This window comes from Fusarium phalaenopsidis (genome assembly GCF_050370095.1).
Source record: "Fusarium phalaenopsidis strain FUZ10S chromosome Unknown contig_32298, whole genome shotgun sequence".
Taxonomy (NCBI): domain Eukaryota; kingdom Fungi; phylum Ascomycota; class Sordariomycetes; order Hypocreales; family Nectriaceae; genus Fusarium; species Fusarium phalaenopsidis.
Genome location: NW_028145407.1, coordinates 1,294,967 through 1,737,414, shown reverse-complemented (window position 1 = coordinate 1,737,414; position 442,448 = coordinate 1,294,967). Strand labels below are relative to the sequence as shown.

Sequence of the window (442,448 nt, the reverse complement as noted above, 5' to 3'; positions counted from 1 at the left end):
GTGCGCATGATCCGAAACTCGATTTTTGGACGAGTCGATCAAGCCCGCATCGTACCCATACGTAAGGATACGACAGTTCGGGACCTGTGACGGAAGAAAAACTTTTGGCCAAGGCTGTACCTCCGTTTTGGCGGTCCATGTTTTTTCACAATCGCCGTTCAGACCGTGGATGAAGACGATGCTAATAATGCCATTGTTAGAACGTAATCTAAATCTTAGGATATTCTTAGCGAGTCTTTACTCAATTTTATCGTCCTGTGAGCTATGGAGGACCTTTATTCCAGAGTAGAAGTAGGTCTTGGCCCGTCGAACCGGCGGCGGTTCCGATGGAGATGGGGTTTCGGGAGCCTTCGTCCCGCCGATAGTCCGGTCATTGTCCGGCTTGCTGCGGAAGATCCGGCGGCGTATTGAAGACAGCATTCGTGATGAGATATGATCGATAGCTTCGGATTAAGCCTGAATTAATTCATTTAGATCGAAGAGATGGACTTTGCCTGCTCGAAACGCGGTGGCCAAGGGCCAGTATGTATTGTCTTCCGTTAAGCGCCCGATCGCCCAGCATGGATGGGATTCCCACCCCGTTAAGCGCCAGCATTAAGCGAGCTCGATATCGATCAGTCATGTTTGAGTATTCTTGGCATCCATCCCGATCCTCGAATTAAAAACTGATGATTGAACAGGGACTGAAATGTGAAACAGGCAGTGTTGAGGCTGCAGCAAGCACCACCATGAGCCAGGCGTTGAAAGAATGCTGCGCCCACAGTCTTCATACCATCTAGGAACCCTAGACGATGTCTTCATTAAGTGTCACCAACTCCTTAGGACCTGACTACTCGGCCAAGAATGTTTACTACTCCTAGAGGAAAGGTGAAGAGAAACGTTTATACTCTGTTAATTGTGTCTTTCGATCACTTTTATGTTTTCTCTTACTTTTCGAAGTAGAGAGCGCAGAGTCCTTGCGACCACGAAGAATGGATATGCTTCGGTTTGCACAGTCTCACCTATTTGACCTCCTGTGAGTTTGAAGCACTGCCTCGAGTAGAAGAATAGTTTGGATTTCTGGTCTTCGTAGCCCCTTGTCCTGGTAGTAGGTGCTCGTCCAGCCCAGTGGCTTATGCCATTCATTGAGTCTGACGCTACGGCATGTCGTTAATGTTTCTCAGGAAGGGCCAAATGATTTTCGTGAAATCTGGGAAGTTCAATCTGGCGAGGTCACGGCAGATGCGAAAAATAATAAGACGTCGAGAAAAGCTATCAGACGTTCCTTGGGTAGCCTCTCATGGCGTTGCGGGCTGCGCCAACCATCGTTCGACCATGAATGATGAATATGCTATAGTTGAGTGCTAGTAGGCATAGAGAAGAGTTTGGCAATGTTATTAATCATAACCTGTTCCAAATACATGGTGTCAGAGAGAGTCACCATGGGCACTGTATCTCTGGTTTCGTCCCGGCCCTGAACGGGCATGCCGATGCTACTGTGGAGGCTGAAGATAATGAGGCTTATCCATAGCAGCCAGGAACAATGTCACCAAGTTCACTGGCGTAAACCTTGTCATCAGTCTGGGGAAGCGTGTCTTGGTAGTCAGATGGTGAACAGCGAGTGAGAGGTCGTGGAATGGCCTTGGAACAACCCGTGTCTAATTTCGTACAGGGCAGTCCATCTCTAGAGTCCAAGCTGAAACAAGTACGAGGGAAGAAAAAAGAAGCTTACTAGATACGACGTTGCGTTGAAGTCTACTGTTGGGTTGCATGAGGCTTTGGTCTGAAGGGACAAACGATCGAGATGCATCCGATCGCAGATGTTGGAGGATAGGCAGTCCGTATCTGAACTGATCGACCGCTTAAGCTTGTTAATACAAGATAAAGACGCATGATACTTGGAAGAACGTGAAGATCTAATTAATAGCTTTCAATAGTTTCGTCTGGTGGTGAATCCTGTCTTGGAGAGCGTGTGTAAGTCGACATCATGACATCACGGAGCTGCACGGCATCACGCTTGGGTATCGTTTCCAGATGAGATACGAGCCCAACGATTGGGAAAAAAACAACGATCTTACTGAAAACCCTTTGGAAGACCCTCCGAGTGTACACGGATGTCCCACTTGATGTTCTCCTTGCAACGTCTTGCTTACCCGTGAGAACCGGTCCCTGACGGAAGTCCCTCCGCCAAGACACATCCTCAGCCCTATTTCCACATTCGGGAAACAGATCTGCCGGGAGGATAAACATCCCCTGGCGCTAGGAATCTTTGCCCCATGGACGCACGATAAGCGCGCCTTGGCAAGCCTGCTCTTGCACTGCCATGCAACTGGATTAAACCATGAAGTTTGTAGCAAAAAACCTCGCAGTGTTGCATTGAACAGCACGCCATTGGGATGCTTATTTCATGTGGGAGGCGTTGATCTTGCAATTGGCTTTTTTCGGCACATGCGGTAGAACCCCCCTCCCTCCTTTAATTTGTTTCTATATCGATGACGGCTCTTGAAATACCGAACAGGGATGGAGGCCACTCCCGTCAGCTTGGGGAAGCCGTGTTAACCGTCTTCCCGCCCGAACCGGGGAAAAAGCCAGGTCTAGACTGGGAGGATTAGTCTGAGGCTGATGTCTTTTCTCGGATCTTGCTGGCACCGAAGGATGAATTGGACCTTTGTGTTGTATGGCGTCATGATACTCCCAAAGTAAGCCCAGCAGTGCCTCACTCCCGCAGCGAACTCAAAATTGTCTTGATGCACCGGTCTCCTCCGTTTTGGCCAATGGAGGGGAACTCAATCTTGACTACATAACCAGGCTGAACCCTCTGCCCTCTCATCTCTGTTTCAAACCATCATCACTCGTTCTCTTTTCATCATCATCATATAAAACAAAAACACAATATGCGTTTCTCAACACTCTTTGCCGCCGCTGGCATCGTTGGATCTGCCGTCGCAGGTGCCCTCCCGAGAGGCTTCAGCATCCCCAGCGGTAATGGCTTTCCCAACCCGAACCCTCAGCAGGAGCAAAAGATCTCTCTGCAGGCTGGAGGAAAGCTTCCTGGTGGTCCTCTGCCTACCCAGTTAGGTCCTGGATCTACCGTTGCTTTCCAGCTCATCGCCTTTAACGAGCTCTTTGAGACGGCCTTCTTTAGCTCTTTGCTGTACAACATCACCAACAGCGTCAAGGGCTTTGAGGTTCCCAAGGATAAGCGTTATGAGGCCGAGAACGTCATCAAGACTGTTCTGGCTGTAAGTTGTTCCACCCACTTACATTGTCTTCACTCACCAACACTATGATAGCAAGAGGAGCAGCACGCCATCGGAGCCCTCGCGACTCTCAAGTCAGCCAACAAGTTTGCGCCCTCGCCCTGCAAGTACAAGTTCCCCACCTCCAACCTCAAGGACGCCATCTCCCTCGCCGAGACTTTCACCGCCGTCGTCCTCGGCGTCTTGCAGGACGCCAACGTCATCTTCAGCAAGGAGGGTCTTCCCGAGGTGGTCCGTCTCATCTCGGCCGTCATCGGTCAGGAGGGTGAGCAGAATGGCTTCTACCGCCTCTACCTCGACCAGATCCCCTCCGAGTCGCCTTTCTTGACCACAGTTCCTGCTGCCTTTGCTTGGTCTGCTCTTCAGGGCTTTGTTGTTCCCGGCTCGTGCCCCGAGGATATCAAGCAAATCAAGCTCCCCATCTTCCCTCCTCTGCTGGTCAACGGCGGTGCTATTGCCAAGATCCAGGCCAAGGACCAGACTCTCTCCTTCGAGGCCACTCTCAAGGTCTCCAAGGCTGCCGAAAAGGTCATCGCCTACAAGGCCAAGACGGGTGGTCTGTACATCACCTACCAGACGGGCCTGCAGGTGCCCAAGAGCGTCAAGGCCGAGAACGTGCGCTGGGTCGGCAACACCATCAAGCTCCAGGCCAAGTTCCCCTTCAACGAGCTCGTCGCTGGCGGCTTCACCCATGCCGCGCTGACCACCGCCAACAACTTCCAGAGTGTCGATGATATCCCTGCTCACACTCTGGCCGCCCCTGGTCTCATCCAGGTGCAGGAGCCCATCTCTGGCAAGGGTTACTACTAGACGGCCCGACCGGCCAATCTGACGATCTATTTGGAAAATTACATCTTGTTTGGTGCTATTCTAATAATATTGTAATTGATTGATTGTTACCCTCAAGTGCCGGAGAGTGACTGTTCCGATGTAGCGTGTAAGCTCCCGCCCCTCCATCTCGGGTAATCGGAGTTGAAGACGCCTCTAAACCAGTGATATGCCGGGGTTGAGATGCACTAGCCAGGGAAGGATTGCACTAGGCGCGGCTGGGTGAAATCATGTTTCTGTAATTCATCCAAGGCTTGACTTTTTTGGCTTCCGCAGGGCTGAGCCTGGAACACAGCCCCGGCGAGTTCCTGGACCGTTTCAACACCAAAACAAGGCTTCATGAAGATATCAATCTCGGGACTGATGGGTATCCTATCAAGCCGAGTCTCTTCAGCCTCATACAAACCGGGGGAACAGCCACCGGATCAAAGGCTCCGTATTCATCATCTCGCGTGAATGATCGATCTTGATGGTCAAGCACAGCTTCAAGGAGCAGGGTCGTATCCGCAAGGGCCCGTAACTTTGAGCAGGACAAAGACGGGCGGTTTCAAAAGTAACCTTGATCGATAAATTTCCACGTGCCTCAAAAACGCTTGTGCGCGACGATATTACCCAGAAAACCATCATCATGTAGCATCGTTGTTGATAATATCCGCATCGGGCTCGTCTGGGAGGTTCTCGTTCATGCGGATCAGCAGCTCCTTTAGCTTGCGCCGATTCTTCCTCCAGGTCATAATGTCCTCTTCTTGCTGATCTCGTATTGAGGGCGTCACCTGATTCCCATCGTCATCCTTTAGGTAGTCTGGTATCTCGTTCTCGGCGGCTTTCCGGCAGCCTTTGTTGTTTGGTCCGTCGCCAACGTGCCATGAAAGCGGTACCAGGTGCGCCTCTTCGACATGCTTGTTGAAGCTCTCGTCATCGTCAAACTCATAAAGTTCTTCTCGACGCCCACACGACCCCCACAGACACTGGATAGAGTCACCGTGAACGATGTAGACGTGCCGCCGCAGCGTTTCAAGGTTGTGCAGCTCCGCCTTGCAGTCATCCCACTCACACAGGAAGGCGACAAACGGCACGTCAACCCGACGGTAAATGTCCCTCGGTGGCGGCGACGGGTTCTTGGGTGGCCGTCCTCTTCGTTTCGGGAAACCGTTGAGATGGGGCCGGGTCTTGATTTGCCGCGCCTGACGGGAGGCTGCGGCTGTGAGCTGTCCATCGCGCTTCTTGACCGAACCCTTTGGCCTGCCCCGACCGCGAGCGGGAGTGGTTGAGGCTGTGTCGCTGGAAACTGCCGCTGATGGTCCACTCGGACTCGGCACGGCCAGGTTGCTGACTGGTTTGAACAATGTTCTGGGCTCTCCCCGTGGCGTCAAGTCCGAGATGACAGGACCGTCGAGATCCTCATCCGTAACGTTGACCTCATTAAATGAGTCCCAGTGTCCCAGAGATCTGGTTAATACGACGGCGATCTTGGTTTGACGGCCTGGTGTCAACGAGTTTTGTGGTGGGTTGGCGGCCTGCTTGACCGGGCTCTGGGTGTGGCTTCTCGTTGGTGCATCCCTAGCCAGGGGGTCTTCTGATTCGATACTGCCCATATCTGAATCTTGCCGTGAAAGGTGCTCTGGTATATTGAACGGTTTCCTTTGGCCCCCGGTACTCTGATCGAAGCTCTTAAGGTCCATGTTGAGAGCTTGACACGCGCTCAAGCAGCGCGTCGTGTTTCAATGAGACGCGTCGTATGCCGAGGAGATATATACTAATAGATGGATTCCTGGCGGAGAGAATGATCGAAAAGGTATTCCTGAGAAATAATTACTGATGTGAGTTGGTTATTAACGATGTTGAATGATCAATGTCCTTCTCTTGAAAGTTGATGGAGAGAAGGCGATGATTGGTGGTGCGACTTAGCTCACGTGCCCTGAAGTATCCCTCCTGATGGGAGGCATCAAGCGAAATCAACTTCAAACAACAAACGCCTCGAAAAGATTTATTCTCTCACATTACGATCGAAACACCAAACCAAAGTCATGTATGCAAATACATGAGCTGTTCTCAATTTGGCCTCCAACAGCCAGATCACGTGCACACTCGAAATACCTTCAAAGGTTGTGAATCATTCTGCAAGAAGCCTACCGAGCAGTATTGTTACAGGAATATCATAATCATCAATCTCATCCAATCCGTTTGCCTCCCCATGTACCCAAACCAATTGCACCCTTGTACAAAACAAAAGTCATTAGACCTCGGTCTCAACATCAGGCTTTCGCCCATCTAGCGCTCCCAGGTTCACCACCTTTCGCACGGCAAACTTGGCCTCGTCCTTGGCAAACTGCATGTTTCGCATCGGTCGCCATTGCATGAGACCCCTGTGTCGACGGTGCATGTCACGGCTCTCGGCGCGGTAGGACTTGATCTTCTTGATGGGATTCAGGCTGTTGCTGCTGGCCTGAGAACCGCTCGTCGCGCTCGTGTTAGCAGTCGCGTTGGTGTCCACTGAAGGGCGACCGTTCTCTGAAGGCTCTGAAGGCTCCGTCTCGGCGTCTTGGATGCCCAGATCAGGATCAGAGTCATCATCGATGTCGTCCTGGTCAAAGTCGTCGTACTCCTCGCTATCTCGAGAGGGACTATCGCGCTTGGCCATGAGAGCAGAAGGATCCTCGCCAAAGGCTCCGCTCCAGTCAGTACCATCCTTGGCAAGCCACTTTGCCTTTTGCTTCTCGTCAGCTTGGGCGAGAATGTCTCTGCCATGTGTTAAGGACTCGTCGTGAAGCTTCTGGATCACAGGAGGAACCTCAGCGTGCACCTCTTGCTGGCGCACACCCTCGGCGTAGCAGGCCTCCCAGGTCTCAATCGTCTCGCGGGTATCGTTGGAGCTGACAAACTTGATGTGGTCCGAGTCTGTTCCAGCTGAGAAACGGCCTCGGAAACGGACGCGACCAACCTGCTCCATCTCGATATCCGGGATGGTGCGGTAGTTCTCCTCAGTAATATAGTTCTGGGAGAGTCGCATGCTGTTGTTGCACTTCCAGACGGGGATATCAAAGTCCTTCTCTTCGCCATCAACGAGCTCCAAGAGCCACAGAACTGCATATGCATCGGGGCTTCGCTTCCCGCTAGGGTAGAATTCGATGAAGATGGGTGAGCTGTAGCGGTGACGAACAGGCAGGCGAACGTTCTGGGCACCGTCGGCACCGCTAATGTCGAACTTGAGACCGTCACCCTCGCGAGAAGAGACTTGCTTCTTGACATTGGCTGATGAGCCACCAGTCCTGAATCGGAGTCTGGCCTGGTTGGCAGGAGCATAGTTGGTGGTGGTGATTGTGTCAGAGAGGAACTCAAAGGTACCAATATCCCAGCCAAGCTGAGGAGGGGGAAGACGGAGCTCAACCGATCGGAAGAGTAGCGAGATACGGATTCGGCCAAAGCCAATGCCTCCGTCGAGAGGATACCATCGAGTGGATTCGCTGCTCGTTAGGAGAATATCGGTCAGCTTGAGAGGCACAACACCGATGATGGGATCATGCTGTCGGTTGCGCGAGTCGCGAACAGCCACAGTGACGATGCAGGAGCGCCAGTCACGAATGAACTTCTCAGTTCCGGCGTTGAAGATCGGCTGGGAAGAGACAACCTTGGTTCGGGTCTTGTAGACAAGATCATCGTTGACCAAGATGGTGCAGTACGAGCTGGGCAGAGACTTGGCTTGTTCCTCCTTGACCTCGCCAGCCTCGGGCCGTGCGGGCTCGTACTCTTTGCCCTTCCTCTTGCCCTCGGAGCCCTTGATGTTGGCGAGCTCCAGACCAACGATCTGGTGGACAACAACGCTGAGAACACCGGAAGGCCAGAGGGGGTCAGGAGGAGTGTGGATGACAGCATCTTCCTCCTGGTTATCGATCGAGCCCTTGTTCTCCTGAAGCTCAGGCTTGTCAGCGAGTTCCTTGGGAAGGTTGAGATCTCTGCCATCGGTTCGGAGCGCCTTGCGGAATTGTGTCTTTCCAAAGAAGCCGACTTCCCAGTGAAGCTCGCCGGGCATCTCACTCTCAGCCTTGACACCTCGGAGCTTGGAAACCTGGGGGAACATCTTGCCGGGGTGCTGGATCAGCTTCTGGATGCTGAGCTCGACCTTGCCGACAACATCGTCGGCAGATGATCGATCACTGTCCCAGAGTTCGACCGAAAGCTGCTCATCAGCGATGAGAAGGTCGCTGGTGACGAGAAGTCCACAGCTCTCCTCAAAGACGGGGTTGAGGTCATCCTGAATGACACGCGTGCAGAACTGAGGCTTAGAGAACTTGCTCCAGCTGATGGTGATGTAAGGATCGGAGCCACCGCCCTTGCTGCCACGCTGGTCCTGCTTGCTGAGACCAACAGCCTTGTGGATACGGATAAACATGACACCAAGCGCAAGAGTCTCCTTCTTGATATCATCACCCTGGAGCATCTTGCTGAGATCGAGGGTCAAGCTCTTGGGTGCCACATACATGGATGCCGCTGCGCCAATAGCCCAGTTGACAAAGTTGGAGATGAGAGGGAGGTTGAGAATGTTGACTCCCTTCTCAATCATGGGAGTACATCCAGCCTGAACCTTGGGGATGCCCATGAGAGTGAAAGTGAGCGCCTTAAGGAAAGGAGGGTCGGGGGTTAGTTGAACACGGATTCGAGCCGTCGCAACGAGGCCGATAAGTTCGACCCAGATGGGCAAGGGGACACCGAAAAGACCCTTGATACCAAGGTAGAAGACCAGCTGCATACCCATGTTGCGAGCCTTGGAAGCAATATCTTGGCCAGAAGGCTTGGCGTGATAGGCAATGGCAACTTCGAGATTGTAGAAGGAACCAGCCTGCTCGTTGGCGGCCAGCTCCTCGGGGTCAGTGTTCTTCTCGTTTTGTCGGTGCTGCTCGTCCTTGATGTCTTGGACGTGGGAGTCGGGCAGAGCTCGCATGTTGAGGATACGGATGGGGTTGTTGCCCTGCGAGATATCGGCGACGCGGACGTGTTCGATGACACCAGGAACAGAGGCGGCCATGACATCCTCAAGACTGCTTCTGATTAGCATTATACCTCTCTCGGGCGAAGGGGTTCACTCACGTATCGGCCACTGCGGCAAACATCTCGGGGTTAATAAGCCCCCACATGATGCCCAGCATGGTGTTCATCCATTCCACAGACTCAGGAATCAGGTTCGCAGTAGCAGTCTCACCGCGCTCTTGCTCGCTTGACCATTCGAGATCTCGACCCTGTCGAATCAAGTCCTTGGTCCAGAGAAAGACACCAGAAGAGACACAGAAGCCAAGAGGAATCAGGCCTAGAAGTCGACCACCGAACATCTTTCCAATAAAAATGATGGCGACAAAGATACCGATGCAGAGGATGTTGGAGCGCTGCTCGAGAATCTCGAACATGGGCTCGTAGCTGATAGAGGGAGTCTTGTAGAAGAGAATAGAAGTCTTTTCGCTACGAATCGGGACATCAGAGGTGGCGCCCTCCTGGACGGGGTCTGGGGGCGCCGTGACATCCTGGGCGTAGCGATATTCTTCTCCGGATTGCTTTGACGAGGTCGCGATGGTCGCAGGCTTTCCTAGATTTTCATTGGGAACGGACAGCTGACAATCAGGGTTAGATTGACCATTGCATGTCGCACAGTTACCGCACATACCTGAGGATTCTCGACTGCCTCAGTAAAGTCAAGATCGGTATCGCGGATATCGACATCCTTTCCCGTGACTGGATCTCGCACCTTGCGAGTGTCCTTCTTTCGGCGGATGGCTTCGGCTCTATCGTTCTTGTGGTCCTTGGTCTCACCGTGGGTCTTGTTCTGCTTGAGCTCCTCGTCGATAGCGGCATCGCGGGCCTTCTTGTCCTGGTCCAACTGCTCCATGAACTCGCGAACATTGGGCACGCGGTTCTGGGCGCTGTAATGCTGCCGACCCGAAGGCACGACATGCTCCTGGAAGTTCGACATGTTGGCGAACTTGCGAGGTAGAGGGAGAATTAGGTATAGGTGAGCTCCCCAGCTCGGGTATAATGATGATGAATGGAAAGGAAGGAAAGAGGAACGCGCGGGAGATTAGGAAGAGGAGAGCAGAAATATTGACACAGACACCAACTCAGCTAGCGTCACACAGCAGCCTCCTCCTTCGAGCTTGATTCATCATGAGAAACGCAAACAACCAAGGAAACTCGCATCCAGAGCAGGTCATGATGTAAATGTCGATGACGTCGATGCCGCGGGTACGTACCGGAGATAGCTCCTCGTAGTGGGGGAGCTTTGAGCAGCTTGCGGCCGTGATGGCGCTACACGTCGATCCGTTTTTGGTGCGCGAGGAGCCGCGTGGAGGGGGCCATAGCGGGAGAGCTCCCTGTAGGACCTCTAATGTCCGGCAGGGTTTCAGCGCCACGAGAACGCCTGTGACGTTGCTGGAATTATCTCCAACGGTTAATCTCCAGCATCAGTTCCTGATACAATGCCTCCCCTCACAAAATTAATAGCTTGAATAACCATCAGACAACTTGATTTCTGCAGGCCAAGGCTGAATCTGTCTATCAAGTGGGTTCAAGGTCCCGGATTCTGGCCCAGCCGGACAAGGAACATGTCAGTTCAAGCTAAAACCAATGATGGCGCGGATCGTCATCCCTCCACCTCCAAGAACTTGCGTAAATGGCTTGCACACCTGCGACGATCGGTGAAACGACGTGATCTCGATGCATTCCTCTATTCGTCTATTGGCGTACCCGTCCAACCACCCCCAGCCGCTTTGCACGACAACACCGGATATCTCCAACAGCACACCAAAATAACGCCAGGTGTTTCTCAAAAATCACTGACAGCTTCTATTTCTGGGATCCAGAAGATGTGGGCTCGCCCGTTTCTGCATTGATTTCAACGCCTGACAAATCACCTGCCGGCACCATTTTGTGAATGCCGTCAAACTTCTTGTACTTGAGTGAATCAAGGTCCACATCGTTGAACTGTCTCACCTGGAGGGTTGTCAGTTCTTGACACAATTTAAGCGGCTCAGAGGTGAAGATACGTACACTGATACCGTAATACGGCTTATCGGGCTTGAATCTCTTGAAATCAATGCCGATGCTTGCACCGCACTTGGGACAAAACATGTGGTCGCGCGTTTTGGTGTTGAACTCGTAGCGCGACACACGTGCTTCCGAGTCATGGTGCCATGTCACCTTTGGGTGAAACGGGTCTTGGCAAGTTAGCGGCTTGTCCTGAAGCAGAATCTGGAATGGAAGACTTGCAAACGAGGAGATAGCCTCCACGACGGCAGATGGAACAGTTGCAGTGAAGGACTTCGTGCTCGGGCAGTGGTGGTGAGAGCGTTACTGAGAGGCTGATGTAGCCGCAGTGGCAGCCTGCCTCGTACGTCGCTTCGGCCTTAGATTCTTCAGTTGTCATGATGATAATTGTTGCAAAAGGAAGTAAGAATGAGAATACTGGCGGTTGGAAGTTGCCAAAATCGGGGGGCGGATGGTTAATAACTTCCGCCTTTGGCTCTGTATAAATAGATCTCCAGCTTCCTATTTTGGACTCCGACACTCCGAAACTCATGGGGGGTTTCACCGACTGGGTCTCGCTACCTAGATAAGAGGGGGTCAAAAGGATGGAGATCCTGGGCCAAAATATAAATTCTGTTCTCCCACCCCGGTTGAGAAGGCGTTGGTCTTTTCCTTGAAAGTGCACCCATCGGATGCTATATCCGAGTCTGGAACGGATCACCAAACCGAGGCGGCGAGCCGTGTTCCGAGATGACCTCTGTATGCAGCACTCACAAGTAGCTTATTAATTCGGTCCTTTAGAAGAGCCCTTGGGTTTATTTTTAAGAAGACTCGTCATGTCTTGAACACGAAATAGGGAACCAGCGTTATTTGTAAGACTCATTGTAGGCGGCAATCTGCCCACCCTAGACAATGTCGCCATTTCAAAAGTTGAGGATAACGACAAGAGGAAGGCAATTGAGAGTAAGAACCGACTGTTTTTGCATAATTCTTCCAGTCATTCTCGGGCTGTTGAGATTTTTGCATCCATTCTTTGCCATCTTTCTTCACTCCGCCTGTGTTTCTCAGCATCATAGATTGTGATTGCCTCGTTAGCCGTTAGCAGTTCGAGTCTTGGCCAGGCTAACAACCCAGAGCTTAACATCGGCTGGTGTAAATATGTGCTAGTGGCTTGAGCTCTCTCATCCACTCGGATCCCAAATTCTCTTGTCACAATATTCTTGATTGACCCAGGAGCTAGACGGGCGCAATATGGGCCAGACAACAGTGGTGCGGACTGCTAGCCGCGACCTCATCACAAAAACATCCTTAAAGCAACTAGAGAAAATTAAGATAAGCTTCTGCGGCAGCGTCTAAGCCAATGTGAATTCTTCAGCCAGCCAGACTGCTTCATGCATGAAACGAGAGGATGGTGGCCCTGGCAGATCGATAACCAACGAGTACCATATCCATCGGCTCGTGAACAATGCTGTCAACTCAAATCCCCGACACGCCGCCAGCTTTCGCATCCCTTTATGTCGCGGTTTTCTCAAAAAAAAGCGACGCAGACTGGTCGAAGATCCTTCTGCGACTGCCACCGGGTTCCACGGCCTGCAATGCCCTACTCAGCGAGAAAGTTCAACCTGTGTCGGAGACTGCCCGAAGATTGTTGGCGGTCAATTACGCAAAGGACCATAATAGTGAGGTGATTGTGGGCGACAAGAAGAACGAGCACTGCCTCATCCGACCGTACCTTGGTCGCAGGAGACACGGCTGGGCCAGAAGACGAGGAAAACCTGCATTCTTCAGTTTGCGGAATTTTCCTCTTCATATCGACCAAATGGAAGAGCTCGGTATGTCGATTGAACCATACGCAAAGACGATGGCAGAGGGCCTCGCCTTTCTCCTTTGGGTCGCGAGGATCGATGCCAACGACGTCGAGTTTGTCCTCTCCCGCTCTCGCCCGTCAAACTCGGAATCCAGCAAGTTTGAAGCAAGTATTCTGGGACCTCATTCCATGTGGATCATAGACTTTGACTGCTGCAACTCGTTGTCCATGGATGAGGAAGGGGTAGAGATTGCTGCTCGGTGTTTCTGGAGGAACGACCCCTTCTACCCACGGCCTGGGAGTTCCAATGCCGCCGATGAGAGGCTTTGGAGGATCTTTCGGGAGCAGTTCCTAAGGGTTAGTGAGCGAATGCTTGAAGATGAGTCGCCATGTGTGAGGGAGCTCCCAGTGCGTTTGATGGACAAGATTATCGAAACTAGAAGCAAGCTCGACTAAAGGGGAAAGGCAAATGATCGTTGCCGCTGCCGACGTACGGAGTTTAACGTCAGTGTTGGATTGTGATAGAATCTGATCTGCCATCAATGAATGCATTGGTAGAATTATTACCAAAGTAACGAGATGCAATCCAGACTCAAATACCCCCTTTCATCCGTCCCAACAACAGTGCACCTTAAAACGGTAAGAAACACCCCGTATGCCCGCAATGAGCTTCGGTTGCATCGAAATGGCTCAAGGCCGACGATTTTGATCTTCTTCGTCGCTCTCACCATCGGAGCCAACCTCACCCTCCGAACTCTTGTATTCTTCCTCATCACTGTTGTCGTCAGAATGCACATCCTCCCCAGAACTTTCGTAGTCCGTCTCAAGATCTTGGTCCTCTCCAGTCTCTAGTGGAGGCGTGTATATGGAAGGCAGGTCCCAGGCCGAGCTTTGTATCAGTTCCCGCAACTCCGCAATATAATCCACGATGCTCTCGACGACAGCATCCAATTCCCCTTCCTGTACCTGTCTAGCAAGAATCCGATACCATTTGCCAAGACCACTTGTCCATTTTTGCTTCTCCTCGATTATAGTTTGTAGCAGGGAGAATGCAGTAGTGGTTTCTTGGTATGATAATGCGTGCAGGACTTTATCGAGGTGGTTGATGTCTTGCTCGGCCGTCCGGTTGCGAATGCCTTCGTATAGGCTCACAAATGCTCGCTGCTCGTCGAAAGAGGGTCGCCGCCAAAAGACGAGGTTCCGTAGAGGTACAAAAACGGCGAGCTGAAAGGCGTCCCATGGGGTACGCCCAGAATTGTCGAGATGATTGAGGTCGATCCCCGATAGGTTCAAACTATCAAGGTACTGTAAGATTTGTAGGTTGAACAATAACGCAGCATAGTGAAGAAGAGTGAAGCCTCCATTGTAAATGCCGTGCAACGAAGCCCCTTCATTTACAAGCAAGCGGACAGCAGAGGGTCTATTGTTGATCGCTGCCGCCACTACCGGGGGTTGCCCATTGTGATTTCGCGCTTCAATGTCGGAGCCCTGGTGCTTGAGAAGAAGTTGTAGAATCCTTTGTATGACTGATTCATCTCGAATGTGATTCGTATTGAGAAAATGTAGTGGTGTGTCCCCATAGAGGTTGCAAGTTGCCGCCTCGGAGCCTGAATCAAGCAGCAGCTGGACTGCCTCAAATTGATTACAGATGACAGCCAAATGCAGTGCCGTATACCCCTTCCTGTCTTTTGCTTCCAAGGCCCCTTTGGATCGAGATAGGATGCGGATGCACTCCAATTGGCCCCTTTGTGCAGCTGCCATGAGCGGCGTTTGACCCTGGCGATTCCGGCGGTTAACATCGGCGCCCATGGCAATTAGGAGCTCAGCAACCTCCGTCGCATCTTCTAGCTGAAATAGGGCAAGGTGGAGAGGTGTGTCTCCAAGGGCGTTGCATTCATTGACAGTCCAGGGCGCGTCTTGAAGCGCTTGGCGTATGAGGGATATGTCGAGCTGTTGCTGGATGGCTTGGCAAACACGTGTTTCGCACCAAATCTCATCTGCTGAAGACGAGATCAGATTCAGCAAAAATCTAAGCTCGTCTGCCAAATCTCGACGGGTTGACAGTGTCCTCTTGGCGAGCCACACTATACTCCTGTGAAGGAATTAGTCTGGGCTTGCCAATAGGAACAGGAGTTTTTACCGCGGAAAGTCATGTTCTGGTAAGACTTGCTTCCACAAATGTAGAAGAATCTCTAAAGGGCCCAGGAAATTCATTAAGATAAAAAACTGGTCAGACTCGGTGTTAATTGATGACTATTATGGATGCTTGTTGGTTTGTAGCCCACCTCAATAATACTGTCACCAAGCTCTAATTCGTCATCTGGATAGAGGCGTACGACCCCATTCTCAATTGCGTCGTTGAACTTCTCTGAGGGGTCTCGGATAATGGCCATAATTGGATGATGCCATGGCAGCACTCTCTTTGGGCGGAGAGCGACTCGTAGCCCTGCCGCTTTGTGATATGAGGCCCCGAACGACACCATACCTTCCCATAGCCATGTCGGTGAGTAGTACTTCAACTCGAAAACAGTGTCGGTGGTTGCACTGCAGTGTTTATCATTGCAAACTGCCTGCTGAGCTCCAGGGGCAGACCTGTAATCGACGAGCAATGATCCAAGGAAAGGGATTGCCCAGTTTGCTCTTCGGCTCTTGTTCTGGCTGGAGTGGCAGCGGCAGCGGCAGAGATGAGAACATCTGGCTCTTCTCATGGGTGTGATTTGCCGTAATTGCCTGGGTGCGACGTATGTTGATGATCTGCTCTCATCGCGAGGAGTAAGCTGAGCTTGAGTTGAATTGTCCAGGGATGAGGCTGACTCTGCAGCCTCAGACTCAGGCCCTTCCATCTGCTCATCCTCTGAAAGATCACTGGAACCGATGAGCAGGGAGGCTTCTGGCGGTCTGCGATTTGACATGTGTATCGTAAACATCTCGAATTGATGTTGAAGTGCGCTGACTCTGCTCCGGGTTAGCCAGCACCCACACCTTGGCCCAACACTTACTGTTCACAGACAAGGCCCCTACTTTGAGAAGTAAGAGCGAAATGAAGGTTCATCTTGGCGTCCATGGCCTTTTCGCGTAGCTTCTGCAACTTGTCGCTTTGCATTATCCACTTCCGCTTCTTTGCCTTGGTGGTGTTGTCTGTCGACCCTCTCCCACAATGTTCGACGAAGCCTTGAAGCTCATTGTTGATTTCTTCGAGTCGCCGAGCAGTGCGCTCCAGTAGCATATTTCCTGTTGCGCCCGATACTAAACTAGATCCCGATGCGCTCTGGACGTCATTGAGCATCGCTGTGATGAGACTGATCTATCCAGGTGTAAGCATTCTTGCGTGAGTTGACCAGAACGAGTGACTTGCGTCTTGCTTGAGCTCGTTGAATTCATGCTGGATTTCGGGAACCTCGTGAACAAGCCTGACGATATGCCGGCCTGCACCGATGGCTTGGCCAAGAGCCACTGAGCTCGCAACGGCCCCTAGGATTTCCATGGCAATGGGAGACGCCACGTAGTTTGTGTAGTTGCCAAAAAGACTCGTAGTGAGAGATGAGGGGATGAAAGCAGCCTCTGGAGGAAGATCTTAAGAGGTCGAGTGAATCAGGCTGGCGGCATAGTGAGGCGGGCAGCGCTGGTTCAACCTGCAACCGCCGCAACATGCATGCTGCATGCTGCATGCTGCGCCCCCTCACCTTTGTGGCTTGAAAGCATGGATTTTGTGTGGGTGGCTTTTCTGACGCTTTCGAGACTGACCTTAGTGTTGTACAGCATCCCTGACGTGGCGATACCTTCAGAGTAGCAAATGGGACTCCTCTATCAATGCCATGAGGGCTGCGATCATAAGCAAATTGTGATTTGGAATGCAGAGATTACAATAAATGTATTGCTTGGATTGTTGGAGAGTCTTGGGCAGCTATTCTGCTGATGGGATGAGTGCGGGCATGGAAGATATGAGGCAGCTCTGGGGCCCAGTCTCGCTCTTCTTCTTTTACTCTCTAGATGACCGCGACAAAGCTTGACAACCCTACTTCACTACAAGCACCATTGCCTCGTCGCCATGGTCAACGTCATAGGCATCCTCGGAGCCGTCGCAAGCGTCTTCACCATCCTTGACAGCGTCTTCAACAATGTGCCTAAAGGCCGCAGCTCCCTAGTCTCCGTCCGCGCAGCTCTTGACAAAAAGAATGGAAGCGGCACGATGGGAGGCAAGATCGGTTTGATCCGGACCTGGAATAACAACCGCGACAAGCTGGGGGAGGAGTCTAATCGGAAGATTGGAACTGGGGACTTGATAGAGGTGCAGGTCTCCCAGAAGAGCGGCCAGCAGGCTACGTACGTCTCACTTCATGCCAGTAACGACGCGGTATGTATTTCGTACGTTGCTATCACCTGGGTTGGGGGCGAAAGATACGCCTGGCTGGGTGATTTTGGCCGGATGTGTGGATTACCTTGGTATCCAAGCAACGTCTATGTAGGTAACGCTGAACTATCGAAGCAAGCCAAGATCTAACCCTTCCGCTTAAGGGTCGACAACGGAAAGCAGTAAGTCATCGTTTTGCCACTTCTCAACACAGAAGTCCATCACAAACTAACAATCGCTCATAGCCAACCTACCTCCACATGGATCGACGGCGACGGTACCAACGGACTCATTGCCAAGTCTTTCAGCATTCACTCCCCAACCTTTGCCCACTAGCCCAACAAACCATGCTCGGAAGACCCCAAGAGCTATTGTGGCATCCAAGGCTTCTTGGGATACCAAGACCTCCAAATGCGACGACCTGTGCCCGTGCCGAACAACCGCAAGAGAGGTATCCGTCCTCAACGTCGAAACACATCTGGCACGCGAGTGGTCATTACTAAGGAGGCTGGTTACAACACTACGGAGTTGTGCACGTCTGAGACTTCCTGGGGTCCTGACTTTGTCTCCCTTGATGAAGGCCTCTACTGTGACATGGGCAGCCGCGAGCTTTGGCCAGTGTGTCGCGAGGACAAGGATGTTATTCCATGCTTTGATGTAGAGACTATAAAGATTGAGTACGGGGACAAGGTTGAAAGGGATTCGATCCCTCAGCAAAAGGAGTTTACTGAGATCATCCAGTGGTAGTGGAATTTGTCCATCACGAGGTCATGTTGGCCATCACACTCACTTCTTGTAAATGAAGCGCTTCAAATTGACATTGGTATATCTGGGACACTTGCTGAGGAAACTCATGGGAGCTAGTCTTTGTGCTGAGTGTCTAGGTAGGAATTGAACAATGTACTCTGCCTTATTGACTTTCACGAACCCAGTCGGAGGTGAACCCAACGCCCAGCGACTCTGTAACCTTGTAGAGGGCCTCAATTTCGAATGAATACTCATCCACAGTCAGCTTGCGCTGAACGGTTCCCTTGCCTGCTCTTAGCATCGGCTTTTCAGCGGATGTAAAGATGATCATGTCGTGGTGAATCCTGCGACTCAGAGAAATTGGCTTGTTTGCAGCTTCAACTGACGGCCAGATTGTATCAACCAACTTCTTCTCCTCCTCTTCGTTTGTTGGGGGATTGGCAGCCTCGACTAACAGACCTGATCGAGGATACCCGGTGCCAATGACCAGTGCCGCGCTGACGGCAGGGTTGGAATCAATGATGCTCTCCATGTCGATCGGGTTCAAGTTGGCCCCACTAGAGAACACAATGACATCGTCAGTGCGCCCCCGATACAGCCAAAGGTTCTCCTTGGTCGGGTGCTTTGCGTAGAGGTCCTTCATAGGCCACTCGTCCAGATCCGGAAATGTCTGAAAGAAGGCCTGGTACAGGTCGAGATTTGGGTCCCTGACGATGAAGTGTTCGTACAGGTCTTCCGAGATTTGACGAAACTCTGAGCCGACGACATGGCTGTAGCTTATGTATTGCCAGTCTTCTTTGTCAAGGAGATGAGAGGGAAGAGCACCGCTTTCGGTCGTTCCGAGACAGTTGAGTAGCTTTGTTCTGCTGGCAATGGCATCTCCTACAGCCTTGGGAAGGGATCCTCCTCCAAAAGTAACTTGGTCTAAGCGACTGAGGTTATCTAGATAGGTGGGATTCTTGGCGAGATCGCTCAGTATAAAGGGGGCGTGGGCGCTTTGCTGTACGTTTCCATGGACATGGATGGCATTGGCAGTCTCCGCGGAAAGGGGGAATGGCCCGAGAACCACTGTGAAGCCAGCATAGATGCACCCGGGGAGAAGCATCCAGATACCGGCGCAGTGGCAAAGGGGAAAGGCCAGGTAGACGCGAGATCCAGCGCACATTGAGGGATAGGTGTCTGGAAAGCCCAGGGACGGCAGTTGCGTGCATGCATCCAGCGTAGCCAGTGTTCCATGTGTCTGAATTAGAGGCTTAGGCATGCCGGTTGAGCCAGAAGTATGCAAGACAACGAAAGGCTCTGATCTCGCCTCCTCAAAGGTCTTGGTGTAGGGGTATAGCTCCACAGCTCCGTCTTCTAGCCAATGTTGCAACGCAGGTATTTCCAGGACATCCATACGACGCGTCTGAATGAGTTGTCCCACGATAGGCAAAGGGAACTTCGGAGGGACCAGGAAAGTCTTGCAATCGGTCTCCTCTAGGAGGAACAGACTTGCTTCGAGAGGGTTTCGTGGCGATAGTAGATGAAGCTTGTACCCTGTCTTGACACAAGCGAGCGTGATGATGGCATAGACGACATCTTGGGGACCGATGAATGCCAGGGTTGGAAAGTTTTGGCCACGGCCGAGGTGTTGTTCGATATACCATGCACATCGGTTGACGGCTCGGGCAAAGGTTTTGGCATTAATGTCTTGGAAGCCGTCGGCAGGATTGTTGGTCTTTGTCACAGAGTAGAAGACTCGGTCTGGATCAGATATGGCGATTTCGTCGACTAGGGAAGGCAGAAGACGCCTTCCATGTTTTATTTGTGTCATTGTCAAAGGTTGGTGATGAAACTGGGAGAAAGTGTATACAATAGCTCTTGTTTCGCCACGCCTGTCGATGAGGACTTTCAGTAGAGAATACAAGCTCCAAGCAATTAGTTGAGACGAGCCGGGACTTCTAATTTATATCTCTATATCTAAGTCCAATGACGCGTTCAAGCCGTTCTCCCGAATCTCGATCTGACATGCAGCTCGATAGACCAAGGTGGCTATAAGTTGTGGCTACAATTATGGAGGCCCTGCCCTATAAGGCGGTGGTCTGATTGAGCGGCCCGAGAGGACAGAAGCGATTGACGCCCAAATAAGCGAGTTCGTCAGCTTACCTGGGAACTGGGCGGCGCGTGGGACTTGTTTTGGGGAAGTGCTGATGATCCTTTCTGAGATGGAGTAAGTAATTCACTGCCTCAATTAGAGAAGGATTCACGGCTCACTAAGAACAAAAGTGTCTTGTGGCAATACTAATATTGACTTGGCTGCCTTATGAATGGTAAGTAATTGCTAGATATAGCTTTTTGAGTTACACTCCGCCACAGATGCAGGGATGGCCTCTCTGAACAGTCTCAATGTTGCGTCGTCACCACACAGGGCATCTTGACCGTAACACCGGGAGCCACGTCGTTTAGTCGTAATGCCAGCTCGACTACTCCTCCGGGGCCAATCCAGGCAGTGTCGAAGGAATAGCCTTGACTGGCCACTGATAGTTCCTCTCGTAGCGAGTGCTAAACGACCACTTGCCAGATCCGACAACCTCGGTCTTTGGACCCTCGGGCGCCGGGAGGATAACCTCCATCGTGGTTGTTGGCGGAACAACTACGTCGACCTGAAGTGTGAATGCGCCCTCTTCGCCCTCAATCTCCTTCAGGTTCCATGAGCTTGAGACGATGCCGTATGGTGTTAGGTGCTGTGCAGACGCCCACTTGAACTCGCCTCCGATCTCAGGTTGCACTCTGGTCTTCTTCCAGCCTGACTCCAACTGTTGAAGACCGGCCAGGCGCTCGACCATAAACTTAGCCACGGCGCCATAGGCGTAGTGGTTGAAGCTCGTCATCTCGCCTGGGTTGATAGTGCCGTCGGGCAACATGCTGTCCCAACGTTCCCACATGGTCGTCGCGCCCATGGAGATGGTGTATAGCCAGGACGGACATGTCTCGTTTAGGAGCATTGAGTAGGCGACGTTACTGTGGCCGGTTCGTGTGAGAGCTTCACAGATAAATGGCGTACCGGCGAATCCAGTGCCAACGCAGAAACCATTGCGTCGGACAATGTCGACTAGACGCTCACCAGCACGGGCGAGTTGATGAGGCTCAAGCAGGTCGAAGCAGATAGCAAGACAGTAAGAAGTCTGGCACTCTGACAGGATACGGCCACTAGGCGTCACGTATTCGCCCCTGAACTCGGCACGGGCACTGGCAGCTTCAGACTTGTAGCGCGAAGCATCCTCAGTTCGGCCAAGGATCTCTGCCACGCGGGCTACCAAGTCGAGACTGCGGATGAGGAAGGCATCAGCGACTAGATGGGGGTTTGCCTGGGCCTTGTGTGGTGCGTCTGGGGGTGCAGTGGGATCAAGCCAATCCTATCAACAGTTAGTTCTGATATGTCAACTTGGGGAAGCGATTATTACAGCGAGCTGGGCCGAGTTGGAGTCCCAAAGATGAGTAGCACCCGTCTTGTTTCTGGGGATACACTTCAGCCACTCCTCCATGGACTCGTACTGATCCGCCAGGACGGTAGGATCCGCTGTCTCCTCCCACAAAGCCCAAGGAGCGAGGACGGTCACATCATGCCAGATGGCACATGGCCATGGGTTTCCCCAGAACTTGTTGTAGCTGAGGATATTGGGTGTGACCATGGGAGGAATGCCCTTCTGCTTTTTCTGGTCAGACCACACGTCTTGCAGCCAGTCTCGAAGGATAGAGACGCATCCATAGACAAATGTTGCTGTGGGGGCAAAGAGAGCGAGGTCGCCGGTCCAGCCAAGGCGTTCATCGCGCTGGGGGCAGTCTGTTGGGATGGAGACAAAGTTGCCTCTCATACCCCAGCGGACGTTGCTGAAGAGGCGGTTGAGCTTGTCGTCAGAGCAGGCAAAGGTTCCCTGTTCCTCCATGTCCGTGTTGCAAACGACGGCTTCTAGCACATCTAGCAAGTTATCTTCTGTGGATGGCCAGTTGTCGATCTGCGCATATCGGAAGCCGTGGAAGGTAAAACGCGGCTCATGTGACTCGCCCTTTTCGTCTCCCTTGAGCGTATAGACATCCTGAGCTGCGGCAAAACGAAGAGGCCTGATTCCTAGCTCCTCCTTTTCCATGACTTCAGCGTGTGTGATGGTGACAGAATGACCGCGGGGTCCCTTGATGGACTTGACGCGGATGTATCCAACCAGGTTCTGTCCAAAGTCGAGCACAGTCTTTCCAGAAGGGGTTGTGATGAGTTTAGTGGGCTTGACAGCCTCGATCCTGCGTACAGGCTCGGAGAATCCGGCATTGAGAGTGACAGACTCGGAAATCGGGGGGAGAATGTCGACGGCCTTCCAGTCTCCGGAAGCAACGCCAGGACTCGACCAGCCGGGGATCTCTGCTGTAGCATCGTATTTTTCTCCATCGTAGATCTCTGCCAACTTGATAGGCCCTTGTGAGGCTGTCCAGCTGTCGTCCGTCACAACTGTGTAAGTGCTGCCGTCCTTGAGTTGGACTTCAAGCTGCGCTTGAAGACCGGTGCGAGAGCCCCAGATGTTGCGCTGGCCGCCCTCAAACCCGAGCCGGCCTTTATACCAGCCTTCAGCGACATGCACGCCGAGACAGTTCTCTCCCGAAGAGAGAAGTCCAGTGACATCGTAGGTCTGATAGTTCAACTGCGAATCGTAGCAGTTCCAGCCAGGAGCCAAGAAGTAATCGCCGACTCGCTTTCCATTGAGCTCGGCTTCGTAGATTCCTTGGGCTGTGATGTAGAGTCTTGCTGATTGAACATCTGCTTCCACCTTGAACTCTTTTCGGAATAGGTCTGCAGGTTGGGGCTTGTCGTTGTTGTCGTCTGACCAGGGTGCTGAGATGAGCTTGCTGCTCCATTCTTTACTGTCAAAGAGGCCAGCCTCCAGAGTCGCCGGTTCGCTCCATGCCGTAGGCTCTGACTGGCCCTTTCCTCGGGCTCTGACTCGGACTGTATAGATCTCGCGGGATTGAATAGACTCCCCGTGTGGCCAAGCAACCAGCTGTGAGTCGGGAGACGCCCTCTTGACGGAGCAGACCTCTGCCGTCTTTCCTCGAGTGACCTTGCTCAGCTGAAGCTCATACTCTTCTTGGGTAAAGTTCTCGGGCGCATTTTCGAATCGCCACGAGATGCGAGGTTTCGTCTCGTGCACGCCCAGAGTGTTTTCCGGGCGATAATGCTCAAAGAGAACGTCGGCGACCTTGATAGCAGACATGATGAAGCGGGGTTACATTGACTGGCATTCGAAGTCCAGGAGGGGGATAGTTTGGACGACCTCGGGATATATTTGCGCAGTTCTGGATTGTCAACCGGGAGTTCTTTTCCAGAAGCTTGTGAGGGCTGCACCTTGTTGTATCGGCTGAATCAAGACCGAATTTTCGTGTTAAGAACGATTAATGGAGTGCCATCGTCTGAGCATCGAGGTGACCCCTCATGCGAGGTCGGCCTATGATGGCCCGAAACGGCGACCTTGGGAACCGACAACCAATCGCCCATTATTCGGGAGTTTATGTGGATCTCTTAGATGCATTGTTACCCCGAGTCATCGGGCTCCGCGGACGCTTCAATTCGACATGAATGGTCAGATGAGCTTGTGGATCGTGGTTCAACTATGGTGTGGGTTAGATCCTAACAACACCATGGATGTCTAGTATGAGGGCGCAGTCAGGCTAAATATCGGATGATGGGATGCTCTGGTCGGTCTAGATAAGTACGAACCATGCTCTCCTCGTGTTGCCCGTCCTATTGTCCACCGAAATATCCACTAAAGAGGCCATTCTCGGTGGATTAACATGCCGACCAGACTCTGACAAGGCGATCTTCATTTCTCATACCTCTCCGAGAATAACTGCCGATGCCTCACCCATGCAATAACGTCACCTGAGACCCCGCGATTCTCCCCGCGCTGTCTCTTGAGTCTGGGGAACCTGACTCATGAAAGCTTATCCAAAAGGCTGCACAAGGCCAGGGAGCGGGGGCCTTGGAGCAACTCAACAGAAGTAATACAGTCGTACTGACTCATGAAAGCATGCCCAACTCGCTGGAAACCCGGGGTCAGACCTGGGGTATCGGGTATCGTCCATAAACAGTATAGAGTCGAGCTCTTTTCTAAGAATCGCCAAGGTTTTGGGCCGTAGTTTAGGCGTAGAAAAGGCGTGAAGCCGGCTAGTTCTGCGAACGATGAGATTGTATAAATGGAGGATGCTATTCCCATCTGTTGAAATGTGGAGACATTATTGAGCCGGACTCGTTGAATCATCCGTGATAATATCCACAATGGCTCGTGAGAGTATCGAGGCCAAGCCCGACATCAGTCAGCACGACAACCCGGCGGACAACGAACATGGCATCACTCGCAAGGACCTCGCCTTAGACGCTGCCTCCAAGGGTCAGGGTATCTCTGGCTATGAGACATTGTCCTTGTGGGAGACTGTCAAGGCCTTCAAGGTCAACGCCGCCATCTGCTTTGCGGTCACCTTTAGTGCTGCTACCGATGGCTACCAGATTGGGTATTTACAAGCCTTCCACATCTGCTACCCAACCCTGTTAACATGTACAGCATCAATGGCAATATCATCGCCAACCCAGGCTTCGTCCGCCAATTCGCCACGAAGCTCAACGATGCTGGCGAGCCCTTCCTCGCCTCTGACATCCTCGCCGGCTGGAGTTCCATCATGTCGGTCGGCCAGATCATCGGCATGACCCATTTGACCTTTGTGTCCGACCGCTTTGGCCGCAAGGTTGCCATGTATTGGTACTGGCTCATCCTCGCCTGCAGTGTTCTGTGTGAGAGTCTTGCGCGGAGGTGGGAGGTTTGGCTTATTGCTAAGCTTCTAGCCGGTATCGGCGTGGGATGTTTGCAGTCTACTATCCCGACTTACATCTCCGAGGTCGCGCCTATTCGAATTCGTGGTGGTCTACTCATGAGCTACAGTCTTTGGTTCACCGTGGGCCAGTTTATGGCGCCTGTCGCCTTGCAGGTCCTCTCTCAGACCGACCGCCATGACTGGCTCACGCCCATCTATACCCAATGGGCGCAGATCGGTCTCATGATTCTGATCTACCTTCTCGTTCCTGAATCGCCTGCCTGGTGCGTCAGTCGAGGCAAGCATGAACAGGCCAAGAGGTCCCTGCGAATCCTTAACCACGGGGTCAAGGACTACGATGTTGATCAGCAGTTTCAACTCCTCTCCATGGCTATTGACCACGAGCGTACCGTCGCTGCCGATCAGCGTCGTGAAAAGTGGTATGCCATCTTCCAGGGCACAGATGGACTACGCACTCTCATTGCGCTGTGGACTCTTCTTACCCAGCAATTCATTGGCCTCACCCTCTTTGGAACATTTGGAAGCTACTTTTTCCAGCAAGCCGGCATCTCTGATCCCTTCAAGTACACCTGCATTACTTCCGGCATCAATGTAGCCGCCGGTATCGCCTTGGTCTTTGCCGCGGATTGGGTCGGTCGTCGCAGACTTTCTTGCAGTGGCACAACTCTCTCTTGGGTTTGCACTACTGCTATTGGCATCCTCGGGGTTGTGCCACAGGTTTCTGCCACTAACTATCTCATGGTGGTCTTTGCCGTTCTTTGGAGTAAGTGATGACCTAACCAAGATTGACTCGCGCTCACCAACTGTTAGATCTCGGAATGGTCTCCAACGGCGCTACCGGCTGGGGCTTTATCGGTGAAATCTCGTCCCAGCGATTGAGACCCTATACAGCTGGTTTCGGCGCCGCCTCGACATGTGTTGCCGGCGTGGTTATGAACGTCCTCACCCCTTACATGGTCAACACCAACCAGTGGAACTGGGGTCTCAAGACGGGCTGGTTCTACGCAGGACTGGGCCTGCCCTTCACCATCGCGATGTGGTTCTTGATTCCCGAAACTGCCAGGTTTGTTCGGTCCGTCTTCACATTGATCTCGCTCTGACGTTTTACAGTCGCTCACCTGCCGAGTTGGATGAGTTGTTTGAGAGAAAGGTTCGCCCTTGGCGATTCCACAAGACGGAGACGGCCACCCAGCGCATTGTCAAGGTTGATGAAGGTGATGAATAAGGAAATCATCACACAGCAACGAGATTTCTCATACCTGGTAATACCTGATATGCCAACTGGGAGGTGGGGTTAGGGCTGGGAAAAGAAAGAACCTGGGATCATATTACTCGTCTTCTAGGTCCATCTACCAAGACTCTGCTTTATATATCTCAATTATACCCCTGAATCAAACCTGTCCTTGATCTGTTTCGTTTCCGCTTCACGGCCAATTCCCACCGCCCGCTTCCCCTTTTTTGTCAGATGCGTCATTCCATACCGGAGTCGCTCGCCTCTCATCATCTTCATAATATCTATTGCCTCCATATCCCCAACTTCGGGCAACGACTCGAGGAACTTGGAGTCCCGCACGGCGGTCGAAGCATAACCGAGAATCTCGGGGCCGTCGGCAAGGTGGGCAAAGATCACGCTGAGCACACCACTACAGAGCAGCACGATGCATGACACGAAGCATAGAGCGATCCAGGGTTTGGATATTGTGTATATATGGACCAAGGTGCTCACTTGGGCCGGCTCCGTGACGTTTTCCGAGAATAATTGCATGCCGTCAATCATGCCTTGCGTCTCCATGTCGGTCTGTGAGAGGACGAAATATGTATTGAACAACTGGGATAATCGGCGGCTAAACAATGCGTCACTCACTCCCTCGAACGCGTCGATGTAGATGGTCGCAACGGTGTGTCCTGATTTGAGTCGGTCAGATACTTCATGGACAGGTCTGCCTTGCCGAAACTGCTTCTCCTGGCTGCTTTTGGTAGTTCCAGAGAGGCCCAGTACAGCGTAGAGGGGAAGGATAAATATGAGATGTCCTCAGGCGCGTGTCGCCGGCGGGAAGGGCGCTGCGCCACCACGGTGCAGTTCTGTCGGACTGTTCGGGAGCAGTTTACTCGCGACTCGATGTATCTTTGCTTGATCTCGCATTAAACTGCAACTTTAAAGGTCTGCTCTTGGAGAGTGCTGCCCGCTGGCCTTATGACAGCTTCAACAAAGAGGTTTGCAGGTTTTGACTCAATCCCTGTCTCATTCTCGAAAATAAGGGGTCTTGTGAACTTACTTAATCACACGCGATCCCAAGGGAGTCTGTTGAACAAGTGTAGGGGGTTAAGCCAGAAGGGGTAGACGAATCGATCAACGCCGAAGCTCCATGTCGTCATCAGCACGCTGAGATCGTCAGCACCCTGGCGGGGAGCGCCGTAGATGGTTCCGTCCTGGTAGGTGACGTTGTCCCAGGTGAAATGACCTTGCAAACGGGTGATGTTGTAGCCAGAGTATTTTAGGTCGGGTTTCCATACGCTACGTTGCCACTTGGAACAATTGAGTTGAAGGTAGCTGCATTGAAAAGGTCGAGTTGCCCATTGACACATTGGCAACCGGGTATCCTGCGAGCGAGGAGAAGTTTTCAGGATCTGGGCTCCGAGACACTTGGCCCCAGCCACCACCATCCATATCTCCAGACAGGAAGGGGATCTTGACGTTCCCCCAAAGATCCATGCTGCCTGTCTTGGTCGTCGCTGGAGCTAGTAGTAACGCACTGTACCAGTTTCCCGGATATTTGACCTCAGCGTCAATGATGCCGAATTCTGATCCACCTATCGGCCTTAGATAGGCCAGAATGGAGGCAGCGTCCGAGCCAAAGTGAACAATCGTTGAATTTTGCACGACTGGCTCCAGGTGTGAGCCTAGAATACGCAGCAGAGACTGACCACCCAGGGGTGAAAAGACCCATATGAAGAGCAGCCCGGCTGCCAGAGGGTTCATGATGCAGAGGTTGGCATGGGTCAGCACAGTTGAGCCGACTGTCTGGCTTCCCAGAAGCTGCTCCAGCGTGCCAAGGGTGACTCCTTGTTCAAGCTTCCACCGGGCAATCTCATATACGAAACGACCGACCGTAGAAGCAAAGATGATGGGGAACAGTGTGCCGAGCTAATGGGAACTGTTAGCCACAGACGAGTTTCACAAGCCTTACTCCATCAGCAGCATGACGCAGTGTAAGTGGTACAAACTATGAAAAAGAAACCACGGCGAGCTTATTATTTCTCACGCAGTGGCACTGCCTGATGCCTTGCCACTGTACACGATCTATGAGTTCAACCAGAATAGATATCCGTTGGAATTAACACCAATTGCCTCCTCAACTTGACCTTCTAACCTTTTCTCCATCAGCTCCACATGCCTCACACGCCCACTTTTCTACCAAAGCATTGTCTTTACTACATCCGTCGAGCTACCTCTCTCCCTATGGACAGCCGTGTACTCAGTCTGCCTCTACATGATCCAGAGGCAAAAAGCTGAGAAATCAAGCATGCCATTCCCTTGGGATGGATACCTTGAGGCGCGAAATGAAAGGTCTCGGAGGGAGTCGAACCCTCGCTGGCGGAATCAGAATCCGCAGTCATGACCGTTAGACCACGAAACCTGAAGGGTTGTAAATACGGGTTCTGAATTGCACTCATGCTATCACCATGTTGGGCCGGGACAGCTATGGCTGGATAGTCAAATATCAGACTTGGTATCAGGGCCTTCGAAGTCAAAGTGTCTGCAGGCGAATATAAGTAGTTAGCCCTTATGGGAGACATCAGAGTTGCGACAACTAACATTTCGAAAGCTCAAGAGAAGAGGTTGAAAGGAGTGAGAGCTGTTTTAGCTAACATACTTCTGACTGAACTTTTAGGTTTCATATTATCCTTTGCAAGATACCGCTCAACTCAGGGTTGTCTTGGCAGTAAGCCTGTCTCTGCCAGATCACCACTCGAGCACAAGGAACGCGCAGTCTTGATAGCACTCCTTATCTGTCTGCTATTTACGTTCTACCATGAGACTGTCTAGGCCCTAGTCTTTAAGGTCGACAGATCCTAATAGCATTCAGCTAATCAAGTTGGACAAAACTGCCTTGGGGCTGAGGACTAGCCCTGAAACTGGGAGAGCACAAGAGTGACAAACTCCGGGGGACTGAAAGCGCTACTGATATGCAATATATCGCGTCAGCGCATCTATTCGATCAAGATACGCAGAAGCATGGGCCATGACGTTATTTCTGCAAGTCTCGGCTCTCTTAGAGGACGCCTCGCGCCAAGTCTCTCGCCGCGAAGAGAGCTATCTTTGAGACTATTACAGAAACTAACGATTTCAAAGTGGGCCTCGTAAACACAAACCCCTTTCGGTCCTCATATAAGTCTCCCTTTCTAATGGGGGATTCATCATCTTGTTGTCCCTACAGAATTGCTGTAGAATCACGCAATCCAGAGACACCATGAGGTCGCGCGTGATCTACGGCTTCATCACAGCCGCGTCGCTGTTCACTGGCAGCATAGCCGGGCCTTGCCTGCCATCCGTCTCTTCCCTCTCCAGCACCGAGAATGTCCCATCCAGCACAACCGATAGCGCGTCGTCCTTGACGAGCACTGTCACTTCGCTGAGTTCCACCGATGATACTACATCAACCACCGATATCACATCAGCCACTGAGACCACGTCGAGCACCGAGATCACATCAACCACCTCTCAGGAACCATCCACCTCAACCGCCGAGACTACCACGCAGATCTCAAGCACCTCCCAAGCCTCTTCGACCACCAGCAGCGTCTCCAGCTCCACCAGCAGCCTGGAGCCCATCCCCACGTTCTACATTTACGTTGCCAACACCGACGCTGACAGCATCAGGGGCGCCAACCCCCTCTATCGGGACGACATTCCCGACTCCGAGATTCGCCTGAATCTTTATTCCATAACGCCAGGCGACGACCTCTACCGGTTCGGCGAGTTCCACCTCCAAGAGTCTACGAACCGCCTCATGATGGGCGATTTCTACGTCTCGGCCAATTCCCAGGCAGATGTCACCCTTAGGGCCAGACCTCTCTCTGATGTCACGGGAGACGAACAGTTCGTCCTGTGTGAGCCTCCTTTGGAATTTGGGCAGAAGCTTCTTTGCTCGGTCGACTCGACTCCAAGGACGGCGTGGCATGTTCTCACCGCGCAGACATATGATACTGCCGTCTATCTTTTAGATCCGGACAATGTTCCAGACGAGTACACTTCTTTTGAGCTTATTGTGGACCGGCTTTGAGACGGTCTCTAGTAGAATCTAATCACAGGGCCAGGTTGGGCTTTTCGCACACGAGCAGAAAAATCACTGGGTGAATATATACGGCCTTCTGACCCAGTTATCCCATCAAAGGCTGGGATTCAGCTACATCAAAAAACACAATGCTGGGTTAATATATACTATGCCGTAGAGGAGGCTGTGTTGTAGTTTATAAGCTGACTATGTAATATCTCACATAAGTAGATTAGTTTTCTTCACTAACGCCTATTATTGTTTTTTTCTTCACTTTCCTTGCGCTATAAATCCTGCCTAAATATGGCGTCGCATTAATATTTAAATTGGGTTTTAATACTAGGATTGTATTGAAAACCACGTTTACTACTTTCTGACTTTCTTTCTGTCTCTGCGGGAAGCAAAGGGGCTGTGTCTCCTTCTAGACTAGGGTTTATGTGTTACTAGGTGACCCAGTAGACTCCCTTGATGATCGCAAAATACTATAGTCTCAGAAGCCAAAGCTCACTATATGTTCTTTTTTACTCCTGAAGGTTTTATCTGTGTCCTTCTGACCTCACGCTCCGCCATACCCCGAATCCAGGTTAGCCCTGCGTACCTAGAACCTTGGAACCTCTTCTTCGAATATCGAGCACAATGTCTAGATGACGCACACCAAGGAGTGCACCTCCATTAGCTGCCATGATCCGTGCAGTCTTTATAGCGCTTTTTATTTGCCTCCCGTTGATATCCCACCGCGAGAGGCTGTCCAAGTCCGCGTCGTCAAGATCAACAGAGTCTGGAGGTAACCGGCTGATGAAGTTGGACCAGATCTGCCTTCGGGCATCTTGGCTCAGGTGATCGTAAGTCAGTATAATGTCGATACGAGACTCGAAAGCTGGATCGATTTCCTCGGTTCTGTTGGTGGTGAGAATGAGAACACCTTGATAATATTCCAAGGACGTCAAGAATACTAAACTTGGTGGTTAGCAAAGTCCTCTCTGAAAAAACTAGTTTTGGTATGTTGACCTGATACCAGCTCATTTTGAGCAAGCCTATCGCTAGATCGCTTCTCCAGGAACACGTCAGCCTCATCAATGAGTAGCACAGCATTCCAGTGCGAACATCGACAGAAAGCTTCTTTCAGAGAAGATTCGACATCGTCGGCTGAAAGACCCAGGTCGCCAGCCCCGACCCTGTATAGGGGCCTCTTGAGCTCTTCGGCTACTAAACTAGCAGTTAGTCTTGAACTGGCTAAACTGTTCTTGAATAGAAGTACTTGATTCGGCGGTCAAAGTCTTGCCCACTCCTGGCGGTCCAGCAAGAAGTAAGATCAATCCCTTTCCTAGATGCCGAAGATGTTAGCACCAAGTTGCACAAGCCCCAGCATACCTAGGTAAACGTAAAATAGAAATCTTGGTTGGTTTCAAATACCTTTTCCTTCTATGAAATCATCAAAACCTCCATCCTCCTCTTTCGCAGTATGTGCAACCAGGGCTAGAAGTAGTTGCTTCTCTTCATCCGGGATGACGAGATTGCCCAGCAGCTTCTCATTCCAGGTGATAGGAGCGATGTCACTGACGGCAAATTCGAACCACTTCTTCATACTGAGGGCGAACCCCTTGACGCGTGGTATCGCCAACATACACTGCTTTTCAGTTAGGCCGGTTTGCTGTTGACTCCTCGTGTAGCTGTCACTATGAGCTTCAGGGGAATCTGTCTCCTGTTCCCCGTCCTCACTTCCAAGCTCGGTTAGGTCCGGAACTGAATGGTGTTGGAACTTGTAAAAGGCATTGGCGTCGACGACTATGCGCTCCGATATCTAGAGCCGGTAAGTACTGAGCGTAATAGTAAGAACAAAAACCCACATACAAAGATTGTCTTTCGTTCCCATCCGGACTCTAAATGCACCAACCCATTGTAGTGTTGGACGTGCTGGCCGCACAAACCCTCAAAGGTCCTTCCTCTGTCAGTCAAACGCTTCTTGATTTTCTCTTGATCTGGATGAACCCCGAGAGGGAAAGCATCAAGATCCGTCGCCTTGCGGAATCCCTGGAAGTTCTCAATCTTCCAAGTCTTTTCTCTGTATCCAAAGCTCTTCCCATTCCAATCCAACACCTGAACTCGGAGTATGCATACAAGGCCTCCCATAAACTCTTTCTCGATGGACGCATGTTGGAGGACGCCGGCCGAAAGCATACCATCCTTAGATCTCAGTACGATCTCGCCAGGCACGAATGCCATCAGAATGTTGGGAAAGGTGGTGTAGCCAGTCTTGCGGAACTCCTGAAAGGCTTGAAAAGAACTATGCAGTTCTGTCTCTAGGGTTTCCCGTAAAAGCTGAAGGAGCCCCTTTGACTTTTCGTTGTCTGCGGTCTTTTCTGCCAGGAGCAAGCGATCCCAACGTTGCACCAGGCCCATGAAAGGAGGCCGAAGCTCAACTGTCGGGGCTGCAGCATCAATATCGACGCAGCCAGACAGTATATCTGCGAGACAGTTCTTCAGCTCAGGGTTCTGGACAACGATAAAGTCTGTCTGGAGAGTGGCATTGTGATAGTGGAGGATAGCAAAGCCCCTGGCCTCGTCTCTTCCACCAAGGGCCCTGTCGAATCTGTGCTGGACACCACTGGCAATTGGGACTTTGGTCGAGTAGATCGCTTCTCCGGCCATGTTTTTCTCCTTCGTGTCATAAAGGTGCCTTATTTCAGCTTTCACGCCGAGCTCGTATTTGTCCTCATTCTGCACCTCATCTCTGTCGGAGCTAGAATGGCTTGATGAATAGTCCCTTGTATAGGAACCACCGCTAAACTCTGTGCCATTTTCCCCAGCCCTAGTTCCGAAAGATGTAGATGTTTGCTTCGACCGAGTTGATTCTTTATCGACAAGGGCCTGGGAACGATGGGGATCCTCTTCTCGAACGCTGTCTTCAATCCTGGGCGCAAAGTTGTCATTGTCACCTATTTCTGATTGGAGCGCCTTGCCTGTGAATTTTTCGTCATCTAGCACGCCTTGAATGTTAGTGAGCCGGTCCTCAAGCCTGGCCTCTTTGTTGCCCTGCATTCCGTGTAATATGTTGTTTGCCAAGGGTCTTGGGACTAGGTTCCAGGGCTGAGAGGTTTTCTAGGCGAGCGAGCAGGGCAAAAAAGGACGGAGATGGGTGATAAAGATAGGCTCATGAGAAAATTCGTGATGTAGGTTTTCTTTTCCCTTAAAGGGGTATTTCTTCTTTTTTTGGGGCCTCAGGCCAGATATCTCAGTTCCGGATTGCGATACCGAGGCAGCTGAAGGCCTACCCATTGGGCCTCCTGCATGCAGCCTGAACACACCTGAGCAGCCTTCTTCCGGAAGATTTCCCAGACCCTTGTTCGATGTTTATTAAAAATCTTGCCCTATTGGCCACTTTCAGACCGGTCGACTCGAGTTGAGGCCTCCTGGGATAGACATGCCAGCTCACTTGGCGTATCTCAGCTCGAACCCGTCCCCAGATCTCACTGGCCTACAATTTCATGTAATGATATCATATGGCTTACCGTAATTGAGCTGTTTTGCTTTTTATGACCTGTCAAATTGGTGGGAAGCTCGGAGTTGCATGGATCGTGGATAGCTGAGAATAACCCTGACCAGCTGATGACGCCCTTTTTCAGCTCTGCTCTGTACGCCATCTTGGATCGCGCTGCCCTCTTTTCTTCATCGGCTTTCGATTATCCCCAGAAGCTTTCATGCGAAACATTATAGCAACAATTGTTCACATTTCATACCTCTTCGAAGTGAAAGTGGACATTATCAAAGCCTTGCCCCAGGCAGGTCCTTCGGCTTCTGTCGATGAGACATTTACCTATGGCAAAATCCAGCTTAGCCCCGATCAGGTCCGAATATTGCTTCTTCTGTCCGAATAGCATGGGGAAGACGGGAACCTTCATCTGGTAGAGCAGATGTGAAAAACTGGGGATTGTTCAAGACTATCTTGACAAACTATAGAAGAAAGTCGCCTCCACTTTCTTTTAGTGTATACTGATACTCGGGTTCAAACTGCAGATACATGACCTCTGGAGTCCCAGTTCCGTCCTTGGTGTACTGCGCCTCTTCATCACTCACCAAGGTCTTGGTGAGTTGCGATCCATCGGGTGCCACGGCCGCCTCGACGAGCAGCTGGGCCTGGCATGCCCTCTCCAAGGCGATGAAGAACGCTGCAGCCTCACCGATGGTTCCTCCTGAAGTCAGGAGGCCGTGGTTCTGCAAAATTATATTCTTCTTGGTAGCACCAAGCGCATCAGCAAGACGAGCGCCCTCCTCCTTAGCAAACACGACACCACCAAAGTTGGCATACACGGCAAGATCCTTGTAGAACATGCAGCTGTCTTGGTTGATCATCTCGATCGGCTTGCCAAAGGTTGACCACGCGCGGCCATAGGGGCTGTGCAGATGGCAGGCGGCGTTAATGTCCGGGCGACGCTTGTGGATGGCGGCGTGGATGATGAAGCCGGCTTTGTTGACGAGCTTGTCTGCGCCGCCAATCCGGTTGCCTTCTTCGTCGATGTGGACGAGGTCAGACACTGTGATGAGACCAAAGTGAACGCCGTAGGGGTTGATCCAGAAGGTGTTTGGCTGAACAGGGTCTTTGTATGGCCGTCAGTATCAAGGGTCTGGGTATCAGATGCCCAAGGGGTGGCATTCTACAGGATGCATTTACTCACCTCTCAAGCTAATGTGACCACTGCTTCCATCTGCATAGCCGAGTCTCGCAAAAACGCGGAAGGCCCCGGCCATTTGCTCTAGTTGCCATCGTCTCGTTGCCTCCTTTGTTGGAAACTGTGGGATCTTTTGCAGGCGCTTCACCTTGCCATCCTTGTCTGTCGAGACGTTCAAGCTGGACTGGCTTGGAGGGGCGGTCGTGGCTGTGATGGTGGCAGTTGAAGACATGGTTGACGTTCTTACGATCAAAAGGAGGCACGGTTGACCTGGTTCTATCGTCTGATAGATACTTGAATGATACAAGTGGAATTGTTTACGGACGAGGGGGTCATATATAACCGGCGGCTTCTGAGTGGTGAGTCGTGTTTAGTCACCCGGATGTGTGCCGTAGGTTTTCGGGTATCATCCGCATGTTACCATCTTGAGGCGCATGACGGCATTGACGCTGTGTCCTTATCCGCCATGGGTACAGAGTTAACTGTGGACATATCCGCCCCTTATCCGTGGTTGTATTTAGGGAGCTTGCGTGCCATCACCTAACTGCTCACGACATTTTTCTAGTTCTTAAAAAACCAATTACTAGTATAGCTTCTTCTCATAAGGATGGATACCTACATCAGTTAATGGCACGGTTTTGGTATCAGGTCCCATAAGAGATAGCACCACAAACGCAAGCCGTACTAATTCAGCATAGAATAAAGAGAAGCTAGGATAAACACAGAAGATCTTTTCCTGTTCGGGTATCGTTTTCTGTCCAGCTACTATTTGGTCACAAACTGGTTGAAGGTCCTCGTGAGGCACCATCACCGTCGTGAGGATTGATATTCGATAACAATTTAATATATGAACCCAGTATGCACGTCGAAGTAGGGTATAATGCCCAAGCAAGTCAAATAGACCGATAGGTTAAACCTATTAATAGGCACCTCAATGAGCTACGTCAACCTTAAAATTAAGCTAATCCGGATCTTGGCCATAACCAGCGCCGCATCCTGTGTGGTCATTGTGAAGAATGCACGTGAAATATCTTCTCCAATAAAAGGATCAAACAATGCTCATCAGGAAGATCAAAATTCTCCCAGCTTCTGTGGGTGACGCAAGACTGATTATTTGATTTATAATCCTTCTCGCTTGACCACCCATGAGTGGCCCCATCCTTACTGCTTACCACCCTTGAGGACCCGCCACTTGACGGTAAAGTTCAGCTCGAAGGATCGTTAATAACATAATGCTTGGCTTGTTTTCGGTCCTTCGGTCTTTCGGGCCCTATGTGTCTGTCCATATACGTAAAATGATTCATCTTGTAGGGGATTTTCGGACTTTCGGACTCATGTATCTCAGATTGACTTGGTTGACGCCATAAAGGTAGCCCATGTGAGGGGGTATATAAGGATGAACATCCTATCATTCGGAATTCCATTGAGCAACCTTCTGCGTGCTTCTGAAATACCTCTGCGATAAAATTAACACCCTCTGTTCTTTTCAACATGGCTCCTCACATCACTGTTGTCCCCGCCTCCACAAAGGCCGGCAGAGAAACAATCCGTGTCCTTCTCAACTCTGAGAGCAAGCCACACATCCGCGGAATCTATCGAGACGCATCCAAGGCTCCCTCCGAGTTTGTGCAAAACTCCAACTTTGAGGCCGTCCAAGGCGACGTTGGAGCCGGCACCGGCCTTGATTTTGGTCGCTCAGACGCCGTCTTTTACATCCCACCGCCAATCTATGACGGAACAGACTCGGGAGAGTTTGCAACTCGTGCTGGAAACAATGTCAAGAGTGCTTTGAAAGCATTCCCAAGCGTCAAGCGACTTCTCCTATTCTCCGCGATCGGTGCTCAAAATGACCACGGCATCGTACGTCGCTATTCTAAATTTGACTTCTATTTCTAACGAGACGGGAATTAGGGCATCCTGCGCCTCAACCACATCGCCGAGAACATTCTCAAGGATGCGGTGCCAGAGGTTATAATCGTCAGGCCCTCCTACTTCCAGGAAGACCTCGCTTCTGTGCTTGAGGAAGCACGGGCAGAGCCGCCGGTTATCACCTCGATTTTCACCCCCGCGGATCACAAGATTCCCATGGTACGATCTATAGCCCTACCAAGTGCTGAATTGCATACTAACATCCCAAACTAGGTGAGCCTCAAGGACATCAGCGAGATTTGTGCAAACTCTCTTCTCGCAGAGACAGCCAAGCCTAGCCCTCATTATTTCAAGCTTTTTGGGCCCAGATCCTACAGTGCGCTCGACCTCAAGAAAGCAGTCGAAGAGGTTACTGGCAAGTCAGTGGAGCTCAAACTCATTGAGAGAGATCAACTTTCCGAGTTCTTTGCGAAACAGCTTCCGGAACCCTATGTTCAGGAGCTCGTGGACATGACTACGGCAGGCTTGCCTGGCGGAGTTATTGATAAGGACTTTGCGTATGATGAAGACACTGTCCAAGGGCGGGTTGAGTTGGTTGACACTCTGCGCGAGCTGTACACCAAGTAATATTAAAAGAAATGAGGGTTGTATTAGTGCAGACTATATCTGCGAGATTGAGTCTCTTAGCGGTTGATCAGACCAAATTCAAAATACACAATTGCTCCTCCGTCGCTAAATCGCTTTGACAATCTGTGTCCATCTTCGCCTTCACTTCTGACACAATGCATTCCATCCCCAAGTATTACTTCACATGATTAACGCTTGAGTTGGCCCTCCAAGGAGCCGAGTCCATCTAGTGGTTCCTTGAACAGCCCAGAATCCCCGAATCTGCTCCATCGCCTTGAGAACGTTTCCACAGCCGGTCATAGAGTGGAGTGTCTGTAGTCGGTCCAGAAAGAACTCTCTGTGGCTGTCTGTAGAACTCTCAGCTGCGACGACAAAGTATGCCCATGCTAGGAGGTGCCGGCCAATTATATTGTCATATATGTTGACCTTTTCTGCGATCTGCTTGAATCTCTCAACTGATTGAACTGTCTGATGCATCGGGGGGTTATGTGTCGCTCTTTGGACGTAAATGTTGCAAGCTAGAGTCATAAGATCAAAGATGTAGGACATTAGTTCTTCGTGCTCGGGGTGAAGTCTCAGACAGAACCGCAGAAACGCAAGACATGCTTCGCCGTGAGTCAAGAGGAATTCGGATCCGTTTGCCTCGTCAAAGAGCGATTCTCCAAATAGAGACACCCTGTCAGATAATCAGACACCTCCGATTTCGCCTCGGCCAATGTTAACCTACCGTAGAATTTGTATCTTGACGAAGCGGCCCAGCACCAAGTTCTCGCTTTCCAAGTTCTGCTCGAGAACCATGTTCTTGATAAGAATGCGTAATGAACCATATATCAACTTGAAGTTGTCGCTCCCGCTGATCATTTCTCTGATTTGCAGTAAGAGCAGTGCCGTCTGAGCTAGCTCATCCTGAACTGGCGGACATTGATTCGACCGCTCGACCAGATCACGAAGAAGGCTGCCGTAAGTAGGTGAATAGGGGGCAAAGCTGTTGGTTTTCAAGGCAAGATGCTGCTCTGCGACGACTACAATGGCTTTTCTGATCATGGAGTCGAGCTCGGCATAGGGAAGTACCAAATCCCGGTAGCCATTGAAGCCAAGGTTGATGACGGCCGTGATCTGGGCGATATGATCCGAGACTGTGACATTTCAGTATCCGAATTCATCCGTAGAAGATGTTCAACCCACAATATTGAAGAAAGAAACGGGTCCTTCCGTCAATATGATCAAGTCCCCAGTCCAAGTCCCAAAGTTTGCTGTCAGTTGTTGCGATATCTTCATCTTCGGCTAGATTATCCGCATCAGGAGAATTTGGCTTCGGCGGTGGCGTTGTCTCGACAACCTTGTCATCGGGCGGAAAAGGTTCTTGGTCCTTTTTGGCCGCTGAATTTGGATTTTTCTTGTATGAAAGCGTGTCGGGAACAAGCTTGTAGGCAAGTTTCCCCCGAGAAGCCACACCCTCGTTGAAGCGATATCTGATTCCAAGACCGCTGCACTTGACGCCTTTTGCCCGGCACTTATAGCACTCGGGCTCATTCCGATCACAATCAATGCGGCGTCGAGCACATTCGTGGCATCCTATCAGCCATTGTTAGTCTCATCCACGAAAGCAGCAGCGGCGGTGTCTCTCGCACCCTTGACCTTGGGCCTCTTCTTCCCTTTCTTGGCAACACTCGAGTTTGGCATCTGCGTCAGAACTTTGTCTCTCGCTTATTCTTCAGCGCGAAACGGTTTGGCATGGTTTGTTAAAAGAAGCAAAGCTGGGAAGAGGGACGCCGATGAGGAGAAGGCCGACCAACCAATTGCAGCAATCGAACACGAAGAGGGGACGCGTTTCCTAAAGTGGAAGCTTGACGGAGAAGGTCGGCGACGTTCAACTTCTGAACAATCATCGTCGAGTTTCTTATCATACGAGCTGAGCATTTAAGGCGAGAATTGCCAAGCTGACGATTTTTGAAGATCGGCATTCAATTTTGAGCTTCACCATGTCCACTCAGGACTACATCTTTGATCTTGGGTTGTACCATCGTCGCACCACCACGCGCAATGACGAAGCCCAAACTTGGTTCGACCGCGGTTTGATCTGGGCCTACGCATTCAACCATGAAGAATCAGCATCTTGCTTTGAAAAGGCCATCAAGGCGGATTCCAGCTGTGCCATGGCTTACTGGGGTCTGGCGTATTGCGTCGGTCCCAACTACAACAAGCCATGGAGCTACTTTGACGAGAAAGATCTCACAGCGGTTGTCCAGCGCGGCCATGAAGCAGCCAAACTTGCCGAGGCAAACACCGATGGAATCACGCCGGTCGAAAAGGCTCTCATCAAGGCAGTTCAGTATCGATATCCTGCAGAGAAGCCTGAAGGAGCCGAGGCTTGCGTTCATTGGAATCAAGGCTTCGCCGACGCAATGGAGGAAGTATACAAGGAGTTCCCTGAAGATCTCGATGTCATTACCCTCTACGTCGACGCCGTCATGAATCTCCATCCTTGGAACATGTGGGATCTGAAAACATGCGAACCGACCGAAGGGGCACGAACAATCGAGATGAAGAACCTTCTCGACCACGCCTTGACTCTTGACGGGGCGTTGAAGCATCCGGGGCTATTGCACATGTACATCCACCTCATGGAAATGTCACCTTCTCCCGAATCTGCTCTACCCATCGCAGACCATCTCCGAGGCCTCGTTCCTGATGGTGGCCACTTGCACCACATGCCAACTCACCTCGACGTGCTCTGTGGCCAGTACGAACAGGCTATCACCTCCAACTCGGATGCAATCGTCGCCGATGAAAGGTTTCTCTCCCAGGCTGGACCGATCAATTTCTACACCCTGTACCGAGCGCATGACTACCATTTCCGCGTCTACGCTGCCATGTTTGCTGGGAAGTATCAAGTCGCCATTGAGACTGTTGAGCGATTGGAATCTTCCATGCCCAAGAGCCTTTTACAGGTGGAATCACCCCCGATGGCCGACTGGCTGGAGGCGTTCCTCACATTGCGTGCCCATGTCCTGATCAGATTTGGACGCTGGGAGGACCTGATCAAGCTCGAACTACCAGAAGATCAGCAGCTCTACTGCATGACCACGGCAATCACACACTACGCGAAGGGGGTTGCCTTTGCCGCCTCGGGGCGAGTCAGGGAAGCTGAGGATCAACGGCGTCTTTTCCAGGATGCTGTCAAGAAGGTAGCACCATCACGGACTCTCTTCAACAATACGTGTTCGGATATCCTTCAGGTTGCCGAAGCCATGCTGGACGGAGAGCTGGAATACAGGCTGGAGCATTTCGACGCTGCGTACGAGCATCTACGCAAAGCCATCGATCGAGAGGATAACCTCCCTTACGACGAGCCCTGGGGCTGGATGCAACCTACACGACACGCATATGGAGCCCTCTTGCTTGAGCAGGGCCACGTTGAGAAAGCTCTCGAGATATACATGGCCGATTTGGGCATGACAGACGTTCTCCCCCGTGCTCTGCGGCATGAGAATAATGTCTGGGCTCTCCACGGTGTTCATGAGTGTTTGTTGAAGTTGGGTCGAGAGTCTGAAGCCAAAGAACTGGAAGGCAAGCTTTCGGCTGCAGTTGCCGCAGCAGACGTGCCTGTTCATGCGTCTTGTTTCTGTAGATTAGAGACGGAGTCGAAGTGTAAGAGCTCCGGAGCGTGCAAGGCTTAAGAGATGTAGGATCAGTGGTGTTTTCATGTAGGTACTGGGAAAAGGATTGCTACGAAGAACAATGAATGCCGCACAGCAGAAACTCTCACCGACTGTCCCATTCAGAGTGCCAATGGAGTCTCTTCTACCAGGGTCCTCAGAGATAAATAGACATCAAGGTTAACCGCCGCTCGGAAAATTTGTCCTTCTCCAAAATACTTCTGCGCCCTTCAGCAAAACAACGATTAATCATTCATGAATAAATAGTCAAAAGAATACGAGCAAACCAATAGAATCAAAGAGAATAGTCAAGAGCCCTGAGCGTCGAACTCCGGTCTCTCAGTGAACATGTTCCTAGCCTGCAAGGACAGGTTACATAGCATATTCAGGGTTTGTAAAAGGCGAACCTGCCAAACATTGGTGGAAACCAGGACTAACGGCAGCTGTATAGACTTCGGGCCCTCGGGGTCATTTAGCCCGTATACGGTGACCCAGGGGCAGGGGATGCCATGATTGAGGACCAAAATCGTTCTACAAACGATCGTCTCAACTACATACGAGACGGCTCCTAGTTTCAAACATCCCTGCCAAAGGCTTGAAACACGTGGGATCAGCGGCAAATGTTCCCAGAGTCCTGGATAAGTCGGCCTCATCCTAGTTTCTAGCTTGCCAAGTCATTCGTGGCATTCAGTCCACCGAGCCTCGTATTATAAACGGCTGCAACGTCGTTTGAAACATGATACCTCCCGTAATAGGAACGACGATCAACGGAGGTGAACCCGCGACAGGACCAGTCTGAGACGCTGGTGGTTGGGCCCTCTCGGAGAATAACTCCACCACTCGCTTCGCGTGCCGGAATTAACGGGACTCGGACGTGGAGAGTTGAGATGGTCCGCCAATCACGGCTGGTGTTTGTTCATTGATGAAACTACCTTTGACTGATATATATAAGACGTTTGATTCTTGCCAGTTGGGGTCGATAATCATCACCAAGCTTTACGACCAAATCACTTCAAGATGCCTTCCTCCAGCCAGATCCTCTCCGCCCTCGCCGCCATGGCCGTCGCCTCTGTGCAGGCCGCCATGGGCCCTGCCTTCAGCACCGGCCCTGTGGGCTCCAACTCGTGGATCCGAGAGGCTACTTCGACTCTTGTCCTCCCCGACGTCCCCAGCGGATCATCTGGTGTTGCCTCCCTCTGGGTCGGTATGGGCACCGATAAGGGCGACCTGATCCAGTCTATTGCCGACAACTGGCAGTCTGACAAGTGGAGCATCTTTGCCTACACTCTGGTCAAGACTGGAGAGAACTCTCAGATGCCTGTTCAGGATGAGAACCCTACACCTGCTGGCAAGGGTGACCGCATCACCATGCACTGTAAGACACCACAACTTGTAAGAGTAGAAACATACTAACAGGAATCAACAGACAAGTACGACGACTCCACCCAGGAGTACGTCCAATACGTCTCCATCAACGGCCAGCAGGTCTCTACCCTGAGCACATCCAAGGGCCACCATGCCATGGGCTGGGGCAGTGCCGTCGAGTGCGGCGCCGAGGATTGCGGTTCCATCGGAGCTCACCGTAAGTCTTGACCATCTTTCAACCTATACAAAAGCTAACCTCTTCTTCAGAGTGGGTTGACACCAAGATCATCCTCGACACTCCCGACCCCAACTACGTCCAGACCCTCGGCAAGGGCCAAGGCGTCACCGGCGACCTTACCACCGAGGACGGCGGCAAGACCTGGGTTGCCAGCGAGATCAACATTCCCGCCCACACCTTCTAAGCGGGCATCTGGGTCTCTTCTAGTATATAGTTTGCGTGTTGATTCTGCATAAAAGCCAGTGTATATGATTCGCGTGGATCGCGAAAAGTCAATGACCAATATAGAACTTCAGTAAATAAACTGATTGAAATGAAAAGACGTCTCCTCCATGCACAATATCAAAGAACACATGAATAGACACATGACAGCATCAAAACCCAATGCTGGTTGCGTTTTGATGCTATCAGGCGTTTATCCGTGTTTTCTTTGATATTGTGCACGACGGAGACGTCATTGAAAATAAGAAAAAATATTTAATGGCACATCCTCCCCAGTGAAATATTATTATCGTTTGAGTACCAAACACGAGTTCCGTTTACCTGTGCATTTACTACCCTCCACCACTGCCCATGAATAGACGCTCCAGTCAATCTAATGTTTTATCCATCCCTCCAATACTTTAACCAAAATACCCATAGCCCCTGTTTTATCCTCCAAAAACAACCACTCTCCAATCTCAAAACAAGAGTGAGTCCTTCAACTCACCACGATCCTGACCAGAGGGAAGTACTAGCCTTCCATCAAACGATAGCCAACTCCCCACTCACTCATCTCAGCCATGTGCCATGTCTCTTGCGCTTACCTCTTCCAACCTCTTGGAAAGTTCCTTCACCATCTCCTCTTCAGCCATCTTCGGCTCACTCTCAGGGGTACTCGCCCTCTCAGCCTCCGTATCCCGATCCTCCTCCTCCTGTTCCTTCTCAGCATTCTTGACATCCTCTTGCACCACCGTCTCGGCTTCGTACCAGCTCATATCATCAAAGCAATACCAGCTCTCGTTCCCACTAGCTGGCGTGGTGGCCCAGCTTCCAGGATCAAAACCCTTGTTCACGATACTTTGTATGAGCCTGTCCCAAGCTCGATGGAAGCCTTGAGGGACTTCATCACGTAGTTCCACCTTTTCTGCCGGTGTGTGACCGTCACAGTTTCGAGCATCCAGATCGAGCCTGTACATACGTGCTTTGGCCAAGACGCTAAGCATTGGAATCTCTCCAACATTGGCAGACAGGTGCAGAATCATATTTCCGGCCTTTGTCTTGGCCTTGTAATCAGCTCCAGCTCGGAGAAGCAGTGCAGCAGTTTCGACATTGTTCTCTGCGACAGCCGAGAGCAGAGGTCCCTCTCCGAAATCCTCGCCTTCGTCCAAGTCTGCTCCAGCTTTTATGAGGAATGAGGTGGTTCCTGTGCTATTGTACTGGGCGGCTACATGGAGGGTTGTGCATCCGTAAGCGTCTTTTTGGTTGATATCCAAGATCTTGTTGCCCTGACGGAATCGCAACAGCTCGTCGACGCAAAGGTCCGACATGCTCTGAGCAGCCAGGTGCAGAGGGCCTCGCTTCTCGTTATCCGTGACAAGAAAAGGATCCGCTCCATGGTCAAGCAAAACTGCAACGGCGTAGCCATTACCTCTCCTTGCCTCCCAGTGAAGTGGTGTCCATCCATCAATGTCTTTCTTGTTGACAAGTGAATCGTCAACCGCAAGAGCGTCCTCGAGGTTTCCGTCCTCAAGACCAATGACGATATTGTGAATGTGAGTAAATCGTCTTTCTTGAAGGTACTCTGTCCCGGGGAAGAGGACAGCGTACGCTTCAGCCAGCTTAGGCGGCGCCTTCAGATGAAGAATATTGCGCCAGGAAACTTCAACAGGGGACCTTTTTGATATCAGCTCCGTAGCAAGTAATAGGGCTACAAGAAATTCTCCCACTCTGGGTCAGCACCGCAATCAAGAAGGAATTTGCAAACCTTGAGGCATCCGTGATCAACTGCAAACTAATACCAACTTAGCACAGCTCAGGGGCTTCCTTTGGAGAAACAAACATGCAACGGAGTCCACCCGCCTCTGTAATCGAGGTCATCTGGAGAAGCTGCTCTGGTCGAGAAAAGTTCATTGATGCCGCCAACGCCCTCACATCGACTCAAGGCGAACAGTCTATTCGTTTCAGAGCATGGTCTTCGAACTTTGATGTTCAGCGTGGGAGTCCCCAGGCACTGAGAGAGAACAACTGAGATGGAAGTATTGACAAACCATCGGGGAAAGAAGTAGGTCAGTCTTGTCGGGTTTCCTTGCTTCTGCTGGCACGTCTCCAAGTCACATCTTTGATTTCGAACAGACAGTCCGCTGTACCCTACGAAAAGCCTCCCAATGACTGTTTCCAACGCGGTGATCACTTGAAAGGTACTGCGCGAATGACAAGCGCACTTGCAATCGGGAGCGCAAGACAGCCCTTTTGATGAGACTCGGCTCACTGGTAGAGCAAGCAGTGTCGGTGAGACTGATTGTGGCTCATGCGTAATAACAGCCCCTGAAATGGGCTCTGGACCAAGAAACCGGACTCTTGCTGCACCACCCTCTGGAGAGGGTGGCAGAGGAACCATAGTGGTGTCCGAGTCCATTCCTGTAGTCAAAGTTGTCCTTTCAATGAGTTCGACAGCCCTCTGCAGAAGCTCCAGGCTGTTTTGTGAGTTCTCGTGGATGTCGGAAATTGGTGAGATCTGATCAGATATCGAATCGAGCGAGTCAGAATGACGACGATATATCCTGGCGGTCTCTGAATAGAGCTGTTCAATCTCGACTGAGAGACGCGTCGATGCCGAACTAGTTCCAAGTCACCAATTGAGTCCCGAACCTTGGGTAGCAATTTCTAGAATCAATGGCGTGCAGGGAGTTGGCTTCGAGCAAGACAGTCAAATTGGTTCGAATCTCTTGCTGAAGCTGCCACGCCTTGGACGATTCCTTTCGCCAACCAATGCGATCAGAAAGCTTGATCTCAACCTTGTCGCCCCAATAGTTTGTCTTGCACCACCTCGACACAGTATTCCCGAGCTGGTCAAGCTTCACTCGAGCGGGGTACAGGAGTATCTCCATGGAACCGAGCGAAAGATATACCTGATGAGGCTCTGGGCGGGAGAGCCTTGGGGGCATTGTGGGAGACAGTGTAACAGTGACCAGGCTCGGCTATCGCATTTTAATCTAATTGATTGGAAAAGTATTGCGCCTGAATCACAATTCAGATAAGACTGCCTGTTCTCCAGATCTGCACGAGTGTTGCGAGCCCTGCAGGCTGTGGCTGGCTCCGAGCCTTATTGGTTCTACTAGAGTACTTGGCCGGGTAAAGTGCAATTTCAGTCAGATTCGTGACTTGCTTTCTGATCAGCTGGCCACGGATATTTCTTGATCGAGAGGGCGAATTCGGTGAGAGAGTGTAATGTGTACAAAGGGTGCCACTCAGTGCTTAACAGATATATCACACACTATCTTTACAATTAAGGCAATGCTTCGTAGTCTATGCAGAAGAGCCTGGCTAAGCCTTAGCATATGACTCAAGTAAATTGAGAACGGCTCTAGAAGCGTAAAAGCTAATGCCCAGGACCTTGAATGTTGCCTATCGCCGAGTATGCTAGCCAGGACTACTCGCCCACTCAGCATCTAGGCATTTCCCCTTGTAGCAACCTTTGCCCATCGACAAAAGTCCACAACCTCCAACTCTTCCAAAACCTCGTCAGAGTCCTGATAGACAAACACCAACCTTCCAAAAATATCAACAAACCACCGATGAGCCCTCTCTCCCTTCCGCAAGATCTTTGTACCAAGCTCCTCACCATCTTTGGCGTAAATCTTCAGTTCCGCAGGCCAAAAGACGGTTTCCGGTTCCTCATAGTCAATCCTTTTGATAACAGTAAAGAAGAACCGATCGAGTAGGATACCGGCGTCGAGCTCATAGGGTTCTTCCAGATTGGAGCTATAATAAATGGCAAACAGTTCCGCGCCTTCTGGGTCGCAGAGGGTCATGTCCCAAGGATATGTTACCATAGTGCCATCTGAGAACTTGCACCATGACGAATTAGCACGGGTCACCAATTCCGCCCTGGCTCTCGTGATGGGGCTTCCATCTGTCGTCCAGAAGTCTGTGAACCACAAGCCTATGTGGTGGGTATAGAAGACAATGTTCTGGTGCAGGTCTAGCATGGCGCCCGGGCTGTCTTCAGGGGCGGAGTACTCGTAGACGCACTTCAAGGTGTCCAGATCCCAGACCCTGACATGTCTTTCGCTCCCTGTCGCCATGAGGTTCTCCCCCGGCTTTTTCGCATCGTGAAACGCGCATCCGTCTTCTGGATGTACCAGCTCTCCACGCTTCACACCGTGAGCGTCCCAAACCTCGAATACCGTCTTGGATGCTTCACCTTCTTTCTTTACATGAAAGGTCAAGACATGTCGATCTTGTGTCCACCACTGCTGCACCGGCCTATAGGGCCCAAATGAGCCAGACAATGACCAATCTTTGATGTTGCGGGCCACTATTTGGTCGTCCTCGATGCCCAGAAGGCGGGAAGAGTTGTCGAAGCAGCTCATAAGGCGCATAGCTTTTCCTTTGTGTAGCAGTTTCAAACCCCTATGGTCTAGGGTGTAAATGTCGAGTTCATCCTCCACAAGTTGACGGGACAGGTAATGAACATCCTGCTTGCCCATACACACCAAACTATCGTCTAGATGGCCGTCATGCAAATCTATCCGCTTGCATTTGGGGTTTGTCCCGCGGTTGATGGCATCAGCCGAGCGGCAGATGCGAAGATAGATATCCCGTAGGTGGTATCGGTCGGTGTACTGGTCGATCAAACTGTCCGCGTAACCGAACCGCCTGATGTACTCTCGCCATGCAGAGACAGGTTCCTTACTTTCCCACAAGTCTTTGGTGATGCCCAAAGCAGTGAAGAGGTCCTTTTCTTCCAGGTGGTGGACGATGTGCTGCGCCAGCTCCAAGGTGTGAAAGACTCTGTCGGCAGGGTGAGTCATTCTGTTGAAGCGGTGTAACAATTCGGACGACCAGAGGTGTAGTATAGGACCAAAGGGGATCTCAAGAGTGAAAGACTATTTTGAAATGGAGTCTTGGGGTTGAAGTGGATGAAAGTGCTGAGTTTAACAATGGGAAGCAGTTCGAATTAGGCAGCCAGAAGAGAGGTAAACTTGCATAATATCACATTTTGTGGAGGTCAGCTCTGTGGCAGTACATCTGCTTACCGACCAGGACACCCTCGAGCCGCGCCAAGATCACAGAAGTGAAGCCATATCTATGTCCTTGTGCTCAAGGAAAAATTATAATATGCTAATAGATGCGGTTTTTGGGTTTTAAAAAGTGGCTTTGCTAGGCCAGTCACACTCGTAACCTGAGTTACTTGCCCGAGAGTCAAAGCAGTCTCTTGCATGTGATGGCAATATAGAGACCAACACTAGGCATTCATAGGCAGAATTGTAATATAGAAAATCGTTCAGAGATTAAAATGGGCTCTACTTGAGAGAAGCACAGTGAATATGATGTAGAACGAGGGAGTCGGTGCGGTGTGCCAATGACGCTGGGTCTTGAACAAACAGCTTCGCCCGAGGCAACGGGGCGATAATTCAAACCATGCTCAAATGTACGAATATGAGAATTGAATAGATGAGCAAGTTCTCAACCGAGTAATCAAGAAACATGTGTTTTAGAAAGCGACATGCGTCTAAAGCGCAGATACCCTGAACTATCACAACAACCAGGTGAACCATCACACAAAGATTAACTTGTCAAACATAACCAGATACTTGATTTTTTTTTTGTGTAAAATTATGACATTTTTATATAGGGTATTACATTACGTGCCAGTCAGTATATCACCATCTCGCATCATGTTCCCAGACATGACCAAGCGAGATAACATTTTCAAGATCCGCTGCCTCCCCATGTTGCCGGTCCCCATGAACATGACATCATAAAACGCCATGCCTCCCGGCAGATGCCCGACAACTCCGAATGAAACAACATGCTATACAATATGAAGCAAAAAAACACAGAAACGACCGTTTAGACGGTCTCCTTGTTGGCATTGCTGGCCACGCTATCCCGTCGAGCCACACACGACGCGAGAGCTTCGTTGTTCTGGGTCTCCTTCTCCTCTTCCTCGGACGAAGAAGCAGCACCCATAGGGGGGCCGGTAGGGGCGTAGTTGCTCCTCTGTCGGATCTTGGCGCCGTACTTGTAGAAGATGAAGGGAATAGGGGCAAGAACAGCGGCGACACAGCCGAGAAGAGTAGCAGCGTACTGGATACCCATACCGTCAAACATCTGACGAGCAAACAGAGGGAATCCAGCACCGCAGAGAGATCGCAGGAAGGTGTTACCAGCGATGGCGGAGGCGGCGAACATGAGATAGGCGTCGACGAGATAGTTGAGAGACTGAAGGAAGATGGACATGAGACCGAAACCGGTGAAGAGACCGCTCAGAGCGGGGACGATCCAGTGGACGCTGCGAGTGTATCCAGTCCTGGAAATTGTTAGACATTGAGACTCAGTGAGGGAGACAAAGAGTAACTCACCATCCGAACCAGAAGATACCGATAGTAAAAGAGATACCACCAGCCATGACGTTGGGAAGACGCCACTCAGGGATGGGAATGCCATTGTTGGCGGCAAGCTTGCGGAGGTACCAGGGCTGCTGAGCAATGACGGAAGCACCAGCAATGAGCTGACCACAGATCATACCAAAGAAGGCCAGACCAGACTCGCCCATGTTGAAGCCATGAACACCGACAAAGACGAGAGGATAAGCAGTGAGGAAGAGGTAGAGTAGGCCGTAGATGAAGCTCATGTAGATGGAGAGAAGGAGGATAATGGGCTCGGTAAAGAGCAGACGCAGAGGCCGGGAAAAGTTCTTCTGGACGAGCTCCTTAAAGTCAACCTCGATTTCCTCCTGCTTGGCGTGGATACCCCAGTTCTTGGTGCGTCGTCGCAGATCGGCGGCCTTCTCAATGAGAATCACAGGAGGGTAGGTCTCCTCGAGGAAGATGCAGTCGAGAATCAGAGCAGTGAAACCCATGATGGTAGGAAGATACTCAGTCCAGCGCCAGCCGAGGTGAGACTCGACGATGAAGCCACCAATGAAGGGGGCGAGCAGGGGACCAGTGAAGACGGCCATTGAGAAGAGTGTAATGGCTGTTCCTCGAGTACGGTTGTCAAACATGTCGGAAAAGACAGCTGCGACGACAGCAAGAGGACAAGCACCAAAGAAGCCACTGAAGAATCGGCAGAGAAGGATAGTCTGGATATCCTTGCCAGTAGCACAGCCAATGGAGAAGACGGAGAAACCAAACATGGAGATGAGCAGAGGGAGACGACGACCTCGCAACTCGGAAAGAGGAGCCCAGAGTGAAGGTCCAAAAGCGAAACCAAGAACGTAAAAGGTTGTTCCCAGAAGACCAACCTCGGTACCCACGTGGTACTCCTTAGCGACAATCTGAGTAGCGGCGGAGAAGATGGAGGATGTGAAGGCGGAAGTCATGGTGGTGAAGCCAAGCACAGCAGCAGTGATGAGCTTCTTCTTCAACGGCCAATTCTGCGAATGCATTGGGTCATCGGGACCATCAAACTCGACGACGTACTCCTCCTGCTCAGGCAGTGGAGGGGGATACGGCTTTCCGGCGCCAAAGGCAGGAAGGGGATGTCGGGAGGCACGAGAGCTCGTGCGGGAGCGCATACCACCGCCGACGGTGGCATTGTGCTGGCTGCGGGCGGTCGCGATACGGCTCAGCGCGGTGGGATGACGCTCGAGGTCGCGTTGGGTAGAGATGCGGCTGATGGTGTTGTATGGCTGGGCGAGAGAGTTGCTCCTTCGGCGGTTCGAGGAAGAGGAGGAGGAGGATGAGACGGTGGAAGCAGAGAGGACGCGCTCAATCTCGCCGCTGGCGCGCTGCTGGTATTGCTGAGGAGATGCATCGCGCTCGGCGTCGATCATCCCCTGGTCTACGGGATCGATAGGCATGGTGAATGTAGTTCTGCGCGAGTCTGTGTGTATAGAGTGCTCGCTCAGGGTTGAAGCAAGTTGGAGAAGAATTGGTATGTAGAATCGATTATGTAGTGAACCGGTTCGAGTCGAAGGATGGTGTGAAGGCGACGGAAAGTATAACCAACGTCGAACGGGCGCAGAGCAGAATAGACGGGAGCTGTCCCCCTCTTGTTGCTATGACGCTATAGCTGAAGCCGGTTTGCGCTTTCCGGGTTTAAGGGTTCGCTCAAAGGCTGAGAAAGTCGGCCGACGCTACTGTAGAAGGGCGAGTCAAGGACGGATGAAGGATGCCGGTTGCGGTCGAGTAAGTAATCGGAGTGATGAGTGGGATGAACAAGTGTGATGGGTATAGGTAGTCAAAGACGGACTGGACACGCTCAAGCACTTTTAATTAAGCAAGAAAAAGATACTGTCATGAGATCTAAAAGTAATGGGGATAGCTTGTTTGAGTCAAAGGCAACATGATCATGGGGTGATGGCATCTATATAATAAACAAGGTCCAAGATTTCTCCAAGCTCCCTCCCCACGTGTCAGAGGCAATCTCGTTTTTTTTTCCATCCAAAGCGCGAGGACCCGAAGCTAAACAACAATTACTAAACCCATGACTGACAAGAGTACGAAACCCTGTCAGTCAATTGGCAAGAAATCTCTGTTGTGGCGGCCCTTTTGCAAGCAAGCAAGCATCAGAGAAGAGATGCATGGATGGTCCACACCGGAGCAAGGGACCCCACTCTTTTCTCGGCAGCCGCTCTCGGCACCGGCACCGTCTCCCTCGTGTTTTTGCCAGGGGGTGACTCCGTAAGTGACCCAGCAGATGCAGGACACGCAGGGCCAAGCACTCGATATCCGGAGCAGAGACTGGTATATCCGCTTCGATGATCCCATGACGACGCTTCGCAGGGAGAACAATTTGTCAATTACTCAGCCTCTCCATGGATGAGTTGCTCGCTCAGCAACAAATGCACCTCGCTCTCTCGCTCTCGGCCGCGGCGCTCACCACGGAGCCGAGATCCGTGATGGACTCACTCTCTGACCCAACAACTCGAGAAATCTTGATAAGCCGGTCCCATTATTGGGCTCCAAAGGGCCGCTTGATTTCAAGTCCCCGAAGCCCCACCGTTCCCCTGGGAATATCTTAAAGAAAGTGTAAGGCATGAGTTCCTCGACAGCAGCAGGGGCCATAGCTTTATCATCAAATCCAGTCAGTTCCTCCGAGCTTCATGACCCCCTGACGGAAAGTATCCTTGCCGTTCAACTGCCTAGATCCAAACTTTCATTCAGGCCTGCCCGGCTTTTCGTTGAGCAAGCATGGCTTAAACCCGATGTTGGCTCTCCCTTTAAACATACCACGAAGCCGTCACGCAAAGATCGAATGGCTTTAACGGAAGCCGCCGAGCGCGGTGCCGAACAAAAGTCCCCACTCTTGTAGGTGTCTCACCTTGCAGATTCTTTTTGCTCGGCCCTCGCGCGCTCTCGCACGACGGCGATGCACGGTGATGTAATTTCTTGAGCCGTGATCCGCTAACTGCATCCACCATCCGACGTCTTGGCTATCGTGGGACTGTCCCGTTTTCGTTCTTAGAGCCACGGGAGCTCCCTCTCCCTTCTTTCTTGAATCGCCGGGGATTGCCGCTTCTAAGCCGCAACACTTGATGAATTTCTTATCTTGTCTTGTTCATCGAGACGTCGAGACGCTTCTAGACGAGAAAAAGAAGCAAACTCTTCATGCCATCCGTTTCCACAGTTGAAGAAATTTATTGATGTGTCATTCCTCAAGTCTAATTGCAACACGAGTAATATCTAGACCCTAGACAGGTATCATCGCACTCCCCACCCATCATCCAATAACGCCGTCGCTTCTTCTAGAGTTAACCCTGCTGTCTCGGGATAGATTCTCCAAACCATAAAGTAACCAATGCAGCATATCACTGCGTACAAGACAAACGTCCACGACGGACTCATCAAGTCCATCAGTGGCAGAAATGTCAGACCGACTATAAAGTTGGCTCCCCAACATGTGGCCGTCGCTATTCCACTTCCCAGTGATCGAACAGCCAGGGGGAATAGCTCACTCTGCATCCACGGCACGTTGCCCATGCCCAGCGCGTACGCTCCGACATAGACCATGATGGCCACAAGAATCGTGATGGCTGCAACCTCGTGTCCAGCGGTAGCAGGAGGATCCTTCTTGGCCTCTGATGGCTGGGCAAGTGTCATGAACGAGAAACCATGTGCCGACAGCAACAGGCCGATGATCATGAAGGGGATCGAATAGAGGAGCACCCTTCGGCGTCCAATGCGATCAACAAGTCCCAGGGCAGCGACAGTGCCAAGGAAGTTGGTGACTGCTACCACCAGCGAGGTGAGAGTCGGGCTCTCAAAACCAACAGCGGTAAAGATGGTTGCAGAGAAGTACATGAGTGAGTTCTATCACATTCACGTTAGCAACCATTCGTAGCATAACTCGTAGTTCACCGGGGCTCACTCACAAAGCCACAGAGCTGCTGGAAGCCCTGGAGGAGACAAGCGATAGCCAGCGCTCGACGGTTCCTCCCCTCGCTGAACAGAGCTTCCCACGCACCCAACCGCTTCCATCGGCCAGACGTTTGGTGATCCCGTAGCCGTTGCGCCTCGTACTCTTCCCGCGCCTCCAGCTCAATCTCCCTGACCACCACATCAGCGTCATGCTGCGATGCACCGCCGTTCACCCGCTGGATCACGTTCTTGGCTTCCACGGATCTGCCGACCTTGACAAGCCAGCGTGGCGTCTCAGGCATGAAGGCAATCATGCCGCCCTGGACTAAAGCCGGCAGAGCACCCAGACCAACCATCCACCGCCATCCCATCTCTTCAGAGCCGTAGGTTGAGAACAGCCATCCAATAATGTATGCAATCACCTGGCCGCCCGTGACAAATATGATGTTGGTTGTTATCAGCCGTCCGCGATGTGCTGCGGGCGCCACCTCAGCAATGTACAGCGGTACAACAAAGCTCGCAGCTCCAACTGCTGCACCGATGATACATCGCCCAATAACCATGGTAAAGACCGTAGAGCACCATGCCTGGAGGATAGCTCCCACAACGAACAGAACATCGGCGTAGAGGATGACGCGTTTTCGGCCGAAACGGTCGGCGAGGACGGAGGAAAAGGGCGAGATGATGAGGGCGAAGAGGGATGTCGAGGATGTAATGATGGACTTGTCCATCGAGGTCAGTTCGCGGTTCGAGAGGGAGGTTCCGATTGAGACGAGGGTGGCCGACACGACGCCGGTATCATCTGGAATTGTCTGTCAGCGAAGCATTCCTCGACACAGAAAAGGAGAATCAAAAGCCTACATCCAAACAACAAACCGCTGATACAAGCAGCAAAAGTCAAAGCCAACACAAACACAGTAGGCCTCTCGCTCCCCGACTTGCCGGGCTCGGCGGGAGACCCCTCGGCGACATCATACTCAAGCTCCTCGTCGTCGCGGTTGCCCGCAATAAGCGGCGCCTGAGAGCTGTCCATTCTGTCACCGTCTAAAGATTCCGCGCAAGCCGATTCAACTTCCTCAGAGCGAGTCCATGAAACTGCGCTGCGGGATCATGGGGAGGAATCTGGGGTGTCGTGGATTCGGGGTCCTTATGATGGAGATCAGCACCCCCTGGTCACATGGGGCTGGGGATGTCTCGGTGTTGTCTCCGGCTAGTCATTTTGGTAGCGAGAAACGTGGAACTGAGTCAACCTGCCGCGAAAAGACATGTATCGCGCTATCGTCAACCCCAGCATTCCATGAGGTGCAACATCAACCATTCCAATCCATCATTCAGTTCGGGTTAGGCCTGGGACGCCAAATAATACGGGGTTGTGGATAAAGCATTTATAGCTTTCGATGCTTGACAAACAACGCCTTTATTGTTCATTAGACATGTATAACCCATTTCTCTTTATTCCATAAACTCCCCTCCCTTGCTTATCCATGCTTCACCTACAATCCCCTATCTCACCCATCCCCTATTCTTCAAAAAGTAATAGCTATACACAGCTGCAACACCCAGCGGTTGAAGCACCCACGGTAGGTGATGTCTGACATGACGACTCATCGACACGGCCATGACGCTTTGCGGCGCGCCGGGGGTCATCATCCAGTCTTGCATCAACTCGGCCGTTAGCTTCTGGACGGGGCCAACCCGAGCAAACATTGTCTCTTCAAACTCCTGGATTGCGGTGTCCAGCGCCTCATCGTCTTTATCGGCTGCTCCGATGATTGCCTTTGCAAGCAATGATGCATCGTCGAGGGCCTGGTTCACGCCTTCGCCAGCATAGGGTGTCATGAGATGCGCAGCATCACCAATGAGTGTGAGACCAGGCTTGTGTGTCCATTTCTTGCTGACGGGGAGCATGAACAGTGATCGGGGTGTGCATCTCCCGTCTGCCATCTCTATCGCTCGCTTGAGACGAGGATCCCAGTCTTTGTAGAGACCGTTGAGCAGGGCTGGGGCGACTTCCTTGATGTTTCCGGCATCGTATTCGCACTTCTCAGGCTTCATCCAGTCGGCTTCTTTGATGACATGAGAGCAGTAGACGCTGAGAGACCCGTCACCCATCTGCTGGATGGACATGCGCTTGCCCTCCCAGCCAGCAAAGACGCTACCACGGTTGACGAGCTTGTAGAGATCGGGGGCTCTGTTCTCAACGTCGGTAACTTCCAGCTCCTGCAAGCCTATGCCTGAATACTCGGGCACTAGATTGGGGTCGATCTCTTTTCGGACCTTGCTCCAAGCTCCATCTGCTCCAACGATGATATCAAAACCGTCGACTGTAGCGTGCTCAAAGACAAGTGTTCGTCCTTCAACCTTTTTCAAGCGATGGCCCCATTTGATGACACCCTCTGGAAGCGACTGTGATAAAAGCTCGCGGAGCTTGCTGCGATCAATCTCAGGCCGCTCCTGGATCTTGTTGTATGGCCCATCGGCATTTTTCACCAGGAGATACTCAAGGTTCTTGTCAACAATGGCAAGATATTGTCCATCGTATCGAGCGTGCTTAAGAAACTCATCAAAGAGTTTTGCTTCTTTGAGGGCTGCGAGGCCTGTTGCCGTGTGGAGGTCTAGGGTACCACCTTGAGATCGGAAATTCGGGTGCTCTTCTCCCTCAAAGACGGTGACATCTATGCCGCCGAGATGAAGAAGTCTTGCCAGCATGCAGCCTACTGATGTTAGAAACTGACTTGATGTTGAATTGAGGCAACTTACCAGCTGGGCCAGCACCGATAATAGCAACCTTGCGGTTACCCATTACTACCTGCTGCTGAGGGGGGTATGGAGGGTTGAGGGGAAGTTGAGACAGCAGTTGAATTGACTCAAAGTGTATTCAAGCTTAAGATGCAGGTTGATGAATTATGACTGAATGCTACGACAGGGGACGCCTTTGTCTTTAAGTAGTTTTGACATTTCCACCAGAACAGCCTCCTCGGAGTTGAAGCTTACGTTGTTGCAACACCCACGATTAGCTGACAACCAAACTCAAGAGTCGAGACAAATCCAGTCGGGTATGCCGGCACCTTGGTTCAGCCAGAGCGCCTCTTCATGACGACAAAGCATCCAGTGAATGAGACGAGTCCTCGTTGCGAATGCCTCGTCTAGTCGAGGAATGCCAATGGCACGTTTCAAGGCGCCGTTGCATCACCCACCCAGTGCTGACGACTAGACTCGGCTAAACGAGCTTAAACGACGCCTGCTGGAGATGCTCAGCGCCACGGCTTTATCTTTGGATGGCACACGATGACGGGCGCGTGAGGCTATGCATGAGGGCGTCTGCTGGACCATTCAGCTCGAATTAATTACCATTCGCGGACAGAGGAAGCGGAGGGCGGCGTAACCATTCATCCCTGTGGTCAGGTTCCATCCATGCATCGCCAGGAAGGCTGGGAGAGAGAATGATTATGCGCGTGTCTCGATATGCATTATTTACATCCCATCTGCCGGTTTCTAAACAATATGGGGTATAAGTGCGATGGGTTTTCTTTCTGCGACAAGCCCTGGCTGCGGTTGTCATGCCAGCTTCTAGTCTCTTCAAGCCGTTTCCTCGCCGACAGGGTATGCAGCGATATCCATGTATGTTGACTTGGAGGTGGGATCTGAGGCCATCAGTTCGAGCAGGCTGGCTGAGAGCGACTGAGTTTGGCTGCGGCGCAGGTTCATTCCAGAGCATGTGTAACGCTCAACAATCATTTAGCATCGAGAGAATGTATACAAAAGCCCAATAATCATGATCATGTCGTCAAAAAAGACTCTTTGCCCCCAGAAACTCGCATTCACAGACCCAAGATGCCAAGATACACGCCATGGTGGCACGTGCTGATGCAGGGGTTCGCGGGCTGGCGGGTGCCCGTCCACTACAGGTAACAGGCCCTGTATTCTCAGCTCTAGCGGGCCTCTGCCGCTGTCGCTGCCGCTGCCCACTCGCTGGCTGCCACTCAGGTCTGCAGCACAGCACAGCACAGCACACCCGACGGCATCCATCACCATCCATCATATCAACATCCTCCCACCATCATCCTCCCTCCTTCACCGTCAGCCTCGCCCGGCCTCTCGCTGCCTCCAGCTGCTCCCACAGTCTCTTGCGCCCACCGTATCGCTTCACCCCGACTCCGACCTTGCGCACCATCTCGACCTCTTTTTGTCGCTCGTTCTGATGATGCTACTTGCCCCTCGACAGTCGCACTCAAAATCCCATCGTTAAGCGTAATCCTCCGACCGAGCTCCGTCCACGTCCACCCTCTGGGAACAGAATAGAGCCTGCTATTTGACCATCGTATCTACCGCCGTCGCAAACATCTTCAACGCCCAGCAGGAACGCCCAAGCCCGGTATAACCCGCCATGCAGGCCCCGTCGTCCGGCTCCCAGCGAGCCTTTGCCCACCGTCGCTCGCCCGGCGCCGAGCCAGGGCCGCCACCAAATGTCCCAGTCCGCTCCATCTCCCCAGCCCTTCAAGCTCGAACCTCGACCGCCTCCACCAGATCTGCTCAGTCCACCAGCTCTCGAAGGATGAATCGTGAAGTGAGTAGTCGCCTCGTCTCGTCTCTGGCTCCCCTCGCAGTCGGCGCAGTGAGCGTCACCAAGAGCTTGCCTGTGCCCCTGCCGAGCCCTGCCCCACGTCCACGCCCAATGGCAGCATGCTAACCGCGCTCTGCTCTCTCCAGGGTTCCGGCAGCGGCGCCAATATGCCTCTGTCGCAAATCGAAAAGAGCGTCACCCATCTCCTCGTCGCCACCAAGCAGCTCCTCGAGACTCTGACGCAATGGTCGCGCGGCCAGGCTACCGACAGCCAGGTGTCGGACGTCTATGTGCGCCTGGGCTACGAGTTCAATATGGCCTGCCGCGCATTCACGGCCATCAACGTTGATACATCCGATCTAGGAAATGTCCCCGACTTACTCAGACATATACTCGAGGCTACGCTCAGCCAGGAGGCTAGCTCTGAGAGTCTAGAGAAATACCTACCCAGGATCCGTGATATCATCATCAACCTGCTCCATGGCCTTAAGCGAAAACAACAGAAACTCCGACAGAAACAGGCCCGGGAGCGCGAAGGCCATGCACCTCCCGATAGGACAACCAGCGTCAGCACTGTCGGCAGCGGCCACAGCGGGCTTACAAACATGTTGGAGGAGGGGTTGGAGAATGGGTTTCAAGCCGAACCTCAGCGGACCGAGTCCTTGCCCCCAGCCAGTTCGTCTCCGCGCCGGTTTGGCGCTCAGCGGGAGCAGTCTCGAGGGTCCGTTGCCTCAGAACAGTCATCTCTGTCGAGCAACACGATGCAGAACATGCCTGTTGTGCCACCCTACCCAGAGGCCGATAATACGATCCCAACAGGGCCAGGGCCCTCCACGAATGGAGAGCTGAATATCGATTCGTTCCCTCCACCACCGCCGCCTCCTCCCGATAACACTTCTAGCGCTCTTGCCGCTTTGCAGAAGGGTGGAGATCTCGAGCGACGAGCCTCTCGAAGATACTCGCAGTATCAAATATCCAAACATCTGGGAGGCGCCAATGGGGTTCCGATCCTCCCTCCACAGAACACGCCGGTACCGAACCGTGGTAGGAAAGAAGTGAGGGAATCTTTGCGCGCAGTGCAGGGTCGCCAGTCTATACGCCATAACCGCAATACCTCGAGCCAGTCGCTGCGCAGCGCTGCCGTGGAAGCATCCCCTGTCAGGATACCGAGCAGCGTCTCTGAGGAGCCCTCAGCAGTAGAGCCCCCTGCAAAGACAGAGAGCCCTGCTCCTCAGAGCCCAGAGGACAAGTTCAGGGCCAGCGCAACGCTTAGCGGGCCGCCTGTTGACCCCATGTTCTATCAGGAGGATGATACTAGTGAAGAAACCCCCAAGACTGAGCCCAAGGTTGAACCGGAACGCCCGCCCACGCCGCCTCCGAAGCCGGCAGCCGAGCCATCTTACTTCCAGGAGTCTCCTCCTCCGACACCTACAAAGGATCTCACTTTGTTCCTCCAGTACAAGTCCAAGGTGAAGAAGTTTGTTCTGCCAGAGGGTCGGGCCGAGCTTACGATTGGACGGCTTCAACTCGCATTTATCGAGAAGTTTTCGTGGAACACACAACAGAATGGCGCAGATCTCCCAGAGATTTACATTCAAGATCCCATATCTGGCGTGCGACATGAATTGGAGGACCTGGCTGATGTGAAGGACCGGACTGTTCTGGTTTTGAACGTGGAGGCTCTGGATGAGGTCAAGAAGCATATCGATGATGGCATTGCCTCTTTGACTGCTATCGTGCGTGATGTTAAGCAGACAGTCACGGATCAAGGGGCAGCTATCCAGCGAGTCTCGGATCGACAGCAGGAGGCGGCAAATGAAATGGCTCGAATGGCGCTGGCACCACCGCCAGCTGCCCCCGCGCCTGATGGGACCAAGCATTCAGTTGCCCCTGGAAAGAAGCTGGATAGTGGCCATCTCACGGAGTTGCAGAATCTCCGTCGCGATTTGGCCGTTATGCGTCAAACTTACTCCAAGTTCCAGGCCGAAATTCAAGATTCGATGTCGACTATTCGCAGCAAGGCCGCCAACGTCAAGGTTGCCGCGGCTAAAGCCTCGATTCCTGACGTTGAGGGTGATGCTGGTTATTCATATGTCACCAACGGACGCAAGCAGCTCAACAATGACTCTGATCGGCTGGTTGGAAAGGTGGACGACCTCCAGGACCTTATTGAGGACCTGCGCAAGGATGTGGTGCACCGAGGCGTCCGACCTCTACCGCGCCAGTTGGATGCTGTGGGCAAGGATATTGCTCTCTTGACCAAGGAGCTCAAGAGGATGGAAGATTACATGGATCAGGAGAAGCCCATCTGGACCAAGATCTGGGAGAAGGAGCTCGAAGACGTGTGCCAGGGTCGTGACGAGCTTCGCCTTATGGAGGACCTGTTGGTGGATCTGCGGGACGACCTGGAGAAGGCCTCTGAGACTTTTACGCTTGTGGAGCAGGCGACCAAGGAGCAAATGAAGGACAATGGCACTGGCGCAAGCGCAGGATCCGCGCGCCAGTTCTCCAGGGGCCTCAACAGCCTTGGCAACAGTCTCGATCAAAGTGCAGCAAAGGAGGGTGTCCTCGGAGAGGTCAGGGCTCTCCAGCCCAACCACGAAGATCGTCTTGAAGCCATCGAGCGAGCCGAGAAGCTTCGCCAGAAGGAACTCGAGAATCGCCGCGTCAACCCTCTGCACCGTGAGATGGTCAACTTTGTGGCAGAGGGTAAACTCAAGAAGTCTGGTGGCTTCGAGGAGGTGGAGCGAGCACGCAAGGCAAAGGACGACCGCATCCGGAGAGAAGTATGGGAGCGACAAAACGGAATCATCCCCGAGAATCCTATCGGCGAAGAGGAAGATAACCAATTCGAACCGGATGAAGTACCAGGAAGTCCTCCACCGACTTCAGCAGATCAGGAGGTGGATGGCAATGCGGACCTGCCCAACGGCGCCTAGTCAACTTCCATTTTTATACATGAAGACTTTTCCTTGTTGATTCGGGAATCAATCACTTTGTTCATGGAGATAATGCCTGGGAAAAGGATGAGAAGACGTCCTCTTTGTTTTACGCGAAAATTGTTTGATATGGATCATGGCAAACAAACTATGGATGTGTTTCACGGCTGTGGGACATGGGAAAGGAGATGGATGGGATGGGATATAAGCGGCCTTGGCCGGCAAATTTGGCCTCTTCTTTTTCTTTTCACTCCTTTTTTTTTTCCATAACTTTTTTTTTTTTACTTGGTAGTTTTTAGTTGGGTTTTTCTTTTTTTACTTGCTTCATAGCGGAGGCGAATGGGAATTGTGTTTTTTCATCGGTCCTTTTTTGCGTGTGAATAGCCTCACTTATACTGACTAGACTGAACTGGGAGTTGGAGCTCTTCTGATCTTGGTTGATAACTCGGCGCTGCGATCTAAGCTCGATTAAAATTTATATCGACCCCTCAAGTGAAGTTTCATGGATTGTAAGCATGGAGTGTGATACGTTGACTTGCGCATGAACGCCTCGTCCTAGCATCTTATGCGTCACTTGTATGGTTCATGCAGAGAGAATCCTACTGCTAATGCAGATGTAAAGTGACATTTCATTCAGTGTCACGACAAAGAGCTTTTCCGTTCCTTATATACCTTCCCTACCAACCAACCCATCTATCATCATCAGTCATTGAACCTTCATGACAACTCTTACGATCCCAGCAGTGTAAGCTTGTTCAAGCCTGTCACTACAGGCGGCTCCAGCTTCTTACCCCTTCCTAGCACGAAATCCTGTAGTACCGCTTCACCCCCTGTAGCCTGCCATGCTGGCTCCTCCTGCTCTGGCTTCTTGTCCTCGCCCTCAGGTGAATTAAACACCTCTGCAACGGCAGCAGTGCAAGCCTCTGAGACCTCAGCCATGAGAGCCTCGGCGGCGCGGGCTCGCTCAGGCATGTTTCTGCGTACGAGCGCAAAGACGAGGCGCTCGACATCAGGGGCTGTGGCGCTTACACGCTCGATGAGGCGGCGGATACTGTTGACGAGGTACTCTTCCTCGTAAACAGTACCCTTGCGGCCTCTGGCACGCTTCTTCTCCTCACGCCGGCGGTTCTTGCTCGTTGCACGACTCACACCAGTACCGGCGGTGCCCACACTGCCGGCCTTGCCCGTGTACCGTGTGAAGAGGGAGGCACTGGTGCTGACGCGAGACGAGGCGGCGATGGAGATGTCATCGGGGATGTCACCTCCACCAGCACGCTCACCCTCATAGAAGGCCAGGGGATCCTCAGCGGCCTTACGGCGGAGTTCAGCGACACGGGGTACCTGGGCCTTAAGCTGAGCCTTGCAGTCAGCGAGGAATTCGGTAGTTGTGCCCAGAGCATCAGCAAGACCGGTGTCGACGGCTGTGGTGAGAAGATCAGGACGGTTGCGCTGAATCACGATACGGATAGCGTCCGCAAAGTGGTACCCCTTGCAGAGACAGCGGACAGCCATGTCGATAGCTCCTAGGGATTCGAGGTGGATGGTGGCAGCGGCCGCATAGTCCTTGGCCTCCCAGAGCGCATCGGCGAGGGCGTTGGCGAGCTCAGCCATAGCATCAGCCGACATGGGGGGTTGCTGCTGTGCTGCAGTGTATAGACATTCCTGCCAGCATGTAGCGCCGGCAGTTCGGTAGCAGCTGGTGGCCTTGGCGTAGTTCTCGAGAGACTCATAGGCGAGACCAGCTTCGCGGTATTTCGAAGTAGACTCGAGGTACGCGGCGTATGCATCCGTGAGGGCACGCAGGCGAGGGGGGTCGTAGCGGTAGAGGCGGAGGGCGTCATGGTAGAGAGCATGCTTGGTCGTGTAGGCCAGGAGCTCGTCAAAGACATCCAGGGCCTGGAGGTGGTTGAGAGCCTTGATACGACGTTCAAGGTGATCGTCGATCTCGAACTTGCGGCGTAGCTCAGGGAGGGCGTGGAGATGCTGGACAAAGGGGAGGTATTCACGTGGATCGCGCTGGGACTGCTGAGCGACCAAGAGGGCGAGCTCAAGGTTGTACAGGCCAAGGGCGTTTTCGTATAGGCGGTTGACGTCGACCAAGAAGCAGATGTGCTCAACAGCCTTTTCAGCAACCTTCTCATCCTCCTTCATCAGCTCGGACACGAGGAGAAGGCCATCATCAAGAGCTGGTGGCGATTTGCACACGTGCGCGGTGATGATATTTTGGAGGTTGGTGTCCTTGCGGCTTTGAAGGGCCTTGATAAGTGCATCACACACAGTGTTGACCTTTTCCGGGGAACCTCTAGGCGCAGGAGCAGAATCAGATGTGGGAAGAGCATCTACATCGAGAGCCTTGGGTCGCTTTGTGTCTTGGTACATGGTCTGGGTGACATCCTCGGCCCTGCTTTGATTAGCCCCCTTTCAAGAGATAGGAAGCAAGGTAACTTACCGGAGAGAAGAGAGAAACAGATCAATGAAGGTAACATCTTGGATCTGATCAAGGAACAGCCCGACATGGGCCAAAAATTGCTCCGGCTGATGGTCATAGAGAATGTTCATATCAACTCGTTGCGTCCGGCAGTACGAAAAGGCCCGCGCATAGTTCTTCTCATCGATGAGGCTGCGGATGCCAGCCACGACCATGGCTCTGGGGAAGACGGTCTCGAGGTTTCCCCGGGGCATCTGGAGGATGATGCTCATGTTTGCAGGAACGGAAGTGACAAGACGAGATCCACGTTCTACGCTGCGGCATCGCTCATCCTTTTCAGGGTCATCTGCAGGAACTTCGAGCTCTTGACAATGTTAGTAACTATTCCAAAAACAATGGTTGACGACTTACCCTCGACGTTGGCAGATAGATGCACAAACTTGACAAAGTGGTTGTTGGTGGTAAAGATGAGATGGCTGGGTGTGAGGACGAAAGAGGTACAGTTCTTGGCAAGGAGCCGCGAGTTGGCATAGATGTGACCGTTCCTTGAAAGTCCAAATGCAACAATCTCGCCGTCAACCTTGCTAATCTCGAACCAGGGCATCTGCGTATGAAACCGTATAGGAAGAGGCTGAAGACCACCGCCGGTGGTGATCTGGAGCAGCTCCCCTGAGCTGTTCTGTCCATAGGCTTCGAGGGAAGTGCCATCTTGGTACGTGGTCGTGGCCAGCACAATGTCCTCCGGCTCCTGTAGGTGGGGAGGGCTATCATCTCCGGCTCGTCTGGCAATGTGGACGAAGCCCATCTCTTCCTGGGCAAAGATGTGAAACTCGTCACCAACAGCAGTGATGCGCAGTGGCACACCATACGTTGGCGTCTCGAGTTCGGGAAAAGTATGCTTGTGCACCAGCTGCGGCTTGATCGACCTCCCATTCTTCATGGGCCACTCATAAAAATCGATACCCTTGTGGTGCAGGACCGCAAAGGTGGTGTTGCTAGGTCCAAATGCGACATCAACAGCCGCTGAGGCAACTGAAATCTCAAACATAGACATGGGCGGAGGTATGTTGGCTGTTCGAAAGGGAGTCAACTTAATTGTCTCGCCGTCAATGACAGCCACGGCGCCGTTGTCGTTTGGCGGTTGACAAGATCCCCTCGCTGTGTAAAATATGTATTCGCCAACTAGCACGTTGGTCGTCGACGCAGCGGCGAAGCGGAGAGCCTTTTCAGGGTGCCAGGCCAAGCATGTAGAGTCCGGCTGGAGAGGGATCTCTTGCTTGAGATACCAGTGGTAGTTTCCCATGGTCCACAACTGGATCAGGTCCCTGTAGATAACCGCCAGGACAGTCGAGTCTGAGTTCCACTCCAGCCGTATCCTTTCGTGGGATGTCACTGGCCCTGATGGTGAGCGAAGCGTAAACTGTCCATGCCGCAAGCCGTTCCTCTCAAAGAAGGCAACATCAATCCGGTCTGGCAATCGCTGAATACCGGCCATGAGGTTGCCAGAGGGCCTCCAGCTTAGACTACCCTCAAGGCCATCAACAGGCTCACTTGCGCTGTCAAGCTCGCCCTCTCGAGAGTACACTCGGATAACACGACGCTCGCCCTCCTGAACCGAGTTGATGGCCACATATGCGCCGTCTCCTCTCCAGCTGATAGTAGTCGAGCCATCCTCATGGGCACTCGGCAAACCCTGGTCAACCTTCTCAGGGATGGTGGGATCACGCATAGCCTTGGCACCACGGCCCTGGAACTGCGTCTCCTTCTTTCCCCATCCCACAGAGACATGCTTTGACGCTTTGAGGTCCTCGGCCGTCATGGTAACCTCAGCCACAGGGTCAAAGGTTGCGCCCATCAAGATGACCGTGTTTGCCTTGGTGACAACGACAAGCAGCTCCTCATCTGGGGACCATCGTGCAGCAGAGATGCCGGCATCGATGGAGCCGACAATCTCAATGTGAGGATCTCCACCAGAGAACTTGTCCTCCTGAACGGTGTAGATGTCGCCGCCTTCAAGGACGATACATGTGGTTGCTGAACCACTCAGATACTGCAAGCTCACGACCTTGTCGACGAGCAAGTCCGGGGTCGGGCTGGGTGCCTCCCAACTCGCCACCAACTCGACGGAACTGTATGAGCATCAGCAACCATTAAGACTCAAAGCACATCAAGGGTCAACACGTGATAAAAGCCCTTGCCTGACTTTGACTTACATGTTCTGATCACCCTTGATCCTCAGCAACTCGATACTGCTGCTCTCCTCGGTAGGCCCCGCGGTGCAGAGCACCTCGTCGCTCTCAGGATCCCAGCAGGCAGCTGTGACATGTTGGCGATCGCATCGTCCAAATCGAATGTTGCGAAGGTTGCGCATCTTGGGCACAACTGGCCAACAGAGAGTATTTTCTGTGTCTCTGTTCCCTTTTGTGATGCCTCACAACGCTAGCGGACAAAATGGCGAGACGCTGGACGCATGCGTCGTTCGACTTTGTTTTCCTTCCTGATTCTCGGTGACGCCGCCGCCAGGGGACTTTTCTTGGGTAGCAGTTTTTCGCTCTGGGTCGGGTGAGGGTGTGTATCGGATCGGCAGCTGGCGGGCGAGTCGATGCCCGGATTTGAGATTTTCGCCGACGCCTGGTCCGGGGTGTACCTGGCGAGGCTGGTGGAGGAGGTATCTAGCGGGGTACTTGCACAGCAAGGGTGCAAGCGGGATCAGCCGAAGTACCTCTTGTGGCTGAAAACACAAGTACCGTTCTTGGTAAAAGATCTGATCAACGGCCTGGCCATTTCGTGAGTAATAGCAGCATTTTGCTTGGAAACCGGCGCCTGCACCAGTCTCGATTCTGAACTGTGCCGTTTTTTCTTCGTATGGGATCGGCTCTTTTCACAAGCAGTGGCACTCTATTGCATGCACTCTTTGACACTCACTAAACTAGAAATTGAAAAACCAACCTCGTCCCTCGGCTCGGTTCAGACGCCTTCATCACCTTATTCTCTTCCTTCTCTCAGCCACATTCTGCCCTTCATAAGCGACTCCTCGTCCGTGAGATTAGGTTGCTTTCCCTGCTCCATTCCCCTGTTCACATCCATCGCATCACATGCTCTGCATACATTAGTCGTCTTTGCCGCTATCGGTGCAATTGAACCCATTGACTCTCTGCCTTTGCTCTCAACGCCCTCCTCTAGACTTGCATCGTTATATATCAATCATCATTATTCACGATATAAAGAAACGTCTTCTCCATCGCCATGGATGTCGCCTATAATCAACACGCCGACCGCGCTCGCCGCAAGAACCGCTCCTCGTCCAGCCTCAACCATCTGTCTCTCGCTCCGTTGACGGCCAAGCTCCCCCTCAACGACGACGAGCTCATCGCCGACGCCATCGCGTCCCATCCCCAATCGCCTGTCCATCCAATTCCTTCGTATATCCAGGGCAAGTCCGCGCCTACGACCCCGCGTCTCCTCGCCCGCTCGCCCACCACCTCTCGCTCGCGATCCCATAACCGAACGCCCTCGGCACCCCTTGCCAAGAGCAAATCGACTACACATCTCGCTGCCCCTGCGGTTCGAAAGTCTCTCTCTGGACGCGTTACCCCTAGCAGGCGTAACAGAGATGACCCGACGATTCTAGGCCTTGGCATGCGACATCGCAATGACAGTGACTGGCTGCTCCGAACAGGTGCGCTCATGAGCTCCGAGGCTCGCGAGTCCAAGGGCCAGGCATGGCTCATTTCGCGTCAGAGCTCCACCAGCCTTGCGGGAATGGATCCTGACGAGGAAGCCTTCGAGTTTGAGCTAGCTCGCGAGCGTGACATGTCTGCTGCTGCGAGCCGCCGCGCCAGTCGCCGTGGCAGCACCGCTCACCTTGACGAAGACGCGTCTCCTTACGCCAGCCGCTTCTCCAGCCGTAACCATAGTCGCTCACACAGTTTGGCACGTCCCCGAAACCAACTATCCCCGCTCGATCGCCCTGGCACCGGTGACGAATCCTACTTCCCCAACCAGGACGATCAGAACGAGCTGCCTGGTCCTGACTTTATCAACCTTGACGAGCGGCTTGAGGAGCTTGAGCGTGATACAGAGCAGGACGATGAAGCTACTGTCCGGCGTTTGGTCCGGCGCGGCCAGGCTGGTACAGCAACTTGGTTTGGTAGCGTCTGGTCACTCTTCTCCGTGGAGGAGGACGAGGAAGATTCGGAAGACGATAGCGAGGATTCCCCTATAGATGGAAATTCTCAGCTGAACCGCTCTCGAAGCTCGTCATCGCGGTACCTGGCAGGCATTTCGACTGTCCCGGAAGAACGTATGCCTCCTCCTGGGGATAATGACGGTGGCTGGCGGGATGCGGCGTGGCTGTTAAGCGTGGCGTCCAAGGTGATGTTTTAGACCATGTTTTCTGCAATTGGGACCCGGCGTAATATCATAAGAACATACAGGCCGGAGGGGGACAAATGGGATTCAAGGGTGAAGTACAGGATATGCTCCAACACGGAGCGTTATTGGGTAATCATATCTTGTCATGGTGCAATATGGATAGGTAGGATGGACTCGGGGTAAAATGGACTTTCGGCGTGCTTGACCTACTCGTACTTGGGATATCCGCATCTTGCTAAATATGTGCCTCACCGGGACCAACGGGATCATTCCGTTGTTCCCCTACCCAAGCCAAGCCTCATCCTCGGCCGACCGCCAGGCCATCCGGCCGTGTTGTCTGGGTGGTTGTGGATATCCAAAGCTTGGGCACAGGCATCCGCTTCTATCCAGGGTCTGTTCCGCAGCAACTGCCCCCTAGCTGCATCGTAATAGCTCCCGTCGCCGTTGAATAGAGCTCGAGGTCGGCGCATGATCACCGGCCGGGTAGACCCCGGTGAGCTCCGGGCGCCCCCACACCCGCTCCGCGGCCGGGGGCATTCCATGTCAATCCCCGGCCCGCCGGGAAGGACGGGGGTACGGCTCAGGACCGTCTTGAATGCGACTGGCTGCCACGTAAGCTTTGTTTTCTCCTCTCTCAACTGGACTAGAAATGTAGCGCCGTCTAGCGCACTCTCGAACAGCTGCTAGTCGGAAGTAGGCAAATATCCACCGGAACGACCTGGCGCAACGTGGTGGTGATGGGAACAGGGGCCTCACGACCATGCTGTGGCGGGCTGAGCATAAAGTGAGCAAAAACCGGTTTGTCGGGCTGGGCTGTCACCTCGCAGAAGGATCATTGCGGGCCTCGAACAGGGCCCTTCTCTCCTTTGCAACCTCTTCCTTTCCGCATCTATCGGAGGGATAAAGAGTCCCGGTCGCCGAGAAATCTCCCATTCCATCCCATCCCACCTTTTCGAAATTCAGGGCATCAGGGTGACAAATTGCACGGGATGCTACGTTGTAGACGCAGTATCCGTCCGTACATACTCGCGGGATACTGGATCCTACCTGGTAAGCTATTAGATGTGGTCCGTGGTTCCTTTGCATTTCTCCGCTTCTCTTTGATCTCTTTGTGATCCATTACCCGAGGCGAGGGCGCTTAACCCGTGCAAGGCAAGTCTTGCATTGCATGCCCGTGCTACATGCTTCCCGGGAAATGGGTCATTGGTGGTTCGACAGTGATGTCGATGCTGGTGATGCTGACGACCCTGTCCTCCTGTTCGACCCTACTTTATCAAGATACAGCCGAACATTGCCGTTTTGTCGCTGATGCCCTGTGATGTGACACAGCAGTCATCTTACATCGACGCATGTCTGCTCGAGTCTGCGGCTGCGAAACTTGTGCGTCATAGGCTGCACCAGTTTGCGGTGAGGACTAGACAGACTGCGAGTGGAGTCGACGTGCGGCTTGCATTGTTAGGACAATGCCTAACTGATGGTCAATATCAAAAGTGCTGTTTGCAACAGCGTGTGTGCAGGCGACGCTCAAGAATAAGACCCTTTGCAGATCCCACGTTGTTGGGACGTCTCATAAAACAGAAGCCCGACTTCAAGGGTGATATGTAAACTCAGACGGACCCAATATCTGGGCCTAGGAGCACCAGTCAATGTGAGACCACAACAATCCCGGCACCGGTACGGCAAACGTGAAGTGGCTGTGTGCGAGTTCAAACCTCGATTCTGTCTCCAAGCTTACCGAGCGGGATGATGCCAAGAGCGTCGCCCCTCCACACTATTGTGTCGGTACAGCACGTGCCGCTTCAGCTGTCACCCGGCCAAGGAGATTACCAAGTTGGTATTTCGAGTCAGATCACCCAGAGACAATCTGAAGCAGTCATAGTGCCGAGGAAATGGTAGGTGGTATTCCAGCATCCCAAAGGTTCCTGAAGCGCCTGGGTGTAGCCCCTGCCAACAAGCCATCGAGGAAGTTAGGGACCCCGCCATCAGGCCGTGCACGAGGGGTGAGTGAGGGGTGCTGAACGGGGCCCGTCAAGCTGTGAGATTTGATCAACGGACCCTGCATCAGGACATGAGAAGGGAAACGGCCAGGACTTAACGGAAGCCAGCGCCAACAACAAGTAGAGTGTGACGGAGAAAATGCCGCACAATGCTTGCCCGTCCCGTCAGTTTTGGCAAGCCTCGTGATGGTTGGTGCAGAGGTGGTGCTTGGCTTCGACAGGTGCCAAAAAGGATGCGACAGCTTGGAGCTCGAGGGGTCTGGTCAAGTGGGAGATGCTGTGTGGGGTGCTCTGGTGGCGTCTTCGGGTTTACTTTTCTCGAATTCAACCGGGCGGTGGGCTGTGGACCAACGGGAACGAGACGCGGCGTTGAGCTGCGGTGTCCTGGGACTTGACCGCGAAGTCCAAGGCCTGCAGGCAGATAGAACCTTCCGCTCCGTTGGCACGGACAGCCGGAGCTATAACAGAGACCAGGGGGAGGCTCTGGAGTCTCGCGGTCGAAACAATCTCGAAATCTTGCGGCCGAGACCGTCGATCATATCCAGGCTGGGCCATGCCAACACTCCAGCATGTGGACCGGTGACTCGGTGAGCTCTGTCATGGATTGGGATTCGGCGGAGGGAAGAACATGGTGGGAATGATGACATGTTGGGCCTTCAGCATTCGGCAAGGGCCTGCTCGCTGTGCTCGAATAACCGCCAAGTATCATGTCTTGACCAGTGGTGGGAGCACTATCGAAGTTGCAGGGTCGGAAAGAAATGAGGAAGCAGGGCTGAGTGGAACCTCGAATAGAGACGACATGTGGGCACGGCGAGAGATTGCCGGCTCTCGGGCGACGGATGATTATGTGGATGACCCGGAACGACGTTGGAGTTATGAGGCTGGGGACAGGGCGAGTTGGTAAAGCTTGCACGTATGGATGGATGACTTTGGAGTTTGAGCTGCACGTGATAGAAAGCAAAGCTAGAGGTTGAAGTTGTATGTGGAAAGTACAAGCCGGTTAACTCCTTCCACGTTATTGGAGGTACCTTGGAGGAGATTAGGCTGTCGTGAAATGGAGTTTGGGGATCAGCCCAAATCCCGGGAATAGACCGCCTCGAAAAACGAGATAGTAGTGGAGGTAAGGCAAGATGCTAACTTCCGATAGCTCACTCCGTTTTCAAGGTCGTTCTGGGTATGGAGACGAGCCGAGAGGGTCAATCATGGAGTCTCGCTTGACAATAGCCAGGTCTCTTGGCTCTCTCTCAGCCGCCCAAACAGGAGATACCCAACATCAAATCGGAGTCAAACCGAGGGACAAGTCATAAAGTTGCCTGACTCTTGCTTCTGGCAGTACTGTACCTAGCATTGTTTTCGCGCAGTGGTCAGTGACCGTGTCTTGCTGGTGGTACATAGTTCGAGACTAGCGGGAGAATGCTTCTGCGCTAGGCGGACGCGGTATTGAGCCCCGGAGAACCAGAACAAAAAGTCGTTCGTTCAAGGGGCCCGTGGTCAGGGTAGTGCTGTTGGGATAATTAAGCGGTGACATTTTGGTTATGAGCCTTGCGGGAAGAGCTCAGGGGAGGAATGCTGGATTGCTTGTCTGCTTCCACGGGACAGACTCTCGTGGTCAACCAAGACTAAGCTGTCGCGTGGCACAGGCATGGCACTGACGGGATAGAAGACTGGCGCGAGGCTTGAAGCAGGGGGGCACCCTGGAACGCGTCACGCTCTGTATATGGAGATGGGGATGGGGATGGGGGATAGAGGACAACGGCCGACGAGGATGGCCTCAACCTCAGCCTGGGCTGGACTGGGCTGGCAGCGTCATCCGGCAAAGATTGTAGAACGGCAAATCACAATCTATCCTCTCGTTGTCTCTCCCTCCCGATGATAGCTCAAAGAAGCCCCAGTTGCATAACCGAAGATCCTTTTCTGTTTGGGAATGGCGTCCCCCGTTCGAAGCCGTGGAATCTAGGCGCGTCCTGTCCTGTCCTGTGCGTGCTGTCTGTCGGATCCAATGATGCAACCGCTGCCCCTCCCCATTTTTTTTCTCTCTTCTTCTCTTCTTTTGTCCATGTGGGTTCTCCCACAAAACAACGACGTAATCGGCAGGGCCCCCTCCACGACTGGGGACCTGCCTGGGGCTCACGTACAGGAGGCAGGTAGAGGTAGGTACTTCTCGCCAGAATAGGTCCACGTCGTTGTCGGCAATAGCCCCCGTACACCGAGTGCGAGCGAGCTTGATTCCAGTGATCTACCTACTTCCACTGTCTGCCTCCCCTTCCTCTCTCTCCTCCTCTTCTCCGTAGCCTTACACCCATCTTGAGCATCCCCTACGGCCTCGTCTCCTTCCACCGCTGTACCGGACGTTTTGTCGCGCACGCATTCCTGGTGTCCCTGTACCTCCGGCGCTATATTCAGCCACTGTCGTCAGTCGTACCAGAACAGCCCGCTTCGGGATCTCCCGCAGAGCACACAACCTGAACTCAAGACGACACAACTTTTTAGTGACCACGCGCTCGGTCGATAGCTGCACTGCGCTACACACGCAACCAAGGGCTCGCAGTCGCAGAGCACACAAAGGCAAAGGGACACGGACTGAGTCAAGGGACGGGTGAGAAAAGGAATCTCCAGCCTTCCCACTCAGCTGCTGCACTCACTGCACCTCTCACCCGCGCTCAACGTTCGTTGGGAATCCAATCCTACCACCCCAGGTCCATCCATAAACCCACTCGAGGTAAGGAACATGTCTCTCCTCCGCATTCAGGGCAGAAATTCCCGTCCTTTATGTCATTCTGCTTGTCATTGCTCGTCTTTGTTTTGTTCCGGCACGGCAGCTTCTTGACTTGAATTTTCACACCTCCATGGATCCCGCCAACACTAAAACACCATCCACCCATGGCATCCCCTCCCTCGCGTGGTCCCCAACCGACATTGGATCCTGCAGCCGCCGCTGCTGCTGCCGTTGCCACCAGTTGACAAGCACCGTCGATGGCTCAAGGTCCACGGACGCCCTGCGTCAGCTAAGGCACTTCAACCCCACTCGACATGGCTCGCTGGCCTGCTCCGAGCCTTGAGGGCTCTTGGATGGATTCGGATGGACCCCCCATGGCTAGCCCCTCATCCATGAGTTGACTGCCCACATACCAGCAGCCGACATCACAATATCACACACATCTCAACCGCCGCCTTCACCACTACCACCGAACCACACGGTCAGAAACACCCTCAAGCCATATCTCAGCCTCCCTAGGCCAAGGGCCCAGCTTGTCGTATTCACTCAACCGTTACCCAAGCCGAGGGTTGTCATCACTTCTCTCCGCAGACTCCATACACCTTGCTCATCACGCAGCTCTTCCACCCGAGCTCAAGGTCCACGATCTGCACCAGGTACACACAACTCTCTGAATAGTCTTAAACGACTCGTCCGTGATGGCTTGCTGCCGCCCTGACAGCAAGCGTCACTTCCGCGCCATTTGAAACCCCCCCGCCAGCCACTCAAATGTTGTTCAGTGCAGCCAAGCCGTCCCAACTCGGTCTTGAGCGCCGCCGACTCTCACCATCTTCTTCCTTTCAACTGGCTCCAACCCGGACCCCGGCTGTCTCATTTGCACCACTCTTTTGTTCTTGTCGTCGGCTCCTCTGACCTTCATCTCAGGTCTCTCCCTCTCCACCCGTGGATCGTTATCCTCCGCCGGCCCCACGCTGTTGTTCCGGAGCTTCTAGCACGGTTCCTCTCCATTCACGTCAATATACCCCTCCTTCATAGGAACACATAGAGATACCCGCCAACAAAATGTCACCAGCTGAGGATAATAAGGTATGTGGACTCTGTTCCAAGATTGAGTCCCAGCGCAGTCCCTGACAAGCCAATACAGCTCAACGAGGGCTCTGACCTCGGCGACGGTGTTGACATGGTTACCTTTAGCCAGATTCTTGAGATGGACGATCCCGATGACCATGATTTCAGTTCATCTATTGTCTTTGGCTTCTTTGAGCAGGCCGAAGAGACGTTCACTCAAATCGACGAAGCTTTGTGAGTTTTAAATCACCATTTGCTAGGCTTTTGGCTTGCACATGGTTGACATCCATGCTTGGACGCGCGAGGCCATGGCTAACCACTTGTCTTCCGGTGTTGCCAACAGGGAGAAGAGAGACCTTGACAACCTGTCTTCCCTGGGCCACTTCCTAAAGGGCTCATCGGCGACGCTAGGACTCGTCAAGGTCAGAGACGGCTGTGAAAAGATTCAACGATACGGAAAGCATGAGAATGTTGACGGAACCCCCGAACCCGACGAACAGATTTGCCTCGCGGGCATCCAGGCAGCCTTCGATGCTGTCAAGAAGGATTACGCCGAGGTCGAGAAAGCTTTAAGAAAATATTACGAGGGGCTCGAGAAGAATGACTAAAGCAGCAACATTTTCACATGGAGATGTTGGAAAGAGACGAGTGGCATTCGCGAGATTAGTATCGGGGCAGCAACTGGTTCAGGACGCAACGTTCCACCCAAGAACCTCTGCCCATGTCTTTGGAGTGGATGATTTCGATTCGACAAACGGCTCGTTGTGTTGAAGAGCAAGGGGAAGAAAAGGTTGAGGGTGATTTGAGGCAGATACCCCTGCCATTGAAGAGGCTTGAGACTCGGCGTGGCAGACCAAGTCAAGGAAGGATAAGGAGAGGCATTGCACAGACGGCGCAGAAAAGGGCCAGGGTGCCCCGCGATGAATTGAACAACTATTTCAGAAGATATACTTGTGACAGATGGCAATGGCCTTGTACGTAGCAGTCTTCACCCAGCCCCTTTCGGCCGTCATGACAAGATTGATGTTGGATAACTACTTGTCAGTATCACGAGGGTGGTATTTTTCCACGGTTCCTACTCGGGGTCATAAGAACGTGGCTGGCAGTCTTGTATAAGTTGGGTTCAGGATGATGATGTTGACTGTTCACAGTTATTAACAGACATCAAGATGGTAGGCCATGAATTCAGAAGTCTCTGGATGGGCGCCCTGTTGCTGAACGCTGTCAAAGCCCGCCCAAGCTCAAGCAATTGTGGGGTATGCTCCCTGACAGCTTACCAACGGTGGACAAATTGGGTCAGCCTTTCACAACACCAAGACCTGACATCATCCCAACGGTCAGCGTGACCCTAACCGACACCGGGTACGGCGTGTGCGACTATCGAGCTTCATTGTACAGCATCAAGTACATGGAAGGTACGTCAATATCTGTTTTCAGTGTCTCCTATGACGATTGTCCCGTGAAAGGTTTTGGCTTGCGGGACCACATGTCGGTTACATCAAACGATACTCCAGATCTACTATCGAGGGGGGAGATATTTTCAGTTTTCTGCCGTTGGATGCGGATTTTCTTTCGTTCTCTCTTCTTTGCTTAACGTGATCCTAAGCTAAACAGAAGCCTTGGATATTTGAGGCTAACATATGTAGGCAGACAAACTTGGACTAGACTCTCACAGCTGAAGGCTCGATCTGTCTTTTTCATCTTACCCTCACTTTCATCCAGAGTACCGGGTATACAAACTTGGTTCAAGGCCAACAAGTCTGTTCCCTGAGCCCTCGGGAAGCCTTTCGCTGAAGGAACAAAACGCGACTCCTTTGATCGAGCCGTTTAACAATGCCGCCTAAGCCAGTCAGGGCAGCTCCAACACACTTTGTGTGTATACCACTGGCAAGTCCGCAGCTGTCCAGGAGCTTGGCTGCATTCAAAGCAGATGTCACCAGCCCCATGAGTTTCGGGGTGCCGCCGGATGCAGTCCGCCCTCTAGGCACGATGCATTTGACCCTGGGTGTCATGAGCTTGAAGGATGATAGCATCGAACAAGCTACAGAGGTCTTGAAAAGCCTGCGGCTACGAGAAATGCTTTCCAGTGTCAGGAACGCCTTTCTTCAAAGTAAAGCTGTCCAGATGGGTCTTGCTTCTGCAGAGAACAGCTCTACTACTGGAGAGGGACCGCTTTCCATAACACTCCAAGGTTTACAAGCTATGCAAACACTAGCCAAGACTTCCGTCCTATACGCACCCCCTGTTGATACGGACGGAATACTCTACAGGTTCTGCGAGCAGATAAAGAACACGTTTCAAGAGGCCGGACTCATGGCTGAGGAGAACCGTCCGCTGCTGCTCCACGCAACTGTCATCAACACCATCTACGTCAAGAATGGGCGGGGACGGCGACGCGAGAAGCTGACCATTGACGCGCAGGATATGGTCAGTCGGTACGACGACTACGTCTGGATGGAGAATATGCCTCTCGAAAAGGTGACGCTGTGTCGGATGGGCGCAAAGAAGATTGAGGGGACGGATGACGAGGCGTACGAGGTTGAGGCCGAGGTCGAGTTTTAAGCTGTAGCCTGGCGGCTTTAGAGGCACATCCGAGATTGAATTTATCAGCATCTAGCCACGGTGGTGTTGAAGACACATGAGCCTTTTGATTTTTCATCTCATTACTATTTCCATATCACGGGAGCCTAGTTGCGGTTGCGCGTAAGATTGGCCGCAGCAAGGCAGCAAGAAATTGATCTGATATCGATTGGTCGATATTTTGATCGAAAGTGAGCTCAATTAAATGTTAATCCTTTGAAAGCAGCAGCCTCTTGATTTGAACAATGCGCATAATTCTTTTCAACGTTGCAATGTATCACAAATTCGTCCATGATAGCGGGAGATAGGCCGGCCGCCACGGCCGCTAAAATCCCCGGGGTTCCGGGGGCCTTCAGTGGGCAGCGGCCTTGAGCTTGTCGCCCGACGGAGGTTACGTGATGATTTGACTATGCTTCAGCTCCTCCAGGCACCGACTCAACAGCGGACGTCATCAACGGCGCACACCCCCGTCAACGTCTCATAACCCCTGGATTGTTTTATCCTTCATACAATCGTTTCCACTACGTGTACTTGACGACTGCAACCATGCGGAACCAGCTTCGCCTGGCCTCCGACTCAGCCACCAGAACGACTTGACGATCCTCCAGCCGCCCGTCATAAGCCTAGTCATCCCCTCCGCAGCTCCGCCTCCTCACGACCATGAACACCTCTGAGAAACGCCGCCCTGGGCCCGGCAACTCTTCCGCCCACACCCTGCGCACCGGCGTATCGAATCCCAACCGAAACAGCATGCCCGCCCTGCCCCCACGAGCCGCCATGGCAGCAAACACCGTCTCGAGCCCCGAAGAGACCATCGAGGGCGGCGCGCCGCTGACGGAACGCAAAGAGAAGGATGCTACTGCTACGAGGAGCGGTAGTATCAAGGATAAAGACCGCGAGAAAGAGCGCAAGGAGCGGAGGGAAAAGCGGGAGAAGAAGGAAAGAGATCGCGAGCTCGAGGCCACCCTCAAGGAAAAGGACGAAAAGATTGCATATCTAGAAAAAGAAATGGGCATAATGGAGCGCGAGTTCCACCGCGAGCTGGACAAGCTGAGCCAGAACGAGAGCGAGACGGCCACCTTCTGGCAGGCCAAGCATAGTGCGCTCAACCAGCAGTTCCTGCGGACCGACACGGAGCTGCGGCTGCTGCGCGCCGAGGTCGAGGTGAGGGAGGGCGAGCGGGAGGAGCTCCGCGAGGGATGGGAAGTTCTGCGGCGGGAGCTCAAGGAACGGGATAATGAGATTCGGGGGCTGAGGGGACAGGTGAGAGGGTTGAAGGAGTGGGTGAGCAACAGCACACGGACAGATGGACAGACTTGCGATGAGGTTTTTGGGGATGGGATGGCGAGGTTGGGCAATGGCCTGCAGAATTGGGTCATTGTCAACTTTCGCAAGGCCAAGATAAGTGAGTGGCGCTTGCTGTTACTGATATGGGTAGTTTACTAATTCCTGGCAGAGCTAGACGAGCTGGACGAGGCGACCCTGGCCGAGATTAACGACCTCGTGCCCATGTACGAAGACCTGGCATCAACAGCCAAGGTGCACCTCTTACAGTCCATTGTATCGAGGATCTTGGTCGAGATGGTGTTTGACGCCTACTTTGTTGGTCTCTCGAGTGAACAGACTCAGCAGTTTCGACAGATGGAGAAGATGCTATACTCATATGGTTCGTCTTCCCCAGCATCCCGGAGCTCAATGCTTACTTGTTCATGTAGCATCTTCTGATGAAGCTATTAACCAGTGGCGCTCATCAACCCTCGCCTTGCTTCGTCGAGATTCGACAGCTCTTGACGAGTCGATTTCATCACTTACTGAAGCTGTACTCGCCCGAATCACACGCCTTCTAGATGCCCTGTGTGGCACATCGCCATCTGAAGCGCGTGACAGCGGACTACGTGTTCTTGTAAACAACTCCATCGAGCTGGCACGCCTACTCGTGGTTCAAAAAGCAGTACTTCGCGTGCACATGCCAGCGGTGTTGCCTCATCAGCGGGTCATGTTTGAGCCCGAGACGATGGAGGACCTAGGCGGCGAGGATGAAGAGGCATTGGCAGAGAGAGAGATTTGCTGCGTTGCATTCCCCGGCGTGATCAAGCACGGCGACGAGAATGGCGGACACTTGCAGTTCCGGAATATCATTGTCAAGGCGAGGGTGCTGTGTAGCCCTGAGTAGGACATCATGTTGGATCACATGAGCTCCTCGTCGGCTGCTTTACTTTAAAGGCTGATACCTCCTGTTATGGAGAAACTGGATACAGCTTCTATCAGGACGGATGAGTTCCTGAGATGGATTTACTTATACCCCAGATGTTGTGATCTAGAGTCACAACTGATATACAGATTATCAAGAGTTGGTTAAAGAGATGATATCCACGAATTACAAAGCTTGGCCTGAGACATGGCTCGAATTGGCCATTTGCATCATCACATAGCTACAGAGCAAGATTACGACACCATATCATGACCGTATGAGATTCAATTGGTCTAACCCTGAATATCCCACATCAAAAGAGCTCTCCCATTGTACCACCGCACCGTTCGGCATGTCCGTCTACCGTTGCACAGGCACCTTCTCTGTCGGGCAATGGATTGGCATTGCATTTTGCATCCGTCAGAGCCCATGTCCCGTCGCCACCATAGGGCTGAGGACGGCGCCCTGTTCCCCACAATATCCCATGCAACAACGGCCAGCGCAGCATTCCCTCTTTTGCATTCACGGTCGGGGGAGATGGCTCTTGTTGGAAAGATGTAATCTGCTGTAGCCTGCTTGGCGGGTGGAGGAGATGGGGACTCGGAGCCGAGGGTGCAGTGGAAGTGGGATGGGTATCGCGGTGCGAGTACTCGCATGTACCTCGGAGGACAAAGACACTCTTGATTCAAGGCCGGCTTTGATATCGTCTCGATTCTCTGGACATGAACGAGTCTAGCTCTATTCGTCGATTAGCATCCTTCACATCCAACTCATCCAACTCCAATGTCCAAACCTCGTCAAAAAAGGGAGCCATCTGACAACCACCCCACGTCAACAGAGCAGGGTCATTCCACACCAAACCCCGATATTGGCAGAAGCATCTGATCCTTGACCACCACGTCTGTGACCCCATTTTGAGCCTCAACCCTCTCGCTTTTCGGGGTCTCTTCGACTCCCCCGCTCGATATCCTTGCCCCCCCTTTGACGCCAGAAGAAGCTTCGTGTAGTGTCTTGTGACGCATCCCTCCATACTGCCCGGGCGACAGAACGTTTCGTTAGCCACATTGACACCACCGAGTTGGGGATGGTGACACACGCCGCATATTCTTTCTCAGTAGAGGTATCATCCTCCGTAATCGTTCACCCGAACCATCTTCATGCACGTCGTTGACCCTTGTCTTTCACTGCATTCGCTGTCGTTTTTGGTGTGTCGCCGTTCACCATTTTTGGGGGCCGGCGGCCGATGGTTCGTCAAGAAGAGTCGTCAAATGTTTTCGTCGAAGGAGGTCCTTTTTCGTAATAGGCCTTGTTGGTGCTGACGCTCGGCGTTGTTAGCAGCAGAGGGGGATAAGTAGATTGACTTTCCCATTCTCATCCCGCTTGCTTCTTTTTCCCCCTTAGACTCAAACCCCTTCGTGGTCTGGAGAGCCAAAGCATCGTCGTTGTCTTGTTGGTATTGCAGCTGGTCTGCTCACTCGGGTACCGCTTCCGTGTGCCTGCACTTGCTGTCATTCATCATCGTGAGACGAACGACATACCTCAAATTCTTGTTGCCCCCTTTCTTCTCTCCAACATGGTTGCTTCTGACCTCTGCGCCGATGTGAATGACTTCCTCGGTGAATTCAACGCCCAGAAGGGTATGCAACTCACACGAGATGCTTTCCCTGCCGTCCCCGCAAGCCATTATCCTCCCAGTCTGATGCTCTCGGATCAAGCCACTGCCTTATCCTCTCCCCGCAGCTTCAACAGGTCCATCAGGAGCAATTCAACATACATGTCGTCTTGCTTCCAAACCAACACCTCCATCTCCACTGCCCCTCCCCCTCACGGTCCTCCTCCACTACATCGTCAACGTCCATCCCTACCCACGGCATCCCTCCTCGTCTGCGAGTTCGTTGGGTTCCAAGCATGTGACGCCCTCTTTGACCCTGACGATGAGGAGAGCTGGATCTCACACATTGTCGACCACCACCTGAACAACATCCTTCCCCGGGTCAGCATGTGCTGGTTCTGCAACGACGTACCGCGCTTCAAGGCCGTTTCGAAGAGTCGTGAGGATCGCGAGGTGTGCTTTCGGGAGCGCATGAGCCATATCGCTTGGCATTTTCGTAATGGTTGTTCAAGGGAGCAGATGCGGCCTGACTTTTTCTTTCTCGACCATGTTCATCAACACGGGTTGATCTCTGAGGAGGTGTTCCAGTGGGCAAAGAGGTTTCATGAGGTTCCGCAGATTCCAAATCTATATCCTGCCGGTTGGCGACCAGGTCAACAGGAAGAAGTTGTGGTTCAAGCCGAGGTTGGTCGTTCGCATCGTCGTCATCACCGGTCCGGTCGAGATCGCGGTCCGCAGGAATATTACCGGTAACCCCCCCCGGTGGCTCTTATACGTTTCACGTTAATGGTCCGTCGTCGATCCGGGGCCGATGCCCACTTATTCTCCATCCGGCGGAGTTCCGTCTCGGCCGGGTTTCGGTCTCGGAACCGGGGGTCGGTGCCCGGCAACTCATCACGTTATGGTTTTCAATCAAGCAGGCATGATTCTCGTTTACGTTTCATCATTTCATCGATTCGTCGCGTTCATCCTGGAGTTCCCGTGGTCTGGGTGGCATTTCATTCGGTCGAGGGGATCTACCAAGGTTAGTGCCCGGCATTCCGGGATACATGGAGAAGGCATGGGAAGGGCAGAATGATTTATGGTATCATCCAAAGATTATGTCAAACGGCGGAGGTTTCGGTTCAAGCATATCAGCGATATTTCATAACGAGTCTGGCTATTGGGTATGGACGGGGAGGCTGCCTGGAGGGACGGAGGTCGCAGGCCTTGTTACGTTCGGTGGGGAGAAGGGAGGGAAAAGAAAGGACAAGAGAAAAGGAGAAGGGCTAGGCAGCAGTAAGAGAGGGCTGATGATTTCTTCCTTGGCCGGTCTTTGCTTATTTATTCGGCCGAGACGGAGGAACTGACACGGGGCTTGGGAATCATGCTGACTTGGAAAGAGAAATGAAACACAGGATGAAGACAGAGCTTGATTTTCTGAAACAGAAGAACATCTATCTCATTTTATTATTTATATAAGAAATTTTCCCTCTCCCAACCGATCATGTGTCGTCACCGTGGTTCATAGGGCTACCCTCGCCTCATTCATGGGCTTACATGGACCGCTGCCCAAACAGAGCTTCGCCTCACTACCTAACCCAACCACACAGACATCTTTCTTACCTTGGACCAATGCCATTCAAGGATCAAGGGTATTGGTTTCAGACGTCAAGCAGAAGGTCGACTCTTGATGTTGTCACGAGATGACTCAAAGCGGAGCTTGGACGGCAAGCCGATTGGAGCCAGCGAATTAAACGAGTCATTGCAAGGGGTGAGTCACGCACTATGAGTATTGATGCTATTTTTTCATGGTATACTTGGTATTTTTGAATCGTATTTTTCGTGGTGTTTTGGAAGATGATGGGAACTTTGATCCAATCATTTGGTGAGGGTTGACAGCCCTGCGAAAGTGCAGTCGTGATGGGACTTGGATTCGCCTGGGTTGGTAGATTAGCGTTACAGTAGGGCTTGTCTATCACAGATGAGTTATCCTGGGGCGAAGAAACAAAACACCTTCTTCTTGTCTCAGTCATACGTCCCTCTGTCTGCCCTGTCAAGTGACGTCTTTGTCCACCCCCAACTGACTCTCTGACACATTCCGCATGCACCTCACCAGTCACTACTTGGTCTCAAATCCATGCATAATCTACAAACCGAGGGTATCCTAGTGTCCAAATGTTACATAGTCATCCATGTTGTACATACTCATCGCCGAGGCCCATGCTTGCCCATCAGCCTCAACCTCTGCCTCCGCGCCGGCCCAAACAGCGGCCGGTAATACACATGAGGCGTTCTCTCTCCCCTCGGGTGATGCCCCAGCAGGGTCTTGTCGACATTTCTGTACCGAACTTCATACTTGACCCACCGCTCCAGGCCGGGGATATGGATGCCCAGCGACGGTAGCGCCAGTAGCGTCAACGTAGTTGTCACATGCTGCGAGTAGTGATCCCTCTCGCGTTCCACGCCGTACAGAGCCGGCAAGGAATATCGGATCTTGCCCGGTGCGTAATGCTTAAGCAGCTTTTCAAGCCGAGCCCTTCGCATGGGGGGTAGCGCCTTACGGAAAGCCTTGGCATACTCTGCTCGGTAAGGCTGCACCAGGAATACAGGGCGATTATTGTATCCAATTCGAACCCAGTAGCGGCCATCAAACATCTTGGATCTCTTCCAGCCCATGATGCGGGACCCAGGGTTGGCCTCGGCAATCTCCTTGGCCTCCTCCTTGTCGAAGCGAACACGATGGTCCAGAACCCCGAACAGCTTCGCCATAGGTAGAGGTTGATTGGATGTGTAAGGAGCTCGAGAGAGGAACCACTTGACCGAGTTTCCTTGTACTATCGGATCAAACAAGACGCCGGACATGGCAAAGGCTTTTGGGGGTGATGGGCTCGGGTTGGGAGCCAGATCAGGGATGAGTCGATTCACGACGTTGTCGAGGTTGGCCAAAGGCGGCAAATGATACTCGGGAGTGACAAAGTCTATCAGCTTCCGAACTGCGATAGCCATGATGAGTCTCCGATGCTCCTTTCGAAGCTCATTGTCTGGGTTCAATGATCGCCTTTTGCGCCGTCCCTTGAAGGAGCGTGAGTTGGGAAACTGAATCAACAAAGTTCCTGCATTGGGGTCGAAATCCTTGATGATGGCTTCTCGCACGAGATAGCGATGCGCTTCAGCTTCTTCAAACTTTGTTCTTCGCTTTGCCCGTTCGGCCAAGGCCAAGATGGCGGGCTTCTGCAGGGCTTTCGGGAGCTCATGATTCCGAACTAGGTACCTGATGGCATTCCGTGTCGTCAGAGTAGGGTCCTTGTTGGTCCGGTCTTCGACCCAGGGGATCTTGTTTGCCTCGCAGGTGGCGATGAGCCTATCCTTGTCAAACTCAAGCAGCGGCCGGTAGATCGTGACACCGCCATCTTCGATCTCCAGCGGTTTGAGATAGGGCTCGTGAGGTTCCTTTTCCATGGGATTGTGCCCAGGATATCGGTCAACAAGTTCTGTTCCACCAAAGCGTTTGAGACCGTTCCGTGGCTCGGCCATCTTCTCATCTCGAAAGATGGATCGCAGGCGCTTCATTTCCCGTATAGGCGGCTTAAAACTGAGAAAAGGGTAGTCTTGGCGCTGGTCATCGATCAAACCGCTCTTGTATACGCCGTGCATGTCGTAACACTCGGGGATCGAGTTTGCCTCCCGTATCCCCTGCAGCCCTCGATATCCATGTCCTCCAAGCAATCGCATTAGAACCGTCTCGTATTGGTCGTCTCGATGATGCGCAAAGAAGAGACTCGTAGCGCCCAAATAGTTGCAGTGGTTCCCGAGAGCGCGATATCGATACGTTCGAGCTAGTCCCTCAAGGTTCGGGAGCTTGCGAGGATCGAGGCCATTGCGTTTCTCCTCCTTCCAGGCGAGTGCCGTGACGGTGGTCTTGAGGTCGAGCTTCCTCAGCTCCTTTGCAACCTGTATAGCCTCTTCGGTACTCTCATCGCGCAGTCTATGATCGATAACGACTGCAAGGGCGCCGTGGGCGGGATTGTCGGCGATCTTTGCGTGGCGGAAGGTCTGGAGCATGCGGGAAGTGAGAAAGGCCAGGGCCATGGAATCAACCCCTCCGCTGATAGCCAGGACTAGCCCGTGGATCAGTACAGTTACTCAATTAGACGCCGTGGAGCAACATACCTACGCGCTGAGGCCTGGCAGACCGAGCCGCGGGGAATCGCGGCCGGCACACAGCTTCGACGGCATCCCTAAATTCGGCGATGGAGATGGGCCGAGGGGCATGGTGAAAGACGCGAGCTGCCGTAGTCATTCCATCATATTCCTCGGGGGAGCTCTGGGCCGTGATTGGCCATTCGAGAAAACAATTGGTTCGGACTGAGAGTGTGAAGCTGAAGATGTTGGTTTAAAAAAAATGTGGTGATCTCGGAATTGGAGGTTGGCCCGGTTGGGTTTGCGAATCCCGGCGGGAGCTGCATGGTGGGGCCGCTGCAATGCTAGTGCTCATCCACTATCACCACAGGCTATCATGACTTCTTCCTCTTCCACGGGGCTTTCTCAGATCTATCTATTCATCAATGTCCTATATAACTACAGTTCTCATATGCCTTTCCACTCCAAAGAGGAAGCTACATGAAAAGGACTTGACAGCGGAGTAAATGCGCTGCTATTCCCAACCAACACCTCAAAGCTCCCGCTCTCCATCAGCCAAGCACCCGACGTCTCGTCCCAGATACTCGTGGCATACTTGAGAGGGATGGTGATGTACGCCAACTTTGTCTCTCCAGCCGGAACAAAGATCTTGGTGAATCCCTTCAGTTCTTTGATGGGTCGTGAAACCTTGGACTCGCTGATCCGCTTCACATAGGCTTGGCAGGTCTCGCCGCCGTCTATGGTGGAAGTGTTGGTTACCGCGACTGAGATGTGTAACTGACTATCAAGACCGGATCCGTCCTTGGTTAATGTCAAGTGATTCAACTCGAAAGAAGCATACGAGAGGCCGTGCCCGAACGGCCATTGAACTGGTCGCTTGGTCTTTTCGTAGAAACGGTAGCCAACGTGGATATCCTCGGTGTAATAGCACCGTCCAGCCTCGGATCTGTAGCTGAGAAAAGCAGGCGTATCCTCAATATGCATTGGCCACGAAAGGGGTAGCTTTCCAGATGGACTTGTCTTGCCCAGTAGAACATCGGCGATGCTGTGGCCGCTCTCGTTGCCGCCGTACCACGTCTGCATCACAGCAGGAACTTCGTCCCATGGTCCCGAGACAGGAGTACCGGATTGGATAACGACGACAACGTTTCTGTTGACGGCACATACTCTTGATATCAACTCGGCCTGTCGTCCAGGGAGTCCAAATTCAGTACGATCTGAACCCTCCGACTCCCACTCAGGGCCCAAGCCAACAGAGAGCACGACTTGATCCACCGTCTTTGCCAGCTCCACGGCCTTGTCAAGATCCGACCCTTGATCGACGCAAGGGGCACAGCCAATTCGTACACCGCCCGCTCCAAAGACTGGTGCTCCAGCTTTGTTGAGGTTGGAGGTTGCAGCGCTGCCGAAATCCACTCTGAGACGGTACACCTTGCCAGCCTCGAGTTTAGTGTAGCCAATCTCTTCCACACTACCTGACCCAAAGAAGCTCTCTCCTCTTGTTTGTTTCTCTGCGTTGTCGACGATGAGTTTATCATCAAGGTATAACTTGGCGATACCGGCAACCGTGAGGCCAAATGCACACGTCTCGGCTTGCTCAACCATAAAGTCAGCTTCAATGGTAGCAAAGAGAACGTTGTCAGGGGTAGCAGCGTTGCTATAGTCGTAGAGAACAATGTTTGTGTCATCGAGCTCAAACGTTTCCAGCAGAGTGTGCTTGTCCTCCCATGGTGGTGAGCTGTAGATGCTCATCAAGAAATGGCCGAGTTTCCCGCTCTTTGGACTCCGGACTAGATCCCCCAGAACTGGCAGCATGTTGTAGATTCGACAGGCCTCGACATATTGCACTGGCTTTTCCAATTGGGCGTTTAGCCCCTCAAGGATGGATACTGAACGATAAGGGCGGAGTGACGCTGACCCTCCTCCGCAGAAAAAGGGTTTCTTGAGGCTGGGCCCAATGACTGCCACCTACCTACCGATTAGCATCAAGCGAGGAGTTGTGGAAAGCTACCAGACTTACACTCTTGGAGCTATTCAGAGGTAGAATGTTGCTTTCGTTTTTGAGAAGAACTATGCTTTCAGACCCCAACCTCCTCAAGACATCGCGGTCACTCGCAGAGTCAAGACAAACCTCGAGGCCTAACTCTGGGATCCCCGACTTTGAGCACCTCTCGATGAGCTTCAATACAGAAGATGCCCTCTGGTTGATTGCCTCATTGCTTATCTTGCCCACACTCATGGCAGTCGACACCTTCTTGCCTCTCCACTCCGTTGGGCCTGGCATCTCGAGGTCTAAGCCAGCATTGATGGCCTCGGCGGTCGAGTACGTTCCGAACCAGTCACTTAGGATGCACCCATCATAGTTCCACTCTCTTCGGACGATGTCTTGGAGTATCTCGGAGTTCTCGCACATGTGGAGGCCGTTGACCCTGTTGTACGCCGTCATGAGGGCCCAGGGATTGGCATCCCGAATAGCCAACTGAAAAGGGAGGAGATAGATTTCACGCAGCGCACGCTGACTAATGCGGCAGTCGACGAGAGTGCGCTCGTGTTCCATGTCATTCGCCACAAAGTGTTTTAGAGATGATGCGATGCCACCCTTTTGGGCGCTTGAGATTATGGCACCGGCCATGATGCCGCTAAGAAGGGGATCTTCAGAGAAGGACTCGAATCCTCGTCCACCCAGGGGGCTTCTACAAATTCAATTGCTTAGTAGCTCTCAATATTGAGTTGATAACAGTCGCTGACATACCTCTGGGTGTTGACCGTTGGCCCCAGCCAGACATGAGCGCTCTTAGCGTGACACTCCCGAGCTATCAAGTCTCCCGCCTCCTTCATCAGCTCCTTATTCCACGTCGCTCCCAGAGCCGTCCCACAAGGTAAACAGGCTGCAGGAACACTGTCAAAGAACTTGGTACCCCGAACGCCATTTGGGCCATCCGACATGCGAAGCTTGGGGATGTTGAGGCGTGGGATGCCAGCCGTGTGCCAAAAGTCAACACCTGTTGGTCTGTTAGTGAGGATAAAAGGATAGTACAGAGTGTTATTACCTGATAGCAAGGCTATCTTCTCGCTAGTAGTCATGTCTTGGAGAAGTTCCTCTCGAGACGGCATTGTAAAATGCAGGCTACCCATTGTGCGATGTGGCTGAGGGTACGAATAGGGGAGTGTGTGTTGAGGTGTGAACGAGTCCTTGTCATAGGCTATCAAGTAATGATCTAATCCACTAAGAAGTGCTCTTATTTGTGTAGACTGTGCAGTTTGAAGGCTCGAAGAAGGTGTAGTTGGTTCGGGCTAGTTCTGTCCGAAGCGGTGGGAGATGGAAGGGGTCACATTTTATCGAAAGGATTTCCAGACCTTGTGACTTGAAAATCAGGGAATCGTCTCAAGGGGTCCCCCACAGAAATTTTAATCATTTGCCTCAAATCGCCAGCACTTTCACTCGTGACATTGGTAGTGTAACTCCTAGCATGGTGTTGCTTGCCGACGCTCCCCGAACAGAGATCCACCATGGTACTAGGATCACGAAAGGCGATCTAAGAGCTCCCATTGGGCTGTCAGGGGGGTCAGAGAACGCTTGCCGACTCTCCCCGAGAAGTATGCTAGCTCAATTCACTGCTTGCCGACTCTCCTCGAACCAACTGAGCCAGGTTCTAGACCAACACTCGAGCTCACAAGACAGCATGATGCGAAAATCCAACCCGGGGGAGCTGGGGTAGCGGCAGCGGGGCCCCATATGTATGTTGTAGATATAATAGACGTTCTCCTGCACCTCCAGACGAGCATTCAGCACTCCAATCTTCAGCCAACTTCTCTACGCAATGGGTCTAAAGAAGAACAACGAGCCTTCGGGCCATGCTCTGGCAGAGGTGCTTCCTCGGGACTCTAAGCCTTGGTACCGTGTGCCGCATCTTCTAAAGCTTAATCTGTTACTCCTGATCCCGCTCATGTCCTCCTCCGTGGCTGGCTTTGACGGTAACTCTCCTATACCAACACTCATTCTGTTCTAACACTAATACCTCCAGGTTCGTTGATGAACGGACTACAAGCACTTCCATCGTGGAAAAACGACTTCAACAATCCCAAGGGTCACACTCTCGGCTTCGTCAACGCCGCCCAGTCCTTTGGTTCCATCCTCGCGCTGCCCCTCTGCGGTCTCCTCTCCGACAAGATAGGCCGAAAGAAGACGCTCCTCCTCGGCGGTATCATCATCACGCTCGCTTCGGTTATCCAAGCTGCCGCGGTCAACTATGGCATGTTTGTAGCTTCACGAGTTCTGGTGGGCGTTGGTGCGATTACCATTATCCAGCCGAGTCCGATGCTTATATCCGAGCTGTGCTATCCTACTCATCGTGGGATTTACACGGCGCTCTTTTGGACTTTTTACTACTTTGGTTCTATTATTGCTGCTTGGAGCACCTATGGCTTGCAAAAGCACATGCCGGCCAGTGTTTGGGCGTGGAGGGGCCCTTCCATCTTGCAAGGTGGTCTTCCTATCCTCCAGCTCCTGTTTGTAAGTTCCACAACTTGACTCCGACTAAGACAAGAGACTGATCTCTCTCTAGTGGTGGAAGCTCCCTGAGTCTCCTCGATGGCTTATCGCCAACGACAGAAGCAACGAGGCCAGAGCTACTCTCGCGACATTCCACACTGGCGGTGACGAGGACCACCCCCTTGTCACATTTGAGATGAACGAGATCACCAGAGCTCTCGAGATTGACAAGGCGGCCGAGGGTGTCAAGTGGACCGCTCTTGTGGCGACCCCTGGCAATAGGAAGCGAACCTTGATCACTTGTCTGCTAGGGTTCTTCTCTCAGTGGGTTGTAAGTAGCCAGATGATCTCCTAAAGAAATGCAGGCTTACATGTGCAACAGGGTAACAGCGTCGTCTCGTTCTACCTCACTCTGGTTCTCGACACCGTCGGAGTCAAGGACCCCGATACCCAGACTCTGATCAACGGTCTACTCCAACTCTTCAACTTTGTCGCCGCCATCATCGCAGCATTCTTGGTTGACCGTCTCGGCAGACGAACCCTCTGGAACTGGTCTGGCATCGGAATGCTCATCTCCTTCGTCATCTGGACCATCTGCTCCGCCAGGTTCACTATTGAGAACTCGAGCGGGCTGGGAGTCGCAGTTATTGTCTTCATCTTTGTCTACTTCTTCCACTACGACTTGGCATACACGCCTCTTGTCTTTGCTTATCCGACCGAGATTCTACAATACTCTATTCGGTCCAAGGGATTGAGTCTCGAGCTTGGCATCGTGTACGGCTCGCTTGTGGTCCTGTCGTTTGTCAACCCCATTGCGCTTGATGCTATTGGGTGGCGGTACTACATTCTCTTCTGTTGCATCACAGCTGTTGCGGTTGTTGCGAACTGGTTCCTTCTCCCTGAGACAAAGGGCCGTTCTTTGGAGGAGATTAGTGAGTTGTTTGATGGACAGGATGTTGCTGGGGCTGCGAGGGAGGCTACGAAACTGGAGTGTGGAGATGTCAGTCACATTGATGAGAGGGATTTCTCCAAGGCGGATGAGTAGAATGTGGTTGAATGGGGCTACGATAGGACGACAACTTGACTTTGTTGGTATCAATGACGTCTCCACGAGGAGGCATCGGGCACAGTATCAAAGAGAACAGTAACGACATGGCTTCAGACTCAGCCTAGGGTATTAATATATATCTGCAGTTCCATATTCAAGAGATAGATCCACCTCCCCTAACTATTCGCTCACCGCATCCCATTCCGCCCGAAGAATCTCAAGGCTAACCTGCAAATTCCTCGACTCTGCGCTCCAACGGTTTAAAACATGCATCGCCTGCTGAACAGAAGCCTTCCACCCCGGCGGCATAGCTATCGAATTCACCCTCGCCGCGGCAAGGAGACACAAGGCAGCTTCAAAAGCGATGCGAGCCGTATACCAAGTTCCGTGGTGTCGATGGTGGTGGGTCGCGTCGTTGATCATCCCCATTGAGGCCTCCAGACAGGTAAACGCCAGGGGTTCAATATCCTTTCTGTGCTTGATAAGCTCGGTCTGGGGCGCGTGGATCATAAAGTAGAGGAATGGTTGAAAAATCCAGGCTTGACTTGTGAGGTATCGACTTCTAACGTGTAGGCCGAGCTCGTTTGTTGACTCGAATATTGGTTCTTCAACCTGAAGCGCTTTGGGTAGGTTGTTGACCCTATAATCTCGAAATCAGTGGCTGCTCTCAAAAATGTCATTGTGTTGCCTACCAAGCTGTCACTTTTTGGTCAAGTTGTTCTGCTTGTCTCTGCGTGGTGACAATGTCCCTCATCCAGGCAGTGGGCGATTGACCATATAAAGTCCAGATAATCTCATTACCAATTCGTCGTAATGATGTTTCTGAGAGATAATACATCCAGCTATTCAGCTGTGAGCGATTCCCAGGCGCCTTATCATCCAACTCAGCAGGGGAGGTGGAAGACTCTGGAGGATGCGGAAAGGCATAAGGGAATGGGAGGTCTTCAAGGCCAGAACTCGTCACGCGGAGTTCGTTTGCTAGTTCGCTTTGAAGGGTTAGATATTTTCTTGTTCATGTGTTAGAGGACATACCATTCTGACTGCATGCAGGACCAGTATAGCCTTTGAAGAAGCCGTCCCTCGTCCGTCTGAAACTCATTGGGAGAGAAAGACCTGGACTGAATATGTAGCTTCAGCTGAAGACTTGCCTGGCTAAATTGTAACCAAGCAGCGACCGGGCGGATCGAGTACATCTCGTACACACCACAGAAGAAGTGGCACTGTGTCGATAACAGAGATAACGGTTGATTACTGAGTATTGTTCGACACCTGGCAAAGCAACTTTCTCCCAACTGTCTCGAGGCGCCAGCTTTGTCAGGACTTGCCGGGGAATACTTATCAAAGGCGGAGGGCATGTAGGGTGCCGAGATGATTCCAAGTGCACACGCAATGAGCTTTGAGATATAAGTCACAGGCAAACAAGTTGAGGTTGTGAAGGGTACTTACGACGAGTGCGGCCTGGCCAGAATCTCCAACACCGTTTTTAATACAGTCCTCAGCAGCCTCAGCGAGAGTTGCTGGGTCCAGAATGGGATTCTTGGTGTGGACATTGGCAAGAAAATCCTTGATGGCTGATTCAATGACTAAAGAGCTTGGAAGGACATCTTTGAAATTATCCACGCCAGCTGAACTTTGCACTTGGCCATGACTTCTTGAATCGACGGGCGAAGCCCCTGAGTTGGAAGGAAACTGGTGGTTGTCTTGGTGTATCAAGGCCAGAGATCGGCCATGGAGTTGTAGTCCGAGTCCTTCAAAGACGGGCCATTCGAGGATTCCTTCTGCAGCTGGATACTGTGCTGTAGGAAAGACGGAAGGCTTTACAAAGGTTTCTTCAGGCATGTCGTTTCTGGTAGACCATTTAGCTACCCTAGCCAAGGATGGATGTGTGAGTAACCCACCTTTGGCTTGCAAGTCCATCGAAGCGCTCCTCCATGCGCCTCTCTAGATAATCAAGTCGATTAATAATGTGCAAACTTGCCGAATCATAACTATTTACGACATTCAGTTCAAGTCCACGGCTCTTATCCAGATTTCGTTTCGTACTTGGAAAAATCCGAGCGCAGCTCCTCGTAGACGCAGGTGGCGCCCACGCTGAGGCAGAAACTACATGATGGCCTCTTGTTATCGCATTTGCTCTTCCGGCCGCGACAGACAGTGCAGGCCGTGACTGAGCGTCTTCTTGGGTATGAACTCTCTGTTCTCTGGCGTTTTCTGATTTGCTGGACGGGGTTGGGCGTTGATGATTGGGACGGGGTGGAGTCAGTCATTGCGATGGGGCTGAAGAGTTGGGCTGGAAATTTAAAGAGCTGGATTTACGATCATCTTTGACTAGAATGAGAATGGAATATGCAAAGCAGATGTATAGATTTAGACGAGAGAATGGGGCAGCAGACGATCAGTGGAGATGGTTCGTGCAGTGCAATTCAATTGACATGAGGTTGTATTAGAGCCGTTCATTTGGCTAAGGCGGTGAAGCTGAGCAGAATTAGTAGAGTCAAAGAGTAAGTGACCCATGCTCCCGGCTCCTGAGGGTTTTTGAGTTTCCTGGTGGTTTGGGATGGAGTAATCTTGGCGTGGGTGAGTGAGTGACCGAGGTGCAGCGTGAGAGGTACGGTACGTCAGTGGCGGGTCTAGAGGGAAAGCATGCAGGGGAATTGCAGGGCGTATTATTTATGGAAGGTTGAGAGTAAAAGAAAGGGAAAAGAACGCGGTGTGTGTGGTTTATCCATTCCAACCGTGGCCAAGTTGTCGGTAACACATGGGGGCACTTAACATCCCGGTCTGCCAGGGGGCGTGATTTGTCTCCGAGGCACAAGGCACAAGGCACAATCAGAGGCAGCCAGTGGTGAAGCGGTGGATAACCAAGTCTTCGAACACTAGGGCGTGACAGAATAAACGGCACGTAAATGCACTCTCCGCTCTGCACTGCATCCATGGCTTTAGTTAGGCACGCATGGATGGGAATGGCTATGACTATGACTATGCATGGGATGGGTAATGGATGTTGATATGGATTGGCCATCAAAGACTCTCTTATCCCCTTTGTCCCTCTTTTGCCGTGTCCTCGTGCCACATGAGTCTCTCTACCTCCACCCATCCATTAGGTATTCACGCCCCCATCCATGCCACTCCTCCTCTCTGCAACCCTCCCTCTGCATCTCCGTGCAGCACCTCTTTCCAGTCCATCCGTGTCGTCTCGTCTCGTCGTGTCTGTCTTTCTAGTGCCAGACATTCTGTTTATTTGTTTTGCCCATCCTCCTCTTCCTCTTTTTTCTAAACTCTCGTCATTGTCTTGTCTCGTCTCGGTCACTCCCGCAAAACATTGTCTCTCTCTTCACAGTCAAGCTGCCTGAATGAAGTCTGCGCATCAATCAATCACTCTCGACAATAACAAACCTCCAGCGGATGGATCCCATGTGATACATCCAGCCTGACTAACTTGAACCCACCACCGACTTCGCCTCCCGCCATAATCACTCTATCTATTCTTTCACCTCTCTCCCGTTCTCCGCAATCCATTTATCCCTCGAGCCTAGTTCGGCAGCCAAACAAACAAACATTACATCACAATCAACCAGCTACACTTTGCGCATCCGACAAGTCCCGTCCGTACTCATGGTCTCCACACTCGAGCCGCCGGCTTCGTCGTCGCTCTCCCGCCGCGGTCCGTCGTCGGTCGTCTCTCGTCAATCCATCTCGCGAACGAAGCGCTACAATCGCTCCCACGCTGGCGGAACCTCGTACGCGCCCCAGAATGACTTTCCCGTCTTTGCGAGCAGCGGCGACGTCGAGATCATAATCACCGCCCGAGAAGCAGCCCCCGGCGCCGCGCCCGTCCAGAATCGCTACCTTCTTCATCGCCATACCTTGACGCGCTCCAGCGGTTTCTTTGAGGCCAGCACCTCGAACGAGTGGTCCCGCGCCCGAGCTCTACCCGCCGGCAACGAGCTGTCCCGCATCGGTGAGGACGGCAGTAGCCTCAATGGTAGCGACGACGGCACATCGTCGTCCTTGATGGGAGGTGCGACGCCGCCCAGGAAGAGATGGAGATATGAGCTGGACCGAGGCTCAGGCCCCAATGACATACCCATGCTGGTTCAGAGAGACGAACGAGAAGATTCCAATCAGTCCATCTTTGGCCCTGCCTCGGCACCACCCACAGTCAACTCTCGAGAATCTCGATCTTCGCTCGCCCGCACAAAGCTCTCGCACTCGCACTCTCGATCGCTTTCCAACTCGTCAACCGCAAATGGCTTCTTCCGCTCCGTCGCCAACCTCAGCCTATCTTCGAACCAGCCTCCAGCCCCCACGCTCTCCCAGGCCGATGAAGACCTCCTCCGCGACTACGACAACCTCTTCCGGATCTTCTACAACTACCCGCCCAACCTAGACGGGGTCAACGTCGCGGATGCATATGTGCAATGCAAGAGCCTCCTCAACCTTGCGGACCAGTACGACGCCCTGGCAGTGGTGGGACCGCGGGTCGACCACCACATGCTCCAGTTCCAGTCCCGTCTATGGAAGCAAATCGCCAAATACCCCATCTCCTACCTGCGGCTGGGGTTCCTAGCGCGAAGCAGGGTCATCTTCCAGGAGGCGCTGATCCACGTTGTCGGGCAGTGGCCCATGGGAGAGCGCAGCCTGCGGGCAGCCCTGCCCGACATGGTGCTGGACATAATCGAGGACAAGGTGGAGGAGCTCGAGGAGACGGTAGGCCGGGTCGAGGGGCGTCTCTTCCGGATCGGGCTCACCAACAGCCGCGGCGAACGTGTTGGCCCAAGCAACAATTATCTAGACTGGCTCGCCGTGAGCCTGTTCCGCCAATGGGTGGCTGACAACACCTCTCCGCAGCCGCAGCAGCAGCAGCAGCCGCAGCCCGATCAGCGCCGGCGGACAGCAGCAGCACCTCCAACGTCTCGCGATGGAGGCCGCAGCGTCGCCACTCTTCCCCCTGCCGCCCCGCCTCTGACTTCTGTCGGTCGCGCATACCGCACCCTGGGCTCGAATAATCCCGCGGCCTTTCTCGGGCATGATGAGTGCAAGAGGTTTCTCAAGTTGACACCGGAGCTTTACAGCCGGGAGAACCTCCGCCGCTTCGAGAAGAGGCTCGACGAGCTTAAGGCCATGGCTCGAGAAGTCGTCCGACCTCTGATGGGGAGCAACCTCGAGCTGGACATGGGCGGAACATCCAGGACCCCCGACAGCATCACCTATCTGACCTGCACTAACGTCGGGACGAGAGACTTGCCCTGGCTGATGATGGATGATCCGACCGTTGGCCTGCAGATCTCCAATTAATGTCACCGTCCGGAGTGATTCCGGGGTCCTCTGGCGATGTCACCTCGGACTGCATGTCATGAAAAGGAAGGCGAGAGAAAACAACGCTTCATTTTGTTTTATCTCGCCTCGAAAGACGGACGGACGACATGCTTCGACAATATGCAACGACTTTCTTCTCTCTATTGCAACGCGCCACGACGTTATGTTCTGATTTTTTTGTTCTTCACCTCTTTTTCTCTTTTTTCTGCGGATACCCCCCATGCTTGGACATATTTGATGATGCCCTCTGTGTCGGTTTATTTGTTACCCCCAAGGTTGGCTCTTGTGCTTTTATGTTGGCTGTTGCGTATTTATTTATCTTGAGTTTATGGTTCAAGGAAATCAGGTGGTTTTATATATACATAGGGATAGAGATGTGTTTGTCTGGATCACCGCATCAACTGGTTGGACTCTCAATGACTTGACTTTACTCAATCTTGATCTTGAATCTATCTGTGCAATGCATTCACATCTTGTTGAACCAGTTGTGCTTGTGTCTTTGTGCATGCCGTGACAAGTAGGGCCATTGGCAGTGTCATATCACCAGGCCGTGCTTGGGCTGCGAGGTAATTAGACTCTTCCACGTAGTCGCTGCATGCTGTAGGCATGCTGTAGGTGTATGTATGTACTTGGGTATGGATGTAAGGTATATGTACGGTAGGTCGACCCAATACTATAAGACGATGCTTGCAGAACTCGTGACTCGTGTCATCCATGGGTGCCATGATGCATCCATCCTTACCCTACCTCCACTGGGCTGGCCTAGACAGCAGCAGCCATGCAGGAGGCAGAGGAGCTAGTACCAACAATCCCTGGGCAGACAAGCATTTTCTCTCCTCTCATTCATTAATCCATTAATCATCAACGAGCGATATTGCTATCTCGATCCTTCTAACGAGCGGGTTCATCTGGCCCCTCTTGAGGGACGTTGCACACAAATCATTACCTTTTCCGCCCCAACGCCTAATGCTCAATCCATCACATTATCACTCTTCACCCACCAAGACATACTCGTCCCCAGACACGCTAATCACATCCATCTGCGAGTTCCCATCTCCCTTGCGTCCCCGGGTGCGTCGAGCAAACGGCCCGCCCTCGTGCGTCACCTCCAACCCTCGCCCGCGGATGTCTTGCGACCCCGAGACCGTCTGCGCAGAGACGTGGCCCTCCCACGACGATGGGTACTGGAGCTTGATGGTTCCGCTGATGGAGTTGTGCTTGGACTTTAGGTTTGACAAGGCCGGTGTGTCGTCGCCAACGGCGGTTATCCAGAGGGGCTCTAGTATTGTTACTTGAGAGGTTCCGCTCTTTGTGTCTGTTTCTAACGCTGGGCTTGTTGACCATTCTAGGACGGGTAGGATGCGGAGTTTGAAGTCTCCCGATTGGGACTCGAATCTTGCGTGGGAACTCGCTGCTACCTCGGCTGTGATGTCTCCAGATGCCGTGCCGACGTTGACGATGTAGTCCCGAGGCGGGAGTGAATCCTTGGGCTGACTCAAAGGCTCGTGAACCTCAATTTGTCCAGAGGCAGAGTGCACGCGGAGTGAAGCTGGCTTTTCACCCTCTGCTGGCTTGGGTCCGACATTTACAGTGATGTCGCCCGAGACCGTGTCAATGTCGAGGAGGTCGTATAGCGGATACCATCCCTTGACTTTTCCGCTGGCTGTGTGGATATTGATCTCGCGGGATGACAGCGTATAAGGCACAGCTGCTTTCTTGGGAGCCACGGCTGGCGTGTTGATGTGTCCAATGGCGCTGCGGATAACAGTGCTCTTCAGAACTTGCAAGTCAAAGCCCGTCTCGACGTCGACGTTGAGATGAACAGTGTTGATCTTGAGGGCATTGATGATAGACTTCTGCGGCACCCAGATAGTTGCGCGGATCTGGATGCAGGGCGCTTCACTCGAGTCCCAGTCTATCGTATCCGGCGTGATCATCTTGAACAGCTGCGTCTTCTCATCAAAGTGGACATGAACTCCAAGATTCTTGTCGTTGGAGATGACTTGCAGCTCAATTGCCGTAGACGAGCTATCCTTTGCAGGTTGCAGGATGACTTCTCCAGAGACGTGAGGTCTTGCGCCTCTATGACCACGATCCCTTTGAACCGTCTGTACAATCTCGAGGTTACTCGTACGGTCAAATTTCAAGGCCGTCGTGGTCTTGGGAAAGTTGTGTGGAGTGTCGAGGCATATCCGTGAGGGATTCCATGTGAACTCGCCGTGACTCCCAATAGGGCCATCGTTGATGTAGTCCGGAGGTTCCCACTGCGAGAGTCAGCAACACTACATATGCACGAGGAGTAGAAGACCAACGTCAGAAGAGTCATCAAAGAAAATACCAAGCAGTATGATGACGACGGATATAATGACAAAAGTACCAAGAATGGTTCTAAACTTTCCCCGCAGGTTGGTCTTTGCGACAGACGTCTTCAACCGTCTCCATCGTGATGGTTCCTCATGGGGAGGACTACTCATGGACTCGGGTCCATGAGACAAAAGAGGTTGTTGCTCCTCTACCCGAGGATACTGCTCCTGCGCTTGACCCATTGGTGAAAACGTCGAGTAATTTGTCGAAGAAGGCGAGTAAGCAGGAGGAGCCTCGTGCTGAATCAAAGGCGAAGCCATAGGTCTGCTGTCACTAGAAGATGCGCCGGCGTCATCGCTGTTTAATAACCGTCTCTCCCTCTCGGCCTCCCACGCCTTGGACTCGCGGCTCGCAAGGGTAGGATCCTCTACGAGGATATTCGGCACCAGGGGCCGCGGACGTGATGACGCCGACGACGCGTGGAAGTAACCATCAGTAGGCGACAGGGCCTCGGACTCGTCGTCGGCCGAGTAGAGGTTGTCAGAGTACGGGGCGGGCATTGTAGGGCTGAAGAAGAAGGGTGGGTAGGGCTGATTTGGAACACGGGCCTGGCGTGACGCTATTCGCGAGGGCTGCAGCCGTGGGACGAGAGCATACGTGGCCCAAGAGAAAAAAAGGGAAATCCTGGGGTTGAAATAGAGAGGGGAAAGGCAGAAAAATGGTGTTACTGGGATATGGATGTTATCTGATCATGTAAGGATTGTAGCCGATCACGCTATGGCTGTTTGCGGGAGGTGGTAAGCATGAGGCTTCAGAGGGATTGACCAACAACTGTTCAATGAACCACGGACGACAGCATTTTTAATATACTTGTATCTCATTTACATAGTATCAAGACTACCATGATACAAATTACAACTCTTCAATTCCTCAAAATAATCAGTCCCGTCTTGACTCTTCAAATCCCTCAAAAAAGTTGTTATCTCCAAGGATATCTCCCCTACAAAAGTTCCCCCGCCGCCTGAATGCATCAACTCACACACACGCACACCACACACCCCCGCAGCTGCATCCCTCCCAAGCGACGGACAGATGCGTAAGCCGTGCATCAAAGGCCGCGAATGGCTGACGAGGACACGCCTTGCTTGATTTCGATGGCCTGTTTTTGCAGATTCCAAGTTTTGAGTTGATCACATCTCTACACCAACCTTTATTGTCCTGACAACAACTGCATCTTCAACACAGTTTCTAAACTTCTGGCTTCCTCGCATAGATCGAGTACCTATCACGATTAGCGGAGAACACCACGATCAACAAACAAACTTACACTGGCCAATACGCGTGAATCCCCGTATCATTCAGCTCCCTCCTAACATCAACCAAAAACAGCGTCACCCTCTCTCTATCCCATCCATGCGCCCTCGTGAGCGGTGCCATAGTAAACGCCTCAAGTCCACCCTCTAGATTCGCCCTACTCCAAACCCCGAGCTCTTTGAGTCTCTTGTCCTTTGGCCATGTGTTGATTGGCCATCTACGTCGTGTCTCGACGACGTCTACGAAGCCTGTCGCTGCGAGGACGTCTTTGAGAGGTGGGATCTCTTGGTAGGGTCGGCCGAGTTTGACCGAGGCTTCGTACATGAGCTGGAGACATCTGGGGAGTGCTTGCGTGGGCTGGAGGGTGCCATCGTCTGAGGAGAGGAAGAGATCGGCTTCTTGGAGTTCGACGTAGCCGCCGGGGTTGAGGTTACTGGAGAGTATCAGAAACGGCAAAATAGGATGGCTCAGATGCTTACTCATAAATCTTTTTGAGATATTCGGGCCAGTTTCCGATACTCGATGTCATCATTCGACTATGGATGTAGTCAAATGGCGCAGAATGATTCCATTCCTCGTCGATATCATCAATGAAGAACTCCACATTGGGAGGTACACTGGAATATCAGTCTGGCTTCTTGATGATTGCAATTGGCACATACAAGGTAGGCTGTATAGGCGACAAGTCGACGCCAACGACCTAACAACACCTCAATATTTAACCCATAACATTTGGCAAGCATTACTTACATGAGCTTCCGGGTGCTCGTCTCCAAAGTCCATGGCCCATATTCCCGTCCCTGTGCCAAGGTCGAGAACCCTCTTGACCTCGGACTTGGCTTTATTCGGCGGCGCGAGACCGAGACTGTCGTCAAAAGTAAGGAGGAAAAGGTGATGCTGGAGATCTAGAGCCGGGTTTCCTAGTTCAGTCAGTGTTCGTGGTTGCTACATGTTCCGCGTACCCAATCGTTCGGCTTCGAGTTCGTCATTAGGAAGGTTATACTCTAGACTCATAAGTATTGCATTGAATCTTCAGGGATACTGGGGAAGCTTTAATGGACTCACTCCCGTCCTTGTATCGATGATATGTCCTTCCGTTCTCGCGTCTGTAGTCCACGATGGAGCTACTGAGACTTTGAGTCGAAGAGACTGCCTCCTGCACTCTATTAGCACGATCTGAGACTGTATGAGTAAGTATTTACCTCTCCAAGAGAAGATTCTCCATCTTCAGTCAACTGTCAGTTCCCAGAGTTAGCAGTGATTTGTGATGTAGTGTCCAGACAAGCCACCCACCGCCTGGTCGGGCACAATCTGCGTCTCAGGTCTCTCAGTCGTCATATCGAATACAAATACGAAAGCAAACGTTTATAATTCTATGAACTTGTTGAAGAGAAAACTCGGGAAGAAATGCAAATTTTAAAATACCAGTCCCCATAAGAACCATGCTCGCCCAGACATCTCCCCTCTTTCCTCTCCCCACAAGTCGTCTCACATTCGGACAACCTCGCATATGTACACAGCATGTCCAACAGAAATACCCGCTCTGCACAAAATGCACACATGTCGTGTTGTCTTTGCAGGTTTGGGTCCTCATTCGCCGGCCCCGGCGCCCCGGGCATCCGCTCGGTACCGAAGTGCCGGGACGGAGGGGAGTGGGACCCACACTTTGCACGGCGCGGCGCGGGCCAGTGAGAGAATTGAGAGCAGAAGGTATCGCATCGCATCATGCCGTGAGAGACCGTCTGCAGGGTGAATTGGCCAAGGGATTGGCAAATTGCAACGGACTTGAGCCTCCGAGGTAGATACTTGCATTTAGTGGCTACGACATTCATCACAGTCGTGACACCATACCAAACGTCAAAACGCATCACCACCAATGAGTATGGAATCAAGAAAAGCTCAGCTTCGATTGCGAGATCTCCCTAGCCTCGCCTTGGACCTGCCTCTATCTCAAGCAACAAAAAAAAAAGAGGTATGTCATCCAATTCTAAAAACCGCCGACTCCAGCTCCGCCAAAGAAAAATCCGAGAAACGTTTGGCGGTGTTCCCATCACCTCGTGGCGTGGTTGCTTAGTTTTTCATCCACTGATATATCAATCCCTTTCCCAACGCCTTGATATTTCCCCCCGTCGTAACGCAATGCCCGTCTTCCCGCTAAGATTCCCCGCTTGCCTAAATGTCAATGTGAAAGTTGCGTGCGCGTGTGAGTGTTGGATTGTCGGTTCGTGAGTGTTGGGGAGAGACCCCCTGAGTTTTGTGTGTAGTTGTCGTCTTCCAATCGGGTTCATCCTCAACTCAAGCCGAGCATTCTCTTCGAATTCTCGTACACCACCCAGGTGATGCTCAGAGCGGGTGCAACCTTGAGTAGGTTGGGTGTTAGACCTTTGTAGAGACCTCGGTAACCCTCCCGCTGGATCGTCTTCTTGGTTACGTCCCAGATTCCCGTGTATGTCGCAGGATGCATGGCTGTTCCTTGGGTCTGAAGTCGTGTTCGCACCACGTTCAACGGATAAACAACGCTGGCTCCAAAGGCTCCGGATGTTGCACCGATGATTCCGGTAGCGATGTTCCCGGGTTTCACATCGTCTTCGTGCATACCGTCCCGCTTCGCATAATAGCTCTTGTAAGACTTCTTGAGCAGCTCAAATGTGCCCATGTCGATGGCACTGTAAGGGAACATTCCCACCAGTCCCATGGTCAAGCCTCGGTAGCATGCGCGGACGCCGCCATCTGCGTACATCTTGATGGCCGTCTGTCGGACCAGGGCCACACCCTGAAGACCGTCTTTGACAGTCTCGCACTGTAGTCTAAACTTAAGGGTATCAAGTGGATATACAGAGGCCCTGCATAACTGTCAGTTCGCTATCAATCCAAGACCCAAATCGCAACGTACTGCGCAATCATGCCAGCAAGACCACCCGAGGTGAATTTGGACCACGAGCTAAGCTTCTTGGGATCTCCATGGCCCTCAAAGTTGGCGAGGGCCCGCTTGGCCGCTTCGTATGAGCCAAACTTGATGGCCGTCTCTGGCATAATCTTGACCACATTCAGGCCATTTCCTTGGCTTGTCAGCGTCTGAGATTCAATCGCCGACGCTGTTACCGCGACCTACCTGCAAAGAGACTCCGGACACCCCCTGACCTGACAAGATCCCGAATAGCATCGCTGAATGGTTTCGCGGCATTCTTCAAGGCGGCAATGGGACGCCCCTGCTTCAGCGCTGCGCCCGCCGTCTCGGCGCGACTAGTCGTATTAACTAGCAGATAAACCTTTAATCGATCGAGAGGTGCAGTAGCCGTCCGCGACACCCCGCCGGCGATGGCACCCGCAACAAAGTAGCCTGGATCAGGTACAAAGTCTGTTAGTCTATACTTCTTGTGCACTGTTGAGACTCCAGTGGTGTGTCCATGGGTGCCATCGCCGACGTGCTGTGATAGGGATTCGGCCACCTCCGGCGGCGTCTCAGTAGCCGGGTCGTCATAGTCGGGGTACGGGACCGCGGCAACGGTGGCCATGTTCTCGGTCGCGTCTTGGGGTTCGTCATCCAGTATCGAGGGGACCGCTGCTTGGGCAGATATCGTCCGGTCGGCAGGGGGCCTTGAGCCGTCGAAGGGGAATGCGACTCGGAGAAGAGAACCGAAAAGGGTTGAGAAAAGGGAGCGGAAGCCGTCCGTACCTAGACCCTCTAATGTTTCCTCGCTCACAAGTGTGTCTCCTTCTGGGGTCACGCTGACCACTGAGTAGTAAAAGTCGAGGACGGCATGGAGCTGGGAATCGTGGTCGTGGGGGGGCATAAAGAGGAGGAAGTTTCTGAGGCAGCATGATTAGTGAGTGGCTGCTATGACTGATCTGGGCTTTGCAAATAAATAAAAAGGCGAGATCCGGAAGAAATAAAATCTTGAATAGCGCCGATGGGCTGCAGTCGAGAACAGAGCATTTCGCGATCCGGTGGGAGCTCGGGCTTGGCACATGACGTTATGAGGTTTATCCCCGCCAAAATGACTGAGGGTCAGTAGCCATGAGCATCATCTGACGGGAATGGGTGAATGAGACGCGCAGATGATGCAGTGGGGACGACCAGGGCAGAGTTTTTGTCAAAGAGAAAGAAGAAAAAAAAAAAAGAAACAGAAAATATGGAAAATGGTGTGACTAACCGCCATTCATCGAAACTGACGTAGCCGTCGTTGTTGAGATCCATGTCGTTGAAAAACTCGGCGAGGCGGCGGTTCGACAATGTGAGACCGGCGTTCTTAAAGGCCGTCTGGAGCTCCAGCTTGTCGAGCTTTCCGTTTCCATCCTTGTCAATTGACCTGAAGAGGGCAAACAGCTGCCTCTCTGCCTTTTCGACGAACTTTCGAAACTCTGGAGTAAAGAGAAAAAGTGTGAGCTTGCTTGTTTGTCTTGCGGGTTGAGCTGCCGAGCGAGCTCCGGAGGATCGGGAACTTCGGGCGTAGAGATGGAGATAGAGGCATGCGTACCTTCGTATTGGATCTTTCCATCGCGGTTCTTGTCTACCTCGTCCATGATGCGCTTGAGCATGTCGTCGGCGTTCTTCATGGCTGCGATGGCCCATCAGCATGTCGTGGTCCGTCTCTTTCAAGCTCCCGCTCGCTTACGATGATCAATCCTCCGGAGCCCCTTCTGCAGACCTTTGAGGTCCAGCTCGCCCGTCTTGTCGGGCTCGAGGCTCGTCCACAGCTCCTCGACGCGGGCATCGCGCGAGTTCTGCGACTCCCTCAAGCCATCTCCGACTTCGCTAACCAGCTTGGACACGCTCATGACGAAGGAGGCGCCGGCGGCATATCTCGCCGGGAGGTAGATGTCCGGCGATTCGATGTCCGGGGTGGTGATCGAGGGGCGGTCGCAAGAAGAGGAGGAGTAGTCGTCGTCGTCGACAGAGCGGAAGAGGTCAAGGTGCGGCGACGGCGATTGTTATCGGGGTTACGGAGAGGACATGGCTGAGCTGGAGGGCGGGAGATAGCTGGAGATCCAATGGGGATGCCAATCGACGAGGGTTCGGGAGAGGGTGACCAGGTTGTGACGTTTTGAGGTCCACGGGGTAAAAGAGCCTGAAATCCAATCCAATGCAGTGGAGAGCCTGCCCAGGCAGCACATGCCGCAGAGGCCCCATAGGTGAGGTGCCGTAACAGGGCGTCAGGGCCCCTAAAGGCCCTCCCGCTGCCAACGCCGGGGGATTCAGGGAAGCTCGGCGATCAATCAGAGCCCTTGCATTATGTCTAGCGCCCCGGAAGGACCCGCCGACCTGGCAGAGAAGTCGCTCTGTCGAGGCTCAAGGGCTTTGAACGAATTTCTCTTCCAGGCAAAATATTCGCTTAGCATGCACTTGGACATGCTGTTAGCCCGTCTTGTTCTTCAATTGATGCCCTGCGGTCGGATCCGGAGGCGTTTTCCCATCCCTGCCTGACCTGTAGTTATTCCCTGTCTCCTTGATTGGTTGCGTAGATCCGAGGTACCAAGACCTTGAAGTTGGAGTCCGGTGACATTTCGTGGCTGGTGGTGGCGTCGATTGATTCGATTCAACCATGGATTCGGATTCGGATCTTATCAAACACCATCCAAGCCATCAGCCTTATAGCGCAAAGTATGCCAATGTTGCATTCTTGATCTATATGCCACAGTGCAAACTGGCCCGAGACACCCAAACGCCGCATTGATGCTATGTATGTATAATTTCCAAACCGTCCAAACGCTTCATGTCTCATTCCTCATGTCATCCATGCAAAATCCTGCTTACTTATCCAACCCCCGAGCCTTCACAAACCGGTTGATTTGCTCCCGCGTGAGCTTGTCGTTATATTGCTCGTAGCATTCGTAAAAGGAAATGATTTCCTGCGTGGCGTCCACCATGGACGCGATCTCGACATTGCTCTCGACCAGCCAGGCCGCGAACCTCTGCACACGCGAGACTCTAGCCTGCTGCTGCTTCTCTTTGGGCTCTGCAGGGCTAGCATCCGAGAATCCAGTCTGTGAAGACTGTCCCTGGGCTCGCAACAGCGCTTGCTGAGCGGCCGCAAGACCTGCCGCAGCCGCAGAACCAGAGTTTTGTCCAGGTGCCGAATTATTAGGTCGAAGTACCAGAGCCAGCAGGATAGCCACCAGTGCAATAATATGGGGAGCGTATAAAAGGGGTAGGTCGGTCATGTAGTGGTCGTTGATGACCGACCGGGCCAGCTGAACCTCATCCTCCACCAGCGACAGCTCAGATCGCAGAGCGCTGATGCTCCGGTACGGCTGGTGCACAATGAGCTGCGACCGCATCTCGCTGATCATAAAGAACTCGCACTCGCCCAGCTTGGACGTGTCGATGGCGACGAGGTCTCCCCACATCTGCCGGGCCTCGGTCACGATCAGCCTGATGTGTTGAGGCGACTCCTCCATCTTGCATGCCAGATAAATAGCGGTCGCGATGACAAGGTATGGGTTCGTTCGGCGGATCTCGACTTTCGAATAGAACCGCTTCATGTAGACTTGGGCCGTGGCCATAGACTGTTGTCGGATCGTGAGGCGCTTTGCTAACCGTATCAACTCTGCAGAGAAGTCAGCGACGATGTCCACGCAGCCCGGGGTGAAGAACGCACGTTGATTAAAGTAGATATTTAGATGGCGCTGCTGCGGGAGCGGGAACATGCGGACGAGTTCGGCGTTGTCGTCTTCGAGTTTCTGTCGCATCGTTACCAGCTGATCCTTGGTGAACTGCCAGAAGCGACGTTGCGTCGACTCCCAGTAGTTGGCCGACATGGCTTCTCGAGACGCGCCCGTCAAGGCGTCTTTCCGGCGAAGCTGCAGCTCTCGTGGATGGGAGAATGAGACCAGCTGGGAGGCTGATCCGAGGTGAACAAGGCACGTTGAGGAGGGGAGAGTCCGGCCTCGTTGAGGCGAGGCTGGCGACCGCCACCGCCGATCGGAACGTCCGGTGGCTGGTGCGGCGCGCCAACAAGGCTGAATCCTGTTGTGGCTGGTGCATGCACTGCACAGGGGCATCCACTTTGACGCAAATGCAAGCCAAACTTGAATGCTTGAAGATTTTCAAAGTAGAATGGAGCTCAAGGAGCGGCAGACTGCCTTGAAGGAAGATTTGCTGAGGCAGCGATGGTGCACATCGTGATGCGAATGATAACCACTAACACGGATGACCCTTGCACACTTGAATGAATCGATAGCATGTTATCTTGATTTTAGCTCCCCGATGACTATCTTGGCCTTTCTAAGCATTTTAATTCTTTCGTTATGTCCTTCGCGGTCACTAAGTCGGCGGGTACTAGGTTTCGCCAATGAACAAGACCGCGATGCCAGGCGACGAGGCGAATAACCTACCTATTCAGCCGAGGAGGCTCGGGAAACCATTCATAAGTCAACCGGATATGTGAAGTATAGTTGATAAGTTAGTTTTCAATATCCGGGGCATATATGCTAATGCTATTCATGCACATCGATCCATTCCTCACCCCAGTACCCAGATTTAAGCATGTCGAAATTGGAGGATTCAATACCTGCTTTCCTAGCACCTGAATACTTGTATTCAGAGATGCATGGCTAATCCCAGGCTTATTCCTTTCCATACTTGAGTTCTTGTCGTTCTTCCACAAGATCTGCCACCTGTCCTGCCCTTTCCGTCCCAAGACCCCGGAAGCCCTTGATAACACCGGCGCGGTCTCCGGCTGGCTCCTCCTGGCTCATCTTGAACTTTCCTTCCATGCGCTCAACCTTGATCTCGATTCCAATGATGGCCTTCTTCAAGAGCCTGGTGTACTTCTCGGGGGCATCTGTCACTTTCCAGGCCTCGGGTCTGCCATCCTCGCCGGTGTGTTTCATGATGTTGACCTCCATGTGCCTGGTAAGGGCGTCAATCTGCGAGTTGAGATAGGCAGAGGTCTCCTCCGACTTGGAGTCGACGTAGACGGTCGCCTTTCCATATACCTGCACAGCGGCGTAGTTCCAGGTAGGAACCACCTTTTGGGTTTTGGGCTTTGTTTCGGAGAGAAACTCGGGAGGGATGTAAGCGTGAACCGGAGACTGAAAGAGGACTAAAACGTCATGTTCTAGCACGCGAGTGGACTTTGTAGTGGCTTCCTCGATTATGGCTTTGCTCTGGGGATTTGCCCTGGCCAAATGACCTCTCAGAGTTCCAAGCTCGGTCTCGCTTGATTCATCTTCAATGTCCAGAACAAATGGTATGTGACTGATTTGGAGGTATGGGAAAGTCCCTGAAGGCGATGAGATGACTGTGGTGAAGAGACCGAGGGGGTTTTCTCTGATAAGACGTCGGAGAACACGGAGATCCCTCTCTGCGTGAATGTCGCGAATGTACATGATGTGGTGATGGCGAGGGTTGGTTGTGGAAAGTAGATATTGGCAGAACGTGGAGCGTGAACCTAGGGCGAGAAAGAGATTGGTTTGAGAGCCACGGAGTATGGGACGGTTTATATGTCTTTATCAACGACCCTCTGGAGTGTCCTCCAAGCTAACATCCCCAGGTACACCTGACCTTTGGAAGCCCCTTGATTGGTCACCTCTACCTGTCAGTGAGTCCTTGAAGGACAATCACCCCTGAATTCCCACAGAGGGTGAAAGAAAAAGCGGAACGTGCCAATATGCAATGTGAGTGAGGCGGCCCGCTGCCTTTTCTGTCGGGCTGTTGGCTATTGACGCCTGAGTGGAACATGTCCCTGGTGACATAACGATATGCTTATATGAAGGGCCCGCGTACGCCAACAATGGACGAGTGTCGTGGGAGGACAAGAATCTGACTACAGAGCAGAGGCGGATCGAGGAGCCGCTAGGGTTAATAGCGGGCCGCAAGTTCCGCCAAACTTGAATCATTGAGGAGGTATCATAAACTGACTTCATGGTATATATACAACACGTATTACAAAAGCTCTGAATCAGAAATCATAACCCGTCCCACGGAAGAGATATTCCAAACCAGTTCACCTGAACTAAGAGATTACACGGGGCAAGATGGTCCTGCCGCTTGGCATCTCCGTTCATGATAAGATGCTCGACACTAACTCATCGACCAACGCTGCATGAGAAGGGTCTGCTGATGGAGCCTGAATCAAACTTTTTGATCTACCAGACCAGTTAGCTTACAGTACCTAGTTAAGTGATGAGAAGTGAACTCACGATTTCCACCACACTGGCATAAGTACCAATGCAAAAGACGGTGACGCCTAGGACGAATACGGTAAGGTTTGCCATCGCCGTCCACAAGTTGTGCTTTTCGTGCCACTTTCCTTCCCTCAGAAGGCAATACCACATAATTGGAGGGATATAGAACGAGGTTCCCGCGACGAAAAGACAGCCAGTCAGCGATAGGAGTTCCGAGAAGAAAGGGATCGCCTCAGAAATAATCCAAGCGACAAGGCTGATAGTAGTGACAACCACTATCCAGCTAATCCATCCCTTGGCTGTATTGATGTAGCGTGTGATGGAGTTTTTATAGATTCTCCCATGAATGAACCTAGCGGCGACGGTTGTGTTGATAGAACCCGAGATGTAGATGACTGGGATCGCGAGGCCAAAAGCTATCTTTGAAATTAGGGGGCCAGCCGAGAGCAACGCGGGTGATTTGACGTCCTGTCCAACAAAGACGTAGATGAGGGACCCGGTAAGCGTGTAAATGGTGGTCTGGATCACGCCAAAGGTCGAGATGGACTTGGTGAAATCCTCTGGCGTATGCATCTCATCCATATAGGATATTTGTCCAACTGGGCATTCCAAGTCAGTATAGTAAGTGACCAAGGCTTCAAAAACTTACTAGCAAACGCATAGGCAAAAACAATGTTTGAAATTGCAACAAAGGCTTCAGCAAGGCTGATGTTTTCCTTGGGCCAGGCAGACCAGGGATTCTCTGGCTCAGACGACTGCACCCCTGTAGCGATGACTGTAATTCCGATAGCAATCAGAATAGAGGCAAAGTCGATGTAGCCCAAGATTGCAACTTCTGAGAACGAGGGAGGGATGGCCAGGATCAACAAGATGATAGCCGACATGACCCCAAAGACCAGAGAACACACATGGCTTTCTGTCATAGTGACAAAGGCAATGGTGCCCGTTAGGCAATGTGATCCAACAACTAGAGTAAGTAAAGACACAAAGATGATACTGAACAATACATCACCCCACTTCCCCATCAAAAGGGTTCCCACATCGACATAACTCTTGGCCTCGGGGTATTTGAGTTTGACGAGGCCGATGATATAGCTAGCGTAGATAGCGACGAACCCGAAGAAGATTGTGACAATGACTCCTGGTATCATCCCCAGCGTTGCGTATGCTCCGGGGAGACTCAGGCTACCAAGGGCGATGGCAGTGACGATGAGGATGACGGTAAGGCGCTTCCAGCCCAGACGATGAAAGTAGGCATCGCCCTGGGCTGTCTTTTCTTTCTCAAGGTCTAGGCCCATGACTTGGCCGAGAGCTTCGTCAGAGGTTCGACGAATAGCTTCGATCTTGTCCATGTCTGAGATGTTCTTGTCGTCTGAGGAGCTCTCAGGGGCAGGAGGGGTGATGTAGTGATCCATGACGACGATATTAGGTGACTGATAAGAACTACAGTCCTTATCGACATGCAGCGCAAGAGATGGCTTTTTATAAGCTTTTTAAGAAAGGCCGTAAAACTGCAAGACAAGCAATAAGGCGTGCAGGTCATGACAAGGCGTCCAATGCGAGTCTCGTTATTCTGTGATCCTTGATGAAACCCCAGACGGCGGGTCTCCTTCTTCCCCATGGGGGATTAGAATCTCCCCACAGTCCCCGCAAAAGTCTCGTGTTGTAATGAGGAGAGCTTTTTTCGAGGTGTGAGTTTGGGGCAGATTTTTGTCGTTTTTGTACCTCGTTGGTTGGGAGGAGCTGGACGTGGTCGAGCTTTAGCACCACGAACTTCCTGGCGATATACAACTTTGTAGAGTGTCTTATTATCTATCGTAGTATGTGAACAAAGTGCTTGATATTACTATCAGGGGAGAATCTAGCCAAGTCGGATGACCGGGCCCCAGAAGAAACAACCGCTATGACCCCGTATCCGCCGGCAGGGACGAGGAAACTTCCCATATAGGAAACAGACTAGTAATGATCAACAGACTATAACGTAAAAACTCTGTCAAGAAAACCCGCTCTCGTCTGTTTAGGCAGGTGAATGTGTCCTGAGGCTGTGGATGTTTCTGAAATGACTTGTTTCTGCCTGGTTATTGTGTGGGTTGAGGTGTTTGTTTACTGGTGCAAGTGGAGAGATCAGATTTCAATGGGTCTCGAGTTCTTAAGAAAAAACTCATCAAGGTGATCAAAGCTCTTATTAATGAATGAAAACGGACAGATGCAAACAGGGTGGGATCATGAGGTTCTCTTTCTCCATAAAGTTGAATTGAATGCCTCAAGCCATGGGAGTTGACCCTTGTGGGATACTTATCCCATTGGGTACGAGATTGTCCCTCTTTGTTGAGTGATTCACTTTCCTTCCCGCAAAGACAAAGAGTTTATCTGGCATAGTAGCAAACAACACGGTCTTGATATCCTCCTCCAGACAGCTAGCCATAGGGGGGAACACAGTTTCTAACACATGGCCAACTCAATGCTGCATTAACGCCGGGATATGGCATATCTGCCTGCCAGTACCTGGTGAACTTTATCCCCGAAGAGTCTATCTCAGATCACTTGACTCAAAACAAGCGCCATTAAGTTCAAATCCTGCCCATCTATAAAGTGAATTTATCCATTAAACTCCTTCACGGCACTTTGTCGTTTGCACAGGGCCCTGTAAACGCCGACGAGGCTGTGCGCTGCGGAACAGAACTCTATACAACAAACTCTACAAACAATAATAAGCAGAGCGTCTCCTATTAATATTCCATTTCCTCCCTTTTTCCTTCAACAAACAGAGAAAGCCCGATTTTTCCTAATCATTACTTCATTTTACAGGACATGTTCAACAGCCAGCCCAATCGCTTCTCACATCCATTATTCAACATTACAAACAGGCATCAGACTCTGTTCGCCCACTTGCTCATATTATTTCATCGACCATACACAAGCTCTAGGCTCTGATGCAAAGCATATCATCTCAGTCCCAAATGTCTTCCGAGTAACCATCACTCAACATCACCATGGAGGGACCCAGGGGTGAAGTCAGAGACCACACCCTTCACGCCACAAACTTCAACGAGGTGTATCCCCTATACCCCTGGGCTCGCAGAGAGAAACGTCTGGCAATCTTTTCAGCTTATCCACCGAGACATGCCCATCGCTGCCCCGCTGGGGGTCATCCGGTTCTGCTTTACCAGTCCGACAGATCCTTTAGCTGGGACAGTATACAGGTCGTCGGTTTCCACGTGGACACCGCCTTTGGATATCACCAAGGAATCCGAGAGCTGTACAAGTGCGTCCGAGAAGTTTTTCGGAGCCAACCAACTCGTTTATTTGTGCATGGATACTTTGTCTATGGTTCTTTTCTCGAGCGGTGGGTGTTTGACCGATCTGGCATGTACTGCTCCGGGTCAACACCTTTTGACCCAAACTCGATATGGCCCGGTACCATTATGAACCAGTTGATTGTCGACGTCGTCAAGAACTACCAATGGATGAGCGACATCGAGTTGGGCGTGAATCCAAGCGTTCGCTATGATGGTATAGGGAGTTATATCCCGGCTCATGGTTACTATCCTCAGCCCAGGCTTTACCTGGAACGAACGCCCCTCGTGCATCCCCGCAAGATCGTGAGCCGATGCACCATTTGCTACCGAGCAAGGACGTTTGGTTCTGAGTACAAATACGTCGTCAAGTTCTCACGACGGTCGCGATCCCGAAGCTCGGAGGAAGAGGTGCTACGGCTTGCCAAGCAGCGAAACGTCCAGGGAGTGGTGCGACTGGTCAGCTATCATGTAGTTGATGAATCATCCAACCTTTGTCAACGCTTGCAGCTTATAAGGCACAGGGACTTCCCACGTGCTGATCCAGCGGCTACGCCGCCGAGGGACTTGGACATGTCCTGCCTGGTTGTCACCCCGTCCGGACGCCCCATATCAAAGTTCGACGACATCCCAGAGCTACTCGAGGCCTTCCGCGATGCCCTCAAGGCACATCGTTCTCTATACTTCGACGGTGGGATCCTCCATCGGGATATCTCCACTGGAAACATTATCATCCCTGATGTTGAGAAAGAAGGGGAGCCGCGGGGAATGTTAATCGACCTTGACCTGAGCAAAGAAGTAGCAGATCTCTCCGCTACATCCGAACAGGTCGTTGGGACCAGACCCTTCATGTCAATCGACTTGATGAAACACGGACAGCACTCGTGTCTTCATGATCTGGACTCTTTCTTCTTCGTCTTTCTCTGGGTTGTCATCTGCCGAGACGACGAACCCTCACCTGAGAGCGTGCTCGACGGTTGGAGCGACGGAAGCTTTGATCACCTAGCGAGAAGAAAAGCCAAGGACATCTCGTTAGACAACTTTCACGTCCTTGTATCAGAGTTCCCGCCCTTGTTCAAGTGTCTCAGCAGGCTAGCGTACGAGCTGCGTGACATGGTTGATACCCCGTGGAAGTATATTTCCCACCTTGGGCAGAAACGTCAGATTGAGCGTCGGTATGTTGAGATGATCGGCACGTTCGAGGCTACCTTGGACGACTATATGTCTGGAAAGCTCGAAGGGGGGCTTGAAGAGGACTGAGCTGGCTCTTGCGATGAGCCACTACTAATAAGCAGGAAATTACAAGGCAAACGGCACGATAGGCATAACAACAAGATCAGCGGGTAGTATAGGGTTATCGGGTGCCACGGGGTCAAGCTACCAACATTTGGTGGCAGAAGAGTGGCATTGTATATGTTGTCTCGGCGGGCAGATGTTCGTCATACTATTATATTAGACTGTCGAACGCAATCCGTTCAAGTCTAGAACATTGATCCAGAGTGCCGTGCATGTGCTTACCCCCTCCTGCAGATGGTGACAGCCCTTGACAATAGGGCGCAACGCCATGGCATGCCACGCGGTGGGTCACTCCCCACGAACCATCCATCACGATCCGGGGTATCATGTACAAGAATGCGAGCAAGAGCTGCTATTATTACAGTCTTATCCGGTAAATACTATAGCTAATCCTTATGGCAGCCAAGTATTCGCTAGTCTCTTGCTGGGGGGCCATAGTTACCAGCAAACTCGTGAGTGTTTCCAACTAACAGCCAGGATGATGGCAGTGGCCGAGTCATTTCATCTGAGGCTGCCCATCTTGTACAACTCCGGCCGGCGGCCTACCTGGTCCCGGCCCGGTATGGCATAACACCAATGAAAACCGGGCCAGCTATCAAGTATAAAAGCCAGGATGCGACCAGACATGTACAGTCATGGATTTATCTCGTCATCGTACCGTCTTGCAGGTTACACTCTTTGTCTTACTTACACCATGGCTTCCATGAGGGCATCTACTGATGAACAGCATGAGCACACATCATCCGACCTGGACAAGAACCAAAAGAGGTTTGTTTCTATCACATCCGACTTTGTAGTTACTCGCTTATTCTTTCGTGTCAAGGAAACTTCGTAACCGTCTCTCCCAGCGCGCCTTTCGTCGAAGACAAGCCGAGTATCTCAGAGATCTAAGAAATCGAGCCGAAGCCTCGCAGAAGCCAGACAATGAGAGGGTCGCCGAGCTCGAAGAGGAGAATAGCCGTCTACGCGCTCACATCACCGAACTACAGTCGCGGCTGGAAGGTGTACAAGTCACGCTTCAGATGATAGCTTCATCATCTTCCAAGATCCTTGGTCGATCAGAAAGTTCTCTGCCTCGTCAACCACGGATTGAAGAGAGAGATTCGGAGCAGGAAGAGAACGAGCCATTAAGGGACGACTCTATTACTGCTGATAAAGCACAGTCTGACTCAACCCCCTGGCCACCCTTTTCTTCTGCTGCCCTCGAAGCTATCCAGATCCCTGACCTGTCCTTCCCAACCGACGTCGATTCTACCATTGAAATCCCAACCAGTGACGTCGTTCAAGCGAGATTCAGTCCAATACGCGACGTCATGGACAGCGTAGGCCCAGTCGACCCGAACCTATCCAAGTCCCCCCTACAGCTACAGAGGATACCAAATATTTGGAACTTCAACTATCAGATGGGAAGCCAGTCATACATCGATGCCATCGAGTCTTGTGCGTCCTCCAGACCCACGAGCGGCTTGAGATGGGTCGATTCCAACTCGCCAATCTCGGACCACATCCAGATCTTGAAGAGATTGTTGTTGACCAAGCTGAAGCCGACGATTCTCGATAACCGGTCTTGCCAAACGTGAGTCTATGAACCTCAAAAGCTAACGGATTACACTTACACGCCACATAGGCTCTACCAGTCTGTCTCTACCGTGCTGGCCATGTTCAACAGTGTCACTCGCCCCGACGTCATGAACTGGTACGCAAAGACGAGGTTCTTCCACATCGTCGAGCTCACTGCTTGGCAAATCTTGCCCTGCTCTCTCACCTATTCAAGATTGCACGAACGATATCGACCGACAGAGCTCCAACTTGGTCTGCAAGGGCAGTACCCTTGCGTTGTCGACTGGATCCCTTTTGCGTCGATACGAGACCGGATTATACAACTTCATGCCGCCAACCCCTGTGTTGACCAGATATTCTGCGATACAGTTAGCGCATACGTTGTCGAGTCTACCCTCTCTGGGTTGGTAGTAGGGGGTTCGTTGATGAAGGTTTACATCCGCGTCACGGATCTCATCGCAAGTATGGCTCTCCAACAAGGCGAAGGCGAAGGCATAGACAACATGGCATCCCTCCCAGCACCCGACATCAAGACTCTCTTCTCATCCCCCGGGTACGCGTACCTCGCCTTCAAGCACCTCAAAATGGACTGCGGAGCCTCGTACTACAAGATTGACCCCGTCTTCTTCAGCAAGTACCCCGAGCTATGTGATCCATCCGACGGCATTGTAGCCTCGGGGGTGCCCCTGAAGCCGGGGACGCAGACGACATTGACGAGCCCTAACTATGTCGATGCCATGACAGTTGCGACTTATTGTAGTTTTATCAACTTTTCCTTTGACGCGGCTACGGCACTATCTCGGTTAGAGTATGTTTGACCATTGTCTAGAGTTTCGAGTGTCGTTTTAGCGATTTAGGTATGCCGTGTTGGCGTTCATAAATACCAGTCTTTCTCGCATTGAAAGATATCGGAATTAAAATTCATATAGTAACATGCATTTCGAGAAATTTAGAGTCCACGGCGAGACCTTTGTCAAATTGAGGAATGTTTTCAATGTTCAGTTGACCTCAATGTGCCACTGCCATATCAGATTCTCAGGTTCTACAATCCAGTCCTAGTCTTGGCCCTCATGATGAACTCCCCAAGTCATGATTGACGTAAATGCGCCGCCGGCGAGAGCTTCGATACCGGACCGGCCGCATGTAGCACGAAACCGGTACTTCTCCACGAATCATTCTCCCTGCCGGGGCCTTACTCACCAAATCATGACTAGGAAACAAACTTCCGGGCAAGAACTACCAATAACGAACGCCAGAGTCGAACAATCTACTGATAGCGGAGGGCGCTCGACATTGACAGTGAGGCGCCTGCATCGACACTAGGGCGCGCTTCATGTCGATCCAAGGGCGTTTCTTCTCCACAACTTGACAAGTCACGCGTTCGATGTCTCCCACATTTCCGGTGTGAACGGAAGCAATACCATGTGATTTAGTTTCCGTCATGCAGGCTTGTGATAAAAGTGAGCCGAGCTTTGACCCTTGTGTCCTGGGTCATCAATATCTGCTCGACTGGATGTTTAAAAGCTTGTAGTTTCTGCTGAGTATATCCTCAAACGATTAAGAAACTCTACTAGGGTATCAAGGCTTGGTATAAGTTTTTTCAAAACCTACCGCTGTTTGCATTAGTTTAGTTTAGAGAACGAGCCTTGACAGCTCACTGGAGACCAAGTCATACACTCAACCTAGATCCTCACTCTTTCGCAGTCCCTCATAAATTGCCCTGTCCCTGACATCCGAAATTGAATCATTCGATCCCAGCATGCTCGCCTCCGTTACCCTTCCTTGAGCACATGATGGCATGATACAACCAGATGTCTCCAAGTTTCTCAACGAGCACCCGTATGTTTGACCCCTATTCACACATTCTATCCTTTCTATTGCCTCTTCTTTCCAAAGCGGTTATCAAACATGGAGTTCAGAGCTAATGAACTGCTTCTATATAACACAGGGGCGGTGACGATGTGATCATGGACGTGGCAGGTGAAGATACCACTGAGGCTTTTGACGATATCGACCACAGTGAAGAAGCAAACGAGATGCTCGCCGAAATGTTTGTTGGGGGAATCTCAACCAAGGTGAGTCTCCCGTGTACCCCTGTAACCTCCTGGGTCAGCTAACCCATCCAGGCTCAGGATGCCTCCCAACAATCCCGTTCGAGTTCAACTATATCGCTGTGCTGCTCTGACAGGGGTATTATCGCCTCCGTGGCTGTCGTTGTTATGAGTGCCATTGGCCTCTACATCTATCGAAATACTGGAAGCCGGTACCAGACTTGACGAGCATATATCTCAGCCTATCTAGTGCAGTGTGCGTATCGTACGCCTTAGAAGTGAGACTTGAAATGTTGGAAGTTTTCTTCTGCTTGATAACGTACAATAGTTGGGAGAGTAGATGCAGCAGAGAAGCATATTCCGACAGTTCAAGGTTTATTTCCCCAAACTGGTTGCTAATAAGAACACATCTTCAGCATTTTTACAATCCAATCTTCTGTTGTCGATATCAATGCAACAGTCCGGCTTCTCATCTCCAACATATTCATTTCATAGGACTGAGAAAGAAATGGTCGTTGGTCATGGCCGTAGCCTGAAACTTCATCCCAACCTCAATCATCCCCTCAGTCCTCGGTGCGCAGAGCATTCCAAAGCTCGGCTTGAACTTGAGTCCCGGGTCGATTCTTCGGTACTTCATCAGCTGATTCCAGGGCTGTCGTGGGTGTTTCTCGGCCGTGTCTGGGTCGACATTAGGTACGTGGCATCGCAGACAGCGGCATACGACGTCCATATCGATAGGTTTCTTATCCTCGTTGAGTCGCAGTGATTTCCAACCGTCCTCGTTCCATGGGGTGCTTCCACGAATGATGATGTTGGGGCGGAACCGTTCAATGTCAATCTTGTCCTCTCCCGCTTGTGTCAGTCGCTCGTTGAGCTCAGTGATACTCGCCATGGATCCAACCTGTGTATGTTTATAAGTAATATTACTTGACCACAACGCCAAGCCAACTCACCAGCACGGGCATCATGTCAGCAAATTTGGTGGCCTCAGTGCGTCCCAAACGATGAGGCGCTCCACAACCGCGTAGCACACGAGGTGTCGGTCCCTTGTACACGAGGCGAACGTCCATCTTGAGGAATTCCGATATCGGCTGAGTGAGACTCGCGGGATATTCCCAAGCGTCTGTCTTCTCGCCCCAAATCTCGGCCTTACTCAGCTCAGCGTTGCTTTCCAGCCATTCAGTAGTCGGATGAGCCGGTATCTCAATCTTGTAATCACGAAGAGTAATAGTAAGCACGTCTGTATCAGAGTTCCATGCCGTGCGGATGAGTGTCATGTCTGAGTTCTGCCGAATGGTGATGAATTCACGGTTCACAGCTGACATGAACATCCAGTTGCGATCCAGGTCCAGACCGGTGCGCAAGAGCTTGGCAGACTTTACTTCGAAGCCGCGGCATGATTTAACCGGATACACACGAAGGCCGATAATCTCATCAGGGTCGGGGAGCGGCAATGAGTTTGATGTAGATTGGCGGCGGAAGACAATGAGGATGAGGAGAGACAGAGTGACTGAAGTCACAGTGAAGAGAATGGACGCCAACGAAGGGCTCTCTGCAAGATCTAGGAGTACCATGGTAATCTCACCAAATTCGTGATGACAAATGGTCCCGGTTGTTGTGAGAAGAGAGAGTTGATGTTGAACGGGATGGCGAAGCGGCGAGTTTAAAGCTCCGCAAGCGCCGAGCTACGGTGGAGACTTACCCGTCATTCCCAGGGCGCAGAGTGACATTGGCCATTCACTTTGAACACAAGGCATATCATGCATGAAGTATACAAGCCAGCTCTACAAATCTGTCAAGGGGCCAAGTAAGCACAATTGCAGATATCAGACTGACTTGACAGCCAGCAACTTCACCACCCGCATCATCACTTCGTTCAGCGCCCTCCTGATCAACTCGAGCACAACAACTTGCATGTCGCCATGTTCTTCGTCTCGAGACCATCTTGGGAAAATTAGGTACCCCTACGATAAGTACCAGTCCAGAATTACCTGTAGACTCTTGCTTGAGCCTCCATAACTAACAGGGACACCCGAATAGGGCCAACCAATCGACCGATCGTCAGGGCCTAACGTTCTAACCGAGGGATCCGGCGCCAGTGCTCTAGCTCTGAGGAGTTATATAAGTAAAACCTCACGTAAGAGTGCAATGATGGTCGCGTCCAGTGGGGCCATCCAAGATGTTGAGCCAGTGTCGTTTACATATCGAACCGCCTTAGATGCTAAAGGGGAGTGAGTTTAAGTCCCGTATGAGCTTAGACAAGCTTTTCTAAACTACTCATGTGTAATTAGTCCTTGTCAGTCAATTTTTAGATACCTGTGAAATATTCTTCGAGCAGGCCTCTCTGTGGTTGATAGACTCCGAGACGAGATAGGAATAGTCAACAAGGAAGTCGATTTACATCCTATTGAGTGAGAGTCAGTCTCAATACAATTTCATGGAGCTTTAAAAGACTAGAGACCTCGGTTCATCAAGCCTAATAGCTTGTATGGTGACTTCTGGTTCACAGAGGTAGAGCGCAGGTAGCAATGCCTGAGAACATCGCTTTCAATGAAATACTAACATCCATACAAACCGATTCGGAATAGCACAGCATTAAAATACCATGGGGGAAATTAAATTGATAGGTCGGAATCAATACCGTCTAGTAGAGAATGCGAATGGCATCACGCAAAGAGTGAATGGTTGAATGTCACTGGAGGCCTCAGATCCATACCAACCAGGTGCCTAGATACGAGGTACTCAAACTCAAACAATAAATCCAAAGTGGTCGCAATGTATTAGGATTCAATAAATACTCCAGTCAGTCGGGTGTCGTACCAGGCAACACGGTCCGAGACATATTGGTGCAGGCTGAAACATCTTCAGCATTCTTAGCGACGTCGTCAGCCAAGGGAGAACCGACTTACCAACAAAAGCCATGATGTGACACGCCAATTCCCCTTGCGTCAAGATCATCGATCGTCTATCTCGATCGTAATGCAGTATTGCTCCCTCGGGTCATCCCAAGAACTTGGAATCGCTGACGCCATGGGCTTGTCTCGCCTCACTTTCGTTCCCTCCGTTCTTACACATGATGAGATATGCGGGAAGCTCTGGCCTAGTTAATAAATTACATTAGGTCTATTATTAGTCCCGTGGTCCATGTAAATGCGCCGAGATAGTACATTTCAAGGATTTTTCAGGCATAGTGCAGGTGATCTAATAGTTACTTGATAGATCAACTTGAACATTGATATTAGCGTTTGGAAAACTTGGTAGCTAAAACCAGTATAAAGAGTAGGAATGAAACTGTTGATAGGATAATAATGACTAATTCCTGGGTCTTTTCTCAAGACGCTTTGCTATCATTGATCTCATATTTCCTCTTCGTCGAGGACAGAGTGATCTCAACTCGCCAATGACAAGCAAGCACTCTCTCACTCGCCAACAGGTTTTTTTTGAGACTCTCAAGGCCTGTATAGAAGCAATACTCTCAGCTAGTTGAAGTAATAAAGCAGATATCTTCACTCATTCCGAAGGCGTTTCATGTTGCAAACCATTGACACACTTATGACCTCAAAATTGATCAGTCATCATGACCACCAGGACTTCGATTCCATTGTCAATGTGCTAAGCGTTGGGGCCGTTGCCATCTGCTACGGGCCTGTGTAACAGGCCGAGGAGACTAAGGCCGCATTTGGGGTCGCCGCTCACCGGCCTCATGGTTGGACAAAGGGCCAACTGTCTCCAAGGCAACAAGATCGTTGGCAACGTCGCACAGGTTGCCCGGGCACGCGGGGCAGAGACACCAGAATAGCAACATGATGTAAGTGAATTATATAGAATTTACAGAAATACGACAAGAGGTATTCTACAATTACACAGTTTTAAATCTATTTTATATGCTATCATATCCATTATTAGACTTCATTAACTAACTTCATGGGAGGATATGCCAATGCCTTGATGCTGGTGTCTCGTTTTCCTTGACCCGGGCACCGGGCTGTTGGCGGTTTCGCTCGCTGGTGAATTTCAACGGGATTGAGTTGGTTGTCTTTAACCTCGGATTTGAGTGCGGATTGGCTGGAGGTGAAAGCCCGAGAGATAAGATAGAGATAAGCAACGGCGGGGCACAACTCAACAAGCCATGGAGCCTTGTGTGCTGCCTCGTCATGCAAAAGAACAGGTTGCGAAAGTTGTCATGCTAAAGGGACACGGCCGTTGTCGGAAGGTCGAGTCATATCGGCATGACGCATTTTTGTCTCCCAAACGTCGAAAGCTGAACCTGGATCCATCTAAAGGGAGGCTCATCATGAGACTAATCTTCCAAGGGCAAAGCAAACAAGCAACTGACATCATCTCTCCCTCCCGCTCCCGGATTGTGGCGCGCGGGGTGGCTCGCCTTCTGTGACGGAGTTCCGAGACCACCCCAAGGGTGGCTCCGCGTGGGCTGAGCTCGGACTTGCGAACGAGAAGCGCGTTTTTCTTTTTTTCTCCGCCGGGTGAGACAGGCCAGTCGAATCGGCGTGAGGAGCGCCGTAGCCGACGAGACACGCCATAGGCCGTCCGTCGGAAATGGCGGTGTGGCGATGAAGAAAGATGGCACGCGGTGTGTATCAAATCATGGCTCGTCTCATGTCTGGGGAGGGAAGGCACAACTCAACTCGACTCGTGAGTGATGAGATTTTTCTCTTTCAACACTGTGACTGGACTGGTTGATGTGTGTGTGCGCTCTTGTGCATGGTCTGTTCAATGCAGAGATCACGGATGAAGGATGAGGTCTTGATGTTGTGACTGGTTGCGCCATGATGCAGCTGGTCATGGTGGTGAGGAGGCTTGGAGGCTTTTCCCCCTCATCGAGTGTTCTCTCATGGAGTGATCTCTCTCGCACAGTCTCTCCATCGTGCTCAACATCTTTCGTGGGGTCGAGCCGGCCGTTCACTCAATCCAGTGGGAGCATCTGTCAGTCACCTTGAGTTGTTCAATGCCGAGACCATGTTCGACAACGTCCGAGCAATGCCTGAGACTATGCAGGGATCGTTCTGCAGGGCGCCCAAACGGGACATGATCTCTGTCTCTCCGTGTCTTCAGGGTAGACAGGATTGCTTCGTCGGTCAGCGCCCGTGTCTGGGCAGTCGCAGACTTTGAGCCTGGCAGGTTTGACTTTTGTGGACAATCCAGTACAGAGTTGCACCATCCGAGCTCTAGATTCTCGCAGGCTTTGCGCTAGGTGAACTGAAGCACAAAGCATGGCCATTTCGGGTGGTAATCCCGAGATCTGGAGAGTTCAGGGACGAACAATTCTCGTAGGGACCACACGTTTGACGGATCGGCGGCGTGGGCGAAGCCCTCCCCTTCCAGCCCTCCAACCCTCCCTTCCCTTCGCTCCCCAACCCCTTGGCCCGGACGACGAGGAACAAAGAAGCACTAGGTTTAAACCTCCGCTAGCAGGCTCACAGCCTACCCAAAATAGATAGTGCCATCGGCCAACCCCTCCCGCATGATGCTCTGGCAAATGACACACAGCGTCCGGGCATGCTCGTGGCGTGGTGGACGGGACAAGGAGGGAAGCCTGACGAGGCGCTTGGACGGGGAGGCCACGGTCAAATCATCAAAGACCAGTCCAGTGGCAGGGCATGATGGATCAGTGGTGATCTAACCGAGATCGATTGGATGTGTGCGCCAGAGGAGGCGGTGGTTGGTGGCCAGCGAGCACCAGAACTGCCAGAGAACAACCCGACGGCATTCGAGAGGGTGTGGTGCGTGCAGCTGCGGCGGCGGGCATGAGAACCCGTTTGGCAAAGCGGCAAGGCGACCTCTCTGGCGTTCTCTGGCCCTTTGTTTACTTTGCCGCCGTCGTCACTCCTTATCGCAAACACCTGGCTTTGATCTGATCGTCGACAGTGAGCGATAATCGTTGGCGACGGGACATGTCCCAGCGCACGCACAATCTCACCCGTCCTGCATTGGCGATGCACCCACTGCACCCTCCAGGGTTGATCTTGACACAGTGAGTGCCCATACACGGCATACAACACTGTACCTAGACGCCCGCGCTGCAGCCGCTGTGGCCGAAGGAGTTCCTGCGTGAAGGTTGCGTGGAGCGTGGGCCCTCCAGGGCGCCAATCCAGGGCACACAAGAGAGAGCGTCCCATTAGAATCCCTTGCTCGGGCAGGGCGAGTTTACAGGGTGCGGGTGCGGGTTGCACGCAGAACCTGCAGGCGTGGGTTGGGTATGGGATGAGACGATCCGTTTCTGGCGGACAGCAGGCCAGCTCAGGTACCGTAGGCGATGGCTAGATCCCATCCCTGGCCTTGCCTGGGTTACCCGTGATGGTTGTCAACTCTGAGAGGCTGGTGGTTGCTGCTGTTAAAGAAAGAAAGGTCTGGGCTTTGCTTTGTCCTGCCACACAATCTGGCATCATAGCGCTACCCTACACTACAGTACACGGACAGTTCGGCAAACAACATCACACGGCACTTCCAGAAGCCCCAGAGATCAGAAAGCGACAGTTCATCTCGCTCTCTCTCGATTTGCCTCTCGTGGCGATGGCTTGCGACGTCCCAGAATGGTCCGACTTTTTGGGGGGGCACAATTAACGGCGTCCCATTCGGTGGCTGTCCAGGGCACAGGGTCGCGATCTGCAGAGCGTCTCCCGACATGTCCACAATGACAGAATGGCACAGTGCGAGAGTGTCCAGGACCTTCATCTCTTCCCTGTCAGCCCGCCACGTTTCCAATGGACCCATGCCCAGACGCCGATTGACACAACTTTGGGCCTCGTTCGCCCGCCGCTCATTCACTGGCACAAGAACCTGGAAGGGTCTCGAGGCCGCCAGTCACGGCCGGTGCCAGCCCTCCATCAGGTGGCCCAGAAGCCGGGAATTGCTCCACGGGCTGCCCACAGTGTAGGTCATGCACCGTGCTGTCCATGGCTAGTGCTCACTGCCTCAGTTGGAGCGAGCACACACAGACACACCAAGCATCCCACCGCAGCCCACTCGCCATCCATCACACATGGGCTGCATCACCCCAAACCTGGCAGCCCAGCAGGGTTCACCAGCGTCCGTCGCTGGAGCTCAGACCGCGATCGAACGCGAATGGATGTTTCCTTGCTTGCTCGGGGCTGGGCTGTGGGCGTCGGCACTGCAGCTCACCTTGCCTCGCTCACGGCCTCACCTCGCGCTCTGCACGATGCCGCTGGATTGGCAGCGGCAACGATAGCGGGATGATACACTCGACCTCCATCTAGATCGCATTGGATATGTGTGCCGTGGTAATCAAAGATTGCGGGGCACCAGAGGTCAGAAGTCGCAGACGAGAAACGCAGTCCCGTTCCTCTGCCTCACGCGCACTCGCAGTGGATAATAACAATTTCAGAAAATCAACAAACAAACCGTCGAGCAATCCAATCAAGGCCCGCGACGGGAGCGCTGAACCAGGGGAAAGCGCCTAATTACACGGCTTCGAGGGCCCTGAAAGCGCTCTCAGAAAGGGGCTTGCTGCACTAGCACAGGGGAATTAGAGGGGAGCCGGGAGAGCACGCGGCCAAGATGGTGCCTGAGGATGGAATTCTCTAGACGGCTTGCCATCTCTCACCTGACGAACGATGCGAACCCCTGGAAGCCTGCCTGGCAGCCCTGTTGTTGGATGGGATGTTCCAACCATGGCAATTTTGGGGACGGGAGGATTGCGGATGGGCTCCAGGTCGTCAACAGAGGCGCACGCTTGCACGGTCTAACAACTTGGGGGAACAAAGCTGAGAACCAGCGCCCATTCAGAGCCCATTCAAAGAGGCACCCAGCCCAGGACAGAACCCGCTGGAGTGTGCTGGGGGCACGCTTCGGCCAAGCTGGGTGCGGTCAAGTGACAAAAGACTGGAATGGGGAACCCCGAGACGGCCGCGTCGACCTGGCACTGGGCGTGCCGGAGTTGGAGGGCATGGCCTGGCACGAGGTCGGGTAGCCGCTGGGTTTCGGATACCGCACGTCGTGCATGCCAGCCCCGCGAAGACCAGGTATTGTCAACAATGGCTGCTAGCAGAGGATGGAGCTGACCAGCCCTTGGACGCACCAGCGACACCGTTCAGAGGTTTCAACTCGTCACTGTGCCGCCTTCAGCAACCCTCCCAGCAGGGACAAGGGTGGCCTGTTAGCATGCCACCAAGATTACACTGTGGCACATGCTAGTCCCAGAGAGAGTTAGCTCTCTGTACGTCAACCCAATCATAACAAGGTGGCAAAGCAGGCGGGGCGGGCGTTTGCGGGCAGTGATTCGCTAAATTTGGGACCCACCCTCATCTCCCTGTCCGGCAAGCGGTTCGGGTGGGTCCTAAATGTGGGTTTAGTGGGATACTCTGTGGATCCCCTTGTCTAAACGTCCCCAACCAACAAAACCCGCCGCCCGCCGTCCCCGGTGCGTCCTGCGTCCTCCCACACTCAGCACCTTCTTATCAAAGCCAGCCGTCACCTCGCACCCTCGTACCTTCCTCGCCTCGCTTCGCTTCGCTCTACTTCCCACAATTCTCCCCCATCCTCCAAAAACATACTTCACCCAACAACTTGCTTCTCTTTGCATCTTGATCCAAAAAGACGATATTCCCCTTTGTGACGCCTCGCACTTTATCTGTCAATCACCAACGACGATAACGACGACTTGCTCAAGCACATACTTGCTGTCTGTGTTTATACCTCGACTCAATTAATCCCGCACCAACTCCGAATTCCCCTCCGGCTCTCCAACTTGGCGCAGTCACATCTCACTCGGACGTCTTGGACTTCGACAACACATCTTGAAAGCAATCACGCGACAACAGAATCATAATGTCTGCATACTACCACTACAACGCTCACCCCGCGCACCCTGCTCCCGTGTCGCACAACCACCATGGCGGCCGAAATCGCAGAGCTCCCCGCCTGTCCGTCTCCCAGAATGCGCAGCGCCAGTTCCGTGGTGTCCGCAGCATGAAGGAGCTCAACGAGTCTGCATCACTGTCTGCCTTCCGCAACAAGTTTGAGACAAGTCGATCCTTTGACCTCGAAGACGACATGGAGTTCTGCCCCGGTCTGTTGACCGAGAGCGACGTGAGTTACCCTGGCGCCGCGCAATCCGCTCCGTCGCACGCGCATTCGCATTCGCATTCTAACTCACCCTTGGCAGTTGGTCTCCATCTCCAGCTCATCTGAGCGATCCTCACTAGCCAGCAACTCTCCCGACTCTTCTCCTACACAACATGTCAACACTGTTGCTCCTGGCTTCTCACTCAACTCGACCTCCCCCGCCTTCATCCCTCCTAGCTTCCACACCCAACAGTCCAGCCTCAAGCTCCACCAACCCTCGGCCACCCGCGGCCGCAATGCCATCCCCATCATCAACCCAGCTACCGGCATCACCATGTCGAGCCCTCCCCAATCCGTGTCACCCGGCCGGATGCAACAGCCGCTCCGCGGATGGTAAACGGTTCCGGACCACCCTGCGTCACTGCAGGGTTGGCCCGCGTGTCGCCTCTCCGGAGGTGCATCTTGAACTGTAAACTATGTCCATTCGTTCTTGGCAACTGTTCATCTTGGCGGGCACACCGAACGGCCGGGGCTTGATTTTTGGCATCATCTTCTCTTACGGGCTGGGTTCCTCGAGGCTGTGGATCTCCGCTTGACGCGGTGGTCCTCGCTGTTGGCTCCAACACTACGACAACCACGACTACCACATCCATCACTCACATTTCTACCTCACCTGTACAAACATCCTTAATCAACATACCCCCCTTGTTTCAACCGACAAGTTTCAATGAGGATACAACTGGCGCGGCATGAGAAAGATCGATACCATTTTCGGCTTGGGTCACTTCTGTTTTTTGCAACAAATCAAATACCTAGGGTTTGGGTGTCCGCCTCGCAAGCTGAGGCTGTCTGACACGAACGGGGCGTTTTTTTAATCCGCGGAGTTTGCATTTCAAGACGACATTGCATCGGTGTTTGACGGCACGCGGACGGGATTCTGATTTCGGCATGGGCGACTGTTTTGCTTTTACACAAAAGGGACGCAGGGTTGGCGTCCCTATACTAACCAAAATGTCTTCTCCTCATCGCGGTCATGGGTTCATGAAGTCATCAAGAAGAAAAAGAACAACATAGAAGGAGTGCTTTTCACGAGCGGGGTCTTTACGGGTGTTTTGATCGGTCGCATCTGGGAAATATCTTTTGGGCGGGGTGGTCAGGATCGGATTGAGACGAACGGTGTCGGTGCTTTGCAACAACAACTACTACAACAATGCCATCCCTTTGAAGGGGGATGGAAAATCTGGGAAACCATCGGGGAGTTGGTCGAATTTTCGGTTTGATCCCGCTGCTGCAAATGAACGGGAAAAAGGTCCATTTCTGCCCATTTTCATCCTTCTTTGTACCATTCTGGGACAGCCTATATATTTGTCCTCTTTTTCTGTTTCTGTTTTCTTACTTGATATTGGTCGGGCTTCTTGAGCGGAATGGACGTGGGCTCATCTTGCTTTGGGGGGACGGAGTGCTTGGGAGCGTTGCTTGGCTTGCTTGCTTGGCCTGTCTCGTCTCATCCAGGGAAGACGGCTTTTTCTTTACTTGTTACATGTTTGTCTCGCCTTCGCAAGCATCTGGAGTGTTGGGTGGTGGGAAATGACATGATCAGAATCAGTTAAGTTTAGTTGCTGGGATGGTTTTTGGGATTACGGAGGCCCTCGTGCCTGGTTTTGCACTGCAGCGGTAGACTGCAATGTGTGGCTATTGTTAACTGGGTATTGGCGCTGTCTGGTTGCGACGACGCGGCTTCAGAGCTGCGAGACGAGAATACACGATTGTTCAAACATTCGATGCCTTCTATTTGCTGTGAATTTGAACTGTGACTTGATCCTCACTGTAACTGTTTACTGACTTGCGTATGCGTAATGGTTTTGCATGTGTTGGTGTTGTGAAAATAAAAGACATTTGAAGATGAAGAGTATTATCATATCCCCTCTAAAGGAATCCACAAAGGGAAAATGAATAAAATAACACATGAAAATAGGTAAAGTTTATTTTTATTAGAATGAATATCTCTCCATCATGTTATTATTATCTTCATGAGCTCTGAGAGGAGCTCTGAGAGGAGCCTGAGCTTAACCTTGCCCCCTTTGGTGTCTCGTGGAGCACGAGGTTTGACATCAGCAGCCAAGCAATTCATCAGGCCATTACGGAGTGATGGATTAACAATTGATCTGGCCAATGGCTTTCGTAATTAAACAAGGGATCAACCTCTGGAAAGATACTCCTTGCCTGGCTTTGGAGCAATTGCTTGCTCGAACATGTTCATCCCCCACATGTCAAAACCAAGCTTTCCATCATCGCGATCATTGTAGAAAAACGCCCTCAATTAGCGTCGGCGCTCAACAAAAAAAAAAGAACTCAAATACATCACTGAATCGAAGCTTCCATTATCCTCGGTAACAATTACGATCGATCTGTCCTCGATTGGCCCGAGCTAACTCCATGGGAATGAGGGAAACATGAAGAGTGACGATGATGGTGACGTCACGGACGTGTAAAGTCCCCTCTCTCCACCGAAGACGTAAAGAATGCGCCCGGAGAAAGAGGTATTAAGCTTGGATGGCTGCCGCCTCATTGCTGCAGATGATTATTCCTTCTCTTCTTCATATTCATTGTTAATTGCACCTTAATTCGCCCTTTCGGAGATAATCCCGACGTACAACACACGCGACGTACATACAAGCAACTTCAAGATGATGTCAGCGAGGTCCATCATGACAATGCGCTCGGCGCACGCCAGCAGGGTCGTCCTAGGACGAGGCTTCTTCATCTCAACCTCTTCACGATTCGGACTCAAGGAGTCATCGACGCGTACGTTTTCCCCATGCCACTCTTCACAAACGCGCCGCTGACAATGTCGACACCCTAAGCAGAAACAGACTTTGACAAGCACAAGCAAGACTCCCTCGCAAAGCAAAAGAAGGGAACAGGCCACTGGAAGCCCGAGCTCGCGTCCGACAGCGAAGAGGCCATCAAGGCGGACCGGTCGGCTAACGAGCCTGCCAAGGATTTGCAGGAGAGGACCAAGAGGGCTGCTGAGGAGACGGCCAAGGCTGGGACGAGCATGAGGGATAACATGTGAAGTGGAGTTATTGGGGACCACCAAGGTTGTTCACAGGGTCTGCCGGAGTTGGAGGTTGCAATGCATGCAGGTCTGAATTGAATCACCTTTGATCATGTACCTGAGCACACATCACACATGTCTTGTCGTTTTGGTCATTGAGGGACAGTTGATCCACACGATTATTGAGCATTGGAGGGCATTGTCATGTTGGTTTGCCTTTAATGGAACCAGACCTCTATTCTTCATGGCGTGACATGGTATTTCATTGGTGTATGGCAAGCTCAATTGCGCAAGGCTTCTCAGATCGCCAATAGCTTTGGGTGCTTGTAAATAAGATGCCAACCACCACCGTCATTCGCCGGAACAAGGAATAGCAAACTGGAATATCGCTCTCGATTTAATATAATATGGATGAAGAAAGTAGACATTAAGGGAGAGAAACCGGGTATTTAACGCACCATTGAGGTTGTCTTTGGCTTTCTCGTGCGCATCTGGTAATGCTTTCACACAGGGGCATTCTTGTCACAGAGTGGACGAAGTGGATTGCAAAGTCGAATCCCTCGCAATCTTCTTGTCCTGATATCGAGATATAGTCTCTCAACTTGGTAAATTAGCTAAACAGGCATCAAAAATATCTTGTCACTATATGTAATTGGTTAATCACCTCTCAAACAAGACATTTCGCCCAAAAAGCTCGTCATGGCTCTCTCCTCCAGGGTAAGGCAATGCCAACGCAACACTCCCACTTTTATCGATAAGCAACCCCTCACTAGCTCGAACCTCGATCTCAATTTATCTCCTCGCCGGTCTCGGTGATAACCTCCGAGGAATCCGTCCCAACCTCCGCCTCTGCGCTTCTTCTCCTCCTCTCGGGGCTTCTCCAGCCCTCCCCTCCTCCTTAGGACAACAACTCCTCGGTCGTAGTCGCCATGTCGACTCCTCACCCGTCCTTCCAGTCCGCCCTCCTCGCCGGTGCGCTCGCCGGCACCACTGTCGACCTCTCCCTCTTCCCTCTCGATACCCTCAAGACTCGTCTACAGTCTTCGGCCGGCTTCTTCCCCTCGGGCGGTTTCCATGGTATCTACCGCGGTATCGGATCTGCCATTGTCGGATCTGCCCCTGGGGCTGCTTTCTTCTTCTGCACCTACGAGGGTGTCAAGGGTCTGCTCGCGAGGAAGGGTGATGATACTCCCGTGTCGAGGTGGAGGGATCCCCTCATCCATATGGCCGCTGCTAGCGCTGGAGAGATAGCTGCTTGTGCCGTGCGAGTTCCGACAGAGGTCGTCAAGCAACGTGCCCAGGCCGGTCATCACGGCGGTTCCTCAGGCGCAGCTATCCGTGCTATTCTCTCCAAATACTCGACCCACGGCTTCGTCTCCATGTGGCGCGAGCTATACCGTGGCTGGGGCATCACTGTCTTCCGCGAGGTGCCATTCACCGTGATTCAGTTTCCCTTGTGGGAGGCCATGAAAGCCTGGGGTCGCCGCCGTCGTGGTGGCCGTGAGGTTACTGGAGCTGAGAGTGCCCTCTACGGCAGCATGGCGGGCGGATTTTCAGCAGCACTTACGACACCACTGGATGTGCTCAAGACAAGAGTTATGTTGTCCAAGGAGAGAGTTTCAGTTGCAGAGATCTTTGGCCGCATGGCGCGTGAGGAGGGTATCCGGCCATTCTTTGCTGGTATTGCTCCTCGCGTGACATGGATCTCGATCGGAGGCGCCATCTTCCTGGGAAGCTACCAATGGGCCATCAACACCATGTCTGGTCTGACATGAGACTAGATCATGCTCAAAATTCCGTTTAGACCTATACCTGTATGATATGACGCATCAAGCAAGGAGTCAAGAGAAGGGTTCGATGGTATAAAATGGGGAATAGATGCTTGTTTTTCGCGCTAATGCTATCTACTACGCCTCAAGGGCATCTGACCTCTGTATATAAATGTATATACGATAAATCAACTCGCTGGGGATATATCAAAACGGGCTCCTGAGGGCCGACTACTCCTCTGTTCAACACCCGACAACCAATGGGTTGTGCTGATCAGGTAGCTGGAGTCTGCGGCTGAGCCGGCGCCTGTGCCTGGGCATTGTTGTCTGTCTCTTCCGTAGCCGAGCTTTCCTGAGTTTCCTCAGGCTCAGCCGGTTTCGGTTCTGGTGGGGGAGGGAAAGGTCGAATCTCCTTCTTGCCATTGGTCTTGTAGTAGAGGACGATGTCGTTACCTCCTTTCCAGAGATGGGTTCTGAGGGTGGCCAGAGTCGTAACGGGAGATAGAAGCTGAACAATGTTAGCATCAACTCCGCCACAAGAGTCAAAATAAACTTGACTTACTTGATCGTTGCAGTACAGCTCCAAGTACTCCTCTGGCTTGAGCGTCTCCTCCTCACCCTCCTCCAGTGGAGGCTCAACCCTCTCGGCAATGTATGCGAGAATCTTCCTGACCCGTAGCATGCGATTTGCATTTAGTCTGTTGTTACCGTCCGTGGCAGTGATGGCAATCAGACTGTCGTCCATCGGATGCAGAACGAACGATACCTTGACCGGTTCCTTGATGGGCACCTGGTTGTGTAGGAGCACCTCACCAAGCCACATGGGTGCCTTCTGCTCAATAAGGTCTGCGTCCTTGCCAATATCTTCCACTGTGCCCTGGTAGAGGTTTGCGCTACCGCCCGACGTCTCCTCCTGAATCACCACCTTGGTTCCCGGAGGAAGCTTCAACACGGGTGTATCGTTAGGCAGGCTAGGTGTCACGCTCGTCTCGACTACCTTTTCAGGAGTTTCGACCAGTTGCCGGTCGTACCCTTGCCGGATTTTCTGAATTACGCCGAGGAAGCTGTCGTCAACCTCCTTTTCCTTCTCATGAACCGAAGAGGACTCGGATTCCTCTGCTTTCTCCTCCACAATCGCCGGCTTCTCCTGTGTCGCCTGCGACGCCGAACGCGCGAGCTTCTTGGTGCCAAACGACATCCTAAACTTTTTCTTACCGAAAGGCGTGCTTGGGGATTTTGTACTGTCGGCCCTCTCTTTGTCACCGTCCATAGACTTCTTCGAATCCGCATTGTCCTTATCCTTGTCCTGCCCCGGGACCGACACCAGACTTGCCGCCTTAACAGCCGATTCGAGCATTTGCAAAGGGCTTGTGAAATAGTCTTCCTTCTCTGTTGATGGTCGACTGACGTGTGATGCTCTCTTCTCTATAGGACTCATGGGGCTTGAAGCAGCGTCCTCAGGGACACCGGGCAAGCTGTTAGGGCCCGACATGATGCTGGGGCCCGGTGTTGCCAGGCCAATACCGAAGCCGGGAGTGTTTGGGTACAGGTTCGGCTTGGGCGTCACTTGATCGGCATTGTCCCAGTCTGGTACTGCTGGCTTCGGCAAGGATATTGATAGCGGTGCAGCATCAGGGGCAGAGGCAGCCGCTGCCTGTCTCGCCTCGACACCTTCGTTGATGGTTTGACGGTATGCCTCGTCTCGCCTGATTTCTTCGTCGATGAGGTCGGCAAAGAGATATCGAAGGATCCATTTTCCGAGGCTTACTGCGTGAGGGTCAGTCTTGTTCAGTTGCCAAATTTGTGCAATAATACTTACTTCTCTGGTCCTCTCGAAACTCACTCGTGTCTGGTAGCTCGAGCTCGTCGGCATATACTTCAGCATCGAAGCAGTTGAATGGCTCTAGCACTACAGTGAGATTGCCTGAACTGAGATCGATTGAGCACCACGGTGCTACAGCCTCCACAGTGTTGACGATGTGTTCTACATCTTCCAAATGCTGTTTTCCAAAACTTTGAATGGGTTTGCACTACAGCAGTTAGCAAAAATCACTGGCAAAGAGTTGTATAGCAAACCTTGATAAGATCCCACAGAAGAACGTCTCCGGCAGTATCCAATGTCAGAACTCGTCTCCTATCGTTGAGCAATCTATGCTTAAGCAGACCAAACTGACCCTCGATGGTCTCTTCGGGCTGATCATGTATAGGCTTAACTTCAGGCTCTGATTGGTCTAGAACAACCTCTGACCCCTTGCGTGCAGTGTTTTCCGTGATAGTGTTGGAATCGGGGTCTGGAGCGCTACGTGAAGGCATTGTGGCTGCTGCTGAGATGCGCAGGATGGAATCGGCAGGGATCTCCTTCTTCGACGTCCCATTAACAGTCGGAGGAGAGGCCTCACGTGGCCTGCTTGAGGCATTGGACGTGGCCCTATGATGTCGGAATGACTCTGGAAGCTGGATGTTGACACTGGTATCAATATCCTCCCATCTGTTGATCGAGGACCTGTTTGTCGCAGTCCAGATATGACCACCGGCGGCAACAACTTTGCCCACGCCAATATGATCCTGTGCCACAGCAAGACTGAGACCGTCGTCCATATCCTCGAGACTACCCCGTACATCGGTCTTGGCCACAAGGCCTGAACGATCGGAACTGTAGAAAACGCCTAGTCTAGGATCGTCTGAGAAGAGCGACCAAACACTTTCGTCGTGCATGGTAAAGGTGTACATGCATCGACCATTCTTGACACTCCACAACTTGATCGTCTTGTCGGCACTAGCACTCAGGATCGTATCGCCAGCGTCGTCAATAAGAATGGCGCGGATGTTGTCGACATGGCCAACGAGTTTGGAGACCTTTGAACCTGTTCGGGGATCGTACAGGCGTATAGTCTTCTCGGGGCCACCACTAGCCATAATGTTCCGGCCAACTCGAAGAGCATATACCGAGCCTTTTTCGGCAATTTCCTCACCTTTGACATCGATCTCGAGCGTCTTGCCTGCACCATTGAGATCCCATAGACAAATCTTGCGATCAAGACCACCGGAAGCGATCCAGTTCAAGCCCATGTCCTGGGGCGGGGTTGTCACACATTTGACGTAGTCGGCATGCTCGCCTATCGTGACAGCGCGCGTATTATCCTCCCCCGAGTAGGGTCGCCAGACCTTGACAGTAAGGTCGGAAGAGCCAGAGACGAGGGCGGTATTATTATGGGCGAGGGCAATATCGTTGATCCAGTGCATATGGGCGTGTGTTTGGGCGCGGAACTTGGTCGTGTGCTTGGGCTTTTTGTCGTCCTTCTTTTCGTCCGAGGCGGGGGTCGAGTCGACGGCATCACTGCGGCCTTTGAGGTCGAGGTTCAGATCCCAAGCGCATACAATGCCGTCTCGGCCACCCGAGTAACTGAGCGGAACATGATATTAGTTCCAGGCCTAGAGGTGGCTGGGGGGATTGCGAGGAGAGAGCTCACAGAATGGCGTTGTCAGTGTCGACCGCGAGGCCATTGACACCAAGTCGATGACCGCCAGCGGAGGCTTTGGCGTTCTCGAGGACTGCAGCGCATGTTAGGACTCGGAACCAGCTCGTCTAGCGCATCCATCGGTTTGAAGCCGATTCCAGGGCCTTGTCTCGGCGAGCGGGGTCGCTGCAAGCTGGGAGACGCTGGGAGGAGCTCTCACCATAGCTGATTCTCTGGCGAGCCTTCTTAGCCATGGCGTCACTGGAGAGACCAGACGGTCAAGCATGCGCCGGGGGGCGGAAGAAGGTAACACAAGCGGCGGGAGGGTGCAGTAAGAGGCGAACACGGGACGGGGTGGTAATCGTATTATGAATTTTCGAGCGCGCGGTGGGAAGATGGTGATGATTGCGGGATGTGGAAGCTCGAAAGTGGAGGAACCGAAGACATGGCTGGGCTGGGCGCAATCCAATGTGGATGGTGGATGGCTAGCTCCAAGTGCCTGCCCAGGTGGCACCTGCCTCCGCGGGCCTGCAGGCGGTGGGCAGGAACATCCCAGGATGTTTTAGTACCTCTACCTGGGCTACTGGCCTGGAGGCAGGTAGAAAGTGGGCAAAATCTGCCTATATTCAGGCCCTTGACAGGGCTGTTGGGCCGTCGAACCGCCTGCCCTCACCTCCAGTTGGCAGCCGACCCTCCATGGTTGCTAATTAGGGCAGGTAAGACCTCGTGAGTCTGGGGGAAGGAATCCATTAATCCAGGATGGGAACCTGGAACCTGGACAGCTCTGGATGCAACGCAACATTGGATGGATGGCCAGCCTTGGACCCCTTGAACCCCTGTTGCTCACTCGCTAGAATCAAACTCCGAGGTCCAGGTCTGGGTCCAGTCCAGTCAGCTCCAGGGCGGGGATGGATCATGCCGGAGTTTGCTTCTGCCCCCCCGCCAGCTCGCCAACGGCCGGCGGGGCCTAGCGCGGCCTTAAGGTGCGTCCTTCGTCCATCACCTGTCTTTCATTTGGCGGGCTGGATTTTTCATCCCAAGTCCACTCCTGTTCTAGAAGAAGTGGACGAACGACATGGGGCACGAGGGCTTGATTGCTTGCAGCGTCATCTCACGGGATGTTTCACAGCCAAGTTCCCTGTTGCTGCAGATTGCCGGCACTAGCAGGAGGAGAGTCTGTAGAACTTGTACTTGCTGCGGGTTGTCGGCGGAGGCTGATGTTGAGGTGGGCATCAAGTATATCAATTCGGCTGAGTGAGAGTGGCCAACTAATTCTATACGCAAAGTGTCAAATATGTGCCTCTAGGAACTGCCATTGTCCTGTCCTTATCGTCCTGTCTCGAGACTCTAGAGGCTTCCTGTTCTACTCATTACCTAATCGACCGGATCCCTCTCAACTATCCGAAAGTCCGTCTGCCTTTTGTTCTCCGTCTTGATCTCCGTTTACCGGCGGACACTCATCTCCCGTATCGCGTGCTCACTGGCAGACGCAGCATCCAACGCCGCACCACCTGGTCGACTTCCAGCGCCCGGTCTTACCCTCGCACTGAGCGCAATCGTCCTCGACCTTGGTGATGTCTTCACGTCTGCCGGGGCAGTCGTCTTTGTAGCATCGCGTGTTGCCACGCAGAACGCGGTGGCCACAGCGGTGCTCGATTATAACCTTGGTGCACATTGAGGTGGTAGCTCTTTGCACCTGAAGATTGTCTATGGTTGTGTGAGTCAGATCGACAGCCAAGAAGAGGAGAGACATACGAATTATTTCAGCTCAATGCTGAAGATGAATAGATCACGTATGTGCCAAGCGGTGATGTGAATCGCTTCAAAGTCTTGATGCAGATGATGAGCAGGTTGTATGCCAAGTCCAACAATTCATGATCGGCTGCTGCGCTTTTGTGTAGGGTCCAGGCGCGAGAGAAAGGCAACTGGTACAAGTCCAATATGATGACTTGAATGTGAGGTGATGGATGGAAAGATGGTGGTTCAGATGGCTTCTGTCAGCTCAGCCTGATTCTTTCCAAGGCACGCATAATCAATATGTAAAATCGAACGGGGAAAACGGGGGGGAACGGCCGGCAGTTATGTGTGCTGCAAGCCATGCGACACCTCGTAACAGCCTCCCCTCACCAGAGCTATTGAGCCTCAGCTATTAACCCCCCCGGGAAGGGACAAAAAAAAGTGACGTGGACTCGGACTCAAGGAGCGAGCTTGAAGCCCGTGACGCGGCCCGGACCAATAAGTGAATCTCGCTGTGGTGGTGGCCTCGTGCCCGATGACTTTGGCGTTTGCCGAGCCCTCCGGTTGGATACGAGCAGCCCGTTGCTCGCCTTCTTTGACTTTTCTGTCTTGGCCAAGGGAAGTTTACGAGATTGTTGACCTTGTTGGTGGGTTGATCTGGTGCTACGATTGAAATGTCACGCCAATGGCAAATGAAAGCCCGTTGTTTTCCATTAAACATATGCTATTTAAGTTGTTCTAAGATTGAGTTCTCCATGAGGTGTCCTAAAGCTCCAAAACTGCTGCCCATCGCTGGTACCATGTCTTGGCACTACTCACCATCTACAAAACTCCATTATCCTGAATTTGGCCATCAAGTATATCCTCTTTGCTGAACGGAACCAAGAGCGGGGTTGCGTCTGTACTGCATCACACCACCGGCAATTTATATCGAGTCGCGTCTTAATGTCTTGACTGCCATTGCACTTCAATTGCTGGCCGCACCGTATGACACGCCTGACCTTGGAATGGCCACAGATGTAGACATCGACGAGTCGGATGCACATGGTGATGCTATTAGTTTCGGCGTAATCTAGAAAGTGAAGAAAGCTTTGGATAAAGGACATAATATATAATTCTTTCACTAGAGAGGTACAAGGTCTGAACTGGGTCAATGTTCTTAGAACGTGATGTCGAATCAGGTTAAAACAAACTGCTTGTCAATCTCATGAAAGAACAGGACAAAGAGATCTTGAGTTATGGAACACGGGCATTATGTCGCGTGGCCATCTGATTAAAGCGCCATCTTGCCAACCTTCTCAGATGGTTTCTCTGGTTTGGCTGCCTTGCATCAGTTGAGCTGGCTTCAAGGAAAAGAATGAAATTGGAACTAAGTTTCTATGTCACTAGAAAATGACTGCTTGAAAGAATGCGATTCTTAGACGTGGTCTACTTGCTGACCCCATGATGATCTGCAGAAGCTGCCTACACAACCACGACTCTACCCTCTCTTGTATCTCGATCCTCAAGGCATTGAGTGTAATTGGATGTGAACATGTCCCACCAATCATGCAACTAGTTGCTGTAGTCAATTGCCCAAAGCACGCCCCGAACATCCCTGAACAAATGCGGACAAGACATGGGGTCTGAAAGTGAATACAGCACAACATGGACACAGGACACTAAAGGGCAACGAAACATCATGGCTATGATGCGACCGAATCTAGGTAGGTACAATCATTACATTTTGCATACCCTAACGCCGTGCTAAGAGTCTTCCAACCGGCCTACTCTAACATCTTCTGACTTTTATAGTTGTACCCGCATTCTACCTGGTAAACTTGCCGCCTCGGCCCTGTCGAGGCTGGCTGCCGTACGCCCTGCGACCCTGGTTCTTCTTGTCCCTGCTCATGCTGGCGCCGAGTGTGATCTCCACTCGGGGAGGCACCGAGAAGCCAAAGCTCTTGGCCACCTTAGTCAAGTCCAGTTTGTTGATGTCAAAGACGCTGCGCAGTGAGTGCGAGGCGTATGCGTGCAGGTAGCTGCGGTAACCGTCCTTGGCGCTCTTGTTCAGGTAGTAGTTCTGGCTGATGAGCTTCTCGAGCTGAGACTGCACGTTTTGGATCTTCTTGGGGAAGTCAAACTCGACGACGGGGACACGGGCCGCCTTGAGGTGGGAGAGGAAGCCGACTTCGCTAGGCTGGAGGAACATGAGGGATCGGCCCTTGGAGTTGCTGCCTCGAGCGGTACGACCGACACGGTGGATGTAGTCGCGAGGGTCATCCGGAGGGTCGAACTGGACGATCCAGTCAACGGCAGGAATCTGTCGCGGATTAGTAAACTGTCAAGAATATTTCTCTAGTAATACTTACATCGAGGCCACGGGCGGCAACATCAGTGCAGATCAAAGTGCCCTGCTTGGCGTTGCAGAACTCGAAGAAGGTGTTAGTTCGCTTCTGCTGCTTCTGCTTGCCGTGGAGGTCGAGGACGGGAAGATCGATGTAGTTGAGCAACTCGGCATGGTACTTGACACACGCGCAACTGCTGAAGAAGACAATGACCTTCTTCTTAATGTTGCGCTTCAAGAACGAAAACAGAAGAAGGAATCGTCTGTCGGCTTCGCAGATAACGTAGCCCTGCTCAAGACCCTCGACTGTGCTGAACTGCTTCTCCTCGTCCACGTTGATGTACAGAGGGCCGGGACGCAGCGAGATGCGCGCCAAGTCCTCGACCTTGGTCGTCTGAGTGGCAGAGAAGAGCATGGTCTGTCGGTCCTCCTTGGGAAGGATCTTGATGATCTGTCGCATTTCGTCCTCGAAACCAATCTCGAGAATCCGGTCCGCCTCGTCAATGACAAGAGACTTGAGGTTCTTGAAAACGAAGGGGGTATTTTGCAAGTGATCGAGCAGTCGTCCAGGAGTAGCGATGATAAGGTTGACACCCTTGGAAAGCTTCTCAGCCTCGGCGCGACGGTTTGCGCCTCCAATAACGATGCCGTATGTTTGCGAGTGGTGAGCCATGAGCTCGCGGGCAACACCAAAGATCTGAAGCGCCAGCTCACGAGTGGGAGAGACGACAATGACACCGGTTCCGTTGCGGGGCTTGAATCGGAGAGCGCTCAGCATCTCAACGACAGGGATCAAGAAAGCCAGAGTCTTTCCAGAACCAGTCTTGGCAGCTCCGAGGACGTCGCGACCAGCCAGCGAAGGAGGAATACCTCTCCTTTGAATCTCCGTCATCTTGGTGAAGCCCATCTCCTTGATCGCCTTCATAGTCTTGTCGGAAAGTTTCAACTCGTCGAACGATTGAGCTTCGGCACCGGCGACGGGAGGTAATGTGAGCTGTCCACCGTCGGGGAGATCTGTGTTGTCCTCCTTGGCATCATCATCCTCCTCCTCCTCCTCCTCCTCCTCATCTCCCGACTTGGCATCATCCTCTTCCTCGTCGGCTTCGTCACTCTCTTCGTTGTCCTCTACCTCGTCCTCATCTTCCTCGTCGCTGGAAGACTCGATCTCGGGTTCTTCGCGGGGCTCAGGTTCGGCGCGCTTGACTTTCTTTGACTTTTGAGGAACACTGGGGGCAGACTTCTTTCCGTTGGTCGCCTTGACACCATTGGCGTCCTTGAACTTGCGCTTCTTGCTTCCAGTGAAATCCATCTTGGTTGCGCGTGCGGTGGTGATTTGCAACTACTCTCCTCGCCCAGCTCTGTTGGAAATATTTTCTTATCGCAAAAAAAAGTCCTGGATAACGCATACAAGTTTTTCCGTTCCTCTTCCATTAGGGCGGAAGGAGCGAATAAGGTTACAACAATTCCCCTTCTGCTGAGTGACCCTCCCCGCAGTGGACCAGCGGCAAATGTTGCGTTGCGCTTGCCTATTCTGTGCTAGCGCTGTGTCCCTTAAGACGCAGAAACCAAAACCAATACCTGCGGGCTGGGTCAGGTGATTTGCCAAAATGTGCAAGTGAGAACCGTAGAGAAGCCAGACATTGAAGATACAAAAGTACTATGCGAAAATCAATAGTGAGAGTAACCATGCAGTCTCTTTGACGTAATCATGAGTCAAGTGATTAAGTGCCCAGGTCAAAGCTCAAAGGAGGTCGGAGCAGTTGACAATATCAACCGGTGAGGCCCTCCAAAGGGAGCAGGGCGACCAGGGCTATCGCCAGGCGCTATTTCCAATTATAGTTTAGTGCGCAGTCACGCCGCCTCAGCAAAATGGAAGGCTGCACTGCAAGGTACCTACCTCGAGCGCTGGCTGGGTCGTCTCGACTATTCCTTCCCACTCAGATTTCCTTCCTCCGTCACCTGCCCGCGCTCAACCTCCCCAAGACATCAACCGCGAGCGCAAACCGCACACTCCTTTAGCATCGCGGCAGTGTGAACCTTCAATAGGCGACCGTACCATCTTGTCCGCGACACGTTGCCGTCTGTGCACGCCTTCTTCTCGGTCCGCGCAAAGTCTTTGACCTCATTGCCATCTACGAAAATTGTGACCCCGGCAGATCCGTCGACTGTTTGCGATCATCTATACTGAGCGTCTTTGTTTCGCTGTCGCCTTTGTCTGCCCTTCCAGCTCGAGGCCTTGCTATTAATTCTTCTCACCTCGCCGAGTCGCCTGCCGTTTACTCGCGTGCTCCATCAGCCACACAATACTCTCAGCTTCACTCTTCTGCTTTACCGATCGCACAAATGGCGGAACCACGCCCTGACATCCAGAGTATTCTGGCCGCGCTTGGTACGTTCCTCAGACTCGCCTGTATGAAGTTTTCTGACTGACTTGTTCGCAGCGTCGCAGCGCCCACCAGCAACGACCCCTACCCAGACTCCTCCTGGCGCACCCAGCCAGGCCTACCCCCCACCCGCGTCCACTCAACCCGCGTCCGCATACCAACCGCCCCCTCCTGGCGCCAGCAACTATGGCGCTCCTGGATACAGTGGCCTACCCGCCCCAGCATCGAGCGGAAACGTCGACCTGAGCTCGATCCGACCGGTCAACTCTGGCACCATGAGCATTGCCGATGCTATTGCCCAAGCCAAGGCGTTCGCGGCCGAGAAGGGTGTGGCGTCCTACGATCGCCCGCTCGTTTACGCCTCTGACTCGCGAGGCCCCGATCGAGGCTACAAACGGTCGAGATCGCGATCTCCCGCTCGGGATGAGTTTCGCGATGGCGTGAACCCATACCGCGATGAACGACGTGGCGACCGTGGGGGTCATGGTCGGAACTACGATCGGGATCGCTCTTATTCCCCCGGCCCCCGTGGTCGAAATTTCTCTCCTCGAGGAGGAAACGGACGGGAGAGGTCTCCCCTCCGAGGGGGTGATGACAATTCCGAAACTATTCAAATCGAATCAAGCCTTGTCGGTCTTATCATCGGTCGACAGGGAGAAAACCTCCGACGTATCGAAGCCGAGTCGAACTGCCGAGTTCAATTCTTGACCTCTACCGACGGCGGTCCATTCCGACAATGCAAGATTTCTGGCCCACGACATCGTCGGGCCGAGGTGAAGGAAGCTATCAACCGGATTATCGACGATAGTGGAATGGGTGCCCTTAACCGCCCTGACAAGCCTCGTGATCCCAACAAGGGCGGCGCAGCGGCTCTTCGAGAGGGAGAAGATCATATGCAGATCATGGTCCCTGATCGCACTGTTGGATTGATTATCGGACGTGGCGGCGAAACCATTCGGGACCTCCAGGAACGATCAGGCTGCCACATCAACATTGTAGGCGAGTCAAAGAGCGTGAACGGACTACGACCTGTCAACCTCATCGGCACCCGCGAGGCGGCTGCTCGAGCGAAGGACTTTATCATGGAGATTGTCGACAGCGACAGCCGGGGAGATGCGCCCGCTGCTAAGAGGATGGGAGGAGGAGGAGGTGGTGGTGGTGGCCGACATGATGGTCCTCCACGAGACATTGGCGGCGCCGGTGGCCCCGACAAGATCAACGACTCGATCTACGTGCCTTCTGATGCAGTAGGTATGATTATAGGCAAGGGTGGTGAAACTATCCGTGAGATGCAAAACAGCACCGGGTGCAAGATCAATGTTGCACAGTCAACAAATCCTGGCGAAACTCAGAGGGAGATTGCCTTGATTGGCACGCGCGATAGCATTGCTCGAGCCAAGCAAGCCATTGATGAAAAGGTGGACGCTGTGGTAAGTGATGGATACATGCCTGATGTTTGTAACGTAACTGACAGTTTGACAGCGCCAGAAGGGAAGTGGAGGCCGTGGCGGCGGCCGTGGACACCAGGACCTCGACCGGCCGAACTACTCTCAACAGGGATCCGGTGCTCCTACTAACCAGCCTGCTCCAGCAGCTTCAGGTGACGAGCAAGATCCTTATGCCCAATGTAAGCTACTCCTCGCTCCATTTACTTGTAGGATCAGCAACTAACAAGACGACAGACGGTGGCTACCAGAACTACGTGGCGCTCTGGTATCAGTCCCTGATGTACCAGCAGCAACAGGGCGGACAAGGCGCCCCCCCTGCCGGGGCTCCTGCACCTGGGGCATAGTGATGTCCTGTTGGCAACTGCACGCTCTCATGCTTGGGTGACCTTGATCGAGCTCTCTTCCGCAATGCCGCGGACTGAGTGCACCATCTGAGATGCCTGGTTTGATTGACGTCGATGCATCCTTCTGACGCCCTTTGACTCTTCTCTGGACTGCTCCTCAGAGTCTGTTGACGAGACCCACGACTGTACAGCACCCCTATTCGTTTCTTGAGGATCCCTTCGACTCAAGGTCCAGACTCTTTGATGACGTATACCATTTGACCCGACCATTGACGACATTAATACTGAGGTTCATGAGCGGGGACGACGTCCATGGTTGTCCTGCTTTGGCCTCGCTCGTTCTTACATTGCCGAAAACTCAAGCAGATGCTGAATGCCTCCACGGATGAGGACCCCGGCCTCTCTACAGTTGACGGCTCTCCTTCCAAACCACAGACAAACAAGCATGATGGACGCGGGAATGCCGACCTTGGCAACTCACAACTAACGCGTTGGTGATGACTCGCGACCTCTGATGCACCTCGGACATGAGCATGACGTACATCCTGAAAGCTGCGACTCTAGTCGTGGTGTTTCTTGCCTTGAGGCAGTGAGCCAAGTTTTTGATTGGATTCATTTCATGACATGACGTTTGAGCTTGTGCCTCGTGAGCTTGCAAGCCATCGCCACAAAGCTCAGAACCTGGAACGGTTCAGTTGTGTCTATCTGCTGGCCCCTTTTCGAAGCGACCGACTCGACTCGTCTCGTGCGTCTTGGATGATACAAACGTGTCTTCTCTTGCAAGTGGATTCATCGTTTCTATACCTATGTACCTATGCGTCTTGCCTCGTCGTCGTCATCTGCATCTGCATCTGCCCTCTCGCTATCGTCTGCGTTTTCTTCGGGTTTTGACCTTAGCTCCACGACCCGTATCTGACATTGCATGCATGCCATGAGGAAGGGAATGTATACATGTACTTTTGGTGGCGGTGGGGGAACGGAGTTGGGGATTTGATTGCCTTGTACATCAGTTGACTTGCTTGCTTAGCATAGGCTTTATATACAACCGGATTTATCCAGCTCACATTGTCGTTGCCGTGAAGTTTGTGTTTTCAGGGTGATGTCTAACTATACGACTTGATTGATACGGATCTCAGATAAACTCCATATCTATCGACTTGTGTCTCTGCCACTCGGAGTAGGTACCTGGAGAAGCGCCTTCCCAGCTGGGCAACACTCACTTGCCTGCCTCTCTGGTCAAGTAGGCACGTTGGGACAAACTGTTAATGATTACTCTTCCTTTCTACTTGCAAGACATTGACCCGCATGAGCAACCTCAGATAAGCAAACCTCCAGTCTTTATTTACGGTGTCAACTTGAACATCTTTGTTATCACAGCACTTGTCGCCGCTCGTTACGCCTATCCTTATACTACGGCATTCTTTTACTCGCACTCGTTATTCGCTATCCGCCATGTCTGAGCCCAACCCCGAGAATGGACCAAACAACGAGGATGCCCATGACTGGTCGCAAATGGATTAGGAAACCGCTGATGAAGCACAAATGGAAGAATACGCGCAAGACCTCATGCGCGACCTGGACGAGGATGCTTCTGAGATTGAGCACACGCCTGACGAAGATGACTCGGAGAACGCTTACACGCCCAACGACGATGCCACAGTTGATGAGCACACACCTGACGGAGACGTCCCAGAGAATGTTAACGCACCCGACGAGGTTGCCCCGCCTGCACCAACGACGCCTGATGGACCTATCCAGCAACACCCTTTGCCTCCACCGGTGGATGCCATGGACTTGAACAATGAACATATTGCAAACCGCTGGGGTCCTGTGGCAGCAAGGCGGATGGCTGAAGTAGAACGATTGATGGACGATGAGTTCAGGGATTTCCTTCGCCGGCGATCAGGGCCATACATACACCGGCCTCGAGATGTTGCGGCCAGGCGCAACAGGGCCAGCTTTACGGCTGAGCTTATCAACTTCGCTGTCAACCATGACAACGCCCCTAACCCGAATTTTGAGCCCATATCAAACCGAGTTCGGCTCAGGGCGGTCAGTAGATACCGGTGCCAGACCTGCCATCGCTGGACGGGTAGAACGAGGGCCACCAGAACTGAACGCATCATATGGGTATCCAGCGCATCTTGCTACTACTGTGCCTAGACGGTATCGTGGTCACTTGCCACCGACGAAACATCCGATTTGAGGCAGACTCTGGCCAACGTTGAAGATCATGTGCGATCGGGGCGAGACGAGTTTCAAAGAGAACGGGATGAAGCCCAGGAGAGAGCAGAAATCTTGCGCCACAGAAGGGTGGCAAACGAAGCCAACACTGAGAGACGTGTGAGGGAGCTCCAATACTACAGGCGGGGTGGACCCGAAATTTATCTTGCCTTTTTCGAAGGCGTTGAGGGATAGCTTTGGGGATGAGGAAGTGTTAGAGAGCGACGTGTATGGGAGTCGAGGTATCCATGTTGAAGCGTGGGGTTTGGGAATGTGATAGGATGGTTTGAGTAGAATGGAATAGAACAGCGCAATGTGATATCATTTTGATAATATGCGGTTCAACGGAACTTGAGATGGGAAGTATAGGAGTTGAGGCATCCCTCCTTAACCCTCAGCACTAAGTCGAGTAGCCCTGACTTCTAGCCTTGCTGGGGAGAAGCTTAAGCCATACACTTATATTGGCGGTTATGATAGGGACGATGCTACTGGAGGCAGAGCCATAGCCCTTAGTCTTCATCTCATCTAGTCTCTTCTCATCTCGGTGTGTCTGGTGCACGGCCAGCACAGTAATCAGCACTGATGTTTTGGAGTCTGCAGTGGCGCCTCACCTGGTGTTGAACCACGACCTGTACAGTACCATTGAGTACCGTGCACCTCATCTACTGCAAAGACGATCGCCAAAGATAGCACTGGCGTGATCAAGTGGTCCAAGAGCTAGCGGCGCCTGGGACATCCGTATTGGAGCTGGTCTGGTGTAACCAAACACCAGGCACACACCGCAGGGCGGAAGCTGGCTGCCGGGGGAGGAGGCTAGGGGGGTCCGGGTACCAGTAAAAAGGATGGGCGGGCAAAACGGGATCCCGCTCTAGGGAGGCGGGCGTTGCCTTGTTGGCTTGGGAGGGACGGTTGGCGCTGATCGTTGAGATGCCGATGCCTCGGCCGGGTAGTCTCTTGGGGTAGCAGGGGGTGACGAGTGTTGTGTAACACGAGGGCGGATATTTTGAGCATGGATATATGAGATGTCATGTTGGATAGGTACAGCATTGGAGTTGCTAGACGAGTACAGTACTGTAACGGTGATGAGCAATCATGTCAGGGCCATCATGATGAAGCCCGGTAGAGAGACGGCATGTTCCGGAAACACCGGTACGACCAGAGGCTTCTCGACCAGGAGACTCCTCAAGAGGCTAGCGCTCCGGTCTAGAACCCGAGACGAAGGCGTTCGGTTCGAGTAAGAGTGAGGGGTGAGAGAGGGGACGAACGGCCGTCAGTTCAATCAGCGATGGGCAAAAAGCTTGACATGACTTGGCGGGAAAGCTTGTCGCCAGGAGCCGACGAGACGAGACGAAGAAGCGAGAGGACGAGCGTGTGCAAGTGGTGTTGACGTGATGCTACTGGCTGCGGTACGTACAGTAGCCTAGCTCTCTAATGCCGCCTGAGAAGAGGCGCTAGATCAATTCCTCCTTCTTACGCATTCATTGGGGAAACTAACGTCGACGAGGCATCCCTACAAGTGATGAGCACGAACGATGCATGCTTTTTAATTTCAATTTCTACTTCTTTTCTCTCTTTACTCTTTCATCTCCGTCTTCAATCAATCAATCGAATAATCAACTGTCACTACCGGGCTCTCTCTCTCCACTGTTCGTCTCCCTGTGGGCCATCACCACCACCACCACCACCAGACCACAAGACCCAGACCCAGACCAGACCCACGAATCGATACCGCGCGCGTTCTTGGCCCCAAAAAATATGACAAGTGCCTTTTCGCGTCTGGCCTTGATCACCGTTGATCCTTGAGCTGCCTGCCTTGCCTGTCCGTCTTGTTTCGCCGTCCCGTCCGGACAACTCGTGGCCTCTTTTTTTTCATTCGCATCATCACTCCCTGAGACAAATCTCTCTCTCAGGCCTTCTCTCTCCTGCGCAATCAAAAAAAGCTGATTGCCTCAACGAGGGGCTAAAACGTCTGATCATCAGGTTAGCTGTCTTGGGTCTAATTCAACCATTTCCCTGCCCACTGACCCTCGAAACACAGGCTAGACCAAGGTAGGCCATCCTGCTGGCCACCAGAAAACCATGTGTCGCATGGTCGTCTTTGAAGGCCTCTGCACGCGCTGCGGCACGCACCAGACCTGGACAGACTTGACCCAGGAGCTCTCATGCCTAGAGGCCAAGAACAAGGGCTGCTTTGGCGAGTGCTCGCGCGGCATCCACGTCGAGGAGCACGACTTTGACCAGGAATGCAACACGTGCGCCGACGAGGACGAGGGCATCGGCGACCTCGACGAGGCGCTGGCTCCGGCGGGGAACTCTTTTCAGCACTCGATGAGTTCTCACCAAAGCAACCCCGGCAAAAGCAACCCCAGTAAGAGGGGCGCTGCCGAGGAAGCCGGCGAGGCGAGCAAGAAGCAGCGCACCTAATCAACTGATGATGAACGATCACGAAACTGGCGGTTTTTCTCTTTGGGATTGGATCTTTGACTTGCTGGGCAAGTTTTCTAATGGCGTTCATCATTGGTCTGGGAATGCGTTCTAGCGCAAGATGGTTGGCTTTTTTTTTTTTTTTTTTTTTTACTCCAGCGTTTCTGGAATGTAATATTAAACCTTGTCACGACTACGGCATAAGGAGGACTCGAAAGGAGTATGGGAAAGAAAGGAAAGAAGAAAGAAAGGAGAATGGGCCCTTTGAGGCAAAGATACCCAAATATATCAGCATATACAACTCCACAAGAAGATGGAGAAAGAAACTTAAACGTAAGGCTCATCACCCTGTCTTCTCTTTCCACGTTTCCTTAACTACTCTCCAGTATCGCTCTCCGTCAACCCTCGCGTGGGTAACATGCGTTCCCCCTGGGAACATCTCCATCTTTACACTCGCTCCCATCGTCTCAGCCTGTTGGCCATGCTTCTCGACATCCTGCCACATCACTGACAGATCCCCATCTCCAAATAGATACACCCTCCTCACCTCGCGGGAAATCCTCTCCGCCGTGTTGAGAGCCAAGGCGTTGGCTTCCTGCGGTTCCACACGTCCCCAGGGTATATAACACGCCCACGCAGCAGCTAGGAATGCCCAGACAAGAGGTGACGCCCAGAAGGGGAGACCCAGTGAGAGGACGTGGTGATTGGTCTTCCAGTGGAAGACGCCCGGACACGAGTCCATCACCACGACGTGCCGAGGAACATCTTTTCCGCCGAGGGCTTCCTCCCAGAGCTCCCAGAGTGTCACGGCAGAGCTGACGCCACCGTTTGAAAAGATGTGTAGCAAGAAGCTTGGCTCGTCTCCCGAGGTCTTGGCGAGGTCTTGGAGGATGGGTACCGCGGGGGCGAAGAGACGACGGCGCAGCGAGGGCTGCATGTACAACTTGAGGTTGGAGCGGAAGACGAGGATCGCGGAGCTTGGGTAGAGGACTCGGTGCTGGGTGACGTACTTTTCGATGTGCGAGTCTCGGGCGTCCATCCACGCCAGCAGGATGATGAGTCGTGGATCCGCCTCGTTAGGGGTCGACAAGGGGGACGACGAGTAGGCCACGGCCGAGCTGAGAACATCCATGGATGGTATCGCCATGATGTCGGTTTTACTATTTGAGTTTGCTTTCTCTCAGCTTTTTGCTAGAAAGGGGAATTTGCTAGAAGAAATAGAGTCTCGAGTGCCAAGACGGGCCCCTTCCGGAGGCGTTCCGTTGCCGTCGGCGTCCAAGAGGGGCCGTGCTCCGCTGGGACCGGAGCCGGCGCGGAGGAAATGTTGGTGGGAGACGGAGGAGCGGACAGATTTTAATGCATGCATATGCACAATAATTGATATAACAGTGTTGTATAAATCCGAAAATGAGTTGCTCGTATAATTTGCTAGTATAATGCTCAGTATCTAATCATGAAAAATACGCCTCGTAAACTTCCCCTTTAAGCATCCACCTCTCCAACCGTCAAGATCTGTCTCTCTACAACGTCAAACATATTCATAGCCTCATTCTCAATCTTGATCTCCTCGACCCTCTTCTTGAAGCTATCGTCTCCGAGAATTGTCTCCACGCCGGCCCTCACTTGCTCGGGGCTTGGCCGTCCGGTGCGCAGGTTGACGGCCACACCGCTCCACTGGCCGCGCATGGCGATCTCGGGCTTGTCCTCTGTCTCGCCCGCGAGCACTAGGGGTACGCCGTTTGTCACGCCGTGGAGGAAGCCTCCGTAGCCTGCGTTCATGACGAACACGGACGCGTGAGGGAGGAGCACGTCGTAGGGGAGGTAGTCGATGACTCTTGTGTTGGCGGGGACGACCACGTCGGCGGGCAGGCTGGCCTCCTTCATGCCAAGGATGGCCACCACGAGGAGATCATCACGGTCGGCGAGGGCTTGGATCGTGGGGATGAGAAGGTCGGTGTAGTCTCGGGCGATGGTGCCCTGCGTCACGGCGACGATGCGGCGGTCCCCTCGCTTGACGTCGTCCCACCAGGTGGGATAGACAAAGTTGGCGGGAATGGGCTTGGGGGTCAGGCAACCGGCGAACTTGACGTTCGAGGGCATGTCAGATCTGGGGTACTCGAGGCTCGGGGGACACATCTGGAGCGTCACGTCGTGGATGAGCATCCAATGGTGGAAGGGCAGCTGGGGTTCGAGGAGTTCTGTGGTGCCAAGTCCTTTGAGGATCTCGTCCTGGTAGGCGATGGACTCGGCAAAAGGACCTGCTACCATCATGTGGTTAAGCAACTGGTTTCGTGCTCGGCCAGACTCGGACGAGTCAGGAGGGAGACCAGGACCACCAGGGCCTGTGTCGATGCTGGTGGCCACGTAGGGCACGACGTGGAGGTTCACCACCTTGGGCCTGGTGGTGTAGCCCTTGGGGAGAGGAGCACCAAGAGAGAGGGGGTTGACGCCCATGTAGAAGGTCTCGGGAACGATGACGACCTCTCTCTCAGGGTCCTTGGCCCTCAACCCCTCAAGAACCTCCTTGAGGATCCTCCAACGCTCAGGAGTCTGACCGATAAAGATGTATTTCATGTCGTAGAGCAACCTCGGGATACCGGCAGGTATAGCGTTACGCTCCGCCTCCATCTTGGGGTTGAACATGGGAGCAAGAGGCACAAACTCTGCGCCAGTGCCCTTGATGAGGCCCTCATACTGGGCTCCGCCGATAAAGGTTACCTCGAACCCACGACGGACGAGCTCGGCTGCGATCCTGGCCAGGGGGTTTGTGTGGCCATCGGCAGGAGCGGCAGCGAAGACGAGGTGAGGCTTTCTAGAGGTAGAAATGGCTGTCTTCTCAATACCGGAGGCCAGTTCGGCCACGGTAGAGGTGTTGGAGGGCATGGTTTTGACTGAAACGGACAAGTAAGAGTGAATGTCGGAACAACTCGCTGTAACTCGCTCCGAATGAGAGGAAGAGATGGAAGAAGCTGGAGAGAAGAGATCTGCGGTCTAAACAAACCGATAGCTTAAAGATGCCCAATATATATGATGCCCATCTCAATCTCCAGCCTCGGATACGAAAACCCTCCAAGCCACTATCAACCTCCAAGGCTGACTTGATAAAAAAAAAAGTCCACATAAATCAAAAATCTGACATGAGATTTTGGCATAGACCAGGAGTCCAACAGCAATGTAACATCCATTTCACAAGCAGACCCAATAAAAGGAGGACTCTTGCCCACAGCGCGGCGCTATCATGGTCCGGGCATCGTGATCTCCGCCCGTACCATCAGCCCTGTTAAAGGACGACGGACGAGGATAGCCAACCGCATTGCCGCTAAGCTCGGCAGTGTTTGGCTCCGTGCTTATGACGACTTGGTTCTAGATGCCGAATGAGGGTTTTGGAGGTTGTTCCTTCGCCGCGTGGCTGTGTTTCCTTTGCTGACCTTGATGAAGCACTAGCTAAGGGGGCAAGATTTGTGCAACTTGGCGATGCGTTGGCATTATGTGTTTGCCTCTTGTTTAGCGACCGACCCGTGGGTAAAAGTTTCTGTGCCATCTCGGGCATTTGCTTCCTTGTGTATTAGTTGATAGTGATACCATGGCCTGGCTAGCCAAGCAAGTAAGGAGGCGGGTTTGATGACGCGCTCGCCCACCCTCTCAAGCAACCAAAGGGGCCAGCCTCTAGTCTCATCCAGTCATGCATACTTGCGGTTATCTACCTGCCTGTAGATGAAACGCGTGGGTGGAAGGGCTGCTTAGTTCGCTGAGGTTGCCAAGTTGATCGTCAGCAAAGAAATGCGAAAAACTAGTCTTGGCTTACGCGAGCCAAAACAACGCTCCCAGCGATTAGTGCTTTGCTGACACTTTGAGGCTGAGGTGAACAACCTGCCGAAACAAATAGACAAGGGCTTACCAGTGACATTCCATCCCATCTCGCCTATTGTCAGATGTCAAGCGCTTATCGAAGGGTGGCACACGATCCGGGGTTTGCTCTTGGTGGCATCTATCAGTTTGGTGACAGTTCCGGAAGCGTTGCCGAGAAGTCTCAAGGACGGGAAGGTTGGTGCAACGACGTGTTGCATCGAGAGACAGGTCTTGATCATCCTTTTGGGAGAAATAACTCTATAGAGTCTGTTTAATATCAGTTCATATCTACAGTCCAAGTATTGATATATCCGCATATCGTTTCCATGTCAAACCACCACGTCATTCTTGTACGAGATGAAGAGAGATTCCATCGCACTCGGACTAAAACCCACGAGTTCAACGTTTCCGCCTCTCACAGAGCCATCAACGGCACACGATCAAGTAACGATTGGCTCGGCTTCGTACATGTTTGGACAAGATGCCGTGCCTTCCTCCTCGGCATATCCATGCTGTGACACTTGCCATTTGGGGTGTTCCATGACGGCAGGAGCATCATCGAGGTGTCAAAAGGAGATCGTGCCTTCCTCAAATTTCGATATCGTCCTGGGCCTATTCTGACAGTCGCTGCACGTTTTCCTTCTACCAACCCAATCTCTTCCATCGCTCGTTGTGCTCAGGATGGCGTGGATTTACCACTTCCTTCTCGTCGTCTCGACTCTCGCTTGCCATGTACTAGCAGCTGCCGTAGAGGTCGAAACAGGCAGGGTAGACTTGGATCTCATAACACCATGGAACGGATTTCACCTGAAGCGAGCCGTGCCCATCGTTTCTCGATTCCCCGATCGTGTTAGCCCTCGCGTGTCGAAACTCAAGAAGCTCAACAGAAAACATCAACTCCATCCAAGATCTGCCGCATCCCTACTGGCGAAACGTAAACAGGGACCCTTTTCTCTCAAGAATGGCATCCAGAACATCTCGGCTGTGGGCGACTTCTCAACTTCCTATGCGATCCAATGCTTGTGGGATTCAACCCCCGTCTGGCTCACCTTCGACACTGCGAGCTCTGACACATGGGCTGTCAAATCCGGCTTCCGATGTGAGAATAACCTGGGAGATAAGCAAGACCAGGACTGGTGCGGCTTTGGCCAGCCGCACATCCAAGACTTTGGCTTAGGGAGGCTGACAGAGATACACCTCCATCGGAGTTATGCATCTGGGGAGGACGTCTCGGGCCCCATGGGTGCTTCCGATATCTCCTGCGGCGATGTCACCGTCCATAATCAGCAGGTCGGGCTAGCTAACAGGACATACTGGCACGGTGACAACGTGACGGTTGGTGTTCTGGGTTTGGCGTATCCATCCCTCACCAGCGGCTTCTTGGGCGGCCCCAAGGATGAGACGGAGTGGAACAATTACCCCTACACGCCCTGGCTGACCAAAGCTATCGCACAAGGCGCAACGAGCCCCATGTTTAGCGTCTGGCTTGACCGAAACTCGAGCGATGGGATGCTCACTTGGGGCGGACTTCCGCGGCCCGCTGCCATCAAGCTTGGGCAGCTTGCAACCACCGGTCTCATCATTGTGAGTTTGGAGTATCGCCGACGATTCTGCCGAATCGAGTCACTAACTGATATATCCTCTTAGGCAAAACTCGACGACAGGGAACAGACAGCCTGGAAGCCGTCGTTCTATACTATTATCCCGGACGGGCTAACATGGGGAACAAGAACCGACACGGGAAAGTACCCGTACATTGTCGACACGGCCACAACCATGATTCACGTGCCTCCGCGTAGGTCAAAAATCCTTTATGAGCTATCATGTCCGCTAACCCCCTCCCGTAGCCCTTGCCGAAGCCATCGCGGCGGCGTTTGAGCCGCAGGCCGTGTACCTGTATCAGTGGGGGTCATACTTTGTTCCATGCGACTCAATCGCGCCAAGCTTTGCCGTCATCGTCTCGGGGGTCAACCTTTGGGTGAACCCGGCTGATATGATATTCAAGGACCTCGTGGATCCTGGGACGGGGTACTGCGCCACGGCCATCACCACCGGCGGATCGGGGCCGTACATCCTCGGTGACGTCTTCCTCCAGAATGTCCTGGCCGTTTTTGACGTAGGAAACGCCGAGATGCGCTTCTATGCGAGGAGGTGAGCGGGCGTACGCTGCGGGCGATCCTGCAATTGCGTGGCGTGATGATGGCTCGGTAAATCAAGGCATGTGGTCGGTTTATGGGTTGATTGGGAGTTGGAGTTGATGGGCAATGTCATGATGATGGAGAGACGATGGAGTAATTGGTCAGGTAGGAATCATCTCGGTAGTTGAAGAGTTCTTTGATGTGTGATAATTCATCATCTCAGCTATCGTCGCCGGCAGATCAATCCATGCACCTGTGACCGGGATCTTTCACAATGACTTTGGACAAGGCGCTTCTCCGGGGCAAACAATGATTTAGAGTTTCCTTCTTGAATGGAAGAGGAAGCTGTTTCTATCACAATCCATAGTACACGGACTTCTCTTTAGTGTACAAGTTTAGGTGAGTTGGTTGTGCCACCACACAAGAGCCAATTCGTAAGTAAACAAGGGACTTGGGGGGGAGACAGGGCTCACTTCGAGCACGTACATGTTGTATTAGTTATTTATCACTTTCCGTGGCCAAATGGTCTCACTATAACAACTTCTCGAGTTATGGGTCTTTTAGATCCATGGATGCTTAAAGCAATCAGTTATTCCACCCATTCCTATCAACTTGGGCAAGCATACAGAGTGGGCAATCCAATATATCATTATAGATGCTTATTTTAACGTTCGTATTATAAACAATGACACAGACTGGGGGATGTCCAATCCAAGTGCTCTTGTTAGTGATGCCCGCCATCCACCCTAAGTTGAGCCCAGCCTTCTGAGGTCAGGCAGATAGACATTGGATATTGGCCCTTTGAGAAAGTCGAGACATAGAGCTCCACAACATTCTAATGAGCCTTAACCTCTTGCCTATGTTCGAACCAAAATGAGGTCCCAGACAAAGAAGTAGGTAGACGCCCACCAGTCGCTAACGACCAGCACTCTTCAGCTACCGTTGTTCAACAAAGACCACTCACAAATAGCGACTCACGGACTATTTACTGAGCAATAGACGAAACTTCTTTCAAACCAGGCACTCGATTTGAGCCGTTCTTTCAACTGGTTCTACCGAAATAGAAGAACACTCGGCAGCGACCAGCGTCTTTGTCCCAGGACACGTTGAGAGGGAAGTGAACAAGTCTCGAATGTATACAAGTCTCACCTTGTCACTGTGTTCAAATACACCAGTTCTCTTCCGGAGCATTTGAAACCTTCATAACCAGGTAAGAAAGCATATTTTCAACACTTGATCACAACTCGACAGATCACCCCTAGGTTACCCGCCATACTTTTGAAATGAATCACCAACAGGAGCAACTGGGGCGAGCGGTAGAGGCTTTCGCCCCGCAACTGAGGCAAGTGGTAGAGGTTTTCCTCCCATCGCCTAGTATGCTAGTCAAGGCGATCCTGGCCTTCTTGATAGGTAAGCAACCCTTCTCTCCTCATCAGAGAGTAACTCTTTGCTAACTTTTTGTTCGTCTCACAGTCATCTTGATGAGATTCCTCCTGGGATACACGCTATTCGCCTGGGTCCTCATTATCATTGTCGCCGGCGACCCGAAAGCAGAGCAGCTCCCGTTTCCGTATCTGGTCGTGAGCTTTCTCGTGCTTCTCGGCCTGCTTGAGGTGGTGTCCCTCATTCTCAAAGTCTCTAGTAGATGCGCCCATCACCTGTTTGTCGGGTTCGCCACTGCAATGTTTCTTGCATACTTCTACCGGTGTATTCTCCAATAGTTGGGTGTTTTGACGATGAATCTGAGAACAACATCCTTGCCGGCATAGCTTGCTTAGCAACAACAATACAACTTGCATACTCACTAAGAAATTCATAAATTTAAACAAATAAATCATGTTCTGATACAAACCTGTTCTGTGCCTCTTACTGCAAGAGACGACACAGCTTCAATGCCCTTATCGGCAACGAGTCATGGTGGGATGCTGATCGCGATAGACTCAAGGAAAAGCTCGTGATGTCAGTTAATTACTCCCCATTTCGCTGACCTTGTCGGCTCGGTCACGGGCTCCACAGCTCCATCCTCACCGAAACAACAGCAGCCGAAAAAGGAAAGCAGCTAGCATCACCGAAGGCGCCAAGACGGTCCGTCTCGCGATCCAAGGCACCGCTCACCGACGGATTGAGCATCACGAGAGTCGAAAAGAAGCAAGGATTCAGCGGGTAACAGGTTCAAAGTTTCGAAAGCGGGATTCTTATCCGGCTTCATCTCGCTCAGGGCGGGCGAAGCCGGTTATGACGAGAGACCCAGGCCTGTCATGGATGCATCGTGTTGTCGTTATCGTGAAGCGCCCCGGCATAGGGCAAGGCGGTGTGAGAAGGGAGGAAACCCCACAATCACGATGCAAGCAAGAGAGATAGATCCATGGGTACTGTATTTGCCGTACCCAGGAGCCCTGTCCAGGTGAGGTAGATTTCCCCTGGACAGTCAGAAACCCCCCTGGACCTAGGGAAAATCTGGACAGGTCAGAAGATAGATGACCCAGTCGCGATGCAGGCATCGGTCGAGAGCGGCGCCCGGGGAGCCGTGGTTGACCTTGAAGGACGGGCTCGCTGACTGGACTGGACCGGATGGACAGGCGGAAACGAGACATGACACGACAGCGGCGCGAGTGGTGCCAACTCGGACAGACCCGGGAGAGGGGAAGGGGGGTCTCGTGGACGGCGTTTTTGCTCTTGGGTGGCGGTTCCTGCAGCTTCACCCCAGACTTCTGACCTTTTGCTTTTTGTCCGGGACGAGATTTCGGATCTGTCAACGGGTGACAAGTAACCCAGGCTTCGGCCGGTCGTCGGTGTCCGGCGGTACAAGTCCGAAGGTCCATCCATCCCCAAGGTGTGTGAATGCCTGACCAATGTCGCCTTCCCCGGCCCAGACCGGGAGGATCCGGAGGCACGTCACGGCTGAGCTAAGGTCAAGGGAGCTTCTCTTTTGGCAGCTCCTGTGGCTTGCTTGCTTGCTTGCTTGCTTCCGCTTGCTTGCTGCTGCTGCTGCTGCTGCTGCTGCTACTGCTTGATGTTCCCCCACCCTCGGCAAAAGACACAAATAAAACAAAATAGTGGAGGTTTCTGGGGGTCAACCATTCATGCCCCGGGGGGATTTTTATTTGAGGGCATCCCCCGTGAGAAGCACCGACCGGATCATGAACCGTAACTCGGCTCCAGGGGCTAGAAAACAACCACGAGGTTCGCCAGGTGGAAACGAAATGAATAAAAAAGCCAAAGACGACGACGTGATGAGGCACGAGGACCCTTATTGACAAATGCCCACGCCAAAAAAACAGCCCTGTAACGGGGACACCTTGCAGGGCATCCGCCGGGGGGCATTTCTAGAGGCGTCCCGAGCGGGGGTTTGGCCCGCGCTGGTGGATCGCAAACGCGGGCGTTGGCGGGGCAGGGACGTTCTAGGATTGGTTCCCTGATGGTCATCCATCCATTTTCATCGTCATTGGATTCATGATGGAGCCGCGACCACGAGAAAGACGATGCAAGCCGCCGCTAAACAATTTTTCCTCTTTTTTTCCTCTGCCCGTGCCTTCGAAGGGAAGAAGAAAGAACCGTAATTAACTGCTGCTTACAGCTCTAGTGGCCTACTGCTTTTTGCTCAGCTGGCCTCGCTGCTCGCCGCTTCTTTACACCGAGAATAGTTCCCTCCCTCAGCCCGGAATCACGTACCTCGCCCTTTTTCTTTTCCCCGTCCCTTTTCTTTTTCCTTTCTTGCATTGACCTGATATCTATTCATACTGTACAGGGGGGGACCATAGCTGTTCACCATCGTATCATCCATCCATCCCATCCCATCCCGAATTTCTTATACATACGGTACACGCGCTCCATCACTCGCTCACATACAACAACCCCTCATCCCCCCCCCCGCCTCCGCCTCCGCCCTCCTCCAAACAGCTTCTTTCCGAGTCCGGTTCCCTTCCCCCGGAGTCTCTGAGTGTGTGTGCAGATCACATATCGTTTGATCGTTCTCGTCTTCGACTCAGACTACTATTACAGTTTTATAGCTGCAGTGCTGGGGCGTTGCATCGACCGTCAATCCCCACATCAAGAAAGAAAGGCGCTGCTGCTCTTATTCTCTGCAGTCGCACCTGCAGATAACAGACTGTACCTTCCTAGGTTCAACTACCAAACGTAGTTGGATCCATTGAGCCTGTCATCGATTTGGGAAAGAGCCATCTTTGCCGCTTCCGCCTCATCTGATCTCAGCTGAGCTTCCGCGCCTTCCAATTATCTATCGTTGCTTGCTGCACCTCGCCCAGCTTGCTCTTTCCTCCTCATACACACCGGCAGAGCTACCTCGCCTCTACATACCCGAGGCTCACGCGATCCCATCTCGTCGCCCATAGAATCCAACCCTCACATTCTATTCTATTCATTCTCGCCCTTGTCGACTTTTGCTCCTTTCGCTTCATGTCTCTGCAGTATTGGAGCTTTCGTACACTCGATCAATCTCCGGCTCGTCTTGCTCTCGGTCCTTGAGCGCTCCCGCTCAGTCGCATTCCTCGCCGTCGCCCAACTCCGATAATACCCATTCCACTTACATCACCACTCCCACAAACCAACGCCCACCATGCCTTCTCGAACCAACGGCGTCGGAGTCCAGGTCGAGGACACCAAGATCTGTGTGGTCATGGTTGGCCTGCCTGCCCGAGGCAAGAGCTACATCGCCCAGCGAGGTCAGTATTCCCACCACCCCCATCATACAGCGTCAACTAACCACCAGCAGCCCAGCGATATCTGCAATGGCTCTCCATCCCAGCCCAGACCTTCAACGTTGGCAACTACCGCCGCAATGACGCCCCTCAGCCCAAGGCCGACTTCTTCGACACCAACAATCCCGAAGGAGAGCGCAAGCGCCGTGCCGCCGCCGAGGCTGCCGTTGCCGACATGCTCGCCTGGTTCCGCTCTGGAGGTATCGTCGGCATTCTCGACGCCACCAACTCGACCCTAGAGCGCCGCAAGTGGGTACTAGAGGTCTGCAATGCTAACGGCATCGAGGTCCTCTTTGTCGAGAGCAAGTGTGACGATGAGGAGCTCATCATGGCCAACATCCGCGACGTCAAGACTGGTAGCCCCGACTATCGCGGCCAGGATCCCGAGACTGCTGCCCTCGACTTCCGCAACCGCATCCGCAACTACGAAAAGGTTTACTGCACCATTGACGCCAACGGCGAGGAGGCCCACCTGACCTACCTCAAGATCATGAACGTCGGCAAGCAGGTCATCATCAGCCGCATCCGGGACTACCTCCAGAGTCGAATTGTCTACTATCTCATGAACCTTCACATCCGCCCCCGCTCTGTCTGGCTATCAAGAGTAAGACATCTCTCGCCTCATGACTCAAGGACGAATGCTAATCCCCTGTAGCACGGTGAATCTCTGTACAACCTTGATGGAAGAATCGGCGGTGACACACTCCTTTCTCCCCGTGGCGAGCAATATGCTAGGAAACTCCCTGAGCTCGTCCGAAAGTCGGTCGGAGTACGTCCACCCTAACCTCCTAATAGGTGTAAAAGCTAACATGATTCTCAGGATGATCGTCCTCTTACCGTGTGGACCTCGACTCTTCGACGAACCATCGCCACGTCTCGCTTCCTTCCTCAGCACTACAACCAGCTCCAGTGGAAGGCCCTTGATGAGCTTGACTCTGGCGTGTGCGACGGTCTGACTTACCAAGAGATCAAGGACCGATACCCCGAGGATTTTGCCGCTCGTGATGAAGACAAGTACAACTACCGCTACCGTGGCGGAGAGTCGTATCGCGATGTCGTCATCCGTCTTGAGCCTATTATTATGGAACTGGAGCGAAGTGAAGACATTCTTATTGTCACCCACCAAGCTGTTCTGCGCTGCATCTACGCCTACTTCATGAAGAAGGACCAGGCTAAGAGCCCCTGGATGAACGTTCCTCTCCACACCCTCATCAAGCTAACCCCGGGTGCCTATGGCACCGAAGAAGTTCGCTATGAGGCCAACATCCCCGCTGTCAGCACCTGGCGAGGCAAGGGAAGCACCGCTAAGCACGAGAACCCAGCCCCCGAGGTCTTGTAAGCCAAGAAATGGGCAAAACCGAGGTAACCGGATAAGGGCTCCCGACTCGAGCCATCAGTACATATAGCGCCCAGGGGGATGGCCGCAACGAGATGATCACCCCTGGTGCCAGTGGATGACACTTTTTTTACGAACTGAAATGAGCAAGCATGTGGAATCGGTTGAGCTGAACGAAGAAACGACAACAAAAAATTCGAGGGGCAAAGCATTCTATGACTACCAGTGAAGGGGAAGGGAACTTCAGAGGTGAATGCTATCCTCTAGGGCTATGCCATGGGCTTCAGGACATCAAAGCATTGATCCAATTTGGCCGTCACCAAACGATACCTGGACGGTCCTGTACTGTACAAGAACGGAGGCGTTTTTGCCATTTTGTCAATTTGGGGCGAGGCTGGATAATGACTCTTGGGTCTTGAAAATGATATCAATTGACGAATAAATTTAAACATCTTGACAATGTTCCAACTCAAGTTGGTGGGAGTGAAATGTTGCTGTTAAGTAGCCTGGTGATCTTGAAGGTGGCTGATGTGGTCTGGCCTCGTTGGGAAAGGCTACAACGATGGACTCCGCATCATGGTCCTCGGCGAGGATCCTCGAGGGAGAACGTGGTTTTCGTGCCGTATAACAGCCTCTTCAGGCGGTCTGATCTTTCGGCTCGGTCATCCTAACAGTACCATCAAAGCCGTGATGATGGCTGAGAGTCGGGGCGAATCGTTGTCTTCGATCCGATTTGGACATTACACTCGCCCTCTTAGCCGATATAAAGCACCTAGGTCGTTCATCAACAAATAGTCCTTGGCACGCTCAACAGAACACATACCAACAGCATGGATCAACAGGGCCCCCGTGAGGCAACATGGCCTCGGATCCCTAAGCGCCCTCAGCGCTGGTCTTCAGCCGGGATCGACTGTGCCTCATCAAGTCCGCTCAAGGTCACGCCGGCTGTGGGGATTGCGGGGGAGACAATGCCGGGGTGAGCCGAGCCGGTAGATGGCCTGGCCGGTGGGGCCGCCGGTCTGCCGAGCTGAGGGCTGAGTGCGAAATCTGGACCCTCGTTGAGGCCAAGACCTGGTCTTGACTCTCATGCTCCGAATGTTGGATCCCAGCTAGCAGTTGAAACCCTTGGTTCTTCTCTGGAATAAATGCCTCCAGAGGCAAAGGGTACCAGCACATTGACAACCAATTCGTCTGGACTCGAAACGTGGGTCGCTAGGATGCATGCCCTTCATGACGTAGGTATCTTGGGCTTCTCCCGCCAAGGCATGTGGAAGTTTCCATAGATCAAACATCTCAATCGTTGTGGTCGTGTGTACTCCTGCTCGACTGCCCCATGGAACTCTGTAAGCTGGACAATCCCCAATCTGAAGCTTTATGAACTTCAGGAGTCCAGGTCACGTTTCGCGGCTCGTTGTCTGCGGTTCTAGGTCGTTTCCGGGGATGTGCCTCTTGTTCTGACGGAGTCTGTACTCGCCCTGTGCGAATTCGGCCATCTCTCGGCCAGACCGGCCAGGAGCGGCGGAATCTTCCGGTAGTTGGTGCAATCGTGTTCGGCCGAGAGGGAGCGGTATGTCTGGGATGAAGTTCGTTGAGGAAGATGCGATTCGCATTGCTATGACAGGTGCAGTGGCAGGATAGGTCAGGGCCTGAGGCCTTGACAATCTTGGCGATGAGTTCGGCCATGGAGAGTTCGATGTGAAGTTTGACCAGGTATGCAAGAGGATGGAATTCAACGTATCTATAGGCACCAGTTAGTGAGAGAGCAGACCAAGAGCTATTGGGTTCGGGACGCACAGGAAGGTATTGTCAAATGACATGCTCGCAATGATGAGAATCTACAGCTGTTAGTCAAGCATCGCGAAGTCTGATGAATAGCAAGACCCACATCCATCGAGATGGAAATAACAACCATAACCAGGTTGAAGCGATACAGCGCCACGTACTTGGTGAGCCCGTAAGAGATAAGTGAGGAGCGCACAAGATGGACAAAGTAAAGGTTCAATGCCAGATCGATAACTGCGAATATACCCTTCTCAACTCGGTCCCAGATGTCGTTGATGTGGATATAAGTCTTGTTGATCTGCAGGCGAGCGGGGATCCAGATACAGAAGACCGAGATGTTTATGACGACCAGTATAGCAAATGTTCCCCATTTCATTCGACGGACAGTAGTCTGCGAGACGGCAAGGAGGGCGATCCGGTTGATAATGATTTGCATGATGCAGTGAATCTGAAAGACCCAGAGAAAGACTGGATGAATGTCAGCCGGGGTACAAAGTCGGTCAACAAGAGGATCTCCGTCATACGAAATGCAAAGTAGATTTCAAAACTGTTGAGTGAATGTTAGCCAGTTCAGAGGACAAGGAGTAGGATCCATCATACCCAGGAGGAATATTCCCATGAACATAACCCCAGGCAAGTCCTCCGATGATGGCACTCGCAATCAGCTCCAGCCAGATGAGGACCATGTACGTAGTAACTCTTCGAGCGCGCTTCCATTGGCGATATGTTTGAGTAACGACTCGAATAAGACCAAAGGCAGTCAGGGCGAGAGTCATGCCCCATACGATGCTGACAATGGCCAGGTCATCGCAGCTTGGCTGATCGTATTGGTACCATGGTGGGATTAGGGAGCCCTTTTCCGGCATTGTATCATGATCGTTAATCAGGTTGAAGGCAAGGAGTTGGCGAGAGAAAGTGCAGCAGCAAGAGTATCGAGGTGGAGGGCGAGTATATCGAGAAGCAAACTGCACCAGACAGGACGGATTTCAACATGGGCAAAGTTGCAAGAGGTAAAAATATGATCTCAACAGGCACGGGATCTCTCATCTCAATTAAAGCAGCTGCAGCAGCCCTTGGGGTATTTCCCGAGCCCCGGCCCTTGTCGAGGAGGCGGGTTAAGCGGTTCAAGAGTGCAGGCGAGTGCAGCGGTGGCGTCGAGCGAAGCTTGTTGTGAAACTAGCGCTGAATGGCGACTCTGGGTTGAGGGCGTGGCGTCTGCTTGGGACTGCCCGATGAGCCGGTCGTGGAGGGTGAGCAGCGAAGCTCAGTAATCTGTGCGATCATAGCTTGTGTGTGTGGACGGCGAGGGCTTGAAGAAGGCTTAAGAGGCTTCGGGTTGGCGTCTTCCCGTCACCGCTTAATCGTTGACAACTCGCCCGGCGGTAACGCGTGGCTCGCCTCGAACGAGATGGATCAAGCCCTGGGTCATCAGATCAATTGCCAGCAGAGAGAAGTGCTGCAGATTTGTTCGTGGCACGCAGGCAGGCTTGAGTAACCCTGGTCGATTGAGCCTATCGTCAAGTGTCTCACTCGCAGAGGTCGTAACCATCAGCAGCAGGTAACGCCATATCGAGATGCGCCTTGATGCAAGTCGATATCCGAGAGGGTTTTTTTTTTTCTATTCCGCTGCAGCGCCGTTTCCCACCACACCGTCATTGTGCTCGTCAACGAGGACCAAGAGCGCCAATGAGCTCATGCGGTCTGTCAGCTGGGTCAAACCCCGGCTTGATCCCGCAGCAAATCCTGAGCAGCGGCAGCAGCCCTAGTCGACGATCGTGGGGGATCCTGCAAGACCAATGATGGAAAAGGCGGCCAGCCGCTGGGTCCGGCACTTGGAGGGTAAGCAAGGGAAGCTTAGCGGGAAACGATACGTCAGATAAGTTCCGTTGAGTGCGCGCTTGTTCAGGGCGATGTGTAGGTGACGTCTAGATTGACTTTGATAGAGTGCGGGAAGGATTCTGGATTTCCGGCTGATGGATGGTGAATTAGAGAAACGGATCAAAGGTTAGGTAGGTAGATTGAAGCTCTTTGCAATTGTGGCATAACACGTGAAAGAGAGAAAACGTGACTTGGTGTTTGATGCTCAAGTGGATGTGAATAACAACGGAAGGACCTGCCTTGGTTTGCGGACCATGAACACGATACCTTTCAGAGGGCCCAAAAATTTTCCTCGATAGTCAAAACTAAACCGGCAAGGATTCATACCATTAACAGTTTCGAGACGGGCCATTGATACCCTCTTGACGTCTTAAGGGCCCTGAAAAAAACCCTCTCCCGTTGCCACGGCTTCGCTAGCACTCTCCTCATCAGCGTCATGCGCCATGTCAGCTATGCACGCCTACACTTCCGTGTAGTTCTCAGTGAAGAAATTGGAATAATCCGAGAAGACGAGATCGCTGCTGCTGTTGGGTAGGGGGTCTGTGGCCGCCTATGTTGGTGATGAGGACTGCCTCAGGGTAGGTGCCAATGTGAGCAGAACGCCAACCTACACCAAGTAACAGTGTGATCACAAGTAGTGGGTTCAGCGCAAAAAAATAGGTGCAAACATCCATTGTTGGTTAAGTGATTGACTCCAGTCAAGTTACACTGTAACGTTTTCTTATAGTCACTGAATTGCATTGCTTCGACCTTGTTACACGGGCTTCACGAACCCAAACTTCAAGAAACATACTCTTCTCAACACCAACCCACAACGCCGACAACATTCATTCAGAACGTTGTTACTCCGCCATGCTGACGCTTGACAAGTATCTAGCTCTATAAACATCCCGTTACTCACCCCATAGACACCATAGAACATATTCTATTCACCCATGCCTTATGAATTGCATCACAACCTACTCTACTATGGTGATTCTATGAGTAGACTCTGTATTACCTTGACTGGACTTAATATATAAACCCATATGCTCAACTCTATTTAGACCTTACTCTTTATTTTCCAAACATCGAGACTTCTGCAAACGCCATGTCCTATTATTTCCAGCCTCTTGTTGGCCTCCCTGTATACTTCTACCCGGCCACTTCCCTTTACTATCAACTCGCGCCTGTTCTTTTACCCCTGCCCCGGACAGCCATTATTCCTTGCATTAGAATCAAGGTAATCTTTCACAGAGACGGAGTTGTCCTTGGGTCGAACGATGCTGTCTATCATACTCCTCCATCTCGAGAGACACTGCTAGGAAACCTTGCCTGGTGGTCCAAGAACCATGGTCTAGGAGATAGAGTATACTCAGGACAGGCAACGCTATACCTAACAAGTAGTTTACTGCCTACTCTATCGATCCTGCCCGAAACTGGAGTTGTGAGGCCTTCAAATACTGTGAGGACAGTTTCGCTTGCAGAACAGCACTCGGTCTGGCAATTTGAGAACATGATGTCCGGGATAGCGACAAGGAACCTTGGGGCATTTATTGTTGTGGATGTAGGAGCTTTTGATCAGATTCATGGGGCTACAGGACAGGGAGACAACAACCAACAACAGAGATCTCCAACGACGAGCCAGCAAATTGATCAAGGTCCGCCCACAGATGATCAACCTCCAGATGATGCATCACCCGATGGTGCAGGCACAGGAGGCGGTCAGCCACCGCAAGATCAAAACGACGGGCAGACACAACAGGGCAATGGTGAGCCGGAGCCAAGTCAAGGGGGAACTGCAAACGGTTGAATGGAAATCAATTCGGTTGACACATGTCAAGAACTTTTCCAGAAATAGCGAGCAAATTGGTTTGATCTTGATGAAGAATACCAAGTAAACGTTTGCAAATGTTAATACGTTGAACCTTGCCTCCTCGAAGTAATATCCTCTGCCATTACTACTTTGACTGCAGCCCAATCGAAGCTACACCTTGTTGAATCGCAAACCAAGTTTCGAACAATAGTTAGACCCAAACGAGACGAGTTTCCAGACAAGATTGATCCTGAGCTGCCAGAGGTTCTCTGCCCCCTCCTTTCATAGCTGCAACCCATCCCCATCAACACAACTTCACAACTCACAAACTCCCACCAAAGCAGAACAACAAAAAGACAATGGACGTCTGCATCACCGCCCAGGAGCCCTTCTCCTGTGAGCCCATCCGCTCAAAGCCCTTTGAACCAGTGCAGACCTCCCAAAAGGCTGCCAACGACGCCTCCGCCTCCGCCTCGGCCCCTCTCCTCCTGGGAGCAAAGTCCTCCTCCTCCGCCTCCAAGCCCAAGGAGCTCGAGTTCGAGCTCATCACCTACGATCCCTCGAACGACAGCTCCCTAACTCACCCCTGGGATGTCGCCCAGGAGCCCGTCCGCCTCCCCGTCGGCTCGACAAAGAGCCAGCTCCTCAACCTGCTTCGCACTCAACTCCCAGTTCCCTCCGCCTCAGCCAAGAAGACGGGCACCTTTCGCCTCAGCCGCACCATCCGCCGCCAGAAGCTCGCTGCCGCCACTTTGTTCCTGACGTTTGGCGGCGTGGTCGTTCCCCTGGGCCCTAAGGAGGAGGACTGGCACTACCGCAACGCCATCACCAAGACGGACCTCCTCGAGCGCACCGAGGGGGAGTGGTACCTGATCAAGGAGATGATTGCTTCGTCGAGTGGCTCGCTTAAGTGCTACATCGTCATCCGCGGCGAGGTGCCCTCGAACAGGAAGTCGTCTGGCTGGTGGTTCAGCAGCCGCTCTTGAGCGCCCCCAACACACACCTTCAAGCCCATCAATGCAGAGATCCTCACCTCAAGACAAAAGGTCAAGACTTCGGAAAAGGGGATAATGGCACCTGTTCGGACATGACTGACTATTTGACAACGGGGTTACTCGCATGTGAAGAATGGCATCTTGTGGTGGAACTCGTGGCTTGGTCGAGAATTAGGGAATACGTGGAAGGGAACTCAACTAGTACTAAATGACATATGTTGTCTGATGTCTTAAATGTGAATACTAGTCTGTTGTCCTTTGCGTCGCTGGTGAATGCATGGCTATACTCGCCTACCACGCATCCATGGCGTCTTGCTGCTCCAAGTTGACAACCCTCATTATCATACACATACATCACAACCTGCAAGAGAACAAATAGCTTTGGGCGAGCAAAAAGATATTAAACTTCTGCTATGCAAATGCCTCTCTGTTAAATAGCATCAGCAACATATAAGTGCTTCAACTACCCTCCAGATCGGATGCAACGACACAATAAGACCAAACGCCATAGTTAGCCTAGGTATAATCTGAACAAACCCTTGATATCCACGCGCCCCTAGACTGCTCATGAGCCAACCTCTTCCTCTCCATGGATCTCTCTCTTGTCTTTGATACTTGGTATAGCACACCCTTTCATAACAGCAGCATGCCCGATCCAATCCTCTGTCTCTGTAAACTCCCCCCCATCCCAATACACCGGATTGCTTGCTGGGTGTCTTTTTCAAAACAAGGAAAAGAAAAATACTGGTCAAACACAAAAGTAGTCAGGGCTTCCGACGCCAACCCGTGCCGTGAGCCTCTGTAGTCGTACACGAGTAACTGCAACTCCGTTACCCAAATTAAAGCCCGGGATCCCCCTTTCGCCTCTATCCATCCACCCTGCCCGCTTGAGAATCCGAATATGGTGGCATCGTCAACCGTCGTGATGCCCATCTCCAGCAAACATCTGCCCCCATAGTGTGCCTCGTGCAGGCTTCTCAAGAGCATCCACCATGTAATAACCACAAACACGGCCAGGGGGAGGGGACCGTGACAGCGGCGAGCAATTGCGCCGAACCATATGCTTTCCAATCTCCCACATCCACAGGATTTTCCAAGAGCCAAGTCCAGAGCAAAACCAACCTCACAAAGACGCCGCCATGCAACATGATGCATAATGAAAAAAACAAGGAGCCGCAACACGCCTGCTCTGACGCCTGCAGCTTATAAACAAGTTCATCTCGTCCGGCATGTCTACGCCGGCGGGTTGCCCTTGAGGCGCTTCGTCATACGCGGTGTGGGAGGCTTCGCGTTGCGTGGCATTCCGTTCGTGGCCGGTGTGGGAGCCCCAGATCCGTCCTCTTCCTTGACTGCCGAGGGTCTTCTTCGCTTATTCGATGCTGGCGATGTGTTTGCGCTGGGCCCGCTTGAACCAGTGCCCTGTTGGCTTTGCTGCATTTGCATTCCAGGAGCCTGCATGTGACCAGGTGCCGGGCTTCCAATGTGAGGCGATCCAGGGAGGTTCATGTGTGCCGTGGCTGGGCTGGCACCCATGGGAAATTGTCCGAAGCTAGGTGTACGGGCCCCCGGGGGCATCGGCTGTCCGTTCATGGTGGGAGGGACTCCGTTGATTTGTGTCGCGACGTACTGTTCGAGAGCCTGATAAGGTCCGAGGCCGGGATTCGAGTGGAAGAATCCGAATAATGGGTTCATCTGTCCCATCACTTCAACAATCTGGACGTAGTTTATTAGCCTCACTCTTTACTTACGCTGAGTGAGTCACCCCTACCTCAAGAAACTGGAAAACCGCTTGTGTTACACCCTTGCTGTTGACCGCAGCCTCGGGGAGATCCACGAGAACCTCGGGCGGCTGGGTCTGAGGGGACTTGAGTTGTCGGCCCTTGCCCTTCTTGGATAGTTCTGGCGACTTGCCGTCCTGTGAGTTAGCCTTGTGCCATTCCTTCATCCACATGTGGGCGGGCTTCGCGGCATCGATGACCTGCTTTCGCGAAATGTATTCCTCGTGGCTGGTGGTTAGGAACTCGAAGAGTTCGATCTTCTGCTCAGCGTCAAACTGCGCCCGGAGTGTTCCGCTCGCAACCAGCTATCGACCCAGTCAGTCTTGGTTCGCACCCAACACATTGATGCAACTTACGTGGGATCCTGTCTCGAACCAATACACCAGACTAGCCTTAGAGTTTTCTATGCAGTGGCAGTCTCCAGGCAGAGGTCGATCTGTTACGCCCTTGTCCATAATCAATTGCATGTTCTTGACGCCGCTGCCAAAGTGAGTATGGAAGTATCGTGCGATGGCGGGATAGGCAATCTCGTATTGCTTGTCAGTTGTATCTTCGGCGTCCGTGATGTGCAGCGAGTGTCGGAAGACTCCGTTCTGAGAGAAGAATCGAGCGACGAATGCGTTCCAGTAAGAGAGATCATCTCGACCCTTGGAGCCCTGTTGATGACTTATTAGCCTGACAGAATCCGCGATCGCGCGAAATGAGGACTTACAGGATATCCGCTCAGATGCTCGCTGAACTGCATCAGCTTCAACAAGCACTGACCCTTCATGTTATCTCTTCGCTGCTGCTGCTGCAGCATCGAATTCTGGATCGCCAGCTGCTGCGCCGCCGCATTCATTTGGTGCTGCTGCTGCTGTGTCGGAGCCTGCGGCTGAGGTTGCGGCTGAGCCTGTGGTTGAGGCTGGGGCTGCGCCTGGGATTGGGCGGGTGTCTGGGGAACTTGCGGCTGGCTATGACCGGGCGGCATCTGGTTTGGCTGGGCCGGAGTCGAGTTGGGTGTTTGGGCTGGAGTTTGGGGACCAGTGGGAGCTGGGGTGCCGGCCTGAGATGATTGCTGAGGGGTTTGCTGGGGCTGCTGACCAGGTTGTGGTGGTTGCGATTGAGGTTGTGGCTGAGGCTGCCCTTGAGGCTGCTGGCCCTGTTGGTTCGCCATCTGGTTCTGGAGGGAAGCGGCAGCGAGCTGATTCTGCTGCATATTCTGCATGCTCTGAGCATTCATCTGCATCTGCTGGCCTGGGTTAGGGCCACCCTGCATCTGTTGCTGAGCATGAGCCGCTTGCTGCTGCTGCTGCTGATGTTGCTGTTGCTGCAGAGCAAGCTGTTGAGCCATGATAGCCTGAGCTTGAGGGTGTTGCTGTCCCTAGAAGTGTTAGTCTACAATGAGCTGCGCGTTCGCGAATCACTCCCACTCACCGGACCCATTCTGGCAGCCCTCAGTTGGTGAAGTTGCTGGGGGTTGAGATTCATCTGTGCCATGTTCATGGGCATGCCTCCCTGCATGTTGGCCTGGAAAGCTTGCTGAGCCATGAGGTGTCGGGCCTGTTGCTGATGTTGGAGGAGTTGCTGCTGGCGCATCGCAGCGATCGCTTGCGGGTTACCGACTGTGGAAGAGAACGGTTAGCGGGTGCAAAAGCATAATGACAGAGGTGCCGAGAGAACACGTACAGTGCTGTAATTGCTGCTGCTGGAACATTTGCTGTTGCGCGGGATTGAGGTGCTGCAAAGCATGAGCATTTGGGTTCGCACCCGGCGGCATACCGCCCATCAAGGCAGGGTTTACTTGTGCTCCGGGAGCAGAGACCATGGGTCCGCCAAACTGATGAGGTATCCCGGCGTTGGGAGCGCCTTGCTGGCCTGGGTTGTGAGGCATGCCGGGGCCCATAGGGTGGCCGGCGACACCTGGATGCCCCATACCGGCGGGATGCCCAGAGAAATTTGGGCCCATACTGGTTGCCATCATGACTGACTGGTCGGGTCGATTATCCACGGCGTGGATATCGACAGGCGCGTTGTAATACTATCGCATGCGCTGGCGTTGAGCAATGGCGATGACCGGGCTGTGGCCTCGGACGCGGATGCGAAAGCCGATGGTTGGGTATTGGGTGGCGGAGGTGATCTATCCTGTTTCGCGTGTCGCGACGGGACAGGGTCGGGGGGCCCAATGCGATAGCGGTCGAATCCGAATGGGTGAGGTCGGCGACGGCAAAACAAAGAAAGAAGAAGCAGGAACTCTCTATCAAGACGTGAATCGGCAAGGCGAAGAGGATCGACGAGGCATCGGCGATGGTGGAAAAAATGAGGTTTGGGTTGAATTGGTGGTGTGGTTTCGCGATGCGGATAGACAAGAGAAGTGGCCGACGGGGGGAAGACCGGACGGCAGGCGAATGAGGTGACGATGGGGCGAGTGGCACGTCACGGGATTCCAGAGGTCGAGACCGGCGGGCGGATTAGAGGAGCAAGACGGACGTGGCCGCCGTGGTGGTGAAGAGCGATGCCGAAGAGCAACACGGATTGATGAGAAAGAGGTTGACGATTGTCGGGAAGGGGTCCAGGGGAATGGATGCGAAAGACGCGGGAGTGCGATATGCCACAATCAGACAGCCAGACGAGACGGGAGGGCGATCCGCTTTCAGTGCTTGCTTGATGGGCTGGGCTGGGCTGGGGGGACGGGGCACGGGGGGAAGAGGGAGAGACGGGAGTCGCAGGGACTTGGGCTGGAGAGTGGGCGAGTGGGTGGGCTCTGGGTTGAATTTCCCGCGCGGGCGCGCTTGTCCTTGCTCTTCTGGACTGGACTGGACTGGCACTGAGACGAAGTGCGACGTGCGACGGCGGGCCCGGCACTGAGGTACGCTGGGCTGGGCTGGCTTGCCTCGACCCAACAGCGAGGGAACCAAGAGTGAGAGACGTCCGGGGGGGAGTCTGACGTGACGGGGGGTCGGGGCTGACCTCTTGTCGAGTTGGCTGTCTTGGTTGGGGAGGAGGAGGAGAAGGAAGAAGAAAAGAAGGAGGAGGAAGAGTGAGGAGCTGCGAGAGCGAGACAGGCAGGATGTGGAAGAGAAGGGCGCCGGTATCGTTGCGCGGTTGGTGCCTTTTTGGTCAAGAGTGGACGGACCAAGGATAGAGGTCGGAAGAGGGACGAGTCAAGGAGGACGTCGCCAGGCAAGGCAAGGCAAGGCACGGCCAAGATACTGTCTAGCTCCCGAAGGCTATCTCACCCGTTCCGCAGTAATAGTTGCTTGCTGCGATCGGATCGGCCTGTCACAGCAAAGAGACGCAGTTGACAACAACAACGGGCTGCTGCGCAGTGCAGTTCGACAGAGATCGACCGGTTCTTACAGACCGGGGGGTGGCAAAGTGATGGCCCTCTTTGTCTGTCACAATCGTCCTGGATCGATGCGCGCGGGCTTTCGGGGGGAGCCCTCACAGACCTTGAGGCGTGGGTGGGATGGAGTGGGTGAATGAATGAGTAGTTGAGCGAGTGAGTGGGCTCAAGTGGCAGCACGGCGAGTCCTGATACGTGAAGGCAGACAAAGAGGTGGGAATTTTTCGGCCAACACGGACCAGGGACCCGAGACCGAAGGTGGGCACATGCAGTTAAGCCGTAAGAAGCCCCCATGTCGCATCCGGCCATGGACACAAACAGTGCTTCAGTGTTCGTGAGAAGCTGTGTGAGATGGTGATCCTGTAATTTCATTCCTCTCAAGTCGGTGGCTGGGAAGTGCCCCTTTACCCATCAATGCGAGGCCATAACCCGCTACAGTCATATACGCTCCCAAGGTGAGATCCCTGACGACACGCGACGATTCCCAGACCCGGGGTCCGCGTTTCCCAATCCTTGGAATCGCATTCCACAAGCGCGTCTTTGAACCTGAGGTTATCCGGGCCAAATTTCCTTCGCTGCAAGTTGCCGACGGGAGCAGTCGGTAGACAAAGGGGAGAGAGTCAATTAGCCGCGGAAAGTCAAAATCTAGGCCAAACTCTCCTGTCGGAGTCCTACCCGTGAAGGAATAATTGCCAAAAACTTTCCGGTCGTCACGTGGCCGCAATTAACTGCCTCTCCTTTGTTTGCCAGAAGACCTTAGGTAAGTGCTCCATAGATAAGGTCCGGCGACAAATTTGTTCCATGCATCTATCGCGGCTCCGGCATTAAAGACCAGCTTGGCTTCCGCCGCTAGAGCGTTTAGGGCTAGATCACCGGTCACGTGCGGGCACACAGTGTCGAGAAACGAAAATTTTCGCCGCACTGTTAGGCAATATCTTCACTCGTCGCGAACCTCGAATTCATTCTTTCCAACAACAATCCTTTCACACTCGACAAAGCCGCCTTCTCTCTGATCATCCGTGAGCACCACGCGCGAAACCGCACAGCAACGATTTCCCCGGAGCAAGCTGTTTTGATTTGGACAGCTTCGTTGACGAGCGGTCTTTCTGCGTGTTCCGGTTGCAATATCGGTGGTCAATCTGAGGGATGGCTTGATTTTTTCATGCAGCCTTGATGGTAAGACCACACTTCCCCCTTTCTCCTGCGCCGCCGCCCTCCCTTTACCCCCTCCATCTGAATGATGACACTTGTAAACAAGTCTTCTTTTCCCAACCGAATCGACCATGAAGAAATTCAGTTCTGTTCGGGCCCTAGGCCTGTTACTTGCCAGTATCTTTGTCTGACTACACACCACACTTTTCTCATGATGGCAGAAACGTGCTTTTGCAGCTTTGCTAACAAGACTGCGCAGATTTTTCACTTGCCACCAACATCAACTTTTTGCGACTAACCACGACAGCTCAACGAGCTTCTTCTCAACGGACAATGTAAGTTCTTTACTTTTTTCAACAGCATAAAACAACACGACAATTTGCATGATGAAATTTCCATACACATTCGCAGTTTCCACTTGAGTCCCGATCGAGCCTTTTTTGGGACAAATGAAGGTTTATTCTTCCTTGGATGTCTGATCAAAGTCGATGTTTTTTTGCTGTTGCTCTTTACGATCTTTCCAGAGTCGAAGCTAACAAAACAAAAGAATAGGTCCACTTCGAGTTGCACTGTCTGTAGTATACAATGAAATTTTATATCAATCTTAAACTTGCCTCCACTCGTGAAAACTCTGATGTGACTGGTTCCCTGGACGTTAAATCCTTGTTTCTCACTGGATGCTTGACGGTCCGCTTCATGTCCCGTTGATGATCTCGTTGTAGGTAGCCCAATGATTTCTAGATATGGATTGGTGTATGTGTATCATCTCAGTTTTGCTTGTTCATTTCAACATGTCGTATCCCAACGCCGTGGCAACTATATCCATATCCACCTTTGACGGGCACGCTTCAACTGCTCTTCAGAGGCCGTCATCACTTTCTAAGCAACGCGCACCTCATCTCTCAAGTCCTCCCTTCTAACCCTGCCACCAACAATTCCTCTCCTGTTCCTTCCCGTCCGTCCCCTTCCAAGCCAGTTCAGCTTGAGCATCTTACATAGCTCCACTACCTTCTCGTTACCGTCGTCGTCCGCGTCTCCGGCCGACACCCCGGACAGTACGCTCATGCACTGCAGCATCCGGCCGACCATGTCGGTCACGTGCTTGGAGTCCTCAACATTCTGCTCCCGCTCGCGCAGGCTGCCCAGCGACGGAGGGGGAGGCATCCCGCCCGAGGGTGTAAATGGCCGGAGGACGCCATCGCTGGCGTGGCTACCGAAGCTGACGTTGCTGATGGCGCGGCTGCGCCCCCCTGCCGAGCCCTCACCAAGGAGCGTCGTGCTGGTGGAATTGTACGAGGCGACTGAGGGGTCGAGGGACATGGCGGTGCCGGGGCGGGCCATGGAGTTGAGGGACTCGGAGGGAGACGTGGAGAGAGCGGCCTCGGGAGGGGGTGACGACAGGGCCATGTTGGCCAGTGACGAGGGGAGAAACTCTAGAGAGAGCCGCGAGAAGATGGTCTTGAGCGTCTCATAGCGTGGTAGAATGACGATATCTCTGTAAGCGATGAGGACCAGCCTCCTCACGTCGAGAACCGCCGAGGCCGGAGCCACGCGGGCAGGCTTGTCCGACGAGGCCGATGACGCCAGGGCACCGCCCCAGAAGTCTCGGGCCTGCTCTCCGGTCATGAGCGTACCGCACCCTGAGACTTCAAGGTCCAGCGGGAGGAATACGGCCTGCATGTACGGCAGGATGGACGTAAAGGTAAACATCCAGAGCTCCACCAGTGTCGGGATGAAACGGTCTTCGGGCGTATTTCGTAGTGTCCGGTCAAGGGACGAAAACCCCGTAGCTAGCAGATCACGCAGGTCCTCTAGCATGGTATTGGGTGAGCGTCTATGCATACACCACTGGATATGCACCTGCACCACCCTGTTGAAGTCCTCCACGGGGAGACGCAGGTCCTCGCCCTCAAAGATGACCAGCAGCTTGGCCTTGAGATACGGCCACGCGTCGTCGGCGGACATGTGGTGGTGAAGCCCGAGCTTGCCGGGGTCCACGGGGTCGTAGATGCTCGACTGCGACGGCAGACTGCTCGGCCCGGGCCATTCGCTCTGCAGGTTGAAGCTCGACTCGCTCTCCAGGCGGCTCTCGGATCGCTCGGCGAGCTTCTTGTCCTTTTTGGTCTTGACGAACCCGGACGAGTTGGGTCCGGGGCTCGGGGGGATGTTGAAGTTGTACAGGGGGTTGGGCGCATTTGGATCCGTGGGTAGAGAGTTGCTGGCTGCCGAGGAGAGCGGTAGATGATACTCATCCTTGAGCTTGTGTTTCTGCCGAGAGAGGAAGTGGTGCTTCTTCTCCTTTTCCTTTCCCTTCTCTTCAGTAGGAGTCTCAATTGGCCGAATAGTAGCTGAAGACGAATTGTTGAGGTTGTAGATAGACTGATTGCTTGGGTCAACCAGACTGCTCGTGCTAAAGTTCCCACGCTGTAGAGCAGACAGAGCAGAGCCAATCTTTCCGGGACTCGGCAGCGGCTTGTCCTTCGTCTCGCCCTTGGTGCTAATCTTTCCTGGGCGCGAAAACAGCTTGACCTTTGACTTCTCCGTCTTGAGCGGCTTCTCGGACGCAGGCGGCGGAGGTGGAGGCTGCGAGTACGGCTGAGGCGACACCGAGTGCGGCCCTCGCGGGGAGCTATGTCCCGACCGCGGGAACACGACGTTGGCCGCGGCCGTGGCAGCGGCAGACGAGTGAGCGCCTCCGACGTGTCCCCCGTGGTTCCCAAAGCCGCTGTCTCGTGGGGCGCTGGCCTCGGTCAGGCTCAGCATCGGCGGGCTCGTCGGGCCTTTGCCCCCGCTGCCCCTTCGGACACCGTCATTCGGGTCGCCGGGGAATGGGACCGTCTGCGAGCGCTGCCGCGAGTGGTTCTGATGCGACATGACTGCGGCCTGCGCCGCTATCTGGCTCGCCGACATGCCAGCGTTGGACGCAGAGGCAGCTGCAGCTGCAGCGGCAGCCGCAGAGGCCGAGATAGAAGACGGGCCACCGTGGTGTGTCATGCCGATATGCGACGACAGATTCGACGTGCTCATGGACGGTAGCGTTGGCTCAAAGGAGCCCTGGGTAGCCGAGTGCTTTCGCGAGTGTCCCTTGACCAGCGTCGCCGGAGACCCCTGGGTAACGGCCCGCGTCCCCGCCGGTCGGGAAAAGTTGTGATGTCCGAGGCTCGCGCTGCTCGAGCTCGCAGCGAACTGCTGGTATATAGGGGTCGCCGGGGAGCCGGGCTGTCCTTGAGGCTGCCTGGACTTTGGTATCGTGATGGAAGGGCGAGGGGTGGTGGCCTCCTCGTCGTCCGAGGCGTCGACTCGGCGCAGGCCAGCAGCGGGTCGTGAGGATGTCGAGGGCTGGGCGGAAGAGTTTGATAGGGGGGAGAAGCTTCCTGGCCCGCGGGGCTGAGAGCGTGAGGGTTGCATTGTTGTTTATGCGACGACGGGGTCCGTTGTTACATCTTCATCATGGACAGACAGGGCTGTAGGTGGATTCGGCCGTTTCGAAGGGGGGCCTGCGAGAGATATGGACTTTGTAGACGGTCTGTGAGGTTGTAGATGTTTGTGCGACGCTGATGGCCGATGTTTATCGATTGCAAGGGAGAAAAGGGAGAGAGCTGAGGTTGAAGTGTCGTTAACGGTGAGAGCTGAGCCCCATGTTTGGTCCGTATCTTACCTTATCCTGGGGTGCATGGATGTTAAAATGTGGCGTCCCTCGATAAACCCCGCGCCAACAGCTCTAAAATCTCCAACACCACTCTAACATCCATCACCAGAAATTGACCATTCAAGTTTGGATTACGCCTTATCAATTAAACAACCAACATGTCGCAGCCAGCTCTCACCGCAGACTACTCCTCCCCTCTCAGCGAGCCCTTCGCCGTCTCCCACACCCTCCCCGCCATCTCCTCCTCCCCCTCCACCGCCGACAAGACGTCCTACCTCGAAGCCCTCCGCGCCTCGATCGCAGACACTCAGGCTACGATAAATAAGGAGCTTACAGCTCGAATGGAGCAAGACAAGGCACGAGACGCCGCCGCCGAGGCGAAAGAGGAGGAGAATTACGGCGAGGAGGTGCAAGAAGAGGAGGACTGAGACTTCAAGACCAAAGACACATACGCCAATGTCAACGACAACATGTGTTTATTTACGAGGGGTATTGCAAAGAAATATCATACTGGCTGCCACCGATCCAACCCATGCAAATGCTCATCAACACCACTCGACCGTGGAGTCGAGCTGCACATCCCCTAAACGACCCAAGTCGAAAGCAAAGAAAACTCCCAGACACAAAAAAACGACCTTCTAGAATCCCCTTCCCCAGCTTGGCGCCCGCGATCTATCAACCTTGTTCCCCGTTGCCTGGTTCAGGCATCCATAGTGTACCACGGTGTTGTCCGGCAATACCGCCACCACGCTTCCGCCGATGCGCATGCCGCCTCCGAGCTTCTTGTGGCAGACGAAGCAGTGCCGCTCATCTGTTATTGATACGTGCCTGTTGCGTCCGCCCTGGCCGCCCTGAACGTCGTCACCTAGGTGCAGTCGCGCTGCGATGGAGATGCCCTCAGCTTGGCGCAGTCCCGCCACGATCCTTGCTTCGTTCACGAGGCTGTTGGCTGAACGGATGCGGCCTCGGAAGTATGATTCGAGTGACCGCACTGGGAGGTCGTTAGGGATGAGTCCCAGTGTTGACTTTGCTGGGAGACGAGATCCATGTTTGGAAAGGAGGTCCAGTGCTGGCTCAAGGTTGGGCTTGTTTGGTGGCGATGGCTGCAGGTAGAGCGACAACAACGTGTGGTAAATGGACGGTGTTGTGTTTTCCGGATCCTCTCCTGCATCATCCCTTGCATTCGGCTGGGATGATGGAGTAGTATCCTGAGTCAAGTTGACTCGATTACAATAGCTATAAAGGTTAGCTGGTGACAGAATACAAGGCGCCTTGACAAGACATACTCTTCGGCTTTCTGGTAATCCTTCATCTTGAACACATATATCTCAAGCGCCTGCTTGTGCTGGCCCATGTTGCTCAGCACTACAGCCTGCGCCTCGTAGAATGCCGGGTCTGTCATTGTCAGTACAGCCACCACTCAAGCAGTAATAGGGGCATATCTTACCATCTCTTGGAATCAGCCCAAAAGCTTTGCTTAGGCTGTAAACCTGCTTCGATTCCCTCAAAAAGGTAATAAACCGGTCGAGCAAAGCATCCCACTCGTCACCCCTCTGCATTTGCTTCAAGTTCTTGACATAAAGCTCTACCAGGCGGTTGTGAAGATCCGGTGTCATATCCTCCAACTCATTGATGATGTGCTCCAGATACCGACCCTCCAGCTGCATGTCCACGTCATGTAGGAACGCCACGACCTTCTCCCGTGGTAGTGTCTCTGCGTTCTCCGTGTCGCCAATAAAGATCTCCAGAGCTTCATCGGGACTGGCCTTGAGCGTCCACTCGGCATGTCCCAGGATCAGGTCGATTTCGGACGGGGGTAGGTTCTTGAGATACTGAATGGTACGCTCTGGTCCATGGAGAGTTGGTGCAGCCTCATCTGGCTCTTCAGCAGAGCCAAATCTGCGTAGCAACTCTAATGCCTCCTTGTGTAGCTTTTTGCCGTAGAAGAAATCTACCAACTCTGTGTAGCGGTTGTGTTCCAAAAGTTTCTCGTTGACCACGTTAGGATCGCAGAAGTTGGGAATTCGGAACAGTGAACCCGCCAGAGTTGGCCGAGAGAACATGTAGGCACGGAATAGAGTCGTATCGACTAGTCGAAAGGTATTCCGTAACTCCTCTTCCATCTTCTTTTCGGACTCATCGAGCCCCATCCTCAGGAACTTCTCTGCCACATCTTCTGACGAGCCATTGCGTTCGCTTCGGGGCTTCAGGTTTCCGGTAACGGGGTCAATGACTCTCTGAAGTCGAGCACGAGTGCCGGCAAGGTAGCTGTTCAGTTCCAGGACAGCATTCATAAGATCCTTGTCCTTCAGAGGCTTATCCTCGTTTGACTCCGTCTCCTTGACGCTCGCGGTGTCATCGGCATCAGGCGTTTCCCTCTTTGAGATAATAGACGCCGTGTCGGATTGAGGTTTTCTGTAACTGCCGGTAAGATAACGAGCGAAGCCACCTTTGGCTACAGGCGACGGTGATTCGTGAGGTGGCTCGGCAGAGTCTGGAGTACTTGGCCGTGTCCCATTGGTCTTCTTCGGAGATCCAGGGGCTTCTTCCTCCCTCTCTTCCTCCTCACAGCCTGCCCATGCCGATAGTTCTCCTGCAATCTGAGGAGGGTACATCTTGAGCACTCGCTCAGGGGGCGCGTGCACAGTGTCCTCATTGAAGAGATCCATAGACTGTCGATATCTCTTCTTCTTGAACAGCATCTCGGCCTTAAGCATCTTGACTTCCCGAAGCGTCTGGGTCTTGTCCTTCAATAGAGCATCCTCCAGCATCTCGAGAATGCTTATGGCTTCGTCAAACTTGGCACCGTCCACCAGCTCCTGGATTTGAGAATCATAGTCTGTTGCGTCCATCTTCCACACACACCGCTCGCTCGAGATGTGGAAGCCCTTGCCGGCATGGGCCAAGCTCACTGTAGGCGGTGGGAAGTGAAGCTGTGCCGCTCCCGGAAGAGCCAGATTTTGCAGAAGTGAAAGGGTAGACGGATTCCGGACTTCAAGGGAGCCCTTTGACGGAGCTTGTAATGCGAGGATATAGGGGTACGAGTACCCTATCGACTCAGGAGCTGACTGCCAAGGAATCTGCCGCCTCTCCAAAGGCTTCCCGTCATCGTCGATGAACAATGTGTTGATATCCTTGGCGAGGAGCATCTCCCCTTCTGCCAGCTTGGCCGCCAACGGCTTGGGCATGTATCCTCCCAAACCCATATATCCCATTCCAGCACTGCTCATAGCACCGAAGCGGCTCGTCTGTCCAGCTGCAGGGCCTGCCCCGGGGCTCACAATCTCCTCTATTTCACGGGTCACGACGTTGACCATGACATATCCACCGTTCATGCCGCACACCAGTTTCGTTGCGCTCGCCCATGTCACGGACCGGATCGATTCAGCCAAGATGACCTCCCCAATATCGTCCGACAGCTCGCTCTCGTGCCAACTCCATAGCAATAGCTTTCTCTTGACCGCAACCGCCAATCTGCTGATAATCTCGGGAATGCCCGTGTCCGGATCCTTAACGATATTCGACGTCACAGCAAAGCACGACGCGTTCTTGGTTCGGCTCAGCGTCTCGACAAGCTCGTAAGTCTGTAGATCGTATAACGAAACGTGATAGTTCGAGAGCGACACGATCGTGTTTGCCTCCTTGATTATGGCTAGCTGCTCAATGGAGCGCGTCGAGAAGCGTTCTACCTCACGCAGCAGATCGGTGGGTTTCACGGGCACCGTGGGCACCGCGGGCACCTTCAGAGGGGCAACGTCCCCGTTCGTTGGAGAAGCCGGGGCGGCATTTTTATCGGCGGAACCGTTGGTAGGTTGGTCGGGGAGCTCGTTGAGGCGGTAGACACGGAGGGCGCCGCTGTTAAGGCCGACGAGAACACGGTCACCTAGGATCAGGTCAATCACAGCTCATGCAGCAACAGCCATTGTCTGCCAAGAGACAAGACTGGGAGCCCGGAACAGTCTCATACCGTACGCGAGGATCGTCTCGATCTTGGACCTGTCTCGCTGGCGCAGCTCGATGATGGGACGGGCTGTGAAGGCGGAGAGCATGGCGCCGGCCAGCTCGAAGCTGTGATGGCTATCCGGAGAGGAGGCGCATCAGATGAAGGAGAAGTAGCAAAGGCGTAGAGTTCCCTCGGGCCGAACAAGGACACAGAGATGCTTGGTATCAGTTGTGTTGTCGCCTGGACAATCGCGAATTTGTTGGGTGCCGGAATCTGGGGCAGGGTCATGCCGCCCTCGGCGGGAACATCGACGTCAACGGATGGCCAGAGCTTCTTGCATTACACAGTAGCACAGTGCAAGTTCGCACTCATACCAGGCAGCTTTATCCGTAAAATGACTTGAATTCCAACAAATAATTTCCTCCTCGTTTACATTTCAAAATGCAACTCGTCTATCGCGCACCTTGTCTATACTTGCTTGATAATATTGTAATTCTTCCAAATGCCAATAGAAACGACCATGGCCAGAGCCATAAGAAACACCATCAACTCGAACCAGAACTTCATGTTCATTCTCTCATCCACAAGCAAAACTCCAAATGTCTCTCTCCCTTTAATCAAGTCCCGCAACTTGCATGATTCCGTATCCCAGGGTCACGACTACAATAAGAGTCATGATACTGCTTGGCACACCACGGCTGATGAAATGCTTGACCTGCAGATACCGCTGGCCAAAGGGATCTTCCTTCATGATGGCAGCTACAACATGTTAGATCAAGTTCAACTTTCAAAACACACAAAGAAAACTTACTCATGTTGGGGAAACCACTCGTGGGCAAGCCCATGGCAGCACTGCACATGAGAACACCTCCCATGACAAGCAGGTTGGGGTGTGGCTGGTCCATGGCGACACCAACGTCAAACACAAGCGGCAGGAAAATCAAGGCAGCCACCGTGTGACTGATGAAAGTGGCGATGACCAGGATCAATCCCGAGAAGACAACCAACACACCATACAAGCTCATACCCTCCACCTTCTGGGAAACCAGCTCGGCAAGCGTATGCAGGAGACCAGACGACCGGACAGCCTTGCCTAGAGACAGACCTCCAGCAGCAAGGATGATAATGGTCCAAGGGAAGTTGTTAAAGTCCTCCTTTGTCAGGATACCAATTCCGAAGAAGAGCACAATGGGGATGATGGCAATGACTCCCATATCTCCAAACTCGGCCTCAAGCTGATGGCTGGCACACCACAAAGCAATAGTAGCAACGGTGACAATGGTCACAAACCACTGGAGACCCGTAAACTTCTCCTTGACCGGTCGAATCGGGGCGATTGTCGTGCCCTTGCCGGGCTGGAACGACACAAGTAGGAGAAGCCAAATCAGGACAATTGAAACAGCGCCAACGGGAATGACGATGAAGAACCATTGGAGCCAGGTCGGAGCAGGCTGCATGATACCCATAGCAACCACATTTTGAGGTGACGCAATGGGAGAAAGCATGCCACCAATGTTGGAGGCGAGCGCAATACCAATGATAACCGCCTTGGACATGTTGGAATCGGACGGCAGAGTTCGAAGCATAGGCTGGTCCACTGTCAGTCTTGTTATTCATAATATGCTCTAAGTTACCTCACCTCAATGATTGAATAGCACAGGACTGGCGCAGCCACATTGCTGATCAACATAGACGCAAAAGCAGCCACAAACATGTTGGCGATCAGGACCGTCCTGGGCTGAGTGCCAGCCTTGCTAAGAACTAACGTAGCCAATCGCTTGTCGATGGTGCACTTTGACAGAGCCGCAGCCAGAGTGAAGCCACCAAGAAGAAGCATAATAACGGGCGTCCACATGGCAGCAAAGATGGCTGATGTGGCTTGCTTGGAATCAAGACGCCTCTGAGGCTTGCCGGGCGTCTCGTCGCGGACAACGCGTAGGACGACAGAAAGGAAGGGAATCAGTAATGAAGTAACAAAGAGAGGAATGGTCTAGAAAGCTGTTAGCATACTGCCAGTTGAGACGAGAACTGTCATGCAAGCTTACCTCGGTAGCCCATAGCAAACTGACAAACACCAACATGGCCAGGCAGTTTTGCTGCTCAGCCTTCTCCATGATGGGGAGCAAAAGAAGAAGGAAGAAGATGGTCACACAAATGACGAGAGTCCACAAAGACGAGCTGGCCAGCCACGGCGGCACCGTGATCCTGCCAAAAGGCGTGGAGATCTGAGACTTGATGGGGGCCTTCGCTTCATCACCTTGCAGCCTCCTAGTGATGTTGCCTCTTTCCTGGCCGAGAAGCGCCTGGCCCAGTCCTGCAGCTTCAGCTCTACGCTCAATGCCGATAAGATCTCTCCACACAGTGTTGCGCTCCCAGACAACATGCTCTCTGAGATGAGAGCGCAGGTCCTTACGAGCCAGCTGCTCATCTCCACCAGTGACGATCTCAGCGTACGCCTTTTCCATCTTGGCAATGTTGTCCTCAATAACACGCTTAGTCTCATCCTTGAAGGGATAGGCAGAATCGACATAGGCCTGGAGGTACGACGTCTTGAGCTCCTTGTCGAGGATCTTGTCAAACTTCTTGAGGACCTTGCTGAAACCGGTGCGGTTGAGCTGGATATACGACTTGAGTTCACACAGCGACACGTAGAGGCTGACGATGCGCTTCTTGAGCATGATACCAGACGAGAACAGCCCAGAAGCGAACATGAGCGACTGATCACCGTAGTCGTCGGCTGTGGTGCTGTGCCTCCGCGCTCCAGCGCGACCAAAATCACTTGAAGCATTGAGGTCGTTGGAAGGTGGCTTTATGTTAGGAAGCGTCCTCCTGCGGGCTCCACTGCTTCTTCGCCTCGTCAAACCAGTCGTCTCGTCTTCATCGCTACCGCTGTCCTCGTTGTCGGAGCTGCGGCTCTGGGGACTCCTGGATCGGAAGCCATTTCGACTATCGCGGCGGCTTGCCGAGGAGAGGCGTCGCATGTAGCGATTGTCGGCGATGGCGGATTCGGCTTCGTCACCTACATCGCGTAGGAGCTGGGCGGCCTCCTCAAGTAGCTCGCCTTCCTTGGAGACGTAGAAGGAGCAGATCTTTTCGAGCTCGACGTCGAGGGCCCTGGAGAAGACCTCCTCTGGACCCTCGTGGTTTATGAGGGGTCTCGACTCGGCATCGCCAGCACGGGCTTGGTGGACAGTCTTTTCGAGCTGGTAGATTCTGCGGGTGGCAATCGTGTTAGTCTGGAGATGACATGACGGCAAGCAACAAAGGGAGTATTGACGTACAGCTTCTTGAGATTGCTGTAAGCAATGTAGTGGCTGCTCCAGTCGGGAACAGCATTGAATTGGATGCTGTGAGAGAACTTCATCTCGTCCTGCTCTTCAAGCCAGCGGCGCTTGTCGTCTCGTTTGGCCCGTCTCCGGGATTCGCGATCAGCGGCGTCGTGTCGAGCCTGGATGGGCGGGTAGTCGACGAGCTCAAACTGCTCTCCGTCGTGGTCGCGTGGCAGCACGGGGGCTGTCTCGTCGTCGTGGTCTAGCAGGGAGATGGCTCTCCCTCCTCGTGTCGGTCGGTTGTCGTTGTCGTTGAAGCCGGGTCGCGGGCTCTGAAGGGCGGAAGGGACAGCGCCGGGTACGGAGGAGGGATTGTCGGGGGAGGATGGGGTCGGAATGGTTGCGACTCCAGAGGCAGAACAAGGGAGAAGAGAAGAGGAAGAAGAGATCAAGGTTAGGGCTTTTTCAACGGATCAAGAACAAGAGGCGGAGGTTGTGTGCCTGTGACGAGCGGCATGTGGTCCAGTTCGGTGCAATTGTGCGTCCAGTCCAGCCCAGTGTCCTGTCTGTCCAACAAGCAGGCGCGGCGCCAAAACCCAAGCCCGCCAAACCTAGGATGATATCCACCTTCTACCGTTGGAGATGGAGATGGGGGCAACCTTGACTTGAGGTGGGCGATGGTAGCCTGTACTGTACCCAGAAAAAAATGGTGTATAGCACTAACACCCACCCTTGGGTCCGTAGCGTCGCAATCCGTTGGCGGATGTTAGATCGTGACCTTGATCCTTCTGCTGCACCGTGATGATCTTGCGACAACGGTATCAAGTCAAGTTTTGCGGGCAAAAAGAAGTGAGGCTTGGCTGCAGCGCAGGCAAAGCAGTGACGACACGTCTCGTGAAGGATTGAAAGAGCCAGAGCAGAACAAACTGGAAGAGTGACAGATAGACAGCGAGGGGTACGCAGTACTTGCTTGAAAGGTACTTGCGCTTGGCTCGTAATAGGCTGGGCCTGATTCGCACCCATGTACACTGACGTCGATGCTTGTTCTGGACACCGAGTCTTGCATTGCGTACCCACAGCGAGACCCTGGAATGCAATTGACCCTGTGCGAATGCTTGAAGTGCCCGTGTCTATTCAAAGTGCATGACTTGTTCCTGAGGTTGTTTATTGCTTCTTCGTATTGATATCGGTTCAGGGGGCGGCCAGAAGCAAGAGCTAAGAAAGGCGGTAACAACGTGTAGGGTGTCCGAGATTCATCATATGATAGCCCCCGTGGGCAAATCCCCTGAATTGACAGGACAGCTTTGCCATGTCGTGCAGCCTCTACGGCTCACGGCTGAGACACTGAGGCATGCTTCCCAAAGGGGATCAAGGTCAGGTGCAGAGTTGGAGGCGTGGGGGCGGCCAGGATCGATCCATGGGAATAGCACGGTACCTTGTGCACAGTACCGTCGAGTCCAAAGCTTACTCCAACATGAACATGCCACAAACACCAGACATGAATGAAACTATCAACACATCAGGCTTGTCTCGTATAGTTGTTATTTCTCTTGTACAATGTCCAATCTCGACTAGGTAGGTAAATTACATATGCTGGTATCTCAAATTGTCTCCTCGACACATCAACTCTATGAAACTGAAGTGCAAATCCTCTAACTGCCCAACATCTGCTGCAGAGCATTCGTGCGATACGTCTCGCTCCTCTCCACAAGCTCCTCGTGTCGTCCCTTCTCAACGACCTTGCCAGCCTCCACCATGAAGATGACATCTGCCTTGCGTACCGTATGCAGTCTGTGAGTGATGGCGATGACCGTGATACCACGTGCTACACGCTCCAACCCTTCCTGCAGAGCACGCTCGCTCTCGGCGTCTAGCGCACTTGTGCTCTCATCGAGGAGGAGCAGCTTTGGCTTACGCACGAGAGCACGCGCGATTGCTAGGCGCTGACGTTGTCCTCCCGAGAGCCGTGAGCCGTTTGGTCCACACTCGGTTTCGTAGCCGTCAGGCAGCTCCATGATCATGTCGTGAATGTTGGCCAGCTTACATGCTTCATGGATCTCCTCGTCTGTCGGGCGGTGGTCTGGTGTAGCACCCAGTGCCACGTTGAATCGAATCGTTCCATCAAAGAGAGCGCAGTCCTGGGGCACCACAGCAATGTCGTGGCGAAACTCGGTGCCTTCGCGGGCGCAGATATCGTCCCCGTTAATCTCAACAGTTCCGCTCGAGGGTCGATACATGCGCTGCACCAAGGACATGATGGTTGACTTGCCAGCACCCGAAGGGCCAACAAGACCAACAAACTGTCCTGCTTGAATAGTGAACGACATGCCTGTAAGAATCTGGATATGTGGCCGAGCAGGGTACGCAAACTTGACGTCCTTGAAGACAATAGTAGCGCCAGTGGTGCTTCCGCTCTTGACAGGAGCTTCTGCCCGTGCTTCGATATCTTTTTCCGTCTCTTCAACAGCCAGGGTCAGCTTGCGCTTCTTGGCCTGATCCTTTGAAGACCCAATATCGATCAAACTCAGGATTCGCGATGCCGCAGCTCTGGCTCGAGACACTTCAGGTGCAAGACTGAACATTTGACCCCAGAGCTGTGCACTAACAAGCATACAGATGAGAATGATGAAGAACTCTCTCTGCGTGGCCTCGCCCTTTGTAATTCGGTTCGATCCCCACCAGTACGCGAAGGCGTAGATCAGATTTCCAGTGCTGTTTGCGATAGCAAGCCACAAGTTGGCATACATGGAAGCAAATGTCATCTCCTTTCGAGGTCCCTTGAGTGCGCGTCGGTATGATTCCATGATCTCATGCTCGATAGAGAGTGAAGAGATGGTCTTGAACGAGTTGACAGCCTCCACGGAGATGCCCACAGCACTAGAGAAGGCGCCGGCATGGCGACGCTCGAACTGGGAGAGGGATCGAAGTTGCATGATGCCAGAGCCGAGAAGGAGAGGAACCACAACCAAGCACACAATGGCAATCTTCCAAGCAACAATGTGCGAGAGAATGATGGCGACGAGGAAGTTGACCACGATCGAAAAGATAGTCCCGATGATAGAGCCACTGAAGCCACCCACGGCAGCAGCATCGGTCGTGATGACAGACATGAGGGCAGTGGGGGTACGTCCCTCGGACTGGTGCCAGTCAAGATCTTGCTCATACAGAGATCGGAAGCAGAGGACTCGGATCTTGTACAGCAACTTCTCGGCAACCATGCCGAAGCCAGTCCAGCTCGTAGTGTTGGCCAACAGCTCCACGCAGGCGACCAGGAACCACATGCCTCCAAAGAACTTGCCGGCCCACAAGATGTCATCGGCAGTGTTGCAGGGGCTGACGTTGTCGATGGTGTAGCCAAAGATGAGACCGGCAGACGAAAAGGTCAGTCCAACGATACTGGCAGCCAGGAGGCAGATCAAGATATGGAGGATGTATGGTCGTGCCATACCACTGATGCTCTTAATGACGACCCAGGCTGACTTGTTAGAATCCAGGGCGGGATCTCCATCAGGGCTAGCCTCTTTGTCTTTGTCCTTGACCGTTTCTTGTTCTTTGACTTCCTCTTTCTTTGTTTCGATAACCTCCTCCTTCTCCACATCCTTGACCTTGGTGTCGCCAATGGTCTCCTTTTCCGAGTAGATTCCATCGCTAGACTCTCGAACAGTGCTAGTGATGGAACCTGCGTCCTCTGAGTCGACCGTCTGTAGGCGAACCATGCTAGCATATGAGCCGTTCAGCGCCATAAGCTCCAGGTGATTTCCTTGCTCGATGATATCGCCATTGTTCATGACAATGATGTTGTCGGCGTTCTTGATGGTTGACAGGCGGTGGGCGATGGCAATGACGGTTCTGTTCTTGGCGATAGATTCGATGGCTGTCTGGATTCGACGTTCACTAGCAGAGTCCAAAGAAGCAGTGGCCTCATCGAGAATGAGAATCTTGGGGTCACGAATCAAAGCGCGGGCAAGGGCAAGTCGCTGTCGCTGACCACCGCTCACGAGTTTTCCGCCAGTGCCGACTTGTGTTCCGTATCCATTCTCAAGCCTCTCAACAAAGCCGGCTGCATCTGCCAGCTTAGTCGCCTCTTGTACACGGTCAACAAGATCAATCATATCCTGACCGAAGCCCTGGGCAGCAGTCTTGAGGTCCTCGCCGTTCCGCAGCTTGGCAGCCAACTCAGCAAGACCAGTACCCAGGATAGTAGCCCTAAACCGCTCATGGTCAGGCTGAGGAGAGTTCATGATACCAAGGGCGATGTTCTCGATGATCGAACGGTCCAGAAGAGAGGGTTCTTGCTGCACCAGGCTCATGTGGCTTCTCAAGCTCTTGACATTGATATCCTTGATGTCGCGCCCATCTAGGTAGACTGTTCCTTCTGTGGGATCGTAGATGCGAGAGGTGAGACCAGCGACAGTCGATTTGCCGCTCCCAGACAATCCAACAAGTGCTGTATGCTTCCCGGCAGGGCACTCAAACGAAACAGTCTTCAGAACCTTGTGGTGAGGTCGAGAAACGTAGGCGAACGAGACATCCTTGAATGTCACGGTTCCTTCGATCAAAGCAAGTTTCTCGCCATTCTCGGAACCAGCATCAATTGCTGCCGGAGTGTCCATATCCTGTCGAAGCTTTTCGAAAGCTCCAACTGCGCCAGCGATAATTGGTAGCAGTGGTGCGATACCTCCAAGAATGACACAAGCTAAGAGACATGTTAGTAAACGGGGCTCACAATGGGTAGAGATAATACGTACCATCGACCAACAGCAGAATAACGGTATAGATATCACCAACCGAGATGTCGCTCTTCCCCTCGACTGTTCTGGCAACCTGCTTACTACCCTGCCAGAAAGAGAGAGCATTGGCAGAGTAGGCAATGAAGTAGAGCATTCCAGCCTGAACAGCAGCAACAAAGGCCTTGTTGATGCCTTGCTTACGAGCACCCTTCATCCTCTCAGCAAAGATGGCTTCAAGACGAGGACCGGCGCCAAACGCCTGGACAACAGGGATATTGGACAGAACCTCGGAGGCGATTGAGGAAGCCGATGCAATCCTCTCAGACATGGCGCTCGTGAACTTGGCTGTAAAGAAGCTACCGACGCCTCCAAGGAGCAAAAAGGCCGGTACCAGTGAAACAAGAATGCCAGCCAAGGTAGAATTCTTGATGAAGGCAACAACGTAGGAGGAAATGAAGAAGGATATGCAAGCCATGCAGATGCCGACCTTTTCAGAGGTACCCGACTGAATGGCTTGAATGTCGGAGTTGAGGCGGGATGAGATCTCGCCGGCTTGTCTCTCGTCGAAGAAGGTAGCATCCTGCAAGAGAATGCTCATGAAATAACGATCCCGAAGACGGGCCTCGAGGCGGCGACTGAAGAGGGACCAGCTGACGATGTAGATGTAGATGAGGGCGAAGCTCACGATGCCGATGTATGTGATCTGCAGGACCTTCTTGTTTATGCTATCCTGAAGCTCGTCTGGCGTCTGCTGGCCCACAATGTCACTGCTGCTGCAAGAAGCTTTGTTGAGGTCGTTGACGACCTGACCGAAGATAATACCCATTAGAGGGAACGGCGCACCGGCGGCGATGGCGGCAATGGTGCCAACAATGAGGAGAATTATATCGATCCATGCTGGCTTGGCGTAGAAGAGAAGCTGAAAGTAGGTAAAGAATGACTGGAAGGCCTACGAGAAGAGGTCTTAGCAGATGACCAGGTGCTTTCCCCATATTCAAACTGACCTTGCGCTTTTCCACTGGAGGGGTCTGAGAGGTCGCCGACACGGATGATGATCTTGTAGACGGCCGTGGCGAGTGAGTAGGCTGGCGCTCGATGGCGGCAGTGTTAACTATCTCGGTTGCGTTCTCGGTAGGGGCCGGCGCGTCCTTCGTAGTCACGTCTTTGGCTGGCGCATCATCCACGGTAACATTCTCGACAGTGTCCTTGGGACCATCTACAGGCGCGACGGCGGGAGTCTCGTTGGAGGGTTCGTTCTTGTCGGTAGCATTGCTCTGCTGCTCGGGTGAAGCTGAAGCCATCTTGGCCAGGCGTTGCTTGTGATCGTAAGATGAAGCTCCGAGACTCAGATAGACAACTCCCAAACCATGATCCCTTTTGTACAGTAAAAGAGGCACAAAGAAGTGAAAACTCAAGAGACTAGAAGGTAGAAATTATTCTGCGCCGCTGGCAGTAGTGGTGGTGATGAGCCAAGGAGATCCTACTCGGTTACGACGCGCAGATCGGTTCTTTACTGTATCTTGGCGCAACCTGATGAACCATGCTTTAACAACAGGCCCTGCATGATCCTAGGGAGGAAGAGGTAAAGTAGACGGAGACGGAGACGGAGGCGGAGACTGCAGAGCCTCTGATGCGCCGAGTCAAACAAGCATAACGAACTGACGGGTCCTTGGTTGTCCCATTGGCTCACAGCTTGGCATCTCTAACGGGTATCAAGCCGACGGAACTAGACGAGGAGGGGAGGAGGCCCCCCACCAGATTGACAGCATCAACACGACATGTGCTGGTGTGTGGTCCGTTGAGGCTTTACTCGGTTCGGGTTTCTGTGAATCAAGACCTTGGCCGGCTCAGCCCTTGGTGGACGAGTAGCCAAATTGGGGTTGACAGGGGATGAACATTGAATGCGAGTGAGTGCTCCTGGCGAGAAGAAGGGCAGGTGAGCATGGGGGGACCACGGATATGAACATGGATGGTCTGCTTTAGATGGTCCGTGGAGAGGGTGAAGGTGGTGGTGGAGTTGTGCTTGAGGGTAGAGGATGGATGTTCAGATGTCGAGGAAAGTACCTCGCATGTTCCTTCCGCACCGACCGAGCCCGGCTGCGCTACGGACACGCCCCCTTCTCCGGGCACCCACTTTCCAATCCCTAACAACTCATCGGGAGCCGTGTTACGGGTACGCTATACCGGTTTCCCCTCTGGACCTGGACGGACGGACAGACGGCATGGACCCTTTGTCGCCTCCTTCTTGGCTGCCAATGATGACGGAAAACACTGAGCGGCGCAAATTTCCCAGCATGGAGCCATTCCAAGGGCTTCAAGCCCGGCCTCATCCTCGTCCTGGCCAGGATTGGCTTTCTCCAGGGGCACAGGTGGGCTAGCCAAGGATTTTCGGATCAGATAAAAAATTTCGTCTCCTCGTGGGATGGGCAATCAATCAGCGAGTTTGCCAAGTTTGTGCCACCCCCTTGAGTTATCTGATCTTCGCCCGACCATCGGTCACCGAATCAATCTCGGCATCCCAACGCCTCTTTTCATGGTTCGCCGGCATTACACTGTGGGAGAAGGACCCGGGACAGCGACTTCGGGACTCAATGCCGGCATCGCAATGAAGAGAAGAGCATGGGAAGTTGGCAATGACCACTAATGATGGAGGAAGGATCCCTTTTTCTACCAAAGAGGGCCAAGGGGGCTTCCTGCTAAGTGCAATGTAATGTGACGCTGCAAAAATGGCTCAGGACCACCTACGGCACTGGGGCTTTCCGGTCGACCCATTTGGCGTCAACGCTTGGCAAGTGGTTGAAAGAATGGCTACAGAACCTTTTGATGCCTTCCTTTCCATACACGTGAACAAAGCAGGATGATGGCATCCACGCTAGAAGGTAGTATTGCACATACGTGGTCTAGTCTGTAGATCGGTCCTCTTGGTCGGTCCGGCCTTCGATCAGATAACGGTATGGCACACTGTCCTCCCGTCGCAGCCAAGCATTCCTTCGCAAGGATGGAAAAATCAGATCAGGTGGAACAAAACAATCCCGGGTGGAATTGTTTGCTTTTTTGGTCATTCATCCTAGTCCTTTCAGTCAGCGTCTCGTCATTCTGCCTCAATTCTGCTGCGTATTCGTTCTGTCTTCCAGTCATGGCGAGCTGGCACGGGCGCACGTGCTCGGGTACGTACCGGCCCTCCGAGGTCGTCCCCAGGGGCTTGGGGCGCCTGGGACGGATCTGATAACTTTAACTCCACAATTGGGAGCATCACCAAATCCCAACGCCCGCGCCGTCCAAGGAGCCATGGAGCCCGCCCCACGGCGATGCCTCTGTCCGACTGGCTCCGGCCTGCATCGGCTCCTCAATTCTCGCTGTCCCGGGCACTCTGAGTAGGCCGCTTGTTATGGAATCCTGATGGGACCAGGGCTGTGCAGACGGGAAGCTGTGAAGCTCGTCGTTTGTTAGCCAATTCCGAGGCCAGGTCACCCTTGATCCGACATTGGCGCCCCTTCCTCTCGGTCCAAGGTCGCTCGCTGTCCGCTGTCTCGGAGAGCCTGCTGGCCTGCCTGTCAATATTGTACTGTGCGAGCGAGCCAGCGGTAGCAGAGACCGCCCTGCCGCACTGCGTCACCAATCCCGCCGCTGTCGCCTTTTTACTCTTGGGGAAACTTGTTGAGGGGGGGCCTTGCTTTTATTTCCGCTCGTCTATATTCCCGTCTTTCCTCTCCCTCTCGACTATTTCTTCTTCCTTCCTCAACCTCCTCCATCTTCCCCATCTTTCAGCTCATGTTCATCTCCCGAGTCTCTACCAGATTCTCGGAACAACTGCTGACGGCCCCCCACGTTTCTGCTTGCACTCACACCACGCGAGCCTTTTCGTCCCGTGCCTGGACCTCGTCCCGTCCAACTGCCATCGTACAATCGACGCTTCAGCTCCGTGCAAGAGCCATTCCCGTAGCGTCCAGTCCCCCGCTTGCATACCAGAATCGTCCCATATTCCACCATCCCAAGTCCTTTGCCAGCGCCACCACAATGGGCTCACTCCCCGAAGCATCCCACGCTGTGCGTGTCCTCGTTCTCGGCGGCTGCTATGCAGGCCTGTCTGCTGCTGTCAATCTGCTCGATCTGAGCCAGGGATACTCGCCCCGCATGAGCTCCGAGCCTTACATCCACCACCCCAACCTGCCTCACTTTGACATTGAGATTACCATTGTCGATGAGCGGGATGGCTACTGTGAGTGAACATTCGTCCGTGTCTCTGCTTTTCAGCTGGGCCTCGGCATCGTATAAGAGACTGGACCGCTGACCGTGATGCTGCAGACCACTTGATCGGCTCGCCTCTGGCCCTGGCCGATTCGGAGTACGCCAAGAAGAACTGGGTCAAGTTCTCGGACATTCCTGGCCTCGACTCCCCGAGCATCAAGATAATCCAGGGCTCCGTCACCGACGTTGACCTTGCCGCCAAGACTGCCACCGTCGCGGCCTACCTCACCCAGGAGAAGAGCACTCATCAGTATGACTACCTTGTCTCTGCCACCGGCCTTCGACGTGTCTGGCCCGTCGTTCCTCAGTCCTTGACTCGCAAGCAGTACCTGCTCGAGGCTGAGAACCACATCCAGGCTGTCAACCACGCCAAGGATGGCGTTGTTGTCGTTGGTGGAGGTGCTGTCGGTATTGAGATGGCTGCTGAGCTCAAGATGGTCAAGCCTCATGTCAAGGTGACCCTTGTCCACTCTCGAGACAAGCTCCTCTCCTCTGAGGGTCTTCCCGATGAGACTAAGGACGTTGCTCTTGAGCTCCTTCTAGAGTCTGGCGTCGAGGTTCTCATGAACCACCGCCTGGCTTCCACCAAGAAGGTCGAGACCCTCGACGGCAGCGACAAGCACGAGATTGAGTTCACCAATGGCCACAAGATGTTTGCCAGTGAGGTCATCATGGCCATCTCCAAGAGTGTCCCCACCTCCAAGTACCTGCCCGCCGCGGCTCTTGATGAGGAGGGATACGTCAAGATCAAGCCCAAGTAAGTGAAGGCTGTCGAAACACGTTCCAAACAGCTAATAACCTCTCCCTACAGCCTGCAGTTTGAGGATGGAACTCCCAACAACGAGTACCACTTTGCGGCTGGTGACATCGCCAAGTGGTCCGGCATCAAGCGCTGCGGTGGTGCCATGCACCACGGCCACTACACCGCGCAGAACATCCACCAGCACATCGTCAGCCACCGAACTGGCGAGGCTCCCAAGTACCATGAGCTCAACCACTTCCCTCCTGTGATCGGCCTTGCTGTCGGCAAGAAGGCCGTCGCCTCCAGCCCTGACTCTGGCACCATCTCGGGCGAAGATGTTGCTCAGGCCTACTTCAGGGATGATCTTGGCTGGACAAGTAAGTTGAATACCTGATTTTATCTTTCAGTGGCTGGCAACTAACAAATCCGCAGTTTGCTGGAATTACATGCAGCTCGGCGGACGCAAGACTGATGAGGCCAAGGTCTAGGGTTGGAAATACAGGGTTTTTAGGGGTTCGGCGTTATGGAATACAATAGGGTAGAACTTTGTTATGCCACGATGAGCGTATGTCGTGTATGACAATGAATAAGTTATGACATTTCATCAATTGATAATTCCCCAGAGTATGGTGGTGACTTGTTCGAATGGCTGCGAATGTACTCGTATAGGGATGAGCTTGATCCTAAACCTCCCACGTGACCATAATCGGTAAGCTATGAATGCAAGTATCGCCATGACTATGATGTCATGTGTTAGAAGGCAACATCAGTGCTATAGATATCCTCTAATACAAACACTTGTACTGCTTCTTTATGCCAAAAGTGTCTTCCTAGCCGAGCTACCCTATGTCAGAGCCTGATAGGGGTTATTCATTGAACCATGAGTTTGATCTCATATCTAACAAAGTTTCGATCTAGGGTAGTGATGCTCTCTAGAATCTTGAGAAGTATTTGGATGTAGATACGTAGATAAGGCTAGGCAATTCATTTGGTGTATCTATTGTAGTACTTATCCAATTGCCTAACCTGGAGTTAAACGTGTTGATGGGGGGATGAAAGACCGCTCGTAATAGAAGGTGTGAGCGATAATAACTGTCATTATGACTATGTAATTACAATTGACGATTTTGAACCTTACTATTTACTTTGCCTCTTCCAACACCAAGCTCGCGATACCAGCATATCCAAGTACCATACTGACCTGTCCTCCTTTAGATAACACGACCCCTTACCTGTTTGCGTTCCCCAACATCGTAGTCACGCCAAACAAGCACCAAGACAACCACAACGGCCAATGTCGCAGTACCGGTGATCAACACCATCTTCTGGGCCACATCGTACGACTCCTGGATGGCGATACGCTCCGGCGGACCCCAGGGGTAGGACAGCTGCTGCGGGAGCGACTAGTAGATGATTGTCAAGTCTGTTCCACGGCCGTCAAGCCATTAACGACCTGGACAAAACTGAAGAAGCAGGCGTCCCGGCAGTAAAAGCTGACAAAGACAGCCCCGACAAGGACGGAAGAGCCGACGGCAGTGCGGTCAGTGAGTAGATGGTAAGGAAGAAACTTGGCCGGGGCGAAGAACTTTTCCCACAGGGCAATGGCGATGATGAGAAGGCCGCCAAATACGAAGAAGCAGATGATGATGGGGGGTCTTCCACTGCTCCTTCTGGTACGAATAGATGTTGAACGGGAGAAGCAAGAGAGCTATGCCAGCTGTGATGAGCAAGAGACCGACAGCGTCGAACTCGCGAGCGTAGTGGTAGAGGGACTCCCACCACTTTCGATTGCTCTCACGCTTGGGCACCAATCCAATGTGCTTGGCCTTGTAGTAGTAGTGCATGAAGAGACCGAAGCGAGGCAGCGTGACAGCAGGCGTAACGATGCAAAAGACGCCATAGCCCCATCGGAAGCCAGGCCCTTTGAGGAAGGCCGTGGTCATGTAACCCGTGATCCAAGTGGTGATGATATAAGGAGAAGACGCATAGGCGATCATTAAGCCTCGATTCTTGAGAGCAGATGTATCCGCGGTGAAGATATGGAGACTAAAGTCGACGCCATTGTATCTAACCAATTGTCAGCCAAAGTACAGAGTCAAAGTGATAGATTGATAAAGACATCGGCCCAAGTCCCGATCGGGTTACTCCCTGGAGGCTTAGAAAAGGGGCGCAGCCACATCCGACCGAAAATCTGGGGATGCCAAGCACAGCTCGTGTAGGGCTGAACTATCGACGACCGAGTGTGAATGTAAAGAGGCAAAACTGATCCGACCCAGTAAAAGACCTGCGCTGCAGCATGCTTCTTGACACCGTTGCATCCGGCCATCATGACTAGGCCCATTGTGGGAAAGATGATGGACAAGAGATAACCGCGAGGGCAGCCAAAGACATCGAGGACCTTTGCCAGCGTGAGCTTAAAGAGACCACCAATGATGGAGCTGAAAATGCCAACAGTCGGCGTGAGAGAGTGAGACTGGAATGCCGAGGTAACATAGGGCTTGAGAGCACCCGAGTTGGACTGCTGCATGGAATCGATAAAGTAGATGACCCAGATGGAGATGTACGCCGTGATGATAGCTAGTCGAGTCCACACGCTGGCCATGACTGAGAATCTGTCTCTCCGTCTTTTGAGATAATAATGAAGAGGGCAAGAGACTGGATGGAAGCAAGTGAGAATATAACCAGTCAAGAGCCAGCGTCGCAATCGACTAGAGGCACATGGAATGTGAGACACAGGAAGAAAGGATGAGATTGGGTAGGATTATCAATCAATATATATGCCAACAAATCAAACCAGACAAAAAAAATATGATCACTGCTTAATAGAGAGCTTGCCAGGCAGCCGGGACCTGAAGTTCCTGGAACCCATACTCGCGTCGAGATGGCATGCCGTCTCCCTTATAGCCGTGGTGCAACTATCGCAATGAGTGGGCAGAAAAAGCGGGATCACCAAATGGATCAGAAACCCTGGACCAACAGACATGATGAGTTTGATCAGCTGCATGAAACCCTTTTTCGTCCATCGCGTGAAGGTCGGGAATAAGACGGCGGGAATATCAGCCCTCCATGAACTCAATTGATCAGCTATGACGGCTCATAGGTTGTCATGATGAAGGATTGATGGATGGTAGGGAAAAGCATCACATCGAGTGTCCCCTTCAAGGATTGACATATAGCCGCAAGCGAACTCTGGGCTCCACCAGCCCCGGGTCCTCGGGCAAGTTAAGATCCCACAGTCCTACAAGAGTGTCAGCGATGATATTATCAGATAATCAGTAACGTGCTGTTGGCCACTGGTGGTGAGGCTCTTCGGGATCAGCGAAGAACGATGGGGGCCATGATGAAAACCCACTGTTGATCGGCAAGGAGAATTCTGCGAGAGCCAACTTGGCGCATGGGGGTACTGTACTAGGAAAGGACGGCAAGCACATGTCGCTGACAGTTGGAACGCCGTGAAGGCGCCGAAGCTTGGTCTCTTTTCAACAGCATGTCCCACGAACTACCGGCATCGAGCATCGGCTTAGGTGAACGCGTGGATAATATGTACTGCGTAGGAGGACCCTCCTATTTTCTCCCACGTCCCCCACGAAGCCGTCGTGCCGTCCAAGTGTCTAGTGGCGCTCAACGAACCATGGGCCCCTAGAGAGTGGACTAGTGCGATGTGAGGTCTCTGGTAGCAGTTGTGAACCTTGGTCATTGTCAACGTTGCAAGCGATGAGGTGATTAAATCAGATCAATTGCCCGAAGCGGAATAAGTCGCTGGGCCCTGGAAAAGCGGGTAGCTGATCCAAGATGGATTAGCGTGACGCCGGTCGATTCTTCGGCCAGGGTCTGGTGGGCAGCTGCCACGAATAGCATCCCTCGGCGGCGTGGATGAGCGTTTTATCAGATCCCTCTAGTTTAGGTAGGCGGTGAGAACACCTCCAGAGAGATTAGATAATCAGTCCCATCTCCGACAACCGGCTGGCCGACTGGCATGCATCGGGGGTGTGTCGATATTGGCTCGGCTTGGCCAGGGGATGCCGGCCCCTTTAAGTTATCAGATCCGCTTTTGCCCACGCTGGCGACCCAAGCAGTCGCCCTGGTGCAGAGCATGCAAGCCACCATGCACCGGCCAGTACCGAAGGGTACAATCTCGTGTCTTTGCGCCCTTGGTGGTCCTTTTCCCCGTACGAATCGCCAGAGTCGGCTTCGCCTGGAGCTTTTGCAGCGCTGAAAGTGCTTGGCTGCTTGGTGTGCCCCATGTGGCCCGGCAATGTTTCCGTCCCGAGGTTGTCCGTCCGTTTGGTGTGGCCGTACTTGAGGTCTGGCCGATGTTGATATATCCTCAACTCTAGGACGAATGCCTTCATGAGGTACTTGGCCCTTGGCACGGTAGGGGTCCCGAATGATGGAGAACTGATCGGAGCTGTTGGTTTGCACATCTTGCGGGAGGGGATCTTTCGGCACTCGATAGCCAGAGACACGGCTCGACTAGCCGGTGCTTGGAGCGGCGACCGTGGACCGTTGTTGCATCGTTGACGCCCTTTACCGTTTTGCAACTGCACCTAGGCGTATTGTTGCAGCATGTGCCCTGCCTAGGCCATGCCTAGTCCAACCGGCCGGCTAGCCTAGCAACGGCCTGAGAGCTGGGGATCGGATTGATAATGGTTACTGCACCCACACGCCGTGCAGGAAACAAGCGGAGTTGACAGCCCCAAGAACTGAGCTCATCCCGAAGTGGCGTCTGGCGACAGACGAGGTGCGGAAATTCTCCCACGGCCGGTTTTTCTTTTGCGAATAGCTTCTCGGCGCTCGGAATCCTTTTATTTCACTTCTCCCGACCTTGCTTCTTTGTCTCGATAATCCATATGTTCTAATTCCTGCCAAAAATGTCAGCGCCAGCGGGTACTTTTTCTGCCGTCAAGGCCGGCGAGGCCATCATCAAGCTGCCTCATCCATACCAGACCGAGTATGCCATCGAAAAGGCCTCAGCTCCCTCCGGTGTCGAAACGCCTGTTTACAAGCTCGTTCACAAAGCTTCTGCGACCGCCAAACCTCTCCCCTTTGAGCTCCACAACTCTTCGCTCGTCTTCTCAGATCCGGTTGACCTCAAGTCGAGCGAACTTCCTTCTCAATCCAACAACAGCCCTTGGGCTCGTGCTCGTCGCTCGCCCGGCGTCACCTTTTATTGGGATGGCGCCGAGGCCCCGACTTTGGGTCAGGCTTGGCTGCTCGTTTACACAATCCTTACGCTGAGGCCATCCGTGGAGTCTTTCCGCCTGGAGCTCCGAGGAGCCAACGCCGCCGTCCTGGGACAGCAGCTTGTCGCGGTCCTGCTTGCCATTGACCACCCTCTCAAGGCTCGGGAGAAGCGCCAGCCTTCCAACAAGACCGACGAGAGCCTTGTGCTTGTCCTGCGAAGCACATTCTGGCAGGGCGCTGGTTCGCCATTTGGCCCCCGACCGGTTTGGTGCCCTGCTGAGTCGCCGTCGTCTCTGCCCGCATCGAACCCTCTGGGATCATATCCTCTGACACCTTTCTACAACACCACAACCATTGCCTCGGCCGGCGACCCTGAGGATCCTGAACGATATCAGCAGTCATGGCACCCAATTCGGCCAGCCAAGCCCGCGCCGGGCGCGGTCATCTACAGCCGATGGATCCCCCATCTTAACGAGACCTTTTCCATGGTTTCGCTCGACTACGAGGATGCCGAGCATCTGCGCCTTTTCCATGAATGGCAGAACGACCCCCGTGTCTCGCAGGGCTGGAACGAGACGGGTACTCTCGAGCAGCACCGCGAGTACCTGCGTAATATCCATGAGGACCCCCACCAAGTCGCCATCCTGGCTAAGTGGGAAGACATCTACTTTGCTTACTTCGAGGTCTACTGGGCCAAGGTATGTCCCACCCTTCTTTTCCAAACCTTCCACGTTTCTGACCAAATGTTCTGCAGGAGGATCGCCTGGGTGGCTACTTCAACGCTGGCGACTTTGACCGCGGCCGCCACTCTCTCGTTGGCGATGTGCGCTTCCGTGGCCCGCATCGCGTGTCAGCGTGGTGGAGCAGCTTGATGCATTACCTGTACCTTGATGATCCGCGCACCATGTACGTCGTGGGTGAACCCAAGGAGACAAACACGACTGTTGTCATGTACGACTTTATTCACGGGTTCGGGTTGGACAAGTTTGTCGACCTTCCACACAAGCGCAGCGCTTTTGTTCGATGCTCTCGCGAGCGCTTCTTCCAGCTGTGCCCGCTGGGAGAGAACGAGAAGGTCGTTGGCGGCATGAGGTTGGGTCTGGTGCCCAAGCTGTAATTATTCAGGATACCCATGATAGCTGAGGATAGTGTTTCTGTGTGGATGGATGGATGATTTAGAAGAGGACAGTTGGTTGTTGGCTGAAATGGATGGATGTTTTGCCAAGATAAAAAGTTAAATTCTTAGCGGTCACTGCACTCTGTCACTGTGACTTCCGACGGGAAGGTGCATGTTGTGGATGGTGGTTGGTTGTGCATTTGGCAAGTGCGAAATGGAATTTTCATGTTTCCTTCCTTCTGACCCAACCAACAACCGCTACCTGTTTTTATTTGACCTTTTCATTCTCTGCAGACTCCATTTTAGACCTTGCAAACCCATTCATTCTGTATACCTATAATTTTCCATAATTCCATCTACTCCTTTTGAACAGAAATCTACCAAACATCTACAACTTGGAGGTATTCGCCTGCTTTCGCAGAAGCTCGTCACCGAGCTTCGCCATCTCGAACTTGCGCACCTTGCCGCTGCCAGTCAAAGGCACCGTCGCTGGAACGTCGTCGTGGCCCAGCCAAAAGACGTGGGCCGGCGACTTGTGGCCACCAAGTCTCTTGCGGCACCAGTCACGGAGCTCCTCAAACGTGGGCTTTTGGTGACCCTCAGCCAGTTCGACGAAAGCGCCCACAACCTCGCCATAGTGCTTGTTCTTGAGGCCAACCACGATAGCCCGCGAGATGTTGGGATGGGCCATGAGGCGCTCCTCGATCTCAAGAGGGTAGATGTTCTCTCCACCTGGACGTTGGGGTTAGATGGACATCTTTCATCAGGTACGTGAGAGAGAATTGGAGCTTACCTCGAATGATAATATCCTTGAAGCGGCCGGTGATGGAACAATATCCAGCCTCATCAAATACTGCCTCGTCACCAGTGTGCAGCCACAACACGCCTGAAGCATCCCGCATCATAGTCTCGTTGGTCTTCTCCGAGTTGTTCCAGTATCCAGCCTGAAGCTGGTAACCACCAATGCACAATTCGCCTCGGCTGCCGAGGGGCACAATGTTGCCGTCACGGTCAACAATCTTGGCCTTAGCATGAGGCATCAATGTTCCGACAGTGGTCAGCCGCTTGTCGATGGAATCATCAGTGAATGCATTGAAGCAAGTTGGAGAAGCCTCGGTCAGGCCATAGCTGCTGGTGAACTCGGTCATGCCAAAACGGTTGACAAGAAGTTCCATGAGGTAACGCGGCACAGGAGCACCAGCGATGATGCCAGTGCGCAGGTTATCGCAATTGAAGTCCTCTGGCCACTTGGCCTGGAACAGCGAGTCGAACATGGCAGGGACACCATGAACAGCGGTGCATTTTTCGTCAGAGATCGCCTGAAGAGTCGCTTGAATATCAAAGACCTCAGCAGGATAGACAATCTTGCCACCATGTGTGACAATGGCCAGGAGACCGAGCACCAGGCCAAAGCAATGGAAGAGGGGAGGTGGGCAGCACAGGACATCGACCGAGCTCAGTCGCATACGGTCGCCGATGAAGCGCGAATTGTTCACCAAGTTACTATCAACGTATTAGCCGGAATCCCGCATATGCCTGTCTATGTGCGAGTGACAAGGTTATTCAGGTGGGGGTTGTTTTCCACTTACTGGTGAGTGAGCATGGCAGCTTTGGGTAGTCCCGTTGTTCCGCTTGTGAACTGAAGGTTGACCACTTGATGGGGCAGCACCTTGCTCATGGCGCGATAGAGCCTTTGGTGGTTTTGTCGGCGACCAGTACTTACGAGCTCGTCGTAGGTCTGGTACTTGCCCGACTCATCCCCTCTCAGCATTACGACCTTGGGGGACGTTTTCTTATTTTCGAGCTGCTGGAGCAGCTGTGTCTGATCGAGGCGACCGATGCGTGGTGTTGTGAAAAGGATCTTGCTGTCGGAGAACTTAAGGCCATACATCGCTTCGGTCGGGGTATAGGTGTTGTTGAGAATGACGAGGATTGCGCCGATCTTGGCCACGGCAAAGAAGACAGCTGCGTATTGCTCGCAGTTGCCAGCCATGATGGCGACTCGGTCGCCAACTCCAATGCCCATGTCTAGCAAGGCCTGTGACAAAGATGAGCTTTGCTGGTTGAGCTCATTGTATGTCCAACGGGCGCCCGTCCACGGGATGACCAGACATTCCTGGTTGCCATGTTGATAGGTTTGCAGTTCGAGAAGCTCGCCAAGTGTCAGGTCGACAAGAGGAGGGTCGACAGGGCCTTCAAGCACAGAAAGTTTCTGCGTTGGCTGTGTGGGCTCGGGATGAATATCTGCGGTAGCAGTTGTCATGATGGCAGCGGTACAAGAAAAATCGACAATGGTTTCAAAACACAGATTCAAGACTTGGGATGTTTTGCGCAAGTCAGATCATTCATGGGACTTGTTCGCAAAATAACATTCGCTAGCAGGCTACAGAAGAACCGAAACTCCAGAAAAACGCCAGCGAACGCCGACAAAGGGCTCTCCCACGCAATTATGCATGCCCCAAATTGAACAGCCGCTATCCAACGCTTGCGCATCCGTCTTATCCCGTCCTACCAGCCATCGCCAGCCGGCCCCACTGCGAATGCCGCTCTCCGTCCAGCTCCATGCTTCTGGGACGAGGTGGACGCCAATTACGGAGTCGAAAGCGCACATCTTCAAGAGCGAGCCGAACGATGTGGGATTCCTGCACCGCGCCGGTGCGGCAATTACCTCAAGGATCTGCTGGTGCAGCAGGTCAGACGCCATCACCAGTAGCATCATCCCGCACCATGGCCCGTTGCAACTCGACCCTGGCTCTCTTGGGGCTGAGAATGCTTGCCCGCCTGCTCAACCTGGTCTTGAGTTCATCTGAGTTCTCATCTCCATCTACCTACTCCGAGGATACGGTGCAGCGTGGCTTGTGGTAACTACCGGTAGCTCCATCTCCGACGGAGTAGATATCCACACATCCATCCCACGCTTGTTTTGTCCCTGGTTCTCATCTTGCATTGCCCTGGCCCATCCCGTCATCCATACCATACCCCATCCGTACTCGTTATGACCATTCCTCCTTGCCCCCATCGGCCCCGGCTTCCTCTCGAGGTTTGAGCCGTCTCAAGGTCAACTTTTTTAGCGGCTTTTTCTGGCGGCAAGTATCTAATCTGATGATCAGATAAGATGAGTCTCTGCACGTTTAACCGAGGCGTTGTTTACTACGCCCACGCCCCGGGCCGACGTCGGCAGGAAAATTTTATCTGATTAACACTAGGCCGTGAATTGGAGGTACATCCGCCAGACATCCCACTCTCCTTTCCATCTTGACCTCCACGGACTCCCACTCTCTCGTTAGGTACACGTCGGAGTCTGCTCAGACCATCCCTCCTGATGGAAGAGGAAGGCGATTCTTCAAACTCAGCAAGGCAGAGACGCTTTGGTCTCTTTCGGTGGCAAGCCGCCGGCGTGCTGCAGGTGAGTGAAGCAGGGATGATGGTTTCCTCGGCCAGCCCTTGAGGTCGCATCATGACCTCCATCCAAGACTTCGACAAATTTCCGCTTCGGACTTGGGTTCCAGCGATGCCGCTCGTGTCCAAACCTCGGCCGGAAATACCGTATCCCACACGTGTGAGCAGACCCGTTCGTCTCGCTTTCACTTGGCCGAATTGGAGTAGAGGACAAGACCTATCAGGTTACATCGCCTTGGGCCGGTTCAATGGAGAACAGCTTGACCGTGGGCGAGTGTGGGTTCAGCGTGGGTAGGGTACAAACCGACTACTTCACAAGTGGATGGGATCGCTCAGCGTTGATTGCTGAAAGCTTAGCAAAGACCGGTCAGTGGACAGTGTCAGATATACGATGATCCGATTTCAGCCTTGGGTATGCTGTCTATTCCCGAGAATTTGGGCCCTCATCAGCTGTTATGCTTCAATATCCCGAGTATTGGGCAAACAGCAACCACCACAACGACAAGGTCTCGGGCTACAACACTGCATAGATCGGGCGGTACTGGCGGCCTCAGGAACTAAAGTGCTGAAGGACTGTCAACGGTCAGGCGTCACAAGAGGGAGCGCCCACCATGGAAGTACATGATGGCTTGTCAGCCCCAAAGCTTGTTCATCCATGGAAGGTGGATGAATATGGCCACAACTATACAGGCCGGCCTCGCCTCTCACCCTTCGAATGCAGAAAAAGGTGCATTGCCAGGGGTTATCCCCGGGTTAGCGCTGGACTCATGGCGAGACCCCGGTGAAGAGAGGGTGGGGGGTGGTGCACCAAAAGAGCAGTTCACGGTCCGTCATGACGAGACTGGCGACAGGACAGGACAGGTCCAGACAGTGACAAGCACATCGAGCTTTGATGGAAGATTCGGGGCCCCGCAAGCAGAGTTGCTTCTGATGTCTATCACTACCTACCACATGGCATGGCCTCTATTTGACACGTTGAGAGGCTTCTCCATCCATGCGCATCGCGTGTTCCTGAGCTATCCGGCTCCATGTGGGCTCACGCGCTTAAAGTTAAGTGCGACCAACCCAACACCTGAGCCTGAGCCTTATGAGCCTCAGCTCGAGAAGCGGTTGGTCCCTCCGCTTGTCATGACCCTGGCAAAGCTTCAGATCTGTTCCGTGCCTCTTCCCCATTCAGCTGTTCGTGTAGACAGCCAAGCATGACCCCACCCCAGCTGGACAAAGTGGCCTTGGGTCCGCTAGCGAATCTGATGATCCTATAGACAACCTCCATCTGATGCGAGCCCAGTCCGCATCAATTCAGTCACTGCTCCGTGGCTCCTCGGATTCCGCAGCAGGGGCAATGGAAGTGTTGGTGTTGCCGAGGAGTGGATGGAACCATTGTCTGGGCCAAAGTCGCCAAGATGCGGTCTATGCGGTGGTAGTATGGCTCCCATCGAGCCCGAAAGAGGCAAACTCGTCCAAGGGTGTTCATGAAGGCCGTTTTCACAAGCCAAGCTGGCCGGGGTTTCTTTCCGCGGCGGTCACGCCCTCGGGCAGCCGACCCGGTGAGGAAGTGTTGAACGGCGCATTCTTAATCATAGACAGGTCTTGATGGAGGTTGTTGATTTTGCCGAGACTCTTGAGTTGGCAGTCTTCTGTTGTTCTTGTTCTATAACCGCTCACCCTCTTCTTTATATCACTCTCTTACTGTCCTTCAAATACCCCTATAATTGATATTACCCCTTACGAGACAATCATAATGCATATTATCGACGGCGGCGGCGGTGGCGGATCAGCCATTTCGATCGACTCCCGCGAGAAATCTCGCATCTTTCCAGGCGTCCCTGTTATCAAGACCCTTCCCCTTGGGTCAACACGGGATCCTGCGACATTTCAAGACGAACTCCTGCTTGCATGGACACTGGCATGTTCCCCCAAGCTGGAAGAGCTCCCTGGGAGTTATGACTGGGGATACATCCTCCCTGATGGCAGTGTCCAACGGCAGTCGTTCCGCATCGACAACTCGACCTTTGAGGCCGAGAGGACAACTTCACAAGCGCTCGAGGGCATCAAGAAGCACGAAGCTTTGTCAGAAGCGTCATATTCACCCTCATCAGGTGCAAAGCTATTCTTTGGACAACTTCCCTACTCTCTCAAGACGGACAGGGATTCGAAGGGAGACGAGGATGTAAGTGCCGATATTAAACTGACACATGATGGCTTGTGTGTCACCCCGCTAACATGATGTTTAGTCTCTATATCTTGAGGTCTCCGTTACCGAACAGTCGTTGGAGATCTCCGGACGACACTCTACCTGGAGCGGATCGAGCGACATCGACCAAGAGGTCAGCAACTTCATCTACGTTCTCAAGAACGTCCTCGAACATCCGGACCGGCGGCTGGGAGACCTACTCGGAGCTACAGCCAAGGACCTTGACCAACTGTGGCAATGGAACCAAGAGGTGCCGCCCCTGATTGAGCGATGCGTCCATGACATGATTTCCGATGTCGCCCGCGACCAGCCAGACGCCATTGCTGTACAGTCTTGGGACGGAAGCCTTACATACAGGGAGCTTGATGACTTGGCAACGCGCCTTGCACGCCACCTCCGATCCCGGGGAGTCGAGATCGGGACTCGGATACCACTTTGCTTCGAGAAGTCCAGGTGGGCCATCGTCGGACTGCTAGGGGTGATGAAGGCTGGCGGCACCTTTTCCCTCACCGACCCCAGCCAGCCTGAGGCTCGGTTAAGGACCATCGTCGAGCAAACTGGCGCCGAGCTGGTCATCACCTCGGTGGCCCAGAGCCAACTTGGCCAGAGGATCGTCAATGGCGGCCAAGTCATTGCTGTCTCCGCCGACTTCTTTGATGCCATCCCCGAGGCTTCTGACGAGCCCCTGCCCCAAGTGCCTGCCTCGTCGCCCATGTATGTCATCTTCACTTCGGGCAGCACAGGAAAGCCAAAGGGAGTTGTCATCTCCCATGAGAACTACACCAGCGGTGCCATCGAACGAGCCCGGCAGGTGGGCTACAACTCTACTTCTCGATGTTTCGACTTCCCGTCGTACGCTTTCGACGTTAGCATCGACTGTATGCTCTGCACCCTGTTCAGTGGTGGACGTGTCTGCGTTCCGTCTGATGAGGCCAGGATGAATGATCTCAGCGGTGCTATCCGAGAGAGCAAGGCCAACATGGTCCATATGACACCGTCAGTGGCTCGTGTGCTAGACCCCGACATTATCCCTACGCTTGATGTCCTGGGACTTGGCGGAGAAGCTGTCGGAGCCAGCGATGCGGCTGAATGGAGCAAGCACGTCCAGCTCGTCATCGCCTATGGTCCATCTGAATGTACTGTCGGCTGCACGATCAACAATACCCTTCATATCTCGACCGGCATCGGAAAGGCTGTTGGTGGAGTGTCGTGGATCGTTGATCCCGATGACCACAACCGCCTTACCCCAGTTGGGAGTGTGGGCGAGTTGATTATGGAGGGCCCTGTCGTTGGCATTGGATATCTCGGCGAGCCCGAGAAGACGGCAGAGGTATTCATCGAGGATCCTACATGGCTTTTGGCTGGTCACGGCGATGTACCCGGCCGCCACGGACGACTGTACAAGACTGGTGACTTGGTGCGATATGATCCCAAGAACCCTGGAGCCATCGAGTTCGTCGGCCGGAAGGACCAACAAGTTAAACTCCGTGGTCAACGTGTCGAGCTCGCCGAAGTTGAGCATCACATCCGGGAGTGTCTGCCTCCCCGAGTCAAGATCGCTGCTGAGGTTATCAAGCCCGAGAACGGCACACCAACATTGGTGGCCTTCCTTGTTGAACCCAACCAGGCCCAGTCTGATGCTTCAGGCACCCTTTTCACAGAACCTTCAGAGGAGCTCAGCGCCGCCCTCTCCCACATCGACTCAGCTTTGGGCGCCAAGGTTCCTCGATACATGGTCCCTGCTGCCTTTATCACTCTGCAGTATATGCCATCACTAGTGTCTGGTAAGACAGACCGCAAGAAGCTCAGGGAGATTGGAAACTCGATTCCACGAGAAAAGTTTGGCAGCCTACAGTCTGGTGATGGACAGGAGGACGAGCCTGAGACAGAGGCAGAGAAGAAGCTGCAGAGGGCTTGGAACAAGGTGCTCGGCGCCGAAGTCAAGGTCTACAAGCAGAGCAACTTCTTTGGCGTGGGCGGAGACTCGCTCCGTGCCATGAGGCTTGTTGCTGCGGCTCGTGAAGAGGGACTTGGTCTGACGGTTGCTGAGATCTTCTCCAACACGACCTTTAGTGATATGGCTGAGAAGGCTGTTGATATTGCCGAGACCTCTGAGGAGGAGAGGGAAATTGCTCCATTTTCGCTCCTTGACCAAGATTGGGATCTCAACGAGGCCCGAGCCGAGGCAGCTGCTCTCTGCGGTATCGAGAAGGACCTTGTAGAAGACGTTTACCCCTGCACGCCCCTTCAAGAGGCGCTTATGGCTCTCTCGGCCAAGGTCAAGGAGGCCTACGTCGCCCAAAGAGTGGTTGAGCTCCCTAACATGGAGACTGCCGAGCGACTTGTCAACGCATTTGACGTTGCTCAACAGGACTGCTCTATTCTTCGGACCAGAATTGTCCAGGCTTCTGGTCGTGGCCTCGTTCAGGTTGTGGTCAAGGGCCATCTTGAGTGGTATTCCGGAACCGATCTGAAGGAGTATCTCATCCGTGATCGAGACGAAGCAATGGATCTGGGTAAGCCTCTTGTTCGATACGCCGTCATTACCAACGCCGAGACTGGTACTGTCAACTTTGTCTTGAGCATGCACCACGCTCTCTACGATGGTTGGGCCATGCCCCTGATCGTTGAACGTATCAACAAGGCCTACACTGGTGGCTCGATCAGCCGACCTGCCGAGTTCAAACACTTTATCAAGTATCTCAACGGCATGGATAGATCAAGCTCCGAGGTTTTCTGGAGGGAGCGACTGGATGGCGCCAATGGCCCTCAGTTCCCTGCCCTACCTTGGCCTGGCTACCAGACCGCTGCCGACTCTCTCCTTGAGGTCTATGTGCCTCTTGAGCACCCACCAACCAACTCTACCACAGCCACCGTCATCAGGGCTGCCTGGGCTCTCGTCGTTTCTCAATACATCAACAGCGGCGACGTGGTATTTGGCGAGACACTCACTGGCCGAAATGCCCCTATTGTGGGAGCCGAGGAGATTGAGGGACCCATGATTACTACTGTTCCTGTCCGCGTACAAGTCGACTACGAGGCTCCTGTATCAGAATACCTGCAGGATGTCCAGGAGGGAACAGTCTCCCAGATCCCCCACGAGCACTATGGTCTTCAGCATATCCGCCGTCTTAGCCCTGACGCTCTCGAGGCTTGTGAACTCCGTACTGGCCTTGTCCTTCACCCGAGCACAGCAGGCGATGAGGTTTCTGGCGAGGATCTGCCTGCGGATCGTCTGGTTCCTGCCGGTGACGAGGAGGCTGCTCAAGAAGCGCTCAAGTTCAACACGTATGCTCTCATGTTGGTGTGCTCCATTGACCCCAAGGGCTTCCTCATCATGGCGAGCTTTGACTCCAAGTGTGTGGCGAAGCCTCTGATGGAGCGGATCTTAGATCAGGTCAAGCAAACTGCCCAGATGCTTGCCGAGAAGAGTCAGACTCGTCTAGGGGAGCTGGCATACCTTACTGAGGACAATTGGAATGACATCCGTGAGACGGCGAGCGCCTCTGTTGATGATGATTCCCTGAAGGAGTACCCTGAGGTTGTGTCTGCCTACATCGTCGACACACATGATGCTAGGCGTATCCTTCCTAAGGGTGCTATGGGCGAGCTTATCATCCGAAGCACTGCTGAACTCGAGTATCCTGCGATCGAGTGGCCTGCTTGGCTAAACACCTTGTATGGCGATGAGACTGCGAACCTCGAAGGCACTCTATACAAGTCTGGGAAGCTTGCCAAGTTCAACGCCGCTGGCCATATCGAGTTTATTGATCAAACGGCCAAGACAAATGCTGCCTCCCTCACTCAACGACGACCAGCGAAGCGAGTGTCGGCCACGTCACGCAAGCAGCGCAAGCTCCGGGGCCTCTGGAGCCGTGTCCTTGGAATCCCCGAGGAGGACGTTGGCCTGAACGACAACTTCTTCCTTCGTGGAGGCGATTCAATCGCTGCCATGAAGCTCGTATCAGAGGCTCGCCTTGCGGGTGTCAAGTTGACAGTGGTCCAGATCTTCCAGAAGAGGACCTTGTACGATATGGCCAATGCGATGGAAGAGGCCGAGGTTGTCGATCATGAAGTCGTCGAGATTCCTGCCTTTTCACTTCTCGAGACTGAGGACAGGGATGAGTTTGTTGACAAGATTGTTCATCCTCAACTGGCAAACCCTGACTGGAAGATCGCAAACGTCCTCCCCGCGAGACCCCTTCAGGAAGTTGCTGTCAAGGGCACTATTCAGATCCCTCGATTCTCAACACGCTACGAGCTCATGTACTTTGACTCGGCGGTTGATCGGTCCAAGCTCATGAACAGCTGCCGAGAGCTCGTCTCGCGCAACGAGATGCTGCGGACGGTGTTTGTCGAGCACGAGGAACAAGGCTACGGCGTTGTCATTGAAGATCTCGAGGCAGAGTTTGTTCACTATGAGATTGACAGCGAAGTCGAGGCCTTTGCCAAGCAGCTCTGTCAGCTTGATGTGTTGACTAAAATGCCTCTCGGCTCTGTCTTTGTCAAGTGGTTCCTCGTCGAGGGCGAAGATGACAAGGCCTGTCTCATCTTCCGTATCTCACACGCTCAGTACGACGAGATCTGTCTGCCTTTGATCCTCAAGCAGCTTTCGGCACTCTACGAGGACAAGCCTATCCAGGAGACTGTTCCCTTCTCGTCCTACGTCGGCCACGTGGTGCGTGAGAACATCCCCAAGGCGGTTGACTACTGGAAAGAGCTGCTCGAGGGTTCTTCCATGTCGATACTCCGACCAGATGTGCCCGTCGAGAAAAAGAACCACTTTGCCATTCAGAAGACGGTGGATATCTCGTCAAGGTCCAAGGACGTGACCGTGGCCACACTACCTACGGCTGCTTGGGCACTATGCCTTGCTCGCCGTCTCTCAACACGAGACGTCACGTTTGGCGAGGTCGTTAGTGGTAGAAATATCGACTTCCCTAATGCTGATCTCGTCATGGGGCCCTGCTGGCAGTATGCCCCCGTGCGCGTCAAGTTCGCCTCCAGCTGGACAGTCTCGGACCTCCTTATCCACGTCCAAGATCAGCACATAGCCTCCTCAGCGCATGAGGGCATCGGCCTCAAGGAGCTTGTCCGTCTCTGCACCGACTGGCCCCAGACGACGGACTGGTTCGATACAGTGGTGCATCAGGATGTCGAGCACGTCGAGACCCTCGACTTCCAAGCCGCCAGCAGCAGAATGGAGACGGTCTACGTCCACGAAGAACCCCTGCGCGAGTGGAAGATTCAGGCCTTCCCCTCTGGCGACACCCTCACACTCGAGATCGTCACGGTGCAGTCATGGAGCGGCTACGCAGAGGAGCTGCTCGAAGACCTGGCAGGCGTCCTATCGTTCCTAGCCAAGGACCCCGAGGCGAGGTTGTTTGAGGACGAGACAGTCCAAGAGATCGCCGAGTAACGTGGAAGTTTCTGGCTCTGTTTGTGTTTCAGAAATGTTTTATGCTTTTATGCCTTGATGCTTTACGTTGCTTGGTTTCTCGACTCTATGCTTTCTGGTTCTCGCTTTGGTTTCCCTTTCTCTTTTTTTATAATTCTCAAGATTCGTCAAGGCCCAGGCCTATTTATTATTACAGTTCCTTCACCTCAAAACGACATCGTGAGGAACTCTTATTTTTCAATTACGTCTTGATAGATCTTGGAGTGGCTCCTGTTAGTCTAGTTATTCAGCTCAACATGAAAACTGTATTTTTTATGCAAAAGCCTCATTGTGATCGAGGCTGGATAAGCTTTTGACGGACCCGTTACATCTCACATCATGGTGGATGGTCCTTGACACGTCGACCTGCGTCTGTCTTGTCTCGTCTGGTCTCGTCTGTTGGTCAGCTCTTGCGATCATGCAAGCCACTCAACAGCTTCACATCTTCCATGCATGAATCAATGCATATCTTGACATCTGCTGGCGCTGGTACATATCTGTCATGGAAGCTGAATGGAACAATATCGTTGAGGCATGTGATACCCACGGCATGTTCCGAGTTGAGTATCGATCGGCCCATGACAGACGCCATCGCGAGTCAATTGCATCATCTTCAGGAACGTAAAAAGTCACTGCACCCTCCTCACGTCATCTACTCTCCGGAGGCACGTGAAAGATAAGACAGAATAGAAAATCGGTGGCATTTGTGTAGACGTAGACATATACTAACAAGACCAAAAAAAACAATTCGTCAGCGCTATCGTAATGCTGGCACCACATATCCGTCCGTACTCAAATGCTAGGTAAGTTATGTACCGCCTCCGCCTTCTAGGCCCGCCACGTAAGAAGCCAGGTATCGATATCGTGGGTGATTGGGTAGAGACCTCGCGCAGAAACTCCAGGCTCGAAACAATGACCCTGCCGTGGAGAGAAAGTCCCATATGACGACGTAGATAAGGGAAAACACCAGAGAAGCCATCTTCTCTCCAGTATGCCAGAGCCAGAGGCCAAAACAAGAAAAAGTGAAAGAAGGTCCAGATCCAAGCGCCATGCATCAGTCATCAACGATAGTCCTCTTCATGTGATCGTAATCATCAAAAAATCGTGGTGTAGAGTCCAAGCCATCATGTCTCCCTAGGCCTCTCTGCTGGAGCATTATCCGGAGCGCCGATGCCGAGGGCCCGAACCAAACTACGGCGGATGCCCTTTCCAGCCCCGCTCCCCGAGATATCGTCCTTGTCGCGCCCAAGCAGGCCAAAGCTCATGCGACGAGCCATGTTGCTGGAACCATCCTTCTCCTGAGGTGGAGTCGAGGGCTTCTTGGGCTTCTTCTTAACAATTGGGGCCGGGGGAGCCATGGCCGGTCTCGGAGGCCATTCACCGTCGCGCTTCCAGCCTGAGACGCAGGCGCGGAGCATGTCGGAGAGGTTGATAGGGCATGATGGTTGAAGGCTGTGGATGATGACCTTGTCGTAGAGGCTGAGATAAACAGAGGGAGTAATCGAGGCTCGGAGCGGGTTGTTAGGGGGGAGAAGAGGCGGCGCAAGTGGCAGCAACACCTCTACTGGATAATTTCGGCTTGACGGAGTTGTCGAAGGGGTGGTATCCTTGGACTGCTGCTTGCGGAGGTCGTCGCTCCTAGCGAGAGAAGAACCATCGGAACCGTCGCTGGTCTGAGGTGGCTGAGTGGACGCTGTAGAAGAGCTGGGAGGAGATCCCGACATGGAGCGACGGAAAAAGAAGCGGCGGGGAGATCGCGGTGACACAGCGGGAGGTGAGACAGGCTTGGTGCGGATACGGACAGTTCGTGCGCCGGTCCATGCGGTTCGCCGCGCCTCGAAGCACGCCAGTCCTTCGTTCCATTCCATCTCCTTGCGAACCGCCCTCCGTCGCTTGGCGCGCTTGGCGAGGACTGCAGCCTGAACAGCTGAGCCTACCGTGTTGGGGCTGTCGAAGCGGAACGGGGAGCGCGAAGGCATGGGCTCATCGTCATCGGAAAGATCTGATGTCCACTCCATGCGCGGACGGTAGTGGACGGGGTCTTCCGAAACAGTGCTGTAAGTCGACTCGGCGTCGCTGTTGTCGTCATCATCTGACGACTCAACATCGTCTACTTGGTACCCATCGTCGTCGCGCGTCTCATCCTGGATTGGCTTTGTAGGCTCGACTGCATCCAGACTTGTCGGCGGCTGGTGAACTTCTCCAGATGGTTCGGGTGTCGTATCTGCGACAGAGATGGAGCCGTTTGCGGGAGGTGGGTCAACCGCACGAGAGGGCCACGAGAATTCCCAGTCATTCTTGACCTTGACCTCGAGATATCGCCTGACCGCCTCCTTTTGCTTCACCTTGTCCTTGCTGAGAAGGTCGGCGTGGTCATCGTCACACCAATCTGGGGTAGAGGTGGACAGTGGAGCCGGCATCTGAATCGAGTGATGCCTGAGCTTAGCGATGGGGGATCGCGGGCTCTTGTAAATGTCGGAGAATATCATGGTGGAAGATGAGTGTGAGTGTGAGTGTGCCTGGGCGTTATAGGCCCTCGAGGCAACCGTAGCCGAGCTTGCTGATGCTTGTTGTGAGGAACGCGACACACAAGGTGACTCAGAAACCGCTGTTAGACGTGGGATGGTGGTCGGAGTAGCGGCTGCGATAGCGGTAGCGGTAGCGGCAGTTGTCGACGGGGAATGCGGGGGAAGGGAGGCGACCTGGAGGAGAGGATGCACGGTTGTTGGCGTGGGTGGTATGATGCCGGTCTTTGATAATGGTTGTTGCTGATCTTGTTCTTGTTCTTTGTTAGCGACTTAAGCGCCGTGTATTAGAGGACGTCTTGTTCCCGAGAGTTGTATGTAGAGTTTGAAAGAGACAAGGTCCGTGTATAAAAGGCAGACACAACGGACAGGACAAGAGGGCAGGCAAGGGAATGATCAATGAGTCAACAGGACCAACAGCAGAGGGAAATGGGGTGGTGACTTGTCGTACTGGGGGTGCCCAAAGCTATATATGGGAGGCGGTGGTGGTATCCTTGAGCGGAGGTGGCGTTGCGAGGTCAGGTTAAGGAAAAGCGCGAGAAGGATGCGACAGGGAGTGTGTTAGACTGTTGGCAGCTAGAGCAGAAACTGAGTGGCTTTTGACTTGGCCATAAACAAGTGGTTCTTCGCCTAGTCTGTTGACCTTGTCTCCTCATATGACAAGTGACGTCGACTTGTAACGCGGGGAAGAGGAAGGGGAGGCAGGGAGACAGAGCAGGGTCAGGGAATAAGAGGACGGGCCAGGGCAGAAGCTGTCATGAGCCAAAGCCAAGACTACTGGCAATTGGGAACTAAGGGTAGGTACGAGACGGCAGCCGGGTGCAGCAGAGAGCGTTGAAAAAGAGGCAAAAGGCTGGGCTCACTTAAGAAAGGATCAACAGCGGATCCTCATGGACAGCAGCCGATGTGATATGATGTGAGTGTGAGTCTGCTGAGCTGAGACACGCTGGGGAAGCCGAGGAATTCGAGAAGATGGGGGATCAAGACAAGACACAAAAAGACGAGCTAGAACACGGCGAAAGGCGAGACAAGACTTTCAGGAAGGGGAGGAGAGGCTCGTGTGTGTGCCGTCTTCAATGTAAGGTTTGTACAGAATGCACCTCGGCCGTGATTCAAGGGGGGCCAACAGAAGCTTGGATGCTCATGAGGTCCCTGTCCCTGCGCGCTTCTCCAGTCTCCGGTTTTTGAATCTAGCGGTGATCGACCTTGGGCCGCCTTGACCCTGTCTCTCTGTGCAGGACACGACGAGGAGAAGATGGAGAGATGGGAAAGGTGAGCTTGTCGACGACGGTGGTGGCCGGGTGGACAGATTATGGAGACGCGTGAGGGCAAAAAAAACGGGTGACACCATGGGAGATCTGGGATATGGCCATAATCCAAAGGGGGGGACACGCAGAAAAGAAAAGAGAGATCAACAACTCACGGACGGCGACAGTCGCAGTCGCAGCATCGATGGGCGCCTGGTCACGGACGGAGCCGACGACGGCTGAGGCGACAGACGGATTTGGCGTCCGAGGCGACATGATTGATCGGGAGAGGGCGCCCGAGCTCAAGGTCGAGGATCGCGGGCAGGGGTCCAGAACTTGAACAGAGTCAGAGTGTCGCACGCTGCTGCTGCCGCTGCTGCTGCCGCTGCTGCTGGGTCTGGAACCTGCTGAGCGACTCATTGGAGGTCTGGATGGTGGACGGACCCGTTCGTTCGTTGGCGCCTTGTTGCGTCGGGCGACAGCCGCTGCTTCTGCTTTCTCTTGGCGGCTTGTGACCCAGGTTCACGCCGCAAACCAAGCATTCAACGTCTGTTCCATGAACCGGTTGGGTTTGGCGAAGGGCGGAATTGACTCTTGACGGACAAGACCTAGCAAAACGTCCATCGACGACGGGCGACGCATGTGCGACTGCGGGCCACAAAATTTTAGCAGCCACTAACGGACCCCAGACAAGCAAGATGGAACCCACCCTGGAACCTACTTGTGCGACGCCGCCCCAGCCTTGCCTTTGCCTCTGGCGTGTCAACCAGCGAGCGTCTGTGTGGTGCGTGGTATTTTTCGGAGCGAGGGCGCGCGGCCGACGAAGCGATGGAGGGAGATGGCGATGATGGATGGATGGTGGTGGTGAGTGAGGAAAGCGGAGGGGCTAGGTTCAAGGTCCAGGTTTACAGCCCCCAGCTACAGTAGACAAAGCCCTGTGATCGCCCTGCCCCCCCTGGAGCCGGACCGGAAGTCGATAAACAGCAGCTACTTCGTGAGGATGACTGTTTCGCTCTCCCCCGACACAATCACCATCTTTGGTAATTCTGTAGATACCTAAATCCATTCTATTACACCAGGTTTTCCTTTAGGTCAGAAGCTACGAGTGGATCTCTTGTCGTGTGACTCTCTTTTTTTACTCAACTCTCCTCTCGACGTGCCTCAGCGCGAGTGCGGGCGTGAATGCAAAAGCAGGGGTGGACGAGACTTTTACAGTGGGAACCGCCCAGCCCAGCCCCCCCAGGGATGGAACACACACACGCAAGACACTTCAAAGCCGGGGCGTTCAATTGAGGGCTCTGATTGGCGGGCCACGAGTCAGCCGCTGGTTTACGCCCTGTGGACGCACGGTCAGAGGCGCTGGCTGCATCAGTTTAGCAGCCAATGTCCCAAGTCACATGATGTGTGAATTCCCGTCAAGACTTTTCGTGAATGCCCTCACTGCGGACGTTCCAGTTACACAGAGTGAAACAGAACAGATGGCACGCAACGAATGCGCAGCCAAAACACTCATTTCCCCAGTCTCCACATCTTGTCCAAGATACTGTTGACAATGACATGGTTGTGCCAAGACACTCATGGGTTCAGGTTCAGAGTGCAAGGTCCCCCTCACCCTCCTCCACCTCCCTTCAAGTCCACCTTATCCCCGGCAGAGCAAGGCTGCTTGTCGCAACTGATGGGCCCTGGTTCATTCATGCGCTGTCTTCTCCTTTTTTTTTTTTTCCCTTTCCCTCTTGCCCGTGCTCTTCCTCGCCTCCGCAAGCACAGCCTTGTCTGCCAAGCAAGTAACAAATCTTGATCAGATGGACTTATCATTGACAAAGCCCGCGGAAATCTGCCTCCGTCTGATAAATGTGACTCTTGTTGTTCGGTAATCAGCTCCATGTGACGACTGACGTAAGGTATACGACGGATACATAGTGTATCATGTGTGCGAGGGTCGCCTATCGCGGCTGTTGTCCAGCCTAATTTGATCGTCTCTTGACCGATACATTACTCCATGCCTTGACAAAGCAGGTCAATTCACCGCCGTCTGTGAGCAATCTATGCTGGTGGAGACTATCAGCTGTCAACTATTATCCCGGCCAAGGTCCAGGGTCTTTTCTCTGGCCGTCATCGCTCTATGCCATCATCCTCATTCGAGTTGGTGTCGAGACTTGGTGATTGGCAGTTGTTTGGCTGTCCAAGGTCTGCCAACACCATACACTTGATACGATACTCTATAACCTCACATTACGAGTCAATACACTCTCACATGTAGTCAAGGTCAAGTCACAAGAAGGTAAAGCAGAGTGTCTAGTCATTGCCATTTTGATTCATGTTCATTATCCTCTGTCCTCATAACCATCACCGTTTTTTACCATCCTATCCTTGCAACCATCATCACCATTTTTGATCCATACTATCCTCATCACTGTCATCACCATTTTGTTCCCATCATGTTCTAGTAACCATCACCACTCTGTTTCCATCAATCATCATCCTATGTCCTCCTTCACCACTGGGGCCAGTTGGCAGCGTTCCAAGGGTCGGCGGGCACGGGCCGGTCGAACATGTCGAGCTGCTCCTCCTGGTTGGTGCGCTCACTGAGGAGATTGAAACGCTCCTCTTCCTCCTGCATGCGCTCGCCGTAGACGTCGAACTGCTCCTCATCCTGTTGAGGGACAATAGGCTCGTCCCAGAGGTTGAGAAATTCCTCGTCCTATTGAGGGTTGGTCTGCTCCTCTTCTTGGTTCATCGTCTGCTGGAGGAACAAGAGTCCTTCCTCGACTGTCTGGTGCGACTGACGATTCTCGTCGAGGGCGGCTTGAATGTGGGCGTGGGGTGGTCCGTCAGCGCCGCGCATGAACATGTCGGGGGGGAGAGCGAGGTTGTCTCTGGGATCGGACTCAGGCCAGAGAACGGTCTCGGGCTGGGCAATGATCTCAGGCTGAACAATCTCCTGAACAGCCTCAGGCTCAGTAGTAGTCTCGAGCTCAGCAAGAGTCTCGGGCTCAGCAACAGTCGTGGGCTCAGTAGTAGTCTTGGGCTCATCGATGCCAGTCTCAAAGTCGAAAGAGATACCAAGACCGAAGCAGTAGTCAACGTTGCGCGAAGACTCAGCAGGAGCATCAACCATCTCAGTGTCAGAAACCTCAGAAACAGGCTTGGTGGTAGCATCGATAGCAGGCTGAGTGACTTGAGTAGACTCAGTGACCTCGGTAGACTGAGGCTTGGTGGTGATGAGAGGGGCGTTGGGCAGGATCAACTGAGTGCTGTGCTGAACAGTGGGAACATCAGACTTGTCGGTACGAGCCTTCTTTACCTTGGTGCTGTCTTCGGCATCGGACTTGCGCTTGTTGTTGGCAGTGGTCTTGATGGGTGTGACCTTGGTGGAAGAGGTCTTGTCAGTGATCTGTGTCTGTTCGATGATCTGAGGCTGTTCAATAGTCTGAGGCTGAGTCTCCTCGGAGACGGTGACGGTGTCGTTCTCATTGTCGGCAATCATATCGCTCGCGGGAGAAGAAGCAGGGGGAGTGATGGCATCAGTGCCAGATGGGATAATGTGCTGTTGGAAATGCTTGTTCCCAATGAGAACACCAGCAACGGCAACACCGCTCTGCTTTTCCATCTCTGGGATCACATCCATGGTAGACCGGCATGTATCAACAGCATTTTCGAGGCTGACATCCTCAGGAAGCTGGAACTGGAAGCCGCAGAACGTACCAAACTCGCGGAGGTTCTTGGTCGTCTTGTGGAAGATGCTGCTTTGGGCATGGTTGGCACCGAGCAGGTATGCCTGATGAGCGATGGTGTGGATGAGTTCCTGAGTGATCTTGGAACCTTCATCGTTGGAAGAAGCAGCCTTGAGTTGAGGATCGATGTTGTCTCCAGAGACAGGTTGCTAGCCAGTCTCGGAGGTACCCTCAGGCTTGTTGGAAGTGTTAGGCTTGCCTTCAGCGGAAGAGACCCGAACCTCGTGATCGCTCGACTTGCGGTTGAGGTCGCCGTTCTGAGAAGACTGGCGCTGGGGCTGAGAAGAGGGACCCTCACTCTCGACGGTGACGGCAGACTGCTTACCACGCTTCTTCTTGGACACGACAACCTCGGAGGGGATCTTGGTGATGACCCGAGCGGCAGTGGGAACAACCTCAGAGACAATGGGAACAACCTCAGAGGCAGAAGTCTCCTCGAGATCAGAAGGGTCGGTAAGGGCAGAAGCATCGTCAGTTGTAGAAGCATCGTCGGTGGCAGAAGCATAATGAACAGCAGCAGCATCCTCGAGGGGAGGGAGGGGAGGGAGACCAGCAGCCTTTCTTATGGCCTCTTCCTTTTTTCTGGCCTCATCCATCCGCTTGACAAGGTCAATTCCCTTCTGGGTCAGGAATTCTCCACCAAGTTTTTGAAGCTCAGCGAGATTGTAACCACAGCTAGGCTCGCGAACCTCTGTGTCGCGGGCGGGAGGACCCTGGGGCTTGTTGAAGTCAGCCGGATGAGGGACCTTGGGGGCGACAGCCTGCTTAGCAGGAGCAGGAGCCTTGCGAGCGGTGGGCTTCTTGGCAGAAGCACGAGACTTGGGAACAGTAGGCTGCTTGGGGGCAGTGGGTGCCTTGGCACGAGCTTGTCCAGCCTCGTACATGATGATGTCAATGGAAGGAGTCTTCTGGGCAGAGAGTTGCGCAGTAGAGAGAACACTGCTCTGCGCCGCCTTGGTGTTCGCGTTCTTCTTGTTCTTGTTCTTGTTCTTCCCATGTCGGGCCCGGCGACCCCGTGGGGCAGGCTTGGCCCCCGAGGCCTCATCGTTGTCGATCGGAACCCAATCCAGCTCGTCAGACTCATTGCCAGACTCATCATCAGTCTCCTCAAAGGTTTGCTCGGGAGTCTGCTGAATGGTCTTCTTCACAGTCTGCTTGGAAGTCTTCTTGGTAGGAGAAGCAGACACCTGGGGGAAGCGAAGAGCTTGATGCTGAGACTGGGAAGGAGCAGATTGCTGAGGGGCGATGTACTGCTGGACAGTGACAGGCTGCTCAACAGAGATAGATTGCTGAATGGGGACAGAATACTGGACAGAGACAGGCTGCTGAACCTGCACAGGCGCACGCTGAGTGACAGGCTGAGCCTGCTGGCGGTTGACCTGGGCGACAGGCTGGAGAGCCTGCTGATTCTGCTGAAGAACCTGCTGCTGCTTGTTCATGTGAACAGCTTGCTCAGTGTTGACAACGTTCTGCCGGGGGACAGAGTAGTGCTGGCCGACGCGACGAACAGGCTGAACAGGAACCTGGCGAGGATGAATCGCTGCCTGAGGAGCAAAGCTCTTCTGGGGCTGGTTGGCCTGCTTCTGCTTGCGCTGTTCGAGCTGAGCGGCAGTGAAGGCAACAATGGGACGGCCATTCTCGTCGTACATCTGCTCAGGCAGAGCGCGCTGAGCGGACTGAGCAACAAGGAAAGGGTCGATGTTGGAAACAGGAGTCTTGGCAACGTTGTGGGTAGCGGGAAGAGGCTGCTGGAACTGGGTTCCATTGCCGTGGCCCTTGGGGGTAGAAGCGACAACGTTGACGAAGCCGTTCTTCGCGGGAGTGGGGGTGGGAGTGGGAAGACCACTGGCAAGGTTGCCAAGGTTGAAAGAAGAAGTGTTACCTGCGACAGTGCTACCAAGAGCAAGAGCCGGGTCGACGACGCCAGAAGTGACAGAAGTCTTCTCGGCGTTGTTCTCGGAGCCATCGGACTCGAAGATGTCAAGGTTGAGCATCTTGTTGACCTCGTCATCGTCGAGGTTGTCAAACTGAGACAAAGTTAGTGAGATGCAAATGTCATCGGGCATGCGACTTACCTTCTGAGCCGACATGACACCCTTGTGAGAAGCATCGTCGTTGCCGACGGCGGCGAAGTTGGTACCAGCAAACTCCTTGTTGAGGACGAAACCGTTGGTAACGTCGAAGTTGTTGGTGGCAGCGAAACCGTTCATAGGCATGGTATAACCGTTCTGGGCCACGACGTTGTTCATAGGCATGACACGGTTGTTGGTAGGGAATTGGTTGGCGGTAGGGAAACCGTTCGCGAACTCGTTGTTCAGCTTATCCTGTTCCTGAGGCTTGTCGGTAGGCTTATCATGGTTGATAGGCTGCTGGATCCAGCGACCCAAGGTATCATTGTAAGCCTGATCGACCTGCGAAAAGCGTTTGTCAGTCGTTGCTTTCATCTCATGTTGTGCTGCAAGGGGGATGAAGGTGATACTCACGCTCTGGCCAGGAAGCTGGGGAATTCCCATGCCAGCAAGGCCGAGATCGTTGTTGGGATCGAACAGGTAGTCCTGGAGAGACATCCCGTTCGCGTTGAAGGGAGCCTGCTCGAGACCGCCGAGGAGAGTGTTGGGGTTGAAATCAACGCCGTTGACCAGCTGGTCGACGTCCTCACGAGAAACGCGCTCGGACATGGCGAGAAAGATCTGATTCGCGTCTGTGACTGGAAGGGGATCTTGAGAGGAAACAAGCGATGTCGCGAGTCTCGAAAGAAGGGGTGGATATCGGGTCTGAAGACTGAAGTCGTAGAGAAGGGGGTTCGGTATGCGAAGAGAATGAATCGAGACTGCGCAGCAGCAAGATTCAGGAGCGAAGAGGAGATGAAAAGAAGCTCGACTATCGATGATAGAAAGCAAAGAAGGTAAAGCGAAGCAAAGAGCTCGTGTGTGGGTGAAGATCGTGATGTGTGCAGAAATGCGGTTGATGCAAAGAGCTTGACTCCTGTGTTCTTGCGCTTTTCGCTTCAAAGTAGAATCAGAGTAAACCTCGAAAAGAAGACAAGGATCCAGCCGTAAAGACGAAGAAGATTTGATAGACAGAAGAGAAGTGAATGATCGCAAGGTGTCAGATTGGTTGAATGTGTGCTGCGAAGCTTGGTGTTCAGGAATCTGACGATGGTGGTGGGAGCAGAGAGGAGAGCAGAGGGAAAAAAGTCCTAAGGCAGAACACCCGGCTGGCCTCGGGGGGTCCGTGTGGCTTTCATGCACCTCACTGTGTGTGTCGTTCTCAGATTTTCCTCAGATTTGGTGGAGCGTCCTGGCAGTGTCAAGGAGCCGTCAACACCTGGTGAGGTCGCGAGAACCCGTGCGGCCACGGCGTTTACAGCCAATGGCTCTACAATCGGTCTCTTGGTGTTTCTCCATATTTGAAAACGAGTTTTCGGTATATTTGGACGTCTTTCTTGGTGGTTTGGCATCGTGGTGTTGATCAGGGGGCAAGTTCATGATGTTGAAGTTTTGGTGTTGAGATTTTTAGATAGGGGCTATACTACAGATTTCTACGCATTGAGACTTTCAACAGCACAATGATCAAAAAGATCTCCATTGATTCAACTCAATGACTCTAATTCACTGCCTTCTCGCGTCAATGCGATTTCAATTCATGGTGTTGAAAAAAAATCTGCAACCCATTGTGTGCCTGCTGCACTGTCAACCAGCCGTCAGAAAGTTTTGATATTGACACCCGCCCACGACAAAAGCGGTAGATTAAAATGCACGCACTCAAGTCCATGATGTCATTCCTAATCCATCTGAGGTGCATCTGAGTTTCCTCTGGCCATGACTGCGCCGATTGAGCCAACGCCTAGGAGGCGGACAATGGCATGCAAAGGGGTCATCTCAGATTGCGCATGGGTCGACGAGCTTGAATTATACGACTTCAGGAACTGCCAGAATAGGAGATTAGATGCTTCTGAATATAATGGTATTCTTTTTATCCCGTTTGAGCCTCTAGTTGTTGTTCACAATGTCTCTTTCAATGGGGTCGTTGCCCTCCTTTGAGCCCAAACGGGCAGGTGAGGTTGTTCGCACATCTGAGCATTAGGTACGTATCCTCAACAGCATTTCAAAGAGCTTGCGCGCGCGACCGTTGATGCATCCACTTTAGGTCTTTAAATAGCCATGACGTATGTAATAACCATTCGGGTGATTTACGCCTGAGGTGGTCACTTGTCGTCTGAGGAACTGCCATGTTCTGACCTTGAGCACGTGATGGTCAATTTTGTCTACGAACCCACGATGCATCCATTGTAAACGAGTAAATACAAAGAAACCATGTGAACACCTATTGATCCCTTCTGTCCGACTGTTTCCCATTGTGAAATCCCTGTAACGAGAGAATAAGCAAACGCTCGTCACGTGTCCGCTTGTGTATGCGATCAAGCATGTCTGATTTTGAGCCTCAGACTTCCTCCACCAGCTTTCTAGATACTGGCTTCGAAGCCGGCCCAAAGATTGTCCCAGCCGGGCTCTCGAGCATCTCCTCTGTCACAGCAACCCGCACACCACTCTTGTTGCTGACCCATCGGATGAAGGCTGGGTTGGGCTTCTGGCTGTCATCGCCCGCGTCTCCGTTCCCGGCTGCCTTGCGGTTAATCTTAGGCGCCTGCTTCTTGAGGAGCTTGTTGATGGTTTCCATCTGAAATTAATGTCAGTTCGTGCTACTTCATGACTCGAATTCGAGTCGCGCTGTCGTACCTTGACTTCCTCGTTTCGTTTCTCGCTGAGGTTGCGGCGTCGTCGGGCCATTTCTTGGCGTCGCATAGACAGCTCTTCTGCCGTAAACACTTTCTTGGCTTGGACCTCTGCCCAAATTGTTAGCCCTGCTAGATTCATCATGTCGCCGTAAACCTACCATCGGAGAGTTTCATGTACTGTTGCGGCTCATCCTCAAAGCGGGCTCGCTGACGCTTGGTCATCTTGGTGAGGTCTGGAGACTCGTCTTGGCTGCCCTCGTCGTCGCTGTCTGCCTCTTCTTCTTCCTCCTCCTCCTCGTCGCCCTCTTGGCCAGCAACTTCTATCTCCTCTCCCTCAGCGTCCTCGTCGGCCATGGTTTCATCTCCGAAGCCCATAGTCTCGTCGCCAGCATCGCTATCGGCTGGGTCGCTGAGATCATCATCGTCGTCGTCGTCATCTGGTACCACCTTAGAAGCCGATGCTCTGGGAGCCGGCTTGGACCTAGATGGCTTGGAAACGGTGATGGTGGGAGGAGGAGGGGCAAGGTCCATGTCGATGTCGCCTTCGGCATCCTCTCCCTCGGCGTCGACGTCCATATCATCCTCGCCTTCAGCATCCTCCTCCATTTCGTCGTCATCCTCCTCCTCTACCTCAATCTCTGCCTCTTCCTCCTCCTCCTCATCTTCATCGGGACTGGAGTCGACTACGTAGCTCTTCTTTGCGCCCCGGTTTCGCTTGCCTGAAACAATTTCACCACCCTCGAAGCCGCGCCCGCCACGTGTCGCCTGTCGTAGCTTGTTGGATGGCATCTTGACAGTCAAGCTGAGATGCGGGTCACCGCCTGGCGAGGAGGGGGCATCTCGGGAGACAGATACGCCCGAGGCGCGACCAGACCGTCTCGACGACATGCTTCGTTCGCTTCGCTCGTTTCTTTCGGGGGAGTCAGCCATCCTGGCGTGAACGGAAATAACCTCATTCGCCCTGGTGGCCGCCGAGCGGCGCGGACGAGAACTCATGTTGGCAATATCCGCACTGGCGGGGTATTGAGTTTTGGACACCTATCTAAAGCTGGAGGGGAGAATGCAGGTGCGACAATAATGTAGATACCAGGAATGAGTAGGATATGATGGGGCTTATATCTAGTCTCGTAAGGCTGCAAGTGTCTCCAGATCAAAGATCAGATGCGCGCATGTGCCCGATGAGTCGAGGTTTAGATAAAAGTCGGACGACGCAAGAAAAGGGCGATCGGGAGGCAAGTTTGGAGTTTTGGTTGCGACGAGGCTGAAATAAGCTCAATTGTTGGGGCGTCAGACCAAAGGGCAAGAGCCAACCAAGGAAGGATCCAGGGGACAAGCCAAGACCAAAGGTTGAGGCAAGGCAAGGAAGGAAGGAGCCCAAGGGCAGGCAAGGGTGTGATAGACTGGGAAGGTGCAGCTCCGTGGGATGTCGGTGGCGACTGCCGAAGGGGAAAGTGCAACAAGTAGGCACTGTGATGATATCTGGTGTCTGGTGATAAAGGGGACGGGACAAATGCCGCTTCACTGGTGATTGGTGAAGATCCGCTTGAACCCAAGATGGAGGAGGATGCAAGGCTGATGTCTGGACAATCGAACTAACCAGTGCCAGTTCCCGCTCCCGCGCCCGCCGAAAGCCAAGAAGAGGAGCAGGACGTTAACGCGAGACGTCCAGGCTGGTCGCTTGACTGACTGGCTCTGAATCAGGGATTCGTACAGGCGGGCTGCTACACGTGGCTAATGATCATCCAGCATAGAGGGCCCCAGAAACAAGCATCCAGCGTCGAAGCATCCAATGGTTGGATACGCGGGTGAGTCTACCGGTGAGAATGGATGTTCCTTTTCCCACTTGTCGCCCAAGTAGGTGCTTCCTCCGTGCGGCTGCTATCAGACAAGCCCGGCATTTGTCCCTATCATTTGGCAATGGAAGGAATGGGCAATGTTGCAATGACGGCAGCCACCAAAAAATGACGAACGATGGTATTGGTGTTGATGCGCCCCAGGAAAGGAGACGAGACAAAAAACGAATGACCATAACTCACCTGTCACAAAATTCGGTTCTCCTGTCGCACAAGAGAGCTCGGTTTCTCCTGCAATTTGCTGATTCTACCGCTGGACTTTCTCTGTAAGCAGGTCTGCAGCTTGGCTTTAGGTGATTCAATGGCCTTGAACAGGGTCAGAGGCCAAGCCTACGGAGCGAGCGGCAATCCAATGGCCCCCGCGCGCAAGAGAGTTTCCCTACTGCTCCTCAACTGCTAAGCTGCCGTAGGTCCTCTGAGGCGTGAGACGGATCGCCGTTACACGCTGGCGATGTGTCGGCTGGTTGGTGGTTGACTGGTGCAGTGAGATTGGCTGATGCGGGTGGACGATGGCTGCTGATTCCTGCTGTCGCGTAGCTTTGCAGGCGGTTTCGGTGTTTGAGGTGAGTGCGGATGGCAATACGCATACGAACCGCTCACTCGGCAAGGTTTCAAGCCCTCAGCAAAGCCCTTGAAAGCGTGGCAAGTCGTTCACTTTGATGTTGATCTAGATTTGATGAGCTCTGAAGCGAATGCGCGTTTGAACCAGGACACCGTTTCCGAGCGACCGTTCCGTTTTGATTCCGCTTTGAACACCGTAACAGACGGCGCGTGCTGTACCGTCTTCGGGATAGCTTCCCACGAGCCTGTCCGCGTCGCAAGCATTCATGACCTCAAGACATCGCGAATAGCCAAAGTGTAACATAACATCCATGGAAAGCATCACAGGCATGTGTATAAATAAATATTGAGTTCCCTAAACCTTTACCAGGTAAATCAGCCGTGGTAGAGAACGGCAGTTGCGACCTTCACTCCCCCCCACAAGAACCCCAGATTGTACCAACATGCGCTAGCTCCACCGTTTCCCGGCAAGAGACGCCGAGGCATGTGCGTGTCTACCTCGCCGAACCTTACCCGCGTCGGCATCAGAGAGCTTCAACTCGCCTCCTCCTTGTGTGATTCTTGTTTATCGATCATCTCAGTATTCTTGTGTCAATCGCGAAAGGCATAGCAAGATGAGCGACTCCGACTCGAACCCCGGCCAGCCCACTATCCCAGACTGGCAAAAGACACAGACCGAGGACAACGAGAGCCAGAGCACCGAGCCGGCACCTACACCGAGCAGTTCGGCATCAGAAGTTGATGCGCCCGCGGCAGAGACACCAGCTGAGGAGACACAAGAAGCTGCGCCTGAACCCTCCTCTGAAGACAGCCTCACGGTTGCGCGGCGCTTCCTCGACAACGATGCTGTGCGCCATGCGCCACATGATAAGAAGGTCGCGTTCTTGAAGTCCAAGGGCATCAACGACGCCGACATCGAGACTCTCCTTGCTGATGATGAGTCCTCCTCTGCGCCAGAGGTCCGTCCCCTTGATCAAACTCACAGAACAGGTCGCTGACTTCTCCTAGGCCGAGACCAGGTCAGATACCTCCGACTCGCGATCCTCCTTCGTCCCGACGCCGACCGAAACCCTCTCCCCATCACCATCCTCTCAACCACCCGTCGACCGCCCTCCCATCGTAACATACCCCGAATTCCTAGCAAAGTCACCCCGTCCTCCTCCCCTCGTGACAACGGACCGCCTCTTCAACGCCCTCTATGCCATCACTGGCCTCTCTACCCTCGTCTACGGCGCAAGCCGCTACATCGTCCGCCCGATGGTAGACCACCAGGCCGAGGCTCGCACAGAGTTTCATGATCTGACGTCCCGCAAAATGGATGCCCTCGTCGCAAAGCTCGAAAAGACAGTGTCAGAGGTGCCCCCCAAGAAGCCCGTTGCCGACGCCGCAAACGCCGAGGACAGCGATGCGGAGGACCCGACCGAGATGTTCCATCGGGACATGGGCACTCAGACAACCTTCCCCATCAGCTCCGTGACGGCCTTGTCGGAGAATGGCGGTGCAAAGGGGTCCTCTGCCAAACACAACGCCACCCAACTTGCCAGTTTGAACAAGACGCTCTCTGGCTTGAAGGATGAGTATCGCTCACAGAGCGAGGGGATTGACAAGATCAAGACGGCCATCGATGTGCTTCGGGATGACCTCGATAACCTTACCTTTACGGGCCAGTCGACTATGGGCAGCTACGACTTGTATGGTCGGACGCGCAAGAGTGAGCCTGATGACGAGATTCGCAAGGTGAGGGACAACATCCGCCGTGTCAAGGGTGTCCTGCTCAGCACCAGGAACTTTGCCACGGCAAGATGATGGAGTGAAGCCTTTCGAGAACATAGATATTAATTTGCGTCTTCTCCCGCCTCACGGGAACGCTGATGCTGTATTCATAGCCAGTTACAATGCCTCCGTACATACATGAGTTCGTCCAATATACCCTCCATCCATTCGTTCATCCACCCATCGTGATACAAGAACCATCATCTTGGTGCGACTTGACCGAGTGTGTCATCTCGTATCTCATCTCAGACCTTCTTAGGGTCATCGATCTTGTACTTGTTAAAAACTGCCTCCCACGGTGTAACCTGAAGTTGTTCAAAGCCGCGCCCCTCCTCCGCCTGCTGGTGGTACCACTCCATTGTTGGACGAAACTTGAACTCTATCCTCTCTTGCTTGGTGCTGCGCTCACCCTCTCTGATGGTGTGCTGGTAGAGACGATTCTTGCAATTCGTAGGCCTATTCATTGGCTTCCCACGAGGAGGGTGGAAGACTGTAAGTAGCCCATCCTCAGGGTCCTCCTCGACTGATTCTTCTCGCTCATCAATATCCATTGGTTCTGGGGAAAGGGTTCGAGTACCGACAGGCGCGTCGCCGGCCTTAATAAGCCTCCACCCCCTATGTGGCATTGTATGGTGTGGAGCCGGGATGTACACCTTGAGGTTGTCCACGAATGTCTTGAATTGGTCAAGCGCAATGTCAAGTAGTTCAGTCAAGCCTGGAGGCTTGCTGTTGAGACCCGCGACCCAAACCTTTTCCAGCGGTAGTACCGGAGTGAGATCCGTTTGCACGGCGTTTATCAGCTCACGCTGTGCTTGAATAAGATCTCCCTCATAGATATCCCCGTGGCCAGAATCAGCAAGGTTTCCCTTCCTCGCGGGATCCCAGATGAGTAACTCGGCAGTTTTCCATGGCTTTCTGTGCGGTTCGACAGGCCGGTACACCATGATCCAGGGCCGACGAGTCTTCCCAATGGCCCTAGGGTCTCTCTTGGGATCCCAGGTTCCATCCATAGTGTAGAAAAAAGCCATAGCAGTGTTATGGTACCTGTGTGCAGACTCCAAAATATGGTCGCGGATGAACCTCATGCACTTCCCATAGGGGTCAAAGGCGTTGTGATAATCAGCAAAATCAAAGGCCATGGCCGAGTCCCAGTATGAGACTGGAAACTTGTAGATGATGTGTGGGCTCCAACCAGACTCCTTAGTCTTGTCATCAAGTTTCGACAGAAACGTCTTGAAAGAGTGGGCATCGTCGCCGGGAATGAGCTGCAATTGCGTGCGAGACTGGTCGGTAGTGGGCTGAGTAGATGCTGTGGTTATCACTGAATCCTTCCGGTCGAGAAGGGAATAGACGTCATCTGGGTTGGCAAATGTCGATGCCAGGTACTTTCGCCTTGTGATATAACGAGACATCCTTTGACCGTCCGGCTCGCTGGAACCCAAGACGCTGAACTTTCGGAACTGATCCATGTTCATGATGGACCACCACCCAAACCAATTGACCAAGCTCTGTTCATCGTTGCCGTCGATGCATTCAGGGGCAAAGATAAACGGGGGGTGCTCATCGCTCGCCCCGTCGATGAGGGCCAAAACCATGGACCAGGTCTTGTTCAGTGCATCAACCCCTTCTTTACTGTTGACGGGAATTTGTTTCAAGTTGCGTGACAGCTTGGTCAGCTTAGCGGCCTTTTCCGAGGCCAAATCGCGGATCCAAGAGTCAAACCCAGCGCAGACAACAAGTCGGACTGCGTCGTTGTCACGATTCCAGGCCTTCCAGAACCATTTGAAGAAGTTCCACACTTGCTGGGGCTGAGACACCATGAAGCTTGGCGTAACCATGATGGCTTTCCGGTTAGGGCATATGGGTTGAAGGCTGATGTCTCCGATCTCGGTCGCATTGTCACCAGAAGGGAACATGGCCGAGGGGTGTGTAGACTTGGAGAAGAGCCAGAACTGGAAGTTTGTGGGCGAGGAATGAAGAAGGAAGTGTAGGTTGGGGAAGAGCCGGACAGACCATATCGCTTCCTCGGGAATGATGACCACTCCATGCTCCATCTTCAAAAAGGTGAGCCAGTGCCCAGGAAAGACACTTGTAAAGATTCTGCAGTCAGGGTTACAGCTCCGGAGCCAACGACCCAAGAACATCGCTTCCAAGTCGGCTTGTGGCGGAAAGGCGAGGAAGAAGTGATGCTTGGTTGGTTTGTTGAGGGCATTCTCTGGCAGCAACCGCTCGTAATGGAAGTTGAAGAGTCGGTGCATCACCGTCGCCCCAATGCGCGGCAGGACATCACTGGAGGTGATTTCGCCCGGGATCGAGATTGGGGCAAGCGATGTTAACCATTGGGGAGCTGACCGGAATAAGATGTATTTTAACTCGGGCGCCGTACGGTCAGAGGGAATTGTCTGGCCATCCTCTGGCGCGTGTAGCAAGATACACAAGTCTGGATGTTGGAAGAGAATAGCCATAGATCTGACCCGTAGCCAACTACATATTGATGCAAGGCTGGACGGGTCATCATTTGCACTCACGACACCACTGACTGGCTCCACGGTAGAAATGGAGGTTATACAGTCCTGGAAATCTTTCAACATGCAGGAATGTGTGAAGGCCAGCTTTGACTGGTTCTCCAGGACAGAGGACCAAGTCTGTCCCGGCTTGGGCTGAGGCCCCTTGAACGTGACAGATATTGACGCTGAGGCTCTAGGACCGAATTGGACGTCTTTGGTAATGGTGTAAAGGGCCTGGTGTGCGTTGTTGCTGGTGACAGGCGACTCCTCGGCCCAGCGAACACGTCTCGGTGGAGGGCTTGGCGGTAACGACATCTCAGGCTCCTCGATCTTTGTCACTCTTGAAGCTGAGGGGGGGGTTGGGAAGAAAAGACTCTCGTCCTCTTCGGCAATGTCCATCAAGTCCTCCACCGGGGTAATGGTTGTTTCTTCCACTTGACCCCAGCTGATTGACTTCTTCTTTTTCTTGGGTTTCGTAGGCTCCTGCTCGCTCGCAGGCGAGTCTCCCTCTCGTCGAACACTGCCGTCATTGTGAGCCACTGAGTTTGCCTCCTCTGCCTCAACAGCATCCGGGTTTGAATCGTTAACGGGAGGTTTCTGAGCGGACCGCCTTTTCTCTCTCGGATTGAGGGAAAAAAGAACAGCTGGCTTTGGCGGTGCCACTACGCCGTCTTTGTCGCGACTTCTTTTTTCGAGTATTCGTGTAAAGCGATGCTTAAGCATCTTTGGTTGTTTTGTTGGGTCTTCAACAGCATCGGCCAGAGTGGTCCGCTGCTTTGTCACTTTCCCGCCTGAAAACACATTGCCAGTGAAGGCATCGGGTGCCTGGGCCTTGCGGACGACTACTTCCTTGCCGTTTGTCTCAGAACTGGTGCGCCGAGGCGGGTTTGGACGACCAAATTTGCTGGTCAGACCGCTTGATGGACGGGCGACTTGTCGACGTGGTCCATCAGGTCTCCTCAAACCATCTCCTGAAGCTCGTCGAGGCGTATCCTTTTTTGTTGCCGGGGGTGAAACAGGCTCAACTTGTTCAGGCGACTTCTCTCGAGCAGGAGCTGTGCGTTTTCGGCGGCCTCTTCTTGGAGAATCATCTGCGTCATCTTTGTCCGGTTGTGCTGACGTGACCGTTTGGCCCAGCTCGGGAGGTGAAGGAGGGGGTTGATCGTCAGTCTTGATATCGACCTTTTGCTCAGATGAACTCGGTGTCGATGTTTCATCAGGATCCTCGCCTATTGGCCAAAGATTGAGCGCTTCGATGTGCTCCTCAAAGGTGGTCGGATACACCGTAGGCTCGAGACCTCTCTCGAGACGCTTACGATTTCGTTCTTCGTGCCGAGCCAGCTTGGACCTGAACCTCTCTATTGAAGCCTTTCTCCACGCGCCAATGTTGCGGTTTGACTTTCGTTCATGGTCATCTTGCTGCTTGGTCTCTTGCCAGTGAGTGAGAAGGCTCGCGCTGAGGTTTTCCTCTGGTTCCCAGGATGCGTCAAATAGCTCATATCCTTCCCATCTGATCAAGTAATATAACTTGCCACCATCTTCATGTTCCGCGAGAACAGATGAAACAGTCCATTCTTCCTCCGAGTCAATCTCAGTCTCGATGGTGGAGGTGATCGAGGCTGTCTCGATCTCATCAACGCCAGCGTTGCCGGGGGATAGCTCTTCCATGGCTTTCTGGGTGGATGATAGCCATCAAACCATTGGATGTGTGTGGTGAGTGTCTGTAAGGATGGAGAAGGCGTTTGTGGTGGACGTGGTCACAGAGAGTGCAGCTCAGTTGCCAGCTCGCTCGTGGCAGAGTAACGAAGAACTTGCAGAACGAGTGAAGTAGGCAATTCCTTGGTAAAAAGGAAAGGAGGGTGAAGCGATACTAGGTCTATTGAGGTATGTGACTCTCGCCCCGTGCAAACAGCCAACTCCCTGCAATCACTGTAATCTGCTCGCGGCTCGGGTACTGCGGCGATGGCGCTGAACTTGCCCTGTGAGCTGTTAGATGTGTTAAATCTGAGAGTGTTTGGTTTCGCACGTTGGATATTCTCAGGTGCCGGGAAATTCAGATTGTTTGGCCGATTTATTTGAGCAATTCAACAACCCTGAGTCCTGGGGGCGGATGTTCTCAGATCGCGTGTGTTGGCGCGGCAGCAACTAGCCGCGATAGCACGTGACTCCTCCGTCCATTAATGAAAGTGGCTGCAGTGGAGAGTGGCAGCCACCAAATGAAGGCAGTTGCCCTGATGGACGATTTGCATAGCTTGGAATTGATCATCTCGCGCTCAAGGTTACGTAGTGGATAGTAGAGAGGCGGGAGACAAGCCATAGACTGGAGATAGGCTCCTTGTTAACCTTAGTAGAGGCTCTCGGCTCTTGGTTTAGGTTTGGCTCTCGCGAATTTCGTGTCCTACCTGACGCAACCGGCGAGTTTGCGACTGGGTCTAAGCTATTTGGTACATCCAGAAACGGGCGATCAAGGAGTGTTGATGGGTCCTCCAAGTCGTCGCATCATATGCGCCGTCGTTTGCCAGTCCAAATCTTCATCGTTGTGGTGTTACTTGGCTGCTATCGCTTCGCTTAGCGAGACCACAATGCAACCATGGAGCTTTAAAAGGCAGCCTGAGTATGGGGGATGTTGACCAGCAAGTCTTGATGAGGTTGTAGCGTTCTCGTAATAAGCCTCTGTCAAGCCCGTGTGGCTGGAAATGACAAACAAGATTCCCCTGGCGTCCCGGACAACACCACAGCTTGATTGATATCCACGTGCCTACAAGGCATCATTGATTGTCAGTTGTTAGTGAGGGTCTCCTCCTGCAGCCTCCGGATTAGGTAGCCAATTAATGCGCCCATGACTTCAGCACTCGGTCCCCTCTATCGTTGCCTGCTCCCTACAGAGAGCTAGCTACGGGCGAGAAACCACTCGGGCGCTGCCTTCTAGGGGCCAGGTTGCATTTTCACTGCATTCCCTGGATAATGGATCCATCCATCCATTGTTGCTAAACTGGAAGCGAACTGGACTGGACTGCTGCCATGGAGCACTGGCTGCCCGTACTGCAACCTGGTGGTACTTGTGCTACCTGGCCTTACTGGGTGCCACCGCCTGGCATTTACTGGTACCTGGTACTGGTATGGAGCACTCCCCTACAGCCTTTACGCTTTTTACCCCTCGGCACGGGTTAAGGTACAACAACCGCCTATCGCCAGAGCCGCGCATTCTCTCCCTCTCCACATCCCACACCTCAACGACGTCGACTCTCTCCTCTCGCAGCGCCAGCGCACTCACCTTCATCCTCATCCTCCATCCTTGAATCCTTCCTCGACGCCTTCGCCCGAGCTACAACATCGCAACCATGGCCAACGACGAGTATGATGTGCGTCCTCTTCCCCTCCCTAGCCTTTTCTGTCCCGCCAGTTGCTGACCAGTGGGCCCCCTTTGCAGTTCCTCTTCAAAGGTGCCGTCATCTACCATCTCCAAGGCCACGCCTGGCCCGACGACCTGCCGCCGCCCGTTGCTGACATTGTGAACCTGCAGTCGTGTTGATCGGAGACTCTGGAGTCGGAAAGTCCAACCTTCTCAGTCGATTCACCCGAAACGAGTTCAACCTAGACTCCAAGTCGACTATCGGTGTCGAGTTCGCCACTAGGTCCATCCAGGTCGACTCCAAGACGATCAAGGCCCAGATCTGGGATACCGCTGGCCAGGAGCGATACCGCGCCATTACCTCCGCCTACTACCGAGGCGCTGTGGGCGCCCTACTCGTCTACGATATCAGCAAGCACCAGACCTACGAGAACGTCACGCGATGGCTCAAGGAGCTGCGAGATCACGCCGACGCCAATATCGTCATTATGTTGGTTGGAAACAAGAGTGATTTGCGACACCTCAGGGCTGTTCCCACCGAGGAGGCCAAGTCCTTTGCCAGTACGCTTCCCCCGCGAGCGCCGATTTGTCTCGGGGAAGGAATCTTTGCTGATAGTTGCATTCGCAGGCGAAAACCACCTGTCCTTTATCGAGACTTCTGCTCTCGACGCCAGCAATGTCGAGCTTGCCTTCCAGAACATTTTGACCGGTACGTGACCCCTGCCCTCTGCTACCCCTCTACGATCTGGCCAGGGCCGCGACTAACTGACCACACAGAGATCTACCGCATCGTCTCTAGCAAGGCCCTCGACAGCGGCGACAGCGCTCAGGCCACCATAGGTGCGGGCACCAACATCTCGCTCAGCAAGCCGGCCGACGACGATGCTGCAAAGGGCGGAAAGTGCTGTTAAGTTCTCTGAGGGGACCGTTTCCCAATGGTCATAGGGCTTTGGGGGTTTGGGATACCTGGCGTCTCGTTTGTCCCCGGAAACGCTCGTCGCCGAAGGAGAGACTGGAGGAGACGAGGAATCGTGATACGTCTTTTTTTGATATCAGAAGGCGCGGTTACTTCGGCTTTCCTTTGTTCTTATTTTTGTCATGATGGTTGTCTGGGGTTGATGCGTCCAACGATCGCTGCGACATGGTCATCTTAACGTAGCTGAATGAATTCTTTATAATGTTTCCCCTAATCATGTCTGAGCTGGACACACGTCATCACTCCTCAGTTGTTCCAGAGGCGCAAGAGGCTCAGATGTGCTTTAAATGGGTGCCTGCTCGGCAGATGGCGGGGTTGAAGGCATCAGATCATGCAATCTCGTAGACGACGTCAGCATTGACCTCTCTGTTAGCAGTTCTCACGATATTCAGGCCTTCAATATCTGCCTGTACCACAAAAAGAATTCCTCGGCCAAGGCCTGCAACTCCTGAGTGGCCCTGGCCAAGGGCATACCTACTGCATGCCTACCTTACCTCCTGTACCCGCTCGGCTGTCTGAGTTCTGAAGCGGTGTCGCGGCTCCACCAAGCCCCCACTTGCGATAAGACCAGCTCCAAGCTTATCGCAGCGGAGAAAATCTGCTACCGACCAAAATTTTTGGAAAACCGCCAGCCCGCCGCGTCGCAAAGATTGGTCCTGCTATTGTTTGCGACAACTGCCTTGACAGGAGATTGAAAATCCCCCACAACTCTTGTTTATTCACCATGGCAGCCGTCTACAAGTCCATCTCCAAGACCAGTGGCTCAAAGGCCGAGGCGCCTAGCAATGGCGTCAAGAAGAACAAGCAGAGAGTCTTGATCCTCTCCTCGAGAGGCGTCACCTTCCGGTGAGTTGCACGACTTGGCCAGGGGGGCGCATTTAACTGACTTGGCAATTCTCACATAGACACCGCCATCTCTTGAATGATATTGCGTCGATGCTCCCTCACAGCCGAAAAGATGCCAAGTTCGACTCCAAGACGAAGCTCTACGAACTGAACGAGCTGGCCGAGATGTACAACTGCAACAACGTCATGTTCTTCGAAGCGAGAAAGGGAAAGGATCTCTATGTGTGGCTCAGCAAGGTCCCTAACGGACCTACAATCAAGTTCCACCTCCAGAACTGTAAGGGACAAACATGGCGGGACCTGATCGGAGTGCTAACGTGAAATAGTGCACACAATGGAGGAACTTCACTTCACCGGTAACTGCCTGAAGGGCTCGAGACCCGTCCTCTCCTTCGATGGCGCCTTCGACAAGCAACCCCACCTGCGAGTTATCAAGGAGCTCTTCCTCCACACCTTTGGCGTTCCCCAGGGCGCTCGGAAATCCAAGCCTTTCATCGACCACGTCATGGGCTTCAGCTTCGTCGACGGCAAGATCTGGGTCCGAAACTACCAGATCAACGAGGTTGAGGCTTCGCAAACCAAGGAGGGAGAGGAGGAGGATGAGGAGGCTGCCAAGTCAAAGTCCCGATCCGGAAACAAGGACACCGACATCAACCTGGTCGAGATTGGCCCCCGATTCGTCCTGACACCCATCGTGATCCAGGAGGGATCCTTTGGCGGACCCATCATCTACGAGAACAAGGAGTTTGTGTCGCCGAACCAGGTGCGAGCCGACCTTCGGCGGACAAAGGCCTCCCGACACAACTCTCGTGTGGAGAAGCACGTCGAGAGGTTAAACAAGAAGGGCGATCTCGGACTTCGGTCGGTCGGCGGACAGCGACCGGTCAAAGACGACCTGGACACCAAGATGCTGTTTGCCTAGACTTTTTGATACCTACCTGTCGATCGATACACTACCTACTGGCTTTCTGGGTCTGTAAACACCGGGACGGGGTGTGGGAGTTTGGGTCATTCTGCGCTGATATTAACCAAAAAGAAGAAGCAAATCAATTCAATATTGCCCGTCATTTATCGTCTCACTCGCCATGGATGTTGTACTAACCCGCCTGTCTGTTTATCTTGTTCTGACGCCATAGGTCGCATCATCATTTAACCCGCTCGGAAAATGTTCGGTGATTTGATATCAGAGCGCGACCTGGGTGTGTGTCATGGCCTCCCGTCTATATCAGTCATCCCCCTTTCCCTTCTTCCACCTTCAAGCTCTATTGCGCCTTCTACTCGAGCATCTGCGGAAGAAGCGCTGCTCGTGAAAACAGCCATGGGAATCTTGTCTGTTTCGAAATTGATGCCTGAGTGCATCCCCGCTACCGTGTCAAGCCCCAACGCTGGGGTGGCCGGACAGTAAACCACGATCACAAACGCTTCACGGTGTAGGTATTTACGCCTTGAAGCGACGCGGAGCGCATTGCTCTTTCCCATCATATTAGTTCCTTGCGGCCTCTACTTTGTCCCAAAGAAACGACCCAGACCTTGGTTGTCACGCTTATCATCCGTGTTGACAAACCACACTCAGTTTGAGATCCAACAACATCAACAAAGACGTAGGCTTGACGCGACGCCAACCCATTAATTGATTGCTTCACTAATCATATCAACTAAAAATGCAAATTCCATCAGGTTAGTCGCGCATAGCTCTTTGTTATCGGCATACTCACTCAGCTAACAGATTCCGTCTTAGTGGTCATCTTGCAGCTCTAGCAGGATTGGAAGCAGATTGTTGTACAAAAGAGAGCCTTCTGGCAATAATCTTTTGTCCCTGGATACTCAGCTACATTTAAATACTCTTCGATATCACATACGACTATCGAGCCCCCCTCTCTCACCCATCATCCAACTCACCCCATTCTCAATCCACCAACTCTCAACGAAATCCTCATCATGGCTACCAACATGGCCAGCACACCTAATACGCCTTACCTGACTGGGCTTCCCAACGAGATCGTCCTCGAAATCTATCATCAACTGAACCTGGATGGAGTTTTCAATCTCGCCGCTACTCACAGGACTTTCTATGAGCTCTTCAATAAGAGAAAGGCCTCCATTCTACTTCCTGTCTTGGTCCGGGACTTTAGTCCGTTTGATGAACTCTTGCAAGTTTATACCGCTTCAGCCGATGATCTTGATTCTCTTGGAGGCTTGTATGCTTCTCGAAGGGTCGTGTTCAAGCGCTTCATTGGAGACACGGGAACCGTCCTTGCTCCGCGGACAGAGTATCGACCTACTCCATCAGTCGCTTCCAGCAATGGGTTCACCGCGGTCAGCAAGACTGGAAAGCCCACTCTTCCCCACACTCACGCCATGAAGACGGTTGTCTTGACCGAGCAAGACTTGAAACCTCTTCTTAGCTATTGCCAGCTGGTGTCCAAGTGGCAGACCCGGTTTCCTCAGATGAGGTGGTATCACGAGCCCGAGAACTGCCGATACCTCCGCCAACACGAGGCTGAGCGGTTCCGTAGAGCCATGTATCGGTGGTGGCTTTACGGATTCTATTTTCACGGCGACTTCCCGCGTCCGCGGGTTGGGCTCCCCGAGCCTGGTGTGGACGACCCACGGCTGAGCCAGCTCCGGCGATACTCAATAAGTGAGTTGGTGGAGTTGATGGACCTGGTTGAGACCATGAAGGATGTGGTTCTTCATTATCTCTGCCCCCGCCTGGACCCTAATCAGGAATATGTGAGTATTGGTCCAAGACTGCTACCGTATTGACTTCTAATACCCGCTCAGGAAACCTGCGATTCTTATCTGCATGACGTTGCTGATCGACCCGAGTCCCTTTCGAGAGGGTGGCGGGACCAGAGTCGATGGGGTCGTATCGTCAAGACATACTGCAAGCTCGGTCCCAAAGAGCTGATGCATTTGTTTGACAACATCTACAGCTTTCCTCGCAAGCGTCTGATCGTCGAGGCTCGCCTTCTTCAGCCCAACCTTACTTTCGACCAGGAATCCATCTCAGTCGCCATCCAATGCGTCCTGGACGAGCGTCAGTGGTCGCTGAACATGCCAAGTCTACCTCAGGATGGCTCAGGGGGTGTCATTGACTGGGATGATGAGCGTGATGCTGAGCGGGTCAAGTTTGGAGGTGATGCCAGTCCTGATGGATCGCTACAAGGGGGCGCTCGGCTACTTCGGTCTTCCTCGCATTACTCGCCTCGAGGAGATGACGGATCTTGTTTGGAGGATATGCCGCGACAGTCTTGGATCGAAGGGCGATACATGATGTCGTTTGCATGAGTTTTGGCTTGTGTAGCGGATAGATTGTAGTTAGTGTTAAGCTTAGATGTGTGGTGTAAGGACGGATGGACGGTTAGACTAGATGGTGGCATATCCCGTATGGCGCGTCAATATTATCAGGGAAACATGTTCTGGTCGATCATTTCTATTACTACTCATACGTATTTCCAGCTTGTGATAGTACTCAATTGGGAATTCTACCCGGATGGGGGTTGCTCAGGAGAAGCGCTTCTAACGCTTGGGAACTGGCCCTGCCAGCTTCCATTCAACCAAGGCCTAACGCATGAAAGGATAATCGCGATATTCTCAACAAGCCAGTACTAAACTTGATTAAACCATCGGGATATTCTACATATACACAATACAATCTTTGCTGTTCTGCTTGGACGCAACCAGCCAAGGTATCAGAGATAGCACAACCCCCGCCCACTGGCAGGTCTGGCCATTCAGTGGCCCGTAGCGCCTGAGCCCAGCGCGCGCGCCAAAATTCACCTCCACCGCCCGAGCCTCACCTTCCGTCCCTTCATTTCAGAGCTAATGATCCATACCTATCAACCAAACCATCACCACGACGCGCGCTCAAAGACATTCACCACACGACCCTCGCTGTGCCCATCCAGCATTGGCTTCTTCTTATTTTTGTTAATCTGATATATATTCTGCTGCCTTTCTGAGCGCTCCCAGATAGCCGCGACACCCTCGAGATCGCGCCATCTCGTCGCATCGTGGAATCTCTTGCAGGGGTAAGTGATATGCCTCTCTTTCTATGCCTATTACATACCTCGCATTCTTGACCTTGTTGGGGGCCTTGCTCATAGGGCGCCTATTTATTGTTCTTGCATGCGCTGCTGCAAGTGGCTTGCGCGCCCTGGCACAAAGGAAAGCTGGTGTGTGAGAGTCGACTGCTCATGGAAAGGGAGACGTCTTGTTGGCATTCTCATTATCATCCCTTATCACCACGATTATTGAATTCAATGGGTGGTGTGAAAATGCTCTTGTTGTTCATGTCTCTAACCGCAACATAGTCGAGTTTGCCAACTGGTGTTTGCTGCTGAGACCAGTCCCGGATTTGCTCAAGCACTGTCTCAACCTCCTTTACAGCTCCTGGGGTCGCCAGGCCCTCAGTGAGGGAATCATTTGCTGTTAGAAATGGATTCAAGGGCCATGGATGCTGTCGACCTACCCATGAAGGACGCCGATGCGCCCAACGGGCTCAAGACGGACAACAGCATCGACGACGACGACACTGCGTCCGAGGATGCCAACTCCAGTGAGGAGGACCCTGAGCCTCAGGATCTTGCACTGGATCAGGTGCGGCGGCGAGGTCTATTGCCTACAGGCTGCTGTTATGACGACAGGATGAAACTTCACATGAACGCAGACTTCAGTCCAAATACCCATCATCCAGAAGACCCCCGCAGAATCCACGAGATCTTCAAGGCGTTCAAGAAAGCGGGCCTCGTCTATACCGGCTCCGAGGCAGACCTTCCAAGGATCATAAGAGAATGTCCTACACGATACATGTGGCGGATAGCTGCCCGTTCGGCGACAAAAGATGAGATCTGTCTCGCCCACTCAGCCGACCATTTCAGCTGGGTTGAGAATCTAGACAAGATCAGCACCGCGGAACTTCGAGAGTTGACTAGGAGATACGATCAAGGACGCGAATCCCTCTATGTCGGCAGCATGTCGTATCCCGCGGCCCTGCTCTCCGCTGGAGGCGCTATCGAGACCTGCAAGAATGTTGTCACAGGACAGGTGAAGAACGCGTTCGCCGTGATTCGACCGCCGGGGCACCACGCCGAGTTTGATGCGCCCATGGGCTTCTGTTTCTTCAACAATGTTCCAGTGGCCGTCAGAGTATGTCAGCAAGATTATCCCGATCTATGTCGCAAGGTCCTGATCCTGGACTGGGATGTCCACCACGGGAACGGAGTGCAAAACATCTTTTATCAGGATGCCAACGTTCTCTACATTTCGCTTCACGTGTACGCCAATGGAACATTTTACCCTGGAAAGCCACCGAATCCCATAACCCCCGACGGAGGCATCGAGAACTGTGGTAGTGGTCCTGGGCTCGGCAAGAACATCAACATTGGTTGGCATGACCAGGGCATGGGAGATGGTGAATACATGGCGGCCTTCCAGAAGATCATTATGCCCATTGCCAAGGAGTTCAATCCCGACCTGGTGGTTATCTCTGCCGGCTTTGATGCTGCGGATGGCGATGAGCTAGGAGGTTGCTTCGTTTCACCAGGCTGCTATGCTCACATGACACATATGCTCATGTCTCTGGCCGGCGGAAAGGTCTCTGTGTGTCTTGAAGGCGGCTACAACCTGAAAGCTATTTCCAAGTCAGCTGTCGCCGTCGCTCAGACACTCATGGGCGAGCCGCCACCCAAGATGGAGCTCCCCAAGATCAACAAGGAGGCTGCACGTATCTTGGCCAAGGTCCAGGCGCACCAGGCCCCGTACTGGGAGTGCATGCGGCCTGGCATTGTCGATGTGCCAGAGGTTCAGTCGCTCAATGCTAACCGCCTCCACGACGTTATTAGGAACGCCCAAAGACAAGTCCTGCAGACCAAGCACAACATGGTACCTCTCTACATCCAGCGCGAACAGCTGTACAAGTCGTATGAGAACCAAGTGCTGGTGACGCCGAGTCTGCATGAAGCGAACAAGATCCTGATTATTATTCACGATCCGTGAGTCGCAACCTGTCGCTTGTGGTCACAGTTCAAAGATTATTGACACTATTCAGTCCTCAACTCCTAGCTCAGCCGGACGTCATTGATACATCTCTCGACCCGCATAATGCTTGGGTTGTGAGTAGATTGAGAGCCATAACTTCAGAGATCAAGCTGACTGCTACAGGTTGATGGTGTGACTGAATACATTGACTGGGCTATTGGTCAGAAGTTTGGTGTCATGGATATCAACGTTCCTGCGTATATCACCCATGAAGAGGTACGTGCTTCATTCTTTTCAACACCACGCTTCTCTAACTCTGGGATCAGGATTCGGATGCATATATCCCAGGCTTCAAAGAAAAAGCCCTCCAGGAACAGATTCAGTCTCTAGTCTGCTACCTATGGGACAATTATCTACAACTATACGACGCAGAAAACATCTTCATCATGGGCGTCGGGAACGCCTATCTAGGAGTCAAGGTTCTTCTCGTAAACAGAGGTGAGCTGTTCGATGTGCTCGCTATTCTGAATGGCGCTAATGTATTAGTGATAGACTGCAAGGCAAGGATTTCCGGAGTGGTGAACTTTGTCAATGGAACACTCCGGCCAGTCAAGTCAGATATCGATACGGATCTCTCGTCCTGGTACAAGGATAACTCACGCGTCTACATCGCGGGCGACCATGCGTGCTGGTCCGATCCTGACCTGACTAGGAAGGTTCACAAGCGCCGCTTCGGAACGGTTGTGCGAAGCCCTAAGTTTGGTCTCAACAAGATGATGCAGGCCCACGCGGACGAGGCACGCGCGTGGATCCTGGAGAGAGTTGTTGAGGCATCAGACGCGGATATGACAGATGATGAGAAGCAATGATGACGGCTGAGGACGTATGTGGAGGAGCCTTGTCTCGTCTTGGGAGGATTACTTATTACTCAGAAGGACAACATATTTACTTGCTGTCTGCGTTTGAGTTAGGAGGATCTTTTGCATGGTATACAAACCCTGGCTGCGCAATTGTACCAACAGATTCCATGGTCCTTTTAATTACAAAACCCGTTCGAAGTCTTCTTGCAAAGCATAACTCTCGTTGGTGAACAGTTGGGGGGGAGGTACAGTAGCTCGGTGTAAGTTGGGCGTATAGTGCGATTTGGTGTTGTCCCACTATCCGCACTGTCCTTATCGCTTATCCGGGAAATCTCCGAACCATCATTTGGATAGCACCTACCATCTTGCGAAAGACAAGCACGCGTGCTTGCGCTCTCCTGAACGCATCACACAACCTCTACTTCGCTTGTTCACGAGAAAAGCGCCTGCCGCGAGTTTCGCGGCGCCGAGATAGAAGCTATGGACCGTGATCGAGGTCGAAGGTAAGCGAGTCAACTCCGTTTCTCTTCTTTTCATCCCCAAGCATCATTCGCGCCACCATCAATCAGCATCCATCATCTACAACATAACATCCCCGCTCGGACTCGACACTCGCTGTTCTCTCTTCCGGATCGATCGCGCTAGCCTCAGGGCCCTCGACAATTCATAGTAGCCGTTGGATATCCGGACTGGGCTTGGAACCGACTCGACCTTGTCTGCGACCGAACCTTTCACGATGCCTACAACCGACCAGTCACCTGGCTTGACCAGGTCTCTATTCAACGATATATTCGGCAGATTTTCGCTTGAGGATATCATTCGAATCGATGGCCCACGTCCGCCTCGTCAAGCTTGCCGTCAAGTCGTCAGACTAGAGGGAATGAGGATATACTACGTTGGTCGAATGGGTCGGTTCCTGCGCATCCCCAATCAACCTGAGGGGTCAAACATGCGCCCGTGTCTCTGTGTCACCATTTACTTCGTAATGCGCTCGAGGTAGCTCTTTGAGGTGCTTTTGTTCAGCGAAGTGATTGTCGACAGGAGATACCATCCCCAGACAAGGGCCACAGGACTCCTCCCTCCATGGGAACAACCACGTGTTGAAGACCTGGTTAGGCAGCTCCTTGTGCCCATGGACGGTGCAAATGTAGCAACAGGGCAAAACAGGCGCCGTATGCCGTTGAGGCCCTAGCTATGTCCTCGGGATCGGCTACTGTTGCAGTCTCACTACTAAATCGATTTCCTCAACATCTCAACTACACCACAGCGAACAGTTCTGCTTCTTTATCGACATTCCTTTTCTGGCTCGCCTTCACTTTACATCAGCGCGTTTTCTCATTCATAACATCTTCAGCGTCATGGCACAGTTGCTAACTATATCAAGGTACGATGATGGGGAAGTCGTTAGGTATGGCGCTGGAGAGTCGTGGAGGCCTACTCCTCGGGACCGGTCACCTCGGCGGGCCAGGAGCCCAATTAGGGAACGGGCAAGGAGTCCACGACCTAGAAGTCCGCGTCCCCGAAGTCCAATTCCTTCAGGATCCGATAGCTACGTTCCAGGGAGATATCCACCACGCCGTAGGTCGAGAAGTGGAGGGGATCGGTACCGGCGAGAGCGATCAAGAGAACGCGAGAGTCCGCGCAGAAGAGAGCGCAGCAGATCTCCAATGAGACGACCATCATCTCGACGTAGTATGTCGCGAAGAGGGTCGCCTTTGCGGGGTGACAGGTATGAGCGCCCAAGATCGCCAGTCAGAGACTGGGAGCGAGATCGTGAACGAGACCGGGACCGTGATAGGATCCGAGATAGGGACTGGGATCGTGATCGGATGCGCGATAGGGAACGCGATTTCGAGCGTCGTGACGAGAGGTGAGCATTGTCGAGTCTTCATGATAAAGTAGAACTAACTGACAACAGACGGCGGTCTAGGTCCCCCTTTGGTGTTCGTCGAGACAGAACTCCTCCTGCAAGGTCGCCTCCACCAGGTCCTCGCGGCGGCTCTTACAGACCCCGTTCTCGGTCTCTCAGCCGACGTGGAGGTGACCGATATCAATCATATAGGCGTGTCAGTCCGCCTAGAGAATCTGGAATCTCGTCAGCAATCACTTCTCAGTCAGCATCTGGACGATCATCCCCTCGCCCAAGCCCAGTGAGAGCGAGGTCGCCACTTCAATCTCGAGAAGAGTCTCCTCATCATGCTATTGCACCTGGGGCTCCTCCCTTGAGAGACCCTCCCAGACCTGCGCCGTATGAGCCAGTTGCATCTGCCCCCTCCAGATCACCACCACGAGGTCCCGCTGCGTTGAGAGCACCTCCAACTGGTCCTGCGGCGAACAGGAATTTCACAGCACCACTGTCCTCGCCAGCACAGCCTCCTCCTGTACGGACACAGACACCAACAGCTCCTCCCCTTCGCTCCGGCACAACAAGCCCTACTATCCCGCCAGCAGGTCCACGGGGTTATGTACCTCCGGCCAGAGGCGGCTTTCCTCCGCGCGGTGGACGAGGTGGGTGGAATCAGACGCCAGCGCGACACATGCCTGGACCCTCTCCCACACCTTCAACACCAAACGGCCCATCCACGATTCCTACTGGCCCACGGGCTACCCCTTCGAATGCACCATCAACCTCTACTCCAGTTCAACCGCGGCCATTCAATCCCCCGACTGGACCATCAGCCCAACATGCCGGTGGTGCTCGGCAAACCCTGGCGCAATCTATGCTGGCAACGTTGCCCCCAATCATCCCAGGCGGCAAGCTTGATCCTTCCATGACTCCCCTCGTGTTGGGCGTCACTCGGGAACTCGAGCCACACTACCGCAAACTCAAGGACGAGGAGGAGAAGCTGCGAGACGAGCTACAGGCCAAACAGGAGCGACTGCGTAAGAGCTTGTACACCTGGAACCGGCTTGAGCGTGACTCGAGAGCGTGGGAGATGCGCAGTGACTTGAGTGAGAAGAGCATGAAGAACATGGCTGGCGAGGGCATGGGCGGCGCGGCATTCTAGAACAGGGAGCCGGCAGTATTTCTGTTTCGCAAGCTTTGGCGCAGGAGGTTTGGCAGTATTCAGTTTCGCACCTTGTACGAGTTCAATTCTTGAAAAGGGGGTCAGGCAGCATCTGGTTCAGGGCTGGAGAGCGGCGTTTTATCTGTACTTTTAATCCCAGCCAGCCCCTGGAGTGTGAGCAGCAGAAGGCGGGTGGGTGTTGGTGGCTCGGCAAGGCTTGTATGAGGGAACTGTAGATAGATGTAATGACGACGTGTCTTGTCAAGAGAGTCGCACTACTTGGTTTCGTACATGCGAGAAATGCCGTGCTCTGAGTGTCCATGCACAGTATGCAGGTATCCATTCCTTGGAAGTGACCCAGATGTGCCAGGTCTTGTACAACAGGTGCGCATGTCAGCATCCATGATACCTCCCTCTCCTAGGGCTTTTTTATACATCAGGCAGCAGGATTTTTAATCAGCAATCGATATTTATAAGCTCATTGCACCCATTCATATTCACTTCTGGCATCCATTGTGGAAAGGTAGGCAAAGCAGCTGCTTAATCGCGGGGCGTTGTCCAAAGTCGACGTCATCCCCACACAGTTCAGATATCGAAGCGCTACGAGCAAACACACACAAGCAAGACCAACAAGTTTGAATTTTCCCGGCTTCCCACGGGAGATTTAATTCTCGCGCTTTCGGCTAGCGGTCGAGTAGCTTGTGAGAATATACACTATTAGACATGAGGGCAGTAAGCTCGTCAAGTAGGGCAGGCATATGTCCCCTGCTTCAGTTCATCCGCTCCCTCAAAGGCGACTTTCTTGGTTGAAGTGTGAGCAGCAAGTTGATACTGCTAAAGTCATGTTTTAGACGGAGGCTGGACCAAAAAAAAAACCACATTGTTTCTTTCTCGAGCAAATGCCCGTTCTCGGAACGCCAGATTGTGTATTAGTGACATGTTGGGTTACGTCGAGGTAAGACTCGAAGTGTCGGGCGGCTAACGCCAGACAAAGACAGGGTCGTCGTCATCTTCTTGATCACCATCCCACTCATCGTCCGACTCTGCACGGTCTTCGTCCATGAAATCTTCCATGCCGTACTGCATTTCAGTGGGCTTCTGATTGTCAAAGACAATGGAGACGCTGGTACAGAGTCCCTGAATAACTAGGGTCTTGGCAGGTCGAGGCTCTTTAGAGTCTGCGCGTTCGGCTTCATTCTCAGACTGACTTGACGCCGGGCTGCCGTCGACGCCTCGTTCTTCTTCCGAGTCTGAATCGAATTCATTCTCATCAGTTTCGGGCTCGGCGTACGTTGGTCTGCCGTGAAGACTGCGTAGACCCTTCGAGTTGTTACTATGCCTCGAGTCGGAATCCGAGGCTTGAGCGGCAAGTCGGGTACTCCGACGAGACGGTCCGTCAGACAGACGTTTCGGTTTTGTCTTCTTCTCAACTACTTCTTCCTTCTCCTCTTCCGTCTGGCGTAGCGAGTAGTGCTTCTTTGGTGGCTCGAAGGGGCGGAGGAAGACCCTATCCAGTTTCCGCCGCCACTCGTGGCGCATGGTAGCACGGGCCTTCCAGGGTATGTTGAGCATTGTCTTGACGGCAAGATGTCTGAGATTCGGCAACGAACCCGCGCTGTCGATGAGAGACTGGAGAAACATTTCTGCAGTTTCAACACTCCAGTGTCGAATGTGCTCAAAGTCAATCACGCGGAGACTCGATGGCCATTGTGGTATTTGGTGTGGCAGTAGGGCCTGATCATACAGGGGATCGGCGTCATTGTTGACGAGGGACAGGGAGTCATGGTGGCGGAAGTACGACAGGTTCATATAGAGCTCTTCCAGGTGAGGACACGCATCGGCCAAGGTGGTCAAAAATACCAAGTCCAGGGACTGGTTGTGCGACAGGTTCAGACTGCGAAGATGTCTGCCGTGGCTGTGAAGAAATGACGCAAACTCCTCAGACTTGATCTCCCAGCAATTGATCAGTCCGAGATGAACCAGATCTTTCGGCAAGAGTGAGAGCAGTCGGTCATTCATGACAGTCGACGATTCAAACACCAAGTGGCTGAGTGATTTCAATTGCGAAATGGCCTCTGCAATCGAGTCAATCATAGCTCCATCTTCGTTGTACAGTTCGAGCTCTCGTTCCTCGTCCCCTGGCTTAGGCCGTGGTTTATAAAGCGACGGAACTTGAAAGTTAGTGAAGCTTAGCTTGGTGAGATGGGCGAATGACGGTTCCTGGTGGATAAGACTGATGTCTTTGGCTGTCGTGACAGGTCCTCCCAGGAGGCTTCCGCTCCACTCCCAGCTCTTCAAAACGGTATAGAATGACTTTTCCTCAGCATGGACTGGACCGACTTGGCTGGAACTTGGTCTGAAAGAGTGCAAGATCTCAGGTGAGTATTGCCATCTCACAGTCCGATCGAGCTCTCTGTATGGCGGCTGATCAGACTGAGTGAAAAGGATGACTTCTGCTAGGCGCGGCAACACATGAATCATCTGAGGAAGTAGTGCTTGAGGCACAACCTGAACATCTACATAAAGGGACTCGACTTTGGCGCGATAGTTGAACCGAGTTGCAGAAGGCGGAAGCTCAAGCAAGGCAGCAAAACGGCGGGCTTTTCCGCTGGTGAGAAGCGGCGGACAACGGTAGATAGCTGTTAAGGCAGCTTCCGAGAAGGCCTTGCAAGTCGTGGCAGTACTTATCAGCCAGTTGACATCAAGGGTGTCATGGCCGCCTGACACAGCGGCGTAGTAGAAGATGTCGGCCCAGGCGCCGTAGGGTATTTGGGGATCCCTCCAGTTGGGTATGACGCCCTGAGGAATTTGTTCTGGCTCAAATGATGTGCGCCGCTTCTTTAAGGACCTTCCCTTCCTATGGAATGGCTTCGGTCGCTTCTTTGTTTGTCGACGTGCATTCGACCTTGTGTCAGAGCGTGCGGGGACAGGCTCAACCTGAGCCTTGCCCATTGCTGCCTGCCGGGCGCTGCGACGACTGCTAGTCCTCGCAGATGTCCCTGTAGGACGACTCTTGTTTCGACGTGATCGTGTCTGAAAGTGTGGTTCGTCACCCGAGTCCTCCTCGCTTTCCACGTCTGGCTCGGAGGGCTGATCGAGACTGTTGTTTGAAGAGTCCGAGTCGCCATCATCCGAGGAAGTATCTCTGGGGTATACTACTACCTTTCGCGATCGTGTTGAACGAGTGGATGGCGCAGAAACATGAGCGCGGGATGTTCGGGAAGGGTTGCGACGGGTGGAGGGCTCGGTGACATCCTGACGATCGGCGGCTCGGGTGCGGACCATGTTGGCGGTGTCTGTAAAAGAAAAGGTATTAGTTAAATGGAAGAGACGCCGGTTATCTGTATTGGTAGGACTGCATAGATAAAGCTGCCGTGGATGACATGGCATGGGTTGGCGCAAGATGGGATTGTTCACACCTGCGACGTCTTGCGATCTTTGGCGCCCCTCAGGTGATTACCGACGACCAAGCGGTGAGCAATGGCGGGCCGAAAGCTGGCAAGAAAGATCAAGAACGAGTGTCTGCCATCTGTCTATGAATGGCAAAATGGCTTCTGTTGTGGACTGGAAGAGTAGTTGGCAATAAACAAGTCCGAGTGAGGTCAACGATGTAGTTGTAAGAGAGATGGAGGGGCAAGATGGGACTCGGTGCCTGGAAAGAAAGTCAGCCTTGCCTTAGTGCGTTGAAGCGTGGGGCTCTGGTAAAAGGTGGGGCAGAAATTGGCCAATCATAGATCGTGTATATCTGAGGGCAGGCTCGGCCGACGAGGCTGTGAGTAAGAGGCATGGCCAACATGTGGTTACAAAGGAGATTTGTGTAAATGGACGAGATTGGGTTAATTAAAGTAGATAATTCTTTGTGTGGTTTTCTAATTTCCAAAATTGAATGTTTGCATCTTTCACGTCACTGCTTTGAGCAAACACTCGGTCATGCATGCTGGAGATTGCCGTGATATGATTGCCAGCCCTGAAATTAGAATTTCTTCGCCTGGATACCAAAGACACCACGTAGCAAACCGCCTTTGATTTTCTCTCGCCACGTAGAAATCAGTCCAGCAAATCTCCAGCTCATCATTGATAGCATCTGCCTGCAGGAGCCGGACAAAGAGAAGACTCCCAAGTTTGATCCATGATGACACCAACCATCCCATGATGGATCGAGACCGCGCAAAGTGCATAGAATTGCCAGCTAAGCCGATGAATCTGTCTAAGGGGGTACCCCGTTGGCATGCATTGGAGGATTCTTGACCACTTTTTCCCTTGGAGACGGCGTATTGATTCGCTGAGAGCGGCGTGTGGAGCAGCTCGGGTTCTGCTCCCGCTGGAACAGGTAAGGAAAGTGGCCCCGGCGGTCGCCTGCGTGAGCCGTGAATGGTTCATTTGCCCGCGGCTTCCCAGGATTAAGTGGCTCAGGCACTAGGCCTCATTGGGAGTCGCGATAGAATCTCCCTGTCCCTTCACCTGCCACTGGCACGCGTCTTTCGCCTGTTGCCGCCGCCGCGCTCCCCCAGCCAAGCATCAACGCCGACTTATATGACGGCATCTTGGAGTCCTCGTTGTCGCCTCTGCCTTCTTGCATTCGATGCGACACGTCTGCCCGCCTGTAGATGAGCCTTGTTTCCTCTCATACTCGGGCGCAGTGAGGACAGCGACGCAGCGACTGTGGCGGCAGCGGCAGTGACGGGGGGTCCTTCTCTTCTCACCACACGCGACCGGGCTCGCATCTCCTCCTTATTATTTACATCCACAGAGTCACGACCACGCTCAACAACATCGCCATATCTCATCGGCAAACGTTGCACCTCATTCAGACAGCTCGCATCCTTTATTTCTCTTTTAGGCTTCCACACGCGCTTCGTTCTCGTGGTTTGTGGCGTCGCCTGTTTGCCCGCGCCTGCTTCTATCCGCTGTCTCTTTTCCTTCCATTGACCTTCCTTTCTCGCACTCTTTCTCTACCGTCATTTTTCTGGCCCAGCCAACACAACTTATCCGGCTTGCATGACGACAACAGGCGATAAAAACAATGAGAGCCAACGCATTGTGCCTTTGAGAAATCCTCTGCAACCGCGACAACAGCAATCACATCGGCTGCAATCATCACGGCCGCATCGCTCGCACTCAGGCGCCCAGCAGCAGCAGCACAGGCCCGCGCTCCTCACATTCATCTCGTCATTTTTCTCCTCCTCCCATGATCTCTCTCCCTCCGCCATGAACCTGAAAAGGCGCAATCAGAGGACGGGGCCCTTTCTTCAACAGAACTGGATCAACGGAGTCGCACCCTTGCGGAATTCAGTCATGGGTGTGAATCTTTCCACCCCAAAGCACTTGTCGGGTCAAGATGATGGCGCCCCTCCGCAGAAGCGCCTTCGCCTGTCTTCTCCGGACCCTCTCGAAAATGACCGGTACCCTGCTTCGCATGACACGCCAGAGTCCCTCTCCGCTTTACGCGTCGAGGTTCTTAAGGTTCTTCACAAGGACTCTAAAAAAGTCCGACCCCTCCAGACCACTGTTGTTGAGCCCCGCGATATTGTCACCATCAAGGGCAGATGTCGCATCACCGTCTCCGACGTGAGCGAGGGCTTCCCCAATATCTTGTACCGCTGCTGCAAGAACTGCGACATCATCACCTACAAAAATCCCGTCGGTCCTCACCGCGTCGCCCGGGTTAGCCTGCCCCAGCCGTTCCTCGTACCTGAAGAGAGCATCAAAGTCAACAGAAATGATGATGTGTCCAATGACTTTGCTCAATCGTACAGGTTGGACGTTGAACTGGAATCCATCAATGATGGCACATGGCCTCCCCTCGACTCTCATGACTTCGGCATCCCTCTGGGCGAGCAGGGTTCCTTCTCCGACTCTGCCAAGAACCGCTGGATTTTCCACAGCGAGGTTGGGGGAGTTTTTGGCAGAAGCAAGACCCCCGTGCGCCTCACAACTGGCCATCATCCCGATCGCGTTTTGCGTCCGACAGACTATGTCATGGACGTGGATCTGCGATGGACGGCAGGTTTCCGGCCGATAGCCAAGGGTTCCAAGCCCTGCATCACCGCAATTGACCCAGATACTGAGCCCTACACCACTGGTCAACTTGAGCCTATCCCCGATGACCAACTCAACGGCGCCGGCGTGTTGAATGGCGCCAATGGTGTCAATGGAGGCACCAATGGCACCGCTACTACCAACGGCGTGAATGGCCTCAATGGTTTAAATGGCGTGAATGGCGTCAACGGCGAAAATGTTGTGAACGGCGTTCACGCTCACGAAGATGTCAACGGCACCAATGGCATCAACGGCCATGCTCATGAGGACTCATCGCATGAGCCGGACGATGACCTAGATGGTGAACACACCCCCAACCGCGCCCTGAGAACACGAGGAGTCAAGCAGCAGTACAATCTCAAAATTCTCAGCGACAAAGCGCAAGGGAAAGAGCGAAAGCCGCGGGCAAGAGCTGCCCAAGCGACGCCTGCGGAAGGTCGCGTCACCTACTTCTTGCCGATTGATCAGCCTGTGTGCTTGGATTACTGGCGATGCGTTACCTGTGGCACATTCCACGACTCGCTGCCTCTGCTGCAACTTCACCTGCAGACTTATCATTTGGAATACGACTATGTACTCGACATGACGAGCCAAGGACCGCATTTCCGAGTCACGCACCGTAACGAGTCTGTCGCTTCGCCTACGAGGACATACCAGCTGGGAAAGCCGGTAAAGCCCTGGCATCTGGAGACGTATGTGTCGGGCGACCAATCTTGGGTGACTTCGCGTCTTGGCCCAGACAACAACGAAGAGCCAGCGCGGTCTCCGTCGAAGCAGGCGACTGCAAGGCAGCTCTTTGACTCGAAACCTTCACTACCGCCGCAGCCAACGCTGCCACCAGTGCCTCGACCCAAGAAGAGAAAGATCACCATACCCGAGACTAGTTATCCCCTCTTTGATCCCGTAAGCAAGGCGCGCCTTGTAGCGGGCGAGGACCTGCCGAGGCCTGCGATTGACAACTCATGGCTGATTCAGAAGCATCGAGAAGACATTGGGGAATTTTCGGATGTTACATCCGAAGAGAAAGAATACATTCGAAACTGGGACTCATTCATTCTCCAGGAAAATGTCACTTCTGGAACGTACTTCCCACGCGCCTGGCTTAAATTTGTCAAGGAGCACGCCTCATGGCTCGTGGCAGCCAACCCTCGGATGGTGGAATTTGGCAAGCACATGGGTGTTTTGGTGGCGCGTGATGTCCTCGATGACAAGACAATCGACCAAGCCATGGAGCTCTTTGATGAGGCGAGGGCCCAGTTGAAGGCCAAGGCGAAGGAGCAAGCGAATGGCACTGAGGACGCGCAGCCTGCAGATGCAACGCTGAAACAGTCACCTCGGGCTTCTCAGATCATGAAAGGTGCAAATGGCTGTGCAGTGTGTCAGCTGCCAGTTCTCGGGCCCAGCCTGCTTGTTTGCTCAAACAAGGTAATGCGAATGAGTGTTGATCTGAAGCCGGATTGTGCTAACATACTCGTGCAGAACTGCTCAAGCCGCCTCTACCACGCTGGGTGCATTCAACAGACTGCCACCATCAGCCCAGCCGCTCGTGCCAAATGGCTTTGTAATGAATGTAGCAAGTCGGGAGGATCCTCGTAGGGTGAGGCGTCCTCGGTATTGCTGAGTGCACCGGAATCTTCTACCACCACTGAAAACACTACTCAGGATACCATGATTGTATCACAAGGTGCGGAAGCCGCGGAATCCTCCATGGTGTGTCGTGCGTCGAGGAAGAGGTCCAAGAAAGCGGCTGCTGCCAGCCCAACTGATGAAAGGCCTGGCCCAGATCAACAGCCAGCAAAAATTCGTAGAGGGAGGCCACAGAAGATCAAGCGTGAGTTGAGGGGTTGAGCCAGGCAGGGCAGGGACTCTTGCGAGCGAATAGAGGAGCGCCAAAGTCTGGCGCAGGGGCGAGATATATGGAAACATGGGGGAAAATACAAGCGGAGAGGAACGACATGCAAGTTTTATACGTGTTTGGGGCGCTTATTGGGAATGTAATGGACATTACATTGGCCAAGGGCTGCTAGGAGTTGGCTGATGGAGAGAGCTGGATCGTCTGATGTGGGGTTCCTCATGAATGCCACCTAACTCGTGAGGAGGCCTTGAGAGCGGATCGTGCGTTCTACACTAAATAGTTTATAGTTATTTCTGTTGTTTGCCTGTGTCCTTATGCGTGACTGTAACTGTAGAAGCCAATTCTTTCGGCTACAAAGATGTGGAGAAAGGGAACTTTATGCCTGCCTGACCAAGCCAGGGAGAGCCTGCATGAGCGGAACTCGGGACAGGTGTTGTGTTGTAGACTTGTAAGAGCAGGAAGACGAGCAGGAAGACGAGCCGGAAGACGAGTCTGAACAAGGAATATACCTTTCGAAGAACCGATTGGCCGATATATGGCACATTCTAGACCCCCCATCAAACTGCTCTCTCACACCAAGCCCGAGGCACCCCAACCCAGGTTTTGACCTTAGCTTCTCCCAACCAAGAGACGGAGAGACAACCTCTTGCACATGTCTTTGCTTCTACTGAGTAGGAACAGTGCATGGTGAAGCAATCTAGCTCTTGGAGCTAGGATGACGACAGCATATTTTCAAACTAGCTCCTGAAGAAGGGGTATAGACTGCTGATTGTCGACTCGCAAGACGGGATGGCGAATAAGGTCTGAGAACCTAAGTCAGTCTCAGTGGGATGAATATGTTAAGCCAGTCTCTTATCAACACCTGTTGACCATTCTCTTGAGGAATCATCAAGCCAGTGTAGCTGCTCTTTGTAGGTGACACCTTTGGATGCTCCAGTCATCCTTTTCAATAACTCATCCAAGGGTTTTGCTTTTGGCCAATTTGGGAAAAGAAGAGAATAATTTGCGAGGAGCCACTGCCCCTAGAACAGCACTCCAATCTACGTATCTTAAAGGAAGTTCGGCATGGGATGTTACAATAACAGTTCCGTGGGCTTTAGTTTCGTCAGTGATTCATCACCCCCCTCGTCTTCCGCTTCTGCACCGATGCCTTTTAGACCCGGTCGGATCCCAAAATCATTTCACAAGCCTCAGAATACTGGCCCTCTGCCGGAATAGGAGCATGTATCCCCAGAAAAGCGCCTCGATCAAGGGTTTTAGGTGCCTCGTAATCCAATGGTGGCTGGTCTAGGTGGGAGAATCAGTAGTGAAATCGGTAGTGAACGAGCAACTTGCGATAGAGAAGGGCTAAGCAAAATGAAATGACCAGATAATGAAATGAAAAATTTTTATTGAGGGAGCGACAGGTTTGTGATCTCATCTCTCTCGCCCACAGTCGGCAATTGCGATATTTGCTTAGGGTTAAGGACATGCCCAGGGTGGCTTGATAGAGGCCGTATCGATCTTGAAGGCACCATGCTTCCATAGTCCCGTAGGGCACTTTAAGAAAACTATACTCTTGTGGGCAGAGCGAATATCCCTTTAAGAGGCTTGAGGGACGCCGTGATGATCTTATCACAATTCTGGGCTTAAGAACGGTTCCTCCATTGCTGCGGTATAGCCTACGCCTCATCTAGATAGCCAGACAGACTGGTCTGTTCGAGTTCTACACCTCTTTTCTAGGCTCTGAGTTATCTGGAGCTTCCTAAACCCCGCCAGTAACGGCATTTGACCCTGATTGACGTTGGTGACGGGTGGCATGCCGAGAAGGCTGGGGCATAAAACATGGGGTCAACAATCTGGGGCTTCTATGACCCTGTCCGCTGGGAAAACCCGTGTCTTTACTCTCATATCGAACTCATCTTAGCCCAGCTACTCATAAACAGAAATGGTCGTTGGAGTCGTCGAGTTAAGGATGGCGATACTGGCAACCTAGAACGGCTTGCCTGGCGAAACTCTCTCCTGTAAGAAGGAAGACGAAGTGACTACTTTCTCCCCTTGAAGGACACTATGAAAGCACAACGGGTGTTTCAAGGGTCCCCAGTTTCACCAGGATCCAAGCCTGGGTTGCAACGTGGTCGACCTCAGGCCAAATCGCCATTGTATGTCGAGGTAGAGCGAGCTTGCGAGAGCCATATCTGAGTTTTCAGGCCATTCTGCATGTTTTCAGTCGATATCTATCGTTCCACTTCACGGAGCCGGTTCTGTGATTAATAGGCATGCCGGACTTTGCTTCTTCGGTTATGAGCGGATCTGGTAGCTATTGTCCCGATACGCCATGGATGGTGTCTCGATATGGGAAGCCAGCGATGAATATTGGGGACTCCGAACCAGAGTGTAGCATGGGATGGAGTAGAGTAGTATGAGATTGGCGAGGTTCGGTGTGCCTGGTGGCTTCTTTTGAAGGCGTCACCAAGTGCACAATTGATACCAACAATTTCGACGAGCTTTACCTAGCCTTCCCGGTTCCTAGCTCCTCGATGTCGGTGATGCAGCTGTTGAAGAGAGAGGGGATGGCCAAGTAATTTGACATTTAGCCAGTGGTGTCAGGGAGCATAATTTAAATACTAGAGAGGAGATGATCCATCGGGCATCTGTGCAATAAAAGGCTTTGTTCAAGGTACCCCAATATCGAGTCGAGCACGGCGTTCAAGCAACAAGACCCAGATTATCGAGAACTGCCCCGAGACCTCTTCGGAGTATTGTACGGTTATTGCTGCTGCTTTCAGAAGAAAGGCCGCTATCATGATCTCGGCGAGGCCCAGTCGATACTTTCAAAGTCGCAGGAAGGAAACTCAAAAGCCCAATAAATACCCATGGCAAAATGAAGATAAATTGGAATCATGCCGTGCGTGCGAGAATACGGGATCCCAATCACCAATCGGGCCTTTATGCCAGAGGATTAGCAATAGTGTAGCGATCCATTGTGATCAAGAGCGGCTTGGGTGACACTATGACCGTCGGGCTTGAAGATTGTCCTACTTCAATAGGTGTCATGTCCTTCCGGATGCTCTCGTGCTGTAAGGTGCGCGATGCCAGACTAGCTCGCATGATGATTGCAAGCATACCATTCATGAGAATGCTGGAGGGCGCAATGGCTATATCTAGGTATGGAGTTCTGTTAATAAAATGTGGTCTTGTGGCTGCCTCGGTCGTAGATACATAGGTAGGCAAAATGCATGGGCTACCAGGCAGTCGCGCTGGAATGTCATCCTCTTTTGTTTCCATGATCGCTTCAGACTCAAGACCTCGTGTTCCTCATAGTCATTCTGGGCATCGTGGGAGGGCCGCGTCTCTCGTAATAATCGCATTTAAAATTACTCAACGTCTGTGTTTAAGGCTAAAATCTTTGAAACACTATTCAGAATAGATGAAATTGATGGAGTACGGTTTCTGTTGGGAGCAAAAAAGGCCGTTGAGGGGATACAAGACTACCGACGTTGCATCTCATGGTCGACAAACAGCAGCCAGAGCGATCGCGCGAGCTGACGATGCGCAGACCGCCAGGACTGGCCAAGATCAATTGATGAGAGTTGCGAAAAGCACCCGATACCAGCTAAAAATTAATTAGCCTAGTGAAATCCAATAGTGTTAAATTGCCAACTAGTGTGCTGAGATGGGTATCACCAGCGAAGAGAGATAGATAAGTGTGCAAGTTCTATAGAGTGTTGTGATGAAGATTGCTCTTGCCTCGCTCGTTACCAAACTCCATCACGATCAAGTTCTCTCATCGGCGACTACCTATCGATTGGCATTCGCACCTTCCGTTGTTCCCCCAAGCTCACGTGCTCCACATGAGGAACAACCTCCAGCGACACTGTCCCTCGATTGAGGGCGATCAATGCCATCTTCTGCAAAGCCAACACTGACGACGGTGTACTGGACGCGTCCGATCAATCATCCAAGACTCTTGCTGAGCAATCCCAACAACCTTCAACCGCAGAGAAATGGTCTCCAAGAGACATGCGGGGCGAGTGGATGCCGTCTGTAACCTACAGTGCGCCTCCAAGAGCCTCCATCATGACCTCTATCAAGTTTGGCCCTGCAACGGTGAAAATCATGTTAGGCGAGGTTTCCAGCTAATTTTGAGCATCTAGAAACACATCGGGAAAGAAAATTCACTTGAGGACATGGTTCGGCAGCAGATCGCTATCGAGAGTGACTATGCTGGGCGAGAAGCTTGCCATGACAACTATCACCCACATTGGCGTCTCCTCTCCATGAATAGATCGACCAGCATCAATGGCCTCGCCGCCTGGGTCATCTAAAATTCACCTAGATAAATTGGAAACCGCTAAAATCGAATTAGTTTCCGGGGCATTATGCTTCGAGTTCTGCCACGTCCCTATCCATCGCATCTCAGGTAAGTCGACTAGCATCCCAGCATTATGAGCCAAGTATTATCCAACTTGAGTGATTGCACGGATTCCGTCTCCAGGGACTTTCAACATATCAAGTAAGCACCTTGTTCCTATCATTTCAGGTTTCTTGATGCCAACATGGACGAGCATTTCCGTTCCCACTTTCGCATGTTCTCGGTTGTCATGACGAGAACCAGAGGCACTTCCACCATCAATATCATCGTGAATAACACGGTCGCAAGCACTTTCATTACCACATATCTCAAAATAAACCGACCCAAAGACGTTCTGGTCTTGAAGCATCTCTCAACGTCCTGGTCCCACGAGTGTTGGGGCCCTATGCATGCTGCCTTCCCTCCATGTCAAGGATCATGGCATTGCTTCTACCCTTCGACGCTGGCAGGGTTGAGTTAGGCTACCAGTCCATCTTCATTAAATACCCTTGAATGCATCTATGCTCCATACTTCGGCACATAGACTGTGTATGACGCGAGCTTGTGGTTCCCGAAATGCTTCCCCTGCAATATGGAGGAGACGCTGCTAGGGATTGGCAAGCCAAGGGGTTTCACTAACGATAAGCTGTAGGCATATAAGAGTGCTCTGGACTTATTTCTGTCCGGTAACTGGTATCACGGCATTGCAAGTTGATGCCTTAGCTGCGCTTTGGCCCAGAAACGTCTCAACACAACCGAGGTCGCACGAGGCCGGTTGAGGGTAAGGAACACACACTGGCTCCATTGAAGCAGGCTTTGGACCCGGCAACAACAATACAGCATGATATTTCTCAAAAGAGGCTACTGAATATACACATCAATCTCTCACCCCAAGCATCAAACCCACCGAATCCGAGAGAGGGTCGATCTCGGACTTCCATAGGAGGCAACCAGCGTCTCGTGACCTCACTCGATATAACAGCTGAGTGGTGCCTATACAAGTACGTAATCTACTTTACCTTGATGACTATACCAAACGCAAATGACTGACTCGGAAGGTGAAAGATGGGATTTCAATGGGATCTTCTAGACCACTAATGGTTCACCTAGTCTTGAACTCCACGAAGAATGAAGTCGGCAGCTTGACCAACTGGAGCCAAGGCGCTCCCTTGATGCCCATATTCAACTCGATACAGGGAGCTGGTCCTCAAGATGGCTCGATATCTTGAGTATTTTGCCTCCTCGGCCGAGGTTGCTCAAACTCTAAGTGTGGCTGACGATTAGGTACCGCTGATTTGACAGCCTCTACAAAGGGTGTCTTACATGGCAGCCTCGTTTATCTCCAGGCTTCTCGATCCTGGATGCAACGCTGGATACCCAGTTCAGGTCGCCGCCGAATGAGTCGATCATAGTCCTCGATGCTTCTAGCTGAAGACGGAACGTAAATCAGGGTGATACGAGGACCTGGCCCAAACCCTACCACCCGACGCTCCATGGAAAGGCATCTTCAACATGTTTGATATTTACACTACTTCCATACCTCGAGTGCACTTTTCAAACCTCAACAAGCATGGTATTTGTCCTATTCTTGCCATTAAACGGCATCGCAAAAGAAATAAACGCCAGCCAAGACCCGGCTCCGGCCCAGCACCCATGATACAGATTCACCACCAGCCAACCCGCTCCAAGCTCGACTATCAGTACATTAATATCTCCTGCCTTCCCTTCTCTTCTCGTTCCGCTCCGCCTCCGTCTTCTGCCTCTTTCGACTCTCCTGGGCGATCATCTCGCTCAGGTCATCGTCGTACGCCCACTTGGCACCGAGGCCCTCCTCCTTCTTGCCCTCATCGAACTTGCGCCGCAGGTCATCCTTGCTGATGCCGTCATTCTGGTGTAGTGAGTCCACGTCGAGGGCCACGTCAATGTCGCCAGGCTTCTTGCGTTTGCGGGAGTCGTCATCGGCGCCCAGAACCGGCATGCCTGATCGTTGCGCTTGCTTGAGGTCATAGACACGGTCGCTACCAAAGAAGCCTTCAGCGCGGACTTGGCGCTCGGGCAAGATGGTGTAGGCGGACCGGGGAGCGCTCGACTCCTCTGTGTCGTAGCCGCGGCGCTCCTTGCGGAGATCCATTTCTCCGGCAATAGATGTCTCGACTCCTTGGCCGTAGTCAGGCTGTACTGTGCTGGCATAACCGCCAGGAGTCTCAAGGCCACTCGGTGTCTCCAAGCCACCGGCTGTGTCCTCCTCTTCCTCTTCCTCCTCTTCTTCGTCTGACTCCTCCTCCTCCTCGGACTCTTCTTCACGGGGTTGTAGCTCACCCCAGAGGGTGCGCTCAACAGGCTCACCGGCAGCTGCTGCTGCTTGAGCCCCTGACTGGCCCTGTCCGCCGCTCTGACCAGTGAGGCCAAACACGTCACCACCGAACAGGGGGCGGTTGAACTCGTCAACTGGTGGTTTGCCCCAGCCGCCGGGGTGGAAGCCCCATGAACCTCCTGAGGGTGGTGGCGCATTCAGACCGGGGATTTTTAGCGTAGGATAGGAAGGAGGAGGGCCAAATCTTTGTTGGTTGATAAGCCAGGGTGGCGGTGCGCCAGGAGGCATTCCCAGGGCTTCCTTTGTGTTTTCACTCAGGTCACCAGGGCGGAAATGTTGATAATCGACCTCAGTCTCCTTGCCCTCGTAGTACACCTCACCAAATCGCGTCAACTCAGGCTTGGTCTGGAAGCGGAAGAAGGCGTCGTAGAGCTTCTGGTAGTCAATGTCGAGCTTTCCCATCTTGGGGGCGACACGTTCGCGCTGCTTCTGCTTCAATGACTGCTCGGCTTGCTTCTCGAGGACGGCGTCGCGCATCTCGGTGATGCCGGTCTCGGCGATGAAGGTGGGGAGACGGAAGGGCGGCTTCTCAATACCCCTCTTGGAGGAGAGGTATTCTCGCTTCAGGGACCAGTGGGTTGGGACCGGTACCACGTTTCGCTGAGCCTTGATCTGGACGAGCAGGCGGGGATCCGATGATGAAACATCTTGCCACTCGACCACCTCGGGGATCTTGACCAAAGCCTTGAGCTCGGCGATGGAGAGCTTGTTGAGCTGCTTCCTCTTCTTCTTGGACATCTTGGGCTGGGCGGACTCCTCATCTTCGTCGGGGATATCGTCGTCGTCGTCGAAAAACACGGTCCCTTGGTTTCCGGCATTGGCCTCCTTGGCAACCTCATCTTCGTCCATAGACGCGCCGAACTTGCTGAAGATGTCCTTGTACATCGCAAAGACCGGGTCCTCCTCCAGACTATCGTCAAGAATCAGAGCATCGACAGGGGCGACTTCCGACTCGGGCTTATCCTTGACTTGGAGATCCGACGCGGATTCGGTGGCGGATTCATCTTCTTTCGGCTTGGAGTCATCGGTGGCCTCTTCGGTCTTGGTAGCGGCAGCCTGCGTCGCGTCAGTATACGATCGAGGGAGAGACAGATTGGATGATCGCACCTCTGCTTGCGCCTTCTTCTGCTCCTTCTTCTTTGCCCTCCGCATCTGGTTCTTGGTCATCTTTGGGGCCGCCATGGCGAATGTGGATTGGCGACAAAGTCGTCGCGACGAGGAACTGGTTTCGGCCCGCGGCGGGATTGGAGACCTGGGTGGTGAGCTGGAACAGGGCGTAGAAGGCAGCGAGGGTGATGATGAACTGCTTCGGGTCCCTTCCCATTCCCGAATATGTGACGAGGCGCCCGATCGTGTGTCAAGGAGGCGATGGAATGATTTCGAGGTCGATGCGCCAGAGGCTGATGCTCCAGGTCTGGTGCTGGTGCTGGTGCTTTGAGGTGGAGTCTCGTTTTGCGCGACTCGTCGATGGGCAACTTCCCCAAGAAAAAAATGTCGACGCGCTGCCCGCGCGGCTGTAGCTCGCTATCAGCTTATCGTGATTAGCGCAATACCGCGGCTATCGGGACAACCGCGGCTAGAGCTGACGCGCCACGTAACCCAACCCCTCCCCCCCTTGTCTAACTTGTCCCCCTGTAGATAACCCCCGTGGCCCCCGAAGTTGCAGTTTATCTGTCTTCGATTCGTATGGAGCTTGGCGCCCCTTTGGTTTAATTATAGCCTTGGTATGCCCGCCCGCTTTGACGTGTGAAAGGTCATCCATTCCATAATTAATCGCAGTTGGTTGTGGTTGCATCGTCGCAGCAAAAGCAGCTTCCTTCTCTCTCTTCGTATCCGATCTTGGATCCGATCACCAGTCAGGGTCACGAGCAATTGCGACGTTCCCAGACGTTTTCGGAAGCCATCCCGCTTTTCTTACTTCTATTTGTCTTGGATCTCGTCTCCAAGGTCTCGGACGGACCCGGCCTCGTCATCTAACAACCAACATCTCACCTGCTTCGTTTTGTTCGATAAGCAATGAGTAAACGGATTCCTTGACGACATTACGTTTCTCCTGCTATCTTCCCTCGTCGCTCGTTATCGAATCACGCTCTCGCCGTTGGCTGTGTGGCCTCTCTGGTTCACAGCTCTAACCTCCAACTCCTCGACCATCTCTCTCGTTGCGCCTCGTTAGACGACGTCTCCTGGTCATCATCTCGCGAACCGTCCAATCTCGTCCCTCTCCCCGAGACCCCCCGCGGTCCGTCCTGTGATGGAAAAGTTCCCCGACTTCATCGACACGCCCGTGGGCAACTCGCGATCGCCGAGCCCTCGAAACCCTCCCGGCTGGTCCAACGGCGCGCCGCCTCGCCCCTCGGATCGATGGCTCCCCGTCTCGACGGGCTCCCACAGGCACAACCGCCAGAAGAGCCTCACTGACGCTATCCGCACAATACGCGCCCGCAATGGCAGCGTCAGCCAGAACGCCCAGGAGATCGCCGATGCCCTGCGCGCTCCCGTCTCTCCAAAGCTCGTCGTACGCCCATCTCCCCCCGTCCTACCTTGATCCCGTCTCGAGTCTCCAAGATCTCGAGGCCAAGACCTCTCCTCAAGTGCTAACCTGCATGTTGCACTACGCAGATCCTGTGCCTGCTGTGGTACACCTCGTCTGCCCTCACAAACACCTCGTCAAAGTCGATCCTCATCGCCTTTAACAAGCCTGCGACACTGACCCTCGTCCAATTCGCCTTTGTCTCGTCGCTATGTGTCTTCATGGCATGGCTTGCCGTTCTCTTCCCCGTTTTGCGAACCAAGATCACAGCTCTCAAACACCCGATTCGAAAACCGACGCGCGAGGTCATCACGACTACTCTCCCCCTGTCTGCCTTCATGATCGGTGGTCACCTTCTCAGTTCCACGGCCACCTCCAAGATTCCCGTATCGCTCGTCCACACCATCAAGGGTCTCTCGCCCCTCTTTACCGTTCTCGCTTATAGAATCGTGTACGACATCCGCTACCCCAAGGCGACCTATCTGTCTCTCATCCCTCTGACGGTTGGTGTAATGTTGGCATGCTCTGGCAAGGCGAAGTATGGCGGAGAGCTCAGCGGTGTTATTCACGCTCTCCTAGCCACAATGATCTTCGTCACTCAAAATATCTTCTCCAAGTACCTGTTCAACGAGGCTGCCAAGGCCGAGGCTGAGGCTCCAAACAGCCGGTCAAAGAAGCTGGACAAGCTCAACCTGCTCTGCTATTCCTCTGGTCTGGCTTTCATCATCACCTTGCCCATTTGGTTTTGGTCCGAGGGATTCGCTCTGCTGAAGAACTTTTACCACGAAGGCTCGATCGACTTGTCCGAGCAACCCAATTCCATGGATCACGGTCGACTGACGCTCGAGTTTGTCTTCAACGGCGTGTTTCACTTTGGCCAGAACATCCTCGCCTTCATCCTTCTCTCGATGGTCTCTCCCGTCACGTATTCAGTCGCCAGTCTGATTAAGCGTGTCTTTGTCATTGTCATGGCCATCCTCTGGTTCCGAAGCCCCACGACGCCCATCCAGGCCGTTGGTATCGCCCTCACATTCTTGGGACTGTATCTGTACGACCGAACGAAGGGGGGCAACAAGGCGGACCACAAGGCCCAAACGATGACAGATTCCAACAAGACTTCAATATTGCCCATCTCTAACAAGGGGATACGCCCGATTGTGGCCTCCCCCCTGAGCACTGAGGTCAACCCCCACCCTTACCACGAGGGCTACTATGGCCGCGACGCCTCCTCAGACGACTCGAAGAAGACGGACGACAGCGGTAGCCGTAACCGCGGTCGTGTCAACAGCAACGGAGGCTGGCTTCCTCCAGGCACCAAGCAGGAAGACACATGGCGGACTGGAGACAAGATCGCCGGTGTCTCATGATGGAGACAGAGAAACCTCCCCCTAGGTTTTGAAGTTTTGGGTTCCTCTTCTCCGTCGGTTTTTCGGCGTTTCTAATTGATTAACCTCTTTTATTTTCAACAACAAAAAGAATGGAGCTGGGATCTTTGTTTGAAAGAAGGGATGTTGTGCTTTTTTTTTCTCGTCCGGATATCTAGACTACCTATGGACGTGGACCGCTTTTTGTATGACATATCATGGATTGGCGTTTTTCTTGAGACGCAGGAATGGATTGATGGACGGACGGATGGATGGGATATGCTCTTTCAGCTCCTCTCAGGAGGCGCTTGATGATGCACTGTATCATTACGTGGATATGGAATGTGGACGTTTTTTGATAGACGGGATACGGTTCGCAGCTCATGCAATACATGAATGATATGGAATAATCTCAGGGGTAGATGTGACAAGATGATGATGAGGTATTAGAGATGCTGATGTCGTCTTCACATCAGGCATTAGTAATTAATCTATCAGCCACTCCTCCACCTCGACCCCTATGCTCCTCCCTATGCCTCGTATCACCTCCCATGCAACATTGATCCTCCACTTGCCACCACGATCCATGACATCTCCGGCGCCACCCACACGGGTCAGTAATCGCAGACTTGCAAGTGTTGAGATGGCCATGCCCACGTCACAGTCTAGACCAGCTGCTCCCACCGCTGTGCCGTCTGCCCACTCAGTTCTCACAGCTGTAAAGATGGCCATCATGCGTTCCAAGACAAAAGCGTGGGCACCGAGTAGTTTCCGTGCGATTTTGCGGTGCTTGGTACGAGAGGGCCCCCTTGCAACTATGCCGCCACGCCGTCGCTTTCGCCCATGATTATATGTAGAAAAGAGTGTGAGATCGTGACGAGTAGCGTTGTGGGAGGCGAGATAGGCGGCGAGGAGGAGGAGACGAGCCGTGGTAGGGAGGAGATTTGTGATTTCTGTGGCTGAAGCTGAGGGTCTCGTAGTCGCAATAGCATCGGCAGGCTTATCCTTTAGCCTAACCGAGACGATACTCGGGTTCAGAAGAGACTCGTCCTGAAAGTGCACCCTCCCTGCGATGAGCAGCTTGGAAAACTCCTTGGGTGTGTGCGTGCCCGCCAGAATCGGCGCTGTGAACCGCGGCCAGAGAGCATGGCAGCTGTGGCGGAAGGAAGGGAGCGTTCGGGAGGCCGATTTCGTTAGAGAGTCGTGAACGGCAGCGCAGAAGCGTGTCCAGAGATCTGACGTCTCTTGTTGCGAGTGCCCCAGAATGGGACTTGGTGGTGTGAGGGAGAGGATGCGGACGAATTCGGCTTTGGCGTAGGGAGGGAAGTTGAGGTGTGCTGATGTAGGTGATCGTAGGAAGCCGGCGGGAGGAGACGTGACGATGAAGACGCAGGTAAGGCGAGGGATCTAGATGGGTTAGCTTCCACTCCATATGTCCAATGTATAACATGTAGCAACTCACAATCTCGGACAGCCGTGCCAGAGCCGGTAGCAAGGTAGGAGGCGCATCCCTCTGCCCATCAATAGCATCCAACACCAACATAAACCTCCACCTAGGATCCCTCTCAGGATACCCAACCATCTTGACCATCTCAACCGTCAGCTGCGCCAGCGTCTCGCACCGCCGCGGCACATCCTCCCACTCGAGCGCCTTGGCCACCTCCCCGACGATGCGTTCAAACAGGTGCCGCCCCGTGATGCACTGCACAGAGTTGACTACGGCGGCTTGGAGACCGCCCGACTCGGCGTCGGCGTTGACGCTGGTGACGAGTTGGGAGACGAGCTGGGTCACGATGGCGGATTTACCTGTTGCTGTTGCGCCGTGGACGACGAGGTTTCGACAGGGAGCTGCATCGGGCTGTAGAGACGGTCAGCTTTGGTGATATCGTGAAGAGGTAGCTTGGTCAACATACATGGAGAAGCGTTGCTAGGGATCGGATCTGGTGTTCGCGACAGGGAAAGGATTGGAATAACGGGGTCAAGATGACCTCGTCAGGAAGACGAAAGAGGGACGACATGGTTGTCTCCCTATTCTGACGAGGAATGACTGTTTTGGATGGAATTGGTTGGTGTTGAAGTTGTCAAGGTCGCCCCCAAGCGCCTCGAGGATCAAGGGGAGACGCGTTTGGCGCGTCTGTAGGCAGGTACGTCACTCGGGAAATTCTCGGCCGAGTCATGGACTTGGAGACTAACCATCACATCAACTCTGACAACTTCTCTCTTCTCACAGATAATATTTGGAAATGAATTTAATTAAATTCATTGTACAAGTTTTTGGTCAACTCTTAGATTCTTTTAGGCAAAACTATATGCCGTCAAACGCCCCAATCCAGTGGTATACTTTATACAAACCACATGCATACCTATCGTCTAAAAGCATCATTCCCCAACGCCTAACTATGCCATGCTCTTCAAAACAATAAAACACATGTATACGGCCTCGTACTCGTCGACTCTTCCCCAAACACTTCATCCCACCAGTGGTTCCATGTTCTCACCCGCTCGTACAAGTCCTTCACCAACACCCAGTCCTGCCAAACCGGTGCAGCTGTCCCCTGTCCGGACTGTGTTGAAGGGAACCCTCGTCCTTTTCCGGGGGCTTGAATAGTGATCTTGGTTCCCGTTGTGACCCAGTTCCTTCGCACGTCGTTAACAATGTTGTCGGCGAAACTCTTGGCATGTTCATCAACTTGGGGCGTCCTGGTTGTCGGTCTTCGGAAACCCGAAAGAAGGAGCCCTGCGTCGAGCGAGTAGTCCTCAAGTTCCATCGTCTCCAATATGTATGACTCGGCTCTAGCGAATCCAGACCTTGCCTCCTTGAGCAACAGAGTGATATCCTCCCAAGACTCGCAAGTTGCCTGCGATAAAGCCAGGCCTCGAACGGACAGCCAGATGTAGTTCGACATTGATAGCAACTGTGTAATCAAGTGTACCCTCTCAGCTTCCAGTGGCCCGCTGTTTTGGCCAAGTTGATTCAGACAACCGACAAGAGCCTGCAGCGTGACGAGTAGATGAGGTGTGTCAGCTTCAGACAGTACGTGGGGAAGAGCATTCTGAGTCAACAGTACTCGGAGCGCCTCCACATAAACGTCAATCATCGGATAAGCAGAACTCTCAGCAACCGCTGCATGTATCATGGCTGGCACCATCTTGCCCAGGATGAACCACATGATACCCGGATTCTCCATCCCTTTGCGCAGCAGTACAACCTCATCTCGCAGCTTGTCATTGATCAAGGACATCTTGAAGTTGTTGAAGAGGAAGAAGAAGAGTTGGTGAGCGACCCTTGTGTCGCCCTCGCCCAGTCGAAGCCCATAAGACATCATACCAGCCACCTGGAGCTGGGGATCTTGAACCGAGGGTGAATACTCTTTGCTGATCTGGTAGAAGAAGTCGTCAACTGTGCAAATCTCGGATCCGTGAGCCCTGATGAGGGAGATGATGTCTCGGATGAAAACCACATAATCATGATGTTCCGATGCATCCTGGGCCACCGTTCGCAAGTCCCCCTTGATTCGCTGCATCACTGACTTTAGCGTTTTAGAGTGCTCCGAAAGGATGATCTTCCTGAGCGCCGGCCCAGCATCCCGCAGAGACCTGCGCATCCAGGATATCATGAATTCGAACAGGTCCCGGTTGGTGTTGTAGTCAGGGTTAATGGCTAGTCCGGTAACTGCTTCTGGGACAAAGTCTTTCTGCTGCCGCCGGAGCTCTTCTGCAAACTGGTTCTCATATGTCAGGTACCGCCGTGGTTTGACAATCGACAGTGCCCAGACATCTGACGGGGTGAAGCCAGCTTCGCTGAAATCATCAAACCCATGCTTGAGGAGCGTTGTCATGAACAAGACCAGTGATCGTCGTTGCTCGAGACTGATACTAACCGGCGCATCTTCAAATAGACCATACTTTCCATACTTGAACATGTCCGAAAGCCGTAGGAGGCCGCCGTTGATGAACCGTACTGCAAGCCTTGCTGATAGAGTAATGACCTGTTCGGTACACTGCGATTTTTCAATGGCCGAATTGTAGGACAATTGGCCCTCTTCGCGGGAAGATAGAATGCATCTTGCCATTGAAAAGTAGCTGCTCGACAGGTCATGGTCGAGTACCAGGATGGCATCGTCCGCCTGTGCCGAGTTCAGGATCTGACTCTCGCTCTGTTGGCTTTCCTCATCATCCTTGAACTCGTCGATACGAGACAGGAAAATCTCCAGAGTGGCCAGCGAGGCTTGAAGAATGGACCAGTCCAGTTGAGGAGGGCAGGTGCCAAAGTGCTTGAATACTTGCTGCAGTTGGAGGGTGTTCAGGGCAAAGGTGCCAGCCTCCAGATTTGGGGCATGTCTCATGACATCCAAAGAGGCCGTCACAGAGAGATGGAGCACATCCATCACGGCTGCCCTATTCATCGCTACCATGGCATCAAGCATATCACGGCTGACTGCTTTGCTCGAATCCTTAGACAAGGCCAAGAATTGCTGCTGCATATCCGACTGCACTGAATCAAACTGCGCCATCATGGCCTGGAAGAAGGTATTTCGCCACTGAATAAACGGTTTGAATGAGGTGGTTGCTTCACCGGATGAGATGATGAACCTCGCCAGCTGATTCCAGGCCCGTAGGTTGATCAAGCACGCCTCTTTGTGAGAGGTTGCGGGGGCCACAAGCCGCTCAATCAAGTGAGCGCCTGGGCGAAGGTCAGGTGGGGAGGCCCAAAACAGGGTGCAGAGGAGGTCGTGATGATTTCGCAGAGCAGCCAGGTCGCGTTCGTGGATTGTCTGTTCCTTGAGGAGTTGGCGGTTGTGGTTCGGCATCGTGCGAGCGACCAAGTTGCGGATGTCGTTGAGTGACCGGATTTCACTCAACTTCTTGATACTCAGAGCAACGAGCTTCAAGAAGATATGGAAGCACTTGTCGGCCTTTTCAACCGCCAACGAAGGTCTGCCGCCCAACTCTTCCAAGAATTTGGAAGACTGATATACCTCTTCATTGCGAAGATGGGCGAGATTCTGCGACCCAAAGAAGTCGAAGATAACGCCTATCACCGCCACGCACTTGCGCCAACCCCATTGCTGAACAAGATAGTGGCAGCGTCCAACCAAAGCACGGCAGTAGTTATTGAAGCTGGGGGATTGGCGAGGATTGTCCTTGTAGACCTGGAAAACCTTCTTCAGCAGCTTCTGGGGGAGTGCCCAGCCGTCAACAGCGGTATCATGCCTACTGCCAGCAATGAGGAGGCCCTTGTCATTGAACTCTGTGAGTGGGAGGAGAGCAAACATGTTCTTCCAGAGACGCTCATGATCGCTTGCGTCGATACTTGTGACAGCCTCAGGGGTGGCCATGACAGAATACATGACGTCCCAGAAGGACGACCGAGGAATCCGAGCTTGCTCGAGCGCCTTCATGACGGTGACCCAGGAATGAACAACTGGCATGTCGTCCCTCAAGCCTCGATCTCGTACCCGGGAATTTCCAAGATCATTGTATGCTTGCCTGAGTTGGTCCGTACCATTTATGATGAGCGACGAGATGGCGGTTTTGGACAAGTCCTTGAGCAGATCCTCCATTTGAAATTGCTCGCCCACCAAAGATGCGTCGTTCTGACACAGTTTCAGAGCCAGGAGGACATACAAGATCAATTGATCGTAGACGCTTGTAATTAGAGAATACCGAGGTTGTGTGGTGCCATCATGACGCCCCAGGAGGGCTTTAATGCGGCTGTTGAATCCACCAAACACCTCGAGCGTTCGACAGCCAAATGATTTGGCACTTGACTGTTCAGTGAGGCTAAGCGACTCCATCATGAATTTCAAGATGAATCTGGCCGCTCCTAGAACGAACATAGAGTCTGGGGGGTCTCCTTCTATCGTGATACGCTCCAGCTGATCAGCGATCGAGTCGAGAAGAACACCGAGCTCCGAAGACACTTGGGCATCCCAAGGCCCCCATCGGAGGACCTGGTCGCCAAAAGTGAATGATATCCGTGATCGGAGCTCACCCAGATGTTCGTGATGGGTCAACACTGACTCAAAAACACCGCGTCCAATCAACGTTGACTCGTGGAAGTAGACGCGAGAATCCAAGGGAAAGGTCTCAAAGTGATGAGTGTACTGGGTGCCATATGGCCCCAGACCCCGAAACTTCTCTCCATCTACCTCGACTGACTGGATAGGCTCGGGGATTGGGATGGTCTCAACCGGAATAGGATCATTCGCACGGCTGAATTTGGGTGCTTCAACATCAATGCGTTGGGGTTTCGTCCTCTTCCGGAAGCGTGACTTGCTCTGATCTGGAGGCGGTTCCTCAACAACACGAAGTGGCAGTGGGTTGTCTTCAGGTGGTGGGCTCGCAGGATAGTAGGTATCAGGGGCATTGTCGAATGTCAAGATGCTGGAAGCCGAAAGGTCGCCACGCTGTTTTCGATATAGTTGGTCAAGACGTCTCTTGGTTGTTCTAAAGGCGAAGCTGCTTGACTGGTCTGTTTCGTCCATTTCCAGTTGAGCCGGCCGTGCGACACCAGAACCGCTTCGAGCAAGGTTGGTATTGGTACGTGGCTGCTGCTTCGTTCGAGGTTGCGGTGCAGTGTTATCAGACTGGTATCTCACCGAGCCGGCCTGGCTGACCTGTTTTACAAGGCGGCGGGCTGGTCCTGCCGAGAGCATAGGCAATCGCCTTGAAGTTGACGAGCCATTTCCAGAAGTTTCACGTAAGGGTTGTTTCGATGCCCTCGGTTTTGTCTTCTTGGCTTTTCGGGCCGCAGTGACTGATGGGCGCTGAGCGATAGAGCCTGCCCTCCAATTGTTCAAGACAGACACAGCGTCGACATGGTCCTCTCTAGTGGCGAGTTGGATAACTTTCCTGCCTGGACTAGACCTGCCCATGTCCTGACGTCGAGTTGCAGACCGAGCGGCAATCTTGAGGAAACGAGGAGCGTCGGGCTCAACCACATCAAGGATGCTGAGTCGGGGGGCAGGCGGTCTGCCTCCATGTTTCCCTGTCCGTTTCTTTCCATGCTTCGACGTTTTGCGTGAGGTGGGCTGGCGATACTTCTTCTTCACAAGCTCAGTTGCAGACAGAGAACTGTCCTGTGATCCAGGAAACATGCTAGTAATTCGGGGTTGATGGGGGCCTCTTGGTGGAACACGCTTTCGTTGTGTTGGTGTTGTCTTGGGTCGTTTTTGCGATCCACGAAAGGATTCCGAGAGCTTCAACTGTCGTTTTCTTCCGGTAAACATGGGGTCAATGTGGTCATCCTCTACCACCGACGCCCCATCGTCAGAGAGTTCCTCTGGGACAAGAACCATCGGCTCCTCTTCAAGGACAAGCCGTGTCTGGTTGTGAAATACATCATCGGTGGTTTCCGGTGGTGGAGCAGGGGCTTCATCGTCAGAGTCTTCGAAGAAGATTTGGGGGGCTGTAGAAGTATGCGGTGATGCGATTCGTCTCTGAGCCACACCGCGCCGAATCTCTCGCTCCGGAGAATGGTGGACTGGGCGATTTTGGGTTGGCTTCTGAATTCTGTCACGGCCAGCTTGCTGATCCAGTCGAAGCCATGATGCGGGAAGGACGCCCCTGATTCGGCGTCCCACGGTGTTCACGAGTTCTGAGCCGCTCTCGGAGCCGCTCTTAGATTCCGTCTCGGATACAGAATCTTCGTCGTCTGGTTGAACACTGGTGTCTGGCTGGGCAAGTTCATCTTCAGAGTCGCTTGGAATGAGCAAGGCAGGCCGTCTGAAGAGGCGTGTGGAAGGTTGTTGGGAGGGCCGGTCTGCAGGCAACGATGTGGGAGGTTGAACATCGTGTTGAGGCTCCTCGCCACTTCGTCTCGAGCTGCGCTGTGCAGCAGGAGAGTCTGTAGTCCCCGGTACCAACCTGAGAGCTGATGCAGGCTCAAGGGGGTCGCTGTCAACAACATCGTATCTCTTACGCTTTCGCGTTGATGATCGGAGAGGAGAGGACTTTCTCTTCGCCCGCTGCTTTGTGGTTGAGATCGGGGGGCGCCTCAGTAGGTCTTTCAGGCTGGGAAGGTCGTCACCAGCCAAGCTTGTGTTCTCGGTGTCTCCTGCTGAGCTCGCCTGGCTACTAGGCCCAGCGCGATCGTTCAGGGGTGATGTCTTGGGAGGTGAGGGTGAGGGTATGTTGAGACTACCCAATCCATCCAGAAAGTCTTCCAGCCCTTTCAGCTGACTCTCGTCAGATACATCTGGGAGTTGTGACTCCTGACTGTCATCCTCGAAATCCTTGTCTTGCGAGGCCTCCTCAGCTTGCTGTCGGCGTCGCTTCTCTCCTTCGATAGCAAGTCTAAGGGGACGGACACCATGTTTCTTGAGAATGTTGGAGTAGTATGACATCTCAATGGCGTAGGGTCGCTCTTGAATCGGTTTCCGGGGCCGAAGAGAACGCTCGTAGCGAACAGCTGTTTGGCGGGCCGTCTCACGTTCATCGTCAAGGCCCAGTTCCTGGCTTTGCATAGGGGGAGGGTTGTCATCCACTTGGGGCAACGAGGACAAGGGTTGGGCAGACTCCTGACTGACGACAAGTCGAGGGGGTGGTGATGAACGCTCGACATAGCTTCTCGATATTTGGACGTCATTCGCGGGGTGGGAATCGGCATCTATCGCTGGGTGCTCAAGGCTGAGAGGGTCGATATCAAGCAGGTCGACATCGGAGTGTATGGACGATAGAGGCGAAGACAGTGGGGATACTGGATCAGAGATCAAGTCGACTGCATCGTCTGGTCTTGGCGTCGTATCGGGGATCCGTGAAGGCGTCTTTGTTGCAGGAGCAAGGTGATTCTGCCCTTGGGAGGAGTCGGGAACATCCCAGATGTCCTGTTCCTGCTCTTTCTGCGTGTTGCCTTCTATAGGTTCTTCCCTTTCGTCCTCATTTTCTATTTCGCTGGTCGTATTCGCAGGGGTAGGCTCAGGCAGGGACGGCAACTCCTGGCTCTCGAATCCATCCTCTTCCTCAGAATCTGGGACTTCTCCCAGTTCCTTCCAGTTGGTCATGGTCTGCGTATGGCATTATCCTGTTGAAGGCATATTCGGGGTCCGAATTCGGCTTCGGTCGTTGAAATTTATGCGTATATGGGAAATGTTCATGTAGGAAGAATCATGATTTCACCGTGATCGAGGTGGTTCAAGCTGGCGTAAAGTGGTTTCCCTGTTTGGCGTGGCGGGAACGCGGTTGGGAAACCGGGGAGACGCGTTCGGAGAGGAAGGCGCGCCAAGCCATGGAAGTCGATGTGGGGCCCAGTTCCGGGGAGCTTCAGCGCCGCATCCATCCCGTCCCATTGAGCCGGGCCATTCCGCTCTGAGGAGACTCGCCCCAATTATTCCGAGTTAAAGTCCAACGTCAACTCGTTTTTCATACTCAATTGTTCACTCAACGCTCGTCGAATAAATCTCTTTGCAATGGCACTGCATGTCTTTGAGAGGGCCTTGCCATTGGCGTTGACCGTCTTTTGCGGCGTCATTGGAGGTTAGTTTTGGCCATGAGCCCCTCAAGCAGATGCTCACAATGACCAGGATACTACACCTTCCAGCCAGTCTTTGCACCCGATGCTCTTAAGCAGGTCGACCCCCCGCAGATGTAAGCATTCGGTCTACATGAGTATGGGCATACGAGAAACCAAGTGCTAACCATTTGCCAAGTACCGAGGCCAAGTCAGAAGCCTCGAAAACTCTGCCACCACCTTCAAAATAACTATACCACCTTAGAGCTCGGAAGACGTCCAAACAAATCCCATGTAAAAATAGAGCTATTTCATGATAATGATGACCGTAACTTGTCTTGGAACTATATTAGAGTCATTTCGTTCGTGTGTGTGTTGACGTTTTATATGAATGCTCAGTTGTTTGAGACGATGTCAACCAACCACAATGACACCAAGACCAAAGAAATAGGATAGTAAAGATAGTTCATTATCTTCATCTAAAACTACACTGAATGCTTAATGACTGTCCCGAGCCACCTTTATTGTACAATGTCTTAAGTTTGTCTTGTGATAAGGATCAGGCCCTCCTATCCTAGGTACCCTACACCAGATCTCTAAATCAGAGGGGCATCCAGGCCCCAAAGCAGATTTTCCCAGTCCATTCCATCAAGATCAATCATTGATCCCAGCTCATCCCAGGCTTGGGAGGAAGGGTCAGCATCATTGGGCGTCGCCCCGGTCGAGATCGGCGCTGCTGAGCTGGGGGTGAGAGGAAGACTCGTCTCCTGCACAGCCGATCTCACTGGAAGCTGGTTTCGTTCTTCATCCGCACATATCGACACTTTGTGCTTCTTCATAACCTGCTTCAACAGGTCCTGTATCCGGGCTGTCGGCTTGGAGTGCTCCTTTGCAGTGTCTAGGATCTTCCATGCCTCCACCAGCTGTTGTCGCCTCGCCTCCTTTTCTTGTGCGGTTGTTCCAAGACAGAAATCCAGGATAAGTATAATGGTAGCTAGAAAGACGCTGTGTAATACTAGTGTCGTCCTGAGTCGCGTGGAAGTGAATGCAACATTCTCTTTGTCAAGGAGATGCTCTGCGTGAAGAATTGTTTGAGCTGCGTCCAAGCAAACGTTTCGTGAGTGCGCATAACGGGGCTCGATCGAACCACGGGCCAGATATGGAAGATGGAGTCTACACCGCTGCCCCTGAACGAACAACTTCATGATGTGCCGTTGTATAATAATCGCCGGTGACCGTCGAATATCGTTAGGGGGTAGCTTTGCTAGTTCTTCGCCTTCCATGGCTAAGAAAGGGGGGATTTCCCCGATGAATTGATCGATTGCAGCATCCAGCTCAAGAACAAGGTCGTATGTCATGGTTTCTGGAGCGGCTGAAGATAGTGGCATTCGGTCTGTGAACTTGCGAGTTAATTCGGCCAGCCGAATCCGCTGCAGGAAATAGGACATGCTAGTCGACTCGGTCAAGGGCTTCCCCGGCTCGTCGCCGTCGACAAGGTCCTCATCATTAAGATTGCGAGGTTTCCTCACAGCCATGTGTTTTGGATTTATTAGATAGGTGCCCTCGTGGGGGCCCGGGAATCGAGCCAACATGCTAGTTATACGTTAGACTTGCGATTAACAAAGGAAATAGACGAAGAATTAAACTTACCAGTCCAACCCGACGAGGTACCACCAGACTCGCCGAGCAGCTTCAGCTCTTATCCCAGTAAAGGCCTTTGGGTGACCCGTCGATGTTGTAAGGGGGTGATCCAGGCGATGAAGGCCCAGTTCCCGAGAGATTGCGATGGCTTGAAACAGATAGGTTCGAGCCCGAGTGGAGATGCCCTCGATGTTTAGCAAGACAAAGCTCATAATGATAAGACCCTGAGCGCTCTCCAGTTCGACCTGCACATTTCTCTGAGCCACATCAAAGACGTCCATGGTTCCTTTGAGCCAGATGATTGCCTGTGCATTTGCCTCTGCAGCGTCAGTGAATAGCTTTGCCGTCTCATTGTCCGCTTGCGTCCACGAGTACGTGACGTTGGCGCAAACCGCGAGGAGTAGAACCACTGAGCACAAAGGTACCTGTGTTCCCTGGTCCAGAGCGTCGTACACCTCATCCACAAGGTTGCATAGAGAAGGGTTATGCACAATGTGGTGCATGTAAGTGATACCTGTCGTGTACTTTTCCACCAGCGTTCTGGTTTCTTCTCTAGTGGGTAGCCATACGCACTTGGTTGGTTCCACAGAAAGAAAACCAGATGGGATGCTGGAATTTTGAAAGATGTAGCATGATGATTGAGTGATCATGCGTATAGGACAAGTGCGAAAGACGATTTTGTCACCCAACACGGTTTCCTGTTATGGTGTTAGCATTTAGGAGACATGACAAAGGCTTGCTGTAGACCAACAGATGTCTTTTGACCAAGACATGTCCTATCCAGCCAGAGAGCATCGTCCGTTAAATTCTGGACGTTGAGAGGCAATGCCAGTTGCGAGTCCTGTTGTGGCCGGGGTGGCGCATCTGCTTCTGGAATAGATGGTAACGCTGAAGACGATTGGCTCTCAGGTGCAGGCTGTTTATTCTGCTGTGCAAGCAGCGCCTCCAACCTCTCTAGGCGGCTCAGAATATCTGTCTCCTTCTCCTTCTCACCGGCTCCAACCGCCGTCCTCTTGGCGATCGGTCTCTGGGCCGGGGCCGAAGCGCGGGGTGGATCCTGGGGTTCCCGGCAGGGAACTCCGCGGCTGGTGCAATTTGAGCAGGGAAAGTCGCGGCTGCACCGCAGCTTGCGCACGCGGCAAAAGTGGCACGAAACAGGCCGCTGGCGAGGCTGCCTGCCCATGTCTGCGGTGGTCTCTCGGAGGGTACCTTACTGATAGCTGTAACTGGTTGGGTGAGAGAGGAAGGAATTGTGTTAATGAACGGAACGGAAGTTGAACCTCCGCGGACTTTCCGCCCGGAGTTTCCGCGGGGCCGGCTCCGGATCGGGGATATCAAGATGCAAAGGACCAACACGTCCGCGCTTTTCTCGCTGATTTGAGCCCTGTCTGATCAGAAGGATTGGCTTCAGATGGGTCTTGTGGAGCAATGCTTATAGATTTACTCATCGGGCGACAGGAATCCTCGCTCTTTTGCAGTCAGCATGGCCACGAACTGCTCATCTGTCCCCTTTGATGACTCTAAATCCTGGCAACCAGCATCACATCGGGCTCAGTTTGGCGTTAGCGGACTTAAGAGAGTTTCCCGTTGGGTAGGCGAGTGACAAGGGTGTCGGGAGCTGCATTGATGTGCTTTTGAGACTCACTAGTTTCTGAGCGGATACATTTAATAAAGCTTACCCCGTCTCTCCAACTCCTGTCTTGGTATGCAATTTCTTGCTCAGCTACGACAACTCCTCCGGTAATCGGCCGTGGGCATACACGGCTTTTCTTTACCCTCGTTGGTACGACTCGGAGAAACCACCGATTTGGTCAACCTCCAACTCTTCAGCAACATGGGTCACATCGATATTGAAGAGCAACTGGCCGGTGCAGCCACCCCAGCACCAGTACTCAATGATGATGAGAAATATGAGAAGGATCTTGAAGATGGATCAACCTCAGTCGACCTTGAGGAACTTGCTCCTCGTGACCCCAACATTGTTGACTGGGACGGCCCCGATGACCCAGCCAATCCCCAAAACTGGTCGGCAAAGAAGAAGACAATAACCGTTGTGCTTGTCTCATCCATCACATTTGTCACGTAGGTATCCTGCCGTGACAAACAACCAAGGGCCACCCCCTCTAACTATCCGTAGACCGTTGGCTTCGTCTATTTTCGCGCCAAGTATTGATCAAGTGATGGGAGAGTTCCACTCAACAAATCAGCAACTGGCGTCGTTTATCGTCTCCGTTTACCTGCTCGGGTACTGCTTTGGTCCTTTGGTTGTTGCGCCCCTGTCTGAGATGTACGGTCGTCTTCCGCTTTACAACATTTGCAACGTTCTCTTTGTCGTCTTCAACATTGCTTGCGCCAAGGCTCCCAACTTGGCGGGCCTGATTATTTTCCGACTCCTCGCAGGTCTCGCAGGTTGCTGCCCGCTCACACTTGGAGCTGGAACACTGGCCGATATGATCTCCAAGGAGAAGCGTGGAGCCGCTATGTCTTCATGGGTTTTGGGACCTCTCTTAGGACCTGTCGTTGGACCGATTGGTGAGTATATATTGAACGCATACCGTGATGACTGTGAACGCTAATAAGAATAGCTGGCGGATATTTGTCCCAGGCTAAAGGCTGGCGTTGGTCGTTCTGGGTGGTGGCTATGGTGGTGAGTTGACTGCGGGCTCGACCAAACCAAAGCTAACATGTCCAATAGGGCGGCGCGATTGCTCTGGCAGGCTTTATCTTCATGCGAGAGACATACGCCTATGCCCTGCTGGAGAAAAAGACCAAGAAGCTCCGCAAGGAGACTGGCAACCCTAAGCTCAAGTCTGCCCTGGACAAGGGAACCACAACCAAGGAGTTGTTCAGCTTGGCAATGGTTCGCCCAACCAAGATGCTGCTCTTCTCGCCCATCGTCTTTCTCCTCTCGCTGTACATGGCCATCATTTACGGTTACCTGTATCTCATCTTCACTGCCATGCCCATGATCTTTGAGGGACAATACGGCTTCTCGAGCGGATCCGTTGGCCTCACCTACTGCGGTATTGGCGTTGGTTCGTTGATAGGTCTTGCTATTGCAGGAGCCACATCTGATCCTCTCGTGAGATATCTCACCAAGAAGAATGGTGGAGAGTCCAAGCCAGAGTACCGACTCCCGGTCATGACTGGAGCATGTGTCCTAATCCCGGCTGGCCTGTTCCTTTTCGGATGGTCTGCTGAGAACAACAACCACTGGATTCTTCCCATCATCGGAACTGGTTTATTGGGCACTGGCATGGTTGCCGTATTTGTAGGTCTCCCCCGACTAGTTGCGCTTGCAACTGTAACTGACCTCTTCGACAGATGTGCATTTCAGTCTACCTGGTCGATGCGTACCTGGAGTATGCCGCATCCGCCATAGCTGCTAGCACCGTGTTCCGCTCGCTGGTGGGAGCACTGCTGCCCTTGGCTGGTCGGAAGATGTACGACACGCTGGGTCTCGGTTGGGGTACATCGCTGTTGGCCTTCATCGCAGTGGCGGCGATCCCGGTGCCGCTGGTGTTTATTAAGTACGGCGAGAAGATTCGAAGTAGGAATCTGTTTGATGTCCAGTTTTGAGTGAGGATAAAAGTCAACTGATTTTAAGGATGGAACCGGATCTTATCGCATGGATGTTGCAAGGTACGGGATGTATGTAGGACCCGGGTACAAGGATCAAATAGAGGGTTGCGGCAGGAGGATAGAATAATCTCCAATCTGGCATATATATAAAGACATAATAAATGGGTATAGGAACCAAATAGAGGACCCTCTTCAACTCCCATCACCCACAGACCGTTATCGATGATGGACTTGTCAATGTCGATGCTGATTGTCTTGTCTGCTCAGATCAGAAGCTCCAGCCAATAACCAAGGCCGAGATTCTTCTTAGCGAGGTTTTCCGGAATGTCGGATCCACATAACGTAAGGCGAGCCAATCAGGCTACCACCCGTCCAGCCGAACCTCTCCCGGACAGCGGGCACGGTCGTACGATTGCAGTATGCTCGAATTCTTTCCTCAATAAACCCATCCTTCTTCGCGAACCTCTCGAATTACCTCTCCTCCCCGACCCGCTCACGACGTCAATTGAGCTTCCTCCGCCTCGTCTCTCCGTCTGTCCTCCGTCCCTCGATCGAATTCGCCCACCATGCTGCGCACCCCGGCCTCCAACCTGCTGCGCAAGAGCCTGGTGCGCAGCTCGCCCGCCCTGGCCTCCCGAGCTGCGTCGACTCACGCCATCTCCAACCCGACCCTCGCCAACATCGAGAAGCGATGGGAGGGCATGCCTCTCCAAGAGCAGGCCGACCTCTGGATGGCTCTGCGTGACCGTATGCAGGTCAACTGGAAGGAGCTGACTCTCCAGGAGAAGAAGGCTGGTGCGTACAATTGTCTTGTCTCCTCCACCACGAAAATACCTCCCGCGTAGCCGAGTCTCTGTGGTCATCATCATCACAACCACCAGCCAAACCACCACAGCCCATCAATCAGCCTCGTCATCCATCAATTCACTCCACAACTCCGTTCATTTCACACTTCAGCCTTGCATCTGAGTCTCCGAGAGCCTCAATTGCATCATGTAGACCCAATTTCCTCAATTCGTGGCCCTGATTGGTGGGCCTCGGCTCTGAGCCATGGCTGACAAGCTATCAAACGGCCCATCCCCTGCCTTGATGCTGCGTCACGTTCAGAAAACTAACTCAAACTGTCTCAATAGCCTACTGGATCGCCTTCGGCCCTCACGGTCCCCGCGCCGTTGACCCCCCCGGTACCAACGCCCGTGTCGCTTGGGGTGTCGTCGCCGGTCTCGCCGTCAGCTTCGGTCTCTTTGGCCTCATCCGCCTTGCTGCCAAGCCCGTCCCCTACACCATGTCCCAGGAGTACCAGGAGGAGAGCAACGAGTTCCTCAAGGTATGCTTTGTTCCCATCGCTCCCTCGCAGAGCACCACTGACAGCTGTCCCCTCGCAGAACCAAAAATCCGACCCCTTCACTGGTATCACCTCTCCTGGCTATGCCGGCAAGGGCATGGTCCAGTCTCCTCCCAAGGGCAGCTCCTAAATTCAATACACACCGTCTTTTCTTTTGTGCTAGAAGTTGGGGTGACTCCATGGAGACGTCATAGTGTGTAAAGCGGCCTCGGGGCAGGGCGTGACTGGGGGTTTCGAGGTCGCTCCAGAGCTGATATCAAATCATCTTGGTGTAAATACTGTGCTACAACAACGGAACCCGAGTCGAGTCATTTGTTTGAACATGTTTGCTTGTCTCTCGATCCGCCTGAAGAGCATACACCAGCGTTTCCAAGCCAGTTACCCAAATAATTCCCACCCAAACAATCATGCAGTTGCTCCAATACTCCCTGTGCATTATACATTTGATCAACAGGGATCTTATCCCCCACTCTGCCCAGCTTCCCGGTATCTCTCAAAGGTATCACTTGGCTGCGTCCTGTTGGGGTTCAACTCCTCCTCTTCCATCTTCCTGTCCACTTCGAATCTGCCATCCTTGCCCCAGTATGCTGGTTTCTCTGCTCCCTTGACGCTCGCCTCGGTGATAAGTACGTAGGGCATGGGGGCATCAAACATGGGCTCCGCCAAAACCCGTTCCATCTCCATCTTGAGTCCTCGAGCACCCGTTTCTGAAGCAGCAGCCCTCTCAGCAATTGCATACAGGGCCTTCTCTGTAAAGAATAGTCGAGAAGGGTATGTCTCAAAGAGAGCTGTGTACTGGGCAACAAGGCTGTTCTTGGGTTCAGTCAAGATGCGGAAGAGGTCATCCTTGGAGAGGGGACTGAGAGCACAGATGTTGTGTAGTCGTCCAATCAGCTCTGGGATGAAGCCAAAGCTTTGGAGGTCGGCTGGAGTGGTGAGATCGAGCGGGGTAAAGGAAGAAGCCGACTGCGGGTTGTGATGAGGGAGGTGTGTGTATGTCTCAGCCGGAAGAACCTGCTTGCTCCCAGACATGGTTGAGCGGCCACGGAGCTCTCCTCCAAAACCCATGGACGGCCTCGCGACTCTCCTCAGAACAGCCTTATCTAATCCAACGAAGGCGCCGCAGAAGACAAAGAGGATGTTTGTTGTATCAATGGTATACTGGTCGACTTTGCCACCAGGCGGGGCTGCCTGAGGGGAAGAGGAAGAGGGCCCGGATGCATTATAGTTGGTCGTGATGGGTGGTGTTGACCGAGAAGAGCGGTTGTCCTTAACATTGATGGTGACCTTTGTTCCTTCAACAAGCTTCAACAGCGCCTGCTGGACTCCTTCACCCCCAACATCTCGACCGGTTGTAGTCTCGCGTCTCGCTATCTTATCGAATTCGTCCAGAACAACAATGCCGTGCTCTGTCGCCTTGATGTCATAATTGGCTTCGATGAGGAGTCGCTCGATACAGGTCTCGACGTCTTGCCCGATATATCCAGCTTGTGTAAAGGAGTTACAGTCGCAGATGGAGAAGGGAACATTGATCTTTTTGCTAAGTGTTCTGAGAATGGTGAGTATGGGCAACGGGACAAAGGAAGTATAACAGCGTACTCTAAAATATAGGTCTTACCAACACCAGTTGGACCTATCAAGAGAAGATTGCTCTTGTCGATCTTGACATGCTCGGGGATGCTGAGGTCCTCGGCAACATAGAGATGATCCATGGGATCTTCGTCATACTCGTGATTGTCATGAAGACCACGAACCGACTCATTGTGGCCCGGGAACTCATCTTGTAGAGCATCAGTGTCTTTGCGCTGAGGCATAGGACCATGCACACGCTGACCTTCGACGGGGTGCATCTCGCGGCGTTTCTGATGCAGCTCCCTGTCTCTAGCAAACCTCTGGCGCATCATCTTGTCACGCCGATTCCGATCCTCGTGTTCATGTTGATGTCGCCTCCGTAAGTTCTGGTAATGATTGAATATGGTCGCGCAGATTGTCTTCTTCGCTCGGTCCTGGCCAACGACATAGTCGTCCACACGCTTCTTCAGGTCCCGTGGGTAGAACTGTGGGACGCCGAAGCTGGCCTTGTTGAACATGGGGCCACGCCCCGGATCGACTGACGGGTCATAGCTGCTGTTGAAACCCGAGTTGAAGTCGGCAGTCCGCCTCGATACGGCGAGGGGAATCGATACAGATAGATGTCGACAGCGCGGGGAGGGATTGTAGGATGGCGGTCGGGACACGGCGATGGGCAGCGGTCGCAGGAGAGGAATGGAGACGGAGCGGAGACCACGACGGGTCGCAGGAAGTGCCCTTACGAAGGGCGCCATTGTTGTATATGCCCGAATCACATAATAAGGGCGATTCCAAGCGGAGAGTCAGGAGACAGTCGACCGAGATGACCGTGTGTCTGGGTCGACGATGACGGGATGCGGGGGGTCGGGGACGGCTTGACACGGTCAGGCGGTAGAGCCGAAAGCTGGAAGCTTATCGCATCATCAATTGGCAACAGAGATGAGGCTTTGTACGAGGGCAATCCCGGCAGTATACAATACAGAGTTGACTTGGAGATGCCAGTGATTGATGAATTACGCGATGTCTTCTTTGGATGATCCGGAACTGTCCAGCAGGACATCTCCCTCGTCAGCCGCAAGCAGCATCTTCCGCTATCGGTGCGACAGTTTAGAGGCCGAAAACGCAGGCATCTGCAGCGACTCACAGCCACTAAAAGCTCCGAGTTGCAGCTCGTCCCATTAGAGAAGCTGACTGGGGGATCAGATAAGGACGCCTGCCTAAGCACCCCTGACTGGACCATCAATCCTTCCCGTGTTGTACTGCTGCACAATGATTCCGAGAAAACCTCATCATGGCACGGCAAACCCGAGTGGCGGGATGGCGAGAACCTCACCGGGCCCGCTCTCCCACTCCCTCAACCACAACGCAAGCGTCTCAAGGTGCACAGCGGCCACACGCCTTCCACTTATGGCACAGCGTACAGGATACGTACCCTGGCCGTTGGGAAACCCACCCCATCCGCGACGTCATCTCAACTTATCGATAAAGCTGCCTGAGGGTCAAGTCAAGCGAAGTGTGCAGCGCCAGGTTAGGGGAGCTAGTAGACGAGGTTGACAAGGTCTGAGATATCGCCATTGTTTTTTTTCTCGCCACAACCTCGACCTGTTCAGTTCATCTGGGCTCGGCGGAATTAAAATCCTCATTCCTGAAGTGCAATTGCTCTGGCTCCCTCTGTCGCAGCTGCCCTCTCGAGTCTGGATTGCGACACGTCGACTTTGTCTCACCTGAAGCTCAACAATTGCCTGAAGCTCAGCTCGCAACACCACATCTACCTACCTACCCCGCCCACGACTCCCTCCAACACTTTCATCCTCCCACACGCGTCGTATCCTTCACTGAGCGTTACAATGGCTGCAATCGTCGAGAAGTCGTCCAATTCCCTAGACCCCAACAATACCAATGGCGCTGCGGATGGCATTCCCAATGATGGTACAGGTTAGTAGTTGGTTCTCACATGTGATGATCTGATGGTCAAAGGGGGCCCATGTTGACGATAGCTTTAGGTGTCGTCAAGCTCGACCCCTGGCTGTCCCCTTTCAGCGACGCCCTGAAGAGGCGATTTTCAAAGGCCCAAGAATGGATCAAGTCCATTAACGACAATGAGGGTGGTCTCGAGAAATTCAGCAGGGTAAGCTTTGCCTTTCAGCACCTTGGCCCTGGTACTGATGCAAAAGAATCTAGGGCACCGAAAAGTTTGGATTGAACGTCGATGCCAACAACAACATCGTCTACCGCGAATGGGCACCCAATGCCACCGAGGCATACCTGATTGGAGACTTCAGTAAGTCTATCACTTGCCCGCCTGCCCCTTCAAGCTCTTACACTGGTGTTAGACAACTGGGATCGCACCACCCATCCCATGAAGAAGGGACCCTTTGGTGTCTTCGAGATTACTGTTCCAGCCAAAAATGGTCAGCCTGCTATTCCTCACAACTCCAAGATCAAGGTATGCCGCAGTTTCAATTTATTGCCAATTGGCCTGTCCCATATACTGACACTGCCCTCAAGATCTCCCTCACTCTGCCCAATGGCGAGCGTGCCGATCGACTCCCCGCATGGATCAAGTACGTGACACAGGACCTGTCCGTGTCGCCCGCCTATGACGCCCGCTTCTGGAACCCTCCCGCCTCCGAGACGTACAAGTTCAAGCATGCGCGACCCAAGAAGCCCGAAAGCGCTCGTGTGTACGAAGCCCATGTTGGTATCTCCAGCCCCGAGCAGCGGGTTGCAACCTACAAGGAGTTCACCAAGAACATGCTTCCCAGGATCAAGGATCTTGGCTACAATGTGATCCAATTGATGGCTGTCATGGAACATGCCTACTACGCCAGTTTTGGTTATCAGGTCAACAACTTCTTCGCGGCGAGCAGTCGATATGGTCCTCCCGAGGACCTCAAGGAGCTCATTGACACTGCGCACAGCATGGGCATTGTCGTACTCCTGGACGTCGTCCACAGCCATGCGTCCAAGAACGTGCTCGATGGTCTCAACGAGTTTGATGGCACTGACCACCAGTACTTCCACGGCGGCGGCAAGGGTCGCCATGATCAGTGGGACAGCCGACTCTTCAACTATGGCCACCATGAAGTGATGAGGTTCCTTCTGAGCAACTTGCGCTTCTGGATGGATGAGTACCAGTTTGATGGATTCCGATTTGACGGAGTTACTAGCATGCTTTACATCCACCATGGCATGGGAACGTACGTTGCTTATACTAATGAACCCATTCTATGATCGAATGCTGATCAAAATAGGGGCTTCTCCGGAGGCTACCATGAGTACTTTGGCGCAGATGTCGATGAGGAGGCTGTCGTCTATCTCATGCTAGCGAATGAGATGCTTCACCTCCTTTACCCGGATGTCATCACCATTGCTGAGGATGTGTCGGGCATGCCTGCCCTGTGTCTGCCACTGTCACTCGGAGGCGTTGGTTTTGACTACCGTCTCGCCATGGCAATTCCTGACATGTGGATCAAGATCCTGAAGGAGCTCAAGGATGATGACTGGGACATTGGCAACATCTGCCACACCTTGACAAACCGACGCCACGGCGAGAAGACGATCGCATATGCCGAGAGTCACGATCAAGCGTAAGCTCGTAACCCAACCCTACTCAGTGCTGGTTGCTAACTGCTGCAGGCTTGTTGGTGACAAGACGCTCATGATGCATCTGTGTGATGCCGAGATGTACACCAACATGTCTACATTGTCGCCTCTGACCCCAGTCATTGATCGGGGTATGGCACTCCACAAGATGATCCGCCTTCTCACACATGGCTTGGGAGGTGAGGGTTACCTCAATTTCGAAGGTAACGAGTTTGGCCACCCTGAGTGGCTTGACTTCCCCCGAGAGGGCAACAACAACTCCTTCTGGTATGCTCGACGACAGCTCAACCTCACGGAAGATCATTTGTTGCGATACCAGTTCCTCAACAACTTTGACCGGCAGATGAACAACTGCGAGGCCAAGTACGGATGGCTCCACGCACCGCAGGCGTACATCTCACTGAAGAACGAGAACGACAAGGTGATCGTGTTTGAGCGTGCCGGCCTGGTATTCGTCTTCAACTTCCACCCAACCAACAGCTTCAGTGATTACCGGATCGGCATCGATGTTGCTGGAACATACCGAGTAGTCCTCAACACGGACAGCAAGGATGTTGGCGGATTCAACCGCATCGACGAGGGCACACGGTTCTTTACAACCGCTATGGAATGGAACAACAGGAAGAACTGGACACACGTGTACATTCCTTGCCGAACTGCTCTGGTAAGAAGCCCCGTCCCACACGAGATATTGTAATCACTAACACGGGCATAGGTTCTGGCGCTTGAGTCGACGGTTTCTCAGAACCCCTAAGGCTCGCATTGAAAGACAAGAGACAGGAGTGAAGTTGAGGATACCTAGAAACAGTACTGAAGCTACTAGAAACTCTATGGTTTGGTGATTCTCTTCTTTGGCGGAGACATGATGGGCCTTGACAAGGTGAACAATTAATTGCGGTGGGGCACTCACTAATATGATGTCTATTTTCGTTCCTTTCTGCCTTGCAGAGATACAACATTTGAATAATAAAAGATGGCAATTGATAAATATGAGCCAGTGCCGTATTAGAGTGAGTATTGAAGTGATTGGAATGAGAACCTCACACCTGGCTATCGCAACGTCGTTAAATATTGCGGCGGGAGACACTTGTTCGAGGTTGATGGCGGTGGCGCATCGGGATCTGGCCCATGGCTTCTGCGGGCCTGGCTCTGGGCATTGCTCGGACTTTTCGGCTCGGGCGTTCGGGATAGCAAGGGGACAAAGACTGGCAATTGAGAGCGACCACAGGAGGAAACAGTTGGATGTGATTTAATCAAAACAAGCATGGGTATCGCGGCATTGATGTACTGCGATTTCAAGATAAATGGACCACAATTGAAGATTCGCTGTTATAAAAAGGTTTAACTGAAGCTCGACGATAACGACATATCGGTCTGCGTCCTCATGAGCCGGGGCAGATTTTTGGCACGGGCATGGGGAAGGGAGAGGGGCGGACGAGGGAAAAAAAGTTGGAACAGAGCCTGGCCGAACAATTGGCAAATCTCATCAGCGTCAGAAAATAACTGGATCCCAACATCTCCTGGGTGCCCCAGCTTTACTCAATTGCCCCCTGTGATTGGGCATGATGGGGGGTCTTTCGGTGTGGGTAGCGAGCTGAGACCAATAGGGGCAAGGGAACGGGATGCATGGGAGATGGAGATCCCTGATCTGTCTCTGTTGCCCGGGGGCAAGCTGGAGAAACTGGGCACCAGCAGAAACAGCTTTGCTTGTTGAAAGAGCGCACGCATGCATCTTGGCAAGGGGGTCAAGAAATAAACGAGACAACAAAAGAGAAAGAGAGTGACCTAACTCCTCATAATTATTATGAATATATTTATATAAAATATAATAAAAGAATCAAAAGATATATCATAATAAAGGTAACATTTTAGAGCCTATTGTTATTATTCTTATTACCATCTTTAGGGGAGAATCAGCTAATGTGTTTATTCTGGTGTCTCGTTGTTTCCTTGACCCGGGTGCTTGGGCAATTGGATGTCAGGGTACTTACTCCGTGTACTCGGAAACTGTGATGCATTGTGCATGGATAGCCACAACTCGCTATAACGAGGTTCCGGCTGTAGCCAGGACTGGATGCTGCTTGTGCTTGGGCTTGGCTCAGACACTCTCACACCCATCTTCTTCCTTCCCTCCATCTCGGCAGCACCCAGTCCAGGTCAATGCTACTTTCCCCGCTCTATTGCTGTACTCTCCCGTCCTGGAGAGATGCATAGCATCACCTGGGGGCATTGCTGGCTTCGCTGCGAGATCAATGATGCGGTTGATCTCATCTTTATTAGCCGTTGGAAGGAGGGGTACTTTTGCTCGCCTCAATTCATCCCCAGCTTTTTGTCGTCTGTCCCCTGTAATTAGGTCCCGTCGACCAAAATCTGACCCTCTGTAATATACATACCGCCTGCTGGCTTGGGCCTCAGCAATTGATCCCCCAAGCATTGATTGCTCCGCTGTCGCTCCCGCAGTCTCTCATAGCCGGTTGTTGGCTTGCTCTGGGCTGGTCCGGAGCTGGGTGGCTCTGAGTGGCTCCCTGACGAGGCAACCACTGGGTCGCGAATAATCCCGCCGCGTCGTCCCGGTAAATTGCCGGCATCGCAGCTTCTCAGGTGGGGCAGAGAGTAATTTCGGGCCTAGTGCCACACGTGACCTGCCGCAAAGCTCTAACCGACGAGAAGTCGTCCCCGAGCAAAACTGCTCACCTCCGTAAAAGTTCTCCCTCAGCTTCAACCAACCTCTCTCCACTCCCATCTCTGATCGCTCTTTGTCATCTGGCAAGATGTTCAAGAGGTGAGTATCGAATCCGAGAACGACTGTCGACATGTTTTCGACGACGTTCCCGCTCCAATTGAGGCCCAATTGAGCTGACCAACGTGTTTTTCCCTCGGCAGCGGCATTTCCTCCTTCGCCCGCGCGGCTCGCCCGGCCGTCCTCCCTCGACGTGCCCTCCGACCTGCCTCTTTCCGACTCCCCATCAACAGCCGATGGGCGAGCACTGCCAGCGTCGGCACCGGCAAGATTCACCAGGTGAGTTCGAGCTCGTCCCCGATTCCGGTCGCCCGGCTACACTCAATTCCATCAAACTCCCGTGCTAACCCGACTGCCCGCAGGTCATCGGTGCCGTCGTCGACGGTCAGTCAATCATCCGCGACAGGCTCTCTGCCAGCCTGCCTCGACCCGACAAACACCTTGCTGACTAGTTTGCAGTCAAGTTCGATGGCGCTAAGCTCCCCGCCATTCTCAACTCTCTCGAGACTCAGAACAATGGCCAGAAGCTCGTGCTCGAGGTTTCCGTATGTATCAACTCAATTGCCTCGTCTAGCCCATCAATTCTAACAGCCGGCAGCAACATCTGGGTGAGAACGTCGTCCGATGCATTGCCATGGACGGTACCGAGGGTCTCGTCCGAGGTGCTCCCGCTGTCGACACCGGTGCTCCTATCACCATCCCCGTCGGTCCCCAGACCCTCGGCCGTATCATGAACGTCACTGGTGACCCCATTGACGAGCGTGGTCCCATCAAGTCTGACAAGCGCCTGCCTATTCACCAAGAAGCCCCCGAGTTCGTCGAGCAGTCCACCTCCGCTGAGATTCTCGTCACTGGTATCAAGGTCGTCGATCTTCTTGCCCCCTACGCCCGTGGTGGAAAGATTGGTCTCTTCGGTGGTGCCGGTGTCGGCAAGACTGTGTTCATTCAGGAGCTCATCAACAACATCGCCAAGGCTCACGGTGGTTACTCCGTCTTCACTGGTGTCGGTGAGCGAACCCGTGAGGGTAACGATCTGTACCACGAAATGCAGGAGACCTCTGTCATTCAGCTCGACGGTGACTCCAAGGTCGCCCTGGTCTTCGGACAGATGAACGAGCCCCCAGGTGCCCGTGCCCGTGTCGCTCTTACTGGGTGAGTATAGTGCCTTCCATTTGTTCAACACCTTCCCCAATACCCTCCAACATAGAGTGTGCCTGCCTTGATAGTATCATGGCGTGTCCTGTTCTTGTCTTCCTCATCTATTCACTGTTCCCATCACAATCACCATGTCGTCCAATCACTCTATCACCAAGTTCCCCGACGATCAGGCCCATCAATTGGCCTGTCTGGACGCTCCTTGCTGGTTCATCAACCCAGACTACAAGGCCGTCTTTGCCGACAGATCTGTCCACGATGAGCTGTCCGCCCAATGTCCGCTGTCCGTCCCCCTGGGTTAGAGCCTGTCCTGTCTGCGTCTACGCCTCCGTCTTCATCTGTCTTCACCTCCCTGCCTGGTGTGCCCGCTGAGAAGTCCTGGGGTGTCTATGGGCTCTGGTTTGTCAAGCCTGGCTCCGCTCATCTTCCCCGCTTCGTCAGGAAGGCCTTCGAAGATGGCTTCACATTGGCCCATTCTGGGCTCTTCTGCTGGACACCACTCCCCCCAGATGGTCTCGTGGCTCGTCTACGTGCTCGGTTCCTGCTGCTGGAGGCCCTCTTTACCCTCTTCTTCCACGCCTGCATCCCGATGTCGACAGATGTCTACGTCGAGGCATTTGTCCGTTGGCCTCGACAAGATGTCCCTTGGGCGCCGCTCTGCTCTCATCTCTCCCTCCGGGAGGCCCTGCGGGGAGGCATTCAGCTCTCCACTGAGCAGCTCGAGATCGTCACAGCTGTCCGGCGGGCCAGAGCACACGACGTTGCCATGGCAGCGTCCCAAGCGCATCGTGCGAGGCAGCGTGCTGAAGATGAGGTGGCCTACAAGGCCAAGGCCACCACTACTCGCAAAGCCTGGGCCAACAAGAACCTCGACAAGGTCAACAAGAACGCCGCCAAGGTCCGACAGAAGAACCTCGACGCCAGACGCTTCAATTGCGACGACTGTGACGAGCCATTCCAGTCCCAGCACGCGCTCGACAACCACTTGGCCTCCCAGAGACATGCAGACGTCCTCGCCGGCATCAAAGCTTCCCCTCTCTCTACATATGCCCAGAACCTGAAAGACAAGAGACAAGAGAACAGGGACAAAGGCCTATATTCCTGTCTTCCATGCAACAAATCGTTTGACTCCAAGTGGGCGTTAAATCGACATAACAAGACGCCTCTGCACCAGCGGCGATCAGCCGCTCATACACCATGATTTTCTACGCACTACGCTTTTTGGACGCTTTAATAACGCCTCATTTACTCAGACTTACCATTGCCGAATATTTTCGGGATGAGGAGGGTCAGGATGGTGAGTTATTTCGAGAGCCAAGCAGCCAGACTTGATACTGACCATTTCCAGTGCTGCTCTTCATTGACAACATTTTCCGATTCACCCAGGCCGGTTCCGAGGTGTCTGCCCTTCTGGGTCGTATCCCCTCTGCCGTCGGTTACCAGCCCACTCTTGCCGTCGACATGGGTGGTATGCAGGAGCGTATCACCACCACCAAGAAGGGTTCCATTACTTCCGTCCAGGCCGTCTACGTCCCTGCTGACGATTTGACTGATCCTGCCCCCGCCACCACCTTCGCTCACTTGGACGCCACCACTGTCTTGTCCCGTGGTATCTCCGAGTTGGGTATCTACCCCGCTGTCGACCCTCTCGACTCCAAGTCCCGTATGCTCGACCCCCGAGTTGTCGGTCAGGAGCACTACGACACCGCTACCCGCGTCCAGCAGATCCTCCAGGAGTACAAGTCTCTTCAGGATATCATTGCCATTCTTGGTATGGACGAGTTGTCGGAGGCTGACAAGCTTACCGTCGAGCGTGCCCGTAAGATCCAGCGTTTCCTGAGCCAGCCCTTCACTGTCGCCCAGGTTTTCACTGGTATTGAGGGTGCTCTGGTCGACCTCAAGGAGACCATCAACTCCTTCAAGGCCATCCTTAACGGTGAGGGCGACAGCCTTCCCGAGGGTGCCTTCTACATGGTCGGTGACTTCGCCTCGGCCAAGGCCAAGGGTGAGAAGATTCTGGCTGAGCTGGAGAACAACTAAGGGGCTTGAGTATTGAGAGTTAATGCCGCGGGAGACGGGAGGAGAGAGAAATCGGGCCTATGTATAGAGAAGAGGAACAAGGCCCGGGGAGGTTTCTCATAAGCTCCATCAAGTCTCTTTTGTGAGCTGTGTACCAAGAAATCAACAAAATTCCTCTTGTAGCCATATCAAGCTTTCTTTTTTGACGTGATAGTCTCAATGTCTCGTAAAGTGTTGTGCCGTTGTCCCATCTATCTATGTGCCTCAACACTGTTCTATCGTCTCAACTCCTAGTACTATTGTCTTGCTCGGGTTGTTCTAACATGTCAAGTCTGACAGTTGGTTGACGTGAGAAATGAATTGTTGCTCTTACCCTTGAGTGCAGCGCAGTCAAGTCTCGAGAGTTTTTGATGGACGGAGCCATTTGTCCGCCTCTGTATTCAACGGGTATCCCTTTGATATATATCTTCTCTTTTAGGCGTTTCTCCGTGTAAGGCCTGCGGTTGTATATCGAATAATCCCAGCATATTTGTAAGCCAAGGTGTAAGTAAGTTATAGTTAGTCTTGCGACATAGGGATCGTTGCTAAGCAGAGTTTGACAACTCCAGAACTCGTCATTTCATCCGAGGAGTTGCATCACTATATTGACTGCGTAGGGCAGTACATTTCCCACCGTCTTGTAGTGAATGTTGATAGAAGTGATTCAAGCAGGTTGATGAGTAGGGACGGCACGTGGCCTTCTCTTCCATTTGTAACAAAATCAACTATCTTGAGGGGTAGAGAGACCTCGTGAGTCTCTTGGGTATTTAAAAACCATTTGTAAAGTATTCCACATATCCGCACCACCGATTCACCACCCATGTGACTTGCGGTGTATCACAGATGCCCTTTTTACCATACCTCGCCAACCCAAAACGCCTAATAGCCTGAACACGACGTAACGCCATCCCATCATCCCTTTGCTCCAATACGGGCACCCTCAGAGGTCAACAACTCTGGGCAGACCCTTTCAATCTGCAGGTTTCCACAGCTCGGGATCATTCTTCCACTCATCCATTGTGTTGTCTTTCCTAGGATCTAGGAGAACAAGTTTCTTCTCGGAAGGCGTCCATTCAACTCGCCGCCCCTCGTCGTCCAGGAACGTAATGGCTGCCGTAGGGTCTATGCGGAGGTTGCTGGGCGTGCTGGGCACCCAGTTAGGGTTCTCAAACAATACTCTTGCAATCCCTATGTCTGTGTCGACTAGGCGGGCCGTCTGCGGCACTATCAGGAGATGCTGCCACTCTGGGCCGAGGTACTGGCAAAGGTCGTTTAAGGAGCGATCGCCAACGTTCTTGAGCCACCAGACGACTTTGGTGAGCTTGAGAAAGGCGGAGTAGTAGGCGAGGATGACGAGGGCTCGGGGACGGCGCTCACGGGCGAGTTGGATGAAATGACGAGGGATGAAGGTGAACCAGGTGATGATGCGTAGTATCATGACGGGACTGATACCGTCGTTCATATTGTGATAGAGAGAACCCAGGTACTTGAGCGTCTCGTAGTAAGTGTCGATGTCAGTAAAATCTGGGTCGTCGGCCTTGATTGAGGTAACCATGAAGAGAAGGTTGTTGGGGATTGCACCGGTGGCCTTTTCGAGGTCTATCGGCGGGCGAGAGAAGAGGGCGTAGAGGCCAGAGTCAAAGAGCCTCTCAACCCCCATGAGGTCAATGACAAGACCGATGCCGCGCCAGACAATCATCCAGTCGATAATGTATAGCTCTTTGGAGTCATCATCTCGGAAGTTTGGAGAGGAGAGGGCAGTCAGGAGGAGGGAGTTGGCGATGAGGGCGGGATATGTCTCTGGACGAGCCTGCTCGACAGCACGGCGATAGCCTTCGAAAGAACGAGCGCGATACGCCAGGGCACGGGAAGGATCGCACTCCTGGTTGAGGCTCTGCATGTGAAGACTGGCGAGGGCAAAGAGGGAGTCCATGAGGAAGGGATTCTCAAAGGCGACTTGGACCATGCGAGTCTTGAGAATCTCACTGACGGGGTTGAAGCGGCCATCATCGATAGAGAATGAGGCACTAGTTGCGCTGGTATAGAACCATAGGAGCTTCATATCGGCATTGTCCATTTGACCAGAACGGAAGAGTGGTTGTGATACCAGGGGTCCAGTCTCTTCGACCATGTCATCACCGGATGATATAGAGACGACATCCGGCGACACAGCACGTTGAGTGACAGAGGAGACACTTGAAGCCGAAGGAGAGCTTGGAGGTTCATTGTTGGATGTTGAAGATGAGGCTGGAGGGTTGGGATAAACGCAGTCAGCCTTGCGTAGCCGGCACGAGCGACAGACCGGCCTGGCTTCGTCGCATTTCACTTTTCGCTTTTTACAGTTTTTGCACCCTGTCCGTGACTTTTTGTGAGGGCGTTTGGAGTGATAGGGTTTGTCCCCGGGCCCCGGTTGTGTTGCTGACTCCTGCGGAGCTTGTGACTGAAGTTGTTCGGATGTCTGAGCTTCTTGAGAAGCCGGGACTGAAGTAGAAATATCCATGGTTGATGGGGCTATATCATGACCGAGGAAGAGCCTGAGGAGAGAAGAGCGAAGCGATACGGTAACGACACTCGGTTTGTCCCAATCACATGAAATATGAGGCAGATGCGAGAGAGAGAGAGAAAGGGAAAGAGTTCCGGTTGATACAGGGGGTGCCCCGGCTGATGACAAGGCGCAGAGGAAACGACAACGGCCCCCGCGTGCCTTAGTCGAGCAACGCTTAGACGATGAACTAGGGCTGTGAGTGGGCGGTAGCGAGTGGCTGATGGCAGTCTATGATGACGATAACGAAGTCCAAAGAAAGGCCCGCATCCGACGGTGGTCGGGGATCGGCAGGCTTAAGCGGGCGGCTCGGACCCCGGAGGAACGTTGAAGGCCGGGGGGCGAAGCGGCCAATGGGCGTGGGGCAGAGAGACGTTCAGGGACGGAAAAACCTTGAAGAATATAGAGTAATGAAGCAAAGGAAGTTTGAGTAAGAAGCCAAGATTCGAGAACATGAGGAAAACCATAACGCAGGGTCTAGCCAATCACACAGAGACCAGGATCCCCCTCTCTCTCCCTCAAAACGTCAGCCTGAGGAGATGGTGGTGGTGGCCGCGCCGGTGCATTACGCAACAGACGGATCAAACGACAAATACAAAAATCACAAAAAGAGCGAAAAGGGCTTCGGTTAGAATAAGCCAAGCGTTAGAGTAAGGGTCAAGCTCCTGAGCCTTACGACTGCCCTGCTTGAACGTTACGCAACCCTCAGCCCAGTTTGTGGGGAATCCCTCGTGTTCCTGATGACAGGGGACGGGGGCGGAATGGCTTCAAGGGGAGGCGCAGCAGCGGGTTTTAAACAACCTTGTGTGAGATGCATAACCAAAAGATCCTATTGTGAGGCTGGCGCCTGTTTGGTGTCATGGATGAGATGAGGGCCACGTACCCTGGGTTTGGAGAGCCACTGTTGTGCTCTACTCTGCCTTTGAGACAGAGATAGGGCAACCAAGTCTCCCAAGTCTGTGAAGCAGCCAACTATTTCCGCCTGATATCTTCTTTAGGGCTCCGTAATTTTTTCCGATTGGCCGCTACATGTAATTGCGTATATTGGAGTTTCTTTCTCTTTCAGTGAGTATAGCACAACTGCCCAAGAGAGTATACACCGTCTCGAGGTTAACCAATGACAACTGACAGGGTATCCAATGACATTTGAAAAGCGCCTTGTGCAACATGCGAGTGCTGCCCTCTAAACAATAAACTGAGCACGAATTGCTAAAAGACCAAGTGAAGATCATGCAAAAGTCTCAGCCATGACGTTGCCTTCTAACCGTTACAACGGTCATTCAACGTTGCCTGTAACTGGCCTCCGAACTCGCACCATGATGAAACCAAGTTTGGTAGCGGTGTAAAGGACAAGACTTCCCAACTTGGTTCACCGCAACTATGGGCATTACGAATCAATGAGTGTAACAAGGATATTGAAATTAGGTTCTTGCATGGTTCTTCATCATGTTACAAGACACTTTCAGAGACAATTAACTGCAGTTGTTGTAGTTCCGCGATTACATAATCTCCGAAACCCGCTGAACGCCAAGTCTCCGACCATCAACCGCGAGCGAGAATCATATGCTCGAGAATTTGTTAGAAGGTCTTTTGTTGCGACTTGAGCTTCCTACTCGCTGGGACTTTGTCATCCTCTTCTCCCTGGTCGCCTACGACTATAATCCGCTCGGATGCACTCGCCAGGGCTTCGCGCCCTTGTCCATCCCGCTGCTGCCCTCGCCGCCAGAGCCCCGCGGTCCCGAATCCTCGGCGTCGCCTATCGATCCTTTCAGACGTCGTCTACTTGGCTGAACGGTGGTGGGAGTGGCACCGGCGCAAACAATGGAGACAAGCCTGCTGGTGAATCATCGACGGTAGAAGGAGAGGATGTACAACCGCAGAATGGCACCGAATCATCGTCAGGTCGTTCACGACTTCGAACCTCAAGCTCTCTAAAGAATCGTATCGCTCGCAAGAACGCCGCTCCAGCTCTACCCCCCGTCAAGCTTCCTCAGACATTTCTCGACGAAAATGTGACTCTTCACAATGCCTGGCGCAGGCCTCGCCTCCCAATTGCTCTCGCCGAAGATGCAAAGCACCCCAAGACGTCGTCCATCTTTGTCGATCCTCGGCCGAGCGAGAACACTCCCAGAGTACAAGAGTCTAACAAGGCGCTCGAGGAGTACTTTGACAAGACTCTCGATGCCTTGATAGAAAAGGCTGGAGACCGGGCCGGCGAGCTTGTCAACCCCGAAATTGACTCGAGCAACACTGAAGAGCTTGTCCACAAAATTACAAGCATCACCCGCGTCTACGACATGCTCCTCGACTCGGCGTGGCACCTTACCGATTCACTATATCCCGCTCGACATGCGCACTATACATATACCTCTCGGCCGTTTTGGTGGTGGAATTACTACAAGGACTTTGACCGCCACAGTCAAGAGTTCCGCGACCAGTTCCTCTCTGTTCAGACTGCCATTGACAGCATCCTCGACTACGACTGGAGACTAGACCATTCCTTGTCTCAGGCTATCGCTGACTTACCCGTCCTCACCTTCTCTTCCATCCGATCTGCCCTCCGTCGCGAATTGACGACACCAGCACCTGCTGACTCCGAGTCGAGAAATCTGAAGCGCCAAATCACCATTCTTTCCATGTCTGGTTATGGCGGCCAAGCCATATCAGAAGCAGTTGCGGAACATGCGGCATACTTTAATGATGCCGACTTGATCCGCTTAGACGCCCAAGACCTGTCAGTACTGGTGGGAGAATATCTGGGGCAAGACTGGGCATATTCAAGAGGGTCTCTGTCAACTATGGGGTTCCGCGCTGCTGAGATGAACGGAAAGCTATACAAAGACCCAGAACCCCCATCACGCGCAGCTGAAGAAGATGAAAATGACCAGGACACTGTGAGCATCCGTACAGGTGCAGGCCAGCACGAGGATGAACATCACAAGATAAAACCGGGCATCTATGACCCCTTTGACAAGTGGGAGAACCTAAAGATCGACAAGGTTTTGGATCAACTCACACAAGCTGCCGAGTTGAAACATGGCTCGGCTCGTGATAAGCCTCTTCTCATTCATATCCACGACTTTGCGGAGCTTAATATGACACTCGAGGGATCGATGCTGATTTCACGGCTGAGGAGCTTGGTAGATGCAGCCTGGCAACAGGGCGCCAAGGTTGCCATCTTTGGAACTTCTTCGAGTGAGCAGCCCTCGGATGAATATCAAAGCGTTCTTCGAGAACTCTCCTTTGGAGACTTTGTCATCTCCCGACACGTTGAGCCGCACCGCACGCTAAGGCAACCCAAGCCGTCTGGCGGTCCCCAAGTCTCGGACAACCCCTTTCCTCTCCAAGACACGGATCTGTTTGTGGAGAATGTGCGGAACGTGAATCGGATGCTCAAGTCACTTGGTGGTCATCGACTTCTCGACTTTTCAAACGACCACATGAAGATTTTTATGCGTGCCACCGACACACGCGCTCAGATGCTCAAGAAGTCGATACTCCCTCTGCCTGAAGTGTACAACATTGCCTGTGCTGCGAAGCGGCATGAGGAGGAAGCAGAGGGCGCCGCAGCAGGAGGGGTGTATGAAAGACTTCTCATGGGACCCCTAAGGCAACGGCCTGGACAGCAGTTCCTGGATGATCCAGAGCCGGAAGGCAAGGCCACCGCCGAAGAGACGCAGAAGAAGGCTGAGGACTCGCAAACCGCCGGTCGGGCATCCATGAAGCTCAATGAGTATGAGAAGCGTATATCCTCTGGGCACATCAACCGCCAGAACCTACGAACTACATTTGACGATGTTCATGTTCCTAAGGACACCATCTCTGCCCTCAAGCTTCTTACATCTTTGGCCCTGGTGCGCCCAGATGCCTTCTCATACGGTGTCCTGGCCCAAGACAAGATCCCTGGATGTCTTCTGTATGGCCCTCCGGGTACAGGCAAGACTCTTCTGGCAAAGGCTGTTGCTAAGGAGAGCGGTGCAAACATGCTGGAGATTAGTGGTGCTACTATCAACGACAAATGGGTGGGCGAGAGCGAGAAGCTCATCCACGCCGTCTTCACACTTGCAAAGAAGATTTCACCGTGCGTCGTCTTCATTGATGAAGCCGACTCGCTCTTGGCCAACCGAAGCATGCTTGGTGCTCGCGCATCTCACCGCTCACACATCAACCAGTTCCTCAAGGAGTGGGACGGCCTAGAGGAGACGGAAGCCTTCATCATGGTTGCTACAAACCGCCCCTTTGATCTTGATGATGCTGTCCTTCGACGTCTACCACGCCGTCTCCTTGTTGACCTCCCCCTCCAGTCTGACCGTACCGCCATCCTCAAGATCCTTCTCAAGGGCGAGGAGATCGATTCATCTGTCTCGCTTGAGGAACTCGCAAAGCGCACGCCCTACTACTCGGGCTCGGACCTCAAGAACGCCTGCGTAGCAGCCGCCATGGCCGCCGTAGAAGAGGAGAACGAGGCTGCCGCCCGGCACACAGGGCCGGAGCCCTATGAGTACCCCAAGAAGCGCACCCTGCGCCCGGAGCACTTTGACAAGGCCCTGCGGCAGATCCCCGCCAGCATCAGCGAGGACATGGAGTCTCTCAAGCAGATCCGCAAGTTTGACGAGGAGTACGGCGCCAAGAAGAAGGGCGCCAAGAAGACCATGGGCTTTGGCGTTGGTGCTGAAAAGAAGTTTGCTGATGCTGAGGAGGTGCGCATCCGTCGAGGAAGTCCTTGACCAAGTTTAACATAAGCTTGGTTTTCTTTTTCTTTTTCGTTTTTGTTTCAATGGGTTTCATATGCAGGGGACGGCGTGGGAGCTTTCGTTTATTATCATAGACTCGGGTAGCTTTGGGAGACATGGAGGATGAACTGATCATAGGGAAATAAGCATTTCAGGTGTCTTTGTTTCTCGTCATCTTTTTGGGCATGAGTTGAATATAGCATGGGCTCAAAAAAGGAACTTGTACTGTAAGAAAAGTGTACTATATCATATCAGAGACAACAACGTTTAAAGATGCAAAAGACTTGGGGCGGAGGTTGGCCTGAGCTGGTCTCTTTATTGAACTGCCTATTATTATACAACTACCTGCTCTCTCCAAGTTTGGTGCCATATTTGTTCTCCTATTACCAAAATAACTGTAGATGACATGCTGCTATACGCTAGCCTCATGCTTCTGTCGACACCTTGATGCCCTCTGCAGCGAGAGCTCTCTGGTAATCCGCCTGAGCCTTCTCCAGCGCATCGATAGTCGGCTGCATCAGCGACATGACGGCTGGACGGCCACCGCCCACCCTGTCCGCCTTCCAGCGGATCTTCTTTCCCGTACGCTCAAAGTGATCACGGATCTCCTTCTTGCGGGTACGGATGATTTCCTCTCGCTCCTTGTCGGCCTCATCTGCGACAGCGTTGATGCGTGCGATGGAGCGGCTCAGTGACTCGGCGAGGTACTGCAGTTCAGCAGCACGATCCGGGTCTCCCGAGAGGAAAGCGTTCCAGAACTGGTGTAGGAACTCGATGGTTGTGGCATGAGTAAGGCTGCACTTCCGAGCTAGTTCAGCAGGAAGGCCCATGGGTGTAAGGGCATCAGAGTCATGTCCATACTTTTGGGCACGTTGCTGACGAACGCCCTTCATGACGTCCTTGTCCGCAGCTTTCAGAGCAGACCGTGAACCAACGTGAGCACGCTTGGGAGCATCATCGTCGCTATCGCTCTGTTCATCAAAGCCAATGGCTGCTTGGAGATTGATGCCTCCTGCACCATCGCCCTCGAGGGTTTCGAGATCGCCCTGAATCTCGAAGAGCACATCGCTGGGGGCCTGCTTTTCAAACAGGCGGGCATTGGACGAGGGCGCTGTTTCATGTTTGGAGAAGAACTTGTTCTGCTCCTTGACATTGAGCATGATGCGATGCTCCTTAGCATCCCCCTTGAGATCGCGGAGTGCAAGCTGGTTATAAGTGTCGTAAGCTCCACTGACATCCTCGGCATTGGCGTCAGATGGGGCAACGTTGGCCATGATCTTCTCGCTGAGGCTGTTGAGGGTCTTTACAATGGGAACGTTAGTTCTAGGACGCATCTCAATATCCTTGGCATTCCCGCTCTTGAATCCGCCCTGGTTCTCCTCGTTGGCCTCGATGTCAATGATGTGAGGAACCTGTTGTGCCATGATCTTGCTTTGCACAGCTACCGTATTCTCGCTAGGGTCGTACTTGTCGAAGAGGGGGTCATTGGGATCATTCTCAGTGACTCGCTCACCCCGTAGCTTCTTGGAGAGTCTGCTGAGGAAGAAGCGAGACCAGAACTCGGCCTCGGAAAGCCGAGGCACATTCTCGTTGTAAACGCGCTTGATTAGAGGATGTTGGGCGAAGATCATTTGAACCTGCTCAACACTAATATTGAGCTTGAGCTCTCCATCGACAGTCTTGGGCTTCACTGTCGAGAGAACGTTGTAGGCTCCCTTCTTCTGGTTCGTCTCGATAGCATGAGCTCGGAGAAGGTTTGTCCGCGTTGACCAGAACTGTGCGTTGAAGGCAGCTCCCGAGATAGAATCAGGTTTGGTTTGCATGGCTTCCATATAGGTCTGGTTAAGGCTTGTGTCCTTTGACATGAGGGACCGTTGTAGTTCGATGTCGTTCTTCAAGTGAGCATCATCAAACCAGCGAAGAGAAGTAGGCTGCGAGTTCACGGCACTGGCGAAGGCCATGGATGCTGAGCCGCTACCCGCGTTTCCATTTGCTGTTGGAGTTGAAGAGCCACCTGTGCCAGGGGCAGATGGCTTTGGTACGCCGGCATCATTGGTGCGAGAAGCAGCCAACAGGCTTGACAAGAGGTCCTTTACAGCTTTGGCCTCTGCTTTGGCCTCCGGGGTGTTGAAGTGGAAGAGATATGTAGCAGGGTCGGCACTCTCAGAAGTCTTTTCAAAGACCTTGAGCATCACCTTTGCCGAGGTGTCTGGTGTCTGTTGAAGGTCTGGGACCGACGTTAGTGAGAGAAAGCGCGTTCGCGCAGGCTATCCCGACTCACTGGTGATGTTGGAAACGGAGAGAGAGACGGTGGGAGGGCCGCCGGAGTTTGGAGTCCAGGTGACAAACTGATGGTCACTGGTGAGCGTCAGGATGCCATCCTTCTTCTTGAAGAGGGTGCGACCAGCGGGGATGGCCATGATGGAGGCGATGATGACGCGACGAGCTCGACGCGGCTACGAGTAAATGCACGGGAACTCGACCCCCTGAGGGGACTCGTGTCGTAGAGTTCTACGCTGAGATTCCGTCTCAGAAGCTCTTGGAGATGGATGGATTCGCAGATGTCGTTGAAAGGGTCTCCAGGCAGAAGGCTGGGACAGCAGCTGATGAGGAGCAGGCGGCCTTTGTTGGCGAGAATAGCGACTTGGTTCACGTGAGTGTAGTGTCTGATACGGCTTGTCTCTGATGAGGCTGTCTGAGACCAGAATTCTCTGGCCTGTCTGCTTGCTTGCTTGCTTGCTCTTGGCAGCTTGAGATGGATTGGAGGTCGTCGTCAAGGCTTCAGCTTCCGCTTCCCCCAAAGCTTCGAGAATATTATCCCTAAAGTACGTAGCCTTGCGCTGCTGCACTGGAGTGGGGCCTGAAAAAGTTGGCGCCCGTGGAAGTGGTAAGTGGAGCCGCCGCCTGACGTTGGCACCTGCTGCAAAGCCGACTCCAACCTGCAGGGCCTGCCTGACCTGAAGAGATGAAAGAATACACCGCAGGCCAGCAAGGTGGGAAATGAGGGATAATGGTGAGGGTTATTGGGAAATGCGTGGTTGGGTAGTTATCAGGAACTTGAGCCATTTATTCTGTGGCGTCTCATATTTTCACAGATGAATGCCTCGACGGCTATTCACAGCCTCTTCACCTCACCCTCACCGAGGAACCATCAGGCACAGCTACTCCAACTGTGGCTGGTGGATTTTCAATTGCTCGCTCACCCGTGGCTGACCCTTCCCCTGACCTGCAAACCCTCCCACTAAAAAACCTGGAATGCACGTCCCACCCGACACCGAGTCGCTGGCCTTGTGGCGTCGGCTATTGACCCTGTTTAATCCACGTAAAACTTCACGATGATTACTCCGCAATCTTGGTCGTTTCCCGTGCGCCCCGATGCGCCGCCTGACACCTCCCATATCTGTACCCTACCTAAGGAGACCGTGCGAGCATGGTGCTCTCCTTTCCAGATTACCGCAATGACAGGCCACTCCTCGGCTACTCGCAGCCTACGAGGACACGATCCTTCAGCCATGATCCGTTTGATCCTGCAAAGAAACCCCCAGCTGCACCCTCAAATCGCGGGGAAATACACACACAGCCTTGGCGACGAGCCGGGTAGACGGACGTCATGACGGGACAGTGTGTCCGGAGATCGGTACGGTCACGGCCAAGCAACGTCCAGGGCGAGGTGATCCTCGGTAAACACACCTCAACCCCCGAGCCAGACCCCCAAATGCCCCGAAAATGCGAGTGGGCTCCCCCAATGATAGCGGTCACCGCTGCCCACGGTCACCTCCAAAACACTGTGCGACATCTCACCCCGGAGGTCAAAGACCGAGTGACTTGCCGCGCTGTAAACCCCTGCAAACCCTGCTGCAAGAGGCTGGACCGCACCGTGCGCCTCCCTCCAGATCCGCACTGCTTTTCTCGGTCACGGCTGCCTCTGGCCAATCAGCGCCTGGCTCCCTCACGGCCAGAACCGGGTTTGCCGGGGGCGTCATCGTATTTTTCCAAGCAGCAGGACATCAAAGGCCAGCAGTGAGCTCCAGTCGGTCTCGTCTCGGTGGTCACAATTTCTTCTCCCGCTGGGTCCCTCCAGTTTCATTCCTGTTCCTGTTTCTCTGTTCGTTCCTGATATACTCCTCCTCCCGCACTATCCTACCTACTCCCCCTCCAATTCCTCTCTCCCGTCCTCGCTGGGAACTAACCGTCCGCAACGACTTACTCCGCCGTTCCTTTGTGTCGCCATCTAGAGCTGCCGGGGGATGCTTCCCATCGATACCCTCTAGTTCTTCAGCCCGCCCCCCTTGACCTGTCCTCGTTCCTCCACCACACTACTCGCCCATCATGTTGAGGAATTCGCTCTGCAGAGCTAGCTCCCAGCTCCTCCGCGGTGCTAGATGCTCCGCTGCCTCGTCTTCGGCCTCCATCTCGACCGTCTCGGCTCGCACTTCATCATGGAAGCTTGCTGCCTCCCGCCGGCCTCTGGCCCTCGCTGCTCGTCGCGGCTATGCGACCAGCGCCACTTCGTCGCCTCCCGACCCCAACGATAACTTCCTCTCCGGGAGCACCGCCAGCTACATCGACGAGATGTACATGCAGTGGAGACAGGACCCTGAGAGCGTCCACGTCTCGTGGCAGATCTACTTCAAGAACATGGAGAGCGGCGAGATGCCCATCTCCCAGGCCTTCCAGCCTCCTCCTAACCTGGTCCCTAACATGACCGGTGGTGTTCCTCGTCTCTCTGGCGGCCTCGAGGCTGGTTCCGATGTCACCAACCATCTCAAGGTCCAGCTTCTCGTCCGCGCCTACCAGGCCCGTGGTCACCACACCGCAAAGATCGATCCCCTCGGTATTCGAGGTACCAATGACGCCAAGGGCTTTGCCAACATCAAGCCCAAGGAGCTGACCCTCGAGCACTACCAATTCACCGAGAAGGATCTTGACACCGAGTACACACTTGGCCCCGGTATCTTGCCTCGCTTCAAGCGCGACGGTCGCGAGAAGATGACCCTCCGCGAGATCGTTGATGCTTGCGAGAGAATCTACTGCGGCTCCTTCGGTGTCGAGTTCATCCACATTCCTGACCGTGAGAAGTGCGACTGGCTTCGCGAGCGTCTCGAGGTCCCTACCCCCTTCAAGTACTCGGTTGACGAGAAGCGACGTGTCCTGGATCGTCTCATCTGGAGTTCCAGCTTCGAGTCTTTCCTGGCCACCAAGTACCCTAACGACAAGCGATTCGGTCTTGAGGGTTGCGAAACCCTTGTTCCCGGTATGAAGGCTCTCATTGACCGCAGCGTCGACTATGGTGTGAAGGATATTGTCATTGGTATGCCCCACCGTGGTCGTCTCAACGTTCTCTCCAACGTCGTCCGGAAACCCAACGAGTCCATCTTCAGCGAGTTCGCTGGTACGACAGGTGCCGAGGATGAGGGCTCCGGTGATGTCAAGTACCATCTCGGTATGAACTTCGAGCGACCTACTCCCTCTGGCAAGCGTGTCCAGCTCTCCCTGGTCGCCAACCCTTCGCATCTGGAGGCTGAGGACCCCGTCGTCCTGGGCAAGACCCGCGCCATCCAGCACTACAACAACGACGAGTCGACTCACCGCACCGCCATGAGCGTTCTGCTCCATGGTGATGCTGCCTTTGCTGCTCAGGGTATCGTCTACGAGTGTCTCGGCTTCCACTCTCTCCCCGCCTTCTCCACCGGCGGTACCATCCACCTCGTCGTCAACAACCAGATTGGTTTCACCACCGACCCTCGATTCGCCCGCTCTACCGCCTACTGCACGGATATCGCCAAGGCCATCGATGCCCCCGTCTTCCACGTCAACGCCGATGATGTCGAGGCTGTCAACTTCGTCTGCCAACTTGCCGCCGATTGGCGCGCCGAGTTCCAGCACGATGTCGTCATCGACCTCAACTGCTACCGAAAGCACGGCCACAACGAGACTGATCAGCCTTCCTTCACCCAGCCTCTCATGTACAAGCGCATCACCGGCAAGGAGCCCCAAATCGACATCTATGTCAACAAGCTGATCGAGGAGGGTTCCTTCACCAAGGAGGACATTGATGAGCACAAGCAGTGGGTTTGGGGCATGCTCGAGGAGAGCTTCACCAAGTCCAAGGACTACACTCCCACCTCCAAGGAGTGGACCACCTCTGCCTGGAACGGCTTCAAGTCTCCCAAGGAGCTTGCCACCGAGGTCCTCGCCACCAACGAGACCGCCGTCAAGCCCCAGACTCTGGAGCACATTGGTGAGGCTATTGGAAGCGTTCCTGAGGGCTTCCAGGTTCACCGTAACCTGAAGCGAATTCTCACCAACCGAACCAAGTCTGTTGTTGAGGGTAAGAATATCGACATGTCCACTGCTGAGGCTCTGGCCTTTGGTTCTCTCGTCACTGAGGGTTACCATGTCCGTGTCTCCGGTCAGGATGTCGAGCGTGGTACCTTTTCTCAGCGCCACGCTGTCTTCCACGACCAGGAGACCGAGGATACCTACACTCCCCTCCAGCACCTGAGCCAGGACCAGGGCAAGTTTGTCATCTCCAACTCGTCCCTGAGTGAGTTCGGTGCTCTTGGCTTCGAGTACGGTTACTCTCTGTCATCTCCCCATGCGCTCGTCATGTGGGAGGCCCAGTTCGGTGACTTTGCCAACAACGCTCAGTGCATCATTGACCAGTTCATCGCCTCTGGTGAGGTCAAGTGGATGCAGCGAACTGGTCTCGTCATGTCTCTTCCCCACGGTTATGATGGTCAGGGCCCTGAGCACTCTTCCGGTCGTCTCGAGCGATACCTCCAGCTCAGCAACGAGGATCCCCGAGAGTTCCCTACCGGCGAGAAGCTTGTGCGCCAGCACCAGGACTGCAACATGCAGATTGCCTACATGACCTCTCCCGCCAACCTGTTCCACATTCTTCGCCGACAGATGCACCGACAGTACCGAAAGCGTGAGTTGGCCCATTCCTTGTATGTCTACGACTTATACTAACCTTGATTAGCTCTCGTCATCTTCTTCTCCAAGTCTCTGCTGCGACACCCTCTGGCCCGCAGCGACATCGAGGAGTTCACTGGGGAGAACGCTGGCTTCCAGTGGATCATCCCCGACCCTGAGCACGAGACTGGCGTTCTCAAGCCTCGTGAGGAGATTGACCGAGTTATTCTCTGCAGTGGCCAGGTCTGGGCTGCTCTCCACAAGTACCGTGCCGAGAACAACATCGACAACGTCGCCTTCACCCGCATTGAGCAGCTGAACCCCTTCCCCTGGCAACAGCTCAAGGAGAACCTTGACCAGTACCCCAACGCCAAGACCATCGTCTGGGCTCAGGAGGAGCCTCTCAACGCTGGTGCCTGGAGCTTCACTCAGCCTCGCATTGAGACCCTGCTCAACAACACTGAGCACCACAACCGCAAGCACGTCATGTACGCCGGCCGCAACCCCAGCGCGTCGGTGGCTACCGGTCTCAAGCAGGTGCACAACAAGGAGGAGCAGGAGTTCCTCAAGATGGCTTTCACTGTGAAGCAGGACAAGCTCAAGGGCGAATAAAGAAAGAAATGGATCTTAGCAGGACAGGTTATGGGGAGGTAAACTGAATGGCATTGGTACTGGATGGATGAATGGGCTATTATACATGGACACTAATCGTTTGGGAGGGAAGAAGCAACTACAACAACTACAACAAAAGCCGTTGGATCTGGGGAGCAGGCAAGCAAGCAAGCTAAGCTAAGCTCTTCATGTAAACCACTTGTATCATACCCTCCTAGATGAAGGACACAGACATTTGCGCCCTGGGTTTCCATTAGCATTATGGGCATTTGGAACGAACGACAAGGCATGACATCTTTTTTTGTGCGATTGAGCTACATTACATTACTGTTTTGGGATATACTGGCGATTCATGATATAAACAAGGATATGCCTCTTGACGACGGAACCTCGGGAGTTGATTGATATGCATATTTATTTATTGTGCGTGTGGATTTTCTTTTAACTGTCTTGGATTGATAGATGCACTGCTACCTTGGCGCATCGACCTCAACCTGCCACGGCCGCACTATCCCGTCATCGCCCGTAGTAACCAACATCTCTTCCTCGCCGCGACGCTCGGATCCGGCATCGTATCTCCGACACCAGGTAATGTGGTTGATCTCGTAGGGGCCGTGAGCGCCGGGGTGGGTCGCGAGCAATCTCCATGGTGTAGTAGATGCAGGCGCAGATGTAGATGCCGAAGATTGTTGGGCTTCCTCGGCGTTGGTTGAGTTGCCCGTCACCGGGATATCTCCGCCCGAGTTATCCTCCGTGTACAGCGCCACGACGCCGTCGCTTCCGGTGCTCGCCACGAGTCCCGTCTGCGCGCTCCAGGTTACCGAGTAGATGTCGCGGGTATGCGCCTTTGGAAGGACGGCTGTGCATGCCCACTCCTCCCGCAGGGACCGACGCATCGTGTTGGGGATGCCTCCTAGGGCGCTCCTCGAACCTGTGCCTGTGCCGTCTTCAGTGTCCTCCTCTTGCTGCAGCGTCCACACGCGAATCGTCCCGTCGGCAGAGAAGGTGAGTAGTCGTGGGAAGAGATCTCCTGGTCGTGGGCGAGACTCCCATTGGATTCCCCAGACTGTGCCCTCGTGGCCCTCGAGGACGGCGACGCACACCCACTCCGCATCTCCGTCCTCGCGCCAGATGCGCACCGTGTTGTCGTAGCTGGCGCTGGCGAGCACGTCGGATGAGTAGCTGCGCCTGGCGTTGCGGCCGGGCAGGTCCGGGCACCATGCCACAGCCTTGACGTCTCCCTCGTGCTCGTTGAGGACGGCGATCGTCTCCCACTCGTCATCAGCCTCAGAGGCGCCAATGTCTTCCCAGATCCAGACCGACTTGTCGCGCGAGCACGTCGCCAGGTACGTGCCCGAAGGGCTGAAAGCGCACGACTTGATCTCTGAGTCGTGGCCCTCCAGCACCAGCGTAAACTCCCAGTCCTTGTCACCGGGTGAGTCGTCGTCGCTGTCGTCGTCATTTTTCCGGCGCACGTCGCGCTGTGTCACCTCAACCTCCAGATCACCACCCTGCTGTGCCGCCTCATCACCGTCCCATCGCCAGATACCGGCCGTCGAGTCGAAGCTGCCCGTGACGAGGCACAGACGGTGCGGGGGGAGGTGAGGCTTCCATGCCGCCGAGCGGACGGAGCGGGTGTGGCCGCCGGTGAGGGTGCTGTGAGCCGAGGCTGTAGACAGGGAGAAAACGGTGACGGCTTTGGAGTGGGCGGTCGCGAGGAGGGGCAGCGTCGGGTGAGGAATCGAGGCCCAGGCACGTTCGTGGAGGTCGGGCTTGAAGGGTGGGAGGGCGATGATGCGGGCCGAGGTCGGCGACGTCATGATGGGCAGCCGGGGGCCTCGAGGCTTGGACGATGGAAGCAGTAACAGCAGGTGAGCGAATACTCTAAAGTAGTTTTCGAATTGGCGTCTCGTATATGCAAGAAAGAGAGCGTTGTGATGCGCTGGTGGTCGAGTTCTAGTGGTGGTTTAGGTCCTGCTTTTTCCCCTCCCTCTACCAAAAGTTAGCGATGGGGTTGATTGATAAGATAGCGATCGCGCTACTGACGACCCCTCGTCCGGTTCCGGGGGGAAACATTACAACACACGATATCTCACTGGATGGACAAACGATTAGACTCGGTTTTTCAATGTCCGAATTATTAGCTTAGCCTGTTGCTTGGTATCCATTGCTGCTGCTACCTTTTTATGAGTCTATCCGTTAATCCGTGTCCAGTATCCATTGTTGCCCAGTTCCCGTTGATCCCTATCCGTGTTGATCCCGCCGTCTATAACCCTTGTCTAATAAGTCATTCATTCGTATCTTGGAAACTGATCATGGCATCATGGCAAAGCTCGTGGTCGTCCAGCTCTCGCGGCTTTCATTCTGATCCATGACCAGATCTCCCTCACATCTCCTCCGGGCTTGAGCTTTTGCTCCCGAGCCATCTCAAGCCCGCCCTTTCTGAATCCTCCCGGAAGAAGCGTCCATACTGCGATGATGAAGGCCAGTATTCCGAGGACAATTGGTTGCAGGACTTGGACACCCGTCTGCTGAGCGATGGCTCCGACTGCAAAGGGACCGATGGCAGCGCCGCCTCCTCCGACAGCAGATGCGAACCCAAGCGCACTGATGTGGTAGTCGGTCGGAAGCAACTTTGTCGCTGCAACGATGGCAGCTGGGAACAGAGGTCCTAGGAAGAAACCAAGGAGCATCACGAAGATTACCGAAGCCACAAAGTCTGGTACCAGCCAGTACAGTAGCTCGAGGAGAATGGAGAGGGCCAGGTACATGGTGATGGCCAGCTTCTCACCGATGCGCTCCGTCACGAACCCGAGCACGACACGGCCCAGCGTGAGGCCCAGCCAGAAAAGAGTCACCGTGAGGCCCGCGAGGAAGGGCTTGGCGTGTCGGACCCGCAACATGAAGGTGACGATCCAACCGCCGAGACTGACCTCTGCCGCCACGTAACCCAGCAGGAAGATGGCGACTATCCATGTTACGGGCTCCTTGACGGCCATGAGCGTCGTCACGCGGCTCTTGCCCTGCTGAGAGTGCATGCGTCGCTTGTACTCGTCGCCCGTCGCGCCCCAGAATGCGGTTGTGCCGATGATGAACTCGACGAACGTCAAACCGATCATGATGTAGAAGAAGGTGTACCATTCCAGGTTAGCTTCCGTTATCATGGCAGATGCGATCAGGGGGCTGATGGTGGCCCCGACGCCGTAGGACCCGTGGAGGAAGCCAAGCAGCTCGTTGGCGTGGTGCATGTTTCCGATCCAGGCATTATAGGCGCTGTCCTGCACGCCGTTTCCGAATCCAGTAAACATCATGACGCAGGGAAGCACGGGGAACGACGGGTGGAGGGCCATCGGGAGGTAGGCGATGAGGCGTGTGATGGGTCCGATGAAGGCGGCGCCGCGCTGGCCAACGGTGTAGTGAATCCAATTGTTGACGAGGGCGGCGACGATGTAGCCCGCAAAGGGCACGACGAAGAGGGTCGACACAGTGGTGTAGTCGATGGAGTAATAGGTCTCAATCTAAAGGGGTGGCTTGTTGGTAAGAGTGTTGGTGGTGGTCAGGGGTTATATCAACTCACGTATGGCAGAAGAGCCTATAACACAGTCAGTTAAAGAGACGGCGATACAGGTTCATCCAGGGACTTACACCAAGACATCCATCATTCATGCCCATTATTAGAAAGGATATGTTGGTCACGTAATAGCGGTAGGCATTAATCCGTGTGCTGTTCCAGCGCTCTGGTTCCGCGACCGAGTCTGCGCTGTCATCGCCTGAAAGGCACCCGGTTGGAGAGACGGGGGGTTTCTCTGGGTCATAGTCAAGGTGTTGGTTCGCCATCCGTCCCGCTGGGAACGTTTCGTACGCTGGACTCGACATGGCCATTTTTGTCTGATGAAGAGCAGAGACGATGATGAGAAGCTCCAGCGGCAATTCCCCTTCACGAGCGAGCAAAAGATATATACTTGCTCGCACTCCAGTCCCGTGGGCAGCCAAGGGCCTAGCCGGGGAAGGGTCATGGGCCATCCATAGCTCTGTGAGGCCCGGTCAAGCTCGTCTCGCTAAACAGTCACCCTCTCCGTACGTATTACAGATTTTTTTTCCTCGTCTCAACCTCCCCACATCACATATTGCAAGACGTCGTCAGGTAGAGATTGTGCCACGTCTTGGATAGCGGTGAATGTGAGGATCAACTGATGCAGTATATTAAAGCCTTACGGGACACGTCGAAGCGCCGGGGCTGGCGGACGCATGACCCGACGTGGGATATCGCAGTCCTGTGGCCCTGTGCTCCGGCATTAGCATCGGAGAGTAGGGCGGGTAAAAAGCAAACAAGGGGTGACGGAGACGCGAAAGCAACTGATCTAGCCGCCCGGGACAGGGGACGGGACAAAAGCAATGAGAATACCGCGATCCTACCACTGGGACAGGGGACGATGAAGAGTTTTTGCGACGTGAGCGGTGAGATCGGTGAAAGGATATGAGCGAAGGGCTGGGCAGAGAATTGAGTCGAGCAGATAAATACCCATGGGGGAGAATATCGAATTGTTTGGGGCGTGAAACCTCGTAGCAAGCAAGCCTCCATATGTGAGGCAATCGTGAAATGAAACATGTTTGCCATATAACCCGGTTCCTACAGTATGATTAGAGTAGAATGTTGAAACCAACAGCGTCTCATCCGAACTGAATGGTTCGGACGAGACACGTCCCAGGCCCACCGTGAATGCTCCTTGGATATGCCTGGGAGTATTACCTGTCCAGCGGGACGGGAACAACGACGGAGCAGTAAAACCAGCAACATGCCAGTCCCCGTCTCAGTATCCGCATCCGCGCCCGTGGATCGATGGCCTCTCCATTGCGGGTCTGTGACTCCCCCCCAATTAGCTCCCGACACGGATGAGCCTCATTCTCTTGCCCCGGATTGTTTTGTACGTGTAAGACAAGGTTGGGCATTCAGACGTCGGCAGAGGCTGCAAAAGCAGGTACCGCTAAACGAGAGACTAAGGCAGCAAGGATGCCGTGTCGGTGTCGGGAGGCGTCGCTCTCGTAACCGGGAAAAGCAATCAAAAAGTGACGAGATGTCGGAGAATTGCTTCTTCCAGAGCCGTCATCTTTTCTCTTTGAAGAGACAAGATGAGGCTGATGATATGGGGCTGTGCACCCGTTAGCTTCGCCACACGCGGGGCAGAGTAGAAAAAACGAAGCGTGACGTGCCTACGTCATCGGCCTCTCCGATACAGTATCTCTCCATCTTCTGAGCTTTTCCACCAGAGCGCCCAACGATGCGCCTCGTGCCCAACGAGAGCCTTTCTCTTGGATAGCTTGCCAAGCTACGAAAAGAACCATCACCACGTGCTTAGTCGTTCCGTGGCTGTGCGAAACCTTGTCGTGACCGTTGTAGAAATCTATAACTCCAGACATTGTCTCTCGGCATTGTCTCAACTTTGTTAAAACGACCATCCATAAACAGCCTCACTCGCAAGAATTACTTGGAAAAATATTTGTCTCCATCGTCAGATTCAAACTTCCAAGCTCAACCTTGCAGGTGGCCCTTGATTTCTTTGTCTGGGCTCCAGCTGACGTCGGCCCTCCATATTAAGCGCTGACTGAACTTGACTCCTCCTCCTTTGTCCAGCCACCCACGACATCTCCCTTCATTTTCAAACACTACAAACGAAACATTCTGACCTATTTTTTCCCCCATCTCATCCAACCATCGACTTTTATCCACAGCAACAAAGCAAAAAGGGTTAAAAGTCTGAAATGTCAAATTATTACGAGAACGAAGAGTACTCTTCTCGTCGTCGCCGCGATTTTTCTCCCGACAACTACTCGGGTGGCGCTCCGGCACCCAACCCCAATAACCCCGGCGCTCAAGGTCAGGGACCTCCTCCTCCAGGAGCTCCCCCTTACGCCTCGACTTCGCGCCTCGATGAGCAGTACGGCGCTGGTCCTCCCCGCGATCGCATGACCCTTGAACCTCCCCCGTCTCAGGCCCGTACCCGCTCAGTCCCTCCTCCCAATACCGCAATGGTCCGGCGATCCCGTTCCCGCTCCCGCCCTGCCTCCGTGACATCCTCCCAAGAAGACTATGACGACGACCGCCGTCGCGACAGCCGTTCTCGCGGGCGCGACCGCTCGCAGAGTCCCCTCTCCCGCGCTCGTGGCGCTGTCGAGGATAACTTCTCCAACTCAGCCACTGGCATCGGCGCTGGTCTCCTCGGCGCCGTTGTAGGTGGCCTCGTCGCCCGCGAGGCTTCTGATGCAGCGACCCGGCACAAGCACAAGACACGAGGATACGATGATGAGAATGAGAATCGCACTCGCCTCGTCTCCACCATCCTCGGCGCCGTAGCCGGTGGTCTCGGCGCCAATGCCATCGCCAACCGTGTTGAGGACTCGAGGGACCGGGACCGTCGCCGCCAGCTCGATTGGGAGCGTGAGCGCAGCTACGTGCGCGAGGAGGAGATGCCGCGGTACGATCGCCGAAGGTCTGGTGACAGGGATCGTGATTCCCGCAGCCGAGACCGATATGATCGCGGCAGAGCGCTGCCTGCAAATGACGACGAAGAGTATGACTTTGTCTATGACGATCCCCGTTACGACGACCGGCAGCCCCAGCGGCGCAGGAGTGAGGATGCTCCGCGGTACCGCCAATAGTTGTCCCCTATTGTATCCTCTCCCTTTGCCACGTTGACGGGCTCTTTCTTTTAACGACGACTGCTTACGACTCTACGGCTGATTGTTAACCATCCAATGTCTAAAACTATTTCAAGTCTCTTGGTTGGGCAACTAGAACAGTTCCCTATAAGGACACACAAATACGTTTACTTGAAGAACATCTAACGAGGAATGATTTGATGCTATCTACATACCTGTACTTTATCTTTTAAATCGATACGTTATTAAGCGATCCGTCTTAGTGCCATCTGTGGCTCACATGTATCAGAGTGCGAATTCTTTCTGATTGTACACTTGATATTAAAGAACTCCTACAGCAATCATACAAATCCCCCAACTCTATCTCTACCGTCCCAGCATCCATCCATGTGCTGACTTTCCCAGTTTCCCCTAATCCTCGCCCAATTTGTGTCCATGAGCAAATATTAGGATCCCCATTCTAAGACCTCTTGAAGCTGAGTTGACATCTCCAATTGATACCATGAGAATAACTCAGCCATTGACTCGTCTCTCCGCGTTCATGGTCCACTGGGAATCACCACGAACATGTGACGCCCTACCTCGTCCCCCCTGAAGCTCACGATGGTCACGACAGTCCATCTCCCGTTCAACAATCACTTTGAAGAACTGCGCAATCTCGGCCAGTGCCATCTGCTGCGCATCCGAAATGCCAAGCATCTTAAACAGTGATTGCGCATCCACCAGCTGCTTCGCAATCACTGAGTCGGGCTGGCAAAACGTGCGGATGCTCATGGCTCGCGCGTTGACCTTCATAGTATGCAAAAGCCCGCTGATCTCGACCGGGTCGGCCTGTCGGCGGCCATAGAAGCGAAAGTCGTCGACGTGCAAATTGATCAGCTCGAGCTGCGTCTCCAGGTCGTACCGAAACCCAACAATCTTGGGACGACCCTTGCTCTGCCAAGCATCAGCTACCTTTTTGAGCTTATCTGGAATCAAACGACCCTTGTCCAGCTGCACCGTGATGTAGTCGTTCAACGCAGTGCTCAAGTGAAACTCGAGCTCGCAGTAAAGAAGGCTTTGCTCCCTCGAGTCCAGGGAGACAGCCATCCGCGACGTTGGACGGGCTCGAACAACAGGCTGTGTGCGACGATTGTTATGATGCAACTCTGTCTGTATACAAGTCAGCGGCAGAATCTTTCCATGAAGTCTCAGACTCACCATGTCCTTTGCAATCTTCTTGATACTGTCAAGTATTCCCACCTTCTTCTGCGGTGCCTTTTTGGCCGCGTCAACGCCCTTGTCGGTACGTTCAAGCCATCCATTGTCTCCAATCATTGTCTTTTCACCCTTCTTCACACTGGGAAAGTCGGGTCCCCTGAAGTACAACTGCAGTGGGGAGAAGAGGGGAGTGCTTGGAGCATTCTCGGCTCGGAGGTTGGCCACCTGTGGCATCGGTGGGTGCTGGACCTCGATAGGTCGAGACAGTCGCATGCCGTCCCCTGAGCTTTTGGATCGTCGGGGTCTGTTGACGAGGGGCTCTGGATGGCTTGCCGACTCTTTGATCATTGAGTGTTGATGCATGTGAGCCCAATCTTGGTATGCGTTGACGACGGCGTCGTTGACATTAGATCGTGACCGAGCATGATGACTGCCCCCAAGATCCAGAGGGGACGGATGAGCAGTATCTGGGATGTTCGGCGAGTAGAAAGAAGAGGAGTCATCTTCGGTAACATGAAATTGCTCATACCTCCCTTGGCCCAGAGGAGAAACGGGGTCGGGAATGTCCTCCATCTCGGCTGGACGGGGAGCGCTTGCATTCTGCCGCCCAACTCCAAGGTGCAGTGGAGGAGGAGGAACCTTATGCCTACGCTCAGCGATACTACCAGCGAATACATCCCGAGGGGAACCTTGGTGACGACCTGGCATTAGGTCGGAAAAGGTTGTAGAATCTACCCCGGAGCCGTCATCCTCGCTCAGCGCCCAGCTTGGAGGGGCTTCGGAGCGGGAGGTTGACGACTTGTGCTTTCGCGGGGTTGACCTCGGTGTCATTGTAGACTTCTTCTTGGATCTATCAGACTTGGATGGGCTGCTGCTGGCTTTACTACTGAATCTGCAGCGTGTCAGTCTCTTCCAAGCTGTGGTATGGAGCGGTGGCATACGCGTCGGTGATCTTGTCCATTTGGCTCTCCGTCAGGTTCATGCGAATATGAAGTGGTTGCTGAACGAGGCGCTTGCGTGGGGATAAGGAGCGAGCCCTTTCTCCTGGTGACAAAGACTGAAAGCCGCCCCGGAGAGGAGTCGCGCAAAAGGTCGATGGATCAGAACACCGGCCCCTGTCTTGGGTCGGGCTGTTGTGTTGCATTGAGTCCGGCGCGCAGCCTCCAGCGGGGGCCTGAAGAGACCAGTTTGATTCAAATCAAGTACTCGGAGTGAATCATGCAAGCCACTTGAAGCAATCATGCAAAGAGCTTGGAGTCCGGAGCAGGTGATGCGGTTGGAAAGCCCAAGGTGCAGATCACTGGCACCGGTAATAGGGCGAGATGAAGGTAAACAAATCACGCTTTGCGACAGTGATTCAGAATTTGTCCTCGTGAGAAAAACAAACATTGATTTGGTCTAAAATCCCCTGCTGCTCCCGCCAGCTGGCAGCAACTGGCAAAAACAGCAAATAGGTGGGTAGCGAATTCTGCCACTGGCAAGATCTGGGCACATAAAATCGGCAGTGATCATGGCCTTCCTACTCTTCATCAGTGATCATTTCTTTCTCTTATTTAGGGAGATGGTTGCAGAGGTCTCACCGTGGGGATGGGTCGCATGCCTTATATAGATCTCAACCTGAGCATCACGGACGCTTAGCAGGATGCACGTTTCCATCGATAATCCAGGCCGCTATCAAACCATAGCTGGGGCGTAAAGGGCCCTTGAAACCGCCGTGAGCACACCAGTTCTCTCATCGCTGGGCCAGTTGCCAGGTCCATTGCTTTATCTTCAGCAACTGGTAGCTCCCTGATGAAAGGGGGCAGCGGCCCGCTGTCTGTGTACAGGCCGAACTTTCTCGCAAAATTGGCGTTCGGTATATCCCATTCACTGACTCTGTGATTTGATCGCTGCTCGAGCATATCGTAGAAAGAGCCTGTGGCATCACAATCTGGGCGATTCGGGGGCCACTCCGGCTTCGATAGGCGTATGGGAGATTTTGTGGCAACACGAAGCTTGTTCGTGATCTGCCCCATCTTACTCCGTCCCCTGAATAGTCTCGAACTGAGGGACAACCGGGAGGTAGTTGCACATTTCTCGTCTGCCGGCTCATCAATGTCTCCTTTCCGTAAGAACTCTCCCAGATCAATCGACTTCTCTCCAACGAGTCGTCCTGGGCTATTGGTATTCGGATTCCACTGCATTTCATGAAATTCTCTGGCAGTTATCTGACGAAACGGCCGTGTGCCCCCGTTACGGGACGAGACGTACATGGTATACTCGATCACCCAGCTCTTCCGTGTCCGTATGCCGCTTGAGAAGAGCGATGACCTTTCAAGGTTAGGCGAGTAGTCAGAGAGCCGCGTTTGGTACCGCTGGTGGTGTTCTTTCCTCCACCTGATTAGCTTAGCAGTTGGGATGATGGTGGAGGTGACAGTCGTGAGGTGCGGTACGTGAGGAAGCTCGAGATCTGCCTGCATCTCTTGTCAGGGCGAGTTTTGGCCAGGGTGTTACACATGTCCGCACATGTCTGTTCATGTGGTCGTGTCTCCAGCGTTGGAACGCGGCACCTGGATCATCCGAATGTTGGCAATCAACCTCGATCATCTCATAAAGCACGCCTGCCGCGAGCCCAAGATGCTCATCGCCCATGTGATCTCTCAACACCAGAAATACCTGGACCATGTTAGATACTGCTGATCGGTCAGGCATCTGGCTTCCTCACGAGTCGGACACCGTCGCTATATCGGTAGTTGCGAGGGATATGGGCACAGTATCTAACAAGAACGTTGCGGCATTCTGGGAGCTGGTTAGCCGGAATACTCTAACGGCCTTCTCGTTCGAGATGCTAACTGTTTTCATCAAACACTTGGGTAGGATCGACCGGCTGGTTCCCAGGGCTCGACGAAGACGGCTGTGAGGTATTGGCCATTCCCTGGCGACAGGGTCAGAAGTTTCCTTCGGGCAAAATGCCACTTTCTCGGAACGGAAACTGGAGGATAAAAGGGCAGGGCGAATTACAACCCAGAAGTAAGGATTGGGAGGGCGCCATATGAATTTTGGTGTGTGCAAGTGTTGTTTGGTTGGAGGTTTTCCTGCGTCGGAATCACCTAAGGAGCGGGATACACTTAGTGTGATGTGTGTACGTATGGTTGAGGAAGTAGCGTATCATGAGGTGGAAGGTGTGCCCTCCTATCTCAAAACGTTGAGGCTGTACTTGCGATCTGGGTGACACCTGCCAAACACAACTCTGGGATCACCTCCGCCTACCGACTTGAAGCGGGTGCCTTGAACCTGGACATATGGACCACTTTCCAGAAAACAAATATTTGATATCTTCATGACGATAACATTGAGCGCACGTCGGTTATATGAGCAGGGGTGTGAATCTCAATCTCCAGTGAAGCTCCAGGGTAGGCTAACAAGCGATGAAGAATTGAAGATTGAAACACAACTCCACACGAAATCAATACAATTGAACTCTACCAGAGTTACTATTTTGCTTACGATGTGCAATTCCTCTGGAGCCGTCTTATGGGTTGGGAAAAGAGACAGTCGAACTTGATAGGCCATGTCTCGCTGATGCTTAAGCGATGAGATGAGATCTCACCCCATCTTCGAAGTCTTAGTTAATGTGGCACAGCAGATCGTGCAGATAATCCGCTTATCCGACCGCAGTAACCGTCCTTTTACGAGATCAGAGCCACGAAATTGACAGGGCCAGGTTGTCAGCGTAAAGCACGGCGTATCATTGGAAGAGGTCTTCTTGTTGCATGCATGGGGTTCTGTGGCGTCCATCCGGCCCCTCATCTCCGCCACTTGTGCAGTAGCGCATGTTTCTCCAAGATAGAATTCACTAGTTAAGAGAGTGCATGCACTAACAAAAACCATCCATGCCCCAATTATCCGCTCCCGAGACAACAGCCGTCCCTGTGGTTCAGTCCCGAAGTCAACTCCCGGATCCCAAAACGGCATCTGCGGCGGTCTCTCCCCCAGATACCCCACTGGAAACCGCGGAGGAGAGTGGAAGCCCATGACGCCTGTCTGGCTGGCAACGGCTACGGCAAGTGCGCTGGGATTTTGCCCATGGTCATTGGCCTTGATGCTCAGGTGATGACAAGACAAGCAATGGCGGCGGTAGCGATTGCCTTCCCGAGGCCTAGGCCGAGACCTTCTTCCATCTGGCCCAGCCGTGAGAGTGGTCCCTGGAGCCAGCAACCTCGTACCTAAACACTCTCCACATCCCGAGCTCGATGCCGTGATCAATCTCGTTGTCTCTGCGACCCGGTAAACCCAGCCTGTTCGGTTGCCTGCTCGGGAGCAATTCTCGGTTCGCTTCGAGCTGCTTCACACCGTTGCTGACTGCCAGCCCACTACTACTATCTTGAGGCGATCTGTTGCATTTGCATATATTACCCCATCCTGTCCCTCCGACTCCCCCAGATCCAACACACCTGGCTACTTACGTCTAACTACTCAAGCCTGATATCTCTATACCTCTCTCACCATGGCACCAGAAGCAGACCGATCGCCCTACTATGATATTGGTAAATGAACTCACCCCCACCGATCACAGTGCTCATATCTGACATCAATCCGTCCAGTCATCGTCGGAGCTGGGCCAGTTGGCCTCATGCTCTCAACATGTCTTGCCCGCTGGGGTTACAAGATAAAGCACATCGACAACAGAGCCGAGCCAACACCGACAGGTCGAGCTGACGGTATCCAACCACGTTCGCTGGATCTTCTTCGGAACATGGGCCTCAAGTCTGACATCATGGCTCACCACCCTGCCCGCGTGTACGAGGTTGCTTTCTGGGACCCTCCTTCGTCAGGACGCGGCATTGTCCGGACAGGGACATGGGCGAGTTGCCCCGACTTCATTGACGCTCGCTACCCCTTCACAACCTTGCTTCACCAAGGTCTGATTGAACGGGTCTTTATCGCAGACTTGGAGAAGAACGGGGTGCAGATTCAGCGTCCATGGACCATCAAGGGTTTCGCATCGGATGAGAAGAAAAACCCTGAGTACCCTGTTACCGTCGAGCTGGAACATGTGGACGGAACAGCCCAGGAGACTCTGCATGCCAAGTACCTCTTTGGTGGCGAGGGTGCGAGGTCGTTCATCAGAAACCAGCTTGGCATTGCAGTTCAGCACAAGGACCCCATTGCGCATGTCTGGGGAGTCATGGACGGTGTTGTGATAACCGATTTTCCTGACATCAAGGTGAATTTACTCCCCTGGATGTCCCATACTTCTTGCATTACTGACCAACTACCAAGATGAAATGCACAATCCACAGTGAGCATGGTTCTATCATGGTAATCCCCCGGGAGAACAACATGGTCCGCCTCTACATTCAGATCGCGTCCTCGACAGACCCAGACTGGAACCCCAGGCGAACTGCTACCGAGGAACAAGTGCAAGAATCAGCCAAGAAGATCATGCACCCATACTCCATCGAGTGGGAACGCGTCGAATGGTACTCGGTCTATCCTATCGGCCAAGGCATCTCGGATCGATACACACTAGACCAGCGCGTTTTTCTTGGAGGCGATGCTTGCCATACCCATAGCGTGAGTTTCGTTCTCAGTCTATAATGATGATGCTAACATTAGAGTAGCCCAAGGCTGGCCAAGGCATGAACACTGCCTTCCTCGACGCCCAGAACCTGGCCTGGAAGATCCATGCTGTCGAATCTGGCTTCGCAGATAGGGAGATCTTGAAGACCTATGAAACGGAGCGCAAGCATGTCGCCGAGTCCTTGCTCGATTTCGATAACCGATATGCCAAGCTGTTCTCGCAACGGCCCCCGGCGGCCGATGAAGTGCACGCAGCCTCAGCCAACCATGGCAGTAACCAAGAGGGCCAAGATAACGACTTTATCAAGACGTTCAAAGAGTCGTGCGAGTTTACGAGCGGTTACGGAGTGTACTACAAGCCCAATGCCCTGAACTGGTCGCCCGAGCACGCAGTGCAATCGCCATTGGTTCACCCGAAGGGCACCAAGCTACGGACGGGACGTCTCTTCATCAACTCGAACGTGACAAGAGTGGTCGATGCCAATGTTGTGCATCTGGAACAGGAAGTCCCGCTGAACGGCGCATTTCGAATCTTTGTCTTTGCAGGTGTTCCCGAGAAGACGCGCCAGGCACTCCAGGACTTTGCCAACAACCTCGGAAGTCAGCGATCCTTCTACGCAACGTACCAGCGACCGGACCTGGACAAGGTCTCCTATCACGAGAAGCATCTCCCTCATAGCCGATTTTTTACGCTGTGCACGATTTTCGCTTCCAAGCGGTCCGGCATCGAGATCTCACGCGACGTGCCTGGAGTTCTTGCTCGATACCGAGACCACATTTACGCCGACGACCGATCGGACTCCCGGCTACCAAATGCGAAGGCTGAGGCACATGCCAAGATGGGTTTGGATGAGGAGCGCGGCGGAGTGGTAGTGGTCAGGCCGGATGGCTATGTGGGCATCGTGGTTAGCCTCGTCGAGGGTAGCGGGACCGTGGACGCACTGAACGAGTATTTCTCGTCTTTCTGCACGAAGAAGCTGGGACAGACGATGGCGCAACTGTAAGCTGAGTCGGTTATGATAGTAGAGTAGGATGGGTATGGTAGATTTTGGATATTGGCTGGTGAATGTTTACACGCATCTATGGAGATAAAGAAATAAGAACAGCATAACTATCAAATTCATGCATTGGAATCTATTCGTTGTTAAGAACGGAGCATTTAACCCGAAGGATGACGGTTGGACATGCGTGATGCATCGTCATACCTAGCAAGGCTTGCATCTAACCTACAGACGAATATGTACAATGGATGCATGGTAAAGTTCAATTGGAAGCCAGCCTCCTGTCGTTTCAGCCTTACGAAGTGTCGATCCCCAGTTTGATGGACTTGGGACACAGTACGTAGTTTCATCTCTGCTCCTCGTGCGCGGAACGGATGTTTGGACGAGATGGATACGACCGCCTCCCTTGGAGACCCCGACAGCGCGAGGGTTCGAAGATCAGTAGATCAGGTACGTACTGTCCGTTCTGGGGTCGAATAATTGACCAATGAAAAAAATAAGAACCTCAGGATGGCGCGACTCTGCAGACCCGGCCAATGATAATCGCCCATGAGCGCCACAGTGGCCCCGCCCGAGCTGCCAGCGAGTGATGCGCAACTACCAAACGCAAACTTCACTGAAGCTTCGCTATTCTTTCACCTTACAAGCGACCTCCAGCGACTGCAGCGCCCCGACGACACACGCCATGGCCACTTCCATGAGCTCAACGTACCCGAACCGAGTAATACCAGAGCATTAAATGCTCAGCGAATCATAGACATCATTATTATTGACTGATCCCGTCGGCGCGTCCTCGCGCGGGCGAGGTTAACTTGGTCGACGCGCCTCGACCTCCCCTCCTGCTTCTCCTCTCTCCTTCATCATCAGCAACCGCAGCTTCGATTCACCATCATTGCGCTTTCGCATCCAAATCAACTTCGATTCTCGTAAGATAACCCGCTCTGGCTTATTCGCTGCTTCTCGTTCGAGTCACTACACTTTTTGCTCTCGCCACTGCATTGCACTGTCAACCACTGTCAAGCACCTGCAGCTTTGTTTGCTCTTGCGTTTGTTGCCGTCTGCGACTGCATCCCAACAATCTTCTCTTCTCTTCAGACTCGCTTTGTCTACGATTCGGAAGCTGTCCTCTGCCATCTTCACTGATTTGGGATTCGCTCCTGCTTTCGTCAATCCAGCTTCCACTTCTCTTCACTTCACACTTTCCATTTTTGCGCCTGTCTTTGTCGCACCTTCACGATGTCTTTTTCACCATACGCTCGCGTTGTCGTCCACAACTCCGCTGACATTAACGGCTGCCCAAGACCTGCGTGGCTTCGGAATCATCCCATCCTTCCAAAGCAACGTCGCTCTCGGGCTGCTTCTAAGCAGGCGCCCTCAGCTCCTCAGGAACCAACACCGCCACCCATCACACCTCCCAGACGCATCAGACGGCCCAATAGTCGTCTTCAGATCAACAGCCCGATACCTCGCGCCGATACACTCGCCGATCCTACAGTTCGCGCCCGATTTGGTGTCACCGACTCTCCGATCCCATTCAATCTTCCGCCTCACCCATCGCGAAAAGCGCCCAACACACCCGCGCTTCCCGCGAATCCTGCTGTTTCTGATCCAAACTTGGTTGTTGTCAATGGCATCCAAACCCGCAAGCGCCACGCCGAAGACACCGAAATCGAACTTGTTGCCGCAGTCAACGGCATCACAGACACTTCCCACCTGATTGTTACTATTCGAGAAGGCGAGACCGTTCCCAACGTGGAACCTGGCCAACAGGCCCATGTAATTCCTTCCTTTCTATTATGCTCGACTCGCTACTGACAAGCTCGGCAGAACTCATACCGTATGCTCGGGTTTCTACCAGGCCCCCGATCCCTTACCAGGATGATATCCAGCATTTATTCGGCCGTGTCCGGCCTGGGAGACAAGATTGGCAGGATAAGTACGCCATCACCTCTGGCTCGACTCTCAGGCATGTGCTGACCCGTGTTGTAGTCAATCCTCAGTCGTATCGAGTCGCCGAGTTCCGCTCCTATTTGAACGACAAACAAGCTACCAACAAGCGTATCAAGACCAGCAGCGACCAAGATGACGGCAAACCTGAGAGCGCCGCTCGCGGCGATGTTGCCCCTGACGTTGATGGATTGCGATGGGTTGATCGCGATGGTCTGGGCGCCTTGATGGACGAGTACAAACTCTTTGTCAGAGCTATCGCCAGAGTCTGGGACTATCTTTCTAAGGGAAGTCGGGCGGACGCGAACAAAGAGCTGGAACCCCTGCGCATCTTTCTGGCTGACAATGCGAGCGACCGTGCCATGTTGAGTAATGGCGACGGCCACGACCTTTGCGAACTCTTCGCCCTGCAATTCAAGCGGGCTTTCGAATTCTTGGACAGCATCTACGAAATTGGTATCATCGTCAAAATCCGAGACGGCAACGAGACTGTTCCTACCGTTCTCGACTACAAACTCTCCCCAACCGCTATCGAGAATATGACCTCGATCAAGAACTTCTTGTCTGCCCCAGCACTTCCCGTCATTTGCAAGGATATCCTGCAGAAGCACAACGAACTCGAAGCCATGGTATCTCAGGCTTTTCTGAACACCATCATACTTGATCTCGAAGCCATCATTCGCAACATTCCGGCCCCAAGCTACGTTCTCTCCAAGGATTATCGTGACAGGCTTCAGGCTACGTTCCCCCCGCCCCCACGAACTGATTTGGACACACATCTTCTACTCCCGGGGTCTTTCCCCGATTTTGATGAGCTTAAGGAGCCTGTCGAAGCGCCAACTACGCCCTCTGTTGAAGAAACCCCCAGAGAGCCGATTAAGGTTGAGCCACCTCAGCCCGAGTTTATAGCACCCGTTATCCCTCGTCCCAACTTCCCGAAGACCGACTTCATTCGCACAGACATTGTCAAGAAGACTATTGACCGGATAACATCCGAGGACTACAGATCGACCTTCTACGAAGACAGTGAGGAGCATCGTGCAATCAAGGACTCCTACATCACCGACTTTGAACCCAAGTTTCCCCTCACTGCAAAGGAGGTGGGATCTCTTAAGTCGATTTTGCGAAACCGAAGGAAGCACCCTTCCAAAGTCACACCCAAGCGGCTGGGAATAACGCGCCCACCCAAGTCTGTGCGCTTCACCGATTCTACTCTCAGTCCCCGACAACGGACACACATGGGACTTGATGTTCCTAAGCGTATTAGACACGACCAAAAAGGAGAGCCAGTTGCGCCCTCTGAAGAATTCCAAGAAAACCGGCCCGCCTGGGCGCGGAGATGGCTCAACCTCCCATCTGTCCCAAGCAAGGAGCCATCCCAAGACCGCATCCTCCCTACATTTCGTCGTCTTGAAGAGAAAGACGGACTTGACCCTACTGCTCGTATCAATGAGCTATTTGCCCTCCCCTCGCTCAAGCTGCTTGAAATTAGTGATGATTCAAGGGCGGGAATAGAATTCCAGAAAGAGCAGGCTGCGTTGAAGGCCGCCGAAGAGGCACGCCAGGCAGCCGAGGCGGCGAGGCGAGAGGCCGAGGAAAAGGCTCGAAAGGAGCTTGAGGAACGTCTTGCTCGATCTGGTGGACTACGGATGCCCACCCAACCATTTGTTACACCTGTATCTGCATCCTGGCAGACAAGGGCACAGGACACGCTCCGTGCCGCCGCTACAACTACCCTCGCAAAGACGATTGAGGGAGTTGATTTACGTCGTCATGACTTTGCCAAGGTGGTTTCTTCCACAGAGTGGCTCAACGATGAGATCGTCAACGGATCTCTCATGTGGCTCGACCAAGCCATCAACTCGGCTGCTGGCATTAAGGATGTCAAGAGAGTCACCCGCAAGTGTTTGACCATGTCGTCATTCTTCTTCAAGAGACTACAGGACCAGGGAGTAGCACGAACTCAGCGAACCCTTCGGAGATACGGAGTTGAGAAGAGGAACTTCCTTGATGTCGACACTATCCTATTGCCCATATGCGAGCGCGCTCACTGGACGCTTCTTGTTGTCCGCCCATCAAAGCGGACTGTGGCTCATATGGACTCGTTGAATTCGCGAGGCAACCCAGACTACACCAACCTGGCTGTGGCATGGCTCAAGGACGTTTTGGAGGAGAAGTTCATTAAGGATGAATGGAAGGTGATCTTCCACGAGGCTCCACTGCAGAATAACGGCCATGACTGCGGAGTTCACACCATCACAAACGCCATGTGCGTCGCTCTGGGCCTTAGCCCCGTCGACTCCTACACGGCAAGCGACATGCCTGCGCAGCGGATCCGCATCGCATGTATGCTACTCAACGGCGGCTTCAAAGGAGAATTCGATTTACGAGTATATTAGTATCGATCATTGGTTTACAGTCCATCATGGCTTATCACTGTATGACTTATGCAGGCGTTTCGAGGCACAGAGTGCGGCGGTCTCTGTTGGATGGTACTTGGTGTTTTGGGACGATACCACGAGCAGACAGTTGCATAACTTTGGCGTTTATCTTTTTTTTTTCTTTTCTTTTTCGGATGAGATGGATTGCATGAGAGGAAAAGCTCGCCAGGATGGCTTGAGCATGTTGTTTGAATGAGTTGACAGAGGGTCGGCATGGGGGGACAACAGTACAGTTTTGAGATTCTGTCTGTATCAGACGAGAGAGAGGCAGAGGCTAAGAGAGTGGATGAGTGGTCGGATCTGGTCCCCCAGTAGCAGAGAGAGAGAGAGACAGAGAGAGAGCTTGAATACAGAATTCAGCTGTTGACGAATTTCTTGGCTGCATATCTCGTGTGATGTCTTCCCGTGCCCTTTCTTTGTTGTCATTGGCGCTATCAATTACGATTCGTCATAGCTGAAGCGTGCTGAAGCCGTCACCAGCAGCCTGTCGTGATATGGCGTCTTTGGGCACATGGACAACAAGGTACGCGATAGCCTACCTTGGGGCAAGGCATACCACGCGCCAAAGCACCGACTCTGGATACCTAGACGGTGGTAAGCTGTCCGCGCCCTCCAACAACATCCGTCCATCCTTGACACAGGCATAGCAACGCCTTGAAACAAAGGAGCCGCATGCCCACGAGCCAACACCCATGACCAAGGTTGGCGGCGAATTACTCATTCTGTTACGTACACAGAGAGACAGCCCCAGGGACCTGTCATGCTCCGCGTAAGCGAGGTATGAGGCAGTGAAGAGCCTCAAAGGGCCAGCAGGCATTGTTCCTGGGAGGAGCGTCTTCCCATAGGTGGATAGCAGCGGTGGCACGTGGGTCCCTGACCGTGAACAGGATGTGCCAAGGATGGGATTGTTGAGGTCGGAGGTTTCTTCTTGTCTCTTCTCCCATTTCGATGCATGTGCTGGGGTTAGTCTGCTGGAATTAACTCGTGTGGATGTAATAAGACGTGCTCGTCTGATGTTGGTGGATGGCTGGCCCGCGCCCCTCTTCTGAAAGGAACAAAGAAGATAGTTTCTTGGCTTCGCCTTGGGACGGAGCTGATAACCGGCGCCGCTGCCGAGACACAAAGGTAAAGACGAGAGACACGGCCACCATCAAGGTGGGCCATTGACTACGAAGCCACGGTTCAAGAGTTTGCAAGGCATTCGGACATTAGAAGGCCAGGAATGCCTTTGGCGAACGGGGCTTGATACGGGGGAGGTCCAGTGACGTTGGTGGAGAGGTGGAGAATAAAAGCCATTTTCGAGAAAGTTCGACAGTTGCTTCCAGAAGGAAAGACAATGAGGGGAGGAGACTGGGCCAAGGGCCAGACTGTTGAAGGCTTCACGGCGTCAATGAGCCAAAGTTTGTATGTATGGTGCCAGTGCCAGGGGAATGGGTTCTTGTGAAGCCAAGACCCCTGAAGAGCTGAGAGGCTGTACTGGAGCAATTGGCTGGGTCTTCCCTCTCAAGCCGTCAAATGTTGGATGAAAAGTTTGTGTCTAGTGTTCCGATAACCCATCTCGTGGATTGCGCCAATGCTTGTTTGCTTGCCAAGTTACATGTTAGTTCACCCGTGTTAGTTGTTGAATATGGCTCCGCAAACAAGGCGTTGTGGCACCAAATGTCCATCCGAAAACGTTCATAGTCGCGAACTGCTCTTCGGCACGAACTGTAAGTTTGCCACCAGGGACAGGGACACAAGGAGCGAGGCGACAAAGTCATCTGTATCTCGGTACCGCCCTCCAATCACACACCATCTTGAAGAGGGCAGAGCGCTTCTAGACGACTACTATGTGAGCGGGATCGTTCCGTGGTGGGTGCTCAATGGGGGCACGGGCGAAAGATGGCTCATCATGTCGGAGATTGGAAGTTTGCCCAAGTCTGTTGCGATGGGGTGGGTGTGGACGACTCAAGCAGGCCCTTGCCGCCGGCCTGGCCGACTCGTGGGTATACCCTCAAGAGCTGAATCTCAAGATGCTGAGCCATTGTCAGGACCCAAGCTCCTGGGCAACCGTCGACCGCCATCGCCGATCCCTGAATCCATCTGCCGATGCGCCGAGATCATAACGGTGACCCAAGGGAAATGTTGCGCGGACCTGGCGTAAACCGCGCCATGGGGTCGCCTAGCTTCCATGCCAGCAGTGCTAGATGCCTTCTCGACAGGCACCTGTCAGAAACCCCCCTCCGTTGGCGTCTGTATCCGGTTCTGACTGCATCCCTGGCTTGCCGCCTGCTTGTCCCAGTCCCGTCCGTCGGGTCGCGGACCGTCACGGCAGTGGGTTAATAGCTGGACACGAAGTCAGTTGTGTCGCAGAATGGAGACAAGCGGCGCTTGTATGGATATGCCGAGGAAGAGAGAGAAAAAACCCAATAGTTCCAAAAAAGCCCCGGGCGTTAAAAAAAAAAAGTCTTCTAGAACGCGCGGAGAAGATCACATCGGAATTGGCTGAATCTGGGTCCGTAGAGGGTCTCTGACAGAACTACCGCGAGAACAACCGGGTCTTGTCGGCGTCACGTAGGATGATTGTGGCAGGATTTTTTTTTTCTCAGTCGTCTCCGTGGTTTGGTGGTGAGGCGATGGAGACACGGCGAGGCCGGTTGGATGAGCGAACGGAACGGTTGTCGAGTGGTGTCACCAGCACCACCCGACAAGGGGTTAAAACACAAGGGCATGAAGTAGGGTAGGGGTGGTGTGGTCCGTGTCAACGGCCAACTGGCTCCTTTTGCCAGATCGGGAAAGCTTCTAGAACAGAACGCCACTCGGGTGATTGCTTCTAGAAGGATTCCGACAAGGCTTCCATTAGGCTTCCATCAGGCTTCCAGAACAAGCAAATCTAGCCAAGAACGGTGAGATGGGTCCAGGGGTAGCCATCAACTTGTCGTGGCACTCCCAACAAGGCGCCGTGGTCCTATTGTTGTGGCCTGTGCTTTGTTGTGTGATGCTGATGCTGCTGGGGTTTGATACGTCGTACAAGACCCGAGGTTGCGAGAAAGCCAACCAACAACCCACGGCCCGTTGCAAGAGCTGGCAAGCAAGCACGACTTGCATGCCTAGACCCCTGGCACCTTCAACCCGTTGTTGCACACAGGGCCTCGATCTTTCTAGACCTGCCAGCTATACGGGATTGCTGCTCCCGTCCGGTACACCACTGCCAAGGCATCCCGAGGGATCGAGCGCGGTTGAGGAATGAAGTCCTGTACTGTGGCTGGGATGCTCGGATGTTGACTGGTACAACATGGCTGCTGTATGCATCACCTCACCAGACAACACTTCACCTCTCCTGCCGTCCTTGGCAGCCCGGGCGGATTGGTCAGGCCGGCGCATGCTGCGTCAAGGCAGCTTTCGATATCCAATCCGACTTGTCATCCTCCAGACGAGTGGCTGGCTGTCCGCTCAAGCATGCAACTAGAGCTTAATCCAAAGAGGAGCCGGTTTCCGGTATGTAAGGCAGCCTTTCATATGGCAAACGAGACCCTGATCCACCAAAGTTAGAACGAAATCCTGGACCAGTCAAATCATAGGACCGAGAACTGTCATCCGGAAATGAAACTTGGGCACATGACAGGTGTGTTGGTGTGTGTGGATTTCTTTTCAGAGTCACCATCTTGCCCGTTTGCGAATCGACGATCGGCAAGACTATCCTGGATGAGAAGGCCTGGTCTCAGCCCTGTGTCACTTTGTGATGGCCTTGTCACACCGGAAACCGTTTGCCTTGATCCAAGTTGAAGGATGGGATGACGGCATGGTCCATTCCAACACGCTGTTCACATTCTTTGCCCTGTGCCTCCAAGATGTGGAACAAGGAATTGCAGGAGCAATTGGCAGTCTATGGAGTTGCAATTGTCGATTCTATTGTCTTGCCAGTGGATCGACACTGATCAAACCGTCAAGGTTGAGGCTATCTTACGTCAGTCGTGTAACTGGGTTCTCGTCCTGGGCCAGCTACTCACCTTGCCGGTAATAGTGTATCATCGCCTTATCCATATTGTAGCCCCCTGCGGCCAAGAGCATCCTCTGGACTATATTGCGCCACAATTGGATCAGGTGTGGTGGTGAGCTCGGGAAGAGCCTCACCGACAAGTGCCGATCGTGGTGGAAACCATCGACAGGAGAAAGCTTGGGTGGTGTCAAGAAAAGCTTCATCGCGTGCTTCGACGCTGCGGCATACTGCGGCTTCTTGAAACATGGATTCCAGTAACCGGCCCAGTCAGTGTTGTGGGCTGATGGGGCAGCCATGGATGCACGGCTTCACGCTCATCATGAGATCAGACATGGAACGGCAACGGACTTGGGCCACCGGTCTGCGACCATTGGGTGGACAGTCGCCGCGATTCCGACAGCACCCAGCAACCCCGTCTTCTCCAGTCCAAGCCTTTCAAGGTGTTTGCTGGAGTTGAGGTGGTGAAGGGGAAGGTGGGGAGAGACGGCCCAGTCGCTTGCCGCTATGACACATATCTGGGCCATGGAAAGATTGCCATGGCAGGGGGAGATTCTGTTGCTAAGAATTGTTCGATTCGAGACCCATCTGATGCCGCAATCGCTCGCCTAAGCGCGGTTATTCATGGTGTTTGCTGTGTCGTCCCTGGGCGCATCTCCAACCTGTTCGCACACCTGGCTGTCGCTGTCGCGATTGGTTGTCTCAATGGAGAGATTTGAGACTAGTAGGAGGTCTGCAGTTGCACGGGTTTTGAACGGCTCGGCAACTCACAGAGACATGCAGTGATGGTCGTGATACGCGATTCGGTGTATGAGCCTGTTGCGGTTCGGAGCGAAGTCGGCCACAGGGTGACGGGACGCGCCGAACTGTTCACCGTCCTTCACCGTCATTTCCAGGGGCTGACGAATTACGGAGTATAGGATATTGTGGGTTGTCATCCTGGTGCGCTATGTATCATCACCAAAGCGACAGATGATGTAGCTGACGGTTTTCCCCTCCCATGTGAGTGGTGCACTCGCTGACTTGCGACGCCGCAAACCCAAACGGCTGGAAAGGATGGGATGGATGACGAGCTGTAAGCAGTCGCATCCACTCCCCCAATGTCCCGGGACCAGATTGATGGTTAACGAGGCGCTGAGTGCCGAGAGGAGGCGCCCACATTGGAGAAGTGCCCTTTAGCCCGCTTGGAGAAGCGGGCGTTGCCCATCTTCTCCTCACGAGAGATCAGAAACGATGTAGCCAGTCAGGTTCAGCGAGAGGTGGGAATGGTACGACAGGGGAGGGCCAGGAAACATCCCTAGTGCTCATCGCGATCGGCCGAGCTACCGTCCTCTAGCGGCAAAGCCAAGATGGGTTGGGGGCCGGGGGCCTAGTCACGGCGCGTCGCTATTCGTGCTGTCTCGGCCTCGCGCTGCACGGCAAGGGGCCCATGACTGCGAGGCCCACCCCTGAGAGGTTCCTGGAGGGCGCCATGATGGCCCTGAGCAGCGCAGGTCCACGGGATGCTTGGTTAGGACGCAGAAAAACAGGCGTGGTGCTGTGATCGGGCGGAGATGGCAGGAAAACAGCGCCAAGCCGAGACATGGGAAGGAGGGCGGCGGCGGCTGCTAACAATGACAAGCTGAGATTGTGCCGAGCAAAACGTGCAACCTTTCCCCAGGGTTCAACGGCCTCATCGTCCTGTGGTTTTGGCCGGTGCGAGCGTCTATGGCTGGCGGCTGTAGAGGTTATTGGGCCGGAGGCTCCCATGTCTTTGACGGAATGAAAGGAGTGGTGACGGCAATGATGAAAGGGCGCTGGCTGTGCTATGGCCGCGGCAGCATGTAGGCCTGGTAGATGGTGTTTGGTTTGTCGCAGCGTACCATTAGGTTGAGACACAGGAGATGATGTTATTGAAAGGGGAGCATGATCGTCCCTTTGCACGTGAGGATAGCGCTGCGGTGCAGGCGTGACGCAGTGATCCTGCTCGAAAAGACACCTAGCGGTCGATGACGATCTTGGGACTTGAAGATCACAGGCTAACTAAGTGAAAATCTCCTATTTCCGAGTTGGGACCACTTGGGGATGGAGAGTCTTTTGGACGTGCAGCTCTCTGACGTGTGTATATGTGCGTCTTGTGAACGCCATCAACTCTTTTCAGATGGAAGTTGAGTTAAGAATGACCCGACTCCCTGATTACATACGTCGACATTGCTAAGCAGAGGGCGACTGCGCGGTTGACTGTGCCAATTGCTACACGGCCCACGTACGAACGCTACCTTTGGGGCGTCAACTAAGGCGGCGTTTATCTGCAAATGTTGCTGAATCCCTGGTTCACCCAGATTACAAAAGGGCAATTGGGGTGAGAGCGTGCGGGGAACGCGCCCTTCCTTGGACTTCTTCGAATTGGATTGGTTCTGGTTACCACTAGCCCCCACACCATCTCCCGTGCAGCTCGATCTCCCGTCCATGTTACTCGGGCCTCTTGGGTGGCTTTCGGGCTTCCATGGCGACGAAAAGGGAGGATTGGGAGAATGCGCTGGACGATAGCGAGACAAACAGTCTAGGACAAGGACTGCAACAAGAGCGGGATGAGTAAACTTCATTCAGCCCAGGAACTGGGACTCGCAGCCTGCTCCAGTCGGCCTCCACCATTGGCCACCTTCGCGCCCTTCTAGTGTCCTTCTAGTTGACCATCTCCACTGCCAGTCCCTGTCGTTTTCCTTGTCATGGCCTTGTTCTGAATCTTACCCTTTCTGTGTCATGCTCTCTTCAGGCCCACCAAGTAAGTGGCTTCGCCGGGCTGGCTTGACGAACGAACCCTTGTGGGATCAACGTGGTGCCCGATCGTATTCCCGTAGGACGAGACAGACGAGCTCGCTCCAAAGAAGGCATGCATGTTTGCATATCGTGTGGAGCATCAATGATCGCCTCTGTCTCCATGGCATCGTCGTGGTTTTATGTTGTTCCTCTTGCCCGTTGACTGCTTACACGTCTGTTTTTTCTCGTGCTGCTTGTTTCGTCCTTGGCTGCGTCAGGGTCCGGCCACACTGATTCGCCACTCGCCTCGGACCTGCCAGCGCTCGAGCCTTACCTGTTGTTGGATAGGCGCCTTACATAATCGCACGAGCGCCAACATAGCTCTCGGCGTTGTCCGTGACTTGCCTGACTGAAGATATTCGTCCGGGATTGACAGAACTTTTTTCCCCTTCACGAGCCATCATGGCCCAAGTCAATTCAGCCACGTGCCTGAATCAGAAGCGATGCCCTCCGTTCTCCTCCGCGTCGTCAGGTTGTTAGGCTTTCCCGTCAACGTTGGATGATGTGATGAATTGGGGAATTCTGCGAGCCTGCTATCCATCACCCACTTAGATCTCACCCCAGTGGCCGAATTCCCCGCTGAGACGGGAGCAAGAGAGAACGGGACACGTACCCGTGCACTGCCGTTGGCTCTCTGGAGAGGCATTGAATAGACTACCCCTTTACCAATCGAGGAAGCCTTACACCGTAGTAGTGGCACACTCTTTGGTGTCTTCCTGGTCAAAGAAAAGGGCACAAAAAGGACCACTGGATGCCTTCCTCACCCTCCCCCCTCAAGCACCAGGCTGCGAACCGAACCCCTGTTCAAGTACCCATAATGGAGCAAGCTGTTGTGTGACCCCTGCTGGTCCTGACAGTCACCAGCCCTCGCGAGCCAAGCAATCAGCCTGGACAGCCAACCTGTGCCGACGGGATGCTCGATAGGGGTACGTACCTTACGTATGGAGATCCATCCCGTGCAATGCAATGAATTTGATCTGTGTGGAGTCATGCCCGACCATCGTGGCTTGGATGGTTCGTGGGTTCTATTGGCTGTGTCGGGGTTGGCTTGGCTGGCCCTTCCCTTCCTTGCACCTTCCATCGTCGTCGTTGTCGCCGCCACCGTTCGCCGCCGCCGCCTCCGCCTCCACCTCCACCTGGCAGGCTGTCTCTGCCTGGTCCCTCTGTTTCCGGTCGCGTCTGGGTTTAATCGACTTTTTTTTCTCCCCTTCTTTGCGGGTTGTTCTTACGTAGGCTTGGCACATGCCCGCACCCCGTGCACGCCGTGGTCGTACCTTCCGTCCCTTACGGTAACCCGGTCGTCTCCCGATCGTCTGGTTTCCTCGCTCCCTCCGCTGCAATCGTACCCTCCACTCGCACCTGCCGTCCCTCCCTTTGGTCTGTTGTTGACGTCGTTTTGGTTAAACACACACCTACCTATCCTAGGCCTGTCCTGTGTATCCCGTCCTCTTCATCTCCACATCCACCTCCACCCTTGGCTTCTTTCTGTCCCATCTGGCTTCTCCTCATTCACCAATGGTGAGGAAAAAAAGGCGAAGAAAAAAAAACCCCCATCGGGTGTCTTCTGTTTAAAACAAGCTCGACCCCAACCCCCGTCACCCATTCTGGTCGCCTTCCTTTTTCTGGGTCTGTTCCCGCAAATCACGAGTGACGACACACACAGCCTCTACAGCTTCGCTCTCGACCATCAGGCACATTCATCAACATTGCCTGTCTCATTCTCATCGCAATTGTCCCCCAGGCGATAAACGCATCATCAACATACCTGATCGCATCGCTCTACGCTTCAACTGTAAACTGCTTTCCCCTCCCTCTCCTCCGAAGATCCCAAAACCTAAATCAGGACAAAGCAGCCAACCAGCCAGCAGATCTGCCGCCCTCGACTGAACCTTAGCGCTCCTCCGACGCCGTGCATACGCCCGCCGCGCCCACGCTCTTTTGTCCTTCACGTCCGCCTTCACCTTGGGTCTGGACCGTTATTACACTTTGGATTCCCCAGGTCCGCATTCCTGACATCAACTGTGTCTCTTTTTCCCAGCCAGGACTCTCGCTCCAGACATTCGCCTGTCCGCTCGATAGACGCACGACCGACTCCACGCCACTAAACTCTCGTCGTCTTCGTCCAGCCTTGACATTCTCACTCCTCTCGATCCTCTCTGGTTCATGCCAAGCCCTCTGGCATAACCCACCATCCGCGATCCGTCTGCGACCTGTCCCGACGCCCACCGACTCCATTCACTGGCTCGCGGCTTCCACGACCATCGCATTCCAGTCCCTTGGGGCCTCCTAGCAACCTCGGCACCTCAAGTTCGACGGCCTCGACCCGACCTTGCGCCATCACCGCTTCGGGACTGATAGCCCTCCAAACGTCACGCCGGCCAACCCCTAGACAGCTGCTTTGCCATCTCGTCCCATCACCAATTCCGCTCCCCGTCCTGTCCGTAAGGGCATTTCGCTCCTTTGTTCCGCGATTTGTCTTTGGACCTTCGTTGTTGGAACCCTCTAAACCTAATTTTGGTTCTTTGTGGTACGGATTGACGCTTTAACAAAGCTACCTTCCTCCACATATCTGTCGTCACCATTGCGGCCGCCTCTGAGCATACTCTTCCTGGATCTACATTGACAGGCGCTCCCCTGGCCTTATCGTCCCTGCGGCAGCCCTACTTCTAGACTGGGCGCCTCTTTCTGCCTCCAGCATATCAACATCTACGCCAGTCTAACTGCGTCAGACATCGATTACCCGCTTCGGCCGACACCTCCTTCTCCACTCCGTCCACATCCATATTACTTAGACCGGCCCCCTCCCTCATAAACGCTTCAGAATTTCGATTCGTTCTTCTACCTGTTCTTTTCACTATTCTGCTACACGGCTTGGGACGCACCAGAGCGCCCCAACCCTAGAAAGATGGGCTTGTCGCGTTCGCGGAGGCAATCTCCCGAGTGCCTGAGTCCCACTCTACCGCCGCCATCCCCCCAGCCCGCCTCCGCTTTTGAGGACTTCTTCGATGTCGATCCCGCTCCCTCAAGGCCTATGAGCGAGGCCTTCATGTCCGGTACTTCAACACCCAACGGTGCTTTGGGCTCCCGACCGCCATCCTTGGCCGAAATCCTCCTCGATGTCGCCTCGCCACCATGGACCCTTACTGCCTTTATGGCTTACCTCTCCAACAACCACTGCATGGAGAGCCTTGAATTCACCCTCGACTCTCAACGCTATACCGCCATCTACAACGAGATGATTACCGATAACCCGAACCCAACTCAAGAGAACCACGATCGTGTTTGTGCTTTGTGGGAGAAGCTTATGCAAGTCTACATCATCCCGTGTGCCCCGAGGGAGGTCAACATCCCCGCTCGCATCCGTGACGAGCTGCTCAACCTTCCTTGCGGCCCTGCTCCCCCGCATCCATCACAGTTGGCTGAAACAGGTCGGATTCTCTATGAACTTATGAACGACTCATTACTGGTCCCCTTCCTCCAGTCTGTAGCTCCCATGCAGCTTGATGGACCTTCAGATGAACATGCCCGTGGCTCCCGACGATCTTCCAACAGCAACAGCCGCATGGGCGCGCCAGTCCGATCGATGAATTCGATGCACCACATTGAGTCCGACTCCATGACCGACGATAGCGACTGCAACTCCCCTCCTGGCATGGAGCCAATGACTCCCCCGACAACCCCGCCCATCTCAGAATGGGGCTTCACCACCTCTCCTGGAGGTCTTCAGCGTGCTGTGGCTGCACACAACAAAGGCTGGAAGAAGATGGGTGCCAAGTTGGGCTTCAACAGAAAAAGCTCAAGGACTCGCTCCACCCCAACATCATCTCACCCTGCTCCGGAAGGCCTTCACCTGCATCACGACTCCTTATGAGGGTCACAGGTCGTGTCGTTACCTGAATCGCCCAACCAAGCTGACTGGACCGATGAGGACTCGCAAGAGGACCAGAGGCCAGAAAGCTCGCACCCTGGTCACCTACTGCCTGGCTCCATCCAGACAGACCTCGGTTGGAACCGCAACCCTGACCTCAGACAATATGGTGGTTCTAGGGACGGCACGGCCGCAAGACCGGAATCTGCTCGAAGCTGTGGGAAAACAACTCTTGTCCAGAAGAATATCAGGATGAGAAGACGAACTCCCAAGACTTCGGAGCCGATGGCTTCCTTGCAGCCAACAAGCACACCTGCATGTAAGGGACAGGAACACAAGGCACCAGCCTCTTACTACCATTCTGGTCCCCTTGTGGCATCGCTCTCAGCCTCTTCGCTCGCAGCGGACAGCGATCAAGAAAGCATGATGTTTTGTTCGACACCCTTGAGCGACGTGTCTAACTACCTACCAAGTCCCGTTCATATCAGTGAGGACATGTCGTGTCCTCCAACGACTTTGGACAGCGAATCATTCCGCTATGCCTCCCCTATCCAGGACATGTACGGATGGGACGCTGAACTCGACCGACGGAACTTTTGCCCCAGTCGTTCCTCTGTGGGTTCCAGCGAAGGATGTGACGCTATCGCTCTCAGCTACCGACGAGCCAACGGCAGCAAAGCCAGCTTGCTTCAGCGAGTTTTCCGCGTTGGCTCGTCCTCTTCGATGAGCAAGTACGAGACGGCGATCTGAGGCGCTCTCTGACCTGACCTCACCGTCCTCGTCTTGCTCTTTTCTTGTCTTTGCTTTGTTTTCCCCAACTTTTTCTTACTTTATCCAGTGTTGGGTATTTGTTGCATGCACGAACATTATACAGGATACTCATAGAAGGTCATGGCGACGTATAGCAGGCGAGGCGTTGTGGATACATTTGTTTTCTTGTTTTCACGGAGCAGCATTATCGGTTTGGGTTGGCCAGGTTCTTCTCTTCTTTGGCGAGATTATTTGGCACTGGGTGTACGCACCAGGCCTCTTTGGGGGTTTTCAGGGAATGATGAGACTGCATTTACACGGGGCGATAAACGACCAGGCGGGCGCAAAGGGATGCCCTGGATTGCCGGTCTGACGATGATACGGCCTTTTTTTACGCATGTTGGATGAGGTTAAGGAAAAGAAAGAGATGGACAGACAGGCAGTCTTGTCCGCCTAGGTAGCCATGGCACATCTTGATACCTCCCCTTCTGGTTAGGAGGGAATTGACTAGACGTAATGTCTAAAATATACAAAAGAAGCTGCCTCGCCACTTTTCCTATCCCGGCTATCACATTCGTGAAGATAATGGACTACGCTCAAGATGTTTATCAAGTGTAGCGTGACCTATAATTGAACCTTGGCAAGGGAGGTATGAGTGGCGCCAGCAACATGTCAGTTGAGCATCCTGTGGAATGTCTCGAGTTGATGGTGAGCGATATGGGCACCTCAGATCCAGTTTGGATTTCCTTTTCTTATTCTTTCCAGTGGGGGGAGATACTGCCTATCCAAGTTGAATAACAATTAGATACTTTTACGTCCTCAATGGTGTCTTTCACCCTTTCGCCTCCGGGACTGATGCTCCGGTGTGATGCCCTCCAACCCCTTCTCACTGAGGTCTGCTGATGCTAAACTTGGCCTGACTCAAGAGAGCTAGCCTCGTGGCTATTGGAGATGAGCATGGCATCTTCCGTATGATGCATCAAGTCGATCGACCTCCCAGTCGCCTGTTGGTTGTTCATATGACTGTCCTCGCAACTGTAGGCAACCCCTCAATCGTCCTCTGATGGCTTATCGTGACGCGAATACATCTTCCACTCAAGAGAATTGGCAAAGTCAAGCTTTCCTTGCTCGACCTGCTTACGCGTCGTTGTGAGCATGGGCTTTGGTAGACCCATCGACTCCAGGTAGGCAACAGCTAGAGGAGTGAGATTAGCAGACGTCCCACAATAGGCAGAAACAGATGGGAACAACGAAACGGCACGTACCTTCTTTCCACTCCTGATCTTGTCTCTGGCGATCCCACTTGAGCTCCTCAGTCATAACGTCCACGACCTTGGGCAGGGCTTCGAGAGCAGCCTGAGCGTTGAGGAACGCCAACCGTGTGCGCCGGGCAAGGACGTCAACAGCAGTTTGGGCATACTCGTGTCGAACAGCGTAGCGAATTTCGCCATCAACAAAGGGGTACAGCTGGGAGATACGCTCGCCGCGAGCAGGGAATCGCTTGTCTGTGAGCTTGCAGAGAGAGGCAACAGTCCAGGCACGATCGCCATAGGACTCAGTCAGATGCTTTGCCACCTCAGTCTCAACGCCGAAGTGTTGAATGAGAGGGATGAAAAGAGTGTTGCTGAAGCCGTGAGCACCAACAAGGCGGACCTTGTGCGTTTGGCATGTACCGTCGAGGATCGCGCCGTCGTCAATCATCTCAGTTCCGCTGACTCGAGGAGCATCCCGGACCGGCTTCGGCTTGAGTCCGAACTCATCGATAGCAGCATCTACACACTCCTCGGCCATCTGACGGTAGGTTGTCCACTTACCACCAGCGCAGGTGAGCAAGCCTGACGGGGCCACATCAATCAGGTGGTTGCGAACCAGAGATTCCGTGTTTTTAGCCTTGGGATCCTTGACCAGGGGGCGAATACCAGACCAGGCAGCGAGGACATCGCCTCGGCGCACATTGATTTCAGGAGACAGATAGTGGCTAACCTCGCTCAAGATCCACTCGATCGACTTCTCATCAGGGAGGGGGTTGGGTGAAATGGTGGATGGGGAGTCGGTGGTACCAGCGATGGTGTTGCCTTGCCAGGGGAGGAAGAAGATAACTCGGCCATCTGACGTTGAGGGATCGATCAAACCCATCTTTCCAGGGCTGAAGTAACCAGGTAGAATGACGTGAACTCCAGAAGCCGGGGAGACAATTTCCTTGCACTTTTGGTCGTCCATCTTGCGAATCGAGTCGGTAAAGGGTCCAGTGCAGTTGATGACACTCTTGGCGCGGACAGTGATATCCTCCGTAGGCCGACCATCTTTAGCTGCGACGAGATCCTTGACCTTGGCGCCGCAGAGCTTGCCCTGATCGTCCTTCAAGAGGCCCGTGACCTCGGCGTGGTTGACAACAGTTGCACCATAGAGAGCGGCAGTCATGGCGATGGAAACATTCATGCGCGAGTCGTTGTGGGCACCGTCATAGTAGACAAGAGCGCCAACCAGGTCTGTTTGCTTTAGCATAGGAAAAGCTTCAAGAGCTTTGCTGCGGGTGAGGAAGTAGGAGCTTTCGATGCCTTCGCTACCAGCCAGAAAATCGTAGAACTTGGTACCGGCCCAGTAGTAGGGTGCTTTCCACCACTTGTCGAGGGGTAGCATGATGGGCAGCCAGGAGCTCAGATGAGGGGCCGTCTGGAGGAAATACTTGCGCTCCTTGAGAGCCTCCTTGACCAGCATGTATTGACTGTAATCGAGGTTCCAAACCGCCTTTTCGAGGTAGCGCACTCCGCCGTGCACAAGCTTGGTGCTCTTACTGCTGGTGCCGCTACTGAAGTCATCGCGCTCGACCACAGCAACTTTGAGGCCACGAGTAGCAGCGTCGAGGGCGACGCCAGCGCCAGTGGCGCCGCCTCCAATAATGAGCATATCATACTCCTGAACGTCTGGGCGCGAGCTTTCGCGAAGGTGGTTTAATTGTTCGTTGCGCGACTTGACGCGGGGGAACCGAGGAAGCTTGAAGGTGCCATCTGCGCCGAAAGTAGGGGGCGGAACAGCGGGAGACGAATGTCCAGTGAAATCGCGCGGCCGGTAGCTGTAGAGTAGGACAGCACCGGACGTAGCAACTGCACCGGGGAGTAGGAAGCGGCGAAAGATGCCGGATCTTGCCCCGCCGGCGGGCGACATGGCGAGCTTAAAGCCGCGCTGAAGCTGAAGCCGAAGCTCAAGACGATGCTGGAGAGTGTAGGATTCGAGAAGAGCAGGTGCTCCTAGGGCGCAGATAAAGCAATTGGTAACTGTAGGTATTCAAAATATCGCGAGAGTGATTAGGGAGAGCTTGCGGGTTTCTCGGGGAGGGAGGATGATAGGGTGGGTGAATCCCCAAGGTTTGGAAGAGGGAGAATGATGAAGATCGTCACCAACGAAGCATTACGAAGCAAGAGAAGGAGATGAAAGAAGAAGAGTAATCGAGGTGGAAACTAAAGAGCTAATGAGAGAAAATGAAAAGGAGAGTGGGGGAAACTGAAAAGTGAGAAACTGATGGATGCGCGCGAGTCGCGACTCGGGTCGAGTCAAATGCTTCGCTTTGACACATGCAAGACCGGGAGCGCAACTTCTCAGTCTGCCCTGCGGTAGGTGGTGGACTCGGGGGTACGTCACTGGATCAATTGTTGTGGGGGAAGGTGGGAACTTCGTGGGAACGGCGCTTCCCTCTGTTCTTCCCCTCAAGGTTTTATCCCGCGTTCGGCCCGGGCAGCAAGGCATGTGGCCAATTGAATTGCGCATACGAGAGGTGATCCCTAGCAAGATGTACTTTTTCTCGCTCTACAATGGAGTCGTTGACGCTCTTTGTTCATCACGAGGTCCAACGCCGGCTCATGGATGGATACAAGTGCCGTTTGAGGGGAATTGGAGATTCGATCCGCTAGGACAGGGGTAGTTTGGCTGCTTCTTTTCCGTCCCATCACTTGGCTTGCTTGCTTGTGTGGACCCTTGTTAGCTGGCGGCTGAGTGCTCTCAACTTTGGGGGCATTGTTGTCTGTCAATGGGGGAAACTGTGCCGTTGTTCCTTGCATCTTCATTCCCTCAAGCTCCGGATTATCCCTCTCATGCATCCGATGCTCATCCGCCTCTTCCCGCATCCCCTTTCATTACCTACCTTTCAACGCCTCGTGGCTGGTGGGTGAGGCAGTGGTTACATACATACATCCAACAGGTACCCTAGGTAGGCTGCACTTACCTGCTGATGCAACGCAGATTGGGGGCATCTGCTCTCGCGGTTGAGGCAGCGTTTTTCCCACCAATCAGCTGTCCCACTCAGCCCTTCCTTCGTCCATCCAAACCCCCATTCTCCTCCCCCATCTCCTCCTCGCTTCTCCCCCAAAATCGCAAAAGCAACTCCCCGCAACATCAACCCTCCGAGCCTTACGGATACTCGCATCGACATTGTCCCGTCAGCTGATGTTCTCCGGAGTTCCGGTCTTCAACAAAATCATCAATTGCCTGATCCATTATTCCGGTTCGAACCGTGACCAATGTTATGTACAAGGTATCTTCTATCCTGGTCCCGTCTATTGCCGTTCATTTCATCCGCCCCAACCAACCAACGCCATCCAATCAACGACCCAACACATCTCTAGATCCTCCATTGAGAAATCCAGGAAGATCCGAAAGGGGCAACTAATATACAGATATTCACGTCAACGCGTGCGAGTGCACAAATTACTCCTGGTTGGAACCCCGCGTTCCACATCTCAGCGGCTCTCCACCGTCTCTGCAAACAGGACATCCACAAACGAAGCGAAATGGGCCGGTCCATTGCGTGCCCCTACATTGGCTTGCACATTGGTTCCGATGTGGCCCATTGACTGCAGCTCGATGCCTGCTGCCGGAGATGTCGTGGAGTTCGTCTTCTCAATGGTGATGGTATCCGAGCTTTCGGAGCCTTTGCTCTGGATCCTTCCTGCTTCTTTTCCTTCTTCAACATCAATGGTGATCTCCTGGAACACCATGATGCCACCATAGGACGGTGTCGTCTGAGACGACTCATCCCGAGCTTGATACGTTCCAGAGCCATCTGTTGAATCGATCGAACGAGTTCTGTTGACGTCGGTAGGTGGGCAGAGGTTGATAGTCGAGCTTGATCTTGTAGAATCAGGTGATGAAATTCGCCTTCCGGCAATATTTGGCACCGATTTCCCTTTCCGTCGATTTCCCTTTGGAGGGTCTGATCGACCAAAAGGCCACAGGTTAGACGACAATCCTGCGCCGCTGTCTGGGGATCCTTCACGGCGATCTGCTGCTTTGGCAACATGGCCGAATTCCCGATGAACGCCCCGTGCAAACTCCTGATAGAACTGCTCCGACACCTGGCGCATCTTGAAGAAACTGAGGGGTACAAACTCGCAGTTGGGACTGGTTAGAACCGAATGAATGGGGATCACAAGTCGCATCGCTATCATGGTCGCTTCCGTCCTTCCTTCTTCTCCGCGACAAGGGATGCGAACTGTCGTCGATGTCAGGACTGCATCATAGAAAAGGGGCTCCTGGATCCATTCTTGCAGAGACTCGATGGTCTCTGTGAGCTGTCCCGCGAATTCTGCCTCCCGAGTGCTTCGTTGGGAATCTTCTTTGCATCTCTGAGCAATTTTCGATAACGGCATGTTATCAAACTTTGCGAGGTAATGCATGTGCCAGTCTTCAAGAGACTTGAGCGGGAGGGGCATAGTCGGGAGAAGGTTTCGTGCACCCTTCCTAACGAGAACCTCGAATCCAGAGCTCACCCGAGCTCGGATTGCGAAGAAGCCGAGATGAACTCCTGGGAGGTTCTGGTTCTGCTCGCCCGTGTAAGTCGACATGTCTCGGAGTTTCGTTTCGAATTCGTGACTTTGAATCTGCATGCTTGATCTGATAATGTCGCTGACCTGATGCAACTCAGCAAAGCGATAGCCAGCTGATGCGAATCGCTCAGAATCACGGTCCGACTCGGTACGGTGGACCAGAAACATCAAAGAGCCACGTCCATAAGCTTGTTTCCAGGCACCCACGCCCTTCTCAGCCAGGTCGAGGCTGCCATGGCTGTCCTCGTTGGCATCGCTACCATCCGAAGTGATGACACCTGCACTAGATGGCTTCCGCAGTTGAGGTCGTGCCCGTCTGCCATTCGCACCTGTGGGCAGAATCTCGTCCCACAAGACTCCGATCGAAGCGAGGTCTTCTCGAAGTCGGTCAGCCAGAGCGGCGGCGGCGAGGCAGAAGAGCTCTCGAAAGATCATATCATAACCCTCGATCATCTCACCATGCTCGCTCACAAGTTGGATGCCGTGGCGCCCGTCCTTGTGGGTACGAGTATGCGGGAGCTGTGAAATATGCTGCTTCATGCCGCCAACAAGGCTTGAGATCATGCCCCAGTTTCTCGACGCTTGGAACATCCAATGGAACAAGGGGTGGCCGATGCTGAATCCCTCCTTGGTATTCTGTGCTGGTCAGCGGTCGAACTACGTGTATAATGAAGCTTCGCTCTTACCCTTTCCAAAAAGGAGTCGGTAACGACCGTGCTGGGAATGTATCCATCCGGGTCGACGAGGATCCTCCCTGCTTTGTCGAAAACGGCGGCAGCAAGTGTGATCTGCTGGGCGCGGAGGGCTGACCTCCTCATGTTTCTCGCTCTGAGGACGGCCAACACTGCGATGATGAAACAGGCTCCTAGCGACTTTTCGAGGTCAGCGACATCCGCCCGAGGTCGAGCCAAGCCATAGACTTACCAAGCAGATGACCACAACCACTGTGGCGGTCCTCGACGGCTCATTGCCCTCGGGCTTGATCTTGACCAGACGGTAACGGGTTCCTACGGCGGCACACCAATGCATTCCCGATACCGCACCGGCGAGCACCACAGCCGAGATGACTCTCTTCCACCATGAGTTGGCCCACATGGCTCTGAAGACGAAGAACATGGCCAAGGCAACGTTGCTCGCCACGACGGCGATGATGGCAGATCCTACGACATAGGCAGGTCGATAAACGCATGTATAGTTATCGATGGAAGCGTTGCCGAGGTAGTGCATTCCACAGACGGCAGTGCCACAGAGGACACCACCACTGATAAGCCTCCACCATGAAACGGTATTGTTGGTGCCGACGGCGATGAAGGCAGTCAGGAGAACTAGGATGGGAACGAAGAATGAGACGGCGGTGAACCCACTCGAGTACGCAACTTGCATCTCCGGCTCCCCGTTGGCGAGATCGATAGCTCGGTTGCCGATGAAATGCTGCGAGACGGAAGGTTTGGTAAGTCATGGTAGGTGATTAAATATAGGCAGCACGGTTACCCACCATACACCAGATGGACACTCCCCCCATAGTAACGGCCGAGCTCATAAGTAGGAGACTGTTATAGTCAATGTCTTGTCTAATGGGGTTCTAGACTCGACAATGTCGAGGGAGAGGCGTACTGATTGAAAAGACCCCGAAGGCCCGTTCGTCGGTTGATGAGCTCAAGTGTTGAGCCAGCACCGACAAGACTGACGACGTAGCTAAGGGCTACAAAACCGGCATTGTAGCTCTGGGGTACGATGTGGCCCTGATACTCACGAAGCAGGTCCTGGGCAGACATGGTGGAAAGGAGTGGCCCGAGGGGGAGCAACTGCGAGTTGCTGCCGCCGTGCTGAGAGAAGAAGACGATCCTTACTTGACCCGAGGAGACGTGATGGGACATGGGAGGTTCTTAACCGACACATACATGCCAGAGACCAGGCATTTGCGCATTGCTTCTGGTGGAGTGTTGCCATATCGGTCTAGCCACTGCTCATTCGCATTCACCTAAGGTGGGCTGCCCATCCAGCAGTCAGTTGGGGCCTCTGGGTTTGCCCCAAGGGAGCCAGATGCACATCGAGTGCTCACTCTGTGACTGGCACTAACAGAACAAGACGTGGACATGGGGGATGCTAGTGTGGTGGGCTTGGCGCTCAATCGGGGACCGTCGGAGCTGGACTGCAGATGCGATCTCTCCTTGGACTTGGCCAATAGAGGCAAGGTTGCAGCACAGGTGTGGCTTGAGGGCTGCGGTGCTGGATCAAGGCGAGGGCACTAAATCAAGCCATGAATTCGTACAACGGGCGCGGGATACCTGGACTAGTGTCGGCAAAGCTGTCAACATGCCTCATCAAGTCACTAAGGTGACGGGGTGGCTCCGCTGGGGAGTGACAAAAGCTCCGATGGGAGCTGGGAGATGCTGCATCTGGCCAGCGCAATTGGATGGGTGCTTTCTTGTGAGATGAAAGGAGCACCCCCCAGGTCCATGCTGTGAACTAACAATGATGCAAGCGCTCTCTAGGCCAGGTCCACGTACCTGGGCTGGGGTTGGGACTCGAGGCCTTGGACCGGAGGTTTTGTCAAGTCTTTTCTTTTTCCCTCTGCCTTCCTGTCAAGGCTAAGTGAACTAGGGAGTTGAGAGCTGAGAGCGGGGAGGCCAACATGGACTGGGACAATGCTGCAGGGAGAGCGGGGAAGACGGGAGAGGCCAATGTCTGAGAAACAAGCTGGCCCTTGGATTCCTGTCGCTGCTATTCGTCGACTTCGGGCACCTCGGGAGTTGAAAAGGCAAGCTTGGCATTGCACAAGAGGTCCAAACAGCACTAGCCATGACGAAGGTCAAGCAGCTGCTCTCCTCTGAGAGTGGTCATGAGCTATCAGGCTAGCACCACCTTGTCAAGGGAGTCCTTGAATGGTAGGATGGCAAACACAAGAGAGGAAAAAGAAAATCACAATGACATAGACGGCACATTGAAGGGGGGGCTGAAAGCGAGAAGAGAAAAAAAAAAAAACAAGGACAATATGCCCCGGCATTATGGGTGTTTACGTGGCTCCCGTGCCTTTCACGACACTTCCGCTTGTGTCCCCGAATAGAAGCCAGGATATCTCTGCACGGGCTCTCCGATCCAGGTACACAGAAAAGGAAACGATGTCACGATGAAGTGATGTGTGGAACCTGCTGGAGACAGCTGAGGGTCCGCCCAACCATGCCGTCGGGAGATTGCAAAGACGATATCCGTAGAGCTTGGCCTGTGGAATCCGGAGGACAGGGATCGTTTTGGGTTGAGATTTTGGCAGCTCGACGTCGATCAGTGAGTGACCCTGACTGCTGGGAACTCTGGGTGGATGATCTGACCTGTATCAACATCAGCATCTGACACTCGGTACCGGCCAGAACTGCAGAAAACGATGGGGCCCGCCGCAGCAGGCAGGGTTGGTTCTGTGCTTGTTCATGATCTGCACGCCGTGGCTTGCTGAACGACGCCAAGGCCTGTGATGGTGAGGGTTGCTGGTGATGCTACTGAGATTGGGCATTGTTTACACGAGAAGAGCTGACAATAGGACAGAGGCCCTCGAATTGGGGGCGGGGGTTCACAAAGCCCGCATATTGTGGTAATTGAATGGCGCCTGGCGTCAAGCCTCTTGTGCGGGAGCGGCGGAACCTAGTCGAGGCCGGCCGCTTTGAAATCGAGATGCAAAAAGTATTATACCGCGCGTCCGGGCGGATAGATAACAAGGCTATTCTAGAGTCTTGCTCTACCCACTCTCTCGTGCCGTCTGCACCGCATGTTTCGGAAGCTCGTGGTTGATGCATCTTGGGAGCGCGAGCGGGACACGCCAAGAGTTAGAACAGCGTGTCGATCCGAACGATTGCTCGGGACTCGGAATCTTGTCTAAGAGCTCAGACCTCTCCTGGAATGGGGCATCAGAAACGGCCAGCCCAAAGTTTAGTTGAGGGGAGGGTCAGCAACTGTCTGTCCTCTTTCGCAGTTCCTCGATCTATTCGCTCCCGGCCTTTTTTCCTCTTTCGCATCTCCCTCCATGCACTTGTTGAAAAGACGCTAGCATCAGAGTTTTGGTTCCTGGCGCTGGTCACGTATGTATTGCTACTGTTGTTGGTCCAAGCCTCAGCCCCGTCCACAAGGCTCATTCAGGTCCATCCTGAAGCGCCACCAGCCAGGCCTCGGCCATGAAGTTTTTATTGAGCGGGCAATCTCAGCTTGTCGGTGAAAAGACGTGCTGGGGATCTAGCCAGCGAACCTTGGACATGGATGAGGCGGACATTGTCGGCGGCTGACTTGCAAGTTCTCTTTGTTCCACACACAACTTTCTTCTTTGTTTCATTTCTTTCCACGGTTGCACCCAGCGCATGTTGTGGCAACAACATCCCGCATGAACTCGTTTCCCGTGTCTTGAGACCCTCTGTCACTTGGTCATGGTACGATATGGCCCGCCCAAGACAGCGTGTTTGCTTCTTCTGCTGGGCCCGAGTGCTGGGTGGATGGACCTATCTCAGCGTTGGCCCCGTGCTGCACGCTTGACCGTCTCTGCCCCAAAAGAACTCGGTCTCGACCTCGCTCCGCCCTATGGATTGGCAGGTTGAGTTTTGCTTTGCTTTCGTGATCTGGGCGTGACGGGGGAGGCGATACTAGCCCGTGTGTCCAAGGAGAGGATGGATCTGATCTCGATGGTTGATTCGTTACAGGCGGGTCTGCCCGGGTTTTTTACCCGTCACTTTTTGGCGTATCACATCTTGAGAAAAAATGAGATCGAGGGGAGCATTCGGGGTGGATCTTCGGACGCGCAGGCAACTCTCGATTGATGTCGTGCAAGAGAAGAGCACGGCCACGCTCTGGCTCACTAACAGCCGAGGCATCCAACTTCTGCAAGGGGCGCCAAGCTCGTCTTGGTCGCCAAACCGCTGAAGGGGGGCTCTTCGACCTCCATCGCAAAGCCAAATCGCGCTCTGACCTCACCGCAGGCGAAAACCTTTCCGCATTCACAAAGTCTGACCGTTCCAAACGGGCACTCATCAGGAACCCGTGCGCGGCGTAATTCATCCACAAGGTTTCGGCAAGCTTATGCAACCCGGCTATTCCCACTCGAGATTGGCGTCGATTCTGATCAAATTTCGGCGCCCCTTGCCTGCGTAGATACGTACTTGGGCAGCTCTATCTCCGATACCTGGTCACACATGCTCACACATCCTTGGGACCTGTCATCTCTCCGTCAGCATCAGGCCTGCTCGTGCAACAGCTCGTCTGCAAGTCGAGCAAGGTAGAAGTGACGAAGTTCAGGGGGCAGCCGCTCAAAGCTCTTGGCTATGCGTGCGACGTCCTGTCTTCCCTTCTCGTACGCCGCCAGATCCCTGTTCCCATACACATCTCGGCCTGTTGAATACCCGCTCTCCAAATCGCGGAAGAAGACGTTGACTGCCACGCTCAAATCCGCCGTTGGGGTCGCCGTGTGAAACCACATGGCAGGGAGGAACAGAACGTCGCCCGGATTCAGCATCGCCTCGTACGGGTGAGTCAACGCTAGCTGGTGCTGGTCAAGGGCAGAAAAGACATCCAGGCTCGAACTTGAGGCACCAGGCGCGAATGCCAGATGCCTGACATCAGTAGGTGGGAAGAGTATCATGCGTTTCGAACCACAAATCTGCGAGTAGACGTTGGCCATGACCTGGGGGAAACTGTTAGCCGGTTCATCTCAACATCTCCAGGGGTAACTTGCATCGTAGTGCAACCACATGTTGGCACGTCCAGATATTCTCAATACGGAGCTAAACAGTCGCTCAGTGATGTAGTCGAGCTCCGTCGGAAGCCGAAAATCTTCTGCGAGGGAGGGAAAGTCCTCTGCAAGATTCGCTGGCGCCTCGGAAGGCTTTTCTTCTGAGAGAGCACGGAGGTATAGCCCCTCTCCCCTTGCTGCCTTGTCCATGAACTCCTTGAACGTTTCAGTGACGTAGCGAAAGTTCTTGGAGTTGAAGTCCAGCTTGCCCGTGGTGGTTTGGCACTCGTGGACGATGACCTGATAATAGATGCCCTTAGTACGGCCACCTTACACATGATTCTCCGAGCCCACACATAGATTTAACATACCTCTTTTGTCTCGCCCAAACGCTGAACCATATACTCTGGTGTCCACTTCTCCACGCATCCGCCTAGGTCCAGCCCCTCAATGATGACCGGCTTTCTTTCTTGGATCAGCTTCTCCATGCTAGTTCCCGACTTCAACTGAACGCGCGGTATGGTCGTGATCGTAGCTTTGCCTTGCGGCACGAGTCGTTCTGCTCCATCAGTACTGGGATGCGTGAGCTTGGGCGAATCCGCGTAACCAATACTCAGTGGCTTGCAGATGATTGACTGTGGACCAGAAGCGTCGGGCACGACATTCGTAAAGTCAGCCGTGTAAACACCTGTGTCCCAGAATGTTCCCATCGAGAAGCATGTAGCCCCTCCGCCAACAATTACGAGGCTAGAATTCAAGGAAATAACCGAAGATCCAACCATAAAGGGAAGTTCCTCGACTTTGTCGCTCAACATCACCGCAAATGTAGTAAGTCGTCCTCCAGAAAGGGAGACACAGGCGACCGACTGTCCTTGTGAGGATGGGTCTTGTCCGACACCACCGCACAAGACAGTCAGGGGACCTATATCAACCGACTGGGCACCGAACACTGATAGTGCCGACACATTTTTGTCGAAGTCTGCCACACTCTCGAAGTGAATAGATGGCTGGGAAAGGGTGTCAGTAAAGTTAGACCAACACTTCGTAAACAAACCCACCTCGGTACCAGTAACATCAACAGTCCAGATATAAGCGTTGTTACTGATTTTCCCATCTTCCTTGATGCCTCCACATAGCAAACCTTGGAACGTTCCCGGCTTGCTCGCCACGTCGATTGAAGTGGTAGCAGAGGAGCCAAAGACAGGGTCGGGAATCACGCCTGAGACCGTACACTTAAGCCACCCTTTGACGGGATGGAAGACAAAGTAGTCGGGTGATATCTTGGATGGCCCTGTCTTGCCACCGAAAACCAAAGCAAGAGACGAGTTCGGTAGACGGACAGTCGAGTGTCTGAAAAGTGAGACGGGAAGGTCAAATGTTTTCTCCCAACTGTTGGAGACTTGGCTGAAGAGCCAACAGTCTGTGAAAGCTCGAGACGGCGAGGCACGGCCTCCAACCAGCAGGACCCCAGAAGATCCAAGATGTGTGAGGGTGTGACACAATCTCGCGGACGGCCCGACGGGTGCCATCTGGAAAGGTAGACTGTCCGCTTGAACTGAATACACATCGCATGAATCAAGCCTTGCACTTATTCCCATTCCCAAGGTGTTGAGCAAGTGTTGGCCTCCTTCCGCACTGGTAGCCATCATTGGAGCGCCAAATCGACGTTTTGGTGCTCCTAAGGAACCAAGCGCGTTCATGTCTACCTTGACAACCCGTTCAGGGGTAGGCAATGGGCTGTACTGCCCAGCAGCTTGGTCGCTTCTGGGGTAGGCCGTGGCGTGCATGACAAAATAGTGTCGCGAAAACAGGACAAACTCTTCCCATTCATCAAACGGCTCAATATCGTCAAGCGCAGCCCTTTCGGCCGAACTGAGGAATACCTCGCTGTTCCAAGCTTCCCAGAGGTCCCAAATATCAACATGGCCCCAGCCTCGGGTTTCGAACCGCTGCCGCTGGCTTTCAAGAGTCTGGTACTGGTGGACTGACTTGAGCGAAGTGTTGAGCTTGTTGAAATGACTCAACATGGTTCTTGCAAATGGATGCTCAGGGCCATGAGGGAGAATTTGTTCAAGGAGGCAAAACTCGGCTATAAACCACCAATGTTAATACAATGAATTCTTGAACAAAAAGGGGATAATAGACATACCTTGGCCAATGGAACTGGCCCACTGGATGAGAGCGTCGGCCGACGCCGTATCCATGTAAGTGATCGAGACCTCAGCAACAAAGAGTACTGAACAGTCAGATAGGGGCAGAAATGTTTCCAGGCACTGGCGCAAAGCGTCGAGCTCTCGCAGGTCGCATCCAATCTGGCAGTACTTGTTACTGCGAAGAAGCACATGGTCTGTATCTTTCTCACTGATATAGGGTTCAGGCCCAAGCAGCTCCCTGAGCTCTGGTGTTCCAAGGACGATTGCTCGCTTCTTTCGCATCAAATCAGGATAGTCAACGTCAAGGAATACAGTGTCTTCGCAGCTGTCCCCATAACGATGGTAACACTGCCAGGGGAGAACGTCGCTTTCATGCAACAGTAAGTGTCTGTCTAGGCTGCGCTGGACTTGGTTACTCACCTTCCGCAGCCTAGGTTGATAACAATCTTCTTGCGGCCATGTTTCGAAGATGTGATGAAGTCACGCACAATCACATCAATAGCCCGTAACCTCAACCAGTATCCCCGGTTAATGAGGGGAGCTCTCCGTTGGAACTTGGGAACGAAGTAGCGGAAAAAATGCAACTCGTGAGGGTAGTAGAGTCGTTCGACGCTCCGCTTAGAGACGATGCTACTACTGTTTGTCTAGGGGCACCATCAGAAACCTCGGTCAAAGGACTGCTCAGATATATATGTGTGTATCTTACTCCCATAATCAGGTCATCGAGCGCCTGAGTCTTGGTCGCCCGTAAGGCGATGGGCTTTTCTTTCACCATATCCGTTAACCTGAGATTTTTCTCCGGGGATGCGTCTGACAGGTGACCTCCTTTTGAAAAATTGGTTGACGGCCTGTTGACTCACATCAGACAGCAAACATTTACTGGAGGTTGTGAAGACTCAGAAAATGCTAGGCAATTGTGTATCGGCGTGCGCGATGGGTCCACCGACAGGGTGCTAACTTGCATCCGGGGCTCTCGTTAGCGCATGTACATGATATGGACCGCCTGCCTCCGGAATCGCCTTGGAAACGATGATCTTGGGATAGTATCATTCGAAATCGTACGGAAATTTTGTGGTGTTGAAAGAATCACTAATCGTCTAAGCTGATCGCAGTTGCCGGTTGTGTAAGGCATTCAGTCACCCAAACAGAGCAGGTGGTAACTGAGGAAGGGTGGTAGCGTGCCTTCCCCCTCCTCAGTCCTCAGCCTCCACCCCACTAGCTGTCCAGGTTCCCTGAGCTCCGACTCTCCGTCCTCCGCCATCACTTTCATCATCATCACCAGTTCATACTTGGACGTCTATTGTCGCAGTCTCCTCTCTGTCTCGGTATTTTCTTGACACTTCTCTTACGCACACCGCCGATTTTCGTAAAGCTCCGCGATCGTCACGGCCTTGGGTCCGCCAACAGCCGCCGAGAGTTGCCCCGGCGCAGTCCTCATCGCCTGCTCTTCCTCCCAGCCTCTCGATAGCAGCCTAAGCTAGTTCAACCAACACTTGGCTTCACCAACCTCGAGACCGCTTCCTTGGGGCCATGATCAGCGCGCTGGCCTAAGGTTTCTTGCGCGATTGTTCTGCTCACGGGCTCTCTCGTCGCATCGACCCAAGGCGGTTCTCATCTCGCGACCTCGATTCCACCCAGAGTCTCCTCCGGATCGCGACTTCGTGTCCGGCCAACCGAACGAATACATCCGACCGAACCTGCCTCGTGCCGACTCCTGCTAGCTTTTCATCCCATCATGGCGAACCCAGTACTCAATTTCATCACCTTCAACCAAGACCACAGCTGTCTTGCTGTCGGTAGGTCTTGCGCCTGGCTGGTCTCCGCTTCCTTGTCCAACTAACCTGGGATTTCCTCTTGCCGACAGGCACCTCCAAAGGGTTTCGCATATATCATACAGATCCTTTCTCGCGCATTTTTAGCAGCGATGAGAACAACATCTCCATTATCGAGATGCTCTTCTCGACCTCTCTTGTTGCGCTCGTCCTCTCTCCCCGGCATCTAATTATACAGAACACCAAGGTATGTGCCTTGGATGACCATCTTTGACAACATAACTGATATGTCCTTCAGAGGGCCTCTGTTATTTGCGAGCTCACCTTCCCTTCTGCTGTTCTGGCTGTCCGATTAAACCGAAAACGCCTTGCCGTCGTCCTCGAGGAAGAAATCTATCTGTACGATATTAGCAACATGAGCCTTCTGCATACCATCGCCACGTCGCCCAACCCAACTGCCATATGCGCCTTGTCGCCTTCTTCCGAGAACTGTTTCATCGCTTATCCGCTACCGAAACCTCGGGAGGATCCCGATGCGCGCCGGCCTGCTCACGCTCCTCCACAGTCGACCTACGTCTCCCCTACGTCGGGCGAAGTCCTCGTCTTTGATACCGTTGCGCTGAAGGCTGTTAATGTCATCGAGGCTCACCGTTCGCCGCTGTGCTCTATCTGTCTCAATAATGAGGGAACTCTGCTTGCCACGGCTAGTGAGACGGGGACTATTATTCGTGTGTTCTCAGTGCCCAAGGGCCAGAAGCTCTACCAGTTCCGGCGCGGCACCTATCCTTCCACCATATACAGCATGTCCTTCAACCTCAGCTCCACTCTCCTCTGTGTATCCTCAACCTCGGATACAATCCATATTTTCCGCCTCGGGGCACCCCCTGGAAACACGACACCAGCAGGTGCGCCCATCGAACCTCTTGGATCTCAACGACAGGACCGCTGGTCACGGGCACGGAGTTATGACGACCCCGAGTCTCCGGGTAATAGTACGGCAGACTCGTCTAAGAACGAGTCGGTCGACCTGATAGGGCCTGGAAATAACGGATCAAGCAGCAGCAATTCTGGACATCGAAGGCAGAGTGGCTCGTTTAGCAGCATGCTTCGCCGTTCTTCACAGATTATGGGCCGCGGTGTTGCCGGCGTCATGGGATCCTACTTGCCACAATCCGTCACAGAAATGTGGGAGCCCCTGAGAGACTTTGCTTATATCAAGATCCCCAAGTCTACAGTTGCGCAGGGTCCTACGCGGGTGATGCCTGCCGGGCCCTTACGCAGTGTTGTGGCGATGAGCAGCAGCAGCCCCCAAGTCATGGTTGTCACTAGTGATGGCGGTTTCTACGTCTACAATATTGATATGGAGCATGGTGGGGAGGGTTATTTGGTTAAGCAATTCTCGTAAGTGCCCTTGTGGCTTTGACTCCAGTTGTTGGCATGACCTGACTGACATTTCTCCAGTGTTCTGGACGATGATAACCGCGATGAACGATAGGAGATGGTTTCGCTGAACACCCCTCATTACTGAATGGCAGAATTACCTTTTTGGCGTTTTCCCTCTGTGGGGGTGGACTTGGTTGTTTTCAGTCCCCAAGCTCTTCTTTTGGGACAAGGTATCGTCTTCTTAAATACCCTTTACCTGCTATTCCTATTCTTTCTCCTGTTGACCAGTTGGCGAGGAGAGGTGTTTGTGTCTTTTAAGTAGGCGTCACTTCGCGTATCAGGCTGGGGAGTTTATATATGTCACAGATAATCAACCAGTAATAGCTCGTCTCGTCGTTCGAAATCAATAATTCAGCCATGACAACGGTGTAGTTGTAAAAGCAGGTACATAAACATCGGTCCGTGGCTCTCATAGCCGTCGTGATTCATCAACATTCAAACCCAAATCCCTGAAGACGGCAAAAAAGCACATGAGAAAACAGTCTTCTGTCCTGAACGCCACATACACAAACCTACAGGGGCTTTTTCAGACTCGTCAAACAAAGCGCCCGCGTGTTTCCCAATTTCTGGTTCCTGTTGATCTTTTCCCGTCATTCGTATGCTGATAACGGTGCGTTCATGACACCACAGTGTGTGTAGCCAAGTTCCCCTAGGCGGTAAGCAGCACTCTAAGCAAGCACGCCAGGTGCTTAAACGAGTCCGCGCCCGCTATGATGAGGATAGATATGAAATCGAATATACTGGATGGGTGGCTCAGTCTTCTTGATGCTGGGTCATCCACCGGATCTCCCACTGGATCTAGAGACTCTTTCATAGAAAGCGAAAACAACAAGGCGCCAATGATGCTCCTTTTCACCTGGAGTAGGGGCGATTCATGAGGGCGATTTCTCGCGCAATCTCCCCCCACTCCAATGTTCTCTTGACCTCAGCGTCAGGGTCACCGTCCTGCTGAAGTGCCTCTTCCCACTTCAAGAGCTCGTAGGCGAATCGCAGGTGTGGTTGAATAATTACATTCAGTCGGCGGGCTCGGACAAAGCAATATGCGTGAGGGAACGACATGTTTTTCGCACGCATCACCTCGGCGATGCAGATGGTGGCACTACGGGATACTCCCACCCGACAGTGCACCAAAGTCGCAGTACCATTTCGTCTTCCTCGGTCTATCGAAATATGGTCAGTATGCCTTTACCCCTGTAGCCGCCCTCAGAACCTACCAATAAACTCGAGGCATCGAGCAAATTCATCCGTCAAGGGATCAATGCCGTTGTCCTGAACTCCCTGAACCACGCAGACATTTTCTTCTCCCCATTCTTCCAGGTCACCTTCTCGCCACATAGCCGTTTCACCGACACTCAGAATCTGAGTGATCCCGAGGGCTTTAAGAAGGTCTGGATTGTTTGCGTGGCCCAGATTGCCCAGGTACATGTAGTCGAGAACGCGGCTTGGGAATGACCCATCGAGAGCACCAAACCAGCTCGGCTCATCCCTCGTCAGGTGAGTGATTTCAGTCAAGCTCAACCCGCTACATACTGGGGATTCTCGGAGCAATCTTGGTGTGATGGATGTCAATAGGGCCACATCAGTTGGGTAGGCAAAGAAATTGCGTTTCTTGGTCGTGTGAAGTTGTAGCCACGCCTCCGGGACGGGTAGGCCAGTGCTATAACTAAAGTATGCAATGCCTAGCATGGTCGACTCGGTATAGCCATCGGCGCAGTGGAGGAGAATCTTTCGAGGTCGAACTTCAAAGGCTGGATGATCATCGGATGGCATAGGGGAGTCTCCTTCCGCGTCGGTCTCGTTAGTATCCCGTTCTGGTTCAGGATAAGTACCATGAGAAAGATGGTATATCCATTTACAGGTCTCAAGAATTCCATCTGTCTCGGAATGAGACCATGTCGGTGGCAATATGCTGCCTGACGAAGGGAAGTCGAGAAAACGATGTTTGCCATCGTCGTCGGGGCTCTCTGCAATGAGCTGGAGTGCCAGGGGGTTCAGACGTCCCAGGTCGCTACACTCGATCAGGATATCAAATGCCTGCTCCTCGGGGCTCCCTTGTTCGGGGGTAGGGCCCATAAATACGTTCTTCGAGATTTCCGAAGCCTCAGTCATGGCCCACATCTCCCGCCTCTCCTGGTTGAAAAAGTCGATGACATTGCCAGTCAAGTGCCCCGATGCGTCGATGGCTACGATCTCAGGGTGGTTTTCCTGGAATTTCGAAAATGGGCTTGTACAGACGAAGGTGTTGTACTCGGGCAAGCAGGCCCCCAGAGCTTCATGCTTCTCCCGCCATCGCTTCTGCGCAGCCGCAATATCCCACGCTATCTTGCGTGTCTTTGCCAAATCTCGACCATAGACAATTATGTCTGACATGACAGCGCTTTTCACCGTCTGAATCTGAAAGTTTCGGACAGAAAAGCCCTCTCGTGGATCCGCCTCGATGAAGTCGGGATTGCTACCCGTCTGAAGAATCTCATTAGGGGCAATCGCCCCCTTGAGTCGTGCACAGCTGAGATCGCCATCAGCCTTGACCAGAGTGACGGTTCTGAGGCAGGAAGGCGTCCTTCTCAGAGCACGTCGTCGAGCAGCGAAGAATGACTGCTGAACATGGTTCTGGGGGTGGAGACCATGAAACCACGGAAAGACGAGTGAAGGATCGGGCAATGGCTGGCGGGAGGCGATGTCGAGCGCCTCGGCTACCTTGGGTGCATCAAGTTCGAAGATGGAGAGTTCGCCAGACTCAAGTCGGCTCAAGTCATCGAGTGGATATAGGGCCGAGATCTGTCGAAGTCGATCATGAGACGGCGGAGACGGTGGCGGAGTATCTGGCTCATCGGGGCGAGCGGGGCCAGTGGGACAGATGGGGATATGTTTATTCGGAACAGGAACAGAACATGGCGATGAAGAACTGGTGCTGGTTTCGAGGGAGAGGGGCGGGGTGATGGTTGACGAGGGACGATGAGGCGGGATAGGCCGGGCGAGGGCGACGGTAGTCATGTCAGCGACAAAGGAAGAATTATGTTGAATAGGACCCTGATGTGAAGCTGTGTCGGACGGCGTATTTGGTAAAATGTATGGATAAGATGCAGTGTGATATACAAGAACAGGGCAGTCGGCCAGACACCTTGTCGAGCAGTTGGGTCAGACGATCAAACAGCAGTTGAGGTCGTATTCAAGTCAAGGGTGCAGGAGATTCTCGGCCTCAGCCACAGGATGCTGGATGAGCGAGAGTCAGGGACTTGGATGCAGATCGAGAGATTGCAAGATGGGACGCACACAGCTTATTTCTTGCTGGAGGCGGGCTCTTGTCGCACATGCCTGAACCCAGGAGAACAGAGAAGGCACGAGAAACCAGCCACAGAGTCCCCGAATGGAATGGGAGCGACAACAAGGGAGGCAAACGGGAGAGTGTTCCAGAGAGCAGAGCAGGGGAACGGTGCGAGACTGGGCAAATGTGCGCTTGTGATGGGTGGTACAAGGAGGTCTTTCCAGGTGCACAATGTCGTGGGCGCCGCAGGAGCAAGGCGAAGAAAGCGAAACTATATCGACCGATGGATGAATCGAGGTTATCGTGATGCAACAAAGACGACAGGAGCAATGGAGGCTTTGATGGCAGCAACGGACGAGATCACGAAGCTCTGACGATCGCCGAGGCTTGGCAAAGCGAATCGATCGATTGCCCGACTTGGGAGGAAAGAAATGGGAATTGAGATGGCAACCGACAACGACGAGACGGGAAGCACAAGGATATTGATAGTGGTGACCCAAAAGACGCAGATGATGGCATGGATGAGAAGAGAGAAGATAAGGACGACGGAGGAGGAGGGAGAGGGGAACGGGTCACGGCCGGGAGTCGGGGAGACGAGGTAGCGGCGGAGGGTGTCTGTCGTTCGTGGTGGTGGTGATTTGGTTTTGGCTCTGGTTTCGGCCTCGTTTGGCCTGCCCAGTTTGCGCGTTGGTTGGGCGATTTGGAGATGGCGGACGCAGATGACGGGTGGTGGATGGTAGATGGCGAATGCTGATAAGGGAGGTGGTCCCTTGGTTAGCCAGCGATATACAGTGTCAGCGCCCTCTAGTCGACGGCAGACGCACGTACACGCAAGTACATGCCTCCCAAGGGACGCCCAGCCATTAACGAGCGACGCTCAACCAGAGGACACCAGATACGGCGGCGTTTGGATGGATCATCGGCCATGGATCACTCAAGAGAACATGCAATGCGGTGATAGTGGCCGACCAGTGACCTGTGAGCCAATCCCAGTGGTGGCTGATGACCCCGTGCACGGGCCAGTTGGGCGAGACCGGCGCCGGAGGGAAAGCGGGGAAGAGGCGCCGAGTCGATATGCCCATTGGCGGGAGCTTGCATTCAAGAGCGGGGGACCTGCTACAGCGCGCGCCATGCTTAGACGATACTGTGCGCCATCGGACCATTGAGCACTGTACACCGCGCGATGAGATGCTGCCCAGGCACCTGAGTTTTAGTGTAGCTCATCTCCCTCGGACGGGACCTTGAGCACGTGAGCAATTGCAGTTTCACAACACGGCAGAGCCGTCGGAGAGGCCTACCAGGGTCCTGATCAGTGCACCCGTGGACCAGAAGAAGTGAGGTGATGTTGTATTAATGTGAGGCCAGCTGTGAGGCGAGGTAATGTGAGGTGACGCCTCAGGGAGATGGAGACAGCTCCTACGGGACAAAGTCAAGACAAAGCCGGTGCATTAGCTCGATGCGCTACGGGGGCTCCCATGCCTGCCTTCCCCACTCGACGAATAAACACCAACCGTCTCTTACCAACTGGGAGTTTGATACATGACTCCCAGCGCTTGAGTTGCTCCGTCGTCGCCGAATGCTGATCTTTGTGCGGTTCTGTGCGATGTCTGAGTCTTGTGTCAAATCCCTGTCAACTCAAACTTGCTCATTAGGTAGGAATCACTGTGCTCTAGTGTTGAACTCTGACGGGGATATTCATCCATGGTCGAGTATGTAAGACAGAAGGAGGCTATGTCGAAGCAGACCCCGCAGCAACAGCTGCACTATTGTCCCCCGAGCACGCACAGATCATGACAAAGAGTCGGCAAATACTCTTGGGTTAGGTGTGCTAACGTCAGGAGCCGCATCACAAGATCAAAAACGTCCTGACAATCAGCTGGCTGGACAAGCGCCCTTCTCCAGACTCCCCACCTGAACCCACGGCCCCGGCACAAGCGTCCCCTTAGTTTAGTAGCGTAACATCACGAACTACCGGCATGTCGTTGCCAGATCGACCTGCCTTGCCAGAGCCAAGTGCGAGTTGCTTGAGACCGGCGTCGACCAATCTGGTCAGGCCTACCGTATTTTCTAGTTAAAGGGAGACAATGAGCACCATACCACAGACATGTTCAGAAGGCATGGCCATCTAAAACCAGTACCCCAACGTCAAGTGTCTCCTTGGTGATGTTGCATCAGCCCCTCACTCCCTTGCAACCAGGTTCAGAAGATCTTGATATCGCTATCTCGTCCAGATCTCACTTGTCGACCAGTACATGTCTTATCAGGGGCTAGCAACCATAAACAACGACAGTCTTCCAGGACCAGTTCAACCTCCACTAGAATAACCGCGCTAATGGCCGAACCAATGGGCACAAGACTAAAACGCTTGCCCATTCATCCGATACGGAGTAGTTTCTAAAAACCTGGCACACCTACGGAGGACGTTGTTTAGCCAATCTTGCAGTCTCAAGATAGGCGAAACAAGAAACAACGAAGAATATGTCTGCCAGTGAATCATTTCTACCAAGTTCTTTATCTTCCCAGTTTTTGTGTGCTGCGCCTGAGATAACCCTAATCCTAGCGTGTTTCGTGCCGGGTTTTCTATCAGTTGCTCAAACCATTCATCCTTGCACGCTTTGTCCCACACCGAGGGTTTCCACACCGAGAAACGCTCGGTGACATCAGCTCTCCGCCACGTGACTTCGCGACAGCTCGCTTCCATCACAAAGCCTTCCGTCACGCCTCACGTCTTCTGCCTAGCCCCGAAATCGTCCATCACCATCACCCACGATACGATCGCTCACCGAGGGCATGCCCCGGTGATCATATCTTGAGCCATCATGAAGTTCAACATCGAGTACGGTCGCTCCGATTTTCCCGTGCTTCCTCTCTTTGCTCACACTTTTTAGCGACTTGCCCGTGCTATTCCCCTACCCCAGGATATATCCAGGTATGACCCAGCTTGTTCGCCCAACTGCATTAGATACTAACTGCTGCGAATCTAGAGCAATATGCGTGAGTTCTTCATGCTGTATCGTTCAACTAATCAATGAAACTAATGATGCCATGTCCCCAGCTACATGTGCGATCTCAAAAGTACTTCATCCTTTCTTTTCATCTCCAAGCCATCAGTTACTAACCTCATCACTTTCTAATCAGAAACTCTGGATGCCGGGGGTCACTGTGTCCTAGAGATGCCTTCGGGTACTGGCAAAACCGTATCTCTGTTGTCGCTCATCGTGGCGTATCAGCAGTACATGCCAGAAAAGCGAAAGCTCATCTACTGCTCTCGTATGTCACCTTTCCTCCTCCGCCCTCCTTCTACTGACATGCGGCTCGATAAGGTACCATGTCTGAGATCGAAAAGGCATTGGTCGAACTCAAATCTCTCATGAAGTACAGGGCTGAGGAGCTCGGTTACGAGGAAGAGTTTCGTGGCCTTGGTTTGACGAGTCGAAAGAACTTGTGTCTTCACCCATCAGTCAAACGAGAGAAGAGTGGCTCTGTTGTTGATGCTCGCTGCAGAAGCCTTACAGCCGGCTTCGTCAAAGAGAAGAAAGACCGGGGTGAAAATGTAGATGTCTGCGTCTACCACGATGTGCGTTTGCGTCACCTTTTGCCTTCTCTTCCGTTGTACTAATAGGGCACAGAACCTCGACCTTCTTGAGCCTCACAACCTCATCCCCAACGGTGTCTGGTCATTTGACGATATCATTCGGTATGGTGAGGAACATAAACAGTGCCCTTACTTCACTGCGCGGCGCATGGTCAGTACCAGTTGAGACTCGCAAACTTGTGGGCTTGTGCTAAAGATGTCCCAGATGCAATATTGCAACGTTGTCATCTTCTCTTATCACTACCTCCTTGATCCGAAGATCGCCGAAAGAGTGTCGAAGGACTTCTCCAAGGACTGCATCGTGGTTTTCGATGAGGCTCACAACATCGACAACGTCTGCATCGAGTCCCTGAGCACAGACATTACGGAAGATTCGTTGCGCAAAGCGACTCGTGGTGCCCAAAATCTGGAGAATCGGATAGCGCAGATGCGCGACACAGATCAGGAGCAGCTACAGAACGAATATCAGAAGCTCGTGCAGGGGCTTCGTGATGCGGACGAAGCCCGTCAAGAAGACGCCTTCATGGCAAACCCCGGTAAGCTTCACCTTGTCTGCAAATTCTCCAGCCAACACATGTTAATCATATCATAGCCCTTCCTGCAGATCTACTCCAAGAAGCCGTGCCAGGAAATATTAGGAGAGCTGAGCACTTCGTCGCCTTCCTCAAGAGATTCATCGAATACTTGAAGGTAGTTTCCCACCTCATTCCACTGCAAAATAGGAGTTAACCCTGTAATAGACACGGATGAAGGTCCGCCAGGTTATTTCGGAAACACCACCGTCATTCCTAGCTCATCTAAAAGAGCACACCTTCATCGAGAAGAAGCCTCTCCGATTCTGTGCGGAGCGACTTACATCGCTGGTAAGAACCCTCGAGCTTACCAATATCGAGGATTACCAGCCACTTCAAGAGGTCGCAACGTTTGCGACTTTGGTGTCTACCTATGAGAAAGGTTTCCTTCTCATTCTCGAGCCCTACGAATCGGACACAGCCGAAGTCCCGAACCCCATTCTTCATTTCACCTGCCTTGATGCTGCTATCGCTATTCGGCCTGTGTTTGAGAGATTCTACTCGGTCATTATAACATCTGGTACCATCTCGCCGCTTGAGATCTACCCCAAGATGCTTGACTTTTCCACAGTCATCCAAGAGTCATACAGCATGACCCTTGCACGGAGGTCATTCTTACCTATGATTGTCACCAGAGGTAGTGATCAGGCATCCGTATCGACAAGTTTCCAAGTCCGAAACGAACCCAGTGTGGTGAGAAACTATGGTAACTTGTTGACCGAGTTCGCCAAGATCACGCCTGATGGCATGGTTGTCTTCTTCCCCTCGTATCTCTACATGGAATCCATCATCAGCATGTGGCAAGGAATGGGTATCCTTGACGAGGTGTGGAAGTACAAACTCATTCTAGTTGAGACACCCGACGCCCAGGAGACTTCGCTCGCTTTGGAGACGTATCGGACCGCGTGTTGCAACGGCAGAGGAGCCGTTCTACTTTGCGTCGCACGTGGCAAGGTCTCGGAAGGTATCGATTTCGACCATCAATATGGTCGTACCGTGTTGTGTATTGGAGTTCCCTTCCAGTACACCGAGTCACGAATCCTCAAGGCCAGACTGCAATTCTTACGAGAAACATACCGTATCAAGGAGAATGACTTCCTGTCCTTCGACGCCATGCGACACGCAGCGCAGTGCCTAGGCAGAGTCTTGCGTGGCAAGGATGACTACGGTATCATGGTTCTCGCCGATCGCCGATTCCAGAAGAAACGAACTCAACTTCCCAAGTGGATCAACCAAGGCCTTCAAGAGGCGGACGTCAACCTGAGTACCGACATGGCCGTCAGCAGTGCGAGACGATTCTTGAGAACCATGGCACAGCCTTTCCGGGCTAAGGACCAGGAAGGCATCAGCACCTGGGGATACAAGGACCTGATGGAGCACAAGGAAAAGATGGATCTGGAGAGGATCAAGGAGCTTGAGGAAGCTGCGCAAAAGCCTCAGCCGGCTGCACATATCAACCAATACGAGTATGACGACGAGGAGCTCGATCAGGACATGATGGAGATGGATGGTTTCTAGATTTCTCTTTCACTTGGGTCGAAAATATCAGGATGGAATCAGGGGGGCCAAAATTGTGCAAAATTGTAACATAGTATTAGAATAATCGAGCGCTCCATTGCTGCCATCTATGGGTGTCCTCTATGATGTATCTCTGCCCAAACTCAGAAGTCTAACTAAATCCATTAAGTTGATTTGTTTTAAAAGAGAGCCAGAACGCCAATTGCCCGATCCTCCCACGCCTTGCTAGATAAAAAGAAAGTCGACAGTCTCACCCAGCCTCACGGATACGCCATCTTATTTCACCAATAGTCTCTTCGCAGCCTTGACGGCCCTCAGAGCAGGGAGAGTGTGAGCCCGACCCGGCTCCCTCCCAATTTCGATACAAAGCATGCGGATAAAGTCATGGTTCGTCCAGTAACTTGTGTGCGCACTGAGCATGTTTAGGTACTGGATCTCGAGGGGGCCTCCCCCAGAGCGGAGGTACCAGTCTATTTGCCCATTATCGTTGAGCAGAAAGGCTTTCTTCTCGGCAATCTCTTCTCGCGTAAAGTCGTGAACCTCGAGCTCAAGCTGGGAGGGGAGACGGATGGTTGATGGCCGCTCTGGCTCTGGGGCGAGCGGGTTTGGGGCTGGGGCCATGCCTGGCACGACGTTTCGCATGGCTGCGCCGACTGACTTCCACAGGGAGCCCGCTATGCTCGGAACGTAGGCTGTCTTGAGACTCGCCGCGTAGATGGGATCAACGGCGCCATTGAGGAAGTACGCGATGGGATCCTCCTTGGCGAGGATATTGTAGATATTGTCGACAGCCAGGCAGCCAAAGGTGCCAGCTTCGCCGACAACATCTTTGGCCACGACGTCGCTCGAGTCAGCCCCGGGCTTCATTCGTCCATGCCGAGGCATGAGCGTGCCACGCTCAAGAAGCAGGAAGAACCCAGCCGGGCTGCCTGCCAGGAAGAGGTTCCTGGTGTCAAATTCGAAGAAACGTGTCTCGGGTTCCTTGCAGGATAATTCAAGTCTGGGTACAGAGGTCGGCTGATTTGACAGAATCTCAAGAGCCATGGCGCTGCCCAGCGAGTGTCCGATGAGATGGACGCGCCCGTTCTCGGCAAAGCCTGGGTTGTTGCGACACCAGAGTCGATAGACACGGTTTGCCTCAGACACGAGAGCCTTAATCATCTTCCCCTTGTGATGGGACATATAGAAGGGGATATCGAACATGACATCCGATATCATGCTGCGAACAGCAGGAATGGTATCAGGCTCGATGTCCTTGAGCCCAAAGCCCTCGGGTGTATAGTCTGCCTTGTCTTCCTCCCTCATTGGCCCTCCATCCTCGAACGAGAGACCCATCCTCCAGTTCAGGGGAAGAATCATGAGGCCATTTTGGTCCGCACGGAGTACCTGCTTGACGACAGGGCTCTGTAGTTCAATGTTAACAGCACGACGGAAGCCATTGATAGCATGAGTGAAGTGGAAGCTCTCCACCCTCTCCGCAAATTTCTGGCCGATGCCATGGGCGACGAGAATCAAGTCAGTAACTTGCCCTTTTTCTTTGTCTGCCTTGCAAGCGGAGCACACGTCCTGGCCACTGTTCTCGTGTGATTCATCGGCTGCCGATACGCCTGGTTTGTTGGGGGTCTGCTTCTTGTGATGAAGTCGCTCCCAGGCCGCTCTGTTGAAGCCTCGGACAACAGGGACGCCAACAGTCACGCCCTTCATAATCTTCAACACGGGTCGTCTTCCATAATACGCCGATGGCTTCAGGCTTGGCTTCATGAGGAATGCTTCGGTGGCATTCTTGTATATGACGTGATAGTTGGAGAAAGGCCGCGCTGGGGGCTGAAATTCTCCTGAGGCTCTTCTATCGACAGCAGCTGGGCCAATGGATCCTTCAGCTGCCGCTTCGCCACGAAAACAGCGAGCAGCGCAGAACGGATCAGTTGGGATAGCTGGCTCAGGGAAACCAACTTCATCAGCAGAGCCTATTTCGGACTCTTTGGGCCAGAGCCTGTGGGACACCTTTTCCTCGCCCAACGGGCCAACATCGATGGCACATCGTAGTTCATCGCTCCAAGTTTCCGTCCATGGTCGAAGTTCATGATAGCCGGCCTCCAATTGGTTTGCCACAATCGGTGGGATCGGAAGCATGGTGTCCCTATGTCAGGTCAGCGAAAATCTTCTCGAATGCTATAAATCTCATACCTATAAAACCATGTCGCCCGAGCTACAACAGCGACGTCATTGACGGGAGACCAGTAAATCGGCTTCATCTGGAGAGATGGTAACGAAACCATGTGTAGTCTAGATACCCCGACCGCAACTTCAGCAACGCTGAGTCGATACTCTTCCGCCGCTGGCTTGTCGACAGCTTTTGCTGCTTGAGAAGCATCATCCACTTCATTTGCCGTCTCAGTCTGATCTCGGGGCTGGCCAACGTCCCGCAATACACCAGCGGCTTGAGCAAATGGGACAGAACCAGGCTCGGATTGTGTTTCTGGGCTGCCTACTCGTACAAAGGGCTTCCCTGATATTCCATCGTCCAAGCCTGGCGGTCGAGCAACAGTTGGACTGCCGACGGGCGTCTGGGAACGAGGGGTCCGGTTCTTGGCTTGTGACAATGAGAGGGATCTGGCTCTGAGATTGGTTTCGCCAACGGTAGATCGACGTTTCGTGCTACGAGACTCTGTCGGAGTCTTCGAGATCCTAGCAATAGGATGGCTCGCATTGGTTGTAGAAGAAGATCCTGGACGACTGGAGGGTATATCCGCTGAGGATGGCCGAGGCTCGATCGCACTGCTTGCCTGTTCTTTCAGGCGACCAAGTCCAAGAACAATCTGCTGGGTCACTTCATCAACACTCAAGGCAGGGTTATTCCTTCTAGCCAAAGAGCAAAAGGTTGCTTCAAGCTCTTCCGACACATCAAGCACCAGCTCGGAACAACAGGCAGGCACCGGGGTGTTGGGTATGACATTGCCAGCTGGCACAGTGATATCCTGGGGTTGGTATCCTCCACGATGTCTTTCCCAGTGTTTTGTAGTCAAGGCTTGAACAAGCGAGGCCAGTTTATTCGCATCGAATTGAGACGGCCGACCCTGGTCCTTCCACGCATCCTGGTGAGCTCGCCGGTCGTTCTCAGACATGAGACTCAACCAAGCTTTCTCGAGGGCATTGTTGTCACCCCTCGAAAAGGGTCGCACCTGACCCTTGCTCGTCTTCGCATCGGTACTAATGGTCGAGGATGTCGAGAGGGGGTCGTCGATAGGAATAAGGGACGAGTAAAAGAATTGTGCCTCGACGAGTGGCACATCGTCTTCTCGTCGGACGCGGGCAACGGGAGCCAGTCGACACTTGGCGCCGTATGTATGGTTGTCGCATGCCATAATGGCGGTCGCTGGGAGTAAAGCTCAGACGGGTAAGCCAGGAGCTGCACGACGTCTCGATCGCAGCGTCAGGGTCAGGTTGGGCCTCTCGGGGCTGGCGTATGCGGCATAGAATTCGACTGGGCCATAGAGGGAAGGCAACACAAAGACTCGTGGCTTGCCGTCCACGCAGTCAGATGGTGAGCAAGGGGAGGGAAGGGAAAAGAATGCACGGAAGAAGGGCACGGAAAGTGGATGGCGGTAGACGGAAGCCTGAGGTTTGGTGGTTCACCGACCTCCGGTCAAGCCTGGGCTCGATGACGTGGGGATGTGCTGGACAGTCCATCTGCCTTAATATTGTGGGTCCCTGCCAGGTACTTTAGCTAAGACGGCATGTATCTTCTCGCCTATCTTGACAGCGGCCTCTACCTGAAACGAGCCTCCAAGAACATCCCCGATACCTTCATCAATGGATCCTATCAAAGCTCCTCCTAACTAACGCGCTGCCTAGTAACATCACATGCATGATGCCCTGCTGCCACGTAGGTCAGGCATGGATGTCACTAGCTTAGCTTCAGAGACTGCCCGCAAATAGGGACTCAAGATACTTGGTTGAGACGGGACACTTCACGCTCCAAGACAATGATGCCCAACAACAACTCGAGGTCGCCGTAATTCTGAAGTCTTATTTCATTCAAGAACAGCCGGAAAAACTCTACCAAGAAATGGCCCGGCCGTGCAGCTGAGAGGTGACATGACCATGGTTGTAGCTTCACAACAATGGGCACATTTTCATTACCATCTAATTTCCCGGGCCTGTGATTCCAGGTGGACAATTCTCGCTTCCCTTGTGATTCGCAGATCTTTTCCCGAGGCATGAATCTTGTAGTCCGTTGTTGGACACTCACATATCTGCATTGACGTTTCATTCCCTCCCCAGCCCTCCCCTCAATGTCCCTTTGTAAGACATATGGTAAGGAAGCATCCCAGATGCCGATTCAACCCGTGTCTGAAATAATAGCCCCACGATTCGCGCGTGGTTACTTCGAGGGAGGGCGCATATCTTGACGGCTGAGCTGAAACCGGGAAACCAGGATGTCGCGATTCGCCAAACAGCGGGAAGCTGCACAGATCCGCATCTTGAATGCTCGTCCCCATATTTAAGCGTAGAACCTTGTCATTATCTTGCTTCTAGATGTATCGTATCTCGTCGCACGATCCAACCGGTGAGGCCCTCTCAGCAGGTAGGCAATCGGTATGTTGTAGTATCGTCGGCGTCAGCAAGGGCTGCACTTTGTGAATTACAAAGTATGCTATCCATTGCTCAGACGCAGAGCAGTGTGGGCATCTGAATGGTGTGTCACGGTTGCCGCCCCTAAAGCCAACCCCGATGTCCTTGAAGGAGCTTTCGTATCCTACCAACAGGAGGCTACTGGAACTGGTATCACTTCACTCAGTACCCCAGACGTACTCCAGCTGGAATCGGCATATAAACTCCCGACTATTCCAACCTTCCAATCGTCTGGATGCATTCCTATATCATCCTCAGTCAGCGAACCTAGACGCCCAACAAAACAAGCCAGAACTCGACGGGTTAGTCTGGGTACCTTGAAGTCTCTCTGGAAAATGCTGGCGGTTTCTCTCCATATAACGTTAAGCATTCAACAGATGCCGAGAGAAAGTATCACGTCCGTCGCGGTGATTGGATATCCTGCCGCCCAAGGCAATGGAACACACAATGCGGTCGCAAATATTCCAGATACAGATGGCCACGGCTCGAAAAGATCGCCACAATAATCAAGATGAGAAACCCTATAGGGGCTGAAAAGGTTGGTCGAAGTGTCCAGCCAAACTCGATAACGGCCACGACCAAAAGACCGTCAAGAACTCCTGATGGTGACTCTCCGAGTGTGAGGCGGGACACTGGCTAGTCTCTCTGCCTACACGACACGCCGATTACTCGAATCAGATGGTCCTGGTTGGTTTACTAGACCCAGTCCTGTGAAACCTGGGTTTTGGAGGTTTAGGGTACCGATGTCGAATCGTTTTGAGCAACCGTCTTCCATATGCCTGGCCAGTCCGTCAGTACCCATACAAGAGATTGTCGCAAAACGAGGCTAAACTTACCGCCTAAGTGTATCCTTGCGAGCAAAAAGACGCCCGCAGTAGTCGCACTTGTGGTTACGCTCCTTCATGTGAACACTCTGGTGGTGTCGTTGTAGATCGGTTTTCCGCACAAACTTCTTCGTACATCCATCAACGGTGCATGGAAACGGATACTCCCGTTTCTCGTCGTGGGTTTCCAGATGCGACTTGTAGTTGTAGCTGCGACTGAAGAACTTTCCACAACCCTTGACCTCACACTGAAAGTTTGCTTCCTCCTTTGAGGTATGTTTCCGTGTAGGTCTCTTCACCTTGTTGGTTTTCAGCATGCGCCTGTCCTGGCCAAGATCGGGTATTTGGGCTTGTGCGCTCTGGTAAAACTGAGACACGTCGTAGTCCTGCTTTGGCCAGCTTGTTGCAGCCCCCGCACTCAAGTCCGACTGGAGGTTCGGGGCGAAAGGTGTTCCGTCTGTATGATAGGCCGCACTAGCTGGTCCGGGGGCTGAGTAGGACGGCGATTCAAAGCCTTGGCAATAGCTGCTAACGGAGCCTTCCATCCTGAATCTGGGGTTAGATGGATCCTGCAAGTATCCGAATGGAGGTCTAGAAGCTATCGCTGGTCCTCGGTCAGAGTGGCTACTCGAGGGTGGGAGAGGGTGGTGAACTGAGGGATTTCGTGTTGTCGGCATGTAGGCTTCGTGGGTTTGATACGGAGTGGGAAGGCAGGTTTCGTAGGCCGCAAAGGTGTTAAACTCGGAACCCAGGGCATCAGATTCCACCGAACTAGAAGGCGTCGACGAGGTTGCCGCCACAAGGCCGTCCGGGGTGACCCAAGCGGTACTACTGTGATCCATGGGAGGCGGTGATAGAAGCTGAGTGTTTGGGCCTGAGAGCCAACGAGGGTTGAAGCAAGGTGAAGCTGAATCGGGAGATGATTCCAACTCGTTTGTTGAAACGACTGGTTGGAGTGGGGAGTGATAGCCAGGCGCCGGTCCCTCTGAGAGTCGTGAAGTGTCAGAACTCGAGGAACCAAGCTCAAGGAACTGGCGATGATGCGATGCTGGGGAGTTTGATGTCGAGGGAGGTGTAAGGTACATGTTGATGTTGTTGGATGACGCGGGGCTGTGTTAGAAGCCGTGGGCTGGCCAGGGTCTTGAGAGCCATACACCTTTTGCAAGCAAGCAACGGAACGGAGCCCTGGAAAGCAACAAGGCCGCGGATGGCAGTGGACTATTGCGAAGAGGGGAGTTTCATCGACCAAGCTGGGAACCCCATGATGGGGTAGCAGTTGGATAAATATTTCGATTCACGGTCAAGACGGGGGAGTCAAGAACAAGAGACGGCCAACACAACAGAGGGTGGCAACAGAAGAAGAGATCAGCCAGAGAGAGACCGAGCGAGCGAGCGAGTAAGGTAGGTAGATAGGTAGTCTGTGTACTGTCTGTCCAGTACTGTACAGGGAATGTCGATTACGGAGCCTCCCGTTTAACGACGCAAGCCGCCTTCGATGAATTAAACACAGCACAGGCACAGGCGAGCATGGTCGAAGGAAGGATCAGGCTCCGCCTGCATGGGGGTTGAGGAAACAGGCAAGTCGGTGGTGGGGAGAGGAGGGTTTGGCGTTCGCGGGCACTAGAGCCACTCACTGGGAAGGTGTCGAGAAGCGGGTGACGGGGCCGGAAAAGAGAGCGAAATGAGACCTAGGCAAGGGTTCCGTTCGCCAACCATGGGGCTGGGCCATCTTGGACTTGATAGATCTCTCGGATGGGTTAAGGGAGATAACGGTGTTGCCAGGGCCGTTTGCTGTCACTCGTCCATCAATTCTGGACGGACTGGGGTGTGCCTGGCCTTGGCTTGACACGATTACGGCCGTTGGATGCCCAGAATAGACTCTGTGTACACCAACCGCCCTGGGTGTGAATGAGCCAAGGTATAAAGGGCCGCATTCCGTCGAGGCAAGGGTTTTCCCTAGAAGGGAAGCACGCACTGCACTGCGCTGCACTGGGGAAAGGGGACGGGGGGCAGGGATGGGGTCGTATATCGGCAGTATCAAAACATGAGGAATCCAAGGGAAGACGGGGCGGAGCTTGGGCTTGGGCTTGGATGGTGACGGCGGTTGTGCGTCGAAAGAATCTTCATGGTTCCTGTCGGTCCTGTGAGACTGATGCCATCGTCCCATAGTGAAGCCGGACCGTTCTCCACCCCCAAGAACCAACACCCTCAAAACCATCCGAGAGCACGCACTCCCATTGCTTGCGCGCACGCACAGCCCCCCCTTAGGTTTGCATTTGCATGGCCCATGCTCTCTCAGAGTTACCACCACCGTAAGTGTGTGCTGAGAAAGGATGCGTGCCTGACTGTCGGGACCTGTGAGAGGTGGTGACTGCGTCTAAAGCGCGCGTATCGCAAGGATTTCCCTGCCGACAAATCGGCCGACGCTGTGATGGGACGAGAACCAGTTCAAGTCAAGGCCTGCCTCCAAAGGCCCTGGCGTCATGGATTACATCCAGATCCGTCTTGGACCCCCCAGCAAAACGGCTACCATGGCCCGGCCAACCTTGTCCTCCTCAAGAGCGTCCTTCCTTGCGCAGCACCACGCAGTGAACAAGACTCTCGCGCCATGCCATGTCTGCCAGGAACCACTTGGACCTTGCGCTGGCGGGGTTTTTGGTCCAACAGGCATGCATCGATCAACACACGGATCGCGGGCGAGCTGTCATCGCGGGCAAAATGGCCAGGGGCTTTAAGAGCAGGGAGAACAACGGATCATGTGGTGCAGCTCGTGCGACTCGTGCGAGTCCGGGCCAGTGCAAGCCAGGGCGTGGAAAAAGCCAAGACCACGGCCGGGCTAGATCCGAAGAGCCGATACGATATTGTACGACGGACATGTTCGAGGCCAAGAAGAAGGCAGAGGAAAAGGGGAGAAGGGGGCCCTGGTCCTACCGGTGAGACCAGCTTGCGGTTTAGTTCGACAGGGCCGCTACTCCGGTCTGGAGATGTGTGGAGGTCCAGCAAGCAATCCCATCCCTACCAACGGAGTAATTAAGAGTGGAAGCGGGCGAAGCGGGCCAGGAACTTTAGGAGGGGGAGATGTAACACAGAGACAGTGTCGACAAGGTCGCGCAAGTACGGACTTGGGATGCCCTCCAACAAACCGGGACCGAGGGTTGACGAGCTGGGCACGCTGGGTGAGCGGGGAGACGCGTCTGCCCACAGTGCGCGTGCTTCTGCCAGACGTCAAATCAAATACTTCACCCGTGCCCAGCCTCAATGTCGTCCTGGACAATTGCAAAGATCCATCATAGGCGCTCCTGGATGCAACCCGGAGGGCTTAACTTAGGCAACGGGACAGCTTCAAGCCTCCCGATGCTTACACGTGAATAGCCTTATAGCATCGGCCCGGTCCTTTCAATCCTTCCTTCGTTTCGCATTGCATTGGATGCCTTGCATGTGTCGGTTGCCGTCTTAGCATCGACGTCTGCAATCTGTCATCGGCGGCGTCCAACACGCAGGGGCTGAGTAACAAACTTGTCATTGACGACACATTGTCTTGATCATGCCACGAGAGATGAGAAACGCGCTTAAACAGACTCAGAGGCGCATCTGGGGCACGGCCGCGCGTTCTAGTCAACTACCTGGCCATCCAGGCGGCTTGCGTCCAGGATATCCACGGGAAAATCGCCCTTTACTAACACACAACTTGGCTCGTCCTTCTTCTTTCTCACTCTCCCGCTTCCATGGCCTCCACTGGTCTACGACCTACGAGGTAAAGTCGCGACCAGTTTGCCCGAGTAGGCAAAGGCCAAGCAAGAAAGGCCCGTCCGAGCGTTCAAGGGTCCCCTTGATGACAGCTTATTAGGCGCACCAGTTTTTGCCGCCGGGGCGCCAGAGTTCCGACAAGAGGCTCACGAAACAGGGTAAATACATTTCTTTCATTCATGGATTGACCCGATGCCCGTCTTCCAGGTTGCTTCGCTAGCTACGCGCCCGCCCCCATTGGCCACGAACCAGGGCAGGGTGGTTGAGCTTAATGCCCCTGGACGGCTCGCGGCTTGTACTCTTCTTCGAGATACTTGACTTCTTCATCTGTGAACCGGACACGGAGCGCCTCAACCGCCTCTTCGATCCGCGCGGGCTTGTTCATGCCCAGGATCGGCCAGCATCCCTTGTGCAGCACCCACGCTGTCGAGAGCACGGCCATGCTGATGCCCTTTTTCTTCGCCAACTGCTCAACACGTCCCACGACCTCCCCACTGGCCGTTGCGTTCCACGTCGCGGCATGCTTGTCGTTCAAGGCACGGCTGCTCTCGCCTGTACCCCAGGGCCGAGTGAGGAGGCCACGAGCCATGGGAGACCAGGGGATGACGCCCACACCTGTGGCCTTGCAGAAGGGGATCATCTCCCTCTCTTCCTCTCGGTAGACCAGATTGTAAAAGTTCTGCATCGAAATGAACTTGGTCCATCCCTTGAGCTCGGCGATATGCTGCAGTCGGGCGAATTCCCATGCATACATGGAACTGGCTCCAATGTACCGCACCTTGCCCGACATGACCACGTCGTGCAGAGCTCGCATAATCTCCTCTGGGGGCGTTTCTCGGTCCAGACGATGGATCTGGAGGACGTCTAATGGGTAACATTAGCTAATGTCGTCAGGATAGGGTCTCGTTTGGGCTGTGAATAGGGTAATCGTCATGTGCGCAATGATTCCTCGCAGAAGCCGAGGTGCAACCAGACCCAAAATCGCAATTCCCGAGCCCAGAGGACACGAGGTTCCAACACAGAGGCGGCTTTTGACAGTTCAGGTGGGAAAGTCGAGACTCTGACAAGTGGAGCGGGATGAGGGGGGAAAGGTGCACTGGCACAATCACCTCTGGGATTCTTCTATCCCCCCTGTTGCTATCACCTGCAGAGAATTCTGCTTTAGGAATGCCATGGGCCGTGGTGAGAGTGGCAGCCTTTTACGGTTCCACTCGGACCGTCAATGTTGGATCCTGGCCGCTTGCCAGGATTCAATTGCCCACCACATCGGTAGGGTGCTAACAACTCTTGGCGGGATGGTTGACAGCCGTCAAATGGATGGTTCTTCGACGGCCGGAGAGGGGCACATCCGGCTTCACTCACCAATATAGTCTAATCCAAGACGTCTCAAGCTTCCGTCAACAGCATCAAAGATGTGCTTCCTGGAAAGGCCCATCTGGTTCACTGTCGGTCCATCGTTTACAACTGGAACTCTTGTTCCCTCGCCTTCCGCGATGGGGAAGTAGACCTTGCTGAGGATAACCACCTTGCTCCGAGGGATATTGAACTTTTTGAGGGCCTTGCCAATAATCTCCTCGGACGCGCCGTTGGAGTAGAAATCAGCTGTATCCCAAGTGTTGATCCCCAGGTCATATGCCTTTTTAAGCAGCTCGAGACCTTTTTCCTCGTCAAGGGTCCACGGTGATCCCTCCCACTTGGAACTACCAAAGACCATGCAACCCATGATGATCTTGGAGATCTTGAGACCACTCTCGCCGAGTCTGGCAACAGTCCGTCAGCATTCAGATCCAGTCACCGAAATAGGAAGGTTACCCGCTTTGTGTATTCCATCTTGGTCTGTTGTGATTGCGCCCCTGTCAGTTTGCCGGTTGTCTCGTGGCTTATCCGTAGACGGGCGACATGTGAATGGGAAAGAAAAGTCGCCTCAACTGCGATGCTCTTGGTTTCTATACTTGACTTGCTTCGAAGATCATTGACTAAACAGTTGACTCACAAGGCGCAAGCGCCCCTCATTCCGGTTCCGAGGCCGAAACAAACCCCACAGCGGAATCTCTCTCAACCGACTCCGTGATCCGAGATCGTAGGCGGCAATTGATATCGGCTCCCAAGCCTAAATTGTCAAGGGTGAAGCAAAGTATGAGGTCTAGCCATTGAGATTCAATCAGTAGTCAGCCAACTGAGTGGTTCTAACGCTCCTCCACGAGCTCCCTATTGACCAGTGGCTGCCCGGGTCGCGCATCTATATTAATTCTGAGGTATCCGTCCGTGTTTTCATCGCCCATTCAAGTCTTGCATCGGAAAACATGTTGGCCAGTAAATGAGGAAGTACGGAGCATCGAGGCACAGCACCTCGAACGCTGTTTCGAGCCTCCAAATCCGAGAAGCAGGCAACTAATAGCAGCAGGCTCTAAGTGAGCCTGCCCCATTCCCCAATGTCGTGATTCTTGTGGCTTCATCAAGTCTCAACTGCCTAAACAAATCCCTTGGCGAGAGACCAGAAGTTGTCCATCTTGGTACGAGAGAGAGCCTCCCTCGCCTCTGCGTCTGTCTCGCACACTTTACTCCCCCACTTTCTAAAAGCCCGTGCCTTTTGCTCACCCTCAAAAACTAGTTTGCATTCGTTCATTGACATATCTTTGAGCTCCCCGTTATCCTTTTCAGCAAGGAGCCAGTCGCGTACAGTCCCCTGCTTTCCATCTTTGTCTCTTGATGGCGCGTTCTCAGTCCAGTCGATACGGTTGAGCATGAGCTTCTTGTACTTTTTGATGCTCCATTCGCCTCCCTCAACAACGACCAGATTGAATTTTGGATGCATGATACATGTTCCGGTGAGCGCCAGTTGCTCGGCGTTGACGCCAATCTTGTATCGGTGCTGTCCATTGGCAAGACTTCCAATCTTGAAGACCAAAATATGGATTCCTTTATCAGCATCCTTCTGCTGGTTTGTAGCCAACTTTTCGTGCTTTTGTTCTTTGGTGAGTTTCCTCTCTTCGTTGGTTTCGACATGCTTTTGGTGGCGCTCCGCAATCTCGCGGTTCACTCGTGCTTCGACGGCCGTTGGATCTTTGACAGCAACTATAAACATGTGAGTATGAGAACAGTGGCCAGAGGGTGGCGATATAGGGATTCAACTTACCATCACCGAGAACTCGCATCAAGTTGCCCTTCTTCACCTTGGGCGGAGGTGCGGGCACTAATCCCAGGCGGATCTTGGCTTGCATTTCCTTCAACTCTGCCATTCGGCGCTGCCGGCGGAGCTTGGCCTGTTCTCTAGATGTCAAGAACATGGGCTTCGCGGCAGGGACATGGCGATCTTGTGGCGGCTCCAGGGCGACTGGATGCTGGATATATTCGGTAATGATGCTATCAGGCGTGTTGAGTTTGAGCTGAGAGGGATCGTCCACTAGGTCGTAATTCGTGCCGGCAACAAGGCCTTCATCCCACCATTCAGCCCCCGAAGGAGCCTCCGTCACAAAATTGCGCTCCACGTCAAGGTCTTCGTCGATACCGGCCTTTCGGGTTTGCTCTGCGATTCTCTTCTTCATCGCCTCGAGGGCAGCCTGCCGACGCAGAGCATTGGCTTGCGCAATATATTTGCCTTTCTGGTTAAAGACTAACGATCGAGACTGGCGTGCCTTTCCACCACCTGATTGCGACGCAAGGCCAGGGTCGTAATACGGATTCTCGCCGCCTTCTTTGCTCAGAGAGCCGGCCTTGAAGCCATCTTGGCCTCGCGCTTTATCTGATCGTGCACTCGAGGATGAAGGTGTTGAGTCTTTCGATTTATTGGCAGGCTTCCATGATCCGAGATCCTCCAAGGCTGGGTGGAGGCCAACATTCAGTCCACCTTTCGCTTTGCTTGTTCCGATCGCTGCAGCGACACGAGCCTTGAGTGCGGCCATTCTATCGGCAGCTGACTCCGTCTTTTGCACCCTTGACGAGGCATCGTGGCGCGGCCCAAGGCCGGGGGACTGGCTCTGACGGTCCATGGCTAGGATGTGGTGGTGGTTGACAGACGCTTCGACGCCTCCCCAGCCGTGCGAGGCTTGATCCAGGAAATTCCGTTTGTTCGATCAGTGATTTCTTCAGCAGAAGTAAGATGCAAGCCCAGAAAGCGGCTGATTTGAAGAAAGATGGCGTTGCGTGGAATGTGAGGTTTAGTAGATGATGTAAATGATAGATGGAGTAAGGCGAGACTGAGTCGCGGCGCGATTCACTGCGCATGGATCAGCCTAAAATTCTGCCACTCCGCACCGCCAAAAATTTGTCTTCACGTTCCAAGCTTCAATCCCCCACCACCTTTCCCTTCACTTCGCACGTTGCACCGGGCAATGGACTTTCACAGTTAACTCGGAGACGTCGCCTAACTGCCAATTCTTTGCGCTCGACAGAGCGGCAGCAGTGTCATAATGAATATCGCACAACCTGTCGCCTCCGGGGTGGAGAGTGTGGAGTTTACGTTCCTGTCGCCAAAGGAGATCCGATCCATTTCGGTGAAGCGAATCGAGAACGACAGTACCTTCGACAACCTCCTCAATCCAGTACCAGGCGGTCTGTACGATCCTGCGCTCGGTTCTTGGGGTGATGCGCCGTAAGTTCCAGCCCAATGCATCAAGTTTCGAGGGGGCTGACAGGCGGATCGCAGATGCACAACTTGTAACTTGAACCAGTCTACGTGCCCCGGCCATGCCGGACACATCCAACTCCCCGTCCCTGTCTATCACCCAGTGTTTATGGACCAGGCCTATCGACTCCTCAAAGCCGCCTGCGTCTACTGCAAGGGCTTTCGACTCCCCCAAAAAGAATTGCACAAGTATGTGTGCAAGCTGAAGCTCCTCCAGCATGGCTTGATTCAGGAAGCGCACATTGTTGGCGCCATCGGCGAGAATGACCTAGCCATCGAGCTGGGTGACTTTTCAGGACTGGAAAGTGAGGCTGAGGAGGAGGGTGACAGCAATTCCATCGACAACGTCACTCGCGCAAGAGACAGATATGTCGACAAGTGTCTTCGCGGCATCAAGGTCAAGCGAGGCGAAACGAAGCGAGGAAAACACGAGGGCGCAAGCGAAATGCGACGAGAGATCATCAAGGAATTTCTTGCCGAGATCACCAAGAGGAGAATATGCGCCAGCTGTGGCGGTATCTCCCCATCCTATCGCAAGGATCGCTTTGTCAAGGTTTTTGAGAGATCCTTGTCAGACAAGGAGAAGGCCAAGATGGCTCAGAAGAACTTCAAGCAAGCCGACGCCATGGCGAGAGTTCACCAAGCTACGACAAAGCAGAGGCCGGACGGATATTCATCCGATGAGGGTGTTGCGGATGTGGGCTCACCAACTCGCAAAAAGGCACAGGCTGATGAGGATGGTGCTGATCAAGATATCGACATGCCCGACGCCGACACCGCTGCTGCTGCCGTCCCGCAGAGGTACATCAGTGCGATGGAAGTCCAAGCACGCCTGAACGAGCTTTTCACCAAGGAACAGGAACTGATGGCTCTTCTGTACAACGCCAAGCCCGCAACACGAAGCTCCTCCAAGGTTACTCCGGACATGTTCTTCCTGACGATCCTCATGGTACCGCCCAACCGATACCGTCCAGAGGCTCGTACGGGCGACTCCCAAATCTCGGAGGCTCAACAGAACTCGCTGTACAAGAACATTCTTAGAGGTTGCGGAAGAATTGCCCAGCTTCATGCGCATCTCCAGGAAGAGCGAGCAGATGTCAACCAGCTTCACCAGGCCTGGACCGAGTTGCAAGAGTCGGTGAACGCCCTCATTGACAAGGATAAGAACCCAGTCCAGGGCGCCGCGGCAAAGCGAAATGAAGACGGTATCAAGCAGAAGCTTGAGAAGAAGGAGGGTCTGTTCAGAAAGAACATGATGGGCAAGCGAGTCAACTACGCCGCTCGAAGTGTTATCTCGCCCGATCCCAACATCGAAACTAACGAAATCGGTGTTCCGCCTGTATTCGCCAAGAAGCTCACATATCCCGAACCGGTGACCAGCCATAACTTCCGCGACATGCAGCAGGCCGTCATCAACGGTGTGGACAAGTGGCCCGGCGCTTTCGCGATAGAGAATGAGAACGGTCAAATCGTCAACCTTCGGAACAAGTCCGTTGACGACCGCGTGTCACTGGCAAACCAGCTTCTCGCTCCTACAAGCAACGCCGCTCGAACCAGGAACAAGAAGGTCTATCGCCACCTCACCAACGGTGATGTTGTCTTGATGAACCGTCAGCCGACCCTGCACAAGCCGTCCATCATGGGACATCGAGTACGAGTTCTGCCGAATGAGAAGACGATTCGAATGCACTACGCCAACTGTAACACCTACAACGCCGATTTCGATGGTGACGAAATGAACATGCATTTCCCCCAGAACGAAGTTGCCCGAGCGGAAGCCCTTCAGATTGCCGACACCGACCATCAGTACCTGTCCTACACCGCAGGTAAGCCCCTCCGAGGTCTCATTCAGGATCACATTTCCGTGTCCGTTGCCCTCTGCAACCGAGACACGTTTTTCAGCCGCGGCGACTATCAACAGCTGGTGTACAACGCCTTGCGCCCTGAAAGCGGACACATCGTCGGCGAGAGAATTGAGCTTGTCGCCCCAGCCGTGATCCGACCAGTTCCCAGGTGGACTGGCAAGCAAGTCATCACCACTATCCTCAAGAACATGCAGCCGCCCAACTGTGGCGGTCTTTGCATGAGGGCAGAGACTCAGATCAAGGCCAGTCAGTGGGGCAAAGACTCGGAAGAGGGTGTCGTTCTATTCCAGGATGGCGAATTCATTACTGGAATCTTGGACAAGTCGCAGATTGGTCCCAGTTCGGGTGGTGTTGTCCACGCTGTTCATGAGATTTACGGCCCTGCTATTGCAGGTAAGCTGCTCAGCAGTCTCGGCAGATTGCTGACCAGGTACCTCAACGTGCGAGCCTTTTCCTGTGGTATGGACGATCTGCGACTCACCCCCGAAGGAGAAAAGGCCCGACGAGAAGCGCTTGTACCTGCCAACACAGTCGGTCTCAACGTCGCTTCGTCGTATGTCTCTCTGGAGCAGAACCCTGGTCCCCGTGATCCCCTGCTTCTTGAGCGTCTAGAGGAGGTTATGCGCGACGACAGCAAGCAGGAGGGTCTTGATCTTCTGATGAAGGAGGGTCTCAGTGGCATCACGGACAAGGTTCAGACTGCATGCGTTCCCAACGGTCTGGAAAAGCCATTCCCCAAGAACCAGATGCAGGCCATGACAACATCTGGTGCAAAGGGATCCCGAGTCAACGCATCCCTGATTTCTTGTAACCTTGGTCAGCAGGTTTTGGAAGGCAGACGTGTGCCTATCATGGTCAGCGGCAAGTCGCTGCCATGCTTCAACCCATTCGAGACTCATGCTCGAGCTGGCGGTTACATCGTGCAGCGCTTCTTGACTGGCATTCGCCCTCAGGAATATTACTTCCATCACATGGCTGGCCGAGAAGGTCTGATCGATACAGCTGTCAAGACATCCAGATCCGGATATCTGCAGAGATGTGTCATCAAGGGCATGGAGGGCCTGACCGTCGCCTACGATACTACCGTGCGAGATGCCGATGGCTCCATGATCCAGTTCCTGTATGGAGAGGATGGTCTTGATGTGACCAAGCAAAAGTATCTGAACGACTTCAGCTTCATTCTGGAGAACGTCACCTCCCAGGCTGCTCAGCTTAAGTACGACCCTAGCATCGGAGATCGACTCGGACAGCACCGAGAAGTCATCGCCAAGTACATGAAGAAGGCCCTCAAGCATGTCAAGGCCCATGACCCCAAGGCTCAGGACCCACTCTCCAGCATGTTCAACCCGGCGACCACTGCTTTTGCTACCTCGGAGAACTTCTATCAAGCCATGACCTCCTATCTCAAGGAAAACAAGGACGGCCTGGTGCGGGACAAGTCGGACAAGAAGAAGCTCGCTCTTTCTCGTGTCAGTCTCAACAAGAAGAATGCCGAGATGTTGTTTGCGATGAAGTACCTACGATCTCTTGTCGAGCCTGGCGAGGCTGTCGGTATCGTGGCAGGCCAGTCTGTTGGTGAGCCTTCAACACAGATGACACTGAACACGTTCCATTTGGCTGGTCACTCGGCCAAGAACGTCACTCTGGGTATTCCGCGATTGCGAGAAATTCTCATGACTGCTAGTGACAAGATTTCTACGCCAGCCATGTCCCTTTACCCGATTGATGAGATGTCTACAGCGGACGCCGAGACTTTTGCCAAGTCTATCTCGGTCTTGCCTTTGGGCTACATTCTGGATAGCATCTCGGTTGAGGAGAAGGTTGGACGTGGCAAGATGTACGGTTCGGCAAAGGTCTACCGGGTTGACCTCAAGTTTTTCCCCTCGGAAGAGTACACGAAGACGTACGCCATCAGTGTCTCGGATGTCATGGACGCCGTTGAGCGGAAGCTGCTCCACCGTCTTCTTTCTCTTGTGAAGAAGGACATTAAGAAGCGACAGAGTCAGTCTACCATGGCCACGCCTGAGATCGGTGTCAAGGCCGGCGTGGTAGAAACGGTGGCACCTAATGCCGAAGCCATCCGGGATGAGGACGACGACGATGACGAAGGCGATGACGATGCCACAAATGCCAAGCAGCGGGCAAACCGGACCGAGGCGGTATCCTACGGCCCCAACGACGATGACGACGATGCTGTTCAGCAGGAGATGGCACGTGACGCTGCTGATGATATAGATGAGGACGAAGGCATCGGAGGTAGCCCGCGCATGGCCCCTGTCGATGATGATGAGGATGAAGATGGCATCGACTGGTCAGCAAAGGCACGAACCGAGCGCGTGCTGGATTCGTACGCCGAAGTGACGGACTTTACATTCGACGCAAAGAGTGGAACCGCCTGCAGCTTCACCCTCGAGTTTGACTCGACTATCCCCAAGGTCCTCATGCTCAATCTTGTGCAGGAGGCTGTCAAGAAGACGGTGGTTCAGGAGATCTCCGGCGTGGGAGCCTGCACCTTTGTGGAAGAGAAGGGCGTCCGCGTCATTCACACGGCGGGAGTGAACCTACAAGCGATGCAAAGGTACAGCGATTTCATCGACCCCCATCGAATCCAGACCAACGACATTGCGGCCGTGCTGGCCGTGTACGGTGTTGAGGCGGCTCGCAGCAATATCGTCCAGGAGCTGGCCGGTGTCTTCGGATCCCACGGCATCAAGGTCGACAACCGCCACCTGAACTTGATTGGCGACCACATGACCAGGAACGGTGGATTCACGCCGTTCAACCGAATGGGTCTGAAGGGCAACGTCAGCCCCTTCACTAAGATGAGTTTCGAGACGACACTGTCGTTTCTCAAGGATGCCGTGCTCGACGGCGATTGGGATGACCTCGCCACGCCCAGCGGTCGGTCGGTGATGGGCAAGCTTGGAAAGGTTGGCACAGGAGGGTTCGATGTTTTGGCGCAGCTTCCTACATACCATGTTGATTCTCTGGCGTAATTAGGGTTGTAAAAGTGTAGATACAGTCTGTCGATTTATTTAGTAGTCGAAGAAGTAAATAGTATTCATTGCATTGTTCTGATCGTCTAATTTGACTTGATAACCTGCCTTTCAAGACCAAGGTGCACCATACCCGTATCATGTCTGCACCATCACCCAGTGACCCGCATTCTACATTCTAGGCATCGTCCCTTTGTTTGACTCATCCATGACCTTCAAGGCAACTCTCAAACAAGCGGCGCAGCACTCCATCGAGGTGGTGTTGATAATAGTCTTGACCAAGCCTGTCAGCTGACATGTGCGGGCACATGACCTGAAGAAATCAGCCAGCACTAAGGTGACAGTCTGCACGCGGGTTTCAGGGCCCGTTCATCTCGGGATGACGCGTGAAGTAATACACGCTGTGTACAGTCGCGTAAAGTGATGATGCTCATGATGAGGACGCTTTGTGGTTTGCAACTATCTAGGTGTTGGGACTGCGACCCGTCATGTAATTACAGGCATATCACGATGGAGACTGATGTTGATCATAGACCTGTGGTCAATTGCATGCAGTCGCTACCAATGGTGCTGACTGTGTAGTGTACATCCCAACTGTAGAAAAAGCATTTGTTCCTCGCGAACGCCTTTGATTATCCCCTAAACCATGATATTCCCTCGTGTCAAAGCAAAGTCGTGATCCTCCCAGTTACCCTAGCATCTCCAGCTTAGTTGCGCTCACCACGGAGGCGGCGGGCGAGCTGGATGTCCTTGGACTGGATGGTGACACGCTTGGCGTGGATGGCGCACAGGTTGGTGTCCTCGAAGAGGGAGACGAGGTAGGACTCGACAGACTCCTGGAGAGCACCGATGGCGGAGGACTGGAATCGGAGATCGGACTTGAAGTCCTGGGCAATCTCACGGACCTGTTCGTCGCGTGTCAGTCGCGGTCGCTTGAGTGAAGAAGCAAAGTGAACTTACCAGACGCTGGAAGGGGAGCTTTCGGATGAGAAGCTCAGTCGACTTCTGGTAGCGTCGGATCTCACGGAGAGCGACGGTACCGGGCTTGTAGCGGTGAGGCTTCTTGACACCACCGGTAGAGGGGGCGGACTTGCGGGCTGGAGATGGTTAGTACGTGTTCGTGATGGTCAAGACGCGTGTCGCGTCGAGATGGTGATGAAGGAGAAATGACTCACCAGCCTTGGAAGCAAGCTGCTTGCGGGGGGCCTTGCCACCAGTGGACTTTCGGGCGGTCTGCTTAGTGCGAGCCATTGTTGAAGGCTGAGGTGATGAAGTTGATGATGGAAGAAGAAGTGATGATGTTGTTGATGGTTGTTGTGGTGGGGGTGAAGGCTGAAGTGGGTGTGTGATGCAGGAGGAAAAGTCGGAAGAGAAGGCAGGCGGGGGGATTGCTTTAATACCTGTAGCGTGCACCTTTCGTGCGCGGCTGATCTGAGGCAGTGTTGGACCGTGCGCTACTGATTGGGTTGTTTTTTTGCAATCACCCACCGAAAATGGGAAAATGGGTCCCCAGCCATTCGTGCCTGCCACTCTGGAAAATGCGCGCGACTGATTAAAAAAAAAAAAGCTGCACGCGTGCCGATTTTCGATTGGTCAGAAAATCACTCCCCGCGAAGATGGTTGGGAGGCTCCACATCACGTCGTCGCCTTTTGTTCTGGGCTCACGAACAGCCAATGAGAAAAATGGCTGGGTAAGGTCAGGTAGGCAGCCAGGCACGGCATTTCTGGCGCGAGAGGCAAAGGGGATCGGAGGATCTGGTGGTTTGACTTTGAGTCTGGGGAACGGGTAGCTTGCAGGCCGTACCTCTCTGTGCGTGCAAGTACACCCGTTGAGTGAGTGTGGCATTCACCTGCCTTTGCAAGGCTTGACTCATTGTTTTATTGCCACTTGCCCGTGTGACTCTGAGCTTCTTGTCGCGTCTTGTCAATGTGTTTAGGTTGATTGCTGTAGTAGTAACAATGTTGAACGTAGTAAACCGCAGCCAAGGTTGTCTTCTGGTCATCCGTCTTAATGAACACGAATATAATGATTCCAGATTCCTATGGCATGTTCAATAAATGATGCATAATGACTTTTGTTTGTCTAGTTGCCATTTTGGTTGACACAGGTGTTCGTTGTCGAACAAACTCTCTTGTCTCTTGCAATAATGTGCACACTTCATCAAGTGGATTGTTCATGACAGAGACCAAGAAGATGACTGAAATAGCAGCACAACAACACAGCGTGAACAATAACAAGGAACACATCCCCGAAATACTACTAGACGTCGTAACTACGAAAACATCCATGAGGAGCCATAAACCATAGCACATCTCTCATCACAGGCAGCTTCTCGATAAACATGGTGTTTTCAACACATCTACCCTAAATGTCAGGAATCTCGATGTTGGACTTGGCAGGTGGGTAGCATAATTCCTGACCATCCGAAAACAGACACTCCAGACAGCCCCGCGTTCAAAAAATCGACACACGCTGATTTTTTTAATTCGTTGCACGGCGCGTCCTTTTTTTTTTTCGCGCTTGGTTGCCAGATCGCGTCGGACAGGGATCCGGGTCAGAAAGTGGGTCCAGCAACTGATCTGGAATCTGGCCCACTCGTACTTAAGCTCGCCAACTCCCACCTTCACTTACCGCATCTCATACTTCGACACTTCATCCATCACCACTCTTCCACTATCAACGCATACACCTTGCGTGTTCCTCCACTCTCCCAACACATCTTCATCACACATCCATCACAATGACTGGACGTAAGTCACACCGCACCCCAACCATCCACCTGCATCGACTCTTCGGTCAACCTCCCAAGACGCGCTGCGTCTTGAGGTCAGCACACACCTCCAAGAATACACGATGCTAACAGCACACAACAGGCGGCAAGGGCGGCAAGGGTCTCGGCAAGGGCGGTGCCAAGCGCCACCGCAAGATTCTTCGTGACAACATCCAGGGTATCACCAAGCCCGCTATCCGACGTCTCGCTCGTCGAGGTGGTGTCAAGCGTATCTCTGCCAGTATGTACCAACCGTAATTCACTTCACATGCACGCCACTGACAATCCGAACAGTGATTTACGAGGAGACCCGTGGCGTCCTGAAGACATTCCTCGAGGGTGTCATCCGTGACGCCGTCACCTACACCGAGCACGCCAAGCGAAAGACCGTCACCTCGCTCGACGTTGTCTATGCCCTCAAGCGACAAGGCCGCACCCTCTACGGCTTCGGTGGCTAAGCGCGTTCTGTTTTTACATGTCTGTTACGAATCTTTGCGATCCGCTGTGCTCGGCGCGCAGCGCCATGTGGGTGTTCATGATGACAACTGGGTCCGGTTCTGTTTTTGGGTGTTCTGTATCATAAGGGAAACGGGGATTACATTGGGGATAATCAATCATGCCCGTGTGGCGATCTTGACCATCCTGTTGATATGGCATGTACTGAAGTGACGCGTGACTTGAGCCCCAACACGCCTCGCGCGCGCGCACCCCACCCAATGCCGCGCCATGCTACGCGTATACCTGTTTGACATCTGTGAGTGTTATGTTGTTGTGTTGTGACTCCCGGTCAGACGCGGCCGTGGGGACCCTGTCGCCCGGTGCGTCGATGCAGCGTGCTCGCGGAGGACTGATCGGCGGGATATATTGGTATCCAACAACCGACTACACCTACCCAGGTGGCTGTCCTTCCATGTATTGTAAGCATCACTATGCGAAGGGCATGATTGATCATGCCAGCAAGTAGACCTGTCGATGCGTACCAGCACTTCCCCAGTCTCGTCCATGTTTGATGATCCTGTTTCATTTGGTGGTTGCGCACGGCATAGCAATCGTGAATAGCCATGTCATAGATGCCTTCACTGGAGACCAGAGAAGGTTCCCACCAACGCCATCTTATCTCGAAAAAGGATACTGCACCGAGCACCTGGTGAGGCTGAATAGCTGACGAGTACGAATGCGTTTACCATGATCCATCAGCTACCTTTCCCTAGACTGTTACGCGTCCTCGCCTAAATCACCTACCCTATGTTGAGCCACTGTCGCTTGCTCGGTTGATGTTTTAGTGATATTTTAGTGATCATAGGATATCCAGATAGTTGCAAATACTCGAGTGCTTTAGACCCGTAGTTGGTATGAAGTAATATGTGACAGATGTGTCAACTTGGCCTCCTCGTCCGCGGAGACTTGATGGTTGGTGTAAGAGAGGTTGACACAGCCGACATTGCCACAGCAATTGAGTCATCGCACGCTACAGACCTAAAGTGAATTCCAAATACCAACTTGAGGCCAAGTCAAGCATACAATTCGAAATCGCATAGGTGTCATGATTACTGATTACGGGCCGTTTGTCAGGTATGATGGATGGTGAGCAATACGAAAGCGACGCATTACGGTACGGTGCGGTGCATCGCAGTGCATGAACGGCAGCGGTTCTAGAACGATCCTGTAAGGTCCTGTGACCATCATCCTGGCAGTGAGAGAGTACAGCCACGGAGGAGGGATCTGGGAGCTGAATCTACACTGCATTGGCGGGAACATAGAGGGCTAGTAAAATGAAGATCTGCATGTCTGGACCTGGGAGAGATCCAATGTTGGGGTTCCTGTTCTGGTGACGGGACTAGATAATCGGCCGAATTCTTCGGGCCACGGAGCGAACGGGTGGCGAGACCGAGGGATCGCTGGGCCTGGACCACGTGGAGAGGGGACTAAAATTAGAGGCCGCCGCGCCAGCAATCCGGGGGGTGGGCCTGGACCACCGAAGGAACACGAAATGGATTTGTGAGCAGGAACAACTGTGCCGAGGCACCTAAAATCCGTAGACTCCGCATCGGATTTTGGATCCCTCTTTCTTCTCGGCCGGCTTGCACGGCAGATGAAGGACGGAGGAAACGGACATGGATGGAGTAAAAGATGATACTAGCTGACGTTGATTTTCTCGCAAATGAAAACAAAGACATTGGTTGCCTTGAAAGACCCCTGCGTTGCTGGGGTTCATGCTATTAAGATACACTCGCACGTTTTTTCTCGATCCTGGGTGGCACCCAGCTGAAGGAAAAACGGCACACCACTACAAACGCATTCGCTTACCCCCCCTTAAAGGTAATCACGAAAGCACAATGAATAGATACGAGAGCTCTATATTATTTTCTAATACTATGATATGTATTTTACATTTTTTTTCTTTTATTCTTTTTCTTTTTTTTTTATTTTTTTTTTTTCATTTTTTATTTTTCATATTTTATGTTAATTTATTTATCATCTTTGATAGGATTCAGTCAACCTTCTCTGGTTTCCTGGTGTATCATTTATTCCTTTACCCACCTGGGTGAACGAAACAAGAGCCTCCACTTGAAAAGGCTGCCCCACGCGGAGACACCGAACCGTGCTAGCTGGAAGGAAATGGTCACCCAGCACCAAGGAATCGCACAAGATGCGGAATTGAAATGCACGACCCGGCTTTCGATGATGCATGGAAGCGTTATGGAACATGGCATTTCTGGAGATACGCCTCCCCCGCTGGAGCCGGTGCGCTGGCCTTACCGCGAATGTTGAAGTCTCTGCGGCCCGACCGCCCGTAACGTAGCATGGACCCCACGCTTTGGGAGCCGTTTGCTCCAGCATTTGCCATCAAGTCAGCAGCACAGCTTGCTACTACAGATCGGTGGCTCGGGGAGCTCAAGGAGATGGATCGCTCGAGGCTCGGAGATCCACAAACTTGCATCGTTGTTTAGAGCTCAGGAGTTGGGCTTGCCTCATCTGCTTCCCTGGCTGAGATGCTGTAACGTGCTCAATACCACATGCCGGCAGAACTCAGCTGCCTACGCAACTGCCAGGCAGATAGATTATTCAGTGGAACGCAGCAGATTTGTTCAGATTGTGCTGCCCCGAGGCCAGCCGGCGGATCGCCCGGCTCCAGCCGCCGCCGTTGCGGGTCTCTCGGCCGCCAGCCCTACGCGCGCCCCGCGGGCGGTTAATGGATACATTCTAGGCTGCCCCGGGTGTTATGGCTCACATGTTCAGTTTTGGCTGACGGATAATGTCTTGGTAATTGCCCTTCAGAGTTTTCCAACTGCGGACTCGGACGGAGCAGGATCGAGATGGACGTCGAGCCTAGTCCGCTTTGGTGTCATGCAACTACGTCCATCTGGATAGTCATGAGCTTCTGCTAAGGTGACTCTTGGAATGAACTCTCGCGACCCGAGCTTGGCACTGACCAGTAAGAAATACCAGTTCAGACGGGTCATGTCTCGTGTGAACGGGCCGGAGAAGGGTCACTCGCAACACCCCGGCTCCAGACTATTGGGTTTTCACCTCTCGCGTGCCTGGCTGGTGATTCACCGCTTGCCTACGAATACGACGGTAGCGATAAAGATTTCAGGCCCACATCCGTATTGACCTTCCTGGATATCGTTTCTCAGACTTCAGCAGCCTCACACCCTTCGTCGTTTATTGTCCTAGTCTGGAAGTCTTGTCCGAAACCCAGGAAGCTAGAATTTGCATGGAAAGCTGGAACGATGTTTAGCCGCATGCCGGAAGTCCCGTTGTCTTGGGTAAGGTAGCTGGAACTGCGCTTCTAGGTCCCGCGGAGGAACGAAAAAGGCTGCAGGTGGATGGTCCGGATTTTCGGAGATGGGTGGGACGGATGTTGGACGAGATCGATCTGGGCGGCCTGGGCATGGACTCTGAGCTTGTCTAGTCCTTCAAATTGGCAGGGTTGTGGCTTAGCCAAGGTCAAGCCACACCCCTGATTGGCTGGGAACACAAACCCGACCAAGTCCGAGGGCCGGAGCGGGTCGGTCAGGCCGAAGACCTCGCATCGGCGGACCTCCTCTACGATCTGTCTACCTATCACCATGGCACCTCTGGGTATTTTCTTGCACATTCGAGCTAGGGGGGGAAGGGAGTGTGACTGGGTTTTTGTTCCTGCGTTGCGCTCGCACCAGTCTGTCTATCCTCCCCCCTAGAAGGGATGGATGAAAATTTTTTCTTCCCATCAACCTTCACCCTGTCTAGTATTTGCTCCGTTCCGTTGGGAATCGACATGCCGGGTGTTGAGCAAGGTAGAAGGGACGCATGGCCAGTCACACCATCGAATGTGTCATGCGACGGGTACCATAGCGGAAGAAGATTTTTTAGCTGACAACACCCTCCTATTCCCGACCTTAGCTCAGCAGACTTGTCGAGTGTGGTTGGCTTATCTAAGGTGACTCCAAACAGCCGACATGGATAGGACCACTCTGAACCAACATACGACAGCAGAGCTCATGTGACCTCTACGCAACACCGTCATGTGACTCCAACCTGGTGGAACGACGTGGAAATGGAGTGTGGCGGATGCCGACGGATTGGCGCTGGAGAGAGAACGACAACGTATTACCAACGACGGAAATGTGGCTGTGCGTGGCATGCCGCGCTGGACAGGGATCGTCTTAGAAAGCGAATAAAGATGGAAGATCGGCGGGGCCAGACTACGTCAGTGGACACGGCCAACACGCACGAGGAGAAAAACTTGAGTCGCAGAGCAGGGCTGTCCAAGGAGAGCGGCAGAGGGATTGGGGGTGGTCATTGGGTGCTTGGCTTGGATGGGCCGTGTTGGCGTCGGAACCCTGGAGCGTTGGGTGCGAGCTGGCCTTGGCCCTTGGAGCCAAAACCTAAAGATACGTACCCTTGTTCTCTGCATCCCCGGAGTGGGCTTCGCGCGCTGCGGGCGTGAGGCTTGGTTTCTTGGGAGGGCTCCGTCTAGGTGTCGGACTTCGTCCTTCGGGGGCTCGTCTCGCGAATGGAGGGCGGCTGATACAGCCAAGTATATCTGGCGCGACATCCTCGGCTTGGCTTTAAGCGATGGAAATATTTGAAATCAGAAAACAATCATCCATCCTCTGGAGCAACCGCCGGAAGCGACTCGAACCATCGAGACAATCAGCAGTTACATCAGCGCCCATCGCAGCATCACCGGCATCATAAATCACCAAAGCATCAATCAGCAACCGCACTAGCTGCCCGCCGCTGACCTAGCGAAACGAAAATAACGGCTTTTACCTGACGATTGTACGAACCACCACCACCACACAACGTACACTCCATCACTTTTCACACCACACACACCACTGCCACACGCCCCTCCATTCGAGTCCACACCACCCTTGCATCCCGGGTTACATACCGCACCGACTCTCACGTCTTTTGCTTTTTTCTCAGTCGGTACCCGGGCACAATCCAGCCAGTCATCCTGTCCAGATCCCGGATTTGGGGCCTGTCCTGTGCATCATCAAGTGGGACCTTCAGGGTCTTCTCTCGGTCTGTGGGGCTCGCTCTGCAGATACATCGGCGCCAGTCCATCATCTGTCTATTCGTTTCCATCTTGGTATTCCAGTTCACTCCCGGCTCACACGGGGCCTTCTTTCTTAAAAGGAGAGCCATCCCGTCTTTTTTGCCACTTCCTTCCCTAACTTTAAACACAATTATTCTTTCCTCAACCAACATGTTATCGATCCCTCGCCTTCCTCAGCAACAACTTCAGCTTCAACAACACCAGAACACCTCTTCCAACACTCAGCAGTATCCATATATCCAAGACTGCCAGTCCGAATACAACCCTACCGCCTACTCAGACTTTTCACGATCGAATTACGACGACGAGCTCGCCGCTTTGAGCCAGCAGCTTCCCTCAGACCTCATGCAGCCCGACGCTTGGGGAGCCATCGCCCATCAGACTCCCAGATTCTCCCGCGCTGCCCATCAACGCGAGTCATCATTGTCGTCTCTGGGCTCTTCAACTGCCGGTCCTTCTTCTCCATTTACTCACACCACCTCGAATCCTCAGATCGCCATCACCGACGTCCACGACCAGAACGGTGTCAACCCTTCCTACTATCAGCTGGCGACCAAGTCAATGGGTCCCTACTCCGGCTACCAGTCCTGCGGTGGTATGGAGCATGCCATGCCTGAGCTGGCATATCCCATCACACTCGCAGGTCCCAGCAGCAAGCCGCGGATGGATCGGGGATTGATGCACGCCCCCGACTTCTCCGGCTCAACGCGATCACATCCTGCCTCGGTGGCGAGTTCCATCGCAGGTGACTCACCTGCAACTCCCACAGTTGGCGAAACCGAGCACTCGGAGAGGAGGCGAAAAGGTACAGATTTCCTTCTGGACGGAGGCCTCAGTGACCAGCGCTCACAATTCCTCTCAATAGGTTATCCCAACGCCCCCAAGCTTGACAGGACCATGACGGATGTCTATGGCGATGAGCTTTACAGCCCCAACTTTGCCATCACATCCACTCCTCCCTCGCAAGCGCAGATGGCTGTCTCTCCCACAAACGATGTCTTCAGCCAGCGACTCCACGCAGCCAACAGCCAGCACCTGAGCGCTGCTCACTCACCAGCCTCTAGCACTTCCCGAGACAGATCGCCTTTCCGCGCTGGCTCTCCCCTGGCACCTTCACCGGCTCATGACTTTAGCAATGCCGCCTTCGCGCAAAATATGCCATTCAACTCAGCCCAGCGCATGCGCGAGCAGAACAAGGCGCAGCACGACGCGCAGTTCATGCAACAGCAAATGAGTCAGCGACATGAGCCTGAGACCCCAAAGACAATTTCGCCCAAGGACGCTATTCTGGAGTTCAACGAGCCTGAGGGCGAGTCCAATTTCCCCTTGTTCCCCCAGGGTGCTTCTGGTTTCGAGATGGACCACTTCGCGAAGGGCATGGTCAACCATGGATCTCAGGATCCTTCGATGCACGATGCTAGCGCCAATGGCCACTTCAACTTCCTCCCCACACAGGCGCCATCTGGCATTGTTGTACCTCAGCAGTATCCCTTCATCGCGCATCCCCGCTCCAGCAACGAGACCCCTCCCCGCCTGAGCTCCGCTGGATCCAGCTCTAACGAGTCACGAAATACCACCCCTGCAACCCGCCCCAGCAGTACTACTGCAGACGGAGGCACCTACACATGCACATATCACGGATGCACTCTGCGATTCGAGACTCCTGCGCTTCTCCAGAAGCACAAGAGAGAGGGTCACCGCCAAACACAGGCCCTGGGAGGTGCTCGTCCTCGCGACATGGGCATGACCTCGAGTCTGCTGAACAGTCAGGCTGGGCCCCATCGCTGTGATCGGATCAACCCGAGCACGGGCAAGCCCTGCAACACAATCTTCTCCCGGCCCTATGATCTCACTCGTCACGAAGACACGATCCACAATGCCCGCAAGCAAAAGGTACGCTGCGATCTCTGCACCGAGGAAAAGACCTTCAGCCGGGCGGATGCTTTGACGAGACATTACCGGGTGTGTCACCCGGACGTGGAGCTCCCGGGCAAGCACCGGCGACGCGGCGGCGCCTGAAGTGGGCGTTGAGCGGCTCGCAAGGCTGGCATATCCCCGTCCCCGGACAATTGACTCCTACCACCGGCCATCCCTGCCTCGCTTGACAACATCCAGATGCCAGCAGAGCTGGGACCGACGGGTCTTCTCACGCAACAGATGATGCTGCATGACGTGGACCACGGTCGAATTAGGCTTGGCATTGGTGGACCGGTCGATGCGAGGCTTCAACCTGCTTGAATTGGGTTGGCTGAGGGTGGAAAAAGCGACAGGGCGGCCGGGCTCCAACGCGGGCAAGTGGGTCTCAGGGTCCTCATGCAGGAAGGGTCCTCCCGACTGACGTCATGGGCTGCCCATCGACTCAGACTGTGACATCACTCGCCCCCGCCCGACCTGTCGCTCAACCATCAGCATCACTCCCCAGCACTCCTGATGATGACATGGCGTCCGTCATGGATACGGCATGTTCATTCTGGAGCACCCTGATCCCGAATTTTCTTTGTCTGGCATCTAATCGAAGGGCATGGAAGCAACGCTGGGTGTACTTCCATCGGCCCTGATGTAACTTGTACATTACTTGCAAATCCAACAAAACAATTACACGGAATGGCCACGGCACAGCCCTAGGCTCGACTTGGCCGGCCGGGAACGCCTGGGCTGTGCTTTGCGATATTGGAAATCATTTGGGAATCGGAAATCGGAAATCGGAAACCGGTCTAGACAAAAAAAAAACAAACGAGCGAGAGGGTCTTTTTACAGCGTCTTTTGTCATTCAATTTTGCAATTGGGTATCCTCTATGGATTGGTCTGCATTTGGTGCTTTGGTCTGTTTGTCACACGGGTCGTTTTGGCCTGGCTATTTTTGTTGGCAGCGGATGCTTGATCCGCATGCAAGAGCGTGTAACGGTGTGATTTTGGGTCATGACATGCAGGTTGGAAACATTATGGGGTCATACGATGTCATGGCACTGGAGAAACGACCAAGAGCGGGTCGATCAGTTTGAACTTGGTTTTCGATTTCCTTGGCCTGTTGGAATTTCGCATGGGTTCTAACCCAAAAACTATATCCATAGATGATGATGATGTATGATATAATTAAAAGAAGGATTGACAACATACAATCGAAGCCTGTCTCAAATGTGCGTTGTGTGCTTGGCTGTCCAGTAGAAGCCCTACGTGTTTATCGAAGCGAAGGGGCATGAATGTTAGAACCGTCCATCCCTCAGATCTCCAGAGGCTGATAAACGGTTGAAGCTAGCCCTGTAGATGCAAGCCCCATCGCAATCGATGATTGATATGCGTTTGATGATGGAATAGAGCTGGGGCTAGAGCTCCAAGCTTCCCCGGTTAGCGATCTGCACCGAGCTCATGTTCCTCGATGTTGTCACCGTTCCTTGGGGACCGAGACACATTACACAATGAACGAGCCACACCCCTTGTGACGTCGCCAAGATTTGCGCTTGGATGAGCGCATCGAGTTTGAGGTTACTTGATCGCTGTTTTGGGGCAGAATGACGATGTCTTGCATTTGCGCACGCTCTAGGGGAGCAGATCCAGAGACAGCTGCAGCACGTAGGTTACTTTAGAAGGGAAAGGCTTCCATCGAGGCTGGCATGGCAGGGGAACAAAGTCTCCGCCTTGACGCAATCCCGGTGTTGGAGGTGGGATGCTTTGGCGGGGGGTTATCTGTAGTACTGTATTACGAACAACGTCACATCTTGAGATTTGCTTATCTGGTTTCACTTACAGTAGAATGGCATGTTGGACCATGCGACACATTACGGAGCGAAGAAAAACCTGCCTCATACTACCGGACAAATTGTCTATTCTGAATATTTCTCTATATCCACCTTATTTTGTGTTTTTGCAATCTACATAGCAACCATCTGTTGCCATTCTCACACCTGGTCCATTCACTATGAGAAGTGCGCCCCATTGTCGTCACCATAGTTACCTACACGCACCTGGTATCGTTGGCATCGAACGTTGTAGACCCTCTATAAACCGAGGACGGCTGAACGAGCGTTACGGTACAAGGGCGTGATGCCAGTCCACAGTTCAAACTAAGAGAGCATGTTAGCTACCTGATTATACACTTGTGATCGCAAAGGTGAACTCACTTGATACCAACCCTGAGACGCCAGAACCTCCAGACCGGGGATAGTGGTCCAGTTGCCTGCCTCGTCCGCCAGCTGCATAATCGGGGTGTGGCTAGGCTTGTAGGCCATCTCGAGAAGAACACGACGCTCTGTGCCTACAGCCGGTCGGCTGAGCAAAGCACCGACGAGCTCTTGGAGACTTGGGTCAATGGGTCGATCAGCTGGGATAGTGCTGATGACGACATTGAGGTTTGAAGACACCTTGTCAGCGTCTGAAGGCTGGCTCAGACCTTGCAACTGGTACTCAGCTGGGAAGTCAGCTGCGAGCGCATCCGCCTTAGCCTGGTTTCGTGCCGCAATGTAGATTGGACCAAAGCCGAGGGAATGGAGGGCAAAGATGGCGGCTCGAGTAGTGCCACCTGACCCAACCACCATAGCCGCTCCCTTGGTCTCGGAATCGGCCTGCTCCTCCACTCCTTCGTCACGAAGAGCGTGAACCATGCCCCTCCAGTCCGTGTTGTCTCCCAGGAGACGTCGACGGCCACTGGAATCAGCCTTCCCTACTGGCACAACAGTGTTGACGGCACCAATCGTACGTGCTGCTTCCGAGAGCTCGTCGACTTGACTCATGATGTCCAGCTTTAGAGGGATGGTCACAGAAGCACCTCCAAAATCGGGTGCCTGCAAAACCTCACGAATATCCTGGATGTTGTCCGTCTCCAAACGGTGGTACTGATGAGGCAAGCCTGTCTGGCTGAACAGGGTGTTGTGAAGCGCAGGCGATCGAGAAGCTGAAATCGGCTTTCCAAACAAGTAGAAGTTGCATGGATCTAGGTCACCCAATAACGCCAGACCGCGACGGATCTCGGCCGCCGACATCTGCCCAGGTGCAGCCTTGAAGGGCAAGGCAGGGTGGGAGACGGGCGTCAAGAACTTGTTGAGCACACGGCTGAGCTTGCCCGCCTTGCCCATGTTCATGGCGATCATCGGCGTCTTCTGTGCTTCCTGCATCCTGCTCTTGAACTTGGCGAGGTCAAAGTTGTCTTCGGAGCTGCGCGCAACGCCAACGAGCTTGATAATGTCACCAAACTGGAGGGCACGGTTGTAGAATGGAATCCAAGAAGCATTCTTCCATGACATGGTGCCCTGGGGGTCGTGGTGTGAAGCAATGATGCGTGAGTGGCCGCGAGACTCCGTGACGGTCTGGATGATATTTTCGGGCAAGGTCATCTCGACATCGACATACTCCATGCCCATTCGGAGAGCCAAGCGGTAAAGCTCAAGACCTTCCTCGTAGGCGTCGTCCGGGAACTTCCCTCCCTGAGACACGGTGCGTAGGGTGAAGACAATGGGCTTCTTGGCCAGGGCACGAAGAATGGACACTTGTCGTGTAACTGAGTCGACAGACCGATCCTGAAGGAGATCAACTCTCAACTCAACCGCATTGGAACCGACAACAACTTCCGGGATCAAGCTCGCTGCTTCGCTCAGATCGGGAACGGTCAGGGACACAAAGAAACTGTGGTCCTTCTCCATCACATCCTTGAGGTGCGTGCTTCTGCCAGAAATGGAGGATACGAACTGCTGGAAGTCATGCGGAACCTCGCTCTTCGAGCCAGAGGACTCCGAGTGCGGGCTGTAGTAGAGAAGGTTGCTGCACTCCTGATAGAAGTCTTTCCGGCGGAGATAAACTTCTCGGATCTCGCTGGTGTAGGCCGGGCGAGTCTTGTCTCGCATCAGGTACTCCACCACCTGTTCTGTATCACGATGGATGAGCAGGACATTGCCGCCATTTCTGCCATAGTCCTTGAGGAGCTGCCTGGCCTCAGGCGTTTCGACCAGGCCACCGCCACAAGAGAAGATATGGCCGTGTGAGTTCTTCGCCATCACGTCCTTCAGAAGAGACAACTCGTCTGCTCGGAAGCCTTCCCACCCACGGCTGCCTCTGATCATCTCGGGAATCGTGCATCCAGCCCGTCTCTCCAGCTCTTGATCCAGGTCGATGAATTTCCAACCCAACATCTTGGCCATCCAGTTGCCAGCCGTGGTCTTGCCGGCGCCCCGCATCCCAATGATGAACACTGAGCGCTCCATAACCGAGCTCTTGCTATCCTCCTCATCAGCATTGGCGTCTGGCTCATGACCAACCATGTCAACCTTGAAGGCCTGCGACAGGATGTCCCACCAGCCAGGCCATGTCTTGCCCACACATTCTCGTTCAGTGACGATGACGGGGCTGGGTGATGCGACTGCAAGCACACTGAAGCTCATGGCAACACGGTGATCATCATAGCAATGGATGCCAGCCGTTGGCGCTGAGATGCCACCGTCCTGTCCTTTACCGAGAACCTCAATACCATCATCAAGTTCGTTGCACTGAACACCAAACTTGGCTAGCTGGTCCTTCATGGCTGCAATTCGGTTACATTCCTTGACTCGCTGGTTGGCAATACCGGTGATCTGTGTTTTCCCGGACGCCACAGCAGCCAACACTGATGCTGTAAGGAATGCGTCCGTCATGGGTTCCATGTCAACATGAGGCAACGCCTTTAGCTCACCAGGTGGAGGGCCAGTGATTGTGGTGGAGTAGTCCGACTGGTTGACGGTGCAGCCCATGGGCTGCAACACATCAACAGCAAAGCGAGCGTCGCCCTGGAGCGACTTTGACCCAATGTTGGGAATCGTACATGTTGTACCAGTGATGGCAGCAACCGCCAAAGGATAGGTGGCAGAGCTGGCGTCACTCTCAATGATGTACTCGCTTGGGTTCTGGTACTGGCCCTGAGGGATGTGGTAGGTGTTTGGTTCATCAGGGGAAGCAGTCACATGAACGCCAAAGGATGCCATCATGGAAATGGTCATGTCGATGTAAGGCTGGGAGATAGGCTTACCGCCCACCAGGCGTAGGGTCACCGGGTTCTTGGCGTAAGGAGCTGCCATGAGGATAGACGAAACGTATTGAGACGAAACGGTGGCCGCGAGCTCGATGACACCTCCCTTAAGTCCCCCGGCTGCATCAACGCGCAGGGGAAGGCTGTTTTCCTTGCCCTGGTATTCGATCTCAACGCCGTTCGAACGTAGAGCATCGACTAGCGGGCCGATCGGACGGACCTTCATCCTCGCATTGCCAGTGAGGACGGTGGAGCTGGCACTTTCACTTGGAGAGCACAGAGCGACGACAGTGGTCAAGAAGCGGGATGCTGTTCCGGCGTTGCCTAGATAGAGAGCCTCTTTGCTGGCCTGGAGGCTCCCTCCCTTGCCGTCGACGACCAAAACCTCTCCAGCATCCTGCCAAGAGTAGGAAGCTCCCCCAAGCTGATGAATAGCTGACAGCATATACTCGGTGTCGTCCGAGTGAAGGAGATTCTTGATACGGCAAGATCCCAAACCAAGAGCTGCAAGGACCAAAGCTCGATTGGAGATGCTCTTGGAGCCCGGTGGGGTGACAGTGACATCCAAGTTGTTTGGTACACCAGGAGTCACTTGGATGGAAGGCGAGAGAATAGTTCGGATCGTCTTGTCGTCGACAACACTGGCACGAGGCTCGTAGCACTTGCCGATGGCAGACAGGAGCACAATCTTCTTCTTTTGGCCGTCGTTCTTCTTGTCAACTCCCATCTTCTGAAGCAAGACGTCGACAGGACACTTCTTGCCAGCAGTCAATTTGACAACGCGCTTGTCATGAATTGAAGTTGGGAGATCATAGCTGGCTATGCACTTGACAAGCCTGGCGACAGCACCCGGGCGCAGAACACCTAGATAGCGGGCCAGCTCGGCTTCCTTGACCATACCGATTGCCACAGCTTCTCCGTGAAGCAGCTGAGGCGTAAGAATGGCCTCAATTGCATGTCCAATGGAATGGCCAAAGTTGAGGAGGTTGCGAAGACCACCCTCACGCTCATCGCTGGAAACAACCTCTGCCTTGACACCTGCCGATCCAATGACAATGCGCTTCAGCACGTCCTTGATGGGTGTCAATCGACCTTCGCCCTTGGATCGGACGCACTCGAGGATGTGAGCTGCTGACTCCTCAAGCACGGTGAATTCGGTTTCGTTCCAAATGGCCGCAGTCTTGACCACTTCGGCCATGCCGTTGATGAACTCACGGACAGGAAGGGTCTCGAGGAAGGTCAAGTCAATGTAGATGCGCTTGGGCTGCCAGAAGGCGCCGACCAGATTCTTGCCCATTGGGGTGTCAATGGCAGTCTTTCCGCCAATGGATGAGTCAACCATGGCCAGCAATGTGGTCGGGACTTGAACAAAGCGAACACCACGCATAAAGGTTGCTGCGACATAGCCGATCATGTCACCCATAACACCGCCGCCAAGGGCGATGATGACGGTGTCACGAGTGCATTGCTGCGAAAGCATCCAGTCTTCAATCTCGGCCTTTGTCTCCCTGCTCTTGGAAGCCTCACCGGGAGGAATTGTGTAGGTGAGCAGGCGGGTCGCCTTGCCCTCGGCAGCAGCCTCGAACCGAGCTTGGAAGGCGGGCACATACGCGTCGAAGAGGTTCGTATCGGTGATCAGGACGTATGTCGAGGTTGGGGTGTTTTGGAGGAGGTCGTCGGCGACAAAGTCGAGCCAAAGGCCATGATCAACAATGATATTGGCCTCGCCCAGAATCGAGATCCGCTCGGGACCTGGTTTCTTGGCTTCCGCCATCGCGAATAGTAACAAGTCTCAGGATAGTAAAGACTTGCCTCTTCGTCAAAACGGCGCTGCAGATTGAGGTTTGCGGAAGGTCGTTTGGTTGAGGTGGGCTGCCGTCGACCACGCAGGGATCTAATTATGGTCGGTGAGTAAAAAAAATGGAGGGGTCTCCCCGATCACGGCGCTAGGTCTGACTCCATGACGAGGAGAGGCTAGCCAGTCAAGTACCGATTGTTCAGGTACCCCGCCTGATTGATCTGCAAGGGGCCTTCTTACAGGTACCGAAGCGAGGTACAAGGTATTGTTGGTACCTTGGCTGGCTGCCCTCTCAGAGCAACCTTAATGGTAATGCGGGCCGAACAGCGGAATGACTCAGCGAAACACGGCCGGCGGGAAATCATACCTGCACCGGGGCCGGTGCAAATGAGTCACGTGCCAACCGCACCGGCCCCGGTGTAAATAAGATCTATTGTAGAAGAGGGTTATACCTGTTAGCTCATATGGGCCAAGGCCCAGGCGAGCTAACATAGCAAGCTAAGTTAGCTATAAAATTATAATATAGCTATAAAATTATAATATAAACCCCGCACTTAGTAATATTCTTATTTTTATATAATTACTACTTATTTTAGCTATATTTTATAATAGTAACTAGTAAAAAATACCTCTCTTATATTTATTTTTATTATGCCGAGTAAGGTAAATCTTAAGGCCGCCCGGGAAGTTATAGTATTTTATATGTGGTATACCTAGGACCTCTATTATAATACCTCCGCCGGTATAACTTAACCTTTCTTACTTTATGCCGCTAATATATATTACCCTAGGTCCTTTTTTGCCTTTATTTAGAGGATTATAAAAAGGCTAGAGATTAGATTTATCCCTGCCTAAGTTAATAAACCGTGAGTCTTTATAGATAAAGAGGATAAAGTTATTATTATTTTTATTATATAAATAAAAAGGTTTAGATTTTTTATATTTAAAGCTAAAATTAAATATATTATTATAACCCTTTATTAATATAAGAATCTTAATATTAATTTAATTAATAAATATAATATTTTTATTTTTATATTACTTATTTTAAGCTTAAGTAAGTATTCCTTAAGGTTATAAAATAATTTTATAAGTCTTAAGAAGCTAATTATTTTTATAACCTTTAATAATAATTTAAAAGCCTAATTAAGATTATTTAAAGTTATAAGATTAGTACCTTTAAGTATTAAAATATTAATTAAGTTAATATTAAAATTAAAATTTTTAAAGTATTAAGGTCTTTATTATATAAATAAGATAAAAAATAAGAAAATATTTTTTTCTTTTAATTATAAGACTTATACTCTTATTAATATAAGTAGCGCTATAAATAATATATTATTATTATATCTTATTTTTAAGATATTTTTAACCTTAGATTAGGTAATATATATAATAAGTAAGCGTCGTAGTTAAGTAAGCGTCGCATTATATTATATAATAATAAATAGCTAATTTCTATTTTTCTAAAATATGCTATAAAATATATAAAAATCTAAAATAAATATTTATTATTATTTAATTAATAAGAAAAGTATATTATATTTTTATAGAATTTTAATAAATTTCTTTATATATAAATTATAAATTATATAATATAAATAGGTTTTTAAAAACTAGCTTATTAAGAAGTTTTTAAAAAATATATAAAAATTTTAAATAATAATATATATATATAGCAAGTAGATTAGGCAAGTAAGTAGATTAATTTGCCTAATAAAGGGATTTATACCTAAGATTATATTAATTTAAAAATTTCTAAGAAAATTAAGCTAAGCCTAAAATAGATAAAATTAAAAGTTTAAGTATATTATATAATAAGCTATTAATTTTAAACTTTATATATTTTTAAAAAAAATCATAGTTAGCTAGTATTTAAAAAGTCTATTTATACTATATAAATAGCTATTACTTTATAAAGAAATTTTTTTAAAAGTTTAAAAAATATATAAATAGCTTATTTAGTAATTTAGTATCTAATATAGCTCTTTTTAAGCTAGTAGCTATTTTATAGCTATTTTAATTAAGTTTAGAAATCTCTTCTTTTAATATATAATATATATAATCCACTTACTTATTTAATCCACTTATTATATATATATATTAGCTAATTATATTATTAATTAAACTTTTAAATTATAGTTATTTTAAGACTAAATTAGTTTTTTAAGAAGTTTTTAAAATATACTTTATAAGTTAAAATCTAAGTGCGACGCTTACTTATCTATAACGCTTACCTATTATATATATTATATATAGAGGCTAATATATATAATAAGTATGCGCCGCATATAAGTATGCGCCGCACTTATATTTTTACCTTAAAATTAAGTATTAAAAAAATTCTTTAAAATTTTATTTAAGCCCTAGTAGATTAAAACTAAAGGATTAGGCTTATTATATAGTATAAAAGCTATAATAATTTTTTTAGATTTTTTAAAAAAATTATTACTAAGCTAGTATAAAAAAAACTTATTTATACTCTATAAAGTGCTATTTATATATAAAGGGTAATTTTTAAAAATCTTAAAAAAATACTATATAGTTTTATTTTTAATTAAATAGCTAAAAGTATTTTATTTAGAATTTTAAATATTTTATAATATATATAATAAGCATGCGACGCATCTAAGTATGCGACGCACTTTTCCCTCCTATACCTAACTTTTCAATTGATCAATTGATTTTTCCACTACTAAATATATCAGACCTAAATACTGAGGCTAAAACCCTTCTTGCCCTTCAAGCCCTTTAAAATGACCCAAAACTAAGCGTCCGACGCGCTGCAAAGATCTATAAGGTCTCCGAGCCAAGGCTGCGTCGTCGCAGACAGGGAATCCAATCGCGATGCGATTGGATTCCAAAATCACGCCGACTATCTGATCTAGAGGAACAGATCATAGTTCAGTTCATTCTCGACCTAGATTCGCGAGGATTCCCCCCCCGACTACGTGCTATTAAAGAAATAGCCAACTGATTGCTCGCCGACCGCGACGCGTCACCTGTCGGTAAGCGCTGGGCTTATAACTTTATTAGGCGATACGAAGAGGTTAAGATGTATTTTTTTCATAAATATAACTACTAGAGAGCTAAATGCAAAGATCTAATTATTATTCGCGATTAATTTAGGCTCATAGAGAGCATAATCGCGAAATATAGTATTAACCTCGCTAATATTTATAACTTTGATAAGACTAGCTTTATGATAGGTCTGATTATAAGCGGAATAGTCGTTATAGGCATAGATAGGCGTGGAAAGCTAAAATCAGTGTAGCCTGGAAACCGGGAATGGATTATAGTGATCTAAGCGATTAATGCGGAAGGCTAGGCGATCCCGCCGTTTATTATCGGTGCGGGCTAATATTACCTCGCTAACTAGTACCGAGAAAGTAACCTCCCGGGCGATTAGGCTATTGCGATGACTTAAAATAGCTGGACTAATAATGAGATTAATCTTAAGTGGCTAAAACACTTTGACCGGTATATAAGTAATTAATTAATTAGTTCCTATTGTCTTTTAATCCTAGATAGCTATAAAAGTTATTACTTTGTTAACTTTGAGAGATATTATAAGGAAAATAAGATTATTATGCTTTATATACTATCTTATTCGTCTTATTTACTTTAGCCTCTTAATATTAGGTACTTTAACCTACTCAAGCAAGCTTATAGTTAAGAAATAAAGCATCTAATTAAATACTCTATAACCCACGTTTTAAAGACTAAGTTCTTTCTAGCCTTCTACGCCGCATATTAGGCCACTATGATAGAAAGAAATATTAAGGCGGCTTTTAGAGGAGCCGGGCTTGTTCCTCTTAACCCGGAAAGTATGGTCTCGAAGCTTGATGTATAGCTATGGACTCCAATGCCTGCCGAGGAGGTAGCTAGCCCTATGACCCCTTGGGCGTCAAAGACTTTAAAGACCGTCCTTAAGGCCTAATCTTAGTCTAAATACCTTGATAGACGAATTAGAAGGCATTAAAGTAGCTCCCTAGAGTTAATTTTAGGAGCTCTTAAGTCGCTTACTAAGGGGACTAAGGTAATAATACATAAGAATGCCTTATTAAGGTCTAAGAATAAAGACCTTTGAGAGGCAAATAAGATACTAAGCTGGCACTAGAGGGCAAAAAGGACTAGACTATAAAAAAGAGGGGTAATAATAATAAAAGAGGGAAGGCAAGTAATTAATTAGATAGATATTAATGCGTAGGTAGTGGCGGAATTATTAAGAAGTAGTAGTTAAGGAAGGTCAGCGTGACCGGGGGTTTAGTATTATAGTATCTGCGGTAAGCCTAGTTATAATATAAGAACTTATTAGGTAATAATTAAGATATCTAGGGAAGAGTATAGTAAGTAGTTTTAATTAATTAATTAATTTTTTATATTTTTATTTTAGTTTATAATAATAAGGTTTAAGAAAAATATATTATATACTTAGATATATTATATATTTATTATATATATTACTTAGTTTTATAAATTAAAGGTTTTATTATTTTTATTTATATAATATAATGCGGTATATACTTAGATATAATATATACTTATTATATATATTAATATATATAATAAGTAAGTGAGATAGATAAGTAAGTGGGATAGTTAGACTATGTATTAAAACTAGGATTTTTAAACTTTAATAAAAACTTTAATAAAATAGCTAGAAACTTATAAAGAGTATTTCTAGCTATTTAACTTATAAATAAAGTATATCTAATTTTTATAGATTTTTAAAAAAATCTCCTTTATAGAGAAATAGCTATTTATATAGTGCGAATATACTTTTTTTAAACTACCTTATAAGGTATTTTTCTAATAATCTATAAAAATCAGGATTAATAATATATTATATAATTAAGCTAACTTCTAATTTTTAGCTTTCCTTAGCTTAATATAAATTTTCTAGAATTATTTAAAAATCCTAGTTTTAATATATAATCTAGCTATCCCGCTCACTTATCTATCCCACTCGCTTATTATATATATTAATTTTAATATTTATTTAATTTAATTTAATATAATATATATATATATAATAAGTATATTAAATAAGTAAGTATATTAAAAATCTTAATTTTTTTAAATAAAATAATAATAAAAATACTATAAACTATTTAATTAATTAATACTATTTATTATATTCTTTCTTAGATATCTTAATTATTACTTAATAAGTCCTTATATTATAACTAGGCTTATTATAAATACTATAATACTAAACCCCCGGTCGCGCTAACCTCCCTTAATTATTACTTCTCGATAATTCTACTACTACCTATATATCTATATCTATCTAATTAATTACTTACCTTCTTTCCTTTACTATTATTACCCCTCTTTTCTATAGTCAGGTCCTTTTTCCCCTCTAGCGCCAGCTTAGTATCTTATTTGCTTATTTAAGTTTTTTGACCCTAGCCTTAAGTGTAACGGTCTGACCCCAAAGGGGCTCAAGCTGCAGCTAACTAGCTTCTACCGTGCCGCGATGCTGCGGCCCCTTAGCCACTAAGGCAAAAGGGTAAGTTAATAACAGACCGCCAGTCTGTTATTATAGCTGCAACTATAGGGGACCGGCTCGGCGCCACAGCGCCCAAGCCACCATACGGCACAGCCTATAACATTAAGTAAGGCAACCTTATGCATAACTATCTTTATTCCCTTAGAAGAAGACCATATAGCTTTTAGAATTAACTCTAGGGAGCTACTTTTATGCCTTATAACTCGTCTCTTAAGGTAATCTAACTAAGATTAAGCCTTAAGCATGGTCTTTGGGGTCTTTAAAACCTAAGGGGTTAATAGTTTAGCTACCTCCTTAGCTAGTATTAGAGTCTATAGCTATATATTAAGCTTTAAGATTATATTTTCTAGGTTAAGAGGAATAAGCCTAGCTCTTTTAAAGGCTATCTTAATATTTTTTTAAGTTATTATAGCCTAAAATATAAAATAAAAGGCTAAAAAGAACTTAGTTTTTAAAATATAAATTATATAATATTTAATTAGATATTTTATTTCTTAATTATAAGTATTTTTAAGTATATTAAAGTACTTAATATTAAGAAGTTAAAATAAATAAAATAAATAAAGCGGTATATAAAGCCTAATAATTTTATTCTTTTTATAATATCTCTTAAATTTAATAAAGTAATAACTTTTATAGCTATTAAAAATTAAAAGATAATAGCGACTATTTAATTACTTAGCTATATACTAGTTAAAGTGCTTTAGCTACTTAAGGCTGGCCTTGTTATTAGTCTAGCTATTTTAGGTTATTATAATAGCTTAATCGCCTAGGAGGTTACTATTCTGGTACTAGTTAGCGAGGTAATATTAGCCCGCACTAATAATAACCGGCGAGATTGCTTAGCTATCCATAATAATTGCCTAAATAACTATAATTTATTCCTAGTTTCTAGGCTGTTAAAGACTTTTATAAGAAAGGTCTTTTATATAAATAATTCTAGAAAATTTAACTTATAAAATATAAGTCTAATAACTTGCTACCCTATAGTATATTACTAGCGCTATTTAATAGTATGCTTACCTAAGCTATAGCTGCTTATATAAGCGAGATATTATAGAGTTATATAAACTTCCCTCCTGGGTGATTCCAGACATATAGGGTAAGTCACGTGACCCGGACTTAGGGCTTTATTCCAAGCCTAATAACTCTATTAAAGCTAGTCTTCTTATATAGGTATTTTTTATTTAGTTTTTAATACCTAGAATATAAAACTTTTTAGGTTTTATCTTCTTTATATAATAGCCTAGCTATTACCTCTTTAATTAATATATATTATATATAGTTAAAAGGCCTTAGAAAAGAGCTATCTAGTGGTATAACCTTTATTTAAATCAGGTTAATAGATTCCAAACTATTAGTTATAAAAGAATAGCTTTCCCTTAGAATAGTTTTACTTCCTTAGAGCTTTATATATAAAAAGCAATATAAGTATAAAGATAACTAATTAGGAGCTAGCCTTTTACTTTATACTCTTATCTATTTTATAACCTACTTTTATTAGCCTATAATTTCTTATCTAGCCTATTAGCTTTTTATAAGGACTAAATCTTTTGCTTATTCTCTTCTTATTTTAGTTACCTACTCTATACCTTATTTAGACCTTATAGTCTATATTAAATTGGGGCTCGGGCGAGCCTGTTAGTCACGTGCTTGAACATGTGACCACTTGATCAAAAGAGGCATCTTCCGCCGCAGCTCTTAGCTAGCCATCCTTTTCATCTTTACCTTCTAATTTACCTCTTTTTCAACTGCTTATTAAGCAGCCCTCGCAGCCTCAATTGGCTATGGGTGGTCTGTGTGTTATGTTGTTGTTCCTCCATAGTTAAAATATTTTTTAGTCTTTTACACAGGCTATACTAATTTTAGCTTTCTATGCCTATCTATACCTATAATAACTATTCTACTTGTAATTATACCTATTATAAAGCTAGTCTTATTAATATTATAGAAATTATTTAATTAGATATTATACTTCGTGATTATATTTACTATAAGGGTAAATAAGTTATAAATAATAATTAGATCTTTGCACTTTGCTCTCTAGTAATTATATTTATAAAAAAAAATATAACTTAAGCTCTAAGTATTACTTAATAAAGTTTAAAGCCTAGCGCATACTAACTAGTAATATATCGCGGTCAATAAGTAATTAATTAGTTATTTCTTTTATACTATATAGCCAGGGGGGGAATCCTTGCGAATCTAAGTTAAGAATAAAGTAAATAAGGATCTCTTCCTCTAGATTAGATAGCTTGTGTGATTTCTAGATAGTATTACGTTGAGATTAGATACCCTTTTATCAATGCCAGAGCGTTATTAGGTTAACTATATAGATCTTTGCAGCACATCGGAGCTTTAACTTTGGGTTATTTTAAAGAGCCTTAAGGCCAAGAAGGATTTTAGCCTCTCTATTAGACTATGATATGCTAGGTGGTTAAGAATTAATTAATTAAATCGAGAAGGTATAGGTTAAGGGATTTTTATTTTACTTGCTTATCTGTTTTACTTACTTATTATATATATTATTAATAATTTTAATATTTTAATAAACCTTATTATAAGCTAAATGCCTATAAGAATCTAAATTAAAATTTTTAGAATTTTTTAAAGTAATTTTTAATTTAAGTATAATTACTAAGAAATTTCAAAGTATACAGCTCACTTGTCTATATAGCTCACTTATTAAGTACATTATATTATAATTTTATAGCTAACCTAGCTTGCTAAGTTAGCTCGCCAGGGCCTTAACCTATATAAGCTAATAGGTATATATAAGTATAATACCCTTTCTTTTATCTAAAAAAATAATATTAATATATAAGATTAAATACTAAGTAGTTTAATAGGTATAACATATATGCATAGCTTATATAATAAACAAGCATGCATGACAGCATACTATATTACTAAAATTCCACTTACCCTAGACCTTTTAACTTTTTCTATAAAATAGCTAGAAACCTAAAAAGAGTATTTTTATAAACCTAATCTTTTAATAAATCTTATAATACTTTTTTTTAGATTTTTTAAAAAAGCCCTTTATAGAGAAATAATTAAATATATAGTGCGAATATATTTTTTTTATACTACCCTATAAGGAGTATTATAAGATTTTTCTAAAAATATATAAAATAATATATTATATAATATGTCTAATATTAAATTTTTATCTATTTTAAGCTTTACCTTAAATTTTAAGAGCTTTTTAATTTCTCTTTATAAGATATAAATACCTATGTCACGCATGCTTGTTTATTATACAAGCTATATATATACGTTATAGCTATATAATAAATAATATATTATCTTTTATATTAGCTATTAATACTATATTAAGTTACTTAATGCTATAAAGTATATAATAATAATTATACTAATATAAATAAATTACTTTAATATATAAAATATATAAGATAAGGACTTTTTATTAAAAAATATAATATATTTTTATATAATTACTTAATAAGCGAGTAAGCCAGAGATATTTATATTTTAAAAAGGCAAATTAAAAAGCTCTTAAAATTTAACATATAGCCTAAAATATATATAATTCTAATATAAGGCTTATTATATAATATACTTTTTATATATTTTTTTAAAAAATCTTATAATAATCCTTATAGGGTAGTATAAAAAAAGTATATTCGCACTATATACTTAGTTATTTCTCTATAAAGGTGTTTTTTTAAAAATTAAAAAAAATTATTTTTAGATTATTATAGATTTAGCTTTATAAAAATACCTTTTATAAATTTTTTACTATTTTATAGAGAAAGTTAGGTTATCTAGGGTAGGTTAATTCTAGGTGCACAATATACTAGCTCACTCGCTTGTCTGGCTCACTTGCTTATCAAGTACGTTATAATATTATTATTAAGATGAATAACTAGTATTAGAACTAATATTAAAACCCTCTTAATATTTTAATCTTTATAAATAATATTATAACTTTAATAATAAATATATTAAGTAATTAATAAGTGTTAGCCCTTATTATGAATACTTAATATATTAAAGTACTAAGATATTATAATTATAATATAATATTTCTTTTTAAATTTAGCATTAATATATCAAATAAAAGTTACTTACAAATAAGAGGTTAATTAAAGTATATCTTAATATAAATCCTAGGTTTATTAAAAGGGCTTTTATTACTTAATTTCTTTCTTAAAGGTATTTAATTATTATTAATTTAATAATATAAAAATATGAGGCTATAAATTAAGAATATAGTATATACTTTAATAAGATTTTTAATTAATAATATTATAATCTTGTCTTTAATATAACTCTAAGATAAACTTATAATAATTTTAAAACTTTTAATAAAAAGTATTAATAAATATTATAAGAATAATAAGGTATTTATTAATTATTTAAAAAATAAAATAAAGAAAGATTTATATTTAAAATATTAAATAAAGTAAGTATATATTATAAGTTTAATGAGATATAAAATAAAAAATTTAAAAAGTAATATTATAATATTATTATTATAAGATAACTTATTATATATATAAGTAATAACTAAGCTTATTTTATATTATATATATATTTAACTATAACCTTATTCAACTAAGTTATTAAGTTATTAAGTTATCATAATTATATTTTTATAATTAAAATTATTATCAAAATTACCATAACTTATATATTTATATAAGCTAATATATATAACGTACTTGATAAGCGAGTTGAACAGACAAGTGAATTGAACACTTGAATTTTATACTAGTTTACACTAAATAGAAAAGAATTCTTTAAAAAATCAAATTAAGGTAAAAATAACTTAAACTTTTAGATTAGGTGAATTAAGTAAAATCCTATATAGTAGAATTTTTTTAATTTTTTAAAAAAAATTATATATCTATTATTAAAAAAAAACCTATTCATACTGTCTTTTTATAGTTTTTTTTAGGATTTAATAGCTAAATAGATTTTCTTAAAATCTAGAAAAAAGCCCATCTTATGACTGTTTTAAATAAAGTTTTAAAATTATTTTTTTAATATTTTTACTAATTATATAGCGCGTTTTAGAAAATTTAAAGTTTAGCCTTTTAGCTGTACAGTGCAAGTGTTCAATTCACTTGTCTGTTCAACTCGCTTATCAAGTACGTTATATATTATATTTAATTAAATAGCTTTAATTAATTAAACTCATCACTAATTGTTAATTTAATATTAAGCTCTAATATTAATAGTTTTAGATTTAATAAAACTCGAATATTAACTCTAAGAATTAATCCCTTTAAATAAACTTATAATATTAATAACTTTTATTGCTTAATATAATTATATTTATAGCCATATGGTTAAATCTGAAATAATTATAAGATCTCTTTAATTTTTATTTAATATTTTAAAAGTATTAATATTAATATTAAAACTTATAAGTTATATTTTATATTAATTATTATCTTATAAGTCCTTAATAGATTTAATAATAATAAAAGGTTTAATTTCATTAAAAAGAGCTTTTTTTATTAAAAACTTTTAAAAAAACTAAATGAAATCCTTATTAATAAAGATATTATTATAATTAAATAAAAAAGTTAAGTAAAAAAAAGAAATTATAATTAAAGGTTATAAGTTGAATTTATATTAATTAATTAAATTTTATATTTAATTTACTATTTTAAAATACTTTAACGTATATGATAAGCGAGCGTCGCAGTCAAGCGAGCGTCGCACCATACTGTATAGTAATAAATAGCTAATTTCTATTTTTCTAAAATGCGCTATAAAATATATAAAAATCTAAAAAAAATATTTATTATTATCTAATTAGTAAGGAAAGTATATTATATTTTCTATAGAATTTTAATAAAATTCCTTTATATATAAATCACTAATTATATAGTATAAATAGGTTTTTTAAAAACTAGCTTATTAAGAAGTTTTTAAAAAATAAAAGAAAATTTTAAATAATAGCTAATTATATTATTAACTAAACTTTTAAATTATAGCCATCTTAAGACTAAATTACTTTTTTGAGAAGTTTTTAAAATATACTTTATAGGTTAAAATCTAAGTGCGACGCTTACTTATCTGCGACGCTCGCTTATTATATATGTTATTTAAAACTATATTTTATAATTTATTATAAATATTTTTATTACCTTTATAAAGCTTATAAATTACCTTAATACTATATTAGTTACTCTTAATTAAAATTAAACCTTATTTATAAAAAATATAAAAAGTAATTTTAGTTTTTTTCTAAGTAATTAAGAATTATAAAAACAATTAAAAGGTTAATATTAAAAGAGAGTTATTATATAAAGGGGATTTTAACCTTTTTAGCTAATTAAGATAATATGCATAATAAGCGAGCTAGTTAGACAAGTAAACTAGTCAAAAATCCCTTAACCTCTCCTCTTCTTATTTAATTAAATACTCCTTAACCACGCAATATACTATAATTAAATAACAAGGCAAATATCCTTCTTACGCTTTAAGCCTATTAGAATAACTTAAAATTAAGCCTCTAATGGGCCGCAAAGATCTATTAAGTCTATTATAATACCCTCTTTAACCGAGAGAATAGCGTCCCTACGCGATGCAATATTATACCTAACTCGCAGAAATTATCCAATTTAGAAGACTAAATCATAGTTTAATTTATTCTTAACTTAAATTTACGAGGGTTTCCCCCGAGACTATATAGTTTTAAAGAAATAACTAATTAACTACTTATTAACCGCGATATATTACCTATTAGTAAGCGCTAGGCTTTTAACTTTATTAAATAATAATTAGACCTTAAGATATATTTTTCTTATAAATATAATTATTAAAGAGCTAAATATAAAGATTTAACTCTTATTTATAATTAGTTTATACTTATAATAAATATAATTATAAAATATAATATTACCTTAGCTAATATCTATAATTTTAATAAGATTAGCTTTATAATAGGTATAATTATAAATAAAATAGTTATTATAAGCGCAAAAAGGCATAGAAACCCGAAATTAATTTAGCCTAGAAATTAGAAATGGGCTATAGTTATCTAGGCCATTAATGCCAAAGGGTAGGCGATCTAGCTGTTTATTATAGTTGCGGGCTAATATCACCTCGCTAGCTAGTACTAGGAAAGCAACCTCCCGGGTAATTAGGCTATCGCGATGACTTAAAATAGCTAGACTAATAATAAGACGGGTCTCAAGTAGCTAAGGCACTTTAATTAGCATATAAGCATCTAATTAAATAATCGCTATTATCTTTTAATTCTTAATAGCTATAAAAGCTATTACTTAGTTAACTTTAAGATATATTATAAGAAAAATAAGATTATTATACTTTATATACCGCCTTATTTATCTTATTTACTTTAGCCTCTTAATATTAAGTGCTTTAGGCTACTTAAAAAAGCCTATAGTTAAGAAATTAAGTATTTAATTAAATACTTTATAACTTATATTTCTAAGACTAAGTTCTTTTTAGCCTTTTATATTGCCTACTAAGCTATTATAATAAAAAGTAATATTAAGGGGGGTTTTAAAGGAGCTAGGCTTATTCCTCTAGACTTAAAAAGTATTATATTAAAGCTTAATATATAGCTATAGACTCTAATACTAGTTTAAGAGGAGGCTAGCCTCCCTAACCCTTAGGTCTTAAAGACCTTAAAGATTATCCTCGCGGCTAGCTCTTAGTCTAGATACTTAAAAAGATAAATTAAAAGGCACTAAAGTAGCTCCTTAGTATTTATTCTTAAAACTTTTAAGTTATTTTCTAAAAAAAAATAAAGGTAATAATATATTAGATAGTATTACTAAAGTCTAAGAACTAAATCCTTTAATAGTTAAATAAGGTCCTTAGTAAGTAGCGCTAAGTAAAAAGCAAGTAGCTATAAAATAAAGGGAAGATAACTATAGATAAGAGAAGGGAAGTAATTAATTAGATAGGTATTAATCCGTAGGTAGCGGCTAAATTATCGAGAAGTAGTAATTAAGGAAGGTTAGTGTGACTAATAGAAAGGCGCTATAAAGTATATAGTAAGACTAGATATAATATAAGGACTTATTATATAGTAATTAAGATATCTAGAGAAGAGTATAGCGATTAGTTTTAATTAATTAAATAGTTTATTATATTTTTATAGCGATTTATATCTTAAGGGTTAAAAAAAGTAACTAGTTTGCTTATCTAACTAGCTTGCTTATTATATATATTATAACTTATTTATTATAAATAAAGCTAATTTTAAGATATTATTAAAGTTATTAATAACTATATAAATAAACCTTATTAATTTAAGTTAATTAAGACCTTAGGCTTTAAGTATAAAGGTTTTATTATTAAATATATTAAGATACTAATTAAAATATTTTAATCCTTATTATAAATAATATAAAAAAAATAAAACTATAATAATAATTATAATAGGCTTATAATATTTACTTTATATAAAGGCCTTTAATTTATAAATAGAAATAATATAGTTAATATATATTAATATAACATACATAATATGCGAGCTGGTTAAACAAACGAACCGGTTAATTATACTATATAGCTAAAAGTGTAAACTTTCGATTTTCTAAAACGGGCTATTTAATTAGTATATCTTTAGGAAATTAATTTTTAATTTTTTACAAATAAAGTCATAATCTTATATTTTTCTTAGATTTTTAATTAATTGATTTAGTATATTATATATAAAAATAAGAAATAAGATAGTGTAAATAAGCTTTTTCTTAATAACTCTGTAAAGAAAAATAGAAAAAACCTAAAAGAATTCTTTTATATAATTTACTACCTAATTAACCTATATCTAAGTTCTTAGCTATTTTAGTTCTAGTTTAAATATTTCAGAGTGTTGTTTAAAATCGCGCTTTAAGGTATAAATCTCACTAACCGGCTCGCTTATTATGCACGTTATCTTTTTATATAATTATATTAAAAATATATTTAAGGTATATCAAGCAATATAAAGTACTTGGAATAACTTAAAAAAAGTATATTATAATAAATATATGAAATAGAATAAAAATATAGATTAAATATATAATAATTAATTGCAATATTTTTTATTTATCTTTTATTTAGTTATACTATATATAATTAATTTAATTTATTAAAAAAATAAAAAAGAGTTTATTTATTATTAAATTTTTATTAAATCCCTTAATAACTTAAAAAAATAATAATATATAACGTACTTAATAAGCAAATGCCGCAGTTAAGTAAGCGCTATACTAAACTGTGTAACTAAAAATTATTAAATCTTAAATTTTAAGAACTGCTATAAAATAGGTATTAACTTAAAAAAAAAGGCTTTTCTAATGCTAATTATTTAAGACACTTAAAAATACTTTTTATAGATTTTTAAAGAAATTCTCTTTATAGAGAAATAGCTAAGTATATAGTATAAATAGATTTTTTAAATACTAGCTTAGTAATAGTTTTATAAAAATCTAAAGAAATGTATATAGTCTCTTTAAAATATAATAAACTTAAACTTTTATTTTTTATATTTTAAGCTAATTTTAGATTTTTATAAATTTGTTTAAAATTGCTTTTAAAGTAAAATATAAATGCGGCGCTTAGTTAACTATAGCACTTGCTTATTAAGTAGGTTATTTATTTATATAAGATATAATTTATAACTTCTATTATTAAGATTAAAATTATAAGTATATTTAAAATAATTAATTTTAAAACTAATATAAAAGTTTTATAAACTTATAAAGTATTAAAATTAAAGCTTAATATTAAATTAAAACTTAATAATAAATAAAAATAAATATATTTATTTAATTATATTTATAATTTATATCTTAATTTATAATAATAATATATATATATAGCGAGCTAAATAGTAAGTAAACTAGATACTTTTTTTAATCTTTAAGATAGAAATTACTATAAAAATATAATAAATTATTTAATTAATTAAAATTACTTACTATACTTTTCCCTAGATATCTTAATTACTACCTAATATATTCTTATATTATAACCGGGCTTACTATAGATACTATAATGCTAAACCCCTAGTCGCGCTAACCTCCCTTAATTACCACTTCTTAACGATTCTGCCACTACCTGCGCATCTATATCTATCTAATTAATTACTTACCTTCCTTCCTTTACTATTATTACCCCTCTTTTCTATAATTAGGTCCTTTTTGCCCTCTAGCGCTAGCTTAATATCTCATTTGCCTATTTAAGTTCTTTAACCCTAGCCTTAAGTAAGGCAACCTTATGCATAATTATCTTTATTCCCTTAGAAAAAGACTATATAGCTTCTAAAATTAACTCTAGGGAGCTACTTTTATGCCTTATAACTTATCTCTCGAGGTAATCTAACTAAGATTAAGCCTTAAGCATAGTCTTTGGGGTCTTTAAAACCCAAGGGATTAATAGTTTAGTTACCTCCTTAGGCGGCGTTAGAGTCTATAGCTATATATTAAGCTTTAAGACTATACTTTCTAGGTTAAGAAGAATAAGCCTAGCTCCTTTAAAGACTAATTTAATATTCTTTTTTATTATAATAGCTTAAAATATAGCATAAAAGGCTAAAAAGAACTTAGTCTTTAAAATATAAGTTATAAAGTATTTAATTAGATGCTTTATTTCTTAGTTATAAGTATTTTTAAATATATTAAAATACCTAATATTAAGGGGCTAAAGTATATAAGATAAATAAGGTAATATATAAAGCCTAATAATTTTCTTCTCCTTATAATATCTCTTAAATTTAATTAAGTAGTAACTTTTATAGCTATTAAGGATTAAAAGATAATAGCGACTATTTGATCGCTTAGCTATGCACCGGTCAAAGTGCTTAAGCCACTCGAGACCGGTCTCGTTATCGGTCTAGCCATTTTAGGTCATTGCAATAGCCCAATCGCCCGGGAGGTTACTATCCCGGTACCAGTTAGCGAGGTGATATTGGCCGGCACCGATGATGAACGGCGCGATCGCTTGGCCATCCGCATTGATCGCCTAAATGACCATAATCCATTCCTGGTTTCCGGGCTGCACTAATTTTAGCTTTCCACGCCTATCTATGCCTATGACGACTATTCCGCTCTAAATTATACCCATCATAAAGCTAATCTCATTAATATTATAGAAATCATCTAATTAGATGCTATACTTCGCGATTATATTCGCCATAAGTATAAACTAATTATAGATAATAGCTAGATCTTCGCACTTAGCTCTCTGGTAGTCGTACTTCTAAAAAAAACGCGTCTTAAGGTCTAGGTATCGCCTAACGAAGTTTAAAGCCTAACGCGCGCCAACTAGTGGCGCGTCACGGTCGGCAAGTAATTGATCAGCCATTTCCTTCATACCACGAAGCCGGGGGGGAAATCCTCGCGAATCTAGGTCGAGAATAAAGTGAATAAGGATCTGTTCCTCTAGATCAGATAGTCAGCGTGAATTAGGAATAGTATTGACTCGGGCTTGGATGCCATTATATCGGTCAAACAGTGTTGAATGCTTGACTTAGTAGAGCTTTGCGGCACCTCTAAGACTTAGTTTTGGTGTATTTTGATGGGCTTGAAGTGCAAGAAGGATTCTAGCCTCTTTATTAGACTGTGATATACTGGGTGGTTAAGAATCAATTGATTAAATAGAGATAATATAGGTTAAGGGATTTTTTGTCTGGTTCGCTTGCTGTCCGGCTCGCTATACATGTACGTTATATAAATTTTAATAATTTTAATTATATTTTTATTAATAAATTTAATAATACTTAATTATAATTAATAATATTTAAATAAAGTTATAATAATTATTATTAAAATTATTATTAAAATCACTATAATTTATATATTACTATGAGCTAAGATATATAAATTATATATATAATTAAATAAGTTTGATTAATTAAACCTAAAAGTTTTTATTTATTACTAAGTCTAGCGCTAAGCCATAATTCTATTACTTTTTAGGTTACTAAAACTTTAATATTAACTCTAAGAACTAATCCTTTTTAATAAGCCTATACTATTAATAATTTTTATTTCTTAATATACTTATATCTATACTTATATTACTATCTCTTAGCTAGCTATAATACGACTTCTTTAATTATTTTATTTAATCTCATAAAAGCTATGAATCTTAATAGTAAAAATTATAAGCTATGCCTTATATAAATACTTATTACCTTTTAAGTTATTAGAGGATTTCTTTTTTTATTAATATAATACTTATATACCTTAAGTTTTTTTAAAGAGCTTTTAATAAAAGAGCTATATTTTAATGAAATTAAATTTATTATTTAAATTATGATTAAATAAAAAAAGAACTAATTAAAAAAATAAATCTACTATAATTAAAGAGTATAAATTTAATTTATATTAAATAGCTAAGCTTTATACTTAATATAATACTCTTTAAGGCTTTATTAGATATTCTTTCTTATAGCTTATTATAAGTATTTTTAATGCCGTTATAAAGTTTATAAACCTCTTTAATTAAATTATTTTGAGTATATTAAAAGATATTCTAGTAGATATTAGTTATATAACTTTAATTATTTAATTAATGGTCTTTTTAGGAATTATTATAATTCTATTAATATATTATGTAATAATTATAATTAGTATTAATAATAATTCAATCTCTTTCTATACTTATAATTAAAGTAATTTTAATTTCTTTAAGTAATTAAGAATTATAAAGGTAATTAAAAAGTTAATATTAAAGGGGAGAGCTATTTTATAAAGGGATTTTAACCTTTTTATCTAGTTAAGATATAAGCTATTTATTATAAATAGAGCAAGTTTTAATATATTATTAAAGTTATTAATAATTATATAGATAAAGCTTATTAGATTAGGCTTATTAAGACCTTAGGCTTTAGGTATAGAGCCTTAATTATTAAAATTACTAAGATATTAATTAAAATTCTTTAATCCCTATTTTAAAGAGCATAAAGTAATAAAATAATACTTTAAAATTATAAAACATATATTAACAAGCATGCATAGCAGGCAAGTATGCGTCGCACTATATTATATAGGCAAAAAATAATAAAACCTTTAATTTCTAAAACTAAGTATAAAATAATATAAAACCTAAATAAAGCATTTCTAGTTATTTAACTTAAAATAAAACTATAATATATATAATAAGTAAGTTAGCTATATAAGTAAGTTAGCTACTTTTCCTTACCTTAAAGCTTAAAAATTATAATAAAAATACTATAAATTATCTAATTAATTAAAACTCTTCCCTAGATATCTTAATAACTACCTAATAGGTCCTTATATTATAACTAGGCTTACTATAGATACTATAATACTAAACACTTAGTCACACTAACCTCCCTTAATTACTACTCCTCGACGATTTAGCCACTACTTATATATTAATATCTATTTAATTAATTACTTATCTTCCTTCTTTTACTATTATTACCCCTATTTTTTATAATTAAGTTCTTTTTACTCTCTAGCGCTAGCTTAGTATCTTATTTACTAGTTAAAGCTCTTAGACCTTTACCCTTACTAGAGCTATCTCATATATATTTCCCTTTAGTGCCTTAGTAATTAACTTTATAGCATTAATAATTAATATAAGGGAGCTACTATAATGCCTTCTAATTTATCTCTTAAGGTATTTAAACTAAGATTAGGCCTTAAGTATAATCTTTAGGGTCTTTAAAACCTAAGGGTTTAATAGTTTAGCCTCCTCCTTAGTAAGTATTAGAGTTTATAGCTATATATTAAGCTTTGAGATTATAATTTCTAGGTTAAAAGGAATAATCTTAGCTCCTTTAAAGGATATCTTTATATTTTTTCTTATTATAATAGCCTAAAATGCGTTATAAAAGGCTAAGAGGAATTTAATCTTTAAAATATAATTAATAAAGTATTTAATTAAATACTTAATTTCTTAACTATAAGCCCTCTTAAGTATACTAAAGTATATAATATTAAGGGGCTAGAGTAAATAAGATAAATAAGGTAATATATAAAGCTAGATACTCTTATTATTTTAATAATATCTCTTAAATTTAATTAAGTAATAACTTTTATAGCTATTAAGGATTAAGAGATAATAATAATTATTTATTTACTTAGTTATATATTAATTAAAGTACTTAAGCTACTTAAGACTAGTCTTATTATTAGTCTAGTTATTTTAAGTTATTATAATAATTTAATCGCCTAGGAGGTTACTTTCTTAATACTAATTAGCAAGGTAATATTAGCCCGCGTTAATAATAAATAATAGGATTAATTAGCCTTCTATATTAATTACTTAAATAACTATAATTTATTCTTAGTTTCTAAGTTATATTAATTTTAGCTTTTTATACCTTTTTATACCTATAATTATTATTCTGCTTATAATTATACCTATAAGATAGCTAGTCTTATTAAAGTTTTAAATATTATTTAATTAAATATTATACTTAGCGATTATATTCGCTATAAGCTAAAACTACTTATAGATAATAATTAGATCTTTATACTTAGCTCTCTAATAATTATATTTCTAAAAAAAACATATCTTAAGCTCTAAGTATTATCTAATAAAGTTATAAGCCTAATACATGCTAATTAGTAGCCCGTTATAGTTAGTAAGTAATTAATTAGCTATTTCTTTAATACCACGAAGCTAAGAAAGAAATCCTCGTAAATCTAGGTCGAGAATAAAGTAAATAAGGATTTATTCCTCTAGATTAGATAGCCGGCGTGATTTCTGGATAGTATTGCGTCGAGATTGGATCCCTTTATGGCGATTAATAAGAGTATTGCGATTAACCTTATAGGCTCTTGTAGCTTGTCGGAAGCTAAGTTTTGGTTGATTTTAATAAGCCTGAAGGGCAAGAAGCATTCTAGCCTTATAATTCGTAGATGATATGCTAGGTAATTAAGAATTAATTAATTAAATCGAGAAGATATTAGGTAAGGGATATTTGGCCAACTTGCTTGCATGGCTAACTTGCTTATTATATATGTTATAGTAGTTTCTTTATATTTTTTAAAAATTACCCTTTATAAATAAATCATAATTTATATAGTATAAATAGGCTTTTTTTATATTAGCTTAGTAATAATTTTTTAAAAATCTAAGAAAGGTTTTATTGCTTTTATATTATATAAGAAGCCTACCTATCTAGTTTTAATCTATAAAAGGTTAAGTTAAATTTTAAAGAACTTTTTTAATATATTCTTTTAACGTAAAAATATAAATGCGACGCATACTCGCCTGCGACGCATACTTATCACATCTGTTATTTTATTTTATATTAATTTAAATTAGGTACTTATAGAATATAAAAAATACCTATATTATATAACCTTTTAACCCTATTCGGTATTTAATTTATTTTAATTTTCTTTTTAAACCTTAATAAGTTATAAGTCAATTAAAAACTAAAAGTTATATTGAATTAGGGCTCGGGCGAGCCTGTTAGTCACGTGCTTGAACACGTGACCACTTGATCAAAAGAGGCATCTTCCGCCGCAGCTCTTAGCTAGCCATCCTTTTCATCTTTACCTTCTAATTTACCTCTTTTTCAACTGCTTATTAAGCAGCCCTCGCAGCCTCAATTGGCTGTGGGTGGTCTGTGTGTTGTGTTGTTGTTCCTCCATAGTTAAAATATATAGTTTAATTATATAACGTACATGCATAGTAAGTGGATCAGACAAGCAAGTGGATTATATATACTGTGCACTAAAAGCAGAGATTTCTAAACCTAATTAAAATAGCCATAAAATAGCTACTAGCTTAAAAAGAGTTATATTAGATATTAAATTACTAAATAAGCTATCTATATTTTTTTTAGACTTTTAGAAAAATTTCTTTATAGAGTAATAGCTATTTATATAGTATAAATAGACTTTTTAAATACTAGCTAACTATGATTTTTTTTAAAAATATATAAAGTTTAAAATTAATAGTTTATTATATAATATACTTGAACTTTTAATTTTATCTATTTTAGGCTTAGCCTGATTTTCTTGGAAATTTTTAAATTAATATAATCTTAGGTATAAATCCCTTTATTGGGCAAATTGATCCACTTGCTTGCCTGATCCACTTGCTATATATGTACGTTAAGTATTAATAAAGAAATATAAATATAAAAAATATTCTTATTATTAACTAAAAAATAACTTTAAATGTATATGATAAGCGAGCGACGCGGACAAGCGAACAATGCACCTATACTGTGCACCAAAACCGTAAATTTTAAAGCTTAATAAAAGCCGCAATGAAATAGGTATAAGCCTAAAAGAAGTATTTTTATAAACCTAGCTCTTGAATAAACTATATATGATTTTCTAGGACTTTTTAAAAAATTCCTTTATATAGAAAAAGCTATTTATATAGTGCGAATAGACTTTTTTCTAAACTACCTTATAAGAGATTTTTTTTAAAATTTTTATAAAATCATAATAAATTTCTTATAGCTGAATTAGCTTAATTCTAAGTTATTAACTAATCAAAAGTTAAGCTAGATTTTGTAGGATTTTTTTAAGTTATTTTAAATTTAGTATAAATCCCACTATAGGGTAAAATGCGTCGCTCGCTTGTCCGCGTCGCTCGCCTATTATATACGTTATTCTTAACTAAAAAATAACCATTACTCTTATATACTAACAGGATATTTTTAGTCATTTATAATATAATATAAAAATATAATAAAGAAAATACAAATAATAAAAATACTTTATTCTTAATATTTTATTTAAAACTTGGCTAGGTATAAAAGTGATAAAAAATGCTATTTTAAGAGTTAATTTAGCTTAAAGAAATATTAGGGATTAAGATTATTAAAGAGGAGGTAATTATAAAGGTGTAGCTCTTAAATTTATAAAAGCTAGCTAATTAGGTTATCCTTAGCCTATGGTCAGGGTGGTGATTTAGTCATAACTTTAGTCATTTAGTCATTTCTTTAGTCACACTTTAAAGCCTTCTTAAAAATTAGGTTTTAGGGCTAAAAATAGGAGACTTTTTTTTATAGATAGTATAGGTATTTTAGTAGCAAGAAAAAATGCCCTAGCTGACTTAGCATTTTTATATAGCCTCTTATAAGCATTTGGTCATTTTAGTGACTTTTTAAATCTTAAAATGACTAAAAATGTAACTAAAATAACTTTGAAAAATCATAGGGACTTATATAAAATAGCTTCCTAAGCAGACTTATTTTCCTGGGTTTTTATGCTATTTAGGTATCTAAAAAAGTCTTTTGTATTCTTAGAGTACAAGCCTGATTTTTAAGAGCCTGACTAAAATCAAAGGTGCGCTGACTAAAGGTGACTAAAATCATGACTAAATCACCACCCTGGCTATGGTTATATACCTTTTTCTTACTAAAGAATCTTATAGCTAAGTCCTCTTTAGAGGTCTTTATAGGTTAAAGTCTTATATATAAGAAAGGCCTACCTTCTATTTATAATAATAGTACCTTAATCTAGTTAGTATAGCTTATTATCTTATAAAAAATTAATAAAAGGTTTTTATATATAATAAATTTCTATTTAATTAGTTTATTATTAATATAAGAAATTAGCTTTATTTAAAATTAAATTTCTTTTTTAATAAAACGTTTAAAAGTATTGAATAAAAAATAATTATAAAAATATTGTTATTTAGTCTTTTTAATACATAAAAGTAAATCTAATAAATGATTTAATAAAATTATACTAAAATTCTTTTGATTAAAAGGCTTTTAATATAAGATTAAGTAAAATAAAATATTTAATTAATTTAAAAAACTTCTTTTTAGGTTTTTAATAATTAAATATTATGTTAATTATATTATTAAAATTATTATTAAAATTATTATTTAAATTATTATTTAAAGTATAATTGAAAGTATTATTAAAAGTATTATTTAAAGTATAATTGAAAGTATTATTAAAAGTATTATTAATTTTATTAATATATATATATTAATAAAAGCTAAGATATATATATTAAGAAAAGCTAAGATATATATATTATATATTTAATTAAATAATTTTCATTAATTAAACTTATAGATTCCTATTTACTATTAAGTCTAGGGCTAAGCCTTAGCGCTAATACTTTCCAGGTTTATAAAACTTAAATATTAACTCTAAGAACTAATCCCTCTAAGTAAACCTATATTATTAATAGCTTTTATTTCTGAATATAATTATGCTTATAAGTATATAAATAAATCTTAGCTAATTATAATAATATTCTTTTAATCTTATTATTTAATATTATAAAAAGTCTTAAGGTTTATTATAAGTATTATAATTTCTACTTAATATGAGTTATATTTTAAGTTATTAAGAAATATATTATTTTATTAAAAAAAGGGTTTCTTATTTTAAACCTTTCTTTAAAAGTCTTTAAAAAAGGCTTTATTTGAATAAGAGAATTAAGCCTATTATTTATATTATAATTAAGTAAAAAAAGGCTGAGTAAAAAACGGAAAAATATTCTAATTAAAGATTATAAGCTTAATTAATATTAAAATACTAAGTGGCCTACTTATCTTAATAGTTTAAATATTTTTATCTAATATTATTACTTAGAGCTTAATATAGGCAGGGTTGTGATTTAGTCAGTGTAATTTAATTCACTGACTAAATGACTAAGCTTAGTCATGACTAAAAAGTCAGTGACTTTTTAGTCTTAGTCTGATTAATTCACTTTGAAATTTTGACTAAAAAAAATTAAGTCTGATTAATTCAAAGTGCCTTTTTGACTAAGACTTTTTAGTCTGACTAAAAGTGACTAAAAAGTCATAGTTTTAGTCACTTAATTATATAATAAATAAATAACCTTGATTTTTAATTATATAAATAAGTTATATAATACCTCTATTTTATCTATATTATAATAAAATTTACCTTTTATTAATATTTATTCTATTAAGGTTATTCTAATAATTTCAAAAATAAGTATTTTTAAGATAACGTATATGCATAGTAAGTTGGCTAGCCAAGCAAGTTGGTCACTTTGAAATTTCTTAGTATTTGCACTTTATTTAATAAGTATTTAAAATAATTCTAGAAAATTTAAATTAAGCTATATATAGCTCTAATCTTAAAAATAGCTTAATAAGCTTATCTTAGTTTCTAGAAAACTTTATATAGACTCTAGGGTAGATACTTAGTAAGATATATAAAATATTCTTATTCGCACTGTATAAATAGTATTTCTCTATAAGGGAATTTTCTTCAACATTTAAAAAAAATTATAAATAGTGTATTTAAGAGTTAAATAGCTAAAATAGCCTTTTTAGGTCTCTAGCTATTTTACAGCGTTTTTTAGAAACTCAAGGTTTAGGATTTTTTAATGCACAGTATAGGTGGCCAACTTGCTTACATAGCCAACTTGCTTATTATGTACGTTACTTATTTAGAGCTCCTTAAAATAAGAAAGTAATTTAATTAATTATGCATTATATATATTAGTTAGAAATTAGATACAATACATAATAGCTAAAGGTTAATATAGAAATACTTATAATAGTTTTTATATTACGTAATGCTCTCTTAATAGCCTTTTATAGCTATTTTTAGTAATTTTCTATACTATATAAGTGACTAAAAGCATGACTTTTTAGTCTGACTAAGACTAAAATAGTCTGACTAAATCAAGGGCCTGACTAGACTAAAGTGAATTAATCATAGGCCTGACTAGACTAAAGTGAATAAATCAGACCCTTGACTAAGACTAAAGTGACTAAATCACAGCCCTGATTATTAGAGAGCTAAATATAAGGACATAATAGTTATTTATAATTAATTTAAGCTAATAAGAAAGATAACTATAAAATATAATATTTAATTAAATAATTTTTATAACTTTAATAAGATTAGCTTTTTTATAGGTATAATTATAAATAAAATAATTATTATAGGCTTAAAAAGGTATTTAAAGCTAAAATTAATAGAGCCTAGAAACTAGAAATAAATTATAATTATTTAAGTAATTAATGTAAAAGGCTAAATAATCTAGTTGTTTATTATTAATATAGGCTAATATTACCTTATTAATTAATAATACGAAAATAACCTCTTAGGAAATTAAGTTATTATAATAACTTTAAATAATTAAATTAATAATAAGATTAGTTCAAAATAGCTAAAATACTTTAATTAAATAATTATTATTATCTCTTAATCCTTAATAGCTATAAAAGTTAGTACTTTATTAAATTTTAGAGATATTATAAAAAAGAAAAGATTATCTAGCTTTATATATTATCTTATTCCTTTTAATTTAGCTTCCAAATATTAAGTACTTTAATATATAAAAAAAGGCTTATAATTAAGAAATAAAATATCTAATTAAGTATTTTATAAGTTATATTTTAAAGCGTAAGTTCTTTCTAGCCTTTTATATAATATATAAGGCTATTATAATAATAAGAAATATTAAGGGGGCTTTTAAAAGAGCTAGCCTTATTGCCTTTAACCTAGAAGCTATAGTCTTAAAGCTTAATATTTAGCTATAGATACTAATGCTAGTTAAGGAAGCATTAAACTATTAACTCCTTGGGCTTTAAGGACCCTAAAGACCGGGATAAAGGCTAGATCTTAGTCTAAATACCTTAAAAGGTAGATTAAAAGGCATTAAAGTAGCTCGCTAGAGTTAATCTTAAAGGCTTTATAGTCTCTTATAAAGGGGATAAAGGCTATTATATATTAGGTTACCTTATTAATAGCTAAGGCTAGAGACCTTTGAGAGGCGAATAAGATATTAAGTTAGCGCCGGAGGGCAAAAAGGATTAAACTATAGAAAAGTGGGGTAATAATAATAGAGGAAGGAAAATAAGTAATTAATAAATAGATATAGATATATAGGCAGTAGGTAAATTATTAAGGAGTAGTAATTAATAAAGGTTAGTATAACTAAGTATTTAGCGTTATAATATTTATAGTAAGCCTAGCTATAATATAAGGATATATTAAGTAATAATTAAGACGTCTAAGAAAGATATAGTAAGTAGTTTTAATTAGTTAAGTAATTTATAGTATTTTTTTATCGCGATAACTTTAAAGGGGGTTAAAAAAATTATAGCACTTACTTAATTATGGCGCTTGCTTATTAAGTACGTTATAATGAAATCCTAGCTAGTTATTATAACATAATTAGGTGGCATGCTAATTAAGTTAATAGACCTCTGTTATAAAAGATTAACCTGTTGCGGCATAACGTAACTATGCTATACCTCTATCTATAAGGCTTTTCAGTGATCACGTGACCCCACGTGACCCCACCTCCTTACTATTATAAGAAGATTTCTTTAATCCTTTTATTTAATACTATGAAAGGAATTAATATTAAATAATAAGAGTTATAATTTGTATTTAAATTAGTTAATATTTTATAAACTCTTAAGTAATTTAATTTTTATATTAATAAATATTTTTTTTTAATTTAATTTTCAAAAAGCTTTTATAAAAATGTCCTTTTCAATAAAATAAACCCTTTTATTAATATTATAACTAAGTAAAAAAAACTAAATAAAAAGAGGTTTAAAATTTAAGATTAAAAATTTAAATTAAATTAATTTATTAAGCTTTATATTAAATTGTATATTTTAAAGGCTTTATTTAATATTAATTTTTATAACCCATTATAAGTAATTTTAATACCTTTTTAAAACTTATAAATTACTTTACTAAAATTATTTTAATTATATTCAAAGTTATATTAATAAGTATTGATTATAATATTTTAACTATTTAATTAAAAGTCTTCATAAAAATATATTATAATATTATTATTAATATACTATTAATTAATTAATTAACGTACATGATAAGCATGCGTGGCAGGCAAGTATGCGTCGCACTATACTATATAGGCAAAAATAGCAAAACCTTTGATTTCTAAAACTAGGTATAAAATATTAAAAAACCTAAATAAAACATTCTTAGCTATTTAACTCAAAATAAAACTATATAGTAGTTTCTTTATATTTTTAAAAATTACCCTTTATAAATAAATTATAATTTATATAATATAAGCAGGTTTTTTTTATATTAGCTTAGTAATAATTTTTTAAAAATCTAAGAAAGGTTTTATTGCTTTTATATTATATAGGAAGCAGGGTTGTGATTTAGTCACTTTAGTCTTAGTCAAGGGCTGACTTTAGTCAGCCTATTTTAGTCTTAGTCAGACTAAGACTAAGACTAAGACTTTTTAGTTAGACTAAAAAGTCAAGCTTTTAGTCACTTATATAATAAGAAAAAGTACTAAAAATAGCTATAAAAGGCTATAAAGAGAATATTATGTAATATAAAAATCCTTATAAGTAATGTTATATGAGCCTTTAGTTATAATATATTTTATCTTAATTTTAACTAACTTATTTAAGCTATAATTAATTAAATTAGCTTATTATTTTCAAAGAGCTCTAAATAAGCTTCTTAAAAATACCTATTTTTAAAAGTTTTATAACAATCGCAATATATTAGATAAAAATATAAGGTTTAATTTATTATAATATAAATAAAATAGAGATATTATATAAGCTATTTATGTTATTAATAACTCAGGTTTTTTATTTATTATATTAATAAGTGACTAAAATTCTGACTTTTTTGTCACTTTTAGTCTGACTAAAAAGTCTTAGTCAAAATCAGCCCTTGACTTTAGTCTGACTAATTTCTTTAGTCAAAAAAAAAGGCTGACTTTAGTCAGACTAAGACTAAAAAATCACTGACTTTTTAGTCATGACTAATCTTAGTCAATTAATCAGTGAATTAATCACTGACTAAATCACCACCCTGATAAGAAGCCTAACTGTATAGTTTTAGTTCATAAAAGCTTGAGCTAAATTTTGAAGAATTCTTTTAATATATTCTTTTAAGGCAAAAATATAAATGCGACGCATACTTCCTTGCGATGCATGCTTATTATTTACGTTATCTAAAAATATGAAAACGAATAGATATAATATATATAACGTACTTGATAAGCGAGTTGAACAGTCAATTATTATCTATAATCAGTAAATATAATCGCAAAGTATAATATCTAATTAAATAATATTTATAACTTTAATAAGATTAGCTTTCTTATAGGTATAAATATAAGTAAAATAATTATTATAGGCTTAGAAAGGTATTTAAAGCTAAAATTAATATAGCTTAGTAACTAGGAATAAACTATAGTTATTTAGGCAATTAATATAGATAGCTAAGCGATCCCGCTATTTATCATTAGTGCGGGTTAATATTACCTCGCTAACTAGTACCGAGAAAGTAACCTCCCAGGCAATTAGGCTATTACAATGACCTATAATAGCTAGACTAATAATAAGACTAGTCTTGAGTAGCTTAAGCACTTTAACCGGTATATAGCTAAGCGAATAAATAATTACTAGTATCTTTTAATTCTTAATAGCTATAACGTATATATATAGCAAGCCGGAAAGCAAGCAAACCAGACACTTTTACTCTATAATATAAATTTCACCTAATTATAAAAATGCTTAAAGAAATGCTTAAAAATCACATTTTAGGCTTTATAAGCTAATAGGCTTAGATAAAATCAAAAAGAAAAATCTAAAACTTATTAGTAATTTTTTTTAGAATTTTAAAAAAGTTAATAAGTAAGTTATTTAGGAGTTTCTTATTTATACTATTTTTATTAGTTTTTTATTTTTTTAAAATAAAAGAAATTTTTTAAAAATATAAAAAAATTATAAACTTATAACTCTTTTAATTAGATTTAAAAAATACTCTTTTTATACTCTTAGCTATTTAATAATAGTTTTTAGAAATTTAAGATTAGCTATTTTTAAGTGCATAGTATTGCTATCTAGTTTGCTTGCTATCTGGCTCGCTATATATATATATTAAAAATAATTATTTTATTAAATTTAAGAAATATTATAAGAAAAATAAGATTATTAGGCTTTATATATTTTCTTATTTATCTTATTTATTTTAGCTACTTAATATAAAGTACTTTATATTTTTTAAAAAAAGCTTATAATTAAGAATAAAGTATTTAATTAAGTACTTTATAACTTATCTTTTAAAGATTAAACTCTTCTTAGCCTTCTATATAGCATATAAGGCTATTATAATAAAAAGAAATATTAAGGGGGTTTTTAAAAGAGCTAGCTATATTTCCCTTAACCTAGAAGCTATAGTCTTAAAGCTTAATATATAGCTATAGACTTTAATACCTGCCGAGGAGGGGATTAAACCCTTTACCCCTGGGTTTTAAAGACCTTAAAGACTATACTTAAGGCTAGATCTTAGTCTAAATACCTTTAAAGATAAATTAAAAGGTATTATAATAGCTCACTAGAGTTAATTATAAAGGCTATAAAGTCTCTTATAAAAGTAATAAAGGGAAATATATTTAAGATTATATTATAAAGAGCTAAGATTAAAGACTTTTAAGAGGCAAATAAGATATTAAGTAAGCGCTAGATAGTAAAAAGGATTAAATTATAGAAAAGAGGTATAATAATAATAGAGGAAGAAATATAAGTAACTAATTAATAAATATAAAGATATAAATAATAATAGAATTATTAAGGAGTAGTAATTAAAGAAGGTTAATGCGACTAAGGGTTAAGCGCTATAATATATATAATAAGCCTAGTTATAATATAAGAATATATTAAGTAGTAATTAAGATATCTAGAGAAAAGTATAATAAGTAGTCTTAAAATGCTTTATTAAGGATAGAGATTTTTCTCTTCTAAGTCTATAGTTTATTATTTCTTTATTAATATCTTAGTATATACTTAATAAAATCTATAATTAATTATTTAAAATCTTTAATAAGTATAAGGTAGTTTAATAAAAGTGTTATTTTTGAGATTTATGTAATAATTTATTATTTTAAGTATTCTTTTATACATAATATATATATATAGCGAGCCAGACAGCAAACAAACCAGATACTTTTACTTAATAATATAAATGTCACTTAATTATAAAAATACTTATAAAAATACTTAAAAATATATTTAAAAATCCCATTTTAGGCTTTATAAGCTAGCAAGCTTAGATAAGATTTAAAAAAAGATCGAAAACCTATTAGTAACTTTTTTTGGATTTTTAAAAGTAAGTTATTTAGGAATTTCTTATTTATATTATATTTGTTAGTTTTTTAGTTTTTTAAAATTAAAGAAATTTTTTAAAAATACACAAAGTTTATAAACTTATAACTCTTTTAATTAGATTTAAGAAAATACTCTTTTTATGCTCTTAGCTATTTTATAATAGTTTTTAGAAATTCAAGGTTAGCTATTTTTAAGTACACAGTATTACTGTCCGGCTCGCTTGCTGTCCGGCTCGCTATACCTGCATGTTAATATAATAAGTATTTCTAGGTTTTAATTTTTCTTATATCTAAGTTAAGTTATCTATTAATAGTATTAGCCCTATTATTCTTTAATATTTTAATATAAATAATAATATAATTAAATTCTAAAAGGTATTTAATATAGTATAGTTATTATCTACTAAGTTATTATATCTTATTGAAGTAAGAGATATATTTTTATAATTTATATAAACCTTAATTTAATATTTATTTCTAAGGAGGTAATATTAAAATTTCTTAAATATATTAAAGATTATGAGGAATTCTGTATTATAAATAAGATAATTAAGTTTTATTTTATATAGCGTATGGAAATAAAATACAATCAAGTATAAAAGTCTTTTATTAGCTTTTTATTTAATCTAGGTATCTAGGGTAAAATTTAAGGTATTTATTTTAAGTTTAATTAATTAAGCTAAGTTAAATATTTTAAGTATTAATTTACTTAAAATAAGCTCCTTAATTTATTTAAAAGCTTACTTTATTAATAATCTTATTATAAAAGCTTCATCTCTTTTTAAAAGTTTTATTAACAACTTAGCATCTTATAGTATGTATAATACCTTGTAGATATATATTATATATTTTTCTTTTATTTTAAAGAAAATAAAAATACTATTTAAGTAATATATAATAAATATTTTAATATTCTTATAATATATTATTAATTATTTATTAAAATATATTAAGTATATTAATAGGTCTAAAGGGTATAACTAGTTATTTAAATAATTTATACTTTATATAAAAAGTAGTTTTTTATTTATATCTTTCCTTAATTTAAATAAGGTTATAGGCTCCTTTAAGGTTAAGTATTATAAAGTATTTTATTTTAAAAAATTAATTTTTTAACTTATTAATAAGAGGTAAAAATATATAATCTTTAATTATAATAATATATATAATAAGCATATGCACCAAACAAGTATGTATACTAAAAATCCCTTATTTATTACTAATGCTATTTAATTAATTAATTATTAACTAAAAATCATGCATCAACTCTATTCCAAATATTAAGTCCTTCTTACGCTTTAAGCTCTCTAAATTAACCTAAATTTAAGTCTCCGAGGCGCTGCTAGGCTATATACTAAGTTAATTATTAGGCCTTACGTCGCCGGCACAATAGTATTCAATCTCGACGCGATTGGATTCCTAAATCACGCAAACTATCTAATCTAGAGGAATAGATTATTGTTTAATTTATTTTTAACCTAGATTCGCGAGGATTTCCCCCGCGACTACGTAGTATTAAAAAAATAGCTAATCGATTACTCGCCGACCACGATGCGCTACTTATCGGCAAGCACTAGGATTTTAACTTCATTAAGTAATACCTTAACCTTAAGATATATTTTTTTTTAGAAGTATAGCTATTAAAGAGCTAAGTATAAAGATTTAATTATTATTTATAGCTAGTTTATATATATAGCGAATATAATCGCGAAGTATAATATCTAATTAAAAGATATTTATAACTTTAATAAAACTAGCTTTATAATAAGTATAATTTAAAATAAAATAATTATTATAAGTATAGATAGGCATAAAAAGCTAAAATTAATATAGCCTAGAAACTAAGAATAAATTATAATTATTTAAGTAATTAATATAAAAGGCTAGGTAATCTTATTATTTATTATTAGCGCGGGCTAATATTACCTCGCTAACTAGAACTAAGAAAGTAACCTCCTAGGTGATTAAGCTATTACGATAACCTAAAATAGCTAGACTAATAATAAGAATAATCTAAAGTAACTAAAGTACTTTAACTAATATATAACTAATTAATTAATTAGTTCTTATTATCTCTTAATTCTTAATAGCTATAAAAGTTATTAATTTATTAATTTTAAGAGGTTTTATTAAGATAATAATATTATTATACTTTATATATTACCTTATTTATCTTATTTATTTTAGCCCCTTAATATTAAGTACTTTAATATACTTAAAAATACTTATAATTAAGAAATTAAATATTTAATTAGATATTTTATAACTTATATTTTAAAGATTAAGTTCTTTTTAGCCTTTTATATCGCATTTTAGGCTATTATAATATAAAAAAATATTAAATTAGCCTTTAAAGGAGCTAGGCTTATTTCTCTTAACGCGGAAAGTATAATCTTAAAGCTTAATATATAGCTATAGACTCTAATGCCCCCTAAGGAAATAACTAAACCCTTAACCCCTTAGGTCTTAAAAACCCTAAAGATTATACTTAAGGCTTAATTTTAATTAGATTACCTTAAGAGATAAGTTATAATATATAAAAGTAGCTCCCTAGAGTTAATTCTAAAAGCTATATAATCTTCTTTTAAGGGAATAAAAATAATTATATATAAAGTTACCTTACTTAAGGCTTAGGTTAAAGACCTTAAATAGGTAAATAAGATACTAAGCTAGCGCTAGAGGGCAAAAAAGACCTAATTATAGAAAAGAGGGGTAATAATAATAAAAGAAAGATAATAAGTAATTAATTAAATAGATATTAATGCATAGGTAGTGGTAGAATTATCGAGAAGTAGTGGTTAAGGAAGGTTAGCGCGACTAAGTATTTAGCATTATAATATCTAAGGCAAGCCTAGCTATAATATAAGGACCTATTAGGTAATAATTAAGATATCTAGGAAAGAGTATAATAAGTAGTTTTAATTAATTAAATAATTTATAATATTTTTATTATAGCTTCTATCTTATAGATATAGGAAAAGTAATATATATACTTATTTAGTATATATACTTATTATATATATTAGTATTAAGTCTTAATAAATTAAAATAAAATTAATATTTTTTATTTTTTTAAGATAAATATAATTAGGTATTTAATAAGTAATTTAGTTTTCTTAAGTTATTCTTTTTATAATATATTTCTAATATATTCCTTTAATATTAATAATTATATTTTATTAAATAAATAAAAATTATTAAAGCTATATTACTTCTTATTAATAAATTTAATTTCTAAGTTATAATATATATTTAAATAAACCTATCTTAAGTTCCTTTATAAGAGTTTCTTATAAGTATAATATTACTAAGGTTTATTTTTAAAAATATATTATTTTCTTTTAATTTATTATATAATTCTTTAATAACTTAAAGTCTTTTTTAATAAAAACTTTAATATAATTAATCTTATAGTTAGTAACTTTATTATTATAATTAAAAGGGTTCTTTTTAAGTTAATAACTTAATAAGGCATTTATTTATATCTTTATAGTAACTTAAGCTTATTTACTATTATTAAGTTAAAATAATTTTACTTAGTTTTATTATTTATTAAAGTATTTAATTATTCCCTCTTAACTTATACTTTTAGTTCTAGGTATTATTACTTATATACTTTATTTATAAATTAAAAGGCTTTTTATAATAATATATTACCTAGCTTATTTATTTATTATATTATATTAAATAAAATATTTAATTTTTTAATATTATTATAATATAGCTATAATAATTATACTTATATTTACTATCTATATAGGCCTTATAGTTATAACTATTCTTTAAGTTATTTTATTATTATTAATAGCTTTTTTTATTATTTTATTTTTCTTATATTAAATATTACTTAATTCTTTTTATTTTTTTAAATAATTTATTTTTATTAATTTTTAACCTAATAAGTTCTTTATTTATATTTTTAAATAATATAATATATATAATAAGTATATATCTTAAATAAATATATATCTTAAAATTATTAACTTTTAAAATAAAAATTACTAAAAAAACATAATAAATAATCTAATTAATTAAAACTAATTACTATACTCTTCTTTAAATATTACTATAACTATCTTATATATTCTTATATTATACCCGCTCTCTTTATATCCTCTATAGCGCCTTTCCCTTAGTCACACTAACCCTCCTTAACTACCACTTCTTAACAATTCGCCCTCTACCTACCTATCTATATTTATCTAATTAATTACTTGCCTTTTATCCCCTACTATTATTACCCCTCCTTTCTATAGTCTTATCCGCTTTGCCCTCCGCCGCCGGCTTAGTATCTTATTTGCCTATTAAAGGTTATAGATCTTAGCCCTTAATAAGGCATTTTTATATATTATTATCTTTATTCCTTTAAAAAGAGACTTTAATGCCTCTAGAATTAACTCTAGTGAGCTACTTTTATGCCTTTTAATTTATTTATTAAGGTATTTAAATTAAGATTAAGCCTTAAGTACTATCTTTAGTATCTTTAAAACCTAAGAGGTAAAAAGGGCGATCTTTTCCTTAAGTAGTATTAGAGTCTATAGCTATATATTAAGCTTTAAGACTATACTTTTTATATTAAGAGGAATAAGTCTAGCTCTTTTAAAGGCTATTTTAATATTTTTTTTTATTATAGTAGCTTAAAAAGTAATATAAAAGCTAAGAAAGAACTTAGTCTTAGATATATAAGTTATAAAGTATTAAATTAGATATTTTATTTCTTAGTTATATATCTTTTTAAGTAAGTTAAAATACTTAATATTAAGGGGCTAAAATAAATAAAATAAATAAGGCAATATATATAATATAATAATATTAATATCTTAATAATATTTCTTAAAGTTAATAAAGTTATAACTTTTATACCTATTAAGGATTAAAAGATAATAAAGATTAGTAAATTAATTAATTATATATTAATTAAAATACTTTAGCTATTTAAGACTTATCTTATTATTAATCTAGCTATTTAAATATATTATAATAGCCTAATTATCTAAGAGGTTATTATCTTAAAACTAGTTAGCGAGGTAATATTAGCCCGCATTAATAATAAATAATAAAACTACTTAGTTTTTTATATTAATCGCCTAGATAATAGTAATCTATTCCTAGTTTCTAGGCTATATTAATTTTAGTCTTATATGCCTTTTTAAGCCTATAATAATTATTTCACTTAAAATTATACTTATTAAAAAGATAACTTAATTAAAGTTATAAATATTAGCTAAAGTAATATTATATTTTATAATTATATTTTTTATAACTTTAAACTAATTATAAATAATAATTAAATCTTTATATTTAGCTTTCTAGTAATTATATTTATAAAAATAATATATCTTAAGCTCTTTATATTATTTAATAAAGTTAGAAGCCTAGCGCTTATTAATAGGTGGCGCATCGCGGTTAATAAGCAGTTAGTTAGCTATTTCTTTTATACCATATAGTCACGGGGGAAATCCTCGCGAATCTAGGTCGAGAATGAATTAAACTATAATCTATTCCTCTAAATTAGATAATTTATGTAATTTAGGAATCTAATTGCGTCGAGATTATATGCCTTTCTAGCGGCGACCTAGCTTTTTAGGGCAGACTCTATAAATTAATATAATATATTTAATATATAATTTTAAGTTATTTTAAAGGGCTTAGAGGGCAAGAAGGATACTAGCTTTATTATTAAATTAAGATATATTTAGTTATTAAGAATTAATTAATTAAATAGAAATACTATAAGTTAAGGGATTTTTAGGATATATACTTATTTAAGATATATACTTATTATATATATTATATAATAAGTAAGTATTATAATTATAAAAGTATTATAAAAATCCTAATTATAATATACTTAATAAGCAAGTTAAATAAATAAGTAAATTAAATACTTAGATTTTATATTAGTTTATATTAAATAAAAAAGAATTTCTTAAAAATTTAAAAATTAATAAAAATAACTTAAACTTTTAGATTAAGTAATTAAAAGTAATTTAAGTAAAATCCTATAATATATATAATAAGCTTATATCCTAGACAAGTATATATCCTAAAAATCCCTTAATTTCTCTCTTTTTTATTTAATTAATTAATTCTTAACTACTAAATATATCTAAATTTAATAATAAAGGTAATATACTTCTTGCCCTTTAAGCGCTTTAAAATAACCTAAAATTATATATCTAACACGCTATATTAATTTATAATATTTGCCCTAAAAAGCTAAGTCGCCGCTAGAAAGGCATATAATCTCAATGCGATTAAATTCCTAAATCACATAAACTATCTAATCTAAAGGAATAGATTATTATTTAGTTTATTCTTGACCTAGATTCGCGAGGATTTCCCCCGTGACTACGTAGTATTAAAGAAATAGCTAACTAATTACTCGCTAACTGCGACGCGCTACCTATTAGTAAGCGCTAGGCTTCTAACTTTATTAAGCGGCACCTAGACCTTAAGACGCATTTTTTTTAGAAATATAATTACTAAAGAGCTAAGTATAAAGATCTAGCTATTATCTATAACTAGTTTATACTTATAGTAAATATAATCGCAAAGTATAGCATCTAATTAGAAGATATCTATAACTTTAATAAGACTAGCTTTATAATAGGTATAATTCAAAGCGGAATAGTTATTATAGGCATAGATAGGCGTAGAAAGCTAAAATTAATATAGCCTAAAAACCAGGAATAGATTATAATTATCTAAGTGATTAATATAAAAGGCTAGGCGATCCCGCTGTTTATTATTAGTGCGGGCTAATATTACCTCGCTAACTAGTACTAAGAAAGCAACCTCCTGGGTGATTAGGCTATTGCGATGACCTAAAATGGCTAGATAGATAATGAGACTAGTCTAGAGTAGCTAAAGCACTTTGACCGGTATATAACTAATCGATTAATTAGTTCCTATTATCTCTTAATCCTTAATAGCTATGAAAGTTATTATTTTATTAATTTTAAGAGATATTACTAGGATAATAATATCATCATACTCTATATACCGCCTTATTTATCTTATTTACTTTAGCCCCTTAATATTAGGTACTTTAGCGTGCTTAAGAGCGCTTATAATTAAGAAATAAAGCATCTAATTAGATACTTTATAACCTATGTTTTAAAGACTAAGTTCTTTTTAGCCTTCTACGCCGCATTTTAGGCTACTATAATAAAAAAAAATATTAAGTTAGCCTTTAGAGGAACTAGGCTTATTCCTCTTAACCTAGAAAGTATAATCTCAAAGCTTAATATATAGCTATAAACTCTAATGCCTACTAAGGAGGTAATTAAACCCTTAACCCCTTAGGTCTTAAAGACCCTAAAGATTATACTTAAGGCTTAATCTTAATTAGAATACCTCGAGATATAAGTTAAAAGGCATAAAAGTAGCTCCCTAGAGTTAATTCTAGAAGCTATATAGTCTTCTTCTAAGAGAATAAAGATAATTATATATAAGGTTGCCTTACTTAAGGCTAGGGTTAAAGATCTTAAATAGGCAAATAAGATACTAAGCTAGCGCTAGAGGGCAAAAAGGACTAGATTATAGAAAAGAGGGGTAATAATAATAGAGGAAGGAAGGCAAGTAATTAATTAAATAGATATTAATGCGTAGGTAGTGGCTAAATTATCGCGGAGTAGTAATTAAGAGAGGTTAGCGTAGTTAGGGGTTTAATATTATAGTATCTATAGTAAGCCTAATTATAATATAAGAACCTATTAAGTAGTAATTAAGATATCTAGGGAAGAATATAATAAATAATTTTAATTAATTAAATAGTTTATAATATTTTTATAATAATTTCTAATATAAAAGGTAAAGATTTTTAAAATATATACTTATTTAAGATATAAGCTTATTATATATATTATAATAAAATTTTCTTAGTTTTTTAAATAAAATTATTTATTTATTATTAAAAAAACCTTATTTATATTATTTTTTTAAATTTTTTTAGATTAAATAGCTAAATAAATTATTTTAAGATTTAAAAAAAGCTTATTATATTACTTTTTAAATAAGGTTTAAAAAATATTATTTTAATATTTTTATAAATTATATAATATATTTTAAATAATTTAAAGTTTAGTCTTTTAGCTATATAATATAGGTATTTAATTTACTTAAATCTTTATACTTAGCTCTCTAATAATTATATTTCTAAAAAAATATATATCTTAAGCTCTAAGTATTACTTAATAAAGTTTAAAGCCTAGCGCATATTAATTAATAATACATCGCGGTTAATAAGTAATTAATTAGTTATATATTTTATATTATATAGCTAGGGGGGGAATCCTCGCTAATCTAAGTTAAGAATAAAGTAAAAAAGGATCTCTTCCTTTAGATTAAATAGCTTATATAATTTAGGGATAGTATTAACTTAGGCTTAAATGCCTTAATTAAGGTTAAAGAGAGTATTATAATTAACTTTATAAATTCTTATAGCTTATTAGAGACTTAGGTTTAAGGTATTTTAATAGGCCTAAAAGGCAAAAAGAATTCTAGCCTTTATTTCTTTTTAATATATTAAGTAATTAAGAATTAATTAATTAAATAATAATAATATACTTAATAAGTATACATCTTAGATAAGTAAGTATCTTAAGTATACTATATATTAAAAGTATAGATTTCTAAGCTTAATAAAAATAGCTTTAAGATATTTATAAACTTAACAAAAGCTATTTTAGGTATTTAACTATTATATTAATTATAACATACTTAATAAGCATGCGGATTAGACAAGTATATAGATTAAAAATCCCTTATCTTATAATATTTCTATTTAATTAATTAATTCTTAACCACCTAATATGCCATAGTTAAATAAAGAGGCTAATATCTTTCTTACGCTCTAGGCCTATTAAAATGACCTAAAATTAAGTCTCTAACGCGCCGCAAAGGTCTATAAAATCTCTTATATTACTCTCTATCGCCGATAGCATAGCATATCTACGCGTTGCGATTAAATCCCTAAATCACGTAAACTATTTAATCTAGAGGAATAGATTATTATCTAATTTATTCTTAACTTAGATTCACGAGGATTTCCCCCGCGACTACGTGGTATTAAAGAAATAGCTAATTAATTGCTCGCTAACTATAATGCGCTACCTATCGGTAAGCGCTAGGCTAGAAACTTTATTAAGCGATACCTAGAGCTTAAGACGCATTTTTTTTATAAATATAATTATTAGAGGGCTAAATGCGAAGATCTAATTATTATTCGCAATTAATTTAGGCTCATTAAGAATATAATCGCGAAGTATAATATCTAATTAAAAGATATCTATAACTTTAATGAGACTAGCTTTATAATAGGCCTGATTTAGAGCGGGATAGTCGTCATAGGCGCAGAAAGGCGTGGAAGACCGAAATTAGTGCAGCCTAGAGACCGGGAATGGGTTATAGTCATTCAGGCGATCAATGCGGAAGGCCAGGCTATCCAGCCGTTCATCGTGGTTACGGGCCAATATCACCTCGCCAATTGGTACCAAGAAAGCAACCTCCCGGGCGATTGGGCTATTGCGACGTCTCAAAATGGCTGGACTGATAACGAGATAGGTCTCGAGTGGCTAAAGCACTTCAATCAGCACATAACCAACCGATCAACTAGTCCCTATCGTCTTTTAATCCTCGATGGCCACGAAAGTCACTACTCGGCCGACTTTGAGATATATTACGAGGAGAATAATATTATCACGCTCTATATGCCGCCTCATTCATCTCATCTACTCCAGCCCCTTAACGTCGGTTACTTTGGGCTACTTAAGAAGGCTTATGGTCGAGAAATAGAGCATCTGATCAGATGCTCTATAACCCACGTTTTAAAGACCGAATTCTTCCTAGCCTTCTACGCCGCATTTTAAGCTATTATAACGAAGAAAAATATTAAGGTAGCCTTTAAAGGGGCTAGGCTTGTTTCTTTTGACCTAGAAAGTATAGTCTCGAAGCTTAATATATAGCTATAGACTTTAACGCCTGCCGAGGAGGAGGCTAGCCCCTCTAACCCTTAGGTCTTAAAAACCCTAAAGATTATCCTTAAGGCCTAATCTTAGTCTAAATACCTTAAAAGAAGAATTAAAAGGCATAAAAGTAGCTCTCTTAAATTAATTTTAAAAGTATTAAAGTCTCTTTCTAAGGGAATAAAGGCGGTTATATATAAGATAGTATTAATAAGGGCTAAGATCTAAGACCTTTAATAGGTAAATAAGGCATTAAGCTAGCGGCGGAGGGCAAAAAGGACCTACTTATAGAAAAGAGGGAAAATAACTCTAGATAAAGGAAGGTAAGTAATTAATTAGATAGATATTAGTGCGTAGGTAGTAGCTAAATTATTAAGAAGTGGTAATTAAGGAAGGTTAACGCGACTAAGGGTTTAGCGCTATAGTATATATAATAAGCCTAGTTATAATATAAGAATATATTAGGTAGTAATTAAGATATCTAGGGAAAAATATAATAAGTAGTTTTAATTAATTAAATAATTTATTATGTTTTTATTATAATTTATATCTTAGAGGTTAAGATTTTTAATTTATATATTTATTTAATTTATATACTTATTAAGTATATTATATAATATTTAAAGATTTTTAGAAAAGTTTTTTTATAAAGAAATAACTTATTATATAATATAAATAAACTTTTTAAGCTTATTAAGATTTTTTTAAAAATATATAAAAATTATTATTAGTAGCTTATTATATAATATAAGTAAACTTTTAATTTTAATTATTTTTAACTTAGCTTAACTTTCTTAAAAATTTTAAATTAATTTTATCTTAAGTATAAATCCCTTTATAAAATAAATTAAAATACTTACTTATCTAAGATATATACTTATTAAGTATATTAACTTTTATATTAAAATTAAAATATAATATTATAAATTTTATAAAAATTATTATTAATATATATAATAAATAAGTATTATAAATAAATAAATATTATAAAAATCTTAATTTTTAAAATAAAAATAATTATAAAAATATAATATATTATTTAATTAATTTAATTTAATTATTATATTCTTTTTAGATATTATTATAATTATTTAATATATCTTTATATTATATCTTATCTTTTTATATCCTCTATAAAGCCTTTCCCTTAGCCTTATTAACCCTCCTTAACTACTACTTCTTAATAATTTCCCCTTTACCTGCCTATCTATACTAATCTAATTAATTACTCCCCTTACTTTACTTATTATTATTACTTCTCTTTTCTATAATTAGGTCCTTTTTACCCTCTGGCGTCGACTTAGTAGGTTATTTACCTATTAAAAGTCATAGTTCTTTACTCTTAATAAGGCATTTTTATATATTAATACCTTTATTTCCTTAATAAGTAACTTAAAAGCTCTTAGAATTAACTCTAAAGAGCTATTTTTATGCCTTTTAATTTATTTATTAAGGTATTATAACTAAGATTTAGCCTTAAGGACTATTTTTAATATTTTTAAAACCCATATAATAAGGGGGCTAGCCTCCTCCTTAACTGGCATTAAGGTCTATAGCTATATATTAAGCTTTAAAACTATACTTTCTGCGTTAAGTGGAATAAGTCTAGCCCCTTTAAAAGCCGCCTTAATAGCTTTCTCCGTCATAGTAGCCTAAAATATAGTATAAAAGGCAGAAAAAAACTTAGCCTTAGAAACGTGGGTTATTAAGTATTAAATTAGATATTTAATTTCTTAATTATATGCCTTCTTAAGTAGACTAAAATACCTAATATTAAGGGGCTAAAGTAGGTAAAATAAATAAGGTAATATATAAAGTATAATAATCTTATTTACCTAGTAATATTTCTTAAACTTAAGAGAATAATAACTTTTATAACTATTAAGAATTAAAAGATAATAGCGACTAACTAATCGCGTCTTTATGCACTAGTTAAAGTGCTTTAGCTACTTAAGGCCTAGCTTATTATTAGTCTAGCTATTAGGAGATATAGAGAACTATAACCTTTAATAAGTAAATAAATAACCTACTAAGTCGACGCTAGAGGGTAAAAAGGACCTAATTATAGAAAGGAGAAATAATAATAATAAGGGAAATAAGAAAAGTAATTAATTAAATTAATATAAATAAGTAAGTAAAAGGTAAATTATTAAGAAATAGTAATTAAGGAGGGTTAATAAGACTAAGGGAAAGGTATTATAAAAGATATAAAAAGATAAGATATAATATAAAAATATATTAAATAATTATAATAATATTTAAAAAAAATATAATAATTAATTTTAATTAATTAAATAATTTATTATATTTTTATAATTATTTTTATTTTAAAAATTAAAATTTTTATAATATATATTTATTTATAATATTTATTTATTAATATATATATATAACTTATATAATAAATAAGTATATATAATATAGGTATTTATATCTTATAAAAAGAAATTAAAAAGCTTTTAAAATTTAAGATAAAGCTTAAAATAGATAAAGTTTTAATATTAGACTTATTATATAATATATTATTTTATATATTTTTTTAGAAAAATCTTATAATACTTCTTATAGGGTAGTATAAAAAAGTATATTTATATTATATATTTAATTATTTCTCTATAAAGGGCTTTTTTAAAAAATCTAAGAAAATTATTATAAGGTTTCTTAAAAGGTTAGGTTTATAAAAATACTCTTTTTAGGTTTCTAATTATTTTATAAAAAAAGTTAAGAGGTCTAGGGTAAGTGGGATTTTAGTAATATAATATGCTGTCACGCATGTTTGTTTGTTACGCAAGCTATGCATATATGTTATATATATTATCTTAATTAATTAAGTTAATTATCTTAAGAAAATAAGCCTTTATTATAATAAATAATTCTTTATAAAGCTTACTTAATTTATCTAAGGTATATAAGCTAATATATTTAATAAGTAAGTTAATTAAATAAGCGAGTTAATTAAAAATCTCTTAACTTATATCCTCTTTATTTAATTAATTAATTCTTAACTACTTAATATATTATAGTTAAATAAAGAGGCTAAAAGTCTTTTTATACTTTAGGCCTATTAAAATAACTTAAAACTAAGTCTCTAATGCGCCGCAAAGGTCTATTAAGTTAACTATAGCACTCTCTTCTACTAATATAATAATATACAAGCCTAAGCTAATATTATCCCTAATTTATATAAACTATCTAATCTAAAAGAATAAATTATTATCTAGTTTATTTTTAACTTAGACTTATAAGAATTTCCCTTATAATTATATAATATTAAAAAAATAACTAACTAATTGCTTACTAACCGCGATATATTACTAGTTAGTAAGCGCTAAGCTAAGAACTTTATTAAGTAATATATAAAGCTTAAAACATATTTCTTTTATAAATATAACTACTAAAGAGCTAAGTGCGAATATTTAATTATTATTTATAATTAGTTTAAGCTTATAAAAAATATAATCACAAAGTATAATATTTAATTAAAAGATATCTATAACTTTAATAAGATTAGCTTTATAATAGGTATAATTATAAGTAAAATAATTATTATAGGCGTAAAATAATATAAAAGACTAAAAGCTAGGAATAAGTTATAATTATCTAGGTAATTAATATAAAAGACTAAGTAATCTAGTTATTTATTATAATTATAAGCTAATATTATCTTACTAACTAGTACTAAGATAATAACCTCCTAGGTGATTAAGCTATTATTATAACCTAAAATAGCTAGACTAATAATAAAATAGGCCTTAAGTAATTAAAATACTTTAATTAATATATAACTAACTAATTAAATAATACTTATTATCTTTTAATCCTTAATAGGTATAAAAGTTATTACTTAGCTAACTTTAAGATATATTATAAAGAAAATAATATTATTATGCTTTATATATTACTTTATTTATTTTATTTACTTTAGCCTCTTAATATTAAGTACTTTAAGCTATTATAAAAGGCTTATAATTATAAAATAAAATATTTAATTAAATACTTTATAATCTATATTTTAAAGACTAAGTTCTTTTTAGCTTTTTATATTATATATTAAGTTATTATAATAATAAGAAATATTAAAAAAAGGTTTTAAAAAAGCTAAGCTTATTTCTCTTAACCTAGAAAGTATAATCTTAAAGCTTAATATATAGTTATAAACTTTAATACCTATTAAGAAGGAAGCTAGCCCCTTTAACCCTTAGGTCTTAAAGACCTTTAAGATTATCCTTAAGGCTTAATCTTAGTTTAAATATCTTAAAAAAAAATTAAAAGATATAAAAATAATTCTCTTAAATTAATTTTAAAAGTATTAAAGTCTTTTTTTTAAAAGAATAAAGGTAATTATATATAAGATAATATTAATAAGGGCTAAGATCTAAGACCTTTAATAAATAAATAAGATATTAAGCTAGCGCTAAAGGGTAAAAAGGACTTACTTATAAAAAAGAAGAAAGATAACTCTAGATAAAGGAAGGTAAGTAATTAATTAAATAAATATTAGTGCTTAGGTAGTGGCTAAATCGTCGAGAAGTGGTAATTAAGGAAGGTTAATGCGACTAAGTATTTAGCGCTATAGTATTTGCGGTAAGCCTAGTTATAATATAAGAATATATTAAGTAATAATTAAGATATCTAGGGAAGAATATAGTAAGTAGTTTTAATTAATTAAATAGTTTATTATATTTTTATAGTAATTTTTATATTAATAATTAAGATTTTTAATTAACTTATTTATTTAATTAACTTACTTATTAAATAATATATATAATAAGTAAGTATTATAAATAAATAAGTATTATACTTAGATTTTAATTTATAAAGTATATTTTAAAAACTTCTTAAAAAACTAATTTAGTCTTAAAATAGCTATAATTTAAAAGTTTAATTAATAATATAATTAGCTATTATTTAAAATTTTCTTTTACTTTTTAAAAACTTCTTAATAAGCTAGTTTTTAAAAAACTTATTTATATTATATAATTAGTGATTTATATATAAAGGAATTTTATTAAAATTCTATAAAAATATAATATACTTTCCTTACTAATTAGATAATAATAAATATTTTTTTTTAGATTTTTATATATTTTATAGCGCGTTTTAGAAAAATAGAAATTAGCTATTTATTACTATACAGTATGGTGCGACGCTTGCTTAACTGCGACGCTCGCTTATTATATATATTATATTATATTTAAAGACTTTATTACCTTATACCTTTAAAAGATATTTTTATTAATAAATATAAGCTAACTTAGCTATAGCTACCTTAAAAATAGCCTTTATTTTTACTTTTTTATTTTTAAGTCTCTTATATTTATAAATATTTTTTATAATTTTAATATTACCGTACATGTATAGCAAGTAGATCAGGCAAGCAAGTGGATTAATTTGCCTAATAAAGAGATTTATACCTAAGATTATATTAATTTAAAAATTTCTAAGAAAATCAAGCTAAGCCTAAAATAGATAAAATTAAAAGTTTAAGTATATTATATAATAAGCTATTAATTTTAAACTTTATATATTTTTTAAAAAAGTCATAGTTAGCTAGTATTTAAAAAGTCTATTTATACTATATAAATAGCTATTACTTTATAAAGAAACTTTTTTAAAAGTCTAAAAAAAATATAGATAGCTTATTTAGTAATTTAATATCTAATATAACTCTTTTTAAGCTAGTAGCTATTTTATAGCTATGTTAATTAGGCTTAGAAATCTCTGCTTTTAGTGCACAGTATATATAATCCACTTGCTTGTCTGATCCATTTACTATGCATATATGTTAGCTAAAAATATAAATAAAACATATTATTTAAAAAAAAATTTAAAAAAAAAAGCTATATTAGCACTATTATATATAACCTTTATATTTATATAATTAAAATAATAATTAAAATAATTAAATATTATCTTATAAGAGAGGCCTTAATAAAAGTACTAAGTATAAGATATAATTTTAAGCCTAAAAGTATTAATATATATAAAAAGATTTTATATTTTAAAGAGTTTATAAAAGGAAGTATATTTAGAAACTTAGCTTAATATTATATTAATAAAAAAGGGAATTTTTATAAATCTAAGTTACTTACCCTTAATACTTAGCTATAAAAATAGTCTTAAGGATAAGACTAATAAAGAAGAGATCTTATATTATAATTATAATATAAGCTAAGCAGAGAAGCCTAGTAAAATAATTTAATTAAGCTAAGGACTAAAGGAACTAAATATTATTCCTTATAGTCCTAGGACTAATTATTAAGAGTATTAGTCTTATCTTAGATTAAACCTTATAAATATTAGTTTAAAAATTAACCTTAAAGTATATAAAATACCCTTATTAGCATTTTTTTATATACTAGCTACCTTAGCTATTAATATAACTTAGTTAACGTATATGATAAGCATGTGCACCAAACAAGTATATGTACTAGCATACTGTATAACTAAAAATACGGAAATCTTATATTTTTAAAACTAGCGATTTAATTATTAAAATTATTAAAAAAATATTTCTAGCTATTTAACTATATATAATGCTTAGAAATAATTTTTATAGATTTTTAAAAATTTTCTTTTATATAGAAATAGCGAATTACACAGTATAAATAGGTTATTATTATACTAGCTTAGTAAGAATTTTTATAAAAATCTAAAGAAATTACCATAGGTTATATATTATGCAATAAGCCTGACTTTTTAAACCTAGCTATTTTAAGCCTAGTTTGAATTTTTAAGAATTTATTTAAAATTGCCTTTTAAGGTAGAAATTCAAGTGGTGCACTTACTTATCTGGTGCACATACTTATCAAGTACGTTATACTTAATACCTTTAAGTATATCACTAGACGTGACTTATATACTATTTAAGACAACACTAGTATCCCCTTTGTAAACATAAACCAGTACGACCGGTTTATCCCCTTAGGACCCATATGATCGTCACACTTCTGAGCTACCTATAAGGCTAATTGACCTCCGGGACCCAGCCAAGTTGCACCTGTACCTCCCGGAAGAGGGCGAAAGAGGCAGATTCGTGGCCTTATCACCTCGATGGGGAGACGTGAACTCATTGTCAACGACTAGGGGTAATCTACTCGGGCGACGCAGTGAAATCAAGCCGGACCAACTGCCCCAGACCTTTCAGGATGCCATTGCAGTTACCAAGCAGTTGGGAATACACTTCCTTTGGATCGACTTCATATGCATAATTCAGGATGATGAGTCCGATTGGGCTTGTCAGTCCAAACTTATGGAGACGGTTTTTGCCTCGGCGTACTTCACGATTGCCGCCACCTCCGTCGAAAGCTGCAAGCAAGGCTTCCTTGGCCACAAGTCAGTTAAAAAGTCTGTCTGTCTTCCAGAGACAAGTGATGATGGTCCATTTCA

At 50.0% G+C, this 442,448-nt stretch overlaps 114 protein-coding genes and 1 non-coding gene across 115 annotated transcripts; 54 read left to right on the top strand and 61 right to left on the bottom strand.

Annotated features, from left to right (window-relative positions):
• Positions 1-2,873: 2,873 nt before the first annotated feature.
• Positions 2,874-4,049, top strand: LRP88_07097 (uncharacterized protein; the record flags this gene model as incomplete). The annotated part of the gene is made up of 2 exons (XM_083243633.1): positions 2,874-3,221; positions 3,273-4,049. The coding sequence occupies 2 exons, from the start codon at positions 2,874-2,876 to the stop codon at positions 4,047-4,049; spliced, it is 1,125 nt and encodes a 374-aa protein (XP_083100857.1).
• Positions 4,050-4,693: 644 nt separating this feature from the next.
• On the bottom strand, positions 4,694-5,662 carry LRP88_07096 (uncharacterized protein; the record flags this gene model as incomplete). Its single annotated transcript, XM_083243632.1, has 1 exon — positions 4,694-5,662. The coding sequence occupies one exon, from the start codon at positions 5,660-5,662 to the stop codon at positions 4,694-4,696; it is 969 nt and encodes a 322-aa protein (XP_083100856.1).
• Positions 5,663-6,303: 641 nt separating this feature from the next.
• On the bottom strand, positions 6,304-10,026 carry LRP88_07095 (SMP domain-containing protein; the record flags this gene model as incomplete). The annotated part of the gene is made up of 3 exons (XM_083243631.1): positions 6,304-9,103; positions 9,153-9,667; positions 9,721-10,026. The coding sequence occupies 3 exons, from the start codon at positions 10,024-10,026 to the stop codon at positions 6,304-6,306; spliced, it is 3,621 nt and encodes a 1,206-aa protein (XP_083100855.1).
• Positions 10,027-10,895: 869 nt separating this feature from the next.
• Positions 10,896-11,475, bottom strand: LRP88_07094 (GFA family protein; the record flags this gene model as incomplete). Its single annotated transcript, XM_083243630.1, has 3 exons — positions 10,896-11,042; positions 11,100-11,266; positions 11,340-11,475. 3 exons carry the CDS (start codon positions 11,473-11,475, stop codon positions 10,896-10,898), a joined length of 450 nt encoding a protein of 149 aa, XP_083100854.1.
• A 5,455-nt stretch (positions 11,476-16,930) lies between these two features.
• Positions 16,931-17,569, top strand: LRP88_07093 (uncharacterized protein; the record flags this gene model as incomplete). The annotated part of the gene is made up of 3 exons (XM_083243629.1): positions 16,931-17,205; positions 17,398-17,415; positions 17,479-17,569. The coding sequence occupies 3 exons, from the start codon at positions 16,931-16,933 to the stop codon at positions 17,567-17,569; spliced, it is 384 nt and encodes a 127-aa protein (XP_083100853.1).
• A 574-nt stretch (positions 17,570-18,143) lies between these two features.
• Positions 18,144-19,793, bottom strand: LRP88_07092 (uncharacterized protein; the record flags this gene model as incomplete). The annotated part of the gene is made up of 1 exon (XM_083243628.1): positions 18,144-19,793. The coding sequence occupies one exon, from the start codon at positions 19,791-19,793 to the stop codon at positions 18,144-18,146; it is 1,650 nt and encodes a 549-aa protein (XP_083100852.1).
• A 649-nt stretch (positions 19,794-20,442) lies between these two features.
• Positions 20,443-23,220, bottom strand: LRP88_07091 (uncharacterized protein; the record flags this gene model as incomplete). Its single annotated transcript, XM_083243627.1, has 2 exons — positions 20,443-21,375; positions 21,427-23,220. 2 exons carry the CDS (start codon positions 23,218-23,220, stop codon positions 20,443-20,445), a joined length of 2,727 nt encoding a protein of 908 aa, XP_083100851.1.
• A 1,061-nt stretch (positions 23,221-24,281) lies between these two features.
• Positions 24,282-26,057, top strand: LRP88_07090 (uncharacterized protein; the record flags this gene model as incomplete). Its single annotated transcript, XM_083243626.1, has 4 exons — positions 24,282-24,514; positions 24,565-25,595; positions 25,643-25,895; positions 25,943-26,057. 4 exons carry the CDS (start codon positions 24,282-24,284, stop codon positions 26,055-26,057), a joined length of 1,632 nt encoding a protein of 543 aa, XP_083100850.1.
• A 1,055-nt stretch (positions 26,058-27,112) lies between these two features.
• Positions 27,113-27,968, bottom strand: LRP88_07089 (uncharacterized protein; the record flags this gene model as incomplete). The annotated part of the gene is made up of 2 exons (XM_083243625.1): positions 27,113-27,358; positions 27,417-27,968. The coding sequence occupies 2 exons, from the start codon at positions 27,966-27,968 to the stop codon at positions 27,113-27,115; spliced, it is 798 nt and encodes a 265-aa protein (XP_083100849.1).
• Positions 27,969-28,398: 430 nt separating this feature from the next.
• Positions 28,399-28,470, bottom strand: LRP88_07088. Its single transcript has one exon. It is a non-coding gene; the product is annotated as a tRNA-Gln (tRNA).
• An 834-nt stretch (positions 28,471-29,304) lies between these two features.
• On the top strand, positions 29,305-30,117 carry LRP88_07087 (uncharacterized protein; the record flags this gene model as incomplete). The annotated part of the gene is made up of 1 exon (XM_083243624.1): positions 29,305-30,117. One exon carries the CDS (start codon positions 29,305-29,307, stop codon positions 30,115-30,117), a length of 813 nt encoding a protein of 270 aa, XP_083100848.1.
• A 575-nt stretch (positions 30,118-30,692) lies between these two features.
• On the bottom strand, positions 30,693-32,757 carry LRP88_07086 (uncharacterized protein; the record flags this gene model as incomplete). Its single annotated transcript, XM_083243623.1, has 4 exons — positions 30,693-31,060; positions 31,117-31,314; positions 31,522-31,909; positions 31,960-32,757. 4 exons carry the CDS (start codon positions 32,755-32,757, stop codon positions 30,693-30,695), a joined length of 1,752 nt encoding a protein of 583 aa, XP_083100847.1.
• Positions 32,758-34,059: 1,302 nt separating this feature from the next.
• On the bottom strand, positions 34,060-35,007 carry LRP88_07085 (class II aldolase/adducin N-terminal; the record flags this gene model as incomplete). The annotated part of the gene is made up of 2 exons (XM_083243622.1): positions 34,060-34,703; positions 34,782-35,007. The coding sequence occupies 2 exons, from the start codon at positions 35,005-35,007 to the stop codon at positions 34,060-34,062; spliced, it is 870 nt and encodes a 289-aa protein (XP_083100846.1).
• Positions 35,008-36,266: 1,259 nt separating this feature from the next.
• LRP88_07084 (uncharacterized protein) lies at positions 36,267-37,271 on the top strand (the record flags this gene model as incomplete). Its single annotated transcript, XM_083243621.1, has 3 exons — positions 36,267-36,635; positions 36,687-36,863; positions 36,918-37,271. 3 exons carry the CDS (start codon positions 36,267-36,269, stop codon positions 37,269-37,271), a joined length of 900 nt encoding a protein of 299 aa, XP_083100845.1.
• Positions 37,272-37,451: 180 nt separating this feature from the next.
• LRP88_07083 (Zn(II)2Cys6 transcription factor domain-containing protein) lies at positions 37,452-38,954 on the bottom strand (the record flags this gene model as incomplete). Its single annotated transcript, XM_083243620.1, has 4 exons — positions 37,452-37,947; positions 37,999-38,407; positions 38,457-38,846; positions 38,903-38,954. The coding sequence occupies 4 exons, from the start codon at positions 38,952-38,954 to the stop codon at positions 37,452-37,454; spliced, it is 1,347 nt and encodes a 448-aa protein (XP_083100844.1).
• A 299-nt stretch (positions 38,955-39,253) lies between these two features.
• Positions 39,254-40,951, top strand: LRP88_07082 (uncharacterized protein; the record flags this gene model as incomplete). The annotated part of the gene is made up of 1 exon (XM_083243619.1): positions 39,254-40,951. The coding sequence occupies one exon, from the start codon at positions 39,254-39,256 to the stop codon at positions 40,949-40,951; it is 1,698 nt and encodes a 565-aa protein (XP_083100843.1).
• Positions 40,952-41,947: 996 nt separating this feature from the next.
• Positions 41,948-42,717, top strand: LRP88_07081 (uncharacterized protein; the record flags this gene model as incomplete). Its single annotated transcript, XM_083243618.1, has 3 exons — positions 41,948-42,305; positions 42,357-42,512; positions 42,563-42,717. 3 exons carry the CDS (start codon positions 41,948-41,950, stop codon positions 42,715-42,717), a joined length of 669 nt encoding a protein of 222 aa, XP_083100842.1.
• A 592-nt stretch (positions 42,718-43,309) lies between these two features.
• LRP88_07080 (ankyrin repeat domain-containing protein) lies at positions 43,310-44,371 on the bottom strand (the record flags this gene model as incomplete). Its single annotated transcript, XM_083243617.1, has 1 exon — positions 43,310-44,371. The coding sequence occupies one exon, from the start codon at positions 44,369-44,371 to the stop codon at positions 43,310-43,312; it is 1,062 nt and encodes a 353-aa protein (XP_083100841.1).
• A 1,812-nt stretch (positions 44,372-46,183) lies between these two features.
• LRP88_07079 (uncharacterized protein) lies at positions 46,184-47,548 on the bottom strand (the record flags this gene model as incomplete). Its single annotated transcript, XM_083243616.1, has 1 exon — positions 46,184-47,548. One exon carries the CDS (start codon positions 47,546-47,548, stop codon positions 46,184-46,186), a length of 1,365 nt encoding a protein of 454 aa, XP_083100840.1.
• A 1,042-nt stretch (positions 47,549-48,590) lies between these two features.
• Positions 48,591-50,544, bottom strand: LRP88_07078 (major facilitator superfamily domain-containing protein; the record flags this gene model as incomplete). The annotated part of the gene is made up of 2 exons (XM_083243615.1): positions 48,591-49,050; positions 49,103-50,544. 2 exons carry the CDS (start codon positions 50,542-50,544, stop codon positions 48,591-48,593), a joined length of 1,902 nt encoding a protein of 633 aa, XP_083100839.1.
• Positions 50,545-52,387: 1,843 nt separating this feature from the next.
• Positions 52,388-54,077, bottom strand: LRP88_07077 (general substrate transporter; the record flags this gene model as incomplete). Its single annotated transcript, XM_083243614.1, has 3 exons — positions 52,388-52,996; positions 53,059-53,846; positions 53,930-54,077. The coding sequence occupies 3 exons, from the start codon at positions 54,075-54,077 to the stop codon at positions 52,388-52,390; spliced, it is 1,545 nt and encodes a 514-aa protein (XP_083100838.1).
• A 470-nt stretch (positions 54,078-54,547) lies between these two features.
• On the bottom strand, positions 54,548-56,377 carry LRP88_07076 (FAD-dependent oxidoreductase; the record flags this gene model as incomplete). The annotated part of the gene is made up of 3 exons (XM_083243613.1): positions 54,548-55,758; positions 55,809-55,832; positions 56,284-56,377. 3 exons carry the CDS (start codon positions 56,375-56,377, stop codon positions 54,548-54,550), a joined length of 1,329 nt encoding a protein of 442 aa, XP_083100837.1.
• Positions 56,378-57,431: 1,054 nt separating this feature from the next.
• LRP88_07075 (actin interacting protein 3-domain-containing protein) lies at positions 57,432-60,547 on the top strand (the record flags this gene model as incomplete). The annotated part of the gene is made up of 2 exons (XM_083243612.1): positions 57,432-57,611; positions 57,755-60,547. 2 exons carry the CDS (start codon positions 57,432-57,434, stop codon positions 60,545-60,547), a joined length of 2,973 nt encoding a protein of 990 aa, XP_083100836.1.
• A 729-nt stretch (positions 60,548-61,276) lies between these two features.
• LRP88_07074 (Elongator subunit IKI3) lies at positions 61,277-65,346 on the bottom strand (the record flags this gene model as incomplete). The annotated part of the gene is made up of 4 exons (XM_083243611.1): positions 61,277-62,948; positions 62,997-63,339; positions 63,387-65,104; positions 65,189-65,346. 4 exons carry the CDS (start codon positions 65,344-65,346, stop codon positions 61,277-61,279), a joined length of 3,891 nt encoding a protein of 1,296 aa, XP_083100835.1.
• An 875-nt stretch (positions 65,347-66,221) lies between these two features.
• On the top strand, positions 66,222-67,361 carry LRP88_07073 (DUF3984 domain-containing protein; the record flags this gene model as incomplete). The annotated part of the gene is made up of 1 exon (XM_083243610.1): positions 66,222-67,361. One exon carries the CDS (start codon positions 66,222-66,224, stop codon positions 67,359-67,361), a length of 1,140 nt encoding a protein of 379 aa, XP_083100834.1.
• Positions 67,362-73,124: 5,763 nt separating this feature from the next.
• On the top strand, positions 73,125-73,738 carry LRP88_07072 (signal transduction histidine kinase; the record flags this gene model as incomplete). The annotated part of the gene is made up of 3 exons (XM_083243609.1): positions 73,125-73,148; positions 73,207-73,364; positions 73,474-73,738. The coding sequence occupies 3 exons, from the start codon at positions 73,125-73,127 to the stop codon at positions 73,736-73,738; spliced, it is 447 nt and encodes a 148-aa protein (XP_083100833.1).
• A 1,594-nt stretch (positions 73,739-75,332) lies between these two features.
• LRP88_07071 (kinase A anchor protein) lies at positions 75,333-75,692 on the top strand (the record flags this gene model as incomplete). The annotated part of the gene is made up of 1 exon (XM_083243608.1): positions 75,333-75,692. The coding sequence occupies one exon, from the start codon at positions 75,333-75,335 to the stop codon at positions 75,690-75,692; it is 360 nt and encodes a 119-aa protein (XP_083100832.1).
• Positions 75,693-76,370: 678 nt separating this feature from the next.
• On the top strand, positions 76,371-77,883 carry LRP88_07070 (uncharacterized protein; the record flags this gene model as incomplete). Its single annotated transcript, XM_083243607.1, has 3 exons — positions 76,371-77,115; positions 77,167-77,376; positions 77,426-77,883. The coding sequence occupies 3 exons, from the start codon at positions 76,371-76,373 to the stop codon at positions 77,881-77,883; spliced, it is 1,413 nt and encodes a 470-aa protein (XP_083100831.1).
• A 1,591-nt stretch (positions 77,884-79,474) lies between these two features.
• Positions 79,475-80,266, top strand: LRP88_07069 (uncharacterized protein; the record flags this gene model as incomplete). Its single annotated transcript, XM_083243606.1, has 1 exon — positions 79,475-80,266. One exon carries the CDS (start codon positions 79,475-79,477, stop codon positions 80,264-80,266), a length of 792 nt encoding a protein of 263 aa, XP_083100830.1.
• A 1,434-nt stretch (positions 80,267-81,700) lies between these two features.
• On the bottom strand, positions 81,701-86,719 carry LRP88_07068 (uncharacterized protein; the record flags this gene model as incomplete). Its single annotated transcript, XM_083243605.1, has 6 exons — positions 81,701-83,613; positions 83,666-83,819; positions 84,167-85,603; positions 85,656-86,328; positions 86,388-86,637; positions 86,686-86,719. 6 exons carry the CDS (start codon positions 86,717-86,719, stop codon positions 81,701-81,703), a joined length of 4,461 nt encoding a protein of 1,486 aa, XP_083100829.1.
• Positions 86,720-87,456: 737 nt separating this feature from the next.
• LRP88_07067 (uncharacterized protein) lies at positions 87,457-89,183 on the top strand (the record flags this gene model as incomplete). Its single annotated transcript, XM_083243604.1, has 5 exons — positions 87,457-87,610; positions 87,661-88,148; positions 88,201-88,458; positions 88,510-89,119; positions 89,170-89,183. 5 exons carry the CDS (start codon positions 87,457-87,459, stop codon positions 89,181-89,183), a joined length of 1,524 nt encoding a protein of 507 aa, XP_083100828.1.
• Positions 89,184-92,790: 3,607 nt separating this feature from the next.
• Positions 92,791-94,473, top strand: LRP88_07066 (uncharacterized protein; the record flags this gene model as incomplete). Its single annotated transcript, XM_083243603.1, has 1 exon — positions 92,791-94,473. The coding sequence occupies one exon, from the start codon at positions 92,791-92,793 to the stop codon at positions 94,471-94,473; it is 1,683 nt and encodes a 560-aa protein (XP_083100827.1).
• Positions 94,474-95,480: 1,007 nt separating this feature from the next.
• On the bottom strand, positions 95,481-97,358 carry LRP88_07065 (uncharacterized protein; the record flags this gene model as incomplete). The annotated part of the gene is made up of 2 exons (XM_083243602.1): positions 95,481-96,758; positions 96,807-97,358. The coding sequence occupies 2 exons, from the start codon at positions 97,356-97,358 to the stop codon at positions 95,481-95,483; spliced, it is 1,830 nt and encodes a 609-aa protein (XP_083100826.1).
• A 548-nt stretch (positions 97,359-97,906) lies between these two features.
• LRP88_07064 (class I SAM-dependent methyltransferase) lies at positions 97,907-99,450 on the bottom strand (the record flags this gene model as incomplete). Its single annotated transcript, XM_083243601.1, has 7 exons — positions 97,907-97,957; positions 98,007-98,080; positions 98,334-98,545; positions 98,775-98,812; positions 98,863-99,032; positions 99,178-99,268; positions 99,406-99,450. The coding sequence occupies 7 exons, from the start codon at positions 99,448-99,450 to the stop codon at positions 97,907-97,909; spliced, it is 681 nt and encodes a 226-aa protein (XP_083100825.1).
• Positions 99,451-100,402: 952 nt separating this feature from the next.
• Positions 100,403-102,891, bottom strand: LRP88_07063 (mitochondrial carrier domain-containing protein; the record flags this gene model as incomplete). The annotated part of the gene is made up of 6 exons (XM_083243600.1): positions 100,403-100,955; positions 101,006-101,171; positions 101,225-101,922; positions 102,267-102,474; positions 102,591-102,671; positions 102,729-102,891. 6 exons carry the CDS (start codon positions 102,889-102,891, stop codon positions 100,403-100,405), a joined length of 1,869 nt encoding a protein of 622 aa, XP_083100824.1.
• Positions 102,892-103,863: 972 nt separating this feature from the next.
• Positions 103,864-104,871, bottom strand: LRP88_07062 (uncharacterized protein; the record flags this gene model as incomplete). Its single annotated transcript, XM_083243599.1, has 2 exons — positions 103,864-104,660; positions 104,712-104,871. The coding sequence occupies 2 exons, from the start codon at positions 104,869-104,871 to the stop codon at positions 103,864-103,866; spliced, it is 957 nt and encodes a 318-aa protein (XP_083100823.1).
• An 807-nt stretch (positions 104,872-105,678) lies between these two features.
• LRP88_07061 (putative FMN-binding domain-containing protein) lies at positions 105,679-106,443 on the bottom strand (the record flags this gene model as incomplete). The annotated part of the gene is made up of 1 exon (XM_083243598.1): positions 105,679-106,443. The coding sequence occupies one exon, from the start codon at positions 106,441-106,443 to the stop codon at positions 105,679-105,681; it is 765 nt and encodes a 254-aa protein (XP_083100822.1).
• A 699-nt stretch (positions 106,444-107,142) lies between these two features.
• Positions 107,143-108,656, bottom strand: LRP88_07060 (uncharacterized protein; the record flags this gene model as incomplete). Its single annotated transcript, XM_083243597.1, has 3 exons — positions 107,143-107,202; positions 107,257-107,840; positions 107,891-108,656. The coding sequence occupies 3 exons, from the start codon at positions 108,654-108,656 to the stop codon at positions 107,143-107,145; spliced, it is 1,410 nt and encodes a 469-aa protein (XP_083100821.1).
• Positions 108,657-110,234: 1,578 nt separating this feature from the next.
• LRP88_07059 (protein kinase family protein) lies at positions 110,235-111,797 on the top strand (the record flags this gene model as incomplete). Its single annotated transcript, XM_083243596.1, has 1 exon — positions 110,235-111,797. One exon carries the CDS (start codon positions 110,235-110,237, stop codon positions 111,795-111,797), a length of 1,563 nt encoding a protein of 520 aa, XP_083100820.1.
• Positions 111,798-112,527: 730 nt separating this feature from the next.
• On the top strand, positions 112,528-114,211 carry LRP88_07058 (bZIP transcription factor; the record flags this gene model as incomplete). The annotated part of the gene is made up of 3 exons (XM_083243595.1): positions 112,528-112,601; positions 112,657-113,409; positions 113,461-114,211. The coding sequence occupies 3 exons, from the start codon at positions 112,528-112,530 to the stop codon at positions 114,209-114,211; spliced, it is 1,578 nt and encodes a 525-aa protein (XP_083100819.1).
• Positions 114,212-115,928: 1,717 nt separating this feature from the next.
• Positions 115,929-117,018, bottom strand: LRP88_07057 (MOSC domain-containing protein; the record flags this gene model as incomplete). The annotated part of the gene is made up of 2 exons (XM_083243594.1): positions 115,929-116,345; positions 116,398-117,018. The coding sequence occupies 2 exons, from the start codon at positions 117,016-117,018 to the stop codon at positions 115,929-115,931; spliced, it is 1,038 nt and encodes a 345-aa protein (XP_083100818.1).
• A 7,231-nt stretch (positions 117,019-124,249) lies between these two features.
• LRP88_07056 (DUF4452 domain-containing protein) lies at positions 124,250-124,883 on the top strand (the record flags this gene model as incomplete). The annotated part of the gene is made up of 2 exons (XM_083243593.1): positions 124,250-124,510; positions 124,587-124,883. 2 exons carry the CDS (start codon positions 124,250-124,252, stop codon positions 124,881-124,883), a joined length of 558 nt encoding a protein of 185 aa, XP_083100817.1.
• A 2,311-nt stretch (positions 124,884-127,194) lies between these two features.
• Positions 127,195-127,562, top strand: LRP88_07055 (uncharacterized protein; the record flags this gene model as incomplete). Its single annotated transcript, XM_083243592.1, has 2 exons — positions 127,195-127,291; positions 127,354-127,562. The coding sequence occupies 2 exons, from the start codon at positions 127,195-127,197 to the stop codon at positions 127,560-127,562; spliced, it is 306 nt and encodes a 101-aa protein (XP_083100816.1).
• A 911-nt stretch (positions 127,563-128,473) lies between these two features.
• LRP88_07054 (mitochondrial carrier domain-containing protein) lies at positions 128,474-129,319 on the top strand (the record flags this gene model as incomplete). Its single annotated transcript, XM_083243591.1, has 1 exon — positions 128,474-129,319. The coding sequence occupies one exon, from the start codon at positions 128,474-128,476 to the stop codon at positions 129,317-129,319; it is 846 nt and encodes a 281-aa protein (XP_083100815.1).
• Positions 129,320-129,587: 268 nt separating this feature from the next.
• Positions 129,588-133,025, bottom strand: LRP88_07053 (uncharacterized protein; the record flags this gene model as incomplete). The annotated part of the gene is made up of 6 exons (XM_083243590.1): positions 129,588-129,821; positions 129,876-131,080; positions 131,133-131,313; positions 131,390-132,716; positions 132,784-132,865; positions 132,992-133,025. The coding sequence occupies 6 exons, from the start codon at positions 133,023-133,025 to the stop codon at positions 129,588-129,590; spliced, it is 3,063 nt and encodes a 1,020-aa protein (XP_083100814.1).
• A 3,290-nt stretch (positions 133,026-136,315) lies between these two features.
• LRP88_07052 (ATP-dependent RNA helicase HAS1) lies at positions 136,316-138,143 on the bottom strand (the record flags this gene model as incomplete). Its single annotated transcript, XM_083243589.1, has 2 exons — positions 136,316-136,810; positions 136,860-138,143. The coding sequence occupies 2 exons, from the start codon at positions 138,141-138,143 to the stop codon at positions 136,316-136,318; spliced, it is 1,779 nt and encodes a 592-aa protein (XP_083100813.1).
• A 1,034-nt stretch (positions 138,144-139,177) lies between these two features.
• On the top strand, positions 139,178-141,010 carry LRP88_07051 (KH domain-containing protein; the record flags this gene model as incomplete). Its single annotated transcript, XM_083243588.1, has 4 exons — positions 139,178-139,223; positions 139,276-140,648; positions 140,701-140,845; positions 140,901-141,010. The coding sequence occupies 4 exons, from the start codon at positions 139,178-139,180 to the stop codon at positions 141,008-141,010; spliced, it is 1,674 nt and encodes a 557-aa protein (XP_083100812.1).
• A 1,542-nt stretch (positions 141,011-142,552) lies between these two features.
• On the top strand, positions 142,553-143,428 carry LRP88_07050 (uncharacterized protein; the record flags this gene model as incomplete). The annotated part of the gene is made up of 2 exons (XM_083243587.1): positions 142,553-143,062; positions 143,174-143,428. 2 exons carry the CDS (start codon positions 142,553-142,555, stop codon positions 143,426-143,428), a joined length of 765 nt encoding a protein of 254 aa, XP_083100811.1.
• A 1,884-nt stretch (positions 143,429-145,312) lies between these two features.
• LRP88_07049 (uncharacterized protein) lies at positions 145,313-145,657 on the top strand (the record flags this gene model as incomplete). Its single annotated transcript, XM_083243586.1, has 1 exon — positions 145,313-145,657. One exon carries the CDS (start codon positions 145,313-145,315, stop codon positions 145,655-145,657), a length of 345 nt encoding a protein of 114 aa, XP_083100810.1.
• A 343-nt stretch (positions 145,658-146,000) lies between these two features.
• LRP88_07048 (uncharacterized protein) lies at positions 146,001-146,804 on the bottom strand (the record flags this gene model as incomplete). Its single annotated transcript, XM_083243585.1, has 1 exon — positions 146,001-146,804. One exon carries the CDS (start codon positions 146,802-146,804, stop codon positions 146,001-146,003), a length of 804 nt encoding a protein of 267 aa, XP_083100809.1.
• A 335-nt stretch (positions 146,805-147,139) lies between these two features.
• Positions 147,140-148,540, bottom strand: LRP88_07047 (glycosyltransferase; the record flags this gene model as incomplete). The annotated part of the gene is made up of 1 exon (XM_083243584.1): positions 147,140-148,540. The coding sequence occupies one exon, from the start codon at positions 148,538-148,540 to the stop codon at positions 147,140-147,142; it is 1,401 nt and encodes a 466-aa protein (XP_083100808.1).
• A 1,647-nt stretch (positions 148,541-150,187) lies between these two features.
• LRP88_07046 (aspartic peptidase domain-containing protein) lies at positions 150,188-151,661 on the top strand (the record flags this gene model as incomplete). Its single annotated transcript, XM_083243583.1, has 3 exons — positions 150,188-151,090; positions 151,154-151,301; positions 151,354-151,661. The coding sequence occupies 3 exons, from the start codon at positions 150,188-150,190 to the stop codon at positions 151,659-151,661; spliced, it is 1,359 nt and encodes a 452-aa protein (XP_083100807.1).
• A 4,559-nt stretch (positions 151,662-156,220) lies between these two features.
• LRP88_07045 (fructose-2,6-bisphosphatase) lies at positions 156,221-157,701 on the top strand (the record flags this gene model as incomplete). The annotated part of the gene is made up of 4 exons (XM_083243582.1): positions 156,221-156,326; positions 156,377-156,966; positions 157,018-157,131; positions 157,183-157,701. The coding sequence occupies 4 exons, from the start codon at positions 156,221-156,223 to the stop codon at positions 157,699-157,701; spliced, it is 1,329 nt and encodes a 442-aa protein (XP_083100806.1).
• A 1,290-nt stretch (positions 157,702-158,991) lies between these two features.
• On the bottom strand, positions 158,992-160,346 carry LRP88_07044 (uncharacterized protein; the record flags this gene model as incomplete). Its single annotated transcript, XM_083243581.1, has 5 exons — positions 158,992-159,436; positions 159,493-159,533; positions 159,584-159,948; positions 160,005-160,027; positions 160,081-160,346. 5 exons carry the CDS (start codon positions 160,344-160,346, stop codon positions 158,992-158,994), a joined length of 1,140 nt encoding a protein of 379 aa, XP_083100805.1.
• Positions 160,347-163,512: 3,166 nt separating this feature from the next.
• LRP88_07043 (uncharacterized protein) lies at positions 163,513-164,139 on the top strand (the record flags this gene model as incomplete). The annotated part of the gene is made up of 1 exon (XM_083243580.1): positions 163,513-164,139. The coding sequence occupies one exon, from the start codon at positions 163,513-163,515 to the stop codon at positions 164,137-164,139; it is 627 nt and encodes a 208-aa protein (XP_083100804.1).
• Positions 164,140-165,381: 1,242 nt separating this feature from the next.
• Positions 165,382-167,886, bottom strand: LRP88_07042 (LIM-domain binding protein-domain-containing protein; the record flags this gene model as incomplete). The annotated part of the gene is made up of 6 exons (XM_083243579.1): positions 165,382-165,861; positions 165,917-166,231; positions 166,283-166,582; positions 166,639-167,289; positions 167,343-167,530; positions 167,595-167,886. The coding sequence occupies 6 exons, from the start codon at positions 167,884-167,886 to the stop codon at positions 165,382-165,384; spliced, it is 2,226 nt and encodes a 741-aa protein (XP_083100803.1).
• A 3,396-nt stretch (positions 167,887-171,282) lies between these two features.
• On the bottom strand, positions 171,283-173,811 carry LRP88_07041 (HbrB-like-domain-containing protein; the record flags this gene model as incomplete). The annotated part of the gene is made up of 1 exon (XM_083243578.1): positions 171,283-173,811. One exon carries the CDS (start codon positions 173,809-173,811, stop codon positions 171,283-171,285), a length of 2,529 nt encoding a protein of 842 aa, XP_083100802.1.
• Positions 173,812-174,210: 399 nt separating this feature from the next.
• On the top strand, positions 174,211-174,480 carry LRP88_07040 (uncharacterized protein; the record flags this gene model as incomplete). Its single annotated transcript, XM_083243577.1, has 1 exon — positions 174,211-174,480. The coding sequence occupies one exon, from the start codon at positions 174,211-174,213 to the stop codon at positions 174,478-174,480; it is 270 nt and encodes an 89-aa protein (XP_083100801.1).
• A 210-nt stretch (positions 174,481-174,690) lies between these two features.
• On the bottom strand, positions 174,691-178,101 carry LRP88_07039 (uncharacterized protein; the record flags this gene model as incomplete). Its single annotated transcript, XM_083243576.1, has 4 exons — positions 174,691-175,288; positions 175,339-175,447; positions 175,500-177,935; positions 178,020-178,101. 4 exons carry the CDS (start codon positions 178,099-178,101, stop codon positions 174,691-174,693), a joined length of 3,225 nt encoding a protein of 1,074 aa, XP_083100800.1.
• A 507-nt stretch (positions 178,102-178,608) lies between these two features.
• Positions 178,609-181,716, bottom strand: LRP88_07038 (uncharacterized protein; the record flags this gene model as incomplete). Its single annotated transcript, XM_083243575.1, has 5 exons — positions 178,609-178,754; positions 178,807-179,584; positions 179,635-179,985; positions 180,041-181,208; positions 181,277-181,716. The coding sequence occupies 5 exons, from the start codon at positions 181,714-181,716 to the stop codon at positions 178,609-178,611; spliced, it is 2,883 nt and encodes a 960-aa protein (XP_083100799.1).
• Positions 181,717-182,916: 1,200 nt separating this feature from the next.
• Positions 182,917-187,295, bottom strand: LRP88_07037 (P-loop containing nucleoside triphosphate hydrolase protein; the record flags this gene model as incomplete). Its single annotated transcript, XM_083243574.1, has 3 exons — positions 182,917-185,960; positions 186,013-186,943; positions 186,999-187,295. The coding sequence occupies 3 exons, from the start codon at positions 187,293-187,295 to the stop codon at positions 182,917-182,919; spliced, it is 4,272 nt and encodes a 1,423-aa protein (XP_083100798.1).
• A 2,716-nt stretch (positions 187,296-190,011) lies between these two features.
• LRP88_07036 (uncharacterized protein) lies at positions 190,012-191,472 on the top strand (the record flags this gene model as incomplete). The annotated part of the gene is made up of 4 exons (XM_083243573.1): positions 190,012-190,213; positions 190,300-190,999; positions 191,054-191,361; positions 191,417-191,472. The coding sequence occupies 4 exons, from the start codon at positions 190,012-190,014 to the stop codon at positions 191,470-191,472; spliced, it is 1,266 nt and encodes a 421-aa protein (XP_083100797.1).
• Positions 191,473-192,195: 723 nt separating this feature from the next.
• On the bottom strand, positions 192,196-193,586 carry LRP88_07035 (uncharacterized protein; the record flags this gene model as incomplete). The annotated part of the gene is made up of 4 exons (XM_083243572.1): positions 192,196-192,387; positions 192,444-192,654; positions 192,734-193,051; positions 193,222-193,586. The coding sequence occupies 4 exons, from the start codon at positions 193,584-193,586 to the stop codon at positions 192,196-192,198; spliced, it is 1,086 nt and encodes a 361-aa protein (XP_083100796.1).
• A 2,269-nt stretch (positions 193,587-195,855) lies between these two features.
• LRP88_07034 (acyl-CoA N-acyltransferase) lies at positions 195,856-197,285 on the top strand (the record flags this gene model as incomplete). The annotated part of the gene is made up of 2 exons (XM_083243571.1): positions 195,856-196,851; positions 196,923-197,285. The coding sequence occupies 2 exons, from the start codon at positions 195,856-195,858 to the stop codon at positions 197,283-197,285; spliced, it is 1,359 nt and encodes a 452-aa protein (XP_083100795.1).
• Positions 197,286-197,673: 388 nt separating this feature from the next.
• On the bottom strand, positions 197,674-199,548 carry LRP88_07033 (uncharacterized protein; the record flags this gene model as incomplete). Its single annotated transcript, XM_083243570.1, has 3 exons — positions 197,674-198,017; positions 198,079-198,788; positions 198,875-199,548. 3 exons carry the CDS (start codon positions 199,546-199,548, stop codon positions 197,674-197,676), a joined length of 1,728 nt encoding a protein of 575 aa, XP_083100794.1.
• A 2,877-nt stretch (positions 199,549-202,425) lies between these two features.
• LRP88_07032 (uncharacterized protein) lies at positions 202,426-208,297 on the top strand (the record flags this gene model as incomplete). Its single annotated transcript, XM_083243569.1, has 2 exons — positions 202,426-202,854; positions 202,919-208,297. 2 exons carry the CDS (start codon positions 202,426-202,428, stop codon positions 208,295-208,297), a joined length of 5,808 nt encoding a protein of 1,935 aa, XP_083100793.1.
• A 1,142-nt stretch (positions 208,298-209,439) lies between these two features.
• On the bottom strand, positions 209,440-210,804 carry LRP88_07031 (DUF4050 domain-containing protein; the record flags this gene model as incomplete). Its single annotated transcript, XM_083243568.1, has 1 exon — positions 209,440-210,804. The coding sequence occupies one exon, from the start codon at positions 210,802-210,804 to the stop codon at positions 209,440-209,442; it is 1,365 nt and encodes a 454-aa protein (XP_083100792.1).
• A 3,777-nt stretch (positions 210,805-214,581) lies between these two features.
• Positions 214,582-218,499, bottom strand: LRP88_07030 (uncharacterized protein; the record flags this gene model as incomplete). The annotated part of the gene is made up of 5 exons (XM_083243567.1): positions 214,582-214,788; positions 214,858-215,970; positions 216,037-217,848; positions 217,897-218,232; positions 218,305-218,499. The coding sequence occupies 5 exons, from the start codon at positions 218,497-218,499 to the stop codon at positions 214,582-214,584; spliced, it is 3,663 nt and encodes a 1,220-aa protein (XP_083100791.1).
• A 1,765-nt stretch (positions 218,500-220,264) lies between these two features.
• LRP88_07029 (PAPA-1-like conserved region-domain-containing protein) lies at positions 220,265-221,555 on the bottom strand (the record flags this gene model as incomplete). Its single annotated transcript, XM_083243566.1, has 3 exons — positions 220,265-220,501; positions 220,561-220,667; positions 220,718-221,555. The coding sequence occupies 3 exons, from the start codon at positions 221,553-221,555 to the stop codon at positions 220,265-220,267; spliced, it is 1,182 nt and encodes a 393-aa protein (XP_083100790.1).
• Positions 221,556-223,587: 2,032 nt separating this feature from the next.
• Positions 223,588-224,779, top strand: LRP88_07028 (peroxisomal membrane anchor protein conserved region-domain-containing protein; the record flags this gene model as incomplete). The annotated part of the gene is made up of 2 exons (XM_083243565.1): positions 223,588-223,932; positions 223,982-224,779. 2 exons carry the CDS (start codon positions 223,588-223,590, stop codon positions 224,777-224,779), a joined length of 1,143 nt encoding a protein of 380 aa, XP_083100789.1.
• Positions 224,780-224,991: 212 nt separating this feature from the next.
• LRP88_07027 (chromo domain-containing protein) lies at positions 224,992-228,921 on the bottom strand (the record flags this gene model as incomplete). The annotated part of the gene is made up of 1 exon (XM_083243564.1): positions 224,992-228,921. The coding sequence occupies one exon, from the start codon at positions 228,919-228,921 to the stop codon at positions 224,992-224,994; it is 3,930 nt and encodes a 1,309-aa protein (XP_083100788.1).
• A 1,673-nt stretch (positions 228,922-230,594) lies between these two features.
• LRP88_07026 (ras family-domain-containing protein) lies at positions 230,595-231,516 on the top strand (the record flags this gene model as incomplete). Its single annotated transcript, XM_083243563.1, has 5 exons — positions 230,595-230,615; positions 230,684-230,696; positions 230,777-231,166; positions 231,234-231,314; positions 231,383-231,516. 5 exons carry the CDS (start codon positions 230,595-230,597, stop codon positions 231,514-231,516), a joined length of 639 nt encoding a protein of 212 aa, XP_083100787.1.
• Positions 231,517-232,305: 789 nt separating this feature from the next.
• LRP88_07025 (ribosome biogenesis protein BRX1) lies at positions 232,306-233,349 on the top strand (the record flags this gene model as incomplete). The annotated part of the gene is made up of 3 exons (XM_083243562.1): positions 232,306-232,427; positions 232,487-232,704; positions 232,754-233,349. 3 exons carry the CDS (start codon positions 232,306-232,308, stop codon positions 233,347-233,349), a joined length of 936 nt encoding a protein of 311 aa, XP_083100786.1.
• A 1,028-nt stretch (positions 233,350-234,377) lies between these two features.
• On the top strand, positions 234,378-235,718 carry LRP88_07024 (uncharacterized protein; the record flags this gene model as incomplete). Its single annotated transcript, XM_083243561.1, has 2 exons — positions 234,378-235,160; positions 235,212-235,718. The coding sequence occupies 2 exons, from the start codon at positions 234,378-234,380 to the stop codon at positions 235,716-235,718; spliced, it is 1,290 nt and encodes a 429-aa protein (XP_083100785.1).
• A 1,185-nt stretch (positions 235,719-236,903) lies between these two features.
• On the top strand, positions 236,904-239,278 carry LRP88_07023 (histone deacetylase HDA1; the record flags this gene model as incomplete). Its single annotated transcript, XM_083243560.1, has 5 exons — positions 236,904-238,423; positions 238,480-238,543; positions 238,593-238,685; positions 238,736-238,907; positions 238,962-239,278. 5 exons carry the CDS (start codon positions 236,904-236,906, stop codon positions 239,276-239,278), a joined length of 2,166 nt encoding a protein of 721 aa, XP_083100784.1.
• A 2,213-nt stretch (positions 239,279-241,491) lies between these two features.
• On the top strand, positions 241,492-242,277 carry LRP88_07022 (uncharacterized protein; the record flags this gene model as incomplete). Its single annotated transcript, XM_083243559.1, has 1 exon — positions 241,492-242,277. One exon carries the CDS (start codon positions 241,492-241,494, stop codon positions 242,275-242,277), a length of 786 nt encoding a protein of 261 aa, XP_083100783.1.
• A 978-nt stretch (positions 242,278-243,255) lies between these two features.
• Positions 243,256-245,562, bottom strand: LRP88_07021 (uncharacterized protein; the record flags this gene model as incomplete). Its single annotated transcript, XM_083243558.1, has 1 exon — positions 243,256-245,562. One exon carries the CDS (start codon positions 245,560-245,562, stop codon positions 243,256-243,258), a length of 2,307 nt encoding a protein of 768 aa, XP_083100782.1.
• Positions 245,563-247,485: 1,923 nt separating this feature from the next.
• LRP88_07020 (uncharacterized protein) lies at positions 247,486-249,912 on the top strand (the record flags this gene model as incomplete). The annotated part of the gene is made up of 2 exons (XM_083243557.1): positions 247,486-249,741; positions 249,796-249,912. 2 exons carry the CDS (start codon positions 247,486-247,488, stop codon positions 249,910-249,912), a joined length of 2,373 nt encoding a protein of 790 aa, XP_083100781.1.
• A 6,297-nt stretch (positions 249,913-256,209) lies between these two features.
• Positions 256,210-258,060, bottom strand: LRP88_07019 (U2 snRNP complex subunit CUS1; the record flags this gene model as incomplete). Its single annotated transcript, XM_083243556.1, has 2 exons — positions 256,210-257,934; positions 257,986-258,060. The coding sequence occupies 2 exons, from the start codon at positions 258,058-258,060 to the stop codon at positions 256,210-256,212; spliced, it is 1,800 nt and encodes a 599-aa protein (XP_083100780.1).
• A 1,069-nt stretch (positions 258,061-259,129) lies between these two features.
• LRP88_07018 (triose-phosphate transporter family-domain-containing protein) lies at positions 259,130-260,775 on the top strand (the record flags this gene model as incomplete). The annotated part of the gene is made up of 2 exons (XM_083243555.1): positions 259,130-259,393; positions 259,498-260,775. 2 exons carry the CDS (start codon positions 259,130-259,132, stop codon positions 260,773-260,775), a joined length of 1,542 nt encoding a protein of 513 aa, XP_083100779.1.
• Positions 260,776-261,258: 483 nt separating this feature from the next.
• Positions 261,259-269,777, bottom strand: LRP88_07017 (Mus7/MMS22 family-domain-containing protein; the record flags this gene model as incomplete). The annotated part of the gene is made up of 4 exons (XM_083243554.1): positions 261,259-262,179; positions 262,235-262,630; positions 262,686-262,805; positions 263,271-269,777. The coding sequence occupies 4 exons, from the start codon at positions 269,775-269,777 to the stop codon at positions 261,259-261,261; spliced, it is 7,944 nt and encodes a 2,647-aa protein (XP_083100778.1).
• A 1,042-nt stretch (positions 269,778-270,819) lies between these two features.
• Positions 270,820-273,047, bottom strand: LRP88_07016 (uncharacterized protein; the record flags this gene model as incomplete). The annotated part of the gene is made up of 3 exons (XM_083243553.1): positions 270,820-271,816; positions 271,874-272,562; positions 272,616-273,047. 3 exons carry the CDS (start codon positions 273,045-273,047, stop codon positions 270,820-270,822), a joined length of 2,118 nt encoding a protein of 705 aa, XP_083100777.1.
• A 651-nt stretch (positions 273,048-273,698) lies between these two features.
• On the top strand, positions 273,699-275,443 carry LRP88_07015 (major facilitator superfamily domain-containing protein; the record flags this gene model as incomplete). The annotated part of the gene is made up of 5 exons (XM_083243552.1): positions 273,699-273,946; positions 274,002-274,396; positions 274,450-274,508; positions 274,560-275,135; positions 275,189-275,443. 5 exons carry the CDS (start codon positions 273,699-273,701, stop codon positions 275,441-275,443), a joined length of 1,533 nt encoding a protein of 510 aa, XP_083100776.1.
• A 569-nt stretch (positions 275,444-276,012) lies between these two features.
• On the top strand, positions 276,013-276,921 carry LRP88_07014 (cytochrome c oxidase subunit IV family; the record flags this gene model as incomplete). The annotated part of the gene is made up of 3 exons (XM_083243551.1): positions 276,013-276,241; positions 276,580-276,773; positions 276,832-276,921. 3 exons carry the CDS (start codon positions 276,013-276,015, stop codon positions 276,919-276,921), a joined length of 513 nt encoding a protein of 170 aa, XP_083100775.1.
• Positions 276,922-277,250: 329 nt separating this feature from the next.
• On the bottom strand, positions 277,251-279,115 carry LRP88_07013 (P-loop containing nucleoside triphosphate hydrolase protein; the record flags this gene model as incomplete). Its single annotated transcript, XM_083243550.1, has 2 exons — positions 277,251-278,340; positions 278,391-279,115. 2 exons carry the CDS (start codon positions 279,113-279,115, stop codon positions 277,251-277,253), a joined length of 1,815 nt encoding a protein of 604 aa, XP_083100774.1.
• Positions 279,116-280,207: 1,092 nt separating this feature from the next.
• Positions 280,208-282,011, top strand: LRP88_07012 (uncharacterized protein; the record flags this gene model as incomplete). The annotated part of the gene is made up of 7 exons (XM_083243549.1): positions 280,208-280,295; positions 280,364-280,488; positions 280,542-280,641; positions 280,694-280,806; positions 280,869-281,560; positions 281,615-281,948; positions 282,000-282,011. 7 exons carry the CDS (start codon positions 280,208-280,210, stop codon positions 282,009-282,011), a joined length of 1,464 nt encoding a protein of 487 aa, XP_083100773.1.
• Positions 282,012-282,057: 46 nt separating this feature from the next.
• Positions 282,058-282,720, top strand: LRP88_07011 (uncharacterized protein; the record flags this gene model as incomplete). The annotated part of the gene is made up of 2 exons (XM_083243548.1): positions 282,058-282,630; positions 282,682-282,720. 2 exons carry the CDS (start codon positions 282,058-282,060, stop codon positions 282,718-282,720), a joined length of 612 nt encoding a protein of 203 aa, XP_083100772.1.
• Positions 282,721-284,737: 2,017 nt separating this feature from the next.
• LRP88_07010 (F1F0 ATP synthase subunit beta) lies at positions 284,738-287,901 on the top strand (the record flags this gene model as incomplete). The annotated part of the gene is made up of 7 exons (XM_083243547.1): positions 284,738-284,748; positions 284,850-284,985; positions 285,069-285,090; positions 285,166-285,251; positions 285,305-285,858; positions 287,115-287,158; positions 287,210-287,901. 7 exons carry the CDS (start codon positions 284,738-284,740, stop codon positions 287,899-287,901), a joined length of 1,545 nt encoding a protein of 514 aa, XP_083100771.1.
• A 988-nt stretch (positions 287,902-288,889) lies between these two features.
• Positions 288,890-290,419, bottom strand: LRP88_07009 (Zn(II)2Cys6 transcription factor domain-containing protein; the record flags this gene model as incomplete). Its single annotated transcript, XM_083243546.1, has 1 exon — positions 288,890-290,419. One exon carries the CDS (start codon positions 290,417-290,419, stop codon positions 288,890-288,892), a length of 1,530 nt encoding a protein of 509 aa, XP_083100770.1.
• A 1,712-nt stretch (positions 290,420-292,131) lies between these two features.
• Positions 292,132-295,188, top strand: LRP88_07008 (uncharacterized protein; the record flags this gene model as incomplete). The annotated part of the gene is made up of 1 exon (XM_083243545.1): positions 292,132-295,188. The coding sequence occupies one exon, from the start codon at positions 292,132-292,134 to the stop codon at positions 295,186-295,188; it is 3,057 nt and encodes a 1,018-aa protein (XP_083100769.1).
• Positions 295,189-295,619: 431 nt separating this feature from the next.
• Positions 295,620-297,614, bottom strand: LRP88_07007 (TFIIH/NER complex subunit TFB1; the record flags this gene model as incomplete). The annotated part of the gene is made up of 2 exons (XM_083243544.1): positions 295,620-297,421; positions 297,476-297,614. The coding sequence occupies 2 exons, from the start codon at positions 297,612-297,614 to the stop codon at positions 295,620-295,622; spliced, it is 1,941 nt and encodes a 646-aa protein (XP_083100768.1).
• Positions 297,615-299,523: 1,909 nt separating this feature from the next.
• On the top strand, positions 299,524-302,724 carry LRP88_07006 (alpha-ketoglutarate dehydrogenase KGD1; the record flags this gene model as incomplete). The annotated part of the gene is made up of 2 exons (XM_083243543.1): positions 299,524-302,128; positions 302,180-302,724. The coding sequence occupies 2 exons, from the start codon at positions 299,524-299,526 to the stop codon at positions 302,722-302,724; spliced, it is 3,150 nt and encodes a 1,049-aa protein (XP_083100767.1).
• Positions 302,725-303,194: 470 nt separating this feature from the next.
• On the bottom strand, positions 303,195-304,544 carry LRP88_07005 (WD40-repeat-containing domain protein; the record flags this gene model as incomplete). Its single annotated transcript, XM_083243542.1, has 1 exon — positions 303,195-304,544. One exon carries the CDS (start codon positions 304,542-304,544, stop codon positions 303,195-303,197), a length of 1,350 nt encoding a protein of 449 aa, XP_083100766.1.
• Positions 304,545-305,045: 501 nt separating this feature from the next.
• Positions 305,046-306,606, bottom strand: LRP88_07004 (major facilitator superfamily domain-containing protein; the record flags this gene model as incomplete). The annotated part of the gene is made up of 3 exons (XM_083243541.1): positions 305,046-306,242; positions 306,302-306,316; positions 306,370-306,606. The coding sequence occupies 3 exons, from the start codon at positions 306,604-306,606 to the stop codon at positions 305,046-305,048; spliced, it is 1,449 nt and encodes a 482-aa protein (XP_083100765.1).
• A 1,878-nt stretch (positions 306,607-308,484) lies between these two features.
• On the top strand, positions 308,485-309,381 carry LRP88_07003 (uncharacterized protein; the record flags this gene model as incomplete). The annotated part of the gene is made up of 1 exon (XM_083243540.1): positions 308,485-309,381. One exon carries the CDS (start codon positions 308,485-308,487, stop codon positions 309,379-309,381), a length of 897 nt encoding a protein of 298 aa, XP_083100764.1.
• Positions 309,382-309,894: 513 nt separating this feature from the next.
• Positions 309,895-310,470, bottom strand: LRP88_07002 (uncharacterized protein; the record flags this gene model as incomplete). Its single annotated transcript, XM_083243539.1, has 1 exon — positions 309,895-310,470. The coding sequence occupies one exon, from the start codon at positions 310,468-310,470 to the stop codon at positions 309,895-309,897; it is 576 nt and encodes a 191-aa protein (XP_083100763.1).
• A 46-nt stretch (positions 310,471-310,516) lies between these two features.
• On the bottom strand, positions 310,517-311,412 carry LRP88_07001 (uncharacterized protein; the record flags this gene model as incomplete). The annotated part of the gene is made up of 2 exons (XM_083243538.1): positions 310,517-310,527; positions 310,578-311,412. 2 exons carry the CDS (start codon positions 311,410-311,412, stop codon positions 310,517-310,519), a joined length of 846 nt encoding a protein of 281 aa, XP_083100762.1.
• Positions 311,413-315,067: 3,655 nt separating this feature from the next.
• Positions 315,068-317,147, top strand: LRP88_07000 (FAD binding domain-containing protein; the record flags this gene model as incomplete). Its single annotated transcript, XM_083243537.1, has 4 exons — positions 315,068-315,107; positions 315,165-315,787; positions 315,844-316,137; positions 316,185-317,147. 4 exons carry the CDS (start codon positions 315,068-315,070, stop codon positions 317,145-317,147), a joined length of 1,920 nt encoding a protein of 639 aa, XP_083100761.1.
• Positions 317,148-318,380: 1,233 nt separating this feature from the next.
• Positions 318,381-321,490, top strand: LRP88_06999 (uncharacterized protein; the record flags this gene model as incomplete). Its single annotated transcript, XM_083243536.1, has 3 exons — positions 318,381-318,920; positions 318,972-319,080; positions 319,134-321,490. 3 exons carry the CDS (start codon positions 318,381-318,383, stop codon positions 321,488-321,490), a joined length of 3,006 nt encoding a protein of 1,001 aa, XP_083100760.1.
• A 9,722-nt stretch (positions 321,491-331,212) lies between these two features.
• Positions 331,213-332,925, top strand: LRP88_06998 (regulator of G-protein signaling domain-containing protein; the record flags this gene model as incomplete). Its single annotated transcript, XM_083243535.1, has 4 exons — positions 331,213-332,026; positions 332,188-332,195; positions 332,254-332,494; positions 332,579-332,925. The coding sequence occupies 4 exons, from the start codon at positions 331,213-331,215 to the stop codon at positions 332,923-332,925; spliced, it is 1,410 nt and encodes a 469-aa protein (XP_083100759.1).
• Positions 332,926-333,974: 1,049 nt separating this feature from the next.
• On the bottom strand, positions 333,975-336,090 carry LRP88_06997 (uncharacterized protein; the record flags this gene model as incomplete). The annotated part of the gene is made up of 2 exons (XM_083243534.1): positions 333,975-334,120; positions 334,191-336,090. 2 exons carry the CDS (start codon positions 336,088-336,090, stop codon positions 333,975-333,977), a joined length of 2,046 nt encoding a protein of 681 aa, XP_083100758.1.
• A 1,568-nt stretch (positions 336,091-337,658) lies between these two features.
• On the bottom strand, positions 337,659-340,519 carry LRP88_06996 (FAD dependent oxidoreductase-domain-containing protein; the record flags this gene model as incomplete). Its single annotated transcript, XM_083243533.1, has 5 exons — positions 337,659-339,380; positions 339,431-339,616; positions 339,669-340,175; positions 340,240-340,294; positions 340,359-340,519. The coding sequence occupies 5 exons, from the start codon at positions 340,517-340,519 to the stop codon at positions 337,659-337,661; spliced, it is 2,631 nt and encodes an 876-aa protein (XP_083100757.1).
• A 3,434-nt stretch (positions 340,520-343,953) lies between these two features.
• Positions 343,954-347,376, bottom strand: LRP88_06995 (S-adenosyl-L-methionine-dependent methyltransferase; the record flags this gene model as incomplete). Its single annotated transcript, XM_083243532.1, has 8 exons — positions 343,954-344,400; positions 344,497-344,748; positions 344,820-345,455; positions 345,507-345,798; positions 346,192-346,537; positions 346,598-346,968; positions 347,022-347,245; positions 347,308-347,376. 8 exons carry the CDS (start codon positions 347,374-347,376, stop codon positions 343,954-343,956), a joined length of 2,637 nt encoding a protein of 878 aa, XP_083100756.1.
• Positions 347,377-348,336: 960 nt separating this feature from the next.
• LRP88_06994 (phosphoinositide binding protein ATG18) lies at positions 348,337-349,868 on the top strand (the record flags this gene model as incomplete). Its single annotated transcript, XM_083243531.1, has 4 exons — positions 348,337-348,397; positions 348,466-348,620; positions 348,672-349,774; positions 349,835-349,868. The coding sequence occupies 4 exons, from the start codon at positions 348,337-348,339 to the stop codon at positions 349,866-349,868; spliced, it is 1,353 nt and encodes a 450-aa protein (XP_083100755.1).
• An 800-nt stretch (positions 349,869-350,668) lies between these two features.
• On the bottom strand, positions 350,669-352,810 carry LRP88_06993 (tyrosine/serine/threonine protein phosphatase PPS1; the record flags this gene model as incomplete). Its single annotated transcript, XM_083243530.1, has 2 exons — positions 350,669-350,976; positions 351,031-352,810. 2 exons carry the CDS (start codon positions 352,808-352,810, stop codon positions 350,669-350,671), a joined length of 2,088 nt encoding a protein of 695 aa, XP_083100754.1.
• A 3,261-nt stretch (positions 352,811-356,071) lies between these two features.
• Positions 356,072-358,766, top strand: LRP88_06992 (TFIIH/NER complex ATP-dependent 5'-3' DNA helicase subunit RAD3; the record flags this gene model as incomplete). Its single annotated transcript, XM_083243529.1, has 7 exons — positions 356,072-356,075; positions 356,220-356,351; positions 356,405-356,658; positions 356,711-356,827; positions 356,882-357,212; positions 357,269-357,366; positions 357,417-358,766. 7 exons carry the CDS (start codon positions 356,072-356,074, stop codon positions 358,764-358,766), a joined length of 2,286 nt encoding a protein of 761 aa, XP_083100753.1.
• A 276-nt stretch (positions 358,767-359,042) lies between these two features.
• On the bottom strand, positions 359,043-362,131 carry LRP88_06991 (DDHD domain-containing protein; the record flags this gene model as incomplete). Its single annotated transcript, XM_083243528.1, has 2 exons — positions 359,043-360,906; positions 361,038-362,131. The coding sequence occupies 2 exons, from the start codon at positions 362,129-362,131 to the stop codon at positions 359,043-359,045; spliced, it is 2,958 nt and encodes a 985-aa protein (XP_083100752.1).
• A 1,919-nt stretch (positions 362,132-364,050) lies between these two features.
• LRP88_06990 (uncharacterized protein) lies at positions 364,051-365,310 on the bottom strand (the record flags this gene model as incomplete). The annotated part of the gene is made up of 2 exons (XM_083243527.1): positions 364,051-364,180; positions 364,238-365,310. The coding sequence occupies 2 exons, from the start codon at positions 365,308-365,310 to the stop codon at positions 364,051-364,053; spliced, it is 1,203 nt and encodes a 400-aa protein (XP_083100751.1).
• A 2,930-nt stretch (positions 365,311-368,240) lies between these two features.
• Positions 368,241-369,985, bottom strand: LRP88_06989 (aldo/keto reductase; the record flags this gene model as incomplete). The annotated part of the gene is made up of 3 exons (XM_083243526.1): positions 368,241-368,836; positions 369,335-369,732; positions 369,966-369,985. 3 exons carry the CDS (start codon positions 369,983-369,985, stop codon positions 368,241-368,243), a joined length of 1,014 nt encoding a protein of 337 aa, XP_083100750.1.
• Positions 369,986-370,442: 457 nt separating this feature from the next.
• Positions 370,443-371,874, bottom strand: LRP88_06988 (U4/U6-U5 snRNP complex subunit PRP3; the record flags this gene model as incomplete). Its single annotated transcript, XM_083243525.1, has 2 exons — positions 370,443-371,047; positions 371,109-371,874. The coding sequence occupies 2 exons, from the start codon at positions 371,872-371,874 to the stop codon at positions 370,443-370,445; spliced, it is 1,371 nt and encodes a 456-aa protein (XP_083100749.1).
• Positions 371,875-372,381: 507 nt separating this feature from the next.
• Positions 372,382-377,457, top strand: LRP88_06987 (DNA-directed RNA polymerase I core subunit RPA190; the record flags this gene model as incomplete). Its single annotated transcript, XM_083243524.1, has 2 exons — positions 372,382-372,563; positions 372,618-377,457. 2 exons carry the CDS (start codon positions 372,382-372,384, stop codon positions 377,455-377,457), a joined length of 5,022 nt encoding a protein of 1,673 aa, XP_083100748.1.
• Positions 377,458-378,164: 707 nt separating this feature from the next.
• Positions 378,165-378,708, bottom strand: LRP88_06986 (histone H3; the record flags this gene model as incomplete). The annotated part of the gene is made up of 3 exons (XM_083243523.1): positions 378,165-378,362; positions 378,418-378,554; positions 378,633-378,708. The coding sequence occupies 3 exons, from the start codon at positions 378,706-378,708 to the stop codon at positions 378,165-378,167; spliced, it is 411 nt and encodes a 136-aa protein (XP_083100747.1).
• Positions 378,709-380,198: 1,490 nt separating this feature from the next.
• LRP88_06985 (histone H4) lies at positions 380,199-380,686 on the top strand (the record flags this gene model as incomplete). Its single annotated transcript, XM_083243522.1, has 3 exons — positions 380,199-380,208; positions 380,332-380,469; positions 380,523-380,686. The coding sequence occupies 3 exons, from the start codon at positions 380,199-380,201 to the stop codon at positions 380,684-380,686; spliced, it is 312 nt and encodes a 103-aa protein (XP_083100746.1).
• Positions 380,687-385,929: 5,243 nt separating this feature from the next.
• LRP88_06984 (stress-regulated transcription factor RPN4) lies at positions 385,930-387,798 on the top strand (the record flags this gene model as incomplete). The annotated part of the gene is made up of 2 exons (XM_083243521.1): positions 385,930-386,584; positions 386,645-387,798. The coding sequence occupies 2 exons, from the start codon at positions 385,930-385,932 to the stop codon at positions 387,796-387,798; spliced, it is 1,809 nt and encodes a 602-aa protein (XP_083100745.1).
• A 1,976-nt stretch (positions 387,799-389,774) lies between these two features.
• On the bottom strand, positions 389,775-394,541 carry LRP88_06983 (pentafunctional protein ARO1p; the record flags this gene model as incomplete). The annotated part of the gene is made up of 2 exons (XM_083243520.1): positions 389,775-389,840; positions 389,898-394,541. 2 exons carry the CDS (start codon positions 394,539-394,541, stop codon positions 389,775-389,777), a joined length of 4,710 nt encoding a protein of 1,569 aa, XP_083100744.1.
• Between the last annotated feature and the right edge of the window lie 47,907 nt (positions 394,542-442,448).